The 576,716-nt window shown below is 42.1% G+C and overlaps 10 protein-coding genes across 38 annotated transcripts in view; 3 read left to right on the top strand and 7 right to left on the bottom strand.

Moving 5' to 3' along the window:
- Positions 1-98,227, top strand: part of btv (dynein cytoplasmic heavy chain beethoven) — a 122,622-nt gene extending 24,395 nt beyond the window's left edge. Inside the window, exons 15-61 of the mRNA XM_071695629.1 lie at positions 3,206-3,402; positions 5,602-5,807; positions 7,881-8,078; positions 8,626-8,760; positions 10,628-10,818; positions 14,117-14,240; positions 14,504-14,641; positions 15,541-15,657; positions 18,109-18,201; positions 19,706-19,899; positions 21,026-21,164; positions 21,769-22,071; positions 22,512-22,828; positions 22,954-23,073; positions 26,256-27,386; positions 29,377-29,482; positions 32,203-32,343; positions 33,040-33,191; positions 36,519-36,663; positions 37,845-37,976; positions 40,069-40,233; positions 41,659-41,799; positions 42,231-42,422; positions 42,859-42,972; positions 45,968-46,076; positions 50,561-50,703; positions 53,334-53,531; positions 55,860-56,074; positions 57,026-57,127; positions 57,584-57,715; positions 61,647-61,856; positions 65,009-65,222; positions 67,699-67,856; positions 70,631-70,724; positions 73,520-73,656; positions 73,922-74,007; positions 75,051-75,214; positions 76,285-76,443; positions 79,149-79,388; positions 81,148-81,303; positions 82,720-82,839; positions 83,105-83,309; positions 92,291-92,451; positions 93,671-93,907; positions 94,613-94,850; positions 96,830-97,025; positions 98,104-98,227. Of these exons, the coding sequence (XP_071551730.1) occupies positions 3,206-3,402; positions 5,602-5,807; positions 7,881-8,078; positions 8,626-8,760; positions 10,628-10,818; positions 14,117-14,240; positions 14,504-14,641; positions 15,541-15,657; positions 18,109-18,201; positions 19,706-19,899; positions 21,026-21,164; positions 21,769-22,071; positions 22,512-22,828; positions 22,954-23,073; positions 26,256-27,386; positions 29,377-29,482; positions 32,203-32,343; positions 33,040-33,191; positions 36,519-36,663; positions 37,845-37,976; positions 40,069-40,233; positions 41,659-41,799; positions 42,231-42,422; positions 42,859-42,972; positions 45,968-46,076; positions 50,561-50,703; positions 53,334-53,531; positions 55,860-56,074; positions 57,026-57,127; positions 57,584-57,715; positions 61,647-61,856; positions 65,009-65,222; positions 67,699-67,856; positions 70,631-70,724; positions 73,520-73,656; positions 73,922-74,007; positions 75,051-75,214; positions 76,285-76,443; positions 79,149-79,388; positions 81,148-81,303; positions 82,720-82,839; positions 83,105-83,309; positions 92,291-92,451; positions 93,671-93,907; positions 94,613-94,850; positions 96,830-96,954 (8,494 nt within the window). The 3' untranslated portion in view covers positions 96,955-97,025; positions 98,104-98,227. The remainder of the gene's footprint in view (positions 1-3,205; positions 3,403-5,601; positions 5,808-7,880; positions 8,079-8,625; positions 8,761-10,627; positions 10,819-14,116; positions 14,241-14,503; positions 14,642-15,540; positions 15,658-18,108; positions 18,202-19,705; positions 19,900-21,025; positions 21,165-21,768; positions 22,072-22,511; positions 22,829-22,953; positions 23,074-26,255; positions 27,387-29,376; positions 29,483-32,202; positions 32,344-33,039; positions 33,192-36,518; positions 36,664-37,844; positions 37,977-40,068; positions 40,234-41,658; positions 41,800-42,230; positions 42,423-42,858; positions 42,973-45,967; positions 46,077-50,560; positions 50,704-53,333; positions 53,532-55,859; positions 56,075-57,025; positions 57,128-57,583; positions 57,716-61,646; positions 61,857-65,008; positions 65,223-67,698; positions 67,857-70,630; positions 70,725-73,519; positions 73,657-73,921; positions 74,008-75,050; positions 75,215-76,284; positions 76,444-79,148; positions 79,389-81,147; positions 81,304-82,719; positions 82,840-83,104; positions 83,310-92,290; positions 92,452-93,670; positions 93,908-94,612; positions 94,851-96,829; positions 97,026-98,103) is intronic.
- LOC139766711 (cytoplasmic dynein 2 heavy chain 1-like) lies at positions 97,141-105,997 on the top strand. The gene is made up of 8 exons (XM_071695630.1): positions 97,141-97,161; positions 98,104-98,227; positions 99,767-99,864; positions 100,002-100,211; positions 101,405-101,646; positions 101,772-101,973; positions 104,151-104,225; positions 105,854-105,997. Exons 1-8 carry the CDS (start codon positions 97,141-97,143, stop codon positions 105,995-105,997), a joined length of 1,116 nt encoding a protein of 371 aa, XP_071551731.1.
- A 10,031-nt stretch (positions 105,998-116,028) lies between these two features.
- Positions 116,029-169,113, bottom strand: MICU3 (Mitochondrial calcium uptake 3). 9 transcript variants are annotated; one of them, XM_071695235.1, is made up of 13 exons: positions 168,872-169,111; positions 158,547-158,688; positions 153,762-153,872; positions 153,528-153,575; positions 153,296-153,378; positions 151,059-151,178; positions 140,317-140,395; positions 139,096-139,216; positions 138,608-138,736; positions 128,310-128,467; positions 124,043-124,200; positions 121,483-121,581; positions 116,029-118,672 (listed from the first exon to the last, which is right to left on the bottom strand). In XM_071695235.1, exons 1-12 carry the CDS (start codon positions 169,088-169,090, stop codon positions 121,510-121,512), a joined length of 1,440 nt encoding a protein of 479 aa, XP_071551336.1. In that variant the 5' UTR covers positions 169,091-169,111; the 3' UTR covers positions 116,029-118,672; positions 121,483-121,509. The 9 variants fall into 9 exon arrangements, with proteins under 9 accessions (XP_071551336.1, XP_071551332.1, XP_071551335.1 ...); XM_071695232.1 differs by having other exon boundaries at positions 118,533-118,672; positions 151,011-151,178; XM_071695233.1 differs by having other exon boundaries at positions 118,534-118,666; positions 151,011-151,178.
- A 13,060-nt stretch (positions 169,114-182,173) lies between these two features.
- On the top strand, positions 182,174-333,370 carry LOC139766514 (uncharacterized). The gene is made up of 3 exons (XM_071695240.1): positions 182,174-182,894; positions 312,231-312,334; positions 329,901-333,370. The coding sequence occupies exons 1-3, from the start codon at positions 182,408-182,410 to the stop codon at positions 330,945-330,947; spliced, it is 1,638 nt and encodes a 545-aa protein (XP_071551341.1). The 5' UTR covers positions 182,174-182,407; the 3' UTR covers positions 330,948-333,370.
- Positions 333,371-336,728: 3,358 nt separating this feature from the next.
- LOC139766515 (protein phosphatase methylesterase 1) lies at positions 336,729-372,887 on the bottom strand. 2 transcript variants are annotated; one of them, XM_071695242.1, is made up of 10 exons: positions 372,679-372,873; positions 371,204-371,414; positions 369,073-369,182; positions 360,759-360,877; positions 356,776-356,902; positions 355,905-355,970; positions 352,686-352,875; positions 350,200-350,365; positions 349,636-349,768; positions 336,729-340,453 (listed from the first exon to the last, which is right to left on the bottom strand). In XM_071695242.1, the coding sequence occupies exons 1-10, from the start codon at positions 372,744-372,746 to the stop codon at positions 340,279-340,281; spliced, it is 1,365 nt and encodes a 454-aa protein (XP_071551343.1). In that variant the 5' UTR covers positions 372,747-372,873; the 3' UTR covers positions 336,729-340,278. The 2 variants fall into 2 exon arrangements, with proteins under 2 accessions (XP_071551343.1, XP_071551344.1); XM_071695243.1 differs by lacking the exon at positions 336,729-340,453 and adding an exon at positions 340,665-347,975 and having other exon boundaries at positions 372,679-372,887.
- Positions 372,888-374,709: 1,822 nt separating this feature from the next.
- On the bottom strand, positions 374,710-388,281 carry LOC139766516 (uncharacterized). The gene is made up of 8 exons (XM_071695244.1): positions 388,054-388,281; positions 386,085-386,285; positions 384,475-384,695; positions 384,044-384,158; positions 381,867-382,091; positions 380,633-380,789; positions 377,137-379,198; positions 374,710-375,703 (listed from the first exon to the last, which is right to left on the bottom strand). The coding sequence occupies exons 1-8, from the start codon at positions 388,153-388,155 to the stop codon at positions 374,785-374,787; spliced, it is 4,002 nt and encodes a 1,333-aa protein (XP_071551345.1). The 5' UTR covers positions 388,156-388,281; the 3' UTR covers positions 374,710-374,784.
- A 7,817-nt stretch (positions 388,282-396,098) lies between these two features.
- LOC139766517 (uncharacterized) lies at positions 396,099-415,025 on the bottom strand. Of its 2 annotated transcripts, none has more exons than XM_071695245.1 (11): positions 414,895-415,025; positions 413,212-413,375; positions 410,797-410,945; positions 408,224-408,383; positions 405,288-405,418; positions 404,439-404,662; positions 402,907-403,004; positions 401,451-401,599; positions 400,146-400,574; positions 399,810-399,963; positions 396,099-398,566 (listed from the first exon to the last, which is right to left on the bottom strand). In XM_071695245.1, the coding sequence occupies exons 1-11, from the start codon at positions 414,945-414,947 to the stop codon at positions 398,214-398,216; spliced, it is 2,064 nt and encodes a 687-aa protein (XP_071551346.1). In that variant the 5' UTR covers positions 414,948-415,025; the 3' UTR covers positions 396,099-398,213. The 2 variants fall into 2 exon arrangements, with proteins under 2 accessions (XP_071551346.1, XP_071551347.1); XM_071695246.1 differs by lacking the exon at positions 414,895-415,025 and adding an exon at positions 414,596-414,717.
- A 1,722-nt stretch (positions 415,026-416,747) lies between these two features.
- On the bottom strand, positions 416,748-427,341 carry Daao2 (D-amino acid oxidase 2). 3 transcript variants are annotated; one of them, XM_071695249.1, is made up of 9 exons: positions 427,262-427,341; positions 425,688-425,895; positions 425,441-425,504; positions 424,356-424,550; positions 422,716-422,938; positions 422,470-422,540; positions 421,617-421,734; positions 419,807-419,908; positions 416,748-417,892 (listed from the first exon to the last, which is right to left on the bottom strand). In XM_071695249.1, exons 2-9 carry the CDS (start codon positions 425,809-425,811, stop codon positions 417,770-417,772), a joined length of 1,020 nt encoding a protein of 339 aa, XP_071551350.1. In that variant the 5' UTR covers positions 425,812-425,895; positions 427,262-427,341; the 3' UTR covers positions 416,748-417,769. The 3 variants fall into 3 exon arrangements, with proteins under 3 accessions (XP_071551350.1, XP_071551348.1, XP_071551349.1); XM_071695247.1 differs by lacking the exon at positions 427,262-427,341 and adding an exon at positions 426,994-427,245; XM_071695248.1 differs by lacking the exon at positions 427,262-427,341 and adding an exon at positions 426,994-427,245 and having other exon boundaries at positions 425,688-425,914.
- Positions 427,342-442,143: 14,802 nt separating this feature from the next.
- Positions 442,144-482,224, bottom strand: app (Palmitoyltransferase app). Of its 5 annotated transcripts, none has more exons than XM_071695288.1 (11): positions 477,446-478,251; positions 473,131-473,285; positions 472,698-472,858; positions 469,420-469,578; positions 466,838-466,975; positions 466,050-466,207; positions 463,428-463,545; positions 463,141-463,250; positions 461,612-461,762; positions 458,318-458,447; positions 447,010-447,147 (listed from the first exon to the last, which is right to left on the bottom strand). In XM_071695288.1, exons 1-10 carry the CDS (start codon positions 477,611-477,613, stop codon positions 458,359-458,361), a joined length of 1,407 nt encoding a protein of 468 aa, XP_071551389.1. In that variant the 5' UTR covers positions 477,614-478,251; the 3' UTR covers positions 447,010-447,147; positions 458,318-458,358. The 5 variants fall into 5 exon arrangements, with proteins under 5 accessions (XP_071551388.1, XP_071551385.1, XP_071551389.1 ...); XM_071695289.1 differs by lacking the exon at positions 447,010-447,147 and adding an exon at positions 447,855-447,870; XM_071695287.1 differs by lacking the exons at positions 458,318-458,447; positions 477,446-478,251 and adding an exon at positions 482,017-482,224 and having other exon boundaries at positions 442,144-447,147.
- Positions 482,225-482,420: 196 nt separating this feature from the next.
- LOC139766519 (uncharacterized) overlaps positions 482,421-576,716 on the bottom strand; it is a 112,081-nt gene continuing 17,785 nt past the window's right edge. For 4 of the 13 annotated variants that reach the window (XM_071695251.1, XM_071695252.1, XM_071695253.1 and 1 more), the window contains 22 exons: positions 567,585-569,041; positions 524,920-525,101; positions 521,998-522,155; positions 519,927-520,096; positions 518,164-518,407; positions 517,140-517,302; positions 515,377-515,581; positions 512,552-512,780; positions 511,353-511,495; positions 510,730-510,833; positions 510,234-510,404; positions 509,758-509,846; positions 509,031-509,253; positions 508,612-508,712; positions 507,811-507,982; positions 506,906-507,076; positions 505,570-505,749; positions 502,965-503,438; positions 490,496-490,745; positions 489,336-489,507; positions 488,186-488,442; positions 482,421-487,783 (listed from right to left, as the gene is read on the bottom strand). In XM_071695251.1, the coding sequence (XP_071551352.1) occupies positions 487,629-487,783; positions 488,186-488,442; positions 489,336-489,507; positions 490,496-490,745; positions 502,965-503,438; positions 505,570-505,749; positions 506,906-507,076; positions 507,811-507,982; positions 508,612-508,712; positions 509,031-509,253; positions 509,758-509,846; positions 510,234-510,404; positions 510,730-510,833; positions 511,353-511,495; positions 512,552-512,780; positions 515,377-515,581; positions 517,140-517,302; positions 518,164-518,407; positions 519,927-520,096; positions 521,998-522,155; positions 524,920-525,101; positions 567,585-567,789 (4,218 nt within the window). In that variant the 5' untranslated portion in view covers positions 567,790-569,041 and the 3' untranslated portion in view covers positions 482,421-487,628. Of the gene's footprint in view, positions 487,784-488,185; positions 488,443-489,335; positions 489,508-490,495; positions 490,746-491,790; positions 491,812-502,964; positions 503,439-505,569; positions 505,750-506,905; positions 507,077-507,810; positions 507,983-508,611; positions 508,713-509,030; positions 509,254-509,757; positions 509,847-510,233; positions 510,405-510,729; positions 510,834-511,352; positions 511,496-512,551; positions 512,781-515,376; positions 515,582-517,139; positions 517,303-518,163; positions 518,408-519,926; positions 520,120-521,997; positions 522,156-524,919; positions 525,102-525,851; positions 525,922-525,973; positions 526,068-567,584; positions 569,042-576,716 lie in introns of those variants that run through there. The other 9 variants (XM_071695259.1, XM_071695262.1, XM_071695256.1 and 6 more) reach the window with 8 other exon arrangements.

Raw genomic sequence — 576,716 nt, forward strand, 5'->3', positions numbered from 1 at the left:
TTGTGCCTGGAATTCAAGGTATCTATGTGAAAAGCACTGCTACAAGCTAATATTCATATTAGAGTTATTGTTGAAAAAAAAGCTTTACAAATGGAGGAAGACCTGTGATCCTTCATATGTTGATACTGATTAGGCCAAGAGTTATTGTTAGAATATTTTCTACAGATGGAGAAAGACCTGTGATCATTCATGTGTTGATACTGATAAGGCCAAATGCAGAATACTCTGTAATCACAGTGATCAACATAAGATGTCTGATCTTGATTTCAGCACATCTATGTCACAAGCTTGTTAAGTACCTTGACTGACAAAAGTTAATGAGGTACATCAAGGAATAAGCTGCTGACCAGAGGGCTCATTTGCAAGCACAGCTAGAACAACTTCTGTCCATGGATTTCACTTGATGTGCAAATACAAGAGCTGTTACTGTTCAGAGAGTTCTCTTAATGTTCAAGTGCAGGACAAGTTTACAGTGACCATTAGTTGGATGGAAACCATTTGTCACATTAAAAGATGAGTCTCATATAGAATGAGGGTCACCTTTATTCCCACATCAATTCATGTCACTATGAAACAAGATCTGTTTCCCAACACAATAGTTGCTTTTATTTCATATTATTCTTTTTTTTTTATTTCAATAGGTACATTGATAAGTTCAACTCTATCATTCTGCTATATCATGAACTTGCACATCGATATCTTGTTATTGTTAAGTCACCCTAGGAGCCTTTTATGGGCCCTCTGCAAATTTGAGGCTGTACTCCATGGAGGTGCTAGGATATAATGGATTCCTTTGGAACTAGAAGTTCCTTGACTGGACTGTGATCCTCTCTCTCCCATTGAAGATGATACAGGTACAGCCTTTCCAAAGTTTATTTCCCCATTATGGTGTAAATATTTGTGGACAGAATCCATTAACACTCACTGATATTTTATTATGAGGTATTCTAACCTGTTGAGAAGGGCAGATTTACTGGGAGATGAGGGAGTTATTCAGAGTTACTATGGTGGATTTGAGAGACAGTTGTTTATGGACCAAGATAGGTAAAAGGTAAGAGCAGTAGAGGTGAATAACTTTTATAGAATGGTTGAAGTTAGGAGTATATGTAGTACTGGATAAATTGATCAAAGGTTTGTGAAGTTTATGTGATGTGAAGTCATAGGGTTGTGCATGGATTGTAATGGTCATATAGAAGTTATGGAAGATGATATGTTAGAATAATCTTTATGAATATGATATAGGTAGTAGTTGGTCGGCAGCCAATGACCAGGGAAGTATATTACCAGGACTACCTGCCTGGGTATTTGAAGGGTTAGTGATGGCTGCGTAGTGAGCTAGCATTTCAGTGGTTGTCAAGTTGCACTCCTCTGACCCAGGTAGATGTCTTTTCTTTCTGTCTCACCCAGTTGTGGACTACTGGCATTCTGTCCACAAGCATACCATCTCTTCTAGTCACTTGACAACACTGAACTCACACAGTTTATTCTTCATAACTCTAGATTTTTGTGCAGGAAGCACTATGTGCTAGCCCTGCCTTTTTGGCAGAAGATAAAAGTAGTTGGCAGGAACATTTAGGCAGGAACATTAGGTAGAAACATTTGATAGAAGTAGTAGGTAGGAGCATTAGGTAGAAGTAGTCAGTAGAACATTAGGTAGGAGCCTTTGTAAACACTATACTCAAGTTGCCCTTTGCCAGTGGCTTGTTCAGGGTGAAGCATTAAAGGCTAAGAAGCAGCTCTGAAAGTCTCTAGTTATGGAGATTATTGCCTTGGCCAATGGGGGAGTTCCAGTTGGAACAGGCAACAGAGAGACAGATAGATAATAGAATATGATATGATATTCATTTACCATGGACACATCCTTAGCACCTCACCAGTCTTTCTCAGATTAGTTTTAAATGCCTGAGATTTAAGCAGGACAAATTTTCATCAATTTATTAATCTCAGCTCATTCAAATCAAAGTTCATTATTCAACAAAACTCTTTTGTATTTATCACATTATCACATTTTCCTTAGTCATACTTTCATGCAGCAAACAAAGGGATTCCAGTGCATAAGTCTAACCAGTGGGACTGTTACATTCCACACAAACAGCAAAAGCTATAGAGCACCATAAAATACACTGAAAAAGAAATCACCATCAGTAAGCATATAATCAACCTTTTAACTATATTGCACTGAATTGATTTTTGAAAAATGGTATTAAGTGAGAAGTTCGCACATTCCTAAACTGGAAATGGGAATACAAGTAACCAGGCCTTGACAAGGTGCCCCAGCTATGATCCATGAATTGATGAAGATTGATCCCTTAACTACAAACAAACTATTTGCAAATTATTGTTCTGCTTGGGCAAGGTCAATCCAGTATTTGATAAGTTCCAGAATTTATCAGGCAGTTAGGAGGTTTCACCCTGCCAATGTAGAGTAAATGAAAGATTGTGTACAGTTTCCTACAAAGTCCATCACCAATCTTTCTGTTTTAATATCTGAACTTTGGCAACTCTGTGTATCATTTATTTGAATCATGATACTAAATACTTTTATTTTTGGGAAGACGAATCAAGATAGGTCAAATAAAAGGTATGGCAGTTATTAAGATTAAGTGATCATCAATTTGATCTTACGTGATTTTGCTTTGATTTGTGAAACACCATTTAATGTAGGCCAACTAGACATGGACAGCTGCCATTAACCCCATAATTCTTGTCAGGACTTCATAGGTTATGACTACCACGATTGAACCATTGTTAATGAGGGGCTGATTAAAGCATTATGCAACCGGAGGCTTATATAAGCACAGGATGGATGTCTTTAAATGAAAATGACAATTTGATTAATTAGATGCAAAATTAACATATAGACACTTGTTTTAAGATAATAAGTGGGAATAATGATGTTATGGCAGGAGAATAGTAAAGGTTGAGTGTCTTGTGTGTTGTCACTCCAGCTACTTCACAGGAGGAGATTTCCAATGACACTTTGAATGTGCCGGTAGTATGGGAATTAGAACATCATTTTAGGTGTGACTACTTTCCAAATGAGGATTTTTTTATTTATTTATTTGTACCAGTATTACTAAAGCATTCTCAGATTGTGAAAATAGCTTTTGCTTTCTTTCTTAGCTGTGTTCTCTCCTGATAAATAATTATGGTTATCTATTTTAAGCTTAATAGAAAAAATAGGTGATATTACATTCTTTTGCAGAAAGGATTGTGAACACTTCAATATGGGAGAACCATTCTTCCCAGAAGTTGATGACATTGAAGCAGATATACAAAATCATGAACGAATTTGGGGTTTATTTGATGACTTCAACACTAGTGTGCAAGAATTTTCCAATGAAGAGTGGATTGTTTTTCGAAGTAAAACTTACAAATTCGAGGAGTTTCTGAATGAATGGAGTAAGTAAATTTTTCCAAAACTCTAATTTTAGAAAGAGCTATTACTTTAGCATGAATTGATGATAAATGTTTTGGTCTGTTATATGAAAATCTGGTGAGAGAGATTTCATTCACTTCCATGCACTTGGATGTAGATCCTTAGGGGGATGGAGAGTATACCCTATACAAACATCCCCTGCTTCAGTTTTTGTAATTCAGAAGAAAACTGAAAATTTCGTGTGATGATATTACATAATAAAGACTAGAAAATTTATCTGTCATTTGGAAAATGTATAATGCTACTGATTATTCTTTAAATATCATCTCTAAAGCAGTAGAATGACAACTTGTTACAAACCAAATAGCCCATGGTCCTATTTTTAGGACCATGGGAATTTACTTGTTTTTCTCTTGCATTCAGTATTTTAGTCCTACTAAAAGGTACTGAGAATGTCAGTACATGCCTGTTTTATCACTTGAATCTCAAATTTCTGGGTGCCTCAGGTGCTGAGAGAATATATACATTAATTCTTGAAGTCATCCTTTCCTATAGTTACAAAATAGCTATGCCAGTGCACATTATGTTATATCTTTGAAAATGATGAGAGAAAACTTACATCAAGTTAGTAACATAATATGTATGGTGGATTTGAAGAAATAGTCAGTTACTGTAATTTTGTAATTACATTCCCTTTCTTCAACTTTGAAAAGGGAGATTATGAAATATCTCCAGCCATGGCTATCTATTGTATCCTGTTTGCTTCATAGAGGACAAAAGAGCAAAACTTTCATACTCATTCTGTTTTTCTTTCCACCTCACTGATGATCTTCATTTATCCTTTTCCCCTTTGAGCTTACTGCTTATTGAAAATTCTGTATCACCCTTTACTTATTCCATACCTGACTGTGTGAATGTACACATATTTACATGGTGTACAATTTTTGTCTGTATAATTATACAGGTTGTACTTCTGTAATCAGGTGCTCTGTGGTCCGGCAACTCCCATGGTCTGGCACATTTTGAATCCTCCACCATAGTTTGTGGATCTGCCACTAGGGTGGCACTGTTAGCAGTGCGAAGGCGCCAAAATCTGTTCACACTGCAGTCAAGCTAATTGATAGTCCTGTTAATTTCTTATATTCATTTTGTTGCTGAAAATGAAAACCTGAAAAGTTTAAAGTTTTGGAAAACTTTGAAAGATGCCAGGAGTACAGAATTAGACAGTGCACTTATAAAGTGGTTTAAGCTCCTATGTAATGAAGGTTTAGGCATTTCTGGGGAGATGCTTATCAAGCAGGCCAAAGTTTTTAATAGAGAAATAAAGCTAAACTATGAATATTCGCAAGGGTGGTTACACAAGTTTAAGTGGAGACATGGAATTTCAGCACATAGTGTGTATGAAAAAAAATGTAGTGCTGACACATAAGCTTGTAGTGTAAGGTCATATTAAAAGAACTGTTAGACTACAATTCTCTATTAAACAACCAACAGCAATATGTTTAGGGTGAGAAAGAGTGTACAAGCCAGCTGCCTGGCTGGGAATGACACGGTGTGGGCTAGCTGCCTTGACAATAACAATAAAACAACAATAGTAACGAGAGTCGACCAAAACCAACTACCAACCCATGGTTATTCGTTACATAAACTACTCGTCACAAAACTGCGACAAAGTTTGTGGATGAATTTGCTCAGTTAGTGGCAGTGGAAAACTTAGCCCCAGAACAAATGTATAATGTTAACGAATCTGCCCTGTATTGGTGTTTTGTGCCACAAAAAAGCCTTGACCAAGATACCGAGGAGTCTCCATCTGGGGATACTTCTGATGTAAACTGATTTAGCAGTAAAAATCTTGTTTGAAAGATTTAATGGTTGTATTCTTTTCTATTCTAATCTTTGGTCTACCTTTGATAACACAGCAATATGTATGTGAAATGAGCTGGCAAGACTACGGGTCGGGATATGTTTACATAGTAGGTTCTCTTTGGGGTCAGTGTTTGTTTTCTGCCATTTTCTGTGGTCTGGTAATGGCCAGGTCCCAAGGTTGCTGGATTAAAGAGGTTCATCTTGTACAAGTAACTTTTTACATATTATGTATCAAATTATATGCCATCTGCCTATCTATCTGTCCATAGATACATTATGTAAGTGATACATTTTTCATTATTTAGAACATCTGTTATAGACCCTGTATATCTATTCATTTGGTAACTGTGTTTCAGATGAAAAATTACAGTCTGCTGGGGAGACAACACCTGTGACTGTACGTCTTATTCATGAACTTGAGAAATACAGAACAATAGTGCCAGTGCTGAAATATGTGCGTGGAGAAGTATTTTCAGAAAAGCACTGGATTGAAATGTACAGTCTGTTAGGAATTCCTAGCAATATCACCATTGACAAACTCACATTTGGGCATTTTTTGAAGGTAAATAGGAGCCCTATGAACTGTAAATTTTTTTACTGATATTGCAAGATAACTAGTTGCCTAATTATTTTTTATTTCAAGAGAATGATATAGGAACTGGAAACTATTTGTAATGTTCCAAAGGAGTATTAACATGTTAGTATCAAAAGACATTACATTACCCTCAGACTCAGACATCAAATCTGTGCATGCGAAGGCAACTGGCTATTCTTGCTGTCCTCACTGTGTCCCTTGATATATTGTCCGTGCTGTTTATTTTGATTTTGGTATAAAATTATTGACTGTTTGTCACATTTGTACTTAATGATTTTTGAGCAAGAAATTAGTATTATTCCCTATTCCCAAAATGGAAAGCTGGGAAGCATCTGACAAGATTTTTTTCAGGATGCAGGTTTAGGATGTAGGCTCATGACTGCACACAATTCTTGTTTTTATGCCTTAAGTTTACCTGAACGGTTCATAGCCATTAATCTAGTATTCTCTTTAGGGTTTCAGTATTCACTCCTTGAAACTTTCTTGTTTTGTCAGGCTAAAAACTGAAGATTCTCTCCATCTTTCTTGCTAAGCTCTCACGTACTTTTGTTTAGTGCTTTTATATGAAAGACTTTCTGGCAGTCTAGATACAAATGGTTCTTCCTTTTTGTCCATGACTGAACTCACTCTTGTAGAACTCTAAGAGGATAGTTACATATGACCTTTCCCTGGTTTTTTTCCCTAAAACCAGGGAAATCAGGAAAACAGGCAAAAAAACCACATTCATTCACACTTAGTCTCTAGCTGTCATGTGCAGTGCACCAAAACCACAGCTCCCTATCCACATCCAGGCCCCACAGACCTTTCCATGGTTTACCCTAGATGTTTTATATACCCTGTTTCAGTACGTTGACCCTGGTATACCACATCATTCCAGTTCACTTTATTCCTTGCACACCTTTCACCCTTCTGTATGTTCAGGCTCCAATTCCGAGGTAGCACCAGGAAAAGACGAAAAAAGGCCACATTCACTCATACTCAATCTCTTTTGATGCCTATCTCAAGCTGTATCGTGACCCAAGTGTATGAATCCAGGGAGAGAGAATGCTTATGTACCTGCTTACAAGTCTCTGTGACGAGATGTATCCATGAGGCAAGGTTATGTCATAACACTCATCATGTATTGAGTTTTTTTTTACAATGTTATCATTTCAATTGCATTTCTTCCTTCCAACTTAGCCCATATTATTCCCATCTTCAGCTCAACCAAAATAACCAGAAACTCACTATTCCTCTACATAATGCCTTCATATGTCTTTCATATATGTCATTTGAATTGTTGACCATATGAAACAAAATTTCCTCAATTTATCGCAGCTAAAGTCTTAGGCTGAGGCCAAGGAAGTAACCCATCCTGGTTCAAATACATTTTTTTTTACCACACTGAAACTGCTCTTTTTTCCTTTTCTTGTTTCAAAAATTAAAGTTGCACTCCTCTGACTCAGTTAGCTGTCTTTAATTTCTCCCTCACCCACAGGGGGATGACTGACATTCTGTCCACAAACATAGAATCTTTCCTTGATAGACATAACAATTGACAACACTGAACTCACGCTGCTTATTCTTCGTAACTCTGGATTTTCTTGCAGTGAGCACTATGCATTACCCCTGCCTTTTGGCAAAATGGTAGGAGCAGTAGATAAAATAGTTGGTAGGAACATTTAGGCAGGAGCATTAGGTGAAAAAATTAGGTAGAATTAGTTGATAAGAGCATTACATAGAAGTAGTCAGTATGAACATTAGATACGAGCCTCTGCAAACACTGTGCTAGAGTTTCCCTATGCTGTTTGCAGGTTTAGGGTGAGGCACTAAAGACTAAGAAACAGCACTGGAAGTCTCTAGGTATGGAGACTCTATTACCATGGCCACCCCCTTGAGGGAGTTCTAGTTGGAACAGTCGTTACAGATATAGATTGGTAGAAATTGACTGGTTTTTAACCATATGTATTGAAAACACAAAGAAGAGTAACAGTTGTGTATTTCATGCTTTAGGATCACCCAGAAAACTTAACATTTTAAAAATCTATTCTATTTGATAAGGTGCGTGATGATTTGATACATCAACATGAGGCTTTAAAGGAGATGAATGCCAAAGCAGCTGGTGAAACTGTAATTCGTCAAGCACTAGGAGAGCTTGATGTTTGGGAGGTGGATGCTCGTTTTACTCTTGTTCCTCACGTTGACTCAACTGGTCATCAGCTTATGCTGATTAAAGAATGGAAGGATATCATTAACAAGGTTAGTAGAGTGCTTTGATAAGCACTTTATCTTTTATGTCTGACCAGTAAGCTGAAAGCACACCATATCCCGTATATTGTTCTGATATTCTATTGATCTGCACAGTTTGATAGAAAGCCCATCTAGTAAATCTATGATGAACACAATATGCCCTTTGAGACTGGCTTTTTGTTGTTGACATACTAAAGACAGCATAAAAATGAATTCTCTCTTAACTCACATATATTTCTTCCTTTAGTAGTACCACATTTTTCAGCAGAATATTCATTATTTTTGTTTGGGGCATACCTTTTTATATGTTATAGTTGAGTGTGGATAAATAACACTTTCATATGGTAATTTTAAACATACTTTCTTTAACAATTTTCATCATTTAGCTTTCTTATCCTCTACTACAAAACAAGCTGCTTATTTAATCATTGGTACATTTTTTTTTCTATCACTGTTCTGGCACATTTTGGGAGAGTGAACCATCTGCCTATATTTTAGAATCATTGTTTCACTCAGTTATTCTTACCATAGAAAAATAAGATTTTATTCTTGACAGGTTGGAGACCACCAGAGTTTGTTGCAGTCCTTGAAAGACTCTTCTTATTTTACGGCTTTTGCGGATCGCGCTCGAGTTTGGGAACAGCGTCTAGCTGACTTGGATGAGTATCTTACCAACTTAAATCAGATCCAGGTAATGTACTTCACAGGTCAATGCTGAGTGATCTCATGCATATATAGGTGTTTTGTAACCCTAGGGCCCCTTTTATGGGACTCCTGCTGCTCCAAGGCTGTGCTTTGTGCAGGAGCAGGGAAATGATGGTCTTTGAAGTGAGAAGTTCCTTGAGGAAATTGTACTCTCATCCACCCATTGACTCTGATAGAGGCTCACCAAAAGTATCTTCTCAAGGTGCAACACCTTGCAGGCACAATCTGGAAACACCAATGGAAAGTGCTATAGATGTATTGTGTAGGAGGAAAGCTGCTAGAAGCAATGAAGAGTTTTTTCAAGAAAGTAAGGAGTGTGTATGCAGGTAGGAAGAGAGTAGGGTGAGTGGTTCCAGGGGAAGGTGGGTTTAATCTGTTAATGAATGAGGTGTTGAGGGATGGATGCATAAAATGTAGGCCGTAGAAAAAATGTATGGAAGAGGGTGGACGTGTTGGAAATGAAATGCACAAGGTCAGCATGCGGTGAGAGGAGGGTTGGTCATGTAAGATATGACAGTGTAAGAGAAAGTCTTAGTACTATAGTAACATGAGTATGTTCAAGATAGCTGTAGGTTCATAGAGTTAGGGTTAAACAGCATAGAAGTACTGTTATGCATTGCCAAGATTCTAATTCAGTATTTGTTCATCTTGAGATTTTGGTCTTGAAATTGATTGGAGTAGTGCTAAAGTTATCACATATACTAATTCACTTATGAATAGAAATATTGTAGACTCTTTTCTTATCAGACATAGTAAGGATATTAATATGAATCAAAATGATGGTTTGTATAATCTAGATGACTTTATATGGGAAAAAATTGTAATGTTGTTTCCCAGATGATAGGTTAACCTGAAATTGCAAGTTTAGAGAGGTGAGGTTGTTGAGGATGATCTGTGCTATATCCCCCTTCACCTATCTCTGAATTCATTTGCCTACTCTACCCAGTGGTGGCTGGTATATTATATTCTGGCTCTCTCTTTCTCAACTCTGTCTTGACAGTGTGATTATGCAAAACTCTCAACACTTTGTAATATATATATATATATATATATATATATATATATATATATATATATATATATATATATATATATATATTCTTTCATACTATTCGCCATCTCCCGCATTAGCGAGGTTGCGTTAAGAACAGAGGACTGGACCTTTGAGGGAATATCCTCACCTGGCCCCCTGGGGATAGAGGAGAAAGAATACTTCCCACATATTCCCTGCATGTCGTAGAAGGCAAAGGGAAGGGAGCGGGGGGCTGGAAATCCTCCCCTCATGTTTTTAGTTTTCCTAAAGAAGGAACAGAGGAGGGGGCTAAGTGAGGATATTCCCTCAGAGGCTCAGTCTTCTGTTCTTAACGCTACTTCACTGACATGGGAAATGGCGAATAGTATGAAAAAAAATATATTTATATGTATATGTATAATCCAATGGCTGTTTGTGTATTTATATGTATGTATATGTGTACATGTTGATGTGTATATGTATAAGTATGAGCATGTATGTATATATGTGTGTATATGAGTGGATAGGTCTTTTTTTGTCTGTTTCCTGGTGCTACCTTACTGACACAGGAAACAGTGGTCAAGTATGATAATGAATGATATATACATATAGATACAGACATATATGCATATATACATACATACATGCATATATTAATTCATATATATTTCTCTTTCATACTTGATTTCCATTTCCTGTGTTGGCAAGGAAGTGCCTGAAACAAAGAAAGGCTGCATTTGCTCACATCAGTTCAATAGCTATAGAGTAATACACCTAAACTGCTCCCTATTTATATGTTTATTTATGAGCATTTTGATGTTCCATTTATTCCTTTCTACAGCGTAAGTGGGTGTATCTGGAGCCAATTTTTGGCCGAGGTGCATTGCCTAATGAGCAGGGCCGTTTCCGAAGAGTGGATGATGACTTCAAATCCATCATGGCAGATGTTGCTAGAGATAACAAAGTAGTGTCCCTGTGTCGCATCAATGGTATAAGGAATACTCTGACTACTCTACTTGACCAGTTAGCTAGGTAAGCTGTGAAAAATAGAATGTTTACAATACTGAATATTTGTCTCTCTATGCTGCTGGTTATAATTTTAACAAACTTTTAGCATCCATAGTACATTCAGCTGGTGATGTTTAAGTCCATGAAAGTGTATCATGCCTTTCCTAATGAAACTGAAACTCTGTCTTAGGAGGTCTTTTATTATTGTTTTTTTGGTAAATTTACAAAATTGCAACAGCAACATACATGAATGTGATTCTTCTTTGTGTAAAGGCTCAAAAAATTGGTAAAGAAAATAGTTTATGATATTGTTGGCTACTTCAAAATAACCAACCTGTCAGAATGGGGGTTTATTTGTCCTTTAAAAAGCTTCATGGTTGTTATCTTTATAGTGTAACCCTTTTTTGTATCACCAACACAGCTTGATACACACATAAGGGTCATTTTGTTTGTTGCTGTCATTGTCCATCATCTGTCATTCATTAGGAGAGACACTTCTTCAGCTTAACATAGGTCATAGTTTGAAAAGTCTAGATAAGAAAGTCATAAAACTTAAAGAGTTGCTTTCTAGCTTCTTCAGAAGTTGATGGCATAAAATTCATAACTCTATTTGGACTTTGGATGAGTTATACTCTTTTTTTTTTTTCTGTCTCCTGCATTTGCAAGGTAGCGCAAGGAAACAGACGAAAGAAATGGCCCAACCCACCCCCATATACATGTATATACATACGTCCACACACGCAAATATACATACCTACACAGCTTTCCATGGTTTACCCCAGACGCTTCACATGCCCTGATTCAATCCACTGACAGCACGTCAACCCCGGTATACCACATCGATCCAGTTCACTCTATTCCTTGCCCTCCTTTCATTCTCCTGCATGTTCAGGCCCTGATCACACAAAATCTTTTTCACTCCATCTTTCCACCTCCAATTTGGTCTCCCACTTCTCCTCGTTCCCTCCACCTCCGACACATATATCCTCTTGGTCAATCTTTCCTCACTCATTCTCTCCATGTGCCCAAACCATTTCAAAACACCCTCTTCTGCTCTCTCAACAACGCTCTTTTTATTTCCACACATCTCTCTTACCCTTACATTACTTACTCGATCAAACCACCTCACACCACACATTGTCCTCAAACATCTCATTTCCAGCACATCCATCCTCCTGCGCACAACTCTATCCATATTCCACGCCTCGCAACCATACAACATTGTTGGAACCACTATTCCTTCAAACATACCCATTTTTGCTTTCCGAGATAATGTTCTCGACTTCCACACATTCTTCAAGGCTCCCAGAATTTTCACCCCATCCCCCACCCTATGATCCACTTCCGCTTCCATGGTTCCATCCGCTGCCAGATCCACTCCCAGATATCTAGAACACTTTACTTCCTCCAGTTTTGCTCCATTCAAACTTACCTCCCAATTGACTTGACCCTCAACCCTATTGTACCTCATAGCCTTGCTCTTATTCACATTTACTCTTAACTTTCTTCTTTCACACACTTTACCAAACTCAGTCACCAGCTTCTGCAGTTTCTCACATGAATCAGCCACCAGCGCTGTATCATCAGCGAACAACAACTGACTCACTTCCCAAGCTCTCTCATCCCCAACAGACTTCATACTTGCCCCTCTTTCCAAAACTCTTGCATTCACCTCCCTAACAACCCCATCCATAAACAAATTAAACAACCATGGAGACATCACACACCCCTGCCGCAAACCTACATTCACTGAGAATCAATCACTTTCCTCTCTTCCTACACGTACACATGCCTTACATCCTCGATAAAAACTTTTCACTGCTTCTAACAACTTGCCTCCCACACCATATATTAGACTCATATAAAGTAAAAAGGTTTTAACTTTCAATTCAATGTGATTCTTATCTTAAAGAAATCATATCCTTGGCAGTGGCAGTGGAATTTAATACAGACTTTACAATATTTTTCAAACAGGATTCCCTCTGCCATTTCCCCTGTTCACGAGGTAGCACCAGGAGCAGACAAAAAAAGGCCACATCTGTTCACATTCATTCTTGATCTGTTATGTGTAATGCACTGAAACCTATCCACATCCAAGCTTCATAGACCTTTCTGTGGTGTACCCCAGACCTTTTGCATGCCTTGGTTCAGACCATTGACAGTATATCGACCCCAGTATACCACATTGTTCCAATTCACTCTATCCCATGCTCGCCTTTCATCCTCCTGCATGTTCAGACCCTAATTGCTCAAAATATTTTTCATTCCATCCTTCTACCTTCAATTTGGTCTTCCCGTTCTCCTTGTTCCCTCCAATCTTGACACAGTTATCCTCTGTCAACCTTTCCTCGCTCATTTTCTACATATGACCAATCATTTTAGCACACCCTCTTCTGGTCTCTCAACCACACTCATTTTATTACCACACATCTCTCTCATCCTTTCATAACTTACTCAATCAAACCACCTCACACCACATATTATCCTCACATGTTTCATTTCCAACACATTCACCTTCTCTGCACAACACTTATCTACAGCCTGTGCCTCGTATCCATATAATATTGTTGGGACTATTATTCCATGAAACATATTCATTTTTTCCCTCTGGGATAACCATCTGTCTTTCCACAGTCTTCAGTACTTCCAGAACCTTTGCCCCCTCCCCCACCCTCTGATTCACTTCCACCCATGTGGTTCCATTTGCTGCCATGTTCACTCCCAGTTATCTAAACACTTCACTTTATCCAATTTTTCTCCATTTAAACTTGCACCCCAACTAACTTGTTCCTTAACCCTGCAGAGCAAGATAACCTTGCTTTTGTTCACATTTACCCCTCAATTTCTCCTTTCACTCATTCTTACCAGACTTAGTTGCCAACTTCTGCCTCCAGTGCTGTATCATCAGCAGACAACAACTGACTGACTTCCCAAGTCCTCTCATCCCCCACAGACTGCATATTTGCCCCTCTTTCCAAGACCCTTGCATTTACATCCCTTACCAGCCCATCTATAAACAAATTAAACAACCATGGTGAAATCACAAACACCCTGCTGCAGTCCATTTACAGAACCATTCACTGTCCCCTCTTCCTGTATGTACACACTCTTTACATCCTTGATAAAAGCTTTTCACTGCTTCTAGCAGCTTACCTCTCACACCACGTATTTTCAAGACCTTCCACACAGCATCTGATTTACTAGATGGGATGGAAGCATTTAGTGTATGGAAAAAGTATGAATGGAGAATTCAGCCAGTCAATGTAGCTTATAAAGAGAAAAATCAAGGTGTGTATACTGCAATTTATTCTGTTTATGGTAGGTGCCAGAAGAGCCTTAATGAATTCTTAGAGGAAAAAAGGTCTGCTTTTCCCCGCTTCTACTTTATTGGTGATGATGATCTGCTGGAAATATTAGGTCAAGCTACGAATCCAGAAGTTATTCAGGTACTCATTTTGTTGCATGTAACTTGTTATGTATGCAAAATGAAATAAGCCATTGAAATACATTGATTTTACCTAAACAGAATGAGGACATACCAAAAGAATTATTTCTTCATATGAAGAGCATTTTAGAGTTTGAGCCTTTATTGCTGAATATTCCTCTGTAGTTTTTATTAAGTTTTGCATCAGTCATACTAAATATTATGAGGATATTTTTGCTTTGACTCAATTGTATGTGACTGATTTTATATTTCTTTTTTATCAAGTCTCACCTCAAGAAGCTTTTTGCTGGTATCCATAATGTGAGGTTCGATGAAGATAATTCTCACATTGTGGCAATGAAGAGTTTGGAAGGTGAAGATGTTCCTCTTAAAAGGCCTGTAGAGATCACTACACAAGTTGAGGTAAATATCAGAGAAACAAGTAGAGAATCTTTTTTTTTTTTTTGTACAGTATGACAATAGATGGTTGAAACATGCCCATGACCTGTCTAAGAGAAACAGCATAAACAGCCATTATAGAGAAACTGAAGATATCAAACATAAACAATGATTTACGTAGCACAAAGCAGTTATAAATCATTCTGATTGGAATTCTTTTTCCAAAAACTAGTTCACCCTACATCATTACATGATATTTCACTGTCCTGTAGATAGCTTAGCAATCATTACCTCAATCAGGTCTTTCTGTTTGTGGAGTTCATGTTAGTTGTAGAGATACATATGTTTGTAGCATAGGAAGTTCTGGATTGTTGAATATGTTTATTTGCCTTCAGTGCAGGTAGATGACTTGATTATTCGTGAAAAGTGAGTGCTTCATTAGTACTAACTTCAGTAAGATTCATACAGCCATACCATTTGATTTGGGAAGGGTAAATTTGATCCAGTTTTTATTTTTTCTGTTTCTAGTTTAAAATTCTACTGAAGATTATACTGGGTTTCAAAGGGCAAATGTTTCTTAGTTTCTTCAGAATAGAGAATGGAAAGAAGTGTCTTGTTTGTGAAAACTGATTTTTGAAACATCTCGACCAAAGCATGTCCCTTTACATTCTTTCAGAATTTTCACCTGATTCTGAACCCATTAAGTTTTATGAATGCTGCTGTATCCTCTTTAGCATGATGAGGTTTCTAAGGTTGTAGTTCAAAGTGCATATTCTCAGTAGTAAGATTATAACATTTTGGTACACAGTCTAGAACTTGTCTGAAGATGACTCATTATTTACACATTTTTTTTAAAAGTATATCAACTGTTATCATACCATCACAGTAGTTTTTCATTATTTCCTTTTGTCATCTGTGATTAGGACTGGTTAAGTCGACTGAGTGAGGAGATGAAGATGACATTACGACAGCTGCTTAATGAATGTCTAGAAGAAGGCCGCAGTGATACAGGGATGGATCCTCTAAAGTCCCCATCTCAGGTAATTCATGCTTTTCCTGTTTGCATCACGTTTACTGAACTGCTTGCTTGCCATAAGCAAATGTAGTCCTTCATAGTCAGGTCAGCAGGTCAGGGCTTTTATTTTAGGATTACATTTGTATATTCATAAAATCAAGCTATATCACTTAGACCATTATGACAATTCTTTTCTTTGACCATGTAGTGCAGTCCCTTTTGGCAATTTGCCACACTTTCATAATGCAAACTGTTTGAAAAGGATTATGTTAGGAAAAAAGTGAAATAAGAAAATTTGAATGAAAGAGATGAATGACTGAATACTTACTGTGCTTATATTTTTGACGTTCTTGCCATTTTTTCCTCCTCCTTGGTTTCTTTTCATTTTTCTCCAATTTTAACAGGTATACCCTCTTAGTCAGCCTCTTCTCACTCATCCATTCCATATATCCAAAACATTTCAGCCCACTCCTGAGCTCTCTCATATATGTTTCTCTAACTGCTGCTTCTCTCTCTTACCCTATCATTTCATATTCAATCAACCCCCCCTAACATCATATATTGTCCTCATATATTATATTTCCAACACATCCACCCTTTCCCAAACTATTTCGTCTTGGGTACATGCCTTGTATCCGTACAATACCTTTGGAACCACTACATCATCAAAATAATCATCTTTACCTTCAAACACAGTGACCTGTCCTTCCACACAGTTTTCAATGCATTAAGGACCTCTAGGCACTCATTCACCCTATGGCTCACTTTAGAAAGCTTACCATGTCCACCGGTTGGGACCAGGCTATGAATTGTCATGATGTGTGTGCAAGACATTTGAGTATCAATCTCTCACTGTCTTTTTTCATGGTAGTTACATCATAGGCATGAAGGGTCTTGTAATATGTTTAAACAGTGTTTATAGTGTTGTAGTGATATATTTATGTAAACTGTATTTTTTCATACTTGATTGCTGTTTCCTGCATTAGCAAGGCAGTGCCAGGAACATACAAAGAAAGGCTGCATCCGCTGGCATTCATTCTGTAGCAGTCATGTGTAATGCACAAAACCTGCAATCACTTTCAACAACCAGGCCCCACAGACCTTTCTGTGGTTTACCCCAGACACTTCATATTCCCTGGTTCAATCCAGTGATAGTTTGTTGACCCCAGTATACCACATCGTTCCAATCCACTCTATCCTTTGCATGCCTTTCATCCTCCTGCATGTTTAGGTCCCAGTCACTCAAAAGCTTTTTCACTCCATATCCAAATTGGTCTCTTTGCTCCTCCCATTTTTGACATATATCCTTTTTGTCTGCTTCTCCTCACATTTTCTACATATGTCCAAATCATTTAACCAGCACCTCCTGCTCTTTCAATCACACTCTCAGAGAGTGAAAATGGGTGTATATGAAGGAATAGTAGTTCCAACAATATTATATGATTGTGAGGCATAGGCTATAGATAGGGAGGATGTGTTGGAAATGAAATGTTTGAAGACAGTATGTGGTGTTAGGTGGTTTGATCAAGTAAGTAATAAAAGGATATGAGAGATGTGGTAATAAAAAGAGTGTTTGAGAGAACAGAAGAGGGTGTGTTAAAAAGGTTTGGACATATGGAGAGAATGAGTGAGGAAAGGTTGATAAAGAGGATGTATGTGTCAGATGTGGAGGGAATAAGAAACAGTAGACCAAATTAGAGGTGGAAGGATGGAGTGAAAAAGATTTTGAGCTATTGGGGCCTGAACATGCAGGAGGATGAAAGGCGGGCACGGGATAGATTGAATTGGAACAATGTGGTATACTGGAGTTGATATGCTGTCAGTGGTCTGAACCAAGGCATGCAAAAAGTCTGGGGTAAAACATGGAAAGGTGTAAGGGGCTTGGATGTGGATAGGGAGCTGTGGTTTCAGTGCATTACACAGTTCAAGAATGGATGCGAACAGATGTGATCTTTTTTGTCGATTCCTGGCGCTACCTCACTAACATGCATGGTAATGTGGTCAGTGTGGGTCATACCTGGGGAGTTGCATGGAGGTAGAAAGTGGGGTCATATAGGGTGTAGTTGAAAATAATTTTAGGTCCCTAGCTTGTCCTGTTCTTTGATGATTAAAAAATTTAGAATGAATGTTGTGAAAGATTTCTTAGCCATTTCTCACCTTTATGCTGTAACATTTAGGCTTTCATGAGCTGATATATGGTCAGATATATGGTCTTTGAATTAGCATTTACTGACCTCATAGGTTTTATGTAGGTCAAAGAAAGTGCATTCTTACGATACAACTCATTTTGGTTGGTAAAATGGTGATTTAACCCCATACCAATGAATTGTCTGCCACAGCCTCATAAGGCTCCTTTGTGTTTTAGAGAAGTGTTTTATCTTGTCAGAACCACTATTTTTAACGGGTGCTTTAGCTCCTTATCTAAATCATTCCCTCAGTGCTTCATGTCAACCATATATTGATTATAATTTACCAGATCCTGTGTGTGGCTGATGCCGTCCTCTTTACGGAGCGATGTGAAGAATCCATTCGAGAAGGACGTTTGACCCATTTCCAAAAAGAATTAGAGGTATGTTTGTATAGCCATATGGATAACTGCAGACTATGTTTGCTTGAGCTTAGAAATGTTCATTCCTCTTTATTTGATGCTCTTTATATGTAAATTGTATTGCTGTATTAGGAAATGTAGTGACGTTACCTTTCTGCACTTTTCCTGCTTATTGTTTCTGGTCTTACTTGCTTATGTATTTATCTGTCTATATCTCCAATGCTTCATTCTTCCTAGAATCTTCTGGGATGGAAATGACAGAAATGTCTCAAGGCATCACTATTCATACACACTTCTCTAATATGCTTCATCCCTCAAGCACCTCCTTTGGTCCTCTCTTTAGTATATTATCTTGCTTTACTATTCCTGGATGCCAGAAATGTTCATATTCAATTGGTTTCTGCTTCATTTGTATAGATTTTACCTACAGTTCATCTTCATGTATCTCCTTCACATGATCATACGGATGATGTTTCTCTTAACTGACTCTATGAAACCACACCCCATGCCTTTCCCTTTCTCATGACTTAATTTAGCCCATCTGCTAAAACCACATCCACCCATCAGAAAGCTCATTTCAGCAGCATGAATTGTGAATAATGTGTTTTATTTCTCGTTCATATTTCACACCTATATGTGGTAGAGCAGTTCTATCCCTTAGTCCAGTTTTTATAGTCTTGGTCATGGTTTTCCCTTTCATGATTACCCTAGGGATCCAATCATCTTTGTGCCAAGGACAACTTTCTCATTAATTTCTGTCTCCACAGTTATTTTTGCTTTCCAAGATAATGTTCTCTCCTTCCTCACATTTTTCAACGCTCCCAGAACTTTCGCCCTCCCCCACCCTGTGACTCACTTCCTCTTCCATGGTTCCATCCGCTGCCAAATCCACTCCCAGATATCTAAAACACCTCACTTCCTCCAGTTTTTCTCCATTCAAACTTACCTTCCAATTGACTTGTCCCTCAACTCTACTGTACCCTACTGTACCCTACTGTACTGCTCTTATTCACATTTACTCTCAGCTTTCTTCTTTCACACACTTTACTAAACTCAGTCACCAGCTTCTGCCGTTTCTCAACCGAATCAGCCACCAGTGCTATTATCAGCTGTTATTATCATGGTCATTGTTGTAATCATGAAATGGCCAATTCATGTGTAATTCATCAACAGATGAATTGAAAAAAATAAGTTGGGAAGCTGTTTGCATTTATTATCTATAATTTACCACCTTATGAAATTTGTTTGTTTTGACTCTATATTCTCTTATGACTGTTCTAGGTATCCTCGTGATTTATTAGAATAATGTGTATTGCTTGTGCTTAGTATGAATACATGGAATGGACATAGTAGTCTCACAAGGGATGATTAACCTCTTGATTTTTGTTTTTGATATCTTTCTGTTTTAAAGCTGTGTTCAACCGATGAGGTCTGCCAGTTTACCTTGGCGCTTCATTTTGATTAATGGCAACTTACTAAATGACTTGAAACGTTTATGATTTTCTTCAAGAATTTTTCATTTCAGGCTAAGCTTGAGTCATATACGAGTGTAGACCTTAGTTCAGATGGAACTGCAGAAGGCAAGGCAGATAGTCATGTGTTGGAACTGAAGTTGAAAGCTCTTATCCTAGACACCATCCACAATATTGATGTTGTGCATATCCTGATACGAAGCAATACTACCTCTGTGTCAGAGTGGGCATGGCAAAAACAGCTGAGGTGAGAGATTTGTTATTATGATAGTGTTTAAGACTCTTCTAACAGATTTCTTCTCCCTTGATTGCAGTTGTTTATAGCAGATGCTTTTTCCTGCTTTTTGCTCCCTGTGTACACACACACACACACACACACACACACACACACACACACACACACACTTACACAAATTTGACAGTCTCCTACAAGAGATTCATAATAATCTAGATACAAATACAAAGGAACAGAGGGCACATTTGGCAGAGGTCTTCTTTTGCAGTGTGCTGCTGGTCAGCCGGTACAGTTTATTGATTTGACCCTTGCCAAACTTCTCTGTCTTCACCATTTCTTTTCACATCATAATATCTTTTCCCAGTCTTCAGGTCATCTAGCACAGATTTTCTCTTTCATCTTCTTGGTCTTTTGCCCTCATATCTTCTCTCTGTCATATCTTTCATCTTACTCCTTCCTGGCATTTTATGTCTTATCCAGTTCTTATGTTATTGCACCATTACTTTGAAACAGAATCCTGATTGGTTGATTGATGGATCAGTAAAGATCACAGTTTTAAGAGAAATAGTCCCTTCTTTACCTTCATATATTATTTGGAAACCTTTATTTATAATTCAATGTACTTAAAGCAGTGATTGGATTCTACATTATCTGAGAATATTCTGTACTTGAATGCCTTAATGGCAGTGGCTTATTTAAATGTTAGATTTTGAATCTCAGGAATATATAGTATAGTACTGCACACAATTTGGAGTTTTCCTGTTAGTTTCAGTTTTCATTTTGTGAATAGCTATAAGTTTTAGTAACAAACTAATGTTGATTATGAGTGTTTCAAAATATTTTGTAAGACATGTATTAGGATTTGCTGTCACTGGACTGACAGGGCATGTGAAGTGTCTGGGGTAAACAACAGAAAGGTCTATGGGGACTGGTTGTGGATAAGGAGCTGTGGTTTTGGTGTATTACACATGACTTGTAGAGAATACATTTGAGCGAATGTGAACTTTCTTCATCTGTTCGTGGTGCTACATACTAACATAGGAAACAGCTATCAAGTATGAAATAAGATGTATTAGGATATGATTGTCTATGCAGTTAATAACAAATTCCACTCTTGAAATTAGTGATTTATATACAGGTTCTATGTTGGTGAAGGGGGTTCAGCTTATATGAAGATGGTGGATGCCCAATTTGATTATACATATGAATACCAAGGTAATGCTCCGAAGTTGGTACATACCCCTTTAACTGACAAATGCTACTTAACACTTACACAGGTATGTATTGTTTTACTAGAATCTTTACAATACAATATGTGCTGATGGATGTATGAATGAAATTTAAGGTATAGGCTTCTGCTGATATGAAGTTTTAATTCAAAATTTATTGAAAATTAGTTGGGAATATTTTTATACTTTTGATTTTGGAGACTTAAACATATAACCAAACTTTGTTATGAGTAGAATGGATCTATTGAAATCAGAAGTTAGTTTACCCAGATGAGTTTTTCATTTCTGTCCACAAGTGGCCATTGAATGTTTGTCACTTACAAGCTCACTAGACGTGAAGCCACTAGTTCATTCATACATTGTCTTCTGAATGCATATTGACAGTCATCCTCCCTCACAATAACATACCTTGCTATAGGTAACTCAAAATCAGCATTACAGTGTGAAGTTGAACACAGTCAGTTAGGTTGAGCACTCAGTGGTTAGTCTTTAAGAAGGATGTGATTTAACTTCATGTTTTATGGGTGCTTTGCAAATGTTGCTTAGACAAGTAATGGGCATGTTTCTCCAGAGTTTAGGCATTTTTCTGCATGCAGAAAGAGGCCTCTTTCTTTCAAATGTAATTTCTAATGGACTGTTTATCAATTTTCAGGGTATGCACATGGGATTAGGGGGAAATCCTTATGGTCCTGCTGGAACTGGTAAAACAGAGTCTGTGAAAGCACTTGGTGGGCTGTTTGGGCGCCAGGTCCTGGTGTTTAACTGTGATGAAGGAATAGATGTCAAATCTATGGGACGTATATTTGTTGGTCTTGTGAAGTGTGGTGCATGGGGCTGCTTTGATGAATTCAACCGTCTAGAAGAAGCTGTTTTATCAGCTGTGTCGATGCAAATTCAAACTATCCAGGCTTCACTGAAGTCTCAGGCATCATCCACATCATTACTGGGCAAAGAGGTAAGGTGTATAAGGTAGAAAAACACAGCTGACAATATAAGGGATCTCATGAATTTAGTAGTTTGATTGTACCAGTGGTGCTTTAGAGTATTAGAAAATGAATTATATGTTATGACTAAAATAATTTTCAACTATGCAGGTGAACTGAATATTGAAATCCCTTGTTGTAAATGCTTCTTACTTCTTGTAATATTGGTGAATTATAGTGGCTGTCTCTTTTGTATTCCCACCATCCTTTAGTTTGGTTTGCCAGATCTTTCTGTGAAAGTCTATGTCCAGTGTTGGGGTTGGCCTCTTGAAAACATTCTTGTTGCAAAACTGAGATGGCATTGGTTCAGTACTGCACGCATGTACATTGGTTAAAGAAAAAAAGAGAGTAAGATAAAGAAAAGATGTTTTAGAATGGTAGATTTTAATAGTATTTTCCCATCGATTTTCAGGTTCCTGTTGATCCTAACTCTGGGATCTTCATTACGCTGAATCCAGCAGGCAAAGGCTATGGTGGTCGCCAGAAATTACCAGATAATCTAAAACAGCTTTTTAGACCTGTAGCTATGTCTCGCCCAGACAATGAGCTTATTGCTGAGGTCATATTGTTCAGTGAGGGCTTCAAGAATGCTAAAAGCCTTGGACGAAAGCTTGTTGCAATCTTCACTTTGTCAAAGGAACTCCTTACTCCACAACAGCACTATGATTGGGGTTTAAGAGCTCTTAAGACTGTATTGAAAGGATCAGGGAACTTACTGCAGTCATACAGGTCAGTGAATAATTCTCTATCAGTTTGCATTGTTTTTTGTTTTGGTGCCTCTTTAGAAATAAGTGAAAATATTTTCTTATAATTTTTTTTAGAGCATAAATCTAGAAGATTCATGATTATTGCAGGCGAACATTATCTGACGAAGAAAAATCGTATGAAGTAGATATTAATGTGGAATCGGAATTAGTTGTGCAAGCTTTGCGTCTGAACACTCTCTCCAAACTCACCTTCTCTGACAGCTCAAGGTATTTATGCTTTTTGTTCCTTAGTTTATAATGTTCAGGATGCTGGATTATAGATCATTCCATGATTTTACAAACACAGTTTGATTACAGTAGAATAGCAGTAAGGATGTTTTTATATCTATATTCTATATATTAAAAGCAATGTCTCCCATTATCCTGCTGGGTGGTGCATGAAAGATTTTTTGCATTTTAGAAAATCCAAACACATCTCCATGAATGTACCCTTCTTAACTTCATACTTCCTTACTATGATTATTTTTACGTACTTTTTGGTATTCTTGTCTCCATCATTTCTCCTTGCTCATACACACTTTCATAGTCATTCTTTCTACATTCATTTTTTTTGTGTCCATAATATCTAACATCTCAGGACTCCATTCTTTGTTTTCAAAACATTTCTCTTTGTGTTCTAAACCTCTTTGTGAAGTCTTTTTCTAGTATTCTGTCCTCTTATCATCTTCCACATCCCAGTCTTAGCCAACAAGCTCAGTCACACTTGCAAACACATGTCCTTAACCCTGATAACCTTCCATAGGCTTCTTGGAATTTGTCTACCTTTCATTACCTTTTCTGATATCTCAGCATCGCTTTTTCCGTAATTCATAACAAGAACTCCCTAGATATTTGAAATTCTCTTTGTTAGTGTTCAGTTGCAACTTCCTCTTACACAGGTTTCCAAATTCTCCTTGTTCCTCATTCCTTTCTCACATTAACAGTGTCTTGAACCCACTCCCATCCTGTTTTCAATAATATCCCTTTAATTATATTGCCTGATAACACCTACCTTACTGTCTTCAGTAAATATACTTGATAAGCTAAAGACTCAGAACTTTCAATCCACCTATTTATTCATACAACTGTCTTGATTTAATGCCCACTTTCTTATCAAAAACCAATTTCTTTTTTTAGTAGTGTATCCAACAGCTCATTGATTTTCAGTACCTTTTACAGTAAAGTTCAGCCTTACCATATCTGTCAGTTTTTTATTCCAATTGGTAAGTACTATTTGTAAAATATTCTCCAATATGATTTAATCAGAAGATATCTGATCCTCACAGTTGAGCTCTCAATAGAACTATCTTATATTTATTTCATCCAAAACTTTGATATACTTTTGATATTCTCAGTCACATCTCACCTATATACACTTCCTCCTTTGTCAGATAAACAATCCTTAACTTCTTTTTCTTTATAAAAAAGATACAATAACTATTCATCCAGCTGTTTGGTACTTTACCTTCATTGGATGCCCTATATCATTGCTTGAAAACATTTATACACCACCTTACCCTTATTTCATAGCATATCTTCATTTAGCTAGTCTACTCCAGGTGTTTTACTCATTGTAAAACATTATTCTGTATTGCTTTTAATACCTCACCTTCTCACTTTGCATCAAGCGTTTTGCTTTACCACCTAGTCTACCTTTTTGTAGACTTAGTATAGATACTGTATGATAGCTTTGCTGATATGTATATGTGAACTATTTGTAATATTTGATCTATCTTCATCATACATTCTATGGATTTAATAAGAGGGGGTCTGTCGTCTCTTCTTAAGTCTATCTACAATGCTGCTTTCAGCAACTGTAATTAGTAAATTTTTTCAAATTTTAACAGTCCATTTGAAGAAAAAGTACTTTGTTTCATTTGAGGTATACGGTTTGCCTAAAAGTGTGTATCCATTACTTCCAGTGAAATTAGATGAATCAAGTTAGATTGAGATTATCAAAGCCTTTGATGATTTTGAATACTTCCATTATGGTAAATTGGTTTAAGTTGTTTAGTTGGTTTTCATAGGATATGTTTCTCAGTCCTGGAATCATCATGGTAGTTCAATATTTCACATTCTTCATTCCGGCTATGCCTTTTTTTAAAGCAGGGTGACCAAAACTGAACACAGTATTCAAGATGGGGATGAACCAGTGAATTGTAAAGATTAAGCATTATTTTCATAGGCTTAAATGTGAAAGTCATAACTATGAATCCAAGAATCTTGTTTACTCTTTTCATTGCTTCTGTGCACTGTTTACTTGATTTAAGGTCACCAAAGATTATTATGCCCAAGTCTTTTTCCTCATTTACCTTTTGCTGTTTAACAGAATTCATACTGAATCCTGCTTTTTTGTTTTTATTACCAATATGTAAAACATCATACTTATAGATACTGAAATATATTTGCCACCTCCAAACCCAGTCCATCAGTTTGTCTATATCAGTTTGAAGCTGTGGATGTTTAAGTTCATTTGTAGAGTTATTTCTCAGCTTAGATTCATTTGTGATTTTTGATATCTTGAAATGCACTATATTTTCAATGTCACTTATATGAATGAGAAAGAGAACCAGTCCCAAGAATGATCCTTGTGGCGCACCACTTCTTACGTCTAACCATTCTGAGGCTTGACCAGTGAACCATTTCTTTCCATTGAAGTACAACCCTAAAAATAACATATGGCTTAGATTTTGCTAGTCTTTTATGGTGCAGAACTTTATCATATTGTTTTTGAAGATCTAGATAGATGACATCATCTGGTTGACTTTCATCATGCATGTTGAGTATATCATAAAAGAAATCAAGAACATTTATTAGATAGTGATTTCATTGAAAACCTTGCTGAGAATTGTTTATTAGATGGTGGTTTTCTAAATGGTTTATGATTTTGTCTTGAATGATGGTGTCTATAAGTTTTTCAGATACATGCATTAAGCTAATTGGATGATAATTTCTGGGCAGTGACTTGTAACGTTTTTTGAATATAAGTGTTACATTGGCACTCTTCCAGTTACCTGTAACTTTTCCTGTAGTAAATAAGTTATTGAAAAGAGAAGTCAAGAGCTTAACTATCTCATTTTTTGCCTTTTCATTGTCCTCAGATAAAACATATCAGGGCCTGCCTTTTTCATTATTTTAAATCTGTTTATTATTGATAGTATATCTTCATTCTGGATTTAGGACAAAAGCTGTGTCTTTTATCATAAATGTAGTTGCGACAAATTGATTTAAGATTTTTGCCATTGCTTCATTTGCCATCCATTTGTTCAGCATATCATCTTTCATTTAATCCTCTACTCATGCTTTCATCATGTCCTTAACATTTGTTCCCTCTGTTTATTCTTGTTTTGTATGATAATTGAAATATTGTTACCTAATGCTCAGTACAGTAATGTTTTTATTTCCCTTAGGTTTGATGACCTGGTGCAAGATGTGTTTCCAGATGTTAAATTCCGGGGTGTTGGATATGAAGACTTAGCAGAAATTTTAAAAGAAACATTTAAAGAGATGAGTCTCATACCCAATGAGCGACAGATTAAAAAAGCTTTAGAGCTTTATGAGCAACTTCAACAACGTATGGGAGTGGTAATAGTTGGTCCATCAGGATCGGGTAAGACAACACTTTGGCAGACTTTGCGTCATGCCCTCCTTAAGTTAGATGAAAAAGTGAAGAAATATGTGATGAATCCTAAAGCTATGCCTCGACAACAGCTTCTTGGGCACATAGACCATGACACTAGAGAGTGGTCAGATGGTGTTTTGACTGCCTCTGCCAGGCAAGTTGTGCGGGAGCCTGGAGATGTAACATCATGGATCATTTGCGATGGTGACATAGACCCTGAGTGGATCGAGTCACTAAATTCTGTTTTAGATGATAACCGTCTCTTAACCATGCCATCAGGAGAGAGAATACAATTTGGTCCAAACGTCAACTTTCTCTTTGAAACACATGATTTGTCCTCAGCCTCTCCTGCCACAATCTCTCGCATGGGTATGATCTTCTTAAGTGATGAAGACACTAACATCCATGCAGTTGTTAGTGCATGGCTTAATTCACAGGATGAACAGTCACAGCGCTACCTTGAACCAAACATTGAGCAATATTTCTTTAAAGCACTTGAGTGGGTGTTGAAAGCTGGTGAAGCTCAGGTTGAGACGACCTTAGTTGGATGGGTTTTGAATGGCCTGTCACATCTTCATGAAGTCACTAGTAAAGCTCACTTTGCTTTGGCTCTTGTTCGAGGTCTTGGAGGTAATTTACCAGAGACCACTCGAGCAGACTTTGCCCGTGAGATTTACTCTTGGGTGGGTGAACATATACCAGATCAGCACAAGCCTCTTAACATTTATTATGATGCAGCCCGTGACCGTTTGGAGTCGTACACTTCTGACTCCACTGACAATGTTGTGGTCAGTACAGCTGAGGTTCCCCTGATTTTAACAGCTGATGCAAAATGTTCTCTGGATTATTTCATGCCATGGCTGCAGTTTGAGACAAAACAACCATTCATCTTAGTTGGCCCAGAAGGCTGTGGTAAAAGGTATGTATAGAAGTGAAATGATTTAATCTTTCCATAAGAACCTCAAAAGCCCTCTGGAAGAGAACTGCTTTTGTTGTAATGTTTGTTGAACTTTTTTTTCTTCTAAAACTGTAATTGCTCTTATAAGAAGCCTCTTTTCCTTGTGGAGTTAAACCATATCATGGAACAACTGACAGTTAGATATTTTAGCATCACACTACATGCTCCCTTTGAATTAAGGAATATCCCATGAACTTGGAACTGGGTACACTTTTGATTGTCTCGGTGTCAAACTGTATAGATCAGTAATAGAAACTTGCTCATCTACTTGCATACCTAGGGATGTAAGAACAACATACCTCATATGCATTGTCTTCAGCAGTATATGAGGATTCCTGTATATATATCAGACTAGTGTAATGGATGGTTTCCCAGTTTAATATTTAGAGGGTTTAGCATTCCAATCAGGATGAGATTTTGACAGGCTTGTGTAGAAAACTTAGGTTCAATTAAGAGGGAAAAATGTTTACAAGCAGGGAGATAATTAACCATTTAGTTCAGTGCTTCATTACATAATATATGGACTTTAACACAAGTAAGAGTGCTCCCCATCCACTGATTTCGTAATCTGTCTGAAAAGTGTCTACTGCTTAGAGTATAACAGGTTTAACAGTCTTTTGTTGGATCACTGCTCCTGAAAACTACAAAGTTTGCAAGTGACCATGATACACTACAGTGCCAACGCAGCTCCTCAGCATTTCCTACAGATACTATGTAGTATCAGCATATAGTAAAAAGTCAAGCAAGCATCTCATTCTTTGAATGATTTTTATATATATCTTATTTTTCTAAAGTGTACATCAAAAATGTAAAGAAGAAACATGAATATTTTGCATAGATTCAGAGAAAAAATAGCAGATTCTTAAAATTTCGTTAAGACCTAACTTTGATTATACATTATACAATTGGGAGGTGAGTTTGAATGGAGAAAAACTGGAGGAAGTGAAGTGTTTTAGATATCTGGGAGTGGATCTGGCAGCGGATGGAACCATGGAAGCGGAAGTGGATCATAGGGTGGGGGAGGGGGCGAAAATTCTGGGGGCCTTGAAGAATGTGTGGAAGTCGAGAACATTATCTCGGAAAGCAAAAATGGGTATGTTTGAAGGAATAGTGGTTCCAACAATGTTGTATGGTTGCGAGGCGTGGGCTATGGATAGAGTGGTGCGCAGGAGGATGGATGTGCTGGAAATGAGATGTTTGAGGACAATGTGTGGTGTGAGGTGGTTTGATCGAGTTAGTAACGTAAGGGTAAGAGAGATGTGTGGAAATAAAAAGAGCGTGGTTGAGAGAGCAGAAGAGGGTGTTTTGAAGTGGTTTGGGCACATGGAGAGGATGAGTGAGGAAAGATTGACCAAGAGGATATATGTGTCGGAGGTGGAGGGAACAAGGAGAAGAGGGAGACCAAATTGGAGGTGGAAAGATGGAGTGAAAAAGATTTTGTGTGATCGGGGCCTGAACATGCAGGAGGGTGAAAGGAGGGCAAGGAATAGAGTGAATTGGAGCGATGTGGTATACCGGGGTTGACGTGCTGTCAGTGGATTGAATCAAGGCATGTGAAGCGTCTGGGGTAAGCTATGGAAAGCTGTGTAGGTATGTATATTTGCGTGTGTGGACGTATGTATATACATGTGTATGGGGGGGGTTGGGCCATTTCTTTCGTCTGTTTCCTTGCGCTACCTCGCAAGCGCGGGAGACAGCGACAAAGTATAAAAGAAAAAAAAAAAAATTTAGATAAAAAGATTTATGTAACTACTGTGACTTTTAAGATGTTTTCCTTGTTCAGATTTTTGTAGATAGGGAAAAATCAGATCTAATGTGAAACCATTTTCATGTAGAACGTTTTTACTTATTATGGTTTGATTGTCATGACTAATAAATGAGGGCTAAGGTAATGAACTTCAGAAATTAGTATTATGGTTTCTAATAGTGATTACTTGATGGTTGTTAACAGTCTGTTGTTGCATCACTGCTTCTCAAAGCTACGAAGTACGCAAGTGACCATGATTCACTGCAGTGCCTACACAGCTCCTCAGCATGTCCTACAGAAGCTTTCCCAAGTAAGGACCTTAAGACTGTTTCTTCATCCTTGTAGGTTTCTTGACAGTGTACATGATTTGATGCAGTCACTATAACCCAGTTTACTATATTTACTATATTTTTTAAGATAAAACACATTATAACTAGATTAGATCTAGAATACTAGCTTGGGTTGTTTTTTCTTGGCCTTATTTGTGTAACTGTGTCCAAAATTTCTCTTTTGAATGCAAACACATTAGTCTGAAAATGCTTCTCCAAGCTTTAGATATCATTAGTAGTTGCCTGACATTATTGTTTTACTATGATTGTGGCTTTATACACATCCTAACTATGAATTGTGAATGTTCATAAATTCTTTGTTTCATTTGGTTACAAATATAGCCCCTGTGATGTGGGATGCCCTGATCATTGCTCATGACTGATGCTGTTTTCTGTTGTTATGACTCCATTCAGGTCATTACTTATGAATGATGCAATGTTTTTTCATCATGACTCCATTACCAATTCTAAGGGGTGGATTAGGTGCATAGAGCCTCTTAACATTGCTAATGTTCTTTCTCACCCCATACCCTGTGTGTTTAAAGTGAAACATACTCTTGTACTTATTAAAATCTTGCTTTTTCACTTGTAAAGATTAAGTTGATTCATCATGTAAGACCAGCATCTCTATTTACACCACATTCATAGACAAAATGCTTTCAGTTCATCCAGTCTCCAGTAATTCCTCTAGCATATTCATTTGAAATATCTGTAGCTGTAATAATTTCTCTTACTGCTTCTTGCCATCTCTTGTGTGATTTACCTCTTCTCCTTGTAAAGCATACTGTACTACTGTACTAATGTATATCTTCTTAGCTAATCCATCATCTGTTTTCTGTGACAAAACTATCTTAAAAGACTCATCCATGTATCTTTGTATTGGTTTCTTCACACCACACATCCTTCTCATGAATTCATTTTTCAATTGGTTTTTTTTTATTATTATTATTGTTTTGCTTTGTCGCTGTCTCCTGCGTTAGCAAGGTAGCGCAAGGAAACAGACGGAAGAATGGCCCAACCCACCCACATACACATGCATAGGCATACACATCCACACATGCAAATATACATACCTATACATCTCAACGTATACATATATATACACACACAGACATATACAGATATACACATGTACATAATTCATACTGTCTGCCTTTATTCATTCCCATCGCCACCTCGCCACACATGAAGTAACAACCCCCTCCCCCCCCTCATGTGTGCGAGGTAGTGCTAGGAAAAGACAACAAAGGCCTCATTCATTCACACTCAGTCTCTAGCTGTCATGTAGTAATGCACCGAAACCACAGCTCCCTTTCCACATCCAGGCCCCACAAGCAGGATCTGCTTGCAAATGGGCTTTAACAAGAATGATTCCTATCTTGTAAGACACATGCTATTCATGATATTCTGCAGAGGTGGTTGGCTGATCAGTGCAGCTGTAGATCAGGTAAAGACAACTATCGTGTAGTAAAGCTCAAACAGTGCTTTAGGATGATGGTAGTGGCAACCTACTGGTTGGTTGCAGTTGAGTGCATTGCCTCTGCATGGACACCTGGAATGAGTATTAGTCGAGATGTCTACTTCCCAAAAGCCTTGAGTGTTGTATAGGATCCATGATTATTTTACTTGTGAGCAGCTGTTTCAAATCTACATAGGTTTTATTCCCCCTAGTGTGGAATACTGCTTACACATCTGCTATGGCTCACCCTCCATCTTTCTATTGATAAGAGTGGAATCAAAAGCCTTACATCTCATTAATTCTTCTGGTATCAACTCTCTTCAACTTTCCCTTTCCACAGGCCATGATGTTGCCTTTGTTCCCATATACTGTATGCATGTGTTTCCACCCCCAGAGTTTGGACTTGTGGCATGCATTTTGCTGCTGCTTCCCACAGCTTCTGTGGAGACCAGCTACTTGAGGGTTGGCTGTTATGATACTTACTTCTTTCCTCAAACAGCTAAGGTTTGGAAGTCTCTTTTTTCTTTTGTGTTTCCCTCATCATATAACCTTTCTTCCTTTAAGAGTCAGGTCTACAAACACTTGAGGAGTCCTGATTGATTTTTGCTTTCTTTCTCTTTAACTTTTTTCTTTCACATGAGATGTCCTTGATTGAGGCATGTTATTGGCATGTGCCATGTCAGTCACTATCAATAAGATTCTCAGGTAAGATGGTTAATTTGCTTACTTTTAGGGTTATTATTATGATGTATTAAGGTTTTGCATGTTATTCTGCCAAGGGACAGTGCTACTCTTATTTTTGTAAAGTCATTGTTAATGAATGGAATTCAAGAGCAAATATACAGCCAAAACACAAAAACATAACATTAAGTGGAGTGAGTCGGTTAGTGTTGTTAGAGTTTACATGTATTTTTCAAAGGTTGATGGTTCAGTTGTTCACAAAGAGGTCATGCATAATTGATCCCTCCACAGTTTACTTGATATTAGTAAAAAAGAAAGAAAGAAAAGTCTGACATATTGGAACAACAACAAATTTGTGAATTGTTATATTATTCACATAGCTCATCAGATCATTGATACTGTTGATTTTTCCTGAGGATGTTGAGCTTTCTGTTTATCAGTTCCATTGTAAATGATGCTATATGAATAGAATATTAAGCTGTCTCTTCTTCACCTGCACTTTTTTTTTTTATAGAAAGATAAAGATAGCCTTATCTTGTGACAGTCATATTTTCCTGACAGATGTGCATGGTGATCTCAACCAATACTGGGCGTGTGTATCGACCTAAGGACTGTGAGAGACTGATTGTTTACTTGAAGGATCTAAATCTTCCCAAACCTGATAAATGGGGCACTTGTCAACTCATTACCTTCTTACAGCAAGTATGTTCATTCATTCTTTATTAAAAAAAGTTATTTTTTACATGACTTTCCCTGTACATTCTTTTTTCTCTGTGTGATAAGTAATACATCTGATTTAGATTTCATGTTTTCCTTTCATAGTAATGAGAGTTAATATGAAATTTCTCTCTAGGGCTGCGGAAACAATGTATAACTTTTGCCCTCCTAGATTATCCTTGCCTCTGCTTTCATACCATCCTCTTGTAGATTGGCTGCATGTACTTATTAACAGCCATTCTCTTTCTGTCATCCCCAGTGTCTCAACTCTTCCTTAGGTTCATAATTAGTTGTGTTAATGAAGTAGTTTGCTCTTTGTCTCAAATGCCCTTTATGTTTCTGGCAGATACTGGTTTATTGTATGTAGTGTACTGTAATACACAAACACTATTTTTCAGTCATGTTGGATATTGTCAAGTGCCATAGATATTAAAAGAGATCAGCATGACTCTTCATAATATGTTTTCCTTATTTTTGATACAGTAGTTCATTGGAAGAGGAAGAATTATATGTTTGCAGCCATAATGTTAGGGAAGATTGGAAAATATGGTCATTGATAAAGATAGATAATGTAGATATTTGCTTAAGAAATAGTATAGAAGAGGAGAAAATTGACATGCTTAATATTTCTGTCTTAAAGTTGTAACTTCCTGATTAGATATCATATGTATGATTACACAGGTTGTGACATACCAAGGTTTTTATGACAATAACTTGGAATGGGTTGGACTTGAAGGTGTGCAAGTCGTGGCTTCCATGACTGGAGGTTCAGCACTTGGAAGACATCAGCTCTCCACACGTTTTACATCCATTGTCAGAATTGCCTCTATTGGGTGAGTTAGGTTTTTATTCATCATGTAAGTTTGAGAAGCATACAATTGTTAAATTATTTTTTATTCATGTTTGTACTTTCCAAGATTTTGCCCATTTCATTCTAAGTTTAACATGTCATCCTTTAACATAATCTGGCACTTGCTTTGCTTGTATATTTTTTCATTTCAGTCTTTATCAGGTTTCCTGTTTGAGTAAATATATAAGGATTTATGCATTTAATGTCTGACTTGGTCAGTTGCTTTCATTAAAGTAATCTTTTTCTCAAGAATTTCATGTTATAAGTGGATAGTATTCCTTTAAGGTTTTATCCTAAATTAAAGAAACTACTTAACACTTTGTGTATCTCATATTAGCTAAAGTCACGTGCCAAGTATTCACCCATGAATAATACCCGATTTCTTACATCAAAACTGCTGACACACTAACTCACCTTCTCCCAAAACACTTGCCTTTCACAGTCTTTTTTCTCATGGCCAGGTGCATAAGCACCAATAGTCACCAATCCCTTGCATCAACTTTCAGCTTTACCCACATCTGTCTTGAATTTACCTCCTTACAATCTATTGCACTCCTACAACTCATGCTTCAGGAGTAATGCTACTCCTTTCTTAGCTCTTGTCCTCTCACCCACCTCTGACTTTACCCATCAGACATTTCCAAGCCATTCTTCCCCCATACCCTTGAGCTTTGTTTCATTCAGAGCCAGAACACTGAGGTTTCTTTCCTCAGGCATACTACCTATCTCCCCTCTTTTATCATCTAGATTACATCCACGCACATTTATACTCCCAAGCCTAAGCCTTTGAGGAGGATGAGCACTCCCTGCCTGGCTCCTTCTGTTTCCTCTTTTAGAAAATGAAAATACAAGAAGGGAAGGGCTTCCAGACTCCTGCTCCTGCCTCCTCTAGTCACTTTATATGACATGCAGGGAATACAGAGATAGAATTCTATTATTATTATCATTATTATTATTATTATTATTATTATTTTTTTTTTTCTTTTGCTTTGTTGCTGTCTCCCGCGCAAGGAAACAGACGAAAGAAATGGCCCAACCCATCCCCATACACATGTATATACACACGTCCACACACGCAAATATACATACCTACACAGCTTTCCATGGTTTACCCCAGACGCTTCACATGCCCTGATTCAATCCACTGACAGCACGTCAACCCCGGTATACCACATCGATCCAATTCACTCTATTCCTTGCCCTCCTTTCACCCTCCTGCATGTTCAGGCCCCGATGACACAAAATCTTTTTCACTCCATCTTTCACCTCCAATTTGGTCTCCCACTTCTCCTCATTCCCTCCACCTCCGACACATACATCCTTTTGGTCAATCTTTCCTCACTCATTCTCTCCATGTGCCCAAACCATTTCAAAACACCCTCTTCTGCTCTCTCAACCACGCTCTTTTTATTTCCACACATCTCTCTTACCCTTACATTACTTACTCGATCAAACCACCTCACACCACACATTGTCCTCAAACATCTCATTTCCAGCACATCCATCCTCCTGCGCACAGCTCTATCCATAGCCCACGCCTCGCAACCATACAACATTGTTGGAACCACTATTCCTTCAAACATACCCATTTTTGCTTTCCGAGATATATTATGTTATCTATTATCTATTTATGGATCTGGAGAAGGCATATGATAGAGTTGATAGAGATGCTCTGTGGAAGGTATTAAGAATATATGGTGTGGGAGGCAAGTTGTTAGAAGCAGTGAAAAGTTTTTATCGAGGATGTAAGGCATGTGTACGTGTAGGAAGAGAGGAAAGTGATTGGTTCTCAGTGAATGTAGGTTTGCGGCAGGGGTGTGTGATGTCTCCATGGTTGTTTAATTTGTTTATGGATGGGGTTGTTAGGGAGGTGAATGCAAGAGTTTTGGAAAGAGGGGCAAGTATGAAGTCTGTTGGGGATGAGAGAGCTTGGGAAGTGAGTCAGTTGTTGTTCGCTGATGATACAGCGCTGGTGGCTGATTCATGTGAGAAACTGCAGAAGCTGGTGACTGAGTTTGGTAAAGTGTGTGAAAGAAGAAAGTTAAGAGTAAATGTGAATAAGAGCAAGGTTATTAGGTACAGTAGGGTTGAGGGTCAAGTCAATTGGGAGGTGAGTTTGAATGGAGAAAAACTGGAGGAAGTGAAGTGTTTTAGATATCTGGGAGTGGATCTGGCAGCGGATGGAAACATGGAAGTGGAAGTGGATCATAGGGTGGGGGAGGGGGTGAAAATTCTGGAAGCCTTGAAGAATGTGTGGAAGTCGAGAACATTATCTCGGAAAGCAAAAATGGGTATGTTTGAAGGAATAGTGGTTCCAACAATGTTGTATGGTTGCGAGGCGTGGACTATGGAGAGTTGTGCGCAGGAGGATGGATGTGCTGGAAATGAGATGTTTGAGGACAATGTGTGGTGTGAGGTGGTTTGATCGAGTAAGTAATGTAAGGGTAAGAGAGATGTGTGGAAATAAAAAGAGCGTGGTTGAGAGAGCAGAAGAGGGTGTTTTGAAATGGTTTGGGCACATGGAGAGAATGAGTGAGGAAAGATTGACCAAGAGGATATATGTGTCGGAGGTGGAGGGAACGAGGAGAAGAGGGAGACCAAATTGGAGGTGGAAAGATGGAGTGAAAAAGATTTTGTGTGATCGGGGCCTGAACATGCAGGAGGGTGAAAGGAGGGCAAGGAATAGAGTGAATTGGAGCGATGTGGTATACCGGGGTTGACGTGCTGTCAGTGGATTGGATTGAATCAAGGCATGTGAAGCGTCTGGGGTAAACCATGGAAAGCTGTGTAGATATGTATATTTGCGTGTGTGGACGTATGTATATACAAGTGTATGGGGGTGGGTTGGGCCATTTCTTTCGTCTGTTTCCTTGCGCTACCTCGCAAATGCGGGAGACAGCGACAAAGCAAAAAAAAAAAAAAAATTATTATTATTATTATTATTATTATTATTATTATTATTATTATCATTATTATTAGTAGTAGTAGTATTAGTATTGCTGTATCTTTATTCTCAGCTCTTGCCATGAGAGATGTGTATAGTAACAGCTTGACACTTTGATATAACCCATTTACAGTGTATGGCAGGTGTAAGGCTTTTGAAGAATGTACTGTACAAAGGGAGAGGCAGAGTGTGGATTGATTCACTGACAGAATTATTTAATCATTAACATTTATAATGATCATGTGAAGTTGAAATGTTTTTCATTTTCATCCATTTATATGTAGTGTGACACTTAAACTTTATGATGTTCATTAACCAACGAGAGAAAGTTCTAGTTAAAATATTTACCTGATTTGCATTTTGTAGGTACCCTGAGCGTGAGCAGTTGGTGAGCATATATGGTGCTTATTTGCAGCCAGTGCTGCAGGTGGTATGTCCTGATCACCCAGCCTGGGGAACACATACTAAGGCACAACAGCTGGCCACATCCATGGTCAACGTCTACCACCATGTAATTTTTTTAGTTGTTACAAATCATAATTGCAGCGAGTTTTAATAGGCTTAAGTGTTTTCATGTGAAAGTGAAAATGGAACTTAGTATTTGCAAAGAAAGATGATGGTACTACCAATTTAGATATATAGGAAGAAAGAATAGGTGTGAAACATTAGAATTGCATGTAGAGTCCAAGGACTTCTTAATCCTTAAACAGCAGCCAACAATGAATTACGTGCTCGTGGAGTACAGCAGCCAACAATGAATTACGTGCTCATAGAGTACAGCAGCCAACAATGACTGAGGTCCTAACTTTTCCTGCATCTTTTGAATAACCAAATGATGTACTGTATCTTTACCATCCCACAGGTGTCTCTTTCACTGATAGGAGGGTATGGGAAAATATTCTGCTATATTCAATATGTACCATTCATCATTATTAGTATACACCCATCCACCTGAAGGTTATGGGTACACAATGACCCCATCAAAAATACATAGATTGTTCGATTACCTACATTGATTGGAAGAACACTCATGATGTTTATCAGTTGGTGAAGGAAGTGAAGAAGAATTACATGAGAAATGTGAAAAAATAAGTGATATGCAGTGTGACTTCAGTAGGATCATGTTAGAAAGAGGCAGGCCAATGAGGGAGGTGCCTCCACTGAACTTATGTTTGAGGAAGAATACTAAAAAAAGACTTTATATGAGAATCATTGACTGGAGCAGTTTAGGAGACAGTCTGTTATGAAGTAGAGGAAGAGAATGAGAGAGATTGTGCACGATTATCTATGTCTTAAAAAAAATGGGGGTTGTGAGGAGTTTAGTAATCTTTATGCTTAGATAGATTCATTCTTGATCACATTACTGTTTACGGCAGGAAATGGTGTACAGGAATTGGTTACATTTATGTAGATATTACTGTTTAAGATTTTAATGTATTCAGCATCTGACCTTACTCATAGCCAACTTGAATGCTTTAATGTTTTTTTTATTGTAACATTTAGAGGATTTTCAAGGTCACTATGTTCATGAAATTGTTGATAACAACTTTTAACACTAGTTCTTAAGCCTTTGAGATTTGATGGATACTCATAGATATGTAATTCAAAGATGAATTTCTTTTCAGTGTGATTTGTAAGTGCAGCATGCATTATATGCCAATACTTTTTAACACCATTGTTCTCTGTTGTCAGGTGCGTGATGCTTTCAGTGTAGATGACTACAGTCACTACCTTTTTACCCCACGAGATCTTACGCGCTGGGTCCTAGGCCTCTTACGTTATCAGTTGGCATCAGAAGATGCTACTCTTCAACCACTTTTGGAGGTTGGAATTCATTTTGCAATTATGATTATTTAATTTCTTTATGGATGGGGTGGTTTGGGAGTTGTTGTTTGCTGATACAGCAGTGGTGTCAGATTCATGCAAGAAATTGCAGAAGTTGGTGGCTGAGTTTGAAAGAGTGTGTGAAAGGAGGAAGTAAATATGAATAAAAGCAAGGTTATTAGGTTTAGCAGGGTTAAGGAACAGGTTAGTTAGGGTATGAGTTTGAATGGAAAAAAATGGAGGAAACGAAGTGTTTTAGATTCCAGGTAGTGAACATGGTAATGCATGGAATCATGGGAATGGAAGTGAATCATTGGGGACAAAGGTTCTAGGAAAGCTGGAGAGTGGGTTGAAAGAGAGAATGTTTTCTATAAGGGTAAGAATGGGTATGTTTGAAAGTTTAGCAGTTCCAACAATATTATATGGATGCTAGGCATGGGCTATTGATGAGGATATGTAGAGGAGGGTTGGAAATTAAATGTTTCAAGATATTATGTGGTGTGAGGTGGTTTGATTGAGTAAGTAGTAAAAGGGTAAGATATGAGAGGTGTAGTAACAACAAGAGTGTGGTTAAAGGAGCTGAAGAGATTTAACTGAAATGGTTTGGATACATGGAGCAAATGGGTGAGAAGGAGTTGGGAAAGTGGATAAATGTGTCTGAAGTAGAGGGACTAGAATAAGATGGAGACTAAATTGGAGATGGAAGGATGGAGTGAATAATATTTAAAGTGTGTAGGGTCTGAACACAAAGGGGGGGGGGTGAAAGGCATGCATGAAATAAGTTGAATGAAAGGATGTCATTTACAGAGGGCAATGTGCTGTCAGTGGACTGAATTAGGGCATATGAAGCAGTTGGGGGAACCATGAAAAGGTCTGTGGATCCTGGTTGTGGTTAGGGGGAATAGACAGCTAGAGAATAGTTGTGAGCTAATAAGGCCTTTCTTTGTTCCTGATGCTACCTCATTAATATGGTAAACAGCAAACAGGTATTAAAGAAGAAAGAGTAATAATGAATGATAATAATGATAATGATAATAATAGTTATTATGATGATAATAAAGATAGTGATGATAATGATTATGATGATAATAATGATAATAATAATAATATTAATAATAATAATAATAATAATAATAATAATAATAATAATAATAATAATGATAATGATAATAATGATGATAATAATAATAATAATGATAATAATAATGATATGGGGAGGGAGTGGGGGGCTGGAAATCCTCCCCTCTTTTTTTTTTTTTTAATTTTCCAAAGAAGGAACAGAGAAGGGGGCCAGGCGAGGATATTCCCTCAGAGGCCCAGTCCTCTGTTCTTAATGCTACCTTGCTAATGCGGGAAATGGCGAATAGTTTGAAAAGAAAAAAGAAAATAATGATAATAATAATAATGATAATAATAATGATAATAATGATAATAATAATAATAATGATAATAATAATAGGGGGATGGTATTCCATGTGTGGCGAGGTGGCGATGGGAATGAATAAAGGCAGACAGTGTGAATTGTGTGCATGGGTATATATGTATGTGTCTGTGTGTGTATATATATGTGTACATTGAGATGTATAGGTATGTATATTTGCATGTGTGGACGTGTATGTATATACATGTGTATGGGGGTGGGTTGGGCCATTTCTTTTGTCTGTTTCCTTGCGCTACCTCGCAAACGCGGGAGACAGCGACAAAGCAAAAAAAAAAAAATAATAGTAATGATAATATTGATAATAATAGTGTTTATCATAATTGTTAATAGTAATGATAATGATACTCTGCCCTTATGTCAGAAACAACTTTCCCATCTTCCTGAGGTACATCATATACAGAGAACCTTTGATTATTGATTGAAGGCAGGCTACCAGAATCCAGTTCTGAATGAACATATGATTTTAGCTCATTGCTTGAAATAGGGTCATTTGCCATGTTGAAACATTTTAGTTATCTTCAAAAACATACTTGAGTAAAGAAGATATTATATAGTTTTGAAACCTAATACTTGAGTGAATTAGATACTGTATAATCATTAAATCCTTGTCCCCAGGGTTTATTACGATCCTGATTTTATGTATTGCTCCAGGTTTGGTTGTATGAAGCGTGCAGATTGTTCCGTGACAAATTAGCTGAGGATGAAGATATCCAGAAGTTTGATGTTATAATTCTCTCAAGCATTCAGTCAGATTGGAGAATTGATCTTCGTGATCATCTTGTTAACTCTTACTTTGTCACGCCTGCCGTTGGTGTTGTATGTATTATGTGCTTGGTCTAAATTTTTACTTTATCTTTTTCTTATTTGTTTGTATGTCCATTAATTCATCTTTTCATTTTTCTTTTTTTTTAATCTATTTCTTACCCTTATTAATCTGTTAATCCATCTGTCCATCTATCTATTGTACCATTATCTAATCTTTGTATCTATATATGTGCCTACAATCCCGTTCATTTGCCTCCTTGTAATCTTTTTATGTCTCTCTCTCTCTTTGTCTACCTATCTATCTATCCTTATTACTCCATTCCCAATTCCATGGGATGGATGAGGGACATACAGTCTCAAAATCATTTATTCACATCCTCAGCTTATGCCCAATGTATTTAAGTGAAACATGGATTTCATCACTCTTAAGTTGCTTCTTATTGTTTCACTTTGCACACTGAGTTGGTCTGTCACGTGCGACCATTGTCATTATTCTCTCCACCTCCATACACAAAATACTTCCATTGCAACCAATCCCTAATTCTTCTTCTAGTGTCTTCATGTAAAATATCCCTAATCCCAATCATTACTCTCACTGCATCTATCCATATCTTCCATGTTCTACCTCTCTTCTTTGTACCCTCCGCTGTATGAGTATATAATTTTCATGACCATCTCATCGTCTGCCATATATTTTGCATGCCCATACCATCCTAAAATACTTACTGCCACATACTTCTCTAATTCATTCTTAAAACCTCATATCCTTCTTACATTTTCATTGGTCATCCTTTCTAACCTCTTCATCTTTACTTTTCATGTTTTTGACATATCCTTGTCTTTATGTAAATGGGTTTCATGCACATACATCAGCATCAGTATCAGTTCAACCTCAAGGGTGCATCTTTTGCAAACTGTTCTTGAATTTTTTTTTCATTTACCAAAGTGTTCTAGATTTCTCCCTTCCATGACTTTTCTTTCAATTGAAGCTTTCTTGTAACCCTCATTACTAAAAACTTTACTCCCAAATAATTAAACTCATCCACAACAGGAACTATATGTTGTCTAGCTTTAGTTGTTGAAATATTGAAATATTGTATCCTGTCTAATGTTCCTACCTACTACTTTAATCTCTTGGTTTTTATTTGTATGTATGTACACACACACACACACACACACACACACACACACACACACACACACACATGCACACACACACACACACACACACACACACACACACACACACACACACACAAGCTAGCCAGTGTAATTGAATCCATTCCATCCTTTCTTGGCATAGACAGTGCTAGAGATCTTGAATAAGTTTTCCTTTGCAAAATTTGTTTTTGTAATTTAAACTATACTGGCAAAAACAGGTAAATAATAGAGTCAACCTCAGGGGGCAGAATTTGCTGTTTTCTAGAAGATATATTAAGATCAACCATATATTTTGATATCAATCTTTGAATTCAGGTGGCACCTGGAGCACCACTTCCTCTCCATGGCTATAAGCTTGGCCACATGAGCATGGAGGACTGGGCTGAGGTGGTGGAACGGGCAGTGATACAGTTCAGCAGAGAGAAACAAGAGCTAGATTTGTTAATCTTCAATGAAGTAAGATTTAATGAGTTGAATAGATTTATATTATAACTTCACACACATCAGGATTCTATCATTAACATTACCTAAGAAAATTATATGAGGTTCATGTAAGGTGAAATATTTTTGCATTTTAATGAGAGTGAATAAACCTGACTAAGAACTTAATGTATTCCATATTATAATCTTTAGAAGTTTGTGAAGTTTGTTATTGTGATCATCATCATTGTTTTCCCATATTCAGTAGATTTACCACTTTTATATACTAATTTCAGTACTTTATTATCCCAAATCTATTGATAGACAAAACAACTCTTGATATGTGTCATTTTGATTGTATGTCTAGATCTTATTGTAAAAAGTAGTTATGAATTGATTCAACTATGTTCAGTTCTACCTATTATGGTTATCTGAAGTAATCATAGTTATAGAGCTATTTTTTCTAGGTGTTAGAAGCCTTGGCACGTGTTGATCGTGTCTTAACATGTCCTGGGGGCTCGTTACTCATGGCTGGCAGATCAGGTGTTGGTCGCCGATCTGCAGTGTCAGTCATTGCCAACTTACATGGAATTAGAATAGTATCACCAGCAGTGAGTCTAGGATATGACATTAAGAATTTCAAAAATGATTTAAAACAGGTATGTAGATGATGAATTCTGTTATTCTAACACCTCACATTTGACATGTTGTTTCTTTTCATTCTCTACTACTGCATTTCTACATTGAGCATACTTCCTTAGATAAAAACTCATTCTTTGTACCGACTTGTGTAGTTTAAGGATATTGCAACTGCTTCACTTACATCGCATCCAGACCATCAGAAGAATTCCTCTGCAGACAACTTGCATGGTGGTGGGTTTTCAGTTCTTAAAAGTGTAAAGATGGTCAGTGACAAATTGTTTGAGGAAGATCCTACCTGTTTTACTTGCTATGGTTTCAAGGAAAAATTATTTTATATACATAGTTAACTAGAATGATGCTTGAAATTAGATTGTCCTGTGCAAACTTCCTTGGTTCTCTGTGAATGTTTACCTGTATTCTTGTTATTTTAGATTAACAAAATTTGTAAATCAGGTAATGCAGAGTGCTGGTGTCGAAGGGGAACAAATTCTTCTGCTGTTAGAGGATCATCACCTTGTTACCTCAGCCTTCTTGGAAATGATCAACTGTCTCCTTATGGCTGGGGAGGTAAGATAATCATTTACTTTTTACATGTCTTCTCTTGTGAATACTGATGCTTGATTTGATGAAAAGGAAGTATTTTTTTCTTTCAGAATTACTGGGAAATAAGTATATCAATAAACCATGTGATGGAGCTGTGATTGAATGTATTAATAAATCAGTAAATTCTGTACCAGTGAAGAAATAAATGGATTCTGGGAAAGGGAGATTGTGTGGAGTATATATCAGCACTTCAGCAGGTAGTTGAGAAAGAAAAAGAAAAAAGAATGCAGCATTTATTGATATAGTAAAGGACCAAAATTAATAAAAAAAAAAAAGACTGTAGGAAGTTATTAATCACCAGAATATGCTTAAAAGACTTCTCAGTAATGTCAAGAGATTTTAGAATGGAATCAGCGATTTTAGGAGATTCATTAGTGGCATTAAAAAATGTCGGAATAAATCAGGTTTATGTAACTCTATGAAGATTGCTTGATGTTCCTGTGGATATGGCAACTTATGTAATTCCTCCTCTGATTCAGCAAACAGTATCATTATTATACAGCTGTTTTAGTTTCCCTACAGTCACTTATTTAAGTGGTATCCCTAACAATTTGACTTCATACAGCCCTGCTTCAGTTCTATGTGTGATTCAGCTGTCTCATTTACATCATAATTTACTCTTGAAACAGCCTTACTACCATTCTGAAAGCTCTAAACAAGATCAGTAGTTTTCCATGCATGCTATAGGGAGTCAAAACTTCTGAAATTCTTTTCACTTATCATTTATTTATTCTCATTTATTATACTTAATCGCTGTCTCCCTCATCAGTGAGGTAGCACCAGGAAACAGACGAAGAATGGCCCATCCACTCATATAAACACACACACACACGTATATATATATATATATATATATTCATGTGAGAAACTGCAGAAGCTGGTGACTGAGTTTGGTAAAGTGTGTGGAAGAAGAAAGTTAAGAGTAAATGTGAATAAGAGCAAGGTTATTAGGTACAGTAGGGGTGAGGGTCAAGTCAATTGGGAGGTGAGTTTGAATGGAGAAAAACTGGAGGAAGTGAAGTGTTTTAGATATCTGGGAGTGGATCTGTCAGCGGATGGAACCATGGAAGCGGAAGTGGATCATAGGGTGGGGGAGGGGGCGAAAATTTTGGGAGCCTTGAAAAATGTGTGGAAGTCGAGAACATTATCTCGGAAAGCAAAAATGGGTATGTTTGAAGGAATAGTGGTACCAACAATGTTGTATGGTTGCGAGGCGTGGGCTATGGATAGAGATGTGCGCAGGAGGATGGATGTGCTGGAAATGAGATGTTTGAGGAAAATGTGTGGTGTGAGGTGGTTTGATCGAGTAAGTAACGTAAGGGTAAGAGAGATGTGTGGAAATAAAAAGAGCGTGGTTGAGAGAGCAGAAGAGGGTGTTTTGAAATGGTTTGGGCACATGGAGAGAATGAGTGAGGAAAGATTGACCAATATATATATATATATATATATATATATATACACATCAACACCCATACAAGCACATATACATGCATATATATATCAACATACACATACATATACATAAACTCACAGGAAATAGCATCGCCACTCCCCCGCTTTAGTGAGAGTGAGGTAGCACCAGGAAAACAAACAAAAAAAGACCACATTCCTTCACACTTAGTCTTTAGCTGTCATATGCAATGCACCGAAACCACAGCTCCCTGTCCACATCCAGGCCCCACAGACCTTTTCATGGTTTACCCTAGAAGCTTCACATGTCCTGGTTCAGTCCATTGACAGCTGAAAGCTGCATAAGATTTTTTTCCTATATCTCTAAAGGTTTCTGTACCTAGTTAAGAGCAAAATGGGCTGAAAATCCAATTCTTTTCCAAAATCAACCTTGCTCCTCATGTACAAGGGGATGCCAAATAGATTTCTACCAGTGTATATCAACTGAAGTAAGGGAAAATGATTACAAAAATTTCATCAAGAATTGAGACAAATTGTTGGGCATGTAGGTAATTTGCCCAACCTTTTTCGAAGCTATATATTCAGTGTGGGTTAAGTAGCACATAGTTTTCTTTGTGAACAAACCCCAGTTTCTTGCAAGGGTTTATAGGATTTCACGATTAGGTGGAATGTTTGAATCAAAATATAGCACACCAGAGTGTTTGTTTGTGTGTAATCAAAAGCAGTATCCATTCTGATATATTTGGATCAGGCTTGGTATTGCACTCCTAAGTCTTTGAGATGCAGTAAGACCAGAGTTTCACCTTTTTTTATAAAGATTGTTCATATTTGATTGCAGTGTCAATGTCACATTGAAAGTGAAAAGAGATCCTTTCTTCCTGACAATTTGTCATTCTATAGTGGGTCCATTATAGTTAGGTGAAATGAGCAACTATTTAACTTCATACATCCTATTAGATATGTACCATGTGGCAAAGCATGAAGAAGGTATTTTTCAGTTTTTCCTTTGGGTCTCACTTTAGGCTGTGTGTACTTTAAGCATATTGCATATTCTTAAGTAAAGCAGATTTAGTGGGTATAGTGGTATGTTGGCATCAGTAAGACGAGAACAGTATGTAATTGTGAGGGAAGTAAATGTGATACCTATCCTAGAAAAGTTAAATACTAGATCATAAGACATAATGAAAAAGTTTCTAAAGGTGCACTTTGGATAGATTACTGCTAATTGATTTGTTGTATGGAATATTTTATGTAAACTCCCTGGTAGGCATTATAATGGAATTCACTTTTTTTTATTGTCAAAAAATATTTACCCATTTCATATGAAATCTGTTTATGGCTGTTAGGATTACCATGTGTCCTAGTGCAATTGTATGTGTGCATCAAATTTTTCCCTATGATCTTGTTGAACTTTATTGCTACAAGATTTTTGCATGATACTCCACTAATTAATTTTCTCTCATAGCTTTTATTGTACTGAAGTTTGGTGAAAGCAAACCCTCTGATTTTCCTGAATGACTTATTTGTTTTTGACTGATTTTCTTACCAGGTTCCTGGGCTTTATACTCCTGAAGAATTAGACCCTCTTCTTATGCCACTGCGAGACCAAGCAGCTCATGAAGGCTTCAGAGGCTCACAGTATGCATACTTTGCCTCAAGTAAGTTGATAATCCTGGTTCTATGGGTAAATGACACCTGTAACTTCACTAGAAATATCTGTTGATACCCTTTTGAAGTAGTGGAAATCCTTTAGACATGATTTTCATGGGCCTGTAGAACTTTTTTGTTTTCTGCTCTCGTGTCAAAGTAACATATGAATGTTTTTGATGATTAACATCAGCCACAAGGAGATTGGACAGAAAATTCACATAGCCATGTCTGTTTTTTATTTATATATCAGTGATGTTACACTTTAACAGGTAGAGGTTGGTTTGTTCTTATGCTGTAATTACCTCTTACCTATTTGCACTGTTCCAGGAGAAATTAACCAAATCTGAAGTTATTTTGTTACATTCATTCACCACTCATACTATAAAAATATTTCTTTGCACCCGTTTGAATGTTTCTTATTTTCTTGTTGTGCCTTCTGGTTGCTTAATTCCTTTATTTATTGAAGAACTGTTCTTCTGTCCACATCATTGATCTCTTTTGAAATCATAAAAGTTGTGATCAGGCCACCCCTCATTCTTCTCTCTTCAATGTGAGTAAATTCAAAGCCTCCAGCCTTTCCCTGTAACTAAGCTATCTTGATTCTGGTACCTTCTTTGTTAACATCCTCTGGACCTTCTCTGTTAGCTCTTTGTGCTTCTTTACATGTGTGCTCCAAAACGCTATATTTTTTTTTTTTTTTTTTGGCTTTGTCGCTGTCTCCCGCATTTGCAAGGTAGCGCAAGGAAACAGATGAAAGAAATGGCCCAACCCACCCCCATACACATGTATATACATACGTCCACACACGCAAATATACATACCTACACAGCTTTCCATGGTTTACCCCAGACGCTTCACATGCCCTGATTCAATCCACTGACAGCACGTCAACCCCGGTATACCACATCGCTCCAATTCACTCTATTCCTTGCCCTCCTTTCACCCTCCTGCATGTTCAGGCCCCGATCACACAAAATCTTTTTCACTCCATCTTTCCACCTCCAATTTGGTCTCCCTCTTCTCCTCGTTCCCTCCACCTCCGACACATATATCCTCTTGGTCAATCTTTCCTCACTCATTCTCTCCATGTGCCCAAACCATTTCAAAACACCCTCTTCTGCTCTCTCAACCACGCTCTTTTTATTTCCACACATCTCTCTTACCCTTACGTTACTTACTCGATCAAACCACCTCACACCACACATTGTCCTCAAACATCTCATTTCCAGCACATCCATCCTCCTGCGCACCACTCTATCCATAGCCCACGCCTCGCAACCATACAACATTGTTGGAACCACTATTCCTTCAAACACTCATTTTTGCTTTCCGAGATAATGTTCTCGACTTCCACGCATTCTTCAAGGCTCCCAGAATTTTCGCCCCCTCCCCCATCCTATGATCCACTTCCGCTTCCATGGTTCCATCCGCTGCCAGATCCACTCCCAGATATCTAAAACACTTTACTTCCTCCAGTTTTTCTCCATTCAAACTCACCTCCCAATTGACTTGACCCTCAACCCTACTGTACCTAATAACCTTGCTCTTATTCACATTTACTCTTAACTTTCTTCTTTCACACACTTTACCAAACTCAGTCACCAGCTTCTGCAGTTTCTCACATGAATCAGCCACCAGCGCTGTATCATCAGCGAACAACAACTGACTCACTTCCCAAGCTCTCTCATCCCCAACAGACTTCATACTTGCCCCTCTTTCCAAAACTCTTGCATTCACCTCCCTAACAACCCCATCCATAAACAAATTAAACAACCATGGAGACATCACACACCCCTGCCGCAAACCTACATTCACTGAGAACCAATCACTTTCCTCTCTTCCTACACGTACACATGCCTTACATCCTCGATAAAAACTTTTCACTGCTTCTAACAACTTGCCTCCCACACCATAAATTCTTAATACCTTCCACAGAGCATCTCTATCAACTCTATCATATGCCTTCTCCAGATCCATAAATGCTACATACAAATCCATTTGCTTTTCTAAGTATTTCTCACATACATTCTTCAAAGCAAACACCTGATCCACACATCCTCTACCACTTCTGAAACCACACAACCAAAACGCTATATATTTGACTTTGTAAAATTTTTTCTGGCAGCATCATGCAAAAAAAGGACCACAGTATGCCATTGTAGAAACTCTGTTCTAAATCATTCCGTTAAGGAAATAGTGGCAGCTGGGCTTAGATTCTCTCTGTTGAACCTGTTTTTATGGGTCATGATCCTCAAATGAATTTGGTTGCAACAGTAGACAATCACTGTTTATGATTTATTTATCTATTCCAGACGTGTTTACAAGCATGATAAAATGAACTCATTTTTGTTGGAGTTGATGGAGGTATCTCTGCCCATTTTCATTCATGATATCACCTTTCAGTGGTTTCAAACAAACTGTACCATTGCTTAGATCAGGTTGTATTGATAATTCCTTCCTGGATGAATGAACTATGTACCCAAACTGATTAGAGAAATCCAAAAAAGTTTAGGGATCTCCTTTCTGAAGCAACCCCATTTGGTTTGAAGATACATTATTACATTATTCATTGTACATTAGTGAAACTTATACAGCTGAGATCTGGGACATCTCAATTCTGGTTATCTGAGAAGCTGTTATACCAAGAAATTTGATTCTCAGAGGCATGATTTGTAGGTGGATTGCATCTAGAGAGGTCGCATTGACCTTACTTTACACAAGTTGATATTCTAAACATTATTATACATAAGACTGATTCCTCTACAAAAGATATTGTGTAATTTCATAATCTATTTTTGTGTTTACCGCAGTTAATTTTTTTTCACTTAAAGCTCATATTTTTTTTTATGTACCATGAAACTGCTATATTTATGATGAAATAGTTGAAGGGAAAGTTCTGCAAGTTTAAAGAACCTTATATCTCTTTAAGACTTTATCAAGAGTAGAAAGAGTCTCCTTGATGGTCATTTGTAGGTGATTAGTGACTGTAGGTGTTTGTTTAACTTATGGTTGCCTTTAGACTACTTTGGTAGTGTCTCCCTAAACTATGAAATCAACTGAATACTGCTGAAATACATGAGGATTGTAATTGGATAAAATGCACTCATTTTGGTTGGATGGAACAAGGATATTTGTATGCGAGGCATCAGTAGCAAGTAGAGTTTGAGCTATTAGAAAAGAATCAAGTGCTGCTTTGTGAAACAAGTCTGTACCAGACCTTGTAGCACTCACTGCTATCCTTTTCATGTACTCCCACCAGTAGTTTGTGATTTGTACCTTGGTAGACTGTGACCTGTATGTCTTGTTTCTAGGTTGTTTTATTTTTTGCATATGATGTTTTTCATTTCATAAGAGAGAGATCAAATTCCACTGTTTGGAAAGCTTCCATTTTTCAGAAAGGTTGAGATGTTTCATGCTGCATCATTGGGATGGAGATTTCATTGGAACATATTCATGAAAATATGTCAAGATGAGCCATGAACCATTAATATAAACATAGGTTTTATTAGTTGACTGTGTCTCTTATAGTATTATAGGTGTATTTTACTGGCCTTTCTGCAATTATCTTGGATACTGTTGATTTTTGATGGATTTTGATTGTATTTTGTAGTTCAGGAATACAGGTTTGGTGTGACTGCATAGGTGAAGGTCAAGTGAGAGGTTTGCTCAAAATAGCATTGAGCTTATAAAAAGAATATTTCTGCGATAGAATCTTTACTTGCCCTAAACCCCTTGCATGTCCTGGCCAGAGGTGGGCTATCCTTAAGATGGCTGACCTTTGCAAGTTAAAGATTAACATTGTAGATAACTGACATGGAGGAATGTGGTGGCATGAAGTCATGTTTCTGAAGTAGTTTATTCACAGCACCCCTTAGGCCAAATCTTATTTACATTTTGTTGATTGTGTTTAGCACAACTGTGATATTTTTTATCAAAAGTCACCCATATGGCTTTATTGGCTTTTTCACAGAAACTACATTGGTTTAAGGAATATAAAGACTCCTGCTCAAAAGTATGTTTTTCACAAGCTCAATGCTAACTTCTTAGATACTCAGAAAATTGATGATATGAGTGTAGATACACTATTTGAAGTACAAGAAGCAGTAAGCTTAAAGGAAAAAGATTTCACACTGATATTGCAAAATGTTATCATTATTATTATATTTAACCCCAGGACCCCTTTTATAGGGCTTTTGTAGCTTCAAAACTGAGCTACAGTCAGTGGAGAAGTTTCTAAAAAAAGCTTGTACTCTCGTTCTTCATCTGATGGTGATACAGCCTCGCCAAAGATGGGATCTTGCTCATGATATAGTGAAAAGCAGATGGAGTCTGGTACCATCTATTTGGTTGTTATTAACTCAGATCAGCACAAAAGTGCTCATTTTTCCTTGCTGGTAACCTCAGTTAAACCCAGTGCCTCCTCTTTTATTTGTTTTCTGTTTGTCCTCTACATAAGCTAAGTACTTATGTATGTAAAATTCTAACTTTTCAGGAGTGATGAGAAACCTGCATATTGCCCTTATCATGGACTCAAGTAGCCAGGAGTTTTCAGTGCAGTGTGAGAGTAATCCAGCTTTGTACAAACAGTGCACTGTGCTCTGGATGGAAAGCTGGGCACAAGAGACTATGATTCAGGTATGTGATATAGTAGAGTCAGGATGTAGTATGGGCTAGGTACCAAAAGTTTTCATAGAATATCATATTGAGCTATATCATGACATCCATTTTAGCATAAACAAAGGGTAGGGGTATGTTATAAAAACAAAGAAATATAATCAAAATTATAAGTAGATCATAGAAATTTTGTACCAAATGATACTCAAAATATTATGAAAGCAATATACAGTACATAAGGAAATTATAGGCAGGAGTCTGCCTATTTGTACATCCATATTTCTTTGAGACTAAGCTCGGTAAGATTTTTTTTTTTCTTATATCCTCTCTGAACAAGTAAGTAATTGCAAGTAATTGCAAGTAATTGTAAGTAATGCATTAAATAAGAACATTCTGAAGAGAGCTGTGTAACAAAATTATAAAGAATATAGTTTACTGTAATATTCACTGAGTAATAAGTTACTCTGACCACTGTGTGATGTGGTCTTTGTTAGCCTTAAAATCTGGAGCCCTCTCCTCAGTCTTCAACAGGTGTGTTTCCTTTGGGGTCTTTTTTTTAGTAAAGGCTGATCTCATCACAGTTCCATACCTAACCTGGCATGTAACCTCTCTCTTCTATGATTATATGATGGTCCATTTTCACATACTCTGTAGCCTTTACATCAACTGTTGCAGGCTCACGTAACAGTTACTTTTCTCAGATTAATATGTGATAGAATTATGAAGCCAGCCCTGGCTAGTGGTAAGTTTACTTTTGCCTGATAACTTACCTTCTTTCTTCAACAACTCCTCTTGAATCTTGATGGCTTCGTTTTTTCTTATTTGCCCTCACGGGAAACTGTTTGACCCACATTTCTTACACAGATTTAGGGCATCTTCCATCATTGCATAAGTTGGCATACTGAGATACATTGGTATCTCGCAAGTACATAGCTGAGAAAAATCTTTTCTGATAGGTTTGTTTTTCTTCTTTAGACTGCAGATGCAGCATATGGTGCCTTAATGGTGAGTGACTGCTGAAGTGCTAGACCCCACATTCAAATTCATTCAGTATCTTGAACTTTCCCTCAAAAGCTATAGTCTTCCTTACCCTCTTGGCAGGCTTATTTGTAGGAGTACATACTTGCTGAACACTTGGGCACAGAAATATCCAATAGCAAATGATGCATCCTCTCTTTTTGAATGCTAACAGAATACTGACACAGTGGACAGAGTAGCATATGCAGCATCAGCACCTTGTTGCGTATAGGCAGCTGGGCTCACATCGTATCAGTGGTTTGTTATGATAGAAAATATGGTTGTAATTTAGGTGCTTGCATTATATTGATATTGTTATATCTTGACACTAATGTCCCTTTAATTGTGGTTTCAATGGATCAACTTTACATAACATATTTTTTACATGTAAGCTAACAGTTTGTTGCCTTGTGTATGCAGAAAACCTTGCAGGCCCTGAAAATGCAAATAAAAGCTAAATTTGAAAAGGTCACATCTTCCATTATGTTTATGACAGGACCCTGAACTGCCACCATCATGAGATGATAGTTGTCAGCCATATGGCATGTATGCCATATTCCCTAGTTCCCCAGTTGTGTTCATCACTGAGTGGCAGCCTAGGTTCTCTGAAGAATGCTATTCTTATGATTGTGTTTGGAGGAAGCACCCAGATCTGGTAGTTTATGTGGACTTGTAATATATGTCTGACTTTGAGTTAAAAGGACAGAGCGTCTGGGCTGCCCAGTTTTGCTATCTGATGTACAACACAGATTAATTATACTGGTTTTATATTCTTCTTTTCTGGTGCTTAAAAGACTTAGACTCCTTTGAGATTGTTGTTTGACTTCAAAGAAGTACTTTTTTCCATTTAGAGTGGACTGTTAATTCTAATAATACCTGGATATATCATAGAGACTATGTGAACCACACTTTTGAACGCTTTCAGAGAAAAGTAGGTAAATGCTGCTCATGTCATTTTAGAGAAGGCCCCATTGATTAAATACACCAAGACTCCATCATGTGTTTGGTTTTTACATGATCTGCATAAGCAGCAAAATAGAGAACAAAGTTCAAGCTCACATTAGGTTTGTTCCATATGGAGAGAGGTCACTGCCAAGATCACCATGAAGTAGCAGGTGAACTTGAAGGGGAAAGATATAGACTGTTTACTCAGTGACTGGAGATTCACTAGAAAATTTGTATTATGTATTAACACCACCTACCTCAACCTTAAATTTTAAAGATGTGAGGAAAAACTATTCACCTTTAATGAATGACTCGTATGATTATTCCAGAGGTATGACTAGTATGGTTATTCCAGAGGTATGACTAGTAATTTCTTGAAGACCTGATTTAACTGCTGTGAAGGAAGCTCACCTGAAAAAAGAAAAGAAAGATACAAATAGATAGATTAGATACTCAAAGATAGCTAAAGATGTGCAAATTATCAGATTACAGGATATTCTCTAATGGAGTAGGTGATATGTTACTGAGAGTTGATTTACAGAACTGTAATTAATCCATTGATTTTGGAGAAAATACTTTTAGAATATCTGAGACAAGATGTTTTAGGTTACATGAAAATTTGAAATTGATGTATTCTTGATGATTGTGTATAAACTTGGATATAGCTTTTTCACTTGTTTTCCCCCTAGATCCCAGATATGCTCTTGGCTGAGAGTGAGAAGGATCCAAGCAGTGGCCCAGAATTTCTGAACTCCTTCTTAATGGTGCATGAGAGTCTACCGAATCATCTTGCCACACCTAGACGCTACATGGCCCTTCTGCATGCTTATCGTTCCATATACAACACAAAGAAAGAAGGGGTTATACAAAGGCAATATCATCTAAAGGTAATGCCCTGGAATGTGATATGAGCTGGTTAAATATGTCTCCGCCTTGGGTATTTAGCTTCATGGACTGACAGTGGTGATTACTGGAGGGTGCCACACTCAGTGTGGCTGAGAAATTTGGATTTCATTTTCTTTGAAGAGAGTTTGGTTTTGGGTTGTAGATGAACATATAGAGGTGCACTGTCAGATATTTTTGACCATGGAAAGATAGAGACTACTGAATATAAGGATCAATGTGACTGAAGAAAGTCTTAACTGCATTTTGATATGTTCCACTCCTTTAGGGATTACCAGTGAATTTAAAACTCTTTTTTTACAAGCTTTTAACCTAACTATAAGCTTGATACAGAACCCAACGTTGTCATTGAATTTTCTTGTTTTATAAAGAACAACAAAGTAACTGCTTATGGATTTTTTTTAGATAGTCCTTCTGTTTGCATAAAACAGAGAAGCTTACCTCAAGCATCATTCTACCTCTTTTTTCCATAACAACAGGGATGTGGACAACTAGCACATAGTGAGAGTCATTGCATGTATCTAACTTTTATGAATCCTCAGTAGTCAAATTGTTGACTACTGAGTTCTCACAGGATGGAATTTGTCATTCTAAATAATAGGCTCAACTGGCTAGGCTCAGGAATATGAATTGCACTTCTGTCACTGTAAGATCTCTCTCCTAACTTACTGGTGCAAGGCTTTCAATTCAGACAGGAATGCAGAAAGCATCAGGTTCATTCCTCTAAGATCCTTTTTCTTTCTAAGTAAAGTTCTCCTTTATGTGTTCTTGAATAAGCCTCCAGACAACAGTTTGAAAGGATGATGGGAAAATTCATCTTTGCCTGCTCTGGGATCCCCTTTACAAAGTCATATCAACAGTAAACTGCCTTGTCTATAAATGGATCTTGCTCAAATTTATGAATGAACCTTCTGTGCCAAGTACCAGAGGTAAACGGAAAGCTTTTCCTATTGTGATTATCTTAGTTGATATTAATCAAAACTGAAATCTATCCACTGAACCCTGAACCTCTAGATGGATGTCTCAGACTTAAGACAGGTATGTCACTCATCAAAAGATTGTATTAATATGGATCTTTGGGACATGGGGACTTTTTGTTTGTATCAGCTGATAAAACTGACAGTGCCAAAATCATTTCATAGGTACATGCAAATCCCTTTGTGAGAGGGCATGTGTCTCAACAAAGAAAGTTCTACTGAGTCAAGTGCATTTTAAACCAGAAAATATTTTATTTTTTCTTCTCTTGAACACACAGAGAAGATACTCTTGTTAACACAGGCTCTTGCACTTATGGTGACAACCAGTCACCTGTAGTTGGGCAGAACCTCTGCCAAGGTTCATGTCCCTCCCTTAAGAATCAGTCATGTCTCACTCAGTCACTTCGGCTGGGGGTATAGATGAGTAGCTGCCTCACAGGACCATACCTCTGCTACAATCACTACATTTTGCCTATCTGTCTGTCTGTCTGTATCTCTGATGCCCATTCCTGCCAGGAACTTCCATGAGGGAATGGCCACGGTAAAAGAGTCTCCATAATTGGTGAACTCCAGCGCCATTTCTTAGCCCTTATTGCATCACCTTAAAAGGAAGAGGCACCCTTAACTGGCAAAAGGCAGCTCTAGCACTGTGTTTATAGAGGCTTCCACTCCTACTGACTACTACAACCTAATGTGTCTATGTGATATTCCTGCCTAACGTTCCAGTGTACTTCTGTGTAATGCCCTTGCCTAATGTTTCAACCAACTACTTCTGCCTCATGTGTATACCTAATGTCCCTGCCCACTGTTCCTACCTACCTCTTCTATCTGTTGCTCTTACCATTTTGTCAAAAGGCAGGGCTTACACAAAGCGCTCACTGCATAAAAATCTAGAGTCATGAAGAATGAGTGTTTGAGTTGTGTTGTCAGGTGTTATGTGTGACAAGGAGAGATTGTATGTTTGTGGACAGAATGTCAGCAGTCCTAAGTGTGGGTAAGGAAGAAAGAAAAGACAGTAACCTGGGTAAGAGGAGGACAAATTGACAATCACTGGAGTGCTGGCATCAGTAACCCTCCCAATACCCAGGCTGGTATTACCAGTACTAAATTTTCCTGTTTACAAAAAATGGGTATCCCAAGAAGGTATAGTAGGAATACTGTAGCACATATATATGAAATATAGAAAACCATATGTTTTGCCTTCAGAGGCAAGACTTGTTGGACTGGTTGATTTATCTATAGGATTCACTGCTTTGAAAGAAATCTTGAAAGTAATTGTTAGTAAGTTTAGTAGGCATTTCTTGATTGATCAGATGAGGATATGTGTTTCCATAGGCTGGTGTGTCCAAGTTAAATGAAGCACGGGAGATAGTGAGTAAGCTAAAAGCTGAAGCTGCAGAAAAGGAAGCTGTATTGGCAGAAAAGCAAGAAGAAGCAAATCGTGCTCTCCAGTTGATTACAGACACCATGAAGAATGCCAATGATCAAAAAGTGCAGATGGAAACACTGAAAGATCAAACTCTCATGGAAAACAAAAAGTTAGGCGAAAGGTAAGTACTCAATACCCAATAGAAGCATAGTTTTTAGTTCAGGTACAGTAAGGGCTCATTGAATCTCTAGATTGATAACATGTGCCCTTGTGTATGATCAGGCCTCCAACACTCAGAATATTTTTCATTCCATCCTTCCTTCTCCTCCTTGTTCCTGGCAGTTCTGACATATATCCCCTCTCAGTTATCCTCTCCTCACTCATTCTCTCTGTATTGGACATCCATATCATTTCATCACACCCACTTTAGCTCTCTCATACATACTCCACTTACTACCACACCTTTCTCCCATGCTACCATGTGTTATTTGGTCAACCATCTTTTATCTATCTATCTATCCATATCTCTGATGCCATTCCCTCTAGGAACTCCCATCAAGAAGGTGGCTGCAGTAAAAGAGTCTCCACTTTTCCCTGTCCATACATGCCTCTTCACACCACATGCTGTCTTTAAACATTTCATTTCCAACACATCCATCCTCATTTGTGTTTTTTATCAAGGGCCCATGCCTTTCATCCACACAACACCATCAAACATATCCATCTTTGTCTTCATAGACAGTATCCTTTCTTTCCATACCTTATTCATCAATGAGCCCAGGACCTTTGCCCCCTCACCCAGGTTATGGCTCACTTTAGCTTCCATAGATCCTTTTGCTGCCATATCCGCTCTCAGGTGTCCAAAACGTCCCACTTCTTCCAGGTTCTCTCAATTCAGACTCGCAGCCCAACAAACCTGTCTCTTTCCACCACTAAACCCAATATACATGCTTTTATTCAGATTTACTCTCAACTTTCCTCTTTCACACGCTCTTCCAAACTCAGATGCCAATTTCTCGCTTAAATCTGCAACTGCTGCTGAGTCATCAGCAAATAACTGACTCATTCCTAGGTCTCCCCACCCCTGACAGATTGAAACATGATTCTCAAATAAGTTTTCTCAATCCATCAGGAAAAAGGAGATTGATGAAGAGCTAGCAGAGATTGAACCTTTGGTGAGGGAAGCTAAAGTAGCTGTAGGCAATATAAAGCCAGAAGCCTTGAGTGAGATAAGGTAAGTCTATTCACTATTGTTCTGACACTGAACCTTTTTGACAAATTTTACTATGTTGTAAGAAACTAATTGGAACTCATTTATGAAACTATGTAATTGAAGCATTTGTATTTAGGCCTGTTGATAAGTAGGATCCTGAGGTAACTTGTCCATTCCTTCTTGGATTTAGATACTGGAAAAGAACTTTATAGGTGGTTATATCTGGTTCTACATCAAAGGTTGTTAGCAATTGTAAAGTCATATGGTATTGATGGGGTTATGCTTTGGTGTAGAGGAAACTGAGTATGGCATGATTTATTCCTGAAAAGTATTGGATATTGTGTGGATTTTTCTCTTCATTGTATTAACCTTCATTGATTGTATGCATTTTTTCACTTTTTGTGTTGTTATGTTATGGCATGGTATTAAGATCTAACATTTTGCTAAGTTGTAATAATTGATATTTGTTATTTTTAGGTCCCTTCGTGCACCACCTGAAGTAATACGTGACATCCTGGAAGGTGTCTTACGCCTTATGGGGGTTCAAGACACTTCATGGAACTCAATGAAGACTTTCCTTGCTAAAAGAGGCATTAAGGAAGATATCAGGTGTGCAAACATGAAATAAAGCAGTTTCTTCACACAAATATTAGTATTTCACATTTAAGTTTTCAAGGCTATAAGTTTAGCATATGTATAGTTGTTAGATACTTGTGTAACCCCAGGACCATTTTCACTGGGCTCCTGCCACTTAAAGACTATGCTGCGCATTATCTGTCTATCTTTATCTCTGACACCTGTTCCAACTGGAACTTCCTCAAGTGGGTGGCCATGGCAGAAGTCTCCAAAACTGTTGAACTCCAGTGCTGCTTCTTAGCCTTTAGTGCCTCATCCTTAACAGGCCACTAGCAGAGGGCAAGTCTTGTGCAGTGTTTGCAGGGGCTCCTACCTGATATTCCTACTGTATTACTATCTAATACCCTGAACTACTGCTTCTACCTAATGCCTCTAACTACTACTTCTACCTAATGCTCCTGCCTAAATGTTCATACCTCTTACTTCTATCTATTGCTCCTACCATTTTGCCAAATGACATGGCTAGCACATAGTGCTCTCCACAAGAAAATGATCTGTGTGAGTTAAGTGTTGTCCAATGTTACATATGACAAGGAGAGATTGTGTGTGTGGACAGAATGCCAGCAGTCCACATGTGGGTGAGGCAGAAAGACAAGACAGCAACCTGGGTCAGAGCGCAGCTTGACAACCACTGAATTGCTGGCTTACTATACAGCTGTCACTAACCCTCCTGATACACAGGCAGGTAGTACTTATGATATTCTTGGCTGCCTTTCCACTACAATTGTTACCTACCTGCTGCACATTAAAGCAGGGTGATATTGACTTTGGGGTGGGAATATCCTTGATAATGCTGTATTACTGTTGATCCATTGACAGTGATACAGTCTCATTGAAGGTGACTTCCTACTCATAGAGTGATCTTATGCAGGCAGAGTCCAGGAACACCTGCATATTATTACTACTATGAAACCCCAAGACTCCTATTATTGATATTATTTAGATCTGTAACTCCAGAATAGATGATGCTTAGTTAGACCAGGTCAGTTCTGAGTCTTTTGGCAAAAGCTATCAGTAAGCATCATCTGAGTACCAGTATGTGTTTTTGGGCAACAGAAAACTAGCATAAGATTATTGAGCAGATGTCATTGTTGATTCTCTCTTGGGAAACTCATTGATAAAATTTGATGAAATCTTTATGTGCATTTCTGAGATGTGCATTTTATTTCCATATTTGCTGGCATATGAGATGTAACTGCATAAACAAACTCTGATTTAGAATGGAAATATTTGGGAATAAGAATATATCACTACATATACTTGTCAACTATATGTTGTCAGAAAACTGCACAGGAACTAACAAAAGCATTCACCAGTAGAAGCAGATATGTAAGCATAGTTGGATGTGGTGATAAAGTGTGGTGATGGAGTTCCATTCAGAGTTAGGAGAAGGTAATATATAACATGGTCCTAGAATTCACTTGAATTCCTTGAAATCAACCAAAACATTAGAGGAGGGGCCTGTAGACTTAATAGCTTTGGTGAATTTTCCACAAATTTGACAGCAGTAGGGCTACTATGGGGTTAGCATGTCATTTGATGGAGATCCTTTGTAATATCATACTATTCCTAATTTTATCATGTTTGTGGTGAAACTTGTAAAGCATTAAATGCAGGAAGTGGCACTGGAGTTCACTAGTTATGGAGAGTGTATTGCTATTGCTACTCCCTTTCAGGAAGTGCACAATAACAAACCATGAAAGAAGCCAGCATGAGAAGTAATAGTGGAGTGAGTAATTGAGGAAGGAAAGGAGTGAGGGATGAGTGCTAGTGGTGTGCTGGTTACCCATGATTTCCCACCTCCTCACACCCTTCTCTCTCTCTTCCCAACACCTCATCCTTCCAATCTCCTACTACACTCATGGGATTGGCTGTGCATTTTGTGCAGTGAATTATTACTTTTGTCAACTATAAATGTTTTGGATAAAATGTTGGTGACAAATCCTTACATAAGTTCATTCATGATGCCATAGAGATGTTTTCATTTTTTTTTTCATTCCTAATCGCCGTTTCCCATGTTTAGCAAGTTAGTGCTGGAAACAGATGAGGAAAGGCCACATCTGCTGACATCCATTCTCTTCCATAGCTTGCCACAGATGCTTCATATTTCCTGGTTCAGTTCCAATTTACTATGTCCAGAATAGTGTGGTTGAATATCTTATTTCTCTTCTGATGTGTTTGTATGGAAAAATATGATAGTAGTTTGTACATTACCTTACCATACACGCTGAAAAATGTTAGAATTATATAATTGAGATATCATGAAGTCATTGAAGTTTAAATGATACAGGTGAAATATAGATCCAGAACAAAAGGCTTAACTCGTTTAGCAACCATTACCATGGGTTCTATGTTTTGGCAGTGGCCATTGATTACCAAGGGGTCTGTGTTTTTGTCTGTGTAGTAAAAGTTAGATAGGAAGATGTACTTTATTGGTATACATAAATGCCTTTTGTCACAAGCAACTGTAATTAGTACAGGTAGATACTCCTAGAGTGTCAGTTACCCACATAACATAAAGGGGAAGGTATGGCTTTGGCATCATGCTTATACATGCCACATTAATTAATGGCTAATTCGAGACATTAATTATCATGCTAATGATTCAGCATGTGTTGAACGCTATCACCGAGAAAAGTTCTTCACATATTAGTTATCCATTGCTAGTAGTGGAGAAGAGGTGGATGAGTCATCAAAAGTCAGTGAATATCTGAGAGGCCAAGCATGCACCAAACACCAAATCAAAAGTCTCTGCAATAACAACTGTTGTTAATTCATCAGATTTTTCTTTTTTTTAACTCCTTTTGATGTTTCCCAATAACTGAGGACTGAATTATTCTTGAAAATCTTGAAAGGACATTGTCTTGAGGGTGTCTCAAGGGGAAACATCAGTTGTCTATATCTTTTTTCTTTCTTGATGTGTTTGCACTGAAATAGAATATTGATTTTCCAAAAGAAGGAACAGAAAAGGGGGCCAGGTGAGGATATTCCCTCTAAGGCTCAGTCCTCAGTTCTTAACACTACCTTGCTAACATGGGAAATGGCAAATATGCATGAAAAGAAAAAAAATTAATGTAAATTGTCAGTGTCAATGGACTCTGCCTGCAAGATGTTACATCATGAGTGAAAAGTCATCTTTAGTGTGGTTGTATCATTGAGAGTACACACTTGTCAAAGGATTTCTCACTCCAAATAATTCTGCATTTTCTGTTACTGGAAGAAATGCAGCATTAGGTTGCAGGAGCTTTTAGAAAAGGTCCTGGATGTCAACAGGACTTGGGGTAATCATGGATAAAAATCAGTGATTATGTTGAAGATGCTGTAAAGTTGCTATTGTGAAAAATCATGAGTGCTTCCCAGACAGCCAGGTGTCTCCTTCATAATACCTACTGCTACTCCTACTGCTACTACCACTACCACTCCAAAACCCAAATAGGGAACCACTGGATAGTGGTGACTTGGTGGATGTTATTGGATGATATCCATTTCAGGTGTAACTGAAAACAGAGGCTCCTCCTGCTGATAAGGTTGCAGACATTGACTGAGAATATACTTTGGCATATAAGATGCAGTGATTGTTGGAGACATTTTTCAGGAAAAGTGCATCTATATGCTGGCACATATGGTAATTTGGCTGTTAGAGCAACTGACAAATTTTTATTACTTTTTGAACTCTGAGAAAAGGATAAGATGTGTTTTAGCATAAAAGAGAGTAAAATAGAATGCAGTCTGAGAATAAAGAAACAGATAAATGTATGTAACAAAATAGTATTAACATTTTTTTCAGCACATGTATGACAGTTATTTTTCCATACAGTAAAGAAAAATGAAGTTTTCATAGATTCATCAGTTCGCCCATGCAGATATTAATGAAATCTTACTAGAAGCCATTTATTACTTTCAGAAACTTCGATCCCAGAGATGTATCCATTGATGGTCGCAAATCTGTTGAGAGATTACTTCAGGATCGTTCAGATTCATTTACTCCATCTGTAGCAAAACGAGCATCAGCTGCAGCAGCTCCTCTGGCAGCATGGGTGAAGGCTAATGTGCGATTTTCATATGTGTTAGAGAAAGTAAAACCTCTAGAACAAGAACAGGTTAAGCTGCAAAGGTAAGATAACAGCTGCAGCAGCTTCTCTGGTAGCATGGGTAAGGCTAATGTGCAATTTTCATGTGTTAGAGAAAGTAGAACCTCTAGCACAAGAACAGGTTAAGCTGCAAAGGTAAGATAGCAGCTTTTTTATTATTATCACATTTCGGAGAAATACTGATTGTAGTTACATGTTGAATATTCTGATCTGTGAAATTATCTGCATGTAATACCTCAGTGAGTAGCATAAGTTGTATTTGTGTTGATTATTAATGAAAAATTAGTTGCTGTAATTATAGATAGATATCCCTGGGGATAGGGGAGAAAGAATACTTCCCACGTATTCCCTGCGTGTCGTAGAAGGTGACTAAAAGGGAAGGGAGCGGGGGGCTGGAAATCCTCCCCTCTTGTTTTTTTTTTTTAATTTTCCAAAAGAAGGAACAGAGAAGGAGGCCAGGTGAGGATATTCCCCCAAAGGCCCAGTCCTCTGTTCTTAACGCTACCTCGCTATTGCGGGAAATGGTGAATAGTATGAAAGAAAAAAAGAATTATATATATTTATTAATTTACATTCATTATACTTGATCGCCATTTCCCATGTCAGCAAGGTAGCACCTGGAAACAGAAGATAGACCCATCCACTTACACACATATATACATATGTGCACATACACCTACACATACATACATATACATATTAACATATACACATATACATACATACACATACACAGACATATACATATATATACATGTACATATTCATACCTGCTTCCCTTCATCCATTCCCAGTGCCACCCTATCCACAGGAAACAGCATTGCCATCCCCTGTGTCAGTGAAGTAGTGCCAGGAAAACAGACAGAAAGGTCACATTTGTTCACACTCAGTCTCTTGCTGTCATGTGCAATGCATTGAAACCACAGCTCCCTTTCCACATCCAGGCCCCACAGACCTTTCCATGATTTACCCCAGATGTTTTTCATGCCATGGTTTAGTCTATTGACAACACATTGACCCTGATATACCACATCATTTCAATTCACTCTATTCCTTGCATGCCTGTCACCCTCTTGCATGCTCAGGCCCCGATCACTTAAAATGTTTTTCACTCCATCCTTCCACCTCCAGTTTGGTCTCCCTCTTCTCCTTGTCCCCTCTACCTCTGACACATATATCCTCTTTGTCAACCTTTCCTCACTCACTCTCTCCATACGTCCAAACCATTTCAACACACCCTTTTCTGCTCTCTCAACCACACTCTTTTTATTACCACACATCTCTCTTACCCTTTCATTACTTACTCAATCAAACCTCCTCACACAACATATTGCCCTCAGAGATTTCATTTTCGACACATCCACCCTCCTCAATACAACACTATGTATAGCCCATGTGTCGCAACCATATAATATTGCTGGAACTACTTTTCCTTCAAACATACCCGTATTTGCTCTCCAAGATAATGTTCTCCTTTACCACACATTCTTCATCACTCCTAGAACCTTCACCCCCTACCCTACCCTATGACTTCACTTCCTCCAACTTTCTACATTCAAACTCTCATCCTAGTTAACTTATCCCTTAACCCTGTTAAATCTAATAACCTTGCTCTTGTTCACATTTGCTCTCAACTTTCTCCTTTCACACACTTTTCCAAACTCAGTCACCAATTTGTGCAGTTTCTCACTCGTATCAATCATCAGTTATGTATCATGGACAAACAACAACTGACTCACTTCCCAGGCTGTCTCATCTCCAACAGACTGCATACTCACCCCTCTCCAAAACGCTTGCATTTACCTCCCTAAATACCCCATCCATAGACAAGTTCAACATCTTTGGGGACGTCACACACCCCTGCTGCAGACTGACCTTCACTGTGAACTAGTCATTCTTCTCTCTTCCTACTCGTGCACTTGCTTTACACCCTTGACAAAACTTCTCTGCTTCTAGCAGCTTACCTCCCATACCATATACTCTTGAGACCTTCCAAAAAGTGTCTCTATCAACCCTATCATATGCCTTTTCCAGATCCATAGATGCTATATACAGATCCAGCCATTATTCTAAGAGTTTCTCACACATTCTGCAAATGATAACAATAAGGATATTTTTTTCTTACATATTCACCATTTCCTGCATCAGCGAGGTAGCGTTAAGAACAGAGGACTGAGCCTTAGAGGAAATATTCTTACCTGGCCCCTTCTCTGTTCCTTCTTTTGGAAAATTAGATAAATGGGAGGGAATGATTTCCAGCCCCCACTCCCTCCTCTTTTAGTTGCCTTGTATGACACGCAGGGAATATGTGGGAAGTATTCTTTCTCCCCTATCCGCAGGGATATTTGTTATGATAATAGTAATGATAATGATAACCCCAGAACCAGTTTTAAGAAAGTTTCCTAGTGTTACCCAGGACCTATCAAAAAACTCTTGCAGCCCAAGGCTATGCTACTTCCTGTAGTATGGAATTTAGACTCCTTTAGAGTGATAAGCGATGTGCAGAGCTGAGACGGAAAGTGTAAAGTGTAATGTAGGGTTAAGCATTTTACTTTTGTGTGTTGGTTTGATGATTAGTTATGGAGTGGTTGGGTGCAAGAAACCTAGTGCTGTTGCATAGAATTAAGTTGCCAAGGATGTTAAGGTAGGATTGTATTGGGTGGATCTTTGTTTCATTCTGTAGGTTTTGAGTGTTTGTGGTTGTTACAGAGCTTTGATTGTTGAGAATGCTCTGGTTTGTGTGGTTTGCATCTATGTTATGTTTGCTTTTAAGAGGATGAGAGATCAGGCAGGTGAAGCTTAGTTTAAATTGGAGTAGGTGAATTTTTAAAAATTATATTGAAGGATTCTTTTCCGTGTCCAAAACTGGTGCCTCTTAGTGTTCTAAGGACATTTAGCTTGTGTGTTGTTTTTGTGTCAGTTGGTGTGGGGTGTGTGTTTGTCATATGTAATTTTAAGAAAGTTTGGTGTTTTGCTCAGTGGGAGTGATTGTCTGTTCAAGGTTACTGGAGGATGAGCTGAATTTTATCTCTGCCTATAGTTAAAAGGGTGACTGAGTACTTTTGTGGGGATGCAGACTTGCAGTTGAGTACAATTTGAGTAAATGATTACCTTCTTATTGAGATTGTGCCACTATTAGTGGTATATGATTAATGACCTGATTTTCTTCTTGTAGAAACTTGGAGAGAGCTGAGGCTGAGATAGGAGAATTGTCTGCTGGTTTAGATGACGTTGACAAGCAGGTAGCTGTATTGCGAGAGAAGTTAAATCGCTCTACCAAAGAAGCTGCAGAAGTAGAATTCCACTTGAATAAGGCTAAGGAGACAATAATGGCTGCAGAAAGCCTTGTAACAAAATTGGAAGGAGAGTATCAGCGTTGGAGTCATCAGGTAAGATTTTCCTCCCTCTTTGATATGAACATTTTCCTTTAGCACTTGCTGTGCATATGGTTCAGATGTATGATGGTAAAATTTTGCAAGGCCATTAGTAAATTTATGAAGAGGTAAGCTGTTACTTGCTACCAGCTGCTAGGAAAGTGGTTGCCAACCATGTTTATCTTGTAGACCAATGTTAGCTTGACAGTTGACTTGTGTTAGGCTTTATTTAGTATTGTACTTTTAGCAGATGTCTTTTGCATGTAGGCTTAGTTTTAGCCAGCTTTAAGCACTACATGATAAAAATTTCCTAGAGGGGTATCAAATCTGATGCTTTTAATTTTCATACTTTTATACTGAAGATAAAGTCTAATATTGATGGTGTATCAGCCCATCTGACTTGTGTGTTAGTGATATGTTGATACAGTAAGTTTCTTTTACCCATTCTAAGAATTTATGTCTTCTTGACTCTATGCATGTTAATCCAAGTAGTTTAATTTGTTGAAATTGTCATTTATAAGAACGTCACCTTCTTGGAGAAGGGCATATCCTTCTGTCTCTAGCACTATCTTGATTGTGCCTTTCTTATTTTCATTAGATAAAAATTATTACTCATACTTTATAAACCTTTGGAGAATTTTAAATTTTCAACATTATTATGCATGTTTTTCTGTTATTGTTTTTCCCATTGTGTGCCTTTTGAATGGACCATCCACTCAGTTTTCCCTGCCATCAATTTATCAAACTATCTGTACCTATGATGGAAATTTCCTTCAGAAACTCCCTCAAGGGGGTGGCCATGACGAAAGAGCTTCCATAACTGGTGAACTCTAGTGTTCCTTCTTTGTAGCCTTTCAGTGCTTCAACCTTAACAGGCCACTGGCTGAGGGAAACTCTTGTGTAGTGTTTCTAGAGGCTCCTAACTAATGTTCCTGCCAACTGCTTCTGCCTAATGTTCCAGCCTAGTACATTTACCAAGTACTTCTATCAATTATTTCTATCTGTTGCCACTGCCATTTTGCCAAAAGGCAGGGTTAGCACATATTGCCTAGTGTAGAAAAAGCTAGATTACAAAGAATGAATTGTGTGAGTTGTGTTGTCAAGTGTTATGTGAGAAAAGGAGAGATTTGAAATTTGTGGACTGAATGCCAGCAGTCCATGTGTGGGTGAGGTAGAAAGAAAAGAGAGTTATCTCAGTCAGATGAATCCAACTTGACAACCATTGAAGTCCTGGGTCACTATGCAGCCATCACTAACCCTCCTGGTACCCAAGTGTGTAGTACCAGTAATATACCTCCCTGTTCAGTGGCTGCCTGCTAAGTGAGCAGTGGCAGATCTGAGTTCGAGAGTAGAATTATGCAAAGGAGAAGAATTGGAGGTACATTTAAAACTCTTACGAATAGGAAAAAATTGGAATGTACTCTGCAAAACTTGTATAGTGGATTACTTGACCCAAATCTCATGTATAGATGTGAGACATTAGGTGTTCACTGTCAGCAAAAATTAAATACTGTTGAGATGGATAACTTACTTCATATAGATGGGATTACAAGAACAGATAAAGAAGGATTTATGAATGATATACGGTGTGAAGGAAACCTCAGAGAGAAATTTGAATTAAGGTCTTTTTAGATGGTATGGTCATGTAGTTGATAGGCAGGTCCACTTAGTTTAGCTTAGTTTAGCAAAGGGCACAGGTGAAAGATCTGTAATCCAAGTTCCTCAGGACTAATTAGTATTCAGATATTTAATTTTCATGAAGCATAGATACTGATTTTTTTTTAGTGAGGTTTCCCAATTTGAAAATGTTGTCTGTATGTAATGTATGTAAATATGTTATAAAGCATTTAGAAGGATTTTTTATTGTACATAATCAAAATTCTTCCTTGTCTCTGCTTCTGACAAAAATAATGTAAACTAAAGTGCTAGGGGTTTGATGCTTGTTGAATAGTATTGCAAGGGTTGAACAAGGTCCAAAACCACCAAAATGGTAAATAAAATCATGGACCACTACTTTGGAAGTTCTTATGTCATTCCTGTAGGAATTGTAGATGCACAGGCATTTGGATATCAGATGTTTTGGACTCAGGATATTTGGATTAGAGATCTTTGATGAGTACTAGGACATGAGGTAGACTGCAGGAGATATGAGTAGATGCAGTGAGCAAGCTGATCAGGGCCAGAGTTGTTTGAGATGCAGATGCCAAGGGAATGATTTTTTGCCTGTTTCTGAAAGAGTAGTAATTTTGTGTGAGGAGCTGAGAATATGAATTAAGACTTTAGAGACAGCTTATTAATCAACTTAGTCTGAAAAGTGAAAGAGTAAGTAGCATTTATTCCATCAAACATGAAGATTTGTCTGAGTAAACTAAGATTAATGACATTGCATATCACCTGCCCCATATAAATGGGAATGGAGTTAAATATAACACATAGATAGGTTTTGTTGTAGAGACCTAAAGCCAGTTTTGAAAGTTTACTTTTTCATCAGGTATCTGAGCTAGAGTCAGGGCTGCAAGGTTTGCCAAGAGAAGCCCTCTTGGCTGCATCCTTCATCACGTACTTGAGTGAGGCCCCAGAGGATGTGCGTAAGGCTACACTTGCCCACTGGAGCCATTTGCTGCAAGTTTCTGGCTTTGATCTAAGAAAGTTAGTATCTCTTGGTAATACATGTGGTATTTAAGATGAGAGATGCTCAGTTCGATATAACACTGAATTCTTTGTGGCCTGGCAATGTGCTTAGGATATTCCTGTTTCAAGCCTCTATTTGTCATAGTGTAGGTATGAAATGAAGTTGAATTTTTTTTCTAAGTTTCACAGTAATGGCCTTCACACCTACCTTTTTTTAAGGTAGGTGAGACAGCACAAACAACTGAATGCCCTAATCAAGGCCATCTCATTTATGCTATATGTATGTATATGTGTATATGAGTGGTTGGGCCATTTTTCATCTGTTTCCTTGCGCTACCTTGCTGACGCGGGAAGCAGCAATTGAGTATAACAAATATATATATGTATATGTGTGTGTGGACGTGTATGTATATACATGTGTATGTGGGTGGGTTGGACCATTCTTTCGTCTGTTTCCTTGTGCTACCTCGCTAATGAGGTAGCAAGGTACAAACTTATACCTCTGTAATTTGAGCACTCACTTTTATCCCCTTTACCTTTGTACAGTGGCACTATGCAGGCATTCTGCCAATCCTCAGGCACCTCACCATGAGTCATACATACATTAATTAACCTTACCAACCAGTCAACAATACAGTCACCCCCTTTTTTTAGTACATTCCACTGCAATACAGTCCAAACCCGCTGCCTTGCCGGCTTTCATCTTCCACAAAACTTTTACTTCCTCTTCTCTGTTTACCAAATCATTCTCCCTAACCCTCTGACTTCACACACCACCTCGATCAAAACACCCTATGTCTGCCACTCTATCATCAAACACATTAAACAAACTTTCAAAATGCTCACTCCTTCTCTTTCTCACGTCACCACTACTTGTTATCACCTCCCCATTATCCCCATTCACTGATGTTCCCATTTGTTCCCTTGTCTTATGCACTTTATTTACCTCCTTCCAAAACATCTTTTTATTCTCCCTAAAATTTAATGATACTCTCTCACTCCAACTCTCATTTGCCCTCTTTTTCACCTCTTGCACCTTTCTCTTGACCTCCTACCTCTTTCTTTTATACATCTCCCAGTCATTTGCATTATTTCCTTGTAAAAATTGTTGTCCAAATGCCTCTCTCTTCTCTTTCACTAATACTCTTACTTCTTCATCCCACCACTCACTACCCTTTCTGATCTGCCCACCTCCCACGCTTCTCATGCCACAAGCATCTTTTACGCAAGCCATCACTGCTTCCCTAAATACATCCCATTCCTCCCCCACTCCCCTTACGTCCTTTGTTCTCACCTTTTTCCATTTAGTACTCAGTCTCTCCTGGTACTTCCTCACACAAGTCTCCTTCCCAAGCTCACTTACTTTCACCACTCTCTAGGTTTACTGCAGACTAATTGCCACAACCAAGATTTGAGCCTATGTGATCGACCTGTGGGTGGCCCATGAATGCATGATGTTCAGCAATGCTAACTGGTGCACTGCAAAGGTGTACTAAGTATATTGTTGTTTAGATGCATTTTTGTGAAGGGATAAGGAGATATAAGCAAGGTCAGATGGAAATTGATGACTGGTGGAGTCTTTTGAGGAAGCTGGTGATGTGTGAGAATCATATTGTACTTTAAAACTTTGCTGTTTAAGGACATTTCTGAAGAAGTGTTTATGGAATTTGAATATTGATTTTCGGTCAAGAAGAGTAGTGGTGTGTGTTTGTCTGTGTTAGGTGACTACAGGACAGTTAAGGAGTAAGTTTTCAGTGTCATCAGTATGAAAGTTATATCTTAAGCATGATGAGTCTTGTAACATATTGAAACTGTGATTGTCATAGCTAACTTTGTGTGATTGCCTCTTCATATTTTATAAAGAGGGAGTTGTACACTCGTGAGGCTCCTTCTTTTAAAGTCTCTTCTATCACACAGCTCCTTGGATTTATGTATGTTGTCTGCTTTTCCCATGCCCTAGTCATTTTGCTCCATTCATTCTACATTCTTCTACTCTAAAAGTACTTCTTTACATCTTTTTTAACAAGTTTTATGCTTAATTTATTGTTATGTCCTCTTATTGCTCTATCCCAGTATCTCTCGAAGAACTGTTTAAAATTCATGACATTGATCTATTTCAAAAACTCTGCCTTTGTCTAGTGATATCTTAAACAGTAGTTCAAGAGGTTTATATAGCATATCTGCACACATCTTCACCATACTGTGAAATTTCATCAAGGCCATGAGCCTTGTATGGGTCAAGACCTTTTGGTATTCTGTTAATATCTTTTCTGGATATCTTGTCAATTTTTGAAACCTCCTTCCTTTTCCATTCTTTGGTGTTAGGGTTATAGTTTCACACATATCCTTATATCATCTTGAACACATGCTGGTGAGCTGTGCCTACACCATGGATTAGAGGGTGACTCTTGCAAGGTTGTCATCAGTGTGCAGAAGTGAGAATTAATACACCAAGATATTCCCCATCAGAGGTCAGCACTGGATAGAAACTCTGTCCCCAGAGGAGCATATTTCTTCCCACTTTTAGCTGTAGGTCTACCTCGAGCTGCCCCTGGCCACAATGCCGAACCATAAGTCAAACTCAAATGTCTTACACATACGCATACAGTAAAACCAGTCTTACATCCAGATCCACCATCTAAGTGTTTGAATATTATTGACTTTTTGTCTTCCATACCTTAGTTATGGGTAACTGCTACTTTGCAGCCACTATTCTTTTGTTAGCAATCCATCATCATATTGGTTATTCATCTGCTCATTAGAGCATTAGTCAGTTTGTTTTTAATCTACAGATTCCTGAGCACTGAGCGGGAACAGCTTCAGTGGAAAGCAGAAGGCCTTCCATCTGATCAGTTATCTGTTGAAAATGCTCTTGTCATACTTCAGGTAAAGTCTAAAGCTACTGTAATTCACTTTTTATTAACAGGTTGCTTTGATTATAACTTTGAATGTATCATATGTTTTTAAATTGAATAAGACTGTATGCCCCTCGCCTAGTAAGATTTTCAGACGTTCATAATTCTATATATAATACTAGTGGTGGATAATAATGTACATTAATTGCTTGATGTTTTGATTTCACTGAAGAAACTTGGGAGAACTTTGTTGCCCATTCCTTATTACAGCTATACTGGATCTTGCGTATCTCTCATCAAGGTACTATCATTATCATTTTACTGTCATTGATTTGAATCTGATTCATTTTGTTTGGTTAAAGATTCTTCAAGAAGGAAAAAGAATTTTGAAGGTGTTCACTTTGTCATGTCAAGTTAGGAATCAGGCATGAAATTGGGATAGTATTTTCCAAAAGGATGACTTTTTGGAATGAACAGCAAACTATACTGCTGCTACAATTCTGTTTTATACTGCACATTCACTGAAACTCATACTGAATGTGTGGTTGATTTGTTTTTATGATTTACAGTTTACAAAATAACTGAAAGAAATGTGAATTTGGGAATTTCCTTTGACATGAGAAGAAATTTGGATTTCTGACAGACATCTGTGGTTTATAAAGTTGTTTTATTATATCACTAATTTCTGAATAACTCTCACTGAATGATCATTTAATATTAGAAATTGTTTACAGTATGTCATCGTTAAGAATACAGGAGTATGTAAGAATGATGTGGCAAGTAATATAGGATTGTAAGTGTAAAGTTTTTAAGGATCCTTGATTTTATTCTTCAAAAGGGGATTATGATTATATTCATTAGAAGTTTTATAATGAAGTGATACGCTGCGTGAATTTATGGATATTCTCATGATAACCACTTGGGTAATGGGAGCATACATGGATGCTTTTGGAGGTACTCCATTTCAGTTTACAACTTTTGCTATAGAAATTTTTAAGTATATCCTTCAGGGTTATTTGTTACACCTTCTCTGTTAGATATTTATTGCTTCTTTTATTGACAGTGTCATACTATATAAACAAGACAGACCTATACCTATAGGCACACACTCTTTGTAAAAGTTTATTAGCAGAACTGGAGTCCCAACCCTGCAGGCTGGCAAAAGGGATACCCAAATTCTTGGGTAAGACTTTCTTCTTTGCCAAGAAATTAAGTTCTCACATGGAAGAAGTATTTACATCTCTTGCTACATTATAGTCCCATAGGAGTAATTATGCATAAATTAGATCCTTAGAGTTGAGTTTTACCCTTAGTATAAGTGACTGCCATCTACGATAAAAGCTGTTGGTCATTCTCTTAGCTATCATTTAATCACAGGCTTTTTCCCAAACACATTCTTTAGTTATTTTATGAAGCAATTTTGCTCCCTTTCAGTAAGAGGTATATTATCCACAGGCTTTAAAAGTTTATAAGCCTATGGTGATTAACTCTGAGTTTGATGCTAAAGTTGTTGTCAGCTAAATAAAGTTGCTTGCAGTGTCTCAATTCACTTCAAACAGGTAATTTTTACCAATGGGCTCTTCATCATTAAAATAATTTTTTAGTTATTCTTTCTTTATTTTTGCCTTTGAATAAGATGTATACTGCAGACAGATTTTGAAAGTTTAATATGATTTATTGGAAGGAAGAGGCATATGATAAACAAAATTCATCAGTAAACCCCAAGTACTATAATGAATGTATAAAGTTACAGGAAAAATGCAAGAGAAAGCTAAGAAGACCTTAGTTTACCTTACCTTCCTACTCCAGGAATCCCCTCTGTCTTTATGAGGCTCCTCATGTTCTTCAAGTACCTCTAATATTAAACAAGAATTAGTGTCCAGCACTTCAGGATTCTTGTAGGAACTTATTCCCTTTAGACTGATCATTCATAGCCATTGATTTTGCTTAGTAGTGGGTTCAGGTCTTTTGGTGTTTTTAGGAAAAAAGTTTTTCCTGTTGCTCTATTCCAGGGGCCTTGTGTTTTGCCTTGAAATTTGTGTTCCTGAATATGATATTGTTCTTGAGATTAACAAAGACCTAGGTGGTTTTCAAGCAGTTGGTCATGGTGTTTTTCCTCTAGACTGACCTAGTATATGTTAAGGAGAGGTTTATTTTGTAGTAATGACTAAGTAATGTTTCATCACCCATAATCTTGTCTTTACAGTGAAGAGGTATATAGTTCTATAGTTAATAATCCCAGTGCATGAAATTAGTTTAGAATCTGTGAAAACTAATTTTTGGTGAGTTATTGACTCCAAGACATTGACCTGCTGGTTTGACAGCTTGATCATTATGAGAAATGCCATGTGTTTGACATATTTTGGATGTTGATTATTGATTGACAGAGCTACCAATCCTGTCCCATTTTGATTGTGAATGCATTACATCATTTTTAAGGTTTATTGGTGTGTTGATATCTAGTATGGCTAAAGCAGGCCAGAGCATGAAGCAAGCAATTTCTTAAATGAAATATTTTCTTAATAGAGAAGTCATTTTTTCCATTTTCAAAAAATCTTTAATAATTAATTCTTTTAGTTGTTGCAACACATAGCAAATATAATGTAGTGTTATTAGATTGTCCATCTATATTGTATTAAAATGTGAATTGAAAATATAAAGATTTTCCCACTCAAAAAAGGTCCAGAATACTTTGGTCCATCATTAAAAGAGTTATGCATCTAATTGTTAATTTATTCTGATGATGATTTCTAAATGAATCAATTTTGGCTCAGATATTTTTTGTTCTTTCAGAAAATATTAGAAATAAATCTTTTTTTATCACAGAATGGAATGAGACCTTTCCTAATTGACCCATCCTCACGTGCTACTGCTTGGCTTCGTGAACATCTCCGAGGACATACAGTGGAAATCACAACCCAGCAAGATCCAAAGTTTGCTACTACACTTGAATTAGCTGTAAGGTGAAGTTCTATTGGATTGTGAGAAGAGGCCTGTAGATAAGAATTAGTTATTAATAATAGACTTTATTCAACATTTTCAGGATCATGAAGTTCGGTTTAAGCTGTAGATATATCATATTTTTGTTATGTGTCTTACAAAATGCTGAATTCTCTCATCATCAGATTCATCATTCTTTCTCTCTCTTTCATATTTGCATTTGTTTTAATTTGTAGAACAAGGTTTAGAATGTAACATTTACTGACATATGCTTGTAATGGTTGGCAGATTTGGAAAGACCCTTATTATCCAGGAGGTTGATAAGGTTGAGCCACTGCTTTTTCCACTGCTTAGAGGAGATCTCATTAGTCAAGGTATAGTGTGCTTTTTACTTCTTTGATTCTTGTGTAGTCATTGCTGTGCCTTATTGACCATTAGTTGTACTCTTGTGATTTCATAGTTATGTTTTATCTGCTTTATGTTTATTACATGTGTGTAAGGATTCATCAAGACTAAGCATGACAAGGGCACTTGTTAATGACAGCCCATTCTTGGATGTGCCATTACCGGCACAGGTCAGATATGTGTGATCGTGGTGCCATTCCTGGCCAGGGTGGTCAGTGTGTAAATGCTTCTAGGTGGATGCATGTCTTGTGTAAAATTGGGATGAATTGTTTTATAAAAAAAAAAAAAAATTGAGTGATCAATTCTCTGTGTGAATTTATCAAGTCTCTCTGATTATGTTTATAATGTTTGTGCTTTTTGGCAGGTCAGGCTAGTTCTTCCCTATGTTACTTAATCCCATACTTTATGTTCATTAACTTAGGAGGGTAAAGTTATGTAATCTTTGTACTTTCTATACTTTAAGTTTGCTTTTCATATTCACAGATGCTTTTGGCAGACCTGGACCTCTCTTAAAGTTAGCAAAGCCAAGTACTTTTTGTTCTGCTCAGCCACAATTTTTTTCATTTGTAATGGTATCATGTTTTTAACTTAATCATTCTTATACCTTGAATAGACTGTTATCGTGACTTACCATACAGATTGGACTCAGTAACTCAGTGGAGTTAAATAATTTGTTAGAAACTCCTAGTGTTATCTCAGCTGGTAACTTCCTTGGGTGCTTGACATGAGATAGTCTTTCATGTATAAATGACTATTTTGTAACTTATCTATATCTTCTCTTTCAATGTCTAATTAGATGATATAAGGTGGATGTATCACATGAAATGTACCTATAAATATTCCAGTTCTGTTAGTCATAGTATCAGCAGAATTGCATTATGGACATATGCTGGAGTGATTGGAATAATTGAAAAGAATTGGTAGATTTTGGAGATTATACATGGATCATTCTGTTGCATAGGGTGAGATAGTACATTTGATAGATAAATGGTAAAGTACCAAATATTTTCAGGCCCTCGATATGTTGTTCAACTGGGGGATAAAACTCTTGACTACAATGAAAACTTCCGCTTGTTCTTAGCCACTCGTAGCCCTACTCCTGAACTGCCACCCAATGCAATGTCAGTTCTAACTTCAGTCAATTTCACCACCACACGAGCTGGATTAACAGGACAGGTAAGCAAGGTGAAGAGTCATGAATGAGGTGTCCATAAAATCACTATCCACACAGTCAGACAGATCATCACCAAATAATTCATGATCATCTGCCTAGTACTCTAAACCTTGCTAAAAGTCACTCAAGTTTTCTTCATAGAAAACTCATGCCAATGTGTTTTCATTAACATAGCTGGAGGATGACTGACTGTGAGAAGAAAATATCACACACTGCCTCCATAACCACATAGTACATGGCCTTAAAATTAAAGCATGGAAATTGATTGTTACCCAGCATACATAAATATCTATCTGGAGGTTAAAGTTGCTTCTCTATTCAAAGGTCATTAATCTTTACTTCTTATTTTTTAGCACTTGCTTTGGCCTTGTAAATAGATTGCTAATTATGATTATGCTTTTGGGAATGACTCCTGAAATTGTTTTCTAGAGATTGTTAGGAGTTGCCTTAAAACTTATGTCATAACTTCTCTCATGTTAAACTTACTGTCTTTTGTGTGACAGTCAGATGGCTGGCTGGAGTATGTTTAAAGAATTAGAAATAATCTTGAACTCCAGAGGCTTCCTCTTACACAAATACGCTGTTCTTCCCATTTATCCCTGTCCATAAGCATGTCACTTTTTATGATTGATATGGTCATAGCATTGATGAAGGTAGAATGTTAGCTCTGTTTGGATATGGAATGTATGCTAATTGGTGATTGAATTGTAGTTAGCCAGATGGTATCTGTCTCATTTCCTTTTCTGTGTGAATATTTTGTCAATCATCTAAGGTATTTCTGATCTACTGTTACAAGCTTTTGCAATGTCTGATGTTATGTCATTGATAAATCATGTTTTTTAACATATCTTTGCTTTGAATGATTGTTTTGTGATATACACAGTAATCACTGAATGCAGAGGAGAGAGAGAGAGAGAGAGAAGAGAGAGAGAGAGAGGACCAAGATTTTTTTTATGATGTTTCTTTCATTGTTTTCTTAATCTTCTCCATCTAAAAGTAATTGAAAAAGATAACTTTAGTTGTAGACATACAGATAAGTTTAAAAGGATACAAATAAATTTCCCTTCCCCAGCTTTTGGCAGCAACACTGCAGGTAGAGAAGCCTGAATTGGAGGTACGGAGGACAGACCTTCTACGACAGGAGGAGGACCTAAAAATACAGTTGGTGACTTTAGAAGAACAACTTTTGACAACTCTTGCAGAATCACAAGGCAATATCTTGGAGAATAAGGTGTGATTACATGATACCTACACAGCTTTCCATGGTTTACCCCAGACGCTTCACATGCCTTGCTTCAATCCACTGACAGCACGTCAACCCCTGTATACCACATGACTCCACTTCACTCTATTTCTTGCCCTCCTTTCACCCTCCTGCATGTTCAGGCCCCGATCACACAAAATCTTTTTCACTCCATCTTTCCACCTCCAATTTGGTCTCCCTCTTCTCCTCGTTCCCTCCACCTCCGACACATATATCCTCTTGGTCAATCTCTCCTCACTCATTCTCTCCATGTGCCCAAACCATTTCAAAACACCCTCTTCTGCTCTCTCAACCACGCTCTTTTTATTTCCACACATCTCTCTTACCCTTACGTTACTTACTCGATCAAACCACCTCACACCACACATTGTCCTCAAACATCTCATTTCCAGCACATCCATCCTCCTGCGCACATCTCTATCCATAGCCCACGCCTCGCAACCATACAACATTGTTGGAACCACTATTCCCTCAAACATACCCATTTTTGCTTTCCGAGATAGTGTTCTCGACTTCCACACATTTTTCAAGGCTCCCAAAATTTTCGCCCCCTCCCCCACCCTATGATCCACTTCCGCTTCCATGATATATTATAATAACTATTTCTGAACTATAGTAGATTTGCATCGACCTCATCACCAATAATCGTATGTCATGCTGTTTACTTTAGTTGATAATACAATAATAGAACCCACTGTTACTAATGTTGTATGACTATGAATGATCGAAAATACATTATTTTCATGATATGATTAATAGGAAATGTTTTGTATTAGTATCTTCTCATGAAGCTATATAATGGCAGTCCTTGCTTAACATCATTCTTATTAATGTTGCTCTACATTTATGTCATTAGAAAAATTAGGAAGTATTGTATTTTCAATATAAAGAGATAAGAAAATGATTTTTAAAATTTACACCAAAATGTGCCAACAGGCAACAGGATTTGACAAGTCATCTGAACAGTATTCAGGGTAGCATTTCTTCCTCCTAACACATGCTCCTTGCTGCATCTTATGCATCAAGGAGTTATAGCCATATTTAAGGCTTTTTATGTAAATTGCACCCTCCCTCACCTCATCAGAGAGATAGACAATGTAAGTGTAATTAAGCCAACAGCAAGAAGATTCTATTTCGGTTATAACATCTTGAAAGCCATTGACAGTATTAGCAAGTCACTGCAGTAAGTTAAGCAATTGAATATGAATTGTGTGGGGGAAAATTTGGCTGGAATGTGTCCTTATCTTTCAAAGAGTGCTAAGAATTCAGTACAACGTTTTGGGAAGATCAAACAAGTTGGATTTGACAATGCAGAATAGGTGGATGTGGTGGAGTTGCGTGAGTCCCAATTAAAGGACTTGCCTAATGAAGATCTTAAGCAGCTAGAACAAGAGTGAGATGGGGAAAAGGCTGTAGCTGTTGAGATGCCACTCACTTGAACATTCACAGCAAACAGATTATGAGAGGCCTTCAGTTTTAAAGAGAAAGTAATGGCCATCTTCAGTGAGGATGATCCTAACAGAGAATGCACCGCCATAGTTAACTGGATTATAATGAATGGCATCACCTCCTACGAGTAGTTGTATTAGGAGAAGAAAAAGAAAATTGTCCACCAGTCCTTGTATGGATATTTTAGATATCCAGAGAAGAGCCAAGGGGAAGAAGCAGACAGTCCTACCCCTTTATCTATGTAACTCCACCACTTACCACCCCACCCGCCCAGTACAAATTTAGCATAGTACCTGTGGTAGTAGGTGTCATTTGATTAATATTAATTTCTTTGTATATTCAGAGGAGTATGTTTATTGAAGTATAACAAAATGGTTTTTGGTTCTTATTTGATACATACTGGAAGGTATTTTGATTATAAGCTAGGCATGGCAATAAAACCCCATGTACACTATTAAATCTATGGTATGGTAAGTTTTGCTTAACATTACTTCACTTGACCTGTTGCATATGTGTAATGATGTTTTACTATTTTTCCTTTACGGCTGTAACATATATGATCAGAATTCTTGAGTCACCCTCCTTTGCCTTGAGGCAAGATACATGCTTATAGTGACATCCCACGCAATGTTTCAAGATCTTAAGCATACTTGCTTTCATTCACTGATAAGTCTCTCTGACACTATCAGGGAGGCCTGAAAAATATTCTTGTCCTTTTGTTATATAGTAATTTGTGAAGCTAATGAAAAACATCAGTAATTATATTTGTTTGTGAAAAAAAAGTTTCCAGAAATACCACACATCTCACTGTTTACACCTGATGGTACACTTGGGATACCTCATGTGCCTAGCATCAGAGCAGCACATTCAAGGATGTATAGCACATGTACCCAATTTTTCACCTTGTTGAGTTGCACATCATTATATTTAGAAAATTATGTTCTCTCTAACCTTAATGACAAGATTATGGGAATGTCTCAGAATATTTGAAATCCTCGAGGACACTGAGCGCACAATGTACTTTTGGACTGATGGAACAAAAGAGTGATTATTTCACTTTTTAGAAATGCATCTCTGGAGTTAAGCAAGGACTAGCATTATTTTACTGTCAGTCATGAATGGTCTTTCTAGGACTGAATGTATCATCTTTGTTTTCCTTTTCATAAAAGCATTTTTGATCTACTATACATAATGTACCATTACTTCATTAATAATTTTTTCAGGAACTGCTGGCATCATTAGAGCAAGCCAAATCCAGTGCAGCCACAATTGAATCATCACTAAAGGAGTCAGTTCATCTCCAAGAATCTCTTGAAAATGAACGCAAAGCTTACTTGCCCCTTGCACAAGCTGCTGCCAATCTGTACTTTGTAATATCAGATCTCTCCAAGCTTAACAACATGTATCGCTTCAGTCTGAATGCTTTCCATAATCTTTTCCACAAGGCTTTACAGTCACCTCAGGTAACAGCTGTTTATTTCACTTTTGATATGGCAGTCCCTTGTTTGCTTCATGTGATTATTCTTCAGTCATTAGGAATACTTTTGGTGGTTAAAGGGAATACATGAAAAAATTTCACTTTCAGGCTACTCTTGTTATCATAATAATGATAATAATGATAATGATAATAATGATAATAATAATGATGATAATGATAATAATGATAATTATGATTATGATAATAATACTTATCTATTTTTTTGTTTTACTTCATCACTGTTTCCTGTATTAGTGAAGTAGTGCCAGGAAACAGACGAAGAAAGAGGAAGGAGCCAATTGAGAATTTTTCCTTTAGATCTCAGTTATTTGTTCTTGACACTGCCTTACTTATGCAGGAAAAAACAAACATGTATGGAAGAAGAGATTATTATTATTATTTATTTATATGTATTTATTATACTTTGTCGTCTCCCGCGTTATTATTATCATTATTATTATTATTATTATTATTATTATTATTATTATTATTATTATTATCACTAGAAAGGAGGGAGGATTTGAAAATCTTCCCCTCCTATATTATTAATCTCCAAATGAAGGAACACAGGAAGAGATAGATAAGAAAAATAAGAATTTTATCCTGGAAGGCTTATTTTTATGTTCATGACATTTCCTTGCTGAGGCAGTAAACAGTGAATAGGTAAAAAAGAAAGAGTATTATTATTTTTGTCATTACAATGATTTTTCTTCTTTTTTATATTCTTTATTATTAAGCTTTATGCATTTAACATGGATAAAGCAGTAGCTGTTCATTTATGCCTCATTTACATAAGATGAATAATCCTGAAATGAGGATGAATGTCTTGTTCCAACAGTGTTATTCCTATTTACGTGTGATGTGAGGTAACCCATTTCTATCAGGGGAATAAAATTCCTTTTTCTTTAACAAGTAAGAGCATAATGTGATATGTTCAAAAATAAAATGATAAATATGAATAACATCAAAGTAAGTGTGAGAACTTATGAATTGGTTCTTTCGTCCTAGTATACCTCATTGATTATGAATACAACTTGGTAATTTTGCACTTTTCCTGTGAAACCATTTAACTCTTCAGTAACGGCTTTGATTGCACTATGGCTCTCATTACTTACTTTTTAAGCAAGAAAAAATTGTCAAACATCTCATTTCAGGACATCATTCTGGCACATCTAACCATAGACGTCACTGCAAGCTCATGATTGAACCACTATTTTACCACTTCAATTAATGCCGCTCACATTTTTCAAAGGTCCAATCGCTCTATGTTTCGCTTCATTGGTTCGCATGCTGACCCGAATCCACTCCAGAATGTAAATACACTATCTTTTTTATCCATTCAAAGATCAATTAATTCTTGGACCTACTGACTGACCCAATAACCTGCTCTTATTCACATTTCATAACTTTTTTTGCCCCTTTCACTTTATATAGTCACAGCTTCTGCAGTTTGCTAATGAATCAGTCACCAGGTGGTAATAATAAATTCAGTTACTGATATGGATGCATTAATATTAATATTGTTGTTAATGATGTTTATATTGATGTTAAGGTTAATGGTGCCCATATTTTAATAAGTGTTTTTGAATTGGTTGTTCGTCAGTAATACCTCATTGTTTTATGGAATCAACTGGAAATTTTGCAGTTCTCCTGCTGTACATTTACTGCTTCAGTAAGGCTGATGCATAGGGCATCTCATATTATCTTTTTAAGGCAAGAAAAAAATGAAATACATTTACTTATAGGATGGAAGTGGCACAGATCAACGCATAAGATCACTGCAAAGGGCTCTGATTGACCTGGTTTACACTTACATTAGCCGCTCACTGTTCAAAGCAGATCGTCTTATGTTTGCCTTACATTTGGTGCATGGCATGTACTCAGAACTTTTCCAAAAGAATGTAAGTATCACTGAATCTTTTTTATATCATTTTCAAAGATAATTAATTCAATAGGATGTGCAGACAAAACTGCATAGTGCACAATTTCATGAAATTTTTTTTGCATGGGTCTTTTCATTTATATAAGATACACAGTTTATGGCTGTAGCTATTGATATAAAGTCACATGTGGATAGATAATAAGACACATATACATATGAATATTATCCCTAGGGATAGGGGAGAAAGAATACTTCCCACATATTCCCTGCCATCATACAATGTAGTAAAGTTTTGTATACTCTGCATAAATAATTTCATCTGTTATTTCAAACCATTCATTTATTCTGTTTCATTGCGCTACCTTGCTGACATGGCAGGCGGCAGTTAGGTATGATAATGATATAACTATAAAAGTACTTCTTTACATCTTTTCTAACAACTTTGTAGAGTTTTATATATTGTAACTTCCAGCAGGGTAATGCAGTTTGATTATGGTTTCAGAAAATAGGTCCATTCAGACATCTTTTAACCTATCATATTTTGTCTCCAGTTCTGTCCATTGTTTCTGTTATTCATTTGTGTCTACAGTCATTTTCAGTCATTCTAATTATTGATTTTTCATTCCTCCATTTTTGTTTCTGTCATTGTCTCTTCTCATTATTCCTGGTAGGTTTAGAAATTTCCACTAATCCCCCACTATTTCTTGCAGCAAAGGATATGTTTGTGTGGGGTAATAGTGGATGGTAATTTGTGTCATATTGCATCAAGATAGTATTATTTTCTTTTTGTTTAGTAAATCTTTTCAAGGAAAATAATTTTTTGCACAGAAGAGGGGTCCTGCAGAAAAGCTGAATACTAAAGATTGGTTTCATTAGTATAGAAACATAATTCTGAAGCAACATTAAATCTATTAAAAGTTGAAAATTCATGATATTTGTCGTTTTGGTAGCACATGTAGGGGAAGGAAGTTTAAGTAGAAGTAATTATCTGTTCAAAGGAAATATAGAATGGAGTAAGAAGTGGCTTATCAAGGAAACAAGGGAGTTCACTCTTGATACATATACATATTTCAGAAATGAATACAAATGAAATATGTATGACTGAAATGAGCGGTGACGCAAGTTAAAGGTGGATGTAAGTTTTGTGTATGGATGGAATACGTTTGATTCATGGTGAAATGTAGATATAAGAGATGAAGGTAGTTACAGTGTTTGGTGAAGATTTAATTTTTACCATTCTCATTTTGAACACAAAACAGTTCAAGGGATTTTCGTAGATTTTTCAGAATGAAAATGAATAAGCAGTTTTCCTTCCAAGGCATTGAGAGAAGACAGATTGCTTTGTTGAATAAGAGCTTTCTGGGTTGGGTTCACTAAACGGATAAGAATTTGAAGACAATGTGAGTAGATTTGTGTAGTACATTTCACATTTCAGGAATGGGAGGCCCTCACCGGTCAACTTGTAACAGATGTACGAGTAGATGTAACAGAAATCAAGGAAGCCCTTCCAAAGTGGATTGATGAGGAACGTTCTTTTGCTGTTGCTTTGTTGAAAGTTAGTTGAAATTTTGTTTTTCTGTTAACCTTCATGAATACTATACGAAATGAAAAAGAATCATATGTGCTGTACATACTGAAAAATAGTTTTAAAGTATTGTATTTAGGATATTTTTCATAAATTCTTTTATCACATTTGATCTTGAATGATGAATTTCCAAAGGTGATGATTGATTTACATTGTAGTATACAAGTTTCTAAATGCCTCCAGATATGATTGCAGTGTATGATATTGACGTATATACATCTTCTTTAATTGACAGCAAACATTCCCAGCCTTGTTTGAGATGCTGCATTTAAATGATCTGTCAATGTGGTCTGGCTTTGCTAGATCTAGCCATTGTGAAATTGATATCCCAGTTCAGCTCAACCAAAAGCTTTCTGGATTCCAACAGCTGCTTATTATTCAGGCTATAAGACCTGACCGTCTCCAGTCTGCAATGGTCAACTTTGCATCTAGGGCGCTAGGTCAGTAATACTGAAATGATATCTTTAAGATTCCTGGTTTTGTTGAATGCTATGATGCCACTACTGAATGAGACCAAGTTTAAACTCTAATTAAGATGATATTTGTTATATGTTTAGAGGACACCACAACATTGATGCAATATCTTATCCAGGATTCAGTGAGGTGGAGTGAAAACCTGGCCATTTTCATATATACTCTTATTTATTTACTATCTATCTATCTATATCTTTGACACCCTTTATATATATATTGTTAGTATGAATTATTTACTTCTTAGTAAATTCTGTCTTCATTATTTTCAGGCACCACTAGTCATATGTTCTGTGTTTCTTCTACAGAGTACTATTTATCCTGACCCATATTATTTATAATTCTCTGTGTGACATAAGCTGCAAATACACATAATCATTACAGTAATATCAAATTATTTGTAAAGAGAACCAGTACACTGAAGCAGCACTACAATGATGTACTAATTGTTTGTGTCCACAAGCAAACTTTCAGGATGCCCTAACAGGACAAATTCACCATCCAGAAACCGCTTTCTCTTTCATCTCACCCTCATCCCTCCCTAAAAAGCTGTAGGTCATATGTGATTCCTACATTGGCTGGTGTTTGTCCAGGAAGAAAAGGCCCATGTTCTTGTTTGCAAGTGAGATTTTGAGACATACTGGCTGGGTCAAGTTCATCATCCAGACACTTTTATTTTTCATTCCTTCTAACTTCAACCCTTCTTGGAAAGCTGGGTCTGGTCAACCTATGAAGACCAATAAGGCAATCGAAAACCTGATGAAGCAGGGGGTGTTGAAAAACCTATCTGTATTTGGCAATCAGTTGCCTAACTGGTCTTCCAAGGTTGACCAAACCCAGCTTTTCAGGTAGAGATGAGGATGGAGGGAAGAAAAAAAGTCCAGATGGTGAACTCAGCCATATCAGTACATCTTGAAATTTCCCTTGTAGACACTTTTTTCTTGCAAGAATATGGGATTACATACAACATGCACATGACATTTAGTCCCCTCACCTATAACATCTATACAAAAGTGATACACAAACTAAATGTCCTCAGAATAATAACTGGCACCAGATTTGGATGTGATAAGGAATTCCTTACCATCCTGTACAAGCAGTTTATCCATTCCACTACAAACTATACCTCATCTACCTGGTCTTCCACCCTCTCAGAAACAAATATAACAAAGCTACATATCGCAAATTAGAGCACTCAAAACAATAACTGGCTTCTTAGCAACTGCAAGTACTCAATTCTTATATGGTGAAAAAAGATCATCGCAATACAGTGCCACCTTAACATGCTTAGCAGCTAACCACCAACCCCCTAGTGGAAATGTAAAAAGCTTTCCCCTGTCTCACACTTCAGAAATTGTTCACAGTGCTCTATTTTAGGTGTTTTGCAGCTTTATTATATTTGCTTTTGAGAGGGTGGAAGTCCAGGCAGATGAGGCATATTATTATTTCATGATCCCAGGACCCCTTCTCTAGTTCCAAGGCTATGTTACCATCAGTAGCAGGGAAAGAATGGAATCCTTTAGAGTGAGAAGTTCATCAGCAAAATTATGTACTCCAGTGATACAGCCTCGCTGAATTTGACTTTTCACTTGCAAGCAAAAGTCAGGACACCTTCAACAGGGCTGTATCATCCTCAGTGGACAGAGAGGAGGACAGTCTCTACAAGAATTTTCTTACTCCAAAGGAGTCCGTCACTTCCTTGCTTCTCTATGGAGCCCAGATTCAAAGCTGAGCCTCATAATAGGGGTCCTGGGGTGTATGATATTAATGATGATATACCTTACTTTCTCTTACCTTCCTATCCCTGGATCTCCTTGTGTGGAGCTCCAGCAGCACACAGAAAGCTATCTATTTCCTCTGTGTGGGACAACTGGTCGAGAAGTGTAGTAATGTTGTATGATTACTTATTTTTTACTTTATGGGGATGGAGTTTTACACTCATAGTGGGCCCCCTGCTCCATCTCTTGAACATTCTTTATTATCATACTTCTTAAAATATACGTATTCTTTATCTGCATTAGAAATGTCTTCTTTGGGGTAAGAGCAGGAAATTGCTCCCTTTTTTAAGTTCACTTGCATAGCTTAAGTTGCGATAAGAAATTATTGGTATTAATGTGAATTACATACAGAAATATTTGCATGATTCCTCAAAGCAGGTTACCTCTTCACATTGTATCAATCCATTTCTTTTGAAATGCTAGTCTTTCTGAGCACCCCCTTTTGTCCTTCAACATCTTGTCAGATTTAAGTATTTACTCAATTACTTAACCATAAAGTACACTCTCTTCTGATTGTTTTTTCTTATTCTTAGATCTTGTGTTTAAGGTATTATTAAATATTTCTTTATAAGATATTTTTTGGAAGTTTCTATTATGCTATATTTGATGTTTTGTACACGACTTTTTTTTTCTACAAAATTTAGTATTGTTAGCCTGAAAAATCAGTTGGCACTCTTTTCATAGAAAACCACTGCCATTAGATAAGCATAGCACTGTCAGAAGACCTGTTACCTTTAATATCTAATTGATCTCTGATCATGTGTAAATAGCAGTCCTACTTCCTGGTTTATTGAAATTCCTATCTGAATAGTCTCTCTCTCTCTCTTATACCTAACTTAACAAGCAACTTAGCAAATGCATAAACAATATTGTATGGGGAACTCTTATTCTTTTCACAGTTTTTATACTTTTAGTTTTTACTGTAAAGGGCTAACAATTGCTCTCTAGAAAACATTCTTGGTAAATGTTTTGTATTACTCTGGAATTTTCTGGAAACTAGGATGTGCAGAAAAGGATTCTATATAAACGATGTAGAAGAATTATGTGATGCCGTCATAAATATGAGGAGAATAGCTTTTTCGATGTAGGAGAGAGGTAAGATGCTTAAGCAATTGTTTCTTATCCTTGGAAAAGTGAAATGATTATCCATTTTTGTATGCATTTCGTTTTTCATCAGAATTCTTTATATATAATAGTTTTTATCTTTGTTTGCGTGATCCAGGAGAAAAATTCGGTAAATTATTGCACAAGTATAAAAGATATTTTTGTAGGTGCTGTAGTTATTGTTAACATTTGCAATGATCTATGCAGCAGAATTGAACTTTTGTACATCTGGTTTTGATTTAAGCTGAGATGCTATTATTCTGTAAATCACATTTTTGATATTATTCATCCCTTTTGTAGCATTACTTTAATGCAGGGGTTATTTGCCTAGGATTCCTTGCCAGATGACCACATGTTATTTACTCATGGTAATTGGTTGCATAATGATGGGGTGTTTGACCAAGACCTAGCCAAATAGCCATCATGTACGGTAATAAGATTTATTTGTGATTCATCCCTATTTTTATATGCTTTGTGTATGCATCTGATCACTGTTTAAATAATTTGATTTTACTGTATTTATGGGCAGTTTTACCATGTAAATATGTTTGATTCTACCACTGTTTATTAGCAATATAACTTTAATGATTTATAACTTAATAAATCTCATTTCTGATTTTATTCATGACATATGACACACACATTACGTAGTTCATAATACTGAGGTACGTGAATTTCCATAACAGAATATCTCAAGGGATTGACAGAGGCAGTTTGAAGGGTGAAAAGAATTCTTGGACTTATAGGCAGGGCTGCCAAATATAAGTCCAAGGAAATTATATTCACTCTTTACAAATCATAGGTAGTAGCTGGTAGGCAGCTGTCGACTAAGAAGGTATATTACTGGTACAATCTGCCTGGGTATTAGGAAGGTTAGTGATGGCTGTATAGTGAGCCAGCACTCCTGTGGTTGTTAAGTTGCACTCCTCTGACCCATGTAGCTGTCTTTTCTTATACTTCAGCCTCACATGGACTACTGGCATTCTGTCCACGAATGTACAATCTCTCCTTGTTACACATAACAATTGACAACATTTAACTCACACGACTCATTCTACATAACTCTATATTTTCTTGTGGGGAGCACTGTGCACTAGCCCTACCTTTTGGCAAAATGGTAGGAGCAATAGATAGTAAGCAGGAAGATTAGACTGGAGCTGTAAGTTAAAGTAGTTGGAAGGAACATTTGATAGGAATTTAGGTAGAAATAGTAGGTTGGAACACTAGGTAGGAATATTAGGAAGAAGTAGTCAGTAGCAACATTAGGTAGGAGCCCCTGAAAACACTGTACTATAGTTGCCCTGTGCTTGTGGCTTGTTGAGGGTGAGGCACTAAAGGTAAAGAAGTGGCACTGGAGTTCACCAGTTATGGGGACTCTTTAACTATGAACATCTTGAGGGAGTTCCTGAAAAAAATGGACATCAGAGAAATAGATTGATACTTTACAAGTCACTGATTCATCACCAGTTTGCATATTTTGTTTACTTTTGGTCATCCTACTTGAAAAAAGACCTAGATAGAGTGGAGAGAGTACAAAGGCAAGCTTCCGAGATGATTCCTGAATTGAGAAACAAATCCTATGAGAGCACAGTAAGCAACTTAAACCTGTTTAACTTTGGAAAGAGGGTAAGAGGTGATTTGATAGAGCTATTCAAAATTATCAAGGAAGTTGATCATTTGATATAACAAGGTTCTTGAGGATAGATTCATTGGATTTCGCTTGCAGTAATGGTTACACCTTCATGGGCAAATGTTTCACCTCAAATGAGGCATGAGGTGAAATACTTATTCTTCAAGAGATTGTTGATATATGGAACGATTTACAAGTCCTAGTGGTTGAAAGCAGTACCATAGATGCATTTAGGAACATACTTGATAAATAGTTCGCTTCAGATCTATTCCTGTCATTACTTGCTCCTCCTTAGTTACATTATAAATTTACAGTACCTCACTTTGAAATGTCTATGATATTTTACTATACCACCCTGATCTACGAATCTCAGATCTCTTCCTCTGTCACAAACAGCCTTTTTATTCCTTTGTATCAATACACAAGCCAATATTGCATAAAGTTGTATCATTGCTTACAGTTTAGTGCCTTTGGCTCTTTGGTGTACTTTCCCTGATAGAGAATTCAGTGCAGAATAAAAATGCTTCAGATCTCAGGGTCATATTGATGTTGATATAGTAGAGGTGTCGCCATTGTAACTGCTTATCCTAAACTCCTGCCAGATAATCATCAGTTAGTTAACCAGGGATTGTTAATGAACCTTAGCCAATAGTAAAGTCATATTTTTCCCCTTATTTGGTACACTGGGAAAAATCTTTGGGAATTTACCTTTGATTCTTTAGTTACCTTAATTTTGTAATTTCTTTAGATAGCTTCCTCATTTCATACAAAGAAAACCAGACTGAGTCTGTTCATCATTCTGAGGTCTACTTGATATTTGACCTGTCTTGGTTCACTCATTTCCTGTCCATTCTATTCATGTGATCACTTCTTCCGAAGAGCCTCCTACTTCAGCTGTGCTTCTAGTGCAGTTTACTCTTTCCCAATCTGATTTTAAGCACAATATCACATATTTAGCACAGTAACAACAATGCACTTCAATAGTTCTGCAGTAGAGTATCAGTGATGAATTAGAAGGAACATAGGACCTTTTGAATTTTTGACCTAGGAACCATCCCCAGTCAAATGCTTGATGGTTATATGCCCAGGGTTTAGGAGGTACCAGCACAATGATGGTATATACACTACATTGACTTCAGCATGACCCTGTGACCAGAAGTATTTTTATTCACAGCTGAATTTTCTCTCAGGGAAGCTATACTAAAGATTGAAGGACACTAAATTGTAAACAATGATAGACTCATAGTGCAATATTGGCTAGTGTAAGACAGCCCATTTAGATATTCTTTACAAACATTCATGTGTCTCAGTATTATGACCTATTAAATGTGTTTCAGATACCATTAAAAATAACAGTCAACATGTTTACTGAGGTATCAGCTATTACAGTTGTTTTGCTGATAGAATTGAACATACTCACATGGTAAAATCATTCGCAAATACAATAATCCTGGTTAGAGAGCCCATGGTTATTCAGCCAGTAATCCCAAGCAAATAACCACTTTGATTATTTAAATTAAAAAAAGGATTTTATGCTTTTAATTCATTTTGGAAAAGTATTACACGCTTTTACACCCACCAGTATCGGAATCTGTATATCATGAATGTTTTTGCATGAACTGTAAAATTGTAGACATATAAATGTATCTTTATCATTAACTCGGTTCCCAGTGTTATGGGATGGATCATGCACATACTTTTATAAATTTCTATATCGTACATTATGATGTGATGAAAAATCAAAAATGTCTACAAAGTTTCTCCTCAGTTCCTGTATGTACCCGTGTAACTGTTAAGATTTTGAGACAAACGTTTTAGTCACGAATAACATTTCCAAGAGGTTGAAATGCATGGCCGGTAGGAGTCCAAAAAACTTAAGCAGATTCTTCGGTGAAACAATATAGAACAGAATAACAAAGAATTTCAGTCATTGTCAGACTTTTTTCACAAAAGCAACCACTATTTATTGTCCTTTCATTACAGTAGCTAAGGTCTAAGCTAGCTTACAGAGATCTCACTGCTCTCCTCCACAAAAGAGACAAAACTTCAATTGCTCTCAAATACAATAAGAAAGCCATTTGACCATGACATTATTGGAACATTGTTATTTGAATTATTAACAGAGAACCAGACTTTTTGAAAACAATAGGCCCATAACCGGAAAGGAGGCACAGTGTTCCTTTGGATGCAGCACGGTTTCTTAGAGAAACAGTGCTCCTTAGGGAAAACAGTGATACAAACCACTCTGCAGACTGCGAGTGTGTGATTGATGATTGAATTATCATGTATGAGTAATGTAGTGAGTGAAATGGTTATGGTAGTGTTGACAAAACATAGCCTACATTTATCTTTGAAAGCTTACTGATGATTATCACTTAATGTTTTTAAACATCTTTTATTTGAGATATTAAGGAAAACTGTACTTCAGGAAAACAATAGGCCCACAGCTAAGGAGGAAGCATAGTGTTTGTTTGGAGGAATTAGTATTCTTTGGTGGGTAGTGAAGATAATGTGCATTACTCCACAGACAGCGAGTGTGCATGTTGACTCATTTGTGAGTTAACATGTACTGTAATGTATGAGTAATGTAGTGAGTGAGGTGGTTATGGTAGTGTCAGCAAAACATAGTCCACGTTTATCTTCAAAAGCTTATGGAAACATTGCTTATTTGAATCATTGATAAGAACTGCACTTCAGCAAAACAACAGGCCCTTGACAAAGAAGAAAGCAGTGTTCCTCTAGGGTAAGCAGTGTTCCTTGGTAGGAAGCAAAGGTAGTGTATACCGATCTGCCAATGTACAACTGTAGTTTTGCCTTGGTACAATACCTGTATTATCTTTTTGTTCATGCATAAGTCACATTGTGATAAAGATTGGCATCCCAGAAATGCCTATAATGAAAATTTAGAGGTTTTGTTTGGTGACCTGGTGCCAGTGGGATAACCAGCAGACAATTTAGCAATTTCTTTACCAAACATCCTTACCCATGTGGCTGATAATATTGTTGCACTTTCACCATGATACAGGTAAGATATGGTCACTATTTCATTCATATCAGTAATACATGTCTGTTTCATCATCAATAATGGCATAAAGCAGTGAGTTCCGAATGACATTTACCACCCCCAGGAAAAATCCTGGATCCATGCCCATAACATACTATATATAAACATTTCAACTGATATAATTTTCCTACAGTTGTAAGTGGTTTATTCTTGTTTTGGCAGTGTTATCATTTGATTAGGAAGGCTCTCTTTCTCAATTACTTCAGGCCTCTGAAAAACTGATGTTGACTGTTATATGAGTTGTATGGTAAATGAAAGATATTTTGGCTAAGCATCTTAGCTTGACAGTTACTTGAGACCACCGGCTACTCAAGCATATGGGGTATGTGTTAGCATTCTTTTTGGCAAAGACATTTAGCAAGTCTCGAACATTAGTTTGACATGAATGATCTGCATTGTAGTCATAGTAGGAAATTTCCCCAGCATGAATGTGTCTAGGTAGCCCATGCAACATTACCCTTGTTTTTGTGTCCCTAAAGTGTGTAATATTATACTTGATTCATTAAATACCTTTATTATTATTGTCAAACAACTCATCAAGTTAGCATCTGCAGCTGAGTACATCATCTGTAACATAATGTGAAAATGTGTATGGTACTTCCACAAAAAAATCTTTTAAGAGTAAATATGTATAAACTGTTAAGGTTGACATCTGTTTGCTGGTGAGAACTTCATCAATTTGAGACACATTATAAGTGAGGGTACAAGAAATGATGAAGCAGGTCAGGCACTTCTTTGAAAATTTTAGTAAGACTAATTTCAGAGAAAATTTTCAGTTATTGTTATTCAGGGAGTGATGTGACAAGCTTCAGATGCCTTAGTCTTTTACCTCATTTACTGTGACTGATATCAGGTGGTCTGCCCAATGCAGATTGACTCACAGTAGCTAGAATTTGTTAAGTTTCATAAAGCATTGTAGTATGAGCACATTGATGTTTGTGTCATACTAAGGTTATAGATTAACAATCCATTTTGCTTATGCCTAAGACACTGCAACTTTTGTTGAAAGAAAATGATGAAGTTAATCATTTCAGAAAGTTTTAAATGTTAGATGAGTGTCATTTGCCTACCATGTGTGCTGTGTAGAAGTTGTAACACTTATTACTTGTCTGCAGCACTGTAGAAATTATGGTTTGTTTATGATTTATATGTCATTTTCATTTTGTGTGCATTGGTGATACAGAATAATATGGAGTTATACAGTTTTTAAAGTAATGCATTTCTTTCTCAGGTGTATCTATATTTTAAAAAAATCATAAGCTATTTTATGAGGATACCATTTGAAGTTCATTGTTAACTACTCAGTAAATAAACTATTCATTCCATAATGAAAATATGAACATAAAAAATAAATGTAATGCTGGTTTCCTTTAGGAATAAAAGAACTGTCTCCTCCTGCTCTCAACCTTCGCCGTCTTCTACCTGAGACAACGGCCATAGAACCTATTTTGATTATTATCTCCCCTGGTGCTGATCCATCACAGGAGCTTCTTGAACTTGTCAAAAATACCATAGGAAATACCAACTACCATGAGGTATGATGAAAAAATCAGCCAGTTCTTTCAATTAAACAGAGATTTCCTCATTTTATGCTTGGTAATATGATTACCATCCTTAAACGTAAAGGAGTACAGTAATAACTGACAGTGAGTTATTACTCTAGCTTTATAACTTAATGGGGAATAGCACTTACCAAATGCTAATTTTCAGTTATTTTTTTTCTCCATTTCAGCTGAAGTTTATGTACATTGGATCATATGTACTGCAGATTGTTATTTTATATCAGTGAAGTTTTATAAGTGAATGTAAGCATATTGATGATCACTCTGGAGAGAAGAGGTGACTAAGGCTATGTAAAAGAAAAAATCATGAAAAAATCTGTATCTTTCATATTGCTCTCATTAATCAAAGTTTCTCAAGACCCTAGGTTTCTTTGTCTGTAGGTTCCAAAAATAAGCTTAATGAACTTTTGTCTTTACAGTAGGCACAGGAGAGGTCAAGATTCATATCCTGCCATTCATATATATTCTAAAAACTTTGGTTTTAAGTTGACTTTTCAGACACAAATTACTAAACCGTAAAACATAGTCTCACCAACTGGAGTATTCATTAAAGAATTCAGGACTTCTTTTACTGCATTTTCAACAGTTGTTAGGATGCTTTCCTGTAAAGCATCATTTGTTACCTATACCTTTCAATTTGTAATACACCATTGGAGCTTACTAGATTCTCCATCTCCTTAATTCTCTCTTGTTTGTCAGTGCAAGTTAATTTCCTCCTTCCTTCATGTGACCATTCTCTGTAAGTCAGTGCCAGAAGCCTCCTCCTTCCTTCATGTGACTATGCTCTCACTTTTGTTCACAGTGCAAATCCTATTAATTAAAGAAATGGGGTTTTGAAGTAAGGAAAACCTTTCTTCCTGCAGGGAAGTCTTATGAACAATTCCCTTTGCCTTTCCCTGTCCTCCTTACGCTCTCCATTTCACTTGTTCCCCTCCAAAGTAGAGGGGTGTTGGGAGGTGGGAAGTAAGCTACAGACAGAGGGAACTTTTGAAAATATAGTGAGATATCAGAGCAAGCATCTGTCTTATGGACAGAATGGGTGCATTATTCCCCAGTGTGGCTAGTGGGGTCAGTAGGATATGATTAACTGATCCTAGCTGTGTAAATTTTCACTCTTGCTCAAGAACAATTTTCATATAAGAAGAAAATGCATTTCATAGTCCAAAACCCCATTTCTGTACATTCTTGACAGGTGGCTATGGGACAAGGGCAGAGTGAGATAGCTTTGAATCTACTTCGTGAATGTGCAGCTGCTGGTCACTGGCTGTGTCTCAAGAACCTCCATCTGGTGACTGCATGGTTGCCCATTCTAGAGAAAGAGCTGAATTCTCTTCAACCACACCAAGATTTCCGCTTGTGGCTTACTGCAGAACCACATGCAAAGTTTACTCCCATAATACTTCAAACAAGTCTAAAAGTCACCTATGAGGTTAGGGGTACTTCATTATGTTGTGAGCATAACTTTAGAATTTTTTAAGTGAATAATACATTAGATTTTTAGTTCTCTTCTTAAGAGCACATAGTGATATTCAGTATATTTTGGGGAGAGGATATTTTAGAAAGAGAACACATTTTAGTTAATGTTGTACAAGGGCTTTCTATTTATTGTTTTATAATTCTGTTTGCATGCAGTATGTTTACTCTGACTGTCTGGAGGCTGATCTGTGTAGATAATACTATTACATAACATTACACTTTAATAATTTGAAATAAACATGATGACATGAAGAAATGGCCCAACAATGAAATTCACAGCTTTTGTTGATTCAAGATTATTTTTTGGTGGACAGCTCTATATTATTATAACTGCCATATTTCAGTATGGGACAGCAATGAAATCGTATAGAAACATGAATCTTGGCTTCTGAGGTATCAGCACTACAAGGCTGACCATAACAATAATTCTGAATACTGTTGGAGGGTTGATATTTACAGAATTTGTACATCCCATTGATATTCATATGTGAAATGCATAATTAGCCATTTCATGAAAGGGAGAGCAAGAGAGAGAGATGTGTAATTATATGAAAGCCGTATGAAATATTTTCTTCATAGTCTTAGGAAAGGCAATATTAAGGTCATTTTGGTGATAAAAGGGTTTCTAAATGTAATATTTATATGATTTGTCTTCTAGGCACCAGCAGGAATCAAGAAGAATCTGCAGCGGACTTATGACTCATGGTCCCCTGAACTTATTGCTCGTGGAAACAATGTCAACCGTTCTCAAGCACTCTTTGTTTTAGCTTGGTTCCATGCTATTGTTCAGGAACGCAGGACCTACATTCCACAAGGATGGTCCAAGTTCTATGAGTTCTCGTTGGCTGACTTAAAAGCTGGGGCAGACATTTTGGATAGATTGTATAAACAAGAAGGTTGGTACTGAATCATAATCAGTGTAAACTCTGGTATAGCTGCATTTACTTTCCCTTGATGTGGATTTGGGAGGTAATCATATCCCTAAATTGACAGATGCATTATTTTCCTTTTTAAAGCTTTGGCTGTAGAATTGATTCCCAGGTGCATTCCCAATTTTCAGTGAAATTTGAAAATGGTAAGTGTTCCTTTTTTACTAATTCTTTATCAAGGTAAAACCATAAAGTTTCCATATCTGGTATTTTTTCCTAAAACAGCTTCTGATGGCAGAATAGCATAAAACTTCACATGTGTAACAGATTTAATGCTCCTACAGTCAAAATGATGAATCAGTTGTAAAGGATGTGGAAGAATTCTAGGAGTGTTGGTTTTAAAGGAGGCTAAGTAGCCCCTTGTTGCCAGCTCATGAACACTCATCCAAAACATAGTGTATATTATGATTATATATCTTTACTCATGCATTCTAAAATCTAATGCATACACCCTTAACAATGAACAAATTTTAAAGGCTGCAAAAAAATGAAAACACTGAATTTAGAAGGAAGCTAAGCAACTTTATGTTGCCATTTCTTGAGCACACATCAAAAGCATTGTATATCATTTATTTATTTTGCTTTGTCGCTGTCTCCCGCATTTGCGAGGTAGCGCAAGGAAACAGACAAAAGAAATGGCCCAACCCACCCCCATACACATGTATATACATACACGTCCCCACACGCAAATATACATACCCATACATCTCACTGTACACATATATATACACACACAGACATATACATATATACACATGCACACAATTCACACTGTCTGCCTTTATTCATTCCCATTGCCACCTCGCCACACATGGAATAACATCCCCCTCCCCCTTCATGTGTGTGAGGTAGCGCTAGGAAAAGACAATAAAGGCCCCATTCGTTCACACTCAGTCTCTAGCTGTCATGCAATAATGCCTGAAACCACAGCTCCCTTTCCACATCCAGGCCCCACAGAACTTTCCATGGTTTACCCCAGACGCTTCACATGCCCTGATTCAATCCATTGACAGCACGTCGACCCCGGTATACCACATCGATCTAATTCACTCTATTCCTTGCCCGCCTTTCACCTTCCTGCATGTTCAGGCCCCAATCACTCAAAATCTTTTTCACTCCATCTTTCCACCTCCAATTTGGTCTCCCACTTCTCCTCGTTCCCTCCACCTCGGACACATATATCCTCTTGGTCAATCTTTCCTCACTCATTCTCTCCATGTGCCCAAACCATTTCAAAACACCCTCTTCTGCTCTCTCAACCACACTCTTCTTATTTCCTTACATCTCTCTTACCCTTACATTACTTACTCGATCGATATATATATATATATATATATATATATATATATATATATATATATATATATATATATATATGTATATATATATAATAATGATAATGATAATAATATTTCCATTACAGATTGTTGTATAGTTTTCAGATTTTTAAGTAAATGATACAATAACAAAAGCAGACTGCAGTTTTACTGATAGCTAGGTAGTTCTTATCATGCTGATTACATTTTATTTTATCAAGAAGAAAAAGATTAGATGTAAGGTTGCCCCATTTCAGTCATACATCACTATTGCATTATATTTCAGAGTTTCTTAATGTGGTTTATGGTAGTTAATGATAGAAACCTGTAACTGATCCAGTAAATAAAGAAAGGGGTGTTACTGGATTCTGCCTGCTTGAGGATACACTACAAACTAAGTCACCTTTAGGGAGGCTGTATCACTGGGAGTACAGTCGCATCAAAGAACTTCTCATCCCAAAGGGGTCTACATTTTCCTACTGCTGGAAGAAGTGCAACTTTGAGCTGCTAAAGCCAGGAGAAAGATCTTGAGTAAAACCAGAACTCTTTCATAGAAACAAAGTAAGGAACATATTTGCCATATGTAGTGTGTAACTGTTTGCTTGAATGTTACGTATTCTGATTTTTCAGGTGAAGTAAAATGGAACTTTATCATGGCTTGTTTGAAAATGCAATCTATGGTGGACGTGTGGATAATGTGTGGGATATTCGAGTTCTTACTGCATACCTGCATATCTTCTTTACAAATGAAGTAATTGGTGGACGTAAACCAGCTTTGAACCAGTTAGCACAGAATCTAACTCTACCAACTACTGTTAATTATCAGGTAGGGATTTACTAGCATACTGGCAGGAACTTTACCGTTAGCATTGAATCAGAATGCTATTTAATTGGTTTACTTGACAGAAAATTGCTAAGACAGATTTATGTAATTAAACAGCATGGACCCCATGAGGGTGGAGGTGATAATGCTGACAAAATTATCCTCTTTTTCTTCTCATACAACTCAGATCCACCAATTCAGGTACTCTTTGCAATAACTCTCTAACTTACTTGGAGATCAGAAATGCTTTGATTGTAATCATCTGCAAATATTTTGGAGAAAAAATAAACAAGCAATAACTTCCCAACTTAAGGGCAAAACATTCTATAAAAGCTTTCTCTTCATGTAACTTTAGGCTGCGTTGCCCAGTATCTCTGAGTCAGTTGATTCCCAAAATAGACAAGCTATTTCAATCTGCAATAAGTTCTTTTGGCTTAGCATTCTACAAACTAAATTTCTCTGAATGTTGCCACCCATGATTGATAATTTACAAATTGGCCAAGAAGATAGACTTAACATATCCACAAGTAATGAGAGAACATTCTTTGCTAGATCTTTATGATATGCAAACAAGATGTCAAGAAGAACCTTCAAGACATCAAAGAACTTAGCTAATGCCATATAGAAAATAAGTTTGTACTCTGTGATTGTCAACCTACCTTGCTTTGTTTCAGACCTATTAAATATGTATATGACAAATGTAACAGAGGTGTTTGTAGATGCTTTACCTACAGTCATTTCTTACTACAAATGGGATTTGACAGCTGATTAGTTAGTCTCATCTCGGGACCATTGAATGTCCAATGTATGCATTTGAGAACGCAACATTTAGTTTTTGATTCCTCATTTTACAGGGATTATGCTGCCTATCACCTAGACTGGTTATGGGCTCATGGCTCTGCAGATCTATTTACATTGTTCTTTTTCAGAAAGAAATTTCTTTTATTTCGAAACTGATTTTCTACATTTTATACTTTTAAGTATAATAATGATTAAGTTATGAAACTATATAGAATATATACATCATGTAACAGATAAGATAGGAATTGATTCATTAAAGTAAGCTGCAAATTTTTCACAGGATTACATTGGCCTTATAAGAAACTTGCCTGATGAAGATGATCCAGCATACTTTGGTCTGCCAGCAAATATTGAAAGGTCTTGGCAGCGCATTGTCAGCTCACAGGTTATTTCTCAATTGAAGGGTAGGTCGATCATTGTCTCATTTTTCTGTATCAGAATATGGTTGGGTTTACAGAGATATTGTTGAAACAGATGGTTACTGTATTTCTGCATATGATCTGTGCGTTTTGTTTTTCCAGGTTATGTTTTGCCTTTGCCTGCATCTTCTCACATTTAAATATATTCTTGAATATTTTTCTTAAATCCATTTTTGCTTTGAATTCCTGTTTCCTGAGCAATCCATCCTTCACTTGATCAATCACTTGATCAACCTTTGTTAAAACTTATCATTTTCCTTTTGACTTGATACAGAATAAGAATACAAAGTGTCCAACTATAAAGGAAAATATAGGAAAAGTGTTTATCATAATTACAGAGGAAAGCGGTTGCTTAGTATAGTTAGCAATGTGTATTGTGGGATGGTGCTTGATCATGTTAAAAGGATTAGTGAATCCCATGTTAGGAAAAGTACCAAGTGAACTCAGGAAGAGAAGAGTGTGTGTATAACAGAGTCTTGTACTTAGACAAGTAAAGGTGAGTTATAGAAAAAAAAAAGGTGTCTGCAGCATTTATAGATATAGAAAAGGGATAAGATAATGTAAAGAGGAAACATTTCTGGAAAATCCCTGCTGTATATAGAGTGCATGGAACACTTCAGAATGCTGTTTGACAGTTGCTGTATGCAGATAATCCTGTGATGCCAGCTAAGTGAGAAGAGCTGAATAATTGGGCTACATAATTGGTTTTTGGAGGAGGAAGATCTTGAAAATGAAACTGAACATTACTACTTTGTGAAAGGGAAAGATCACAGCATAATATCAATTTGTTTGATTAAGAATTGAGAGTTGTGGAGGTGTTTAAATAATTGGGAATATATTTCATTGAAGAGGTTATGGAAAAGCTGAAGTTGAGGGTAGAATCACTCAAAGAAGGAAAATTTGGAGGTGCACTAAAAGCTTGTCAAAGAATGTCCCACTCCTGAGGTGTCCATCCTTTCCATGCAACTAAATATTTGATCATTGTGTACCTTGAAGCTGCAGGAACCTTTGGAGAAGGGTCCATATAGTTATATGATAATGATAATAATAGAAGATGTTTCATAGTATGAAGGGAAGAAGTGAACCCCAAAAGACAGATGAATTCTCTGATTGATTAGTTAACATCAGGGGGTATTAGAGATAGTGATGCCAGAGGATTGATTTTAGTGAAACTGTTGTGTGTACAAGGATAAGTGTGAAAGGTGTAAGTCTCTCCAGAGAGATTAGTTTAGAATGAAAGTTAATTTTTTTCTTTAGTTGGTGTGGAAAACTTCATTGTTACTCAATACATAGAATGGTATATGTGATTGATCCATGAGGCTATGTGCACTTGATCCACTTTTTTAGGGCATTGATGCTCTTACAAGGTTTGTAATTACCTCTGTAGTCCCATGTAAGCTGTGTACAGTATTCTCATATTCATATGATTTGTTCTTTCAGTGCTGACTTGTTTAACATATATTTTTCATTTTGCCCAATGCTGGAAAGATATAAATAATACTAGATTATAAATTCCTTTACCAGTTTTGATGAGGTCACCGGAGCTTGCAAGCCGCTTTGATCGTGAAAAGTGGCATGCCCAGCTATCACCAGTTTTGAATTTGTGGAAGAAATTAAATCAGGTAACTAGTGGTGGTGTACAAGATTTACTTCTTTTTATGTTGCTTTAATATCAACTAAGCATTAAACAGAAAAGAGCAAAGAGCAGTAATTTTCTCCATGTTGTGTAATGACTAATTGATTTTTTCAAATCAAACAGGGTGCTAATCTTATTCAGGCCAAAGTTGCTATACCAAGCTCATCAGCAGAATCCCCAATCAAGGCCTTCATTCAACTGGAGTATTATTCAGTGATCAGTATTGTACAGACAGTCCATCGTTCTTTAGCCCAGCTTTCAAAAGTTATTCGTGGAACACTACTTCTGAGCGCAGGAGTCCAGAAACTTGCTGAATCTCTCTTAAGGCAAGAAGTAAGTACATGGACTTCTTTAAATCTTACTTGCATAGCCATAGTCAACTGTCTGTAGTTGTTAGATTTTTTTCTGGCAAGTAAGCTTACTCAGCAGTGCTAAGTGTAAAGCAATCCAACTTGTAAGCTGCCCACAATTGGACAGTTTCCTCACACAGTGCAGGTTCTATTAACTTATGCTATTGTATTAATTCAGTTCCTTCTTCAGAAAGCTGGTTGCTTGCATGCATTTTCCATTAACTTATCCATGCACTACTTGATCATTCAATGTGTGATTAATGTTTGCCCAATGGCAACTCGAATGTGGGTTGTTTTGATGTATTTTTTCTCAGCACTGCTAAACTTTGGAACTTCTTTTGGCTTTCCTAACATTTATGATGTACCCCTTTTAAAAGGAAAACTTTCTTCTCAAAAACATTGAGAGTATAGTACCTGATCTCTATTTTGGTACAAAGAACTTACATAAAAAAAAAATGCCAGTAACTCTTTCAATGCTGTTACCTTCAATTGAGGCATTTATTTTCCCAAGTTGAATTCTCAACACATTGTAAGGTCTTTTGGCTGACTGTAGATGGTACCCCAAACAAAGGAGTCCTGGAGCTGCCATAGGGCCTCAGTAACCCCAATAGTGATGACAGTGGGCATTTTTGTGTCTTTTTTAGGGACACTGTCTCTTAACACCCACTGCTGCCTATAGTGCCCTTTTTGCAGACACACCTACCGTAATTGAGGTTAGCCAGTCTGGTAAAAATTTTCCCCAAACTACAAGTGCTTTACTCATAACTAACAAGAAAAACAAAACAATGGTGCCAATAGTTTTTCTGTCATGTTTCATGTCACATAAGCAAAATAAAGTCACAAAATGTAAACTTGCATACATGGAATTGGCCTGTCTGGTAAATATTGTTATAAACTAGGACTGGTCAAGACTTCATTCTAAGGAAGAAATGTATTCCGAGTTTTGTGTACTTTCTGATAATACTGTAATAATAATGATAATAATAATGATAATAATAATGATAATGATAATAATGATAGAAAGTTATTTGTACATGATTGGGAGGCTCCCCCCAAAAAGAATCAAGCATTCAAAGAACAGAGGAATACTAAAGTTATAGAAGATAAATAAACAGAAGACAACAGATAGAGAGACAGACAAATACTCTAGACATCATTCCATTATATACTTTGTAGGCTGCAGGCACATTTGAAATTGTCTTTGGTGGTATTTCACAGACCCCAAGTGGTTGGCAAAAACTATGGGATGGACCAGAGGATCCTTTGCAGTACTTGAGGAGTCTTATAAGGCGGGCACTAGGAATTGGAAAGTGGGTGGGTAAAAGTGACCAGGGCAATCTTCTTAGAGAAGCACTGGACCTTTCAGACCTGCTTCACCCAGCTACATTCCTAAATGCTCTTCGTCAGCAAACTGCACGGTGAGTAAAGGTTTCAGTGACTTTTCGTTTTCCTGACAAAAAAAAACTTTGATTTATTCATATTGAATATCAGCAGCACTAAAAAGTTAAACTTCCACCTGACCGCAGAACTTCAAAAATTGCAGGGAATATGGAACCTCCATGGATAATTTGGTGTTTGTAACCTCATGGTCACGTGGAGGGATTCCAGATGCCAAGGTTTCCATGAAGTGGAGTGGACTGCAGCTAGAGGGTGCAACTTTTGATGGATCCCGACTGATGCATAACTCTCATGATTCGCCCAGTATTACTGTTGCTCCTATGTGTACAGTAGCATGGATGCCAAAGGTAGGAAGTAGTTCATTTGTTCTTTAATCAAACTGCATTAGCTTTCATTTTAGAAGTTATGTCTTATGTTTAGAATTAAATGGCAGGATAGGTTCCGAAATACAGAGGGATGAGTCTGATTGGGTGTATTGGCAATATGAAACTGACTTTAAATATATCGCAATACAATGATGGTATCATCATGATTTAGTGATTTTGCACAAATGCATTGATACAGAAAGGGACACTCAAACTGATTGATTTGAAATTTCAATAGCTTCTCACATTTTTTCTGATATCTCTTCTAGCTTACAGGGATACAGCAGGCCAAAAAACAGTGCTATATTATGGGCTCTAAAAGCACCAAACCTGATTGATTGCCAATAGTTAGCTCTCCTCATGCAATGCAAGCAAAGTTTTCATTGTTACCTAAACCTACTGCTAGGTGACATGTCTACTTGAGGTCACCCAACTTACTAAAATCATAACATGCTGGTCTAGAAGAAGTAAGCTACTGCAAGGGGTTAGACAGTGCATACCTTTATGTTACAGAGGTTCATAATAGTATTATGATACAAAAACCTTTTCTGAGCTTTATGGGTGACCTAAGAGACATCAGCAAATAATAAATCACCTTATTTATAAAGTGGAGGAATTTTACTTGTCTGCTCAGACTTGGACAAAAGCCCTTTGATGAGGGGTCCTTGGCTTATATTCCCAGGGCCTCTTTCACCAAGGGGTCCGAAGGTTGTACAATAATAACAATAATGGTGTGTGCTGCCTCATATTTTCCTCTTCTGTGTTCTCCTTTAAATAGTATGAAAGGCAAGAAAATTGCAATCTAAACTAATGTAACATAAATCCCAGTTTTGAAGGTATCCCATAAACTCACGGAATCCAAATGAAACAACAATATTTCTGTGATGCACCAAAACCACAGCTCCCTCTCCACATCCAGGCCCCACAAAACTTTCCATGGTTTATCCCAGACACTTCACATGCCCCGGTTCAATCCACTGACAGCACGTTGACCCCGGTATACCACATCGTTCCAGTTCATTCTATTCCTTGCACGCCTTTTATCCTCCTGCATGTTCAGGCCCCTATTGCTCAAAATGTTTTTTTTTCACTCCATCCTGCCACCTTCAATTTGGTCTTCCACTCCTCCTCGTTCCCTCCACCTCTGACACGTATATCCTCTTTGTCAATCTTTCCTGACTCATTCTCTCCATGTGACCATACCATTTCAATATACCCTCTTATGCTCTCTCAACCACTCTTTTTATTACCACACATCTCTCTTACCCTTTCATTACTTAATCAAACCACCTCACACCACATATTGTCCTCAAACACCTCATTTCCAATGCATCCACCCTCCTTTGCACAACCCTATCTATAGCCTATGCCTCGCAACCACATAACATTGTTGAAACCACTATTCCTTCAAACATACCCATTTTTGCTTTCCAAGATAATGTTCTCGCCTTCCACACATTCTTCAATTTTACTCAGTCTGGCCATTGATAAACCTTCTACCCTTGAAGAAGCTTTGTTATCCATTTTAAAGGATTCATTTTTACTTTTTTAAGAAATTTTCTGAGGTATCTGAATGTTCCTTGGCTTTCATTTCTAGATCACGAAGGAGAGCTTTTGAAGTAGATTCTCATGGATGAGTCCAGTGCTTTTTAAAAGCCTAATAACTTGCATACCTTCAACCCATTTCTCACCTTTGAGGTTAAAACTTATCCTCATTAGAGAAGCCTATTTAAATGTTATAAATGAACTTTTCCCTCTGGACCCATGTTATCATTTCAGTAGTAAACCTTTGCAAGTACTCAGCCATTTGCTGTTTGATTATTTTTCAGTATTTTACAAAGTGTGCTTGCCAGTGATATCACTTTTCAAGATGGTAGTTTTATGCTCATGGGGCCCCACTCTTGGACATTTACCATTATACAGCCTTTTAAATTTCTGCATGTTGTCTACATTGTCCCTGTTTTCCTTGTTTATTCCATTTGATGCTCATACAAATGAATTTTCTCATGTGTGGAGGGAATAGTGAATGAGTTTGCATATTCAGTAATAGGTTTGTTAAAAGGTACAAGTGAATGCATGTGTAGATTAAAATGTAGGAATTATCATCATTTTGTTTAGATTTTACACTTCAAAAGAATTATTTGAAGATATATTTACAGAATCTTCCAAATCGGGTGTACCATGAGGAACTGCTGTCTGTGCCTGTGTACTCATCCTCTGACCGGGAACAATTGGTAGGCAGCGTAGATCTACCTTGCCCTGCACCCCATTATGAATGGCGTCAAGCTGGTTTGGCACTCTTCTTGATAACATAAATTTCAGAAATTGAGTCATGAATAAATACAACTGAGCCATCACATATTCTTGGTCATCATAGTTCTAAAGACCATATATAATGCACTGTATTAGATACCCTGTTGTAAAATATTAGTCATAATGTACTACAGTAGATGTAACATAATACATGTTCCAGCAAACACATGGTCCCCAAGACACTTAAAAAGGTGCAAATATTCATTATCATACAGTAAATCCTTGCTTTAATGGACCCCGATATAAAACGGATTTTGGATTTAGTGGACTGGGCAGATAATAATACATTAATTCATATTAATCAAAAATGTCCAGAAGAATGAAAAAATCTCAAATGCTGCTCCATGCACCTTTCATATGACACTTGTTTTGGGTACTGTGGAATAGTCTTGCTTTATGGTGGTCTCAGTCTGCCTCAAGCTTTCGTGTGGTCAGGTTGTATACAGGAAATTGTGACTTTATTTAATAATTTTGTAATCTTTACAATTCAAAATGGCATCAAGTGATAGAGGAGTTAAAACCATGCGTGTGAACTGTATATTGTATTGAAAAATGACCCATAGGTTACATTCAATTTCATGGACTTTCGGCATTAATGGACACCCCTCACCCCATTAGTCCATTAAATCGAGGGTTTCCTGTACCATGAGAGAGATGAGAAAGAACACTGCCCACATATCTCATTTGTGTTACAGAAGGTGATACGGTGGGGGTGGGAGTGGGTTGCAGGAAATAACTTTATGAAGGTGGTAACAAAAGAAAACATGCAATAATTTTCTTTCCTTGGAGGCTCAGTCACGTGTTCCTAATGCCTCACTACGAAAGGAAAGGGAGTTATGAAATAGATAAATGAAGGAACAGTTGTTTCTTCTGCCTTAGCATGGTAGCCTCAGGAACAAAAGAACAATGGCCTTGTTAGCATGCATTTACTCACTAAAAGTCATGTATAATGCACTGAAATCAGCACTTATATACGTAATTACTTGCAGACCTAAGGCATCTCTTTTATCTTTACAAAACTTCTGCAGCTCTCAGGAAGCCAGCTATATTCACTAATTGGGACTATAGATCATGTGATGCGAGTTCATTTATGTGAAGAAAGTGCAGGCTATTGAGTAGTAAGTGCTGAGTGTCTTTGTGAAGGTAGTTGCATTGTGGGCCTGAGGGCAGGGTGGTGCCGGGAATGGATTGAAGGCAAGCACGTATGAATGTGTACATGTGTATATATTTATATGCCTGTACATGTATATGTTGATATGTATATTTGTGTACATGTATGGGCATTTATGTATATATGTGTGTACAAGTGGATAGGTCGTTCTTCGTCCGTTTCCTGGCGCCAACTTGCTGATGCAAGAAAAGGCAATCAAGTATAAATAAATATATGTTTTGTATATTGGTAGCAGCTCCTCATGTAAACCTAATCTGTTAGTATAACTTACTTTTTTCATCAGATTCTTCATGAATCTTTCAAGTTGTCTGATATCTCCTTTTCACATGGTTGGGAAGACTGTGTAAGATACCTCTAATAATTATCTCAACATTTCAGTCTGAACCCATGAAATCATCAAAATCATCTTCAGGAATGTGCAGAGAAGTCAGTGGACTTTTCACTCCAAAGGAGTTTACATTTCCCTGCTATTGTAAGTTGGGGTTGCAGGAGCCTTTAGAAAGAGCCTGTGTAGCACCATGAATCTTCTATCCATATCAAGCTACTGCAGGACTTGGGAAGCTGGCACATGCCCCTGTCAGGACCATGTCATGAAGTTTTGTGTGCACCTGAGAGCAGAGTGTGCAGGACATTCATGAGTATGAAGGGTCTTAGGATATATTGAAACAGCTGTAGGAGCCTTTAATGAAGGTCCTGGGTAACACTCCATCTTAAGCAAGGCTACTATTGACCCTACAATTTTGCCAAAAGGCAAGGCTAACACACAGCACTCAGTGCTGGAAAACCTAGAGTTAGGAAGAACAAGGTGTGAGTTATGTGTTGTTGAGTTTTATGTGCGACAAGGAGAGACTGTATGTTTGTGGAGATAATGCCAGCATTCCACATGCTGGTGAGGCAGAAAGAATATTCACCTACCTGGATCAGAGGAGTGCAACTTGACAACCAATCAAGTCTGGCTCACTATGCAGCCATCACTAACCTGCCAAATACCTAGACAGGTCATACTGGTAATATATACCTCCCTGGTTGGTGGCTACCATCTAATACTGACTTATAACATTATCCCATGCTAGAATTAAGAGACTGGCCATAACAACTGTCTCTGTAACTAAGTATGACATACATAGACCATACACACTTTCCTCTTGTAGGTTCATTCATGATAGTGCCAACAATTCATACACTTTATTCACTCTGCAAAAAATTAAAAATGACTCGTAAATTACAATAAATTCTTTAGTAACTGTATCATAACAAATGACTATAAATTCTTTAGTAACAATCATGTGCTAACAATTTTAACAGAAAAAAAAAAGAATGTAAAGTTCTATTTCAAACAATACAGTACGATAAGTTTAAATAAGTTCAATTCTGTTTCATAAGACTTTTAACTCATTTACCAGAATCTGCCACCCTTTTGTAGATAAGCATCACTTAAAAATTCAATGACCTATTCAAGTAATTCTTGGTAATTTGAAAAAAATTAATGAAAACCCAAGAATCATCTAAGATTTCTATGGCGTCCCAAGATCAAAAAAGATATTCACCTTGGGGTGACAGCTATCTACTAACCACTTACTATATAACTCATTAGATACTACCATCAATGCATTTTGTGACAAAGCTCAGTATAGACTATCAAATTCAACCTTTTACAAACAGCTCTCATAAGAGGAGATACAAAAGTTTCCTCAGACAACTTACAGCCTGAAGTCGCGATCACCTCAATATTCAGGTAAACTACTATTTATTACACTACAGCCATACTTGTTCTAATTTGGCAGGAATCATCCTAGTTAATACAAGATCAGTCTAATTACATTTCTACGCCTGTTGACAGATTTACTGAAAAAAATCAGCATCTCTATTTTCCTTATTTGATATCAAAACAATGAGAGCTACATTCAACATGTATGCTTCAGCCATTATCCAGTATTTTCTGCTCCAGTAAAAAACATTCTTTTTCACTCCTTCAATTCTTATAATAACTTTCTCAGCATTTTATTTGAATCAATCACAATCTAATATCTTCCAAATGAATAAAAATCAAAATACAAAAACTTGAAGAGGTCAACATGACAATTCAAGATATATTCATATTTAAATGAAATCAATACAACAATAATTATCACGAAAATTTGTTAAATTAGGCGAGAAACTGTCCATCATTATTACACAAAAATGTATCAAGTTTGGCATAACATCTATAAAGACCATTTCATACAGTATGATTATTCACTCCAATAACAATAACAAATTAAGTACAAAAATATTGCATCACAATTACAATATATGTACAAAAGGCAATTTACTGATATCAACAGTGAAATTCAAGAGTACTAACTATTAGAAATAGCTAATGAAACAGAATTATATCAACATTCCAGCTACAAATACCCTGTTCATGTTTGGCTACATAACCTTTGTATTATATGTGCATGTATCTTAACGCAAAAGCTATCATTCAGAGAGCAATTTACCATCGAGAGATGTATAAGCCTCCAATGTTTGACAGTACAGTCATGACAGAACAAGAGTAATAAATGAACAACCTGAAGATTACCATTGCTAATACCCTAAAAATTGTATTCCACCTGCAACACCAAACCTGACTGCTCAAGCAGCAAAGTAATATTTCTGGACAAACAGCTACATTCTCCCTTACAATCATTTCGGTGTTGACAGATTTATTACTATTACTAAGGTATAATCTTATCACTTCCGATTAATTAGAAATGTTCTTGAAATTGCTTATCAAAACCTAAAACATTCATATTCTGTGTTTAATGTGCATGGTATCTGCCATTACATTTGTAGACTTTACTTGTAAATATTAAAGACTTCAAGACGATGTAAAGCACATATAGTTTTGAAAATTAAACACAAGTGAGACAAATTTTGTGAATGTTTAAACCTATTACAAACTTTGACATATCTTTGAATGAGGCTGCTGCAGCTGGAAAGCTGATCTGAGAATAAGGAGGGGGGGAACTTCTGTGTATTACAAAGATAAGACAAAACACTTTTTTTAAACCTTAGGAGGTATAGCAAGTTACTTTGAGCTATTTTTCTGTGTAATATCCATGCCAAAGTACTGTAGATACTACATAAATGTAAATGACATTCCACCTTCATATATAGGTAATGCATTGTAGTAATATTCAATAGCAATATGAAGTTCCTATCAATTACTTCCAATGCCTACATTAAAGTTTAGTATTAATAAAAAAGTAATCTACTTATGGTGTTGATAATCAAAAACTCACAAATAATACTATAAATATAAACTAATCTTTGGTTACCCATATATATATAAGGCTCTAGAATTTACAAATCACAGACCTTTCTTCTGATTACATTTATTACAACACAACCTTATCTCAGCAACAGGTAATCTGTCTTTTACCTAAAAAGGCAATACTCAGCTAAAAATGATGTAGCCCAGGAGGAAAGGCCTGAGAAGCATGTGATAAACTTCGGATCCAGCTGTTGCATAAGCAACTTTATGTATCTTTAAATATCTGAAATCTTATAAGAGGAAAAATACTTGCTATTCTGATACACCAGGAAGGTAAAGATACTATTAAGCATTAAAGTAAGGGTTTTGCTTAAGGTAAAGCAATGTGTGGACAGTGCGGACTGAACTCCTGGTCTTGATGTATCATGGTATAGTTATGGGACAAGGTACTAGGACACAGGGTATTACATTCAAGGAAGGATGAAGAGGCAATCATTAGGGAGCCTCTTGAAAAATTCTCTCTCCAAGCTTTGAGCTCTTAGTCCTTCTTACAAACATTTAAGAGTAATAAGAGATATCAGAGGTACCATTACACAGCTGTTATAAAAGAGACAAAAACACATAAGTATAATGCTAGTACAAAAAAAAATAGTGTTTTGAGAAAACCTTTACCAATTATGATTCAAATATAATAAATACTACAGATAGAATATGAGACATTTCTAGTTTTGACAAATACAGAAATATTAATCCTTTGTGACTTGTTGGTAAACTCATTGGAAAACTATCCTAATGTAAGCCAAATGATCAATACTCAGTAACTGCCATGTTCCTTCAAGTGACCTGCAACAAAGACTGGCACCTATCATGAGTTAAAGGTACCAAAGCAAACCAAAAATTATTCAAATCTCCCAAGGTGGCACCATCCTAAGCAAGGATGCCTCACTTCCTTGCTTTTTAAATGTGACATATAAGAAATAGAGCCAATCTGATAATATATAATGGGTAAGTAGGAAAGAAATTTATGTTTCCTGAGTTCATAACAATCTTTTTAAGCGACTGTGAGCCATGGAGACAAATACCTTACCAGGCAATAAGCCAATATAACTCATATCAAAATTCCATTTTACTCGAGTTAGTCTAAAATTTCCATTTTTCCCGAGGATAAATATTTCTCCAAAGTTACTACAGCTACAACAGGAAGCATACACTCTGTACAAGTAAGTCTGTGGAGTTTGGGAGACTGTTCCAAAGAAAAGGTGAGAGTAAAATGGAAAAAAAAAAGATTAGGTAACGAGGAGTAGTAGAGGAGTGAAACAGGATGGCCTGTGTGCGAGTTTGAATGGGTAAATCTCGAATGGAATGCAGTACTTTAGGCATTTGGGAGTGAACATAGTAGCAGACAGAACCAATGGAGCTGAAGGAGTTATAGGTGTGAGAAAAAGGAGCTTAATTCCTGATTGCACTAAGTAGTCCTGGCAGTGATGCACTGATATGCATCTGCAGCATTGAATGTAAAAGAAAGTATGAAGGTTGAAGTGTTCAAAAATGTAATGCCTCAAGACAACATGTGAAGTTAGGTGGGATGATCAAATACAAAATGATTGTTAGATTGTGGTAATGAGCAGTTTGACTGTGAGAGACAACCAGTGTGTGTTGAAAAATTTTAGATATATGGAAGGGATGAGAACAGAATGACTAAGAGGATCTACATGTCATTAGTGAAGGGAGTTAAGTGGATGGGAGACCAGAGAGAAGGAAAGACAGAATGAAATAGGACTTAAGATATCATGGCCTGAATATTCAGGAAGGTGACGTGACAGGTGTGCATAGGACAGAATAGATTGGAGTGAAAACTGGTATAAGGGAGGCAATGTATTGTTGTTGGGCTGAACCAAGACATATGAAGTGGTCAAGATAAACGATGGAATTGTTTGTGAGACTTGGCTCTGGATGGAGAACTCTCATTTTAGAGCAATATATATGACAGCTAGAGAGTGGATATATATAAAGGGGCCACTGTTATGTAGTCATGGCACTATCTTGGTAAGGCAGGAAACAATGAACAGGTATGAGAAAATATACTGTAAAGTTTCAAAGCAGATGGCCATATACGTACTGCCAATGGTCAATCTATTTATCCAACATCACCTGAGCAATGTCTCCGAGAATGTAACACATGGCTTATATCAGAATGATGAGTCTTACAAATTGAATCTATCACAAAGTAACTAAAGGGGACTGTTGACAAGGTGGGAACATGACATCATAATCATTATCATCTGCCTCTGTTGTCTCCACAAAACCTGGATAAAGGGCAATGCCACTGAAACATGAGAATGCCCCTAATAGGTAATTTTCTTTGTTCTCTGTTTCATTCTTACATGTTCTAAAACATTTCCATGAAAGGTACGACAATCTGGGAACAAACATATATGATCTATATATCAAAACAAATAATGGTCACATGTAAATCAATCTAAACAATTTTACCAACACACAGACAAGAATTGAACCCAGGCTACTGAGAACAGCAGGTGGACAGTGGCAGCTGGATCATCCTTTGGCCCACAGTGAGTGGGCAGGGCTCTGGAGTTATAAACAGCAATTCCAGATTGGCAGGCTTTGTCCCATTGGTAGTCCAGTGGTAAAGTGTCTGTTTGCTGTTCTTGGCTTTAGACATTTGATCTATGTTCAGGTCAAAATCTGTAATCACCTTTCTGTATTCTACTGTTGCATGGACCAACACCTCCTGCCACTAACTCTAAAATGACAGGTGACTTGCAAAACGTTCAGAATATATAAAAGAATAATTTTCTTTCATTATAAAATGAAAGAAATACAATTAAAAGTAAAGGATATGTATAAAAAAAAAAAAAAAAAAAAAAAGAGCTAACATACTTTATAGTCATGGTATAATGCTAGAGTTAAAGAGCAGGTCCTCAGTAGAATAGTAGACAAATGGAGGAGGTTTAGGAGGGTGTGCATCATTCTGATCATTTTCCAATTAACAAATGAGACATATGAGTAAAAGCAAAGGACATGTACAAAAATGTAAGCTAATATATTTCATAAGTCCACAGTATATCACTCAAATTAACAGACATGTCCCCCTTGGCAATGGTGAAGGAAGTTCTAGAAGGTGGGTATCATTCAAATTTTGTTTTCTACTATAAAATGATGGAAATACATGTAAATACAAGTAAAAGTACAGGATATGTACAAAATGTTAGCTTATTTATGTCTTTTGTAAAATACTGAAATTGATGCAGTCTTTTTGTAAAATATTGAAGTTAATTCACAGACCCTTCTCATTAATGGTGAAGAAATGGTGGAGGATGGTTAGTATCACTGTCCTGAGGCATTACCATGTCAAACTCATGCTGCCCATTTAAGGCAAAAACCAAGGCCACACCTACTAGCAATACAAATGTTATGATATTAGTGTGTACTTCAAACAATGCCTGCAAAGATTAGTGCTACTATTGTGCCCTGGTCAGTTAGCTACAAAAGACTCCTATTAGTGAAGAGTTAATGACTTAAATACTAAAACTCCTTGTGATGAACAAGTGGCTATGGCTGTGAATAACTTATATCCAAGACGGTGTATGAAAAGACACAGCTTTAGTGTGGCACTGTACTGGAGAAGCTGGGGTAGCAACGGCAAAGTTTGTTTTGGCAACCTGGGTCCTAACTTACAAGTTTCCATCACCTAACTGTATATGAGAACACAGAAGTTATTAAGCACTGATAGTTTGGCTTCTGTCTAAACAATTACTCAAATTGTCTTTACCTAAAAATCTCAAAGAAAATGTTTCTACAGCTAGTTTGCATACGGTAAAAAAAAGAAAAAAAAATATGCAGTCAATTATGAAACTGGAACTGTGTAAACATCATATAAAGTGAAAAGATTATATATATATATATATATATATATATATATAGGGAGAAGGAAAAAAAATACTGCCCCACATATTCCATGTGAGTTGTAAAAGGTGACTAAAAGGGGTGGGAGCAGGGGGTTGGAAATCCTCCCCTCCTGTTTTAGTTTTCCAAAAGAAGGAACACAGAAGGGGGCCATGTGAAGATTTTTCCCTCTATGGCTCAATCATCTGTTCTTGACAATACTTCACTACAGTGGGAAATGACAAATATGAAAAAAAATTATACTTGATCTCTGCTTCCCACGTTAGCGAGGTAGCCTCAGGAAACAAAAGACACACACACACACAATCATATATATATATATATATATATATATATATATATATATATATTTCCCTGGGGATAGGGGAGAAAGAATACTTCCCATGTTTTCCCTGCGTGTCGTAGAAGGCAACTAAAAGGGAAGGGAGCGGGGGGCTGGAAATCCTCCCCTCTCGTTTTTTTTTCTTTAATTTTCCAAAAGAAGGAACAGAGAAGAGGTCCAGGTGAGGATATTCCCTCAAAGGCCCAGTCCTCTGTTCTTAACGCTACCTTGCTATCACGGGAAATGGCGAATAGTATGAAAAAAATATAAATTATATATATATATATATATATATATATATATATATATATATATATATATATATATATATATATAGGATACAGCGACTATGTATAATATATATATACACACACACACACACGCACAAATGTATCCCACATATGACTAGAAAAGTCCTTTAATTATCTATACTTTTTACAATGACCTTGCCATATCCAAATAAATAACTTGCTCATGCAGCACAAGCAATGATAATAGTTTTGGCTGCTAAGCGGAGAAGTACATCCTCTTACACTAATGATGAATCAACATATGAGCAGCTTCAAAGCATTTCAATACTTGTTAAAGACACACACACACAAAAAATAGTTTTCTACGATCAACTGTATTTATAAATAATAATATGAAGGTCCATTAGAACAGAAGTATGAACTAGAAAAAAGTGCAACAATATTGTCTCATAACCAAAACATTGTGAGAGGAAGCAGAATACTGTGATTGCATTAAGATGTCTTTAAGACTTTTGATTTTTCAAGGAATCAACCAACATGTCAGTAATATCCTGTGCATTACATACACACCGCAACACCATTTGCTGATTGCATATTCCAGATAAGCTATACAGAGTCTATATATGAGTTATTAACAATACAACATAAACCAACTATGTGCTGACTGTGTATCCAAGATGTTATACCTGGTAGAAAAAAAATTTAATTACCTTGAAGATGGTATGCAGTCATTCCAATCTAACTGAAAAATGATAATCTTGCATCATAAACCCTGTCTGGCATAAAAACATCCAAATGTTATCTGCTATTAAATCATTCAGAAAGATCAGCATATTTACAAAAGCAAGGAAATGTGGTGATCAAATCAATGGACCACCAGTTAACATTATGACTGCCATGAGCAAATGTACTCTAAGCAATCCCATTGTATCACTATCTATCTCCAAATCATGTTTTCTTCAAGGCTTGAGGCAGGGTAATGTATACAGAGCCTTCCCTTATTATTTCAGTTACCAATAACCTGAAGACTGTGTCATGAATCGAACAAGTACACCAGTCACGTATGCAGAAAAATTCTCATAAAGGTGACAATAAAACTGGTGAAAGTTATCACTAACTTGCACCATCATGTAAGAATGTATGAAAAGAATGAGAGTTGCCTCAGTAAGGATCCTACCATGGGAAAATGTGAAGACAGACTGAGAGGAAGGCTTTAATAAGGGGAAACAACAGCAAAGAAATGAAAAATGGTTAACTTTGAAGGATTGTTCCTTGTTTCAGAACATGTCCTACATCAACTATAGGGATCCAACAGGTGAACACAAAAAGAAGATATAAGAGAAAAAAATCCAGGCTTTGTAGTCAAGGACACTGAACTGGAAAACAAGAAATATCATTAAATGCAGGGACTAAGACATTGCAAAACAGGATTTTATGGAGTAGAAAGATAAAACCCTAGCAGTACATTTCCCATTAAGAACTGAAATGACATTCACTACAGCTAAAATATTATCAAGTAAACAAGAGCCAAGAAGCAATATCTCAATTTATTTTAAATGTTTGATTATCTTATGTGGATCTATGTGCATTGGCGTAGAAACGAGTATCAAAATGTGCTGTCTTTCAATTACTGCATGTTAACCTGTTGTATATCTATATTTACAGTTGTGCCAGTTGTTTGTGGATCTCTTTTTGCATATACCTGAGAAATTTGTAGAAAATGCATATTTCTATTTTGTATGTATATAAAAACTTGTAGTCATAATTCTTGCATATAAATTACTGTCTGACTGTAAGACTGAATAGTTTTCAAAATTATGTGAAATACATATTCTTACCTAGCCTCAAAATTTAACTGAAACTTAGATATGGTGAGAATTCAACAAAATAAATCTAACATATAACAGAGAAAAAAAAGCTAAAACCGATGAGCTGTAAACATTGGTAATTACTTTCTAAAACTACATGTATGTTTTAGGCTTCATAGTATATTTCCAAGTGTTCATTCTGACAAGTTTCAGGCTTCAATGTATATTTCCCATTGTTCATATCCATATCTTGTTATCAAAGCATGCACCAATTCAGTAATAGCATTTGTCTGTTGAAGAATATATCTCCATACATTCTTAAACGAACATGTAATATTTTCCATGCTGCCCATGAAAATTGAGGCTTTCAATCAACTCTCACCAACTAGTTGAATAAAAAGTTTTCCTGAAGCTGTATGCACTACCTTAAGGAGAGGTGTTTCTTTTCTCATTGAAGTGTCTTTCATGGTAATCACTATACTGCAGGACACTTTATGGAACTGGACTAATTTTCATTAATTCAACCTTTCTCCATCCTTTACTATATTCTGTGTATGTTCCCATATCAAGCTCCTTGTTTACATCTGATGAAGCAACCTAACTCTTTTAACAGAAGCTTATTAACTGTTTCACGGCAGCAAACATGATATCTTGAGTAATTCTGCGTGCATTTTTTTTTTTTGCATATTTGTTCATAGTTCCCATAATGATGTACAGCCAGGAAAAACTAAAAATGGTCTCATTTACTTACATCCACTCTCTAGCTGTTATGTATAATGCACTAAACCAGACTCAGCATCAACATCCAGGCTGCAGACCTTTCTGTGGTTTCTCCTGATTACTTCAGGTGCCCTAGTTCAGCCCACTGACATCACGCTGCCCACTATGTAACGCACTTCAATTTGCTCTACCCCATACCTGCCTCACACCCTCCTGCATGTTCAGGCTCAAAACACACAAACACAGCACCGTTCGATCCATCATTCAACCTCCTCCTTGGTTTCTCCTTTTTCCTTGTTTTCTCCAGTTATAACAGGTATGCCCTCTTAGTCATCCTCTCCATATGCCCAAGCCATTTCAACACACCCTCTTTAGCTATCTCAACATACTCCTCTTACTATCACATCTCAACCTTACCCTATAATTTCTTATTCGATCAACCCTCCTCACACCACAAAGTGTCCTTAAAATATTTCATATCTAATACATCCACTTTCTTCCATACTCATTTACCTTGAGTTTATACCTTATATCCCTACAACCCCATCTGAAACATTATATCATCAAACATACCTGTGTTTGCCCTCACAGACAGTGATTTCTCTTTCCATCCACTCCTCAATGTATTCAGGACCTTAGTACCCCAGTCACCCATCCTATGGTTCACTTTAGATTCCATGGTTCCATTTCCTGCCATGTCTACCCAGCAGTAAATAAACTGCCCCACTTCCTTCATGCTCTCTCTTTTGAAACTCACAATCCAGCTAACCTTCTCTTAGCATAAAGATAATCTTAAACATTCTAAAAATATATCTCAGGTTTGCTATTGCAATTAAATAGAAACATAATATTCTGTATAAAACGATATACAACTGAATCTGGCGAGGCATTGTTTACTTGTGCTGCATGCCCTCTTACTTAAGCTACACTGCTGCCAGGTGTTTGAGCAACTTCATAAGGCTTTTCAGACATATGTAGTATGATGTGTGGTACTTTTGCGTCAAAAACAAATATATTTACTAAGGGTTTTCATCGGCAATATCTATTATCTTGTAAGTGACCCAGCTTCAAAAATTATCACAAAACACTAGTGCACAGATCTTGTACTGCTTCCTACACAAATATTGACCTTTATATGCAAAAAAACCTGTAGTGTCTTGAAAAAATGCATGAGATGTCATGATAAGTATTGATAGCCATATATTTTGCCTCAACAAAGAGTCAGATAACTCATGGATTTATAACATATATGCCTCAGCCAAAGTGAACAGAAAGAAAAGTTACCACAACATATATACCCCAACTGCAGTGAATGGGTTAATCTTAATGTAGTTACCTACTTATTTACTTTATTTTGATATGCTGACCAACACGGAAAATTGTTGCTCAATGTTTTCACTGATGCTTTTGGAATTTTAGCACCTGAAGATGTGCTGAGTTTTGGCAACTGAAATATAAGAGAAAGAGTTAATATGTAACCCACAGTTCTGTATTGGGAGTCTCAAACAAAGTTTTATTTCTGTACCAAGAAGAAAAACAGCTGCAGGCACTTGAAATGACAACAAGTTCTCTCATCCAGTCTCTGACAACCATCATTTGGAAATCACATTGCCTTAATGGGGTGGCTGGGACAGACCTAGGTATATTTTTTTTAAATTTTGTACATGAATATCATAGTAAGCTGCACTCACAGTCAGTGAGAAGTCACCCTTTATGATATAAAATCATCCAGTCAAGGGTTACTCCACATACCTTATACCCAAGTCCACATATCAAATACCCGAGTCAACACCTTACCAGTAGTGTCAACTTCAAAATCAAGATATCTAAATTAATTGAATGCATAAATGCAAACAGCCACTCACTGGCAAAATGGAAGGGCAACCTTGTGGCTTAGGAGCATCTAATCTGAAGCTAAGTAAAGAAATCAGTAACTTATTGCAACTCATTTTCTGTGAATGACACACCTGCAGAGATGTTGAGTAGCTCATCTCTAACCTGAATACCTCATAAAAGTCCTAGAAGATGATATGAAATAAAGCTAAAATAACAATTACTAAAATAATGACGAACATTATTAATGATATACATTTTGCCAGGATCATGCAGATCAAACAAAAATATGGAGGAAAGAATGGAAGAGAAGCAAGTAAGTGGTGGGTAAGGAGGTAAAACATGACTTTTTGTTGTTGTTGCACTGAACATCATCAAAATTCTATGAACAAGTACAGAGCAGTGAAGTGCATCTACTTTGTAATTCATGGCAAAAATGCTCACACCTATTGCATCAATTATGGGCCCAAATGCAAGGCTTGTTCACTTCAAAAATTGAGAGAGGAGCATAGTGTGAGTGACATTTGGTACAAAGACCATACAGAGAGTTAACATGAGCTGTTCTGGTGAGGCAAAACTTGGGGTTTATGACAGGTATTTGTTAGACTGCAGTGCAACCTTAACTCCTGATTAGCTGATTTCCCTTACAACAGCTTGCCACAGGTTATATTTAGCTTAGCTTGTATGTACATTGGCTGAAGATGCAATGTCCCCTTAGGACCACTCTATTTAGACAGCTCAGTTTCCAAATGCATTGTTTCAACCCCAAAAAGAGGTCGATATGCCATACTAAGTGCTGCTGAAGCAGCATGTTAAGTACAGACACATTTGACAAAATGCAAAAAAGATGGAGTTACTGAGTACAAACAACTTGGTTACTTCTAAAGCCAGCATATAGTTAGAGCTTTTTGCATACATATTGAGATTCTATAATAAAATCATACAAAAATGTTTCAAAGCTGATGCCTATAATACTTCTTCAGAGTTGCTAATAGGCGCACACCCTTATGTAAGGCTTGGTTGCTGAGGCTGTTCTTTATTAATGGCTTCTTTCACACATGCCTTGAAACCATCCCAGCCTATTCTTGGCTGCTGTTGCTGAAAGAAAGAATGTTGCTTCAAACACACGAAACTAAATTTTTTTTTGACATAACACTATAAAAATATCAACAATATGACTCATAAACTGGCTATGTATACTTTTCAACCACATAAATAAGTGCTTTATCACTTTAAGTGAACAGCAGAAAATGATATCTGGCAAGGTACCAAGTTTGGATGGTATTGCAGTAGAGTTTATCAAAAAAGGGGGTGACTGTGTTGTTGACTGTTTGGTAAGGATATTCAATGTATGTATGGATCATGGTGAAGTGCCGGAGGATTGGCAAAATGCATGCATAGTGACATTGTACAAAGGCAAAGGGGATAAAGTGAGTATTCAAACTACAGAGGCACAAGTTTATTGAGTATTCCTGGGAAATTATATGGGAGGGTATTGATTGAGACAGTGAAAGCACATACAGAGCATCACACTATGGAAGAGCAGAGTGGTTGCAGAAGTGGTAGAGGATGTGTGGATCAGGTGTTTGCTGCGAAGAATGTGTGTAAGAAAACTTAGAAAAACAGAAGGATTTGTATGTGGCATTTATGGATCTGGAGAAGGCATATGATAGAACTGATAGATGCTTTGTGGAAGGTCTTAAGAGTACATGGTGTGGGAGGTAAGTTGCTAGAAACAGTGAAAATTTTTTACCAAGGATGTAAGGCATGTGTACAAGCAGGAAGAGAGTGACTGGTTCCCAGTGAAGGTCGGATAGTGGGAGAGGTGTGTAATGTCCCCATGGTTGTTTAATTTATTTATGGATGGGGTGGTTACAGAGGTAAATGTATGAGTTTTGGAGAGAGGGGCGAGTATGCAGTCTGTTGGGGATGACTGGGCCTGGGAAGTGAGTCAGTTGTTGTTCACCAATGATACAGCTCTGGTGGCTGATTCGAGTGTGAAACTACAGAAGTTAGTGAGGTAACGTTACAAAAACAGGACTGAGCTTTAGAGGGAATATCTTCACTTGGCCCCCTTCACTGTTCCTTCTTTTGGAAAACTAAAAACAAGAGGGGAGGATTTCCAGCCCCTTCTCCCTCCCCTTTTAGTTGCTTTCTATGACATGTAGGGAATAAGTGGGAAGTATTCTTTCTCCCCAATCCCCATATATCTGTGAAGTACACTGATGATACAGTAAGCTACAACCAGCATCTTTTACCCTGTCCAACCATCAGGTACTGGTATCTTCCCAAGCAAGACAGAGCAGCTTACTCTGAGTTTTTGACAGCATACCCTACCAGGCATGAAAAATAGTCCTTATAATACTGAGGTTTTCAAGCAAATCCATTACCATTAATTACTTATTTACATGCCTTAATTTCCCCCAACATATATTCAACACCAGATCCAAATTCAGTATGAAAAATAGTCCTTATACTGAAATTTTCAAGCAAACCTATTACCCTTATGATAAATACCAAAAACTGCAAGTAATATTAGTCTAGGGAATTTTTTTAGCCCAAAAGCTTTTGTGTTTCAAAACTGCAGTATGACATAATGAAATGCTTCTATACTTGAAATAATGATTGCAAATATCTCATAATGCTTCCCCAAGCCAACAGATACAAAATAAATACAAACTGAATAATAACAGAATTTTCTATAGGAGAAACGATTAATTACTTTTTAGTCCTCAATGTCCTGCACCATATTTTCTAACCCCAGATTCAAATTCAGCATGAAAAACAGTCCTTATGCTGAGGTTTTCAAACAAGTCTATTTCCTTCACAAAAATAGCCCAAAAACCTTTTCATTCAAAACTCAAATATGGCAAAAGGAAATGCTTCTATACTTTAAGTAATCATGGAAAATATCTTATAATGCTTCCCCAAGCTGACAGACACCCGATAATAATGAACAGAATAATCACAGACTCTACTGAATAATGATTAATTACTTATTTAGAGGCCTTATTCACCTCCAACATAAATTTCAATTCCAGGTTTAAATTCAGCATGAAAAAAATTTCTTATACTAAGGTCTTTCACAAAAATACCAAAAATTGCAGATAATACTTCGGGGAATTTTGTTTCAAAAGCCCAAGCACCTTTTAGTTTTAAAACTGATATGTGACAATGAAATGCTTCTATACTTGAAATAATCTCAGAAAATATCTCATTGTATTTTCCTAAGCTGGTAGATACCCAATAAATACAAACCGAATAATCACAGAATCTTCTAAAAGAGTAACCATTAATTATGTATTTACATGCTTTAATGTCCCCCATCATATATTTCAAACCCAGATTTGAATTCACATGAAAATAGTCCTTATACTGAGGTTTCCAAGCAAATCTATTATCCTGACAAAAACACCAAAAATTGCAGAGAATTAGTTCATGGAATTTTTTTGCATCAAAACCTTTTTTCAAAAGACTGAAATATGACATAATGAGATGCTTTAATACTTGAACGAATCTTGGAAAATATCTCGAAATGCTTCCCTAAGCCGACAAATACCCAATAAATATGAATCAAGTAATTACAGAATCTTCTAAAAGAGCATCCATTAATTTCCTATTTACAGGCCTTAATATCCCCAACATACATTTAAACACCAGATTCAAATCCAGCATGCAAAATAGTCCTTAAACTGAGCTTCTTCAAGTAAATCTATTACCTTCACAAAAATACCAAAAATTGCAGGTAACAGTTCAGGAAATTCTTTAGCCTAAAAAGCTTTTAGTTTTTATGTATGATAATTGTGATAGTATGGAAATAATAGCCAAAATAGTATTTTTCATGATACACTGCATCCTGTCCTGTAATCTAATATTATTTAGACATTGGTCATACTCTGATATAGAACCTTAGATTTTGAGAAAGACTTTCCTCTTCATACCACAGCCTTCATTTCACTCTTGACACACTGCTTGAAAGCTTCCCAGCCCTCGCTGCGGGATGTATGCTGAGGGATAACAATAAAGGCCACAAAGTTAGAGTAGATTATCCAAGGGTCACAATCCTCATTTTGCAGCAGGAAAATGCAACCACAACACACAAATACATTATATAGGCATATTCTATAAAGTTATTTAATTTGTTAGTCAGTTAGCAGGGAAAGCTGGGCTCCTTCGAGGCAAGAAGATCCAAAACTCTTTACTCCTCTCTGTTTGCCAATGATGAGACAACCTTTATGAAGGTGATTTCATGCTCATGGTGTTACCAATCGTAAGTTCAGTAATACCCTTATCTTTGAATATGTTACACAGGGCTCTAATTTAAATGCATTATGCATGACGGAGGGTGGTTGTGAGCAAATGAGGCAATTCTTCATCAGTACCTGGTACTGCCTCACTTTTACAAGAAACTGCAAACAATTATAAAGATGTGTGTATTCGTGTGTGTAGCACCAGGGTAAAAGACAAAAAAGGCCACACTCGTTCACACTCAGCCTCTACCTGTCATGTGTAATGCACTGAAACCACAGCTCCCTATCCACATCCAGGCCCACAGACCTTTCCATGGTTTACCCAAGACATTTCATATGCCCTGGCTCAGTCCCCTGACAGCACGTCGATGCTGGTATACCACACTGTTCCAATTCACCCTATTCCTTGCACATCTCATGCCCCAATCATTCAAAATCGTTTTCATTCCATCTTTCTACCTCTACTTTGGTCTCCCACTTCTTGTTCCCTCCACCTCTGACACATATATCCTCTTTGTCAACCTTTCCTCACTCATTCTCTCCATATCTCTAAACCACTTCAACACACCCTCTTCTGCTCTCTTGACCACACTCTTTTTATTTCCACACATCTCTCTTACCCTTTCATTACGTACTTGATCAAATCACCTCACACCACATATTGTCCTCAAACGTTTCATTTCCAACACATCCACCCTCCTCCATACAACCCAATTCATAACCCATGCCTTGCAACCATATAACATTGTTGGAACTACTATTCCTTTAAAGATGCCCATTTTTGCTCTCGGAGATAATGTTCTCTTCTTCCATACACTCTTCATCACTCCCAAAACCTTCGCCCCCTTCCACACCCTGTGACTTGCTTCCAATTCCATGATTTCATTTGCAACCAAGTCCACTCCCAGATATCTAACACACTTCACTTCCAATTTTTCTTCATTTAAACTTACATACCAATTACTTGTCCCTCAACCCTACTGAACCTAATAACCTCGCTCTTATTGACATTTACTCTCCATTTTCTCCTTTCACACACTTTTCTAAACTCAGTCACCACCTTCTGCAGTTTCTCACTCAAATCAGCCACCAGGGCTGTATCATCGACAAACAACAACTGACACTTCTCAGGCCCTCTCATCTCCAACAGACTGCAAACTCACCACTCTCCAAAACTCTTGCATTTACCTCACTTGAGTGGCTGCAGCCTTTCTTTATCTGTTCCTGGCGCTACCTCACTAACACAGGAAACAGCGATCAGTTATGAAAAATACCTAGTCTCTTACATCAAAAGTGCTGACACACTCACACAGGTGCTCCCAAAACACCTGCCTCTTTTGATCTTTCTTCTCATGGCAAGTTGCATAAGCACTACTAATCATCCATTTCTTAATCCATCTCTCACCATCCACTTTCAGTTTAACCCATATGGTGCTAACAGACTTTAAATATAACTAGTAACACTGCAAGTGAGCCATAACATTGTACAAGACTACATCATGGCAAATGGAATAATGTAAAAGCTGTTTAGGACCTTTTCTGCCCCAGAGAAGCCAACTTTACCAGCTCCTACGTGAAGCACTGCTCACAGATGCACAAGCTCCATAAAATGGGTCCCATGATTATATCAAAATAGCAATAATGACATGCCTACAATCAAATCCATTACTTACTTAATAAAAAAGTAATAACAAACCTGGAAACTAACAGTACAATGCCACAAGTTATGGTATCCAACCAATTCTTATCTTACCATTTACTAAGATGATGTTAAGTATAAAGAAAGCAAAAGGACCGAGATGAAAGCAACTCATATGAATGAAATTGTTACTAGAGTGAAATGATGGCAGGAACAGTTATATTATGGGAAGAACTTATTAGAGTTAAATTAACGGTGAATGAAAAATTAAGGATATTGGGCTACACAGTAAATGAAGTGAGTTGGAGAAGGTATTCAAATACCTCACTTTCAAAATGAAGTGAGTGGGAGAAGGTATTTAAATACTTTACTTTCAAAGTAATTTGATCCTTATTTGTTAAGTGCTATATCTAGGTCTCCTAAATACCAAAATAGCTTTCAAAAGATAATGTAAATGACAAACAGAGGTTGACACATGACTAATGATGTAGGAAACACTGAACAAGTTATTATTCAAACACATGAAAACACACCGTTCCAAATGTAACACATAACCAATGCACACAATATTTCTTATACCTTAAAACCACGATGGAGACGGTCTCGCATTATTGCAATAAATTCTTTGTAACTCAGCTGTCCATCTCCATCATCATCAAAAATTTTGAAAACTGTGTCAACAATGTGTGGGCTTAATTCTTCTCCTGTGCAGATTTTAACAGCACGGTGAAACTCCTCTGTAATGACAGAAATTTTTTTATAAAATATGAATTAGCATCAAACAGATCACTTGAGAAGGCATTCTATTCAATCTGTCTTTCTGATTTGAGTTTTTTAGCCTTCATAATCTTATACCACTGCAGAGCCTTTCCTCATGAAAAGTAAATAATACTTATACATTCTTGCCCATAACAATTTTCATCCTTTACATACACACAAATCTACCCTACAACATAATATTACCAAGATCATTCACACTGTTCTATCCATATCATTTAAGGATAATGGATGTGTTCTATCCTTCTCTTTCAAGGAAAAATCCTCACTTTGCTCCTCCTGTCTGAACTTTATGAATGTACTAATACAAGAGAGGAGGACTTCCAGGCCCTTGATCCCATCCCTTAGTCACGTTCTAGAACACACAGGAAATACATGGGTAGTATTCTTTCTTATCTGTTCTTAAGGTTAAGTTGATATGTTCATCCTATTCACTTTGCACTTCTCACAATTACTTAATTTCAAAACCCTATCTCCCTAAAAACTTATCTAATAGTACCAGCTATCAAGTAACAGCAAGTGAAAATGTAAGTATGGTTTTAAATCCTCTTAGTCTACAGAGCACATTAAAATATGCTTGCAAATGATGCTAAGATATGGAGACACAGGCCAGGATACTGGTCTGCAGAGAACTTCAAAGAAGTTTAACAAACTACAACACTGGTCTGACAAACAGCCAATGAATATCAGTTGAGAGATATGTAAAGGTAGGAAGACAGGAATGGGATGAAACATACTTAATTACATGTACACATTAGAAAGTAAGGAATAGGTTCAGTCACGTTATGGTACAGATCTATGTTTAATTAATACTGCAAATGATATACTGCCAGAGGGACACATCAAATGATATGGGAAATCAACCATTTATATGACAATGTCAAGGGAGCATTCATGAATAGGGATATGTCTAAAATTATTCATTCTCTCTCTCTCTCAAACCATTCGCCACTTCCCGCACCAGCGAGGTAGCGCCAAGAACAGAGGACCGAGCCCCTGAGGGACTACCCCCACCCGGCCCAATTCTCCGTTCCTTCCTTTGGAAAAAAAAAAATTATTCATACAATACAATTTTCTCACAAAATTAGCATAACCATACCTGCATCATCTCCTAATAAAAATAAACAAATAAAAAAGTAATGTCACAGCAAGCTCAGATATGTTTTAAGTGGGAAAAAAATTGAGAAATGAGTTGTAAAAGCAGATTAAGGTGTCAACATAACCTACATTGGGACAAGGAATTTAAGGAAAGAGAGGTCACTGTCTTTAAGGGCAAAGATGGTTATAGTTGATGGTACAGCTGTCTCATCAGTGCTGTTTGGACATGAAGCATGGGACTTAGACAAAAGTGTACAGGACAGTGTGAATGTGTTGGAAATGAAATGTTTGAAGACAATAAGGACAGATGACGGAATAGGAAGTTGTCCTCAGACATTTTCTTTTCAAAGCATACACCTTTTTCTGTACATTTGCACTTGAGGCCTATGGCTCATACACATACAGGACCATCAGGACTACTATACCATCACACAGATCCACCTTTGCCTGTACGAATCAAGCTCTCTTTCCACACACTCCTCAGTGCACCCCACATCTTTACCCCTCATCACTTGTCTCTACAATTCCATCTGCTCCCGTGTCCATCCCACATACTTAAAAGACCCCAACTCCTCCATGTTTTCTCCATTCAAGCTCATATTCAAGCCATACTAACTCTTTCCCTTGCTACACCTAATTACCTTATTTCTATTCATGTAAGCTTTGACACTCCTCCTTTCACTCACTTTCCCAAACTCAGTAACCTGCTCCGGCAGTTTTTCACACAAGTCTGCAAAAAGAGCTAAATTTTATGCAAACAGTAGACGACTCATCTCCCAGACCCCCACTTCCCAAAAAAAATAAATGTAGACCAGCCCCCTCTCTGTAAAACTTATGCATTTAACTCCCACATCACCTCATCCATAAACAGATTAAACAGCCACAGTGACATCATAAACCCTTACTGGAGACTCAACTTCACTTGAAAACACTCACTCACTTCTCTTCCTACAAGCACAAATGCCTTTCTCTCTTGATAAAAGCTCCTAACTGCTTCTGGCAGCTTTACTCTCACACCATATAACTATAACACCTATAGAAGTAGTATGACTCTTACTCTAACATAGCTCCATGTCACAAGCCTGTCACAATCTATCAGCCTATAATCTAAGACATTCTAAATGCCTTCAAAATACTCACTTCATCTTCTCACCTCTTCTTTGCCTCTCACCACTTCTCCATCTACTATCCTATGTGATGCTCCAGTTTGTTCTCTTGTTCACTTCATACTATTCATCTCCATCCAAAAAATTTTCTTGTCCTCCCTGAAGCCTGCCTATATTCTCTAAACCCATTGTTCAATTGCCCTCAGCTTAAAAAAAAAAAAAAAAAAAAAAAAAAAAAAAAAAAAAAAAGGTCACTTCATAACACCTGGATCAGACCTCATTTGGAATACACTGTACAATTCTGAGGCCTCTTCCCATCTGGAACTCCCTCATGGGGGTAACCATGGCAATAGACTTTCCATAACTAAAGATGAGAAACTAAAACAAACCAAAAGAGGAGCAACAAAATAAATCTTACTCACAAATAAGCCTTATGAAGAAAGAATAAGTGACCTAAATTCATTTTCCCTCCATACATCCCTCCAAAAAAAATGCACATCCCCAAGGTGATTTTATATGTTTTCAAAATACTAAATCATTCTGAAAAAATGATGTGAAAATTCCTTCACATTAGTCAGAGATTCAACAACCAAAAATAACTATATAATATCAAAAGGAAGGTGTAATGGCAATGTGGGCAGACATTTTATAACCTGCAGAATTGTGCGACATAAGACAATACCAGATGACATAAATGCAGACTATCAATACCTTCAATTCAGAGCTAGACAACTCCTTCAGTGATGTCTGCTCTTGGTAAATAGACCTGTTTCAAAAAGGAAAATACTGTTAACCGTTTCACTGTGCAATTAATTTTCAGGCTCATTCCCAGATGGTCAATTAACTATCAAAAAACAAAAGTATCTTACTTTTTCGGTATCAAAAAAAGCTTTATTTTCTATATCTGGCATTAACATTCAATAAAATCAATAGCAGTGAAAAACAATGATTTAAAAGTGTCAATTACTGACCAAAAAATCAAATTATCTATATAACATTTTGTATTTGATTTCCAACACAGAAAGTTGCACTTTTTATATCCTGCATCAACCCTTAAACACTAGCCAACAATGGGTGATGTGCTCTTAAAAAACAGTGGCCAACAACAACTGATGTGTTAACCTTTTTACACCTCTGTTTAAATATCCATCTGAATTATCATAATATCAAATGCTTACAGAGATCTCTTCCATTGTTAGAAAGCAGCAGGAAAAAATCTTTTATTCTCAGTATCCCTACAAATGCCATTAATGGTGCACGGTTTTCCAACAATAGATTGTGTATATGGTGACCTTGAGAGAAAAAAAAATTGTTGGATGACCTAAGCTATTATTATAAGGAATATTGATGACATATATCATCATACTACATGGAATTCATTTTGAGATTTTTCCTGCTGGTTGATGAGCATCATACATGAAGTGGTTTAAGGAAGGTATCTTCTGCTTTACCATCCTGTTTCGACTGTACTACAAATAAGATTATGAATATGGATAGTCATGTCACGGACTATCAGGTCTCCTCTTATCTGTCCTTCTCAGGTACTCATATACCAGCAACATCTGACATACAAATTTACCTTATCAACTCAGCCATCTACCTTAAGAATCTGATCATTAAACCTATTTTTGCCTGGTACTATTCACCATTCAGCATGAAGTCTTTAAAGCCTACATTCACATAACCTAAAGCCCTCAGCAATCAATCCACCCAAAAAAAACTTTATATATTTACCTTAAACCAGAGCAACAATTATCTGAACTGACACTCATTCTTTAGCCACTTTTCCAACATATGCTTGTACAGAATCTCTTGGGGAAAAAAATCACAAATGTGCATCTAATGCCACAATTCTATCAACTTACCCTGAGAAATTGGTTGGTCAGCCAGTGTATACATTCGCATTGCAATAGCAAAGTCATCGAGAGTGTTAAGGAATTGGCAGAATGACTTGAACTCACTGAATGTGATGCCTCGCTCTTCAGGGATACGATCAAGCAATCTCTCAAGATACATTTCATACCTATAATAAACAAAATATTTGAGAAGCAAAATATGATAGACTAATCTGTCAATATATGATAATTTGAAATATAACACAGAGGCAGCAAATTTATTCCAATATATTAAAGTTGAGCTTCAAACTTAAAGACTGTTAAAACAAAAAATGAAACACTAAATACTATCTCCAGCAAATGGAACTTGAGGATTTTAAGTGAATACAATAATGGAAATGTGAATGTGATATGTATATCAAACAAAAGTATTCAAATCATAAAATGCAAACTATGATCACAATACAGAATAGAAATATCATACTACAACAAACTATTAAATCTAATAATCAATACTGTTTAAACATTACAGTTTGGGAATATTAAATTTTACTTTAAACATCAAGAAAATAATACAGTAGATTCTACAGTGCATTGCTTAATATGAAATACATATTGATGAACAGTACAAGATTAATATATAACAAAGATTCATGATACAATACTAACAAACTTAAAGCCTTTATGTAAGATAGATCCACAACAGTATACTAACAAACTAAAGCCTTTACTTATGGAATTCATGTATACTTATAAGTTAAGGATTTTTAGCTGTAGCCCTGGGATGTGTCCTTCAACAATTCATAAAAACAAACTTTATCTTAAAATTTTTGTCAATACTTATCACATGTCCAAGGAAGGACAAAGAACAATTTTAACTAAAAGCTTTTACACATCCCCAGTCAAAGGACAGTGTAAATAATGGACAAAATTTCTCTATGGAAAGTACAGAGTTTACAAAAAAAAGCTTGTCCACCTCCCAAACAATTTCAATGGCACACTTACATTTTATTACTTTGTCATCTGTCCTTTGATCTTGATTACCATCTGTAAATGCCTGGGCATGGAACTGGCAAGGTTCCTGAAGTATCCTAGGTCCATGTTTTGGGTACACAGGGACTTGATCTGAATGTGGCAAGGTAATGAGGTGTTGCAAGAAGCAGCCATCCGCTAGTGTGTTCTAAGCACCCAGTGCACCTAGAAACCTCACATGTACTTCTCACTTCAAGGGGAGAATTAATTCTTTCTTCTCCTTAAAAAGATAAAAGCCAACCATCTAGAAGCCAATGTAGAAGAAATATAGTGCCCAGAAGCGAAATACCCAAAATGAAGTGGCAGCCTAGAAGAGTAAAGAAAGGGCATCATACCCTTAAGAGATCCTGAGGCACGCTGATGTGGGTTATTGTACCCACTATATACATTAGCCATGTGTTGCCTTTGAAAATATATGGGGGTGGTGGAACAATGTTTTTTGCATCACTTTATGTGGTTCATTCCCTCCTATGTGGTAAGGTAGAATTTCCCTTTTTATAACTGAAACGTAGTCACCATCTGATCCTTGAAGGATATGGTTATTCATAATATAAAATAAAGAATCAGCAAAACTTGTTCTGAAAAAGACAAGACTTTTCTCTGAATTGTGAAAATATGTGAGCTAATGATTGCCTCACAGTCCTGGCAGACCTTGTTGGACATCAATATGCCAATGGACTTCAGAAATTTTTTTTGAAAATTCCCAAAACAAATATGCAGCATACCTAACAGCTTTTGGCAATCACAAATTAACGCTCAATGACCCTCAAACATTTTCTCATATTGCAAGTAAGGTACATAGTCAACTTAAAGCATGAGTCAAGTGGATGGATGGTATACAGTACTACACTTCCTTTATACTCTCACAGTCATAAAAAACACCTTTGTTAATAAGACACTTTTAGTATATCTGACATGCAAGTTTGAGTGACTGCTTACCTCTTTAATTTAATGACAAGCAAAATTTAAGTGGTGGTGGAAACTAATCGCATACTGCCAAAATCAAAGTCTGTCCTAGATAAGTATTATTTTACTTAGGAAAATAAATACCTTCTGGCTCTGTGCAAACATACAATCAATTTTGATATGCGTATAAATTACACTTCATTCTCAACTACTAAACCTAGATTGAGTAAGGACAAGTGAAACTGAAAAAATTTCCGAGATTTCATTCCTCAAAATATTAGTATCAGATATTCAACAGGCATTGGAGCACCTGCATTCTTGTTACATTCCATTCTTGCCAAATTTACTAAATAAAAACAATTGCTTTTATCTTAAGGTTCCAACACTAGGAAATCATTACACTTCCAGATTTAACATAAAGTTACAGACAAAACTGTAAATCTGCAAACAATGCACTGCTCTTACAATTAAGATACAACTGCGTTATCAAATGCACCTTCTGTCAAGAGAGGTAGAATCAAGCTCAATCACATTGCTTACAGCTTTCTCAAAAATCTGATATCACTCTATGTTCAAGAAAAACTGTCACAAGATCTTGTGATTCAACATCAGTCACTATGACTGAAACATGCTGTTTGACCAGCATTCTGCAGTTGTTCTTATCAAGAGTCAAATGCAATCAGTTCACCAACATGCTGATACTCAAGCTAATCATCATCAGCAAAAAATCTAGATGCAAGAGTTAAAATTGGTGGTGATGCCGACACTGAAACCTACAAAAACATTACAAAAGAGGCCTCTTAATCTGTCTCATCTGCTTTTTTTCACATAGTCAAGGCTGGGGGGAAACAGTCATATTGTTTTGTCCCTAGACACAAGAGAGACCAGCTGATATGACTGATAGAGTAGTGAGAAGTGAAAGTGTGAAAGGCCTTGGAAGTCAATCTTTGATTGCCTCAGTCCTGGAGTTTGTCACTGCCTGAGTGACAGATACATTACAAAAAACTACAGTTTGCTAGTGTGTTGCAACCAGCAAAGATTCCAGGACAAGGATGTATGCAATTCCTAAGCTTACAAGAACAATACAGATATAAATTTTACCTTCAACAGCAAGAACATAACACTTTTTCACCTAAACCTCCACTTTTCCATCAATATTTCATCTGATTTCTCTGTGTTTGCAAACTGTATACACCAGAAAGGAAGTGTAGTTTTAAATGGGAATACATGTGGAGGAGTAGTATTTAAGCATAGGTTGGGGGAGTGGTTGTTTAATGTTTGTCAGATCAATGATGTGTGTACATTCTTAGTCAATGTCATTTTTGTTAGGGGAAGGGGGAATCTGTGAGTACAGTACAGGATACTTAAGTATAAAGCAGGGATAAGTTTTTTGTTTCCTCTTGGGGTATGTTTATTGGTTATGGTGTGGTTCAGGTGGGAGGGGTCAAGCGTTGTTGCAAAGAACTGCATGCCAAGCATATTGAAGTGAGGTTGTAAAGAAGGTTCTTGTTTTAAGCACGTGGTGAGTGTTTGTAAATGCTGCCTAGCAGCAAAAGAATGTTTTGTGGGCTTTGTTTTGTGTGGTTTGCAGTTTTGTTGTTTGCTTTTGACAAGGTGGACAACCAAGCAAGTGAGGTGTAATTTATGGTAAAGTAGAAGAAATGTTCATAGAGAATGCTAAGAGATTCATTTCCTTGTCCAACACTGGTGCAAAAAGCAAACGGAGGGTGTTTAGTTTGTTTATAACCTCTGTACTGATGTTTGTGATGTGAAGATTATGTGGGATTAAATTAGCCTCAAACTGGACAACTGTAAGATGATATGATCGCGGATGGCCAAATTTCACAGCAGGAATTCTGATTGGTTGAGCCCACCTGAAGGGGTTTGCTAGTAAAGGTAAATACTCATGTTTCAAGCTCAGTTTTCCATATCTAATGGCTATCCAAGTGGCAATCTGAAGGAGCCTAATGGGCTATGTAATATACAGTTCATATCTACTTGGTCTTTTTTTTGCCAAAACTTGTATAAACTTCTCTAATCTTTTTTCCTCTTTTTTTCTCGTGATTCTCCATATTTTCTTAGGACATTACTTCTATTTTTCCAATGTTGCATATTTTCTGCATCATTCTTCATCCTTCTCAATAATTTTCATTTCTTCATGCATGCAAACTATGACTGCTAAACTTATTTGATCATCAAATCAAATGATTCTTTAGCAAACGCAACTAGCTTTTGTTCACAAACCCTCAACATATGATAATATGGAGATGGCCAATGACCAGAATATCTGTGGAAGACTACTTGTGCTACCCTACTTGGTACAAATGAAAAATGTAACATGATACAGAGAAAGAGAAAGAGAAACAGGCATTGTGAAACAGATATATAAACAGATAAATGAGCAGGTAGTAAAGAAAATGACAGATAAAGGGATCATATAAACATTAACTTAATATACAAAAGTATCTCACTTGTGGTACATTATATACTTAACAATAGAGCTTTCAGGATAAATCTGAAGGAATCACCAAGGTTGGTGTTGCTGTATGTTTAAATGTGACAAAAAAAATTTCTACATTAAGTGATACTAAATCAATGCAAAGCATAATATGCCAACTAATGATTACAGCAACTTATTTAACTCTGGAAACTAAAGAGGAAAAGACCCAGCAAAAGTGGTAGTATAAAATAAGTCAAAACTTGCAACTGCTGAGACTTTCTGTACTTTGCATATTGCAAAAGTACTGATGAAAAACATACTTGCATTGTTATCAAATAAATATCCCATTAACTCAATTTCAAACAAAAGTTGCAGCTGGGTGTTGTGTGTTGTGGCTGAGGTGCAAACTCACTAAACCATTTTGTGAATATTTTGAATGCTGTGACATATCATATATCCATTAATGAATGTACAATGTACAATTATGTACAATGCAAGTCACAACCATAGTTCTGGAGATGCTTGGTCTATGGTAACACCATACTAGGTAATAACACATAATAACTAACATCCAAAATGGATGTCAAACTTGGATTCTCAAAATATATAAGTCCTATTACAAGATACAAATCAACTCATATCTAAAGCAGACCTAAGAATTCAGACCTATTGCTTGACTGAAAACATCCCATTTGTACTAAAAATATATGGGTGATTATTATGCATTAAAAAGTGTTGTACATCACATAACATTAATAAGGCTCATTGTAAGTAGTAAACAAAGCACTTGCATGACCTGTTAACTTAAAATTTCAGAAAACAAGTTTTAAGCAGGGCATGTCTAAGTGTTCCACATGCTTCCAGAAATATAGTTACATGATATACATTATTCAACATGTACACAAAGTCTACTGCAAATTTTTGGTTATGAAGGATATATACTTATTATCCATAGTGCAACTGTGAGGTGTAATAGGAGAAACATTTAAGCATCTACAATCACCTGGACATCCGCTTTGTAGGCCTGGATTACAATAAAAATGTCTCATAATCATAAAAGTACTGTTAAAATTCAGTGATCATTTAAAGGATGTATCTATAATCTATTATAAAAAACAACTCATATAAATTCATCCAATATCATAATGCTGTCTTTAAGATGGCTTATCAATAAGTTGTCATGAAAAAAAAAAAATTCTGCATCCCACACACAAAAGCTGAACTAATAAATTCTGTGACATAGAAAAATGGAGCACAAAATCATGTAAAATAAATCAAAAGACTACTTTCTTAAGTGGAAGAGCATCTAGTAAGAAGTGAAGTGTCACCTGGATGAGAACTTGAGGCCACAATATTACTAATTTTGTATCTGCATAGGTTCCAGTGGGACTGAGGTAGACACAGATATAGCAATAAATGAAGTATCATGTACAATGTGATAAATGGAAATTTCAGGACGTGTGATTGTTTATAAATTCTTTACTGAGGAAACGACTAAGGGAAATAACATATGAAACGGATGAGTAGGTCTCTGCAGCTTTTTATGACTGAATAAATGTCAAGTGAAAGAGTGAATGAAAATGGGTTACGGAATAAACTTAAGCTAATAATAGTGCAAAAAGTAATAAGAGTATATTTCTTTTCTTCTGATAAGGCTGAGAATGTATCTATGACAAAGTATGAAGGTCAAGTTTTCTTGCCATGGTTTCCAACTTTTCTCTGATGATAATATGAGTAAGAAATAAATAACAATGCATAGTTGTGCAAAACATCAATTATTCTATGTGCAGCATATGCCTTTTATACATTTTCTAATTCTTTGTATTCCTTGACTACTGTAGTTCTAAACTCTAAGCTTTTAATTAAAAGCCTGCCAGTGGAGTTGCAACAGTAACCATAAATTGGCAAGGCTTATGATACACTTATCCATATAAAAAACAACTCCAGTCTTAATATGCTCCCCACACCAACCACACTGTTTGCTCCATCACTCAAGTCTTACGATTTATTTACAGCTTGTGATGTAAAGCTTCATAAGACATGCAACAGACTGACAGATCATATACCAAGTATTGGACAGAGTAACACAAACATGCAGAGTGAATACAATGTGAGGCACCTAAATATTTACTGCATAAAAGTCTCCTCTGTCTTCTCCATTTGGGACCAGCCAAAGTTCAACATGATTCCAGTTAGTTTCTGCACTGTTCTGTAGTCATCTTAGTACATTTTACATTCTTAGTATTGTGCACATGTAATACAAGTCACCATGGACCTTTAAAGGTGCTGTCTGTTTGCCAGTGGGCAGAATGTAAAAACGTGCACAGTACAATCACCTCTCTACTGTCACCTCAGGTGAGTCTGCAACTGTTTCCACAGGATATATATTGTATCATATCATACGTTGTTTTTCAGAGTTTTAAAGTTACAGTATTCCATATCTTCTGAAAGTATTCTTGCAAAAATGAGAACATTCATCTTAGCTCTCTCAAACCACACTCAGGGAAAGGGTTGGAGTACCCATGGCTACATAGAATGGATGAAAACCAGCAGTTGCCAACCCACCATCAGGTGGATTTGTGCCCACCTCAAGTAGTTACACAACAACGGCTCTCAGTTTCAATCTGTTAAACACTACGTGTGACTCAAAATACATTTGGAATGAGTGGGATACCAATGAAGGGTTTACATGGCACAAGCATGCTTAAGTAAAGAAATGTCTTAAAAAAATTCATTTTCTGTACTTGACTGATGCTGACATGTCAATATAGAAGTAAAGTCAGCCAGAGAAAGGAGAGATGAGTCACAAACTTATACTACAGCACTTAAAGTATGGCATCTCTACAGCTGCTTTAACTGATGTTACAAAGACAATTTCTCTTTTGATCAAACTTTCTATTCTCATATCACGATGACCTGTTTCAGTCTATCTCCATAGGAAATATTCACATACCTAGCTAATGAAAGATCAATGATTGGATGGCAGTGTGGAGAAAGATAGTCTAGTGTTTCTAATATATATATATATATATATATATATATATATATATATATATTTCTTTTTCTTTCAAACTATTCACCATTTCCCGCGTTAGTGAGGTTCTGGTCATCCAGATCTTGCTTGTCCCCATTTCTGGATAATGAAAAAATCTTAAAACCATATAAGCACCAGATGACTGAGGTGTATCCAGTTGTTTTTCAGCGGTAGTGTCTTGTGAGTCTTCAGTAAAACTGACAGGAACGAGGTCCCTAGTCTGTAATGTCGGCATCATAGAAGTCATGTGAGTATAGCTGTTGAGTAAGAGAGTTTAAACTCTCAGGTGGAAAGCAGAAGGACAATTTTCCTATGCTGTACTACTTTGCACAGAAATTAGCTTAAGAGTTTGTAATGAGCAAAACACAAGAAAATAATGTCTATATAAAGTATAATAATAACAACAAAACTTAAATCAGTGCTGAAACAAACACTGAATCTAAAGTATAGTTCATAGTATTGGTTTCCCAATACGCGAGTAGTATGTTTGATGAGAATCACTGTGATGGAAATGAGTACAGATATCCCCCACTTTATGGTGCATTCATATACATTATTTTGCATCAGCATTTTCCATGAAAAAATTAATACATTAATACAAACACAAAAGAAAATTATAGCTTCAAAAAAGCATGTTGCAATAACAGATGATCAATCTGGCAGGTGACTATCTGCCAATGAATGGCAGCATCCACCCAGGCAGGCACTCCTATGCACATAGTTACACTATGATGATACAACCCAAATTGTCAAATTGTATTACTAAGTAAAACCTCCTTAGATCTTTTGCAACTAAGTGTGGAAAGTGCCATGCCAGTACTGTGCTTCTAATGAAAAAAAAAAAAAAAAAAGCAAAAGCATTAGCTATGAAGTAAAGTTAGATACTTTGATGCTGGACTGAAGATCTGAACATCCCAGTAAATAAAATAGTTACTCACCAGAAAATTAAAAGTAGTTAACTACCTCTGGACAGAGGCCTCAAATGTCCAGCCTCAGATGAAGAGACAAGGCATCCAGCCATTTGTCTGTAACTCCCTACCCCTGACTGCCTTGACATACAGATCACGATCTACTTTGGGGTAAACGCTATATTTTCAATACCTAAATACTTAGAACAATAATGTATCTCTGTATCTTTGCTTGAAAATTATGAAAATACCACCCACAAATGTAACCACCTAATCCTCCCATTGTATCCTGTGGTAAAACTAGTTACACTGCAAGGTTTTTCAGTTATGATGCATTTTTCAAGAATGCATATTCAACTTAAACTGGGGGACATCTATAGAGTAGGACATCGTTTTACCAGACTTTTGAAAAATGAAAAAACTAGCAAAGGGGTATATTTGTCCATCATGTGCAGTTGGTATGCTGCATCATTTTCAGTGCATCCCAGTTCAACGTGACCTTTGTTTATATGTCTATGTAACTGCCCAACAGTACAATGTTCAATCAGACTCTTGATGTCTTAGGTACTTTTGCATACACTGTACTATAATAACACAAACGTGTAATTCAACAACTCTCTTAGATGCTAGAGACTGGAGTAAGGAATATAGCAACAGAAAAAGTACTAAAAGGCCTATTAAAAGCTGAAAGTTATGAGTCTGTTAGCACAGGTGGAAGACCTTTATGAAAGATGTTTCCTTCTGAAAAGAGTTAGAGAATCAAGTGATAAAGATAAGGAAAGGGGAATAGCTTTCCTATCAAGTATAAAGTAGAGAGACATAATGATCATGGATCGTCAAACTCTTACTGACTGAAATTATCAATTCTGTTTTGCACTCAGCTACTGCAGACAGTGAAGTGTTAAGGTGAGGATATGGACCCATCTCAACAAGTTATGATGACAATGGTCAAGGTAATGCTCATTTCTGACCAATCAATCAGATCCCTGAGGCAAAGACCATTCATTGCCCAACAGGGAAATCCTGCTGAGATACCAGCAACAATATAAACTTATAAAAATTATTTGTATGAAACAGATGACAATCATGGAATCATCTGATAGGGCTTTCAGCGATTGTGCTCAAAAGCCTACCATAATATGTAACCCATCACTAATCCACTTTCTAGATGTATAGGGAGAACTGGAGTATCTAATCAGGTCATCAGCAAGGCTATCGAAGTACCTCCTCAGAACATCGTCATAACATACTGTCTCCTGTAGCAAAAGCATCTGGTAAACCTGCATTATCTTCCTATCCTTTATTCCTATGACTCTTGCTTCCCCAGATGATGTTTCATCTACAACACTTTTACATTATTCAAATTAAAAGTGGTTATGTACCGAACTGTTTGGCAAGTAAACTCTTACTTTTAAATTCATTTTCAACAACTACATATCTGTATCATACATACTGCACAATACATATATCAGTAAGATTGATAATAACATGTACATTTGAATTCTTTTTTTCTATTCAAATGTTTCACTGTATATTGTGCATTTCATTGTGGAAAAAGAGTAAAATGCTTGTCTACTAATCACTACTGGGAGCTGAAGTATGCCCCAAAACAATGCCATCACACATCTGCAGCTGCATTCATTATAAGTAAAATTTCATAATAAAGAACACTCGGAAAAACGATGTCCCACTGTATGTGTTTATGATCATAAAGTTTCATGATCTGTTTGAGTCTTTATCAAGAAGAGAAAAAACAGCACAGTATCTGAAGATGGATGAAAAGACACAAACAAAAACTGATGTGTAATAATTTGAGACAATCACATTTGCTAAATTAGGTGTATATATCACACAAGCTGATTAAATGAAAATGACCTATCACATGCCATTTATATGCTACCAATACTCACACCAATATAAAGAGTTAATGTGCCATCTGAATGACCTAAATATGAAGTTATTCAAATCAATTTCTAACCAGAAATAATATAATACAATTTCAACTTACTGGTCAGACTGAAGATAAGTGTACCGAAGAAGAATTTTAGCAAAGTCCAATTCCGTAATTGCTGGCAAGCCTTTTGAAAATTCATTGAACTCAATCTCTAAGACCTCTGTCTGAAGATTTTCCATAAACCTGAAGAAGAGAAATATGACTGATTCAATGCAGTACAGCTGTCCTTTCATTTTCATTTTTTAATGAAGTAATTTACAAGGATACCAAACTAAATACATTGAACATAAGTGATAATTCTTTCCCTTATCAGGATCTAGTTTCAACATCTAATTCAATGATTCAGTCTACTTCAAGCCCACACCCTATCATTTTTAGAGAACCTGAAATATGTAACTTGTAATTATTCCCATACTTAATGTAAGTCTAGTACTTCCTCCTAATCCAATAATCTTCTTTTTTGAAAAAAAAAATAAAAACTACAGTTATCCTAGTCTATGACTTCACTTGAGAACGGTAACTATCTTAAATAAGGTACTTACATCCTAAACTCTTCAAATTTGAGGTCCTGTTTCCCCTTACGTCCAAAGAAATGAAGAAGTAGTGTAGTGTCTACCACATGGCTTTTTTGTAGCTCATCTTCCAATACTTCAACATCTTCACCTGCAAAGTTCTATCAATGTAAAAACCATATAAAGTAATGCACAGCACCCACATTTTGATCTAAGGGCCAAAAAGGATAGCAAAGTGGTCTTTGCTGTAGTAGATATATCAAAGATCACTATAATACTTGAAGCTCTTAAGCATAAAACAAGGCCCTTAGAACAATCATCTCCTGCTTAACAACCATTAACACCCAACAATTACAGAGTGAAATGAAAATACTTTCAATACAATCTCACTTCAGTTTACTTGGCACTTACATATTTGCAAAATCCTTAGAGTCATTTCCTCCTAACCATGCAATAAGCAGCTGCTAGTACTCTGGCTGAAACATACAACTGACCCAGCCTCATACTTCAGAAGCCTATACTCACAGATCCCCCTCTCCCTAATGAATACAACAATGATAAAACATACATACAGTGAAATGAGTGAACAAGCACTTACCAACAGCCCTCTTAACTCATGCTTAAACTCCACTCCACTCCCCCAGACATACACCCATCTGATACTAAATTCCCCAGGCATGCACATTATGCTTCCTTGAGTGTGTTTTGGACACCACCAACCCCTCTAACATTACAACGACTGATTCAACATTTCACAAGATCTTTTATGCCCAAGATGCAACTTAAACACTAAAGACACTGAACATTCTTTCTTCAACTGTCGTGTGCTCACCTCAAAAAGACATACACATATCACCATACTTATTGACCTGTGATCTCACCCAGTGGAATGGCCACCTTCCTGAACATTGCATAAGCCTCACAGAAAGGGATCCTAGGGCAGAAAGTAAGGTAAGTTCAGGTACAAGATAGTTTAATTAGGATTAAAAGGAAAAACATCTAAAAGGAATACTGATTTATGATTGACTAAAACTTGGGAACAGACATCAAATCAAGAAAGTGTGTTCTTACACCAGTGACTTGTGTAGATTATGAAAATGTATCAAAAATTAAACCACCAAGTTAAACAGTGTGGAATCAAATATGACTCAATCGCACTGTATGTAAAGTTCTCAGTACTTTCTTTCCCATTTATTACCAACTCCATAGATCATCCACCATCAAGAGTTTGAGAGCACTTCTGTGACTTACCAGTATCACTGGACTTTACTGCACCCTCAAGTGCTCGGTTCAGACGATCTCTTCGAGCGGTACTGAAGATCTTCTCTAACTGCAAATAAGAGTAAGCATCAGCTTTTTTTCCCCAGATGGTTTCTGAACCTGGATAAGCTCTTACATTATCACATTCACCGCCAGCATTTCATAATAGACCACAAACAAAAATTATTCCAATAAACACTCCACAAAAAAAATGCTATCATTCAAGAAATATGTTTTTTAGAATTCCTAATTTTTGAACTGTAACAGAAGAACTGAGGACATACACTAACACTCCTCTCCAGTCAAAGGATCTAGACAATGAAAAAGAAAATCAAACTAACCCAACCATGTATCCATCATTCCCCATGCAGCTTTTTAATGCTTCATGACCCATGAAGAAATCAAAACTAACATTGCCAAAGTCTCACACAGTTCATGACATGTACGCCAACAATTAACAAGATGAGAAATGATCAAATGTGAACGATGTTCAACAACAATGTGCACCGAGGTAGTTTGAGTGCATGTGCATGTATTCAAGCTCCTACTACAGAGCAGAAATCAGTTTCCCTACAAAAAAAGATTGACTGTACATGACCAAAGCTTGAGAGAGCTGTATCTAAATGGTAGATACTATTGCTCTTACAACTAGTCCAATCACATCTCCATTGTCACAGCAAAATACCTTTTAATTTGTATTCCAAGGCATAAAACATGTTTGTGTTCACTGCTACCCAACTATTTACTGCATCCACAGCAAGTATAGGCATTGAAACAAATGCCAGATTAGATGATCTAGGGCATGACAGAAAACTGTAGCAACCTAACCCCTCTCACCTAGTCGCACCTATTTCAATCCACCATCACCTCAAGCTCTAATTACCATGCTTTTAATTAAAGTCTATCTAACATCATCTAGATTATCTGTCACATGGCAACTGTTGCTGATTTAATTCATTAAGGGGCAACATATATAACTCTAGCACCCCTCCCTCTCCTTCCTAGATACCCCTAGTCCACCTCAATCCACTCAAGCAACATATAAAGCCCTCATCACCATGTTTCAGTACAGTATCTCTTTCAGTCCATGTTCATCAAAGACCTTAAATTACATGAAGAAGATGCCATACTGTATATGGGTGGTATGCTGTTTCTGGTATAACATAATCCATCCCTATGGACTACATGGTTCGACTTATGACAGATTTGACTTGCAGCAGAGCACCCAAGAACACATCCCAATCATAGTGTAATGTCCTGATGTGCTGTATTTATGGATGGATAGTAGCACCATCCACGGGTTATTATTGAGAATTCGCCTATTATTCATAAAGGTATGAGAGGGTCTCTCAATTCCCTTTCTACCTGACATCTTCTGAGAGAGGGAATGTCATTTAATGACTTCAGAACCTTTTCCTTCTCATCTTATACACATATCTAAATTATGAAGAACTTTATTTAATTCTAATTACCATGCTACTCTGAGTTCAACATATTCCTCGTATATCCTCAATAAAAGAAGTAGATCTTTACCCTTGAAGCCCCTAGTCCTTTCAAAATAGTTTATCTCACCTACTTGATCCAAATATCATTTTATAACAGGCCCATATCTACACATAACAGCAAAAAGGACTCCAACCTTCTCTGTAATTTTAACCACTATATCCAACTGAAAGTTGTAAAAACAAAACCTGATACAAACCACTATCAACAGATCAAATATAAAATGTAATCTGATATTCTGTACCTTTCTTAAAATTGCAAATATCTATATGAAATGAAAATGGATGACAAACACAAAACTTGAAGTATCTCAACATATAAGACCTGACACACTTCACAATAAGACTGAGCACAATAAATGTTCATCATATACACCATTAATATTTACTAAATACCAAAATTCTCAAAGAATTACATTTTTCTGAAAATTCTATCAAATAAAATGATCACTCCTAGTTCCCTATATTTCAACATTAATTAATTATCAATGTTTGCTCTAAATCACTTCACAATTCTGATATTCAGCCAAATCACACATTACTTTCAGTACATGAAGATACAGAACAAAATATATGTACATCTACTCTAAATACTCAGTTACTGTGGTTAGTACTTCTCTACCTCTACAAGGATTATACACTAACATCTCAAATCCGACATTCCAAAATCTGGCAACTCAAAATCCATTACTTGCAAGGGTACTGGTGTTCAATAAAACCCAAGCACTTCAACTTCTGTTAATCGCCTAACACTACCCTAGTATGCATTGTAAAAAACCTAGTAAAAGAAATAAACCTAACTATATGAAGCAAGACACTGCAAAAACAGCTTTAGAATTCATAAAAGCCTTTACAATCCCAGGTAAAGAAACTCCAACCCCTTGACCAAGACCCTTGCCTAATGCTCCTGAGCCTGAACTAAATTTTGATGGTTCTTCCAGCACATCTGTACCAACTCTCATTTTGGATGAAAGTGCAAGGCATTTCCTGCCTCTCCTGAGGAATCAACCTCATCACAGCTAGATGGCACTCATGTTTTAGTCAGCTTCGACCTTAACTGGGCCAGATGCCTACCCTAGCTCTTCAATAGAATAATCTCCTTTTAATACCTTAGTTAAGTTTAGGTGTATATTTTGGGACTGGAAACAATCAAGAAGTTTTGGTAAGGACAGTAAATAATCATCTGTTATGTTTAAAACTTCTTACTGTTTCTTGCAGCTTTCATCCCACACCATATATTCTTAAGACCTTCCACAAGGCATCTCTATCTGTTCCTGACATCACTTTGTCAATGCAAGAAATGGCAATCAAGTATTAAATGACATGTTTGAGGACAATATGTGGTGTGAGGTGGTTTGAGAGAGCAGAAGAGGGTGTTTTGAAATGATTTGGTCACATGGAAAGAATAAATGAGGAAAGATTGACCAAGAGGATATATGTGTCAGAGGTGGAGGGAACGAGGAGAAGTGGGAGACCAAATTGGAGGTGGAAAGATAGAGTGAAAAAGATTTTGAGTGATCGGGGCCTGAACATGCAGGAGGGTGAAAGGCGTGCAAGGAATAGAGTGAATTAGAATGATGTGGTATACCGGGGTCGATGTGCTGTCAATGGATTGAACCAGGGCATGTGAAGCATCTGGGGTAAACCATGGAAAGTTCTGTGGGGCCTGGATGTGGAAAGGGAGCTGTGGTTTCGGTGCACTATACATGACAGCTAGAGACTGAGTGTGAATGAATGTCGCCTTTGTTGTCTTTTCCTAGCGCTACCTCGCGCACATGCAGGGGGAGGGGGTTGTTACTCCATGTGTGGCGGGGTGGCAATGGGAACGAATAAAGGCATACAGTATGAATTATGTACATGTGTATATATGTATATGTCTGTGTGTGTATATATATGCATACATTGAGATGTATAAGTATGTATATTTGCGTGTGTGGACATGTATGTATATACATGTGTATGTGGGTGGGTTGGGCCATTCTTTCGTCTGTTTCCTTGTGCTACCTCGCTAACGCGGAAGACAGCGACAAAGCAAAATAAAAAAAAAAATAAATATATATCCCTGGGGATAGGGAAGAAAGAATACTTCCCACATATTCCCTGCATGTCGTAGAAGGCGACTAAAAGGGGAGGGAGCAGCGGGCTGGAAATCCTCCCCTCTCTATTTAATTTTCCAAAAGAAGGAACAGAAAAGGGGGCCAAGTGAGGATTTCCCTCAAAGGCTCAGTCCTCTGTTCTTAACGCTACTTCGCTAACATGGGAGATGGCGAATTGTATGAAAATATATATAAAACACTACAAGTACAATTTCTCTGTCCTGCATTCAGATCTTGGCACAAAATATGCCCAAAATCTTAAAAATTCCAAAATACAGACACTGCTAAGCCTAAAGTTTGTTGGATTTGAGATGTTAGAGTATCTAAAAATCATAACCTATTCTATTCACTGGTTAATGTATATCTGCCATGCAATACTTCCTAATATTTCAAGAACAACAGTGAAAAAACTCGCATCCTAAACTTTATCATGTATCAATTATAGTATACGTAACCAAACAAAGTTACACAATTCAGAACATGACACAAGAACATACAATATATTTCAAACATCAACAGTAGATGAATATGATGAATCAAAATAATACACCTTAAAGTCTACTTGACTACATTCCTCTGACAGTCTCTGCTTTAACTAAAATAAATAAATAAAAATGAAATAAAAATACCTCTAAAATTTTTTTAAATAAGACTTGCTTAACTGTGTAGTTCCTATTCAATTTCATTCCTTAAGATTAAGAAAAAGCACTTTAGAGCAGCAAAAATACAGAAATGAAAAAGGAAATGCTGGAAGGAGGGTCTCATTAAGCTCCAGCAGCAGCAAAAATCATAGAGTTCATCTACAAGCTATTTCACAAATTGCCCTCTCCACAAAGAAGCATATTCTTTTTTTTAAAGCTAGGTAAATTATGGTACTTTAGAAGTTACATATCTTTTATGGCTATACCCAAGACAAGCATCACCTATCTACCATAACGGTCTTTCCTATGAGAGCAGAAATAAACATTAACTTTCACTATTCTATTTTGTTTGTTCACTGTTTTACTTCTACTGCAATACCAGATGAACTATACAATATTATATCTACTACTGCTATCTAAAAGTAATATTACTGTTATGTTAATATTCACAAAAGAAAATAATGTAGTTAATACCATATAAATTATACATTTACAATTGAAAAACATAACTTAAAAAACATTCCAAAATAGAACACAATGTAACACTACTCCAAACAAAAATTTCCACACAAATTCCCTATATGTTATTCCCAAAACATTAGGCTGGACACACAGTAGGTGACATGGCTGCAGCCACAATATCTAAATGAACATGACACAATGTAGAAACAATACCGATACTACAGAAAAAAGTGAAAGTTTTGTCAAACAATCAGCAGTTAGTGAGCCTTTTCTTTGGGAAAGGGAAGAGTGAATCATGTTTCAAGAATAACGTAGTGTAACCTAGTCTTGACAGCAGTGTAAAATATTAGATAATCTCCCACTTTCAGGGGGTAACTTCCTTAAGACTCTTCAGATGGAAGAGTGACTGAATGACCATGGTTTTTTTTTTGTCTCATACACCTTGTCTGACCAGAGCCTTGTAACAACATTTCATACTTTTGTTGTGTAGAGCACTGCTCTTTTATGATATAATCAAGTTGTGTAAAAATCAGTTTCACTATTCTGATTCTAAGGTCTGGCAAAAACGCCATAGTATACATGTTTAGGATATCCTAAAATTACATACCAGTTATTAGAAGACAGCACATTCAATACACTGTCACCTTATGCCATTTACTTTAAAAAAGCACTCCAAATATAGAAATAAAACTTCGAAAAATTGAATATGGTGTGGGCATAGGAGAGAGTGAGACGCTGAGCTGGCTATCTGTGTATGACTTTAATCTGGGCCCTATAGACTTATGTTTCATAATGCTAACCACTGCACTAAGGCATTTTTGTGTGAATATGTCTATGTACCACAGAATTAAGTGAAACTATGTGCACAATTGCTTTCATGTACATTTCTGAAGAAGAGTGCCTTGTGACCATGTATCTTTGCATCTACTGTATAAGAAGGCTACATGACTATGTTTGCATTTCTGCTAATGTGCTTGTGTTTGTTTTAATGAGTCAACAAAATAAGGAGAAAGAGACCTCAACTAAAACCCTACTTGAGCTCTTCATATTAAGTAATATACTGTCATCCTTTGTTGTACTGTTTCTAGTGGAATGTTCCCCCTCCCACTTCAATGTCTTGTATATATTGCATCCAGCTTGAAAGTATCATGAACATGTGTTGTTAAATGTTACAATGCTGTGGCAACTACAACTCTGGCTCAATGCAGGCATAGTTTACCTCATTCTACCTCATACACAATCAAATGTTCTAAATGAACGAATATTCACTTTACAATTTCTTTGAAACGGATATGAAAAATATTAGTTTTATATGTACAAAAAATGTTACATTTTCAAAATAAAAAAAGCACTTTACATCCATAAGTTTCTTCTAATTTTTTTGTTTTATGTGTAAGGAAGGGGAGACTTTAGTCTACACTTTAGTCTTGACTCTTCCAAAGCAGCCTCCTCTGGGATTTCTATACAAGCAAAAAGATAGATAACGTTTCAATATAGAAACTAACCATCAACTCAAAACTCTCCCATACACTTGTTGCTGATAACAAGAGAGATTAAATCGTACCAAAAATATTGACCAATCTGATCTTTTCTTCTTTTTACATTGATCAAGTAACATGCCAAGTGCAGTGAGTTAATTTGAGCGGGAAATGTATTTTCAGTGACTGAAAAATAGTCTAGATAATAATGTGTTTTGGGAGCAGCTAAATGAGTGTGTTAGCGGTTTTGATGCACGAGACCGGGTTATAGTGATGGGTGATTTGAATGCAAAGGTGAGTAATGTGGCAGTTGAGGGAATAATTGGTATGCATGGGGTGTTCAGTGTTGTAAATGGAAATGGTGAAGAGCTTGTAGATTTATGTGCTGAAAAAGGACTGATGATTGGGAATACCTGGTTTAAAAAGCGAGATATACATAAGTATACTTATGTAAGTAGGAGAGATGGCCAGAGAGCGTTATTGGATTACGTGTTAATTGACAGGCGTGCGAAAGAGAGACTTTTGGATGTTAATGTGCTGAGAGGTGCAACTGGAGGGATGTCTGATCATTATCTTGTGGAGGCTAAGGTGAAGATTAGTATGGGTTTTCAGAAAAGAGGAGTGAATGTTGGGGTGAAGAAGGTGGTGAGAGTAAGTGAGCTTGGGAAGGAGACCTGTGTGGGGAAGTACCAGGAGAGACTGTGTACAGAATGGAAAAAGGTGAGAACAATGGAAGTAAGGGGAGTGGGGGAGGAATGGGATGTATTTAGGGAATCAGTGATGGATTGCGCAAAAGATGCTTGTGGCATGAGAAGAGTGGGAGGTGGGCTGTTTAGAAAGGGTAGTGAGTGGTGGGATGAAGAAGTAAGAGTATTAGTGAAAGAGAAGAGAGAGGCATTTGGACGATTTTTGCAGGGAAAAAATGCAATTGAGTGGGAGAAGTATAAAAGAAAGAGACAGCAGGTCAAGAGAAAGGTGCAAGAGGTGAAAAAAAGGGCAAATGAGAGTTGGGGTGAGAGACTATCAGTAAATTTTAGGGAGAATAAAAAGATGTTCTGGAAGGAGGTAAATAGGGTGCGTAAGACAAGGGAGCAAATGGGAACTTCAGTGAAGGGCGTAAATGGGGAGGTGATAACAAGTAGTGGTGATGTGAGAAGGAGATGGAATGAGTATTTTGAAGGTTTGTTGAATGTGTCTGATGACAGAGTGGCAGATATAGGGTGTTTTGGACGAGGTGGTGTGCAAAGTGAGAGGGTTAGGGAAAATGATTTGGTAAACAGAGAAGAGGTAGTAAAAGCTTTGCGGAAGATGAAAGCCGGCAAGGCAGCAGGTTTGGATGGTATTGCAGTGGAATTTATTAAAAAAGGGGGTGACTGTATTGTTGACTGGTTGGTAAGGTTATTTAATGTATGTATGACTCATGGTGAGGTGCCTGAGGATTGGCGGAATGCGTGCATAGTGCCATTGTACAAAGGCAAAGGGGATAAGAGTGAGTGCTCAAATTATAGAGGTATAAGTTTGTTGAGTATTCCTGGTAAATTATATGGGAGGGTATTGATTGAGAGGGTGAAGGCATGTACAGAGCATCAGATTGGGGAAGAGCAGTGCGGTTTCAGAAGTGGTAGAGGATGTGTGGATCAGGTGTTTGCCTTGAAGAATGTATGTGAGAAATACTTAGAAAAGCAAATGGATTTGTATGTAGCATTTATGGATCTGGAGAAGGCATATGATAGAGTTGATAGAGATGCTCTGTGGAAGGTATTAAGAATATATGGTGTGGGAGGCAAGTTGTTAGAAGCAGTGAAAAGTTTTTATCGAGGATGTAAGGCATGTGTACGTGTAGGAAGAGAGGAAAGTGATTGGTTCTCAGTGAATGTAGGTTTGCGGCAGGGGTGTGTGATGTCTCCATGGTTGTTTAATTTGTTTATGGATGGGGTTGTTAGGGAGGTAAATGCAAGAGTCCTGGAAAGAGGGGCAAGTATGAAGTCTGTTGGGGATGAGAGAGCTTGGGAAGTGAGTCAGTTGTTGTTCGCTGATGATACAGCGCTGGTGGCTGATTCATGTGAGAAACTGCAGAAGCTGGTGACTGAGTTTGGTAAAGTGTGTGGAAGAAGAAAGTTAAGAGTAAATGTGAATAAGAGCAAGGTTATTAGGTACAGTAGGGTTGAGGGTCAAGTCAATTGGGAGGTGAGTTTGAATGGAGAAAAACTGGAGGAAGTGAAGTGTTTTAGATATCTGGGAGTGGATCTGTCAGCGGATGGAACCATGGAAGCGGAAGTGGATCATAGGGTGGGGGAGGGGGCGAAAATTTTGGGAGCCTTGAAAAATGTGTGGAAGTCGAGAACATTATCTCGGAAAGCAAAAATGGGTATGTTTGAAGGAATAGTGGTTCCAACAATGTTGTATGGTTGCGAGGCGTGGGCTATGGATAGAGTTGTGCGCAGGAGGATGGATGTGCTGGAAATGAGATGTTTGAGGACAATGTGTGGTGTGAGGTGGTTTGATCGAGTAAGTAACGTAAGGGTAAGAGAGATGTGTGGAAATAAAAAGAGCGTGGTTGAGAGAGCAGAAGAGGGTGTTTTGAAATGGTTTGGGCACATGGAGAGAATGAGTGAGGAAAGATTGACCAAGAGGATATATGTGTCGGAGGTGGAGGGAACGAGGAGAAGAGGGAGACCAAATTGGAGGTGGAAAGATGGAGTGAAAAAGATTTTGTGTGATCGGGGCCTGAACATGCAGGAGGGTGAAAGGAGGGCAAGGAATAGAGTGAATTGGAGCGATGTGGTATACAGGGGTTGACGTGCTGTCAGTGGATTGAATCAAGGCATGTGAAGCGTCTGGGGTAAACCATGGAAAGCTGTGTAGGTATGTATATTTGCGTGTGTGGACGTGTGTATGTACATGTGTATGGGGGGGGGTTGGGCCATTTCTTTCGTCTGTTTCCTTGCGCTACCTCGCAAACGCGGGAGACAGCGACAAAGTATAAAAAAAAAAAAAAAAAAAAAAAAAAATAATTGTTGACAGACAGCATTACAATGGAATATCGAAATTCCTTCGCTGACTACAGTATGATGCATATGGCAACTCTTGAATCTAACAAGCAAACTGTCTTATTACTCCCTGAGACTTTCACCTCATGTGAGTGACCTGCAACACTGGCTCAGTGGGTAAATTTTGACCCAACAAGTGTACAGCCATTGCAACATGAACATCAAACATATCAGGATCAACAGCAAAGCTACAACACATTTACTCTTCCTTACCTAGACATCAAAGCACCCCAAGATATCTTACTGAAGTGGAAACAGGAGCTCCCTAAAGATAGTTTGGGTGGTGAGGCAGAAGGTCACTCGACTGCATCTGCTGGTGATTCATGTTGACCTGGCAGACCTGATGATGGCTAAATACCAGTGTATGGTAATTTGTAGTGGTGCAGGCCACTACATTTGGCTTCCCAACGAGCCTAGACAGAATGCCTTGGAATGCAAGCAGCCTTAGCTCACCATCTGGATATTACATCATTCTAAACAACAAGAGCAAAAGCTACTGTCAACCAATTCTGAAGACCCATATATTACTATTTTGTCCAAGCATGGCTGATGTCTGCATTGATTTTGCAAAGCATGAGGTTTAGATTCCCTTACTTAAGCAAATATGTTTTAAGAGAAGTTTTTCCATGTTCAAGTAAAATTGTTTTGTCTCACTAAGTGAGGCAACTGTAGTTTTGCTCCCTGGACAATCATCTATGGCTAATTTTTTTTCTAACAAAATAATTTCTGGAAATTTGTTTTTCTGTGTACTGCAAAGTGTCTCCATATTCTTCCTGCTAGCTCAACTAATCCACTGGTACTGAGCATAAGCTTACCCAACCTTGTACTCAAAACAGAAAATAATCAGGAAAAAGGAATTTTAAAATTCTGTGGTACAATAGGGATAGGAAAGTTCAGGAATACCCTTACCCATCCCAATGTTCCAATTGGAGAACCATGCCCTTCATCCATCCTCCTGTTGAGTATGGAGGTCCATGCCTCTCACCACTGCCATATTTTCATTTGGAAATCCCTCAAAAACCATATGAACAACGATTCTTGACAGCAATTAGCAAATTAGACCTATAACTGGTTCAGTGGTAACTGTCTAAAATAGTTTTAAGTTAATAGGTATTCATTAAAAAACTCATCTTTTTGCTTTCATCTGTCACCAGAAGAGTCTGCCATGGGAGAACCAAGATATAAGACTTCTTAGCTGAATGTACAACTGATATTCTTAATGCCCTTATGCTGACAAAGTGGTAGAATGAGGTTTTCTTGTTTTTGTAAAAGCAAAAGAAAGTGGCTGCTGTACAATTATACTGTAGTAGGAACAAATCTCAGGTGATAGCTTTATCTTGAGCTATCACCTAGCACACTGCACATTGAAGATGTCCAAGGACAGAGTAGTTAGAGGCGAAGAATGGAGCGAGGCACCGGTGCTAGGCGGCACGCATAACATCTGCAGCTACATTACCCCCACACGAATGTTGTTGGCTGATCGGCCGACGAGCATCTCACTTACGACCTGCCTTGTGGCATCAAGGCTCTTGATCTTCTTGGTGTCTGTGCTACCATCCTGGGTTGTATCAGATAACCAAGAGGCATAGGCCCGGAATACACCAGCAGTGAGCATCTCCATTAACTGTTACATAAGATGCTGTCATCAATCCTGTGCTTAAGCTGACACTAGGGTCTACCTGGATAAAACTCACTCTTTAAAATATTTGGATAGATCAGATCACAATATATTCCTGAGGAAGTTCAAGTCAACCAAACATGCAATGCTTCAAGTATGTACACTTATAGATATTATAACCTCTTATCTTTATGATGAAATTTATATACAGAAAGTTAACCTATCTCAAAATTTTAAACGACCACAACCATGAAATGGAAAAATCTAAAGCACTATTAGCTTCTCTACTGCTCTGGATATTATTCATAAGCAATGTAATATATCAAAAATATAGCCCATTTAAAAATAAAGATACTCTAAAAAAAATTAGTCAAGAATTTAATGACTCAAAAAATAAAGCACTTACTTAGGACAAACATCATCAAATAACAGATATAGCTCCCTTTATCTTGCACAACTCTCCTGACATGTATAGCAATAGAATATATGCAAATATTTTGGCTATTAGCCATCTCCATACTTTGCAGTACTGAAGACAAACCACCTGCTAAAAAATTCTGCATGAATGAGCTATTGTTTAAGCAGGTTAGAAACAAGTTTCACAGGTCTACTATATGTGCTTATTATTCAAAATAGGGCAGATATTTGAATAAAAAATCATTATCTGAAATGAAAGGCATAGTGATTAATCACTAGAATGAAAACATACCCAAGACTCACCTTGATAAGGTTGTACATGCTTGTTTAGTTTTGTAAATGCCTTTATACTTTAATTTTAGTTATTGTCTTATATTTCCAATTACTCTCATATCCAAAATACTATTGTTTCCTATAATCAAGCAAGAGTCTAACAAGAATGAACATCAATTAGCAAAATTTTTGCAATTTCATGAGATCTGACCAAATATTCAAACTATTTTCCTTCCATTCAATGGCATTCTCCAACCACTGTGGGTTGGAAAAAAAACTTTACTCAGGAGTTAATGAAATATTTAATTACTAATCCATAAATGCAATTGGAACTCTGCTTTGTGAAAAAATACTTCTTTAACAGAAGTATTGTCAGCTTTCTTTTGGGATATTCGAAGTTTCTAGCCCGAAATTTTACAGAAAAGCTTTGCTTCCAAATCCAATTTGTTTATGAAGGGGTTTTTGTTAAGAGAGATTTTAGTTTAATCAAACTGGTATAGATTTTCCTGGCACAAGAACAAATACAGCAATTCAAAATATTCAATTCTATCCATTTGTCATCATACAAGCCACAAAAATATGGTTTTTCTAAAGGAGGTATCACAATAGCATTTTCATTTGACAAATTACTTTTCATAAGGGATTAAAAGTTTGTCTTCATTCATATTCTTTTGTTACTTATAAAAATGAATGCTTCATCAGCTGTCCCCCTAGCTTCCATAGCCAAGACTGGAAAAAATTACAAATTAGCAAACACAAATTCAAAACAGATTATTTCCACCTACTGTAATGTCTGATTTACTGTTATAACATTCACAAAAACATTAGTCATGAACATATATCTTTAAACCTTAAAATCTTACCATATGACTTAATTATGAACAAATTCCACAGTAAACTTGGAAGGGACTACAATCAATCAATCCTTACAGGGACTTCCCACTCCAGACAACAGGGTTATGCTATACATGTGGTCAAAAGGAAACATGGAGGTGATGGAGATGTGGTGACTTTCATAGTGTGGGGTTCAGAAGTGAAGAAATTGGTTACAATAATGATGATTATGAAGGTAGTTGTGATACAAACGTAATAACAATGGCAATGGCTGTAGAGATGATGGTTATTAATTATAGTGAGGAGATGATTCAGGAGGTAAGAAAAGAAAGGTAATCTTAAAAACTCTTTAAGGTAGACTGAGTCCCTAAGACTTTAATAAATGAGAGCTTCACACACGAGTAGCATCCGCAACTAAAGCTAGATTCCTTCATTATGAAGAGACAGGAGAAAAAACTGCAATACATTATACTGTATGACCTCATACTAAATAGAAAAACTTTCTGAGCAGACAGGATGGCACGGTAGTTCCTTATATCCATCCTGGAGAGACAGTAACATGATCACATTCTGTGATCACATTCTGGCAAAAAACTTACCACTAAGAACTCCTCCTTGTCAACACGCTCATTACCATCCGTGTCAAACATGTTGAAAGCGATGCGAAATCCTGTCTGGGGCTCTGTGAAGATCAGATTTCACATTAACTAGGATATATTACCATCAAAAATTAAAAGTATATATCTTGGACCACTTCTCTTGACAGACATTATATTAGCAATGATATGGTGTACAAATCCAGCAATACAACACAAACCTACCATTACTTACTTGTAAGAATGGACAGCAAAAACAAATACTCCGTATATGATATAATACCTGTAAAAGAACAGAATTCTTAGTCTGGATATATCTAAACAATAACTGATAAAAGTAAAGTACCGTGCTTGAACACCAAAAACATTACTAAAACTTGTACTTTGTTACAATAATACCTAAACTAACAGCTTGATTTTGCAATGAAAACAAGCAAACATCCTGTGTTAACATGACATAATCACTAACCCTTGTCAAATATTGTCCTGAACATGTCTGGTGAGCCCTTTGACAAAATCGGAGTCTCCTGAGCAAAGCGATCAAGATCATTCTCCTGCAGAATCCTCCTCTTCAAACGTGCTGTGGGCAACATATACTGTAAAAGTATATATATATGTGTGGAAGTCGAGAACATTATCTCGGAAAGCAAAAATGGGTATGTTTGAAGGAATAGTGGTTCCAACAATGTTGTATGGTTGCGAGGCGTGGGCTATGGATAGAGCTGTGCGCAGGAGGATGGATGTGCTGGAAATGAGATGTTTGAGGACAATGTGTGGTGTGAGGTGGTTTGATCGGGTAAGTAACGTAAGGGTAAGAGAGATGTGTGGAAATAAAAAGAGCATGGTTGAGAGAGCAGAAGAGGGTGTTTTGAAATGGTTTGGGCACATGGAGAGAATGAGTGAGGAAAGATTGACCAAGAGGATATATGTGTCGGAGGTGGAGGGAACGAGGAGAAGTGGGAGACCAAATTGGAGGTGGAAAGATGGAGTGAAAAAGATTTTGTGTGATCGGGGCCTGAACATGCAGGAGGGTGAAAGGAGGGCAAGGAATAGAGTGAATTGGATTGATGTGGTATACCGGGGTTGACGTGCTGTCAGTGGATTGAATCAGGGCATGTGAAGCGTCTGGGGTAAACCATGGAAAGCTGTGTAGGTATGTATATTTGCGTGTGTGGACGTATGTATATACATGTGTATGGGGGTGGGTTGGGCCATTTCTTTCGTCTGTTTCCTTGCGCTACCTCGCAAACGCGGGAGACAGCGACAAAAAAAAAAAAAAAAAGGGCAAATGAGAGTTGGGGTGAGAGAGTATCATTAAATTTTAGGGAGGATAAAAAGATGTTCTGGAAGGAGGTAAATAAAGTGCGTAAGACAAGGGAGCAAATGGGAACTTCAGTGAAGGGCGCAAATGGGGAGGTGATAACAAGTAGTGGTGATGTGAGAAGGAGATGTAGTGAGTATTTTGAAGGTTTGTTGAATGTGTTTGATGATAGAGTGTCAGATATAGGGTGTTTTGGTCGAGGTGGTGTGCAAAGTGAGAGGGTTAGGGAAAATGATTTGGTAAACAGAGAAGAGGTAGTAAAAGCTTTGCGGAAGATGAAAGCCGGCAAGGCAGCAGGTTTGGATGGTATTGCAGTGGAATTTATTAAAAAAGGGGGGTGACTGTATTGTTGACTGGTTGGTAAGGTTATTTAATGTATGTATGACTCATGGTGAGGTGCCTGAGGATTGGCGGAATGCATGCATAGTGCCATTGTACAAAGGCAAAGGGGATAAGAGTGAGTGCTCAAATTACAGAGGTATAAGTTTGTTGAGTATTCCTGGTAAATTATATGGGAGGGTATTGATTGAGAGGGTGAAGGCATGTACAGAGCATCAGATTGGGGAAGAGCAGTGTGGTTTCAGAAGTGGTAGAGGATGTGTGGATCAGGTGTTTGCTTTGAAGAATGTATGTGAGAAATACCTAGAAAAGCAAATGGATTTGTATGTAGCATTTATGGATCTGGAGAAGGCATATGATAGAGTTGATAGAGATGCTCTGTGGAAGGTATTAAGAATATATGGTGTGGGAGGCAAGTTGTTAGAAGCAGTGAAAAGTTTTTATCGAGGATGTAAGGCATGTGTACATGTAGGAAGAGAGGAAAGTGATTGGTTCTCAGTGAATGTAGGTTTGCGGCAAGGGTGTGTGATGTCTCCATGGTTGTTTAATTTGTTTATGGATGGGGTTGTTAGGGAGGTGAATGCAAGAGTTTTGGAAAGAGGGGCAAGTATGAAGTCTGTTGGGGATGAGAGAGCTTGGGAAGTGAGTCAGTTGTTGTTCGCTGATGATACAGCGCTGGTGGCTGATTCATGTGAGAAACTGCAGAAGCTGGTGACTGAGTTTGGTAAAGTGTGTGAAAGAAGAAAGTTAAGAGTAAATGTGAATAAGAGCAAGGTTATTAGGTACAGTAGGGTTGAGGGTCAAGTCAATTGGGAGGTGAGTTTGAATGGAGAAAAACTGGAGGAAGTGAAGTGTTTTAGATATCTGGGAGTGGATCTGGCAGCGGATGGAACCATGGAAGCGGAAGTGGATCATAGGGTGGGGGAGGGGGTGAAAATTCTGGGAGCCTTGAAGAATGTGTGGAAGTCGAGAACATTATCTCTGAAAGCAAAAATGGGTATGTTTGAAGGAATAGTGGTTCCAACAATGTTGTATGGTTGCGAGGCGTGGGCTATGGATAGAGTTGTGCGCAGGAGGATGGATGTGCTGGAAATGAGATGTTTGAGGACAATGTGTGGTGTGAGGTGGTTTGATCGAGTAAGTAACGTAAGGGTAAGAGAGATGTGTGGAAATAAAAAGAGCGTGGTTGAGAGAGCAGAAGAGGGTGTTTTGAAATGGTTTGGGCACATGGAGAGAATGAGTGAGGAAAGATTGACCAAGAGGATATATGTGTCGGAGGTGGAGGGAACGAGGAGAAGAGGGAGACCAAATTGGAGGTGGAAAGATGGAGTGAAAAAGATTTTGTGTGATCGGGGCCTGAACATGCAGGAGGGTGAAAGGAGGGCAAGGAATAGAGTGAATTGGAGCGATGTGGTATACCGGGGTTGATGTGCTGTCAGTGGATTGAATCAAGGCATGTGAAGCATCTGGGGTAAACCATGGAAAGCTGTGTAGGTATGTATATTTGCGTGTGTGGACGTATGTATATACATGTGTATGGGGGTGGGTTGGGCCATTTCTTTCGTCTGTTTCCTTGCGCTACCTCGCAAAAAAAAAAAAAAAAATATATATATATATATATATATATATATATATATATATATATATATATATATATATATATATTTTTTTTTTTTATACTTTGTCGCTGTCTCCCGCGTTTGCGAGGTAGCGCAAGGAAACAGACGAAAGAAATGGCCCAACCCCCCCCATACACATGTACATACACACGTCCACACACGCAAATATACATACCTACACAGCTTTCCTTGGTTTACCCCGGACGCTTCACATGCCTTGATTCAATCCACCGACAGCACGTCAACCCCTGTATACCACATCGCTCCAATTCCCTCTATTCCTTGCCCTCCTTTCACCCTCCTGCATATTCAGGCCCCGATCACACAAAATCCCTTTTCACTCCATCTCTCCACCTCCAATTTGGTCTCCCTCTTCTCCTCGTTCCCTCCACCTCCGACACATATATCCTCTTGGTCAATCTTTCCTCACTCATTCTCTCCATGTGCCCAAACCATTTCAAAACACCCTCTTCTGCTCTCTCAACCACGCTCTTTTTATTTCCACACATCTCTCTTACCCTTACGTTACTTACTCGATCAAACCACCTCACACCACACATTGTCCTCAAACATCTCATTTCCAGCACATCCATCCTCCTGCGCACAACTCTATCCATAGCCCATGCCTCGCAACCATACAACATTGTTGGAACTACTATTCCTTCAAACATACCCATTTTTGCTTTCCGGGATAATGTTCTCGACTTCCACACATTTTTCAAGGCTCCCAAAATTTTCGCCCCCTCCCCCACCCTATGATCCACTTCTGCTTCCATGGTTCCATCCGCTGACAGATCCACTCCCAGATATCTAAAACACTTCACTTCCTCCAGTTTTTCTCCATTCAAACTCACCTCCCAATTGACTTGACCCTCAACCCTACTGTACCTAATAACCTTGCTCTTATTCACATTTACTCTTAACTTTCTTCTTCCACACACTTTACCAAACTCCGTCACCAGCTTCTGCAGTTTCTCACATGAATCCGCCACCAGCGCTGTATCATCAGCGAACAACAACTGACTCACTTCCCAAGCTCTCTCATCCCCAACAGACTTCATACTTGCCCCTCTTTCCAAGACTCTTGCATTTACCTCCCTAACAACCCCATCCATAAACAAATTAAACAACCATGGAGACATCACACACCCCTGCCGCAAACCTACATTCACTGAGAACCAATCACTTTCCTCTCTTCCTACACGTACACATGCCTTACATCCTCGATAAAAACTTTTCACTGCTTCTAACAACTTGCCTCCCACACCATATATTCTTAATACCTTCCACAGAGCATCTCTATCAACTCTATCATATGCCTTCTCCAGATCCATAAATGCTACATACAAATCCATTTGCTTTTCTAAGTATTTCTCACATACATTCTTCAAAGCAAACACCTGATCCACACATCCTCTACCACTTCTGAAACCACACTGTATATATATATATATACACAGAGTATTAATTATTCTTGGCAAGACATTTACCAAAAAGGATACCAAATCGTTAATTTCTACCTATCAATCATATTTTCTATCTGTAACCAGTATGTGAATGCTACACATGAGCCCTGCCATCAGAGTAAAATTTTGTTGTATGTAGTTGGTAGGTACGCAATGACAGCAGTTGGACGGTGTCGATATTTCCTGTCATAACAGTTACTCTACACAGCTGCTTCCATATATAACTTTCTCATACTGTTTTCATGGGTCTTGTCTCTTTCTACATATGTTCTCATTCCCTACATTCACACAGCCTTCTTCAGTTATTATCTAGGTGTATATTTATTCTTCCTGCTACCTTCTGTCATTCATCAACCAATTCTATATCAACAGGCCTTAAACCTTTTCAGTTACATGCTCTCCTCTCAACTCATTCTGCAGAATTGGATGAGGTGACAAATCAATTAATGTGCATTTGAAAGTGAATGAGAGATAAATGGCACAAATACCACGACCTGCACATAACTCACGTCTGGGTTCAGAGTCTGTGACAGACTCAATAAAGTCCTGTGGAGTCATGTAGAGCTGGCCCTCATATTCTGCAGAAGCAAACTTAATGAACCGACGTTCACGATGGTTGAGCTTCAGACCTCGCAGAGACTGCTCGTCGGTCTGTTAAAAGACAAAATCATCACATCAAAAAGATGTACAGGTGCCAACAATTGCAGTACCTTCACTGCAGTACTTCAGATTATAGCATCCACAGTTACTATGAGTAAAAGACAATTATTTCACAATAAGTAGGCCATGTTTACCTTTCCCTCTTCAGACTCTGAACTTCAAGCCAGCCTAACTTTGCATTGCTAGAAATTAATGTATGAGAACCATATAATTTACTATCTGTCCTTAACCACTCACACAAGCTTCTCTCACCTACATAAGTGAAATTTCTGCCCTTGTGTTCGGTGTTGGCTACTCCCATCTGCCTGGCAACCAGAGATACACAATGCTCTGTTTTCAATAGGAATCTCTAGAGTGATTAGGGATTAGTTTGTATTACAAGGCTGTTTTGTATACTTCAGCCGTACCTTCAATGTTATCATAATACTCCACCTCAAGATCCAGTTAGAAAAATGCTTTTCCCCTAAATTGTATGTCATTAAAATATGTTTTAACAATGATGGAGGAACGTATTTCCACACACACTAAGTAGGACCACAAGTGAGAAGCAGCCACTAGGAAAGATAACCATCAGGCATGCATGATGGAGGCAGCATGATACCATACAAGGCTGCAAACACCACCTGCAGCACCACGTCCTGCTGAGGCACCTCCTGGCTCTTCACATTACACCATCTGCCATGACAGTTCCTCCTGATGCACCACCTGGCTCCTTACACCACACCACCTGCTGCACTAGGTCCTGCTGGGGCACCACCTGGCTCCTCGCACTACACCAACTGCCATAACAACTGTGGAGGCACCACCTGGTTCCTTCCATCACATTAAGTGGCACATCAAGGTTCTGCTGGGGCACCACCTGGCTCCTTACATTTACACCACTTGTCATAACAGGTCCTCATGAGGCACTACCTGGCTCCTTACACCGCATCAAATGACATACTAGTTACTGCCGGGGCATCACTAGGTACCGCTGGGGGATCAACTGGCTCCTCCTACTACACCACCTTGCTTACTTCACGTCCAGACGTCTCCAAATGGTAAACCAGGCCAAAGAAGTGATAAAAAAAGTACTAATATATGTGTGACATAGCCTTTAAATTAAAATGCATGGGGAGACGGACAAGGTTTTTTAAAGACACTGTATGTTTCTCATCTACTCCACACACCCAGAAGACCTAAAGATGTGCTGCTGTCTGTTTCCCTTTGAATTCTCGAGGACGAGATGTTGTAAGTTTCCGTGCACAACAGTAGCCAACCGCTGAGGCTGATCTCTTTCCTGAATTGATAATCACTGTAGATATCCCAACAGTCTGTAAAGAAGTTTGTATCCCGGCAGCTTGCATGCAAGTTAGTATCCCGAAAGTCTGTAAAATAAATTAGGACTCCGACAGTCAGTAAACACATCAGTGTCCCGAAAATTTGGAAATACGTTTTCAGGCAGTTAAACAAGTTAGTATCCCAACAGTTTGTAAGCAAATTAGCACTCCGGCAGTTTGTCAAAAGGCTACTATCCCGACAGTTTCTCAGTATGTAGATATTCCAGCAGTTAGTGAGCAAGTTAGTATTCCGACAGTCGACAGATCTGCCATTTTCATACAAACTAAAGTTTTAAAACAGGAATACTGATGAAAGTTTTGGGTACACTGTAAAAACGATTAAAGGTCATATAGTCGGATGACACTACTGCAAACCCTTTCTTTACAGCATTAGCAAAGTCGATGGTGATAGTTTCCATCTTCAATCTTTAGCATGAGAGAGAGAGAGAGAGAGAGAGAGAGAGAGAGAGAGAGAGAGAGAGAGAGAGAGAGAGAGAGAGAGAGAGAGAGAGAGAGAGAGAGAGAGAGGCGAATTTTGATGACTCATGGGAAGATGGGTTATCACTATGGGCGTTTAAGTTCTCTCTCACAATCCTTCTCACACAATCTCTCGACGTCAGTCCTGATACTGTTAACCGTTAAGTCCTTACAAGTGAGAGAGGCGTGTAATCTAATCCCGTTAAGATGACAGTCAATGTCTCACACTGCCCGTATCATCATCTGGTGTCCGTTTGGTTTGGATTCCAAAACTATTGCATCTTTCCCACCCTAAAAAGTCTGCCTACGTCTCTTTACAAATGCCCCCTTTTCAAATAATTTTCTCATAAATCTTAAAGATCGTCAAAAGGCATATATTCAAGTCTGACTCGCGTCCTTCATAAAAGTAATTTCCAAACTGTACATCAAGATTACCGGAGACCATAAATCTGCGTCCTCTGGCATAAAACTAATCATCGCACAGAATGAACACCCAACATGCGTTTCCCGGTCTATTTTTAAAATAAACCTCAAGTAATCAAGATTGTATTAACCACAATTACCTGGCAATCCAATGTTCACAGTATCATAATGTATTCTGACAGTAGAACAACACAAACCACCCCCAACAAACCTTCTGGTCAGGTCAACTCGCTCGGTCTCATGCACACAGCCTCTAGAATATTAGTACAACACACCTCATTTATTACCGTGTGTGCGGGTAAGGACAACTCAGCAGGGGTCAGGTGGTGTGGTGAGGGGAGGAGGTAATGGAGTTGAGGCTGGGGTAGAGACACACCATAAAGCACACCAGCGGTGTCAACAACCACATCGGGCCGAGCTCTTTCTTCACCACCGCCACAACAACCAGGCCACCACCCACCGACCCCCTGTGTGTGGCTGTATGTCAACCGCCCGTCCTGAGACACCCAGTCTTGATGACGTCTCTAGCAACACGCCTCCACCAAGCCATACCCACATTACCCTATGCCACGCCACACAACACGACCACAGAAATATATCTCAAGCTAAATGATACGGTCTCTCTGCCTTTCGCCTACCGTTACTACATGCCTTCGTCTGATGCCCAGGCGCCAGATTTACCTCAGTGCTAGGCTTATCCTGGGCAGAACCTGGCACTGGGATAAGCCTAGCCCCAGGGTAAACGTTGCCAGGCTTACTCCGGTGCCAAGATTATCCAGGTGCCAGGCTTACCCTTACGCTAAGCTTACCCTGGTGCCTGGCTTACATTGTCGCACTGGGTCTCAAGGGGGAATGTCCTAATGCCAGGGGTCGAGGATGATAAAACTGAGGCGTCAGATACAGGATTGCCTAGGGTGGTGTCAGAGGCCGAGGTTGATATAAGGAAGGTGCTACAGGCCGGGGATGGCACAGGGGTGATGCCAGAGGCAGAAGTTGACACAAGTGGGAGATGCCACCTGACCTCCCAGTGCCACCACACCATCTGACCCTTGCATCAACTGTTGGGTCACCCTGAGCCACCTGACCTCCCAGTACCTGCCCCTTCACCCAACCCTTGCACCAAGTGTTTGCTCATCCTGGGCCACCTGACCTTATGGGCGTGGATCTCAAGAGTCTCACTGACCGACCAATGGTGGCAGCATGATTGATTCCGTCAGGTACCAGAGTGTGAACACTGTGTGGGCGGCAGTATTACCCCTTATGGGTGGTGGGAGCAGGGTGGTGCGTGCTGGGTGGGCGGTGTGGGTGGGTGGGCGGGTGGAAGGCACCAAGGTCGGCCAAGGATGCGGATGGGGTTGCGGCCGACGTATATGGCTAAGGTTCCCCTGTAGGCCATCCGTGGGGGGAGGAGCACCTGGCCACCCACACTGCCAACCCAGGTACTCACCACCAAACGCCCAGCACCTAGCACCTGCCCCAGCACTTAGCACCTGTCCCAGTACCCAGCACCTGTCCCAGTACCCAGCACCTGCCCCAGTACCTAGTATCTGCCTTTGCACCTACCACCTGCCTCAGTACCCAGCACCTACCCCAGCATCTAACACCTGCTCCAGCATACAACACTTGCTACAGTTCCTAGCACCTGCCCCTGTGCCCAGAACCATCCCAGTACCTACCATCTGCCTCAGTAACCAACACCTACCCCAGGACTTAGCACAAGCCCCAGGACCGGCCAAGCACCTGGCACATGTCTTAGTATCCAACACCTGCCCCAAGTACCCAACACCTGCTCCAGTGCCCAGCACCTAACCCTGTAACCAATACATGCCTCAGTACCCATTACTTGCACCCAGTATCTAGCAGCTGCCTCTGCCCAACACCTGTCCCAGTACCCAGCATGTTCCCTAGTACCCAGCACCCACCCCAGTACCTAGCACTTGTCCCAGTACCCAGCACCCGTCCCAGGACCTAGAACCTGCACCAATACCCAGCACCTACCCCAGTATCCAGCTACAACCGCGGTACTCCACCAACAGCTCGTCAGCATGTCCCCAAAACCTAACCAACAGTTACTTAACAGCTGTCCAGCACCAAGCCATCATCTGGTCAACAACGCTCATCCCAGCACCCAGCCACCAACTGGTCAATAGTCCCCGTCCCCAGCATCCAGCTACCAGCTGGTCAACAGTTCTACAGCACCTAGCCACCAACTGGTCAACAACCCCCACCCCAGCACCCAGCCACCAACTGGTCAACAACCCCCACCCCAAGCACCCAGCCACTAGCTGGTCATTAACTCCCCAACAAGACTGAGGTCAGTGGCACCCGGCCACCCACACTATGTGCATGTGTGAGGGAGTGAGTGCAGAGTTCAGTTACCTTGATGAAGATCTGCCAAACAAAGGTTTGCAAAACCAGAATGATGAAGAGTAGAAAACTTGATTTCAAAAGACTGGGATGTGCAGAAAGGGAAGTGAACTATGTGGGGGACTGATATTTTTGGAGTGGGATATGTAAGAGAGCCAGGAGAGGATGTAAAAGGAAGGACTGGAGTCCTGAGATGGTCTGGCCATACTGACACTTCATATGTGGTATGTTCATAAAGTGACTGAAAGTTGTAGAAGAGTAAAAGTGAAGTAAGATGGGCAAAGTGGGGTAGTAATGTACATGAGTATATGCATGTGTTGACCAAGTACTTAGATTTGTTCAAAGGTAAAGTTGCTTTGAAATGAATTGCTCAATTCACAAATTTTTTTTTTTTTTTTTTTTTTTTATACTTTGTCGCTGTCTCCCGCGTTTGCGAGGTAGCGCAAGGAAACAGACGAAAGAAATGGCCCAACCCCCCCCATACACATGTACATACACACGTCCACACACGCAAATATACATACCTACACAGCTTTCCATGGTTTACCCCAGACGCTTCACATGCCTTGATTCACAAATACCTCTTGCAAAATTGAAGTAATCTATTGTTTTCAACTAAGTAATTTCACAGAAAGTACATTCTTCCACTGCTTTACTCACATCAAAATTTAGTGTGAGAGCCAATGGAGGGGGATGAAGTTAATTAAGCCCTTCTAATCTGACATGTTGCACTTTTAAGGTAATTTCTCGAGGCAATTGCTTACAAGATCACACATACTACAAATGACCCAGAGCAATACTTTCTGTCAGTACTCAACAATTTCCAGAGATATTAGAAATATTTTTACCAATTATGTGTTAAAAGTTGATATCAGTTTTCACCAAGAGTGAAAAGATCCCAAACAAATTAATAATAATAATAATAATGATAATAATAATAATAATAATAATAATAATAATAATAATAACAGAAATAATAATAATATATATTAAATGTGTATGTGGGTGGGTTGGGCCAATCTTTCATCTGTTTCCTTGCGCTACCTCGCTAACGCGGGAGACAGCGACAAAGTACGATAAATAAATAATAATAACAATGCATACATACCAGTGTTACCAAGGACCTTTCTAAAGGCTCCTGCAGCCCAAGGTTGCACTACTTCAAGTATCAGGAAAATCCAGACTAAGTACTTACAGTAATTTTTCTATATCAGTAAATCTCACTACGTTAAGCTAATTCTTAAGGTCTAATTCCTCAAACAAATGTGATAATTTGAATACCACATGTTTATAATTTCAATTAAATAAAAAACAAAGAAATATACTTCATACTAACATTCTGTACACCTGCATCATAAAAATCAAAGATGACTATTCACTCTGAATGTCATGGTACAAAAGAAATGCTCATGAGAAAGACTATCTCAATTATGCAGCTTGATTACTGCAATTCAAATAATTTACAAGAAAAGTTAATTAAAAAAAGCTGCATACCTACATGCACTTGATCCATTCCACATCAATAGGAATGGAGTTTTGATAACAGACGGCTTAACCTAATAAATTCACATTGATCTGAGAGACAGGTTGACCAGAGAAACAGAGTAGCACTTCAGTCCCTTATCAATTACAAAAATCATCAGTATTATGGCATACACATTTTTATTTTCAATATCAAAACAAACACAATAGTTTTTCATTGACAATCTTTTCCATGATGAAAGTAAGTCATTCAACGAGTACAATGCTTTTATCTAACAAATTTTTTTCAGTTATGAGATAATCTGCATAGATAAGGGATTCGAGTATGTCACAAACTTGTGTGCACAAAACTTTGTATCACGCAATGTTCAACTGATCACCACTAAGTGTAAAATGCATAAATCATAAAATTTCCTCTGTAAAACTTTCTGTACTTTGTACATATACTTTACCCATGTGCTTATCCAAAGGGTTGAAGTATCCAGCCCCATCTTGATATCAAGCTCTTTTGTGATTAACTAATTACTATAACAACCCCCACTATGTAATTCCTCAACTGTGTATTTTCAGCCAAATGGCTGCCTTAATTCAATAAACCATTATGTATTAATTTACAATTCATTTACATAAAAACCACTTCAGCCATTGTTTGTTACCTTTCTGATCAATATCTAAAAGAATCATAAAATATCTAACTCTATACACCCCTAAAATCTATTTGCTTGTGTAGTGCATGTGATAATCTGACAGTATGAGTCTAGTCTAATCCCATGTTGCTATTAGCTTTGGATAAAGAGTGATATTGTGCTGTGATGCTGCTGTTGTGTTTAGAAAATACAATAACAGTTAAAATGCATGATTTGAAGTATCATAATTTACTGAATGATATTGAACAGGGGAACAGTGCTGCAGTTTCTGTATATTAGAGAAACTGTGGAGTCAATTAACTTAAAGGTACGTAAAGTAGATGTAAAAATCAAGTAAACCCATGAAAACCTCAGCTAATCTCACCCACTAGCCAATATGTAAACAAATCTAGAAGTGCATCAACATTAAATTGTTAAGCTCCTGGAGATCTCATGGCTACTCAGTCTGTCGCATGTTTTCCGACATTTGGCAGTTTTGCACAATGCTCAGTCAAGGTGTGTGACTGGCACATTCTTATTAGAATACTGTACATAAAGATAAACCTTGATTGCTATGGAGCTTAGATAAGCTCATCATAAATCTAGATATGTGACATAAATTAACAATGTCATGATGGGTAGTTTGAGTTACAACCTAAATACTACCCATCATGACACTGCTAACATGTATCACTTATAGTGTATTCCCTTACTTTTTATGTTCTATGCATTGTGGGGTTTTTTCGAGTTTGTTTCTTATATACATATTATTTGCAATTTGAATTCTATATCTAAGTTTTGAAGCAGTTTTTCTTTTTTGTACATTCTTGATGATGCCTTTGTGAAGGCAAAAGCATGATTGAAATAAAAGGGATAGTTCTGGGCAACTGGTGTTTGAGCACCTATCTAATGGTAGAATATTGAGAAAATTAGGGAACAAAAATGAAGATCAATAACTCTAAATATGTTGTCATATTCAATTCTATGTGCATCAGAGAAAACCTGCTCCAGGCTTACACTAATATATATGTATATATATATATATATATATATATATATATATATATATATATATATATATATATATATATATATATATATTGGAAAAGATCACAATTTTGCGCGTGATCAAGATATTCCTATGAGTCCACGAGGAAAATGAAACGCGAAAAGTGCCCAAGTGCACTTTCGTGTATAATCACATCATCAGGGTAGACACAAGAGAGAAATATAACAGTCAGTTGATATACATCGAAGAGACGAAACTAGGACGCCAAATATATATGTATATATATATATATATATATATATATATATATATATATATATATATATATATATATATATATTTTTTGCTTTGTCGCTGTCTCCCGCGTTTGCGAGGTAGCGCAAGGAAACAGATGAAAGAAATGGCCCAACCCACCCCCATACACATGTATATACATACGTCCACACACGCAAATATACATACCTACATAACTTTCCATGGTTTACCCCAGACGCTTCACATGCCTTGATTCAATCCACTGACAGCACGTCAACCCCGGTATACCACATCGCTCCAATTCACTCTATTCCTTGCCCTCCTTTCACCCTCCTGCATGTTCAGGCTCCGATCACACAAAATCTTTTTCACTCCATCTTTCCACCTCCAATTTGGTCTCCCTCTTCTCCTTGTTCCCTCCACCTCCGACACATATATCCTCTTGGTCAATCTTTCCTCACTCATTCTCTCCATGTGCCCAAACCATTTCAAAACACCCTCTTCTGCTCTCTCAACCACGCTCTTTTTATTTCCACACATCTCTCTTACCCTTACGTTACTTACTCGATCAAACCACCTCACACCACACATTGTCCTCAAACATCTCATTTCCAGCACATCCATCCTCCTGCGCACAACTCTATCCATAGCCCACGCCTCGCAACCATACAACATTGTTGGAACCACTATTCCTTCAAACATACCCATTTTTGCTTTCCGAGATAATGTTCTTGACTTCCACACATTCTTCAAGGCTCCCAGAATTTTCGCCCCCTCCCCCACCCTATGATTCACTTCTGCTTCCATGGTTCCATCCGCTGCCAGATCCACTCCCAGATATCTAAAACACTTTACTTCCTCCAGTTTTTCTCCATTCAAACTTACCTCCCAATTGACTTGACCCTCAACCCAACTGTACCTAATAACCTTGCTCTTATTCACATTTACTCTTAACTTTCTTCTTTCACACACTTTACCAAACTCAGTCACCAGCTTCTGCAGTTTCTCACATGAATCAGCCACCAGCGCTGTATCATCAGCGAACAACAACTGACTCACTTCCCAAGCTCTCTCATCCACAACAGACTTCATACTTGCCCCTCTTTCCAAAACTCTTGCATTCACCTCCTTAACAACCCCATCCATAAACAAATTAAACAACCATGGAGACATCACACACCCCTGCCGCAAACCTACATTCACTGAGAACCAATCACTTTCCTCTCTTCCTACACGTACACATGCCTTACATCCTCGATAAAAACTTTTCACTGCTTCTAACAACTTGCCTCCCACACCATATATATATATATATATATATATATATATATATATTAATTTTTTCAAACATTCACCATTTCCTATGTTAGCAAGGTAGTGTTAAGAACAGAGGACTGAGCCTTTGAGGGAAAATCCTCACTTGGCCCCCCTTCTCTGTACCTTCTTTTGAAAAGTAAAAACTGGAGGGGAGGATTTCCAGCCCCCCACTCCCTCCCCTTTTAGTCGCCTTCTACAAGATGCAGGGACTACGTGGGAAGTATTTTCTTCCCTATCCCCAGGGATAATATATATATATATATATATATATATATATATATATATATATATATATATATATATATATATATATATTATATATATATATATATATATGAAACCTTATCCAATATTGCTCAATTAAACATAATGCTCCAAATTGTGCTCCACACTTGTTTATGTTTTCTAGAAACAGTCCTAGCAATGCAACGGAAATCACTTAACATCCAAAGCTAATCTAAATCAATGCAGATCTGAACCCATCTAACTTTGTTCTCTATTATCTTGTAACCTTACCCATGTTATAATTGAAAAAACTAATTCCCAAGAGAAATAAACCACAGAGCTATAAGGTTAAATTAGGTTGGTTTCTATAATCTAAATTTCTCAATTTTTTCTTGTTTTTTTCCTCCCACATCTTCACATATGTTATCTAAGTGTCTTCCTAAATGAGAACTTTACCTATTTCTGTTACCTTCTTGTATACTGACCCTAAAGTAGCATACCTGCGATGCAGAATAACTAGAAATTGTTGTTTTCATCATGAAATACAAAATTTCCACTGTCATTTTACGAAATTTGGTTAACATCATGGAACACATTCTGGCCTAAGTTTTTCCTGTAAGTGAAGGTACTAGAAGTACATGCAACTTTAATTATCCGCTTTCATAGGTACTTACCATACGTCGGCCAGGTCGGGCAGCCTCCACAACTGCGTTTCTTTCCATCCATTTCCACCCGAAATATATCGTTGTTGCGGCAGCTGTGCCATAAAGGTATATATTTGGATTCTTAAGAGCATTACCATGAGATACAGTTGTTCTGAAAGTCCTTGAACACTGAGAAAATCGGTTTCCATATCGGATATTTGGGGTGATTCGTCTGGCTGCGGCCGCCATGTTTTTTGTTATGAATCGATCAGCTGATAATGGTGGTGAACTCTTTCGCCGCGGTAAGTTTAAACTTTGAAAATAAATCAAATCAAAAAATGATATAATGTGAAAATAATCGATCGGATACAATAATGCTCCCAAAGTAAGTGAGTTAATTAATATGCATGTAACTTTTACGTAATACAGTGACGATTTCGCAGTCACTACAAACAAGGTCAGACGAACCATCCCAAACATCCGTTTTGGAAACCAATTTTCTCAGTGTTCAAGGACTTTCAGAACAGGCGTAGCTGATGGTAGCATTGTTAAGAATATGATATTTACCTTTATGGCCAAACTGCTGCAACATCGATTTCAACTGGGTAAAAATGGATGGAAAGAAAAGCAGTCGTGGAGGTAACCCGACCTAATCGACCTATGGTAAGTACATATGACAGTGTGTTACAAGTTTCGTGTTTTCCCATTACCATAACTCACAGGAAATGAACAGGCCAGAATGTGCTTCATCATGTCCACCATATTTCATATTATGACAGTCTGAAATATGTATTTCAAGGTGACGAGAACAACCTCCTGCTTTGATGCAACTAAGGAAAACACTCGAAATAACTTATGAATATGGACGTAATGTCAAGCAATGGACTTTTAGTTAGTACAACATTAATTTGATGGGGAAGATGATGTTTCTTAAAACGTTAGGTTGTCTGAGAGTCGGCAGGGATATGAATATGTGGGGGAAATGTAAGGAAAGTACGTGAAATTTAATTTATAGCTGCTACCATGAATATGCCATATGTGCATTCTTTATGTGAAATACAAGGAGGGAAAATGCAAATGTAGCCACCTTCATTGTCTGCATTCGAATTTCATATACTTTATATATTTTACACAAGTGAGGCGATGACTGCGTTATGTTCCTTGACATAGATTGTAGAATATATTCATGTTGGCATTCATTCATATTGGTTGTTTTTCTTTACAAGATGTTTCAGTACATGTTTCTTAATGACTCATTCAACGACTGTTATAAGTGACGTCAACGTTTCCAAACTGTATTTCATTCTAGTAGCTTAGGTCATCATCTTCAAGGAGTTACGAGGTATTTTGGCCATTTTACAGTTCTTTCCAGTGTGGTTATTGGCTAACTTTGGCTCATTAGAACACCAGTCTTGTTAGTTTTATCTTGTCTTTCTAAGGAAATGACTGGTATTTTTAATGGTCTTACTCATAAAGTGTTCCACGATGGGCAGTTGATGTAACTGGACGTTTCAATTACTTTATTCTTTTTTCTCACCAAACTGGTGGGATTATCTTGTTTTTATGTTTTCTTTATTATCTGTAATGTGTCCTGACTTATAATGATTAGCTGGCATCTTGCTTATTTCCTTGGTGTCATTGAGACATTTTTCTCTCACGTCATAAGGACAAATTTTACTTTCTTTTAAATTCTTTTCTGTGAAGTTGTTGACTGCCCCTTCACTTAGTACTACTCAAATGTTATTCCATTATGTGCCATCGTTTTCAGTCTTATTAAAGCTCTTCTCTCCCTTCCTTGCTCATTAATTTATCTTCTGTTTTCTACGTATATCAATATTCTTCTATTTACGTGCTGCTTCTTATCGTTTGGTGTCATTCCTTGTCCACATATTTACTTCTGCTTGGTTCCCAAGCTTCAGCCAGTTTTTGTAGCTTAGCTGGGCAGTGCAGCGTTGCTGTTAGCCTCGCTGTCCTTACAAGCTCCATTGTAATGTATGTTTCTGATAAGTTCATTTTTCTTGCTCCACTCATTAAAAAGAATCAGAGAGAGAGAGAGAGAGAGAGAGAGAGAGAGAGAGAGAGAGAGAGAGAGAGAGAGAGAGCTATTCTTACACATGTGAACGTGTTGGCATTTATTAGAAGTAGATTTATTCGATCTTTTTCATATTCTTCGTTTATCTTCTGATGGCTTTCCATGGGTGATATATATATATATATATATATATATATATATATATATATATATATATATATATATATATATATATATATATATATATATATATATATATTTATGTATATATCAGGCTTTGGTTTCGTTACATTATACATGAACAGGTGAAGAATGGATGTATGTAAATGAGGCCATTTTTCGTTTGTTCCTGACTTCATCTCGATAAGGCAGGAGACGCAATTAGGTATATATATATATATATATATATATATATATATATATATATATATATATATATATATATATATATATATATATATATATATATATTACATGTGAGGTCAGGACTGAAGTTCCCTGATTGTCCCTAAATTCAGTCCATCGTATAATGTTTACAAGCCCAAAAGTATTATACAAGGACGTAGAAGGAACAGAGTGATGGTAGTAGCCAAACTGAAGAGAGAGGAGGTAAAGAATGAAGTGGCCAAGTGTACCAAAGTCTTACACCAGGACGCCATGCAATTGGTCTCTGCCATGGGATTCAAATGGTCTGTACATAAAGAATATGTTGGTCAATTTGCATGAAAATGTTGATGTGCAGTATATAGGTTGTATAGTGAAAAGGAGAAGCTTCTACAAGAATGAGAATGTTCTATAAGCTGTTAGATGGAAACACTAACCTTTATGGAATGGGTGATACAGAAGACGCAACAGCCACCATAGGTCTGTGGAGAGATAAAGGGGTCTCTTTGAAGACATACTTCGTCAGGCCAAGACACAGTCATGGGGAAAATAATCAGTGGATACAGAACATTTTTGTGAAGGGTTAGAGTTGTAACTGTATTATAAAGCTATGTCATATGGACTAGGTTACTCCGACTCAACACATCAAGAGATTCCTACTAACAGGCCCAACAGAACCTGATCTTAGGTGGATGGAACGGTATGAGAACCAGCAGGATATGAGAGGAGGAAGAAAAAGAATTCTTTGGAAATGAGCCAATTATGGAAAGCAATGTCGCATTGTGTTGAACCAGTTGCTCGTGTTCAAACTGCAGGAGACAATGAAAACAACTCATAGTTGGTTGTAATGCCCTACTTGATGACAATTATGAATATGGTGAAGTATGAAGAGACATTGACGAAATGGATGGCAAAACACTCAGTACCAGAATCAAAGGGAAAACTGAAGTTCAGGGTGCTGAAATGAAGAGTTCCACCTTATCAAAAACAGTGATAAACGGACTAACCTCAGAACTGTTACACGCAACAAGTGGTGTGCCACAGGGATCAGTCATGGGACAACCTTAGTTTCTGTTAGTATGTCGGTGACACCAAAATCCGCGGTAGATGTTAAGGTGAGAAATAAGTTACAGCCGAAATTGAACTTCTACAGCTGCAAGCAGACAGACAAAGTGAGGGACTGGGCTCATGGGTAGCAAAATGAATTTTGATATTGATCAATGTAAAGTTTGACACAACGGCATTATAAACAAGATGAAAAGCTGATTTATATATCCTGTAGAGGTCATAACAGATGAAGAAAAGGGCCTTGGCATAATCTTCGACGACCAAATGCTGAGTTTTGCGGGGAAACGGTAACAGAGGAGGACAAAATTCTAGGTACATAGGAAAGGCAGTCGAATTCAAGGGTATAAATTTAGGTAATTCATACTTTATAATTCACTGGTGCTTCCCCACCATCGATATTTTGTACAGTTTTAGTCAACCTACTCGAGAAAATAGAGGGTGTATAGCGCCGAGCTACCAAGATGATTTTCGGAAAGAGAAACATTATATGAAAGTAGTCTTAATGACCTAAACCTATTCAGCTTAGAAAAGAGAAGATCAAGAGGCGATCTGATATAGACATTACACAAGACTCTGACAATCTTGTTATCTAAATAGCTAACAGTAATGGATACAATACACGAAGGCAATTGATTTCTTTCAAATCAAGCAAGAATACTTTTTCTTCATCAGGATTGTGAACACATGGAACGATTTACCACTTGGAGTAGTTTTAGAGCAACGTTATAGGTACGTTTAGATAAAGCCATGGCAAGTACTTGGCTTCAGGTCCACAATTAACTTGTTTGATGCCTCGTTTGATGTAAAGTTTCGAGGTATTTCTCATCTGTTTCTGATCTATTCCACTGTCATAAACAGCCTCGAAAGGACCCAGTGGTCCGCTGTTGTTTGCATTCCCTTTGTAATTATAGACAGACGGATAGTTAGGAATAGAGACAAATTCTGTAAATCCGATGTGCTGCTGCCGACTTCCACACCATGAATGCTCTTCCCCTGGCCACGCACGGTGCCCACCTCTCGCTGACCGAACGACTACCCCCTGACGTTGGCCTCCCCTACAGGAGTCTAGGGCGGAGGGGGCCCAGGTTTCACTTGGTGTGGATCGTGGGTGTGGACGGGTGCTCCGCCGCCCGAGGGTGCTAAGGACGTTCTTAAGAGCAGTAGACCTGCTGCACCCCATTCACACATATACGTACTCTCTTTACTTGTGGCCCCAGAGGAATCCAACCTCTCACAGAGAAGCCTTGTGGTTGCCACTCCACTATCATGGAGAACTCGATCCTCCTACGGTCGATCAAAAATCCTCCAGTCCTGTACTGGGAGAGTTCCTGGTGGCCACCTCCTTCTAGGACAGCCTGGTACATTTTTTTTTTCGCTCTCTCTCTCTCTCTCTCTCTCCAAATGCCCCAGTTATCTCTGCTCGTTCATTTCTTCCTTTCGATTTCTGCCTAGCTTTGTTTTGACCGGTGATTCATACTGGCTTCATTTCTGCTGCTCTCGGGTACATGCATGATTAATGGACAAGTTACACTTCCAAATGTTAATGTTGGCATGAATACACGTGTTAAGTACAGGTCTTTTAAATGTCTTGTATTGGGGATAATAATGTACCATTTGACAACACTGGTTATTTCAAACCATTTTTCGTTTTCAGAGGTGTATTCACTTTACTTATGTAGGAAACATAAGCACTTGTTATTGCTTGAAGTAACCGGCTATTTCTTCCGTAACCTAACAAGAACTTCCACAGTTCGCGTCTTGTATTGGGGATAATATTGTACCATTTTACAAACACTTGGTTATTTCAAATCATTTTTCGTTTTCAGAGGTGTATTCACCTTACTTATGTAGGAAACATAAGCACTTGGTATTGCTTGAAGTAACCGGCTATTTCTTCCATAACCTAACAAGCACTTCCACAGTTCGCGTCTTGGATCGCAGTCAAAAGGTTTTCGGGTCAACAACTGGTAAACACATCTTAGGGTTAAACTCCCAATGCCTTGAGCTAAACCTAAGGGTTGCGGTCTCGATCGACCCTGGGATCTGTTTCCAGCTTGACCCCGAGGTCTAACCTTAGCTTAACGTTGGACCTGACCCCAGGTTGAATTGGTGTCTGACTTCAGCATGACGCTTGATGTCTGTGGCTCCAGCTGTCTGACTTTGTTGATCCCCGAGTCTAGGCCATAGCTTGACCTTGGGGTCTTAGGGTATAGTTTGACTCCCGAGTCTGGCCCGTTGCTTGGCCTTGGGTCTGGGTCGAGCTTACGCTGGGGAGTCTGCACCATAGCTCAACCCTGGGGTACGGGTACAGCTTACGCTGGGGGGATCTGGACCATAGCTCAACCCTGGGGTACGGGCACAGCTTACGCTGGGGGGTCTGGACCATAGCTCAACCCTGGGGTACGGGTCGAGCTTACGCTGGGGGATCTGGACCATAGCTCAACCCTGGGGTACGGGCACAGCTTACGCTGGGGGGTCTGGACCATAGCTCAACCCTGGGGTACGGGTACAGCTTACACTGGGGGTCTGGACCATAGCTCAATCCTGGGGTACGGGTACAGCTTACGCTGGGGGATCTGGACCATAGCTCAATCCTGGGGTACGGGTACAGCTTACGCTGGGGGGATCTGGACCATAGCTCAACCCTGGGGTACGGGCACAGCTTACGCTGGGGGGTCTGGACCATAGCTCAACCCTGGGGTACGGGTCGAGCTTACGCTGGGGGATCTGGACCATAGCTCAACCCTGGGGTACGGGCACAGCTTACGCTGGGGGGTCTGGACCATAGCTCAACCCTGGGGTACGGGTACAGCTTACACTGGGGGTCTGGACCATAGCTCAACCCTGGGGTACGGGTACAGCTTACGCTGGGGGATCTGGACCATAGCTCAACCCTGGGGTCTGGGATGCACCTTGACCCCTCTGGGGTGCAGGTCGAGCTTGAAGTCTGGTCTCAGCGTGCCCCATGGGTCCGGTTCGAGGGTGACCTCGGAGTCCGAGGGGGGGGGGGGTCAAACTTGACCCTGGGGGTCTAGCCCCACCCTACAGCTACTGATGATGTTGTCTGCGTGTAAGATATAAACTGGCGGTGAGGATAAAGCTGTCAGCGGTGGGGTGGGGAGCCGGGCTGGCCAGGGAGGCTCCCTGGCCAATCAGTTAGCCAAACCCGGCATGGCGGAAAACACACCTTGCCGTGGCCCACGGAGGGCGGGGCCGCCAGTCACAGCACCATAATGGAGTAGTCACCCGCGGCTCTTGGCGGTGGGATATTATTATAAAGAGAACCATTAGGTAGGAAGTAATGCTGGCAGATATACCCTAAAAGGGGCTGGCTGCACCTTGGTGCCTGGCGGACCCCAGACGGTAGCGGACCTCCCGTAGGCGGAGCCAATGCTGGTCTGACATGGGTTAATCCCGGGCGTGTGGTGGGGGTCTGCCTGGCTTGACTGATGATGGGCCCTCCTGATGGCCGGCCAGTCCCCCCGCGCCAGACTTCCTCACACATCAGGCAGCCAGCGCCTTCTCCCTCCCTCCATACCTCTTCTCTAAAAGCATAAATGATTCTTTCTTTTCCAGGTATATTTACTTTTCCCTCCGTTCTCGTCCAGCTGTACTGTGGCTCCTCCGAGCCCCTCCCGACGCCTGCCTGGATCAGATATGGATGGCCTACCACCACACCAGCAGCCTTGCTCTGCCTGTGGGTTTTTTTTTTCTCTTTTTTTTTGGCCTTTTTGCTTCTGTAACACTTCATTAAGATCCATCACCCGACCTGCCTCTCCACGTATCACCAGTAGTTTATTTCTGCATTTATCTCTTCACACTTATCTATTTACCTTTTTTTTTTTTTTTGCTCGGGCCATATGACTTATGAGGCACGAATCATATTGTAATTGGTCGCCCGGCCTCGTTGAGCAGTCAGGTGCTCAGAACCGCTCGGCTGACTAGATCGTTGAACGGTGTGATGAACGAGCGTCCGGTTTCGTAAAGCAGTGCCTGCGTTCAACGATTGACTGGCTCAAGCGTTTGGCTGCCAGGATCGTTTGCACAAAGATGGGTTAATTGACCATCGCCTAGTTCGTTGAGCAATGACGTCCTCAACGACTGGCCGATTCGTTAAGCAGTGATGTACTCAACCACTTTACCAACCCGGACCAGCGAACGATGATGTGCTGGAGAACGGCCCTGCTCGTTGAACACTGATGCCCTCAACCACTTACCAGCTGGGATCACTGATCAATGAGGCGCTCAACGACGTTCCTGCTCGTTGAGCAATAATGCCTCGCTCAACACCCCCCTCCTGGCTAACAAGATGAACTTGACGGTATCTCCTGAAACCTCTCCTCCTCTCGCAAGATGTCGATTTCGCTGTTTGGATTCGTGTGGTTGGAAATTGGTCCCTCACCCTCCCTCCCTCACAGGCAGAGGTGATGCCCAGGCTCTGGCCTGATTATATACACCTGCCTCTTGATCTTTAATCTGCAGCCATGGCGGCCGACTGGGAGGTAAATCATAACCTTCACACTTCTTGATGAAGATACCGACCGACTCGCTGGTCCGTGTGTGTGTGTGTGTGTGTGTGTGTGTGTGTGTGTGTGTGTAAAAACCAGGTATATACACAGGGAGAGGGATGGGGGTTGTACACAGATTGAGAGGGAGGGGGCACACACACACACACACACACACACACACACACACACACACACACGGGTCCACTTCACATATCTCCCACCACCGTCTCTTGGACGTCCGTATTTTCTGCCTTGATTCGGTTGAAGCCTCTGGTCATATATACCTACAGCTTGGTGGAGGTCGTCCTAGTGTGCTCTCCTCCTCCTCCTCCTCCTCCAGTAGGCACTGGCTTGTGTCGACCACCACCAGCCCTCGGCTGCTCGCCTCCTTCCCCGGCCAGGTCGTCCTAGTGTGCCCTCCTCCTCCTCCTCCAGTAGGCACTGGCTTGTGTCGACCACCACCAGCCCTCGGCTGTGCTCTCCTCCTTCCCAGGCCACTGGTCCACTCACTCACTCAAGTCTCCACACCATCATGTCTCCTCAAGAATTCAAAAGGGGTTTTATTTTTTTTTCTGTGTCCCCCCCTCTTTTTTTTTTCTCTCTTAGTGTAGCCAAGTATACGTCTCTATCCTCTCTCTCTCTCTCTCTCTCTCTCTCTCTCTCTCTCTCTCTCTCTCTCTCTCTCTCTCTCTCTCTCTCTCTCTCTCTCTCTCTCTTTCGTGTGTGTTGTGCTAGCTTATCTTTACTGTGCTGGGGACCGGGGTTCCACACCGTGGGGCGCCCCCTCCATCCCTGGATATTCTCTGAAACTTGTGTGTGTGTGTGTGTGTGTGTGTGTGTGTGTGTGTGTGTGTGTGTGTGTGTGTGTGTGTGTGTGTGTGTGTGTGTGTGTGTGTGTCCTTTCCGTATTCACAGCGGCATCTTTTTATTTCATTCGTACGTTACTCTGATGCAACAGAAATATTTCTTGACATCTTTTCCAACGAGTTGCTTCATTAATTTCAGGTTAAGGCCTCTGCTTTATCTTTCGTCTCTGCACCTTCATGTTTTAATGTCTTCAGTGTAGGTTTCAGAGAATCTTCCATGAATATAATCCATGTTATGGCTATGAGACTCCATTTTCCAATGTGTGTGATTTCTATTTGCGTGTTTAAGGGGAGAGTTTAACACTGGCGTGTGTGTGTGTGTGTGTGTGTGTGTGTGTGTGTGTGTGTGTGTGTGTGTGTGTGTGTGTGTGTGTGTGTGTGTAATAATTGAACTTGCTACTACATCTGTTGTTAAATTGTTAATTTTCCCATCCCTTTCTAAGCTTAAGTCTTCTCTAAATCAAGCTAAGCCAGAATAACCGAAGCTAACTGTCCTTCCACGAACCAACCTAAGCTAGTATAATGGTTTAAGCTAAGGTAACCAAACTTAAGCTGATGTAACCAAAGCGAAGCTAATACATAACCAACTGTAACCTCATATAACAACTTGAAATCAAAGCTGAACTAATATCATCCAGCCGAACTAAAATAACATGGTTAAGGTTGTTAGGTCGGGAGTTGCCACACGTGAAAACATACATCAGTGTAAGTAGTTCGTCAAGACACAAATACCGGCGATAATACATAACCAACTTGTTTACTTCAATGGAACGTTTCACCTCAATGGAACGTTTGCCTTCAGCGTATCAGCTGTAGGGGAGGAAGGGGGAGGATGAACCGAATGGTGGCGTCTATGTCACGTAGACTTCATCTCGCAGAATGTCAAGAATTCATACCTTCGTTTCTAGTATCTTGACTATTTATCATAATATCTACCCCCAGGGACCTGTCCCGGAGCTACCCAGGGACCTGTCCCAGTGCTACCCAGGACGTGTCCTGGTGCTACCCAGGGCCTGTCCCAGTGCTACCCAGGACCTGTCTCAGTGCTATCCAGGACCTGTCCTGGTGCTACCCAGGGCCTGTCCCAGTGCTACCCAGGACCTGTCCCAGTGCTACCCAGGACCTGTCCCGGTGCTACCCAGGGCCTGTCCTGGTGCTACCCAGGGCCTGTCCCAGTGCTACCCAGGGCCTGTCCCAGTGCTACCCAGGACCTGTCCCAGTGTTACCCAGGACGTGTCCCAGTGCTACCCAGGACGTGTCCCAGTGCTACCCAGGACGTGTCCCAGTGCTACCCAGGACCTGTCCCAGTGCTACCCAGGACCTGTCCCAGTGCTACCCAGGGCCTGTCCCAGTGCTACCCAGGGCCTGTCCCAGTGCTACCCAGGACGTGTCCCAGTGCTACCCAGGGCCTGTCCCAGTGCTACCGAGGTCCTCTTTCTAGAGGCTCCTGTAGCCCCAAACTGCACAACTTTCAGTAACAGGAAAATGTGGACTCCTTTGGCGGGACTGTAGTTCCAAGGTTACAGCCTCACCAAAGGTGACTTTTCATCATCGGTGTCAACTCGACTGGGCGGAGACCAGTAACACCTCTGGATATCCTCCCTCAGTTACCTGATCGCCGTTTCCCTCGTTAGCTTGGGACTACCAGTAACAGACGATGAGAGGCCACAACCACTCACATCCATTCTCTAGCTGTCATGTGTAATGCAACGAAACCACAGGATCCAGGCCCCACACAACTTTCCATGGTTTACCCCCGGACGCTCCACATGCCCTTGGTTCAGTCCATTGACAGCACGTCGACCCCATTATACCACACTGTTCCAACGCACTTCATCCACTCCCGGGTTTTCTCCATTCAGACTCACACCCCAACTAACCTGTCTCTCAACTCTGCTAAACATAACAACCTTGCTTTTATTCACAAATAATCTCAACTTCATCCTTTTCCACACTCTTCCAAGCTCGGTCACCAACTTCTACAGTTTCTCACTCGGATCTGCCACCTGTGCTGTACTATCAGCAAAGAACTGACGCACTTCCCAAGCCCTCTCGTCCTCCACGGTCTACGCGTCCACCCCTTTCCCTAAGATTGTCGCATTTACCTCCCTCACCATCCTATCCATAAGCAAATTGAACAACCCTGGTGACATCACACACCCCTGCCGCAGACCAGCCTTTACTTGGAAGCATTCTTTCTCCTTCTTCTTACTCGTACACATGCCATATACCCTTGATAATAACTTCCCACTGCTTCTAGCAGCTTATCTCCCACACCGTATATTCTTAAGATCTTCCACAAGGCATCTCTGTAAACCCTATCGTATGCTTTCTCCAAGTCCATAAATTCCATATACAAATCCATCTGTTTCTGTAAGTATTACTCACATACATTCCTTATGGCAAACATCTGATCCAAACATTCTCTACACCTTCAGAAACCACACTACTCCTCCCCAGTCAATCGCCCCGTACAAGCTTTCACCCCTTAGTCAATACACTCTCACACAACTTACCAGATATATTCAACATACTTTTACCTCATTAATTTGAACACTCTCCTTTACCCCTCTTGCTTTTGTACAATGGCACTATACATGCATTTCGCCAATCCTCAGGCACCTCACCATGATCCATACATGTATTGAAAATCCCTACCAACCAATTAACAACACAGTCACCCCCTTTCTTGATAGATTAAACTGCAATACCACCCACTCCAGCCGCCTTGCCACATTTCAACTTATGTAAGGCTTTCACTACCTCCTCTCTCTTCACCAACCCACTCTCCATGACTTTCTCACTTCGCATGCCACCCCGACCCAAACATCCTACATCTAACACTCAATCATCGAACACATTCAGCAGTCCTTCAAAATACGCACTCCATCTCTCTCCTCCTCACTTCATCACTACCATTATCACTACTCCTTTTGCCCATTTCACCGGTCTCCATTAGTTTTTTATTATTTCGTTATTTACCTTTCCAAAAAATCTTATTGTCCCTAGTTCATGGTACTCGTTCACCCCAACCCTCATTTGCCCTCTTTTTCAACCCCTGCAGCTTCCTCTTGACCTCCTGCCGCTTTTTCTTATGCATCCCTTATACATTATTACTCCTTCCCTGTAAGTACCGCCCAAACACCTCTCATTTCCTCTAGCGACTATTCTTCTTCATCCCACCTCTCTCTCTCTCTCTCTCTCTCTCTCTCTCTCTCTCTCTCTCTCTCTCTCTCTCTATATATATATATATATATATATATATATATATATATATATATATATATATATATACATATACACACACACACACACACACACACACTTAGCAGGGTTAATTGGCATCGTGCGGGGAAAAAATGGCTTTCATAAAAGGTTTCTTAAAATGGCCTTTTATTGGCTAGCAAGGCAGACTTGTAAAACTGAAATAAGTGGTCACTTCTGAGTGGCCTAAAAACATCTCACAAGGCCAACGTGCGCAAGCCTAAAACCTGGTCCAGAGTCTGAAGTACCTACAACTATGATTTGGCGCTGCCCAGGTGCTAGAAACCGCCCGTGAAAAAAGGTGCGCGCAAACAACTGAAATTAATCAACACACACACACACACACACACACTATATATATATATATATATATATATATATATATATATATATATATATATATATATATATATATATATATATATATACTATAAGCGTCATTCCTCTACGATTCTGGCTCGTACAAATGCCATCTCAGCGAGAGGAGGAAGATCAGAGGACACAAGTGTATATACCCTCAGGCCACTACTCATGTCCCTGGACTTCGCACCGTCTATCTTCCCTACTGACCGGCTCCCCTTGTCCCAGCGACAGCAGATGAAAGTGAGGAGCAGCAGCAGGAGGTGAGGGTGTAGAAAGCAGCAGCAGCAGCAGGGGACAGTGAACACCACAGCAGCAAGTGACTGACAGTGAAGAGGTCAGCAGCAGCAGGAAGTGACAGTGAGGGGAGCTGCAGCAGGTGACAGTGTACAGCAGCAGCAGGTGACAGTGTACAGCAGCAGCAGGTGACAGTGAGCAGCAGCAGCAGCAGCAGGAGAACATTCATTCACAATCTGAGTGCGAGAGGGAGGGAGGGAGGCAGGTGGCAGGGGCCGGGGTGCACCGCTTGACATGCACACCACGTGCTCCTCAGCGCCTCCCACCCCGTCACTATGGCCACCCATACCGCCCACCTGAACCAATCCAGTTTCCTTCTTGTTTCTCTGGTCCTGAGAATCGAGCCTATTTCCCATACAGGTGTGAGAATACGGCCAGATGGTGAAGGGGATGGTGTGGTGTGGTGGTTAGGGGCGGTGCGAGGAGTGGGCGGGCCAGCGGCAGGATACGCCCCCCTGACTGAGGCTGCCGGGATTGGCTGGTGTGGCCGATGTGGCGCTGAGGGCCGGGTCTGGGCCAGGGGGCCGGCCAGTTGCTGGTGTCCATCTGCCGCGTCAACACGGGTCCAGATCACCAGGATGTTGTCAGTGGAGTGCGGTGAGTCGGTCAGTGTACAGTGAGAAGAGCCCGGGCGCAGTGAGTCGGTCAGTGTGCAGTGACCAGTGCCCGGGCGCAGTGAGTGGGTCAGTGTGCAGTGACCAGTGCTCGGGTGTCGAGTCATGAGGCGGCTCCTGTGTGGCCCCCCGAGCCTTGGGTCGGAGTAGGCGGGCCGCCCAGGACGCTGGACATGTGCCCTGGGTGGTGGCTGGGTCGCGGCTGCCTCCTGGGAGTGCTCTTGCTGCTGCCGCTGCTGGTGGCGGGCGGCGCGTCGGCCCCCGCCCCCAGCACCACGCCCGGGGCCCCAGGGGCGTCGCCGTACCGCTTACATCCGCCGCCGCGGCATCGGCAGCACTCCGCCGGCGGGGCCCCCAGGGTCCGCCACCGGCCGCGTCGCCCCCGTCCGCTCTCCGACCTGGGGTCTGGGAGCAGCGCGCCCCCGCCCACCCCAGCCCTAACGCCCCTGGTGCCCCGCCCCACGGGCCCCCCAGGCATCACCGCCTCAGACCCCAGCCTCATGGTCCGCAACACACGCAGCACACCCTCCAACAACACCAGGAACTTTCGTCACCACCACAAGTACCGGCAGCAGCTGTACAGCGAGAACTCTGGCCGCGTGATGAAGCTGGTGACGGACGGCAGCGTCCTCTTCACCGACAACGTCAGCGACCCACACAGTAAGTGACTCCCTCCACCTCACCACCGCCATCATCATCATCATCGTCGTCATTAATCACCTCCCCTCACACCTGCTCGCCAATTACATCTCAATTGTTCACTTACGGAACGCCACCGTTAGTGCCAGCCAGCCACCCTAAAGAGGCTGGCGCACACTTCCCTCAGCGCTCACCATCCATCTCTCATAGGTACATGTAAACGTTTGTGGATTCGTTCAGACATTCATAGGTGTGTCTAAGACTTTCACAGGTGCGTTCTGGACTGTCATAGGTACGCCTAGACTTTCACAGGCGTGTCCAGATTTTCATAGGTGCGTCCAGACTTTCAAAGGTTGCGTCTAGACTTTCACAATTGAGTCCAGACTTTCCTAGATGCGTCTAGACTTTTATAGATGCGTCTAAACTTTCACGGGTACGACCGCAATTTCATACGTGCGTGTAGACTTCCATAGGTGCGTCAAGACTTTCACAGTTGCGTCCAGACTTTCATTGGTGCGTCTAGACTATCAAAAGTGCGTCTAGACTTTTATAGGTAAGTTTAGACTTTATTAGGTGGGTTGAGTCCTTCCCAGGTGCGTCTAGAACTTTCATAGGGGCTTCCAAACTTCGACAGGTGCGTCCAGACTTTCATCGGTACGTCTCGACTTTCACGGGTTGGTTTAAGCTTTCATGGGTGCATCCAGACTTTCAAAAGTGCCTCTAAATCTTCATGGGTGCGTCTAGACCTTGAAAGGTGCGTACAGACTTTCATAGGTACGTCCAGACTTAGGTTATCGAGGTAGAAGTGCCACTGGAGGCTGGGTCCACACCCATAACAAGGTCAACCTGGTTTACATTCAGTATCAGTCAGTTGCTGGTAAGATAGGCCTCCTTCCTCCCTTTTATCTCCCAGCCTCTTAATTAGTGTATCAAAAGAATTCACATTTTGATTAATAATTAATCAAAATTAATGAGGTACCGGGCAGTGACGGCTACCACTGGTCATTAACAGTTCGGGGAATCCAGTGGTGATGTGTCTGAGGCCTTTGGGTGCCAGGGTGCTCCCCAGGGGCGGTTAGAAGGTACAGATGGGGGGGAAGGAAGGGGGGGGAGAGCAGCGGATTGGCGCTCGTACCGTCAGGCCAAGTGTCCCGGGGGCCGTGTGGCACTCACTTACAGGAGGTACGCCGTCCCACCAGGGCCAAGACAATCACCCCTCGTTATACCTATTTGTTGCCGGCCCTTGAGTGGGTCTGGTGTGTTCTCATGTATGAGAAATGGGGATCCGTGAGGCAGCGGCCATGACCCATAATGTTAGCAATACGGAAGGCCGCTCGAACGGCCCCCACCACCTGTGGGTTGACTCGCTCTTTTAGGGGTTGAAGGGCACTCGTTTATATCAGAGCTAAGAATGTTTTATCATCTGTGATGGTTGGGCCAGGAGAGTCCCTGGCAGGTGCGCCAAGAGAGCTCCTTGCAGGTGTACCAGGAGAGCCCCTGGTAGGTGCACCAAGAGAGCCCCTTGCAAGTGTACCAGGAGAGCCCCTGGTAGGTGCACCAAGAGAGCCCCTTGCAGGTGTACCAGGAGAGCCCCTGGTAGGTGCACCAAGAGAGCTCCTTGCAGGTGTACCAGTAGATTCCCTGGCAGGTGCACTAGGGGAGGAGCCTCTAGCTGCTAACAGGTGCACCAAGAGAGCCCCTGGCAAGTCCATCAGGAGAGCTTCTGGCAGGTGCACCAGAAGAGCCCTTGGCAGGTAGGTGCATTCCGAACGACATAAAGGTACCAAAAGCTAAGAGTGCCACGTAGGTGGACAGAGGCATGAATCTTGGTCATGTTATCGGTGGATGGGAGGGAGGGTGGAAGGTGCCGAGCTGAGAGGCCACTTCTCTTCTTGACACTATGGTTCTCTTCGTAGCAGATTCCCCTTTTCCCACGATGAGAATCAAAATAGAAGGAACCGGTGGTGTTGAATGGCACATGAAGTTAAAGGGTTGTATATGCCACCTGTTGCGGTGTTTGATCCAGGGTTCGAGGCCGCCGTCCAGTCTTAAGTACCGTCTGGAATCTGTTCTGGTCGGCATCTCTCCCCCACCCGCTGCCATGGTCCCAGTGACGCGTTCCCGCCATTTACATCAGTAACGGGTGATGGTCCCTGTCTGCTGCGTCAACACTGCATTATACGACTTGAATTCATGATTATAATCAGCAGCAGATCTACATGGTCTGTCTATTTTCCCCAGAAAGTAAAACAGTGAAGAATGCGCAAGTTTGAGAGGGAGTTCTGAAACCACTTTCAGCCGCGCGTGTGGGTACTCAACAGTCCGTCGTTTTCTTTAGCTAGCCAGACGTTGTGGCCGAAAACGAGTCCTTGAGGCGAAGAATGTCCACTAGGCGACCTCCCGGGTCATTACCGAGGAAATTGCACCTCCTCAAGTGGGAAGTTCCCATAGAGCGGCATGTTAGTGAGCGTTCACAGACATGCCAAAGAGGGCTGCTGGGGCAACGGGTCGAACCACCGTGTTCATGGCTGTCCACGCTGCAGGAGGAGGCGGCCGGTGAAACCTCTCACACAAGACAACGGTGAAGCAAGGTAAACAAGAAGATATCACCTGAGGATTGGAACCTGGGGCCTCGCGAACCACCACCACCACAAGCGTAGTCTTTGTCTGAAGGACTTCGACAAAGGGTCTTAATAGCCAGCCATTCGGACCACGAACGAAGGGCGCCACTGTCCATGTAGACCATGAACCAAAGGAATGTTTGCCATTTGGACCATGAAACAAGAGCTCCTTAAGCCATGAGGACCACGACACAAGGGTCCGGCTAGCCATGTGGACACTATACCAAAGATCCCACTGGTCATGTGGACATTGAACCGAGGATCCTGTCAGCCATGAGGACCGTGGACCAAGGGTCGACATGAACCAGTAAGTCTTAAGCAATGGCATCTCATGGATCATGAATTAGTGCCAGGGTGACTCACTGAATTAACGAAGCCAACAACTGGAAGGGGATCAAAGATTCCTTATTAAGAGGTGGGCCTGAGCAAGGCGGCCAGGGAGTCTTGAAAACAAGATCGTCTTTCACCGAGATATTGGATAATAAAGTGGCTGCAAATCTATTGCTGGGAACCAGGGGGATCCACACGCAGTCACAGAAGTACATAAAAGCACCGTCATTCCAAAATACCTTGGACCAAAAGCAAGGGCGATCAGCACAGGTACCGTTACCCACTATGACCCAGACCAGAGACACAAGGAACCTACATACCAACTTGGGAATTAATGAAGGTATCTCGAGGGGGATCAACCATGCTAGAGGCATCCTACATCATCCTAACTAGGGGCTTGGCTATACTGAGTCGACCACCATGGCCGCCGCGCAGGAGGTGACACGAGCATATCGGTCTTGCATGAGGGAGGAAGAAGGAGGGAGGAGGAGGGGAGAGGTGTGCCCTTCCAAGGAGAAGGTCAAAGCCCTTCCTGCTCAACACCCACCGTCAGGTCTCCTGCCCATTTCCCACTGCCAGGTGTCCGGCAAGCGATGCACTGTCTGTAGCTGTTGCCAGTAAAGGCCCGGGAGTCTGCCAGACGTAAGCTGGAAAGATCTGGTGTTGACTTCGGGCAACTTGGCCGGATTGGTCGTGTACCGTGCGAAGGAACCATTGCCGAAGTGGAACGCTGGAAACAATGGTGTTTCTGTAGATTAATGTTCACAGGAACCCTCGAAAACCAAATTGGTGTTATAATGCATTGAGAGAATTATTAGGTTCTCTTATGTATGTGATTACTATGAGTGTGTCAAAAGAAGTTTTACACTCGTGGGAACCCCTCTTAACCTTGAATATATATATATATATATATATATATATATATATATATATATATATGTGTGTGTGTACTATATTTTCCTTCTGTGTGCGTATACATAGACAAACACCAGCTTAAGCTAAGTATGTGAGTATGTTGTTGCATTTAATGGTTAACACCACGTCAAGGTCATTAAGCCAGATAGCGTTACATACAAGTTAAACATTCTATTGTTGTTGGTGGGCTGGCGAGGTGTTTGTCAAACACGGTAACCACGTCTCTGAAAGGCAAGGCATCGGATGCTCTGGATCCCAGGTTAACAGGGTTCAGATGGCGGGGAGATGAACCTGTGAATCTCTTTCCTGGACTGATGACTGGCGGCGACGGGTTTTCAGGAATTGAAGTATTTGGCTGGGGCTCGTTAGAGGGTTCCACGGAGTGCTTCTTGGAGGAGGATATCGTTAGGGAAGAGGAAAGACGAACAGGAGGATGACAGACCCCAGGGCAACCCAGCTAATTCAGCTACAGTCTTATAATTCAGAAGAAAATATTGTTAGCAAAAAAAAAAATCACTGTACCTTGCCCTAGTCGAGACCCTTCGTTAGGCCTGAGCCTGGGCCGGGTCTTTCGCTAGGCCCTTAGCTTGGTGTGGGCCCTCGTCTAGGTCTTCGCCTGGTTATGGATTCTTCGCTAAAATGTAGCAACTTATCCCCTGCTACGGACCCTTAGTACGGGCCCCTGTCTCCAGATGGACACCCACCCGAGCTCGTTTTGACCACTGTCGTTTGTTGGATTTTCTGGCCAAGTAAACCCGTGGGGTGTCCTTAAGGCTACCCCCCCCCCCCTCCAATGTAAGTTTACCAAAAAGTAAACAATACCCAAGATGGGGACGGATCAATGTATAGCAGAGGACGAGAATAATTTCCCTAAACTTAAATTCGAAATCGTTGTCCATGTAGTTTGCCGGCTCTTTTTCACTGCTTCTGTCATCTGCTGACTTGGCTTTAGGTCACCAGAGATCATCGCACAAGTTTTTTTTTCCACATTTACGCCATGTACCTCAAACAGACTTCCTACCGAAGCTTGCCTTTTCGTTTCTACTACCGATAACGTAAACTTTGCCGTGGTCGATGTTAAGATTAATTAGCCACCTGTGAGCCCAGCCCACCAATTTGTTTGTCTATGTTTGTTAGAAGCTGCAGACGTTCAATTTCTGCTGTAGATTTATTTCCCAACTTAGTATCGTCGGCAAATTTCGATATTCGTACAATCCATCCTATTTCCAATATTTTTTTTTTTTTTTTTTTTTTTTTTTTTATACTTTGTCGCTGTCTCCCGCGTTTGCGAGGTAGCGCGAGGAAACAGACGAAAGAAATGGCCCAACCCCCATACACACGTACATACACACGTCCACACACGCAAATATACATACCTACACAGCTTTCCATGGTTTACCCCAGACGCTTCACATGCCTTGATTCAATCCACTGACAGCACGTCAACCCCTGTATACCACATCGCTCCAATTCACTCTATTCCTTGCCCTCCTTTCACCCTCCTGCATGTTCAGGCCCCGATCACACAAAATCTTTTTCACTCCATCTTTCCACCTCCAATTTGGTCTCCCTCTTCTCCTCGTTCCCTCCACCTCCGACACATATATCCTCTTGGTCAATCTTTCCTCACTCATTCTCTCCATGTGCCCAAACCATTTCAAAACACCCTCTTCTGCTCTCTCAACCACGCTCTTTTTATTTCCACACATCTCTCTTACCCTTACGTTACTTACTCGATCAAACCACCTCACACCACACATTGTCCTCAAACATCTCATTTCCAGCACATCCATCCTCCTGCGCACAACTCTATCCATAGCCCACGCCTCGCAACCATACAACATTGTTGGAACCACTATTCCTTCAAACATACCCATTTTTGCTTTCCGAGATAATGTTCTCGACTTCCACACATTTTTCAAGGCTCCCAAAATTTTCGCCCCCTCCCCCACCCTATGATCCACTTCCGCTTCCATGGTTCCATCCGCTGACAGATATATATATATATATATATATATATATATATATATATATATTATCCCTGGGGATGGGGAGAAAGAATACTTCCCACGTATTCCCTGCTTGTCGTAGAAGGCAACTAAAAGGGGAGGGAGCGGGGGGCTAGAAATCCTCCCCTCTTGTTTTTTTTTTTCCAAAAGAAGGAACAGAGAAGGGGGCCAGGTGAGGATATTCCTTCAGAGGCCCAGTCCTCTGTTCTTAACGCTACCTTGCTAACGCGGGAAATGGCAGTTTGAAAGAAAAAAAAATATATATATATATATGTGTGTGTGTGTTTATATATATATATATATATATATATATATATATATATATATATATATATATATATTCGTAATTTCTTATGCGCGCGGGGTAGCGTGAGAGGAGATGACTAAGCCACTGAACTGACCTATTTGCTAATTTGTTATGATCTTGTTCAATTATTCTACTGTCTTTAAACCTTGGATTTGAAGCCCACTTCTAATTTATTTGTGTATTAAAAAAAAAAAAAAATAGGACCAAGGATCGATCCCTGTGGTACCCTACTTGTCACGTTCAGCCAGTCTGAGGTTTCACCAGTCAAAACTTCACGTCGCTTTTCTACAAGGAAGGTAATCGCTTATCCATTCACATTACTACGCCATCCATTTCAATTTATCGACATACTTGTCTCTTGCGTGGTACTCTGTCGGATACCACGACGAACCTCCTAGGGGAAAAAGAAACTGAAAAACCGAGGGAGGAATACAATGATTTGGTCAAGGGAGGAGGGAATATGAGTCGGAAGTAGTGGAGGGGTGAGGGAGGGATAGGGACGGTCCCATGGGAGGAGTTCACAGCTTGTAATCCCTCGCCCCCACCCACCCGCGCCGTCTGTCATCAGGAAACCCGAGAATATTCCTACGATTTCCATAAAACCCTCTGGGGGTTGCCATGACACACCACTGTTCACAAATTCAAGTCATTTCTAGAAACACGGTCAGTCTTGGTGAGTTCCGACAACGAAGCTATCAAACGTTGAGAACACTTTTATTGATTTAAAAACCAGCAGAATTTTAGGCATGGATGGTCTGTCTCCATGAGGGGACCGGCTGTTGGAGGCTCAACTGACTAGCTTCGGAGGGGAGGGGGGATGTTGTGTGTATGCGACGGGGGAGGAGGGTTTGGAGGCCGCACAGATTATTATGTGCCGTTCGTCCTGAACCAACCCCCACCATCCCCCCACCTGAGCCTCAGGGAGGCATCAGCCTCACCACCATTGAGTATATTACTTCCGTAGGGTCAGGAATGTCGATGGAAAGCCTCAAAGTAACTGGAAACTCTTAGGCGCATAACATACGTGTATGTTCTTGGGTGTGCGCTCCGCGAGGGTGCATGCGTCGCCCCCGCGTAAGCGGACGCGCCCCGCCGCACGTCCACGCCGCTAATGAAGCGCTGATGAGACGTGAAATCTGGTGTTGGCAATTAGTCTCATAATGGCTGGAGCACGACCAGGCGGCACCACCTTCCCCCTCTACTCACCCGTCGGTGAACGATGGAAGTGGAGGGGTCTACCCACCGGTGTGGGTGAGGGATGGACGACTCCCTCACCCAACACAGGGGAGGAGGGTTGGTCTACTCGTGTGGGCGAGGGACTTGTGTGCAGTTAGCAGGAGTCCCCTCCCTCCCCAGCAGCCTCCAGACTTATGTCCTTACAACGGGCGTCCCTCCCTCCCCTGTGGTCTCTCATTATGTCACTCCGACAAGGAGTTCCCACCCCTCACCATCCACTTCCAGTCTCATGTCCCTTCACCGGCAGCAGCCCCCTTCTTCCTTTAGCCGCCTCCAGTCACGTCCCACCAGCAGGAGTCGCATCCTTTCCCAGCCGCCTTCAGTCACGTTCCACCTGCAGGAGTCCCCATCAGCTTCTAATCTCATGTCCCACCAGCAGGAGTTCCCCTCCCTCTCTCCCATACCCACGGTGCGATCTCCCTCGTCTGTGTCAAGTGCCAGTACAGCCATACCTGGGGAGTGAGTCTGGTTGTATCCAGGTGCCTTGTTTCAAAAAAGTAACATGCATGAAGCGCCTGCCACTCAGTGAACCCAACAAATTATCTTCGCAGACACGTATGATCGTGCAAGAAAAAAAAAACTATAAACACAGTGTAAAATAAACCGTTCTTGTTTCTTGTAAAAGGAAAACAAACAGGTGTCAGAAGTGGTGTTGCCAACTTGTTAATGAGGCGCAGGTGGGAGGGGCGCGTCAACCCCCCCACAGCTCCACACTATTATCATAAACCCTGTAATGCCTATTGTCTCCAACCCCCGACTCCTCACCGCAAGTGGCTGGTGTGCTTTCTCCCGTCTGCGCTCACCCTTAGGTCAAGTCTTAAGTGGTCTGAGACGATTCAAGGGTCGGGAAATGGATATGGCGAATATGATTCATCATGTCACCTCTACTGATATTTTAAGCTTGGCAGATTTTCTTTTCAGCTGCCTGGAAATGCCTCAGTAGGTTGGTGAACTCTTTACTGCTGGTGGAAATGCCTCAGTAGGTTGATAATATATTCAAAGCTTGGTGGAAATGCCTCAGTATTTACTGCTGATCTGGGCCATATGGAAAGGATCTAAAAGACTCAGTGATCCAAGATGAGGGTATGTGCTGGACGACGGAATAGTATCCAACACTCCAAATTCTGTTCCAGATAAAGACAGTTCAGCAGCAGGCACCCCATTCTCCTTCTGCTACAACAACCAGCACGAGAAAAAAAATAAGTGCATCATATAGCATAAAAAATACTGACATGTACAGTTTCTAGGACGGTGTGGAAAAAGGAATAACTTCTGGTTTTCATGGCTGGATACTTGGAGGAGGAGGATGGAATCTGAGAAAAAAAGGTCCATTTTCAAAAAAGAAATAATGTGTTTATCTGTCTTGTATAAGCCCATTTATTGATAACTGTTTACTAATGAAGTATTTGTCTAGCTTAGAAACCTTGTCGGATAATGTCACCACCACCTGGTCTGGGACCACTTCGCGCTCAGGAATCCATGGTTAACTCCTCAGCTCAGGGTCGTCTGTGGAGGACTTCCCCGACTTTCTAAGCTCACAGGGGAGCTGAGGACGCTGTGGCTAATCTTCCTCAGGTCTGAAACCCCGACTGAGACCACCACCACCACCACCTGATCTGAGCCCACAGGGGTCGCGGTGGAGAACCTCCCTACTTGGTTGTAGCCCACAGGCGGTGCAGAATCTTGTGCAGCATTTTCCTCGGCTTACGGACCTCCGTCGGATATCTATCACATGGGAAGGACACATACCAAGCGGTCCATGACGATGTTACTGCTAGAGGACGGAGATGCTATGCCAAGTTCCTAATCCCATCTTGGAGTAAAAGCAGAGTGCGAAATCAGAAGGCGCCTCCTCATCTACCTCTCCCTCCAGCAAAACAGCCGGCGGGGAAATAGAAGTAAAGGTGCAACGTGTGGTGAAAAAGCTTAAATACTCACCAAGTTTCGTTGGAAAGTGTGGCGGGGGAAGAACCTTATCAATCTCTGAAGTTATACGTTCTGAGAAGAAGCCGAGATCCGAAAAAAAAATAAATCTATTGTTAGAAAGAGATAGATATATGTATCCTTCTTGAAAACAAAAAGAAAAATATTGATCACTGGCATCATTTATCTCGCTCAGGAGGCCTAACGAAGGACATCACCACCCGGGGTGGACACAGGAGCTAAAGGATCCTGTAACTGATCCTCTTAGTTCAAGACACCCAGCGGAGGACGTCAGCACCCGGTGTGGGACCATACAGCAGCTCAGGACACTGCTCACGGAAACCTCCAGAAGACCCCTGCCACCCAGTCTTGGTCCGTATGGGAATTCAGGGATCCTGTGGCTCACTCTCCCCATCCTAGGGATCGTGGTGGAGGACGTCCCCATCCGCTCAGGGGCCACAGGCAGTTGAGGACCTTGTGGACTGTCTTCCTTACTTCAGAGACCCGCGAATGTCCGACCCCACCAGTTCGAGGCCACTTGGGGAGGCCAGATGACAGAAGACCCGATGTTTCATGAAGATCGTCATCCACTGGGAGACAAAATTAGCATCCAAACTTTCTAATCCTGTTTCAGATACAGACATGATATTGATGGAGAAGACATCGTCCCGCCCACCTCTCCCTACGGCACAAGAGCCGGTAGGAAAAAGCCATGAAAGTACATGATATAAAGAGAATATTCTGACCTGGACGTAATATAGGAAATTATGAGAAGGAATAACGTAATACATTTCCGTAACTGGGTGCTGTGGGTGGAATACTGAAATCTGAACAGAAAATAAGAGACAAATGCTAATGTTTATCGTCCATTATCAAGCATTTTAATGATGAATGTTGTCACTAAAGTATCTGTCTAGCTTAGGAACCTTGATACAAGGAGGGCACCACCCAATCTGGGCCGACTCGGGAGCCTATGACCTCGTAGTCGACTCTCCTTACCTCACGAACACCGATGGAGGGCGCCCCAGTCCTATCTGGGCCCTCTTGGGAGTTAAGTATCGTGTAAGTGATCCTCTTCAGATCAGGAACCCGGCGGAGGAGGCCCGGTCTGGGCGGCGATAAGCAGTTCAAGATCATAATTTTTCTTGATTCAGGGACTCGGCGGATGTGCGTCCCGACTCCGTCTGGGCCAAATTGGAAGGGCCAATGACAAGAGCTAATGTCTCATGCCAAGGCCATCTGTTGGAGGAGAAGAATAGTGACCTGAGTTCCTAATCTCATTTGAGATAAAGACAGCGACAGTACATCAGAGGCACCTCCGCACACTCTTAACACAACAGCCGGCATGAAAAAGCCAAGAAGGTAAAGGCTATGATGTAAAAAGAGAATATACTATCATCGACATTTTCTATGAAAGTACAGGAGGGAGTAACACTGTCGGTTGCTTGTGGTGGATACTGTACGACGGAGGATAATATCTTAAAACACAAAGAAGAAAGTTGGAAGTATTAATTTCGTGGGAGGAGGTTTCTTAACCCATAAGTAGCTGTGATCACCTGAGTGTGTGTCTAACTAAAGACCCTTGCTGATCTCCCTTCAGCCCAGAGACCACAGCGGAGGACGCCCCGCTGGTTCTTTGGTTGACCCTCCCACACCTTAGGGGCACCAGGGAGAGAGAAGTAGCTGTCCTGTCTGGGCCCCTCAGGGGGAAACCTCAGGCTCCCTTGGCTAATCCTCTCCAGCTTAGGACCCCATCCCCCCCGGCGGAGGCTGTCACCACCTGGTCTGAGCCCACGTCGAGGGTGTGTGTGTCAGCACGCTCTGGTTGACCCTCCTCAGCTCAGAGACACCGGTAGAGGACATTCCCGTCCTGTCTGGGCCCACATGGGAGCTCAGGACCCAGTTACCGATCCTTATCAGGTTAGGAACCCCGGCGGAGAGGACGTTAACACCCGGTCTGGGCCCAGATGGGAGTTCAGGACCCTGCGGTTGATCATCATCAGTTCAGGAACCCCGACAGAGGAGGACGTCCCCACTCGGTGTGGGACCACAGGGGAGGTGGGAGATCCTGTGGTTGATCCCTCCTCAGCCTAAGCCCCAGCGGAGGATGTGTCCCCCCCACCCGATCTGGACCCACGGTGGAGTTCAAGATCCGATGCCAGACTGATTTGATTTTAGTATCGTGTGTGGCAGCCAGCTCGCCTCACCTCAAGTTGTGGGGCGGCTGTGGCTCCACAAGATAACCAATGCTGATAACCCACACGCTAGTCGATGCAAGTAACCCACATAACTACTAATCACTTCAGATAATGACTCAAACAATTAAACTACAAAATGGGTTGTGGGATAAAGTGAAATGACCAGTGTTACGCCCTGCGCTTAATGACTTGTGTTGCGCCCTTCACTTAATGACTGGTGTTGCGCCCTGCACTTAATGACTGGTGTTACGCCCTTCACTTAATGACTGGTGTTGCGCCCTGCACTTAATGACTGGTGTTGCGCCCTGCACTTAATGACTGGTGTTACGCCCTTCACTTAATGACTAGTGTTGCGCCCTGCACTTAATGACTGGTGTTGCGCCCTGCACTTAATGACTGGTGTTGCGCCCTGCACTTAATGACTGGTGTTGCGCCCTGCACTTAATGACTAGTGTTGCGCCCTGCACTTAATGACTGGTGTTGTGCCCTGCACTTAATGACTGGTGTTGGGGTTCATCACTTAATAACCATGTTATGCCCAGCACTTAATGATCAGTGATGCGTCCAGCATAATAACCATGGTTTCCTACAGGTGTGTCGTTTCGTACATAGTCTTGTAAGTGGATGTGTTTACATATGGTTGTCACGGTCGGACATGTACTGAGATGTGCTTTTATTACTTCTTATAACTACTTACGTACACACCAGATCCCATACTATTAGCGGGTTTAATGTATCCTGTACATGTACATATTTTCCTGGCCATCTCGTAATTCATAAACCTAATGTTCATTTCGACAATAACTACAACATTGTTTAATGCCAATGTTATGTATGTCATCATCTGGTGACATATACGACGCATTATGTCGGTATGGAATCCTCTCACACAAGGATGTCTCCCTCCTGAGTGCTACTCATTCCTGTCAAAAGCCGAGCGTCCCTGACGGACACGTAGTCAGGTATGAGTGAATGGATGTCTTCTAGGAACAGGAGCGGCCCCAAGAATGAGCCCTGTGGGACGCCGGTGTTCACACTGACCCTCCTTATAAACGTAACTTTCCCGTAAGGCAAGTAAACCCTCTGATGCTCTCTTGTTCACAATGCCTCCCCTTCGAGTCTTCTTCTGTGTTGGTTTGGATATTATACCTCTCCCCGTAAGACAGAGACTCGGTGTTTGATGATACGACTCATAGCTTAACCAATGTTCGGTCTGTCTTAATGACAGGTATACGTCATTCCTTCCCATGCTACCAGTCCTACTTCCAGTGAGTTCTTAAGCATGTTAAGTGTGTGTGTGTGTGTGTGTGTGTGTGTGTGTGTGTGTGTGTGTGAGTACATAGGTAGAGATACGCCGTATTAGAAGGGTCTTACCTCTTCATGTGTATACTTTGGTCTCAAGATCGTAATGGTCTCCATGACGTCTACGAGACGTGTAAATGATGTCTCCTCAACCGCAATTACTTCCTTTGGAACCGTGTTGTCACCTCCTTGTGTACACGTCCTCTGTTTCCACCATTCGTTTGGACATTTTCCTTGGTAGGTTTTTGACGGTTTCTTCGTGGTTGGTTTTTGACAGTTTCCCCGTGGCAGGTTTTTGACACTTTTCTCCTGGTAAGTTTTGACGTTTTCCTTTCATAAGTTTTTGACAGTTCTTGAGAGTTTTTTTTTTAAAGTTTCCTGAGGTAAGTTTCCGATGGTTAGGTTAGGTTAGGTTAGGTTAGGTTAGGTTAGGTTAGGTTAGGTTAGGTTAGGTTAGGTTAGGTTTTTGAGTTTTCTTTGGTACGTTTTTTGTCAGTTTCCTCCTGCAAGGTTTATGAAAAAAGTATTAAGATACACACCCTAATAGTAAAAACTTATAGCATGTTGAACACACGATAATAAAACTAAATTTACTGTGAAACAATATGACACCATGAATGATGCGTTTTGAGAAATGGCCATTAATGTAGCCTCACAATGGTAGCCCTTCTCCCATGATCTCGTAATCAACAGGTTGCTAGCAACATTTCCTGTCATTTACCGTTAATAAATGTTAAATTCATTTCATACTCCATCGTTGGGAATAACTATAAAGTGGGGCGACCATAATTACCAGGAAATTGGTCTCGCGTTCACGATGACCAATTCGATCAAGACAACACGAGTCGTACTGATCCTTTTGAAATTCATCAGAGCCATGTGGGAAGATCCCTTTTTCTTTTTACCTTGTGTACAGTGATGACCTTTGCACTGCAATATGAGAATACAACCCCGTTGACATATGGTGTCGAGTGAACCAGCTATGACCATGGTCGAATGATCAGCTGGCTATATAGTACCGGGGTTGCCAGCTGGTTATGGTATCGGTGTCCAATCCATTTGTTTTGCAGTAGTGAGCAGCTGGCCCTACTACCGCGATGGCCAATCGGTTCTGCTGAATGACCAGCTGACAATACTAACAGTACTAACGGTCGCCATCTGGCTAATGAACCAGGAATGCCAATTGGCTCAGGCGCCAAAAGACCAAATGGCTACGGTGGGGATGTTGCCATCTGGCTATGGTGTGAGATAAACAAGTGCTCACAGTGGCGAGGATGCCAGCTAGCTATGGTGTGAGATGACCAGGTGGTCACAGCGGCGGGGAACGCCAGCTGGATGCAGTGTAAGATGGCCATAGGGGCGGAAATGCCCGTTGGTTGTGGTGTGAGACGACCAGGTGGCTATAGCGACGGGGGTTGACCATCCCTGGCCACCCACCCGGGTGCGAGGGGAACCAGGCAGCCTCACTAGCGACCAAGAGAGGTCTGTGGTGAAAGGCAAGGCAAGGCAGCAGCTTGGGAGTGCTGGTGAGCAACGAGGTGGTGGTGGTGGTCTGGGCACTCTATACACAGGACCGGCAGACCCCCAGCCAGACACCAGCTGTCTCTTAAGAGTGCGACAGCCCCGAGGTGCCTCAGTCGACGACAATCGTGTCGTGAGAAACGACCAGCGAAGAAACTCAAAAAAAAGAAGAAGAAGAAGACGAAGGAAATACACGAGCCCCCCCATTGATGATCCAAATGTAATTATTTGCCTTGGTGAGGAGGTGGTGATGAGCCAGAGGACAAGGTGATGAGCGGGGGAGGCGATGTGGTGAGTGTGTGGTGAGATGTGAGAGGTGGGGAGGCGGGTGTGGTGAGCGGGGCGGCCAGGTGTGCAGGGAGCTCAAGGTTTACCACACACACCACCACCGCCTGCCGCCGCCATCGCTGCCCAAGCCGCCTCTTGGGGGCCATTTTCACACTCGTCTTTCATCCAAAACCAACTTGGCTGACGTGCCCCGGTGCCGAGTGTGGTGGCAGGTCAACACGGCCTCGTCACACGCCGGCATTTTCATCGAGAAAAGTGAAGTACATCATAATTTATGTAAGGAGGCCCTTTCATTGAGTGAGGCCGGGCCGGGGAGGCTGCCCGCGGCCAGCCAGCCTACCAGGTGCGATATTACACGCCTCGTTTCCGCTTTTCCCGCTCACTAACTGCCTCGAACACTCTCTCGACGACCACTGGGTGGTAAAAATTCCACGTGTGGCAAGGTAGGAGGCCCTGGGAGGTCACGGGAGCGGGCTGAGGCCACTATCCAGACACGAAATGACCTCCAGCTTACCGTCATGAAGGAGGTAGATGCGCAGTACCACACGCCAACATGGCTGCTCAACACCGTGACAATGGGTCCATTTCCGTCGTCAGCGGCGACACGGCGTGTGTGTTGTGGACACGTCCCCACGCCAGGAGGATCATGTGCACGCCTGCCTCCACACTTCAGACTATGGCTGGTTGCATGACATTGGGATTTTAGGCAGGTGAGCGGCGCAGAGGGGCCGCGGTGGGGCTGTGTGTGTGTGTGTGTGTGTGTGTGTGTGTGTGTGTGTGTGTGTGTGTGTGTGTGTGGGGAGAGGTGGGGCAAGGGGGCCAAAGTTCCTCAAGAAGGAGTCTTCGCTGAAGGACCTGCGGAGGAGTGGGGCCCGCCCCGGCCACCACCGCCAGGGATGGTAGGGTAGCCTGTCAGGCCTTGCAGCTCCCTCCAGGCGGAGAACTTCCCACATGAGGAGGAGGAGGAGGAGGACCCAAGCTGGCTGGCTGGTTGGCTCTCGGGGGGCGACGACGCGGGCCTCAACCACGACTTTCCCGAGGATGGCGTTTATGAAAGTGGGAGGGTTAGCCCCGCTGCTTGTAGAATCGGGAGGTTAGCCCGCTGCTTGTAGAGTCGGGAGGTTAGCCCGCTACTTGTACGGTCGGAAGGTTAGCCCCGCTGCTTGTAGAGTCGGGAGGTTAGCCCGCTGCTTGTAGAGTCGGGAGGTTAGCCCGCTGCTTGTACGGTCGGAAGGTTAGCCCGCTGCTTGTACGGTCGGAAGGTTAGCCCGCTGCTTGTTGATTCGGGAGGTTAGCCCGCTGCTTGTAGAGTCGGGATGTTAGCCCGCTGCTTGTAGAGTCGGGAGGTTAGCCCGCTGCTTGTGGAGTCGGAAGGTTAGCCCCGCTGCTTGTAGAGTCGGGAGGTTAGCCCGCTGCTTGTACGGTCGGAAGGTTAGCCCGCTGCTTGTAGAGTCGGGATGTTAGCCCGCTGCTTGTAGATTCGGGAGGTTAGCCCGCTGCTTGTAGAGTCGGAAGGTTAGCCCGCTGCTTGTACGGTCGGGAGGTTAGCCCGCTGCTTGTAGAGTCGGAAGGTTAGCCCGCTGCTTGTACGGTCGGGAGGTTAGCCCGCTGCTTGTACGGTCGGAAGGTTAGCCCGCTGCTTGTACGGTCGGGAGGTTAGCCCGCTGCTTGTACGGTCGGAAGGTTAGCCCGCTGCTTGTAGAGTCGGGAGGTTAGCCCGCTGCTTGTAGGTCGGGAGGTTAGCCCGCTGCTTGTAGAGTCGGGAGGTTAGCCCGCTGCTTGTAGAGTCGGAAGGTTAGCCCGCTGCTTGTATGGTCGGGAGATTAGCCCGCTGCTTGTAGAGTCGGGAGGTTAGCCCGCTGCTTGTAGAGTCGGGAGGTTAGCCCGCTGCTTGTACGGTCGGAAGGTTAGCCCGCTGCTTGTAGAGTCGGGAGGTTAGCCCGCTGCTTGTAGAGTCGGGAGGTTAGCCCGCTGCTTGTACGGTCGGAGGGTTAGCCCGCTGCTTGTAGAGTCGGGAGGTTAGCCCGCTGCTTGTAGAGTCGGGAGGTTCGCCTGCTGGTTATAGAGTCGGGAGGTTAGCCCGCTGCTTGTAGAGTCGGGAGGTTAGCCCCCTGCTTGTACGGTAGGAAGGTTAGCCCGCTGCTTGTAGAGTCGGGAGGTTAGCCTGCTGCTTGTAGAGTAGGGAGGTAAGCCCGCTTCTTGTAGAGTCGGGATGTTTGCCTTCTGCTTGTAGGGTCGGATGGGTTAGCCCGCTGCTTGTACGAACGGAGGGTTAGCCTGTACCTTGTTCGGTCGGAAGGTTAGCCCGCTGCTTGTAGAGCCGGAAGGTTAGCCCGCTGCTTGTCCGGTCGGGAGGTTGGCCCAATGGTTGTTCGGTCGGGAGGTTGGCCCAATGGTTGTTCGGTCGGGAGGTTGGCCCAATGCTTGTACGGTAGGAAGGTTGGCCCAATGCTTGTTCGGTCGGGAGGTTGGCCCAATGCTTGTACGGTAGGAAGGTTCGCCCGCGCTTGTAGGGTCGAAGGTTCCTCTGCCAATCTGTCTCTCTTAAGGGAACCAACATTTTAATTTTCTTCTTTTTTTTCTCTGGACGTCGAAGGATAATTCTGAGGGTGGGCGAGCGGCTATGACTCCCTTGGTTGGAATGTCCCACGGCGGGAGTCTTGAAGCAGGTGGCGGGTGAGGAGCAGGAGGGAGGCAGGGAGGGGTTGGGTTTGTCCGTTAGGTGTATCTTCTTGAGGGTGGCGGCAAGGGGCGCTGCCCCCCCCCCCTCCCCAAAGGCAGGACTGCCCCCAGGGATGCATCTAGCAGGGGCGGAGTCTGAGGTTGGGGGGGGGTGTGTGTGTTTTCCATTCATCGCCTCGTGGAATGCCTGGTGCTGGGGGCAATTACTCTGGTATGGCGGCAAGAAGTGGCGGGAGGGGGGCGGCCGCTGCCTCCTCCTCCTCCTCCTCCTCCTCATGCATTCTACTCCTGTTTTCTCCCCACATGTGACCCGGTTCCTTCCGTTTATGGTAACTTGCGGGGCCAGCCACAAGGGCACATGTGTGCGCTGTGGCGGGCGGTGCGGGGCGGCTGCCGCGGGGCTCCCCGGGCCCTCGTCTGGCTCGCTCCTGAGACCTAGGCATCCGCCGCCGCCGCCTCCGCCGCCGCTGCTGCTGCTACTGCTGCAGGTGCGTCCTCTTCTGCCGCGGCGCATCGTGTTCCTCACGACCAGGTGGAGTGGTGGGTACGGACAGTGTCTCCCGGTGATGATGGCCGGACGGGCGGTAGGCCTGGCCTCCCCGCCCGTCAAGTGGCTGCAGATAGATGGGGTGTGGGGGCTACTGTAGTGCAGGTGAGCGGGCTTTGAGGTCTGCAGGTGGTTGGGTTGTGGGTGAGGTGTGGGACTACAGAGGGTGCAAGTGGGTGGGGTGTGGGGCCACAGTGGGTGCAGGTGTAGATGAGTGGGATGTGGGGCTGAAGTGGATGTAGGAGGATGGGTTGTGGAGCCACAGTGGGTGCAGGTGGAGGTGGGCGGGATTTAGGGCTGCAGTGGTTGGAGGTGGGCGGGATGTTGGGCCAAAGTGGTTGCCACAGTAGGTGAAGATGGGCGGGGATTGGGGTTGCAATGGGTGCAGGTGGGCGGGGTTTGGGGCTACAATGGGCGCAGGTGGGCGGTTTATGGGGTCTACAGTGGGTGTAGGTGGGTTGGTTGTGGGGATAACGTGTCAGGTGGGCGGGGTGTGAAGGCCACAATGGGTGTGGATGGGCGGAGTATGGGGCCACAGTTGGTGCAGGTGGGCGGGGTGTTGGGGCCACAGTGGGTGTAGGTGGGCGGGGCTTGTGGAGGACGGCCTGGGCCACAGCAGGATGCATGAGACCAGACGGTAAACAAACACTTGTTGAGCAAGGCGACGTGCCTGCCCCAGGCTACGCTGGCCCCACGTCATACACCCCGAGGGCTTCCCTACACTACGCCGCCCCACGTCATACACCTCAGGGGCCACCCCATGCCATAAAACCCCAGAGGCTGCCCCGGGCTACACTGCCCCGTATCATACACCCCGGGGGCTGCCCCAGGCTACACTGCCCCGTATCATACACCCCGGGGGCTGCCCCAGGCTACACTGCCCAGTATCATACACCCCGGGGGCTGCCCAAGGCCACACTGCCCCGTATCATACACCCCGGGGGCTGCCCCAGGCTACAGTGCCCAGTATCATACACCCCGGGGGCTGCCCCAGGCTACACTGCCCAGTATCATACACCCCGGGGGCTGCCCAAGGCCACACTGCCCCTTGTCATACATCCCAAATTGGGGCTTCCTGAGGCCATGTTGTCCAGTGCCATACACCCCAGGCCACGGTACACAAAGCCCACGGTTATGGGACCTGTCCCCATACCCAACACCACAAAGGGTACACACCACTGCTGAGTAGGGTACTACGTGACACACATGGGACGCGTCTGTAGTGGTAACCAAGGTGGACCGGAGCGTAGCCCGTCACACACAGAACCGTAGACAGATGGGAGACAGGGTAGACTCTAACCCGTCCTCCCTATCAAACCTCCCTCCGTTACCTCACTGTTGACACATCCAGCAGGACACAGCACACCGCGGATGATAAAGAAAGCCATCTCCGCTACACCCAGAAAGCTTTACATACCTACACTTGAGGTGAATGGCTGTGTAGAGCACAGGAGTCGGGGAATGAGAGTGGAGTGGGTATACAGGTCGGGGAAGGACAGAGTAGAGCATACACTATACAATTCGGATAATATATATATATATATATATATATATATATATATATATATAATATATATATATATATATATATATATATATATATATATATATATATATATATATAGGATAGGGAATGACAGTTCTTGTGTTGCATCCTCCTCAAGAAGGATAAACACTGGGAAAGGGTTGGAAATATTGAAGTGTGGATGTGGCTTGTCGTCCGTAGACACCCCGGTGATGTCAGGTGTCTACTGTAACCTGTCGTCCGTAAACGACCCAGTGTTGTCAAGTGTTCACTGTAACCCGTCATGCGTAGATACCCCAGTGTTGTCATGTGTCCAGTGTGACCCGTCATGCGTAGACACCCCAGTGTTGCCATGTGTCCGGATGTAGGTGGTGGAATACCAGACGTGTAGGCAACATGCAACTACCACGATCAAGACTGTGGACTGTCGTGGTGGCAAATGTCAAGGTCCCGTCTACCATCCAGGACAGAACCTGGACCGTCATAACCCTGTCCACGTCACAACTTAAGAAATATATTGCCTCCCACTTTCAACGTTCGTGTTGACAACCCACGTCTATGATCATGTGGAACACTAATGCTTGAAGAACGAATAGCCTTAGCTGCCTGCCTTCACGAAATTGGACGTAGAAACTCGGAGGAAAATTAGGATTTCGAGGGGAAACTGACCGACGTGACAGTGGCTGTCCCTGCTGGGGTAGGAGCAGTAGAGGAGGAGGTCCCTGCTGGGGTAGGAGCAGTGGAGGAGGAGGAGGAGGAGGAGGAGGAGGAGGAGGAGGAGGAGGAGGACCCTGTTGGTGAAACCTGGAGTGCTTCCTCCCGAGGCTGGTGTGTCCAGCGTCACCAGGAGCAGCTGACGACGCTGGTCTTGCTCACCTGAACTCCGGCCTAAACTGGCGGGACACACCAAGACAACTCCCACACCCCAGCCATCTGTGCACTCCATGACCCCACGCCCCTGCCATCTGTGGATGCTACGGCTTCAACCACCTGTGGATATCATAGCCTTAACCCTCTAGGGATACCACAGCCTGAACCATCTGTGGATATCAGACCCTGAACCATCGGTGGATGCGACAGCTTCAACCATCGGTGGATATCAGAGCCTCAACCATCTGTGGATATCGCAGCCTCGACCATCTGGGAATACCACAGCTTCAACCACCCGTGGATGCCCCGACCTCAACCATCTGTAGATGCCCCGACCTCAACCATCGGTGGACGCCCTGACTCAGCCAGCTGTCGACCTGACTTGCCGTGGCCTGAGCCATGTGTGGATCGGGCAAGCGGGCGTAACGGTGTCGTCTGTGTGTGGCGTGTGTGCTCCAGCTTTGTTTATATGGAGGTAGCGAGGGGCGGCGGGCCAGGCGGACACCAGCACACGACGGGATCCTGAGATTGAGTGGGTCGGGTCATGCGAACCTGGTGTGACCCACTCTATCCTGGACCGCTCCGCCTCACACCTGCACCTGCTGTCCTCACACCTGCTGCACCCGCTATCCTCATGCCTGCACACGCTCTCCTCATGCCTGCACCCGCTATCCTCATGCCTGCACCCACTATCCTCATGCCTGCACCCTCTATCCTCATGCCTGCACCCTCTATCCTCATGCCTGCACCCACTATCCTCATGCCTGCACCTACTATCCTCATGCCTGCACCCGCTATCCTCATGCCTGCTGCATCCACTATCTGACATCTGCACCCACTATCCTCATCTGCATCCAATATCCTCATGCCTGCACCCGCTATCCTCATGCCTGCACCCACTATCCTCATACCTGCTACACCCACTATCCTCATACCTGCTGCACCCACTATCCTCACATCTGCACCCACTATCCTCATACCTGCTGCACCCACTATCCTCACATCTGCACCCACTATCCTCATACCTGCTGCACCCACTATCCTCACATCTGCACCCACTATCCTCATACCTGCTGCACCCACTATCCTCACATCTGCACCACTCACTATCCTCATACCGGCTGCACCCACTATCCTCAAACCTGCTGCACCCACTATCCTCACATCTGCACCCACTATCCTCACATCTGCACCCACTATCCTCATACCTGCACCTGCTATCCTCATGCCTGCACCCACTATCCTCATGCCTACACCCACTATCCTCATACCTGCACCCGCTATCCTCACATCTGCTGCACTCACTATCCTCATACCTGCTGCACCCACTATCCTCATACCTGCTGCACCCACTATCCTCACATCTGCACCCACTATCCTCATACCTGCTGCACCCACTATCCTCACATCTGCACCCACTATCCTCATACCTGCTGCACCCACTATCCTCACATCTGCACCCACTATCCTCATACCTGCACCCGCTATCCTCATGCCTGCACCCACTATCCTCACCCCCTAAACTCACCATCCTCACACCTGCATCAACCTCAAACTTGGACGGAGGAACTCACACCTCGAACGACTACCCTCTCACACATGGGAATACCTGGACCGACTAGCGTTCACAACTGGACCGACTGACCTGTAATGCCTGGATCAACGAACACACACCTGGACCGACAAACTCCTCCTTACACCTGGACCGACGACCACATACCCGGACCAACGAACCTCACATCTGGACCAACTAACCCTTCACATTTGCACTGACTAAACGTTTCAAACCTGGACTGACTCGCCTCACACTTGGACAAATAAACTTCTAACACCTGGACTGACGTCTCGCCTCACACCTGGACCAGCCAACCAACCCTTCACACCTGGATCGACTAACCTTACACCTGGAACAACTAACCTCACACATGGACCGAGTATCCTCACACATGGACCAAGTAACATCACTACATGGACCAAGTAACCTCACATCTGGAACAACTGCCCTCACCTCTAGACCAAACTAACCTCACACCTGGAACAGCTAACCTCACACATGGACCGACAAACCTCACACATGGACCGACTAACCTCACACATGGACCGACTAACCTCACACATGGACCAACTAACCTCACACATGGACCAACTAACCTCACACATGGACCGACTAACCTCACACATGGACCAACTAACCTCACACATGGACCAACTAACCTCACACATGGACCAACTAACCTCACACATGGACCAACTAACCTCGCACATTAACCTCACACATGGACCAACTAACCTCACACATGGACCAACTAACCTCACACATGGACCGACTTCCTCCTCCCCAGGTGGAGACGGTAGGGTTGGGGTGGATGTCTTCCACGTAGCGGTACGGTCAGTGGATGAGGCGGTGGTTGTGAGTGTAATGTGTGGGTCGGGTGTGGAACCTGAGGAGGCCAGATGTGAGATTGGGTGAGTGGTGCTTCATCAGGAGCCACTTGATTGGCTGCCACCTGACTGGGGGAGACCTGGTCAGCGTGTAGGGAAACCTGAGTAGTAGACTTATCGGGGTAGGAACTGACTGGCCCGGATCTGAGTGGTTGTAACTGAACTGTGTGTGTGTGTGTGTGTGTGTGTGTGTGTGTGTGTGTGTGTGTGTGGTGAGCCGACTGGACGGGACCTGACTGGGTGGCACCTGACAATCTAGGGTTTGACTGGCTTGGGACCTGACTGGTTAGGACATGACTGGTGTAGGGGGCTTTTGGCCGAGTCGGACATGACTGTTTGGAACTGACTGGACGGGACTGACTTGAGTGTAACGTGACTGGATGAAGCTGGAGTGTATGGCACGTGGTTGTGACAGTGTGTATCTAAATTCTAACTCGACGATTTAGAAATGAAAGAGGAAGTTTGATGAGCCATATGGCCATAATTACTTAAAAGCTCCTTGACCATCTCGGGGTCAAGTCTAAACTAAGATCCAGGGAGGTTAGTGGACGGTGTGTCATGGAAAACATAGCCTCAGAAAAACTTTATCATCACATGTGGACGACATTCTACGTATCTGTGTTGTAACCATACAATGGACGATCGTCTTTTCAATGTAAAAAAAAAAAATAAGAAAATTTCTTTGAGATTCCGGTGGGGTTGTTTGAACACCAGGTCTATATTGGCTGGTCCAGTGGTCGCTGGAGCACCTGAGGCTGCTGGTTACTTCCAGGACATAAAGAGTGATGGAGGACCTCTGGAAGTGTATGCCGCCGACCACTGTGGTTGTGGCCATGACCCAGTGTGGGACACAGCGCCCTTGACGCTCTACTCCCTCAGTAGCAGCAGCAGCAGTAATTGCTCAGCCTTTGCCAGCAGCTGCAGTAGCAGGAGCTCGACCTCAGCCAGCAGTAGCAGTAGCAATTCAACCTCCGCCAGCAGTAGCAGGAGCTCGGCTTCCGCTGGCAGTAGCAGGAACAGGAGCTCGGCCTCTGCCAGCACTAGCAGTAACAGTAGCAGTTCAACCTCTGCCAGCAGTATCAGCAGCAGGAGCACGGCCTCCGCCAGCAGTAGCAGTTCAACCTCCGCCAGCAGCAGCAGGAGCTCGGCCTCCGCTGGCAGTAGCAGCAGCAGGAGCTCAGCCTCCGCCGGCATTAGCAGCAGCAGGAGCTCGACCTCTGCCAGCAGAAGCAGCAACAGGAGCTCGGCCTCCGCCGGCAGTAGCAGCAGCAGGAGCTCGACCTCCGCCAGCAGTAGCAGCAGCAGGAGCTCGGCCTCCGCCGGCAGTAGCAGCAGCAGGAGCTCGACCTCTGCCAGCAGTAGCAGCAGCAGCAGGAGCTCGGCCTCCGCCAGCAGAAGCAGCAGCAGAAGCTCGGCCTCCGCCAGCAGAAGGAGCAGCAAGAGCTCGGCCTCCGCCAGCAGTAGCAGCAGCAGGAGCTCGGCCTCCGCCGGCAGTTGCCCGTCTGTGAATATGTCTTAATAGCCTCAGCGGCGACTGGAACACCAGACAGATAACATCTATTGGAGTGGAAGGTGATGCATGGCCTTATTACGGGGCGGGTCCGCGCGGTGACCTGCCCGCTGCCACTACCCCTACCATCACTACCACTGAGGCGCTACTACCACTGCTACCGCCTCGACCACTACCGCCACCACCACTGCCGTTTCCACCACTATCACTACCACCACATGCCTGTCTGGTGGTCCCCGCCCATGATGGCGAGGGCTCATACCAGGAGTTTACAATATAGACTTGTGTAAGCTGATGCAGTGAGCCAACTTTGTAATATTGTGTCTAGATTATTAGGTCACTGAGGTCTTAACAAAAACCCTCTTGTGTGACCTCTGTAATCCTTCTGCGCCGCCGCTCACAGAGGATGAGGGTGGGCGGCACGGTAAACCAGCCGTTGAGGGCGGCAGAAGCTAAGAAAATAAATCCAACTTGGGAAACTGTTAGTAAGAACAGGGCAGGACGCCACAGTCAAGGGGCCGGTGTTTACCCACTGGGTCAAGTGGGCGGCGGAGGAGGGGCGGATGGGATGGTCCGGCCCCCAGGAACCAAGTGCTCCAGTGATGACACCATCGACTGAGGTCAGGCTACACTTATCATCACAAGTTACGAGGACCACTTCCCTGGTGTGCCCCCTGAGGCCACCGAGGCTGAGGCCATAGGGGCTGGTGTGCCCCATGAGGTCATGGAGGCTGGTGTTCCCCCCTGAGGCCATAGGGGCTGGTGTGCCCTACGAGGTCATGGAGGCTGGTGTACCCCCTGAGGCCACGGAGGCTGGTGTGCCCCCTGAGGCCACGGAGGCTGGTGTGCCCCCTGAGGCCACGGAGGCTGGCGTTCTACCGAGCCAACCCTGGTGCCTGGTGTAGTGCTGAGCCAACCCTGGTGCCTGGTGTAGTGCTGAGCCAACCCTGGTGCCTGGTGTAGTGCTGAGCCAACCCTGGTGCCTGGTGTAGTGCTGAGCCAACCCTGGTGCCTGGTGTAGTGCTGAGCCAACCCTGGTGCCTGGTGTAGTGCTGAGCCAACCCTGGTGCCTGGTGTAGTGCTGAGCCAACCCTGGTGCCTGGTGTAGTGCTGAGCCAACCCTGGTGCCTGGTGTAGTGCTGAGCCAACCCTGGTGCCTGGTGTAGTGCTGAGCCAACCCTGGTGCCTGGTGTAGTGCTGAGCCAACCCTGGTGCCTGGTGTAGTGCTGAGCCAACCCTGGTGCCTGGTGTAGTGCTGAGCCAACCCTGGTGCCTGGTGTAGTGCTGAGCCAACCCTGGTGCCTGGTGTAGTGCTGAGCCAACCCTGGTGCCTGGTGTAGTGCTGAGCCAACCCTGGTAACTGGTGTAGTGCTGAGCCAACCCTGGTGCCTGGTGTAGTGCTGAGCCAACCCTGGTGCCTGGTATAGTGCTGAGCCAACCCTGGTGCCTGGTGCAGTGCTGAGCCAACCCTGGTACTTGGTGTGACTTAGAACCTGGATCAGCTCGCAGGAAGAAGTAGGTCCCTTTGACGGACAGAAGATTGTACATGTGGAAGGAAGCAGAGGACGCCTGACAGAACAGCCCCTTGGTACCGGGTGGAGGTCACCATCAGAGTGGCGCAGGGGAGTATTCTGGGACCCTTAGTTTTCTTGATGTGTGTGTGGATGATCTGCCAGAAGGTGGGGGGGGGGGGGGGGGGGACTCTGACTTGAATATGTTTACTGAAGACACAAAGGGCCATGCGCGAGGTGAAAAGCAAGGACTGTATGAACGAACGTAGAATGGGGGCCATGACTGAGTCTGAAGTTGGTCTGATATTTGGTTGAGGACATTCAACCTATGTCAATGGATAGTAATGATGACGGAACGCACTGAAACGCCTCAATATGAACATCATCTAGCAGGAAATAAGCTGCTGGAATCTGCTTTTGAAGGGGTTTTGGGAGATGACATCGTTGTTAACCCGCGGCCATAGCCCCACATTAAGAGAATAATTGAGGAGACAAACTATCTGCTGGCAAATACCAGGACAACTTTCAAGGTTGTAGATAAGGAAATATCTAGCGAACCGTTCATATCCTACATAAAACCAACACCTAGAATATGCTTCTCAAGCATGGGCACCGCACTCAAAGCAGCACAAACTGCCAAATAGGGAAGACCCAGAGATGGCCAACGAGGGTGATGCGAAGTTAAGAGCGCTGAGTTACAGGGAGAGGAGAGAGGCCTTGTATTTGTCCACCATGAACGAGGGAATTGTTGTGAGGACTGACCCCGATCACAACCTCTGAGTTTCTTAAAGAGGCTGATGACGCTGACAGCGACCGTTTCTTCAAAAGATGTGGGGTTTGGGCTAAGTTAGAGCAACCACAGGATATACCATGAAATTAAGCAAAAAAATTCGTAAAAAAAAAAGGATGTAAAGATGTACTTTTACGGTATGAGAGTGGTACCTGAATGGAATATACTGAAAGAGGATTTGCTGGTGCCTGAATGGAATATACTGAAAGAGGATTTGCTTGTGCCTGAATGGAATATACTGGAAGAGGATTTGGTACATGTGGACAGCCTACAGACATTTAAAGGGTCGAAGGATAGTAAAGAACGCTCGAGACATGGGGCGCCAGGAGTGTAGAGCTGCCTCCCCATACAGCACAAATAGGTACCATACGGTAAAAGTTAGCAATTACTAATTGGAAATTACAAGACAGGTATGAGGCAGCGGGGACCCCAAATACAGACATACGCCAGGTCTGGGGAGGAGCGGGGGCCCCACCCACAGACACTAGGGATGGGGCAGCGGAGGTCCCACATACAGATACCATGGATGGGGCAGTGGCGGCCCCACACACACACACACACACACACACACCAGGGCTGGGACGGCGGGGGCCTCACACACAGACACCGGGGCTGGGGCAAAGGGGGCCCCACACACGACACCGGGGGCCCCACACACAGACACCAGGGCTGGGGCAGCGGGGGCCCCACACACAACACCGGGGCTGGGGCAGCGGGGGCCCCCACACACAGACACCGGGGCTGGGGCAGCGGGGGCCCCACACACAGACACCGGGGCTGGGGCAGCGGGGGCTCCACACACAGACACCGGGGCTGGAGCAGCGGGGTCCCCCACACACAGACACCGGGGCTGGGGCAGCAGGGGCCCCATACACAGACACCGGGGCTGGGGCAGCGGGGGCCCCTCACACAGACACCGGGGCTGGGGCAGCGGGGGCTCCACACACAGACACCGGGGCTAGGGCAGCGGGGGCCCCTCACACAGACACTGGGGCTGGGGCAGCGGGGGCCTCACACACAGACACCGGGGCTGGGGCAGCGGGGGCCCCACACACAGACACCAGGGCTGGCCAGACCACCTGGGAGCGACAAGAGGCAAGATAAGTCCGGCTGGCCACACCGGTTCGAGCACCTCGCCTCCCAGGATAACCTTGACAATTTTGGTACAGCGGCGACGTGTGGAGCATGACCTTATATATACCTGGGTCTGGTGGCCTGTGTGTGGGGCTGGGGAGGGCCTGTGTGTGTGTGCGACTGGAGAGGGGCTGTGTCTTAGGCTGTGTGTTGGGCTTAGGAGGGCCTGTGTGTGCGACTGGAGAGGGGCTGTGTCTTAGGCTGTGTGTGGGGCTTAGGAGGGCCTGTGTGTGCGACAAGGGAGGGGCTGTGTCTTAGGCTGTGTGTTGGGCTTAGGAGGGCCTGTGTGTGCGACTGGGGAGGGGCTGTGTCTTAGGCTGTGTGTAGGGCTTAGAAGGGCCTGTGTGCGCGACTGGGGAGGGGCTGTGTCTTAGGCTGTGTGTGGGGCTTAGGAGGGCCTGTGTGTGTGTGCGACTGGAGAGGGGCTGTGTCTTAGGCTGTGTGTTGGGCTTAGGAGGGCCTGTGTGTGCGACTGGAGAGGGGCTGTGTCTTAGGCTGTGTGTTGGGCTTAGGAGGGCCTGTGTGTGCGACTGGAGAGGGGCTGTGTCTTAGGCTGTGTGTAGGGCTTAGGAGGGCCTGTGTGTGCGACTGGGGAGGGGCTGTGTCTTAGGCTGTGTGTGGGGCTTAGGAGGGCCTGTGTGTGCGACAAGGGAGGGGCTGTGTCTTAGGCTGTGTGTGGGGCTTAGGAGAGCCTGTGTGTGCGACAAGGGAGGGGCTGTGTCTTAGGCTGTGTGTGGGGCTTAGGAGAGCCTGTGTGCGCGACTGGGGAGGGGCTGTGTCTTAGGCTGTGTGTGGGGCTTAGGAGGGCCTGTGTGTGCGACTGGAGAGGGGCTGTGTCTTAGGCTGTGTGTGGGGCTTAGGAGGGCCTGTGTGTGCGACTGGAGAGGGGCTGTGTCTTAGGCTGTGTGTGGGGCTTAGGAGGGCCTGTGTGTGTGCGACTGGAGAGGGGCTGTGTCTTAGGCTGTGTGTGGGGCTTAGGAGGGCCTGTGTGTGTGCGACTGGGGAGGGGCTGCGTCTTAGGCTGTGTGTGCGACTGGGGAGGGGCTGTGTCTTAGGCTGTGTGTGCGACTGGGGAGGGGCTGTTTGCGACTGGGAAGGGGATGTGTTAGGTTGGGGTAGGGGCGCTGTGTGTAGGGCTGGGGATGGTCCGTATGTGGATTGCTACATATGTGAGGGCATGTGAGTAAGAGTCATGTATGTACGAATACCTCAGCATGTGTGAGACCTCGTCTATTTAGTGCCATTAACAATCTGTGCTGTGCTGGGAGGGACTTTTAGTAACACCCGTGGGGCCCCATCTCGTGAACATTCTCCACAATCGTACAATTCTGTAGATGTCGTCCACATTCACCACATTCTCGCTCGTTTTACTCCATTCGTCCACCTCCTATACTGTAAACGTAATTGTTTATATCTTTGTTTTGTTGTTGACAAGTTTCACGCTTAACTTCATGTAATGTCTTCTGGTCGTTGTATCCTTCTATTTTTCGAAGGATTGTTCTCTGTGTGCGTCATCTCTGGTTCAAAAACTTAAAAGGTTATGATCAAGTCACCCCTCACTCTTTTCTCTTCCATGGTGAACAAACTGAAGACTTCTCGCCTTTCCCTGTACCTCTCAGCTGTCTTAATTCTGGCAATAGGGGATAGGGGAGAAAGAATACTTCCCACGTATTCCCTGCGTGTCGTAGAAGGCGACTAAAAGGGAAGGGAGCGGGGGGCTGGAAATCCTCCCCTCTCTCTTTTTTTTTTTTTTTTTTCCAAAGGAAGGAACGGAGATGGGGGGCCAGGTGAGGATATTCCCTCAGAGGTCCGGTTCTCTGTTCTTAACGCTGCCTCGCTGACGCGGGAAATGGCGAATAGTATGAAAGATATATATATATATATATATATATATATATATATATATATATATATATATATATATATATATTCTATTCAACTGCAATACCATCTACTCCAGCCGCCTTGCCAGAATTTCATCTTCACCACACCATTTGCCATGACTCTCATTCCACATACCATCCCAACCCAAACACCCTACAGATTTGCCACCCTGTCATCAAATACATTCAACAATCCTTCACAATACTCACTCCATATCCTCGTCACCTCATCATTGCCTGTTACGACTTCTCTATATGCCTCCTTCACCAATGTTCCCAATTGTCCTCGTTTTTCTCACACCATTAATCTCCTTCCAAAGCATCGTATTTTCCCTGAAGTTTACTGCTACTCGCTAACCCCAGTTCTTATTAACTCTCATTTTTTTTCTAGTTCTTGCACCTTCCTATGGACTTCCTGCCGCTTTCTCGTGTATATCTCCCAATGATTCGCACTCCTTCCCTGTACGTGCTGCCTCTCGTTTCTCTTTCACTAACAACTTTACTTCCTCATCCCACCACTTACTTCCTGTCCACCTCACACATTCCGCATGCCACATACATCTCTCGCACATGCCAGAACTTCTTCCCCAAATACCTCCCATTCCTCAAACACACCCCTGGTTTCGTTTACTCTCATCTTTTGCCATTCTGTACTCTGTCTACCCTAGTATTCCATCACGCACATCTCGTTTCCAAGCTCATTTCTTTCACCGCTTTCTTCTCATTCATACCATTTCCCCACATCAGTTTAAATCTCACTTCCTTAAACTCGCACACTCCCACAACTCCTGCTTCAGCAGTGGCGCTACCGCTTCCTTAGCTCTCGCCCTCACTTCTACCCCAGTCTTTACCCCTAAGATATTCCCAAACCAGTCTTCCCCCTTACCCCTTAGCTTTGTTTTCATCAGAGCCAAATCATCCAGGTCCCTTTCCTTAAACATGCTACCTATATATCTTTTCTCTCATCTTGGCAACATCCGCACACATTCAGACTTTCCAGCCTGGTCCTTCGAGGAGGATGAGCACTCCTCCCTTAGCTCCGTCCTCTGTTCCATCTTTTAGGGACTGAAATACAAGAAAGGGAGGGTTTTTCAGCCCTCCTCCCCGCCGTTCTCAGTCGCCCTCTGAAATCCTGTTTTCTCTTACGTATAAGATTTCCTTTAGCCAGGAACTCATGTCTTTGCTTTACGAGTATCTTTTCTAACAGTTTTCATCCCAATCTAGTCAACGACACAGATCTGTCCCTCAGGACAAACCCCATTTGCTCTCTACCTCTCTACTGGCACAGAACACCTGCCCTACCAGGCATCAGACATGGTGAAGACACCTTCATTACCAGGCACCAGACAGAGTGAGAAACAGTCTCTCCAACGAAGACTCTGATCATGCCCTGTGCCACGTTGAAATCTCCTAGCAGTTCCTGTCGTTGCATTGTCCCTCCCGCAATGATCATAAGTACTCCTTCCTCCAGTGATCATGAGAAATCCATCCTCCAATGATCATGAGTACTCCTTCCTCCAGTGATCATGAGTACTCCTTCCCACAGTGATCATGACTACTTTCGCCGTGATCATGAGCACTTAACGATGCGAGAATATATGAATGTTGAAAGACGAAATGAATTACCACTATTGTCGTCTCAGTGGCTGGAATCGTGCGGGGAGAGGTAGGCCTGGGCCCAGGAGGGGAGGGTAGATTGATGAATATGTTACTGGATATGTTGGGGAAGGAACGTTCCCATGTGAACACACCATCCAGACTCGCCCAGCGTCTGACGAGCTCCACCACCTCCTCAGCCTCGGTCTCCCTGGTACAGTCAGTCTTCCTGGACTCAAGTACCGGTATAGTCTCCTCCTAGGACCCTGGTGCTGTACCCCGGGCCTTCGGGCAGGCTTGTATCTCCCATTCTCCCAGCTGTCCTCTGTCACACGTATGTACGTATGTGCTTCTCTCCTGTGTGATCCCTCGTGACGTATCTGGATGAGGTAGACGCATCTATCACACAGCGTCGGTGGACGTATAGGACCACCTTTTCATTTCTTTCCTTCTACGTCAGGTCCACCTACACGTTTCACTATCTTAATGGCTCACTTTTCTCCACTCTAGCATCCACGTGAAGAGGCCCCCAGTGTACCCTCCTGCCCTCTTTGATGCGGAGGTCAGACAAGTCGGGTTTCATCCAGATAAAGCCAAAATTATGTCGTAAAAATATCTTAAACACATCCTTATCCGTATGTGTAAAGGCTATCTTAAGATGGGCCAAACAGATACTTGGACTCCCTTGTGGCCCGACCGACGTGCCTTTCTAAGCCCTGGACCAGGTGTACTCTCTGTATACTTCACGTTACCTGCTGGGGCTGTACTCTATCCTCGCGGCTCGTTTGGCATCCATGGCTTCCCCGCACAGGGCCTTATTGAGGAAGTTGATGCCTTTCGGTTCAACACCCGTCCTCGGCTCCCTCACCCTTCCACAACCTGTTCAACACCCGCTCTCACTCCCACACCCATCCATAAGCTGTTCAACACCCCTCCTCATCTCCCACACCCGTCCACAACCTGTTGAACATCCATCCTCAGCTTCTACATCCATACACAAGCTGTTCAACACCCGTCTTCGGCTTCCACAACAGCCTAGAGGCTGTCTAACAGCACACCTCAGCTCTCGCACCCGTTCACATCCTATTTAACACTCCCATTAGCTCCCACACCCATCCAGGGGCTGTTCAAAAGTCGTCCTTAGTTCCCACACCCATCCACAGACTGTTCAATAGCCGTCATCAGTTCCCACACCCGTCCCACAGGCTGTTCAACAGCCATCCGCAGGTCCCACACCCGTCCACAGGCTGTTCAAGAGCCGTCGGCAGGTCCCAGGCCCACCCGGCGGTCCCACCACAATCTCCGCTCATCTCAGGTCTTGAGGGAGAGCGGACGTGTTCGGGTCATGCCGAGCGGAGTCTCAATCAAAACCTGCTTCTGGTATCGCGGTCCTCATCTCCCGACACGCCTCCGCCTCCTCTCCTGCAGGCTCCTCCCCGTGTCCCAGTGTCCTCCCACAGCCGTGTTACGCGCCTCCTACATCCCATAACCAGCAGGAGACACGCGCGGCGGGAGCCATAATGCTCCGGCAGCAGATGCCAGCGACATTCCTCTGGCGTGTAGGTTGGGGTTTCTCACGCCGGATTACACCGCTGATGGCTGACGGGTTGTGACAGCGGCCACCGTCACGCCCCCATGACACCGGGGTGTCTGTCCCCTCAGTCCTTCAGCCGTCTCCCAGGGCAGGGGCAACATGACCTCAAGTGTTTCCTTATTCCCGAGGATTTTTCTCCAGGACGGCGGGCGAGTGTGTGTGTGTGTGTCGGTCGACGGGAAATATGTGGAGTGTGTGGCTGGGCGGGGCGGCCCCGGACGCTTCGAGTGGCTCTTGATGGACAATACCTGCTGAGAGGGAGGACCCCTCCATGGGCCAGACTGTTGACGCTCTCCTGGTTCTGACCTCTCTCTCTCTCTCTCTCTCTCTCTCTCTCTCTCTCTCTCTCTCTCTCTCTCTCTCTCTCTCTGTATAGAATAGACTTTACATAGAAAGATATATACATATATATGTACATAAGTGAAACTTGTATAAGAGAGAATATTACCACACACAGTGTTATTGTTAATGGTCTCTGTGGTCGCCTCTCTATTTCAGACCATCAGTAGTAGTCCCTTCCTATTTCAGACCATCAGAAGGGTCTTTCTGTGTTAGACCATCATTAGCGGTCCCACTCCGTTTCAGACCATCGGAAGTAGTCCCTCCCAGTGTCAGACCATCAGAAGTGGTCTTTCCCTGTTTCAGACTACCAGAAGTGGTCCCTCCCTGTGTCAGACCACCAGAAGTGGTCCCTCCCTGTGTCAGACCACCAGAAGTGGTCCCTCCCTGTGTCAGACCACCAGAAGTGGTCCCTCCCTGAGTTAGACCATTGATAGTGGTCCCTAACTTGCGTCAGACCATCAAACGTTGTCCCTACCTGTGTCAGACCATCAAAAGTGGTCCCTCACTTGCGTCAGGCCATCAAAAAAGGTCCCTCTTTGTGTCAGACCATCAGTAGTAGTCCCCCATTGTGTCAGACCATCAGAGGGGGTTCGGTTCCTGTCTCAGACCATCAGTAGTGGTCCCCCCACTGTGTCAGACCATCAGAGGGGGTTCGGTTCCTGTGTCAGACTATCAGTAAAGGTCCCCCACTGCGTCAGACCATCGGCGGTGGTCCCTCACTGTGTCAGACCATCAGCAGTGGTCCATCACTGTCAGACCATCGAAAGTGGTCCCTCACTGTGTCAGACCATCAGCAGTGGTCCCTCACTGTGTCAGGCCATTAGCAGTGGTCCCTTACTGTGTCAGACCATGATCAGCAGCAGTGTCAGCCACAACACCTGGTGTTTATTACACCGTGCAAGTCAGCCTCAGCACGGCGACCATGCTGTTCAGGAGACGACAACGTGTGGCCGAGTGTGTGTGTCATCACCCGCGGTTCCTAAGGTCTGGTCTGGTAACTGGGACCTCACCAGATTCTTTTGGGGTGATGCAGGACAGAGATACTGCCTGTACACCCTACAGCAGGAGCCAAGATATATCTGTCCCACCAGAGGAACGCGCGGGGCCCTGTCTCTCTCTGACGACCAGGACAAAAATGTAGTGGCTGTGGTGTGGCGTGACGGGCAGGAGAGAGAGAGCACCACCAGCTGTGGCAGGGAGGTCGTACCCGTAGTGACAAAGCTGTAGGGGGAACTATAGAGCCGGCAGGTGTTCATGGCCAGGGTAGCTAGCGATCCAGCCGGTCAACATAGCCTGGATAGCATTAAGTATGTGAAGCCCATCATCGGGTTATCACTGCGAGCATGCGTCCTCACCAGCTACACGCATTACCCACCAATCAGAAGTGTTCATCACATGTCAGACGTGTTCTGATAGGTCAACAAGGGCTCCAGACGAGGTGTGAGGCAGGTTTCGTTCGGCTCGTCTCATAATTAGCGAGCGACCCAGTAGCTAGGAATCCATAATCAGGTGGTCAAGCCGTCAACGCGTCTCACGCAGCAGAGACGCCTCCGTCATCCAGGTGCCCCCTTGCCCAGGTGCACGTCCTTTCCTGCCCCTATATCTTCGTCAATAACTGCTACAACCCCGTAAACTGCTCGCAGCAGCAGCTGCAGTCTTCATCACCAGCAATAAAGTGGCTGGTGGGAACTTGTTTTCGGTCAGCGTGGCGATGTCGGCAACCGGGCTTGGAATCTGGTCCCCCGGGGTGGCGGTGGTGGCGGGTGCTTCCAGCTGTCCGTCCAGCAGGTTCCCCTCCGCTGTCCCCACCTCCTCCCCCTCACACACGCACATATTTCCGACTCTTGGGAACACTGAAGACTGAAGAAGGTCCTCCGCGTTGCCACCATAACCCCCGCTACTCTTGATTTGTGGCCGGCTAAGGAGCGTCGGCTGTCCGTAAGGGTGACCCCAAAGAGACTCTTCCTCTTCACTCAGAGGTAAGCAAGTTCCTCAGAGGCCCAGAGGAGCTGGTTCTGGGTGAGTGAGTGAGTGTTGAAGAGCAGTACAGTGATGCCCCATGCGTCAGCGAGAGAGGCGGGGGAACGGGTTCAACCTTTTAAGACGTACTGGAATTCATCGGGTCATTAGCGAGCATAAAACAGAACGTCGCCGAGGTCCTCCTCCTCCTCCTCCCTCCTCCTCTGCTCCCCAACACTTGTCACCACACGACGTTGTCGGACGTGTGATCTCACCACAACCTGACTCCTATGTACTTTTTATTGGTATTTACCTCAGAGGTCTACTTGTGTATTACTTACCGATACTTGTGGTATGCCGAAGGGCAGCTCGAGTGGGATGACCAGCGTCGGTCCAGCTGTTTTTGTTATGTCGCGCACCGGGACCCCAGCCCGTCGCCCCCCATCCATCTCCCTGGTCCTGCTGCTAGTGGGGGACCACGATCATCACCCTGCCAGTGGGGGACCACGATCATCACCCTGCTAGTGAGGACCTCGATCATCACCCTGCCAGTGGGGGACCACGATCATCACCCTGCCAGTGAGGACCTCGATCATCACCCTGCCAGTGGGGGACCACGATCATCACCCTGCCAGTGGGGACCTCAATCATCACCCTGCCAGTGAGGACCACGATCATCACCCTGCCAGTGAGGACCTCGATCATCACCCTGCGAGTGAGGACCTCGATCATCACCCTGCCAGTGAGGACCTCGATCATCACCCTGCCAGTGGGGACGTCGATCATCACCCTGCCAGTGGGGGACCACGATCATCACCCTGCCAGTGGGGGACCACGATCATCACCATGCCAGTTGGGGACCACAATCAACACCCAGCAAATGGGGACCACAATCACCACCCTGCAAGTAGGGACCACAATCATCACCCTACCATGATCAACACAGGAATACCCTGCCATAAGACAGTGTCACGGCAAAGACAAGCAATACATCAATATCACAGCTTGAGACAAATACTTTGGTTACGATTTCATTATCAACAATGACAGGTGTGATATGCAAGTTCTTCAACACTGTTCCTTTACACAGGAACTGCTGGAGTCCTTCATATCTAGAGAATCCGTCGTTTGTAACCAAATTAGAATATGTTTTTTCAACTGAGGAGCCTTCTGATTTACTAGCCTGTCTCCATCTGCAGTGGTGGGTTGGGATGAGCCCTCTACTTTACTATCCTATTCCCGTCTATGGTGGTGGGTGGGAAGGAGCCTTTTGCTTTATTATCCTCTCTCCATCTATGGTGGTGGGTGGGGAGGAGCCTTCTACTTTATTATCCTCTCTCCATCTATAGTGGTGGGTGGGGAGGAGCCTTCTACTTAACTATCCTCTTTCCATCTAAAGTAGAGGGTGGGGAGGAGCCTTTTGCTTTATCATCATGTCTCCATCTACAGTGGTAGGTGGGAAGAAGTCTTCTACTTTATTATCCTGTCTACTTATAACCATTAGGAGTGTCGGATACTACTGCAGTCGGACAGCAGATAACCTGGTCACAGAGCATCAGATCTTGTGTTACCTGCCTGACCTTGCTATGTATTGTCATCACGCTTCCCTCGACCTTCACCCTCCGGCACAACGAAAGTAACAACTCAGCCTAAGGCAAGCCTCCCCTTAAGCCTGCTTAGTCAAGGTCAAGCTTCTGTTAACAGAGATGTATTTACTGTGATTTCATCACAGCTGGATTCGAGGGGCACATAGGAAGAAGCTGGGTTCGAGGGGCACATAGGAAGAAGCTGGGTTCGAGGGGCACATAGGAAGAAGCTGGGTTCGAGGGGCACATAGGAAGAAGCTGGGTTCGAGGAGCACATAGGAAGAAGCTAGGTTCGAGGGGCACATCTGATATAGCCGGTGTGTCTCCAGGTCGGGGAGAAGGTCTAACTCGTCCTCCAACCATTCGTCTGTCTCTCGTCTCTCCTTTTCTACAAACGTCTTCCTTTATACTGTTACTCTGTGTGTATCTGTTGTCTGTATGTGTACATGTGTATGTCTACAAGTTTGTGGAAGCCTTTCTGTGTGTGTCTCCCTATATGTATGAGTGTTTTCGTGCACTACTGTGGAAAGGGCACAAAATAGATCGTCAGCACTGGCTGTAACACTCCATGGCGAAGGTAATTCACAGGAATCAGCTCTTATTATTTCATGGAGTTGTTCTGAAATTACCTTTCTGGCTCTGGAATGTATGTCTGGGTTGAGGAGACACAGCTGGGGACCCCTGTGTTCCACCGTACCTTGCTCTGAGGCCGACCAGCCCCAGTGATTGATCAACCAAGCTGATCCTGTTAGCGGTCTGCACACATCCCCGACATGCATGTTGATGAAGTACACCCAGGGGGAAAAAACCGGCCAGGTTTCCTGTGGAATAGGACCCAGTCGTTTTTTCCACTGTTTCCTCTCGTTGCTGGGGAAAGGTGTTGGGGCTTCGAACCCTGGATGTGTGGCTAGGGGTCTCCCTCGCATGGCACTAACACCAACCCTTCCTTGCATGACGTCAGCCCCTTCGGCAGGACGGTACGACCCTGGTGTACTGACGCCACGACCTCCGTCCGTCGAGGTCGTTGGTCATGCCAACATACCCAAGGGTCGTACCGTTGTTCTCAAGAGTCTTCACGTTAAGGTTGTATGGTGTTGTACCGTCGTGCTCGTATGTTGTACCGTCGTGCTCGTATGTTGTACCGTCGTGCTCGTATGTTGTTGTACCGTCGTGCTCGTATGTTGTTGTACCGTCGTGCTCGTATGTTGTACCGTCGTGCTCGTATGTTGTTGTACCGTCGTGCTCGTATGCTGTACCGTCGTGCTCGTATGTTGTACCGTCGTGCTCGTATGTTGTACCGCCGTGCTCGTATGTTGTTGTACCGTCGTGCTCGTATGTTGTACCGTCGTGCTCGTATGTTGTACCGTCGTGCTCGTATGTTGTACCGTCGTGCTCGTATGTTGTACCGTCGAGCTCGTATGTTGTACCGCCGTGCTCGTATGTTGTACCGTCGTGCTCGTATGTTGTTGTACCGTCGTGCTCGTATGTTGTACCGTCGTGCTCGTATGTTGTACCGTCGTGCTCGTATGTTGTACCGTCGTGCTCGTATGTTGTACCGTCGTGCTCGTATGCTGTACCGTCGTGCTCGTATGTTTAACCGTCGTGCTCGTATGTTGTACCGTCGTGCTCGTATGTTGTACCGTCGTGCTCGTATGTTGTACCGTCGTGCTCGTATGTTGTACCGTCGTGCTCGTATGCTGTACCGTCGTGCTCGTATGCTTAACCGTCGTGCTCGTATGTTGTACCGTTGTGCTCGTATGTTGTACCGTCGTGCTCGTATGGTGTACCGTCTCCGACCGGCTTTCATCATCACCCTCCCAGATGACGAAAGATGCGACACAGGTGTGTGTGTGTGTCAGGGTGTGTGTCAGCTGCTGCAGTGTGGTGGAAACATGCTCTTGTTCAGGGTAGGGCTGTCGAACCTGCACAGTTCACCCTGGACATCTCACCAATCCCATGAGAATCTTCGTTTACAAACGTCTCTTATTCACTTTCTCAAAATGGGACTTACTGATTATCTAGAATGACCTGCCGCGTCAACACCACGTAAAGAGTCAAGCCACCATGCGCATGCGTCTTGTTGTTCTTATTTTGGATTTCTGTGTCTACGTTGTAATTCCTTGGCTATCTGACGTCACAGCGCTTCAGCGTCCTTGCTAATGTACTTTAGGGATGCGGGATACACCCGCGGATCTTCGACATTTACCATAGGAGACGACTTGCGCCTCCCACAGGGGCACCACAGCCGCTCAGGTTCGGGTAATTGTAAAAGGATGGCCCACTGGGTGAGGTGCCACTGGCTGATGTCACATGACATACGTAATGTGACATGGGACATTCAGGCGCCACTGGGTGATGTCACATGACATACGTAATGTGACATGGAACATTCAGGCGCCACTGGGTGATGTCACATGACATACGTAATGTGACATGGGACATTCAGGCGCCACTGGGTCATGTCACACGACACGCGCCTTGGGTCATGCTTGCTCCCCGGGCCACCTGGTGCCGTGGGGGGAATGTTTGTAAACTCACACACATCACACAGGCGTGACTCAAAAGTTGCCTGGGGGATGCTGGAGGAGTGTCCGTCCGTGTCACAAGGATGGGGCGCGACTGGTTCTTCCCTCCTCCTGAAGGCACTACTTGAAGAACATTTAGGATAGCCATCATCTGCCAGCCAGAACTGTATTCCTCTATACAAAAAAAAAAAACACTGAACCTTCCAGTGTTCACGGAGGGTAAAATTGACCTTAATAACTATGTAGGCGGGGAGGCATTACAACCAACCACCACCCAAACTACCGAGTGTCTTAACGACCATGTTTATTCCTCTACGGTGGGGTTACATAACGCTAGAAACACACCAGGTTAATAAGAATTCAGAGGTGCTGTTACAGGCATAGTTATATGATCTCTCTCCGGGAGACATACTGAGACGTTGTGGTAGCGAGAATGTGACGTTCTCCTGCTGAGGGATCATGTCCAGGGCGATGACACAGGACTCGACCCCCTCCGTCCCCCTGGACGACAGACAGTGGAGGGAGGGGGTCGCTCTTATCTCTGAGCTCTGATGGGGAGAAACATTCTGACGCACGAGCCATCAAGATGTTGTTTATTCATCAACTTGTAAAGTGTTAATCTTGCAGTGTTGTGAAGCTGGACATCATTATGTACGTCAGGCGAACACAACTGCCTCAGCAGAGGCGTGGCCCACCCGCTGGCAAGAGACTAAAGCATCAACTCGACGCAAACTGGTCAACTTAACGTTCCGTCAAGTTGTGTGTAGACGTGAGCACTGCTGGAGTTAGGTTAGTTTACCGTAGACTCTGGCCCGTGGAGACTAGGGCTACTGGGTGGGGACTGAGTCATTTTCTGTATTAACATCTGAAGTTGAAGGTTTCCCCTCACTAATAGGCCAGTCGCTCTTCTGTCTAAATGACCCGCCATTCTTCTCTGTGTCTTGCGACGCTGGGTTGGCACTTCATTTTCACCACGAGTTGTACAACTATCATGCAGGAGTGTGTATGTGTGTGTGTGTGTGTGTGTGTGTGTGTGTGTGTGAGTCAGTATGAGGCGGTCAGCAAGGCTCACGAGAGTGCTGACGCTGTGAGAGATGCTGACTACCAGGAGAGGTCAGTGCCTGTGTGTGTGTGTGTAAAACTGGCCTGGGATGACCAGGAGACTCAGCAGGACTACCACCCCGATATAATCCTCCCCCACCACACACACACACACACACACACACACACACACACACACACACTATCCACCACCACCACGTCCACCACTAACCCCCTTCTTCCGTCTGGCCGACCACTTCCACACGCGCCCCTGCACAGACCTGAAGACTCACAACCCCACCGCACTCCTGCAGAGGGACGAGCCGTCGCAGCCCAATGACCCAATCCTCCTCCTGACGGAGGGGAGAAAATAACATCGACTGGCACCTTGGTGTGCACTGCAAGACGCCAGGTACAGTGTCTCCTGTATTGTGTAAGGCAGTGCTTACCTAGCCCCAGCGGTGTTGCTGGAGGACAGCCAAGGTGCTCACAGTCAACCAAGAGCCATGTGTTTGCGTCACAGGGGAGGGTATTCGAAAATGCAATACATGTGTACTACACCCAAGGCAACACGCACACACACACACACACACACACACACACGCAATTTCTCCCTGTGTCTCTTTCTACGAATCATTTGTTTTCCCTTCTGTTCATAACACCGCAATTCAAACCTCGTCATACAGGAACGTGTTGGGCATCACCATATCCTCCACTCTATCCCGGCAACCCCGCGTCATCAACATCACAAGGTCTGCCGTATTTACTTTTTCTTGCAAGCAGCTGTTTCTTACCCACAGGGGCCATGTATGTATTTATTAGGGGATTAAGAGTACTTCCCACGTATTCCCTGCGTGTCGTAGAAGGCGACTAAAAGGGGAGGGAGCGGGGGGCTGGAAATCCTCCCCTCTCGTTTTTTTTTTTAATTTTCCAAAAGAAGGAACAGAGAATTGGGCCAGGTGAGGGTATTCCCTCAAAGGCCCAGTCCTCTGTTCTTAACGCTACCTCGCTAATGCGGGAAATGGCGAATAGTTTGAAAGAAAAAGAAAGAATGTATTTATGTATGTATGTATTTATGTACGTACATATGTATGGAAGACTACTGAGATGGCTCATCCTCCACCTCTGTATTCACTTGGGATCAAAATCCTTCCATCCAGTTGACAGTGCTTGTCCCGCCTGACGGAACTGGGCCTTTTGTCTACAGGCCCTAATGACGTCACTACTCCCCTTGACGTCAACAACCCTGATGACGTCTCAACGGCTATGCTGACAGCTGGTAGTGATGACGTCGCTGGCGCTTTCTGACAGTATTGTTCTCATCAGCCCTGCTCTGCGTCTGTTGCTCAGTAAACACCACACGAGCATCTGTGCCAAAAGACGTTCCATCTGGACCTGTGCCACGCGACATTCTATTTGGACCTGTGTCACACGACGTTCCATGTGGACCTGTGTCACACGGCGTTCCATGTGGACCTGTGTCACACGACGTTCCATGTGGACCTGTGTCCCACGACGTTCCATGTGGACCTGTGTCCCACGATGTTCCATGTGGACCTGTGTCACACGACGTTCCATCTGGACCTGTGTCACACGACGTTCCATGTGGACCTGTGTCCCACGGCGTTCCATCTGGACCTGTGTCCCACGACGTTCCATCTGGACCTGTGTCACACGGCGTTCCATCTGGACCTGTGTCACACGACGTTCCATCTGGACCTGTGTCACACGGCGTTCCATCTGGACCTGTGTCCCACGACGTTCCATCTGGACCTGTGTCACACGACGCTCTATATGGATTTTATCCTACTTGCTACTGTGCCGGAGGGAGTGGTGGGTTGGGAGATGCCCACTGCCTCTCGTTATCCTGTCTCTTCCTCTGATACGATCATGATCTCAGGACGCTATTACTGTCCTCCAGCGGGTAATCTCTTCACGGACCATCAAACCTTGTGTTGTCTGGTCTTCCCATACACAGAAACGCTCAGAGGATGGATATCCTCAAGGATAGGTACCTTACAATAACGTCTTGAGAAGCAGGAACCCTCCTGCCTGGACGTCCTCAGGTCCAGGAATCCTTAAGGGACATCCTCAGGACCAGGAACCCTTCAGGGACGTCCTCAGGACCAGGGACCCTTCAGGGACGTCCTCAGGACCAGGAACCCTTCAGGGACGTCCTCAGGACCAGGAACCCTTCAGGAACGTCCTCAGGACCAGGAACCCTTCAGGGACGTCCTCAGGACCAGGAACCCTTCAGGAACGTCCTCAGGATTAGGAACCTTTCAAGGAAGTCCTCAGAGGCGGGATTCTTCAAGAGCGTCCTCAGGGGCAGGAACTCTCATGATGCCGCCCTCAGTGCTAGAGACCCTCCAAGGACGTCCTAGGGATTAGGAACCCTCCAAGGACGTTCTCAGGATTAGGAACCTTCTAAGGACGTCCTCAAAGTCAGGAATTCTTCAGAGACGTCCTTAGGGACAGGGAGTCTATCAGGATGCCCTTAGTGCTAGACACCTCCAAGAGTGTCATAAGGGCTAGTAGCCCTCTAAGGACGTCCTCAGGGCATAAAACCCAGGAAGAGCGCCTTCATGGCTAAAATCAAATCCTCAAAATATCCTCAGAGCCAGAAACCCTCCAAGAATGTCCTCGGGGCCACGAACCCTCCAAGAACATCCTCCTCAGGGTACGCCATGAAATTCGGTCAAGGGTCCGTCAAGGGGTGGGGTGAGGCAGGAGGCTGGTGTGTGGTGGTGGAGGGGTGAGGTAAGCTGTGTGTACTCTGGTCTGTGTAGACTAAACTCGAGGTGCAGAGTGAGGCGGTGGTGGGGTCGTCTGGCCTGACTCTTGGACAAGGCCGACCCCAGGGAAGGCCAGTACTACACACTAATATGTCTGGAATATTACCTTGTTTATTTTTTCCGGGAGGATACAACGGTAGTTTTTGTTTTTCACTACACGACTAGCTGCCTTGACCTTTAGCCCCATCCGTGGTGGATGGGGTCAGGCAGAGTGTGGGGTGTATGTGTGTGTGTGTCTAGGGTTGGAGGGGTGGAGGGTGACATGTTTAAATGAGGCGGGGGACCACCACAGCACAGCCCCCTGCTCAGGGCTGTCATCTTCCCCATGCATGGTTTTTATTCAAAGGTACCTGGGGAGGAGGGGAGGAGGCGGGCGTCCTGCAGGCTCAGCAGCAGCCTTGCTCATGGGCCGCCGACGGTGCAATCTGTGGTAGTGGGTGTCAGGTGGAGCCCCGCGACCCAAGACTCGACCCTGGCAACACCATCTTCCTACCACCTACCATCCCAGGTTGATTCTTCAACCTCTCTCTCTCTATCACACTTTACTCCTAGGATGAGGTTTTCATTTACCATAACTGTCAAGCGTCAGTTGACAAGTGCCACGCTGCAGATAAAGTAGAAGTTTCCTTCCCACCCACCACTGTAGATGGAGACAGGATAGTAAAATAGAAGGTTCCTCCCCACCCACCACTGTAGATGGAGACAGGATAGTAAAGTAGAAGGTTCCTCCCCACCTACCACTGTAGATGGAGACAGGATAGTAAAATAGAAGGTTCCTCCCCACCCACCACTGTAGATGGAGACAGGATAGTAAAATAGAAGGTTCCTCCCCACCCACCACTGTAGATGGAGACAGGATAGTAAAATAGAAGGTTCCTCCCCACCCACCACCTCAGCCGATGAAGGAGCAGCCTGTAGTGCAGAGAGAATATCCTGTAGGAGGGGATGATCGGGGAAAACATATTTTGATTCAATTAACAGCAGCTGGATCCTCTGGGGAAGGACTTAATCCACTCCTCTGCCAAGATGATGAAATATGTCCACATTCTATTGTCATTCCTGAATAGGTTTAGCCACTGATGATTATTGATATCATTAAAGTATATGTTTACCCTGTATCTCACATGTATTAACAGTGTCCACCTTGACAATATATGATGGCAGTTTATCCCAATGGTCTATCACTCTACTGCCCAGGACAACTTTTGCCCATAGTTGTGTTACACTTCCTTACCTCTCACTTTATATACTCTCACCTCTGATTATTGTATCTCCGTCTCATATAGAAATTCTTCCGAGTTGTGCAATCAATATTACTGAACACTGAAAACGTGTCCTGAATCTTCGGAGAGTGTCTCCTGCAGTTTATCACAGAAAATGATTTTAGATCTGAGTCCTGCGTCATACGGCTTATTTCTCGAGGCAGAAATACTTGTGTAGTCCTTCACTTTTCATTAAGGTTTCACACCAGAACACAGTATCGTATTCTGAATGCGGTCTGATGAAGGTGCTGTATAGGGTAACCATCGCGTCTTTCGTGTTTAGTTTCGTATTTCTGGCCATGATGACTATACCAACATTACCTAAGTGACACTCCACGAAGCCTTGCCTCTCAGACAGCGACCTAACGTTGGAGCGAAATCAGCCTCGCTGCCCAGCGTTTAAACACATGGCCAACTGCATCTCATCAAGCAACTGACATTAACCTCTCGTGACTCTTCAAGTTACAGGCCAAGGACTCCAGCGGGTTGACAGCACTGACCGTCATAACGAAGGGTGTCCACCCACGTCTCACTCCCTCCGAAACGATCCCATATAATGTTCCAGAGGGCCAGAAGGATGACATTGTGGGCGTGCCCAAGTAATTCACACTATCGGCGTGGCTGATTCTTGCCTAACCTTGCACCACTTGCAGCTACTCAACCTGGGCTACATCACCACTTTTGCTCACCCAGTCATTTTATATTCGTGTTTACCACCTTCATCAGCACGATGCATTACCCACATCTCTGACCACTGTAAATATTTGCCTAAATCTCTATGAACCACTGGACAGTGTCCCTTCGTCTTGGCTTTATGCCTTAATTTCACCCCGTAGTCGACTTAAGACTAGTACATTGGATCACGTAAGTCCTACGGTACAATCCTTGAGGGTGACGGTGCGACCTCAGGTCAACGTACAAACCATCTTACTCAAGGGTCGGACGGTGTGCTCATGGTGATGAGCGACCTTACATACGGAATGTAAGGATTTGAGGAGACACCGGGTAAGTTTATCATCATGAGACACACTCACAAGGCACTCATGGTGCAAGTGTTTACAATCTCGCCTCTCGCTAAATAATCGTTTCAGTATCATGGCTGCATCAGGCGAGGCAGGGAGGGGTCTCGGGGCGAGGCAGGGGAGGGGTCTCGGGGCGAGGCAGGGGAGGGGTCTCGGTGCGAGGCAGGGGAGGGGTCTCGAGGCGAGGCAGGGACGGGTCTCGGGGCGAGGCAGGGGAGGTGTCTCGGGACGAGGCACGGAAGGACTCCACTTGTTGACATAATCCCAGTCTGATGGACACTTCTGGACCACTTACCAAAGTGTATACGACTTAGAAACGTGTATAAGTACAGAGCAGATGTGTCCTGGGCCTTGGGATGGTCATAGTGTTATTGGCGTCGTCCATCTTTTCTTCTTTGTTGTTTCTGGTGGATAATCTGCCCGTCTCTTGTGTATATTCTCTGACAACATACGTAAGACAACTAGCTCTTAAGAACGACGAAATTAAGTCGTCTTACTGAAACGGGCTAAGGTTGTCGTGGCCAAGGGGTAAAGTTGACATACTTATGGACTAAGTCGTCAACCTCAAGGGGTTAAGTCGTTGTACTGAGTTAAATTTGCAGAGTGCGGAGTTTCCAGGATGACTGTGCCGTTGTGCGAACCGTCACAGGAGATGGAAAAGCTGTGACGTGGTCTTAGGAAGACAAGTTGGAGGATTACTGGGTTCATGGTGGCATGATGCTTACGTAGGATGTTAGCGACCCGCTGAGACATACTGTCGAAATCTGAATTTATAGAGGCAGTTGAGAAGAGGCGAGATGTAGGTTGAGTAAGAAAGGACGGGAGGGGGACTTGACAGAGGTGGAGGAGTGCGGTGTTAAGCCGTCAGCACACGAGTGCAACTCTGGTTATCTACTGATAAAGGAAATCGTCGATAAAAAGGAGGAGGAGAGGAGGCCTGTAGGAGACAGGACAGAACCCTGGGGGACTCCCGCTGTTGGTGAGGGAAGAGGGAGAGGTGGGTCCATCACCACATTTACAGAGATAAACCAGCCAGAAGAGAGAGCCAGGCAGGAAACCCAAAGATGGGAAGCTTGGAGATCCTGACCCCAAGCCACACCCCGTCAAAAGCTTCTGATATATTTTCTGATGTTAAAACGCCTCCCCCTACTTTGGGTCAGGCTGTACCAATGTAAGGTACAGCAAGTTTCCACGAAGAAGTTTTTTCTCTTTTTTTCCAAACAGAGTGCGGAACAGACGAGTAAGCCCCAGGGCGCGTTCTGTGACACAGTTCTTAGATAGCAAGATGATGGACATCATCTGATCCATATACCTTACCTGTGGCCAAAGAGAACAGTGCTTTTTGGACTGTACAAAAAGTGGCCAGAGTCACACTTTACCTCACTGACAACATGCTGGCAATGATTATGGCTGGAGAAGAAAGCTAGAGATGATATACTGTCCTGATGTTTCCTGTGGTGGCAGTTTATGATGAGCTGTTTAGTTCCTTACGGCAGTTTTACGGCCCCGTAGGGCGTGAGTGTTGCCAAAGTAGCCCCGTGGGGCCTGAGTGTTGCCAGTGTAGAAGCCCCGTGGTGCCTGAGTGTTGCCAGTGTAGTAGCCCCGTGGTGCCTGAGTGTTGCCAGTGTAGTAGCCCCGTGGTGCCTGAGTGTTGCCAGTGTAGTAGCCCCGTGGTGCCTGAGTGTTGCCAGTGTAGTAGCCCCGTGGTGCCTGAGTGTTGCCAGTGTAGTAGCCCCGTGGTGCCTGAGTGTTGCCAGTGTAGTAGCCCCGTGGTGCCTGAGTGTTGCCAGTGTAGTAGCCCCGTGGTGCCTGAGTGTTGCCAGTGTAGTAGCCCCGTGGTGCCTGAGTGTTGCCAGTGTAGCCCCAAGGCGCCTGAGTGTTACCTCTGTAGCCCGGCGGGGCCGAGTGTTGCCAGTGTAGCCCCGTGGGGCCTGAGTAGCCCCGTGGGGTCTGAATGTCGCCATCTCCAGTATGGTTGTGAGGAGTGATAGTGCTGGCTGGGCAGGGGGAGTGGCGCGTGGCTGCTGACCAGGCGTGTCGTGATGGCTCGTGCCTGCGCCAGGCAGGCGTGGGACGACCTGTTCCATCACAACAGGCTGGCGTGGGTGGTGCCTGTAGCAGGGTGTTGTAGGGTGGTGTGGGTTGTGGGGTGGTGTGGGTTATGGGGTGGTGTGGGTTGTGGGGAGGTGTGGGTTGTGGGGTGGTGTGGGTTGTGGGGTGGTGTGGGTTGTTGGATGTGGGTTGTGGGGTGGTGTGGGATGTGGGGTGGTGTGGGTTGTGGGGAGGTGTGGGTTGTGGGGTGGTGTGGGTTGTTGGATGTGGGTTGTGGGGTGGTGTGGGTTGTGGGGAGGTGTGGGTTGTGGGGTGGTGTGGGTTATGGGGTGGTGTGGGTTGTGGGGTGGTGTGGGTTGTGGGGAGGTGTGGGTTGTGGGGTGGTGTGGGTTGTGGGGTGGTGTGGGTTGGTGTGGGTTGTGGGGTGGTGTGGGTTGTGGGGAGGTGTGGGTTGTGGGGTGGTGTGGGTTGTGGGGAGGTGTGGGTTGTGGGGTGGTGTGGGTTGTGGGGAGGTGTGGGTTGTGGGGAGGTGTGGGTTGTGGGGTGGTGTGGGTTGTGGGGTGGTGTGGGTTGTGGGGTGGTGTGGGTTGTGGGGTGGTGTGGGTTGTAGGGTGATGTTGTTTGTGGGGAGGTGTGGGTTGTGGGGCGGTGTGGGTTGTGGGGAGGTGTGGGTTGTGGGGAGGTGTGGGTTGTGGGGTGGTGTGGGTTGTGGGGTGGTGTGGGTTGTGGGGTGGTGTGGTTGTGGGGAGGTGTGGGTTGTGGGGTGGTGTGGGTTGTGGGGAGGTGTGGGTTGTGGGGTGGTGTGGGTTGTGGGGTGGTGTGGGTTGTGGGGTGGTGTGGGTTGTGGGGTGGTGTGGGTTGTGGGGTGGTGTAGGTTGTGGGGTGGTGTGGGTTGTGGGGTGGTGTGGGTTGTGGGGTGGTGTGGGTGTCAGCATGGGTGGAGGTGGGCGGCAGGCAGGGTTGTGTTTACATCTTGAGGGTGTTTACGGTGGGTGATGACCGCCTTGTTTACCGGTCTGCCAGTCCCCGCTAACACCACCCTAAACAACCTGCCCGCCAACTGCCTTCCTCTCCCTCCCCAACACCACCACCAACACCATCTCCAACACCATCTCCAACACCACCACCACCACCAGCAGCAGCGGTGGCGGGAGGACCGACAGCACCAACGCCACCATAAGCACACCAAGAAACTTTTGAGATAAGGTGGTCACAGTCGGGTCTTCATCACACAGGTGACAGAACTGAGAGAGAGAGAGAGAGAGAGAGAGAGAGAGAGAGAGAGAGAGAGAGAGAGAGAGAGAGAGAGAGAGAGAGAGAGAGAGTCATATGATGCAAGAGAACTGAACACACACACACACACACACACCGCCAACCAGGTCCCATCATCAACTTATCTAAATAAGCTGATGTTGCTCCTCGCTGGTGCCTGTGTATACAACGTCCAGTAACCCCAGCCCATGTGAGTACCACACGGTACGAACCTCTTGAGCATGACGGTACAGCCCCTGAGCACGACACTACGACCCTAGAGCACAACGGCGAGACCCCCTAAGTTCGTACGAATGTACGACTCCTCGTTACCATAGTTTGGCGTGTGAGGGGTACTTTTACGGGTCGAAAGTCACATCATCGTACCCCAGGGTCGTACCGTCGTACACAGGGAGTCAGAGGAATCTACATTCAAAAGTATTTATTGATCGGTAAAAAAGAAAATAAAAAGCAAGAAAACGTTCCCGATAACCAATTACAGTTAGCTAACAGCTGAACATAGCAACACTGTGCACCTTCTTTGGATTGGTACTGCTTCTCTGGTCGTGCTGTGCTGAACGCATAGCGGAGGTTATCCTGGCTGGGGTGGAGTCCAACATCTTCTAAATCCTTTTCTCTTCAGTTGTGGTTTAATCGCTACCTGCTCTGATGCCTGTCGCATCAAGGGCGGTGCGCACCGGGCCATGAAACTCTTCCCTTCCCATGACCACTCTTTACACATGTCTGCTCGAAATCATTGCAAAGCTGTTCTTCGAAGAGCCAAGAGCATTCTCATAAAAAAGTGTGCTGGCTTGACTTCTATTGACGAATCTCTGTTGTCCTTACCCCAAAAACTCCAAAAACTTCTGCAATTCAACCAATCTTTCCGACCGGATCAGTGTTTTGGTATCTTTCCAACTGACAAAGTGACCCTTTCTGGCACCTTATTTCCCCCTGACTCAGCGATGAATGAATCAGATTCTAATCCCCTCGGTGAACTATGCCATCACCTATATTCTCCTCGCGTCGGGTCTTCCCAGGTACTCTTACCAGCTCCAGGTGGACAAGACACGTGGCTCAGATGGCGTACCTCCTCGAGTTCTGAGTGCTGTGTGCCTCCGAGCGTGCACCAATCCTCGCTCGCCCATATGGCTTCTGTCTGAACCCCCAAACTTTCCCTCCCGCTTGGAAGCACACCTCGGTGCAGCCTGACCCTGAGGGAGGAGACCGTCTCGAAACCACTCCACCTATCGCCCCACTGCTCTCACTTCTGGCATCTCCATAGTCTTTGAAACTCTCCCAAACTCTCACTTAAACAGTGAGACTTCCATTCCATTGTGTCAGATCACCAGCACGGATTTCGCAGTGCAGGTCTAATGGTGATGTCTCCTGTGTGACTTACCTCTGTACACAGTAACAGTCTGCCACCAGTTGAACACAAACAGTGAGCCATCAGTTGCAAACTAACAGTCAGCCAACAGCTGAACACAGTAAACCAACAGTTCAACACAGTAACAGTAAGCCAACAGTTGAACACAAACAGTCAGCCAACAGTTGAACACAAACAGTAAGCCAACAGTTGAACATAAACAGTCAGCCAACAGTTGAACACAGTCAGCCAACAGTAGAACACAGTAACAGTCAGCCAACAGTTGAACATAAACAGTAAGCCAACAACTGAACACAGTCAGCCAACAGTTGAACACAAAGTCAGCCAACAGTAGAACACAAACAGTCAGCCAACAGTGGAACACAAAGTCAGCCAACAGTAGAACACAGTCAGCCAACAGTAGAACATAGTCAGCCAGCAGTTGCGGGCAAAAAGGTGAAACAGTTTGCCATGTGTGACCTTTACTTGAAAATAAATATTTACCCGTGTTGGTGGCATGGCTGTCCGTAATAGAACTTGCCTGGCGGCCTGGTCTCCACGGTGGGACGGACGTGATGATATACATTACCGTGTTTTCCTACTGAAATAACTTAACTCTATGGAGGTTAATGGATCAGTGTACCCTCAGAAGACCGTTTTCAGCTGAAAGAAAACGGGGTATCTGATACTGTTTACAAAATAAAAATTCTAAGATGCAATTGTACCAAGTCCAACCCTCTAAACACCAAAACTCGAGGGCACGTAGCTATGAGTGGACGAGGAAAATAAAAAAAAAATCTAGATATGTACGAGGGAATGTGGCCTTGAAGGAAGTGCTCGCACCTGACGATCTAAAATTCAAGGAAAATTGTTGCATCTGAAAAAGGAAGCTTTCCTTTAGCCCACCTTATCCTTACGTGCACAGAGGAACGCCCAGTCTGACATTTAACACTCAAGGCAGAAGCAGCTTATTAAGTATCATATTTTTTTTTTCCCAGTACGACCATCAGTGTTCTGGGCGACACTTTTTTTTTTTCCCCAGTCTCTTTGGCCACGACGGTACGAACCTTCGGCACGACGCTGCGACCCTTGGAGACGACGATACGACCCTTGGGGACGACAATACGATCCTTGAGGACGACAATACGACACTTGGGGACGACGGCCTGGCCTTTTCACCCGATCCCCTCACGTCAGAGACAGGCCATCGTGCTCAAGGGTCGTAGCGTCGTGCTCAAGGGTCGTATCGTCGTGCTCGAGGGTCGTACCGTTGTGCTCGAGGGTCGTACCGTCGTGCTCAAGGGTCGTACCGTTGTGCTCGAGGGTCGTACCGTCGTGCTCGAGGGTCGTGCCGTCGTGCTCGAGGGGTCGTACCGTCGTGCTCGAGTCGTACCGTCGTACTCGAGGGTCGTACCGTCGTGTTCGAGGGTCGTACCGTTGTGCTCGAGGGTCGTACCGTCGTGATAGTTCTGCTAGTGGAGTTTGGACAGCGCTTGGGTCAGCTGTGTGGCGCATCTGGTCAGGAGGAAGCCACGACACAGCTAAACCCTTGCAAGGTCGCAAGCAGGCAGACACACACACACACACAGAAATGTGTTGTATATTGCCGTGCAGATGGTGGTAAACTGATGTAACAGTGACGTGCCAAGGTATATGCTTGCTTGTATGTCACATCTACGGGCTCGATACACTTTTAAAAATGTATCCCCTCCCTCCCTCTGATGATATAACCCCCCCCCCCCTCTCTCTCTGAAGCTGTACCCCCTCATTCTGAATATGTGTCTCCTCTTTCTCGTCTAATCCCAGCCTCTGATATGTAAAGAAAAATATGTTGATGTACAGTACTTCATAATATACTGTCACTCCTGAACAGACTTTACCGGTAATTATCGATATCATTGAAGTATTTACCTAGGTATTAAGTGCATTAGTAGTCCTCATCTTGACACTATCTAGTGGTAATTTATCCCAGTGTTCTACAACTCTAACGCTGGAAAACAAAAAGTTTCCCACATTTCTATTACATCCACTTCCCTTTTAAGTTCATACCGTTATTTCTCGTTAGAGTTCCGACCTAACGCGTACCGTATCACATTATCGAAAACGAGAGTAAATGTGAAAAGGCAAGGTTATTAGTTTAAGTAATGCAGAGAGACACGTCAGTTAGGGTGAACTTGAATGGAGTAAACCAGAAGTACGACGTGTTATATACCTGGAAGTGGACCTGGCAGCGAACGGAACCATGGAAACGAAGGCGAGTCATAGGGTGGGTGAGGGGGCGAAGGTGAGATGTGGAATGGTCATCATCTAGAATGGCAAAAAAAAAAAATGGATTCTGAAGATGTAGCAGTCTCAACGATGTTGTGTGGATGCGGGGCATGGGCTTTAGATGAGAGCAAGCTGAGGTGGGTGTATGTGCTGGAAATTAAATGTATGAGAATACAATACTATGTGGTTTGAGGAGGGTCGATGAAGTAATTATGGGGAAAGAGAGAAGTGTGATAGAGATAAAAGTAGGGTTGACCGAGCTGAAGGTGTGATTGAAATGATGCGAGACACAGGGAGAGCATGAGTAAGGAGAGGTTGATAAAGAGATTGTGTCAAAAGGGGAGGGGAGAAATGAGAAGGGGAGGCCAAATTGGAGATGGAGGGAAGGAGTTAAAAAGATTTTGAGTCATCGGAGAGGCTGATATATATTGGCAGGGGCCGGCCCTCTCCCTCACCAAACTCAAGAGGGTGGGCAGCAGGGAGCTTCCCCACCCACCAAAAAGGGGTGACCAGCACCAGTGGGGGGGATGGTGGGTGGTGTGGGTGGCCGGGAGTCTCCCACCCACCAGACAAGGGTGATGAGCATTAGTGGGCGGCCGGGATCCCCACCGCCGCCCATCAGACAGAAGTGGTCAGCACTACTGGGTAGAGATGGTGTGGTGGTATGGGCGGTCGGCAGCCCCACCCCCCCGCCCACCAGACAGAAGTGGTCAGCACTACTGGGTAGAGATGGTGGTGGGTGGTATGGGCGGTCGGCAGCCCCACCCCCCGCCCACCAGACAGAAGTGGTCAGCACTACTGGGTAGAGATGGTGTGGTGGTATGGGCGGTCGGCAGCCCAGCCTCACCCCCCTCCCACCAGACAGAGGTGGTCAGCAGCAGAGGGCGGGGATGAAGACCGTCCAGACAATGTCAACAACTTGGTCTCATCTCTGCTAATCAGACTATTGCCATTAAATGACTGTTGTCAGCCGCTACTGCTGACACTAATGCTGCTGCAGCAGCCACTGCTGCTGTAGATGTTATTGTTGTTTACGACACTACACATTTTACATCTCTTGTCGCTTTTTCCAAGTATTTAAGGCTTCTCGATTTTTTTTTTTTTTTTTTTTTTTGCATACAGCTTACACGATTCCCCAAGGAAATTGGAAATATAACAGGAAAAACATTGGACTGTTTCAGTGATCAGCAAACTTTCTACTCAGCGTAAGAAGCGACAATTCGAGTAATGATACAAGCGAACTGCAACCCGATGCTGGAAAAGACTGAATAATATTCGAAAAACTTAGAAGCCCAAACGACTTGCAGTAAACAGTGGTGATACACGGTACGGACTAAATAATGGGGAAATGTCTATTGCTGCTGTTGGCTGCTGCTACTGTAGCAGGCGTTCCTGCTGTTGTTAATGTTTACAACTGTTGGTGCTGTGGTTACAGCAGCAATTTTGTCTGCTGCTGCTGTTTACATCAGCTGCAGAAGATACTATAGTTATTGTTGCTGACATTACTGTTGGCGTTGTGGCCGACAATTTTGATGATGAAATCGCCAATTGTGTTGTTGTTGACATTAATGTATTTGTTGTTGTTGACAACTGCTTCAGAAATTACTGGTGTTGTGACACTACTAGGCTTGCGCTTAATCCTGAATTTTCCAAAATGGCATTGGTGGTGATCTAGGTAAAACTGTTCGTCTACCTTTACAGTGACTGCAAATGTGCACACGTAATGTATAACGTACAGAATCACAAGGAAGTAACACAGCACACGTAATGTGTAACGTACAGAATCACAGGGAAGTCACAGATCATAATGCGAGACGTCTCTGAGATACAAACTGGCAGGCTATTACACGGGGACGAGCATGACTGCACCACCAGCACTTATTTTAGGCTGAGCTGGAGTTACAGTAGGCGGGGGAGGAGGAAGATGAGCTGTCAGTTATGCTACAGAGAAACCAAAAGTAAGCGATTGCATACTTACCCGTGGTGTTGGGGTCACTGGCGGGCGGGATGTTGCTGCTGGATGTTTTTGCAATATTGCGAAAGGAGTTGCCAATTTTGCATACTGTACGTCATTTTTGCATCCTTATACCTACCGTCATCAAACCTAACCTAACCGTCTTACATAACGTTATCTAATGTAGCTACCGAACTTAAAAGTAACTTAAAAATAACTACTTACTGTAACATCTTTTGACAATATTTCAAAAAGGTACGCTCGTGTTGCCAGAGGCCAGGTGATGGCCATCTGTCTTCCCGCGACGCCCGAGCCGCTCTTCAATACCTCACACAGGACACTCACAGTCACGTGAGACTCCATGATAATACAGCCTTAATTCAAAGAAAAATAAGAAAAAAAAAAAGGAAAGGACAGCACAAAGCCGGAGTTATTAATGACTTGGATTATCATCAGAGTCACTTGTTGCCGTCTCGAGGAAACTGGGAAAAGGTGTCGTACGGTACGATTATATTGTTATCACTTTGGCAGACACGCCAGGAGCCAGCCACTAGTAACAACTAGGCTGATCATTGCGGCCGACGTAGAATTAGAGGTGTGTATTTATCCCGTGTTATATTGTGTGTACTTTTTACACTGTACTTTTCTCGGCCGCAGAAGTAGAGGTGTGTATTTATCCCGTGTACTGTATGTCCTTTTTACACTGTACTTTTCTTCACCTCTACGTATTCTTTGACTCCACTTTTATCCATTCGTTGAATAAGCAAAACTCCAGTCTAAAGGCAACACAAACAGGGAATTTGATAACGCAGTAGAATGGTTTTGAGTTAGGGAACCGATACCTTTCTGTTCCATATGTGACAGGCATTCACCAAGTGGGCAGGGCTTTTAACTAAAGGAAAATTGTGGGACTAAATTACCTTATACCAACTGTTCTGTAAGTAAAGATTCTAGTGGTACCTAGCAACTAGATGTGGAGGAACAACTACGGTGTAAAATTTTCGAATATATAGCTAGGAAGTCAAACATCCGACGGAGAGCCGAACACAATTGGTCATCCTCCGGGCGTTTGCTTTGCTCGCATTCTGTAGCTTCACTCGGCTTGTGAGTAAGCATAATAATACCCAAATGGTCTTCACTTATCGAAGGAGCTGGTGGAATCTGCGACAGTTTGATGTATATTACATTAACACGACGAAGATGAATTATGCTAAGTCAAATATTTCGATTACCGTTACGGAAGAGGCATTGTATTAAATCCCATCCAAAAGGACCGTTACATATATAACCTAACAATTATCCATAGTATGTCACATGTACAAATATGGTAAAATAAATGATTGTAATTTTTCGAACAATCGAAATTTTTAGAAATATACAAGTTTATGTCGAAAATTATATTTTCACTGTTTGTATAGTTAATGAATCTGTATTTCTATGGTAGTTTGTACGTTAAGTCTACGTAATCACATGGCGAGATGGTAAAAAACCACCATACATACACGGTCATAATCGTTACAACTTACAAAAAAAGTTGTCACCGTAATTTACATTAATTCCTACGTATATTATTTTTCTTTAACCCCATTTTCCTATAAAATTCATCGCTTATTTAGTAATCAAAGAAAAAAAAATCACTTTCTGTATGTAAATCTACATTAATTGTTAAGAATCCATTCTTATACGTTTTATCGTTATGCATGGTACTACAGTGGTGTCCCTAAACTAGAACATTTTCAACGGTAAAGTTCCAGTTTAGGGGTTCCACAAATAATTTATGGTGCTTGATAAAGCTCATATCAGTGGAGCCCTCACACTTCATATAAATGATTTACAGTGAGGCAGGGAATATAATTCTGTTTAAGATGACACGGTTAGATTCTTTCATTGTGGTCAGGGTTTCGAGCAACAAGGAAACTGCAGTATAAAAGTACTGAAATTACACGTAAATAACCTTACCTGATTAAACGTGAAACCTAAACTACCAAACTAACTTAATCTGATGTAATCAATCTAACATACAGCAACGTATGCACCTTACCTGATCTAAATTGGCTTAGATTTTTAAGTCTAGCATATCGATAACCATGTGGTCTTACCTTATCAAAAGGATGGTACAGCTGAGCTGCTAGCAGAAGGCACTGGTGGTTGGTTTTTCTTCTAATTTCTTTTGCATACAAACTTTTCAGGACTTGAGAAGAACTTTTTCAACACATGGTCCACTTCCTGAGTACCAAAAAAAAAATCTTAAGATTTTGAAAGCACAACATAACTGCTTGAACTTGTGATCTGTACGCGTAGTCAGTATCTTGAGATGACAAGCTGTGATGCTAATGAATCGTAGAAAGACACTGAGCACGAGTGGACGATGGAGCAGTTAGATAACGGTCAAAAAGAATTACAGTCGATATATCATGGTCTTGACGCGCTTCGTAAAGATCCGCAATTGTCCTGTGATTCCCGCGTCATCCTCCACACGAAACTCCATGGTCCAAAGGACAGTTGTCACGTTATATTAATTATTGTTTCGTAATATGTATGGCTAATTAATTATTGATTAGTTAATTTACTACTTTTATTACTGTCAAAATAGACATGATGATAAATTGCATCTCAAAATATAGAAAACTTATTTTCTAATCTTTCAAGAACCATTGCACCGTTCCTTATGACGTCACATGTAAACATGGTGACATGATGAAACGGAAGAATGTGTTCTTCAAGAAAACCAGTGAAATTGTTAGAAATGCACTCTATAGTTATCAAGAGGAAATTGAAGTGTACATAATGTTTCATTTTATGAGTTATACGTCATGTCGGCTTTTACTGGAGGACGTCAACAAATAGCTAGGAGGTAAGTACCGTCAAACTTACACGAACTCGTTATGACCCAAAATTCTAGATGGGTTTGTAGCTTTCAGTAGTTTCTCTCTACATATATATTTCTTTTGTTGTTTTACCTAACATTTTCCCATGAAACCATAGCCGTATCCTCTATTTTTTATCTGGTATGATATGATAAGGAATGCTAATGACACCCCTGACTAATTCACCTTCAGAAATCATAAGGGATCCATTTTCATGCGTTTTATCGCAATTCGGGTTACTTTTGTAGTGTCCCTAAACTAAAGCTTTACCCATATGAGTACTGATGACATAGCTAGTTCACTAGTGATTGTGCCTTTCCCAGGCATTCACAGTTTCACCACACTTCATCCCATGTATCCACTAGTCTTATATATGAGGACTTCTTTTGTTGTTGTTTCTCTTAGTTTCTTTTTCCGGTGTTTGATTACTCAGCACTTGTAGTTCTCAAGGAACTTCCTCTGTTGACATCACCAAAAATGAAAAGTTATTATCAGGTCTCCCGTTACTCTTTTCCACATTAGGCAAGTGCATGGCCTCTAACCTCACTAAACTAGCCCCATTTAGCCTGTACCGCTCGTCTCCTAACTAGTCAACCCCAGATAGACTACTGTCCTTCATTAAACTAACCATGCCTAGGTAGACTGTACCGTCCCGTTACTAAGCTGGTCAGGCGTAGTTAAACGGCAGTGCATCTTGCTAAACTAGGCACTCCAGACCCCAAGACTTCTCATAGCAACCGATAATGGTCGTCAGGGCCTCTGGGACTGGTCCGATGTACAGATAAACCGGATCGGATCGGTACATGAGCCCGATACGCCGCCTTAGTGATGATCGCTTCTGACACCGTCATAGTTGAGCGAAAACCTTCGCTGATATCTATCTATCTATCTATCTATCTATCTATCTATCTATATATATATATATATATATATATATATATATATATATATATATATATATATATATATATAAGCAAAACTAGTTGGTGTGGAAAGGTAGTGTATATATATAGAGAAAGTAGAGTTACGATGAGCCATGAGTACCATTGTCAGTGATGTCACAGGGCTCGTTAGGCTCCGCTGATGACGGAATTTCCGGCCACCACTTTTTACAGAAGACATAACCCTGATATGGTGGCTTACGTCATTGATTGGTGGACGTGTTGGGATATTCCTAATGTCCCTCCAATACTCTCTTCAGTAACTTTCAGTTTGTATTGATCTCAAACGTCTCTACCCTGTGTATATGTACTGCCATGTAGCCATTTTCCTGTAGATTTTGATGATTACCAAGTGGTTATTATTGATGTATAAAACATGAAATGTTATTTTCTAAGTGTATTCTTCTTTTTTTTCAGGTAAGTCTATCGCTTGACCCGGGGCGAGGAGGAATTTTGGGTAAGTTGATCGTAGTTAACGAAGGAACAACTGGGGGCCTTGGATATTGAGGGCCTAGGGTAATGTGGCCATTGGCAAGTGAGGTCCTTTGATAACTGAGGCCCTTGGTTACTGAGACACCAGGTTATTGATGCCTCTGGTTATTGATGACCCAGGGAACTGAGGCCCATGACCTATAGGACCCAAAATACTAGGAGTCCTAGATAATATATATATATATATATATATATATATATATATATATATATATATATATGTGTGTGTGTGTGTGTGTGTGTGTGTGTGTGTGTGTGAGTGTGTGTGTGTGTGTTTATCGATATTTATATAATTAAGATGAAAATATGTTTCTCTTGTATGTATATAGGTGTGCGTCTGGCACAGTTTTACCGTCCATCATGAACGGCTTAACCATAATGATGGTGTAGTTCAACTGATGGCTTATTACTTGCACCACTGATTATAATGCAAGGCTCCTCTTGGTATTATTAATTCTCCTAATTTACCCGGGGTGGGCGGGGCCCGGTAGCACTAATGTGTCTCCCGATAACATAATCTACCGCTACACTTCCCTGCACCTTGTTAAGAAACGGTTACACGCTACGAATTAACACTATCTGGTTCTGGTGGTCATTACCGAGCAGGCCAGTTAGTGGCGCCATCTGTTTCCCGCAGGGCCAGAGCCTGTGTCTCCCCTCCCCCCCTCCCCAACCTTAACCATCCGCAAGGTCACACATGTGCCCTGCCTTAGCCATCCGCAAGGTCAGACCTTGGTCCCGCTTGAACCATACGGAGGGCCAGACCTGGGTCCCACTTGAACCATGCGGAAGGCCAGGCCTGGGTCCCGTTTGAACCATGCAGAGGGCCAGCCCTGGGACCCGCTTGAACCATGCGGAGGGCCAGCCCTGGGTTCCGTTTGAACCATGTGGAGGGCCAGGCCTGGGTCCCGCTTGAACCAAACGGTGGGCCAGCCCTGGGTCCCGTTTGAACCATGCGGAGGGCCAGGCCTGGGGCCCGCTTGAACCATGCGGAGGGCCAGCCCTGTGTTCCGCTTGAACCATGCGGAGGGCCAGGCCTGGGTCCCATTTGAACCATGCGGAGGGCCAGACCTGGGTCCCGTTTGAACCATGCGGAGGGCCAGCCCTGGGTCCCGTTTGAACCATGCGGAGGGCCAGGCCTGGGTCCCGCTTGAACCAAACGGTGGGCCAGCCCTGGGTCCCGTTTGAACCATGCGGAGGGCCAGGCCTGGGGCCCGCTTGAACCATGCGGAGGGCCAGCCCTGGGTCCCGCTTGAACCATGCGGAGGGCCAGCCCTGGGTCCCGCTTGAACCATGCGGAGGGCCAGGCCTGGGGCCCGCTTGAACCATCCGGAGGGTCAGCCCTGGGGCCCGTCTCAACCACCACCGTGGAAATTGGCGTCGCTAAGTCTGTTATGAACGGGTGAGCTGGTGGCTGGCTCAGCCACGCGACCACGGGCTCCTCTCTCTCTCTCTCTCTCTCTCTCTCTCTCTCTCTCTCTCTCTCTCTCTCTCTCTCTCTCTCTCTCTCTCTCAGCACTACGCGGGAACTGGCAAGTACTTTGCCCATGACAACACGTTGAACAGGTCGAGGATTTAAAGCGTTTGACCTAAAGCATCACAAGGGGAGAAAATGGTAATGGTTCGTGTGTGTGTGTGTGTGTGTCCTCTTCAGGTTTCATATTTCATTTACTGGGAAGTTGTTAAGTATTTCCCCCGTAGGGTTCCATATATATATATATATATATATATATATATATATATATATATATATATATATATATATATATATATATATATGTATATATATATATATATACGTGTTCAGGATGAAAGGTAAAGGGTTAAGGGGTAGTTACAGGTGATTACGTCGGTGGCTTGACCACTGTGTATTGTGACTGGCGGCAGAGAACGACGGTCGTGTTAAATCGAGCAGGATATGCGGTGAGCGCTACGCGGCACCCTTGCTTCATGGCCGAGTCTGGTCGCGGGTGGGTAGGTGGATGGGCAGGTATGTGTTCTGTAGATGAGAATCATACTAGTTTATGGACTTGTGATTGGTCTTGTGAGGGTAGTGACCTATTTCTTCAAGAGGCCAGGTGCTTGACGTAATTATACCTCGCTAACAATCGTTGACCCTTAATTATGGGGGATGTAGGGAGGAGAGCTGATGGTCATGACCTCGTCTGGGGGGGTCACCCTGCATCCTCGTGTGGTTCCCCTGGTTCTGGGGGTCCTCAAGGATGAGGTGGACCTCGAAGGGCTGTTTGGTGGTTTCTCATTAGGCCTATCCTGCCAGGGTCGTTAAGGCCGTCAACCTCAAGTTATTGACCACCGAATAGCCTTGTATCACCTTCGTCAGGTGTTAAAGGTCACTTCCAAGACCAGCTGTGCTCTCACGGCAGGTCGGTCCGGGGCTAAGGTGGTCCTGGGACGCGACACTTGCCACCCCTTGGCCGACCAGGACACAGTGGCAGTCTCCGACCAACCAGGGCACTTGGTCATCCCCAACCGACCAGGACACATTTTCAGCCACCTACCGACCAGGACACATTTTCAGCCACCTACCGACCAGGACACAGTGTTACCCACCTACCGACCAGGACACAGTGTTACCCACCTACCGACCAGGACACAGTGTAACCCACCTACCGACCAGGACACAGTGTTACCCACCTACCGACCAGGACACAGTGTTGCCCACCTACCGACCAGGACACAGTGTTACCCACCTACCGACCAGGACACAGTGTTACCCACCTACCGACTAGGACACAGTGTTACCCACCTACCGACCAGGACACAGTGTTACCCACCTACCGACCAGGACACAGCGTTGCCCACCTACCGACCAGGACACAGTGTTACCCACCTACCGACCAGGACACAGCGTTGCCCACCCACCTACCGACCAGGACACAGCGTTACCCACCTACCGACCAGGACACAGTGTTACCCACCTACCGACCAGGACACAGTGTTACCCACCTACCGACCAGGACACAGCGTTGCCCACCCACCTACCGACCAGGACACAGCGTTACCCACCTACCGACCAGGACACAGTGTTACCCACCTACCGACCAGGACACAGCGTTGCCCACCCACCTACCGACCAGGACACAGTGTTACCCACCTACCGACCAGGACACAGCGTTACCCACCTACCGACCAGGACACAGCGTTACCCACCTTCCTACCGACCAGGACACGGTGTCAGCCCCGAAACCGACCAAGACAGAGTGTCAGGCGGGCAGAGCGTCAGCCAGGGTCAGCCCCACCTAATGTATTCGGTCGGGTCCAGGAACCAGTTGTTCATTAGTACAGTTGCTACCACCAGACGGTTCCTGGTTGGACGCGTCGCGCATCGCTGGCCCCCCCTCACCCGCTACCGTACGTCCATAACACGACACATACTGTATCGTCAGTATCCCTCACGGGGCCCGCGGGGGATACATGTCACAGATATTGGAGAGAGATATAATGTGTCAGAAAAAATATGGCTATTATTTTCTTTTTTTTTCCATGCGTTTTGTGGTGGGAGTTCAAGGAGGGAGGCGTTCGTCCTGCCCCTCTCTCTCTCTCTCTCTCTCTCTCTCTCTCTCTCTCTCTCTCTCTCTCTCTCTCTCTCTCTCTCTCGACACCAGGCTTAAACACACGTCATTTAGATGGATGGGTTGATGGGTGGTGGCGATCATCCCCCGGGTGTACGGGGGGGCCTGCCACAGGTGGTGTGTGTGGCGGGGAGGGAGGGAGGCAGGCCGTCATTAGCGCAGGCTGGGGCACCTCCCTCCACCTCTCCCTCCAGCTCTTAATTGGCGGGAGTACAAGCCAGGGACGGAGGAGGAGGCCAGCTTGGTCATCTGGGGGGACCCCTCCCTAACCCCCCCTCAGTCCTCACTGCCCCTCCCCCCCGTACCCCACCTGCTGCATCACCCACACTCACTCTACAGTCACTCTGCCCCTCTCACGCCACCTGCCTCACACTTAATTCTTCAGCTCACAGGACCTAACTCTCCCCAGTTATAGTCTTACAGTTAGAGTCTCGCTGTATCAGCGTCGCAATTTTTCTGAAATTCCTTCTTGTAACCCTCGCTTGGCGACACGCCGCAGGTGCTGGCCAGCCATGTACGCCAAGCCAGCGACAGTCTGTCTGTTCTTCAACAGTCGCTCCTGCCAGGTCTGTACACCCGGTCCACAGTCTGTACACCCGGTCCACAGTCTGTACACTCGGTCCACAGTCTGTACACCCGGTCCACAGTCTGTACACCCGGTCCACAGTCTGTACACCCGGTCCACAGTCTGTACACCCGGTCCACAGTCTGTACACCCGGTCCACAGTCTGTACACCCGGTCCACAGTCTGTACACCCGGTCCACAGTTAACTGCATGACTGGTGGAGTTTGCCGGACCGTCGCTTTACTCCACATGTTCCCAAACAATACATTCCAGAGACAAGGACCTTCCTGCCCGTAGTGTCACCTGGGAGGGCCCTGGGTCTCTCTCTCTCTCTCTCTCTCTCTCTCTCTCTCTCTCTCTCTCTCTCTCTCTCTCTCTCTCTCTCTCTCTCTCTCGAGCACCTAAGGGGTGGTCTGGCGAATCCTCAAGTGTTACCTGAGGTCAGTGTCGAGGGCTTGACTCTAACCCCCCGACCCCCGCCAGCTGGGTGGGGTTTGGTGTGTCGAGGGCTTGACTCTAACCCCCCGACCCCCGATAGCTGGGTGGGGTTTGGTGTGTCGAGGGCTTGACTCTAACCCCCGACCCCCGCCAGCTGGGTGGGGTTTAGGTGTGGGACCAACAGTGTGGCCCGAAGACCCATTTGGTCTGGGGAGATATACATCGCCATCCCTTTACTGGGACGGTACGGACCCCTCGAGCATGACGATACGACCCTTGAACACAACGGTACGACCCATGACGACACGACCCTTGAGCATAACGGTACGACATTTGAGCATGACGACACGACCCTTGAACATGACGACACGACCCTTAAACATGACGGTACGACCCTTGAACATAACGACACGACCCTTATACATGACGATACGACCCTTGAACATGACGGTACGACCCTTGAACACAACGGCACGACCCTTGAGCATGACGGTACGACCCTTGAGCATGACGACACGACCCTTGGACACAACGGTACGACCCATGACGACACGACCCTTGGACACAACGGTACGACCCATGACGACACGACCCTTAAACATGACGGTGCGACCCTTGAACATAACGGTACGACCCTTGAACACAACGGTACGATCTTTTCACTCTTTCCCACACTGCAGCGGCCCAGCTGGTGCAGCTGTGCACCATCTCTTTGGGGTTATAATCTCAAACTACCTCGACTGTCTCCCGTCTCGCCACTATCTCTCCCTCCGTCAGTTTCCGACCCTCTGCTAACCCCACCTTCTTTTTAACTACTTCCCTGTCTCTTTCTGACCTGTAGACCACCAGGTCGGGTCATATTTCTAACCTTTCGTCTCTCTGACCTGTGTGAACCAGACCAGGTCGTCGTCTTGCCCCCATGTTTCTGTGACCTGGGAACCGGACCAGGTCATCTTGTCCCACGGTCTCTTGTGACCTGCGGACCATACCATCTTAGATGGGTCCCTTTCAGTAATGGGATCTAGTACGGTCCGTTATGGTGCCCCAGTGATAATGAGACGGCGGGGGTGGGGGGGGTATTGCGATAGTAATGAGACGGGGTAGTGTGATGGTGTTAGCGAGAGGGACAGTGTTAAGCGAAATGTACGGTGTTAAGTGAAGTGGCCGGTGTTAAGCGAAACGGACGGTGTTAAGTGAAATGGACGGTGTTAAGCGAGACGGACGGTGTTAAGCGAAAGGGACAGTTTTAAGCGAGGGACGGTGTTAAGCGAGACAGACGGTGTTAAGCGAAAGGGACAGTTTTAAGCGAAGGACGGTGTTAAGCGGGAGGATAGTAGAATATTAGGAAGATAGAAGGGTGGTGTTGGTCGGCCAGCTGGTCTACCTTGGCTCGAGCCAAGTCTGAATGTAGTTCATGTGTATTTCAGGTGCTCAGGGTCATGGTGTGGCCAGGTCCTCAGGGTCATGATGTGGCCAGGTCCTCAGGGTCATGGTGTGGCCAGGTCTTCAGGATCATGATGCGGCCAAGTTCTCAGGGCCATGGTGTGGCCAGGTCCTCAAGGTCATGGTGTGGCCAGGTCTTCAGGATCATGATGCGGCCAAGTTCTCAGGGCCAAGGTGTGGCCAGGTCCTCAGGGTCATGGTGTGGCCAGGTCCTCAAGGTCATGGTGTGGCCATGTCCTCAGGATCCATGGTATAGCCAGGTCCTCTCGTGGGGCCGCATCTCTTGAACGTTCTCAACTGTCGTGCATGTAATCACACTTCGGTGTGCTGTCGACATTAACAGTTTCATCCTGTAAAAGTACATCATGTTGTGGTGTCTGGTTGTTCTTCTGTCTCTGCTTCTTTCAAAGAACGGGTCACTGTTGTGACGTCATCAGACTGGTTTTCAAAGACTTGGAGGTTGTGATCAAGGCTCCCCTTAATTTTATGTCTTCCATGATGGACGAACTTATCATGGGCTCTAGCGTATCACGGTAACTTAGCTACGGCATCCACTAGACCTCCTCTGTTAGTTCTTGTGATGTGCGTGAATACGATTGTAACATTTGCCATCAGACAGTTTGTTTGTCTCGTTTTGATTCTCTTAAGATTGCCACGCTCACGTTCCTCCCACACACACAGCTTTCTTCAACTTACTTCCTGCTAAATCATATTGGTAACCCGGTTCTCCTCTACTGTGCCTCATTCTCATTGTTTTGCATTTACGTAGATTGAATTCCATCAACTATTTATCAGAAGTTTGGATTTTGTCAAGGTCCCCTTGTAAGGTGATGCAATCCTTTCTACATCCACAATGACTTGGGCATCATCCGCAAACAAGGTCCCCTTGTAAGGTGATGCAATCCTTTCTACATCCACAATGACTTGGGCATCATCCGCAAACAAGGTCCCCTTGTAAGGTAATGCAATCCTTTCTACATCCACAATAACTTGGGCATCATCTGCAAACACACTAGGATATAAGACCATTCCTTCTGGCTAGCCATTCACACGCGGATCAAGAAGAGCAGTGGTCCCAGAACAGAGCCCCCTGCGACACCCCACCGGTAACTTCAACCCGTCAGTCACGAGAAGTGTCATGTGTGTTTACCCTTATCGTAAGATGACCTTCCGTCCACTGAAGGAGTCTTCCTCATCACGTTCCTGTCTGAAGATCCACCATCTTTGCCTTCATCCCGTGTGGTATGGTGTCAAATGCTTTCTGGCAGTCCAGTGGTGGCCGTGTGGTATGGTGTCAAATGCTTTCTGGCAGTCCAGTGGTGGCCGTGTGGTATGGTGTCAAATGCTTTCTGGCAGTCCAGTGGCCGTGTGGTATGGTGTCAAATGCTTTCTGGCAGTCCAGTGGCCGTGTGGTATGGTGTCAAATGCTTTCTGGCAGTCCAGTGGCCGTGTGGTATGGTGTCAAATGCTTTCTGGCAGTCCAGTGGTGGCCGTCTGGTATGGTGTCAAATGCTTTCTGGCAGTCCAGTGGCCGTCTGGTATGGTGTCAAATGCTTTCTGGCAGTCCAGTGGCCGTGTGGTATGGTGTCAAATGCTTTCTGGCAGTCTAGTGGTGGCCGTGTGGTATGGTGTCAAATGCTTTCTGGCAGTCCAGTGGTGGCCGTGTCCTGATGTCCACGTTGATGTTGTGTGGCTGCCACCAGGGTAGTGCGTCAGTAGCCCCGGGGGCTGCCACAAGAGTAGTGCGTCAGTAGCCCCTGGGCTGCCACCAGGGTAGTGCGTCAGTAGCCCCAGGGCTGCCACCAGGGTAGTGCGTCGGTAGCCCCGGGGCTGCCACCAGGGTAGTGCGTCGGTAGCCCCGGGGTTGCCACCAGGGCAGTACGTCAGTAGCCCCAGGGCTGCCAGCAGGGCAGTACGTCAGTAGCCCCAGGGCTGCCAGCAGGGCAGTACGTCAGTAGCCCCGGGGCTGCCAGCAGGGCAGTACGTCAGTAGCCCCAGGGCTGCCACCAGGGTAGTTCGTCAGTAGCCCCAGGGCAGTACGTCAGTAGCCCCAGGGCAGTACGTCAGTAGCCCCAGGGCTGCCAGCAGGGCAGTACGTCAGTAGCCCCGGGGCTGCCACCAGGGTAGGTAGCAGGGGCAGTAGCCGGGAATCACTTCCACTCTCACTTTCGGAATTCCGACCTTAGCGACGCCTGGGGGGGGGACCTCCCCAGCCCTGCCCCTCCCCTTCCAAGGCCACCCCCACCCACCCACCCATCTCCCACCCACCCATCTCCCACCTTAATTATCAGGGTTTTTGCTGCGTGAGGATCACCCACGCCCCCCTTCCCCATCCCCCAGCCTCCCGTGCTACTGGTGCCTACCCTCCCCATCACCCTTCACTGTTACCATCCCTCCCCATCACCCTTCACTGTTACCGTCCCTCCCCCAGCACCCTTCACTGGTGCCTACCCTCCCCAGCACCCTTCACTGCTACCGTCCCTCCCCCAGCACCCTTCACTGTTACCATCCCTCCCCATCACCCTTCACTGTTACCATCCCTCCCCATCACCCTTCACTGTAACAACTACATCCCACCAGCCTTCACTGCTACTCCCCACCCTCCATCCCGCTCCCTGGACATTTCTAGGATAATAATAATGATAATAATGATAATAATAATAATAATAATAATAATGATGATAGTAATAATATTGATATTATTATTATATTATTATTATTATTATAATTATTATTTATCATTATTATTTATTATTATTATTTATCATTATTATTATTATTATTATTATTATTATTATTATTATTATTATTACATTAGTTCATGGTTTAAAGAATTACTTTTAGAGGAAGTGTAAGCATACACAGAGATAATACATACAACACTGAACAGGGAGATAGAAAATGGGAGGGGTATTTTTTTTTCCCCACCACTTTAAAGCTGGAGGTTAATGTATAGTCTGGTGAGTCATGGTGATGGGTGTTCTTGTAGCTGAGGCTGGCACCGATGCTGCTGTGGTGTGGAACTGCAACTCGGGGAAGAGGGATCTCAGTAGGAGGAGATGACGGTGGCGAGAACGGTGCCCTCACCCCTTCGCGAAGTGATGCGTGAGATGCAGGTGATGGTTGGAGAGAGAGAGAGAGAGAGAGAGAGAGAGAGAGAGAGAGAGAGAGAGAGAGAGAGAGAGAGAGTCGGGGAAGACCAGCGTGTGTTGAGCGCCTTCATGACAAGTTGTGGGAGGGAGGAAGGGAGGGGCGACCCAGGATGACCTTGCATGACCTTTCCACCACCATCACCACACAGCAGCAGTCGCTACTGCTGCTGTGTGGTGCTGTGTGGAGGTGGTGAGGAGGAGACACAGGAGAACCTAGGGTAAGAGTGAGAGCAGAGTAGACGTGCTCGTGTTCAAGCATTTAGGGGATAGGGGATTGGGTGGTGTTGGGAGGCCCAGGGTAAGGCGAAATGTCGGTGTGGCTCACCCCCGTGGTTGACCCCTAGTGTGAAAAGCGTTGTAGCAGCAGCAACAGCAGCTGCAGCAGCAGTAACAGCAACAGCAACAGCAACAGCAGCAGCAGCCCTAGCCCTTGCCTTGAGTCTGCATGTTGACGACCTTACTAATTACCCACACCCCCGTCCCAGGTGAGGCATAACGCCCCGCCACACACTACCTGCCCGAGGATAATGACTCCATTAGTCGCCTCCTGGGGCCACCCTTGGGGCACACACCAGGTCCCCACCACCCCCAACTATGTCGTCTGCAACACCTTCCTGCACCATTATACCTGGCGAACACACCTATCCCTCATGCTGCACGTTGAACACCTGTGTACTGCACTATACGTGGATAACACCTGTCTCAAAAGTATGCGTTGAACACACAAGTGTTGAACACACCTGTAGTCGCAGTGTTAGTGGAACAGTTGTCTGTTTGATTGTACCGTGAGAATATGTGTCGCACATGCACCTGTAGAACACCTGTGCGCTTCAATATACTCGGAGAATGTGTGTGTGTGTGTGTGTGTCTGTGTGTGTCTGTGTGTGTCTGTGTGTGTGTGTTTGTGTTTGTGTGTGTGTGTGCTTGTTTGTGAGTTAGTATGCAGGACTCCCTCGCTCACTCCCCATCCCTGGGGACTTTTCGACCCCACTCCCCATCTCTCGGTATGGGTAGATGGGGTTACAGGGACGACCCCCAGTAGGTCGTGTGGGGGGGGGGGGGGGGTTAGATGGAGTCATTACGACCCCCTGCTTAAGGTCTAATACGACAGTATGATACCCTGTGGCCTACAGACCATGAGGAAAATGTGGGGGTCGGGTGTATCGGGTTCAGGGAGGTGTGGGGGTGTGGAGTGTGTGGGGGAAGAGTCTTCCTTACAGGCCCTGTAACCTGTAAGATCCAGGACCCCGCCCACCGGGCACCTAACCCTGCGCGACGGGCCACCTGACCTCCGACCCTACGCCCCCGCGCCGCAAGGACCACTCTCCCCTGCTCGCCGCTCCACCTTTACACCTCATTTTTAAATTCCGTAATGATGAACTGATTAACTTGTTCCCAAATGGCGAGTATGTTGATGGTTCCCTTGATACCCCAGGGGGCCCCGCGGCGGCCCGCCAGGGTGAAAGTCCCAGGGTGACGGCCAGGGCTTAAAGTCAGGGTGATGGCGAGGACCCATACCTAGGGTGATGGCCAGGCTCGCTCCCTAGGGTGAGAGAGAGTCAAGACCTTTAGAGAGAGGGAGGGAGGGAGGTGAGGGTGATGTATAACATGCTACCACGGGGGTTATACAGTGTGGTACTTAAGGGTGAAAGGTCAGGGTCCTAACCCCCAGGGTGAGCTAGGATGACCGCTGAGGGAGCCACAGGGTTACCTCCATACCAGGGGGGCCACGCCCTCTGGTGATGTGCAGCGGTGGGAGTCATGCTTAGCCGGACCTAGGGTGACGCACGGTGTGGTGGCTGGATGACCATCACGTGTGAGTGGCTGGATGACCACCACGTGTGATTGGTTGGATGAGCACCACGTGTAGGAGGCTGGATGACCGTCACGTTTGATTGGTTGGATGACCGTCAACGTGTGAGTGGCTGGATGACCCTCACGTGTGAGTGGCTGGATGACCCTCACGTGTGAGTGGTTGGATGACCCTCACGTGTAGGAGGCTGGATGACGACCACGTGTAGGAGGCTGGATGACGACCACGTGTAGGAGGCTGGATGACGACCACGTGTAGGAGGCTGGATGACGACCACGTGTGATTGGTTGGATGACCACCACGTGTAGGAGGCTGGATGACGACCATCCTGCCTGGTGTTGTAGTGGTGTATTGATGGGTACACAGTGTGCTGCCTGGACCTTCCCCATCCACGTACACCACGGACCATTGTCTCTGGACCATCACGGACGGACGCCAGAAGCTGCTGTGGCCTCTCACGGACCACCTGTGGGTGTGTGTGGGTCGTATTATGACTTGTTATGAATAGTTCTGTAATCTAGAAGATGGTGCACCTCTAACGGAACTGGTTGTTTGGGATTGTACCCTGGGGGGGCTAGTGGTATGGTGGTTCCCCCTGGGGTCGTGGATTTGGGGGGGGGGGGGTGAAAGGATGCCTTCGTGCCCCAGGGGAGTCGGTAAACAGAGCGGGCCTGGGTGAGGGTAGGATGTATGCCCAGCTTACAGTTAGCCACCCCCTATTCCCCCTTCCTAAATACTCCCTCTTTATTGATCCATCTCTTCTTCTATCTTCGTGTACACATTTTTTTTTTCTTTTTTTTTTATACTATTCGCCATTTCCCGCGTTAGCGAGGTAGCGTTAAGAACACAGGACTGAGCCCTTGAGGGAACATCCTCACTTGGCCCCCTTCTCCGTTCCTTCTTTCGGAAAATCAAAAACGAGAGGGGAGGATTTCCAGCCTCCCCGCTCCCTCCCCTTTTAGTCGCCTTCTACGACACGCAGGGAATGCGTGGGAAGTATTCTTTCTCCCCTATCCCCAGGGATAATTTTTTTTTCTATTTAGATTTATATCCTCAGATTTTAGTCCTGTGTTTCTGGACGACGTTATCTCGAAAGTGGAAGGTGGCTTTGAAGATAAGCATATGGTACTGAAACGTGTTGTGAGGAAGGGAAACCTGGTGGTAGTTGTGTGTGTGTGTTGTGAGAGCATGTGAGTTGTGTGACCTCTCTCTCTCTCTCTCTCTCTCTCTCTCTCTCTCTCTCTCTCTCTCTCTCTCTCTCTCTCTCTCTCTGTGTGTGTGTGTGTGTGTTATGAGGAGCACCTGAGACCCGTTGTTGTGTTCATGTGGGTTATGATGACACGAGCGTGGGCCGCCTTCTGGTGTCACCGAGCGCTGTGAGGTCGAGAGGAACACCTCGGACTGCTGGCTGGCTGAGTGATGTCCACCTTACCCTCCCGCGGCAAGTAGCGGCTCTTATCCTAGATGCGGCTCCCGCAGCGGGTGAGACCTGACGTCATGGAGTGGTGAGATGTCATGTGTGTGTGTGTGTGTGTGTGTGTGTGTGTGCGCTACATCACCGTTAGCGAACGAAAAGAACAGTCTCGGATTGGAGGAACTTCTTATACCAAAAAAAGGAACTCACAGTTTCCCCTGCTGCTGATGGGAGCGCAGCCTTGAACCTGTGGGAGCCCCTAGAAGGGTTCGTACCTGCATGTGGTTACATGGTGAGTGAGGAGTCGCCTGAGGCTTGGCTGTATCCACCTCACTGGCGGAGGGGAGGACACTCCGCTCTCCAGGAATTTCTCTTGTCAAAGGAGTCCTCCATTCCCTTGCTTCTCATTGTAGAGCATCCTATAATGATGATGATGTGTATATATATATGTTGGAAAGGATCACAATTTTGCGCGTGATCAAGATATTCCTATGAGTCCACGGTAGGAATATATATATATATATATGGTGAAAAACTGGAGGAAGTGAAGTGTTTTAGATATCTGGGAGTGGATCTGTCAGCGGATGGAACCATGGAAGCGGAAGTGGATCATAGGGTGGGGGAGGGGGCGAAAATTTTGGGAGCCTTGAAAAATGTGTGGAAGTCGAGAACATTATCCCGGAAAGCAAAAATGGGTATGTTTGAAGGAATAGTAGTTCCAACAATGTTGTATGATTGCGAGGCGTGGGCTATGGATAGAGTTGTGCGCAGGAGGATGGATGTGCTGGAAATGAGATGTTTGAGGACAATGTGTGGTGTGAGATGGTTTGATCGAGTAAGTAACGTAAGGGTAAGAGAGATGTGTGGAAATAAAAAGAGCGTGGTTGAGAGAGCAGAAGAGGGTGTTTTAAAATGGTTTGGGCACATGGAGAGAATGAGTGAGGAAAGATTGACCAAGAGGATATATGTGTCGGAGGTGGAGGGAACGAGGAGAAGAGGGAGACCAAATTGGAGGTGGAAAGATGGAGTGAAAAAGATTTTGTGTGATCGGGGCCTGAACATGCAGGAGGGTGAAAGGAGGGCAAGGAATAGAGTGAATTGGAGCGATGTGGTATACAGGGGTTGACGTGCTGTCAGTGGATTGAATCAAGGCATGTGAAGCGTCCGGGGTAAACCATGGAAAGCTGTGTAGGTATGTATATTTGTGTGTGTGGACGTGTGTATGTACATGTGTATGGGGGGGGTTGGGCCATTTCTTTCGTCTGTTTCCTTCCGCTACCTCGCAAACGCGGGAGACAGCGACAAAGTATAAAAAAAAAAAAAAAAAAAAAAAAAAAAAAAAAAAATATATATATATATATATATATATATATATATATATATATATATATATATATATATATATATATATATATATACGATGCATATGTACTTCGTCAGATGTATTGGTGGTGTAGTACATGAGTGGAAGGGCTGATCGTGTACATAACTGGCAGGACTGGTGGTTTACATGACTGGCAGGGCTGGTGGTGTACATCAGCAGTAAGTACCCAACCTGCTCATTATTTTCACGGTAGCTCCCAGACCAATCATTATCCTCACAGGGCTATTGTCAGGCTCAGATTGTACTTATTACATGTACGTGTACTAACCAGGTGTACACTGGCTGGATGTTCTGGACCAAATCTCTTCCCTGGGGAGGGGGAATGTTGTGGGTGGTACTGGAATGGGGATGGGGGAGAGGGAGGCTGAGTGTGGTAGATGGTCGTATTGGTCGGTGGTATGTGGCAGGTGGTTGTGGTGGTAGGTGGTGTGTGGCAGGTGGTTGTGGTGGTGTGTGGCAGGTAGTTGTGGTGGTAGGTGGTGTGTGGCAGGTGGTTGTGGTGGTAGGTGGTGTGTGTGAAGGATGATTGTGGTGGTAGGTGGTGTGTAGCAGGTGGTTGTGGTGGTAGGTGGTGTGTGTGGCAGGTGGCTGTGGTGGTAGTTGGTGTGTGTGGCAGGTGGTGAGAGTTGCTTGGGGGCCCAGGGGTCCACTACCACATCGTCATCATGAACCTTCATCAATCAACCCCACTCTCTCTGGCCCATCACCCTCACCCGCCCCATCCCCTCCCATCTCTCAATGGCCTCCACTTGCTGGACACACTGAGTGCCCCAGGGGACGACCCCAGCCCAGCCCCGCACCCCGGTCCCTCTTCCAGCGCCCCGCTGGACCCCAGGCCAGTGTCCAGTCTTGGGGGGAGGGTGAGTGAGGGGCGGGTGGCGCTCGTGACGGATTAAGTCATCCGGTATAACACTAGACGAGGGGCTCTGTGGTGAGGCGGACGGGCACACACACACACACAGAGCTGGAGGGAAGGTCTGTCTTGTAAGACAGAGTCGTCGTCCCCCCATGTCCAGGGGAGACGACGGACGGGAAGGTGGCTGGATATGGGGGTCGGGCTTGGGGGAGAACCTCCACCCTGCTGAGTGAGGGAGTCTGGTACGAAACTCATGGCGATGTTTGACGGTGTCAAAGTATGTGTCCCCGGGATGACCCAGCATGTGTCCCCGGGATGACCCAGCATGTGTCCCCAGGATGACCCAGCATGTGTCCCCGGGATGACCCAGCATGTGTCCCCGGGATGACCCAGCATGTGTCCCCAGGATGACCCAGTATGTGTCCCCGGGATGACCCAGCATGTGTCCCCGGGATGACCCAGCATGTGTCCCCGGGATGACCCAGTATGTGTCCCCGGGATGACCCAGCATGTGTCCCCAGGATGACCCAGTATGTGTCCCCGGGATGACCCAGCATGTGTCCCCGGGATGACCCGTACATTTCAACGCGAGGAGTGTATGGTGCGGCAGACGAGGGTAACAGAACTGAGATATATGAAGCGAGATCCGACACGGTGTCAGACATTACCAGTGAGTGTCAGACAGTGCCTTACAGTGCCAGGTGGTGTAAGACAGTGTCCAGACAGTGGCAGATATTCCCATTCACTGTCCAACCTCTCCTTAACATGACAGTGACGGCAGTGACCTGCTTTTGCAAGGCTGGGTGTATGATGTAGGCAGTTCTGAGGGCCAGGCCTTCCAGTAATTGTACCGTCTGGAACAAGGTCGTGGAGTCCATTGGAAGGTTAGGTTGTTGCGCCAGACTGCTTAGCCTCCACCACCACCACCCGCCACTGCCACTACCTCAGCCACGACCTACCACAACCACAGCCACGACCTACCACAACCACAGCCACTACCTCAGCCACGACCTACCACAACCACAGCCACTACCACAGCCACGACCTACCACAACCACAGCCACTATCCCAGCCACGACCTGCCACAACCACAGCCACTATCACGGCCACGACCAACCACAACCACAGCCACTACCTCAGCCACGACCTACCACAACCACAGCCACTACCACGGCCACGACCTACCACAACCACAGCCACTACCACAGCCACGACCTACCACAACCACAGCCACTACCACGGCCACGACCTACCACAACCACAGCCACTATCACAGCCACGACCTACCACAACCACAGCCACTACCACAGCCATTACCACGGCCACCACCCTCCACGACCTCCACCACAACCATAGCTACAACCACAGCCTCCATCACCACCCGCCGCAGCCACTACCACAGCCACTGCCACCTCCACCGCAGTGAGGACCTGGCCATGCCTGATCCATAAAGATCATCCAGGTAACAAGGACACAGTAGGCTTGCACGTCCTCCCTGGGAAGTGCGTGATGACCTCCACGGGGAGGCGAGGCTCTCTCTCCCTCAAGTTGAATGCCATCCCTCACCTTGTCGGTACGGTATAGTGTTTAGAGGAGAGGAGGAAGAGGTGGGACAGAGGAAGGAATAGTTTGAAATGGAAGAGAAGACTGCCTCACAGCCATGATTGTACATGGCCTCTGGCTCACAGCCATGGTTTTACTCGACCCGTACCTCAGCTGGGCTCGGTCCAGCCAGGCTAGTGGCACACAGGGACCGTGACACCAGTAGAGGGCCAGGGTCAGGTCAGTAGGGGGCCAGGATCAGGTCAGTAGGGGGCCAGGGTCAGGGCAGTAGGGGGCCAGGGTCAGGACAGTAGGGGGCCAGGGTCAGGACAGTAGGGGGCCAGGGTCAGGGCAGTAAGGGGCCAGGGTCAGGGCAGTAAGGGGGCCAGGGTCAGGGCAGTATGGGGCCAGGGTCAGGGCAGTATGGGGCCAGGGTCAGGGCAGTAAGGGGCCAGGGTCAGGGCAGTATGGGGCCAGGGTCAGGGCAGTATAGGGCCAGGGTCAGGGCAGTAGAGGGCCAGGGTCAGGGCAGTATGGGGCCAGGGTCAGGGCAGTAGAGGGCCAGGGTCAGGGCAGTAAGGGGCCAGGGTCAGGGCAGTAGGGGGCTAGGGCCAGGGCAGTAAGGGGCCAGGGTCAGGACAGTAGAGGGCCTGGGTCAGGGCAGTAGGGGGGCCAGGGTCAGGACAGTAGAGGGCCTGGGTCAGGGCAGTAGGGGGCCAGGGTCAGGGCAGTAGGGGGCCAGGGTCAGGACAGTAGGGGGCCAGGGTCAGGGCAGTAGGGGGCCAGGGTCAGGGCAGTAAGGGGGCCAGGGTCAGGGCAGTAGGGGGCCAGGGTCAGGACAGTAAGGGGCCAGGGTCAGGGCAGTAGAGGGCCTGGGTCAGGGCAGTATGGGGCCAGGGTCAGGGCAGTAGGGGGGCCTGGGCCAGGGCAGTATGGAAGGTCAGGGCAGTAGGGGGCCAGGGTCAGGGCAGTAAGGGGGCCAGGGTCAGGCTCAGGGCAGGAGGGCCGGGCTGTCACTCACTGTAATCCGGGCAGTAAGTGACCTCTCGTCGTCCCCCTCCCACCCTAACATTATTAACCACTTCCTCCCTTCACGGTTCCCATCATGTGGCAGGAGAGTCGACTCTCGCCTCACGTGAGGGCCAGCTCAGGGTGGGAGAGGAGGAGGAGGAAACCTCCAGGTCGCCCCCTTGGAGTGGGACTGCCGAGGGTGTGTGCCAACCCATGGAGGTGGGGCGGGGACTGGATGAAGGCATCACACGCAGGGAAAAACTGTAAATAAACCGTCAGCTGAGGGTCGGCCGGCGGCCCGCAAAGGAAGTCCTCATTTACCCGCCAGTGTAGGGGAGCGGCCGCCTCACCGGATTTTTATCCAGATATTGACAGGTCGTAGACGGGAGGAAGGGGGGGGGGGTGGGGGGGGGGGATGGTCGGATAAGAAGGTGTTCCCGGCTGCCTGGGGACACGACCTTTCCCACCCCTCACCGCTCGCGCTGAAACCCAGGAAATTCGTCAGCTGGACCCAAAGCAGCGCAGTCAGGCTCTTCTGGTTGCTCTCAAGTATTTCAGTAGGTGTGTGTGTGTGTGAGAGAGAGAGAGAGAGAGAGAGAGAGATAGAGAGAGATAGAGAGATCAGTGCCTGAACATGCAAGAGGGTGCGAGACGTGCGCTGGATGTATCGAATTGGAGAGATGTGGTATCCTGGGGGCGACGTGCCGCTGTCACGACTGACGGAGCGGTCAGGGGAAACCGGAGAAAGGCCTGAGAACTAGACCGTTGTAAACCAACACACGTAACTAGGTCTGTGTAAACCATCACATGTAGAACTAGGCCTTGTAAACTAACACATGGAGATAAGCCCGTGGGATCCAGTACACGGAAAAAACTGTAAACCAATAGATGGAACTAGGCCTGTGTAAACCAACAGATGGAACTAGGCCTGTGTAAACCAACAGATGGAACTAGGCCTGTGTAAACCAACAGAATTGGAACTAGGCCTGTGTGAACCAACAGATGGAACTAGGCCTGTGTAAACCAGCACCCGTAACTCAGACGTGGTAAACTAACCCAAGCATTATTCTTTGGTCAAGGTAAACTCGAGCGATATCAATAGTATACTTGTTTTTGTGTTTCTTAACAGCTTTTTCATATTCATCAAATTTTTTACTTATTGTTTTGCCATTTATCATACTCATCGTGTGGCCACTTATCATGGTCATCGTGTGGCCACTTATCATGCTCATCGTGTGGCCACTTATCATGGTCATCGTGTGGCCATTTATTATGGTCATCGTGTGGCCACTTATCATGGTCATCGTGTGGCCATTTATTATGGTCATCGTGTGGCCACTTATCATGGTCATCGTGTGGCCTCTTATTATTGTCATGTGGCCACTTATCATGGTCATCGTGTGGCCACTTATCATGGTCATCGTGTGGCCTTTTATTATTGTCATCATGTGACCATTTATTATGGTCATAGTGTGGCCATTTATCATAATCATCGTGTGGCCGTTTATTATGGTCATCGCGTGGCCATTTATGAAAATCGTGAGGCCATTTAATATGGAAGTCGTGTGGCCATTTGTCATGGTCACTGGGAAGTGAGAGTGACACAGCCACTAGAGGCCTGGAATAGCGAAAGTGACGGAAAATTAAAAGACTGAGCGAAAGTGAAGGGCATTTAAGTGAAAGTGATGCTGAACGAAGGTGAGCGACATTTGACGCAAAACCAAAATGAACGATTGTGAGGGGAAAGTGATACTGATTGAACATTCGCGTCAGCGAGTGGAAGAGATACCAAATGAAAGTGAGCGACACTGAAAGTAACAATATGGAAGTAAGCAGCACAGGAAACGAAAGTGAGAGACAGTGAAAGTGATGAAAAACAAAAGTGTGTGATAGTGAACGTGACACTAAACAAGTGCTGACAACACTGAGCGAAAGTGATGGTATACGAAAGTGAGCCACGTGAAGTGACTAGAAACAAAAAGAGATGGCATTGAGTGAAAGTGATACTGAACGAAGGTGAATGACACGATAAATGACAGAGACGAAGTTGAAACTGAGAGAAAGTGATGCTCAGCGAAGGTAAACCACAGTGAAAGTGAATCATAAACGAACTAAATGTGAATATGATATTGAAAGAATGTGACTGACAAGAAATGTGATTAATGAAAGTGAGTGACACTAAAGGAAAGCTACAGTGAACGAGTCAACGACACTATGACACGAAGTGAAAGTGAGCGATACTGTGAAAGTGAGCAACACCAAGAGAAAAAGGTCAGTAAAAGAAAGTAAGCGCCACTGAACGAAAGTGAGCTAGTTTAGAGGAAAATGAGATACGAGATGAAAGTGACCGTAAATGTGACTGACAATAAATGAAAGTGACTGACAGTAAAGGAATATGAAGAAACGTAAAGTGAACTACAATAAATGAAGGACTGCGTGAAAGTGAGGGACACTATATGAAAGTGAACGACACAACGAAAATGAGTGAATCTAAACGAAAGTGAGACTAAGCAATAATGAGCAACGATGATTGAAAGTGAACGACTTCCGATGAAAGTGAGTAAGACTACAAAATTAAAACCACGAATTGAAAGTGAGGGACCTAACAAACTCAACCTAAGTGAAAGTGAACAAATGAATATTGGTTAGTAAACAAAAAAGTGAAAATGATTAAAACAAAGTGAAAGTGAGTGACATGAAAGTGAACATGAAACGAAAATGAGAGATACTGTCCAAAAGTCAGCGACAGGATATGAAAAATAGCGGAGCCTAGCGGAAGTGGGGGGGAAACGAAACGAAAGTGAGCCGAAAGTGAACCATAGCAAGTAAAAGTGAGTGATACAACACGAAAATGACACCGGGCGAAATGAAAACACATTAACTAAGTGTACGACAATAAGGAAAATTAAGCGATGTTTTTAAAAAAAAATTGAAAGAACGAAAATGAGAGATACTGGACGAAAGTGAGCTGCGTTGTACGAAAGCTAACGACACAAACATGAAGTGAACGATACTGAATGAGAGTGACTGCAGGCTCGAGGGAAAATGAAATTTTTAAGTGAAAATTAGCAGCACCGCATGAAGGTGAGTGACGGTGACTGCAAGTGAGTGATAATGATGATGATAAGCAAACAGACAATGCAAACAAAATATGTGACCACAAACACAGGGAACCAGTGGTGCAAACAGGTAACTAATTACACACACACACACACACACACACACACACACACACACACACATATATATATATATATATATATATATATATATATATATATATATATATATATATATATATATATATATATTTTTTTTTTTTTTTTCATACTATCCGCCATTTCCCGCGACAGCGAGGTAGCGTTAAGAACAGAGGACTGGGCCTTTGAGGAAATATCCTCGCCTGGCCCTCTTCTCTGTTCCTTCTTTTGGAAAATTAAAAAAAAAAACGAGAGGGGAGGATTTCCAGCCCCCCGCTCCCTCCCCTTTTAGTCGCCTTCTACGACACGCAGGAAATACGTGGGAAGTATTCTTAATCCCCTATCCCCAGGGATAATATATATATATATATATATATATATATATATATATATATATATATATATATATATATATATATATATATATGTGTGTGTGTGTGTGTGTGTGTGTGTGTGTGTGTGTGTGTGTGTGTGTGTGTACGAAAGGCAATGACCACAATATGAACACACAAGAACATAGACTGAATGGTGATCGCGCGCGATAATTAACATTTGAACTTCAGTGATCGAAATGAAGAGAACATGGGAAGTGGACACTGAACTACTGAACTCATTAAAAGTGAACTGCGAACATAAAGGGAGAACAGTTGTGGATAATGAACACGCGTGAACAAAAAAATGAAATGGGTACGGAAGACTTTGAACAGATATGAGTTTGGAAGGTGAATTTATCATGAATATTGAACACAGTTGAACGACAAGTGAATGAAATATACAAGTGATAATGAGAATAGAAATTAATAATGGTTGGTGTATATGAAGAAAACGAGGCCATTGAATAGACGTGAACAAAAAATGGATATCAATCCCAAATGAACGGATAGCATAATGAACAAAATTTTGGTTCGATAGAAATGAACGAACACGAGTGGAAGAAAACGAGAAAGAGAACAAAAAGGTGGATATTGAACAAACGGTAAAATCATGCTGAACAACAGCAAAAGACAACCATATAGTAGCCATTCAAAATGACTGAACAAAAAAAAGGCACAATGAACAGTGAATTCATGTGAACAACGAAGAAAAGTGAACACAAACAAATCAGTGATATTACGGGAAGTTCAACATGTCTTAAAAAAAGGGAAAGATTGAACACTTGAACAAAATCAAACAAACAGGTAATTGTGTTAAGTGAACAAAATGTGAAAAATAAAAGATAATTATGTTATTGAAACAGTGGAATTGATCGTAGATTTTTAAGAAAACGGAAATTAAACCCATAACCCTTTAAGAAAACCAGACGAATGAAGGAATGCAGAGATGAAGTGGATGATAGACACAAGAGATGGAAAAACGGATAGTGAACAAGTGAATGAAAAGTGGATGATGAACAAAAGTGGAAGAGCAAGCAAGTGGAGTGAACAAATGTGAACAAAATGTGGAGAATCACAGATGAAACATGAGACAACATGAAGAGAAACTAAGGTGAACACAAAAAACATTGTGGAATATGAACACAAAGTGAACAAGTGAACTTAACAAATAACGTACTTGAACAAAAGTGAATAACAAATATGTGAACAGGAACCATGATGCGTGAAAGTGAATGATAAGGGAAGACGAACAAATGAACACAAAGGGATGTTGAACAGATGAACAAGTGAACAGTAGGAGGGTGCTAAACAAAGGAACAGAGAGGGAGTGGCGAACAAATAGACAGTCAGGGCTGCTGGACAGGTGAACAAATGGGAGTGATGAACAAGTGAAGTGCAATGGTTGATGAACAAATGAACAGGAAGAAGTAGCTGGACAAATGAACAGTAAGTGGGTGCTGAAAAAGTGAACAGTATTATATGATCAATTGAACAGTAAGGGATGGTGAACGAGCGAACAGCAAGGTTGTGCTGGACAAGACAACAGAAAGGAGGCGATGAACAGGTGGGCAGTAAGGGGCTGCTGAAGAAGTGAACAAAAAGGTAGTGTTGAACAAGTGAACTGTTAGGGATAATGGACAAGTAACCAGTAAGGGGTGATGAACAAGGGGAACAGTAGTAGAGTACTGAGCAGGGAACAGAAAGGATGATGAACAAGTGAACAGTAATGTGTGATGAAGTGAACAAGGGATCTTAAAGAGCAATGGGTTCTCAGCAAGTGGACAAAAAGAGAGTAATGAACAAGTGAACAGGAGGGAGTGGTATAAAGTGAACATGAAGGTATGAACAAGTAAACAATAAGGGATGCTGAACAAGTGAACAGGAGGGGAGTAGTGAACGACTGAATTGTATGTGGTGATGAACAAGTGAACAGTCAAGAGGTCTTAAGGGGTGAACAGGAGCGGATTGATGAACAAGTGAACAGTAATGTGTGATGAAGTGAACAAGGGATCTTAAAGAGCAATGGGTTCTCAGCAAGTGGACAAAAAGAGAGTAATGAACAAGTGAACAGTAATGTGTGATGAAGTGAACAAGGGATCTTAAAGAGCAATGGGTTCTCAGCAAGTGGACAAAAAGAGAGTAATGAACAAGTGAACAGTAATGTGTGATGAAGTGAACAAGGGATCTTAAAGAGCAATGGGTTCTCAGCAAGTGGACAAAAAGAGAGTAATGAACAAGTGAACAGTAATGTGTGATGAAGTGAACAAGGGATCTTAAAGAGCAATGGGTTCTCAGCAAGTGGACAAAAAGAGAGTAATGAACAAGTGAACAGTAATGTGTGATGAAGTGAACAAGGGATCTTAAAGAGCAATGGGTTCTCAGCAAGTGGACAAAAAGAGAGTAATGAACAAGTGAACAGGAGGGGAGTAGTGAACGACTGAATTGTATGTGGTGATGAACAAGTGAACAGTAATGTGTGATGAAGTGAACAAGGGATCTTAAAGAGCAATGGGTTCTCAGCAAGTGGACAAAAAGAGAGTAATGAACAAGTGAACAGGAGGGGAGTAGTGAACGACTGAATTGTATGTGGTGATGAACAAGTGAACAGTAATGTGTGATGAAGTGAACAAGGGATCTTAAAGAGCAATGGGTTCTCAGCAAGTGGACAAAAAGAGAGTAATGAACAAGTGAACAGTAATGTGTGATGAAGTGAACAAGGGATCTTAAAGAGCAATGGGTTCTCAGCAAGTGGACAAAAAGAGAGTAATGAACAAGTGAACAGGAGGGGAGTAGTGAACGACTGAATTGTATGTGGTGATGAACAAGTGAACAGTAATGTGTGATGAAGTGAACAAGGGATCTTAAAGAGCAATGGGTTCTCAGCAAGTGGACAAAAAGAGAGTAATGAACAAGTGAACAGTAATGTGTGATGAAGTGAACAAGGGATCTTAAAGAGCAATGGGTTCTCAGCAAGTGGACAAAAAGAGAGTAATGAACAAGTGAACAGTAATGTGTGATGAAGTGAACAAGGGATCTTAAAGAGCAATGGGTTCTCAGCAAGTGGACAAAAAGAGAGTAATGAACAAGTGAACAGTAATGTGTGATGAAGTGAACAAGGGATCTTAAAGAGCAATGGGTTCTCAGCAAGTGGACAAAAAGAGAGTAATGAACAAGTGAACAGTAATGTGTGATGAAGTGAACAAGGGATCTTAAAGAGCAATGGGTTCTCAGCAAGTGGACAAAAAGAGAGTAATGAACAAGTGAACAGTAATGTGTGATGAAGTGAACAAGGGATCTTAAAGAGCAATGGGTTCTCAGCAAGTGGACAAAAAGAGAGTAATGAACAAGTGAACAGTAATGTGTGATGAAGTGAACAAGGGATCTTAAAGAGCAATGGGTTCTCAGCAAGTGGACAAAAAGAGAGTAATGAACAAGTGAACAGTAATGTGTGATGAAGTGAACAAGGGATCTTAAAGAGCAATGGGTTCTCAGCAAGTGGACAAAAAGAGAGTAATGAACAAGTGAACAGTAATGTGTGATGAAGTGAACAAGGGATCTTAAAGAGCAATGGGTTCTCAGCAAGTGGACAAAAAGAGAGTAATGAACAAGTGAACAGTAATGTGTGATGAAGTGAACAAGGGATCTTAAAGAGCAATGGGTTCTCAGCAAGTGGACAAAAAGAGAGTAATGAACAAGTGAACAGTAATGTGTGATGAAGTGAACAAGGGATCTTAAAGAGCAATGGGTTCTCAGCAAGTGGACAAAAAGAGAGTAATGAACAAGTGAACAGTAATGTGTGATGAAGTGAACAAGGGATCTTAAAGAGCAATGGGTTCTCAGCAAGTGGACAAAAAGAGAGTAATGAACAAGTGAACAGTAATGTGTGATGAAGTGAACAAGGGATCTTAAAGAGCAATGGGTTCTCAGCAAGTGGACAAAAAGAGAGTAATGAACAAGTGAACAGTAATGTGTGATGAAGTGAACAAGGGATCTTAAAGAGCAATGGGTTCTCAGCAAGTGGACAAAAAGAGAGTAATGAACAAGTGAACAGTAATGTGTGATGAAGTGAACAAGGGATCTTAAAGAGCAATGGGTTCTCAGCAAGTGGACAAAAAGAGAGTAATGAACAAGTGAACAGTAATGTGTGATGAAGTGAACAAGGGATCTTAAAGAGCAATGGGTTCTCAGCAAGTGGACAAAAAGAGAGTAATGAACAAGTGAACAGTAATGTGTGATGAAGTGAACAAGGGATCTTAAAGAGCAATGGGTTCTCAGCAAGTGGACAAAAAGAGAGTAATGAACAAGTGAACAGTAATGTGTGATGAAGTGAACAAGGGATCTTAAAGAGCAATGGGTTCTCAGCAAGTGGACAAAAAGAGAGTAATGAACAAGTGAACAGTAATGTGTGATGAAGTGAACAAGGGATCTTAAAGAGCAATGGGTTCTCAGCAAGTGGACAAAAAGAGAGTAATGAACAAGTGAACAGTAATGTGTGATGAAGTGAACAAGGGATCTTAAAGAGCAATGGGTTCTCAGCAAGTGGACAAAAAGAGAGTAATGAACAAGTGAACAGTAATGTGTGATGAAGTGAACAAGGGATCTTAAAGAGCAATGGGTTCTCAGCAAGTGGACAAAAAGAGAGTAATGAACAAGTGAACAGTAATGTGTGATGAAGTGAACAAGGGATCTTAAAGAGCAATGGGTTCTCAGCAAGTGGACAAAAAGAGAGTAATGAACAAGTGAACAGTAATGTGTGATGAAGTGAACAAGGGATCTTAAAGAGCAATGGGTTCTCAGCAAGTGGACAAAAAGAGAGTAATGAACAAGTGAACAGTAATGTGTGATGAAGTGAACAAGGGATCTTAAAGAGCAATGGGTTCTCAGCAAGTGGACAAAAAGAGAGTAATGAACAAGTGAACAGTAATGTGTGATGAAGTGAACAAGGGATCTTAAAGAGCAATGGGTTCTCAGCAAGTGGACAAAAAGAGAGTAATGAACAAGTGAACAGTAATGTGTGATGAAGTGAACAAGGGATCTTAAAGAGCAATGGGTTCTCAGCAAGTGGACAAAAAGAGAGTAATGAACAAGTGAACAGTAATGTGTGATGAAGTGAACAAGGGATCTTAAAGAGCAATGGGTTCTCAGCAAGTGGACAAAAAGAGAGTAATGAACAAGTGAACAGTAATGTGTGATGAAGTGAACAAGGGATCTTAAAGAGCAATGGGTTCTCAGCAAGTGGACAAAAAGAGAGTAATGAACAAGTGAACAGTAATGTGTGATGAAGTGAACAAGGGATCTTAAAGAGCAATGGGTTCTCAGCAAGTGGACAAAAAGAGAGTAATGAACAAGTGAACAGTAATGTGTGATGAAGTGAACAAGGGATCTTAAAGAGCAATGGGTTCTCAGCAAGTGGACAAAAAGAGAGTAATGAACAAGTGAACAGTAATGTGTGATGAAGTGAACAAGGGATCTTAAAGAGCAATGGGTTCTCAGCAAGTGGACAAAAAGAGAGTAATGAACAAGTGAACAGTAATGTGTGATGAAGTGAACAAGGGATCTTAAAGAGCAATGGGTTCTCAGCAAGTGGACAAAAAGAGAGTAATGAACAAGTGAACAGTAATGTGTGATGAAGTGAACAAGGGATCTTAAAGAGCAATGGGTTCTCAGCAAGTGGACAAAAAGAGAGTAATGAACAAGTGAACAGTAATGTGTGATGAAGTGAACAAGGGATCTTAAAGAGCAATGGGTTCTCAGCAAGTGGACAAAAAGAGAGTAATGAACAAGTGAACAGTAATGTGTGATGAAGTGAACAAGGGATCTTAAAGAGCAATGGGTTCTCAGCAAGTGGACAAAAAGAGAGTAATGAACAAGTGAACAGTAATGTGTGATGAAGTGAACAAGGGATCTTAAAGAGCAATGGGTTCTCAGCAAGTGGACAAAAAGAGAGTAATGAACAAGTGAACAGTAATGTGTGATGAAGTGAACAAGGGATCTTAAAGAGCAATGGGTTCTCAGCAAGTGGACAAAAAGAGAGTAATGAACAAGTGAACAGTAATGTGTGATGAAGTGAACAAGGGATCTTAAAGAGCAATGGGTTCTCAGCAAGTGGACAAAAAGAGAGTAATGAACAAGTGAACAGTAATGTGTGATGAAGTGAACAAGGGATCTTAAAGAGCAATGGGGCGTCAGGTACAGGACGGTACATATGGGGCGTCACGTACAGGACGGTACATATGGGGCGTCACGTACAGGACGGTACATATGGGGCGTCACGTACAGGACGGTACATATGGGGTGTCACGTACAGGACGGTACATATGGGGCGTCACGTACAGGACGGTACATATGGGGCGTCACGTACAGGACGGTACATATGGGGTGTCACGTACAGGACGGTACATATGGGGCGTCACGTACAGGACGGTATATATGGGGCGTCACGTACAGGACGGTACATATGGGGTGTCACGTACAGGACGGTACATATGGGGCGTCACGTACAGGACGGTACATATGGGACGTCACGTACAGGACATCACGTACGGGACGGTATGTACAGAGCGCCACGTCCATGGATGTTAGTAATGTGAGCCAGACGCTCAACAACAAGTGTCCACCGGCGTCTGGTGAAGCTAACCTTCCCTGCCAGCCGTCTGGTGTTGAGGTGGCTCAGGTGGCCAGGCCAGCTGCACACCACCCGACTTCGCAATGACCCTGGACACTCTGGCCACGCTCTGCACACCGGGACCAGGATCACGGAACTTTAAAAGAGGTGGACCTGACCAGCAGCGCCAGCACTTGAACATCCTCTCGTGTCTGCTGGTACCTGACGCAGCCCTACGCCACACAGGAGGAAGTATGCCACCACTGCAGGAGTGGTAACGTCGCTCATTATGATCATGTTCGAGCCGCCCCTGACGTGAGGTGACTGACGTCATGGAGTTCACAGAATCCAGGGATACCATCGGGGCTTGAGGGCCTGAGGAGAGCTGCTGCTGCAGGTGGCCCGCAGGGTAGCAAGTAGTGGTTATGTAGGGGCAGAGGCGGCCGGTGGTAATCGTAGGGGTCTCCAGTTGTGGTCATAGGAAGGAGAGAGGGTGTGTGTTCCTTATTATTTCACCCCACGGTTCTACCTACAACCTCCTCCTCCTCTTCCCCTTCCACCCCACCACGTCATCCTGACCACCACTACAGTACCACTCTGCAGGGCCACTTGCCTCCCCGCCCTGCACCACCAGCTGTTGGCCGGCCCCCCTAGCGTGGGATCACATTATGAGCAGCACCGCCCACAACCTCAGAAACTGTCTAAATATACACCAGACACGTCCCTCTCACAGAGGAAAGCCAATAACAGAAACAAATTGGAACGAGAACCTCGAGCCGTATATAGACGAAGGAAACGAGTTGCAGTCTTCCTCAGACGTCCTCAACTTTCTCCCGGAGCAGAGGAGGCTGGCTGGAGGGACACGGACTCCCTGCTGAAATAGAAGCCATCGATCACCACTCGGTTATCTCTGTCAGCAAAAGCGTCCGGAACCATAAGCTGGTAAAGGAACTCATCGGTGTCCCAAACACTTCTCTTTGTGTAGAAAGAGAAAGTCTAAGAGCCACATCCATCCAGTGTTGGTCCTGGAGGGACGCGGGAAGAGCCATACACAGATGATGGTAAAGAGATGTGAACATATTGTCAAATGAATCATGAGTGAAGACAGAGAGGGGGGACATATTGGGGGACTGAGGAGGCAAGGGAACTGTTCAGACACATTGGCACCGGGATCTCCCGTTGAGGAACGCACCAGAGAACAAACAGTTCCTGTCCATTTGACTGGTCCAGAGTCAGTGGCAGTACGACCCAGCAGGTCTGCTGCTGCAAGACCGCCCGCCCCACTCCCTCCCGGGGATCTATCCCCAGGAGACAATGGCGGAGTCGCCAGTAAAGACGCTCCTCACTCCCCGGGGAGACACCTTTAACACCAGTATTATCTAGCGCAAGAAAAACTCGATGTAACCCCTTCACAGGAAGGGTCGAGCGAGACGGTTTCAAAATACTTCGTCCCGCTACGCCATCGGTGGTATGAAAGACGCTGGAAAGAGAGACGAATAAGTGAAGAAAGGAAGATAAAGAGTGAAACAAAAGCAGAAGACGGGATATGACGGCTCTGGCTCTGGATGAGGTGCTCACAGGCGGCCCGCAGTGGACTCCCCCCAGCCATCCTAGCCAGAGAGAAAAAAAATAAAAAATGCTAATGTTGTTTACACAGACTTCGCGAGGGCCTTTGGCAGATGTGACCATGAAGTGATAGTCCATAAAATGTGCACAAAGGGAATTACTGACAAGTTGGGACGTTAATGTACAGTCTTGTAACCTACAGATCTCGGGCAGTAATAAGTTGAGGCACGGGATCCAGCCGCTGCCATTGTTAGCAGGTGTGTGCCCCAGGGGACCGTGCTTGCTCCCTTTCTGTTCCTCATATTTATACCTGCCGCTGATCACCACAACACACACACGTAACATCTGGTGGTGTTGACGTCTGAACGAGCGCGGTCATCTCCATCCACTGAGAACGCAGAAGACCTGGGCGAAGACATGAACCAAGTGTTCTGGTGAAGCGACGCAACTAACACGAATTGGGACGAGGATACGTGTCAGCCTTGTTGACGAAGGAGAGATCATGTGGGTTATGGAGAACGAGGTAGACGGAGACAGAGAGACACGACTGGTTATGACAGTAGAGACATAAGACAGAGAGAGACAGGAGCCATGGTCTGGAAGATCTGTCTCTGGAGTCAACACTCCTGGAGAAATTTCCAGAAGGGAAGGAAAACTGACGAAAGTAATATATCAAGCACTTTATTATTAACCTCCATGGTGTAGTGGTTAACATTCCTGTCATGACGCATTCACGAGTCGCCCGGGGTGGTGGAGCCCGCGTAGGTTGGAATCCTGGCCGCGGCAGTCTGTCCTCAGTCAACCCCACTGTTCATCTTCACTTAGGGGTTGATCGATATATTGGGTACCTGGCTTTGGCTAGGGGGTATGAGTCGAGAGCGTTTTTACCTATCAACTCCCGAGGCTGATTTCAAAACTTGACCCACTTGCCCTACGTCGCAATGTCGGTTCACTTTCCCTCTTCTATAGGCATTGCTTTGTTTTTTTTGCTCCCGAGAGCTGGCTGCTTGTGTTCCCCCACCACTCGCTGGACCACGCTACAATCGGGAGGCTGCTGCCTCACATGATTACTTGTGTGGCCGTTGGCAACTCAAGGGTGAGCAGTTTTAATAACAGTTTCTTTCTCTACATCTCGAAGCATTGGAACTCTCTCCCGTCTCATGTCTTTCCCAATAACTATGACGACACTTGCTGAAACGCATGCTTTTCACTTCCTCCAAAATTCGTCAATATTTTCCCTTGTCTCCTCTTTTTCTCTTTCATAACACTCTCTATATTTCATTAAGACCCTTTCTCGATGTGGACTTTTGTCCTTGTCTGGAGCCTCCAACTTAAGATGTATACATAGATGAATAAGGATAGGGCGTTCAGCTGCCCATACCATCCGTTCTACCCCGACTGCAGTCCACCTTGAGGTTAGATGGGCATTCGGAAATATGGTTGACCTGGGAAGCACCCAGACGTCCCGTACTATCCTTGTCCGTTCAGTGGAGCAGCGTAAACACCCGTGGCAACGCTGCTGCAGCTACAGACAGCCTGGGAGAGCAAGCCATCACGGAAACATGGTCCCAGACAGACCTGCACTCCAAGTCAGAACAGCCTTCCTGTTGGTAAGCCGATGAATTGGCTGGCTTACTGGCTGTCTCCCTGGCTGGTTAGCTGGCTGACTGTCCAGCTGGCTGGCTCATTGGCTTGCTGGCTGGCATGCAGGCAAGCAGGTACAGGGGAAATAGAAGACAGGTTCAAGAAGGTACAGGGTACGTACATTCCGTAGTACAGGTAGTACAGGGAAGGTGTGGGGGAGTTACTGAGCAGGTGAAGGGCAGGTACGGGGCTGCTGTCAAGTGCAAGGCAAGTATGGGGCGGGCACAGGGAGAGCTATGGACGGTGTAGGTCAGGCAGGTACAGAGCAGGCACAGGGCAGGTACAGGGTAGGCATAGGGCAAGGTACTTGGGAGATACAGAGGAGGTGCAGAGTAGGTACAGGGGGAGGTACAGAGGAAGAGTGAGGCTGATGAAGTTGTCTGGGGTTTACGAGGTGGCCGGGCGGCCGCGTGCCGTATTACAGCTGGTCATTACACGGGCCCACTCATGCATTATGTATGGTGGGTGGGTGAGCTGCCCTCCCACCTCCCTCCACCTCCTGCCCTGCCTCCCTCCCTACCTCCCTCTCTCCTCCACATGGTATATACATACGCTTTCTGTAAATTACCACATAAGATATAGTGAGGTAAAAGTTCAACACACACATACACACGGCGAAAGAGATTGAGAATGCGCATGGTTGTCAGACTGGCTCACAGACCTGACATAAGATGAGGTTGTGAACGGGGCAGCATCATCAGACTGGCTCATAGACCTGACACAATGTGTGGTAGTGCACGGGGCAGCCTCACCAGAGTGGCTCAGAGGCTCAGAGTCTGACACAATGTGTGGTAGTGCACGGGGCAGCATCACCAGAGTGGCTCAGAGGCTCAGAGTCTGACACAATGTGTGGTAGTGCACGGGGCAGCATCACCAGAGTGGCTCAGAGGCTCAGAGTCTGACACAATGTGTGGTAGTGTACGGCCCCAGGACTCAGAGAGAGAGAGAGAGAGAGAGAGAGAGAGAGAGAGAGAGAGAGAGAGAGAGAGAGAGAGAGAGAGTGTAATGAGGTTGGACTACTGAGTAATGGACTTTATTGTTGGCAGATACCAACCAGTGCATCATGGTGTTGAGTAATTGAACCACGAATATCGAATGTTTTCGTTACACCATTAGGAGATGCACTAGAAGATAAAGACCTTGGAGTGATATAGTGCTTAGTTACATGTGACGGAGCAAATGAATGAAGGAGTTTATAGCTTAGAAATATAAACTTTAAAACGAAAGACTCAGTACTCGCCCTGTACGACATCTTTCTTCGTACCACATTCAGAATATGCGGTTCTGTTCTGGTCACCCGACGTCATCACAGAAGAATAAGCCAATCAAGACAGATACATGAAAGAAACCAAACAAATTCCGACACTGGGAAATAAATCTCATGAAGTGGAAGGTCCAGGTGAAGGTGGGTGTGCGGCAGTCATGTTTGATTTGTTTAAGGATGGAGTGGTGAGGGAGGTAAATGCAAGGGTCTTGGAGAGATAGGCGATTTGGAGTAAGTGAAGGGGTTTAGGTACCTAGAAGACATGGCAGCGAATGGAACCATGGAAGCGGAAGTGAATCATAGGGTGGATGAGGGGGCGAAGGTTCTGGGAGCAGTGAGGATTGTATGGAAAGAGGTCGTTATTTGGGAGGGCGAAAATTGGTATGTTTAAAGGTAGAGTAGTCCCAGTGATGTTGTAAAAGGATACGAGGCATGGCTGTTGACAAGAATGTGCGGAGGAGGGTGAATTTTTCTGTGCTCTACCTTGCAGGAAACGGCGAACAAGTATGAAATATATATATATATATATATATATATATATATATATATATATATATATATATATATATATATATATATATATATATATATCACACACACACACACACACACACACACAAAGCCATCTCAGCAACGATTTGTAAGTGTTATTGCTTCATTGAGTTATAACTTAGTGCTTCGTAATATTAGTCATTGAGAATGACTTTTAAAATGGAGCACAAATATTTGAAGTATGCCAGTACGATGTCCTCCTGCAGGTCGTGGGAATAAGAAGACTAATCTTGGGGTCTCGGGAATTATATATTCCGTTGTCTATATCGGAGTGTTGTGTAGAATGCCCTGGAGTGAGTGTAGGGTTCCCTGGTGAGTGTCGTGGTCCCTCGGAGTGACGGTAAGACCCGCGAGGAATTCCCCCGTTTTGTAAGAGTGAACCTCCCCATCGTTGGAGCAGCCTTATTCGGGGGAGTCTCTGTATATCGTGTATGTGATGTGTCATAGACTTCCATCTCCCGTGACGAGAGGCGAGCACCCTTTTGGATCCCTGGGTCCCACTCGGGCCCACCTGTGTCACCCTCCTCTGTTCATGTACTGTACTCACCGCACGAGGCTCTGTACTGGCCTCCTCCACCTACCCACTGGATAGGTGCCCTTCATCCATACTCCCACTAAAACGCTTGGACCGTGTATATCTTGACACTATATCTAAACTGAAAGAAACTGCGAGGGGTGACCTTGGCGTACCGTAGGGATGAAGAGTGACCTTGGCGTACCGTAGGGATGAAGAGTGACCTTGGCGTACCGTAGGGATGAAGAGTGACCTTGGCGAACCGTAGGGATGAAGAGTGACCTTGGCGTACCGTAGGGATGAAGAGTGACCTTGGCGTACCGTAGGGATGAAGAGTGACCTTGGCGTACCGTAGGGATGAAGAGTGACCTTGGTGTACCATAGGGATGAACTTATTATCTTTGAGGTGTGACCTTGATGTTCCTGGCGACTGAACTTGGAGGCTGTGAAAAGTGAAGTTGAAAATTACACAGTAGTACAGTAGTGAACATGGGAGTCTGCCAACAGTTAGTGAACATGGAGACTGCCAGTAGTTAATGTCAGTAGAATCTGCCACCAGTTACTTAACATGGCCTCAGCCAGCAGTTAGTGAACATGGACACTAACCAACAGTTAGTCAGTCTTATGTACATATAGAGAAAGATAAATAGCTTCCTGTAAATTGTTGTAAGTGTGTAAATTAGGCTCGTGCTTACATATTGCAACGATTGTGAGAGAAAATTGGTTGTTGCGTGCAGGTGTTGTTGGCTTGGGCAGCCAGGTGTTAGTGGCTGGGGCAGCCAAGTGTTGGTGGCTGGGGCAGCCATGTGTTGGTGGCTGGGGCAGCCATGTGTTGGTGGCTGGGGCAGCCATGTGTTGGTGGCTGGGGCAGCCATGTGTTGGTGGCTGGGGCAGCCATGTGTTGGTGGCTAGGGCAGCCATGTGTTGGTGGCTGGGGCAGCCATGTGTTGGTGGCTGGGACAGCCATGTGTTGGTGGCTGGGGCAGCCATGTGTTGGTGGCTGGGGCAGCCATGTGGGGAGGAAATAATGTGGGAACCTACGGTGTGTTCCAGCCTCTGGCGGAGAGCATCTCGTTACGGCAGGCACCCTGCAGTTCCCACTCTCTCTCTCCCCCTCGCTCGGGAGGGGTGATACCTTCCCCCCAAGACCGGCCAATTATAACCGACGACGTGAACACCTCGGGTAGTGATTGGTGGAGGGACGAGTGTCTGGTTGTTATTAGCGGGCGGCGCGGCAGTACCCTCACACTCAACACCTCATGTCATAACTTACGTAGCGGCCCAGGGCAAGGCGGGTATTGGAACCTCCCCCCAATAACAGCTGCGGGCGGGCGGGCAGGCCGGCCGGCTGGTACTGGCTCGTCCAGTTGACTTGTTGACCAGTGCCCACCAGCTGTACCAGTGCCCCGGCCCGGCCAGGACCGGCATCTGTCCAGAATTGAACGTGATGATCACAGTGCACGGGCGTAGTGGTGCTGGGGTGGTTCGTGGTATGATGCAGGTGTGGAGTGGTGTGGTACATTTGTGTAGTGGTGCTGGGGTGGCAATGTCATGCAGATGTGTACAGGTGTACACCCCATTACCGGCAAGCACCGTGCACCCATCTCCCCATCACCGTCAACCACTACCCCATGATCGGCACACATCACCCCCATCCCGGCAATCGTCTCTCCATCTCACCCATTACGGCACCCACCACCCCATGATTGGTACTTATCACCCCATCACTGGCATCCAACCACTGTCGCCCTCAACCATCACCCCATCACCGGCACTAACCACCCCATCACCGGCACCCAACACCCCATGACGGGCACCCGTCAGCGGCACCCAGCGCCCGGCGCGTCCGCGGGTGGAGGAGCGCTGGCCAGCCCCCGTACCATGGTCTTGGTGGGAGCGAGCGTGGCTGGTGCAGCAGCAGCAGCAGGTGGTGTGGGCCGGCACCGTGGGTGGGCGGGGAGGCAGCAGGTGGCCATTCAGCAGGTGGGATCGCCCCGTCTGCGCCTCCTCAGTATTCCGCGTGCGGTCGGCGCGGCGGCCAACCAGCGCGCGCGGGCCACCCGAGGCGTGGAGCCACCGCTGCGCCCCACCAACAGGCTACCCAGGGCTTTTACCCACCTTACTTTCTCCCTACCCAGGGAGGACTTGTGGCGGGCCCGGGCGGGGAGACTCAGGCTCCTCTCTACCCCGGTCCGCCTCCCGGCCCGGCCACGCCCACGGCCGCGCCCCTGGCAGAATATGAGACAAGAGTATGATAGAGGCAACAGATCACCTCCAGCCGCCCAATCACAACACTCACCGGACGACGCACTCACTTCCCGGCTAAAATATTGGCGCGTCACCCCTGCCTCCTCCCCCAGTCTCCCGCTGACAACCCCACCTACAACCCCTACCCTGTCCCGTCATAACACCCTGGCCTTCCCTGCCCTGCCCTGCCCCCACCATCACCACCCACCCTGCCCTGGTCTGCCCTGCCCCCACCATCACCACCTCGCCATGGGCTGCCCTGCCCGCCCCCCACCACCCTGCCCTGAAGCCCATCACTCTACCCAGGTCTGCCCTGCCCTGGGCTGCCCTGAAGCCCATCACTCTACCCAGGTCTGCCCTGCCCTGGGCTGCCCTGTTGAACCCCACCACCCTGCCCTGGTCTTCCCCAGCCAAGGGTACCCTGACCCACTACTTTGTGAGAGGGAATACCCTGTCAGTTTTGTAACGGTATATCCTGATCCACTGTTGTTGTAACTCTGTTTTAACAGGAGGTACCCTGCCCCACTTGTAACAGGGGGGTTTACTCTTGCCTCACTTTTGTAACAGGAGATCCCGTTGATCCACTGTTGTCACTAGAAGTACCCTGACCCACTGTTTCAACAGAGGGTAGCCTTATCAGCAGCCACTGCTAACGACTCTTAACCCCCTAGTGGAAGATTGTCCCTCCACGTGGAAGGGTCCTACCGTCGTACCTGTGGGGTCGCACCGTGCTACTGAAGGATCGCGTACCATCGTCCTCCAGGGATCGTACCGTTGTGTCTTAGATGCGTGTCGTTGCGCTTCAAAATCGTACCGTCCTGCTCGGGGGTCGTACCATCATGTGTAGGAATCGTACCGTCTTGGTCAGACATGAAGTATCATCCCACTGCCTCCTTGATCAGTACCCCATGTCTGGAACACAGACAGACAGCTGTCAACACATCCAGTCTCAGACCCCAACAGACCTCTACAGGCCCGCCCCTGACCCCACAACAGACCCACGTCTATACCCACAGACCCACCACAACAGACCCCACGTCTATACCCATAGGCCCACCACAACAGACCCCACGTCTATACCCATAGACCCACCACAACAGACCCCCACGTCTATACCCACAGACCCACCACAAGAGACCCCACGTCTATACCCATAGACCCACCACAACAGACCCCATGTCTATACCCACAGACCCACAACAACAGACCCCACTGTCTATACCTACACACCCACCACAACAGACCCCCATGTCTATACCCACAGACCCACAACAACAGACCCCCACGTCTATACCCACAGACCCACCACAACAGACCCCACGTCTATACCCACACCGCCCCGCGTATATTGTCTCCCTGCCCAATAAAGTTATCAGCGGTACAAGACGATGATAGTGGTAATCGGAGCGTGAGACAGTGAAATTAAAGGGTGTGTTCATTGACGCTGGGGGGGTTGCAAGGGTGCAATCAGGTTTCCTCCCTGGCCAGTTTGTTATGCCAGCCTCCCCCCCCAATGCATGATGGAGTGCGTGCAGGTGCCTAAGTTCGTGATGGTATTTTGTCCGTCCAGGAACGAGTGCGCGTGCTTGGTGTGCTTGAGTGTACGTACACAAGCACTCGCATTTGACTTGACACGACCGCTACCTCCGTGGTTTTTTGAGTTGGTTGGACTGCATCAGGTGTGACGGTACAGTTTAGAGCGCGACGGGACGACCCAAGAGCGCGACAGTACGACCACGGAGCACAACGGTGCGACACAACGGTACGACCACAGAGCACAACGGTACGACCACAGAGCACAACGGTGCGACCATATAGCACAACGGTGCGACCACAGAGCACAACGGTACGACCACAGAGCACAACGGTGCGACCACAGAGCACAACGGTACGACCACAGGGCACGGTGGTACGACCACAGAGCACGACGGTACGACCACAGAGCACAACGGAACGACCATAGAGCACAACGGTACGACCACAGAGCACAACGGTGCGACCATAGAGCACAACGGTACGACCATAGAGCACAACGGTGCGACCACAGAGCACAACGGTACGACCACAGCACAACAGTACGACCACAGAGCACAACGGTACGACCACAGCACAACGGTGCGACCACAGAGCACAACGGTACGACCACAGGGCACGGCGGTACGACGACCCTTGAATATGAGTGTCAGGTCTTGGCCAAGGTTGTTTCTTGTGTGATTCTCATCACTACAGAAGCGGTGTTCCCCTCGCGTGTGTCTCTTCTCTCTTGCTTCATCTAACACTGTACCCTCCAAGTTACCTCACTCGCCTCGGCTTCAGAGAAGCTGCTCATTATTGATATTGTCATATCTGAGGCACTTCAAAAAGTTGTGCACCTGCTTTCCCGTCTCTCCATTTACCCATCTAAACAAGAGCGGGTGTGCAGCTGTTGGCTCCCTCCGTTATGTTTCTCATGTTGGAGATACAGCCATCCACGCCCTCCTCTAGACTTCCTTCAGAAGCTCTACATGTCTTCTGAAGGTGGCTGGTCAATACAGTGGTCCATCCCGTAAACTGGGTCAAATAAATGCCCTGGATATTTTCCCCCCAGAGTATCTTCTTATTCATGAACGTAAAGGGCCATTTTGATATTGACCCTTGTATCATTGACGTCCTTCATAACTCTCCTAATAGGGTGCTCTGGTGAGAAGGCTGGGGCACTGTGTTACTCCCAGGTCTCTGTCACACCGATGATTCCTGTCATTTGCTCCTTGCAAGGTGGTAGTCGTAACGTGATCTGATTTCCCTGTGTCCTATCCTCCATCATTATGATTTTCATCCTAATTTAATTTCATTACCCACGTCTGTCACCTCAGCTAAAGTCTGTCTACATCTCGCTGTAGGTTTCTCGAAATTCTCCATTTTTCTTTTTTTTTTTTCTTTTTTTTTTCATCTTTCAAATCTCTGAAAAGTTGAGGATCATCCGCATGTAGTTGTATGTGTCAATCTAAAAAAAGTGCTTCTGCTGGTCTATTGCTAACACAGAGCAGAAACAGGAGCGGCCCCAGGCTCAAGCCTTGCTGGACATCACTGGTTGTTCCACCTGAAGGTGGTGGTCCACCTCTTCGATGAATAGGGGTGTTCCACCAGCTGGACTATATATATTGGGTAGTCCAGAAACTAGACCATGAGGTTGGTCAACCAGCTGGACCATGAGGTTGGTCAGTCAGCTGGATCATGAGGTTGGTCAGCCAGCTGGACCATGAGTTTGGCCTGCCAGCTGGACCATGAAGTTGGCCTACCAGCTGGACCATGAGGTTGGCCTGCCAGCTGGACCATACGGGTGGTCCACCAGGTGGAAACCATGAGGTTGGTCAACCAGGTGGACCATGAGGTTGGCCTGCCAGCTGGACCATACGGGTGGTCCACCAGGTGGAACATGTCAAGGGCTAGCCACGACGACCCTGGACGCTACAGACCCTGGCCCACATCTCTACTCCCTCCATGTTGCAATTCCTGCAGGTGTGTGATTGCGTATTTGTAGTGTTGGAGGAGGGAGTTCTGCACTCGTGGGGGGGACTCATCTCTCGAGCATTCTGTACTGCCTTGCACACGTGTAAGTTCTGTATGTTGTCCATATTCACAACTCCGTCACTTATTGTATTCAGTTCATCCTTTAGAAACTCTGCCTTACATTTTTCCTAACACGATTATAAGTTATTTTCTCGTTTGAATCTTTGTCCAGATTAAAAAATTCTTTTAGAATTTAAAAATATCTTGATCAAGTCATTCTTTACTCTTCTCTCTTCCATGTTAGGCAAACTTGTGGCTTCTCAAGTGTAAATCATTGCTCTTAATGGTGGTCCTGTGTCCTCACCTGGACCTTATCTACTGTATCTTGTGCTTCTTCAGTGCGATGACCAAACACTTCCGAGAAGCGTATTCTAGGCCAACAAACACTTTGAACAGTTTGCTGAGCATTTCTGTATCCATGCCATATCCTCATGTTTGCCAGCTGATGACTTTGTCTCCTCCACCAGTGTTGTCAGGTGGAGACACACCTAGCGACGTGTTGGCCACAGTCTACTCTCAAGTGCCTGGGAAACACAAATTCCAGCAGCTTATATCCTGCTAGATAATATTCACACACACACACACACACACACACACACACACACACACACACACAGAAGTAACCATTCATCAACCGACCCGGCAAGGAGGGAGGGTGAACACCTGGGTAAGGTTGTGGGCTGACTGCCACGCCCAGGATTCGAACCCATGCGGGTCCGACCCCGGTCTGGCCCGTGATGACTCACGGTCAGTAAGGCTGACCACTGCACGTGTGTGTGTGTGTGTGTGTGTGTGTGTGTGTGTGTGTGTGTGTGATGACAGGCCAGGGTAGGTGGGACAGGCCAGGTGGGTGGGTAGGGTAGGCCAGATGGTGGTGCTGGAGCAGGGCAGGGTAGGCCAGATGGTGGTGTTGAAGCAGGGGCAGGTGGTGGGGCAGGGTAGGCCAGACCAGGTGGAGGTGGTGGGGCAGGGCCGGGGGAGGGGGGTAGTAGGGCCTGCACCAGCTGGGGAGGGAGGCAGGGAGTTGAGTTAAACATTACGGGCCGGGATAATTGAGCCATCACCAGCCCACCTCAGCCTAGCCCAGCCCCGGCCTCACCCACACACACACACACTGTGCTTCCTCCTTGGGATGAACACGATGTTCTGCATCACGTGAACATTAACATCACACACTGTTCTGCATCACGTTAACATGAACATCACACACTGTTATGCATCACGTGAACATGAACATCACACACTGTTCTGCATCACGTGAACATCACTCACTGTTCTGCATCACGTGAACATTAACATCACACACTGTTCTGCATCACGTGAACATTAACATCACACACTGTTCTGCATCACGTGAACATTAACATCACACACTGTTCTGCATCACGTGAACATTAACATCACACACTGTTCTGCATCACGTGAACATTAACATCACACACTGTTATGCATCACGTGAACATGAACATCACACACTGTTCTGCATCACGTGAACATTAACATCACACACTGTTCTGCATCACGTGAACATGAACATCACACACTGTTCTGCATCACGTTAACATTAACATCACACACTGTTCTGCATCACGTGAACATTAACATCACACACTGTTCTGCATCACGTGAACATTAACATCACACACTGTTCTGCATCACGTGAACATGAACAACACACACTGTTCTGCATCACGTGAACATGAACATCACACACTGTTATGCATCACGTTAACATTAACATCACACACTGTTCTGCATCACGTTAACATTAACATCACACACTGTTCTGCCTCACGTTAACATTAACATCACACACTGTTCTGCATCACGTTAACATCACACACTGTTCTGCATCACGTTAACATTAACATCACACACTGTTCTGCATCACGTGAACATGAACATCACACACTGTTCTGCATCACGTTAACATCACACACTGTTCTGCATCACGTTAACATTAACATCAGAGGTTAGTATGCCCACCTGACCCACGGTGTCTGCAGGGGTTCCTCATTGCCCCATCACATGCCTCCACCTCGATGTCCCCTCTCACAGATTAGGCTAACTCGGGGCGCCCATCACTCACACACTCTGCCACACCGGACGTAACATTACACCATGTGGGGATGTGCATGCAGGTGCACGGGTGACCTCTGACCTTACGTTCACCTGACCTTGGGTCAGCGCCATCCTTGGTGGCGGCCGCGCCGCCACCAAAATAGAAGCGGTATCTCCCAGGCAATCATCTCTGGGTGGTCAGTCCCGCCATCACCACCTCACCACTCCCTCACTCCCTCCCTCCAGCCTACGACTGCTCTTGTGTCGTGATCATTGTGCGGTATGGTGGACCACTGTCACTGCTGCTGCTGCTGTGGTTCTTATGGCTACTGTAGCTGTTGCGGTAGCTGTTATTACTGCTACTGTAGCTGTTACTTTAGCTGTTATTACCGCTACTGTAGCTGTTATTGCTGCTGTTACTGCTACTGTAGCTGTTACTGTAGCTGTTACTGCTACTACTGTAGCTGTTACTTTAGCTGTTATTACCGCTACTGTAGCTGTTATTGCTACTGTTACTGCTACTGCTGTTACTGTAGCTGTTACTGTAGCTGTTATTACCGCTTTTGTAGGTGTTATTGCTACTGTTACTGCTACTGCTGCTACTGTAGCTGTTACTGTAGCTGTTATTACCGCTACTGTAGCTGTTATTACCGCTACTGTAGCTGTTATTACCGCTACTGTAGCTGTTATTACCGCTACTGTAGCTGTTATTACCGCTACTGTAGCTGTTATTACCGCTACTGTAGCTGTTATTACCGCTACTGTAGCTGTTATTACCGCTACTGTAGCTGTTATTACCGCTACTGTAGCTGTTATTACCGCTACTGTAGCTGTTATTACCGCTACTGTAGCTGTTATTACCGCTACTGTAGCTGTTATTACCGCTACTGTAGCTGTTATTACCGCTACTGTAGCTGTTATTACCGCTACTGTAGCTGTTATTACCGCTACTGTAGCTGTTATTACCGCTACTGTAGCTGTTATTACCGCTACTGTAGCTGTTATTACCGCTACTGTAGCTGTTATTACCGCTACTGTAGCTGTTATTACCGCTACTGTAGCTGTTATTACCGCTACTGTAGCTGTTATTACCGCTACTGTAGCTGTTATTACCGCTACTGTAGCTGTTATTACCGCTACTGTAGCTGTTATTACCGCTACTGTAGCTGTTATTACCGCTACTGTAGCTGTTATTACCGCTACTGTAGCTGTTATTACCGCTACTGTAGCTGTTATTACCGCTACTGTAGCTGTTATTACCGCTACTGTAGCTGTTATTACCGCTACTGTAGCTGTTATTACCGCTACTGTAGCTGTTATTACCGCTACTGTAGCTGTTATTACCGCTACTGTAGCTGTTATTACCGCTACTGTAGCTGTTATTACCGCTACTGTAGCTGTTATTACCGCTACTGTAGCTGTTATTACCGCTACTGTAGCTGTTATTACCGCTACTGTAGCTGTTATTACCGCTACTGTAGCTGTTATTACCGCTACTGTAGCTGTTATTACCGCTACTGTAGCTGTTATTACCGCTACTGTAGCTGTTATTACCGCTACTGTAGCTGTTATTACCGCTACTGTAGCTGTTATTACCGCTACTGTAGCTGTTATTACCGCTACTGTAGCTGTTATTACCGCTACTGTAGCTGTTATTACCGCTACTGTAGCTGTTATTACCGCTACTGTAGCTGTTATTACCGCTACTGTAGCTGTTATTACCGCTACTGTAGCTGTTATTACCGCTACTGTAGCTGTTATTACCGCTACTGTAGCTGTTACTGTAGCTGTTATTACCGCTACTGTAGCTGTTATTACCGCTACTGTAGCTGTTATTACCGCTACTGTAGCTGTTATTACCGCTACTGTAGCTGTTATTACCGCTACTGTAGCTGTTATTACCGCTACTGTAGCTGTTATTACCGCTACTGTAGCTGTTATTACCGCTACTGTAGCTGTTACTGTAGCTGTTATTACCGCTACTGTAGCTGTTATTACCGCTACTGTAGCTGTTATTACCGCTACTGTAGCTGTTATTACCGCTACTGTAGCTGTTATTACCGCTACTGTAGCTGTTATTACCGCTACTGTAGCTGTTATTACCGCTACTGTAGCTGTTATTACCGCTACTGTAGCTGTTATTACCGCTACTGTAGCTGTTACTGTAGCTGTTATTACCGCTACTGTAGCTGTTACTGTAGCTGTTATTACCGCTACTGTAGCTGTTATTACCGCTACTGTAGCTGTTATTACCGCTACTGTAGCTGTTATTACCGCTACTGTAGCTGTTATTACCGCTACTGTAGCTGTTATTACCGCTACTGTAGCTGTTATTACCGCTACTGTAGCTGTTATTACCGCTACTGTAGCTGTTATTACCGCTACTGTAGCTGTTATTACCGCTACTGTAGCTGTTATTACCGCTACTGTAGCTGTTATTACCGCTACTGTAGCTGTTATTACCGCTACTGTAGCTGTTATTACCGCTACTGTAGCTGTTATTACCGCTACTGTAGCTGTTATTACCGCTACTGTAGCTGTTATTACCGCTACTGTAGCTGTTATTACCGCTACTGTAGCTGTTATTACCGCTACTGTAGCTGTTATTACCGCTACTGTAGCTGTTACTGTAGCTGTTATTACCGCTACTGTAGCTGTTATTACCGCTACTGTAGCTGTTATTACCGCTACTGTAGCTGTTATTACCGCTACTGTAGCTGTTATTACCGCTACTGTAGCTGTTATTACCGCTACTGTAGCTGTTATTACCGCTACTGTAGCTGTTATTACCGCTACTGTAGCTGTTATTACCGCTACTGTAGCTGTTATTACCGCTACTGTAGCTGTTATTACCGCTACTGTAGCTGTTATTACCGCTACTGTAGCTGTTATTACCGCTACTGTAGCTGTTATTACCGCTACTGTAGCTGTTATTACCGCTACTGTAGCTGTTATTACCGCTACTGTAGCTGTTATTACCGCTACTGTAGCTGTTATTACCGCTACTGTAGCTGTTATTACCGCTACTGTAGCTGTTATTACCGCTACTGTAGCTGTTATTACCGCTACTGTAGCTGTTATTACCGCTACTGTAGCTGTTACTGTAGCTGTTATTACCGCTACTGTAGCTGTTATTACCGCTACTGTAGCTGTTATTACCGCTACTGTAGCTGTTATTACCGCTACTGTAGCTGTTATTACCGCTACTGTAGCTGTTATTACCGCTACTGTAGCTGTTATTACCGCTACTGTAGCTGTTATTACCGCTACTGTAGCTGTTATTACCGCTACTGTAGCTGTTATTACCGCTACTGTAGCTGTTATTACCGCTACTGTAGCTGTTACTGTAGCTGTTATTACCGCTACTGTAGCTGTTACTGTAGCTGTTATTACCGCTACTGTAGCTGTTATTACCGCTACTGTAGCTGTTATTACCGCTACTGTAGCTGTTATTACCGCTACTGTAGCTGTTACTGTAGCTGTTATTACCGCTACTGTAGCTGTTATTACCGCTACTGTAGCTGTTATTACCGCTACTGTAGCTGTTATTACCGCTACTGTAGCTGTTATTACCGCTACTGTAGCTGTTATTACCGCTACTGTAGCTGTTATTACCGCTACTGTAGCTGTTATTACCGCTACTGTAGCTGTTATTACCGCTACTGTAGCTGTTATTACCGCTACTGTAGCTGTTATTACCGCTACTGTAGCTGTTATTACCGCTACTGTAGCTGTTATTACCGCTACTGTAGCTGTTATTACCGCTACTGTAGCTGTTATTACCGCTACTGTAGCTGTTATTACCGCTACTGTAGCTGTTATTACCGCTACTGTAGCTGTTATTACCGCTACTGTAGCTGTTATTACCGCTACTGTAGCTGTTATTACCGCTACTGTAGCTGTTATTACCGCTACTGTAGCTGTTATTACCGCTACTGTAGCTGTTATTACCGCTACTGTAGCTGTTATTACCGCTACTGTAGCTGTTATTACCGCTACTGTAGCTGTTATTACCGCTACTGTAGCTGTTATTACCGCTACTGTAGCTGTTATTACCGCTACTGTAGCTGTTATTACCGCTACTGTAGCTGTTATTACCGCTACTGTAGCTGTTACTGTAGCTGTTATTACCGCTACTGTAGCTGTTATTACCGCTACTGTAGCTGTTATTACCGCTACTGTAGCTGTTATTACCGCTACTGTAGCTGTTATTACCGCTACTGTAGCTGTTATTACCGCTACTGTAGCTGTTATTACCGCTACTGTAGCTGTTATTACCGCTACTGTAGCTGTTATTACCGCTACTGTAGCTGTTATTACCGCTACTGTAGCTGTTATTACCGCTACTGTAGCTGTTATTACCGCTACTGTAGCTGTTACTGTAGCTGTTATTACCGCTACTGTAGCTGTTATTACCGCTACTGTAGCTGTTATTACCGCTACTGTAGCTGTTATTACCGCTACTGTAGCTGTTATTACCGCTACTGTAGCTGTTATTACCGCTACTGTAGCTGTTATTACCGCTACTGTAGCTGTTATTACCGCTACTGTAGCTGTTATTACCGCTACTGTAGCTGTTATTACCGCTACTGTAGCTGTTATTACCGCTACTGTAGCTGTTATTACCGCTACTGTAGCTGTTATTACCGCTACTGTAGCTGTTATTACCGCTACTGTAGCTGTTATTACCGCTACTGTAGCTGTTATTACCGCTACTGTAGCTGTTATTACCGCTACTGTAGCTGTTATTACCGCTACTGTAGCTGTTATTACCGCTACTGTAGCTGTTATTACCGCTACTGTAGCTGTTATTACCGCTACTGTAGCTGTTATTACCGCTACTGTAGCTGTTATTACCGCTACTGTAGCTGTTATTACCGCTACTGTAGCTGTTATTACCGCTACTGTAGCTGTTATTACCGCTACTGTAGCTGTTATTACCGCTACTGTAGCTGTTATTACCGCTACTGTAGCTGTTATTACCGCTACTGTAGCTGTTATTACCGCTACTGTAGCTGTTATTACCGCTACTGTAGCTGTTATTACCGCTACTGTAGCTGTTATTACCGCTACTGTAGCTGTTACTGTAGCTGTTATTACCGCTACTGTAGCTGTTATTACCGCTACTGTAGCTGTTACTGTAGCTGTTATTACCGCTACTGTAGCTGTTATTACCGCTACTGTAGCTGTTATTACCGCTACTGTAGCTGTTATTACCGCTACTGTAGCTGTTATTACCGCTACTGTAGCTGTTATTACCGCTACTGTAGCTGTTATTACCGCTACTGTAGCTGTTATTACCGCTACTGTAGCTGTTATTACCGCTACTGTAGCTGTTATTACCGCTACTGTAGCTGTTATTACCGCTACTGTAGCTGTTATTACCGCTACTGTAGCTGTTATTACCGCTACTGTAGCTGTTATTACCGCTACTGTAGCTGTTATTACCGCTACTGTAGCTGTTATTACCGCTACTGTAGCTGTTATTACCGCTACTGTAGCTGTTATTACCGCTACTGTAGCTGTTATTACCGCTACTGTAGCTGTTATTACCGCTACTGTAGCTGTTATTACCGCTACTGTAGCTGTTATTACCGCTACTGTAGCTGTTATTACCGCTACTGTAGCTGTTATTACCGCTACTGTAGCTGTTATTACCGCTACTGTAGCTGTTATTACCGCTACTGTAGCTGTTATTACCGCTACTGTAGCTGTTATTACCGCTACTGTAGCTGTTATTACCGCTACTGTAGCTGTTACTGTAGCTGTTACTGTAGCTGTTATTACCGCTACTGTAGCTGTTACTGTAGCTGTTATTACCGCTACTGTAGCTGTTATTACCGCTACTGTAGCTGTTATTACCGCTACTGTAGCTGTTATTACCGCTACTGTAGCTGTTATTACCGCTACTGTAGCTGTTATTACCGCTACTGTAGCTGTTATTACCGCTACTGTAGCTGTTATTACCGCTACTGTAGCTGTTATTACCGCTACTGTAGCTGTTATTACCGCTACTGTAGCTGTTATTACCGCTACTGTAGCTGTTATTACCGCTACTGTAGCTGTTATTACCGCTACTGTAGCTGTTACTGTAGCTGTTATTACCGCTACTGTAGCTGTTATTACCGCTACTGTAGCTGTTATTACCGCTACTGTAGCTGTTATTACCGCTACTGTAGCTGTTATTACCGCTACTGTAGCTGTTATTACCGCTACTGTAGCTGTTATTACCGCTACTGTAGCTGTTATTACCGCTACTGTAGCTGTTATTACCGCTACTGTAGCTGTTATTACCGCTACTGTAGCTGTTATTACCGCTACTGTAGCTGTTACTGTAGCTGTTATTACCGCTACTGTAGCTGTTATTACCGCTACTGTAGCTGTTATTACCGCTACTGTAGCTGTTATTACCGCTACTGTAGCTGTTATTACCGCTACTGTAGCTGTTATTACCGCTACTGTAGCTGTTATTACCGCTACTGTAGCTGTTATTACCGCTACTGTAGCTGTTATTACCGCTACTGTAGCTGTTATTACCGCTACTGTAGCTGTTATTACCGCTACTGTAGCTGTTATTACCGCTACTGTAGCTGTTATTACCGCTACTGTAGCTGTTATTACCGCTACTGTAGCTGTTATTACCGCTACTGTAGCTGTTATTACCGCTACTGTAGCTGTTATTACCGCTACTGTAGCTGTTATTACCGCTACTGTAGCTGTTATTACCGCTACTGTAGCTGTTATTACCGCTACTGTAGCTGTTATTACCGCTACTGTAGCTGTTATTACCGCTACTGTAGCTGTTATTACCGCTACTGTAGCTGTTACTGTAGCTGTTATTACCGCTACTGTAGCTGTTATTACCGCTACTGTAGCTGTTATTACCGCTACTGTAGCTGTTATTACCGCTACTGTAGCTGTTATTACCGCTACTGTAGCTGTTACTGTAGCTGTTATTACCGCTACTGTAGCTGTTATTACCGCTACTGTAGCTGTTATTACCGCTACTGTAGCTGTTATTACCGCTACTGTAGCTGTTATTACCGCTACTGTAGCTGTTATTACCGCTACTGTAGCTGTTATTACCGCTACTGTAGCTGTTATTACCGCTACTGTAGCTGTTATTACCGCTACTGTAGCTGTTATTACCGCTACTGTAGCTGTTATTACCGCTACTGTAGCTGTTATTACCGCTACTGTAGCTGGCATGCGCTTTATAGAGCAGGTGTTGTGACATCGGGAAATGATGTGTCGGAGCGACCAGGGGGGTTGAAGGGGGGCACTTAACACGGCGATGACACCGGTGTAAAGTGAGGAGTGATGAATGACGCCACCAGGAGTGTGGTGGAGTGCCTCAATACAACTGTCAGCCACACTGTCTTTAGAGCCTTTCTCAACCACATCGTCTTGCGACGCACACACACACCTCCATCACAGTCACGTGCCCCAGCCACAGCCATGTGGCTCATCCCCATCACTTCTTGACGGGTATCACCCACCATACCCATCACCAGTAGTATCTCCATCACCACCACTACCACCACCACTATCACCACCACCACTACACCTACCACCACCACTATCACCACCACCACCACCATCACCATCACCACCACTAGAATAACCACTACCAACCCCCAGTGGACGTACCTCTACCACACCACCACTACCATCCTCCAGAGCCAGGGGGGCCCACATTCATCAGTGGGTGAGGAGGGCAGGTACGCCATAAAAACCCTCCACAACTGGAGGATCATAAAGTACTCGGGTGTAGGGAGGGACGAGGTGGACACTGCTGGTATTTACACTGTGTATTCCGGTGTATTGTGTGGGATTAATGGTCGTGGGGAGGGAGGGAGTGGGAGTGTGTACCCAGACGACTACCACTATTACCGCCACACTCCGCCACCGACGCCAGCCTTCCCACATTGCTTCGTCTTTATGGTACCCTACATCACTGCCCTCCCCACTGCCCAGCCTCGGCCTGAGCGAACGTGGCCATCCAGCTGAGCGCACGCTCCTCCTCTGCAGGAATAATTTAATGGTCCCAGTTTTCAGCAGACGTCACACGGGCGGGCGGGCGGGCGGTCGCGAGGAGGAGGAAACGTTGCGGGTTCTGCTGGCCAGGGATGTTCAGCACGGCTCAGGGATGGTATGGTCTGGCGTGAGATATGGTCTGTCCTGGGATGATAAGGTTTGGCTTGGGATATTCGGGTCTAACTAGGGGTCTTGAGGTTTGGTCTGGGACGATAAGGTCTGGCTTGGGATATGGAGGTCACTCCAGGGATGATAAGGTCTGGCTTGGGATATGGAGGTCACTCCAGGGTGATAAGGTCTGGCTTGGGATATTGAGGTCTATCCAGGAGTGTTGAGGCCTGACCTGGGATGTTAAGGTCTGGGCAAGGAAGTAGAGGACCGGATAGGTAAAATCAGGTCTAGCCAGGGATTTTAAGGGCAGATCAGGGTGTGCAGGAGGACCAGTAAGTGTGGAGGACGGGGGCGTCGATACACTGGGGGTAAATCCGGGAGGTGTGTGTGTGTGTGTGTACCTGGTGTGGCAGCCTGGTGTAGCTGGTGTGCCCCCCTGGTAGGTAGGCTGAGGACCTGTGTCCACTCTGCCTGGACCACCCCCACCACAAGCATCCCGTCAACCCCGCCACCCCACCCATACTGGCCATACAGCTACTCCTTCACCCTCTAACTCTCCAGAGGTTTCTCAAGGCCCTCCCCGAGCGGGGTGGTGACTGGGGTTGTTTGCAGGGGTTGGGGGGCCACGCAACTCTGGCCATGAACGGAGGAGCAGGTGTTGCCCACACCCGCACCTCCCACACATTTGTATCGCCCTGACCAACGCACCTGCCAGGGAAGGGGGATTTGGGAGTAGTAGAGGAAGCTGGAGGCGTCGACGGAGTGGGTGGAGAAGGGGCAGTCCCCCTCGAGGACAGAAGGGCACAGGTGGGGCCCTGGTGCCTGCCACATGGCATCCCAGACCCAGGTGGCTCGACCAGGCAGGTGCCACCCTCACAGACGAACCATACCCCCACCACCCAACCCGACCCAACCCCACCCCACCCCACCGCTCGCCGACGCAACACTCACTCATTCCATTCACCAAATTTAGTTGTCCTGCGCAGCGCACGAGCGGCAAGGTGTCTGGATGAGTGCGAGTGTCTGCTTGACCTCTGGCCCACTAGTGTAAGTACGTCCGGGTGAGTGTGTGGCGTGAGTGTGTCGTCAGAGAGAGCAGCAGGTGTGGTGGAAGGCGCCCACACTAACCTTGCCAGGAGCCCCACTCTCTGGAGGTCGCCCGCCCCAAGCCGCGCCAGTCTCTCTCTCTCTCTCTCTCTCTCTCTCTCTCTCTCTCTCTCTCTCTCTCTCTCTCTCTCTCTCTCTCTCTCTCTCTCTCCCCCTCCCTCAATTTCTGCTACCGTGTTGGGTGAGGGGCGGCCACACCCATTAGGCTGGAGAGCCACGCGCTCCTGTACCCCCTCATGAATTTATGGAAGAAAAAGACAAAAGGTATATTGATTTGAAGCCTTTGGGCCGTTAGTAAGACACTAGAAGAGCTTATATAAAAAAAAGGAAAGACAGAAGAGAATTCCTTAACCTTACTTAAAGAGGAGATAAGGAGTTGTTGTAACAGCCAGTCCTCGTGTGGCTGATCTCGACACCTAAACTATGGGGATGCCCATGCGACCGCGGTCCAGGTCTTCGAAGCTGGAACGCACGCACACACCTAAGGACAGTGACCACAACCGTACCTGCGGAGCAGAGAGAGAGAGAGAGAGAGAGAGAGAGAGAGAGAGAGAGAGAGAGAGAGAGGAGGAAAGCAGCATAACTCACGGCAGACGGAGAGGAACGGTTGAAAAGAGTTGATGGTTTGGTTGGCTGTGAGGGGAGTGGTTGAAGGCATCATCCCTCGGCCCATGATGTGCAGGCGGACACAGGTGGATAGTCTGACATGGAGATATGGAAGAGCTGTCAGGGACCACTGTGTCACCCTCAACTTGAGAGGAGCAGCTTCTACCATGCGCACCGTGTGTTGTGAAGTAAGACATGGTTCTAGCCATCAGGGATGGAACGTCGTGTTTTGAAAGTCAGAGAAGCGAGAGAGTGAGAGTTGGAAAGATGGCAGTGGTAGAAATGTCGCATTGGCGCTAATAACGTGAACCAGAGATTACTGCTGCCCCATTGGGAGATACTGCACAGTGAGGACAGGATACACACGTTCAGATACGAGAAGAGGAACGAATGAATGAGGAGAGAGAAAGTCGAGAACAATGAAGAGTGTTCTCGTACACTGGGATGACCTTGCTCAAGGATGCTATACGAGAGAAGGCCAGAGGTCCAGTTGGAAGGGTTGGGGGAGCGAGGGTGAGGTCGAGGAAGATAAGGTGCTAGAAAAGAGCAGCTTTATGGGTTGGAGAGTGAGCACAGACTGTCCTCCAGCGGGCAAACTTGTCAGCGACCATCTCTAGTAGAGCTGAGGCAGTGAAAGCCAGGTATGAGACCTGATGGTCGATTTTATCTGCCAGAGGACAGTAGTAATACTTCCCATTCCTAATCTATATAGATGGAGACGGGATAGTGAAATAGAAGGTTCCTCCCCACCCACCGCTGTAGATGGAGACATGATGGTAAAGTAGAAGGTTCCTCCCCACCCACCACTATGGATGGAGACAGGATAGTAGAATAGAAGGTTCCTCCCCACCTACCACTGTAGATGGAGACTAGATAGTAAAGCAGAAGGCTCCTCCCCACCCACCACATCACCTGATGAAGGAGCAGCTTGTAGAGAGAATATCCTGTAGGAGGGGATGATCGGGGAAAACCTATTTTGATTCAATTAAGAACCACTGGATCCCCTGGGGAAGAAGGACTTAAACCACTCCTCTGCCAAGATGATGAAAAATATGTCCACATTCTATTGTCATTCTTGAATAAGTTTAACCACTGATGATTATTGATATCATTAAAGGCTATGTTTAACCGTATCTCACATGTATTAAACACTGTCCACCCAGGACAGTACAGGGGTCCACACCCTGGGTTGTTACGGGTACACATGCGATGGTAGTACATGTGTACGGTCAGTTATTCTCAAGGTTATATGACCGTAATGTTCAAGAAACTTCTCTCTCTCTCATTTTTTTTTGTGCATGACTGTATGACACGTGCTTCCTTCTTAGCTCTTACCGAGAGTGAGAGGGGTCACCCCATGGGGCGGGGCGGGGCGGGGCGGGGCGGGCTCCCTCTTCCCCCGCGCCCCGCCGCCCTGGCCCCGCACACCGCCACCGGGACGAACCACAACGGCACCGGACGAAGCCCTCTGAGCCGGGCCGACCGACCGACCGCGTCCCCTGGGGCCGCCGGCCATTCATATTATCTCAGATAATTTATTGTAATAAAGATGTTAGCGGCGGTGGCGGTGGCGGGGCAGGCAGATTGAGCCATTAGGGCGGCGCGCATACTGTGTTGTGCATGACCTGCGGCCTTGCGCCAAGCACGGCCAGCGATCGTGGCTCACACCCACTGTTATCATGCATCAGGGCCACAGTTATCGTGGACCACAGCCACGGTTATCGTGGACCACAGCCACGGTTATCGTGGACCACAGCCACGGTTATCATGCATCAGGGCCACGGTTATCGTGGTCCACAGCCACAGTTATCGTGGACCACAGCCACGGTTATCATGCATCAGGGCCACGGTTATCGTGGTCCACAGCCACAGTTATCGTGGACCACAGCCACTGTTATCATGCATCAGGGCCACGGTTATCGTGGTCCACAGCCACAGTTATCGTGGACCACAGCCACTGTTATCATGCATCAGGGCCACGGTTATCGTGGTCCACAGCCACGGTTATCGTGGACCACAGCCACTGTTATCATGCATCAGGGCCACGGTTATCGTGGTCCACAGCCACAGTTATCGTGGACCACAGCCACGGTTATCATGCATCAGGGCCACGGTTATCGTGGTCCACAGCCACAGTTATCGTGGACCACAGCCACGGTTATCATGCATCAGGGCCACGGTTATCGTGGACCACAGCCACAGTTATCGTGGACCACAGTCACGGTTATCATGCATCAGGGCCACGGTTATCGTGGACCACAGCCACGGTTATCGTGGACCACAGCCACGGTTATCGTGGACCACAGCCACTGTTATCATGCATCAGGGCCACAGTTATCGTGGACCACAGCCACGGGTATTGTGGTCCACAGCCACAGTTATCGTGGACCACAGCCACGGTTATCGTGGACCACAGCCACAGTTATCGTGGACCACAGCCACAGCCATCGTGGACCACAGCCACAGTTATCATGGACCACAGCCACAGTTATCGTGGACCACAGCCATAGTTATCGTGGACCAGTCAGATTTATCTTGGACCACAGTCATAGATATCATAGACCATAGTTAGAATGATAATGGACCACAGTTTGAGATATGATGGACCACATTCAGAGATATCACGGGCCACAGTCAACTGTCTCACAGCCACACCAGCCGTCTCGACCAGCTTGATGTACCATGCTGCACCGGTGGATGTACCATGCTAAGCTTATCGTGCCATGCTGCATCGGTGGATGTACCATGCTAAGCTTATCGTGCCATGCTGCATCGGTGGATGTACCATGCTAAGCTTATCGTGCCATGCTGCATCGGTGGATGTACCATGCTAAGCTTATCGTACCAAGCTACACCAGTGGATGTACCAAGCTAAGCTTATTGTACCAAGCTACACCGGTGGATGTACCATGCTAAGCTTATTGTACCATGCTAAGCTTATTGTACCAAGCTACACCGGTGGATGTACCATGCTAAGCTTATTGTACCAAGTTGTACCGGTGGATGTACCATGCTAAGCTTATTGTACCAAGCTACACCAGTGGATGTACCATGCTAAGCTTATTGTACCAAGCTGCACCGGTGGATGTACCATGCTAAGCTTATCGTACCAAGCTACACCAGTGGATGTACCATGCTAAGCTTATCGTACCATACTGCATCAGTGGATGTACCATGCTAAGCTTATCGTACCATACTGCATCAGTGGATGTACCATGCTAAGCTTATTGTACCAAGTTGTACCGGTGGATGTACCATGCTAAGCTTATTGTACCAAGCTACACCAGTGGATGTACCATGCTAAGCTTATTGTACCAAGCTGCACCGGTGGATGTACCATGCTAAGCTTATCGTACCAAGCTACACCAGTGGATGTACCATGCTAAGCTTATCGTACCATACTGCATCAGTGGATGTACCATGCTAAGCTTATCGTACCAAGCTACACCAGTGGATGTACCATGCTAAGCTTATCGTACCATACTGCATCAGTGGATGTACCATGCTAAGCTTATCGTACCATACTGCATCAGTGGATGTACCATGCTAAGCTTATCGTACCATACTGCATCAGTGGATGTACCATGCTAAGCTTATCGTACCATACTGCATCAGTGGATGTACTATGCTAAGCTTATTGTACCAAGCTACTCCAGTGGATGTACCATGCTAAGCTTATCCTGCCAACATGAGTCACATGGTGGAAAGCCTGACCAGTGGAGGGAAGCGGAGTGTTCTGACCCCGAGGTTATCATCATCCTATTGACGGTCGAACCCACAGCCTCTAGTGTGGTAGGACTCCACCTGTGGCACCATTACATCCTGCTCGACCCCAGCCTGCCCCCGGGGGACAATGGAGAACCCAAGTATCCTTCAGTATGGGCGGGGGACACATCCCTTGCGTGGCTCATAAGGACACATGCACAGTATCCTTCAGTATGGGCGGGGGACACATCCCTGGCGTGGCTCATAAGGGCACATGCACAGTATCCTTCACTATGGGCGGGGGACACATCCCTGGCGTGTCTCATAAGGACACATGCACAGTATCCTTCAGTATGGGCGGGGGACACATCCCTGGCGTGTCTCATAAGGACACATGCACAGTATCCTTCAGTATGGGCGGGGGACACATCCCTGGCGTGTCTCATAAGGACACATGCACAGTATCCTTCACTATGGGCGGGGGACACATCCCTGGCGTGTCGCATAAGGACACATGCACAGTATCCTTCAGTATTATATTATTGGTCATTGTGTTAGTTAAAGAGTGAGGCCAGGCAAGTGCTGATGCGAGATGATGGGGATGGTCGGTCATGCAGGAGGAGGAGGAGGCTAGGAAGGTGCTGATGCAAGTGTTGGGGATGCGAGATGATGGGGATGGTCATGCTGGAGGAGGAGGAGGAGGAGGCTAGGGAGGTGGTGATGCAAGTGTTGGGGATGCGAGATGATGGAGATGGTCGGTCATGCAGGAGGAGGAGGAGGAGGAGGCTAGGGAGGTGCTGATGCAAGTGCTGGGGATGCGAGATGATGGAGATGGTCGGTCATGCAGGAGGAGGAGGAGGCTAGGGAGGTGGTGATGCCAGTGTTGGGGATGCGAGATGATAGAGATGGTCGGTCATGCAGGAGGAGGAGGAGGAGGCTAGGGAGGTGCTGATGCAAGTGCTGATGCGAGATGATGGGGATGGTCGGTCATGCAGGAGGAGGAGGAGGCTAGGGAGGTGCTGATGCAAGTGTTGGGGATGCGAGATGATGGAGATGGTCGGTCATGCAGGAGGAGGAGGAGGAGGAGGAGGCTAGGGAGGTGCTGATGCAAGTGCTGATGCGAGATGATGGGGATGGTCGGTCATGCAGGAGGAGGAGGAGGCTAGGGAGGTGGTGATGCAAGTGTTGGGGATGCGAGATGATGGAGATGGTCGGTCATGCAGGAGGAGGAGGAGGAGGAGGCTAGGGAGGTGCTGATGCAAGTGCTGATGCGAGATGATGGGGATGGTCGGTCATGCAGGAGGAGGAGGAGGCTAGGGAGGTGGTGATGCAAGTGTTGGGGATGCGAGATGATGGGGATGGTCGGTCATGCAGGAGGAGGAGGAGGAGGCTAGGGAGGTGCTGATGCAAGTGCTGATGCGAGATGATGGGGATGGTCGGTCATGCAGGAGGAGGAGGAGGCTAGGGAGGTGCTGATGCCAGTGTTGGGGATGCGAGATGATAGAGATGGTCGGTCATGCAGGAGGAGGAGGAGGAGGCTAGGGAGGTGCTGATGCAAGTGCTGATGCGAGATGATGGGGATGGTCGGTCATGCAGGAGGAGGAGGAGGCTAGGGAGGTGCTGATGCAAGTGCTGATGCGAGATGATGGGGATGGTCGGTCATGCAGGAGGAGGAGGAGGCTAGGGAGGTGGTGATGCAAGTGTTGGGGATGCGAGATGATGGAGATGGTCGGTCATGCAGGAGGAGGAGGAGGAGGAGGCTAGGGAGGTGCTGATGCAAGTGCTGATGCGAGATGATGGGGATGGTCGGTCATGCAGGAGGAGGAGGAGGCTAGGGAGGTGGTGATGCAAGTGTTGGGGATGCGAGATGATGGGGATGGTCGGTCATGCAGGAGGAGGAGGAGGAGGCTAGGGAGGTGCTGATGCAAGTGCTGATGCGAGATGATGGGGATGGTCGGTCATGCAGGAGGAGGAGGAGGCTAGGGAGGTGCTGATGCCAGTGTTGGGGATGCGAGATGATAGAGATGGTCGGTCATGCAGGAGGAGGAGGAGGAGGCTAGGGAGGTGCTGATGCAAGTGCTGATGCGAGATGATGGGGATGGTCGGTCATGCAGGAGGAGGAGGAGGCTAGGGAGGTGCTGATGCAAGTGTTGGGGATGCGAGATGATGGAGATGGTCGGTCATGCAGGAGGAGGAGGAGGCTAGGGAGGTGCTGATGCAAGTGTTGGGGATGCGAGATGATGGGGATGGTCGGTCATGCAGGAGGAGGAGGAGGAGCAGCAGTGTTTACAATGTGGGTCAGGTGTTGGTGTGCACAGGTGTCGGTGGTGCTGACCCCTCCCGGCCTCCTCCTCCTCCTCCTCCTCCTCCTCCTCCTCCTCCTCCTCATCATCAACCTCCTCCTCCTCCCACCTCCTTCAACACTGAATGAAAATTACCCGGGTCGTCGTGTGTTCCGTTTGTCTGTTGGGGGCGGCGCTCACGCCCGCGTGGCGGCGGGACGGGATCGCCTGGCCTGGGGGCGCTGGAGGAGGGCGGCCGGGCACATCCCAGGTGTTGAATTTTTGTGTCACTGATGAGGGCGTGGTATGGTCCGTGGGGAGGTGGGCCAGCCAGCTGGGTGGGTGGTGCTGTGTTGAGCGGCAGCTGGAGGGGGGGGGGGGGGGGGGGCCTGGCCGGTGACGTCCCGCCCAGCTGGTGTGGTGCAGCGAGTCCCATGGGGGGGCGGGGGGGGGGGCGGGGGGGGGTCCGTGAAAGGGGGGGGACTACCACACACGCCTGGAGTCCCCCCCTCCCCCCCCTACGTGGGTCACTACCACCACCACCACAGGTACCCACCCAGCCACCCACCTGGCCCTCTGTCCCCGACGAACTCCCTCGCCCACCCCACCTCTGTCCGCCACCACCTCCTGACGACCGTCCGCGCCTCCGTCTGGCATCCCAGAGGCGGCCATGACTGTGCCAGGGGCGGGGGCGGGGCCTCGGGGCTGGGGCGGAACCTGACCACTTTGGGGGGGGAGGAGACTACGACTAGGGCCGATCCTGGCGCGCGGCCCAGACATTCCTGCGTGTGAGCCTGGTGATGGGGGGGTGACCTGCTGGGGTATGGCTGGGGGGGCCTACATGGTGACCTGATCCTGTTGATGAGGGTGGCAGCCGAGGGGTTGACCTGCTGACCTGACCTGCTGATGGTGCCAGCAGGGGTTGACCTGGTGACCTGACCTAATGATGGTGCCGGTAGGGACTGACCTAGTGACCTGACCTAATGATGGTGCCGGTAGGGATTAACGTGGTGACCTGACCTGCTGATGGTGCCTGCAGGGGTCGACCTGGTGACCTGACCTGCTGATAGTGCTTACAGGGGTCGACCTGGTGACCTAACCTGCTGATAGTGCCTGCAGGGGTCGACCTGGTGACCTGACCTGCTGATAGTGCCTGCAGGGACTGACCTGGTGACCTGACCTGCTGATAGTGCCTGCAGGGGTCGACCTGGTGACCTGACCTGCTGATGGTGCCTGCAAGGGTTGACTTGGTGACCTGACCTGCTGATGGTGCCTGGTAGGGGTTAACTTGGTGACCTGACCTGGTACCGGCTGAATCCGAGTGGGTGACCTGCTGCTCCTTCTACTAGCCCTTGTGACCTGTCATGTATTAAGTGACTACTGACCCAACACATGACCAGACCTCCCTCTCGAGAACCACAGGTAGTCTGACCCTCACAATCTCCCATGTATCAAAAGAATCTCAAAAGACACCTTCAGGGATGGCTACCAGAAGAGGCTGAGTGTGGTCGTGAAACCCATGGTTTCAGTGAACCAGCGATGATCATATGAGCCATCCTCACACGTTAGCAGGCCTGACCACCAACCACCACGGCTTCCACGGGGCCATTTAAGAGCACTTGTCTGCCGTGGACTGACAAGTGCCTGGGAGAAACACCAGCTTCAGGATGTACCAGACCCACCCAACCTGATGAACATGACATGGGGGCTTGCGGGTCGCAGACATGGACGACCTGGCTGAACGAAGACGAGCAACACAACATCTTGGCCTCGGAGCCAGCTGTGGGGGGTTTAGACCTGCCAAACCATCATACGTACAGGACGGTAGTAAGATCCAGACATGTAATGTACGTGTGATTACCTGTTAGTCCTGTATAGAGAGGGAGTTGTACACACGTGGGGCTCCATCTCTTATGCAGTGCGGGGAGGGAGTTGTACACACACGTGGGGCTCCATCTCTTATGCAGTACGGGGAGGGAGTTGTACACACGTGGGTCTCCATCTCTTGTACAGTACGGGTAGGGAGTTGTACACACGTGGGTCTCCATCTCTTGTACAGTACGGGGAGGGAGTTGTACACACGTGGCTCCATCCCTTGTACAGTACGGGTAGGGAGTTGTACACACGTGGGTCTCCATCTCTTGTACAGTACGGGGAGGGAGTTGTACACACGTGGGGCTCCATCTCTTGTACAGTACGGGGAGGGAGTTGTACACACGTGGGTCTCCATCTCTTGTACGGTACAGGGAGGGAGTTCTACACTCATGTGGCCCCCCACCTCTTGAACCATCTCTTCCATCATGCCACTTTTTTTTACATTTGTGTATTGTCAGCTTTCGGGATTTAATCATCCGGACTCATGTTATGTCCTCTTGTTGTTTTATCCCTCATCTTTCAAAGAACCTTTCACTGTAGTAATCAAATTGGTTTAAAAACTTAGAGGTTGTGATCGGGTCGCCCCTCACTCTTCTCTCCTCCACACGCCACTTGCGACTACAGTCTATTTCGAGAGGTCCTTTCTGACATGGGTCCTTTGTTCCCCTCCAGTAAGATGATCTTCTGTCCATTGAGGGAGCGTTTCTGTCTGTAGATTGGCGGTTTTTTTTTTTTTACCAACCTCCTGTGTGGTACAGTGTCAAATACTTTCTGGCAATCCAGATGCAGAAGACCCAACCAGCTTTCTCTTGTCTAAAAGGAGTTCCCTCTCTCGTAGAAATATATAGGGTTCGTTACACATGATCATTCCCAGACACCTCAGTGATCTATGCCCAACTTGGGTCATTTATTCTGTGCAAGTCTGTCAGTCATCCCTTTCCTGTCAGTGTATCTTCACCCACACTTTACATGCCACGCTCTCCAGGGGAACCGGTCTCTTCAGCTTATCCTCCATGTCTCCTCTCTTAAAGATAAGCATGACGTCTCCCCTTTACCCCATTCCCTTTGCACTTTACTCTTCTCCAGCGACGTCTGGAACAACATCGCAGGAGGTATATGTATTCCAGGGTACCTGTACTCATCTTCCGCACGTATGGAGAAGTTTCAGCAGGACCCAGTCCATCACAGGTGGAGCTTTGATATCTCCCTCAGCTGGTTAGGTATGAGGCCATCACTCTGGGTTTTCACCGCCCCACACCTACCTATTTCACATCTCCGACCCCTGTCATCACACACCCAACCCATGTCATCACACACCCAACACCTGTCATCACACACCCAACCCCTGTCACGCACCCTTCCCCTGTCACACACCTAACCCCTGTCATCACACAACCCCTGTCACACACCCAACCCCTGTCACACACCCAACCCCTGTCATCACACACCCAACCCCTGTCATCACACACCCAACCCCTGTCATCACACACCCTACCCCTGTCATCACACACCCTACCCCTGTCATCACACACCCAACCCCTGTCACACACCCTTCCCCTGTCATCACACACCCAACCCCAGTCTCACACCCTTCCCCTGTCACACACCCAACCCCTGTCACACATCCTACCCCTGTCACACACCCTACCCCTGTCACACACCCTACCCCTGTCACACACCCTACCCCTGTCACACACCCAACCCCTGTCACACACCCTACCCCTGTCACACACCCTGCCCCTATCACACACCCAACCCCTGTCACATTACACGTCAGTCACACGAGAGCAGGGCCTGGGCACGGACGGGGTCAAGACAAGGACAGGACATGAAACTGGGATGGATCTGGGACGTGGCCGATGCTCGCCCGATGATGGAGCCTGGGACGGGGCTAGGGGCCGAGGACGGGGCTAGTGCTCGGGCCGAGGACGGGGCTAGGGGTCGAGGACGGGGCCAGAAACGAGAACAAGGGATGGAACGAGGACGGGTCTCACGAAGAGAACAGGACCTAGGACGAGGACGGAGCCTGGGCTGAGGACAGGGGCCCGGGACAAGGAAGGGATCCGGTACGAGGACGGTGCGTGTGTGACGAGGACAGACATCGAGTCTGTTGGGGGGAAAACTGGGGAGTAAAGAGACCAGTGATGGGGAGAAAGAGACCGTATACCAGGCTACTGAGACCGGCCAGTCAAGAGGTCCGAGACCAACGGACCAAGAGACCAGGACGAGATCAAGGGGCATTACGCCAGGGCGAGACCAGCGGACCAAGAGACTAGCCGGGGCTGAGTCTCTCTCTCTCTCTCTCTCTCTCTCTCTCTCTCTCTCTCTCTCTCTCTCTCTCTCTCTCTCTCTCTCTCTCTCTCTCTCTCTCTCTCTCTCTCTCCAGCCCACCTCTCGGGGAAGCTGATTAGCCGACCCGCCAATTTTGTGCTGCGATTCGAAGCGATTGGCTGAGGCGACGGAGTTATGGCGGACCATAACCGATTGGCTGGCTGCATCCTGGGGGAGGTATTGGCTACATCCTGGGGGAGGTATTGGCTACATCCTGGGGGAGGTATTGGCTACATCCTGGGGGAGGTATTGGCTACATCCTGGGGGAGGTATTGGCTACATCCTGGGGGAGGTATTGGCTGCATCCTGGGGGAGGTATTGGCTGCATCCTGGGGGAGGTATTGGCTACATCCTGGGGGAGGTATTGGCTGCATCCTGGGGGAGGTATTGGCTACATCCTGGGGGAGGTATTGGCTACATCCTGGGGGAGGTATTGGCTACATCCTGGGGGAGGTATTGGCTACATCCTGGGGGAGGTATTGGCTACATCCTGGGGGAGGTATTGGCTACATCCTGGGGGAGGTATTGGCTGCATCCTGGGGGAGGTATTGGCTGCATCCTGGGGGAGGTATTGGCTACATCCTGGGGGAGGTATTGGCTACATCCTGGGGGAGGTATTGGCTACATCCTGGGGGAGGTATTGGCTACATCCTGGGGGAGGTATTGGCTACATCCTGGGGGAGGTATTGGCTGCATCCTGGGGGAGGTATTGGCTGCATCCTGGGGGAGGTATTGGCTACATCCTGGGGGAGGTATTGGCTGCATCCTGGGGGAGGTATTGGCTACATCCTGGGGGAGGTATTGGCTACATCCTGGGGGAGGTATTGGCTGCATCCTGGGGGAGGTATTGGCTGCATCCTGGTGGAGGTATTGGCTGCATCCTGGGGGAGGTATTGGCTGCATCCTGGGGGAGGTATTGGCTGCATCCTGGGGGAGGTATTGGCTGCATCCTGGGGGAGGTATTGGCTGCATCCTGGTGGAGGTATTGGCTGCATCCTGGGGGAGGTATTGGCTACATCCTGGGGGAGGTATTGGCTGCATCCTGGGGGAGGTATTGGCTGCATCCTGGGGGAGGTATTGGCTACATCCTGGGGGAGGTATTGGCTGCATCCTGGGGGAGGTATTGGCTGCATCCTGGGGGAGGTATTGGCTGCATCCTGGGGGAGGTATTGGCTACATCCTGGGGGAGGTATTGGCTGCATCCTGGGGGAGGTATTGGCTACATCCTGGGGGAGGTATTGGCTGCATCCTGGGGGAGGTATTGGCTGCATCCTGGGGGAGGTATTGGCTACATCCTGGGGGAGGTATTGGCTACATCCTGGGGGAGGTATTGGCTACATCCTGGGGGAGGTATTGGCTGCATCCTGGGGGAGGTATTGGCTGCATCCTGGGGGAGGTATTGGCTACATCCTGGGGGAGGTATTGGCTACATCCTGGGGGAGGTATTGGCTACATCCTGGGGGAGGTATTGGCTACATCCTGGGGGAGGTATTGGCTACATCCTGGGGGAGGTATTGGCTGCATCCTGGGGGAGGTATTGGCTGCATCCTGGGGGAGGTATTGGCTACATCCTGGGGGAGGTATTGGCTACATCCTGGGGGAGGTATTGGCTGCATCCTGGGGGAGGTATTGGCTGCATCCTGGGGGAGGTATTGGCTACATCCTGGGGGAGGTATTGGCTACATCCTGGGGGAGGTATTGGCTACATCCTGGGGGAGGTATTGGCTACATCCTGGGGGAGGTATTGGCTGCATCCTGGTGGAGGAGCTGGCCTCTCTTGTAGCTCTCTCTTGCTGAGGCCAGCTGGGGTAGGAAAGTACCGGGGGGGGGGGGGGTTATGCCTCAGTCAGGTACTTGCTAGGATGGATAGTACACCACCTGGGATGGGTAGTGCACCACCTGGGATAGGTAGTGCACCACCTGGGATGGGTAGTGCACCACCTGGGATGGGTAGTGCACCACCTGGGGAGGTTGTGTTAGGGAGGGGAAACCCGTACATGCATTGCTGGTGCAACGTGTTCACTGGTGTGTTCTGTGTCGTGGGTGAGGTTGGGTCATGCATGATGGGGTGGGTTGGTGGGTGAGTGGGTGGGCCATGAGTGGGTGGGTAAGAGTGGGGCTGCCAGCTGGTCGGTGTAATCACCAGTTGCGTGGTCAGTGGGCAGCTGGTGCCTTTCTGAGCCACAGCCACATGATGACACACACCTCTGTCCATCCAAGCACCAACCCTGGGGCCGCCACCTGTGACAGGCGGGGCGGGGCACCGGGGCGGGGCAGTGGGCGGGCGGGCAGGCCGGAGGAGTTGTGGGGCAACACGGGTCAGAGGTCGTAAATAGCCCCCACCCACCCACGCCAGCTATCACATACCTCTTATGGAACACCCGCTCGACCTTGTTGTGGGCATGATCACGTCCACTGATAACATCTTATCTCTGGTGCCCCGCGCACACACACACACACACACACACACACACACACACACACACACACACACCAGGGGCGTCCCAGAAGGCCCGCTGTTATTCCTGGTGTATGGAAATGTATATGTGCGTGTATATGTGTGTGTGTGTGTGTGTGTGTGTGTGTGTGTGTGTGGATGATGCTCGGGTCGTAAGAGAAGCGAGGAGTGACCAGGACTGCCACGCCCCTTCACAGACTCTAAGAACGGGTGCTTCCCAGCTGTAGCTCGGGCACCTGGCAATGAGGGAGGAGTGGAGGAGGTGGAGGAGGCCAAGTTGAGCCATCATTTTGCAGGAGACGTACAGACAAACCTTCTCCTCGTAGGATGAACAGGGAGGGTCGTCTGCACCCAGCCTCCACCATCCTGGTGATGCATAACGGGTCAGACGCCATGACTCTAGCCACAATGATGATGATGAAGGGAAGCATACATGGGCGGAGGACTTTGCTAGCGACACTCAACACCCAGAACCCTAGGGTTGAACCCTGTGGTGGACAAAAGTCTGAAGGTCTTCGAAAGAGAGCCACAAGAAGTGTAGCAGACACACATTGTATACCACGGTATTAAGCAGGAAAGTTTATAGCAGCCGTTGTGATGAAGTTATTTTATATTGAACGTTGCAAAAGAAAGGCGTGTCACCCTTGCCATCAACCATAGTGAAGTGGGTCTCTTGATTCCCGTAGACTTGACCTGCAGAAACAACCCCATGAGCAGGACGGTACAGCTCGAGCAGGACGGTACAGCTCGAGCACGACGGTACAGCTCGAGCACGACGGTACAGCTCGAGCACGACGGTACAGCTGGAGCACAACGGTACAGCTCGAGCAGGACGGTACAGCTCGAGCACGACGGTACAGCTCGAGCACAACGGTACAGCTCGAGCAGGACGGTACAGCTCGAGCACGACGGTACAGCTCGAGCAGGACGGTACAGCTCGAGCACGACGGTACAGCTCGACGGTTTGACTTTGAACACGACGGTGCAACCCTTGGAGACGATGGTACAGCCCTTGAGCACGACCGGTGCAACCCTTCTGCACGTCGGTACCACCTTTATGTGTCATGGGTTGACCTTTGACCTGGCCATTATACCCGAAGGGTCGTGCCATCATGCCCAAGGGTCGTACCGTCGTGTTCGCGGCGCTGGATGAAGAGCGAACGACCCCAGATACTGAGGGGGCGATGTGTGAGTCGTGTGCACCTTGGTGGGCGATGTCGCCCGGGGACGACCGCCAGCAGATGAACGACCCTGCAAATAACCAGGTCGTGTGTGTGTGTAGCTCTCTCTCTCTCTCTCTCTCTCTCTCTCTCTCTCTCTCTCTCTCTCTCTCTCTCTCTCTCTCTCTCTCTCTCTCTCACCATGGATAGACGGACGTACGTTGTCTATCCCCATCATCCGTCTCCGTGTGGTGGATGCCTCGCTGACCTCATCAACCGAGGTTGAGGTGGGGAGCGCGAACTGACCTGACCTGACCTGACCTGTCACCGAGTCAGGACGACCCATTGGTCCATCGTGGTGGCACTAATGAGGGCGTGGGCTGACAGGGCGCTGCCCTACACTGAAGGTTGTAGAGGTAGATGGGCCATGTGGGGCACGTGTTTGCCTTCATGTCACACACTGAGTCTCATGTACCCAGGTGGACCTTACCAGGCTCAGCTGGTGAGACACGAGGGTAAGGCCTCGTACCACTGTCTTGTGGATGGCGGGACAGGTGGGCCAAGGGGCCACACGGGAATGCCATCTGTCGGTGTGGGTAGACGCCAGGTGGCCCTAAATATTAGTGTTGTAGGTTCCCTGTCCTTAAGATGTGCTAGAGATGTAAGTATCACCAGTATTATAAGTCTTATAAGTAAGTACCACCAGGATGATAAGGCTCATAAGTTAGTACCACCAGGATGATAAGGCTCATAAGTAAGTACCACCAGGATGATAAGGCTCAGAAGTAAGTACCACCAGTATTATAAGTCTTATAAGTAAGTACCACCAGTATGATAAGGCTCATAAGTAAGTACCACCAGGATGGTAAGGCTCATAAGTAAGTACCACCAGGATGATAAGGCTCATAAGTAAGTACCACCAGGATGATAAGGCTCAGAAGTAAGTACCACCAGTATTATAAGTCTTATAAGTAAGTACCACCAGTATGATAAGGCTCATAAGTAAGTACCACCAGGATGATAAGGCTCATAAGTAAGTACCACCAGGATGATAAGGCTCATAAGTTAGTACCACCAGGATGATAAGGCTCATAAGTAAGTACCACCAGGATGATAAGGCTCAGAAGTAAGTACCACCAGTATTATAAGTCTTATAAGTAAGTACCACCAGTATGATAAGGCTCATAAGTAAGTACCACCAGGATGATAAGGCTCATAAGTAAGTACCACCAGGATGATAAGGCTCATAAGTAAGTACCACCAGGATGATAAGGCTCATAAGTAAGTACCACCAGGATGATAAGGCTCATAAGTAAGTACCACCAGGATGATAAGGCTCAGAAGTAAGTACCACCAGTATGATAAGGCTCATAAGTAAGTACCACCAGGATGATAAGGCTCAGAAGTAAGTACCACCAGTATGATAAGGCTCAGAAGTAAGTACCACCAGTATGATAAGGCTCATAAGTAAGTACCACCAGGATGATAAGGCTCATAAGTAAGTACCACCAGGATGATAAGGCTCAGAAGTAAGTACCACCAGTATGATAAGGCTCATAAGTAAGTACCACCAGGATGATAAGGCTCATAAGTAAGTACCACCAGGATGATAAGGCTCAGAAGTAAGTACCACCAGTATGATAAGGCTCATAAGTAAGTACCACCAGGATGATAAGGCTTATAAGTAAGTACCACCAATATAAGGCCCATAAGTAAGTACCACCAGTATAATAAGTCCCTCCCTGGGTCATTCTGTACCGCCTGTGTGACCTGATGACTCCAGAGGTACTGATAAAGTAAAGGAAAGTGTCCCTCCTCGCTCATCTGTGAATCCATTATGGCTTGGTCCTGCCTCAATCCATTATGGTTTGGTCCTGCCTCAATCCATTATGGTTTGGTCCTTCCTCAATCCATTATGGTTTGGTCCTGCCTCAATCCATTATGGTTTGGTCCTGCCTCAATCCATTATGGTTTGGTCCTGCCTCATCATCATCATCATCATCACGGTGTATATATTAACGTGAGCGTCGGTACGGTACAGTACGGTAGATGTGTCGTGTAATATGATGCAGGGTGAGCTCTCCTCCCTGGCGAGTGTGAGGTGTGACCAGTGGGGGGCCACACTGATTCCCATCATGTCTGACGACTCCCTCCGTCGTCTAATTATTAAAACAACATGACCTTGTGGTGGTGGCTGTCATGCAGGCCACACTTGCCTCAGTGGGTGTCATGCAGGCCACACTTGCCTCAGGGGTGTCGTGCAGGCCACACCTGCCCCAGGGGTGTCATGGAGGCCACACTTGCCTCAGGGGTGTCATGCAGGCCACACTTGCCTCAGGGGTGTCATGCAGGCCACACTTGCCTCAGGGGTGTCATGCAGGCCACACCTGCCCCAGGGGGGTCATGCAGGCCACACTTGCCTCAGGGGTGTCATGCAGGCCATACCTGCTCCAGGGGTGTCATGCAGGCCACACCTGCCCCAGGGGTGTCATGCAGGCCACACTTGCCTCAGGGGGGTCATGCAAGCCACACTTGCCTCAGGGGTGTCATGCAGGCCATACCTGCCTCAGGGGTGTCATGCAGGCCACACTTGCCTCATGGGTGTCGTGCAGGCCACACTTGCCTCAGGGGTGTCATGCAGGCCACACTTGCCTCAGGGGTGTCGTGCAGGCCACACTTGCCTCAGGGGTGTCATGCAGGCCACACTTGCCTCAGGGGGGTCATGCAGGCCACACTTGCCTCAGGGGTGTCGTGCAGGCCACACTTGCCTCAGGGGGGTCATGCAGGCCACACCTGCCTCAGGGGTGTCATGCAGGCCACACTTGCCTCAGGGGTGTCATGCAGGCCACACTTGCCCCAGGGGTGTCATGGAGGCCACACCTGCCTCAGGGGTGTCATGCAGGCCACACTTGCCTCAGGGGTGTCATGCAGGCCACACTTGCCTCAGGGGTGTCATGCAGGCCACACCTGCCTCAGGGGTGTCATGCAGGCCACACTTGCCTCAGGGGTGTCATGCAGGCCACACTTGCCTCGGGGGTGTCATGCAGGCCATACCTGCCTCAGGGGTGTCATGCAGGCCACACTTGCCTCAGGGGGGTCATGCAGGCCACACTTGCCTCAGGGGGGTCATGGAGGCCACACTTGCCTCAGGGGGGTCATGCAGGCCACACCTGCCCCAGGGGTGTCATGCAGGCCACACCTGCCCCAGGGGATGGTGTCTGGTCAGTGTTGACGAGTGTTGCTCATGGTACCCACACGGGGTTGGGCCGCCACCGCCAGGTGGATATCAGATACCACCACCTCAGGCTCTGCACCACCTGCCCTGCCAGTCATCCTGACAGTGTCCACTGGTAATTATGGACGTAATTCACACGAAACAACCACCCGGCGAGGTCCATGAAAGATGTGACGCTCACTGTTCCTCCTACATGCACTTGCCAGCCTCCCGTCGGGGGGGATACGAGACACAGGAGTGATGGGGGTAATGGAGAGATGGGTCCTCCCACTAGGTATATGGCCTCGAGTGCCACTCGACCACACTCGATGTCCCGGTCGGAGAGGACGTCGTCTCGGGACGGGACGAGACGAGGAATTTTCCCCCAGACTGTCTCGTGAGAGCAGGTGTTGTGAGCAGAGGTTGTGAGGCAGGTGTCGTCTCGGGACGGGACGAGACGAGAATTTTCCCCCAGACTGTCTCGTGAGAGCAGGTGTTGTGAGCAGAGGTTGTGAGGCAGGTGTCGTCTCGGGACGGGACGAGACGAGAATTTTCCCCCAGACTGTCTCGTGAGAGCAGGTGTTGTGAGGCAGGTGTGTGTGTGTGTGTTATGGGAGGTCCTATTCCTCACAGTATATCTGGCTCTTAGCTGTATGTTCACGTCGCATTGTGGTCCATATTAAAGTGTCATGTTGTTCTGTTTATCTGTTGAACTTGTCTTAAATGTAGCGAATCTTAGGATCAACATTGCGAATGTATTACGTGTCTACTAAATTCCTTTTTTTACCATTTTATTACCATACCAGTCCTCACATTTAGTTGGTATTTTGACCGTCAGGTGTCGTCATGAGCAGCTGCCCTCCATAGTGATCTTGGTCATAATGTGTTGGCTGAGCCAGGAGGTCATACGTTCCTGGGTCGCCTTTGTGAAGTGGTCGCACCTGGGAGGGTTGGGTTGAAGTGTTGCCAGGTGGGGATGATGATGGTGGTCACACTGTGTTGGTGTTCACCAGTGTGGGAGGTGACGCACACCCACCACTAGTGTACCAGGATCCTCCACCTGGCCACCCATGTACCACCCTCTTCACCAGGTCCCTCCAACTGGCCACCCACGTACCACCCTCTTCACCAGGTCCCTCCAACTGGCTACTCATGTACCAGTCTCTTCACCAGGACCCTCCACCTGGCCACCCATGTACCACCCTCTTCACCAGGACCCTCCACCTGGCCACCCATGTACCACCCTCTTCACCAGGACCCTCCACCTGGCCACCCACGTACCACCCTCTTCACCAGGATCCTCCACCTGGCCACCCACGTACCACCCTTTTCACCAGGATCCTCCACCTGGCCACCCATGTACCACCCTCTTCACCAGGTCCCTCCACCTGGCCACCCACGTACCACCCTCTTCACCAGGTCCCTCCACCTGGCCACCCATGTATACCACCCTCTCCACCTCCTAACTTTTTGTCTCTACAGTAAGAAGAGAAAGTAGTTTAGGTGCGGGAGAATGACGTGTTGGTGTGGCGGGGGCATATCATGTGTGTGTCTGGGAACAAGTCTGGCCGGGCTGGGGGTATAATCCACCAGACTGATAACCAAACCCACCAGAGTTTTAGATCAAATCTGCCGCCTTATATGGTGGCATCATGAGGCAACCCACCGCCCTCTCACTCACATCCTCACGGACTCACAACTTCATCATGGGCGTCTCGCTCGGTGTGTGTGTGTGTGTGTGTGTGTGTGTGTGTGGCTTTGCCTGCTGGCAGCGCTCAAGACACCACCCACCACACACACACATCTTGGTTCTTGGTACAGGCCAGGGCTCTGGCATGACAGGTATCAAGGAGGGAGAGAGAGAGAGAGAGAGAGAGAGAGAGAGAGAGAGAGAGAGAGAGAGAGAGAGAGAGAGAGAGAGAGAGAGAGAGAGAGTGTACCTACTTAGCAGTAACAGCGACGAGGGTTTCCCCCCCTGTAGCCGGGTTAGCATCTGACGTGTAATAAGCATCGCCTTTGTGGCCAGGTGTTGCCCTACCCCTGAGTGAGACAGCTGTTATGTTGACCAGTGTTAGAGGCTGACCCGGTGTTTCCTTCATGTGGTGTCCAACTGTCCTGTGAGAGTGTCGAAGGTGATCCCAAACTGGGTAGAACAGTGAAGAGTATTTATAATATCCATACGGGAGGACAAATTATTTAAGTTCCGTGTCTTTCCAATGTATTTGCAGATACACTAGATTTAATCGGTGTATTTTTCCCATATGTCAGGCATTATATTTTTGTACACTTGCTTCTGTCCATGTTGAGGCCACATGTAGATTATGTTTCTCGTCTTTCACGACTGGACACTTGTAGTTCTTTTAGTCTTTCATGATGATTCAGACGTGCCATGGTTCGCATCCCATTCATGCTAATGCTACTTGATAATGTGTTCCTCTAGTGTCTATTGGTCATTCATTTCATCTTATTTGCATGGTGACCATATAGCACAGCAATGTGTTGCTTCTTACATTATGAGTTGAACATTTTTTCATCATCCGTTTTTCTGTCTCTTCATAAAAGTTCTTGATATCATACCTCTCATTATGTGTCTCGATAGTGTTGTCTTATCAGTATGGTCTGCGAATTCAAGTTTTTCACTCATGGTGAGTCTTTGATCTTTGATGCATCCTTCACTTTCTCTTTTCCCTGTTGGTCCTTTGCAGGCAGTCATCATTATATTGTTAATCCTTCCATTACTTAGTTCAAGTTTACCTTCATTACATGACATTAGCTTCTCTTTCGCCCACTTATGAATTACTTCCAAGTCTTTCTGTATTGTCTTTATTTGTCATCCGATCCTGCAAGACGCATCTCCGTTAGAAATGGGTCATATGTTGTCCTCTTTCAATCTCTTGTTTATCAGGCACTCCTTTCATGTTTTATTTCTTTCCTACAACTTTTAAATGTTTATATAACATGTGATGTCGAGAGAGAGAGAGAGAGAGAGAGAGAGAGAGAGAGAGAGAGAGAGAGAGAGAGAGAGAGAGAGAGAACTGTTGCATGCCTACAGGATCTTAAGGAACTTCTGAGTTGGGTCCTATGAGTATGTGGAGAGACTAGAATGATTTAAAGTCAGGTGTTGCTGAGTGTATGGTGAAAGTCGGTGTTTCTGAGTGTATAGTGAGTCAGGTGTTGAGGAAGAGGAAGAAGTGACTAACTAACAAGTGTCTCTCTTGCCCACAGCCCTGCTGTATGTGCGACCCATCCGCCAGGGAGTCATAGAGATGAGGAGCGAAGCTACCGGACTCTACCTCTGTATGAACAAGAGAGGCAAGCTCTACACCAGTGTAAGTCCACATACCTGCCACCACCATAACCCACCTCTCTCTCTCTCTCTCTCTCTCTCTCTCTCTCTCTCTCTCTCTCTCTCTCTCTCTCTCTCTCTCTCTCGTTTGTACCACACCACCTCACTTGTGGAAGACCACATATGTGTGTCCTCAAAATACTATTTTCATTCCGTCTTCACGCTTGATATTTTCTGCTCATGATCAAACTTTGTCTCCTTTATCCCTATTTCATGGTAACAGTATTGTTGTCTGTTATACTTTAAAGAATTAGACGTAGAATAAGCAAATCATAACTCTAATCATAACTCTTTTAAGACTCATGTAGACAATCTTAGCCCCTCGAACTCCATTTGTTTACATCTGTAAATCTGACGCATGCGCATGTGACAGCCACTAGTGTTGCCATCGCCGGGTCTTTTTTTTTTTCTTAATGCAAATCCATATGTATATATAAACTGTTTTCCATGCAGCATGCATATACTTAATCCTCCTTTGTTTTATAAATCAGTGTCCTCATGTTTATTGATGTTGATATATGTAACAATTGTTACTGATGAGTTTGTTGATGAAGGGAACAATTTCTTCTTGTTTATTGATGGTATTGTGGATAAGGGTAACAATTTCTTCTTTATTAATGTTGTTGATATAAGTAACAATTTCATGTTCATTTATGAATTTTTTGATAAATGTAACAACGTTAGCATGATTATGTGTTTACCATCGTTTGTATGTCTGCTGTCTCATACATGATTCCTTGTTTAATACCATTACTGTACTGTTTATCTGTTTTACCCTCGGTTTCTTGTATACTTTCCTGTGTACTGCTCACCTCCCCTAGCCACACCCTGTGTACCTGCCTACATCCCCCAAGCCACATCTTGTGTACCTCCTCCGTCTCCCACACCAGGCCTCCAGCCACAGCAAGTGTAGCCTATGAGGTGTTGGGGGGTGTAGCTGCCGACGCTCCCAGTGGGATGTCCACCCCTGGCTCGTACGGTGATCACCCCTCGTTATTTCCTCCCCTCGAGAGGGACTTGCACCCACTCTCTCTCTCTCTCTCTCTCTCTCTCTCTCTCTCTCTCTCTCTCTCTCTCTCTCTAACACAACTCCCCAGGTCTTCCACCTCCCAGGCTGGTGGTGGGAATCGCTAGCCATATACATCGCCGGGTCATGGATAGATTTACCCCCTCGTTGGTTTGATTGAGACATCAAGTAACCCCCTCTCTTCCTCCTCCTCTGCCCTGCCCCCAACCCCGCCTTGCCAACCCCTGTGGTGATGGTAATACCCACAAGCTGGGAGGGCGCGCGGCCCAGCACACCTGGGTCGACTGGTGCTGTGCGAGCCGTGCCACCTGCCACTCGACGACGCCCACACCCCCGCCACAGTTACTGGCTGGCTCGGCAGGCAACCGTCCTGCTCCTTACGGCTGCTGGTTCGTCCTGTAATTTATACGTTATTAACGAGGGTTACCATGGCTAATTATGGCTGCTCCTCGTCTTGCTAGCCCGCCACGCCCTCGGTAATTCCCCACCTGCCTCACCTCGCCCCGTTTTCTATGCCGATGAAGATGGGGCATTAGAGAATCATTTTACTTTATTTACTAATTTATTTGATGTTACACAGCCTCGGGACCTTCCGTGGCTGTGAGATATATGTGTGTGTGTGTGTGTGTGGTGGTGGTAGGATGGCTAGAGGAGGCGTGCAGGACCCTGGCTCGAGCCAGGGAAGTGGGTACTCCTCCTCCAGACGGGTTCTTCTGTTCGTCTCCTCCTCCTCCGGACACTATCTCAACCATCTGCCCTCGCTCCTGTCCGCCGGCTCTTTCTCTGTTTGTGCGGGTGTGTGGGTGTTTTTATTTGCGGTTCTTTTTTTTTTTTCGTGTTGGATTATCTCTCTAATGACCTCTTTGTACCGCGGGGGCAGTTTTACGCTCGTTGGCTTCCATCTATCGAACGTTCTCTTATTATCACCCAAACCTCTTGTAAACTTTTAAGTATGATGTCTTCATGTACCACATCCTCTTTCAGCGTATTCCATTCGTCCACCACACTGATACCATCATGTCCCCCACACAAGGTTCAGTCACGACCATCATATCCCCCACACAAGGTTCAGTCACGACCATCATATCCCCCACACAAGGTTCAGTCACGAATCATATCCCCACACAAGGTTCAGTTACGACCATCATGTCCCCCACACAAGGTTTAATCACGACTTCATATCCCCCACACAAGGTTCAGTCACGACCATCATATCCCCCACACAAGGTTCAGTCTCGAATCATATCCCCACACAAGGTTCAGTCACGACCATCATGTCCCCCTACACAAGGTTCAGTCACGACCATCATGTCCCCACACAAGGGTCAGTCACAACCATCATGTCCCCCTCACAAGGTCCAGTCACAAGCCATTACTGTCATCTCTTGAGGGAAAGACGGACACATAGTTAGACAGCCAGACATCTTCCTAATAACCTTTACATCATAAGGGGAAGTGTTTAGTACATAGATTACGTCACGGGATTGCTGTTTGTGATAGGTATCTGTGGTGGGGTTGGGTTAGGCACTGGCCGCAGCGACGTGACATGTGTAAACTGTTTTGGTTCGATTAGAAGAGAATTTAATGAGACACACGTAATGGTATGACTGGTTGTTGTACCTTTGGCATACAGTCGTCAGCAGTTCGGAGAGAAACAAATGCCCCAACCCCGCCACCGTCACCTCCTATACCACTCGGTATCCCTCTTCCCGGAGTTGCAGTACGGCATCTCTACCGCAAGGAGTCCATTCTAGCCGGTACAGACCGTTATGGGTACAGTTCCCCATCGCATCCATTATCACCATCACCTGTTCAGAGTGTTCAGTGATGGGCAGCCATCATTATGGGCCCCGCTCATTGCACGACGGCGACACGATTTCCACTAACTTCAACAGTCATGGAAATTCGATTCTTCCGACGAAGCAGCGACGTCTTCTTGGTGAACCTGGGTGACGTGTTACCACCTCATCCCTCCGAATCCAGATGGAATCCACCCGGCACATGTTGAGTTGCGGTACAGATATACACATCCCTGTGTTTGAAGAGACTTTGGCCGTGATTGCAAGACTCGCTGCCACCTTGCGCCAGTCAAGACCTGATGCTTGACAGACGTTGTTGACACGGTGATGAGTAAGACCCTGTCAAGCCGGGCCCGTCAAGAACTGGTGTGTGACAGTATAATATTCAGGTCGTCTGTCATCATCTTCCTGGTAGTGGAGGCTACACTCCATATTATAGATCGGCCAGAAATTTGTAACTCTGTGGTCAGCCATCTGGAGGTCCAGAGCAGGTCTGACACAGACCAGGTGTGGCATAGCAAGTGTGATCGAGGCGAGGTGTGACACAGAGCAAGGTGTGCTGAGTGTGGACGTGAGGAATGTCTTGAGAGAGGACATGGGAACGTCTGAGTGAAGACGTGGGAAAAAGGCGCATTTTGAGGCAGGATAGTAAAGTAGAAGGCTCCTCCCCATCCACCACTGTACATACTGACAGGATAGTACAGGATTAGTAGCCTTGTACATGTACACATCGTATCACCAACAGTATTCCCTAACCTACTCTGTACACAACGCCCCATCACTAGTGATCAAGACTTATTATGAACATCTCTTATGTAGACAACACCATTCATATAGTGTATGACAACACACTTCCCTGACGTGCCCACCTTGATACACCTCCACCCATTGCCTTCGAAATACACAAAACATAAACACATTCACTAATTCGTGGCTAAAGAGACTAAACCTTTGCAACATAGTCATGAAAAGAGACTAAACCTTTGCAACATAGTCATGAAAAGAGACTAAACCTTTGCAACATAGTCATGAAAAGGTATACAAGATAGCGTACCTTAAGATACCACGACGAGCCTTAATTAGACAGAGAACCCCACAAGGTAGAGAGGCCCAGAGTAGCCTGGAGAGATTCTGCCACCTTCCTGGGAGGCAAATGTTATACGTGGTAAAGGGATCTGATCTTATGCCCATCCGGACCCACTCCGCCTGGGACCCATACACGCTGAATCAGTCTCTACGAGTCGGCACGAATGACGAAGACCTCGACCCTCGGAAATCCAGCAGACCAACATCAACAACTCGAGCCAATTGGTAACAGCGTTCAGAAAAAAGCAGGAGAGAATATATGACAGCAACTACAAGACCGTCAGGTGAGTCCCAAAGTATTGACATATCCAAGACGTGCGCACAGTTGTATGAAGATGGAACACACACACACACTCGCTTCCCACAGAACCTCAGATCTCTGAGAGAGGCTCCTGTCATCCGTCGACACATACAGTGAACAATTCTTGGCTGATCGTCCCTTCCTGGACCGACACATAACATCACCACACATCCCCGTCTGCTGGGGGGGTTTTCAGTACTGCAACATCGTATCCAGCCAACCCTCTGTACACACTAGTACATTCTATGTCGTACATAGTACACTATAGCTACCTTTCCATCCTCCTCCAACCACCCCAACCCAACCCCCTTCCCCCGGCACATCATCCGGCAGGAACTTGTATAAGAAGGAACGTCAGGGAGTGCAAAACATTTTCGTATAATGATGTGGACAACTTATGGGAAAGGATGGATGGAAGACATATTGTTTTTTTATATAATATCCACCTGTGGCTCCACTGAGGGAGGATGTAAACTACCCGCTAATCTCAAGGGAAAAAACAAGAAGAGATCCCTGCATATAATCGAAATCATTTACATTAAGGTCATTAAAGTCCTTCTTCAGCTGTCATCTAAAATATATCGAGTTGTTAGCCAAGTACGAGTCTAGAGGAGGCTGGCAAACAGTGAGGTCCTCGTGAACTGGTGGAATACTTCGCCAGCCATAGTCAGCCATGGAGCGGGGGGTAGCCAGCAGCAGCAGCCAGAGGCTTAAGGAGAGGAGAAGCCATCCCGTGTCTGGTTGGCTCCAGGAAAGGTAAACATACGTGGTTGTGTGGCAGGGGATGTGGTGGGCGGGTGGCCGTGTGGGGTGGTGGTACTCCAGCTTTGTCTGGGGTTGTGTTCTCAACTTGTTGCTTCAATATTTATAGCCGCCAGCAGTCAGACGTGTTTGGCTGGCTGCCTCCGTCTCCCTGGGCCTGGCCCCCACTGTGCAGGGACCCCTCCTCTTGCTGAATACATTATGTCATGACCTGTGCAGCCATTGGCAATGCGTGTGTGTGTGTGTCTCTCTCTCTCTCTCTCTCTCTCTCTCTCTCTCTCTCTCTCTCTTATTATGTCTTTGTTGTTATATCTTTGTCCACATGGAGAGGGAGCTGGACATGGGTTGGTCCTTATGTGATGAACTTGGAGTATTTGTCATTTATCATTTTCCATTGGCAGTGACTCTGATATCTTGACTTGGTTCATTCCATGGGGCCCACTGTTGCGTTGCTTTAGAAATGCTTCCTCACGTCCCACTGTACACTTTTCCTCACGTCCCACTGTACACTTTTCCTCACCTCCCACTGTACACTGCTCAGTCATAACTTAATAAAGTAATGACCTTCTGGTCTACACTTATATCCTCTTGTTCTGGACGCAGTTTTAACATCAAGAAAGTGATCTGTGTTAACGAGGTCATGGGCATTTAGAGGGACAGAGAGGTAGTTATCGTCTGCCAGTGTTCTCCTTCCGTGCAGAGTGTGTAGATCAGCGGCTTCCCTCCTCCCGTGTACCAGTTCAGTCCACTCGGGTCTGATACCGTTGTGTCTGCCTTCCTTTGAACCCTCTCCAGAAGTTCTGCCTGGCCCTCTCGGGTGAGGCTACCAAACCCTTCCGATCATAACATGTTCATAACATACCCATGTCTGTGCTTGAAGGCAGTTGCGACGATCAAAATATAGCTAGCCTTCTTCCTCACATGATGGTCCTCATGAGGACAAGACTAGCGGGATGTTCTAAGACCGGATTCCTCCCACGGTGTGAATTCATCTTCTGCATTTTGACAGACACTTGCAGTCTGGTGTGGTCAGTTTCCATCCCATCTTCAGGACTGTCCATTTTTCCAGGGTTAAATTTCATGATCCATTTGTCCCAAACACTGTTCACAGCATCTTAAGCTCTCTCTCTCTACAATATTTCGAAGGCCCTTCTTACGTCATACGTCTTTCCTAATTATTGCATCTGATATCCTGAGTCATGGCTTAGTATGGAGGGGTATGTGGCCTGGATACATGACCTGACTTTGTGGCCTGGATGTCTGGCCTAGATATGTAGTCTGCATGTATTGGTCAGTATATGTTGCCTAATCATTTATGTATAGTATGAACAGAACAGGAGCAAGGCGCAGCTGCTGTGGTACGCCACTGGTGGTGGTTGATGGCTGGTGGTAGTTGATGACTGGTGGTGGTTGATGACTGATGGTGGTTGATGGCTGGTGGTGGTTGATGGCTGGTGGTGGCTGATGGCTGGTGGTGGTTGATGACTGGTGGTGGTTGATGGCTGATGGTGGTTGATGACTGGTGGTGGTTGATGGCTGGTGGTGGTTGATGGCTGATGGTGGTTGATGACTGGTGGTGGTTGATGACTGGTGGTGGTTGATGGCTGGTGGTGGTTGATGGCTGGTGGTGGTTGATGGCTGGTGGTGGTTGATGACTGGTGGTGGTTGATGACTGGTGGTGGTTGATGACTGGTGGTGGTTGATGGCTGGTGGTGGTTGATGGCTGGTGGTGGTTGATGACTGGTGGTGGTTGATGACTGGTGGTGGTTGATGGCTGGTGGTGGTTGATGACTGGTGGTGGTTGATGGCTGGTGGTGGTTGATGACTGGTGGTGGTTGATGGCTGGTGGTGGTTGATGACTGGTGGTGGTTGATGGCTGGTGGTGGTTGATGACTGGTGGTGGTTGATGGCTGGTGGTGGTTGATGACTGGTGGTGGTTGATGACTGGTGGTGGTTGATGGCTGGTGGTGGTTGATGACTGGTGGTGGTTGATGGCTGGTGGTGGTTGATGGCTGGTAGATTGATGACTGGTGCTGGTGGTGGTTGATGACTGGTGGTGGTTGATGGCTGGTGGTGGTTGATGACTGGTGGTGGTTGATGGCTGGTGGTGGTTGATGGCTGGTAGATTGATTATTGGTGGTGGTTGATAACTCTTGGTGGTTGATGGCTGGTAGATTGATTATTGGTGGTGGTTGATGGCTGATGGTGGATGATGACTTAGTGGTTGATGACCAGTAAGCGTCATCAGTCAAGCTGTTCACTACAGTTTATGTACATTTGATTTGTAGCTAAAATGTGCATGTGTTCAGTACAGTAGGTGGTGACCTTGACGACAGGGATGATTCCAGCACCACTGTGGATGATAATAACCTCGGATGATTCCAGCACCACTGTGGATTATAATAACCTCGGAATTATGGCATAATACATGAATTATCTTACATCAGTCTTGACCTGGTCATTGGGACGGTATGCCCTCCCGAACTGCTGCCGGAAGTACAAAAAAACGTTTGATATTTAGGCATAAACGTCTCCAGGTCATTCAGAAAACGTTTGATGGTGAGGCATAAACGTCTTCAGGTAATACCGAAAACGTTTCATGTTCAGGCGTAAACGTCTTCGGTCATTCAGAAAACGTTTGATGGTGAGGCATAAACGTCTTCGGGAATACCGAAAACGTTTGATATTCAGGCGTAAACGTCTTCGGGTCATTCAGAAAACGTTTGATGGTGAGGCATAAACGTCTTCAGGAAATACCGAAAACGTTTGATATTCAGTCGTAAACTTCTTCACTCCTTCAGTGGGGTGAGGCACCGGTTTCTTTATAGTACCAAGAGCAGCTCTCTACTGCTCAGTAACTCCCCTGGCCATCATAGAAGGATTAATATTAATCTTTTAATCGAGTAGTCCACACACTAGGGCAGTATGGCGTGAATTACTCTCGTTACACAAGATGGTCAAATATTTACCATTAGAATTCTGGATTACTTTCACAGGCCTCCGTCTCCCTCTCGCAGGATGTAAACATACTTTTCTGGCGAGAGAAAACAGCGCATTCAGCTAAGCTGACGACGGTAGTTTAGCGCATTACGCTAAATTTCGAGGCTTGCTTTGCGGAAACCGGCTGAATCGGACTTCTTTAACGTATGAATTCCACCCTTCGTGAATGGGTAGGTCCAGGGAGATGGCAACACTGGTTACTTTAAACTAGGTGGGATGTACTTGAGGAGATGGCAACACTGGCTACTCTGGGTGGGATATACTCAGAGGGCGAGTTAGGGGGGGCGGGAAGCCTCACGCCAGTATGACTGTGGCAATATTCCTGGTGTAAACATTTGATGCCGCGGTATCATCAATTATCATACATAGTATATATCATGAATCATCATACATTACATATCATGAATTATCATACAGTACATATGATGAATTATCATACAGTGCATATCATGAATTATCATACAGTACATAACATGAATTGTATAATACATATGAATTATCGTACAATACACATCATGAATTATCATACAGTGTATATCAGGAATTATCATATAGTACGTATGAATTATCATACAGTACATATGATGAATTATCATACAATACCTATCATGAATTATCATACAGTGCATATGAATTATCACACAGTAAACTATCATGAATTATCATACAGTACATATGAATTATCATACAGTACCTATCATGAATTGTCATACAGTACATATGAATTATCATACAGTACCTATCGTGAATTATCATACGGTACCTATCGTGAATCATCATACAGTACATATGATGAATTATCATACAGGTCAGTAGCCTGCCCGGATTACCATAACGTTAGCAACGTAAAAGGCCCTGCCATGCATGCGTTCTCCCCTCGCCATGATGTGTTTTGGAATACTGGTGAGCGTAGACTGTGAGTGGTAGCTCCTCCACCTCCCCCAGGTGCACGTGGGAACAGCCTGGGGGGAGGGAAGTGACCAGAGAGAGAGAGAGAGAGAGAGAGAGAGAGAGAGAGAGAGAGAGAGAGAGAGAGAGAGAGAGAGAGTTACCAGCTGTCGGTGTGATAGAAAGATGATAACTCCGTTAGGCAGAGCAGACCACAGACCGAGAGCGCCTCCTCGACATGTGTACTCCTCCTCCAGCTGGGTGGTAGATATACATACACCAGCTGGATGGCTCATATCAGCTAGGTGGCTCACACCAGCTGGATGGCACACACCAACTGGGTGGCACACATCAGCTGGGTGGTATACACCATCTGCGTGGTATACACCACCTGGGTGGCACACACCAGCTGGATGGCACGTACCAGCTGGGCGACACACACACACCTGCAGACACCAGCTGGGTGGCAGGTATGAGTCGCATATTACAGGTGGGGCAGGTGGCAGAGACAGGGGTTACAGGGCACATGTGGGGTGGGAGGTACGTGCAGGCAAGACGCAGGCCAGTTGGCAGATACTGGCTGGGTGGCACAGATCAGTTGGGTGGCACAGGTGGGCTGGGTGGCTCGGGGGCGGCATCATTGGGAGGCTACTCACGAGTCGAGCTGGGTGGCCCGTCAGGCCCAGCCAAGATGGTTCTCTGCTCGCCCTCCATCACCTGGTACGCTCAATAATACGCCATATATACTCCCCGGTGCCTGGCACGTGCCGGGAACACAGCTGATCCACACCACAACACAGCCCCAGCTGACCTGGGGCCAACACAGCACTACCGAGAAACACAACATTCCTCTGGATCGCCTTCGCTGTGCTCCCTGCACGGCGCAACCTGTTCGCTTCTCGATCGAATGTTTGGCTCCCCCTCGGCCGACAGGGGTGGGATTAATTTTAGATTGTAGCGTCGATGGTAAATTTTCCCGTGAGGGTCAATACGTCGCGGTGGGTGCAGCGTGGGTGAGGGTGTGTGGGGATAGTGCTACGGGTGGCCATTTTGCAGCATGGGTCGGATCTCGCCATGACGGCTGGGTGGCCCGGGTCTGCTGCTGCTGCTGCAGCTGGCAGCTCCGGTCCTCGCCTCCTGCTGCCGCTGCCACTGCCGGGACTGCTCTCCCTCTTTGCAGCCTCTCAGCAGTAGCAGGCTACGGCTCCTGCTGCAGAACGGTTACATGAAGTCTGGTGGTTAGGTTAGGTTCCATCGCCCCCGGGGTCATGACCTCTTGACTAGGTGTACAGGCAAGGCCGCAGACGGCGCGCGGCCATGTCAGGAACCAGGCACCAGCAGGTCGTCCACAACCCACCAGGTACCTTCCTACACCAGACCCGACACCTGCCGCCTCCCCCCCGGTGCCCCGGCACCTACCTCCTCCTCTGCCCCGACACTTACCCTCTCCTCTGCCCCGACACCTACCGTCTCCCTCACCCCGACATCTACCATGTCCCCTGCCCCGACACCTAGCGTCTACCCTGCTATAATACCTACAGTCTCTCCCGCCCCAACACCGACCATCTCCCCTGCCCCAACACCTACCGTCTCTCCTGCACGCAGGAGTGACTTGGAAAGAGTGAGGAACATTTCCATAGAGTTAGATTCGATAGCCCGCCCTGTGAAACCAAGGATTTTGTTCGCCCCCCTTGAATGCTTCTTTGCACTGCTCTAACTAGGCTTTAGACCACCAGAGATAATTACAGCAAAGCACTTTTCTTCATTTACGCTTTGTAGTTCAAGCAGTTTGCCTTTTCCATTCTTACTGTGATGCAAACCTTTGCTATAATTGCAGTCAAAATTCATGAGTTACTTGTAAGCATGGTACATCAGTATCATTTTGAAGCAACAGACGTTCAGTTTGCTGTAGGTAGATTTCCCAACTTAATATTATAGGCGAATTTCGAAACCTTACAGTGCAGCCCATTATCAATATCATCAGTATATATATATATATATATATATATATATATATATATATATATATATATATATATATATGAGAGAGAGAGAGAGAGAGAGAGAGAGAGAGAGAGAGAGAGAGAGAGAGAGAGAGAGAGAGAGAGCCGGTCCCAAGACTGATCCCTGTGGCACACCACTTGTTACGTCTAACCATGGCGAGGCTCGATCATTAATCACTAGTGTTTGTTTACGGTCAGTCAGCCAGTTTCCAAACCAGGAAGGTGCAGCCCCTTCTCTACCAGGTGACTCAACTTTTGTTTGTGGTCTTTTGATGGAGAACTTTATCGAATGGTTTTTGGAAATATAAACAGATGACATCGATTGCTCTACTTCCATCATACATGTTGATCATATAAAAGAAATCAATTAATATTAACAAGATCAGTCGAGGGCTTAATTTCTTCATACTTCTCTTTCATTTTCCTTGGGTATGAGGTATCTGGGCCTGCCGTTTTAGTTCGTCTCATTCCAGTTAGTGCTGATATTATGTCCTCATCTTTCATATCATTGCTGGAAAGACTTCCTCTCAATAATGGAACTGAATTCGGGGCCTAAATTGTGTCTTCAGTTGTAAATAAAGACCGTCTGCTACGCGCTGGCAACATGTTCCCTTCTCTCACATTTACCGATCAAGGGCAATGCTAATATCATTATAATTTGCTAGTAAAAAAGTCTGGTATTTTTTGTAACGCATTTCGTGTTGACCAGATCACAGGCAATGTTGAGTTACCACAAGAGTAATTTGCCCAGTGATCACTTGCACCAAAATCTTCTCCAGCATCAACATTATTGATGAAATCCTCAGATGTGGCGAGAACTATATCTATTATGTTCTCTTCACAAGTAGGTTAATCGACCAGTTAATTAAAGCACTACCTTCGCAGATTTAGGTACAGCCCACGACCACTTCTACTGGAAAGGAATTCTCTTCACTTAGATGATTGTATGTTGAAAACTATTATTAAGTCTTTTCTTCTACCTCTGATGTCTATACTGGGGCCTTGTAAGATTTTTTTTCACTAATCCTATTATTATTTTGTCACGGTATGTTGAAAACTATTATTAAGTCTTTTCTTCTACCTCTGATGTCTATACTGGGGCCTTGTAAGATTTTTTTTCACTAATCCTATTATTATTTTGTCACGGTTTAATCTTAATTTCTACATAGATGAAGTTATCAACAGCTATACCATTTTCAGCACAAAATTGAGACAAATTTTAACTAAGAGCAGGACACCATCAACTTGTTATTTCTATCTGTTGAACAGAGTGCCAAGGAAATGCGAATTCAGCATGGAAATCTTTTATCAATATTCAATTAAGTTTCAGAAATACCAAATGTATCATACTTCTCTTCCACTGCAATTGTCTCAAACTCTGAAAATCTGTTACGTAAATCAGGTGCATTATCATAAAATATTCTGATACACGACTGAGACTTAGCGTCATTGGTATGTGTGTATGTGGCGGAGGCCTTCTACCTGGACTTGGTCTGTTACCTTGATTTGGCCTGTCCTCCCCAGTTCGCTACCTGCCTTGTTCTTTGCTTCTACCTGAGAAGTGAGGCGAAGCTTTCATTATCTGTCTTTACCCCTACCTGACTCTTTCCAACCTGCACTAGTTGACCCATCCTGCTGCGTTCCCTACCTCTACCTGTGATGCGACTCCGGCTACCTGGAAAGTGACCGGTACCTGCCTTACTCCTCCATGTTTCCTACCTACACCTGATCTGTGATGTTAAGTTGACATCCAGAAACGATCCCTCACAACTTTAATCCTCCTCTCGGTTTTCCCTGTCTATGTCCAACGTAAAAAAAAAAAAGTGCATCGTACTCCTTACTTGTTCCCATACTGTTATCGTCTAGCTGTTTAAAGACTGACTAGATAATTGGGTCCCATCTAGGCTAGCATACGTAGCATTCTGCCCTTAAAAGGCATCCTGGTTTTCAGTTAATGTCGCTTTTCTCCGAAAAGTACTTAGACGGGACTTTACGAGGCAGCATACCACATGATAATGGGATTCCACCCCTAGTTTCTATTCCTATCTTCAATTACGATATACCGGCCTATCACCTCTCCAAATCTTTCCAGTCTCATTGCCTTCTGCGCTGAGGTAGACACTGCTCTTGTTCTTATTGCCAGACGTAATGTCATCTGCTGCTTATGGCCTGACCCACCCTGGCACTAAGAAAACAAATCTTATCTTCTCTTGCAAAATGCCCTGCATGGATGGACTTACCGTTGTCCTGTGGTCTAAGCTGTTCCTTCAGATAAAGGCATAGCCTCTCCAAGCCAGAGAAACCCTCAAACTCAAACTTCATGATCCCTGCTTCGCTGTCCAGGGCTCCCACAGACGTCCATAAAACATGGTTAGCGGTTTCTTCTGTCCTTCATTCGTCTGCTCAACACCCTGGGTTCTTTTAGGGCCTATTGACTTGAAATTTGGCAGACCTTTGCTCTTTTAAAGGATTTAAAGGATTTCGTGGTGGTTAAATATCAAACTCAAAAAGTGTGAAGTATTTTGAGCTGCTGTTCCTTTCAGTCTGAATCTTATGAGACAAAACACTGCACACTGATACTTCTCCAACAAACTACAGTCGAAGTGCAGAAGGAATTTTTGATGAGTTGTTTTACATTTCTGTGCATTTTTCCTCACCTGTAGCTGACCTTCATAAGTGTTGGTGAAAAGATACGATGTTATGGAGAGACCTCTCTAGTTCTTAATGTAGATGGCTTCCAGTCAACACCAGCAGCACGGGTATGATGGCCCAGGTGCAATCTGTTGGGGAACGAGTCCCCCAGTACGGGCATGATGGCCCACGTACACTCAATTAGAGGAACGGGCTACCACAGCACGGGATAGTGTGCCGGGTACGGCGGAGGCACATACTCCAGGTAATCCAACTGTCGCTATTCTGGCATGGCTGAGATACAGTGTTAGTAGATGAGCTGGGCCCACAGTACGGGTATAGTGGGCCAGGTCCAGTCAGTGGTGGTGGTGGTATGTGAGTGTTCCTGGGACAGACGGTGTGGGGCTGGCTATTAGCATCAAGTCTTGGATCGTTCCCGCACCTCAAGGCTGACACCAACGGACCGCCATCACTACCCACACTGCCACACGTCAGGTTCCAGTGACATATTCCAATTTATCCCTTAGTTACTGGTGGTAGCAGTAGTACACGAGACATTATAACTAGATAGTTATGAGCAGTGTTCTACTTGTGGCCGTCTAGATGGGCGTTCAGCGTTGTTGTGTTATACAAGTTTTAGGTTTAACATCCATCCCCCTACCATCACCAACCTCACCCCCTCTGGTATGGTCAAAGCTTTTACTCTCCGTGAATCTGTATCCCATTTTATGTCCATGAAGTAGTTTGGAGGCGATTCTACGTTTTGTGAACTATATGTCATACTGTGGGACCAAGAACTTTAAGGTGACCATTCTCTACCAGGAAAAGAATTAGGTCTTTTACAGTTTGTCTTTCGAAAATGATGGCTTACTGAATTATGGACACAGCAGGTGCCACCTGTTGTGTATGAGGTCAGGCCTGACCTATACAACAGCTCCCACTTGTTTTGGTGTGTGAGCCATGGGGTCGGGCCTGACCTGCAGAACAGCTGCCACTTGTTGTGGTCTGTGGGGGTCAGGTTTGACCTGTACAGCAGCTGCCACCTGTTGTTGTCTGTGGGATTAGATCTAACCTTAATAACAGTTGCCACCTGTTGTGGTTGGAGGGGTTGGGCTTGACCTGTTCATCGGCTGCCACCTGTTGTAGGTTGTGGGATCTGGCCTGACCTGTACAAAAGCTGACACCTACTGTGGTCTGTGGGGTTAGGTGTAACCTTCATAACAGCTGCTACGTGTTGTAATCTGTGGGGTCGGAATTGACTTATTCAGCAGTTGCTACCTGCAGTGGCATATCTAGGGTGTGGCAGGTAGGGCAGGTGCCCTGGGCACCACTTGAAGGGGGGCGCCACTCAACAGGTTTGTTTTTGACATATGCTACCCAATTGACATTTTTAACAGTTTGGTTTTGTAAGATAAAAAAAAGAAACGCCTACTTTTCAACTATAGTAATATTTTGGCTACTATCAGTTGCAATACCGCTTCTGTGTTACAATTTTGATCAAATAAGTCTTTAAGTCTTTTATCAGTTTATATAAATTTAAGTTTGGCCTAACTTTTCAATAGATTATGCTTACACTATATATATTTATATATACATTCACTGTATGTACATTTTTAATCAAGTCAGGAGTGCAATTTCAGTGCTTGCCATAGGTGCTAATTCCCCTAGACATGCCCCTGAATAGTTAGGGGTATTTTTTAACTCAAAATACATTTTGTTTCAAAACTGAAAGTTGAGATATTCAAACACTTCTATAATTGAAAAAGTCATGGAAAATATATCATAATGCTTCAAGTTACTGATACATACTCATTAAATACGATGCAGAAATATTTTAAAATTGACTTCATTTAACGGCATAATTAAGTGTTATTAAAAGGATTAACGTTATTTTAACACCAGATTTGTATTCAGCATGAAAAATACTTCTTATAATGAGTTTAAAGGAAACCTTTATTTTTTCTGAGATAAAAATTTTTTTTCAAAATTTAAAGATATTCAAACACTTCTATACTTGAAATAATCAAAGAAAATATATCATAATGCTCTCAGTTACCGATACATATCTAGTACATAAGATGCAAAAGATCTCAAGATATTTTGAAATTAATTTTATTTAGCACCTTAATTGAGTGTCATTAAGACAACTAAACAATATTTTAACACCATATTTGTATTTAACTTGAAAAATACTTTTTATAATGAGTTTTTAAAGAAAATTATTTTTCTGAGAAAAATACTAAAAATTGAAGGTATTAGTTCAGGGTATTTTTAGCCCCCCAAAAATAATATTGTTACAAAATTGAAATATAAAATATTCAAACACTTCTATGCATAAAATAGTCAAGGAAAATACATCATAATGCTCTCTGTTACCGATACATAGTAAATAGATGCAAGGGAACAAATTATATCTTTAGATTGTCTTCATTTAACAGCTTAATCAAATGTCATGAAGACGACAACGTCATTTTAACACCACATCACATTTTTTTTCATCATAGGATAATAAAAGAACTGGAAGTGCTCCAGATCCTGAATTAATTGTAAATACCCAAGTACATATTTTTCAGCCCTGGCACTTCTCTCTAACATTTTCATTTCTTTCAAGATAAACCTTAAACTCACCATGTTCTCTGATATTTCATCCTGTCTGTTTATTGATATATACATAATGTATTGATTAGTTTCATATCAGGGTAATTTTTTATTTATTAGAATGACATGCATGCTTAAATTTGAATTAATTTTATATTTTTGGTTCTTTGCTTATACTTTCCCTTATCTTAACCTAACAAACAAAAAATCCAGATTTAAAACACACATGGCAGGTTATTCTACCATGTGAAACAGATCATCTAGTATGACAGCATTTAATGTGTCAGTGATTTAGTGAACCTCTGAAATACTGTATTTCCCTAGAATGATTAAATCAATATTAGGCCACATTTTTATCAGTGGGTGGAGAGGACTTGTTGTTTGATCGATGGGTGTGTGGTGTGCAATTACTCATTTGCCTGCTTATGGCTGTCCATCAAACTCCATGATGACAGTGCTTCTTGAAAAATAAGGTGAAGTTAAAGCCAGCAACATGATTCCCCTTCATGGAGATTGACTTTGGGGCTACTGTGGCATGTTGAAGTCTTCTTGTACGCCTTTTAGTTTTCCTGTTTATATTTTCTTGGCATTGTTGAACACCTTTGGTACAGGTGGACTGCCAGATGGGTTTTCCATTAGCCAGGCTTTCCAAGGCTGAAGAGATCACATTAATTCACTGTTTTTAATAATTCTTTAATTTTTTCCATTGACTGCCAGCAGACAATTCTCCTCCATGAAGATGGCCATACCAGATTTGGTTAAGGCAGTGTTCAGGTCTTTGGATGACATGCATGAGAGACAGCAGAGGTGCCACCATGCGAGGATTGCCTTAATGCTTATGGTTTGGGTTTACTGTGACATTTTATTGTAGGTCACCCATTCCTCCCAAGGATTCTTTGCAAGCACTGGATATGGATTTTCATGTGGCACCAATACAGAATCCAGGTCTCAGAACCATAAAGCATTGGAGGAAAGCAAACTACATGATACACACAATAAAAAAAAAAGAATGCTGTTGGGTTCGATGAATTTTGAAATGATCAGTACAATTTGTGCTGTCTCAGCAGGGTTAGGAAGCATGAATGAGACAAATTTATTAATCATGGCAGCACCACTTTTTAGTTATTTACATCAAAATATGAACTTAACATTTATAATGGCAAATGACAAAAAATGTCAACAATTGCATATTACAGTATGAAAACAGGGCAATGGTTTTCACCATATTTCTGAAACTGTAACAGATTGAGAATATCGTACAGTTTTAGCTTAAAAATACATGGGTTTTAAGCTCAGTATTTTAATTTCTCCACATATAAATGTTTTCATTTTATTGTTCTTTTGATGTAGCTGTTAGTTAAGAACCTTTGGTTTGTTTGTTGATGTCATGTGTTTTTTTTGTTTTTTTTTTGGGTGTTCCCTAGCAGAAAATTAACTGTTGTCTTGTTTTTCAGTGTAACCGGAGCTCAGAGTGCAAGTTTGTCTCCCAACTGGAGGACACTTACTATGATACACTGCAGAGTCACTGCTTCAGTGGTCGATACTTAGCTATTGCCACTAGTGGCCGCATCAAGCGTGCTCGCCGAGTGCAGGGTCACCTGCGCAAAGAACACTTCTTTCTCTTCCGTCGGACACAACTCCAGGAGGCCCAGCATATCATCAAACGATACCATGAGCAGCTAGTTGGGCAACCACCACAACGCTGTGCTGGGTACAATGAATACAATTTGACCTCGACAGGTAGTACCAATGGGGGAGGCCGGAGGGGCACTGGGGCAGTAACGTTAGCACCTCCTGAGGTGACAGTGGTGGTGCCTGTTATCACCTCATCTACTTCCACAACCACTCCTACCACACCTACTAGTCGACGTTGTCGAATTGTTAAAGGTCGAAAACGGTGCCAGAGGTGCAGGATTGTTAAAGGGAGAAAGAAATGCAGAAAGAGGCAAAAGCGATGTAAGAATAAAAAATGTCGTAAAAAAAGACGAAGGAAGGACAGACGTAAACAAGGGAAGAAACGAGGTAACCAGGGAGTGAATACCACAGCCTCTCTTGACGTAGAGAAGCAAGGCAAAAATAAAGTGGTGGCAACTGCAACTCCAAGCACAGAGGTGAGAGGCAGAAGTAAGGTGGTGGTAGCGCGGTCAGGGTCAAGAGTGAGGAAAGGGAAGCAGAGACATCGTCACAGGACAGGCAGCCAACAAACACAGCGTACTGAATACAGATCAGTGACAGTGACTTCCCAAGCCAGACGTATGAAACAGCACATGGCTGTGCCATCCTTACAACCCACAGCCATAAGAAAGCCCTCTCGCCGTACCTTTAGGGCACCAAGAGGCTCCCTACGACCCAGACTGAGAACAGGGAGACCTCACCCACCCCAGCCCTTTCTCTCATCGCCCTCGTCTGCCCACCCACACCGTGTCCGCCATACCTACAGTGCAAGGCGAGGGCGGCGGCCACGGGGTTACCATAACCCTTCCACCTCAACTGATGCTTAGTGTATATACTTCAGCTATACCATTTGTCATGTATATAATAGTAAATAATATCTGTAAATACATAGAATTCCAACGTATGAACAAGGTCTGAAAGAAGGGGACTTAATTTATTTGATATTATTTATTGTTCAGTGTTTAAATTGTTTTCCCTGGAATCAAAGGTCGACCACAATGTATGCGCTTGTCAATCTTAGTCAGTGTGTGAGACTGGAGGGCGTGTGATATGCTCGTCAAGTGCAGGTTGTTTCGACAGCCGAGAGAATGGTGCTACCTGTCTCTTCCCTGTGCCATACACTCGCCATAATGCAACTTTCCCTTGAAAATTGGAAAAATTAACATACCATACACCATGCGTATTTCAACATATCAGTGTCTTAGGTCAGTTGCTCTGTGACATGTGATCTACCATGGTTTAGAAAGAAATTTGTGCCATATTAGAAAATGTTAGGACTGGAATCTTGAGTGGCCGGACTCAAAGAATCGTGATCACCAGGATTTTCCCAATGTTGGATTCAAATGGTGTCGCAAGACAATTAGATTTTTTATATCATGTAATAATTAGATGATACAAATGTGTTTCCATTTGTAATGGAAGTTATTTAGTCAACAAATTGAGAAGTATTGGTCATCAGTCGGTGCTGCAGATTGTTGTTTACTATGTCTAGAAGTTGTAGAGTTGTTTCCTCACATGAGCCAGTCAGGCAACACTGATGTCCAGCATTTACTAGTAGACTTAATAACAGTACTGATGAGAATTGCTACATCAGAATGCATGAAGGCTGAATTTAGTGAAACTGAAGCCAGTCATTTGCCTGCTAAGAGGATTCCTGTCTTATTGCACCAATCACATTATGACCTCAGCACGAGTTATCACATGCCTCAGCTGCTACCCAGCACATGCTTGAGGAGGGACAAACTGTAGCTCCGACTAGACCAAGCCTCCTTCTGTCTTCTGTTGCTCACAGCACAACACTGCAGAGTAGCCATGGTGCCACTCTTGTCCAGAGTTGTGTGGTCTGGAGGCTATATTGCTCACTTGGCATTTGTACCACGCCTGATGAGGCCATTCACACCAGGCACACGGCTGCTGTCTCTGGATCTGCCTCGCTCCGGGGAACATTTGTTTTGTAAAAGTGAGGGCAGAGTTACATCACCTAAGATGGTAGTGATCCAGTTGTGGTGGAGGGAAGTCCATATGAACTTTAAAAAGTAAGGTGTAACCCTTTAACATTAGTGTAATGGGTCAGCATCTCATGATCACTAAACCATCCTCATCACCCACAACTCATTCTGCCCACACGCTCACACAGCCGCCCAGGTGCTGGTGTCATCACTCACAGGCACCACAAACCAACACTGATTTGCTGGTGCCTGTATCCAACCGGGCTGATCCTCCTCCAGTCTAGTCACATGTCTCCTGAGGGTCAGCCTGGGCCACCTAGAACGTCAGCTGCATCCTTGCTTACCTGCCTTTATCACAGTCCTCCTCGTCTTGTACTTGGCCAAGCATTTGTGTACAACCAGAATATTCAGAATAACACCTTGGTTAACAAATCAAAACTTATTTCAACTTTTGTTAATTTTTTCCTCCTTTAACTACTCTAACAAACAGATTTAACATTATCATCCCATTTCTATCAGAACTTTTCCTAGCTCAAATAAAGTAAACCAGGTTCATAGCTTATATGTTTAGGTTACATATTTCTTTCTCTTAAAAAAGACCTAATGATGTATTCCCAGCCCTCTGGCTTTTATACCTTTGCCTCCATTCACTAATATAATAACAACTCAATAATCCAACACATCCATCAAATTATAGTTCCACAAGAGTCGGCATGTCCTGACCATGTGCAGTTGTCGTAAGTGTTAATTGTTCTTTCAAAAATCCAAATCTCATCTATTCAGTTCATTGCTGTCGTGAACCCAAATTAGTTTTTTATAGAGCCACTCTTTGATTACTTATATTAAAGTAAGATTACAATATTCATTGTAACTTATACAGGATTCTGAAACTCTTATTCATGTCTGCTTAACATATTGAAAGCAAAATACAAGTATGAAGCCGTGACAGCCTGTATGAAGTAATGACAGCCAATCCCATTTCTTCCTTGAATTTTGCTCTGACATGCTTATGAGGATGATAGCAACCCTCCATCTGTTAGATTATAACCAGTCAGTAACCTGACAGAAATAATACCATGTTTTCATTTTAAGCTGACAGATGCTGTGAACATGTGTGGCTCTCTACTGTTGACAGTAGCAGCAGTAATAGCTAGGCAGTGGAGTAAGTTATGGTTTTTGTCTTTTCGTGTCATCATACCATAACTGTCACCTTAACATAAGGTTAGGCAAATCCACCAGTGTAATACATGATAAGGTCATAACACTCAAAATTGTAATAAAGGAAATATGTTCTTCTTTGATATACCACTTTCTGAAATACCATGGAGTAGATTTAGCAAATAATATGAAATCAGATGTTTTTCTTTCATCACCAGGATTTCCAACTCCAATGAGATACAGCAAATTAGCAGGGTAAGTTTTCTTTGTTAATGTGTCAAGATTCTCAGTCACACTGCTCAAATAGGTGGTAGGTTTCACATTTCAAAAAAAGTATGCTACAGTCCATAAACAGAGGAAAAGGTGAGAAGTATTTATGGTGTATTTTCTGCTCAAGTGTCTGGTATAGTCAGATTTGGGATTTATTCATGGCCAACCTTTGACGTAATGTCATTTGTATTTTTGTAATGAAGAAAAATTACATAAAAGTATATATATATATATTATGTATATATATATGCTTGCTGTTTCCTGCGTCAGTAAGGCAGCACCAGGAAACAGGCGAAGAAAGACCCATCCACTCATATACTCATATATATACATACATGCCCATACATATACATATGTTAATATATACACATATACATACACATATCTTCATGCTTGTTTGCCCTCGTCCAATTCTTGGCGCCACCCCACACCACAAAAAACAGCATCGCCACCCCCTTGCATCAGAGGTAGTACCAGAAAAACAGACAAAAAAGGCCACATTCATTCACACCCAGTCTCTAGCTGTCATGTGTAGTGCTGAAACCACAACTCCCTATCCACATCCAGCCCCACAGACCTTTCCATGGTTAACCCCAGACATTTCACATGCCCTGGTCCAGTCCATTGTCAGCATGTTGACCCTGGTGTACCACATTGTTCCCATTCATTTGATTCCTTGCACACCTCTCACCCTCCTGCATATTCAGGCCCTGATCACTCAAAATCTTTTTCACTCCATCCTTCCACCTCCAGTTTGGTCTCCCACTTCTTGTTCCCTCCAACTCTGACACATATATCCTCTTTGTCAACCTTTCCTCTCTTATTCTCTCCACATGTCCAAACCATTTCAATACACCCTCTTCTGCTCTCTCAACTACACATTTTTTATTTAACACATCTCTCTTACCCTATCATTACTTAATGAAGCCACTTCATACCACATAGTGTCCTCAAACATTTCTTTTCCAAGACATCTTCCCTACTCCGAGCAACCCTATTTATAGCCCATGGCTCACAGTCATATAATATATTGTTGGAACTACTATTCCTTCAAGCATACCCCCTTTTCGCACTCAGAGATGGTCTCTCTTTCCTCACATTCTTAATCGCTCCCAGAACCTTCACCCCCTCCCCCACCCTATGACTCACTTCCACCCTGCTAAGGCTGTATCATCATCTGATGAAGGAGAATACAGGGAATACAGTTACATTGAAGAATTCACTCCAAAGGAGCCCTCATTTCTCTTTATCTGGAAGTAATACAGCCTTGGAGCTCCTGTAGTTCCTAGAAAATTGGTCCTATTGTGAAGGTAGGTCCCTTTGGAGAGAGGTCCTGGGGCTTGTTCACTGTTTCCTGCTTTAGTGAGGTAGCAAGAGGAACATAAGAAATGTTTTAATTTGTTCACATCCATCCTCAAGCTGTCATATGTAATGCACTGAAATGACAGGCCCATATCCACAACTAGGCCCAAAAGACCTTTCCATGGTCCTTCAGCTGCTTTATGTTCCCTGGTTCAGTCCATTTACAGCATGTTTCCCCCTGTTTACCACATTGCTTCAATTCACTCCATCCTTAGGACTCCTTTCACCTCCTGCATGTTCAGGTCCTGAGAACTCGAGTCATTTTTTCACTCCATCCTTCCATCTCCAGTTTGGTCCCCCCTTCTTCTTCCCTCCATTTCTGACATGTCCTCTTTTTCAACATCTTTCATTCATTCTTTTCTCTGTCCATAGCAGCACACCCTTTTTTCCACCTCTCTTTGCCTTCATTACTTACTACATCACACTACATATTGTTTTCAGTCATTTCATTTCTGACATCCACCTTTCTCATCGCAATTTCATACGTTGCCAGTGTGCTGTATCCATACAACACTGGGGCTACTATACCTTCAAAACATTCCCCTTTACTTCTTACCAGATAATGACCTCTTTTTTCATACATTCCTCAGTGCTCCTAGAATCTTATGTAATCTTACTTCCTGTATCAGAGTTCTTTCTATCCTTATGAGGCTCCTGCACTACTCAGGAAGCTGGCCATGTCCACCAGTTAAGACCACACATCATAAAGTGCGGTGATGCGTATGCATCTATGCACAGAAAATGCAAGGCAATCGTGGAGTAAGTGATTAGAGTCTTCTTTATGGTAGTTTCACCTTGTGCAGGAGGGGTCTCCACATGTGTTGAAACTGTGTTTGTATTATTGTAGTGATGGATAATGTTCAGAGTGTAAGTGGGAGTGTGAGCCTCACATTTGTCTGGGGAGAAGGGGAAGACCAAACTGAAGATGGAAGGATGGAGTGAAAAAGATTTTGAGTTATCTGACCCTGAAGATGCAGGAGGGTGAAAGGCGTGGCATCAGATGGAGTGAATTGGAGTGTCATGGCGTACAGGGAATGAAGTGTCATCAGTAGACTGAACCAGGGCATATTAAGCAGCTGGGGAAAACCTTAGAAAGGTCTGAAGCCTGGTGGGTTGGGGGCTGTGGATTCAGTGGATTACACATGACAGTGGGAGAATGAATGTGAGCGAATGAGGTCTTTCCTTCAACTGTACCTGGCGCTCCTAATATGTTTACAGCAAACAAGGGTAAATATATATATATTTATTTTACTTTGTCGGTGTCTCCTGCGTTAGAGATCGTAGCACAAGGAAACAGATGAAAGAATGGCCCAACCCACCTGTATGTACATACACGTCCACACATGCACATATACATACCTATACATTTCAACGTATACATATATATACATACACAGACAAATACATGTATTCACATGTACACAATTCATACTTGCTGCCTCCACCCACTCCCGTATATATATATATATATATATATATATTATATATATATATATATATATATATATATATATATATATATATATATATATATATAAAATGTTAATATTAATGAGTTCTTAAGAGATCAAATCTGCTGATAAGATGGGATTTATACCCACCTTCCTTCTCAAATTTCAGAGCCATTATCTTTTGAGTTGTGGTAATAAGGAAGCAACAGTGGTTGAGGTTCTTGGTTTCAGCTATAAAAGTCAGGTTTTCTCTTTAGAATACCATTTAATGGTAACATTTGTATAACCATATGAAAGTAATGAGTCCACATGCACACACCTACATTCATGCACACACAAACAAACATGTACATTATAGCTTCTCACATGGAGAGTATGGTAGAAATAGGTAATTATACATGCATTTTACTTTATGTACATATAAAGTTTTCCATTTATATTTCATTTATTAACTGAAATATGAAAGTTGAGGCATTAACAGCAGATCAGTTGACGTTCGGAAATTTAATTTTAATCATTTATGTGCATGTAGATATGTCATTGATAATGGTAAATAAAAGGTATTTTTATGATAGCAATTATTGTCCTTTATCCTGGTTACCTTGTAGACCCATGATTCCTTTGGTTACCCAGTTAAGTATATTGATTTTATTCCTGGCTACCTGCTGATGCTTATAGTTTCAATGTTCTTGAATATCTGTTAAGTCTTGATCATTTGAGGGATAACCTATTCATTCCTGCTCAAGTGGTGGCTAATTACTTATATTTCCTGGTAATCTAGTTTGTTGAAAACCCATGTGGAGATTAAGTGCTCCATGATTTCTTGTTAGTGATTCAGTAATCTGTTTCCACAGGCAACATGCAAACAAATATGGAAGCTGGCTCAGTTCCTTTGTTTACCTCTCCCATGTACAAACTTGATCTGCATCACAAAGTAAGACATATTTCTGTTGTGTCTGTAATTTATTACTATATATTTGTCTAATATAGGTTGAACATAAAATTAAGATTTGGAAAACTCAGCTGAAACTAATTAATTTTAAATCTTACTCGTGTAAGCAAATGGAAAGTGAAACACTTTAAAATCGTTTTTATGGAATGTCACAGGCACAGAAAAGAAATTTTACTATGGATATCTGTGAGAAAAATATAGAAAAGACATGTACAGCTTATACATTTCGTTAGCAGACACCCAACTACAGGAAATCACAAAATACATGGCATAGATATATGACAACCGTCAAACCCCAGGTGACTTTGCAATGCATCAATTACAATATAGCATAAGAAAAACGAAAACAGGGCTTCAAGCTGTCTATATCCCATTAAAAATGGATCATATTGATGTAAAAGTAAAGTAAATGTACATGCAGGGACCCTAGTGAGGAGTGGAGGTAGAGCAGGATGGTGAGCTTCTGAAGCAAACTTGATGATGAACTTATTACTGCTTATGAAAGGTATACATGTAAAAGTAAAAGATATGTATAAACAATGTGAGCTAACATAACTATAAGCTGTTTGCTTACTTGGCTATGAGATAGTGATGAAGATCATTATTTGCTTTGTTGCTGTCTCCCACGTTAGCGAGGTAGCGCAAGGAAACGGACGAAAGAATGGCCCAACCCACCCACATACACATGTATATACATACACGTCCACACACGCAAATATACACACCTATACATCTCAATGTTTACATATATATACCCACACAGACATAAACATATATGCCCATGTACATAATTCATACTGTCTGCCTTTATTCATTCCCATCGCCACCCTGCCACACATGGAATAACAACACCCTCCCCCTCATGTGTGCGGGGTAGCGCTACGAAAAGACAACAAAGGCCCCATTCGTTCACACTCAGTCTCTAGCTATCATGTAATAATGCATTGAAACCACAGCTCCCTTTCCACATCCAGGCCCCACAGAACTTTCCATGGTTTACCCCAGACACTTCACATGCCCTGGTTCAATCCACTGACAGCACATCAACCCCGGTATACCACATCGTTCCAATTCACTCTATTCCTTGCACCCTCCTGCATGTTTAGGCCCTGATCACTCAAAATCTTTTTCACTCCAAGTTTCCACCTCCAATTTGGTCTCCCACATCTCCTCGTTCCCTCCACCTCTGACATATATTCCCCCAGTGGAGATGGTGAGGGAGGAGCCTTGTGACCCACAATCACCAAATGAAATATCACTTCACAATTATATTCTCACATTTTACATCATTTTACACATTTACATTTATTTACACTTCAAGAGTTGCTTCCTTAAAATGGTAGTCTCTAGCACCTACAGAGAATAAGGGACATTTCCTAGCCATACAAATGACAGTATTGGCAGATTAATTAAAGTAAACCTATGAAAATTAGAACTCGTATGAAGACTCTTGGGGCCTGCTATGCATGTCTTCATGCAAACACAAGACAAATTTGACAAGAACTTTACAATTAATCTCAGATATTTTCAAGATTAGTTATTTTACCAAAAAATAAGATTTAATAGGCCAAGGAAACATTTGTTTTCATGAATTTGCAACCTTTCGTAAAACCAATAACTTGGTAAACCTGAATTATCCTAATAAAAGTTGTACAGCACTTGTGACAACAAGACATAAAAGGATATGCAATTGCACATATTTTTAACATTCCAAACTTGTTTTCTTCCAAAAAATGAATCATTCAGTAACAAGATTTTTCTACATTGTTTGAAGAATCTGCATGAGTGATACTGAACCTGAAAAAATCTTACTGAACATGTATGGAGTAAGAAAGGTAACAACCCTACAAAATTAACATTTTTACCAGTAAGCTACCAAATGCATGGAAGAGATTTTCTCATTACATATTACCATATAGGATTATTGATATAAACATTCATTAAATGAGCATAAACCTCATTTAATGCATTCATAAATTAACTAGCAATTTGTTATATTTGATCTGTGGACTTGCATGGAGTAACTGATAGCAATATTGACTGATTTCACACCAGGTTTTAAGTCCTGGGCATAGCAGTCAGCTTGCAGTTCATCCAACTGTTCATCCTTCCCTTGGAGATTATTGATAAACTGGGACCCTGACTTAGGCTAGGGTTTATTATGGCCCCAGGACCCCTTAAACAAGGCTGTACTACACTCAGTAGCATGGACAGGATGGACTACTCTAATGCTAAAAGTTCTTTGATGAGACTATTTCATCACCTAATGATGATAAATCCTTGCCTATATGATGTTACACTTGCAGTGTAACATAATATAGGCAAAGTCTAGTAATGTAATTATTAAGAGACATCTGGCTTCTTTAGCCAAACAGAGGTTATAAGACATAGACGTCTAGTGTTCTCGCACTATGTCCCAACCTCAAGTTGACTTTAATCTATCACAAAATTGGTGCAGCAACAGACTGAAAGTCCATGTTATCCCCAATAAGCTTAGGTTGGGACATAGTACAAAAACACTAAGCAACCAGTGAATGTCTTTTAACCTCTATCTCGACAAGGTAGCCGAATGCCTCACTAGGTGACTGGTGGATCCATCTTTTAACCCCCACTTGGCCAAGGCAGCTGAACACCCCTCCCTGGGTTTGAATCCGACTTGTGGCTTAGCAACTAGTAACTGCACTATAGTAAATGATCTCTTAAGGAATCCTAAATCACTTCCACTTCATGCAAGCAAAACAGTTCACCCTAAGAGTTTATCATCCTTTCAAGGATGGTTTCAAATCCTGGCAGAGCCATTACAATCAATATTACTCCCTACACTGTTTTGCTTAATGTGAAGGGGTTGTAAAAGGATTAATACTATAACTAACAAATTTTATATCAATTTACATATCCGATATAAAAAGATAAAAGCAAAATCTAGGACACTAACAAAAAACACTTAAACCTCAACCCCCAAATACATACAAACTACGTCTGCCAAGAGTTCATAGGTTCACAGCACTTGGACTAGTCAGTAGTTCAAACTGATAATGTCTACACCAGCTCCTCTGCACTCACTGTCTCTTATGGATGATATAACCTCATGGTATAATTGAGTTACGGTGCCATACAGACTTCCAACAAAATGTAGCCCACCTTGTGTTCCATACAATACTTTCAGCCAATCCTTGGTAAATAAGATCCATCTGAAAACGATGGGCATACTGATACAATTCAGCTAAGAAGAAAACAAGCTTTAGTCATACATAAGTAATTTCAAAATCATGTACAAAATAAGATGTGAATATGATTGCTTAATAAATTATAATAAATCCACAGAATGTTCGTTACGATTAAACATCATAAGCTAAAAAAAATATGCTGTAATAAACCATATTAGGCTCTAAAAGATATTCATCTATATAATTTTTATTTACATAATCTTGTCTGCATATATTTTAAACAATCAAGGAGGCATTTCCCATGAGCCCAGGAAGATAATATGGCTAACTCTGTAATCATAATTCACCATATATCGACCATTCATGATACTGAAATTGACATCCACATATAATCATCATGCTTCCAATATGATTAGGGAGTCCAACCACCAGAGAAAATCTTATGAAAGTGAGAAGCTACCAGCAAACCAAAGGACAAAACACCTTAACATATGGTTTATGCAATGACACATTACATATATGAGGTGTTCAAAGAGCTGGTCAGGCATAAATATGAGGCTCACAGTGGGTAGACATGTTATCTTCTTGTTTTATGAGAGTAACTGGTTACTACCATAGAAAGATTTTAAATCAAACTATTTCAAGAAACAAAAATTATAGTCTGTAAAACCTGTGGTAAATATTAACCAACAGGATTCTGCTCAGTGAAAACAGTAAAGTTAGATTCTTGAACTCTCATTGCATACTGAAACCCACAGTGCCACATTGGCTGGCCCCTTCACAAAATACTCTTGGATAGAATAAAAAAATCTCTACATGAAGACCAAACTATTTTGTAAATGCCCTTTCCAGGCACAACCTTCCTAAATATTCTGGTTGCTAATCATATCACATAAATCAAATGCTTTATTGCTTATATAAATTACCTCTTCATTTAAAAAATAAATAGCTTCCATCACATAAGTAAATAAAGTGTGTCACAAATATAGTATAAAAGAGGAGCACATTCCCTACATACTAAATTACAATCACGTGGGCATTATATGGGGAATGAATTCTTAAGTCTAAACCTATATTTCACAGCTGCTCAAATTGCAACTGAAGTACATTCAGTGGATAATATTTTTGATAAGTTATATTTCTTACTGGAACTTATCCAAAATCCCTTTTCAGTGCATAATAATGTCACCTACAGTGAAAATTCATAAGTGCTTTTATTTCAGCACAAACACTGAATTCAGCTCTATACCAACAAATGAATGGCACATCATCATATATATGGTGGAGCACTTACAAGAGATAAACACATGACAGTACATGAACCATTATCAACCACAAAATAATTCAGTATCTGATAGTTTTTACCAGGAACCTCAAGATTAAGTGGTATAAAATCGGAATATGTTTTCTATGCTATTAGCTGATCTGGCTTACATGTAACTTAAGAAAATGAATGGAAACAAAGCACAGGGAAATCTGATGAAACTGGTTCAGGTAGATGATCCATATTCCAGTGACTCAAAAACCAAAATGCTCCAAAAACTAGCTACTGTATTTGAACACTTTGAAAGCTTGAAAAAAAAGTTTTATACTTGCATTTTCTCTGGTTTTAATACATATTTAGCATACACTTATATGAAATAATTGTGTCCCAAAGATTTTATATGAAATATGTGTATATTGTGTGTAGTTGCCTTAATGCATATCACTGGCATTCCTTCTATCAAGCCTTTTTTTGGTTTTCACAAGCTTGTAGCTTATGATCATATGATAAAATTTTACCTTACAGTTTTTATTAACATTGTGTATACTGTATGAACCACAGCACGTAACTGGCATTACTGTGTATCACTGGCTTATCTGTACGCTCCATGCAGAGCAACTCAAAAATGATCAAATTCCAAAATCTGACATGGTTTATGTCCCAAGCATTACGAATATGGCATCATCTACCTGCGTCACAGCATGTGTAAATTAATGAGAAACATGAAAGTGTATTTTGGGATCTATGTGATTCAATAACCTCTGGTACACAGTCAGTCATCATCTATGAGCCTCAAAACTAGCTGCTAGATACATAAAAAAAAGGAAATCCTTTATACTTATCAACAGTAGGTGATGATAATTTCTTAACTTCAGATGGAGAAATCATCATGCATTACTACATCTAATATGCCATTTTCCTATTCAAAGTTGAGACAAAAACATAATTTCTCGAGATCCATGGAACCTCATACCTCTACATTTAATTATAATTTCACCTCACATGCATTCCTGCCATCACACCTTGCCTATGGTTTCCTTTCATTCCTTCACCCACTCACTTCAATCAAATTTAAAACCTGTCATTCATTAAATGCATTTTTTCTCCATATATCAACTCAATTCTAACTTCTGCTCTGCACCACATTCAATGCCCTCAACAATTGTAGATCACTCACCTCCCTTATTGCCAAATTTTCATTCTCCAAATCCAGAATTATCTTTTCCGAAACATAAGACATATTCATATCTCTAGACCAATAACTCATTGTATACATCGGTGTGGGCAGTCCTACTTCCAGCAACCTTCACCTCACCAATAAATTCATATTTATTTGTTTGCTGTTTCCCTCAGTTGTAATGACTAAGCTCACCTTGGGAAAAGTGAATTGACCTTCATGCTGCAAAATTCAAACCAAAACTATTAAGTTTGCCATAATAAAAAAAAATCACTAGAACAAACCTAAACAGTTCAAATCACCCAAAAGACAGTCCAAGTTGTCCAACTGATGGCCAATTGCTGTTCTTGAAATCGTCACTTAAGTGTTTACCCAGATATTCCACCTGGAACATGAAATCCCCTGTTTCTATTTGCAAAGTTTTAAGCTCCTCATTAACAAACATGAATTTCATATACCAGCACATTTTTACGTGATCAAAGAGGAAATATTTCATTTAGTTTATTTTAACTAAAATGAGAGGTAAACATTTAAAGATTACCATCCACTGTTTTGTGCATGTAATACGACATGAAAGTAATGAAGCTACTGATATCCTTGAATAACATGAGTGGAGCTGTAATCTAAGGATTTGATGGATTAATCAAGGCTGGAGAAGAGAGTTGTTCTTAGGACACTGATAAAGTCACTAACCAAGACACATTTTGGCACCTTTAGTCAGAGTGACACAAACTAATGCAATTCTAGTCACTCCTTCTTATGGCTGTGTATTGGTACCTGTAATTATCTATGCATATGCACTAATAATGGGAAATCTAAGTAGTTAAGGGTTATACATGACCAAACTTGAAGGTAAAAGGCTTTTCATTGGGCAGTGTTGCAAGTTTCAATTGTGTGTGAACATGTGTTCTATCAAAAATTTAGGCTGCACTTACAGGTTATCAGTGGGAATCCTAAATTCACCCCACGCAATCATACCCTTATTCTAGAATAGTCTAGTTACTAGATTTTGTGGCAATTATGAAATTCTAACTAAACATTCTCACTGTCTTATTTTCATCTACATGGGGGTGAATCACTGTATAGAGAAATGTTATAGTTGGTTCTATTCAAACCAACTCTATCTGTCTAAATGCATGTACTGCTAGAATTATCTTTCTTGCAATTATGGGGACCTACCCCTATATTTAACCCTGTATGTCAACTTGAAGGACATGCATAAAAAAGGTAGATATACAGTATTCTCTAAGGTCTGTCCCTTAAGATGTGGCTTTTACCCTTAACATGTCTTCATACAATTTTCATTCACATCAAACAAGATTGCAAAAAACCAGGTTTAAGGCAATTATCATCTTCTAAACTTATGAAAATAATCATCCAGAGCTGAGCAGGCGAGTGTCAATTTAATAGTTTCTTTTGAATTAAGCTTCTCTGTGGGTGCAAATGACATTGAAGTGTTCACACTTAATAGCCTCAAGGAAATAACTCAGGGGAATATTTGTGAGTAGTTGATGTCACTTATGTGTTATAATGTTTATAAGGCCATTTGAGCTTTGAAAGAGAGGCATGTGATGGATGGTGACATGGGGAGACAAAAGTTACAGACAATTAAAGGTGGGTTGAATGAGTGAATGAAAGAAATCATTTTCAGACCTGCATTACAAACTGGACTGAGTCAAACAGACAGAGAGTAAAGCCCACTCGATGACATCAATGCATACAAAATTATAAGCCACAATTTTAAAAAGTACTATGGAAAATATATCTAATGAAGAGCAAAGATGACCTTACTTAGTGTGAATCATTCATCTCAAAGATTCTTGATAAACATTAGCACAAACAACAACTGATTCCTAAAGGTATACATATGCAGCTCAATAAGTAAAATGTCAGATAAACATAGCACCTTAATGATTCAAACAAAAGCATTTTAAATGCTAAGCCTAAAATCTGTTCCTATATAATGGGCATAACGAAACAATCTGCTGATGACCACAGAATCTGAATGTTTTGTTTCCTTGGCCATCAACTTCCTTATAGCTTTTATAATCATGGAACCCTTCACTCAGGATATGCCTAGTAAGTGTTGTTCCAGTGGTAGTACCAAAGTTACTATCTTTTTAGAGCTCATGACCAGGTCTTATTTTTGGTAAGTTATCTTACCCATCTAATTCTCAGTTGTGCCAGTTACTTGGAAAGTGAATATGAGAACTAGGAAAGTAAATATGATAACCAGAAACTTAAAATAAAGAATACAAATGCTTTGAAATAAATTTTCTCAATTCATGAATACCCAATGAAGATGTACTCATATAACCTGAAGTTACAATGGCTTTTCATGAATATTCCTTTTCCTTCAAAATTCATTAGAATTATACAAAAGAAAGAAATCCTCCACAAAAATGGATTGCAATAAAGAAGTTCAATGGCTTGCATGTAAGACAAATCTTGACTGAAATTTCTTTGCTTCAAAGTCTGTAACGTTGGATAAATGTTGTACCCTCTGGTCCTAAATCCTACAATATGTATGGATGAAATCCATGTCAACACCCCTGTAAAGCAACTTTTCAAGGGCAAATGTATGAAAAAAAGATATCAGTGCCACAGTTCCCTACCTGGGAACCAGCAGGGAGGAAGATATCAACAGTTCACAAAGGTACATGAAAGAAATGCAAGACATTACAGATCGAGGAAAGAGGATATCACCTTGATACCTACATCTAACATAAAAGTTACTATCCAAAGATTACCAAACTACCCCACATTCAATAATATGAAATTCAAGCTCACAAAGATGAACACTCCAGCTTCTCTCTTCTAACTAGCAGTAGGCTGGCTATTTAATAGTTCATTTGTAGTATGTGTTTCAGCTAGAACATCCCAAAGACTGGAGCAAGTAATCCAGTAAACAACTGTCATCTAAAACTACACATGTTGATGCTAGTTTTTAACAAAGATATTTCCAATGTACAGAGGTCCCTTGCTTACCCCAGTATCATCAACTGCAGTTTTGAATGCACACACCAAAGGTAATATATAACATTTCTACAACTGCAACAGAGTTCTGAGTATCCATGGTATTTTTCCTACCCACTTGGCAAGTATCATGGTGGCCATGGGCTACTTCTAGCCAAGTCTTGCAGGATCCAGCACTTAGATGGCAAGAAGATGCACACAGTTATACGTGTGTGAGATACCCACATCACCCAAGCATCACTGCCTGTGCCTTGACTGTGTCATTCTGTCTCACTATGAATCTCACCGAGTGAGGAACTCCATAAGTGATCTCAATTTACTTCAAACTTTTGATAACTTTAATTCATTTGCTGCTTTTTATCCTTAAATATAAAGCTAGTAATACAATTTATGCTACCTCAAAGAGGGTAAGGAAAGTAAAGTCCTTTTGAGCAAAAAGTGGACCTATTTAACTACATTGCACATGGTAAAACCGCAGCATCTGTTGGGAAGAATTTTGGTGTTACTGAGTCAACACTATGAACCATTATGATAGATAAGGCAGCCTCTGTGCAGCTTTGCTGGCTGGCTGCTTTGTAGGAGTACAGAGGCCAAGTGCATAACATCATGGGTAATGTACTACCATCATTCTATAAAAAGTTATTTCTTTACAACTTTTCTGTGCAGTTTTGTACATTGCTTCTTTTGTAGAATAAACATATTTCTGAGGTATAAAATGCTGATTTTTAATATTAGAGTGTTCATTACAGGGCTTAAGGTAAATAATCTCTCAAGGGTATCTACCCCTAACCCCTATTTCCCACAAGCCTAGACCCTCAACAACTGCAGTTTTGCCAACCATGGCATCTAAAAGGAACGTAACCCCCACAGTTGCCATGGGAGCTCTGTATTTCAGTTATATTTTCATGAAGTGAATTTTTGAGCACTTAATACATCACAAGGAAATTATGTTGGTCTTTATTCATAACATTTGACATATATTTGGAATCTGATTACCCATCATCATTCTAAAATCTCAAAAACTTGCAATCTTTACGGGCATGGAAAAACAATTAACATTCTCTTTAAGATAATGTTGTCAACTGAACTCGTGAGCCTTCACTTTTAGTTGCACAAGAAGGTGATGGTATCAGCCTCTCAGATACCCCCCAAAGTTCATTGGTTTATCAAAAAGGACATACAAATATAACAAATATTCATATCAGCCAAAAATATTCAACTAGTGATTTCCAATCCGGCAGCTAAATATATAGCCAGACTACAAAGATGGTAGGAGGTGGGAGCCACAGTATTAGGCGAGCAAAAAGTGTGTATAACGAAACCTGAAAGATAAAGCACTTAACCCTAATGTCTAATCTCAATATAAACCTACAGCATTGGAGCAATAAGGATTCCAACCAAAATCAATAACCTCTCACACTGCCTCTAGATAAAGTCAAATTAATCATTACAGAAATCATAGCTAAAGCACTATTTATGGATGGTTTACATTTCCCCTAAAGTTATAAGCCTTATGGTAGAACTATACTTTTTAAAACATTAAACATGAATTAAATATAACATCAGACAGTAAATACTTACTTTCCTGAGACCTTCAACTCAAAATGGTTTAAACAGATATCAACCTGTGATCAATGTCTACCTACCCTGAGGAATTTCATTTGAATAACAAATGGCTTTTATTTAATTTCCATGCATAGATGAAATGCAATATTAGTGGGGAAATTTTCTATTACCGGTTGACCTCTTCAGTAGGTGAGATGCATAAATACAGTGCACAAATTTTCATTGGACTAGTTTTCAATGAATATCATTTTCACTTACAGTCTGCAACAGATACAAAGTAACACCACCACAAAAAAAGTGAGAGGGGGAAGGAGCAATAGCAACTCTGCCACATGTACAATCAAATAGGGGAAATAATCACCAAAAACTACTTTAAAACTGTTAGGGTGCATATCATCCAACATTTATGAAAATTACTGTGTTACTGGTTTCCATAACCTAGGTAATAAAGAAAGTATAACATAAAGAATATTATAGTTTGCTCTGATGAACAACTCATTTGAACAAATGGGAAATATCTTCCCCATCTCCTTGGAGCTTCACATCAGCAAGCAGGAAAACTCCTGTTGGATAGAATATTTGGTTAGAATGACCATTCCAAAATACTGTACCTTATAATGTCCTGACTAAACAGCTACATACAACATAGATTGCTTGCAATGTTTCCACTGAAATCTAGTCATCAAATTACTCATTAGAATCCAGTTATGCTTTCAGCTTCAATACCTTGTATTACCTGTCTTATGCTTCTATAAGACAGCGTAACTACATGGTTGAAAAAAAAAAAAGGCACTCAGACTAAATTTATCCCTCTATTTATATCAAAGTGCCTATCCATCGTCATCCTGAATGCATTTCCCTGAGTGAAGAATCTTCCTTTTATACTTTGGTCATTAACCATTTCTACACACTTAAGTGTCCAAATGCCTTAAATGGTACATGTTGAAATATATATGATATCAATAATTGCATTAAAAAAAGTCTTTCATAAATTTCTATTTACTACATTTCCAAAACTGATAAAATACAAAAGCTTCCACAACTGATCCAAATTTTGCAAGTGCCTCACAGAACATAACATCCCCTCAGAGGTATCTTTATAGCATACCTACTATTCATAAGAAAAACTGATTGAATTCCAAATTCATTAACTGTCAAACCATTCAAGATGTTGCTTACAAGAAATAAAGTATAACTAAGACAGACTAGACTGAGAAAGGGTTAGACAATGTCAAGCTGCACTTCTCTGACCCAGATAGCTGTCTTTCTCTCTGCTTCACCCACATGAAGACCACCAGCATTCTGTCCACAAAAATACAATCTTTCGTTGTCACATGCAACACCTGACAACACTTAACTTGCACAGCTCATTCTAAATTTTCCTCAGGTGAGCAATATGTGCTAGCCCTGCCTTTTGGCAAAATGGTAGAAGCAGTAGGTAGGAACATTCAGGTAGAAAGATTAGGTTGGAGTATTGAGCAGAAGTAGTCAGAAAGAGCATTAGGAGGTAGGAACCTATGCAAACACTGCGCCAGAGTTGCCCTCAGCCGGCTGCATGTTAAGGGTGAAGCACGAAAGGCAACTCTAGACAGTGTTTGCAGAAGCTCCTACCTCATGATCCTACTGACTACTACTACCTAATGCCCACTCCTAATGTTCCTACCAACTACTTCTACCTAACATTTCCAACTAATACTCCTACCTAAATATACCTACCTACTACTACGACTATATATTCCTTCTAATATTTTGACAAAAGTGCATGGTGCTCACCGCAGGTAAATCTAGAGTTCTAAAGAATGAGCTGTATGAGTTAGTGTTGTTAAGTGTTATATATGTCATGTGTCTAATGACTTCAAAGATCATAAGTCATAAGAGTCCAATAATCTAAAGATCATATGTCATACAAGAGTTCAGTTATTTCAAGATCAAATGCCATAAAACAGTCATCTTACTCAACAATCAAATGTCATAAAAGAATCCAGTGAGTGACCTGGGGATAGGGGAAAAATAAATATAAATAATACTACCCATGTCTCTCCTGTGCATCGCAGAAAGCAACTCAGAGGAGCAGTAGCTCCAGTATTACTTACCAAAAGAAGAAACAGAGAAAAGAGCCAAAGATCTTTATCCTCTAAGGCTCAGACATCTGTTCTGGACGTTACCTTGCTCATGTGTGAAAGGGCAAACATGTATGAAAGAAAAGGAAAGATTCCTCCTTACCGATGAAATTCTGACTTGGGTCTCGTAAGTCTCTGTCGAAGGAGGAAGGTTGCCAACACCTCAGCCACTCGGTCTGGGGTGTCTTCTTGTACAGCATGACCACACTGAGGCAACACTTGCATCTGGAACTTTCCTGCAAATTGCAATATCCAAAAGTGTAAATGAATGTGGCCTTTGCTGTTTTTCCTAGCACTACCTCACGCACGCACAGGGGGAGGTGGGGGGGTGCCATTTCATGTGTGGCAGGGTGGCGACAGGAATGGATGAAGGCAGCAAGTATGAATGTGTATATGTGTATATATGTATATGGGTGTATGTATGTGTGAATACGTTGAAATACATAGGTATCTATATGTGCGTGTGTTGGCGTTCATGTATATACATGTGTATGTGGGTGGGTTGGGCCATTCTTTTGTCTGTTTCCTTGCGCTATCTCGCTAATGCGGGAGACAGCGACTAAGTATAATAATAATAATGATAAAAAATTATGATACTGATCACTGCATCAAAGAACTACACCAAACACTGTTCTGAAATCTTCTCCCAAAGCCAGAGACAACATACCTTGCATCTGTCCAACAGTGAGGTCTGTGTCAAGTCTGTCAATTCCAGCCAGCAACAGCATCTTAGCAGGAGAAGTTGCAAGGAATTTTGTTGATAATCCCTGGAACCACCCAGGCCAAAATTTCTCTGTTTCTTCTAAATTTATTCGCCATGTATATTTTTTTATCTGAAAGTTATAATGACTGAGGTGAATTAAAGTACTAAACCATGTAAACAATTACTCATACATCAAATCTGGTAAAGGAAAACAAAAAACATTGATAATCTGACAAGAAAAAAATGTACTATGGCTCTTCCAATTCAAAAATAGAAAAATCTTTAACATTGTATTCCCAATACAATATTCATGCATAATGGAACTCAGGCATAAAATATTTTTCATCACTCCATTCTCAATTTGATGGTGGGTCGCTATACACAGCCTCTAGATCATCATCCCACCTCTTTCTTCTTTTGACATCATCAAGCCATTTCCAGTTTGTTACAGTGAAACAAACCTCCACATTCATAGAAGCACTTTCTTTTTCACTTTACACAGTAAGGTGATAAATCAGTAGAGACCAAACATAGCACTTTTGTATACAATATGCTTTCATTGCATTTTATTCCCATTCATACCTCTAACATCTTCATCTGAATATCCCTAGCCCTAATCAAACTTCTTACTTCATATATCCATCTCTTACTCACTCTACCTTTGAATGTACTGCAATATACCTTCTTGAACAGCCTATATCATCAGTCATGCATTCTACATGACCATACCAACCAAAAAGACTTACATCCAAATACCTTTCTAATGATTTCTTCACAACACATATCCTTCCCACATCTTCATTCTATGTATCCTCCTCATTTCAACTATCCCACACACATTATGCACCTACACTGCTCTTATTTTCTGCTTATCCTAACCTATATATACTTGAGTTTCATATCCATAACTCAGCATTAAAATGAGTATCACTTCACGCAAGCCTCTTGCCCTCTCTAAGCTTAATTCTTTTTCCATTCACCAGAACTTATATTGTACCCCAATTCTACTCTCTTGCATGACTGCTTTCAACTTCAGCTTCCCAACTACTACTTCAATCCCAGATATCTACACTCATTTACAATTTCTAGTTCTTTACCATGCAGACTGATCTTACAATCTGACCTTCTTTCCTTTAAGAAACCTAGTATCTTTCTTTCACTCACATTACTTCCAGCAACCTCCAACACATCATCAAACTAGCCCACTATTCTACACAATTTCTCTGCATCATCAAATTGCTCACTCTTCTATACAATTTCTCCAATCATGTAAAAACACAGCATCATCTGTATACATCCTCTATTTTTCTTCCAAGTTCTCCCAAGAAAGCATCCTCAACCTTTTCTTTATCATTTCTTGGTACATATGCAATCACTAAATTAATACTTTAAACTTTATATTATCAATCTTGCACTGATAATTAAAACCAAAGATCTTTTCAGTTAACTTACCCATTATTAAGAGGCCACAACTTTTCTTGTGTAACCATCTATACCATCTTACAGGCCTGATTTCACATCATTACTCCATCCCTCTCAAACCTGAAGTTTAACTACAATAAGGTGAATATTCTTTCCATCTCTTTAGTAGAGCTCTTGTATATTTCTATTTGTTACCTTTTTAGTATATTCTAGGGTATTCTTGCAGATTTAATATATTTGTTTCTTCCTTGCTGAGAGGCTTTTGCATCCATAATATTGGCCTTCATCTCTTCTATTTGCAGCCATCCATAAATAATCATGTATCTTTCTGTTCTTTCTTGGTTGTAAAGTTCAAGTTCTTTCAGCCTTTCAAGATACTTGATTCTTTTATCACCTTAATTTTGTTTGTAGAAGGCTTCTGTTATTTCTTTAACTTGTGTGTTCCTATTCATTTGGATGGTGACCATACAGAACTGCAGTATTCATTGTTGCACATGAACACACTAAATATTCTCATCAGTAGTTTTGTATCTTGCAAGGAAATTCTCATTACTATACCACTCAATATGTGGTTCAATAGTGCTATCTTCTCAGTATGTTCTTTGAACTGCAATATCTCATGTATGACAATTCCAAGATATTTAATGTTTGTTTCACATTATCACTTTTCCTGTTGGGCCTTTCTACATAGCCATCAGTATATAGTTGTCCCATGACTTATTTACTCAAAATAATCCTCTACATTCCATAAGGTTCATTTCTGCCTATTTGTAGTTTGTATCTATATCTGTTTGAATCTCTTTTTAACTATCAGTTGGTTATATATTATGTCTCAACTGCTATCAAAAGTAAGAATTTTTACCTATATTTAGTCTTTCTAATATATTTCTGCACACATACTAGTAATATCCATCACTTCACAAACACTATCAACAATACACAAAGGACTACCTCTCCCTATATGCAAATACCTGAACCTTCAATTCATATTTCAAAATACAAGCATCAGCAATATTTGTTAACTTTACCGGCAACTGGTTTTCATTAACTGATGTTGATGTAGGCTCTGTAACTTGACCATTATCAGATTCACCACCTTCCTCTGGGATAACATCTGCCCGAACTGTTACTGATGGCTCCTGATTCTGGTTCTGACTATGACTGTTGTTGTCAATTGATGACTCAACGTCAGCAGTCCCACAGCAACCAGTCTCTGTGCTATGAATCATCACATATAAAAAAAAAAACATTAAAAAATAACAAGATAATCAGCATGCTCAGAATGCATGTCCAATCTTTATTCTGTAAATTAGAATAAAAATATGCCTTGTCTATATATGCCTTCCAGATTATAATCTACAAACAGCCTTTCCGCCGAGTTATATGACACTGCATAATCTGAAAGAATCTGTGACTTGACTCAACAAAGCAAATCTTAGCGATATGCAAACACGAAAAGATGTTTTAAAAAGGTACACAAACTGTAACATGAGCAAAAATTACCAGCATGGAATAATATCAATGCCACCTCCACCTACATGCAAACAATAGCTCTCATATGATTCCTGGTCAGATATGATTCAGGTGTACTGAAGGTGGGTTGAAAGACAGGCTCAATTTCCCATCCTACAAACTTTCACATTATACAAACAAGTCCTCTCTACCAAAAGATCTCTGCTTTGTTCAGGATATGATAGGAAAAAAATCATACCTTATCTTAAAAGCAAAATCTGAACTAATGGGTAAATAGAAGAAACTACCCAGACTCTGGCATAAAATAAGCCTCTCAAGTAGAAAAAAATGGAGAAACAAAAGGTTACTATTTCCTAGTTTGTATATGCTGTCATGAATAACTGCACCATAAGGCCTCTCCCAGGGTTCCACAGAAAATGTGGTACATATAGCTTACAACATGTAATTCAAGTTCAAAGCATCCTGCCAATACAGTGCTCTTGTTTGATACAAGCATAATCTTGTTACTATTACACTAACAGCTCTTACTACTTCAATTTGTAGAACCCTGATCATCATTACACCTGAAAAGGAAAATGGAATGGGAAGGAAAAAAAAGTTTTGTCACAACAGCATGTATTATTTATCAATCTGTAATATGTCACTTCTGTTAGATTGACTTGCCAGAAGGAATGGAATCCTACCTAAACATGTTTGAAGATGAAGCCAGGGTTATGAGGGAAGTAAAAAATGAAGTGGACTGCATGAACTTATAAGACCTAAATAAACTCCAAAATTAATCTGATACATGGTTAATGAAATTCAACCCACATAAGTGTAAACTAATGAGAATGGGACATAGAGAGAACTCCTAAATATAAATATCATCTAGAGGGAAATGAACTGCAAGAATCAATCATGAAATGGGCGTGAAACTTGGCATTATCCCTATCCTATCTCTAAGAGTCCTACTTTAGGAGAATAATAAAGGTGACATTGTCTGCTGGCAAATATTAGATCTGCATTCATATAAATGGAGGAGTTTTTCAGCTAGTTGCTCACATCCTAAACTGGGCCAAAACTGGAATATGCTTCTCAAGTTTGATTATCTTACACAGTGAAGCAAGAATGGCTACTGGATAAGGAGTAAAGGAGGAAAATAATGATGGTGCCAGAATGAAGAAAGCTGAGTTACAGGGAAAGGTTAGAAGCTATTAATCTGCCTACCATGGAAGAGAAGAATGAAGAATGACCAGATTGATGATGTAGACAATGAACAGATCTTCAAAAGATGTAAGGAGAGAATAATCAGAGTACATAAAATGCAATTAAGGAAAAAACTTGTGAAGAACGATATAAAGAAGTAATTCTATAGTGTAAGAGTGATGGATAATTGGAATAAACTGAATGAATAAATAGTAACTGCCAATAGCATATAGAAGTTTAAAAAGTTGCAAGATGGGAGAGAATGTTCAAGAGATGGGGCCCCATGGGTGGAAATCTTCTTCTCTGTACAGTGCCTAAACAGGAAATAAAACACTTCGGAGAAATGAGCAAATTATCATAAAAGAAAAGTTGGGAATTCTAAACATATAAAGATAGATGTAAACAGACTAGAGAACAGAGTGGCGGTGAAAGACGATATCAACCAATATAATAGTGACAAGTTAACTGTGCAAGACAGGCAGGCAGTCAGAGACCCTGGGCCTTCATCCTTACCAATGAACCTGGCAAAGCTAAGGTGAAGATGGTACCACGAGGAAGATGACCATCAAAATTACCAAATTTGAAGCTATCTGTGTAGTAGTGCACAAGTGGCACATCCAGCACAAAGGGGCGTATGAAGTACCAGTCAAAGGCACAAAATTTAATTCAGCTGCCACGCATTCACTGAGATGCTGAGGGTGTGGAATATGATAATCTATAGGTCAAATCAAACTAAAGAACTGTACTGAGCAGTACAAATTAACTATAAAAGCCAAAAACTTGCATGTGGAACATGTTGCAAAATCTTACTCCCTAAACCAAGAATTTTTTCCAAACCTATTAACTTTAAATACTACTCTTTATTTTCTAAACCATCCTGACACTTATAAACATAGGTTTCACATCCATACATCAAAGTTAGGACAAGCATTCCTTTATGCAAGGAATGCATGTTACTACTAGAAAAATCTTATGACATTAACTGAGACAATGATTAATCCTTTAGTACTACTTGCACAAGCAATTCCAGTAACCAACTCTGCACCACTAGATGCAATTCCCAATACACAAAGAATATTATTGCTTTCTGGGTCAATACCAAAAGAAATTTTGTTAAAAACCTTGTGATGAAAGCATGAAAATTAATAAGCTTTAGCAAAAATAGGAAACAACACTGCAGTCTCCTTCAATTGCATAATCTATAATCTATAACAGCTAGAAAAATACTAAATGTATAGAAAGACCTCATTTTTCTCCACTCTCCCTCTACAACAAAAAATTTCCACAGTAAAATTGACAAGAGAAAATGAATACCAAATTATCATGGAAGTTGCTGAAAATGTATGATGATGGGGTAAAGCAAAACAGGATCCTTCTCTAAAAGAATATGGTAGGTTAACTGAGTGGTTCAAAATCACAAAAGGTTCAAATCTAACGTAAACAAAAAAATTCCAGTTACATCAAAATCTACAGTCTGCTCACTCAGGCACACACATCTTGTACAACAGAAAAATACCATTCAGATACATAAGCTATAATCAATAATGTTCTCTTTACCGGGTCTGCACAAACACCATCAAAATACTCACTTCTTCACTTGTCCAGGCATGGAGACTCTTGCTGCCTCAGCATTTCTGGTTTGTCCTGACCGTACACTGAAAATGCACATATCAACATATCAGTGCAGTGAATCTTCACAGATCCATACATTCTGAATGCCAAATCCCCCAGAACTTGATCAATCTAAAATTTAGTAATGTCTGAGTTTTGTCTAATTCATAGGAGGGAAAAAAGATATAATTCTGGGTTGCTGACATTGCATCTGTGTGATGTGATTACAGTGCTTGATTTTCCTCCCAAATTCCTAAATACACCTCAAACCCTAACCAAAAGTCATGGTTTGGGAGGATATACAAATATCTGAGTTTGGTAAGTTATTGACTTTCCTCGAAAAAAGATAAGTATATTAATAAATAAATAAATAAATAAATGAATAAAATAAAATGAAGTAAATGATATATGGGGATAGGGGAGAAAGAATACTACCCACGTATTCCCTGCATGTCATAGTCCTCCCTTCCTGCATTACTTTTCCAAAAGAAGTAACTGAGCAAGGAGCAAAAAATGAGGGATTTTCCCTATAAGACTCTGTCATATGTTCTTGGAAAAAGCTGAAAGACTGCTCAGCCTGTAGACTAGAATAATAAAAGCTGTACTCATGGCAATGGGAACTGAGCCTTGGTCCTTGTTGTAGGAAACTGGGAGGTCCTGTATTTTTTCAAAGGTGCTGTCATCCAAGAGAACCTGCTAGATAGCAAGGCACAGTTTTTCTGACACTAAAAGAAAAAATAAAAAAGAGGCAAAATTAAGAGTTGTAGAAAAAGACGAATACATAAAGTTAGTTTCAAGTTGAACATAAGTTTCCTGCCTTTTACCATCAGAAACCACTGAAAAACATACCTCCACTCAATAGCATTTTGAAGCGAGTTAAATTTCTGTGGACGTCCCCGAAGAAAGCTCTGCATAGAACTGAGGGCATCCATTGCTGTACCTTCCACGACATCTATTACAACTAAACCAGCCAAACCTGTAAAAATATCATGATGATACATAAAGTAATACAGACACTGTTCAACAAACTATCATATCCATCACATTTTTCCATTATTCTATCAATCCTTTAAACTGATATTCTTTTATTACCTCTTATATAGTCTATCAAGGTTAACTCTTCTGGTAGTAGTATCATAATTTTCCTTCAGTTCTCCTGGTGTCATTTTTTTATACTTGTTCTCCGATTTCTGCATTAGTGAGGTAGCACTAGGAAGACATCCACACTAGCTATCATAAGTAATGCATAAAAATCACAGCCTTCTATCCACAACCAGGATCCTGAGACCTTTTCAAGGTTCCCCAGCTGCTTCTTGTGCCCTGGTTCAATCCATTTCAGTCCACTGACAGCAGATTGCCCCCTTGTACCATGTTGCTCAAATGCACCACTTGCCCATAAAAGCTTCACGGTACAATCAACAAACTTATATCTCTGAAGTTCGAACAGTCACCTTTGTACCCTCTCCCACCTTTATACAATGGCACTACATGCATACTACCAATCCTCAGGCATCTCACCATGATCCATACATACAATGAAAATTCTGATTAACCAATCAAGAACACAGTCACCCCCTTTCTTTAGAAATTGAATTAAAATACCATCCACCTCACCTTATTCTATTATACAAGTCTTTCACCATGTCCTCTCTCTTCACCAAACTACTTTCTATGATTCCCTCCCTTCCTATACCTCCCTGATCTTAACACAATACATCTACCAACCTATCATCAAAAGAAATTCAGCATTCCATCAAAATACTCACTCATCATTACCTGTTACTATTCTATCTATATCTCTGATGTCTGTCTCCTCTGAGAACTCCCTCAACATGGTGGCCACAGAAAAAGAGTCTCCATGAATAGCGACCTTCAGTGACATAATAACATACTACATAAAAATGAGCTTACTTGAAATTTGTTCCAGGAAAACAAAAACTTAAACATCAGATAAAATATTAACCTTATCCAGAATATCAAGTGGATACAAGCTTAATGCAATATCTGAAGACCAGTAAAGGAAATTCTGCATCAACTTTATCATCACTCACAGAACTTTTTAAAGATGTATGCAAACAATGGAAGGCTATATCTACCTACCTTAAATAGCTTGACTGAATAAACCACGAGAAATTTAGTAAAACACCAGGATTGGATACACTGCCCATAGCTCTAGTGCTCAAATGTGCAGTCCTCTTCAAACAAAATGTCCAAAAGCCTTAAAACTAACGAGGTAGGAAACAAATCCCTGAACCTGAAATTTTTCATCACTCAAGATACAGCTTTTAGAAATATCATCTGAGTGAAGATTACTGTGTCCTTTAACAAAAAAAAGATGAAAATGTTACTGTACTATCTTATGCCACTTAAGACATTCTAAAAATTCTGAAGGAGGATAAGTGAAGCAAGCTTCTGATTGCTTAAATGAAGCAAGGGGTCTCTATACAATACTAACATAACTTTTTAGATTAAATCTTTTTTTTTTACATATAAATGAAATTGACTCCCAAATGTGTGCTAAAAGGCTTTTAATGGTACCTAAATCCTGCTTAATGTTACACTTCTGGTGACATACTAAACAGGACTTGAAAGTGAATAAAAAAAATATCCACCTGGAAAGTTCAAAAGCTTGTAAGGTTGTAGTGAACTTTGTTTTGATAACTTGTGTCCTTTGGACGCCACACAATAAGCAACATACATAATATTCACCTTTTAATACTTAAGTTCAAAATTACTTGGAGCCTAAAGTATATCACACCTGAAACAGTGCTAGGCACTCTGACAAACACTCAGAGGAGGGAAAGGAGTCAGGTACTGTCAGAACATTCACATGGGAAAGTTAAAAAGACTGTATAATCTATTCATGATCACACATAAAGACATCTAATTGTCTATTACTTTACATTTTGTTCACATATCATTTCTTCATATTTCTTACTTCAGTATTTTTTATGACAAAGTATGACAGAAGCCAAAAAGGAAGAAACAGACCCACATACAGAAAATTTTGAAGCCAGATTTTTTTCAACAATGTACTCTGGTTAGGTGCATGTTCTTTCTTCTCTGAACTTTGTTATGATTAATGTTAATGACAGTGCACATGTGAGGGATGGGGTTAAAAAAAAAAAAAAGCAGAGTATGTATATCCTCTAAAAAAATTGTCAGCACCCTTGGTTTTGTGTGTGTGTGTGTGTGTGTGTGTGTGTGTGTGAAAGTAACAGGATGTTTTCTACAGCCACGTGTTGTATTTCACATTTCATAAATGGGAATACATAGTTTTTGTAAGAAAGCCTCTAAACTGCATAGCATTACCCTCTGAAATATAATAATCAATCCTACACTCTGTATCACTGTGTGCATGGCAACAAATAAATCTTGGTGCCATTTAGGGATTTCTTAAATCAAGAGACACAATTACATAAATCCACATCATTACAAAATGTAGATTAAGTAAAGTATGCAAATGTCCAGTAATATTAGACCATATGCACAAAAAATTTAAAAATTCGTGTACTGTAATAGCTATAATACTAAGCACAGCTCTGGCATGATTATGAAGCAGGGATTGGGTCACGAAACAAGGTATGATATTTCTTTAGTATGCCAAACATGATACAATTAGTATGTCCTCGATGAGTGATTGGTAGGGAAATTCATATGAGACAAACAATGTTAGTGTTAGCAAAGACTTTTATCAAATAAAGTTCGTCATGTGAATACAATGTATCAAATATGTTGGAAACAGAAATGGTCTAACCTGCACTGAGCTGGGCTTTGGAGCACAGAGTAGGAATCATAATGTTATTTCAAATCAGTTATGTCAGACAAGATGAAAACCATGTCAAATAGGTTTAACTGTGTCCCAGGGGCAGAGGGTTCCTACAGTAACTGGATACTATTTTGGTGTTACTGTGAACACTACTATAGTGGCTAATTTGTATCGTGAAGCATAATTTGGTTCATGAAGTACAATCTGCATGTAGAGCGAAAGTAAAATGGTATACCAGTCACAAGCTACAGGGTAACTGGCAAGTCAGCAGACCTGGGATACTAACCATGTACCATACCTCAGGAGATTTTTCAAAATTTCTTGTGTGATGTGTCATATTGTATCACACCGTAAGGGTGCTGAATAAATTTTTGTTAGGTGTAAATCCAATGACAAGTCTTCTAAATAAAACAGGATGAAAGTGTTCCCAATATCTGGCACGGAAAATTTTCACTGACTTCAGATCATACACAAACACCTGAAGAGGGTAGGTCACACAACACTTGACAAACTAAGGTCTTATAAGTGCACTTGCAAAAAGTGTCCAATCTAAGGCTTGATGTAAAAGCCCGACCTAATCTTGGGCTCATAAGATTTAAGAATAGCAGCACTTCCATGGTCTGTCATGTATAATGATTTGATCTGAATCAGATATGACCCACAACTTATTCTCAAGTCAGTCCATTTGCTGCACTATACAGCCATTAGTGCATTAGCTCAAGAGGAAGCAGGGGGTATATGAGTGGATGATAGTTATGTTCATGTTTTTGAACTAAGACTAGCCAGCTAATGTAAAACTGGTTGTCTAAAGAAGGACTAATACACTGGAGTAGTCTGGCTATTTCTGAATGCAGCTGCTCTAATGATAAGAAAAGAAAAGCATGCATCATTTAAAAAAGTTAAGTGCAGAAAATATTTTGAAGTTCCAATGTCTTACAAAACTTTAAACATCTATCTACTCTTCCCACCACAAATTCAAACTTATGCAATAAAGATGTATGTGATAAAATTTTTAAGACAACATAACTATAGAACGGTCATGTATAAAGTACTCAAAACTAACCGGCAACATGATCATGGTATGCAGTGTGGACAGCGATGGCTCCACCCATGCTGTGGCCAATGAGCACACAAGGTGGCTGGTCATACTCATACACTGCCTCCACTACTCGACCAACGTCGCTGCCAACGAGAAAACATTATAAAAATAATATCAATAAAATAAGCCAATTAACAAAATGTCATACTGCTGAAAGCTCAGAATTTAAATGAAAATAAGCGAAGCAGTGGAGGAACATAAAATATGGACGCTGGTGAGAAGTGAAAAAAAGTGAAAACAATAGTGAGAGGACAAGTAGGATGTATATGGAAGATAGGAATATCATAAACCTTGAGCATTCTAATATGAAAAGAGCATCTAGTATGAAAATGTCTTGGATGAGAGGGAATTCAGTGTTCTGAATGCGAGAAATTTGGAAAAGTGTGGACCCTACTCCCTAGGCAACCTTCCACGAGGGAACAGTTACCAGAGGAACATTAAAAATTTATTCAAATGACCAATCAGTCTACAAAAGATGCATGTATTCAAATAATTAGTGGCTGCAACCCAAGACTCTAAATTCATTAGCACTACAGTTCTTCTCACTTTTGTGGACAACTCATCATTAAAACTCATCATTCAAATACAAGCCAAGGGTCAACTTGAGGAAGGCTATGGTGGCATGGCAGGTGGGAGATACATACTAGTTTCTAAAATAAAGCACCATCATGGTGCAAAATGAAGTTCCTTCTTTATCAAAACTACTTTCTTGTCCTGTGCTAGATAATGAAAATGTGAGAATGCATGAAACCCATACATTTTTGAGCAAGCCTGCATTAAGTAGTAGTAAAGCTACACTAAATAAGAACTATAAAAAAGCCTGTCCTTGTTGTAAACCTTATAGATATTGGGCAAGGATGGAAACATTACCATTGGTATCAATGAAAGTCCGTTATAAGTGTCTCTGTATCAGTGAAAGGATCAAGGATAAAATCCCCTTCCCCAAATTTTTTTCTCTTAAAAAGGTAGCTAAGGGCAAAAGTTGGAAAGAGAAAGTGATTTTGGACAGAAAAAGTGAAGTTCAGAATTTAAACTACATCTCTGACTGTGGACAATCAAATTCAGTCTGCCCATCCACACTATCAGAGTAGGGATTCTGGTCACCTGGGTTCACACTCCTAGATGAAAGTGTAATCAGTCGAGTAATTAGCATACTAATTCTATTATAATTAATCATAGGAGTAATAAAGGCATTAATAATGCGAAATGCTGTCATTTGACTAGAAATCCTTAATCAGCCTGTAAAATAACATCTATACACAGATTTTCATTAAAATCTCAAGAAGTTGAAAATCTGAGCAAAATATTTGGATTTTTCATGATTTTTTTCAAAAAATGGATTTTCTTGAGAATCTCAGCATAGATGTTTTTCGGTATGATGAATACGAATCTGTGGTTAGAACCCAAAAATTCGTCTAATTAGTCGAGTAATTAGCATACTAATTCTATCATAATTAATTTTAGGAGTAATTAAAGGCATTGATAATGCGAAATGCTGTCATTTGACTAGAAATCCTTAATCAGCATGTAAAATAACATCTATAAGCAGATTTTCAATAAAATCTGAAGAAGTTGAAAATATGAGCAAAATATTTGGTAAGGCTATATATAGCCTTTAATTTTTCTTGATTTAATTCAATAAATGGATTTTCTTGAGAATCTCAGCATAGATGTTTTTTGGCATGCTGAATACGAATCTGTGTTTAAAACCCAAAAATTCGTCTAACGAATCGAGTAATTAGCATACTAATTTTATCATAATTAATCTTAGGAGTAATTAAAGGCATTAATAATGCGAAATGCTATCATTTGACTAGAAATCCTTAATCAGCATGTAAAATAACAACTATAAGCAGATTTTCATTAAAATCTGAAGAAGTTGAAAATCTGAGCAAAATATTTGGTAAGGCTATATATACCCTTTAATTTTTCTTGATTTAATTCAAAAAATGGATTTTCTTGAGAATTTCAGCATAGATGTTTTTTGGTATGTTGAATACGAATCTGTGGTTAAAACCCAAAAATTTGTGTAATTAGTCGAGCAATTAGCATACTAATTTTATTATAATCTTAGGAGTCATTAAAGGCATTAATAATGCGAAATGCTGTCATTTAAATACAAATCCTTAATCAGCCTGTAATATAACATCTATGAGCAGATTTTCATTAAAATCTGAAGAAATTGAAAATATGAGCAAAATATCTGCTTAGGCTAGAGCCTTGGATTTTTTTTGATTTTTTTCAAAACATGGATTTTCTTGAGAATTTCAGCATAGATGTTTTTCGGTATGCTGAATACGAATCTGTGGTTAAAACCCAAAAATTCGTCTAAGTAGTCGAGTAATTAGCATACTAATTTTATTATAATTAATCTTAGGAGTTATTAAAGGCATTAATAATGCGAAATACTGCCATTTGACAAGAAATCCTTAATCAGCCAGTAAAATAACATCTATAGGCAGATTTTCAATAAAAGCTTAAGAAGTTGAAAATCTGAGCAAAATATTTGGTAAAGCCTTGGATTTTTCTTGATTTTTTTCAAAAAATCGATTTTCTTGAGAATTTCAACATAGATGTTTTTTGGTATGCTGAATACGAATCTGTGATTAAAACCCAAGAATTCGTCTAACTAGTCGAGTAATTAGCATAGTAATTTTATTATAATCAAGCATACGAGTAATTAAAGGCATTAATAATGCCAAATGCTGTCATTTGACTAGAAATCCTTAATCAGCATGTAAAATAACATCTACAAGCAGATTTTCATTAAAATCTGAAGAAGTTGAAAATATGAGCAAAATATTTGGTAAGGCTATAGCCTTGGATTTTTCTTGATTTTTTTCAAAAAATGGATTTTCTTGAGAATTTCAGCATAGATGTTTTTCGGTATGCTGAATACGAATCTGTGGTTAAAACCCAAAAATTCGTCTAAATAGTCGAGTAATTAGCAAACTAATTTTATTATAATTAATCTTAGGAGTAATTAAAGGCATTAATAATGCGAAATGCTGCCATTTGACCAGAAATCCTTAATCAGCATGTAAAATAACATCTATACGCAGATTTTCATTAAAATCTGAAGAAGTTGAAAATATGAGCAAAATATTTGGTAAGGCTATAGCCTTGGATTTTTCTTGATTTTTTTCAAAAAATGGATTTTCTTGAGAATTTCAGCATAGATGTTTTTTGGTATGCTGAATACGAATCTGTGATTAAAACCCAAGAATTCGTCTAACTAGTCGAGTAATTAGCATAGTAATTTTATTATAATCAAGCATACGAGTAATTAAAGCCATTAATAATGCCAAATGCTGTCATTTGACTAGAAATCCTTAATCAGCATGTAAAATAACATCTACAAGCAGATTTTCATTAAAATCTGAAGAAGTTGAAAATATGAGCAAAATATTTGGTAAGGCTATAGCCTTGGATTTTCTTATTTTTTCAAAAAATGGATTTTCTTGAGAATTTCAGCATAGATGTTTTTTGGTATGCTGAATACGAATCTGTGGTTAAAACCCAAAAATTCGTCTAAATAGTCGAGTAATTAGCAAACTAATTTTATTATAATTAATCTTAGGAGTAATTAAAGGCATTAATAATGCGAAATGCTGCCATTTGACCAGAAATCCTTAATCAGCATGTAAAATAACATCTATACGCAGATTTTCATTAAAATCTGAAGAAGTTGAAAATATGAGCAAAATATTTGGTAAGGCTATAGCCTTGGATTTTTCTTGATTTTTTTCAAAAAATGGATTTTCTTGAGAATTTCAGCATAGATGTTTTTCGGTATGTTGAATACGAATCTGTGGTTAAAACCCAAAAATTTGTGTAATTAGTCGAGCAATTAGCATACTAATTTTATTATAATCTTAGGAGTCATTAAAGGCATTAATAATGCGAAATGCTGTCATTTAAATACAAATCCTTAATCAGCCTGTAAAATAACATCTATGAGCAGATTTTCATTAAAATCTGAAGAAATTGAAAATATGAGCAAAATATCTGCTTAGGCTAGAGCCTTGGATTTTTCTTGATTTTTTCAAAAAATGGATTTTCTTGAGAATTTCAGCATAGATGTTTTTCGGTATGCTGAATACGAATCTGTGGTTAAAACCCAAAAATTCGTCTAAGTAGTCGAGTAATTAGCATACTAATTTTATTATAATTAATCTTAGGAGTTATTAAAGGCATTAATAATGCGAAATACTGCCATTTGACAAGAAATCCTTAATCAGCCAGTAAAATAACATCTATAAGCAGATTTTCATTAAAAGCTTAAGAAGTTGAAAATCTGAGCAAAATATTGGTATTTTTCTTGATTTTTTCAAAAAATGGATTTTCTTGAGAATTTCAACATAGATGTTTTTTGGTATGCTGAATACGAATCTGTGATTAAAACCCAAAAATTCGTCTAACTAGTCGAGTAATTAGCATAGTAATTTTATTATAATCAAGCATACGAGTAATTAAAGGCATTAATAATGCCAAATGCTGTCATTTGACTAGAAATCCTTAATCAGCTTGTAAAATAACATCTATAAGCAGATTTTCATTAAAATCTGAAGAAGTTGAAAATCTGAGCAAAATTTGGATTTTTCTTGATTTTTTTCAAAAAATGGATTTTCTTGAGAATTTCAGCATAGATGTTTTTGGTATGTTGAATACGAATCTGTGGTTAAAACCCAAAAATTTGTGTAATTAGTCGAGCAATTAGCATACTAATTTTATTATAATCTTAGGAGTCATTAAAGGCATTAATAATGCGAAATGCTGTCATTTGAATACAAATCCTTAATCAGCCTGTAAAATAACATCTATAAGCAGATTTTCATTAAAATCTGAAGAAATTGAAAATATGAGCAAAATATCTGCTTAGGCTATAGCCTTGGATTTTTCTTGATTTTTTTCAAAAAATGGATTTTCTTGAGAATTTCAGCATAGATGTTTTTCGGTATGCTGAATACGAATCTGTGGTTAAAACCCAAAAATTCGTCTAAGTAGTCGAGTAATTAGCATACTAATTTTATTATAATTAATCTTAGGAGTAATTAAAGGCATTAATAATGCGAAATACTGCCATTTGACAAGAAATCCTTAATCAGCCAGTAAAATAACATCTATAAGCAGATTTTCATTAAAAGCTTAAGAAGTTGAAAATCTGAGCAAAATATTTGGTAAGGCTATAGCCTTGGATTTTTCTTGATTTTTTCAAAAAATCGATTTTCTTGAGAATTTCAACATAGATGTTTTTTGGTATGCTGAATACGAATCTGTGATTAAAACCCAAGAATTCGTCTAACTAGTCGAGTAATTAGCATAGTAATTTTATTATAATCAAGCATACGAGTAATTAAAGCCATTAATAATGCCAAATGCTGTCATTTGACTAGAAATCCTTAATCAGCATGTAAAATAACATCTACAAGCAGATTTTCATTAAAATCTGAAGAAGTTGAAAATATGAGCAAAATATTTGGTAAGGCTATAGCCTTGATTTTTCTTATTTTTCAAAAAATGGATTTTCTTGAGAATTTCAGCACAGATGTTTTTCGGTATGCTGAATACGAATCTGTGGTTAAAACCCAAAAATTCGTCTAAATAGTCGAGTAATTAGCAAACTAATTTTATTATAATTAATCTTAGGAGTAATTAAAGGCATTAATAATGCGAAATGCTGCCATTTGACCAGAAATCCTTAATCAGCATGTAAAATAACATCTATACGCAGAAAATAAAATCTATAAGCAGATTTTCATTAAAATCTGAAGAAGTTGAAAATATGAGCAAAATATTTTTTTGATTTTTTTCAAAAAATGGATTTTCTTGAGAATTTCAGCATAGATGTTTTTCGGTATGCTGAATACGAATCTGTGGTTAAAACCCAAAAATTCGTCTAAATAGTCGAGTAATTAGCAAACTAATTTTATTATCATTAATCTTAGGAGTAATTAAAGGCATTAATAATGCGAAATGCTGCCATTTGACCAGAAATCCTTAATCAGCATGTAAAATAACATCTATAAGCAGATTTTCATTAAAATCTGAAGAAGTTGAAAATATGAGCAAAATATTTGGATTTTCTTGATTTTTTTCAAAAAATGGATTTTCTTGAGAATTTCAGCATAGATGTTTTTCGGTATGCTGAATGCGAATATGTGTTTAAAACCCAAAAATTTGTGTAATTAGTCGAGTAATTAGCATACTAATTTTATTATAATTAATCTTACGAGTAATCACAGGCATTAATAATGCGAAATGCTGTCATTTGAATACAAATCCTTAATCAGCATGTAAAATAACATCTATACGCAGATTTTCATTAAAATCTGAAGAAGTTGAAAATATGAGCAAAATATTTGGTAAGGCTATAGCCGTGGATTTTTCTTGATTTTTTTCAAAAAATGGATTTTCTTGACAATTTCAGCATAGATGTTTTTCGGTATGTTGAATACGAATCTGTGGTTAAAACCCAAAAATTTGTGTAATTAGTCGAGCAATTAGCATACTAATTTTATTATAATCTTAGGAGTCATTAAAGGCATTAATAATGCGAAATGCTGTCATTTAAATACAAATCCTTAGTCAGCCTGTAAAATGACATCTATAAGCAGATTTTCATTAAAATCTGAAGAAATTGAAAATATAAGCAAAATATTTGGTAAGGCTATAGCCTTGGATTTTTCTTGATTTTTTTCAAAAAATGGATTTTCTTGAGAATTTCAGCATAGATGTTTTTTCGGTATGCTGAATACGAATCTGTGATTAAAACCCAAAAATTCGTCTAACTAGTCGAGTAATTAGCATAGTAATTTTCTTATAATCAAGCATAGGAGTAATTAAAGGCATTAATAATGCGAAATGCTGCCATTTGACAAGAAATCCTTAATCAGCCAGTAAAATAACATCTATAAGCAGATTTTCATTAAAATCTGAAGAAGTTGAAAATATAAGCAAAATATTTGGTAAGGCTATAGCCTTGGATTTTTCTTGATTTTTTTCAAAAAATGGATTTTCTTGAGAATTTCAACATAGATGTTTTTTGGTATGCTGAATACGAATCTGTGATTAAAACCCAAAAATTCGTCTAACTAGTCGAGTAATTAGCATAGTAATTTTATTATAATCAAGCATAGGAGTAATTAAAGGCATTAATAATGCGAAATGCTGTCATTTGACTAGAAATCCTTAATCAGCATGTAAAATAACATCTATAAGCAGATTTTCATTAAAATCTGAAGAAGTTGAAAATATGAGCAAAATATTTGGTAAGGATATAGCCTTGGATTTTTCTTGATTTTTTCAAAAAATGGATTTTCTTGAGAATTTCAACATAGATGTTTTTTGGTATGCTGAATACGAATCTGTGATTAAAACCCAAAAATTCGTCTAACTAGTCGAGTAATTAGCATAGTAATTTTATTATAATCAAGCATAGGAGTAATTAAAGGCATTAATAATGCGAAATGCTGTCATTTGACTAGAAATCCTTAATCAGCATGTAAAATAACATCTATAAGCAGATTTTCATTAAAATCTAAAGAAGTTGAAAATATGAGCAAAATATTTGGTAAGGCTTACCAAATATTTTGCTCATATTATCAACTTCTTCAGATTTTAATGAAAATCTGCGTATAGATGTTGTTTTACATGCTGATTAAGGATTTCTAGTCAAATGGCAGCATTTCGCATTATCAATGCCTTTAATTACTCCTAAAATTAATTATAATAAAATTAGTATGCTAATTACTCGACTAATTAGACGAATTTTTGGGTTTTAACCACAGATTCGTATTCAGCATACCGAAAAACATCTATGCTGAAATTCTCAAGAAAATCCATTTTTTGAATTAAATCAAGAAAAAATATTTCGCTCAGATTTTCAACTTCTTTAGATTTTAATGAAAATCTGCGTATAGATGTTATTTTACATGCTGATTAAGGATTTCTAGTCAAATGACAGCATTTCGCATTATTAATGCCTTTAATTACTCCTAAGATTAATTATAATAAAATTAGTATGCTAATTACTCGACTCGTTAGACGAATTTTTGGGTTTTAACCACAGATTCGTATTCAACATACCGAAAAACATCTATGCTGAAATTCTCAAGAAAATTCATTTTTTGAAAAAATCAAGAAAAATCCAAATATTTTGCTCAGATTTTCAACTTCTTCAGATTTTAATGATATATATCACAGTACAAACAAAAGAGCACCTGAAATTGATACTAATCTCACTGGACTTCAACGTTTACCAAAATTGGTACCTTACCGAGCAAGGGCTTCAGCAGAAAGATCTGAATCATCTGTGGTGTGAGTATCCCCATGGCCTCGCTGGTCCATGGCCATAACTTGACATTCAACCATCTCCGTAACATTCTCCTAAGGAAAATAAAATCTTTATATCAATACTGTTTCCTGTGACTGGATTCTGTTCCTGAACATTCTTTATCATTACAGTAATGACTGTCAAATTCCCTGAATCTACACAAAACACTTCTTAACAATGACAACATTCAAGTTAAACATTTTATCAATCTAGTAACTTAAATTTCCACATACTACAGTACTCTTATACTTTTTATACAAAACTTTTACCGAATAAAGAGGAAAAAGAAAAAAGAAATATGAATGTTTGAGGGAAACAGATTTGTAGAGATAATAAAATCACGAGCAGCAATGAAAAAAAGATGCTGTTGCCAGGAACAGATGCAGAAATGACCTCATTTACTTACATCTACTCTCAAGCTGTCATATATATATATATATATATTTATATATATATATATATATATATATATATATATATATATATATATATATATATATATATATATATATATCATCCCTGGGGATAGGGGATTAAGAATACTTCCCACGTATTCCCTGCGTGTCGTAGAAGGCGACTAAAAGGGGAGGGAGCGGGGGGCTGGAAATCCTCCCCTCTCGTTTTTTTTTTTTAATTTTCCAAAAGAAGGAACAGAGGGGGGCCAGGTGAGGATATTCCAAAAAAGGCCCAGTCCTCTGTTCTTAACGCTACCTTGCTAACGCGGGAAATGGCGAATAGTTTAAAAATATATATATATATATATATATATATATATATATATATATATATATATATAATGCTCCAAGACCAGAGCCGAGGCCTTTCTGTGGTTTCCTTCAACCACCGTTCAACTGCCTTGATCTAGCCCAATGACAGCACACTGTCCCCTGTAAATCATAGTGCTCCAATTCACTCTATACCTAGCATATTTCATACCCTTCTGCATGCTTCAACCTCATGCCTTCAAAGCATCTTTCACTCCATCCTTCCACATCCTTCTTGGTTATCCCATTTTCCTTGCTCCCTCAACTTGTGGCAGTTACTTTTCAGTCATCCTCCCCTCACTCATCCTTTCCAAAAGTCTAAATGCACACCCTCTTCAGCTCTCTCATAAATAATACTCTACCATTTCTTATTTGATCTACTGTCTTTATACCTCACACCATCCTAAAACATTTCATTTGCAAAACATTAATTTTATCCTTTACACTTTTGTCTAAGACCCATGCCTTGCATCCATACAACACTTATGGATGCTGACGAGAGCCCTCTTTCTAAACATTCCTTTATGAGTAAAGGCCTTTTCTCCTCACCCACCCTATAGCTCATCTTAGCTCCCATGGTTCTATTAGCTACCAAATCTATTCCTAAGTATTTGAAATACTTCACATCCTCCAAATTTTCACCATTCAAACTCAAACTCCAAAAAACTTTGTTTTTATTAACATTTACTCTCTAATATCTCCTTTTACACACTCTCCCAAACTCGGACAACAGTTTCTGCAATTTCTCACTTGAATCTGCCACAAGCCCCATACCATCAGCAAACAATAACTGACCTACCTCCCAAGGCCCCCACCCCCAGCAGACTACAAACCTGCTCTTCTCTCCAACCCTTGCATTCACCTCCTTCACCATCCCATCCATAAATAGAATAAACAGCCATGGTGACATCACTCACCCCTACCACAGATCAACCTTTGCCGTGAACCATTCTACCTGCTCTCACACATACCTTATTCTCTTGATAAAAAACTCCTCACTGCATCTAATAACATTCTTCCCACATCATATATTTGTAGTACTTTCCACTGAGAATCACTGTCAACTCTCATAAGATTTCTCTGGATCCATAAATGCAAAATACAAATCCCTCCCTTTCTCTAAGTATTTCTCACTCATTTTTCAAAACAAATACCTGATCCACACATCCTCTACCACTCCTAAAATAACACTTCTTTCCCTAACTTGATGCTCTGTACATGCCACCACCCTCTTAATCATGTATAAAAGTGTGTTTGTGTGTGTGTGTGTGTGTGTGTGTTGAAAAAATATTCAAAACATTTAAACTTACAGCAAAAAGGGACCAGGTAAGAGCAGAGTATCCTCCACCATGCAAGAGAAGCAATAGAGGACCAACTGTGCCACGTCTGTACACACGAAAAACATCACCACCTTGTAAGGCAATGTCCTCACTCCTGTCCCAGTATTTCTTCCATGATGCAGGTGTGTAGTCTCTTCTACCACCCATCAGGCCTCCACGTCCTCGATTACCTCGATTTGACCTACAAGCAAAGACGTTTGATTTGTAACAAGGTCTCTTTACAAAGTGACTGCGCCATACATGAAGTTCAAACCTTAATAATAACTGTCATTTTACTGAAATCACTATCACAAACCAATATTCAAACAAATAAGAAAACTGAAAAGTTTTTGCAAAACTGTTCTGTGCATTTTAAAGGCAAGAGAGTGCAAATGAAAATCATATCCATTTGGAAACACAGGTGACATAACATGACGAATGACCTGAGCGATGAAAAGGAACACCTGTCAACAACTGGTACAAAAATGAGGAAAAACACCATGTGAAAGGTAAAGAAATAAGTGATTAGGCATGATTTTAGTCAGACTGAGGAGGAGGATGGTGAGCATGAATACTGGAAGCCATCATATGTGTCCCTACTACCCACATGCTCAGCCTGCGTATGGTTATGAGGAACAGATTTTTGTACCAACTGTTAAAGCTGAAATAGATCAATGACACTGTCATGTGTTCCAAACATGTTTATGTGTGATCACTTGCCATTTCATGAGTTTGCTGCAGAGTAATGTATAAGATATCAAGCAACAATATCCACAATCTCTTTTCTTTGCAATAATAATGAAAATACAGGTAAATTTCAGCTGATGAGGGAAACTAGGAAAGTATTTCATAGGTTGTTCTGTCAATTTCTACAAAACTCCTCAATGACTGAGGTGAAGGCCTTTAACTTCACCATCACACATCACTATCATTCTTAACAATTTTACCCAAAGAAGACCAGTACCTAACAAGGAGTCTTCTGATGTCATTCAATGTTATCATATATCATCTCCGTCTCTCTAGCTCCACAATGTTACCTGTAACAGCATCATCGATTAAAGAAATACTTGTCAAATTTAAGTACATAACATGCTGACAGAATAGGATGTGGGCTGGACGAGTGCTACTCCAATAGTGCCGACAACTGGCGCAGAGGAGTACCAGAAGGCAGCAATGGGTGACATGACACTAACTTCACTCCACAGATATTAGTGTGAGTCATCATAACTTCCTTACGTGGTGCATCATGATATAATATTCCATTCCCTGCGCCTGTGGCTTCCTGAGAGATATAATTAGCCCGCCCCGTGTCCCACTAGCCATGGAAAGCTTTTACCTCCCATGGCTTCCTGACACCACATCCCACATCTCTTCCCTTGCATTAATGTTCATGGTATGTACGCCAAATGAGAGAGTGATAGGAAAGAATAAATAACAATGTTGGTTACAATGAAGTATGAGCCTACCCTGGTATGCCCGGGGGCCCCATGGGCGGCAGGGCATTCTTCAGCAGTGTCCGCCGTATGTCAGCCATCCTCCTGCAAACTGACCGCCTGCAACAACCTCAACTCCTACGGTCGTGACCACACTTTCTAACCAGAAACAAAATTAAGGATACTTAACCAGGTTTTCCGTCAGTCAGGGAGAAATTATGTGATGGATAACAGACTCAATTCTTTTCCAATAGATTATTTTCTGTCTCTACGGAAAGGTATGATGAAGTAAGATTATCGAATTATTATTTATATATACCCACAGTTACATCTTATATTTCAATATTAGGAATGTATGTGTTTCAATATTCTTATCATTTTCTGTGCTCGTATCTTCGTGTAAACAAAGTTTTTAAAGGCCGCCGAGCTGACCAGCTGGCGGGATATTTAAACAACTTCAAACTTCAAGAATTCAGAGAGCACTTGATTTTAGTTATCATACTCACTATCTATTATACAAATGTAATAAGAAATAAAAACAGGTACTGGAATTATGCAAATGGAAAGGGAAGGGAGATAGATATATTTCAACCAAGTGAGTAAAACGGTAAAAAGGAAAGTTTTGCTTGAGACAAGTCTGTGGTCTGAGAGAATACTGGAAAGATATTAGTTATACCAGATTAGGCACAATGCATGAACATGAGGCCCCTGAGGAGCTCAGGAAGCCAGCCACATTTACTGCTTGGGACCATTGATCATAAAGCAAATATTGTGGTAATGTGAACATTGACAATAATAATAATAATAATAATAATAATAATAATAATAATGATAATAAATAAAAGGGGTTGTGTGTATATCTGGCCTTTTGTTTGTGTGTGTCCGTGGGTATAGTGATGATGGCCTTCGCAGTGAAACTTACGGCTAACTGGGCTGCAGTGATGTCATTTGCAGCAAAGCTAAGGGTGTAGTAGAGCATGATGTTCCATTCGTGGTTTATCATTTTTCTCTGAACCTACCTCGATGAAGGTAAGGGTATGTGAAGATAAGAGTGTAGTCCAGAAAATTATAGGGAAGATTGTTAGGCTAAGGATACTTTAAGGGTGTGATAAGGAGTATAATGAAGATAAGGGTGTATCAAAGTACAGTACAGTGAAAATAAAATAATCCATTGAAAATAAGGATAATATGGTGAGATCTTTGCAGTGAAGACGAGGTGTAATGAATATGAGTAGAGTGAACACAAATGATCCGAGGTTAGTAAAGATGAGAGTGCAGTGAATAAGATTTGAGTGAACACAAAATGATCCAAGCTAGGTTGAAGGCCACCCTACAGTCAGTCTTAAACTTAGCTTAGTAAATATAGACATTTTGTAGTTATTATGTAGTGCAGATAAGAGGGTAGTGAAAATTAGGGTGCAGTCAAGATAATGGTATAATGGAGGTAGCTACAAGTGCAGGAAAATTCATGATTTTTTTTCTTTATACAAATTTGCCATTTCCCACAACAGTGAGGTAGCATCAAGAACAGATGACTGAGCCTCAGAGGGAAAAATCCTCACGGAGCCTGCATCTCTGTTCCTTCTTTTCGAAAAGTAAAAACTGGAGGAGAGGATTTCCAGCCCCTGCTCCTATTCGTTCTACAAAATGCAGAGAATATGTGGGAGGTATTATTTCTCCCCTATCCTCGGGGATAAGAATGTTTCTTACTATATCTAAATTTCTGACAGCAAAACTGATATCATTCCTAAGCATATTAGAGATTTCTGAGAAATTTTCAGACTAGGGGAGCATAAAAAGATTCTTGATGGAATAAAATTGCTAGGTTTGTCTTCTAGAAATGTTTATTGGTCAATAACTGCACATCAGGGAAAAAAAAAATGGGTGCATAATGATGAAAAATCCATGACCAGGTATGAAGAGAATCAAAAGTGTAAATACAAAAATCAAAGCATGATAATCATCAGTGCATTGGTCAAAGATTTTATACAAGCACTATGCAATAAAGGCATGTTTTCATGAAAAAAAAACAGTAGATACAAAAAATAAAGCAATATATGAATCTTTAAAAAGTACATATTGATTACTTGAAACATATATTACAAATATACTACCATATACAATGAACTATTCAACTTATCAGTTTCCATGAGTAGCTGAGCTATCTGAAGAGGACCTCTGTTCAGTTTTCTCCATTTTTCGTATCATGCTCTGGGCCCAATCCAAACCAAACCTATGCAATATTTCTGCCATGTCAGGTATTGAAGTTATTGAATCACTAGAAGAACTTCTCTGCAGCTGTTTGTCATGATTTTCAACTGAGTCACTTGAAACAGAAGATTCTTTAGTTGGTATATCTGTTGCATTACTGTGAGCTATTTCATGATGGTCAGAGGAAGTTAATGTACTCTCAAGATCTAAAGGAATATACCTGGATGTACCTCCTAAGTCCTCTTGTAGACAATATTCAGTACCCAAAATCTGTATAGATGGGTCTCCTTGTACTTTTTCCTGATCATATAGATCTGGGGAAGAATGTACACTTTTAGCATTCATGGCACTACCAACTTCCTCAGGTTTAGGCAATGATGCAGCTGAGGAAGATGAATGAACGTAATGTTCATTATCACATGACTGTATTCCTGAATGCTGTGTTATTTCTCCAAGTAATGAGGAAAACTCACTGGTATCTGAACCTAAGTAATTACTGATACCTGACTTCTGTGCATCTTTACAATGAGATAATTCTGAGTAACTGAGGTTCGATTTAAAATCCAAGGGTGTATGAAGGTGTGTGAACTTTTTTCCAAGAGCTTCCGAACTTCTCTCCTTGCCCATGTCATCTTCATTCCATGTTTTGGTCACTGTCGGTGTATGAAGTGTTCCCGGGTCATATCTGTTGGATAAAGATACTTGGCTTCCAGTATCATCCATTGAGGATTCGCATTCTCGGGATGGAGTTTGATAGCTGGCTGAACCACTTATGTTCAGATGACTTTCAGACAGATCTGAGCTACACTCATATATTGTACTAAGCCCAGCTCTTGGAAGTGTTCCCCTGAAATAAAGACAAATTTTGTATAATCTAAAGATCAAATATTTCATATTCTGCCCCTGCTTTAGAAGCAGTAACCTGAAAACCCTTACCAATGGTGAAGAAAAGAAGACTAAAATTCAGTAATGTAACAGGGTATGAACTGTATAAATCTGATATGAAATAAACTGACTAATTTCTAATTATCACCATTTATATACTAAATCTCCCAAATAAAATACAATTTACTAAGCTAGTTAAATATCACCATCATGGAAACTAGTTCTGATAACACAATTCCAAGAGAATTTGATTATTATCATATGCAACCCTAAGACCATTTTTATGGAGCCTTATGAGAGAAAAGTATTTTGAGTGCTTGGAGCCCAAACATGCAGGTGGTTGAAGGCTGAAGGGCAAGTACAAGATAGAGTGAATTGGAGTGATGTGGTATGCTGGGGTTAACATGCTGTCAATGGACTGCACCAGGGTATATTAAGCAGTCAGGGGGAAACCATTCAAAAGGTATGCAGAGCCTGGTTGTGGATAAGGGGTTGTGTGGTTGATGCATTATACATGACAGCTAGAGAAACTATGTAAGCTAATGAGACATTTCTTAATCTGTTCAAAGCACAACCTCAATAACACAAGTATAAAAAAAAAGAAGCTAAATGAAGTGTTGGAGCAGCCTAAATCATGTGGATAACAGTCTCTATTTTCAGTATATTATACATGATAGCTAGAATTATCATCCCTGTGGATAGGGGAGAAAGAATACTCCCCACGTATTCCCTGCGTGTCGTAGGTGACTAAAAGGGGAGGGTGTGGGGGGCTGGAAATCCTCCCCTCTTGTTTTTAAAATTTTCCAAAAGAAGGAACAGAGAAGGGGCCAAGTGAGGATTTCCCTCAAAGGCTCAGTCCTCTGTTCTTAACGCTACCTCGCTAATGTGGGAAATGGCGAATAGTATGAAAAATAAGCTAGAGTTATGTGTGCAAGTGAGACTGTTTCCTTTGTTACCAACACTACCTTGTTAAAGTTGGAAAGACAACTGAGAATAAGAAAAAAATATACATATATCAAATGTGACATATGAAATCTAATGACAAAAATTAATATCTAAATGCTTCTGAGAGCTAAATTCATTGACGAAAGTTAATATCTCAACACTTTTGAGAGCTAAATTCATAAGTTCAGGCAATTCTCTGCTTTTCACGAAATTATTAGAAAATTTATTACCTGAAACACATTTTGATGAAAAGTCCCCTTACAGAGTTTTGTGAAGCAAAATTCTTTCTGTACATAACATAATATCTCTATCAACAACATTAAGATCCATCCCTGAACATGTCAAATGAAAGATTTTTGGATAATAAAGCATTCCTACTCATAACCATTTGTGTCATATGAAGCTAAGTGGTTAAGGTTATCAAGGGATATACATTACTGATAAGCTTACCCAAATGAAACCTTTCTTGTTGACTTTATGCTGCTTGAGTCAGCTGGAATGGTAGTGGTTACTTCTGACCTATATCTAGGAAAAGAACTTGAAACTTCTGGCATCTTATCAGATGATTCATCTTGGAAGACATTATCCTTTTCCACCATCAAATCTTGTCTCAATTTCTGAAGTTTTCTTAGATTCTCAAGTATTTCCAATTGTGTCTGAAGATTTGATGTCTCATGTACTTGCTTTGTAGAAGATGAGGGTCTTGATTTATCTGATTGGGAGCAGGATGATACCATAGTATCTGGAGAGGAACCTCCAGTGTCATAGGAATTTGCAGTGGTGCTTGACAGAAGATACTGTGTAGCTTCATGGTTTGTTCTTGATTCCTCATTATAATGTTTACTTGGAACTGTATACTGTGTACTGTATCCTTCTGACGGATCACTGATATGACTAACTGACAACTTATCCAAACAAGAATTCTTGTTTTTTAATGAAGAATGGCAGCCTAACTTCACTGGAATCTCATCAATATCTGTATAACTAGAAGTGGAATTTGAATGAGATAATTCTTTGGGAGATGGGACATATGAATCAAAAGATGAGACTGTCACTGTATCATCTTCTTCCTTCTGGACTGATTCCATTAGCGTACTTAGGGAACTAACAGTAAAGCCTGATCCTTCAACAGATGATGCAGAGAGATTAAGCAGTTCATCTCCTTTCATTTTTAACAGCTTCTTCATGTAATACTGTAGTATTTCTTTCTTCTGCATTTCAAATTTCTCTTTCTTTCTTAATGGCCTTTTTCCACTACCTTCTCCTTTTAATTTCTCTGTATAAACATTAGGAGATGTAGCTTTCTCATGACTAGTATGTTGATATCTTTCATCAGATATCGAATCTAAGAGGTGCTGAACAGTTTTTCTCCGCTGCTGAATCTTTTTCAAATTGTCATAAACTTCTGAAGAAACTTTAGCTGTCGGAAGAGTTGATGGGGGACTTAGGTAATCTGTGCTACTGGTATCGGATGTTACATATTCTGCCGGCAAGTTAGTGAGTGACAAGGGATCAACTGTGGGCAATACATGTCTCAAATTTTCATTACTTTGTGTTAATGTTTTCCTTGAACTTCCACCACCAATGATATATACCTTTCCTTCAGTACCTTCTGCATTTGACTCCTGAAATGAACTTTTAGCAGAGGATGGTTGAGATGTGCTAGTTTGGTGTTTATTCATACTTTTGTCATTATAATAACCTGATAAGAGATGAACTGGTACAGTCTCAGCCATGTGTGGGTCTCCAAACTCTTCACTTAAAGATTTAGAGGGCAGACACTTTCTCCAGTTCAAGATTTTCTTTAAACTGTCACCAGTTTCCCCTGTTAAAACTTTACCAGTGGGAAAAGATGTTGGAGGACTTACATAAGTTGAGGTGCTTATTCCAGAGTTTGAATGTTGTACCGAATGTTTATTTGTTGGCAAATTATGTATTATCGGTGATGTGGGTCTAGTATACTCATCTGTTGATGACTGTGTTCCCATGGGGATTCCATTTATTCTTATGTCAGTGTCCTCTGAAATTGATTCTTGATATGAACTCATGGCAGAGGTAGGTTGAGATCCATTTCTCCATGAGACAACTGTGCTCTTACCATCTTGGTGGCCTTGAAAAAGATGAAATGGTACAGTCTCTGCCATGTGTATGTCTTCATCTTCACCAACAGGCCAAGATGCTCTGTGACTGTCTTGGTCAACATGGTTTTCATCATCAAGTGTTCCTTCCATAATGTCTTCCACACCATGTGATGTTATTTTTGTTGGAAGCTGATGAATCTCTGATGATACATCAGCTTTCTTTATGTGTGCTATAGCACTTTCATCTACAACTGTGTTGCCTTTATCATCACCTTCTTCAATTGTCTCTTCCTCTTCAGATAGAGATTTATATATACCTTGAAGAAGCTGTTGCCTTCGCTTTCTTATCTGTTCTAAGAAAGATTTCAAATCTTGAATTTCTGTGTTAAAGGTCTGCTGGTCACTTTCAATTTCTGTAGTCTCATCAGCTTCTGGAAAAATAAAAAGCATTATGGAATGAAGAGAAAATATGATGAAATAAAAACATAATTTTCTCTTTTCTTTCATGTATTTGGGAATGGATGACAGTGAGCAAGTATGAATATGTACATGTATATATATGTATATGTGTATTTAAATGTATTTATGCATATGTATATTTACATGCATGTGCATGTATGTTATGTAAGTGGATGTCTTTCTTTGTCTGTTTCCTGGTGCTACCTCACTAACGCAAGAAACGACAATCAAGTAAGAAAATATATATACATTTATATACAAACTAAATCAGCAAACTGAACAAACATAAAACAAAACTAGCTAATGGAAAATACCTTGAGGTGGATGGGCCTAATGATAATCATTTAGTTATAATATTTCATCTATTACATGATGAACAAAAATCTTAATTTTTCATCTATTACATGATGAACAAAAATCTGTTCTGCCATTTCTTTATTTTACATACGATTAGCTATCTAAACTTTTAAAAGTCCTTTACCCCTAGAATTTTATTGGCCCCATGTTGACCCCTGGACATTTATTGACCTCCTGCACTGTTCCATCAACCCCAGGGGATCTATAACAACCACTTTGAGAGCCATTAATCTAACACATTAAACAATCATTCAAAATAATCACGCCATCTAATCTTCACCTCTTCTTAGCCTTTTACTAATTTCCATCTGCTTCCTTCACTAATGCTCTTATTTCTTATCTTGCTCTTACACTATCCACTTCATTCCAAAATATTTTCTTATTCTCCCAGAAGTTTTCCATGTCATGCTATGTGACATGTTATTTCCTATGCCTCTCACAGACCTTACACCAAGTACACAAACTTTCATATCATTTCTCAACAAATGTATATCAAGCATATTCATTTCAAGCTGTTTTCCCTGTACCTAAACTGGAAATATCAATGGTCATCCTGGAGCTGAAAGTATGCATTTGCAGCACTTGTAACCACTTGCACCTATTTCACATAGCCTTTCAGCAGTCATTTTTCATGCGCATCCCCATATCTAGCCATCACTCATTACACTATATTTCCCACAAAAACAGATCATATTACCCAAAAGAATGAGCTTCCTTAGATCCTTATCCAAAGCTGTTTTTCAAAGTATTGTTAACTTTTCCCCCTCATTATCACTCCATGGTTCATACGCCATTGTTAATAACTTTTAATCAAACCTTTGTATCTTGTAATCTATTCTTTGAATATGTGAAATCAACCATATTTTTTAAAAACATTTCATCCAGAATTGTGCATTTTTCTCCAGACAGCCGTGTGTAAGAAAGCATCACCACTCAATCCTTATTCCATTCCAGTCTAATATTACAAGGTCTCTTAGCTTTGTCTTATACATACACACCTAAAACTCCTACATTACCTTTCCAAAAACAAAAAATTAGCTCAATATTACTTATAAAATCTGAAGAATCAGATGAAAGCTGGGTATGTTCACGAAAATCATCATCAGCTGGTAAAGCACTTTCTTGAAGAACTTTTTCCACAGCTTTCTCCATTTGTCTTTGCAGAGAGGCCTGACTTTTAAGCCTGGATTCTTCAGTCTCATTAACCTGCAAAAAGCATGTGGATTTACCATTTGATTTGTTTATCAAATCCTTTGGTATATCACCTATAACAAGAAATCATGACACTGCTTTTGTTACCACTGCTGGTGTACACATTTGAGCAGAAGAATTAAGAATAGAAAGAAGGGTTTAAGGATGCTACTGACCCTACAGGTAATGCAGAACTATGAGCAAAATGTAAATGATCTGTAAGCCCATGAAAGTTTGGAAGAACAATTAGAGAAGGAAGTTGGCCATGAGAGCAAGTGCTTGAAAGTGTATGTGAAGAAATTGGACTTAAATATGAAAAGCCATTACCAACAAAACATGCTTTTATCCAAATACCTGTACAGTCCTTCATGGATGGATGGGGAATAATGTTTTAACTATGACTACTGCTATGCAAAAAAAGAAAGGAAATGGATTATCTACCAACGCAATCTCTAACTGCATCTTACATGCATTTACCCACAGCAAAGGATGGTGACAAACAAAATTTCCAAATATGAGGGGCATTGCAGATCTCTTCATACTCTTTCAAAATGACATTTTGTCTCACACAAACTTTACATCACTGAATTACCCTTCCTTTAATATTCTCCATTTCCATCGGCTTTTGTTAACAGCATATTCTACTAACAGACCCTTCAGCCATACTCTATCTGCATATCTACCCCACATACATAGAAATCCAACAAAAAGTAAAATTCTTACTAATGATTTTCTGCCAAAGGACTGGATGACTAGAGTTGTAGCATCACATGATTATCGAACTTCAATATTGGGGAAGCTAGATAATCATGTAACAAGACTTCAACAGAGTTTGGTCTGCCCACCTAACCAACTCTTAAAGCTTTATTGCAAATGATGAGTTTATTGCACACACCAGTTACAAATGATTACGGATGATCACTGAGAAAGTATATAAAAATAATTAAAAAGTGAAAATCAAGAAATTCAAAGGCTTCTCAAAATAACTCAATAATCTTAAATCTTTCTCTTTAGATTAACAGTCATGTGGGTGAAACTCTGAAACCAAAAAAAGAAAAAACTGAAGCCATAATTCACTTATCTAATACTTACAGAAAGGTCAGTTCCCTTCAAATATGTAGAAAGCTGATGATTGTGCTGTGCTTGGTCTAGCTGGTTCATAAGCTGATGGTACATACGACAGAGACGTTCTTTAGCTAATGCCTCTCTACCCCGCTGCTGCCTTTTTCTCTCTTCCTCCTCTGCCTCCTTGCGATTCACCTCTTTCCTTGCTGCTTGAGCCTTTTCCTCCAATATAGCTGCTTCTTTTGCAGTGGGCTGTAAAAGCATGGTACTGATCAGAAAAAAAAAGAAAATATCTTTTTTTATTAACATTCACAGTTTCCCCACTTCAGCGAGGTAGCACCAGGAACATACAAAACAGCCATAATTACTCACATCAAATCTCAAGTTGTCATGTCTAATGCACTGAAACCATAGCCCACCATGCACAGATAATCCCCACATACCAATATGTCTTCTGACCACTTCATATACCCTGATTCATCCCAGTGACTGAAAGTTGCCCCAAAATATACCACAATGCTTCAATTTGCTCCATTCCAAGCAAGCCTTTCACCATCCTAAATGTTCAAGCCTCAATATCTAAGTGCCTTTTCCACTTCATCGTTCCATCTTCTCAGTCTTCCCCTCCTTTCACTTCTCTCAGTCTTTCTTTTCAAAAATATTACTTTTATTATCATTATCATTACTAAGAAAGTGAGGTATATGTGCATGTAGGATGAGAGAGGGGTGAATAGTTCCTGGTGAAGAGGGTCTGTGGCTGGGATGTGATGTCACCATGACTGTTTAACCTGCTTATGGATGGGTGGTGAGGGAGGTAACTGTGAGGATCTTGGAGAGAGGTAGGTCTGCAGTCTCTTTGAGAGAGAAGGCTTTGGAGATGAGTCAGTTGCTCTTTGCTGATGACATGGCTCTCACAGCAGATTCAAGTGAGAGAGTTCAGAAGCTGGTTTTAAAGTCTAGGAAAGTGAGTGAAATGAAAAAAATGGGACTTAATTTGAATAAAAGCATGGTTATTAAGTTTTGCAGTAAAGAGAGACAGGTTGGTTAGAGTGAGTTTCAATGGAAAATTGTGGGGAGAGAGGGAGATCAATGTTTGTGAGGGCAAAGATGGGGATGTTTAATGGCATGATAAGGTTGAGGAGAGGAGTCATAGTAAGAAGAGAAAGCTGAAGAGAATATGCTGAAAAGATGTGGAAATATGAAGGGGAAGAAGCTGACTAAGAGCAAAAAGGCAAAGGGGGATACCAAGAAGGTGGTGGAAGGATCAAGTAATATAAGCTTCAAGTGTTTGATGCCTAAATGTGCAGGATGGTGTAAGGTGTGCATAGAATACAGAGAAATGGATCTATGTCGTATACAAAGGGCAACTTACTGTTAATAAAGTGAACCAGGGTATATAAAGTGGTCAGGGTAAAGCACCGAGGTTTGTAAGGTCCTTGCAGATAGGGACTTCTGGTTGCAGTGCATCATACAAGTCATCTAGAGAGTTGATGTATGTAAATGAGGCTACTCTTTGTTCCTGGGGCTACCTCACAATGATGGAAAACACCAAATTAAATTTGAAAAGAGAATAATAAAGAAAATAAAGTACAATAGAGAAAAAGATGAAATTAATTTTACAAATATTTGAAAACTATATCATGGCAGTACCATTCAGTAAAAATTCATAGACATATGATGGCAATCTAGTATGAAAAAAAAAATTATGTGAATGGGTAAGATATGATAAGGTAGGATTAAATTTTTCAATGGTGTGTTGTTAACAGGAATCAGAATGTTGAAGGATGATTAGATCCTTACAATTACTTATCATTTATACATTGGCATGTTTATTAGAGGGATGGATATTGTTTTTGTGGAGGCTTTCCAGGCAACTAAGAGAAAACTGATGAACAGGTGATGGTTTTTAAATGAAAAATGGCTCACTAAGAAAAATTCTTACCTTACAATTCACAGCAGAAGAGTTAACCTTAATGTGATATATGAACAAACAAACCAAACTGGTAAAAACTGACAAGAAGAAAAAATACAGGAACAAAATAATCACATGATATTCAGCAACTCCTAAATAAAAGAATATGAGGAAAATAAAAATACACTGTTAAAAAAATCAACCTTAATTCCTTTAGTATTGGGCTCCTCTAGGGCTGCAAAATTTTGTAAATCATATGAAAGATACTAAAGCACAAATCAGATGTACATACCTTTGTAGACTTTACTTCCTTCTCAATTATTATATTCTTTGGCACATAATTAGTTGTTGTAAAAGTGCCAGCTTCATAAAACTGCACTGTTGGTACTTTCTTTTCAACAACACTCCTGAAACAAGAACTACACTTTCTGTACACAGGAAAGATACCAAAGCAATATGGAACAACATGTACAAGGACAAACAACCCAATCACCATGGAAAAAAGTGTACTACTTGGTCACGATGAAAAAATTCCTCATTTTGGTTTCTTTATCCACATCATACTGATTTAGCTTAAAAGTTCCTGACTGACATAAACATTCAATTTATTATTTTCAGAACTAGCATTCTATGAAAGTCCATGATAAACAAGTCAAATATAAGAAACCATGCCATACATTTCTTTATCATTTAATGTTCTGATGAAAGTTCTGAGGCACATACCTCTTCTTTTTGAATGCCTCAGGTGTTGGTAAATTAGCAACACGATTTGCTCTAAGCTTTTCCCAATGAAGGGCATCTTGACGCTGTTTAAGTAGCTTATTCTTTTCATGGTATTGCTGAAGCTGTTGTTCCCTGTGTACCTTTCTTGCCTGAGCTCCACGCCTCTCAGCCTCCTTTTTGTTATGCTTGGCACGTTGCCGTAAAACTTCACATGCATCTGGCTGAAAAGGTATTACTTTTCCATCATAATATAACCTCACAAAAATGGGAAACATCAAATCAATATGAAAAAAGAATAATATGTAGACATAGAGAAAATGATAAAAATAGCTTTGCATATATTGGAAAACTATATCATTTGTGTCTGAGAATAAAAATGGGCTTGTACAACTTAAAAGACTTTTTAATGAGCCAAGGAATATAGTGCTCTAAACTCACTTTCAAAGCCTGACAAAATAACTTAGTAAAATTTCCATATAGCTAAGTATAACAAGACACCCAGCACTCTTGACTACACATCAATAATTAGCTGCGGATGTATCACGTACTTAAAGCTCTACCATGCTACCGATCAGCCAACAGATGGAGTTATTCCATCCTACACCTTATTCAACATGTAACAGACTGCATCTGTTCATGCTCAGTGAGTATAGGGAAAGTTGGGACACCAAGATTATCCTTAGCCATTGTTATCTCGATAAAGTGAAGAGTGTCTTAAGATTTCAAAAGGTCACATTCTAAATTTGACAATATTCTATGAATGAAAGTGCTCTGAATGACCATAGTTGACCAGTGGATGGTGACAAACCATTCATTCTCTCCTTAGACTACAGATGTTATGATAATCACACATGATATGGGTTTAATAAAAAAAAAAAAAAGCATTTAATCATTATCATCCCTGGGGACAATAGAGAAGTAAAAAGACTACTGATGCATCTCTTGCATGTCATAGAAGTCAGCTAAACCAATGCTGAAGTGCCCAGGGGAGGGGAGGGGGTGGATTTTCCCCTCCAATACCTTTATTTTCCAAAAGAGGGAACAAAGGTAAGGGCCAATTGAGGATTTTTCCTCTAAGTCTCAGTCATCCACTCCTGATGCTACCCTACCAAGGCAAAAAACAGAAGTAAGATATGAAAGAAAGAATTTTATTATATATATGTCATAAATATCTGGGGAAGGGTCCTTCTTAGAGTACCTCAGGACATTCCTATCAAAAAACATGTCAACACAGTTTCTGACCACAATATCAACCTCTGAAACTATTATCTTGTATCATCAAGTGATGGACTGTCTTGGACTGTTGCTTAAAATGTCACTAGTTTCCCTTGCTGATGCACTATAATCATATGTTTATCATTAGGAAACAGTGATTCATGATTAACACACAATGATAAACAGATACCATGTTTATGAACATGAGATCATAAATTAACATTTTGGGCTAATGTTGCATCATAATGAGGGCTCTCCTATTTTCAAGTATAATTATGTGATATGAACTTATAAAAGTACATGGAAGAGAGTTTGCATTCAGCATCCTGTTTCAGGAGTGTCCAATGGAGTAAGAGGATATGAAAAGGCATACTGCAAAAACTTCAGGAACCTACCTGTCTCTGAGCCTGTTCATGAGCTTCTCCAAGAGCCTGAAGACAGTCATTATACTCCTGTCTTAACTGATGAACTTGGTTCTCTTTTTCTGCTTTATATTTGAGATGCAACTCTTGTCTCAAATCCTGGAGCATGCGCAATTTTTCATTTCGTATTGCTTCACGAATACGCTTAGCTTCCTCTTTTGACTGTTCCCGTACCTGCAACAAACCTTCATTAAACATTTTGTATAAAGCCTCCTACTCTGAAACTCCTTAATTTTCTTTGTTAGACTACAAAGATTAGAGCTGATATACAAAGTAAATCAAATCACATGACATAGACCATGTACATGTAACATAAGCTACAGAAAGTAGGGACTGCTTTATTATTCACCATTCACTTTTTAACACTACATTATGAAAATGCATCATTTGATTACAAGAAGAAGGATGTGCTCTCCCAACTCATGAAATGGTGGGTGTCAAAAATCTAACATTTAGTTGTCAAACTAATAAAATAAAGTAGAATTTTGGGAAATCATCAACTCTCCTGATGCCCATCATATACATAAAGTTGTCTACCACTAAATACTTCTGAGATTGCTAGAATCTTTCAAGATACTGATGCAATTCATCTGATAACGAAGCAGCTTTCATTAATATTATTCCTGTATTTCTTATCCACATTATATCCATATCAGAAATTTTGACTCTGTTCTGGACATCACATAGTTTAATCATGGAGCATGAAATATCCATAGAATCTTAGATATATACAATAATGTTTTTGTGACTATTTTAACCTATGTAAGCTACAAGAAACCCCATGAAGCATGTGCTGTGTTCATATGCCACATAGTATGAACTATGAGGCTAAATCATCAATAGCTTACAGAAACTTTACATTAAAGACCCCCTTTCTATTGAAAAGGTTCTTGCTGTTGTCCACATTTCTCCATCATTTTATGTTTAATTGACTTACTTTCCATGAGCAACACTATTCTACTCAAGGGGAGTACTCTGGTGCTATAAGCTGGAGAAAAAGACTTTCACTACACAAGGAAATGTTAAATATTTTGGGAAAAGATCTCTACAATTTCTACATATTTCCTGTGTGTCATGAAAGACAACTAAAGGGGACACAGGAGAAAAAATACTTCTTATGTATTCCCTCTGTGGTGTAGAAGGTGACTGAAGGGGTAGGAGAAGGGGGCTGGAAACACTCTCCTCCTCTTATTTTCAATTTCTAAAAGTAGAAACTGAAGAAGGAGCTAAGAAAGAGTGCTCATTTTTCTTGAAGGCTCAAGCTGGGGTGTCTGAATGTGTGTGGATGTAACAAAGATAAGAAAGGAATACAGGTATTCAGTTTGAGGAGATGAATCTGGATGTTCTGGCTATGAGATAAACAAAGCTTAAAGGGAATGGCGAAGAATGAAACGGAAGTGTCTTAGGGGTAAAGTCTGGGGTTGGTGTAAAGGCGAGAGCTTAGGAAAGGGTAGTACTGCTACTGAAGGAAATGTGGTGGGCATGTGTGAAAGCATTTACAGATATGAGACCCAGACTCATAAAATGATGTGGAATGTTTTGGACGTGGAGGTATGTGAAATGAAAGTCATGAAAATTGGTTTGATGAAAAGAGATGTGGTGAAAGCGTTGTGTAAGATGAAGTGAGCAAAGCAACCGGAGAGGATGAGATTGCAGTTGAATTTCTTAAGAAAGGGAGGGAATGTGGTGTTTGTTGATTGATTGGTTAGGATTTTCAATGTGTGTATGGATCACAGCGAGGTCTGAGGACCGGCAGAATACCTGTACAATGTTACTAAAGGGGAACCATTATCCATTCCTGGCGACCATGCACACAATAATTACTCTTCGTCATATGATTTCATACCTTTGGTAAGATATATGTAACGCCACAGCAGTATTACGCCCATGTCGGTGATTCATAAGTCCTGTTGCTTTGCCAGTCCCCACTATGTCCACCTACCTGTTGAATCCTGAACACCTTCCACTTGTCCCTCTCCTCCCGTAAGGCTGCCTCAAGTTCATTTGGGCTTAAACGCAATCTTGAGGTCAAGTTTTTCTCCATATCATCTTCTAGAGCACTTGACACGGAAATCCCTTCGCCTCTTTTTCTTTAACAAGTTTTACATATGTTGTAGACATCGGCCACATTCCAAGTCCGTGTGGTGTTGTTTTGAACTGTTGTATGACGTCATGATGTCAGCTGGTGCTGTCATGGCGGTGCAGACCTTCGTACCTCAGACACCAACAGTTGACGTACCAGGACCGATCTAACCCTCGATCAATAATATATATCATCTTATCAAAGTAGATAATAACATCATGGGTCATGTTCATAGTAAGAGTGTATGTGGTCTTAGAATTATTCTTATCTGAAAAAAAGGCATTAAAGATTTTTTTTAGTAGTGAAAGTAACGAGACGCCTTAATGATCCTGGGGATCCAAACCACCACATAACATACTTCTTTTTGATATAGGAAAGGTGTGTGAGGCTTGACTGAGGATACAACGTTCTGATGTCGGAGTATCATGCATTTGAACTAGAGAGTACGTGTATGCAAATGAGGTCATTCTTCGTCGGGTCCTGGCGCTACTCTGCTGACGCGGAAAACGGCGAAGCATGAAATAATATTTAACTTGTATACAACGATTCGTGGCTTAATGACTACTAGACAGTCGATAATCATTAAATACAACTAGATACCCAAGTTCAACATTTTTGTTTGTACAACAGACATAATAGGGCCTGCAACTCAGCTGACTTAAAGCATTAAATAACAGGTTAAGCTTATTACTTAAGCTGACCTGTCTTAATGAGTAACATCTAAAACCCATTCCCTAACCTGACCTATCCTAAGGAGTAACAACATAAAGTAATTCCTTAAGCTGACTTGTTCTAATGAGTAAAAAATTTAAGCTTTCCCTTGGGCTGACATACCCTAATGGGTAGCAAATAGCTATTCCCTCAGATGACCTATTCTAATGAGTAACAACCTAAAGCCACTACCTAAGTTGACCCATCATATAACATTAAAAAAACACACTGGCGATCTAGGCTTCAGTCTTATCAGCTGCTAGTGTCGTTACAGAGAACAGGGTATGACGTCATTACCTCCCTCACAGATCCCCCACACATCCAACCAGTATGATATTGACAAACTACCCACACAGGTCATCTGACCTGTACTAAACAACCGACCTACCATCTCACTCTTAAATTCCAGTCCACCAGAAATACACTCATCAGAAACCACACTCCCTAGACAAACACCGAGTCACACTCTTTCGTGTATTCTCTTGGCCATTACCTGACAACATTACATCAGCACATCGTCAACAATTTATTCTGCCTGAGCACATCGTCAGCATGACAGCCAGCCCCCACCACCATCAGGGCATGATGACTGGCCTTCAGCACATCGTCAGCACGACACCCCGACCATCAACACGTCAGCATATAACCTCCTCCTGTCTATCATCAGTCAAGGAGTCTATCATGATCATCATCACCCGTCATCGTCAGCACGTCAGTATGTGTGGCTCAATACGTCATGGAGACCCGTGCTGCTTCATGGTCAGACGTGGGGTTCCATGACCTGAATCCTGAGTAGGGATGACAGGGGTGACGAGTGGCTGAGCATATTTGTCGCCAGACTTACCTCCTCTGCCCGCCGCCGCCACCGCTGCTTCCTGGTCACTAAAAAGGTCGTAGTTGGCTTGTGGATGGTGGTTATGGTGGATGGTGGTTGGGTGGTTGTGCTGATTGTGGGATGGTGGTTGTGGTAGGTGATGGTGTGGTTAAGCGTGGAGGTGGTGCTGTGTTGAGTGGTGGTAATCGAAGTCAAATATTAAGCTGATGATAATAATCAGGTGGTGATAATTGTAGTATGGTGTTGGGTATGTGATAATCGTAGATGGTGTGAGGGTGGTGGTGATCATAATATGGTGATAAAGTGGTGGTAATTATAATATTGTGCGAAGATGGTGGTAATCGTAGTATGGTGTTAGGGTGGTGGTAAGCATTATACGGTAGTGGTGGTAACGATAGCATGGTGGTGGTAATTGCGATATGGTGTTAGGGTGGTGGTAATTGTGGTATGGTGTTAGGGTGGTGGTAATTGTGGTATGGTGTTAGGGTAGTGGTAATTGTATGATGTTGTTCATGTGTTGATAAACGTTGTATAGTTTGAGTAGATATGACCACATTATGGTGTCAGGTTGGCTGTAATCGTAATACCAGTTTAGGGTGGTGATAATGGTGTCATAATGGTAAGGTGGTAGAAATCATCATATATTGTTAGTGTGATATGTTGTCTTCGTAAGATAAAGATAGAAAAGCCATTTCAAAGATAGTCTTGATGGGTAAGATCAATTACTCTTTTTATTTCATTTGAAATGAAACAAATCAGATCAAATTTAACGTGATCATGTGAATATTCTCATCAGCCATTTCGTTGCTCAGTGATCATAGATGTCTATCACATGGAAATGTGTGTACTTATGGATGCATTTGGGCGAAATGCTCTTTTTTATTTCTTAAGGCGATATAGTTTTTTTTTCTTTAGCATGTGCGACTGTTCCAACATTTAACATGTTAAAAATAGGACTGGGCTGTGGCTGTTGTGCTGTTAAAAACAATATTGTCACACATTAAGGTTAATCATAATTTACCCAATGTAGTTAAGCCTCTAAGAATATAATTCATTTTCTTCAAAAGTAACATAAGAGAAAATGTCAAGAAATGCTGTTATATAAGTGGTAGACTTAAACAGAATATAGTTACTGGGGTGACAGGAATATCCAAAATTTTTCTGTCATAATTGTATCAAAGGTTCTGTTAGATATACTTCATGGTGAAATAAATTATATAAACATCTGCTGATCCCCTACATTTGACTATGTAAATTACCTGGAGAAAATGACACAACCCCAATGGATCACAGTGTGGCCATATTTATCTGTCTTGGAGAAAGGTAGATAAGCCTTGACAGTACGTGATCCACCAAGTGGTGCGAGGGACCATAAGGAAAAATGAGACACAGTGGACTATTTTCATTATGTGTATAGCCTCATATATATATATGGGTAACATTTGTCTCATATTAGGTTGTAAAATCTGTATATATGTCCCATTAACATATTCTGCGTGTACAGCAACGTGTGATGGAGGACAGTGTGGGTAGTGGCAGTGGCGTATACCACCACTGGGGCCCCCAGCTGCCGTCAGGTTGGTACCACCACTGTGGACCCTATCACCTCTAGGAACACTGTAAAATCACTGGAGGACCACCGGAGAAGCTTGAGGTACCTGAGGAGCCACTGGAAGACCACAGGGGACACCACCTACAAGGACATTGGAGACGCACTTACAGTCCATGCAGCCACTGAAGAACCACTGGGGACGTACTAGCCGTCCGTTGGGCCACTGGAGACATACAGCATGTGTGGGGCTACTGCGGATGCACTAGCCGTCCGTGTGCTCACTGGAGAAACACTGGGGACGCACTAGACAACCGTTGGGCCACTGGAGGGCCACAAAGGACGCACCAACTGTCCTTGCAACTGGAGGACAACTGGGGACGCACTAGCCGTCCGTGGGACCACAGGGGACGCACTAGCCGTCCGTGTTGCCACTGGAAGACCAATGAGGATACACTAGCCGTCTGTTGAGCCACTTAAGAAGTACTAACAGTCCGTAGGGCCACTGGATGACAACGCAGGACGCAGTTGTCATTCAAGACAACACTGGGAACGGAATGACAATTCGTGGCCACTGGAAAACCACTGTGGATGTACTGGCCGTCAATTGAGCCACTGGGATGGCACTAACAATTAGTAAGGCTACTGGGGACATACTCGCCGTCCGTTGGGACACTAGAACCATTGGAGTCACACACTAGCTCTCCTTGGGGGTCACTGGGGAAATACGTCTCTGTGGAGCCACTAGGAAAACACCTGCCGTTCTTGGTGGCCCCCTGGAGAACCACTGGAGACGCACTGTTTGTTTGTGGAACCACAGGAAGAACTCTGGGATGTACTGGCAAATTGTGCCACTGAAGGATCACTGGGGATGTCCTGGTCGTCCATGAGGCCACTGAAGATGCAATAGCCGCCCGTGAGACCATTGGGGATGCACTAGCCATTCGTGAGACCATTGGGGATGCAGTAGCTGTCCGTGAGTCCAATGGGGATACACTAATCATTCGCGAGGCCACGGGGTACGCAGTAACCGTCCGTGAGACCACTGGAGATACACTAGCCATCCGTGGGGTCACTGGGGAGGCACTCGTCGTCTGCAAGGCTACTGGGGATGTCTTAGTCGTCCGTGAGGCCACTGGGAATGTACTAGCCGTCCGTGAGTCCACTAGGGGACGCAGTGGCCATACATGAGGCCACTGGGGATGTACTAGCCGTCCTTGAGGCCACTGGAGATGCACTAGCCGTTCCGTGGGCCATATCATCAGTCCGTGATTTTGCCAGGAACACGCTAACCATCCGTGGGACCAATTGAGGACACACTAGGTGTCCAAGGGTCACTAAAGGCCCAGAGGTCACATTAGCCGTCCACAGGACCACAGTCGTCCGTGGAGGAGGAGGGAGGGGACTTTGGGGTCACACTAGCCGTCCGGAGAGCCATTTGGGTCACATTTACCCACCCGTGGGGGGCCACTGGTCGTCCGTGGGGCCACTAAAGGATCACTGGGGACACATCAGCCGCCCGTAAGGCCACTGGCAGACCACTGGAAATACTCGCCCGTGGGCCGCTGGGGTTACACGAGCCGACCTGCGGCCAGTGGAGAGCCACAACCGTCTGTGGACCACTGGGGATAAACCTGCCGTCCTTGGGGGACTCTGAAGGAGGCATTTGCCACCCGTGGCAACACCGGAGGATCACATTACACGCCAGTGGGTATAATGGAGGACCACTGGGAGGCACTTGTCACCGTGGAGTCACTGGAGGACCATCGGGGACACAATAGCCGCCCGTGTGGCCACTAGGGAGGTACCTAATGTCCGTGGGGACCTATGGAGAACACTGGGGATGCCTTGGTCGTCCGTGGGGCAACCGGAGATACACTATCGTCCGTGAGGCCACTGTCAGACCAATGGGAAAGCACTAGCCCCTTGTATGGCCACTGGGGTTGTACTAGCCTTCTGTGGGGACACTGGGGTTGTACTAGCCGTCTGTGGGGACACTGGGGTTACATCAGCCGTCTGTGGGGACACTGGGGTTACATCAGCCGTCTGTGGGGACACTGGGGTTACATCAGCCGTCTGTGGGGACACTGGGGTTACATCAGCCGTCTGTGAGGACACTGGGGTTACACTAGCCGTCTGTGGGGCCACTGGAGGACCACTGGTTGGCCACGTCGATGGTGAGGCCACTCAGGCCCCTCATGGTCTGGCGGCGACGTGGGGGCCGCAGGATGCGCTGGACGGGTTGCGCCCTCTCCCCCAGCGGCAGCCGCAGGTTGAGGCAGGACAGGGCACGCCGCAGCCTCACCCAGCCACGACCTTTCTCGTCTACAACGTCGTCGTCCTGGGGTAAGTAGTGGGAGGGGGACTTGCTGTGGTCAGTGGAAGGCAAGGAGACACTGCAACTACTCCCCTCAGAGAGGTCGTCGCTGCTGGAGCTGGACGACCCCTGACCCTCGGTCGCACACGACCATACTCCCTCATTGCTGTGGTGGTGGTCGTCGTCGTTGTCGTCCTGGCGGCTGGCGTGGGCGGTCATAAGGAGGGTCTCGTGGTCCGAGAAGGTGTGGGAGCGGCGGTGGAGGGTGGATGGGCACACTGGGGAAGGGCAGGTGGCCTGACCACCATAGCTGGGGTCTGGGAGGTCCTTACCTCCACCCTCCCTATGGCAAAACATGTCTCCCTCCTCCAAGGCGGAGGCAGCGTGGGGAGGCGTGAGACAGTGAGTCATGACGTGGGTGGTAGTGTGGCCCGCCAGGTCGGCCTCCTCCCCAGCTACTGGCGGCGCTCTCCCACCCGCCCCTCTCCCCACCACACCCTAGCTCTCTCTCTTCTCCAGCCAACTCAACGCCTCTCCACTCCACTTTACCCCATCTCTGTCCTTCTCGCTTTTTCCCTATTCATCCCCTGACCTTCCCATCTCACGCCATTCCTGTCCTCCCCATCGAAACCCAGTCCCCCTCATCTGACTTCCTTAGCCCAAGGATAACCATGGCAATGATGGTGACGATGGTAGGGATGATGATGGTGGCAGGAATAATGATGGAGGCAGGGATGATGGCGGCAGAATGATGGGAGCAGGGATGATGGAGGCAGGGATGATGGAGGCAGGGATGATGGTGACAGGGATGATGGTGGCAGAGATGGTGATATGGCTGGGATGGTTTCAAATATGGTGATGTGGCTGGGATGGTGACGGTGATTGATGTGGATGGTGAGGTCAACTAAGGCAGACATGATGATGTGGCTAGGATGGTGATGGCAGCAGGGATGGTGATGTAGGCAAGGATGATGATGTTGGGAGGGAAGGTAATGGAAGCAGGGATGGGCTAGAGGGAAGGATAATGATTGTGGCAGGGATCACCTTCTTCAACCATCACTTTCTGTACGACACAGTACTGATTGTTGCTCTGTCTCTTCTATGGGTATCATTGACCGTTGTTGTTGCGAGCAGTCTGCATGCATCCCTACCCACAAGGACTGAACTCAAGGTATGCCATATCTGAGTGTTGCTTCCCTAACCCTAAGTTTGTGTGTGAAGACCAGCCTCTCAAGGGCTGACTGTTACGATACCTCTTTATTTCCTGAAAGAGCTAAGCTGTGGAATCCTCTCCATCTTATCTTTCCCTTTTCCTATAACCCTTCTAGCTATAAGAATCAGGTCTACAAACATCTGTAGAGCCCTGATCAATCTCTAATTCCTTTTCTGTCACATTATTCATTCACCTAAGATGGCCTTTCGGGCAAGACTGCCTGTGCCATGTTGATCACTGCAAAAAAAAGCAAAAATATTTATGATTGAAACATTGTCCATACTTCAGTGCTTTAATCAAACAGAATTCCATTTTGATCTGAAATTGTGAACATGCTCATTCTGAGATCTCGTCTGAGTACCAATGATAAGATTTCTGCCTGGGACAAGGCTAGCTCATAGCACTCACCATGTATCTTGTTTGATCCAGTGATGATGTTTTCTGCTGACACACACTTCCTCAGGCATGTAACATGCTCTTTCAAAATATATTGGTGTTAACAGCTTCTCTAAAACATACACTACAAATGCACCATGACCTTGCCTTACGTGTAAATCAACGTGAGGTTCAGAGATTCTGATTTCCAAGTACAGTATTTTCTCCTTCTCACTGATGTAGAATATATATTCCTAGCAATAGTATTCTGGGATAAGGGAGAAAGAATACTTCCCACGTGTTCCCTGTGTCATAGAAGGCGACTAAAGGGAGGGAATGGGGGGGCTGCAAATCCTCCCCTCTCGTTTTTGATTTTCCAAAAGAAGAAACAGAGAAGGGGGCCAAGTGAGGATTTCCCTCAAAGGCTCAGTCCTCTGTTCTTAATGCTACCTCGCTAACATGGGAGATGGCGAATAGTATGGAAAAAAAAAAAAGTATTGTTATACTTAGTCAAGCCCAATCCCTTCTTTTTGCCTGTTACCATGCATTTTAGCAGTTTCACTCAACCAACTCCTTATTGGTTTTGCAAAAAATTAAGCTTTAAACATCCTTCCCCCCCCCCCCACACACACACATACACACGCACACATTCCTCCTTATACAGAACTGTGATAAGTATATTGTAAGTAAAACATGTCAAAAGCACTAAATAAATTTTTTTTTCAGAATTTTTTCAAGATTTCTGATTCATACTGGCACAACAATACATCACGTAAAAGGGGTTATGATTCTCTAATACAAAATCAAATCATGAATCTGAATCTAGAAAATGTTTCCGTTACAAATAATGTCAAGTCATCTATTGCTGTAACAACAGCCAATATTAGGTCACGAAAACTGGGTAACTTGCTAAATAATTTTATGTAAAAAGGAGGTATCATACAACTGTACTTTCAGGGTGTCCCCACATTTCTGGTTCAGATGGTCATTATATACACCTGCTTATGTCTCTGAACAAAGTAGAATACTTCCGACTATTGTGTTTGAAGTTATTCTCCCAATCAAAAAGATGACATCCAAACATGGCCCTTATCAGCATCATGTGCTATCTAGATACCAAGGTTATATCAAGACATGGCATTTCCCAAATCAAAAAGAATTTCACAAATTCATATCACTTTAATTTTGCTATCTATTCAGATGGGTTTCAGACTTTAGAAGAGCTGATACGCATGTTTCATAGAACAAAGGTGTCGCCTTTACTAGGATGCACAAAGAAGTAATAGGATATGTGTGTGTGTGTGTGTGTGTGTGTGTGTGTGTGTGTGTGTGTGTGTGCATGTGATATTACATTGAAAACAAATTTCAATTAAAACTAATCTTTGTAATAATATTTCCCATGGATGGATACTTGCACAGAGTGGAAAAATCAATTTGCATAAAATTTATGGACAACACCACAGTCAAGATTTATCAAACTCTACAGCAAGTTGTCAAATCTCAAATGCACTGAGTCAGTCCTATTCTTATGGATAAATATGTATGAATTAATGCTTCTTTAAGCACCAGCTGTAATGTGCTCCTGAAACAAAATTAATATTCTATTACATAATGAGGAGCAGTTATAATTCCCATAAAGAACAAAGCACATCCTGTTACCAAAAATGAGACTACATCTTGCTTTGTCCTAAGATTTCAACACTACAGACTTGGCACATTCACATGGCAAGGTCTCTGCTTGGAGGCACCATAGAGCAAGCCATTTTCATTATGGGATCCTTTGCATTGATCTATGGTCAGATTCCTGCTATATGCAACATAATCAAACCTCTTATATGTTCAACAATTACCAAAGTCCAGTTTCCTTCTTTTATCTTTCATCACACAAACCTTTCCAATGTACATGGGAAAGATCAAATGCAGCCACTGATTAAACCAGGGAGGTATGTTTCTGGCATTACCTGACTGGGTATCAGGAGGGTCAGTGACAGTTGCATAGTGAGCCAGCACTCCAGTGGATGTTAAACTGCACTCTGACCCAGGTAGCTGTCCTTTTTTCTACCTCACCTACATGTAAATTGCTGGCATTCAGTCCACAAACATAAAATCTTTCCTTATCAAGCATAACACTTGACAACACTTAACTTTCACAATTCATCTTTCATAGCTCTACATATTCCTGCAGTGAGAGCTAAGCACCAGCCCTGCCCTCTGGTAAAAAGGTAAGAGCAATAAACAGAAAAAGTATGTAGGAATATAAGGCAGGAGCATTAAGAAGTAGTACGTTGGAACGTTAGGTAGAAGTCATAGATAGGAACATTAGATAGAAGTCTCTGGAAACACTGTGCTCGAGCTGCCCTCTGGCAGTGGCCTGTTAAGGGTTAGGCACTACAGGCTCAGAAGCAGCACTTGAGTTCATCAGTTAAGGAAATTCTTTAGCTGTGGTCATTCCCTTGAAGGAGTTCCCAGAAGGAATGGGCATCAAAAATACAGATAGACAGAAGATCAAATACACAAAATTACCAATAGTTGCTCAAGATTCACCTACAGGTGGTTACTTTATATGAAGACCAGGTCCCACCTACGATATCCACCCATTTTAAATAATTTTCATCAACATTCTAAGATAAGGTTGCTATAATCTTGAGGTTATGATCCTACTGCTGTTACCATTCAAAACAGTATCCCCCACTTAATGTTCAATATACTAATGTATGAATATATTCAACTTATCAAAAAAACATAGTCACCAAACAACATGCAGTATAGTTTTCTGTAGCACAAGCTTACACCATCTGAAATAGCAGGTGGTGGCAGTCATCATTTAGTGGCCAACTGTAGCCCACAGTTATGACCTTTGTGCTTTTAAAGAGTACGTCATTTCTAAGGAAAACTATATATCATGTGTTACATCAGTCACAGCTACTGTATTTCTCCCATATATTTCAGTACATTTCTGGGATATTTTCCAGTATATCAAGTTCACTAATTTTGTGAAGATTTAAATGTGATTATGTTTCTAGTCATTTATGATTTTTCTTCTTTTTATTCTTTTCTCTGGCAATTGATTCTCTGGTTCTGCTGTCTTTTTATTACATATCTGATCTCCAGGTTTGGCTATAACTACTTTAGCTACATTTTTTCGGCCTATCTCGGTGGTAAGTGCCTTGAGTGTAGCTTGGTTCTCTTGATGATGACGCTCCCACATGGCCATCATCTTCTCAAACTGTTTCCCAGTTTGCTTCTGTACATCTGACTGTATCTGCGCAAGCTTACTGATCTTCTCCCCAATGACTGCAATGTTTGGATCTTGTCTTGCTTCTACCAATCTGGTTAGGCGCAGATTTTCTCTTGACAAATCTCTCAACAGAACTGTGTTGAAAAAAATAAAATATATAAATATATACTTTAAACATGGTGAAAGCCTTGCAGTAAGATGAAATATGGCAAAGCAGCTTGAGTAAATGGTAATGTAGATCAATTTCTAAAGAGAGGAGTTGACTGTGTTGTTGAATGGTTAGTCAGGATTTTAATGTGTGTGTGGATCATGGTGAGGTGCCTGAATATTGGAAGAATGCCTTTATACTATCACTGAGTAAATGCACAGGGAATAAAGATGAATGTTCAAATAACAGAGAGAAAACTTGGAATGTACCTAGTTACTTGTATAGGAAAAGTGGTGACTAAGAGTGTGGTAGCATGCACAAAGCAGCAGACTGAGGAGGAGCAATGTCGTTTCAAGAGTGGTAAAGGATGTGTAGATCAGGAATTTGTTTCAAAGAATGTGAGAGAGAAATACTTAAAAGAAACTGGAAGATCTGCATGTATCATTTATGGATCTGCAGAAAGCATATCATAGGGTTGACAGAAATGCTTTGTGGGTGTTATGAAAATTAGGTGTGGGAAAAAAGTTATCGGAAGCAATGTAGAGTTTTTATCAAGAAGGTAAGGTGTGTGTGAACATCACTCATACACATCCTGAAAACATGTCCATGGTGTAAAAGTGTAACATGAATTTCCACAAATACACTTTTTACATTATCATTTAACACACTAAATTTGTTTAATCAGACTAATGTCTCCACCAACACCACCATACATGAAATGCTTCCATTGCATTCTATGCCCATCCACTTCCCTTGCATCTTCATATGAAATACCCCTGGCCCTAGTCTATTCTCTCTCAGCATATATCCATCTGTATAATAACAAGTGAGTATATCATACTTCAATACCTGGAAAAAAGGAAGAAAAAAGGAAATGACTGATATAAAAATTTTACAGAAAGTGTATGAATTATTTACATTAATGATGCAGTCCCTGAGTGTACACAAGAGTTACATCCCTAAGTACAGGATTTAGCATTTGGGCTGATATATCTATGACTGAATATTCACTGTTTACAGAAAAGGAATCTGAACAATTCAGCAAAAAGATGAGGAAGAGGGTACCATTGTGTCATGTGCATAATTCATTTCTGCAGATTCAAATGAACTTCTGCAGTGGAACAAAAGACACTATTACCCTTAATGTGCATGTAGTGAAATGGCACTGATGATACCATCCATCTAGTCTATAGCTCCTATAAAAGCTTAATAACCAAAATCATATTTACCTAATGCATTATCAAGCTTGTTTTCTAATTTATTTATGTGGTTTGACTGCTCCTTGACAGTATCAAGTGCTACGTTTATATCATTACCACTTTCCACATGAATGTTGTCTGAGTTCTGTTCTCCAATAAACTTTCTTTGAGGCATATGGGATGGCTGAAAAAACAGAAGATAATTAGATATCTATACACTCATATATTACAGGTATACAGTTTTACTTCACCTAACTTAAATACAACACTGCTATGAACTAAATAAAAAATACAGTATCGAAAACATCTATCATCTATAAATATACGCAACAAAATATCTCCTGGTAGGGCCCATCTACTACTCACATTCACCACTCTTATTGGATTTTCAGGTGAGGATTTTGATTTGGCAGATGCTTTCATCGTGGTGGGAAGCACACCGCTATGCTCACAGGATTCATTTAATTCACCTGCTTCAAAATCTGCTGTACCGTCTTCAATGTCCTCATGGCCAACTTCATTGAAATCATTGGAGTCATCACCATTACCTTCATCTTCTCTTCCACTATCGTTGCTTGTTGATACAAACTTTCGAATTGCATCAAAGGATGGACGACCTTTCCTTGCTTCACAAGCATTGATATATGGCATAATCAGGTTGTAATAATCAGGCAGAGGTCTGGAGTGGGTGTAGTTGTGAGCTTTGGCCCATTTCTCCAGTTGCTCATAAGATCTACACTGGTTAACAAGGTTGCGCCACTTCTGGTGACATCGTTTCATTGTCACACCCTCTTGCTGTAACAGATTGATGAAAATAAGTTTGAAGTCCTGGTCACTATATGAAGAATAATAAAGACATAAGAAACATATCATATATAATCTTATGACCCCTTTTATGAGGCTCCTACAACTTCAAGGCTGCATTACAATAAGTGGCACGAAAATGATGGACTTTCCTGAAGTGAGAAGTTCCTCAAGAATGTACTCCTTTTCATCCATCAATGATGATAAAGCCTTGCCAAAGATGACTTTCCACTTGTGGCATAACATCCAGGCAGTCTAGCGGCAATCAGTAAAAAAATTACATATTGATTAAGTTAAACTAAGATATTTCAACTCTTTAGCCTTAAGAGAGTGTAATCCATCAATTACTGCAAGGATGTAATACCACAAAGTAAAGAGAAACTTGTAAAGTATAAAACAGCAACTTAACATGCCCATTTTGTTTGTCCATAATGCTTTTCCTATGCTCTAAGAGGGAAAGTACAGTCTGATCCAAGAAATCATCACATACCTATGCTACAATCAACATAAAACTAAAATTCTAGTAGAGAAAATTGATGTATGAGACTATGTCATACATAAACAGAAATGAAAGAACAGTTTATTGTTTCATCATGCCCAAAATAAAAGTCTTAACACTCATATTTACAGAAACATAAAGTATTGGAAGATGACATATGAAAATAAAACATAGAAGAATAATCTACACAGCTTCAAGGAGTGGCCATAATCTAAGTGTGAAAAGATATCAAAATCCTTCCAAAATAAACCTCTCCTTAACATGAGAGAAAAAAAAAAACAGGATGTGAACAGATCAAACCTCTACCTAGTACCATACATATCCCAGAAAATGAATTGTAATGACATAAAACAAAGCAGACAACTTACAAGGCTTGAGAGATGGAAAGTTATCTTTTTCCAAGTATTTCTTCTATTTTGACGAGGGTTAGTATCTATCACAAGCTGAACTAATCGATCCACTGTGGCTGGAAGGAACTGGAAATTGCTATCCTCTTCATTTTCATCATCTGGAAGACCTAGTGTAGAAAAACTGGCTTAGATTACAAGAGGCATATTATTGCGCAATGATAATAAAATGACATGCAACTTCATACCATGTGTTGATGTGTAAAAAGATCTCTGAAACAGAATTCTAAAATACAAAGGAATGTGAACACTTCAGAACACTTCAATGAGCACTCTCTTAGCACAATAATTATGATTCATGTTCATTAAATTTACACCAGTTCCAAAGCCCGTAAATCCAGCACCCAGACCTGACCTGTCTGAATCACAGACGGTGAGAAGAATAGCAAAATGTACTCCTCAGTATGCAGAGAAATGTTTTCCACAAAATATAAATTTCTTGGATTAGACATTTAATCACTACATATGGAGTGGCAAGCACTTACTCAACATGCAATACTGTACTCCTAAAAAAACATTTCAAATGGACTTCATTTACTTAACCTATTCATCAATTCAAATAGCATCAACTGTGGATTAACAAACTTCCATGCTTTGTAGAATTCAAGCGAATTTCTGACCTCCTTATATCAAATACCAGTACATTACAAAAGATCTAAAATTTAGGGGAAAAGCAACTGCAGATTTTAAGAACTTCAGAAATAAGGGCCACAGACTAAGGTCTGATTACACAGTAACCCCTAACAGAGTGTTCTACATACTTGAGACAGCTTCTAGGTGTTATATGTTTGTTATAATCATTACCATCATACACAAAGGCTTCATCAATTTTACCAAGGTGGCATCAGAAAGATGAACAACAGCCTCATTTGCACACATCCACTATGCAATTGTCATGTATAATGTACTAAAACAATAGCCCCTCATCCACAGCCAAGCCCAAAAGACTATTCTAAGGTTAACCCTCTTGTCATGGGTAGGTAGATACTTCCCTTCTTCCCTCCATTTCCATCATGTAGACCCTCCAAGTCACTCTTTCTTTGCCCATCATCTCCCTATATCTGAACCCTTTCAATCATACTCTACTTACTACCACTGTCAGTCTTTAACAGATCACCCTGTCTTACACATTTCTAAAATGTCCACCCTCTTCCTTTCTTCTCCATTCAAGTCCCAAGACTCATATCTATACAATACTGACAGGAATACAAAACCTTCAAACATATCCATATTTCCCCTAACATGAATATCACATATAAGAATATTCATTTTGTAAGATATCTAATAAACACTTACAGAAATCATTGTACTGTACATTCTTTACCCAAAATCCTTTCTTGCTTCCAATTCCAAAAAGTATTATATATAAGTCCATCTACTATAGCTGCAGATATATTATAAAACAAAAGCTACTTACTTCCAGTCCATTTATTTCTTCCTAAACACTGTAGTTCATGCGAAACAAGATCTTTCTTATTACCAAGTAAAAGATGACACAGGGAACATCTTTCAACTCTGAAATGGAAAAAATGCAAAAAATTTTGGATATATGAAACAGATCCATCTGCTGATATTACCAGTATTTGAAATGCCTACCAGTCACAACAATGAAGCTGAATCTTAACTTCTATCAATCAGTCTATCTACATCCTACATTGTATAATCTTTCCTCCCTATACATAAGGTTCAATCCCGAACAACCTTCCTCTTGGTTGTCATTGTAGCTCTCTATAAAATATATCACTATCACACATTAATTTTGTCCATCTAATTCCTATCCTGCACTTTAAAATGTCTTCTAAAATGTAAAGTCTGTCCTAAATCCATCCTATGCCACACCAACAGGATTTATTTCACATTTTATTTTACTTTGTCGCTGTCTCCCGCGTTAGCGAGGTAGCACAAGGAAACAGACGAAAGAATGGCATCTAGATAATCATGAGGTCACACATACAGCCAGCTCTTGGAAGCGAAAGGGGAAACTGAAACAACACTGAGGTTCAAGGTAAGCAGGTCAAATTGCAAGGTCAGACTGGGAGAGCTGAGAAACTACACTCCTTTAGATTCAATCTAGTCTAGTAGGTAAGTACTCCTAAGACATGAAAGCAGTACCTCATACAAGAAGGAATCAATCCTTTGTATAATTAAATCAACTATTTAGAAGAGAAGAATTTGTGGCACCTGAATAAGCAGACTATTTGAGTAATGTGAGGTATTCAAGATAAGTTAGATGCCAGAGTGGTACTCAGTATAGTAAGTTCATTCTGTTAAGTGGTAGATTTACATATCCATCAAAAGACACAAGTCTATGTTTATAAAGGAAATTGTGTCAAGAAGTCAAAGAAAAGTACTAACTTTTGAGTACAGGCTCTCCCCTACTTACGAACTATGCGACTTATGATCATCTGTACATTTGACTGGGAAAAAAGATATACATTAATAAAAATGATGGAATATGAACAAGAGAATCTTAAATAAAAGGTAAAGAATAATTACAGAATCATATAATAAAGCTGGTTACTAAAAAATGGTCAGTCAGAATAAAACTCGGATGCATGCTGGGGAGGGGGAGTTCTTACAATGAAAATTCTCAAAGGCTGGGCTAGTGCGTAGCATTCGCTGAAGAAAAATTGAGAATTATGAACATGTTGTGAGCTTTACTTGCTCTCAAATGTTAAGTGTAAGATGAAGAGACTGATTATTTGTGGACTGCAAGCCAACAGCCTGTATGCGAGTGAATGTGACTTGAGTACTCAGGAATGGCCAATCTGGTAGATCATATCTTTTTCCTAGGAATGGTTAAAGCTTAAGCAAAATACTGTTTTTATGTTTCTTGTGCACCATTTCATAAATCAAAAAGAATAAAAATGTCATCTACCATCTTTTGTACAATGGAAGAAAACTGCTACACTCTATATAAAAATGTAACTCAGCAAATATATATATTACCCTTGTAATATAAACTCCTTCTTCTGCTTGATCAGGTCTAAGAAGAATTCGTCAATGCCAAATTCGTGAGCAACTTCAGCTGGACCTGCACGGTCCTGCTCTATACGGTTTAATATTGAAAGAACGATGTCCTTCCTGATCATTGTATTCCCTATGTCAATCACCTCTATGCATCTTCGCTCTTGTGGACTAGCACCCACAACATACTCTCCGTCGGCCTCCACCTAAAAGGAGAAATTCTTTTATATTTCCTGCTATTGACTGGTTAAAGTACAAGACTTTTTGAAATATGTACCTTACATAAACCAGTACCCCCAAAAAATCTTCCAATCAGAATTTTCTGTACACTTTTTGATAATTCCATCACAACACTCATCTCACTCTCTACCCCTACCTTATTCTTGTTTCATCTTTCACCTGTTTCTGCTTATTTTACTGAAATACACATTTTTTGTCTAAATTCCTATTTCTGTTCTTTCCAAATGCCCACAGCATGCTGTCAAACCATATAACAGTCATTCCTTTCCTGCAACCATATCTCTCTAACTTTTTCATTCCAAGCTCCTTCTACTTTCCTAGCCCCTTAGAAATGTTTCTAAAGCTTTAATTCTGACCACCTGCACTTTGCTAGATAATCTTCCATAGACATGTTCCCTAGCAATAGGTTACATCTCCAATGGCAACCCTTCCCTGTGCTGCAAACTGACATTATATCTTTCAGTAATTCTTGTGACAATGAACAATCACAAGTTTTCAGAGGAACAGTGTTCATACCTCAGGGTATCCCATCACCTCTACAAAACATGATTTGATTTCCAATCAATTTATGGATAATCAAAATCTCATTACCTTGCATTCCTGGATCATATTGGTATTACAGTTGTCATGAGCATCTTCCGCTATAGCCTCATCCACTGTTCCATCCTTTATTGTCCTGCTATTCAATTTCTTCAGCACTCTCATTTTCACATTATCAATTTCTGAAATGAAAAAGATTATATACACCTGATCCATTCTATGGACCTAAGAAAGGAATTATTGACATCATACATAAACATAATTTTCTAATCATACAAACTCAGGCTTCATTTTATGGGGATCTTGCAGTTTCAAAGCAAAGCTTTTAGCATTATTATCATTACTTTGTCGCTGTCTCCTGCATTAGCGAGGTAGCGCAAAGAAACAGACGAAAGAATGGCACCAGCCCACCCACATACACATGTATATACATACACGTCCACACACAGCACATATACATACCTATACATTTCAATGTATACACATATATACATACACAGACATATACATATATACACATGTACATAATTCATACTTTCTGCCTTTATTCATTCCTGTCGCCAACCCATCACACATGAAATGACAACCCTCTCCCCCCACATGCACGTGAGGTAGCACTAGGAAAAGAAAACAAAGGCCACATTTGTTCACACTCAGTCTCTAGCTGTCATGTATGATGCACCAAAAACACAGCTCCCTTTCCACATCCAGGCCCCACAAAACTTTATATGGTTTATCCCAGACACTTCACATGCCCTGGTTCAATCCATTGACAGCATATGGACCCCGGTATACCACATCATTCCAATTCACTTTATTCCTTGCACGCCTTTCACCCTCCTGCATGTTCAGGTCCCGATCGCTCAAAATCTTTTTCACCCCATCTTTCCACCTACAATTTGGTCTCCCACTTCTCCTCATTCCCTCTACCTCTGACACACATATCTTCTTTGTCAATCTTTCCACACTCACTCTCTCCATGTGATCAAACCATTTCAAAACACCCTCTTTTGCTCTCTCAACCAACTCTTTTTATTACCACACATCTCTCTTACCCTTTCATTATCTATTCGATCAAACAACCTCACACCACACATTTTCCTCTAATCTGCCCACCTGCAGATGAAGGGTGTTTTGGTCAGGGTGGTGTGCAAAGTGAGAGAGTCAGGGAGAGTGGTTCAGTGAAGAGAGAAGAGGTATTGAAAGCCTTATGGAAGATGAAATCCAGCAAGCAGCTGGTTTGGATGGTGTTGCAGTTGAATTCATTAAGAAAGGGGGCAATTGTGATGCTGACAGGTTGGTAAGGATATTCAATGTATTATGGATCTTAATGAAGTGCCTGAGGATAAGCAGAATGCATGTATAGTGCCACTATACAAAGGCAAAGGGGACGAAGGTGAATGTTCAAACTACAGAGGCATAAGTTTGTTGAGCATTCCTGGAAAATTGTATGGAAGGGTATTGATTGAGAGGGTGAAGGCATGTACAAAGCATCACATTGGGGAGGAGCAGTGTGGTTTCAGGTGTGGTGGAGGATGTGTGGATCAGGTGTTTGCTTTGAAGAATGAGAGAAATACTTACAAAAACAGATGGATTTGCACATAGCATTTATGGAACTGGAGAAGGCATATGAGTATTGATGGAGAAGCTTTGTGGAAGGGCTTAAGAGTATATGGTGTGGGAGGTCAGCTGCCAGCAGTGAGTTTTTATCGACCTGGTGTAAGGAATTTGTACGAGTAGAAAGTGAGGAGAGTGATTGGTTCCTGGTGAAGGTTGGTCTGTGGCAGGGGTGTGTGATGTCCCCCTGGTTGTTTAATTTGTGCATGGATGGGGTGACTCATACATCACATCCAAGATGGATTGAACCAACCACAGCCCCCTCTCCTGTGCAGTTTTAGAGGCAATACTTGATACCATCCTTCACAACAAGGAAAAAAGTGATTAGCAAATTTCAGAGCCAGCTGCCATGGCATCGTCACTCACAATGGCTTCACCTCTAACACACTTGAACTCTATAATGGAGTTCCCCAGGAGCACTTCTTTCTCCAATCCTTTTCAATATCTTCCTATAAGACATCTAATTACCTCAAGCAAACCACAACATGAAGATCTTATTATAAGCAAATAGCCTCACAATCACAACACCCTCACACCACAATAACAACAACAAATGAGCAGCACTATATTACATAACTGGAACAATGGGTCACTCAGAATGTCTGTATCTCCAAAGAGGTTCTCAATCACTCTTTTAACTCCAGACAGACATGAACCCACCTCAAATCCTTCATAGTCACCTTAAAAAGATATCAACTCCCACTGAACAAAGACCATTCCAGGCATCACATATAACACACATGACATTCACTCCCCACATCAACATCAACAAAAAAGCAACACGAACTAAATAGTCTCAGAACACTAACTGGTACAAGATGTGGATGTGAAAAAGGATCTCTAAACATCCTTTACAAAAAATTCATCTGCTGCCTTTTAAACTACACCTTACCAACCTGGTGTTCTACCCTCTCAAAGCAAATATACCAAAGACACAAAACTACACAAAATAGCGCTCTCAGAACGATGCACAAGACATACACCCATCAGAAGCTACACTCCTCTGACAAACACGTTTCATTTTCCTGTATACATTTTGGAAACCACCCATCCCTACACAATTACAAACACCATTTCTACATATTCCAACATCCCTCATGCCCATTACACCATAAACACAACAACACTGAGGATTTACTACTCAAATGATCCCCACTGTCTGCGGAGGTGTAAGATGGTGCTCTACTGAAGTTACAACACCTGGTATGGATAGACAGTATGCAAGAATGCTTGGGACATATTTCAAAACACAAAATATGTCTGGTGACCCAGAATTGGATCTCTTCTGAAACTTTAAAGTTCTGGGTGATTACTATATCTAAAGTTTAGTAGCTGTTACATTAGAGTTAATGAGTTTCACATGATCTCACCTTTTTCAATTTCTTTAATAGATCCATAAAATTCTGGAGGGTCAAGATTGAGATAACCTAGCATTTCATTCTTCTTGTGAAGCACATCATAATTCCTGGCACGCCGTTGTAAACTTAACCACTTCTTTACAACAGCTTTTCGGTTAACCCATTCCCCAATCTGAAAGATACTTTAATACATTAACAGGGCTATCAATTCAATGGAAAATTACAGGGACTAGTTAAACCAAGATGCAATAGCATGAAATCTACCACAGTTACTGTAAGCAAATGATGTTGTTCTGCTAGCCAAACCAGATAAGCAGTTGGGTAGAAACCTAAGTTGCTCTCATCTCAGTATGAGGAGGATACTGAAATGAAATGCATGAAAGACAAAGATTCTTGGTGCTGAAAAATATGGGTGGTGACATTTCAAAATGAAATCTGGATGAAGAAAAATCAAAACATGAGAAAGGGTATAGAAATCTGGGTGTAAAGATAAGTAAGGATGGTATGTAAAAGTAGAATCTAAGAGCAGAGCCATTCAAGGATTTAGCACTGGAAGTGCACTGAGAGCCCAGATGAATAGTGTAGAGTATGCAAAAACATGTTCACTGGATGGCTTACCCCTTATCTACTTTCTGGACATAAGCCTTAGTCTTCATGGATCTAGCTTTGTAAAAAATAAGAGCACCTTAAACTGATTACTTGTGTGGTAAAGTTATATAGAATGGTGGTAATGAGACATGAGTTGCTATTCAGGATTTAATTCTCAACATTTCAACAATTTTCTTCCTAAGGAAAATATGATGCAGAAGTGACTTACAGGGGGTTATATACAATGTTACTAGTTCGAGTTCCTCGTCACTGTGGTGTGGCATTCCATGATTGGTCAGTTCCTCTTGCCTGCTTGCTTACACTTGATTATGCTCTAACCACAAGTCTAGCTGTCGATGTTGCCCAAGAGCAGCTGTTGTCCTTTAATAAAATATAGGGTAATTCACCACTTTTTTCCTATGTCTGTCCAAGCCTTAGTGGATAAGTTATGCCTCTTCCCATTGATGAAGATGCAGAACAAGCAGGACATCTCCCCAGAGGGAAGGAGGCACAAATTATCCAAAGGAGAGAGGCAGTGGTAGCAGCCTACATTTTACTAGAGGACATCATCAATACAGTAGCAGGGAGCGACAGACATGTGACAGTGGTGGCTAGACTGGTGGGCAGAGCTTTGTCAAATGTGAGTGGGCAGGCAAGAGGAACTGACCAATCAGAGAGCACTGCCCCTCTGCATCCAGGCAGTGATCCAGTTGCACAGTATAAAACCCCATGTGAGACAGTGTCAAATTTTCCTGAGGAACAAAATGCCGAAATGTTGAGAATTAAATTCTGATAAGTAGGTCATGTCTCACTACTGCTTTACTACCTATCTGTCAGAATGAGCAAAATTCATTTGTGTAATAATGCTAGTCTCAGTACTCCTTTACTACCTATCTGTCAGAATGAACAACATTCATTTGTGTAATAATGCTAAAGTAATAAAAAAAGAGGAAAATATAATAAAAATCTAAGAAAGATGAATGGATAAAATCCATTTAAGATGTCATGATCATGCAAGATGGTAGGTTAATGATTAACTGGTGCAGATCTAGAGAAGTAACACTACAGATACAGGTTTGTGCGTTTATGCAATTAATAACTAATCTTTTTGATTTGTATGGAGCATTTATGGATCTGAAAAAAGCATATGATATGGCTGATAAAGATGCGCTGTGGGTTTTTGGAATATATGGTGTGGGAGAAAAGCTATTAACAACAGAAGAGATTTTATTGAGAGTTAAATGTAAAAGTATGAGTAAGCAGAGAGGAGGGTTAATGGTTCCAGGTGAAGGTGAGTCTGTAGTACGTGTGTGTGATGTCACCATAGCTGTTCAAAGTTTATGGATGGTGTGGTTGGGAAGGCAAATGCAAGGGTTTTGGGGAGAGGGACTGGTATGTAGTGTATCAGGTGGGAATGCTTGGGAGATGAGTCAGTTACTGTTTGCTGATGACACAGAGCTGCTGTCAGAAACAGCAGATTTTGGTGTCTGAGTTTGGGAGAGAGATAGTGAAAGAAGAAAGCTGAGAGTAAATATTAATAAAAGCATGGTCATTTCTGCATAATTTTTAACCTCTGTACCAAATTATGAATAATGTTAATGTGCCTTTCAGTAGATCCTATCTTTTGCTCATGTGCAACCTTCTGTACAAGGAAAAGAGATAGACTGAAAAAGAGATACAGATATTGTGAATAAATTGTTTAGGAACAGTCAGGGACTGTGGTACCATTGATGATGATACCAGATGGTTTTTAAATATGTATAATGGAGGCAAATTAAGCAAAAGAGTGATGACGAGAAGTGACATCACTCTTACTTGACAAAGCATGTGTGCACATTGAGAAATTATGAAGTACTTATATAAATGTGGATAAGACTATTTACCACAATGCATGCAAGTTGAAGATATGTGTAAGCAAAATGAGAGGCTGTAGGCACTAGGTAATAATAAATCATTATAATATTATCACTTAGACAAAAATCTAGGGATCAACATACAGATTCCTGAAGCTGCCTAGTTACTTCTTCCATCACAATTGTATATGGTCTTTTGCCAATTTTAGCTTTTGCCTGTCCAATGATTTCAACATTGTCCCTCATACACTGCAGGAATATTGCTTCATACTCCCGACTCCAGGTTCTTGGCGCTGTAAGAAAAATGTTCACATGCTTTAAAACATGTCAGACCAATATCTTCTAATGAGCTTACTGAAGTCTCTATATACATTAAATGAATCATCAACCACATCATAGGTCAAGTGGAACATGTACAATCTTTTGCATATATTCATGTAACAGCAAATATCCACTATCACATAATTTTTGCCTTTTGTTCCAGCTTTTCAAACTTACAACTCATTACAAATGCTCTCTTCATCATCCTAACCATAGACAACATATTCATACTTCACTCATGAACAAAGCTGTTGAGTTATAAAGCATCTGCTAAACCACTATAAGCAGTAAGGTTTATGGTCTTTTTTCTTAAACATCCTCCTCTGTCATCCTATCCTCCAGTGCCATTTGTATTACACATTCCCTAACTCCTAGATCTATCCAACTCTCCAGTATCATAAACCCAATCAAAATTATCAGTCTCTCCCATCTTCACTTTGTTATTTACTTCCATATTCAATACTTATATCTAAATATATATACATATACATGTCACTGTTAAATGTTACGTATCAATTACATGATCAACTTCTGTGGCAAAAGATCAAATTTTCAAATGATATTTTCTTTGTCAACCCTTGCAATTATTAAATATTTCAAACACAATGCCTCTCCTATATAAGCCTCTACTTATCAAAATCAGTAAGGTTCATCTTACATCACTCAACCCAAGTAGTTTAAGATAATTAATATACAACCATATCCTCCACTCTACCAAAGAATTCCCACACATTCACTACCATAAAGTCTACTTCCCAAATGTTAGGAGTGTTTTATAGACCCATAATCATTTTTCTTGTTAGCAACTATTTCATAGCTACTAGGGTTTTATTTACCAAAGTATATAATCATTTTTCTTGTTAGCAACTATTTCATAGCTACTAGGGTTTTATTTACCAAAGTATATACTGGATCCACATCTTGGGTGGGCCATCCTTCACTTTTCTATTATCTACAATGGAATCAAAGGCCTTCCATCTACCTTTTTCTGTATGCTCTAATGTTGCTGCTCTCTCATGTTTTTGGACACTGCCCTTGTGTTCTTGTAATCTGTTTGCATGAGGGTCCATCATCCACCTGTGGTATGCTTTTGGCTGATGCTTCTAAAGTTTCAACTTTCAAATGCCCTTCAAATTAATATCCTTGGTGTATCATCAGTACACAGGTTGAGCCACATTATATACGGATGAGGGGTTTATACTAATACAGTACCCCAATGATGACATAAAAATATTAGATGATCTTAACCTAAGCAAGTTTTAATCAGTACACTCTCAACATTTTTAGTATTCCATGCAGTGAAGGCAAACAAGCCTTACTGAGGTTCTCCGAGAGGAACAAGCTCATGAGAAACTACCACACTCTGAAAAGTTTCACTAAAATATCATCAATGCACAAACCAGGGTATGGGGTCTTTGACTATGGGGTCTAACTTCATTTACCCTACAGACAGCACAGCCTTACAAGATGGTCTTGACTCAAAGGTCAAGAACACATCTGCAAAGATAAACTGTTATGGGAACTTACATCAAATGAAGCCCTGGCTAAGTTTATAAAAGGACAAACCCCAAGAAGTACCAAAAGAACTCCCTCTGGAAATATGTCTTCTAACTTGTTATCTCCATGTCACAATACATTGGTTGAGATACGGGATCTTTGTGCCTGGGGTCTTGTTCTAAGCTATCCTACTGTGATATGACTTTATAAGCTGCTATTGACAAGATCTGTTTACCAGATGCACCAGTAATGGCAAAAACATGAAATTCATGGAGGGAGCTGTCAGGTGATTTATCCTTTAAAGAAGTAAACCTTTCTATCGATTGAACTAGTGCTCATGTGAGCAAAGGAAAGAACGAGTGGAGGAGATGCACACAATACGGGACCACATCAGCTAAGCTGTGACATTACAGTGTTTGGGAGAGTAAATGAAAGGTTGCTGAGATCCTATGAGTAATTAGCTTATTGTGTACAGTAATATAAAGTAATATGTACAAAAAATGCACTGCAGCCATGCCACATGCAGAGCATTTTAAACAGGCCTAACAGCATGTTTTCAAAATGATTTGGTAATCAAAGGCAAAACAGCTACTCAGTGGCATAAATGAAAAAAGAAAAATGATTTCTCTCTAACATCTCTTAAACCTCCTTTCTATGACCTTAAGACACAAAAAACCCTAAGTGCTAATGACAGCCATTACTTCAAAACTACAACCTATGGTACAATGCAGTTCCACTTACGTCTTGGTATCTTGACTCTAGAGGAATCATTTCTTCTCTTTCCTGGACTTTCAAGCTTCTTCAGGGTGGTTGGAGGTTCAACACACAACATGGTATGGTCTGCTGCAGACAATACATCTTTAAATACTGCATTGCAACTGTAACAAGCAAGTTGGTGTCCGGCCCTGTAAAATCAAAGACGAAAGTAAACAAGAAGGTCTACTTATCTCTTACTAAGTGCTCACTAATTTCATCTTCAACAAGCAAACCATACAGTTGCATTATACCACACTCCTGCACCCCATCTTGCACTTGTTCTTGCTTCATCCTATTTCCAGTTCCACTCCCTTATATTTTCTTTGATGATCTCTTTAAAAAAAAATCTTTCTCCACTTGCATTCATAATCTGTTGGTAAAACTGAAGAGCAAATTGAACAACCACGAACAAATGACCATCTGGAAAAAGCACATGCATGAGAGAAAAATAATCATTGTACTTTATGAAAGAAGAATGCATAGGATGCATTCAATATAGCACTCACTCAGTTATTACTACGCAGCTAAGTCTTCCAGCATGTACCATCAAAATAAAAAAAAAAAAAATAGTTCAGCAGATTACTGAAAAGAAAATGAATTATGGTTTACCTTTATATTTCATTTAACCAATGTTTGATCCTAATATTTGATCAGTCTACGTTTTATCATACTGTTTGATCAACCAATGGTTTATCTACCTGTTTGATCAATGTTTAATCAACCAATGGTTTATTTCACTATTTGAACGACCAATGGTTTATCTTAGTCTGATTAACCAAAGCTTTATCATTATATTTGATTAACTAACGCTTTATCTCCGTTTGATCAATGTGATTTATGTTACTGCTTGATCAACCATCTTTATCCCATTATATGATCAACCAATGTTTAATCTTACCATTTGATCCATGTTTAATCTAATTTTGATTAACCAATGTTTTATCCAATTTGATCAACCAAAGTTTCATGTTAATGTTTACTTGATCAACCAACATAATAATGTTTAAAGTTCCCTTATGTAATTTATGGTCTTGATGCGTTATTGCCAGTGTTATCTAACTCCATATAATTACTACAACATACATTACAGTTCCATGATTCTCGTAATTCATATTTTATTTTTAGACATCTAGTCTTTGCATCATTTACGTCTCTAGGTAATATTTACTCTAAACTACAACTCTCTAAACTTTCTACATTATGATTCAAGTTGTTTCTGACGGTATAGAATAAGATATATTGGTTGGCAGCTCCATATTCATATCCAGACCCAACCCACCACCACTAAAAACTTGAGCCTCCATTGCTCCAGTCTTCTTCCTCCACTTCCACGGTAATTTCCGTGACCTCCTCCACCTTTCATATTTACCCAGCAGTGGCTTCATCACTTTGTCTGAAATTCCCCTGGTCATGTTTCTGGCGAGGCTATGAAGGCAAGGAGTGATGTACGACGAGTGGAACTGGTCCATGTTGTGGACAGGAAGCGCCAGCCACTGGCTCACAACTTTGTCTACTCACACGGGGCCATACGCCCGCCAAATCTTACGAGAAAATATCACCTTTTATCCCCATTTCAAGTCACATTATCACCGCCATGATACCAAGTCCTTCAAGGTGAAATGCACTATCGTATTATATAGACATTTGGGTGCTTTAGAGGGAACTTACGGGATTTTGTAGCTTATTTCTAGCGGATCCATTGCCAGCGGATCCACAGCCATGACGCCGTTAATGCGTTAAACATGTTCGGGAGAACAGAGGCGTTCGCAGCCCTGCCGTTTCTGGAACCGGATTTTTTGACGTCATTGATGCATTCTTACGTTCTTTATGGTAATTTCTGTACTCCATTATACATAAATAATGATAATATATGAGAAAAACACACATGCTATGCAGATTAAAGAATTATAGAAGGTAATTCTGTACAATAATGAAAGTATGTTACTTTGGAGGGTTAAAGCAATTGCAATTCTTAAATTTATCAATGAAGGTTAAGGATTGATTACCGTTTATATCTTTGGGAACTAACCGTTTCCACTTTTGAATCGGTAAATTCCTAAATATACTTACCCGATACAACACTTGCGAGAAACTACAGGAATCAGAAAGGGATGAAGGATGTGCATGCCACAACGCCAACAGTAAATTGAACTTGTTTACATTCTAAACCTCCTCCAGAAGTAAATTCATCTACTTCGTCAAAATTATCGATAACTATGCTGTGTCCTTCACTCCCAAATCAAAATGATTGGTAAATCATAACTTTTTGCACCACAGTTACTGAGGGTAAGGCATATCTTTTAAGACAAAAATGAAGAAAATGAGTGAATAGAAATTTACAATAATACTTCATCAAATTATCTTAATTATCATACATCGTCTCAGTAATATAATCATGATTATCATTTTGTTAATAAATGATAATAATAATAATAATAATAATAATAATAATAATAATAATAATAATAATAATAATAATGATAATAATGATAATAATAATAATAACAATAAGTGATATTATTATTATTATTATTATCATTAGTATTATTATTATTATCATTGTAACAATAGCAATGATAAAATTTTTCTTTTCACTAACATGTTCGCTATTTCCCGCTTCAGCGAGGTAGCGCCAGGAACAGGCGAAGATTGGACTCGTTCATTCGCATCTACTCTACCTGACATGTTCATTGTATAGAAATCAGAGCCTCCTACCCACAACCAGATCCTACATACCTTTTTTTTTCATTTATTATCTATTTACCGTGAGAGCTTGATATACTTGTAGACGACACGTCACCCCCTGTATACCACATCACTCCACTCCACCTTCTCCCATGCATGCCTCATGACCTTTTGCATGTTCAGGTCCCAGGCGATCATTTCTATTTTCTACTCCATGTATTGCTACTTTACTTGTGGTGGGAGTCCTATACACGACGTGTATAGGACTCCAGCCAGACTCAAGCAGCCCTCGGGGCGCCTACTCCGTCAGTAGAAGTTCCCCTACGTAACTCTTGGCTATTCAACTCCCTGGCAGGTTTCCTCGTGATTGCCTCATTTTCAACGTCTACTTGGGTCAGGACTCGCGTGGGACATCGTCCTTGGCCCGTCAGGAGAAGCAGCTGTGAGGATTGCGACCCAACGGCCCCCGACAAGGGAACTCCTGTCAACCTAAGTACAGACCGGCGATCGCCACCCACTCCAGGAACCACGACGACCCACCTTCCTTCTCCCGGAGCTTCACCACGGAGGAGTCGCGGCGGCAGCCTTGCATCTCTTTCCTTTGTGCTGTAACTTCACCTCATGTACCATGCCAGCATTCTCAGTCATACTCTTCTTATTACCACACTTCGCCATTACCCTATCATTCCTTGATCTACCCTTCATCCATCTTATATTGTTCTAAACCATTTCAATTGCCATGACAGTGACAATCTTCCGTACTTCCTTGTTAAACTGGTAGTATACAATGTCAACTACCAGTGACAGCTCCAGTCTAAAGGGAAATCAAACAAGGGTAAACATTATGACTATATTCTGAATCATAAACAGACAATAAGGCCACAGATTACACAGACAAAAACCTTATACTGAAATCAACCCATACAATGTGTAAGTTTAGGACAGCTCCTCGCAGGTGCCAAGACAAAACAACCTTCAGTGTATTCTTGAGTGTAGCCTACACACGCACCTTAAGCAGAGTACGTGTTTGTGTATAAACATCAAGTAACACTGGACGGAGGGAGGAGGTGATGAGGTTCTGCACCCGCTGGGCCACAACAATTGAACATTTTCTCTGCTGTTGTGATGTAACTTTTCACCCATCTTCCCGCTGGCCACAACCATAGTCTCATAATTGACTTTAGTCCATACACGGTATTTCTTATGCTACAGAGGGACTTCTTTATATATATATATATATATATATATATATATATATATATATATATATATATATATATATATATATATATATATCTGTTGGGTGAGAGTCTGGCTGAATTTTATGCGATGGCCTCTCTCGTTGGTTTATCCCTACAGTCCGAAGACAGTCCCTGCTTCTTCAGTTCTGTGGACTCCCTCACCTCGTTTCTTAACAATCTAAAATAGTTCACCCGTTTACAAATTGACGTCATCCATCCAACTGCTCTCCCTCAACGGACTGGTCATGATATCCCTCCCATGTCTGAATCCATTTTCTGCAGATGACACCTAAAACCTGCTGGGTGGACCATGGCACTTGTAAATGACGTCTACAACCTGCTGGGAGGACCATGGCACTTGTAAATGACATCTACAACCTGCTGGGTGGACCATGATACTTGTAAATGACGTTTACAACCTGCTGGGTGGACCATGGCACTTGTAACTGACATCTACAACCTACTGGGTGGATCATGGCACTTGTAAATGACGTCTACAACCTGCTGGGTGGACCATGGCACTTGTAAATGACATCTACAACCTGCTGGGAGGACCATAGCACTTGTAAATGGCATCTACAACCTGCTGGGAGGACCATGATACTTGCAAATGACGTCTACAACCTGCTGGGTGGACCATGATACTTGTAAATGAGATCTGAGGCAATGGCAGCTGCCTCCTGACCACAGCCCCAAAAGAGTGTTACGCCACAGCCTCCATGACCGTAGTTATGGACCACCTGCCGTACAGAAACCACAGTTAGTACACTCTGTGTGTGTGTGTGTGTGTGTGTGTGTGTGTGTGTGTGTGTGTGTGTGTGTGTGTGTGTATGAATATATAAGACTGCTGAGTCTGTTGACCATAAGAGTTTGTTCTTTAAGATTAAATTGTTACACAAGTAGATATATTTCAATATAATGTACAGCAAGTGCACCAATGCATTAATCCCTGTAAAGATAATTTATGTACTTGTAAGTATGATATTAGTGCTATACTTTTTTTTTGTCAGACTTTATCTTCACTACTGGAAACACGAAAGACATAAAATATTTACTTTAAGTACGATATACACAATCTGTGTAATAAACTCTGCAAATGGCGTGGATGATATATTATGAAAGTAAAGTTTTTCCCACTACAAAAAGTAATACAGTATGTCTAAAGGATGTGAACAATAAATGTTCAAGTATATATATATATATACATATATATATATATATATATATATATATATATATATATATATATATATATATATATATTTTTTTTTTTTTTTCTTTGTCGCCGTCTCCCGGGTTTGCGAGGTAGCGCAAGGAAACAGACGAAAGAAATGGCCCAACCCACCCCCATACACATGTATATACATACGTCCACACACGCAAATATACATACCTACACAGCTTTCCATGGTTTACCCCAGACGCCTCACATGCCTTGATTCAATCCACTGACAGCGCGTCAACCCCGGTATACCACATCGCTCCAATTCACTCTATTCCTTGCCCTCCTTTCACCCTCCTGCATGTTCAGGCCCCGATCACACAAAATCTTTTTCACTCCATCTTTCCACCTCCAATTTGGTCTCCCTCTTCTCCTCGTTCCCTCCACCTCCGACACATATATTCTCTTGGTCAATCTTTCCTCACTCATTCTCTCCATGTGCCCGAACCATTTCATATATATATATATATATATATATATATATATATATATATATATATATATATATATATATATATATATATATGTATATATATATATATATATATATATATATATATATATATATATATATATATACATATATATATATATATATATATATATATATATATATATATATATATATATATATATATATATATATATATTATCCCTGGGGATAGGGGAGAAAGAATACTTCCCACGTATTCCCTGCGTGTCGTAGAAGGCGACTAAAAGGGAAGGGAGCGGGGGGCTGGAAATCCTCCCCTCTCATTTTTTTTTTTTTTTTTCCCAAAAGAAGGAACAGAGAAGGGGGCCAGGTGAGGATATTTCCTCAAAGGCCCAGTCCTCTGTTCTTAACGCTACCTCGCTAATGTGGGAAATGGCGAATAGTACGAAAAAAAAAAAAAAAAAAAAAAAAATATATATATATATATATATATATATATATATATATATATATATATATATATATATATATATCGAACTGGTATCATGTTTAATCCAAAAATCATTACTTTCATTTTTGTTCCTATATAATACAATCCTTTCCTTATCAAATGTAATGATTTTATTTCTCAACAACAAAGTCCTTTACATTCTAAAATACTGTAGCTAAAGTTCTTAAAGACATTATGATATTGAAGAATTATTTCAGTTTTATATTTTCTCTGATAAATGCCTTCTTTTCCCATCCTTTCTGTCATAACATTCAATGATAAATGACATAAGAAGACCCAAGATATTACCATTACTGCCTGACACATAAAGCAATCTCTTTTCGATCATCCTCTCCATAGTCTAGTACAAAACATTTCAGTACAATCTGGCCAGAACTCTCAAGTACACTTCGCTTATTCTCACACATACTGTACAATGCAATAATAATAATAATAATAATAATAATAATAATAATAATAATAATAATAAATCGGATCGTGACACTTACCGGTACCGTTCGTGAATCCAGTAGGATCTCGTCTGCCTCTAGCCGAACGCCTTCCTTCCTACAGGGTCTGAGACCTACCCACTCCTGCACCACCTCCGCCCTCTTTACAAAAGATGGACAATAAAAACATTTGATCAGTGAAATTATAAAAACTTAACACTTGGGAATATACAGACATGATTTTGGGTGATGATACTACCGGACTTCCGACATTTAGCAGGAGTGACTATGAGAGCACTGGTACTAATTATTTTAAATTATCTTACGGTAATAAATACAACGGTACGATTAAATGGGAAAGGCATCAGCCACTAGTCAATTGTGAACTCTTATTAATGTTAAAATCTTCTAAAGTCACAAGGTCTTATGAAAACTTTACTTAATTTCCCTTCCTGTCATTTTCAGTGTCAGTGGGGAACCACAAGGAAACATACGGAGAATGACCCACACACACACACACACATATATATATATATATATATATATATATATATATATATATATATATATATATATATATATATATATATATAAACGCCCACACACGCACATATATACATATCAACATATATACACATGTGCATATACTTGCTTGCCTTCATCCATTCCCGTCGCTATCCCGACCCACAGGAAACAGCATCGCTACCCCTTGATTCAGCGAGGTAGCACCTGGATAGGGAGCTGTGGTATTTTCAATGTTATATTCCATATATTCCAACGTTAATGGCGTTAGTTAAGTTATTGGATATGGTGGAGAATGTTCGCTGGGATGATTCACGTTCGTTGCGACCAAGCAAACATATGCAACGCACGAATCAGGTTGTAAACACTTTCAGCAAAGAAAAGCAATCGTAAATACAAACGATAACAATTACATACTTTCAAATACTCACGAAAATAAAGTAATCAGTTGCAGCTACAGATTTTCTTATGTGGTTTTTCATATATTCTATTGCCTTCTAAAAAGTTTCAGTTTTACGTTACCTGGCATCAAATTTTCCCTAAACTTCGTAGCCCTCCCCAATATGTTCTCATTGTCTTCATATCTCATTAGTATCGTTATAAATTACTTCTGTGTGGAAAGGGCCGGTGTCTTCGTATCTCATTAGTATCGTTAAAAATCACTTTTGTGAGGGAAGACCCCCTATCTATACGCATCTCGTCTAATTCCATACATTATTTCTGTGTTCTCTCTACACTAAATACTAATTCACCTGCATTGGCTTGAATTTTCACTGATTATTCATAATTCCATCCATGGTACAATAAGGAAGATCAGGTACATTATACCATATAATGCATGAGTTTTCAGAAATTTTCTTTGGTATAAACGCATGACAAACCAACTCTCTTGAGCCAGTCTGACCATCTCCTACCACCTTCAAGTGTCAGGCAGACACTGACCTTAAGGGAAGGTCAGAGAACCACTGACCCTAAGGGGAATCAAAGAGACAGTGACCGTGTGGGAGGTGCGAGACAGTGACCATGAGGGAGGGTCAATGGCAGACAGACACTGGTTCATAGACAGACGCTGGTCCTGAGGGAAGGTCAAAGACAGACACTGGTCTGGAGTGGAGGGTCAGAGACAGACACTGGTCTGGAGTGGAGGGTCAGAGAAACAATAACCCTGAGGACAAGTCCGAGATAGCGGCCTTGCGCAGGAGGGCGTCACTGACCTTGTAGGAGGATCTGGGAGAAACACTGACCTTGAAGGTTACAGAGACACACTGACCTAAAGGGAGGATCAGAGAGAGAGAGAGAGAGAGAGAGAGAGAGAGAGAGAGAGAGAGAGAGAGAGAGACTGACTGACCTTTAGGGAAGGCATGAGGGTAGTACAATTGTCCCAGATGGTCTGAGAGTCGTTCGGGTCCACGTCAAGCCTCCAGTCATGGTTTTGATGAGTGCCCCCGAGCACCACGGTGTCTGTGCTGGACAACGGTGGTCAACCAGGACAAGGGTTATGCTACAGCTAATAACAGACTATCAAGATTGGAGATCTTACGTGATAAAATTAGTACGGTGTTAATGATAAGGACAAGAGTGAATGATTATAAAACTGGTGATTCAGATGTTTGATTATAATCATGGCATATACTAAGCTTAGAGTGAATCGCAGATAAAGTATCACGAGAAAAGATATTTAAGATGATGTTCTTACCAAGATGTTTCTGAATCATTTAAATAATCATAACAACATGCAAGAAGTCACAAAAAAAAATTGTCTTCATGTTAGACAAGAGGTGGATGCACTGAATGAATACCTCTTAAAACCTTTTGCCCCTAACAACTGACTGGTTTGAAACCAATTCTTGGAGACTGATCTTTGACTGTCTCTTCTTTTTTTTTCTAAGAGTCTTCCCTTAACTTTAAACATTATAAAACTATTATGACATTCAGGATCTAATGGGTTTCCTTTCATAGTTTATTTTCTGACTGTAATCATCAGGCGATTCAAATAAACGATTATATGTCACAGACCCCAGCAAAAGGCATCATTGGCATATAGTACATACAGTGATGCAGGGAGAAACCGTTGTCAATTACCCTGACAATCCAACTCAGCTGATTGGCCCATCGGATGGTTACTGACCGAAACCAATTTCCCTTACTTCAAGAACTGTTCAGGTGATGTAGGTCAAGGCTGGTGCTTGGCTCCTGCTTACTTTGCAATGATGTAGGTCGACAATTCCGTGGCAATGTCACACAAGAATTCTCCAATCCATGGCGCCCGCACCTGCTCGGGAGACAGACTATCATATGAGGTGACGCTCTGAAATATGTAGACCAATATATGCTACATATTACAATAGAAATTCCTGGTATAATATGAGAGGGGCAACTCTCAAAATCATCAACAGTTTACACATTCTGAGCAGAACTATTTGACCTCTGAGAAGATGGAAACTCACCCTGATGACCTGGCCTCTGCAGGGGTAGACGGTGGGGTCAGGCACCAGGTCCCTGGAGCCCAAACCTGCACAGTTGATGACCAGGTCGGCCTCGGCTGCCGCCTCCTGCAGGGAGGACACACGGCGCACCTCCAAACGGCCTCCCAACGACTTGACTTCCTCCAGCAGCACCGGCAGGAACTTGGAGACCTCCCCCGTCATGGAAGCTAACTTGAAGCCAGACCTGCCTGGCACAAGATTCATGTCACAGCTAAATCATTCTTTCAACAGTTTGTATAAGTAACTTCAATTAAGCTTTAATGAATAAGGCTCAGCCTCAGTTAACTCTGAAACTTATCTATACGGACACATGAAACTGAAATGTTTATGTTTCCTAGGAACTTTGCAGCCGAAAGTAACCTAAAAGAAGTTGATTTTGAAAAGCAGTTTATATTAAAAAAACAAAAAAAAACAGTAACCTAGTCAACAATACTAACCTAGCACATAAGCCTAACCCAACCAACAATGCTAACTTAAAACATTTGACTAACCCTGTAAATTTAAACTTAGAAAAGTAACGCAAACCATTATGTGATGCTAAATGAAAGCCACGGACACAGCAAACAACGCTAACCTAAAATACGTCGCTAACTCAGCTTGAATACTAACAAAATAAGACACTAACCCAGCAGACCTTGTCAGCAGTCCTTGTTAACCTATTATGACTAACCCGGCAGACTCTGTTATCTCATTATACGACTCTAACCAAACAAACAATGCTAACCAAACGCATGACACTAACCCGGCAGACAATGCTAACCTAACACGTCCTAACCCAGTAGACAATGCTAACCATACACTGAACTAACCCAGCAAACAATGCCCCTCTAACACAGCACTAACCTAACTGACAATGCTAGCCCTACACAACACTAACCCAGCAGACAAAAAAGTTAACCTATATACCCACCAGATAATGCTAACCTAAGACTAACCAGGCAGACAACACTAACCTACCCGGAAATGTTAACCTAACACAATATCAACAAAGCTAACAATGCTAACTCTACACAACACTAACCCAGCAAACAATGACTAACCCAGCATATTCACAAGGAAGAGATAACTTTCGCTGCTGGACATCACACCCAGACATTTTAACAATAATAAATCCCGGCTAGGCGCCCAATCCAGCCATACTCACCCGTACTGGGCGGGCCGTCCAGCCATACTCACCTGTACTTAACACCGTCAAGGGCGGCTCGTCCAGTCATACTCACCTGTACTCAACACCGTCAAGGACGGCTCGTTCAGTCATACTCACCTGTACTCAACACCGTCAAGGACGACTCGTCCAGTCATACTCACCTGTACTCAGCACCGTCAAGGGCGGCTCGTCTGGTCATAATCACCTGTACTCAACACCGTCAAGGACGGCTCGTTCAGTCATACTCACCTGTACTCAACACCGTCAAGGACGGCTCGTTCAGTCATACTCACCTGTACTCAACACCGTCAAGGGCGGCTCGTCCGGTCATACTCACCGGTACTCAGCACCGTCAAGGGCGGCTCGTCCGGTCATACTCACAGGTACGCAGCACCGTAATGTGCGGCCCATCTATCCTCACTCAGCAGTACTGAGTGACCCACACCTCACTCACCGGTACTTGGGGTTAATCTGCATGCACTGCTCCTGGGTAAGATCTTTGCAATAGAAGGCCAGGTGGTGCCAGGGTTCTATGCGACAATCCTCCTCGCCAACAATCGCTCCTTGTAGGAGGTTGACGCCCATCTTCCGGGCGAGCCCACTGCGCCACCACTCGCTGAAGAGCTTCCAGGTCCCCAGTGACCACTGCCTGTACGCTCAGACAAGTGTACACACACCATCACTCGTTATGATCTACAAAATTCCTATACCTCTTGTCTTCCTATACCATAAGTTGACACCATCGTCTCTAACTCTACTTATAAAATAATAACATTGGCTCTAACTTGCTAAATATGAGTCTCGTCTCTATGACTTATCAAATATGAAAGTATTATTTCTATGACTTGTCAAATAAGACCGTACTGTCTCTATAACTTAAATGTTTCGTTTCTACGACTTATGAAATAAGACAATATTGTCTTTATAACTTAATGAATGAGAGTCTTGTTTCTAATTATGACTTATCAAGTATGACTGGTCACGTCATGAAGGTGAAGCACACAAACTCATATGTAACGTGTGGATCCAGGGAAAATTTATGCAAGACCATTTCACGACGTGTTTCGTGAGCATGATAACATTTGTGTAACTGGCCAATTCAGGTAGGTTGAATCAACCTGCTCCAGTACCGACGGAATCACGTCTATTGGCTGACTTGGAAGGGAACGAACACTTCCTGGACCCCAAATCTCTCTCAATGATAAAACTTTTATAACTCCACCGCCAAACTGGATTTTTTTTTAAACGGATATAAAAATCAAGTACTACCTACGAAAATAAAGAGTATATGGTTAGGCTAGTAATGAACACAAGCCAGGTCCAGGTCCCTCCATACTTTTAAATCATTGTGGTACACTGTATGCTCAGATGAGTGACCCCCTATGGTGGATGAACACACAGACAGACATTCGTCTCTTCCCGGAAGAGTATCAGGTCAGCCATATATACACACACAGACAATCAGCCTCACAAACAGATGAGTGGATACTGTGTTATTCCTGTGGAAGGATACCGACGGGAAACAAATGTGTTTCTCACCCAACCTTGTCGTAAGGTGTCTCTCCAGTCAGGTATGGCTCCCACAAACCAGCAGCCCCGTCACCTGTAGCCAGAGATCAGACTTAAACTCAAGACTAAGCTTTCGCAAAACACAACAGAACTTTAAATACCCGAAGTCTTATTCTGTAGTTAGCACGAGACATTTCTATATCCGTCGTATTACACAAAAAGAGACCAAAGTGAACCCACGATGCAAATCTGTGAGACCTTTGACCCAGGAGCTGACCTGTGGTTGCGGGCGAGAAGTCCTGAGCCAGGATGGTCAGGTGGCACTGTGGTTGCCGTTTCAAAAGGGCCAGGGCAGTGCCAACACCACTAACACCACCTCCCACCACCACCACTCGCACCATGTCTTTCACCTTCTCCAGCTGATGAACCAACAACAGATGTCAGGTTTCCAGTCCCCCACCAACAACTCACTCCTCAGGGATCACCTGTATAGATATTTTAATTCTTATCATTACTTTGTAAGATCATCGCCATAGCAACAATTATCATTGTTATCATAAGCAGTCTCATGGGCATAGTTCAATATAATTATCATTGGTATCATATGCTGTCTCATGGTCATAGTTCAATATAATCATCATTGTTATCATATAAGCACTCTCATGGTCATAGTTCAATATAATTATCATTCACTGATATACCATAGATAACATCTCTCCTCTGCTAAGCAATGGATATCTCCATGCACTATTATCTGTCATTTGTACTTCCCCAGGTCTTGCTATGGCTGCCGATCTTAATGAAGTGGTAAATTGAGGCACTCAGAGCGTTACAATGGATCAGTGTGATGTCTGCTCCTCTGTCTTCCCTCATGTTTGTGGTAGGTATCATGGTCTGTGCATGAATCGACTGACTTACTTTTGGCTCTAACTTCAGTTTAGCTTTGAAAATGACCCAAATTACATTCGGTGCACTTAGGTATTTCTGGTTTCTTTGTTTTCGCGGCAATGCCAAGGCGCTTGACATTCTTTTGGAAGCAGAGGTCTGAAAATTTTACATTGACACAGCAAGTTATCAATTAGATATCCCCTCGTCCTCCATCTCAACAGCGAACCTCTCCAGACAAGATAACGTGTGGCAAGTTGTGAATAATTCATTAACTCTGTGATGACATGCAATATCTAGGAGGAGCAAAGATCGAGTTGATCATATCTAATAACAATATCAAAGACAGCTTTCTTTTTATTTCAAGACCAAATGCGAGATGCACTAATCATTTTTAGGGATGTGATAAGAAGTGTTTATGTAAAATGTGGTATGTACGACTTCAGGCTGGCAGCGGGTACAACTTAGGACATTTCTGTAAGAATATGTCTGATGCCACTGCAAGATATGGGTGACAGGAAGATGATTGCTGATGACATATTCCTATAGAGTATAGACCTTGAAAAATCACCGTACATGTCAACTTTCAAAACCAAACCAAATTATTTCAGTAGTTTTCTGTTTCATAATGAGTTCAAAACAGTAATTATCATTCTGTTAACCTCATCAACTCTGCCTGTTTCACCTGTTGTACTTACTAGTTTGTTAGAAGTCGCTTCCACCCCGAACTATGTGCCTCTCGGTTTTATTTCAGCTATTATCTCCATCCGTAAGATAAAACCCTTGTGCAGACGTCGAAGTATCCTTAGCTCCTGCTGTTGTCTCAGGAGGGGAACGGTGACCTGAGGTGTTTCTAGCTAATTTCTAATGACTTTCGGTGATGCACACCAAACTTCACTTCAGCCGTGACACAATTAGACTGGCGAGAGTGTCAGACCCGGGCACTACCATACCGTGCCAACGTACCTCTTACGTGCAGCCTGATACCGCTTGGTTCCCTGTGAAGCCGTGTCAGAAATACTAATGTCGTGGGACACTCCCTCTACAACCACTACGTTGCCATCTTCCACCATACAAAAGGCGAGGAGAACTTACTTTGAAATGACTGTTGCTTTTATCCTACGTATGGTAGAGTATGCTTGGATCTTTATTTTCTCTCGGCGAATGATCCCTCTTTCAAAGTAGAGATAGTCGAGTACGTTGTCATGTCTAGAAGTTTATCATAAAATACTAAACTGAAATACAAGAGTGACATAATGATGTCTCAGCAATAAGATCAACCTTAGCTGGCGGCCGCAGTGACAGCGTGTTTAATTGGCAGATCCCATACTTAAAAGATCCCTGAAATTGACCCTCCGAGTGTTCAAATTGTGAGCCTACCCACCACAACGACTCAAAAAAAAAAAAAAAAAAATTTCTACGGGTCAGAAGGGAGATCGCCTGACCAGCGACAGTCACCACACTCAGCTAGTGCAGACACAAGAATTGTTCCATACCGACTACTCTGATATGTCATAACCAATTCATAAACAACTAATTTACTACAATTTACAACAGAAGAGGAAGAGAATGGGAAATTGCTCTCTCAGGACACGAAATATGTAAGTATGACCAGGTTGTTAAGTTTTCATTTTGCTGGAAAACCAACAACAGGAATTACTTTATTTATTACCTATTGGCTTACAATAAGAAAAACTTGAGTAATAATACTGTTCTTATTAAGGGAACTCAAAATATGCAGTATTGAACACTTGGAGGAGGAGAGTAGATATATCATTGAAACGTTCAACAAGCACCACACTGAAGGACTGACAATCAAACTCAAGAAGGCCAGTAGTACGATAGCAAACACCCCAAACCATTAGCGATGCAGGATGCTTAACAGTCTTAACCGTTTACTGAAGGAGGCTTGGGTCTAAGTGTCGCAGCTGATGTCATGGTAAAAGTAGCTTCATCCATCCACAAAACACACCGATATTAAATCCCAAACAATTTTCTTTTTACAAAACCAAACCTTGTTCCCCTTCTGCTGCACTGTTACGAGTGGCTTTTGTGGGCATGGTAGCTCTTGAATCCTAGGTTGTCATGGAGGATGTGCTACACACACCTCAGTGAGACATGGCCTAGGGGATGTGGTTTTAACATTCATTTCTTTTGCTGTGAGTGCAAGCTGGCCTAAACCTGGTATGAAATCATCTTAAGGGAACATGGAGATAGCAGTCTTTTCCAACCAGATTTGGGGAGAGGAGCTGGTAATGTGCCCTCCCTTTGTTCCTTATATGTTTCACCAGTCTCTGTACATTACACATGTTTGTTTGGACTGCAATAGCTTTTTACTAATGATTTTCTTTGAATAAGGATGTCACTGCTGCTGAGTATTCCTTGGAAGTAACTCTCAAAGGCATCTCTGCTGGCCACAGTAGCAAGATCAGCTACTGCCAATAGCATAAAGGTGGCTAATTGCTGCACAAAAGAAAATTAACTCCTCCCCTCATCACTGCCAGAAGTACATTGATGGTCTTCTACTCATATGCTGAGTAACCAAGTGTCTCCACATTCATGCCATATATGCAACTGAACATCTCGCATCCCAGGAAGGAACATGAAATGGTTTGGTGGAAAGTACAGTTGTCAGCTCCTTTGCACCTCTACTTTTCATGCAGACTGTACTGAATGCCACAGAATGGATGTGAGTGAATGTGTCCTTTGGTCTTCTGTTCCTGGAGCTACCTCACTGACACAGGAAACAGCAATCAAATATGAAGAAATATACATGAATTTGAAATGACCAATAGTAAGTGTACATTATTGTACTTGAAAATCCTTTACTTATCATTATAACATCTCTTAACATATGATTCCTAATCACTGTATTAAAATTTCAAGCATATATATCAAGATTTTGAATTTAGATTTACTAAACAGTTTGGTTCATGTACCTTTGACAACTCCCTTAAAGGTATGTATATTATCTATTCCAACACTAATAAAATCAAAGTTTATTAAGGCGCTAACTTGCTAGTCTATATCTCTGATGCCTCTTCCTCTGGGAAGTCCCTTAAGGTAGTGGCCATGGCAAAGGAATCTCCATGACTGGTGAACTCATGTTTAGTACCTCACCCTTAACAGGCCACTGACAGAGGGCAACTCTTGCACAGTGTTTTCAGAGGTTCCTACCTAAAGGTCATACCAACTACTTCTGCCTAATGGGCCTACCTAATGTTCCTGTATAATGTCCCAACCTACAACTTCTACTGAATGCTCCTACCTGATGTTCTTAACTATTACCTCTACCTAATACTCCTGCCTCATGCTCCAACCTACTACTTCTATCTGCTGCTCCTACCATAGAACTCGCTGCAGGAAAATCTAAAGTTATAAAGACTGAACTGTGTGAGTTAAGTGTTACAAAGTGTTATGTGTGAAAAGGAGAGAGTGTATGTTTGTGGACAGAATGTCTGCAGTCCACGTTTGGGTGAAGCAGAAAGAAAAGACAGGTGCCTGAGTCTACTCCCTAAAGAAATTGCATTTGCTTTAACGGGATTAAACCCAACATCCCCATTACTAGGCACACAATATGTAACTAGCTACTGAATCAGAAAACAGAGCGGAGAGCTGTCATGATGTAAGACCTTCCCCCTTTTTACTATGTATTTTTGTATTGGCTACTTCAGAGCTTGTTAGAGCTTTCAAATCTCACTAATTAAATGCATTACAGAAGGTGACAGGAAAGTATGAGTGTTGGTAGTGAAACTATGGTTTGATGTTGGATTAATAAATAACCTTTGGCAAGGGGCAGGGGTTCTTTTTGAAAAATATGAAATTAAAGTGCTGAAAAAGGAAATTATGAAACATCTCTATACATCTCTTTCGTCAGTTTCCTTGCGCTACCTCGCAAACGCGGGAGACAGCGACTCTATACAAAAACTAGTTACATTGAATGAATTGCTGCATTAGTGCAAAATGCACTTAAGAGCTTGATTTTTTCAGATAAATATGGTTGAGGAATGTAGATATTATTTCCCTCCTGATTACTTGTGCACCATCTCCATTTTAGGGGGAGAGAGAGAGAGAGAGAGAGAGAGAGAGAGAGAGAGAGAGAGAGAGAGAGAGAGAGAGAGAGAGAGAGAGAGAGAGAGAGAGAGAGACTTAATGTGCATACCTCTAAGTGTAGTATCTGAAACCAAGTTATCTAGTTATTCATAAAGATGGGTAAATTGGATTGACAGTAACAATAGAGCTAATTAAATTCATTTAATTCACAACAAACCAATGAGCAGAATTCTCCAGTAAATATGCTTAATAAATAAAAATACTGCTTGGTTTTTGATATATGAGGATGTGATGATCAGGCATCAACATGTGAGGAAAGTTCTGCAAGTTACACCCAACTCTGCATGTGATAAAAGGTCACTTGTTTACCACTAATTGGCATCTGATGGTGATGATCCCATTCTAGAATTAAAATAATCAACTGAAAAGTAAAGAAAAAAATATATACCACCAGACGCTGCAGTTGAATTTATTTAAGAAATTCCTTTCATCATACACATAATAGGGATAATAATAAAATACACTAGTTATTTTTCCCTAAAGCCTGAAAATATGGAGACTGAAGAAAGAAGTTTATAAACTTACAAAATTATCAAAACATTAACTATTCCTTTTCTTGAACCAGAAGAAATACACTGGAAGTTTAAATATACAAATTCAACAATACCATCTAAAAGTTTTTGTTAATACCAAGCTGGTCTTTATACGATGTTGCTCTTTATAAAATGATAACATGAAGTGACAAGTCACAAATCTATAACAAGAATATAAGGTTCAACATATTCAATTCACGTTTCCTGTTTTAAAGGACTTAAATATACCATACATCAATATCAACAATATAAACATCTTTATCTTAATATCTAATACAAGTTTCTTTGTGAAACAATTGTTTCCTCAATGTATACCAGTCTTAAGTTGTTAAAATCCTCAAATGAAACAGTTAAATCTATGAATCAGATACAGAGTACATTAAACGTTAGGGGCTCTGCTCATGGCTTCAAATGCAATATTATAATGAGAAAATTACTGACTTATTCAGCATATACAAATATTACCCACAAGGAAATTCTACAATATAGCATACAAGCCTTAGTATGATATACAAAAAAATACTACAAAAATATAAGCTTTTAGTAATTTCCATGGAAACTAGTTATAAAGCAGTTACATGAAAACTGTCTCTTAAACTAGTTAAAAAGCAGTTACAACATTAAACTCTCTTCAAACTGTTATAGAGCTGTTACAGCTAGTTACAGAGCAGCTAAACATTAAACTGTCTCAACTTGTTACAAAGCCGTTTCTTAGTTACACAACAGTTACAACATTAAACTGTCTCCAAAACTGGTTATACTGCATTTACAAAAAACTGTCTCTTAAACTAGTTAAAGAGCAGTTAAACATAAAACTAGTGCTTAGACTAGTTACCAAACAGTTACAGTATTAAGCTGCCTTAACCCAATTATGAAGAATTTCCATTTAATGTCTTTAAACTAGTGGTAGAGCAGTTAAAACATCAAACTCTCTCTTTAAACTAGTTATGAAGCAGTCATATTAGTTTCCAAATAGCTCTAAGGCAGTTGTAACATCAGACTGTGTCAATAACTAGTAATAAAACAATGACATTAAACTCTCTTAAGAAACTGGTTATAAGGCAGTTACATTAAACTGTCTCTTTACCTAGTTATAAAGCAGCTCTACAAATATGTCTTAACACAAATACAGCAGCCATTCACAGTGACACTGCCTCAATGTTTGTTCTGCCTTTAATGATTTAATGACTATTCCCCACACTACTATGACATAAAAAAGTTCCATCACTTTAGAGACAATGACATTTGTTGAAGGTAACATGCTGCAGTATAGTATATGCAAGATTCACTGATAAGAATTGACAGCATTGCATTATTTCTTTTTTATTTGACATGGGGCAGTTGACAAAAAAAATGTCTACCATTGCATTTTTCATTTCAGGAGAGTATTTGGGAGTTCTGTTTTCCAGTACATCACACAAATAAAAATTCATAGCAATTGAGTATTAGCAACTATGAGGGGCAGTACAACAAAACTAAAGATCCTCCTCTCTTATATTATCACTTTTTAAAAATTGGAACAAAAACAGAAAGCAATGATTCCTCAAAGGCAAAAAAGAAATGCATATGTATCAAAGATATTTAAACAAAATGATCTATTGGTACATGTCAGAAATTAAGGGAGTAAGAGGGAGAGGGTGACCAAAAAAGATGGATGAAGTAAAGGAGATTTTGAGGTGCTGGGACCCAAAAAATTTAGGAGGGTGAAGGGGATACACGAGACAGAATTAGGTGCATCAATATGGTATGGGTGGGAGGGTGAGGGGATGGGCCACATGCTGCCAATAGGCTGAACCAGGGAATATAATATAGTCAAGGTAAACTATGGATAAGTCTGCAGGGCTTGGCTGGTAGGCTTTGGTTTTAGTTCATTGTACAAGGTCACTAGAAAGTCGATATGCACAAGAGGTCATTATTTGTTCCTGTACCATACTAAGGTGGGAAAAGCAGTCAGCCATAAAAATAAGAAAAAATATTCTACCTACAAGTGGTTACACTGTGAACATCATTTCCCTGCTTCAACATGGAGTGCTGCCTTAAAGCTGCAGAAGCTCCATAAAATGGGTCTTGGAATTGTATAATAACCAATAATGGGAATGGATGAAGGTAGCTAGTATGAATATGTACATGTGTATATATGTATATGTATGTATAAGTTGAAATATATATGTATGTTTATGTGCATGTATGGGTGTTTATGCATATACATGTGTATGGGGGTGGGTTGGGCCATTCCTCGTCTGTTTCCTTGCGCTACCTCACTGACACGGGAGAAAACGATCAAGTACAATAGAATATAACATATAATATATATATATATATATATATATATATATGCATGTATACTTGTCAGGAAATAAGATGTCTAATGTAGCCCCTAAGGTGGTAGGGGAATGTCCAGTTCTTAATCATACAACCCCAAGACCCCTTTTTTGAGGCTGCAATCCAATGCAGAATAGGGAAATTGTGACTCCTCTGAGGCAAGAAGTTCCTTAACAAGACCTTACTCTCTTTTAGTCCACTAAAGATAGAGCCTTGCTGAAGATGACATTTCACTCTTGGTGTAGCCACATGGGAGCAGAATCTGGTAACCCCTACAGCTCTACTCCTCTTGCTATACGATAGGGCAGCTTCTGCAAAGCCTTCACAAACACCAATTAATCTACAAGTTACTAAATACGCCTTAATATGATGCTCCATACATATGTGCTCCTCAGTAAATATTACCACTACCCTCAGGTATATCAAATATTTCTGTGTAATTTTCAAATGCCTGACATGACCCATATTTCTAACCTATCCTCAAGAGTATGTACCTATATCTTACAATTTTTACATCTCACTTTACTGCTGTTTGGCAGTCTTATGTGTTTGAAGCCTTACAAGCAAGACTACAATGTGATAATCTAATCTGGGAGTCTAATGAAGTACAAAATTATAAATTTCAAAATGAATTATTGTTCTCCAAAAATTAATTAGAAAACTGGATCACAGTGCATATCATTCTAAATGTTTGTTAGAATTCCACCTCTGTACTCCCTGCATGTTGAAGAAGGTGACTAAAGAGGGCAGGAGCAGAGGGCCAGAAACCCTCCTTTCTTATATTTCAACTTCTAAAAGAGAAAACAGAAAGCCTGGCAGAGAGTGCTCATCCTCCTCAATAGCTCAGACTGGTGTGTCTATACTTGTGTAGATGGAAGCATGAAGAAAGGAGAGAGAGGTAGTATAAGGGAAGAAACCTAGATGTTCTGGCTCTGAGTGAAACAAAGCTCAAGGGTAAGGGAGATGAGTGGTTACGAAATTTCTTAATTAGTAAAGTCAAGGGTTGGTGAGAGGGCAATAGCTAAGGAAAGAATAGCACTACTTCTGAAGTAGGAGTTGTGGAAGTGTATGATAGAATGTAAGGAAGTAAATTCTAGATCTGACATGGGTCACATTGAAATTGGATGGCGAGAGATGGGTGACTACTGGTGTCTATGCACCTAGCAATGAGAAGAGAGATCATGAGAGGCAAGTGTTTTGGGAGCAGCTGAGTGAGTGTGTCAGCAGTTTTGATATAACAAAATGGGTATGAGTGATGGGTGATTTAAATGCAAAGGTGGGTAATGTGGCTGTTGAGGGTGTAATTGGGGTGCATGGGGTATTCAGTGTTAAGAACGAAATGGAGAGGAGTTTGTGGAGTTTTATGCTGAAAAAAGACTGGTGATTGGGAACCCCTGGTTTAAAAAGAAAGATATACACAAATATATGTAAGTGAGCAGGAGAAATGGTCAATAGGAATTAGATTATTTGTTAATTGATAGGTATGTAAAAGAAAAACTTTTGGATGTAAATGTGCTGATGGGCAACTGGTGGGATGTCTGATCACTAACTCATGGAGGTGAAAGTGAAGATTTATAGAGGTTTTCGAAAGAGAGGAAACATGGAAAAGAGACTTGTTTGAGGAAATACAAGGAGAGATTCAGTGGAAAATGGCAAAAGGTGAGAATAAATGAAGCGAAGGGAGTGGATGAGGAATGGGAGGTATTTAGGGAAGCAGAGATGGCATTTGCAAGAGATGCATGTGGAATGCAAAAGGTGGAAGTTAGGCAGATTAGAAAGGGTACTGGGTGATGAGATGAAGTAAAGTTGCTGGGGAACTAGAAAAGAGAGCTGTTTGGGCTGTACTGACAGGAATACAAATGACTGGGAGATGTATAAGAGAAAGCGGCATGTCAAGAGGAAGGTACAGAGGTTGAAAAAGATGGCAAATGAGAGCTGGGGTGAGTGGGTATCAGCAAAGTTTAGGGAGAATAAAAAGCAGCTTTGGAAGAAGGTAAATAGTGTGCAAAAGACAATAGAACATATGGGAACAATGGAGAAGGGAGCAAAAGGGAAAGTGGCAACAGGCTGTGATGAAGTGAGGAAGAGATGGAGTGAGTACTTTGAAGGACTGTTGAATGTGTTTGATGATAGATTGGCAGATGTAGGATGTTTTGTTCAGGGTGGTATGCAAAGTGAAAGTCATGGGGAATGATTTGGTGAGGAGAGAAGAGGTGGGGAAAGTCATGCATAAGATGAAATGTGGCAAGGCAGTTGGAGTGGATAGTATTGCAGTTGAATTTATAATGAAAGATGTCTTTGTTGATGGTTGGGAAAGATATGCAATGTATCCATGAATCAGGGTGAGATGCCTGAGGATGGGCAGAATGCATGTATAGTGCCACTGTAAACAGGCACTGTTATTGTTGTTTGCTGATGAAACAGTACTGGTGACAGATTTGAATGAGAAACTACAGAAGTTAGTGACTTAAGTTTGGAAGTGTGGGTGAAAGGACAAAGTTGATGGTGAATATGAATAAAAGCAAGGTTATTGGGTTTAGCAAGGGACAAGTTAGATGGGGTGTAAGTTTGATTGGAAAAAACTGAGGGGAATGAAGTGTTTTAGATATCAGGGAGTGGATATGGCAGTGAATGGAAACACTTCCATGGTTCCATTCGCTGCCAAATCCACTCCCAGATATCTAAAACACTTCACTTCCTCTAACAGGAAACAGACAAAGAATGGCCCATCCACTCATATGCACACACACACATATGTGTGTATATATATATATATATATATATATATATATATATATATATATATATATATATTTTTTTTTTTTTTTTTTTCAAACTATTCGCCATTTCCTGCATTAGCAAGGTAGCGTTAAGAACAAAGGACTGGGCCTCTGAGGGAATATCCTCACCTGGCCCCCTTCTCTGTTCCCTTTTTTGGAAAATAAAAAAAAAACAAGAGGGGAGGATTTCCAGCCCCCCCACTCCCTCCCCTATAGTCGCCTTCTACGACACGCAGGGAATACATGGGAAGTATTCTTTCTCCCCTATCCCCAGGGATAGGGGATATATATATATATATATATATATATATATATATATATATATATATATATATATATTATCCCTGGGGATAGGGGAGAAAGAATACTTCCCACGTATTCCCTGCGTGTCGTAGAAGGCGACTAAAAGGGGAGGGAGCGGGTGGCTGGAAATCCTCCCCTCTCGTTCTTTTCTTTAATTTTCCAAAAGAAGGAACAGAGAAGGGGGCCAGGTGAGGATATTCCCTCTAAGGCCCAGTCCTCTGTTCTTAACGCTACCTCGCTAATGCGGGAAATGGCGAATAATATGAAAGAAAAAAAGATATATATAAATATATATATATTATCCCTGGGGATAGGGGATTAAGAATACTTCCCACGTATTCCCTGCGTGTCGTAGAAGACGACTAAAAGGGGAGGGAGCGGGGGGCTGGAAATCCTCCCCTCTCGTTTTTTTTTTTTTTTTTCCAAAAGAAGGAACAGAGGGGGCGAGGTGAGGATATTCCAAAAAAGGCCCAGTCCTATGTTCTTAACGTTACCTCGCTAACGCGGGAAATGGCGAATAGTTTAAAAGAAAGAAATATATTATATATATATATATATATCCCTGGGGATAGGGGAGAAAGAATACTTCCCACGTATTCCCTGCGTGTCGTAGAAGGCGACTAAAAGGGGAGGGAGCGGGGGGCTGGAAATCCTCTCCTCTTTTCTTTTTTTTTAATTTTCCAAAAAAAGGAACAGAGAAGGGGGCCAGGTGAAGATGTTCCCTCAGAGGCCCAGTCCTCTGTTCTTAACGCTACCTTGTTGAAGCGGGAAATGGCGAATAGTTTGGAAAAAAAAAAAAAAAAATATATATATATATATATATATATATATATATATATATATATATATATATATATATATATATATATATATTGCTGATAATCACCAGGAAAATGAAACACAATATGTAATTTTCCTTGCGGTTATCACCAAATACTAGATCACATGCACCACTATGAATTATATTGCGATATACATTAATGTTTTCAGAAGTTTAGCCTGCATTTTGAGGCAATGTGACCCTCTATTGTTCTAAAAATAACAGTTTAACATAAAAGGAAACAAAGTTAATCAAAAGTTAATCATATCTATAAATCCTTATAGGTTTTGCACACGTGTAGTGTATGAGCACATATTGGCACAAAAAACTATGAAAATTAAGGTCTTCATAAAACTACAGTAGTATAATTTCATAATGGCAAGATAGGAGCTTTTTCTGTAAAGTAATGTTTTCAGACAACTCACCAATGATTGTGCTTTGCAACATGAAGAATTTGCTAACTAGGATAAAACCTCTAAGTACCTTAAAATATGCAGTCAACAGTGTTCAGGTGCTTACTTGGCAATAAGAGATTTTGTTAAATTTTAGTGAATTCTGTCTGAGTAAAACACATTTGGGCCAAGAGCCCTTAAGACTTTTAATGAGGCTAGCTCTACAAATAACCATTCCAAATTTCAAGTCAATCCAGCTGACATTTTTCAAGGCAATGAAAACTAATGGATGACATGATCAAAGACAAAGAGCTGTGGTAACAACTCAGCCAGCTAAGATATACTCATAATCATGTATATAACTTGGTACAAAGTTGATGCATTTCCAGTCTTACAAGCCATTAAAGAAACTTAAAAGAGAAGTCTATTTATATCTTAAATCATTACAACATCTAACTTTTAAAGGTGTTGATGTACCAGAGCATTCTACTGTACCATTCTATTTCAATCATATAAATGCAATGAGAAATGCAGGAATTGCTGGCAGTGTGTGTTTGAGTGCTACCAAGCAACTCTATAGACCAGGCAAGCTCTGTTTTATGATGGCAGAAGTTAAACGTGAAAATGGCTTTCATATTTGTGACAAAATTTTCTTCTTTCTCAGAAAAAATGTTTAAATTCAACATGTTCTAATATTTTAAGGGGTAGATAAAGGGTTTTAATGGGGACCAGACTTTCCTAAATTTTTACACTCGACTGGGTTCTATAGTTCACGCTACCTTGGTATACCAACTATACAATTATACAGAAATGATAGGAACATTGACATGATAAATACACAACATTGCATAGGGAAAAATCTTACCTCAGTCTTGCTAAGTGTAAGGGACTGAGCATTTGTAATGTTTTATTACCTAGCTTTACACATTAAATGGTTGTGAGGGGTTATTCTCATCATTAAGTGAAAATTCAGCCCATTTCCAAAAAAAGATTCAAATTCTTTACATATTTAACTTTTTGCAAATGTTTTAACTTGTAATTAACCTAAAACAACTTTACAAGCACAATGAAGGGGTAATGCAGTGAAGACATAGTGGTGATAGCACTCATCTGTGTTCATAAAAAGTGTTCCAATAACACCTACTGGTACTGATAAGGTGTGGAGGAAAAAAGAAAAAGATTAATCCATTCACTTACATTTACACATTTACTTAAACTTTCTCACATCACTTTTATTCACTTAATTCTAGTCTTTGTCTCCCCATATTTCCCACCTCGTATGTACTATATGAAGAACTAAGGGCTTTTACTGACCTTTTACTACAGAAACTTTGCATTGGAGGATGTTCATCTTATAATCTTTTTTTCAATGCATTCACTGGGCAGTTCCTTGAAATCTGGCAAAGTCTGGTGATATGGCAGCAACCGTTGGGTCATTTTGCTACATCCACTCTAACCTACAGGCTACCCGTATGTAATCTGGAACCCTGACAAGACCCTCACGGTGAGTTTGTTATAAGTTTTACACAGGACCATAACTGGCTCCCCCTAAAATCAGGACAAGATGCTATGCTTTCATTCACCAATGTACTCTTACAAGAAAAGCAACCTGACAAAGTTTTAGAACAGGTAACAAAACGAAAATGGAGCAATAAGGTGCACTGAGGCTTGTTACAAGTGATGCAACCTACACTACTGTATGCTGGGGAAGTGTCTTTCACAGTAGCATATATATATGAAAGTTAAGATGATTTTTCAAAAATAAATAAAGTCATCACATAGTTTGAAAATATCAAAATAAAAAAAGGATTGTAAAGAAAATTGATGATGAAGCAGAAGACAGAAAATTACAAGGATGAAGATTAGTGAAGAGAATTCATGAAAAGTATGAAGAAAGCACATATACATGAAAAGAATAACTTAAAAAAGTGATGTGCATGAGGTGAGTGCAAGCTGAAGGTACAGTGGAAAAACAGAGTGGTGGGATAAATTAAATGATTGTACCAATGAAAAACTCCACAAGAAAGAAGCCCGAATGATGAAAGGAGGAAGAGTAACAAAAACTGTGGTGTAGAAAGAAAAGTTTCCATGACATCACAGAAACAAAAGTAAAAGAAGTGTTCATGTCTCATTTCTTCTCAAGTTTTTGGTACTTATTAGGTTAATGTTTATTGGGATCGACTCCCAGTCAACTCCAAGAGAAATGGAAGCATCCATTATTCCAAATGAAGCTTAACCTATGAACTACCTGTGTGATTTGGGGGCCACATTATTTACTTAGAAGACAATACTTTTGGCTTCCTATGGAAGTGAATTTTGAGCTTCCTATCACCAAACAGATATATCATGCACTTGGACACCAAAGTGTCAAATGTTTTTCAATTATGATGATCTAAGCAAAATAATATCTGCTACTTCATAAGTACATTCACTATAATATTCAGGAAAATTATTCATGCTAAGTACTACAATCAAGGCCTATCCAACACTAAGTAATGTTCTCCTCTTACAGAGATGCTCCTTCTGGATGTCTTCCCATTTCATTTCCTGTCTAGCATAACTTTTAAAAACTTTCATTTGTTAAAATATTACATCATTTTTCTAAAATACTTTCCTCACTGGAGCCCAAATCACCTGAATATAGTGTGTTATAATAACAACTCTCTTAATGATGTTCTACTGTCTTTTAAGTTTCATCAACTATCATTTCATTCTCTCTTACTTTCATATTCCATGGAAAAAAAAAAAATTGCAGCAGTTTACAATACACTAAACAGTTAATCCTTTCAAAAGAGAGGTACTTTTTCATAGTCTCCATTTCACATCCAAGTGTTCTCCTTTGATCAGTTCATTTCTCAAGCAATGTACCAGCTCCTTAGAACACTATTTGATGTTTTAGTTTGTTCTACCATCCTATCCAAATATTCTACAGTTCTAACCCTATTATATATCTTCTGTCTTTTTAAAATATTACACTGTGAGTGAGAGATTACCCTCTATGAGGCTGTACCATCAACAGTGGACAGAAAGGAGCACAGTCTCAATGAAGATGTTCTTGCTCCGAATAGTGCATCAATTCCCTGCTCCTGCATGGAATGCAACTTTAAAGCTGCAGGAGCTCCAAAAACGGGGTCTTAGGGTTGGATAATGATAATGAAAACTTAAAATGTTTACCATAACCACAAAAACCTGCACTAACCATATTCATAAATCACTTTCACATTGAAAAATATTTGAATAACCAAAGGTTTGGTACAGATGAATCCTCATTCTCAGAAGAGAAAACCAAGTCATGATGTATGAATGTAAAAGTATCTGATATATGCCTTATCTGGAAGCAGCATCACTACGGAAATAAACAAGGTTTGTATTAATTTCCTAGTTTCAGTCACTCATGGAAGCACTACAATGGAGTCATGCTCTCCTGCTGCTAGTTTTTCTCAGCCTCAATCACAGGCTACCCTACTTCCTACTGTAAGTACACAAAATACTTCTTACATTGCTCTTTAAAAATTAGTCTATTATTGTTCCTATTATCTTCATCTTCCCTGTGGCTTTTCCTTTCGTATTTCAACTTTTCTATTTGAGTAAACTAACTGAGACACTGCTCATTCTTTTCATGCTGTCTCAAGTTAAGCATATAAGAGGTGAGGGCTTTGCTGATATTATAGCCAAAACGTTTTACACTAGTCTTCATTAAGTGTTACAAGCACCCTTACTAGTCAGTTAACACTTGGACCATGGGAACAGTCCGCAGTTGAAATAATTACGATTCAATTTTGCATCAGTCATCCTACTTTGCACACTGGAAAGGTGACAGGGCAGACAGCATTTCACTGGTCTACTGCAAACTGCAGTATAAATCAAGGACTCATTGCTATCTATTTCTGTTATTTCTAACTGATATACTCCTGCACCTACTCCACTTAAGTATCAAATTACTGTATTGTATTTCCACAAATACTTAAATCAACATCAGGAGATCTATCAAATGTTTAGAATCCAGTTCGGTTTTCCCACACTAAAGACAAGTCAGAAATGTATGATATCAAGATTAGGCAAAGATAAATACAGAAGATAATAATAATCTCTGCCTACACAGAAGGAATCAGCAGAACTATATTTGTCAACTAAAGAAGCATCCTACTGCTGAGTACAGCAATGAAATAACACAATCTGATTGTAAAAGATGCATGTTGAAAGTTCTACAAACAAATCAGGTCGCATAAATACTCCATCAAAGTAACCAATTACCCCTTAAAATGGATATACAAAGGAGCAGTAACACAAGTCAATCAATTACTAATAATCTGAACTTGCAGAAAACAATAATTATAACCTATCACCTTGTCTGTATCATACACAGGGGTATGCACACAATAATGAAAGAAAATAATACCATTCATTCCCTGATGTATATATCACCACCAAGCCATCTGCAGGGGTACTGCTTCATTTACATTTGAAAAGGAGGTGCAGAACTATTGCTGCATGTCCTTCTTAAATGATACATCATTAGGGCAATTAAATTTCCACTTTTTGATTTCCATACAAATAATGGGTGAAATTGAATAAAACAATTACACTTATATAAGTACATTTACAATCAATAAAATTACTTTTACACTGAGTTAGGGCAAAACTTGAGACTGAAAAACTTTTATCACATTTTACGTTTACTGCTCAAGAGCTACATAACACCATAATAAAGCTTGAATCTTACTTAAATTACCACAATCATAAAAGAATGAGTGTTCAGTCAGAGCAAGTATGTTTGACAGAGGTGATCTTAATTCTAACACAAAGGACTGGCTCAGGAAAGGTGATTTACCCCTGTATCATTTGCCCCCCCATACCTGGACTGAGGCCAGGAAATGGTGCTAACAGTGGTCCAGTGTAAACCTTAATAAGAAAGGTTAACCTTCATAATAATCTTACTGATTCCAGAAATCATACATGGATAACCTACACAACTGATCTCATTTTCATTTTCTTCAAACACTCACATATAATAAACTACAATACTATAAAAGATGTGTAAAACAGTAATCTTTATACATTTTCATCAAAATCTAATGGTTATCTACCAGCATGCAGTTGAGTCCTGGGTAAGATGTGATGGTTTTTGGATGAAGGCAACTCACCTGAAAAGCTAGGGTCTTCGTATTCTGTATGTACAAACCTACAATACCATCATCATCTTACAATACTTCAGGCTCTTACTCTACAAATACAGTCAACTCCCTTGTTACACTCGTAAACACAACCTCATAAGGTGCATTTAATGAGAAGTCATTGAGATGAATTGGCTCTCCATATATCTGTGGCATTATTTTCTACATCTTCCTCCTTGACATTTAACACCAGAGATACTAAACCAGTTCATCATATCCACATATTCTTCTCAATTGCACAGGTGGAAACAATCAAGTTTGGCAAGTTAACAATGGACTGAAGGTCACTCCTGAACCTGACCCATATTTGCACTAAATATTACTCAAGGTACACCAGTTTAAAGTACTCCATCACTACACTTAATGCTTTCTACATTATTGCCAGGAGTCTATAACACAGGAAAAACTGTGATACAAACTTGTAATTAGCAGATGTATGCAAGTAACATTACTCCATAAATATAGTACAGCCAACAAAAACCCAATTTGGTGTTAAGCTGGTTACACACTGCTTTGTCAACAAACTTTTTTGACGAAACATTCTTTGGTACACTGTATTACACAAAGCTTGATGACAGGAAAATGGTCTTTATACATGAGTCCATAATACCACAAGGCCAGTACACAGACTGACTTGCATTCACCTGCAGCTATAGCACTAAACACCACCCATCCATAAGTACTGTTTACTTTTTCAGTTACTTTACAAAGTTTTTTTCTATCCCAGAGTCAAACTTTTTCTTGTTTGTGATAACATGTAAATTTTTCTGAAACTAATAATACACTGGATGAAGGTGGAAGAAAAAACAAGACATAAAGGGAAAATGTAAATTTTTTCTATACTTTAGTGTATAAAAGATTATAATCTGACCTAAGAGTTTCAAAATGTAACTGCTTCTAAAGTGATTACCAAGACATGATGCAACACTTTATAATTTCTCTCTTTTGCTCCAGAATCCCCTTCTATGGGTTACCTGCAGAACTCGGGAAGCTGACCACATCCACTGGATGGGACTGCTGGACAAAAAATGTGGTGGTGCGTTGTCTTTGTGGGGTGAATGCAGGACACCTGGGAAGTAAGTGTTCAGTGTCTTCAGTAAGGAAGTTAAATCTTCCACAGTGCAAACAATGAACACTTACTCAACTATGTTGCATTCACCTGTCTGAGACATACACATATCACTGCACTTCTCGAAATGTGATCCCATCCAACAGACATGGCCAGCTTTCTGAGTGCTGTGGGAGACCCATAGAGGGGGATACTTGGGCAGGAAAGTAAGAAATAATACTAATCTCTCAGTAATTAGGTAATGTGGAGATAAACTTCTCTATCCAACAGATTTCCTGACTTCAGGTATTCTTTAGCAAATCACAAGAATTCTAATGTGTTAGCATTTTCTCTACTCCAACAATCACAAGAATTCTAGTTTAATGTGGTAACAACATTATCTCTACTCCAACCATCATAAAAAATTCTTATATTTTTTTCATTTTGCAAATTCAGTCTTAAACAGGGAAGCCCAAACAAATGCCCTTTCACAGCTTTAGTTTTCCTGTATGTTGGCATCCTCTCCAATAGTGTAGAGTAAAATCTTTGCACAGTCAGTCTTAAAAAGGGGATCCTAAGTAAAATCCTAATGAAAGATATGATTTTTCTCTCCATGAATGCATGCTCTAAGACTGGCAACTCTGTATAAGCATGCATATACCAAGGCTGGCAACTATAAATTACAGAATTTATTTCATTCCAGCATTCAAATGTATGGCCTGACACTGTTGCTTTCATCTGTAGTCAATGTACTTTCAAATATTTTCTTTAAAATTCAAAAGTATGTTTCTATTAATTTTCTTATTCCCTTTCACACATAAAAGGCTCTAGTAATGGACAGAAGTCCTTGTCCACCCTAGGCCTTTGACAAAACATGACAATGAAATAAAGGAGATAAAAGAAAAGGAAATTTAGAAACTAAATATTTTGAGGAGGTGGAAAACATGCAGTTTCAAAAAGGGCAAATATTTTGTTATAATCAGGTATGAACAATACTGTTTGGTTGCCAACAGTTTCAATAAATCATAAATAAACAAATGTTTCTACAGTCAACTGACACAAAAGCATTCTTTTTTTACAAATTTGCTGGTTCCACAGAGAAAGGTAAAGTCAGGATCAGATGAAAAGTGGCATCATTTGTTCACATCCACTCTCTTAACTATAATGTATAATGCACCAAAACCAGAGTTCTCATCTATAGCCAAATCCCACACACTGTAGTTTCTGATAAGTTCATGAGTCCCATGGATAGCACTTCGCCCACTGTAAACCACAACGCTCTAATTAGCTTTTTACGACTCATGCCTCTCACCCTCCTGCATGTTCAGGCCATTATAACTCAATGTCTCTTTCCATTCACCCTTCCATCTTCATCTTCCTCTTTCCCTTGCACCCTCTGATTCATTTAAATATATCTTCTTACTCAAGTGTCTCTTCATTCAACATCTCATATGTTCACTAAGTAATCCACATATCATCCTAGAAAATAATTTTATAATGTAAGATAATTCTTTTAATAAAAACCAGATGTTGAGTAACGGCCATATTGATGGTTTCATATATAAACTTCCTGCAGATGACATTGATCTTTCCCTGATGCTACCTCACTATAGGAGGATCACGCAAACAGGTATAAAAATCATACTATCAGTTTTGAATATCAGTGTACTTTGGTTTGACCAATATGCACTACATAATGGCCTATTTACATAAAATTTAAACTAATTGCAAAAAGGTTCGGCATGAAGCACCTCATGGAACTGTGGTCTCTGAATTCTTTCAAGTGCCAAGAAACTGGGAGATGCTAAAGCCAAGCTTGAGATTTTTCACAAGCTGCTATACTGGAACCACAACCTTAGATGCTCTCAACAGAGACTATCTTTCAAAATATCAATCACCATTTGTTTAATTTTCTCATTACCTAACTAAATGTAGAACACTGCACCAGCAAATAGAGAATAATTCTTATTCTTACATCATAAAAATGGACTTGTGAGTCACTTATGCAGAAAAAGTTTGACCTGGTGACAGTGTACAAAAACAAATATGAATGATGATAACAACATAATTATATATCTCTCCCATGGACTTATGAAGCACAAAAATTAAGTGCTCTCATTCATTCAAGTAAAGTTCACTATATACAACATGGGAATATGGATAACAACTACTAGTGTATAAAACTCTGAGCCTGTTTCCAACAAGTTATGCTTTATCAATATGAAAAAAGCTAACATACTTTACCACTGACTCCTATATATATATTGCCAAGGCTTGCTAAACTCTACAGCACTTGGCGCTTCACATACAAAACTTTGGTCAACTAAACTCATAATGATTAGAGTTTTCCATAAATTACAGAAAAGACATGAGTAAAAAAGAAAGAACATGACTAAGAATTTATAAATGAAAGCATTCACAAGCTATACGTACAATCTACATCATGCCATTTCACGGAAAACACAAAATTACTAGAATATGTGTGCATACAAACACAACATATAAGCATAAATATTTGTATATAGACATATACAACCATACAGACAGATGCAGATACAGAAAAATAAATCAGATAAAGACACGGGTGCCTATCAATGGACAGTTTCATACAAACTTATAGGCATGCATATTCAAATACATTACACAAATCTAAACAAATCAGTATTTGATTGTGCAACACAAAAATAAAGTCTCAACAGATCAAAGTCTTGTGTGTGCTTCACTGACGTTCAATCTCCTTCAAACTGGATGATTCTTGGTTAACTCAATTCTGCAACTATCTGAACCACATTTTGCATCACTCACTGTTATGCATTTGATTTCATAAGAACTGTGATAATATGGAAAAAGAAATTTTTCTCCCCACATCTTTTGGACACTGTCTGGGCTATAGGTCCAGTAACTATCTCTACTAATATCACTGAGATTATAACAATAAAAATATACACTGTACAGGGGAATCTTGTCGGCACAAAAATTCTTGCGTGACAGACTTGGCCCTATGCATCACATCTGGATAGATAATTTGTGATTACTGTGTCAGCATGGGGCTATACAGCATTGTTATGAATCAGTCCCAACTGTGATGATTCAGAATGTGAGGGTTGTGAAACAGAACCATCTATGGAGTCCAAGTCAAGATCATAAGAACTGTCTAGTAAATATAACTGGCTGGTGGACACCCCTGTTGTTCCACCCACACTAACGGTGGTGGCACCTGTCAAATTATTTGCTACCACATTGTTGTCTCCAGGGCTGGCCTGGGACTGATGAACAGCAGCTGGAGGTACAACTGACCCAACAGTTGTATGAAGAGGACTGACAGGGGATGTGGGACCTGCTGGACTATTGCTCACTCCTTCCTTTCCTGCAATGCACATTATGCTATTATGTGAGGCTATAAAAAAATTCAAAGTAAAAACTTTAATCATCAGTGTTGCAACGTATGATGTACAAAATAACAGGCGTACTATAATAATAATAATAATAATAATAATAATAATAATAATAATAATAATAATGAAGAATCTATAAACAAAAATATATATTCTACATTTTCCCAGGGTTAAGGGCATGTATGGTTTCTCATGATGCAGGAATACTGAGTTAAGCATTAGTGGCACAAGATTAATACCACTCTATGGGAGCAGAAAAAAAGGAAAAAACAAGAGAAGATAAGAGCCTAATGGTCAACCTAGCAATTAAAGGTGCAGAGAACATCTCCTTTAGGAGTGCCACAGTGCAGTGCAGACATCATGGTGCTCTATACTACAGCGTGATGCCTACTGGCCATGCTGCATCCAAAATTGTGCAAGATCCTTGACCCACCTTTAAAATCCGTGACATGCTAAAGGTATTAATCAGTAAGATAATATCAAGTATAGTGCATTTTTGACTCAGTCCACAAGGGAACTGCGAGATGACTGATTGTGCAAAATTATGGGGATGTGCTGATCATCAAGGTCTTCTATATTTTTTCTCAATTTTCTCCCTGTCATTTTTTGGACTTTGCCACAGGGGTAGCCTCTGTGCACATGACTAAAGTTGTTGTTGATGTTGCTGCTGATGATGTTGTTGTTGACATTTAGGCCTAGTGGAGGGCAGTCGGCAGAACAGCCAGTGGAGAGGAGAGAGGCAGCGTGAGGGGAGAAAAGAGAGAGAGGGACACACGTTAGAGTTTCACACCTACAACACTCTAACATACTGCTCCTGGGCAAGATCACCTTCCAGCTCTATTACATAAACCTCACAGTTTAGCTAAAAACTAAGTGGAGATTTATGTAACAACAAATTAGATCACCAACTAAGATTCATTAAACATTCAATTTACTGTCTACGCTACTCTATTCATCTATGTCTTGTTGGGCTTGTGCCTTTATAAGTAAATGGAAAACAATATTGAACATAACATACAATGAGTAACTATTACAACAAAATACACAAATACACAATCAAGCTTAATAATTAAAAATTTGTCACATAAAGATAGGCAAACATTTCTCCCATGGAATATTTCATGATTTCTTTAGCAGGGTACTGTGCACTGACTTGTAAGATATCATGGTACATTACTTTAAAAAAATATATACACATACACACACACAAATATACAAACAAACATATAAATTCAATCACACACACACATATATACACACACAAACAAACAAACAAACACAAACTATCTGCTGGTAAATATTAGAATCCCAGTTAAGCATATGGATGGCAAACTATTCGCAACATAGAAAGCCAAAAATAGAATTATGCCAAATCAAGTATGGTCACTATACCTAATGCAAAAAAATTTATCCACAAATGTTCTGAGAAGGGCAACTAAAATGCTACCTGAATTAAGACGGCTGAGCTTTAATGAGAGGCGGAAGGATACAAATATCCCTACCATCGGGGAGAGAAGGGAGACAGGTGACTTGATTATAGCCCTCATGTATCTAAATCACTTTGAAAATGATATCAGGACAATTTTTAATGAACTGCAATGACCATGAGGACATGAAAAGTAGCTATAAAGAAGCTTGTTCCAAAAATGACTGAGCAAGAAAACTGAAGGTTGTCAGCTTACATCTTAAAAAAGCTACTTGATGGTAAAGAGAGGTCAAGAGATTGGTCCCAATTACTGCAGAAAAAATTTGTAACAGAACAAATACACACAAACACACACACACACACACACACACACACACACTGCACTCCAAGGGAGGCTGACTAAGAAGGTGGCTCACCATGCAGGAATAAAGGAAATTTAAAGTGCAAAGACTTGGTAAGCAAACTGACATATCAGTGAGAGCCATGTCCCAGGATATAGGCACCCCTGGGTAAGCTTGTTGAGAGTTACAAGCTGGGGTGAGACCAAAAACAAGATAGCAAATACAAATTGGAGAGAGGTTCTTAAAGACAGCAATGTCAAAGCATATGCATATATTTCTACCAGAAAATGGAACAAATAATCACAATCACTAATACCACAGAAAAAGAAAAAGTTGTAACATATAGAAACAGAGTTAGGACCATTCAAAGTGGGATATAACTGCAGAAATTACCCAAAAAACCTGCCAAATGTTAATCAACCAAATACATCTTTATTCAGCAGGAAAATTTGAAAAGACTCGAATGATAAGATATTCAACCACTACGCAGATCAAGTGCTTACAGATATAAAATCTAACATTATGGGACATAACTGAAGCAAATGACCAACTTAAAGAGAGCTCAGCACAAGAACCTCATAGAATTCCAGCCATTCATCAATATAAAACTAAAACATAAAAAGCGAGACCCCCTTTTGATACTGAGACAGCATAGACCAATCAATTATGGCAAACATACACAAAATGGCACATATAACTCCAGTGCACAAAGGAGGATCCAAATAACTACCAAAACATTATATCTCAGTCTTCCTAAGCACACATAATTAAGATATAAGAAAATGAAACAAAGAAACACCTTATGCAATATTCTGTTGGCATTAATCTCCTAGATAAAGACTAGCATGGATTTATACCAGACAAAAGTATACAAATGCAATAGCTAGTTCTCTATAACGACATACAAAATTCTAATGCTGGGGAAGAGATGACAACTTTCCGGACTTTGCAAAAGCTTTTAACAATGTATATAATGAAGTGTTATCAGAGAAAGTGGCACGACAAAATGCGGGAGGTAAAATAGGAAAAAGGATTGCAAAATCTAAACTAACTGAAAACTTAAGACAGTCTGATACAGAAGACCTACTTTCAGGTGTACCACAGGGGATGGTATTAGCTTCAAAGCTATTCATAATTATGATTTCAGCCAGAGATGAGGATGTAAAGGAGATTATAGTAAGTGATCTGCAACTGATATGAGAATAAGTAAGAAGAGTAGGTAAAACAGAGTGTACAGAAGACAACCAAGCAAAATTACAAATTGGCTTGGATGGATACTGTCTAAAAATGGGTTAAAACGAATCTGATGGTATTTAATGTGGAGGAATTCTACCATGTCAAAGTAGTGCTTTCTAGCCAATTTCGGAGAGGGATGATTATGCCACTTGTATACAATGTGATCAATATGACTGCTGGAGCAAAGGCCCTTTTAGACAGAAACTTATGCACATACTATGTCACTTGATTACTACCCCTCCTCTCAAAATATCAAAGTTTGTAGGCAATCATAGTGACAGGGCAGGAGATAAAATTTTCAAAGTAAATCGTGTTTACGTTAATATGAAATGGAAATTCAAGATTTTATTTCACCAATTTTCAAAATTTGGCGATTTATGAACCTAGCAAACTACTCAAAAAAAGTGTAAGTAAAATGGCTGCAGTCGTAAGCATATGGATACTGTTATACAGTTTAATGGGAAAAACATTAATGCAATCATTAGAAAAAAGCCTCTCTTTGTTCCTGGCACAATCTCAACTAGTTTGAATAAATTATTAACAACCTCAACTAGTATGAATAAAATATTGCTGAAAATATATTACAGTGAAATAAAAAGATTGAAAATACTGATCAGCAATAAATAATTAGCAAGTACAAAACACACATCAGTGCAAGAACAAATGAGTGTAATAACTATTATACACAATGCAAATATTCTTTCTTTGTCTTTCTCTCCTTCTAAAATATACTTACACAAAAACATACTTGGCAACTTCATAGTGTTATATGGCTTCTGTTCTCCTTACTTTCTTGCCTGGCTTAGCTAACATTAACAAAATTACACCAACTTCAAGCAGCTTTGACACTCACACATGGGTGAAGAAGTAAGTGTGAAATATTTCTCCGAGTTTTCTGAAGTTTTAGCACATCTTCAATTCTATTTGAAAAAATATTCTTCTCTAATTTTGAAAATTTCCAAAATCTCAGTTCAATACAACAGTGACAAAGTCAATGGAGCAGTCTAAAGGGGTTATAAGCTTATCCCTACTTCATACTTCTGTAATAACACTCACAGATTCCCCCTTGCCCAACTAACAAAAATGACAGAATTCATAAACTGTACAGAACTGAAGATCATTAAACAACTACTCCCTCAACTCAATCTTAAACTCCACTCCCCCAAATATACACCCATCTGAAAATACACTCCCCAGGCAGGTATAAGTTGCACTTTCTCAAATATATCCTGGAACAATGAAAACACTCAAGACTTGCTCCTCGTTTGTTCTTCACTCACTTGTCTATTTGTCTATAATTGCTCCAAAACCAAATTCTCTTCAAGAGTCCCTGTGTTACCCATGACCTCTCTGAAGGCCCCTGCACCCCAAGACTGTGCAATTTCCAGTAGCAGGGAAATATACACTCCTCTGAAGTGAGTTCTTTGTGATGGGACTGTACTCCTAAAGACATAACCACTCCAAAGGTGACTTTTTATGGTGTGATTTCAACAAGGCTGGGTTCAGTAACACTCTCACAAAGATGAACACATACATTAACACACTTCTTGAACTCTGGTCCTGTCTAGTGGATGTAGCAAGCTTCCTGAGGAATACAGAAGCCCAACAGAAGGGGATTAAGGGGCAGGCAGGAAGATAAGGTAATTTATTATCCTTAGGGCAAATTAGGATACCATGGAACTGGTCTGTGGGGCTTAGCTTTGCATGTTGGGCTCTGGTTTCAATGCATTATACACGGCAGCTACAAAGTGAATGTGAGCAAATAAGTCTGTTGTTTTCATCTGTTCCTTGTGCTAACCTCACAAAGTGGGAAACAGCAAAAAGTATGATAACAATCCTCTTCCAAGTACCTTCTAATCTATATCCATGATGCCCTCTTGGCACACACATATTTTCTTTCAACATCTGCATGCCAACTCATATCTGTATCTGTCATCTAGTCTCGTTTTCATCTATTTTCTAAGCATGTCAAGCCTTTATCTTATTGCCTCTTTCACATCCTGTGCTGACCATGCTTTCCCCTTTCTCTTTATTCTGTATGATCACCATAGTCAAAACACTTCCACTTGTACCAAGGCCATTCAAGATTTTCATGTTGTCTGACTACATATTCAGTACTGACAACTGATTTTGCATACACATATCAATTAGTTGTCCTTCCCCCAATATTTTTCTCTCACAATTAAAGCATTCATGATTTTTACAGGTCCCTATCTATTCTAACCCACTTATTACAGGGTATTTACTAAGATCATTCACTCACTCAAATACCGTAAGAACAACTGGTATTTTACACATACAATAATGCACAAGAAGCAGTTTTCCACACATCATTTCACAATCAATAAAACAGATATTTAGAATATGAAAATAATGCAGAAAGGGAATATGGCATTTGGTTCCAACACTGAAAAAAATTATACACATAATTTCTAGACATGCTGTACACATATGGTATAGCACATTACTAAAATCAAAAGAATTCCGAACTACACATGATGATATTAGTACATTTTTAGAAGAAATGCAAGCACAGGCAAGTAAAGAGGAATAAGAAGACTGTAAAGCTTACAGAACAATATGAACTGCCTTCTCAAAACTAGAGGAAGAACTTTGAAAAGTAGAGTCAGAAAAAGACCTCTTCTCTCCAATGGCTATCATTTACAAGGTAATATAAAAAAGAAAGTCATAATGTACAAAACTTTAGACATGTTTTGCAAAGGAATTTCAATTGCATTTTACTGATCATAAAACTTTTTCCTATATATAAATCACAGAACAGTCTGACAAACTTACTGTAATCTTGCTGATTAAAAACAAAATGTGCATGGTGGGAGTACAAAGCAAGACAGTCTGTATTTCTTCGAAGGTATACATGGTGGAGTGAATAGGAGAGGGGAAATGGAGAATGGCTCACTGGGAAATAGGTTCATACCCAGGGAGTCTGGCTGACTGGGACAAGGTTCCATACTGAGGGAGTCCTGCTGACTGAAATAGGATTCCATACTGAGTGAGTCCTGTTGACATGGACAGGGCTCCAAACTGAGGGAGTCCTGCGGATTGGTGCAGGGTTCCATACTGGGGAATTCTCCCTGACTAGGTCAGGATTCCATACTGAGGAACTCTGGGTGACTGGGTCAGGGTTCCATACTGAAGGATTCCAGCTGACTGGGATAGGATTCCATACCAAGGGAGTCTGGCTGACTGGGACAGGTTTCCATACCAAGGGAGTCTGGCTGACTGGGATAAGGTTCCACACCAAAGTCAATTTGCTCATTAAAAAAATATCATGTTAGGAAATTTGGCATCGCAGCAACAAATCTAAGAACATCATCTAACATACAAGCTAGTGTTACTAATGTTGAAAATAATTCCATATTTCTAAATAATTTTCTACTTTGGTCAAGAGGTCAAGACAACACATTAGACTGCTCTGTTTTCATATATACAACTCATCATTTCTACATTCCACTTTCAAAATAAATTTTAGAATAAAAAAAAAAAACTGTACTAGATGCATCACTTATGAAAACAATGCTAGCATCATAAAACTAATAAGTGTTGGAATACGAGATGGCTAGCCTTGTGCTAAAAAAATTTATTCAGATTTCTCTAAGCAAGAGTAACCCTTCACTGTCACCATATAAGCTGTATTTCCAATCTGCTGTGTCATGCTATCTTTTTTTTAAAGAAAAATATGTCACACCTGAGCCCTGTGATCTTTATGCGACATGTCATCTATCAACAACAATTACTCCTCCTAACCCCTGCTAGCATATATATACAATAACAATCTATTTCTGACAGTTTTTGGTCTTATAGCTTCTTTTTATGTGCATATGTTCATGAACCACTGTGCATAAGAAACAGTAAGTAATGTAACTTCAGTACCACAAAGCAATCATTTTGAAGTAACTACTACCAATATCTATCAATTTGTGATGTTCTCTTAGGTCATACTTTTTGAGATATATATACATATATTTATTTATTTATCTATATTTATTTTGCTTTGTCGCTGTCTCCCGCGTTAGCGAGGTAGCGCAGGGAAACAGACGAAAGAATGGCCCAACCCACCCACAAACACATTCTTTACACTGCATTTGTTGATGGTGATACTGCAATTTTGTGAGATTTTTAGCTTATTTTGTGTAAATTTAACCCTAGCTTCTAAGACATATGAAAGTGTCAGTCGTGGTGTCAAATGTAAACATCAGTCCATATTGCTCCAAAATAAGGTAGAACTGTTGAAAAAAATGGACTGTGGCATTTCGGTGCATAAGCTGCGTGACATCTATGATATTAGTTCATCAACTGTTTATGATATAAAGAAATATAAAGAAGCAAAGGGAGAAAATATTGAAATTCTATGCAGACAACGATTCCAAGAAACAAATGATGATTAGAAATTCTACGAAAGATGAAAGAGTACTGAGCACGATCGAGTCATGATGCAATGGTTTCGACAGCATCGGAGTGATGGAGTGGACTTGTCAGGTAGCATGATAATGGACCAGGTTAAGTTGTTCCATAAAGAACTTAAATTACAACATGAGTGTGACTTTAGTGAAGGATGGATTCAAAGATTCAAGAAGTGTCATGGAATTTCCATGAAAAAAGTGTGCGGAGAAAAGTGGTCTGCAAACTACAAAGGAGCTGCTGAGTATGTGGATGAACTTGCGAAACTAGTAGCTGACGAGCACTTCAGTCTGAGAAGTGTATATTGTATTTCATTTATTTATTCAAATTACATCTAATATTTGTTTAACTTAAATTTCTAGCCGGCTATGGTATTCTTTAGACACATGGGAGATGTATAATTAGTGGGTTAGAGGTGTGTTGATGAATTATTATTACGTGAACATGGTTGGTCCGGCAAAATGGTTAATTGAGCAAGGCTTTGGAACCAAGAGTGCCAGAAAATCGTTGGTGTACCTATATTTGAGGACAGGGGAAAAAGAATACTTCCCACATATTATCTGCATGTCATAAAAGGTGTATAAAGGGGATGGGAGCAGGGGGCTGGAAATCCTCCCCTCCAGTTTTTACTTTTCCGAAAGAAGGAACAGAGAAGGGGGCCAAGTGAGGATTTTCCCTCTAAAACTCAGTCCTTGCTATTCTTATCACTACCTTGTTAATGTGGGAAATGTTGAATATGTATGAAAAAAATTTATAAAAAAAATTGTATGTAAATATGTGCATGTAAGCTGATTTACCTTTCTTCATCTGTTTCCCGGTGCTACCTCGCCGACATGGGAAATGGTGATCAAGTATGAAGTATAAAGAAGATATAAGTAATAAATATGAACATGATATAAACACATTCATAACCTAAATAGTGCAAAGAGTGAAGGAGTGAAGTCATACTGGCTGGTCTGAGGCAAGCCACCATAGTTGGCTGTACCTCATGGTAAAGTTAGGCACCACCTCAATATATTCGTAGTTCTATATAGTCACATGTTCTGTTTTCCATAATTTCATTTTCTGCACTAACTTTTTTCACACATGATGCTACCATTCTATTTGTTCCTTCTTGTATCGACAACTAAAACCAATTTTTGAAACTTTAGCAAAATAGCAGATGAAGTTGCAATGAGTACAGGAACCTAAACACTTCTTCATTATCATACACACTAATAAATTACCTTCTCTTGATGAACAAAGCTGGCAGGCATGTGAGTTATCATCTTCACCCTTAAAATCATACCAAAGGTGTTTTAATCATAAGTGGAGCTATTTCTATTCAATATATCATTTAATTCATTGTTCAAGTTGCACCTCCTTACTGAACTGTTTATTGTAATAGCTAATGCATTTTGAGACAACCCTTCCTGACTGTCATGTATAAATGCTGAAAACAGTGAAAGGGTAAAGTTTATGAACATTACCAGAAAGACATATGATGCATATAGTACATTCATAAAACTGGACAGAAATCAATTGAATCTGGAGTTAGCCAGAAAGATTCCATAAAAATATGAAAAACAAAAATACAAGTATGACAAGGAGGCCATAACAACTAAAGTAAACTGAACATGATTAAGTGAAATTTACATACTGTCAGACAGCAATCACGTTTCAAAATACAGTAAAAAAGAGAAAATTAGCACATAGAAATGGATGTCAAAATGTCATGAACAGAAAATATCATGATAATAAACAATAATGAATAATCTTAAAAAATAATGAAACAAAATCTACAAGAGCATTATAAACAAATCAACTAGCCAGCCTTAATTTCAAGTAAGAGGATGGTGTGTGTGTGTGTGTGTGTGTGTGTGTTTTTTGGGGGGGGAATAATAATAAAACATGCATCAGAAATTTATCATGTTCAAGTTGTACCTATCTTTATTAGGTGGATTAATAGGATATGGAACAAAAAATCTACTAAGCTCAAACTGTCTATCTATCTATCCATGTGTTTATTTTGATTGAAGGTTTTGTGGCAATATAAAATTTGTGGCACTGAGTAGGTGCCTCAAAATTCAATGCCTATGGAATCTAAGGTTTGCATATAAGACATTCAAATCCTGCTCAAGACTAAGGTAAGTTTCCACACATTTCCAAATAAGTATATCCTTTATTTCAACTTCTAATTATCTTAATACTTCATTTATTTCTTTACCTTCTGATGTCATACACATTACACAATATGTGAGCTAATATACTTGTAAGGTCATATTACTTTTAATTTGGCGGTAATTCTACAAAGAAAAATTCTGTTGAAAAACCTCATACGAGTAAAAATGATCTTCCCTAATTAGTCCAGCTTCATGCAGTTATATTTAGAACCATATTTGAGTGAGTACTGTACAAGAGAATAATACAGTTGCTACCTCCAGTAACATATTTCAGACTTACTCTGCTAAACCAATTAATTTGCAGTTTTCATAGACCATTCCAAACTATTCCTATAAGAAATAAGATATCAACACATGCCACTGAAAAAATTGTATATATCAATGTTATAATCCCACTTGTCTAAGTCTCAGAAATTATGATTACAGCTGCCAACTTAACCTATCCACTTAAAAATCTCTGAAAAATGTGCATTTTCTGGGGTATTAAGTGCTATCAGCCAGAAAAGGTTGACATATATTCTTCAATTCCTAACAAAGAATATGGTGGGTCCAACACTACATCAAATTCTACTTTTCTGAAAGGAAAAGATATTAACTTTCAAAAAAATAATCTCTTGTACCCTCACTACAGTTATATATTTTTCTAATGACTCAAATGGATTTAGAAATATATTCATGAACCATACATATGCATATACTCCTATTAGTCTAAAAAAAGAGGAACTATGAAGATACACTCTCATCAATGATTCTCAAGGGTAATAGAATGGGTCTGTTTGGGAAAGGCATTAGGAGAGAAGACAGTGCAGAGACGTGCAGTGACTTGGAGTTTGGAGAGGTTCTGCAAGAACATTCTGCTTTACAACAGGAAATGGCATGATGGATAGACAGGATAATTACACATATCTGTTTACAACTATGGATCTTTACTACTGTCTTGTGACATTACTGGTGTTTAAAGTGTGATGACATGAGAACACTGAAAGAATGAATACTAAGTTATCTGATTAAAAATACTGATTGTTTTTGCAAGTCAACACATCAAATGCAACTGGCAAGTTAAACAAATGCTGTGATTAACTGAACAGATAAAAACTTATCAAACATTATACAAAGTTTACCAAACTCTTTACCTTTAAAGATCAACTTAATAACAATGAGCAGCCTCGACATAACTGAACATGCAGACTTGTTTTAAAATATAGCTCTGTAGGTTGCACACAAGGTACTTCACATGGTTACACAGCCTGCAGAGTCATTCTACATCACAAGTTAATAACAGGTACTTAACTCGATAATGGGGCTGCACTAAACAGCATGTCATGTGGCCTGAGGCCTACAGACCAAAAAATATTTTTAAAGTACAAAGCACTATAATGATCTTTTACCATTTATGATATTTATATCTAGTTTATCAAAATGAGAGAAAATAAACAAAGCCTTTTGGCCATGCAATAAATACTTCTCAAGGTGAATATGTGGAATAAGCTATGGTGTACCATAAGTGTAGAACTAAAATAGTAGGTGTTGCAGACAAAATATTTCACTGTTGGTTTACCCCCTAGATCTTGGTGCAGGTGTTGCCTATCACTCCAACACTCAGATGAGGTAGTAGTAGGTGCCCGCCTCTGAGTACCACGAGGCACGATGTTCATATGCTGGTGCTACCCGAAAGTTCACTCCGTAACCTTATGGATACAAGCGCCCGGAAATGTTAGCGCTACAGCATGAATCATGTTAACCTATGAGTATGTAAACTTTTGCCTTGCATGAATGTTGTTCCTGAGTGTAATTGCACTACCTTAGGTTGTGTTTCTGCACAATATGGAAGCCTCTATTACCTGACATCTTGAGTAACTACATGATATTACAGTAAACCGTTTACCGAAGTGGACATGAACTTCTGTTTTGTCTGGCTGCTTCTGATAACTGTATTTATAGACTTACATACAGATGAGAATGCTGGTAAATCAGGTTAAGTCCACAACTGTGGAAACTGATCTAGTAGAATATATGCATCTATGTCAACAGTTTTAGGACAAAGTATGCTCTGCCACTGCCTTTACAGTATAAATATCAATATCTATACACACCAGTTTGAAAATGTAAGGGAAAGGTGACAGTAAACAAGCAATACTTTAAGTGGAAAGAGTTATATATGTATGGTAGGATTAACAATAAACTGCTTCATATCACTGTAGAGATAAGTATGAGAAATGTAGTTATATTATAGCCACTAGCGAGAGTAAATGAATTATAAGTAAAGTGCTCCAAGAAACATTTCAAAATGTTCTCTTCAGGGTATAAATCTAGTAATGTCACCCAACGATCAAATAAAAAGTCAACACATACCTTATACTGCCCTGCAAATAAGTTCACAATAATTATTGAAAATATGAAATATCCTTCAGCTTGTCTTATTTTACAGACAAACAAAGACCAACAAAACAGCATGATGACAGACAACAGTGCACGCTGTCTACTGTATTGAAAAGGTAAGTAAGGATTTTGCGCAATACCAGCAGAAGACACAATAATACAGATGTGATATTAGAAAGGAAAGATAATAATAATAATAATACTAATAATAATAATAATAATAATAATAATAATAATAATAATAATGATGAACAAGTTTTGAAGCTTGAATTGTGGAGATGCTACTGGCCTACCAGTTTTGGCAACTGGTTGCACAGATCCCACGTAACAAAATGTCAATCTACTTATGAGAGTGGTCACTTCCTCCTCAATGGCCCAGCTGCCAGGCACTCAATTATTATGAACCAAATTAACCTAAACCTGTCAACCAAACACGATAAGAAATGATATGCAATAATCCAACTATAATAAGTAATCAATCCTATCCCACAGACATGAGCAAAAGTCAGCAGCAGGCAAACACATCCTCTGATCCTCAGTTCAACCCTTCTTTTCAAGGTTAAACAAAATAGCAACTTGAGAGAATGGGTGAGCAATTGCAAGTCTTTGTGGCTCACACAATATCTAAGTACATATACAGAGAGAAACCTCTCATCATTCAGAACTGTTTTTCTGTACTTGGAAATGAACTGATGATACATATTCACAAACACATGGTGAACTGGATTTCCTAATGAGGCAACCATTTCTTTACATCCTCTAAATTACATATGAAGCCTATTAGAAACAATATAAACTTCTGTCCAGAAACTGATTTATCGATCAAAAACACATACACCTATACTTAAAAAAAGTCTGCATGTTCTTTGACTTTAGACTACTTTGTAAGAGAATGATAATCCCTATCATGTTGTCTGAGGTTAACCCTTTGGTGATATATAACTGAAGTCATAATGTAGTACACAATTTTTTTTCTCTACAAAAAATGATTAAGTCCACAGCTGTAAAAAGAAGAAAGAAAAAAAAAACAGCCTGTACATCCTATGTAGTTCAGAAACCATCCCCAAACCAGGAAATGGTGCCAGGGTCCTGTAGGGTGCCGCCATCAAGCAGTAGCTGACTTAAACTTCACGCGCAAACAATGACTCACACAGCAGACTGCTGTCACCCACGCAATATTTCATTAATCACTCTTTTCTCTTTTTACTTTGTTCTGTTATTTTTTTATGCTGAAGGCTCCAATCAGACAAAAGTCCACATCAGACTGGGTCTTAATTGAAATATAAAGAGAACCATGAAAAACAAGGGAAAGTATCTACGAATTTTGTAGAAAGTTAAAAACCTGTTTTTTGAAATGTGCAAGGGTCATAGTTACTGGGAAAGACAAGAAAAGATAGAGTGCCAAAGCTTCGACATAAAGGGATAGAAGCAAGTATCAAAATGGCCCACTCTTGAGCTGCCCATGGCCAAACAGTACTCATGTAATGAAGAAGCTTGCTGAGTATTGCATGGTCCAGCTAGTGGTGTGGGCACGCAGGCAACCTCTGAAGCCCATTCCCTCTAGGAACTCCTTAAAGGGGACAGCCAAGGTAAAAGAGTCTCCATAACTGGTGAATCTTAGTGCTGCCTCTTAGCCTTTATTACCTCTCCCTTAACATGCCACTGGCGAAGGGCAACTCTAGTGCAGTTTCCTGAGGCTTCTAACCACTGTACACACCAACTTCTCTAACCTAACGTGTCTACCTAAAGTTCCTGCCTCACGTTCCAACCTACTACTTCTACCTAATACTACTGCCTCATGTTCCTACCAGCCACTTATACCTAAAGCTCTTGCCAAATGTTCCTACCTACTACTTCTATCTATTGTTCCGACTATTTTGCCAAAAGGAAGGCTTGTGCAAAGAGCTCACCACAAGAAAGCCTAGAGTTACAAAGAATAAGTAATGTGAGTTGTGTTGTCAAGTGTAATAAGTGACAAGGAGAGATTGTATGTCAGTGGACAGAATACCAGCAGTACATGTGTGGGTTAGGCCGAAAGAAAAGACAGCTACCTAGGTCAGAGAAGTGCAAATTGATAATAACTGAAGTGCTAGTTCACTATGCAGCCATCACTAACCCTCCCAATACCCATATGGGTTGTACTGGTAACATACATTCCAAGACAGTGGCTGCCTACCAATTACTACCTTCATTCAATATACACAAGTTATTGATTCATGTAAATTTTAAACTTTCAAATTCAGGCATATAGAGAATGATGAATACATGAACACCTACAATGGAACACCATACTTTGTCATTATATTTGGAACACCATACTTTGTCATTATATTTCCAAATCCTTTACAACTATGATAACAGCATGCACACATTAGTTTCCTCCAAAAACTTTATTGGGAAACAGGCACTAGCAGGTCATTTCTTAGATTTCCTTTGATAACAATGGAAAAGAAAGGCTAATCAAAGTACTTACCATTTATTGACTGACTTGATGAAGACTTCTTTTTTAAAGAGCCAACCACAGCACCCTCTGTGGTCCCAGTAGTGGTGCTGCTACTGCCAACTACACTGGCCTGGGTGCCCACAGGAGCTTCTGAGCCAGCCCGCTGAGGCAAAATCCCATTCTGAAAATATAAACACTATCTCTCTCACTAAACTCTGAATACCACACCTCATTGAAGGAACAGTCTCTTCTTATGGCAACCTGGCTCCAGATCTTTATAAACATATGAATACAAAATGGAGAACAAACCTATTTTTGAGAGTAAGATATAAAGGAGAGTTACCTCAAGGCCAAAATTAATAGAATTATGACTAAGTAAAGAAGATGGAAGTTTCGCTTTTCATGCAGCACAGAGATTCACACTACCTGTGGCTTGTCACCCAGTTACTAGTAAATCCTTTTCTTAACTCTGAGACTACTGGATGCAAAAGGTGCCCAACATAAGTCTATGATTTAGCCTGAGGCAACAGTCTTTTAGTTTACAAATCTCCAATGGAGAAAGATTCACTTTTCATTCTAATTCAATTAATACTTTCTGTGTGGGTCATGGTATTCATGGGTTTACTGAATCTATGCTGCAGCTGGCTTTTGTATCTTTAAATACATTACTCTTGAAAGCATGAAACTGGGGTTTCTAAGATCATACACTGCCAAAGGCCACGATAAATGCACCCACATAAAGAAAAACGATCTCAGTCATAATTTGCTACCTGCAGAGATCAAATCTTGTGATGTCACTCAAATTTTACATTACACTTCCAGCTCATGTATATGGCTGTTTTACAGCTGCAGTAGATCGATATGAATACAATGTGTGGAGGTCGGTAACTGATAAGGAAGTGGCTTGGGTGAGAGAGGGCAGGTGCTGTTCCAACATATATATAAGTGTATATTAGGGTTGAGGGACAAGTCAATTGGGAGGTAAGTTTGACTGGAGAATAACTGGACAAAGTGAAGTGTTTTAGATATCTGGGAGTGGACTTGGCATCGAATGGAACCATGGAAGCGGAAGTGAGTCAAAGGGTGGGGGCAAAGGTTCTGGGAGCATTGAAAAATGTGTGGAAGGCGAGAACATTACCTTGGAAAGCAAAAACGGGTACGTTTGAAGGAATAGTGGTTCTAACAATGTTATATGGTTGCAAGGTGTGGGCTGTAGATAGGGTTGTGTGGAGGACAGTGAATGTGCTGGAAATGAGATGTTTGAGGGCAATATGTGGCATGAGGTGGTTTGATCGAGAAAGTAATAATAGGGTAAGAGAGATGTGTGGTAATAAAAAGAGTGTGGTTGAGAGAGCAGAAGAGGGTGTTTTGAAATGGTTTGGTCACATGCAGAGGATGAGCGAGGAAAGATTGACCAAGAGGATATATAATAAATAAATATATATATATAAAAGTCTTTACTTAGATATAAAAAAGGTAGGTAAAGGAAGGAATGGAGGTTGAGATACAAATATAGATGAGGCACAAACAAGTTACACCCATAGCTCTCTATCACCTACCGTAGGCTGGGCAGTGTAAACTGTGCCATAACTCCTGGAAGGTACCTGACTCTCAGGTACTTTACCTTGTGTACTCGTTAGGTATTCTAATGTCACAACACCTCGACGATCTGAAAGAAAGTGAAACTTAAATGCAGAAAACCACTGGACATATCACTATCACACAAAGATCAATGGAGAGAAGTAACACAATTACACAAATTACAAAATGTTTATTCTCAATCAGGAAAGAGTATGACAGATTTCAATATAACACTAACACACTGCTGATTTAGGATATTTCTTACCTATAAGGCTAGGTTGGACAGGGCCGCACAACACTGCTAAGCAGTTTAAGCAGAAGTTACCATAACCATAGGGGTTAAAGTTTGCCTGTCCTCGACGTGAAGTAAATGAACCTTTAATCTGTTAAAACAATAAACAAACCTGTAGTTCCTAATTGCATATCTTTTACTGGAGTAGAATCTCTGAGACTGTATAGTTTTGATGACCTACATAAACAATATCACTGGAGAATCTAAGCATTATCAAATGCATAATTACTCTCCAAAAAATTTCCTCTAGCATAAAAACATCCACTTCCAATGCCGCACAGTGGATAATATACATTCCCCCTCTGAAATCATTCTTACACATCTTCAACTATTGCCTAATATGTAAAAGTGAGTCAGAATTCCACACTTATAAAAAATGTTTCAAACTTTTTCACTTAAAACATTTAGTTGATTTGTCAGGTAAGACTATTGCCTCTTATTACACCATTTTATTTAGTAAATGCCTCCACTGTATCTAATCCCCAATCACTCCTGTGATATCATCATCTGAAGTACCCCTGGCCCTTAACACTTTTCTCTTTGCAAGTGTCCATGTCTTTTGAGATGTACTTCTCTTCATACGTCCCATCTCACAGCTGTTTACATTCTTGGCCAAACTATCACCTGCCATACACTTTAAATGACCATAACATCCTAAAAGACTCATTCAAACACTCTCCTAATTTCTTCACAAAACACACCCTTATATCTTGAATATTTACTATATGAATCTCCCTAACTTGTGTGTGTAGGATGATGTAAACCTCATTTCTACTGCTTTTATTTTTCACCAATCCTGACCTACATAAACATGGGCTTTACATCCACATATTAACACATATTCACTTTCAGAGTCCTCCTCCTTTATGCATCATCAGAGTAGCCCAACATTCTATTCAACCTCCCTCTCTAATTAGGCTAATAACAGAGCATTATCTGCTTACAGCAACTATGGCAACTCCTACTTTGTTTTCCAATCATTAATGCAACTATCACTCCACCTCTTCTCATATCATGTAATGCCCCATCCACATAAACATACATCATATAATCATCTGTAAAAACACTACATAACATCAGAAAACTCTACATACTCCTCCATTTTTTCAACCCACTCACTCTCACAAACACACACACACACACACACACACACACACACACAACTAAAAGCTCTTAACTGCATTCAAACATCTCCCATGCAAACTACACAGAATTATAATTTCCCAATTTTTTTTTTAACTTACCTTATGATATACTATTCCTAAATTAATGAATGCACCACACATGTTCTGTAACTTTCTCCACTACTTCTCTAAGTGCATAAATCTAGATGTGTAGACACATCCTCTTCCCTTCCTAAGAAGGCTTACGAATCCTTTTCATATGATCTTACGCTATCATACACCATATCAAATAAGCTCAGGAGGTATATTCCTCTGTAATTCTCACGAACATCTTTACTCCTTTTTCCATTATGTCCAGTAATCATGATTTAGAAGAGGGTAGAGTGAGGTATGACCTGATCACAGCCTTTAAGTTTTTAAACCAAAAAATGTAGGAAGAGAGCAAGCAGAGGACACAGCACAAAATTAAGCTGGAAATTTGTTAAAGATATAAAGAAGTAGTTTTAAAGTATAAACTGGTAGATGATTGGAATAAAATGACTGAAGACATGATTGCTGCAGACAGCACATAGATTTAAAAAGTTGTATGATAGTAGAGGAAGTTCAAGAGACTGGCTGACAAGTTTAAAACTCTCTCCCCATACCCCTATTAAGTACAAATATGTAATTATATAACTTTTTCCATTCTTCCATGCACATTTTGCTGACCTACTCCATAGCAGTTTCTCTTCCGATCTCATCTATCTCAGTCACCTCTCAATTCATATACCTATTTTTTCCATTCTCTTAAGAATTTTACTTCTCTGACCTCCTCCTGTCATGTCTTCCTACCCCTAATACCTATTTCTCTCCCTCCTCACCTCTATAGCTACTGTTCCAACAGAAAAGTGTCCTTCACCCTCACCTCCAATCAATCATAATACTCTAACTCTTACAAAACTCCATCCCTTGTCATTAGCATTCTTTCAGAGTTGTTTAATGCACCCGTGTTCCTTTCACATACCTCTCTTCTATTTATTTCTAATACTTTCCAAACTACTATGTTTACAACCATATTCTCAATTATTTTTTGCATTAAGACCTTATTTGCTTCCCTTTTATTCACAAACCTCTCAACCCTCTCCTAGACCACACATCATGTAAACATTGCCAACCATTTTCCTTCTTACAAGAAACAGATCAATCATGCTCCTGTCTGTCCTATCTTTCCTATAACTACTCTACGTGTATTCATAAATATGTTTAAAGTATAAATCTAAAATACTTATGCTTACTGATGAACACAATCCATATATTCATTAAATAGTTATTTACACTACGGACCCCCCAAAAATATTTATCACTCCCTCCACTCTGTCTCCATTCTCCTAACCCAGAGTCTGATAAATTCTAAAAGCAATCCTATTCCATATGCTCAACAAAATGCTAATTGTTTCATTATCTCTTCTGCAGTGTACTTATTAGTACTTACATCCTCATTTGTAGTTTGATTTGATGTTGTGAGGTAGGTGTGGAATCCTGCCAGTCCCAGGATGGACCACACAGAAAAGAAGCAAATGACACCCTCAATGACAGAAGCAGGATTATTCTGCACAGCAACCATGAATGTTCCACCCTTCTTATTCATGACTGCAAGAGAATAAAACACATACTGTATACAATATAACTGTCAGAGCTAACTCAAAGACTATTCTGAAAATTTTCAAATAATACAAAAGTTTGTGCTTTAAAGTAAATCAAAGGTACAAAAAGAAGCCAGAACTACTCTTAGAAGAGTAAATGAGCATCAGTTTTGTGAAACCCCATAAAAGTCTGACTTTTCTTATCACAAAGAACTTCATGCAGGAATTATAAACTTAATATTAAAGATCATAATAAAAAAAGGCTAAAAAGGCAGCTAACATACGTTTTAAACAGGATATCATAAGTTAAGAAATGGAATATTACTCTTTAAAATATGGGAAGTTCTAATAATATTATGTATCATGGAAAGGTCTGTGGGGCCTGGATGTGGACTGGGAGCTGTGGTTTTGGTGCATTACACACGACAGCTAGAGTGTTTCCCGCAGTAAGGTAGCGCCAAAAACAGACAAAGAATAAATGCAAATTAGATTTCTTACTATAAATCACAACCCATACCTGGGGTAAATAAGGATAGATATACAAACATCGCAGCCTCACATGACATATCATGAAAATCAGGTTAAGGGGAATCTAAATATTTCTCATACATCTAACAAAATACAGCAATTTACTTACATATGATGAGATGTGCAATAACACATGAGAAGATGAATACACAGAGAAAGGCGAGAGATATAATGAAGAGGTAAAAATATCGGTAATTCCTTCTTCCAACACAATTTCCAACCCATGGACAATGATGGTCAAATCGCTCTGCAAGGACAGAATTACATTCTTAAATCTACTCCTTCAATAATCTAATTTGAATGTTTCACTTATCACACTACTCTTTAAAACTCAAAAAGAACAGAATAATTCAAGACATGATATCAATAATACTTACAGCCTTGGTTACACATCAGACAATTAAACATAATTTTTTAGTTATTTGTATATATTGTTTCTGCCTTCTTCAGGTGATAGTTTCCATTACTCAAAATAGCCTTTTCCATAAACTCTACCATAATCAGCTCAAATGTAGCAATCAGATAAAGAAGACTGCTTATGACACAAAATCCAATCAAACTATGTTGAAAGCCACCTTAACCTTTTCACATCTCAAGATGTATAAGTTTGCCTGAACATCTCAAGGTATACAGTACATGTTTTGAAACCTCCATCCACAATTTCATGGTTTACATGTTTTGAAACCTCCATCCCCAATTAACCTCCATCCACAATTTCATGGTTAAGTTCTTAGCAAAGTGAGGAAAAAGGGTGTATATAATTGCCAAATTCTGACCAAGGATATACCTGTTCTGTCAGCCAATAGATGTGAAAAAGGAAAGTAAAATGCAGTTTGTGTAGATGATGCCCTACAACCATAAATTTCATAGTGCTGATATATATAAAACATCTGTATATATGTTACTGATTAAGTATGTTTATAGAGGAAATAATCATCCTATCAACATGTAAGAATATCATGTTTTTCAAAAAAGTGTGGAGGCACTTCAACAATTATCTAAAACACTGGTGATGCAGTAGCTTGTCTGTGAATATTATAATGTTAGATTTACTTCAAAACTATTTATCTCATTTAGTGAAGGAAGTAATGTGTAGAGAGGATAAAACATTGAGTTATGCAGCAATTAAAAATTTTTAGATGTTAAAGGGCTAATAATCCAAATATATTTACAATGAAGTGAGTAATGGCATTACTTAATCAGTTTTAAAAACTTCCTACTATCTCTCATCAAAACTTCCGTACACTTTTTAAGGCTTTCTGCATTCAAGGAAGAACAGTAGAAAAAAAGCTCTTCATATCAAATCTGGCTATCATCTACATATGTTCAACTGTTATAAAGTCCCAGTACAGTAAACGTTCTATCTAACAGTTCCACAACTGGCAGACTTCGGAAGCAATGGACCAAGTTTGCCAATGCCATTTTGTGTCTGTACAATCAAAATAGGCTCACATTGTCTCAATTCTTCGTGAATCTTGCAGACTAGCTTTTGGTCAATGCATGTATTGTTGACATGTGGCGTACCCACGTGCCCCCACCTGACCCTTGACCTACACAGTTTGTTTAAAGAAATTCATAAAGAAGCACTGCTATTCTCTTGTGTGTAATTTCGTGACCTGTTATAGAGAGAGTTTCCCCCTCCTTAAATATGCTGTGTTTCTAACAGCCATCTTGGGTCTTATGGGTGGAGACAAAAAATTGTCTAAATCTGACTTTAAATCAGAAAACACAACTTATCTGGTGTGTCTTCAGCCCATGTGTATAACAAGGTGCTAAGAGGGGGGAAGTGTTTCAGATATAAGAGCATGCAGTATAAACTAAATTCAATTTCATTCTCTAACATCTGTGCCACCTAAGTCCCACTGAAAGTTTCAATGATCTACATGCCTTTCTACTCTTACCACACTAATATACGAGTCTCTGATACCTTTCACGATCACAAACAGCCTCAATAGTAAATAATGATCTGTTCCTGTTTGATTTCCTTATAATCTTTCACCCTATATACATCTTAAATTCCCCCCAAGGATACCTTTTCCAGGGGCAACTGCAACTCCAAGGCTGTGCTACACTCAGCAGCAGGAACAGGGTGGACTACTTTGAAGCATGTTCTTTGACAAGATTCTACGACAGTCTATCAACTGATGACAGTAGTCTGACCAAAGGTGACTTTTAACTTACAGAGTAACCTCAAGCAGGCAGAATCCAGCAATCACTATGTATATATATACATATTTTCAAGGGAAAAAATATTTATAAAAGAACCTTAACAATAACCAAATTAATAAATAAAAGAAAAGGCTGATGATGCAAAAATAAGCTGACAGCAACAGTACACCACATGTCAAACTGTGACATGACCCAAAGGAACTGCAAGCTCTGTATCTCCACTAGGAGTGGGTCAATGGAATCAAACTCACAATAGTTGATGATTGGCCAAGGGCAACCCTTACTCACAAGCAAGTGGCTACAAAGATTCTGAAGTCATTCATAATGGGAGAGTGAAGGTAATGCCTCTTTGCCAGACATGGATTTTAAATGAACCTGACCCATATATATATCCAGGGAATACATCTCATGCCTCTGGGACAGACCATAAGGAGAGATAATACATAAAAATATCAAATTAAGGGAAGCAGGAGTATACATGATACTTCCTCTTGGGAAAAAAATAAAGACTCATAAACTTACCAACACAATTATCGCAGATTGAACAATGAGACGCTCTGGGTGGTCGAAATATTTTGCAAGTAAAACAGTATTTAAGTTTCACTGTTACACCATTCACGGTGATTTCTTTAGTGCGAGGTGGAGGGCGGAGTCTGGGACCATTACCAGAGGTGGGCACCTCTGTTAGGAAGAAACATATTAAAAAGAAGTGATGATAACTAGCTATGTTGCACTTGTACACAAATAATTCTATCATGGGCAAATATGATAAACAAAAAAGCTATGCAAATTATCTACACTAAGCAAGAACTGACAAAAGCTTGTTTAAGCACTTTAAGCTAAGCTAGAACTGATAAAAGCTTGTTTTAGTATTCAACACTGGTATTCATCCAATGTTTGAGCTACAACAAAGGAAAAATAATGAAAAAGCTAGATCTTACAACATACAAATACCGTTAAGAATGATTGTCTTCTCTTCCTCTATAGTTGGTATAATCATGCCCAACAATTTCTCATCCATAAGAAGGTAAGTTGGGCACAAAAGTTGAAAGGGCAATTGGCTATGACTGGAAAGATTAACTTTTGCAACAAGATAATAAATATAAAAACATTTTTCTTTCCCTGTCCACAAGAGCAGCTGGATCCCAAAATGGCAGACTTAAACAACACCAAATCAGCATCCACATCCCCAAACCAACCAACATATAGAGGCAAACCAAAGTTAACAAAACAACTTTTGTTATCCCCCACCCCAATCTGCCCTAGAGCCAGCCACCCATTAGACTGCATATTTAATTATCATGGTGGGAAAGTGATTAAGAAAACCACTGAACCTTAAGTAAAGAGTTAGAATCAATTTTGATAATCTAAACCAATTGTCTGTACTAACAAGTGTTTGATGAATGCAGGCTAATTTCATGGAGAGACAGGTTCATATATAAGGTGTCTACATGTCTGAGGTGGATGAAAGCTAGAGTGGAACTGAAAGCCTTCCACCTTAGTAATAATTCTCCTACTATCATCTCTCTTCCATCCCAGTGATGTTTGGGCCCTCTCCATGTTTTAAAGATATTTTCTGACCACTGCTCTCATGAGCTGTCTGCATGTGACCCAGCCATAAGACAAGGTTCTGCTTTCCAGTGTCTCTGTATGGAGACCAACTTCACGGGAAATGACCACTTCAATACACTATCTCATTTCCTTGAAGAGTGAAGGTGTGATATTCTCATCCTTCTTTAGTCTTTCCTTCTTCCTATAATTTCAAACTTTAAGAATCAGTTCTACAAATACATGAGGAGCTATCATTCATTTCCTCTACACTTTTTTCTCAAGGGAATTTTATTTATACCATTTACCTACAATGGCCATGACTAAGACGGGTTTGCCCATGCCAAGTCAGCATCAATGCAACTCATTATCTGAATGGAATAACCATTTACAAGCCAGGAAAACAAACTATGTACTTAACTTTAATCTTTAGTAAAGGTGTGGTTCAATGAAACAACTCAGTGGATGTCAAAATAAGAACATATCAGTCTTTGAACAAATAGCCTCAGTAACATAAAAAAAATTCTTATCTAATACTCTAATTCAGTAACTAAAAAGAAAGTTCGTAACTAATACACACACTGAATTAACCCAGTATTTACAATCAATACTAATCAGTGTCTGTCTGTGCTGTATACAAAGAATGAATCTATCTATCTATATCTCTGATGCCTGTACCCTTTGGGAACTCTCTAAAGGGGGTAGCCATGGCAAAAGAGTCTCCAAAAATGTTGAACTCCAGTGCCACATCTTAGCCTTTAGTGCCTCACTCTCAAACAGCCACCAGCAGTGGGCAACTCTAGTGCAGTGTTTTCAGAGGCTCCAACCTAATGTTCCGGGCAACTAATTCAACCTTACGTGCCTTCCTAATATTCCTGCATTTATGTTACAACCTACTAATTCTAACTAATGCTCCTACCTACTACTTCTACCTAATGCTTCTATGTAAATTTTCTGTCTAATATTCCTAGCTACTACTTCTATCTACTGCTTCTTCCACTTTGTCAAAAGGTAGTGCCAGCGCAAAGTGCTCACCAAAGGAAAATCTACAGTTGTGAAGAATAAGTTGTCTGAGTTAAGTGTTGTCAAGTGTTATTTGTGACAAGGAGAGATTATGTTTCTGAAAAAAATACCAACAGTCCACATGTGGGTGAGGCAGAAAGAAAAGACAGCTACCTGGGTCAAAGGAATGCAACTTGACAACAACTGAAGTACTGGCTCGCTTAGCACCCATCACTAACCCTCCAAATACCCAGGCAGGTAGAATCACAACCAAATAACTATTTATTGTTGGAACTACCACACCTTCAAAAATACCAATTTTTGCCTTTCCAGAAGTAAAGATAAATATTTACATATTTCCTTAAATCCCCTCTCAAATCCCCTATGATATCTTTATTTGTAGGATCTTCCTTGTACACCTTGAATTCTAAGCTTGTTTACCAAGGGATTACCCCATTGGGTTGAGGCTCTAAAGCAAAAGCCATCCACAGGAGGAACATACAGAACAAACCAGAGCAAACTCTGCTCTGGACAATTTATGTTTGGTTTCTGTCTAGACTCCAAAAGAATCATGAAGATGTGGTGTGAACTGAGAAGGTAATCAAGGAGGCCACAGTGCTTTCATACAGTTGTTGTTAGCCTGTAGGCACATAGTTACAAACAACTGTACGATCCAAGAGGAAACAAGCAATAACCAACATATGACACTTACTACTATGTTTAAATAGCTAGGCTCTGAAGTAAACATCAAGCAAACACATTCCAGAATGCATGTAAAGATGATCTCGGTCATGCATTCAATGTGAGAACTGATGTCAGGGTGGGTGGATCAATGATATCAATCCAGAGGAGGTAGGTTACTGGCTGACAGTTCCTGATTCATTCAAGCAAAAGTATTTTAACTGATGGGGAATCGACTAAAAAGCATGAACAAAAGAGAGCTTATACACCAATTTGTAGGGGGTTCAAAGCGATTCAAAACCTAATAATCCCAGAGATTATCTCAATTGCTCATGGGACACCATAGAAGAGAAATTATGGTTGCACTTTTAAGATTTAAGAAAGATATAAGAAAAAATCATACAAAGGAGAGAAAACCTCGAGGAGGTGTTACATATGATACATATGTAAATAAGCTTTGTTAACATGATCATGACTATTTTTCTGCAACTTAATATAATTACAGTATATGCAAAAGCACAGAAAAGCAGAGTACCAAATCAATGCATCTCAATCTTGCAGGAACTTACCAATCTGTTTTTCAGTATAGATGGCTTCATCAGCAGTGGCTCTTGGGATTATTCCTGGGTCAGTGAACGAGGTGTGGAAGAGTGAAGACATGACGAATATGAACAAGAGACCACCAAACGCTGGGATAGCTGGTGTCAAGTTAACCGCCAAGAAGGGACAGCTGTTGGTGATTTTTACACCATGAAAGGTTAACAGCATGGATTATATCAATAACATGAAAAGTAAAACTATGCTCAATGACAACAGAAGTATTTTCTCATCAATCATTGTATCAGTCTCAGTAAATTTTTCATTTATTTCACTTAATATATAAAGCAATGATAGGAAATTTCCACTTACAACATATTTTCCAAACATATAGGTGCTCCAGAAAAATCTTTAATTCAGATATTGCATTTCTACAGGAAAATGTAACAAGCTCATCATACTTACTCAAAAACAAAGAACAGGACATTTGTGACAACAATAAGCCCGACAGTGAAGTAAAAGATGCCAGTCTGCTGCGCCATTATTATGCGACCATCACAACAAAACTTGTTGCGACCTGGAAAAATCTGCCATTTGCGCTTCACACTTGCCATCTTCACCTGTTTAAATAAATATCTTTTTACAGTTTTCACTAAGACATCAATTTACCAATCTTGTTTACAATGGAGGGGAAAAACAAAACGCATTCTTATAACCAAACCCTCCAACAACAAAAATCTCCTTATATTAGACATTTGCAGTAAGTCAAACTATGAACAGTAAAGGTACCACTGCACATGAGTGTATCTAGCTGCAATGCATTAAGGATGGTCTACAATCAACTTATGTGAACATCTTACAACTAACAGGGAATCTCACTCAGCATCAGTCTTCTTGCTCCAAAAAGAAAAATTTTTTTCCTGCTCCAACGCAGATTACAGTCTCAAGCTGACTCCAACCATTTTGCCAAACCATGGATTATACTAAACCATTTTACATATTTACACACATTGTTTCACAATTAGGAGTTGAGGGCACATTCATCATCTCTCAACTACTAATGAAAGCTGGTGACATAATTCAACTTCAACTATAAATCATTAGTGTGCATTTGCTCGTCATCTCTCAACTACTAATGAAAGCTGGTGACATAATTTAACCTCAACCCTAAACCATAAGTGTGCATTTGCCCAAAGTCCCAAACAACCATCAACAAAAAGCACTTCTCCGTCAGATACTCCAACTGCAGTCAATGGTACCACCTGTGCTGCACTTCACTGTTACTCATAAAAGACTATTCAGCACACTGGACATGCAACAACAACTCAGGGGGTAACTACCAAAACCCCATCATCCACAGAAAGAAACACCCAACAAAACTAAAACAAAAGGTGCCCAAGCTCACTATTCACGAACAAAACCTACTACTCCATACAACTCCAGAGACATACTAATCCTGCAACCCAAAGATAAAGGCAACAGAAATACACATGTAGAAATACCCTACTCCAAATACACAACACGGATATACAACTCATCCAAGAAACCAGGCACTCATCCAAATTCATCCTCCAACTTTTCTATAAATGCACAAAATCAACAGAAGACATGAGAAAAAGGAAAAAGAGCATTCAAAACATGTCCACAAAACAACATAATTCTCCAACACCAATGACAACCAAATAGCTCACAGACTATGACACACTAAAACTACAATCAATAAGAACAAAACCTCACAGTGCTAACAACAGAATCAAAATGCCTCAGTCACCCATAGATCATCATAAGGGGTGCGCCTACATTCACTTGACATGATGATGCTCATGTGTACCAACAATCATATGATACACAGGGCAACTTATGGATATACACTGACGAGGAAAGGTCATACAGGTATGTGTTTCTTGAAGGCAGAGGTAGAATTAGAATATAATCAAATCACTTGAAAAAAAAATATTGTTAACAGAATTGATAAAAATATCAAAAGTTTGGTTTAGGCTACTGCTTTACGTTCACCTTCAGGGAATCCATAACAATCATATAAATTGTAATGGTGAACTCAAATGGAAATTATTCCAATATACGCAGTTACAGACATTCACAGAGGAATCATAAGTATGAAGTCTCATTACATTTCACATGCTCACTCACTCTTACTCCACCATAGAATGCTAAATTATGAAAATTTTATCAGTTCCAGGAAAGGAAACAATTACTGTCATATCAGTGCTTATAATTTTGGGGATTAAATAATTTTCTCATTTCTTGATGTAAAGAAAGTTCTGCCTGTGTAAATAATATGAAATGAATACATGAGTGTGTAATGCATTGTGCACGTGGTCACAAACCATGCCTATAAGAAACTCTATGGCGCAAGTTGTGCTTATATGTGTATATACTCAGCAGCGTAAAATCATGCCTAAAAAGCTATCAAATTTTACCTGCCAACCCATCCATTCAACCAAAATATCATAAAGGAAAGTATAATGCAGTACTTTAATTCTGGGGGATTCTCTTTACAAATGTTTAGTATACACATATTTGTAGAGAAAACTTTTTGACCTTTTTTTCAACATATGGAAGGGAGAATAATTTCTCTGAATTGCTCAATTTAGTGGTTAGCTAAATTTAGACTGCCATGATTTTCCAAGTTGTGCTCATTCTTTTTATGTTCTATTTTTGCACTAATACTGTAACTCTTCTTGATTAACATTTATACAAGCACAGTTACTCCACATGACAAATTTACACATCAAGTTTTGTGGCTCTATTCCAAAGCTCATCTCTAAGGCTGGGTGTGGATGAGGTTGTTGTGCACAGGAGTTTCTTGCCATAGTCATGCATCCTCCAGTCATGCCATGACAGCACATTCTCATGAATTATCTAGGAAGGAAACTGAGTGGCTGTCAGTTTGATTCTGAGGTCTAGGGAGATGATAATGATCGGTCTTTGGATCACAGTTAGAGTGACTTTATGGACAAAGACCTTTCCAGCACTGAAATGTACCAGAATGAGGCAGAAGACTTTCTTGCACAGGTGGAAGCATTACTTCTAGCACCTCCCTAACCTGGTCAACAATACATCTGACTAGTGTGTCTAGTAATTTTACATTTTCATAATTTTGCTGTAATGGAATTATCAATGAATCACTCAGGATAACATGAAAAGATGCATTATATGACAAAACAAATAAAAACCAGTAAGTATGGAATTAAGGGGTCAATTAATCCTACCTTTTCCCTGATATGCATACCCCTTATCACTATCACCTTATCATGTTCAATAGGTCAAAATAAAATTTAATGACCCAATAAATCTCTGCAACATGCTGTATCCTCTAATACCACACTAGAATTCCAGAGAAAAAATGACTCAATATCCAAAGATAGTTTTGATGCGGTTAAACTGATAAATGACCTACATTTACCAACAAGTGAGCATCAGGCCAACTGCCCACAAACAGACCACGTGGCTGCTCATGACCCTAACCAACCACCCAAAAAGCAGCTACCTACATGATCCTCAGCAGTAAACGATAATAATATTAGTATATATCTACAGTAAATCTCAACCAGTACAAGAAGCTTGGTAAGGCTTACATAGGTTCCAGTGATTCTTCAAAAGTGAACACCTAATTTCACTTATCCAACCTAACAATATCCTTGATCTTCTTGATATTCAAAACCGTCACATTAATCAATATTACAGAATTAAGTACTGAACTATAATGCAAAATACTATATTGAACTGTTAAGTAAATCTTGACTGCTATGGAGGCTAGTGCAGATTTTCATGGGTTCTGTTATCTTTTTTACCTACTTTTCTATCAATAAGCTCCAGTTTCCTTGATATATCATCATCACTTTACCTAATATTGTTCTGCATTAAAGACAAAACTGATCAGCCCTCTGCAGGTATTTCTGAATAGTAATCACAACCCTGACATCCTTCACTCTATCTTTTCCCATTGAAACAGTTGCAGTATTATTTTAATACATTCTCTCTTATCAATATAATTTTCTTTTCCATAAGCAAACTGTATATTATAATACAACACTGGGAATTCATGCAGATATTAAATAAAAACTTGTTAGTAAAGTCAGATATCTGCTCTTTAGAAATGCACTTTGCGTAAGTTCCATATCATCGGCAAACTAAAAAAGAAAATGTAGGTCAGTGCACCAGTAGCCATTCAGCTCGTGTGTCAACATAACTATTGCCACTCAGGTCAAGAGTAGGTCAGTATATGAAGAGTAAAACAAAATGTAGGTACGTCAGCATACCCAAAGCCACTCCCAATATCATTTGATTCCTAAAATGGTAAAAAGGACGTATAAAATATTCTAAAATTTTCAATGTTTACACTGACAGTACATATTACTAAGTGTAGTTACATGGCACAAGGTTGCAAAATGGACAGAGCGTGCAACTGGGATACTCTTATAAGCCCCAACTACAACTCACTTTATCTATCACGATTTAAATGTGTGAAAAAATTCCAATCGTACTCTACAAAAATCCTCTCTACAAAAATACTAACTACTAAATGCGATAAATTATCTGAAGTCAAACTTTCTCCTGTACCTCAGTACCCTTCTCTCCACAGTAATTAGACAGACCTAACTTTTGCTTTTCCCTTCTACTACAATCCTAGAAAAACCACCCAGAAAGTTTCAAATCTGACCTCACCTTTCAAAGAGGTATTACACAAATCCATCACTCATACCTCACTGTTCCTAATCAAAGGTGGAGTGACACCTGGTGAGAGAGAGATGCTCACCTTCGTCTTGGGGTGGAGGTCCTTCGGGCTGGTGGCATCTAGGGTGTCTGATGAGGAGCTGGCGCTGGATTGGACACACTTGTTGTCCAGAAGGTGGTCGCTGGACTGGGTGGGTGATTGGGAGGGGGACTCGAGGGCCACGCGCTGGTATGAGCCCTCGTCCAGCATGAAGGCCGCGGGGTTGGGAGGGGGCAAGGTGGGACTGCGTCACCTGGGCAGGTGGTCGGCAGCGCCTCCGCCAGCAGTAGCAGCAGCAGCAACACTCGCGCCAGGACCCGACCTACACCACCCGACGCTCATCTTACCCCCGCCGCCCGCCACACACACCACACCACCAGGCACTGACACACCGATACACACGCCCACGGCACCAGAGATAGACACAGGAGGGAGTGAGGGCTCAGGCCAGGCGTGACATTCTCTTGTCAACCTGAGCTTTTCCTTCTGCAGGGTGTGTTCCCAGTCGTTGATTAAGTCAGGGTTACGCTCCAGACGCCCTCCCACCCACAACAACACACACCTCCATCACACACTCATATATACGAAATTTTTCTGTCTTTCCCCTCCGTTGGGCGTCCTATAATCTCCGAAAGGTCATTTCGACTGGATTGTATTACGCAAGGCATGACAAATGGCCTTGGGAGTAAGGCCAACGTCTGGTAGTGCCACCTGTTGGCCGCTCAGTTCAGCCATTTCGTAATCCGGAAATAGCGACCAAAGACCAGATAAACACCAAGAAAAAAATCTAAAATACTTATGATGTCTCGCTAATATTTCGACCGAACTCACAGCATTATACATTTCCTTCCTAAGTGCCCACCCATCAACGGCTGGATACGCAATATAAGATAAATGAGACTATATTATTTTACCCGAGTTCCCCCGCGCGCGAGAGGAGGCGAGTTACAGAGAACGACAGGTCACGCCAACATGTCCAGACTGCCAAAGAAACTTGACCCAGGTTAATGATGTGGGAACTACTGGGTCGCATGGGTGTCTAATTGCCCACCGTAATCAACGTCGATCTCTTTGTCCCTATCTCTCACAATCTCCATTTCCATCTATCTTTATTCAGAGCAATTCCCTCAATTTTTGTTTCAGTACCCCTACATGATTATGTCAGTCATTATGTATGTTATGTATGTCCACCACCACCACCACCACCGCTGCCCCTGTATTACCAGTTCAGCCAGGCATGTAAAACATTCCTAATTTTTATGTCAATCAAACAATTTCTAAAACGATGGTTCTAATGCCGGAAGTTTAACCCATAAACAAACAATTGTCTTATCACGTTTTCTGAAGAAAATCTGCTGAGTCGGCAGCGCCTCCGCCACATATATATACATATATATATATATATATATATATATATATATGTATATATATATATATACATATATATATATATGGTCGAGGTGGTGTGCAAAGTGAGAGGGTTAGGGAAAATGATTTGGTAAACAGAGAAGAGGTAGTAAAAGCTTTGCGGAAGATGAAAGCCGGCAAGGCAGCAGGTTTGGATGGTATTGCAGTGGAATTTATTAAAAAAGGGGGTGACTGTATTGTTGACTGGTTGGTAAGGTTATTTAATGTATGTATGACTCATGGTGAGGTGCCTGAGGATTGGCGGAATGCGTGCATAGTGCCATTGTACAAAGGCAAAGGGGATACGAGTGAGTGCTCAAATTACAGAGGTATAAGTTTGTTGAGTATTCCTGGTAAATTATATGGGAGGGTATTGATTGAGAGGGTGAAGGCATGTACAGAGCATCAGATTGGGGAAGAGCAGTGCGGTTTCAGAAGTGGTAGAGGATGTGTGGATCAGGTGTTTGCTTTGAAGAATGTATGTGAGAAATACTTAGAAAAGCAAATGGATTTGTATGTAGCATTTATGGATCTGGAGAAGGCATATGATAGAGTTGATAGAGATGCTCTGTGGAAGGTATTAAGAATATATGGTGTGGGAGGCAAGTTGTTAGAAGCAGTGAAAAGTTTTTATCGAGGATGTAAGGCATGTGTACGTGTAGGAAGAGAGGAAAGTGATTGGTTCTCAGTGAATGTAGGTTTGCGGCAGGGGTGTGTGATGTCTCCATGGTTGTTTAATTTGTTTATGGATGGGGTTGTTAGGGAGGTAAATGCAAGAGTCCTGGAAAGAGGGGCAAGTATGAAGTCTGTTGGGGATGAGAGAGCTTGGGAAGTGAGTCAGTTGTTGTTCGCTGATGATACAGCGCTGGTGGCTGATTCATGTGAGAAACTGCAGAAGCTGGTGACTGAGTTTGGTAAAGTGTGTGGAAGAAGAAAGTTAAGAGTAAATGTGAATAAGAGCAAGGTTATTAGGTACAGTAGGGTTGAGGGTCAAGTCAATTGGGAGGTGAGTTTGAATGGAGAAAAACTGGAGGAAGTGAAGTGTTTTAGATATCTGGGAGTGGATCTGTCAGCGGATGGAACCATGGAAGCGGAAGTGGATCATAGGGTGGGGGAGGGGGCGAAAATTTTGGGAGCCTTGAAAAATGTGTGGAAGTCGAGAACATTATCTCGGAAAGCAAAAATGGGTATGTTTGAAGGAATAGTGGTTCCAACAATGTTGTATGGTTGCGAGGCGTGGGCTATGGATAGAGTTGTGCGCAGGAGGATGGATGTGCTGGAAATGAGATGTTTGAGGACAATGTGTGGTGTGAGGTGGTTTGATCGAGTAAGTAACGTAAGGGTAAGAGAGATGTGTGGAAATAAAAAGAGCGTGGTTGAGAGAGCAGAAGAGGGTGTTTTGAAATGGTTTGGGCACATGGAGAGAATGAGTGAGGAAAGATTGACCAAGAGGATATATGTGTCGGAGGTGGAGGGAACGAGGAGAAGAGGGAGACCAAATTGGAGGTGGAAAGATGGAGTGAAAAAGATTTTGTGTGATCGGGGCCTGAACATGCAGGAGGGTGAAAGGAGGGCAAGGAATAGAGTGAATTGGAGCGATGTGGTATACAGGGGTTGACGTGCTGTCAGTGGATTGAATCAAGGCATGTGAAGCGTCTGGGGTAAACCATGGAAAGCTGTGTAGGTATGTATATTTGCGTGTGTGGACGTGAGTATGTACATGTGTATGGGGGGGGGGGGTTGGGCCATTTCTCTCGTCTGTTTCCTTGCGCTACCTCGCAAACGCGGGAGACAGCGACAAAGTATAAAAAAAAAAAAAAAAAAAAAAAAATATATATATATATATATATATATATATATATATATATATATATATATATATATATATATATATATATATATATATATATATATATATATTCATTCGCAGTTTCCTGCGTTGGCAATGTAGCTCCAAGAACAGGTGAAGGAGTGGCATCAGTCGCTCACATCTATTTTCTAGCTATAATGCACCAGAACCAAGTGCCCCTACACCCAACCAATAGACTCTACAGTCCTTTCCATGATTTCCCAAGGCCGCTTCATATGCCGTAGCTCAGTCCACTCACGTCGCTCCGAGTATACCACATCGCTCCAATTCACTTCATCCCCTTCTACCTGTTCTGTCCACTTTTGACACATGTATCCTCTTTGTCAAACTCTCTTCACTTATTCTCTCCATATGTCCAAATTATTTCTGCTCACCCTTTTCAACTCTCAACCATACTCCTTATCATCACATCTCTCTCTTAACTTTATATTACTGACTTGATTAATCTTCCTCACATCACATATTCACGTACTGTTGTCAAATATTTTATTTCCAGCACATTCACCCTCCTCCATGCCTAGTATCCCTCACACACACACACACACACACACCACTAGGACTACCTCACCTTCAAGCATGCCCAGTCTCGCTCTTCTAGATACTGATCTCTCTTTCACACTTTATTAAAAGCTCCCAGAAGCTGCACACTACCCAGGACTGACGTCCATCATCGCCGTATATCGACGGTGTTGGGAGTTTTGACCATATGTTTCATAAAAGAGATTAACACATGAGCGCAGCATGGCTCTCAAAATCACCTGGACGGCGATATAATTAACGAAGAGAAATTGTAGGCCACTCCTTGGCCGATATTGTTTTAGTATGGATATTAATAATGAGACCGAAATAAGGAAAAAAGAATATATATATATATATATATATATATATATATATATATATATATATATATATATATATATATATATATATATATATATATATATAATTTATGTACTCTAGGTTAAACTACTCCATGTCTAACGTCTACAGTTTTGCTTTCCTAGGTTTTGTTTGGTTTCACATGCTTATGAAAATTATTGTATCATATTTTCTCTGAACTTCAAAAGTATCTTTACTCAGTAAGGTTCACATGACCATGGCAAGATGAGGGAGGATAGGGGTACACTTACTGAATGTGGAAGTCATTTTCCCCTTTCATGTTCCTCACTTCCAAAAATCAGATCAGTTGCCATACAACGTTATAAAAGAAACTTACCATCTGTCGCCATACACAGGTCACTTCAAGATCTTTCTTTATATATTTACCTCTGATGAATTACCCTGGTGGAGGTAGAGTGAAGGGAGGCGTCAGGGTTCACTTCCCTATTATACTCACCAGGATGGCTTCGCTGGCCTCCTCAGTCATACCCGCATCGAAAATGGCTTCTGTGAAGGTTTGGGAGTGGGACACCTTCCAACTGTTGCAACTAGTAACGCAAACTACGTTGCAGTAATGGTGTAGTGCAGCTGGATGTTAACAGTCACCAGTGTCACACACACACCCACCGAAGCAGTACAGGTGACTGACTGACGGCAGCACAGTGCATGATCTCCAAGATGGCAGGAACACACTTCTTCCCGTCTCTTTTATCTAGATTCCTATAGTGGAGAGCACCGTAGAATACCTCATGGACCTCCACAGTCACTATGAAGATAACTTTAACCAAAGACACGATGTATATTTACTAGACGAGCGAGCCGTGGCCTCTCAGACTCCTTTACTGATTAGAAACTATTTTTTTTTTTTTCCATTTGCGTTGGAGCCCGCCGTAGTCTAGGCAATAATGTACACTGCAGGTCTGTCCTTTTCTGTTCCAACACACTGTAATTTTCCTTCCTGCGCATCGTGGGCGCCTATTTACCTCAGTTCACAGTGTTGAGAACCATGATCTCATAAGTCAAGCAGAGGGACCGGAGATTTTCACCCCGTTAAGCATAAAGGGTCATATAGTGTGACACTGGACTAAGAGTTTGACAAGAGTTTATGGAGATATTGTATCCTCGAGTAGGCTCTGCCCAACACCCTGTAGTTCTCTTGTGCAGATCGACAGTCGTCCTGTCCTAACACTGCCTGAACACAAACGTAACTCACAGCGGTACACAACTGATAACAAATGATAGGAGACGCTAATCATAGAGGCACCCCCATCATTTGAGTTTTCTCATTTTCTCTTAACTCTTGCAGTGTTCGTAGTGGGATTATAATAGGTGAAAATTCCATATTAACATATCACGGGACATTATTGACAACCGATTATGCATGTGTTGTTTTGCATCATATACGCCTGTACGCCAAACACCATCTGATATTTGACCAGTTCTTGGGGCGCGACTTGACCATCTATAGTTGAGGGAATTTAACCTTCTGTAGGTGAGAGTTCTTGTTCTATAGACGAGAGGTCCTTTCCTGTAGTCGCGAGGACTTGTCTCTATGAGGGTGAGAGGACCTGACTGTAGATGAGAGGACCTAACACTGTGTAGGCAATTGTACTTTTCTTATAGCCGAGAGGACCTGCACTTATGTAGTTGAGAGGTCTTGACCCTCTGTAGGCCAGAAGACTTGTCCCTCTACAGGCAAGAGGTCCTGTCACTCTGTAAGCTGTAGGACCTTGACCCTCTGTAGGACAAAGACCCTGACTCCTTTGTAGGCAAGAGGACCTGTCCTATGTAGGTGAGAGATCCCGACTTTCTGGGCCAGAGGACATGTCCCTTTGTCAGCAAGAGGTCCTGAAACCCTGTAGGCCAGAGGATCTGTCCTATATGCAAGAGGTCCTTTTCCTCAGTAGGGAAGAGATCCTGTCCCTCTGTAAGCCAGAGGTCCTAACCCTTTGGAAGACAGACGTCTGACTCTGTAGGTGACAGGAACTGTCCCTCTGTAGGCAAGAGGACCTGTCCCTATTTAGTTGAGACGACCTGTGCCCTCTGTAGGCAAGAGGAGCTGTCCTATATGGGAAAGGACCTGATCTTCTATAGGTGAGAGGACTTCCCTGCTGCAGGTTAGGCCTGACCTTTTGTAGGTAAGAGAACCTGACCTTCTGTAGGTGAGAGAACCTGACCTGTATGGGCAGTTGAACCACCCTATACCATACTTTGTTCAAACTCACAGGAATAAGCTCCCCCTGAACTAAGTGACCAAGACAGCCAAACTGCTTGCTGAGACTAAAAGCATTAATGAATGCAAACATAGCTGAAAGTGAACAAGAAAAAGTGCCAGGAGTCATATCTTTAGCTACCACTCCTGGATCTGAAGGTAACCTTCGGTATCACTCTCCTAAGAAGGAAGGCAACCTTCAGTATCACTGTCATAAAAAAAGGTCCAGTTCTTTCCATGTGATACAGTAACCACCCTTAGCTTCACCAATGAGGGATCTTGATAATTACTTTTTCTATTCCTTCAGTTTGAGTTTTGATGAATGAGGAAATCTCTTCCCCATTTACACTGAAGTGCGCTTTTTTTTTTTTTTATTAATGGACTGCAAAAAAGTCACAAATAATTGTCACCATTACACAATCTAGGAAATCTCCCTTACCCAAAAGAGGTAGCCAAGCCCTGGATAGATGATTGTGTAATGAAGATGGCCTTTGACCTGACTTATAAGGCCTTTAGAGTGTATTTAGATTTATTAAGGAAGTAGTGATGAGTTTGACAGTGTTTTCCCCCCTAATTACCATGATTGTGAGTGGTAGTTTTGAGGAAGATGTACTGCATTCGCTTACAAATGCAATATGGATGTTATCACCTCCGTTGCATAAAAAAAGATGGATAAAAATGTCATTTATGATCGTGATTATGGACCACATATTGATATCTGAAGATATTGTAACCTTAATTGAGTGTTTTGTTTACTTAATGAAGGCATGTAATATTATATGTTTGTAATACTGTATAGGTAAACATATTCTCTTCAAAGCATTAATGAACATATAATGAAATTATTCACTGGAAACTTATGCTCCCAGTTGGCAATAATCTTGAATTTCCTGGATGAAGGATTATAGTTTATGATTTGTACTGATATGCAGCATTCTACCTGTATTTATTAATGCCATGTGCCTTGTGAGACTGTGTTACATATCGCATCGTGTGAGGTCATGCCCAAAAGGTAATATTCAAAGACTTGTTTATTTGGGATGTTGAATATCCATTTATTGTCTTTAAACACCAGAGCCACGTGAGCCTGTGGCGTTCAGTAGAATGTTTATGTCAAAGTTTCTGTACAGAAAACTAGGTCAACAGAGTAACACCAGATTTTTATGGACAGCACATGAGAACAATTGTTGCAGGATATATTTTATTGATGAGCACATCAGAACAGCTGTCCCATGATATATCCTATAAACAACAGTACATCAGAACAGCTGTTCCAGGATATATCTCATATCAGCATTTTAGAACAACTGTCCACAATACTTCAGACAACAGAGTATATGCAAGACATCAGAACAACTTTTCCATAATATATCGTGGACAACACACTGGAACAATACCATCCACATGGCCAGCTGAGGTACATAAATATCACTTGAAAACAGCTACACATCTATTTTGAGCTATAGTTTAAGCTTAAAAATCCAAAGATACTGGTAATCAAAATCTTATGGAGTCTCAATACCTCACTGATGTAGGCCATTGTTTGCTGGAATGGGAATGTATAAGATTTTTGTGGTTTGTGAGTGTTTCAGCTGTTTACACTTAAGCATTTGTTGATTAAGGCTGCCAACTTATGCTAAAATCCTACACTTACTGTTATCAACATAGAGGGAAGCTCTTGTTTTGAGTGACACTGGTTTTATCCCTTTGTCAGGCTTAGCAGATTTGCCTCACCTGTTTATCTTGTTAGACAATACTTCCAGGAGTGGCAAGTACGTGTACTACCAGCTGATGATAAAGACATATATTTGTTTTGAGCTTATACAATGGCATGATTTGTGTTGTCATGACAGTACGATGTGATATGAGCTTACAACAAAATGGCTTTTTGTGAGCTGTGATGTCATCCGTTAAGATTGTGACATACCAAAGAAAATTGTTCTATGAACTTTAGACACACTGAGCAAAGGATGATCTTGTGCCAAAGTTAATTGTTATGAGCATTAACATGACAAGTTGAGTTGGTGATTGTAAAATGTGTTGTGAGCAGATGATAGGAAAGTGTGTTGTAAGCTGATGACTAAGTAAAGAATTTTTGTCATACTTTTGCAACAAAAGTTTCTCGAGCTTACTACAGTACAAAGACGTGTTTTTAGCTGGTAACAAAGCAAAGTTTGTTAAGATTTGGTGAACTAGCAAAGTTTGTTGTGAGTTGATGATACAGAAAAAAGTTATCTAATGAGGTTACAACTTTATAATGTTGTATGTACTTGTGACACAGTTAGATGTTCTCTGGGATTCTAGCACAGCAAGACATGACCTTGCCATACATACATGTCACAAGCTCACAACATTTGATGGAGCAGTTTTGACACTGTACCATCACCATCTTGTCTCCAGCAGTGCAGACATTATTCTTAATTACAACTTTGGTAAACTGATGTACGACTAGCTCTCGTGAGGCATCATGAATAATAATGAAAATATCTTTTGTTGCCATAAATTTGTTTTCCCCTTCTATATGATTATAATCTCATTTCACTTCTTTCTACATTTCTGTTGCACTGACTAGGAACACCTTTGCTTATGCATTATGACTGAATATTTCACATTTAGACCTCTAGGCTCACATAAAACTGTTTCTGTACAAACCAGCGCACAGTATCATCAAATGAGGTTTAGCTTTCCTCTTTTAAAACTCACAAGAAACTGTCCTTTGTTCTCTTGAAGAACTCATGTAACACAACAGTACTTAGTGAGGCACAATTGTTTGTATCACTTAGTGAAATATGAATCTTTAAGACTATAAAAATAGTTCCAGTTTACAGCACTGACTGAAAAATTACACTTCTGCAGAGCTGAAAGAGAGTTCCTGATCACTCGCTTCACTTAGTTCATTTGCATATTGAGGTAATGAAGACAGATTATTCTTTTTATTTTCATAATTATCATACTTGCAGGATTTAGTTATCAAGAGTGAGTTACCCTCATCTATGCAGCAACTTGCAATCTTAGTACATAGGAGGAGTAATTTACAAAATATCCGTGCATACTTTATAAGGCTAGTATATCATGCATGGACTTCAATATCTAATCTCTGCAGCTGTTTGTGAGTCAAGAGAAACTTTATGGAATCCTCTTAACCTCTGATGTAGCTCACATGACTGAACTAGGTAAAAGGAAAAGGAATGCACTCCCTCTCTACTACTTGCATTGCTTGCAGCCCTTGAGTACAAAGTCAATGCCAATAGCCTTCACATCTTATTTACATTCTTCAGATCATGCCAGCTGCCATCCACACCACATTAACAGATCCACAGATCATGCTGACAGCCTTGACATTATCGTAAAAGCTCCACAGATCCTGTTGATGTCCATCAGAGTGCATAACAGCTCAGAGACCATGTTGATGTCCTTAAGAGTGCATAGCAGTTCCTTAGATGATCTTGTTTACAGCCTCTGTAAATTTGGTGACAAGTCCCCTATACTTTGGTGCAAGTTCCTCAAGTTTGATAGGAAGTCTTTTGGATCACATCAGAAGGTTATCTGACTGCCCAGCCTGGGCCCTTAAGGTGTGATGACAGACTGCCCTGCCAATCCCCTCTGATTACAATAACCCCATGAGTTGAGTTGACAGGCTCTTAGTCTGTATTACTAGATCCTTAGGCTCCACATCTAAGCCCTAAGACTGCATCATCAGGTACAGTAAATACTCTGACAGGTATTTTGACTGCAATAACAGGTACTTGACTGCACTTATTGGTACTTTTAACTGCACAGTCAGGCTCTTTGACACTGACAGAGCCATCAACTGCACTGAATGGGCCTCAGACTACTTTGGCAGTGATGAGAGACTATCAGATCTTGCCGAGCCTGTGGAGAGACCAGGATCTGAAGAGTGAGCGTCGTCTGGAGGACTGAGGAGGTTGGCCACCATGGCTGGCTCGAAGGTGGAGGTTTGCACCACCTTGGAGGCTCACCCATGTCTCCACACTTCCCTCTGCACCAGGCTCTGGAAGTAAGGAGGAAAGAGTGAGTCCTAAAGCCTGCACAGGTCATACCAGGTCATCCTTGCTCTTCAAGGCTCATCCTAGATTGTCAGTGGTTTTCAAAATCATCAAAGGCAAGTAAAAGCTTCTTGTTACTTTTCATTGACAAGCATAGCTATGATATCCTGTAAACATTTCCATAAACTATCACGGTTAGGGTCATCAAAGGTCTTCAAACATCAAATAATACTGTCATTGCAGCTCATACTGTAGGTTACAAAGGACCATTATAGGTCATGCAAGGCCATTCAAATGACTAAGATCATTATTAAAAGGTACTACAAAAGTCATCATTAGACATGTGACATTTGAAATCAATCAATTTAACCGTAAGAACTTTTTTGCAACAAAATTGCAATGCTCACCAGTGAAGAGGTCACCAAGTGCAAGGTTGGCAGAGTTGAGGAGATCCCTGGAAGCAGTGCGGACTTCAAGGACAAGCAGGGCCCGACGGGAAACCTCACCCTCCACTTGCCACTCACACTCAAAAGTTGGTGACGGAGATGCAGGCACCAGTCGAGAGCGACCAACCGTTTTGGTGGTCCGTCCACTGCTACTGCCACTGCTGCCAAAACTACTGCTGAAGCTGCTGCTAAGGCTGCTGCTGCTACTCTTGTCATCACTGAGGGAGGTAGGTAGACAAAAGGTTATGCTGTGGCAAAGAGGAGGTTTGGTCTAATTGTTCCCCAGTTGAATATCATTTATTTTTTTCCTTTTTCTATATGACCAACAAACAGCTTTGCCAACTATCTTAGATGAAGAAGCACTGAGACATAGCTGCATCAGCTATATGAGGCACAGCTATACCATCTAAGTCACGACCTATATGAGACACAGCTACGGAACCTGAAAAATTTGCACCACTCATATCGGTTACATACAAACAAGTCAACTGAAAAACAGGAGCAGGACACACCTGAGACAGTTGCTACACACCTAAAGAAGCACAATATGATTGAAAGGGGTCCAGAGAATAGCAACCATGATGGTACCTGAATTAAGAGAGCTGAACTATACTGAAAGGTCGAGGGATACACATTTGTCTTCTTTGGAGGGGAGGAGAGAAAGGGATGATCTCATAACACCTAATAAAAAGTTCCTAAATCAACTGGTTGATGTTAACAGCAAACAGTTCTTCATGAGGTCCAGTGCCAGAGTTACCAAAGGCCATGATCAGAAGCTGAGAAAGAGGCTTGACAAGAAGAATGTGAAGAAATACTGGATTAGTGTAAGGGTTGTGGATGGATTGAATGATCTACGCTAGGAGATGGCAAATGATGACAGCTTACAAGGATTTAAGTTTTCTTGGTGGTATGAAAAGTACTAGAGACAGGAAACCTTAAATGTAAAGCTCTCTTCCATAAATGTATGAATAGGTAATTATATGTAACACCTATTGAAAACACAGCTGTACTGTCCATGATGCAGCTTCACCAACCATCTGATGTGGACCCTGAGTAACAGGTGCACCACTCTCACTTGCTGCAGACCCTGAGGAACAGTTGTATCACTCACCTGATACGGACTCTGAGGAACAGCTGCAGGCCAGAACGGGGTATATGGAGACCCTGCACACCTCCTGCCACTCCACGCACATTCACAAACACATCTGAACGCTGCTGTCCATGCACATTGCTGTTGTTACCCCCACTGCTGCTGCTGCTTGCTACTTTCGTAGACGACGAAACTGGATGAGTAAAAAGGTCAAGTATCAGGCATACCATAATATTCTCTGCTGTCCATAAACATTGTAGCAAGCTAACCCTTGGGCTGTCAGTTCCTCAACTCTTTAATACAGGGATCAAGTTTTTTGCTAACAATACCTGAAGTGAGAATATCATTTACTACCTTCATATTTGAGAGAGTGTTGAACTTTCATTTTTTGCAAGAATTATGACTAATCACCATTCTCTCATGAACATTCACCAGCTTGTCTCTGTGGGAAGTGACAAGGCAAGATTATGGCTGTAAATTAAATCAACCTGAAGTGATAACTGAAGAGACTAACAGGTATAACCGGCAGGTCATTAAGTCCATGTTATAATTAAGAACAGTTAGTAACTACCTAGGTTAAATAATTGTAAGGAAATGTCTTACCCATAATATGGATTATAAAACACCAAAATGCAGTTATTATTAGATGTTGCTGAATGCCAACTCTGAGATTGTTATAAACCTCCATAATAACTTTCGTGCTAAAACAAGAGGCCCAGGCAATTATGAAGCTCTGACAAGCACACACGAGCAAACCCGCCTCCATAATGCTGGAGACGGTATTTAGACAGAAGGTTAATTCCCTTGTTACTGGGGTTGTGGGAACTTTCAGGAAGGTCTGTCATGCAAGGTAAACTAAATCTGAATCTAAAAAAAAGATTATCTCAACTTCAAGGGCTTGCTTTCTCTGTGTTATCACTACTTGAAGTTCACAACTAAAAAGTTTCTTCATGTAACAGCTTGAAGCAAACTTACATTGAAAGACTGTTTTGTTTTATTTTGCATGCATTCTGTTTGATTAGGTATGCTCTGGAAGTAAAGAACACTTGATATTTGCAACATTCATAAGCAAGACCTGGACAACAAGTAATGCAAACAATGAGAGGGCAGACCCTTGTAGCCAAGATTACTTTGATATTACCAACAAGATCTGTGTAATGGTGCCTGTTGTGGAATCTTACGTCTAGCAGCATCAGAAGCCATGAGCAGAAGGTTCGGCTGTGACTTAGCATGGGTGAGAGGTGGGTCCAGAAGCTCACTAGCGTCTCCCTCACCCCCGCCTACTCCCACCCGCACTGGTACGCCCACACTCAGGGCTAACTGCAGGCGAGGGTCAAGGCTCTCCTTTGTCTGCACACCAGGGGACAGGTCATCTCGCATGTTGGCCTCAGATCGGAAGCGTCGTAGAGGATGCACAAAGCCACGACGCATCTGAGGGTGTGGGAGGGTGTCCAGGGAGGGAGAGAGGGAGGTAGGGAAGTTAAGGTTAGGGACAAGTCCAGGAGGGAAAGTGGGAATAGTGGGTAACATGTCCAGGGAGAGGGGAAGGCCAAGGGTGTATAGACACATGGGAAGGAAGGAGGGAGGAAGCATGGGTTGGGGTGAAGTGATGTTTCAGGTTAGTCAGGCAGGACATTCAAGCTGGGCCATGTGATGGTTGCCAAGGGTCACACACAACTAGGTAAACAACTATGTTAATTGCAGGAGAAAAGGGCTAAAGAGGAGTTAATGAAAAAGGAAAATGTATTAAATAAAAATGAGTTAGAGAAGGAGATGGAATAGCAGCAGATGGAGTGCCTTTTGGGTGGCAAGAAAGCAAGCTGTAATATAGGAAGTAATGAGGAATGAGAAGAGAGAAACTGAAGTGAACTGGAAGAATAAGAGAAAAAAACAATGAAAGGTTAAAGGGATAATCAAGGTGAAAAGAGAATAATGTAAGAAAAGGGACAAAAAGGCAGAATTAACAAGAAGAAAGGAATAAATGAGGTAAAGAGGACACGAAATTATGAAGAAATTATAATTAAGGAGCAAAGATATGGTAAAGAGAACATACAAAATAAAGAAAACATATCTAAAGGAGAGGATATATCAAGCTGTGGGAAAAATTAAGGTAACAAGTTTCATTTAGGCACAACATTAACAGATAGAAAAAAGATTAATAAAGAGACAATTAAAAAAAACAAAATTATGATGAAAGAGTCTATACAAGGAAAGTAACAGCCAGGGTAGAAACAAACAAATTACATGGAAAATTAAAGCACAGTGCAAAGGACAGGTAATGTGATTGGAACAATAGAGATATAAAGGGAGTGATCAAGGTAAAGAAGTATCAGAGTAAAAGCCAAGGTAAAGGAATAAAATTATGAGAGAAAAGAAGAGAATAGAAATGAGAAAAAATGAAGGTAAAGTCCAAACAGTTACAGTAAGGAGAAAACAATCAAAGAGAAGCAGGAAACAAATTTGGGAAGGGTCAAAGTTACAGAAGGATAAATTAAGGCTGAAAGTAATCAAGGCAAACAGTGAATGATCAGGGTTAAATTAGAACGATCAAGGCAAAGAAAAACAAGTATATAGACCAATGAAAATAAAAACAAGCCATGAAGTAGGAAAACCACCAAGGTAAAGAGGAGAGAACACAGCAAAGGAACAGGAAATGGAAACAAGAGAAAAGTGAAATAAATAGAAAGTTGGAGTGAAGTAATACGAATCCACAACGTAGCCTATAATTCATATTCATAGTAAAATATAAGAAAGAAAATGCATTCAGATACATTATCATTATTTTGATTCTCACTATTATCATTATTGTCAAAAATATAACCCCGGACCCCTTCTCCAGGTGCTCCTGCAGCTTCAAGGCTGCACTGTAATTAGCACCTGGAGAAAGGATGGACTCCTTTTATGTGAGAAGGTCTTCAACTAGATAGAACTCTAATGATACAACCTTGCTGAAGGTGACTTTTTGCTCATGGCATAATTACAAACTGGCAGAATCCAATTATATATATATTTTTTCCTTCTTTCTTTTTCATACGTATTCACCATTTCTGCATTAGCAAGGTTGTGTCAAGAACAGATGACTGAGCCTTAGAGGAAAAAACCTTCACTTGGCCCCTTCTCTGTTTCCTCTTTTGAGAAAATAAATCAGGAGGATTTTTCAGCTCCCCACTCCCAACCCTTTCAGCCATTCTATGTCACACAGGGAATATGTGGGCAATATTCTTTCTCCCCAACCCATAGGGATAATATATATTTTTATATATACATGTATATATTAATTTCATTTTCAAACATATTTGCCATTTCCTGCATTAGCGAGGTAGCATTAAGAACAGAGGACTGACCCTTAGAGGAAATATCCTCACTTAAACCCTTTCTCTGTTCCTTCTTTTGGAAAATTAAAACAGGAGGGGAGGATTTCCAGCCCCCCCGCTCCCTCCCCTTTTAGTCACCTTTTACGACATGTAGGGAATACATGGGAAGTATTCTTCGCGTATCCCCAAGGATAATATATATATATATATATATTTTTTTTTTGCTTTGTCGCTGTCTCCCGCGTTTGCGAGGTAGCGCAAGGAAACAGACGAAAGAAATGGCCCAACCCACCCCCATACACATGTATATACATACGTCCACACACGCAAATATACATACCTATACAGCTTTCCATGGTTTACCCCAGACGCTTCACATGCCCTGATTCAATCCACTGACAGCACGTCAACCCCGGTATACCACATCGATCCAATTCACTCTATTCCTTGCCCTCCTTTCACCCTCCTGCATGTTCAGGCCTTGATCACACAAAATCTTTTTCACTCCATCTTTCCACCTCCAATTTGGTCTCCCACTTCTCCTCGTTCCCTCCACCTCCGACACATATATCCTCTTGGTCAATCTTTCCTCACTCATTCTCTCCATGTGCCCAAACCATTTCAAAACACCCTCTTCTGCTCTCTCAACCACGCTCTTTTTATTCCCACACATCTCTCTTACCCTTACGTTACTTACTCGATCAAACCACCTCACACCACACATTGTCCTCAAACATCTCATTTCCAGCACATCCATCCTCCTGCGCACAACTCAATCCATAGCCCACGCCTCGCAACCATACAACATTGTTGGAACCACTATTCCTTCAAACATACCCATTTTTGCTTTCCGAGATAATGTTCTCGACTTCCACACATTCTTCAAGGCTCCCAGGATTTTCGCCCCCTCCCCCACCCTATGATCCACTTCCGCTTCCATGGTTCCATCCGCTGCCAGATCCACTCCCAGATATCTAAAACACTTTACTTCCTCCAGTTTTTCTCCATTCAAACTTACCTCCCAATTGACTTGACCCTCAACCCTACTGTGCCTAATAACCTTGCTCTTATTCACATTTACTCTTAACTTTCTTCTTTCACACACTTTACCAAACTCAGTCACCAGCTTCTGCAGTTTCTCACATGAATCAGCCACCAGCGCTGTATCATCAGCGAACAACAACTGACTCACTTCCCAAGCTCTCTCATCCCCAACAGACTTCATACTTGCCCCTCTTTCCAAAACTCTTGCATTTACCTCCCTAACAACCCCATCCATAAACAAATTAAACAACCATGGAGACATTGCACACCCCTGCCGCAAACCTACATTCACTGAGAACCAATCACTTTCCTCTCTTCCTACATGTACACATGCCATACATCCTCGATAAATAAATATATATATATATATATATATATATATATATATATATATATATATATATATATATAGATATATATATATCTTACTCCACGAATCCCTTCTATCTTTAGAAGGCTTCTGTTGTTTAGAGTTTGGACTTGTTTTCTGTTGATGGTGTATGGTTTTGCGTAGGCTGATTTCTTTGTTTTATGAGGTATGTAACTTGTGGGGAGAAGTTTGATATGTCTTTCCATATTCCTGTGCTTTTAGTTGGCTTGCTTGGTGATATTGATGAAGTGTAAGATTGCATGATTTAGTAATGGAAAATCACCTATACTAAAGTTATGGAGCTTTGATTCCATCAAGTCTGCTTTCCTGAAATTTGCTGTGTTGGTTGTTTGAGCCTGGTGGAATGTTGGTCCTTGTGTGCTGTATTAGTGAGGTGATGTTTGGTGAGGTCAGCTGCAGAGGTGGTGGATTGAGAGTCTGGTTGACTGCTTGTGTAGGCTGAGGATATTGGAAGGATTTAGTTGGGTTTATGAATAGTTCATCTCTGGGATCTTGAGTGTGAGCCAAGTGAGATGGTGGACACTGAAGTCTCAACAGAAATATGTGTTGGTTATGTTGGTAATGTTTATTTTGAAGTTGGGGAATATATCTGGAGAGGCATGGAATGAGGGGGAAATATGTAAGTGTTGATTATGTTTAGTTAAGTCTTTAATGCATGTATTTATTCCATGAGTGGAAAGTCACCTTTGGCAAGGTTGTATCATCAGAGAAAAAAATTGTCAAAGACTTCTTTCTCCAAAGAAGTCCATCCTTTCTCTACTTCTGATTGTAGTGCAGCTTGAAGCTGCAGGAACCCCTGGAGAAGGGGTCCTGAGATAATATGAAAATAATAATAAAATGAATATAAATGCAAATCATGTATGGTGTTTTATGTACCTGTTCCTTGTGAATGCACCATTATAGAATATGACTTAATTTTCTTCTTTCTTGAATATTCAAATGCTTTTAAGAAGTTTCAGCCTATTCATAAGATTCCTGAAGATCCATGTACTTGTCGTATGCATTTTATATAAAGAAAAACTCTGTTTCTGCTAACTGCTGAACCCTCATACTTTCTCTAGCATGGCCTACTAACACAATTACTGGTTTACTATACAAAATCATATTTAATCTAGTGCTTTCAACAATACTGTCCCATCCACAAACTGAATCCATACATTAGAAATGTAGTGAAGATATTCTAAAATAAAATTCAGTGCTGTTAAGAAGTAAATACATCATATGTTAGATGGTTAGGCAACAGCATGAAGTTTGCAATGGGCTACTACTGTTGTATGCTGACCATAAGATACTGTTACTTACTACTCAGCCATGCTTCACCACTGTATATCTCTCTAATAGCAACTACTAGGTTCCCCAGTTTCCTGTTATGAGCTCATGACACACAGTTAATTTACTTTCTTAGAAATGCCTTTTTTTATTAATGAAAAACTAAAAAGTTGTGCTCCATACTTGTGTACTTAATTGGAATATACTCTATACTGTTCATCAGGTATTAATAGTACTATGGCATCCTGTAGTGTTCTAAGCTCATAGCAGATAATGATAATATGAAGTTTAAAATTGCATCAAGGTATGTTGTGGTATATGGTGCAAGGCACAATCAAGGGTGTAGAGTAAAGCAACAATAAAGTAGTACTTATCATCTTTCTGTGTTACAGATCGTGCTCATTACTTTTCTAAGCTACAACTGGCACTCGTGTTGTGACCTATACTACTTTGCAAGCAATCCAGATTGTTACAAGTGCATCTGTTGACTATTTTGATATTGGAGCATTGCGAAGCTGTTGACTGGGGACTATATAATATACTTAAGAGGACTATACGATAATCTAGATACTAGAGGGAAACCGTGTGATTCTAAAGATGCTTGTACAGGATTGTTTGATGATATAGATCGTGGAGGGAACTACATAATCTTTACGATATTGTAAGGAAATTATTTAATGGAAGAAACCTTAATGATCATACAAATGTTAAGCTTAACCATAATGATATGATAGAGGGTGAATATATATTGATGCTTTTGAAAAGGATTATATTGCCAGACAGATATCTCATGGGGACTTTATGATCACACAATTGTAAGACAAGGACAATGCATTTATGCAGATGTTACAGTGCACCATATAGTCATGTATGTAAATGGAACAGAACTGCTTTGTCCTGATGCTGGAAAGGGACTAATTGATCATGCGGATGGTGAAGGAGGATTATTTAATCACAATCTCGGAGAGTACTGTATGATTGGAGGTACTGATAGAGGACTATATTAACGAGATGTTGCATAGGGATTATATATTCGTAAACTTGGAGGAGATTTCATAATGTTGGAGGGAACTGAATGACATATATTAGAAAAGACTATAATAGCATGTTGGAGGAGATGATGTGATTTTTAGGGTGTTGGAGAGGGACTATATGATCATAGAAATTTTATGAAGAAATCATACTCTCATTACATTGGAGGAAAACTACATGATCATGTAGGTTTTGGAAATTACCATATAATCATGTGAAGGTTAGAGAGAGACAGAATGTAACGTCATATAGGTAAGCCACTAAGCCCAGTTCAGAGATCTGAGGTGGACTACTTGTCTTATAGATAATCAAGGGATAGAGGTAGGCTCCAACATATTATCTAAAGGTTATGGACAATACTTAGTATGGTAAATATTGGAAATATGGGGTAATACATCTACCAAAGGGAATTAAACACCTCACACCTTTGTCAGCCAGCAGGACTAGGGGTTAAGGACTCTATTTCTGCAAAATTAATTCCAGCAAAAAATACAGGGCTGTACACACTTGATCTTTCTCAGGGACAGAGTATAACTATTTACTTCATATATCCCTTGTAAAACATATGGCTGTGTGCACTTGATCCAATCCACACTTGATCCATTCTGTGTAAAGTGTATGGCTCCTTGCACTTGATCCATCTCCTGTACAATGCATGGCTATACACATTTGATCCATCTCATGTAAATGGGGTGGAGCATAACTTAAACATTAATGTGTCAACTTTTCTATATGTCTTGCTCCACTACTTCTCATAGTAATCATTTTGATTAGTTTCCACAAGACTCCTATATGTACTGCTTTTAGTGCACAATCACAATTTGTTTCCATGAAAGGCAGAATCATAGCATTCATTTTGTCAGACTTCTTTATTTGATATAGCAAATATTTATATTGACAAACACAGACATTCCATTTGAGGAGACAGTACCTCTGTGTGTAAATGCAATGATAGTTTGCCAAAAAGGCAGGGGGTAGCAGGCAGTGCTCACCACATGCCTTGCATGACGAATAATATAATTGTCAACCCAAGGTTTATCTGGAATTGATCTCGACCATTTATCTAATTTTCGTTTCATGTATGTTTTTCATTTTTCCTGGTATTACACTGACCAATCTTTCTAACTTTTTTCCTGGTTTCATATATTTTTGTCTGATATGTTCTTGGTATATTCCTGCGTAATATATTATTCCAGATTTGATAATTCCATATCTCCCTTGCTGAGCTGCTTTAAGACCTAAAGCATTATTTTTGTCCTCAGTTTGCTACCATTAGTAGATTATCATATATCTTTCTCTTTTCTGCCTAGAATGTAAAGTTTGGGGCCTTTCTACCTCTGATGATTGTGCATATGTTCCAGACTCAATTTTTCATGTGAAGTGTTTCTGATTTCTATCTATCATGTTAATTTCCTTTTTGTCTGTATTGGTATGGGAGCATATTAAGTGGATGGGGCAGGCCCTGGTGGCAGAAGGGATCCTTCCTATTTATGTAAGATTATAATGACTATGGTTTTTCATGTTGTAATTTTGTTCTACATACTCCTAAACACATGATGCACTTTATGTTTTCATCAAGCGTAATTTCACACATCCCATACATAACATTTATAAAATTGTTACATGCACAGGTGCTTAAGGCCTTTTAGTGGACTGAACCAGGGGATATGAATCGGCTGGGCGAAAACTATGTCTGTGGAAAGGTCTCTGGGGCCTAGTTGTGGCTGTGGGTTACATAACACATGACAGTCAGAGTGCAGATGTGAATAAATGAGGTAATTTCTTTTTTCCTAGCGATACTTGAAACAGTAAACTATGTAGTGTTTTTCATGTCTGATATGCATTATTTACATATTTACGTATGATTTCCATACACATTATTTAAGTGAAAAAATAACCGTAATATCTTAACGAGTATAAACAATAATAAAAGAGAGACTGTTACTTTATTGTAATATTGTAAAATATATTAGTTCCCATGTAAATCTACCTTCCTATCTTGATGGCAAAGCTACACTTAATGATTTATGGGTGACTGTGATGTGTCATTTTTTCCAGCTTTTTAGTTAGGTTTGTTGTGAAATCTGGGGAAAAGATGTGGAACATACATCAGCTAAGGGAATTAAGATTCAATGCCACAAATATGACTCAGTGCAGTGGACTATGTTAGTCCACAAATGAGGTTTGGCAGAATGTACCAAGGCCAATTTCAAATGTGTCTAGGTGCAGTGAAGGGTTAAGTAGTAGATATGTTACCAGAAAGGAAACTTTAAATGAAACTAAGTAAACCACTATAAGTGAAACTTCTTTCGGTGAAGCTATTTCGTGAACCACATTTTTCCATAAACATTTATTAATATGTTCTATTGTAAAGTTTTTCAAAACCCATATAGTTTAAAACTGCAGTTTTAGTTGTGTATATAACTGTTTTACATTATTAAGACTTGTATAATGTTTCTAATGCAGTAGTTCAATAATAATGCTGCAAAAAAAGAAAAAAAAAATAAGCAATATGTGTACTGATGATTAGCATTCACCCAGACTTGCCTAACAACTCTAAATCTCTCCTTACACATTCCTCTCATTTACTTTTATTCACCCTCTAGAGTAGCATGTTATTCTTTTTTAAATTCCAATTAATATCTCTTGTAAAATCCTGACTTGCTTTCCTTTTGATTGATATACGTGATCGTTTCAGCTCTTCTACTCCGGACTTTATCCTCCACTTTGTTGTTCACTCATCACTAGTTTATTGCTAAAGAAATAATGATAAACTACTAAACTACATTGCACAACTTCTTTAGCCCTTTCATTGCTCCTGTCCTCAAGGGAGGCAAACCTAATATGTACAAAATTACACTGCAACTTTTCAACCCTTTCAATACAATTATTCCCAATCAAACAACTTACTTTCCCCCTACAAGTCGAATTCCATGTGCATTATAGGCTCTGCCAGCTGGCCAAAGATGATAATGAAAACCATGAGTCACTGAAGATGCTTGGAGGTATCAGTAACTTTAAAGATGCCAAATTGGGTGGCTGTGCACCTTTTCTAGGAACTTGTTCTGTCTATGGTGTTCAACCCACTCTTAGCAACCACTGCTACACTCTACTCGGTGAGGGTTGTATCACTGGGAGCACTGTCTTGTCACAGAACCTCTCATTCCAAAGAAGTCTGCATTTTCTGCTACTGGAAGTAATGCAACTTTGTGTTGCAGGTCCTAAGTAACACCAAGACTCTAATGTCTATATCTCTGATACCCATTCTCTCCAGGAGCCCCCATCATGGGAGTGGCCATGCCAAGAGTCTCCATTTGTCCCTGTCCTTACATGCCTCCCTCGCATAAACATACACATACATACATATATACACATGTACATATTCATACTTGCTTGCGTTCATCCATTCCCAACGCCTCCCCGTCCCTCAGAAAACAGCATCACCACCCTCTGCATCAGCAAGGAAGCACTAGGAAAGGCCATATCTGCTCACATCCATGCATGAGCTTTAATGTATAATGCACCAACACCACAGCACCCTGTCCACATCCAAGCCCCACATACCTTTCCATGGTTTACCCCAGACATTTCACATGTCCTGGTTCAGTCCCTTGACAGCAAGTTGATCCAAGTATACCACATCATTCTAATTCACTCTGTTCTGTGCACACCTTTCAACCTCCTGCATGTTCAGGCCCCAATCGCTCAAAATCATTTTCACTCTATCCTTCCATCTCCAATTTGTTCTGGTTATCCTTATTCCCTCCACTTCTGATACACATATCCTCTTTCTCAACCTTTCCTCACTCATTCTCTTCTCTCCATATGTCCAAACCATTTCAACACACTCTCTTCTGCTCTCTCAACCAAACTTTTTATTTCTACAAATCTCTCATATCCTATTCTTACTTTTCAAACCACCTCACACTGGATGTTGTCCCTAAACATTTCATTTCCAACACATCCACCTTCCTCCGCACAACCCTATCTATAGCCCATGCCTCGCAACCATATAATATTGTTGGAACTACTGTTCCTTCAAGCATACTCATTTTTGCTATGAGATAATGTTCTCTCCACACATTCTTCATCACTCCCGCAACCTTCTTCCTCTCCCCATCCTATGACTCACTTCCGCTTCCATGGCTCCGTTCGCTGCCAAGTCCGCTCCCAGATATCTAAGACTTCTTTTTCTTCAGTTTTTCTCCCCTCAAACTTATCTCCCACTTAACTTGTCCCTCAGCCCTGCTGAACCTAATAACCATGCTTTTATTCACAATTACTTGAGAATAACACTAAAGTCAGTAAATACAAAGGGATTACTTGGGCATACTGGAGCTTATTATTGAGCTATGCAAGAGAGGATCAGCAGAACATAAATGAGAAGCTTCTAGATCATAAAAAGAGTGGATCAAACAAGCATTAGAATGAGTCACAGAGTTGAAACTACTAAAGATCAGTAAGGTTTTTACAAGGGTTTAAGTAGGGTAAATTATTTAAGCAAGGATAGCTTTGGCAAGAAAGAAATGTGGCTTATAACCAGAAAGGATCTCCGATACATGAAAGTCATGAGGGAACACCTGGGAGAATCTTCAAATTGCACAAAAGGATCACTACAGCACATTTCAAAGAATCCTGATAATGCATTATAGAGGATTATGAGGGTGTATGAGAGAAGATCACTAAGAAGTACAAGAAAGGGTCACTAACACACAACGAATGATCACTAGTGGATACAGGAATGAATCAGTTTAAAATACAAGAGTGAGTTAGTTTAGTATGGAAAAGATGGCTAATAGGGCTAATGATAGGATCAGTTTCATTGGAGAATTATTAAAGTGCATTGTAGAATATCATTTTGTTGTACCCATGAGGATCCCATGGTATACAAGATCCTCTGATTCAGGGAGATCACTAATGTCCACTACCAAAGATTGTTATAACATATAACTGAAGAAAACTTTGCTTCACCAGAGAGGATAAAAAAAGAACACCAAAACCTACAGATTATCATTATGGTATCCTGGGGGTCACTAGGATTTCTAAGAGAGGATCACAAGGTGTACAAGAAGGGGTTATTAGGATAAAACTAGAAAGGAACACAGGGATATATTTAAGGTGTTCATAAGGGTGTAAAAAATAAGATATACAAGATACAATTACCATAATACAAAAGAGAGTATCTCTAAGATGTGATAGGTATATAAGAGTCATCAGACTGCCATGGCAAGTGAATTCACAGGGAGATGGTTATGCTGTGATGGATAGTGAATTGGGTAGTGTAGGCTTTCATACCACGAGACCTCTACCTTCAGAAGCACCATTTATTTTTAACTTTTTTATATACCAACTATATGCTACCTCAGTAATATCACTACATTAAGAAACATTAATTGAGGTGTCTGCCAATCATATCCCTGAAACTTTTGCATTCATCAGTTTTTACAACTACCACTTTACCTCTGTCCTTTGTCATGCAACTCTTGCCTCATTCATTTCTGTTCCTCTATGATTCTGCCTAAAGCTACATCTTTTACGTTACTGTATATAAAATGTTTTAGATAATTTAATCTACACTCACTTATACCAATTAAATGAGTTCTTTAATCAACTTAAAAACCTACATTCTTTCCATTATCAATCAGTTTATTTATAGTTTTATCGTTTATCCAACTCAAACAGCTCCTTTTACATCATAGTATCTAGTATCAACTTTGCACACTGAATGGCTACCATTACACATTCCCAATAGATCTACTCTCAACTCAGCCCAATGTGTCCAACCTTTACTGTATCCCAATACTCTTGGGAAAAATCCAGTTAAACTATAAAATCCTTATTAAGCAAAACAAAAGTAATCTAATGCATTTGTTTCTATACTTTAATCGGAAGACATATTTCAGTGTAATGGTACCTTTTCCCCCTCTCTGACACCTTTACTCAACACATTCACCAATAATGCTCGAATTAACTTACAGTTCAAACATATATAATAGCACTTTTCTCATTATTTTCTACCATACATTAACATAATTATGTACATTCATACAAAATCTTACTTCCTCATTTTTTCTATATTCTCTACCATATGTATCTGACTATTCTTGTTACCATCACTCTGTTTTACATCCTCCTATCTTTCTTCCAATGCTTACCATTATAATTTCAGTGTTTTCATACCTAATCATATATACAGATCATAGCACAGCCATCCCAAATAACTTTTTTCTATAAATTTAGCCTGGAAGAATTTATTTACCACAGCACCTCTTCAACTTAACATCTTGTTAATGATTTGGTCCACTTTCAAAGCCTTATCTACATTATCAACTAGTAATTCAGCATTAGTGCATGCAAGTTTTTGAAGTTCATTTCTAATTTATTGCAACTAATAGTCACAAAATCAATGCAGAACAAATAAAACAAAGGTGAGAGAAAGAAGAAACATAAACATCAAGATGCATTTATTATCAAACTATACTTGCATAACAGTAACATTTACATAACAACTAAGTTTCCATGCACAGAAGTGGCAAGCTCTAGTATTCAGGATGTTGGTCACCGCCCAGACCAGCAGCCTTTCAGTAAAGAAGTGCCTACCTTGTCCCGCACTGCCCGCAGGCCTCCATCAGAGGACTTCTTGTTCTTATGATGATGTTCAGGGCTGCTGCCTCCATAGTCATCTTCACTGTGCTCTGTCAGACTGATCTTTGGAAGAGGCTTGGTTATGGAGGCTGGGCTCTGGTGGCCTCTTGTTGGGCTGGCTGTAGTGGATGAAGCCTCGCTTGAGGTTTCAGTCCTAGGCCGGGCTCTTGCCATTGACAGGGCATTAGCAATGATTCTGGCACCAGTTTTTCTTGACCTGGATGAAGTGTGGACAGGACTAGCGCAAGATGGAGTGGCAGAACCACTAAAGGTGCCATTCCGCTCTTCAGCTAGAGGGTCCCTCTTGCTATCAATAATAGCTGATTCACTTGCCCTTCTTCCATTGGTGAGTGTCAGGGGATCATGGACACCATTACTGGCATATGAAACACTTCGTGATTGTGCTCTTGGACCTCGAACTTCCTCATCCTGTGAATACAGCATGTTTATTAGCATTTTTTCAGTGTTCATAGTGATCTCATCTACCATCTTCAGTTCTTTTCTCTAATGCCTCTTCTATCTAGAATAACTAATTTATATGGATAAACTATGCCAGTAATATATATTCCTCTGATTCCCATCTGAAACATATGTTAAGACATTCTTCTCCAGTAAAAAGATTTACATTTACCTGCGTGACATTGCTTCTTGGAAAGTGTGAGCCTACTACACTGCATTTTGATAAAGGACTATACTCATGACACAACTAGGTACACTTGCTGAAAAATCTTAGATGTCATTCTTTACCTTTGAAGAAAACAAAGAAATGTTAAATGGTGACTCATCATTGTAAAAGAGTAGTACTGGGAAAATAAAAGGATAGTCTCTTAAAGTTTTACATATATTTTGTGAATGACTGAATAAAAAAGTCTGAATAACAAAGTCTGAAAAGGAAGCATGGAAACTTGGAAAGACTATGAGGTGAAAAGGAAGGATATCAAAAGTGCTCTGCAAGGATCTCAGAATGAGTGTATTATAGGGCGGTAGGTCCTGGAAAAGGAGTTTTTAATCATATAACCCTTGGATCTCTTATAGAAAGTTCCTGCTGCTTTAAGGCTGTGCTACAGTCAGCAGCAGGAAAATGAGGGACTTATACTGAGTAACAAGGTCCTTATCAAGATTATATGCTTTTGCTCTTTCTCTTTTTTAAATGATGCAGCTGCAACCTCTCTAAAGGTGACTTTTCACTTATAGCATAAGCTCTTTTCTCTTGAGGAATAACCTCATGTGAGTGGAGTCATGTAATGCCTGGGAAAGAAGTGTGAGGTTTAAATAATGATGTACTGTAAAGAGTTTGTTGGTAGGGATAATTCACAAAGACACAAGTACAAGATAATAAGTAAATGACAGAAGAGGTATTCTGACAGATAATGGAGAATCCTATGGAAATTAATGTGCTAACAAAAGGAAGAAACTTTGTACCAACATAAAAGTTTGTAAAAAGTTAAGGGACTACCAAGCCAGTGTGAATGTAAGAGTTTAAAAATTCCAAAAATATTGCAAAAGCACTAGCAAATTTCAAGAGGACAGCATAAATTAAGCATTACAATATTACATAATATCATTTATCAGTCGTTTTCAGAATACAAAATGATAAAAGCAGTGTAAAGAAAAAAGTATCAGCTGGAACTAAGAGAAAACAGTGACAAGATTCACTGGGTAAGGATATGATGAAAGTGATGGCTAGAAATACTGCAATACCATGACAATTACTGTCTATTTATCATCACTGCTTCATTCCCTGTTTTACTGGGTGGACAAGATACATACAGCTTCTGAAAAATTACACAGATGCATCCTCAACCTCTGCTTACTGTGTTAAGTGAAACATAGACTTCCACACAGAATGCTTGTTACTGATTTTTCAACTGAGACCAACTTCTCCATTCTCCAGTCATTACTCTAGCATCTTCCTCTAAAATATCTCTGGCCTTATTCATTTCTGTTATTACATCTATCCATCTCTTCTGATGTCTATCTCTCCTTGTACCTTCTGATATACTACTACATATCTTCTTGACCAACTTTCCAACTGCATACATTCTAAATCATTTACTATTCTAAAGGACCTTCTTCATTGCATTTTTCTAATGATTTCCTTGAACAGTGTACCCTCATATCTTCATTTTTCATTCTATCTATACTTCTAATTCCAACTATATGACTACTTTTTTTTTCACTTTGTACACTAAGATAATTGTACAACCGAAGCAAGGTCTCCATTTACCCCTACCTTCATACATAATATGGTTCTAATGCATCTGATATCCAGTCATTCCTCTAGCATCTTTATCTGTACTGTTCTTACAACAAAAATAAAATAAATGTTTCATTTTAGAGCTTCCATGAACACCACATACAATACCTAAAATATCTATGCACATACATCTCAAGTCCTTACTAAGATATGGCATAATCTACCATAAACAATACTCTATTATGAGTGAGGATCTAAATAATTGATCTTCCATACATACAACAATTCTCAATTTATTACTAAGCCATCATCAGATCACTTTGTAAGCTTAACTTCACTAGAGGGTCTTTAAGATTTCTTCACCTCTAACGAGGGTGATGGTTTTGGTACGACAATTTCTGAGTCTTCCTGAAGTGGGTTTGGTGCCACACCGTCCTCATTCTTGTCCTCTGGACATTCACTATCCACCTTTGCTGGGTCTTCTGTAGCTGTTGGTCCACTATCTGTCATGATCATTGTGGCTTGTGACGATTTCAGCTGGTGCTGTGTGCAAGACATTGTCACAAACTAAACATTTGATGTACAACACAAAGATACAGATAAACAGTATGGTGATACTATACAGCAGGAGGAAAATGGCAGATATCATATATGAAGCCATCAATCAGTGGAAAATACAAGAAACATCATAGGTAGTACCATACAGAAACCAAATAACATTAACAACATTCATAAGAGCAAGCTGGACAAATAGTGCCACTAATACTGTGAAGAAGCAAGTAAAGATGCAAAGAGCTGGTAGATCATACCAAGTGAGAAATGCTTCTTGAAGAAAAGGATAAGAAGAAAGAGAAATCATATACATGACTGAATAAAATGTGGTGTTATGTTGAAAGGTCCAAAGGAAATATAGAAAAAAAATTTATTTTCTTACATGTGCCAAAATTTACTTAAAGCTGTACACAAGTTTGTGAGTAAAGAGATAAGAGGTATGAGACTAAGAGGCATATAAAGAAAATGAAAATTCAATGACACCGCTATATAGTGCTGAAATGCAGTATGAAAAATAAATCCAAGGACCCAATAATTATCTTAAAAATATAGTCGACAATATGATAATGACAGGATTTTGTTTTGCTTGAACATCAGAAATGGATCTAGAACATACGCACTGGAGACAGGAAAGAGTTTGGGTATATGAAATATACATGTATGATGTAAGCACTTAGTAGTCTGAATGGTCAACAAACTTCTAAAGAAGTATCGGTATCTTACTTGTCAAGAATGCTAAAAGATGGAGTGGATTATTTGTATTATTCATGAAGATAAGGGAACATTTTACCACATTCCAATCAACTATAAAGAAGCTGTAAGGAATAAAATGCAAGAAATACATCATAAAATGCAAAAGCTCATGAGCTAAGTCAACAAAAACAAACAATATATTCACGACAGAAAAGTGACAATTGCCAGGAAAAAGTTGTCTGATATTTTCATCAATGCCTATAAAATAATGAATAAAATCAAGGAAAGTTCAAGTACAAATTTCATCAAGTAATAAGTTGATAACACGGTACCACACTCATGTCTGAGAAATGAATATTCTGTTAATGTATGTCTGAATAAAGGACTGAGTTATATATCATGGAAAAAAGTATTTTCAAAACCAAAAACACAAGAACTTAACAGTTTTTCTTACCTCATAATCATCAGAGATAACCTTGACTCTGATCTCCAGCTGCCCTGACTTTGTGCCTTCAAGGGCACACCATACAGGGGCATCACCTTGAGACATCTGCCGCACATCAGCCTCTCTTAAAGATACCGAGCCCAAGAAGTCTCTTCCAAAGGCATCATGGTCCCACAGGGTCTGTTATGGGTTGTGGTGGTTACTGGCACCATGGAACTACACAGAAGGGTCTAATGCAAGCTGTGATGATCTACAATGGTCCATCTTGACTTACTCAGTCTAATATAGTCATCATTAGTCTTAAGATGATCTATGACCACTGAGAATAGTTCATGGGGCTCTGTGAGAATCTAAGATGGTTTATGACACTACTAATGGCCTCCTATGGTTGAAAATGATCTACTGTGGTCTCAAATCCTTGGCAACTATTTATACTGTCTATATGGGACCATAAAGATGTACAATGGTCTGCTGTAATGTGTGAGATTTTCTAATGGGTTATGGTCAGTTGCTAAGATTAATGATGATGACACAATAATTCACAAGGGACAAAAGTATATATACTATAAGAGCATGGTACAGGTGGTCCACACACAAAGACCATTGTTCTCTTAAATCAATGTTTAATCTGTGATGAAAGCATTCTTCTTTGTGAGCAATAATTTCTTAAAGAATTGAGAGAAAAATACTTAAATACAGAAGTCTTTGGTGTTTGTGCAAAAGAACTTTTGCTGATAGTAACATGATAGATTTTCAGCTTACTGGCAGAGGAAATACAAATATCTAAAAAATATTCACAGCTGCAAAAGGATGCGGTAGCACATTCTAGTACTTATGGAGGCAATACAGAAATACTAAAATACATATAAGGGTGGTCAATGACTGTGGAAGGTCATACAGCATGAAGTACTCACAATAGCCAAGGCATCAGGGTGCTTGGGCAAGTGGGTCATGAGGGTTTCCTCCCATTCTGGGTCAAGAGTCTTCTTCTTAACCCGTGTCCTATATTTGACCTCTCCATTGACCTTCACTACACAGTACGGATCACTATAACCATTTAAATCCTTAGCCACTAGGTCCCGTGCCCTGTCAAAGCAATGACCATGTGTTAAGAGATTCTGTTGTACAAGAAGAGACAGTAAGAAGTTTAAATATACTGCATTAGTTATACAACTTCAAAGAAAGCTTACAGTGGTGTTATTATTTGATGATACAGTCCATAATATGATGATACTCTCTACATTAAGATGAGCACTGTGTCCTAGTGATGGTGAGCTCTAAGATCTATGATGGTGATCTTTCCATGGCAATACTGAAAATTATATTAAGAAATGGAGGAAGAATCTGTGGGATTCTTTTGACATGGCCTTCCTCTTGAAGGGAATTCCTAGAGGGAATGGATGTTAGAGACAGAGATAGATAATATGGTACTGGAGGGCTGTACATAGTGAAAGACAGCCTTAACCTGTTGTTTGATGGTGAGCTTTGCTGACAGCCTTATGATCTGCCAATGACCTGGTGTCAAATTTCAGGACTGTGATTGTACTTTCTAAGTCCTGGTGACAGTGAGGTTTACGACTCAGATAACGAGTAACAGGTAGTACTGATAGTAAGCTATCCGAACTGATGATGTTAAGCATTATGATGGTGACTTCCAAGACCTAGTAATGGTCCAAATTCTTACATGATGTTGATGAACAGTGAGGAAAAAATACCTGATAATGGTGAGTTCTATGAGGCCCAGGCCAGAGGCAAGAATGTCTCCAATGTCCTGGGTACCAGTTTCTCCATCTCGAGTTGTTCCTAAGAAACGACTCTGGAATACAATGAAGATATTGTAAATGAAGAGTAACACACACAACCACCACAATGAAAAATTTACTTCAGTATAGGTTCATCATTCCACATACTGGCTTATCATTACCAGATGACTGGATATTGTTATTATCTTCTTCCTACTCTCCTTTTTGTATTAAGTAAAACTTTTTCATGTTTTCACTTTAAAACTCTATTCTGCATCACCTGACTATGCTTTAACTACTATCTGAATACTTGACTATACTTAAAATACTATCTGAATACCACCACCAAATACCTACTTTAGATGCATTGCTTTGTGCTCTTTGTTACTCACTGCCTGGCTGTACCACGGTGTGTTGCTACGCTTCTTAATGGCCAAGTCATCATCATCACCCAAGGGCATGGAGGGGCATGAGGTAAGGGGTGGGGAAGGCTGAGATGCTGGCATTGAACCCACTGATGATGAAAGCCCCTTTTCTGAGCCTAATTCAGTTGAGCTTATATTGCACCCAGCCACTGATGGAACAGACCTGAACACCACCGTCACTGTTACTGTCCTGTGAAGGAAAATGGACTTAATGTAGTGTGTGGCAAAAGGAAGTAATAGGGATTCCAGGGCTGGTGAGCTGTGGGAAATGTAAGAGGTACATTAGTAGGTTGCAGACAGCAACCACCCAGGGAAGTACTTCCATAATGACTTATAAGTGTGAGTATAGTACCCAAAACCATCTTACATCCTCAGTGTCATTAGGTTGCAGACAGTAGTTGCCCAGGAAAGTACACCATCCTGACTCAGAAGTAAAGTGGTGCTATGAGCCATCATACACCCTCTGTGTCAGTGGGTTGTAGACATCAGTAGCCAATGGAAGCACTACTTTCTACCTGTCCTTTTTTTTTTACCTCATCTTCACTTCATCTCTCACATACTCTTCATTTTCAAAGAACAGTGTTGTGGAGGCAGTGGTGGCAAGGAAGACTGCAATGGGGAAGTCATGGACAGTGATAAGGATGAGGAGACAGTATCAAAAATGTTAGCAATGGGAAAAGGGGCGAATACTCACCCTGGTGATGAGGTTGAGGATGTGGCACCCCCTGGGGTAGGGAGACTCCGGGTGAGAGGCAGCCGACGACGAACAATAGGCAGCTCCACCTAAAGAAATAATGGGTCGGGCAAAGCTAAATAAGAACATACTCAAGTGAACAAAAATTCATAAAATGGTGTGGAGTGTTTCCTGCGGTTATAAATCACATATGGAAGAGAATTTGTGCAAAAGTCAGACACAATTATGCAGTATCACTGTCTATAATTTTTCTTTTCATCACAATAAACCTAAAGTCTTTAAATAAATTAGATGAGACAAAGTCAAATAAGGCAATTTACAATATTTCAGCTAGGTTAAAGACCAAGTTATAGAAAAAGCACAGAGTCACATACAAAGTTAACCATATAGCACTTAAAGCTATTTGTACCTCATGGTCCCTTGTGCCACATGCATAATTTGGTCTGTGGGACCTGACCTGCCATGCCAAAACTCACTGTGGCAAGGGAGAGGGAGGCGAGGCCAAGAAGCTCCGTGTCTTGGGCCCCTCGTGGCAAGGAGCATACAGCCACAGCTAGCGTTACAGTAGCCACATCTCTCACCAACACCTCCACTCCACATTCCCACTGTGGTGACCCACACTCGCACACATAATGCGTTGTCTTCACCTGATGGAGTACAATGTTAAGTGGTAACACATTCAGATTTCTGGTGCGAGGTGTGTGATGTTACTGGGTATGTACGATATTAATGAGGGATATAAAGTGTTACTAACATGTATGACGTTACTGGGTATATATGGTGTTATCAGGGATATAAAGTGCTTCTAACAATGCTTCATAATATGTATTCTATTAGGAAATGTGTAATAGCACTAACTATTGTGAGAAAACTTATCCTTACAAGACTGCTTACAAGTGATATTTTCAAAAGTGAAAAATAAACTCTGCACTACTGAGGCCGTATCTGTCCTCTAGATTCCTGGTTCCTGACCTTTCTGCGGTTGCTGAAGATGAGGCAGTATGGGCTGGGCTGGTAGTCAGACGCAGTGGTGATGTTGTCTGCACCATGAACCAAAATGTACAGCACACCAGCACCTATGTGGAAGGTGATATGTATAAAAGTAACAGTTTATTCCACATCTTGTACATTCTTACAAAGTCTAAGTTTAGTTTACAAGTAAAATAAATAGAGCCCTAAAAATGCAATGTATTCTGGACTATGTGAAGACTAATGGTCTGAAGGTGTATGGTTCTGAGTTTAAGTTTGTGCCATCAGATTTGCTTCAAAACTATGACTCTTATTACTAGTCTCTTTTTTTTTTTTTTTTTTTTTTTTTTTTTTTATACTTTGTCGCTGTCTCCCGCGTTTTCTTATTCACCTAAAACCTATTCACTGTTTACTCTCCAAGTCTGTTCTACATACCACTCACTATATCTTTTTATCAATAACTACTGGACTTGATTACTCACTCTTTCTGTACCTTGTTATTCAGACTCTTTCAGTAAACATGAATCCAATTTTTGCATATGTACACATGTTACTCCACTTTTACTGTTCTATCTACTGTATATCATACTTTAGCTTTACTTAACTAAGCTCCTTGGCATAACTACCTTCTTGACTTTCCACGAGGGATGTAGGGAGGGGTGAGTCCAGGTTGACAGGGGTCAGGGGAGTGTACTGCAGCCTGACATGGAGGGAAGGAACACTCCCCCCAATCACCTTCCCTCCTTTCTTTTGTAGTACTGTCTCTGCCCTGCAGTAAAATACAAAAGGTTTTCTGTCATTATAACAGTGATAATAATAATTATGATAATGCTAATACCAGCACCAGTGATGACAATAATAAAAGTATACTGCTTTAGTGGTATTAATGAGTGGACTGCATATCTGAAACAATGCATCACTCTTACAAAGTTAAATGTTTCTCTACCAATACAATATAATGGATTACATTAATATAATTTCCATATATATCTTAACCTGCTATCATGTAATATGTCTTAACTTACGTATTTACACATACACAACAGCTTACATCAATGGCCAATGATACATGTGAATACTATCATGAAGGAGTATGATAAGGAACTGAGGAAAGTTTTTAATCTAAATTTCAATAAATACAATTATCTGTAAATAGGTAGCATTCTGATGAATATACAGCAACAGCTGCTGTATGTAATATACAAAGGGCTTAAGTTGAGGAGGGGATAGCATCCTCCTTCTTAACTCAAAATCAAATCATCATCCCCCTCACTGTCTAAATATAGGGATGGCATCCTCTTATTAATTCAAGAATGAAATGAGTAGCCCTCTTTTAACTAAATAGAATATACTTTAACATCAACCTAAGAATCATCAAGTGATTTGCATGCATTTCCCTTAAACATCACCAGAATGTAACATTATGCACTTAAATAGTTACTCTTTTTTGCAAATTTTATGAGAAGGGGATACATCTGGATCCCCTACCTAATCCACACTCACTACCTTTGCCCTTACTAAAATTTTACAATTCGAGCAGTGAATAAACAGCAACAGCTGTTGCAGATAACTGTGGTCAAGCCATTATCTGTATACAAGTCACACACATAGCATTAAGTCTATACATTTTAGCTTGACATAGCCACCATGTGTCAGTAATTCCACTACATGAGAGTCTAGGTTGACTATGCTGTTAGTATTTACAAGAGTTCAGACTAATTACTGGGTTGGTCATACAAGTGTGTAAAGTTTGTGCAACACTTATCTAGGTTAGGATGACAGTTACTGAGCAGAGAGCAAGAGCCACACACGTGTTAGTACTCACACTCTACAGGTGTCAAGCCCATACTGACTGAGTGGCAGGTCATATTGTGTGAGGGTGGTGGTGATGAGCCTCTTAGTCTTGACCTTCAGCACCAGGTTGTGGTGGTTTGGGGAGGAGCTAACCAGGAAGCTGCATGCCTCTTGCCAGCGGGGCATAGTGATAGCTGGCGTCACATGCTGCTGACCATCCACCATCACCACCACCCACTTGTCCTCATCTAGACCTACGCCTGCGACAGTTAAAGAATAGCAGCTATGAGGTTAATGAATAAAAATGTGAGGAATTACATGTTTAGAAATCTTTGTCACCTACTCCTGCAATGGTAAGGGGGTAGGAGCATGTACTTAAGTAGAGGTGCATGCAATTAACTAACTAAACCTCCAGTTTTTACTGTCAAACATTAATGAATGAATGAATGAAATTTTGAAGTGCAATGGTAAAGCTATGTGCAAATATCTAATGCATACCATCCATATGCTTTAGTCCAAAATGAAACTGGTTGCCAAGAGTAAAACAGTCAATAGATGCTACTACATGCTATTAATTGTTTAACCCAACCACTTCTCAGTCTGACAAAAGCAGTTTGTTCATAATAGGATTGAAGCTCATGCAGTTAGTTTATTAGGGTTAAGTAAATCACAAGCTAAAAACCTAAAATTTTTCAGTTTAAGCAGAGTTATATGCAAATACATACCATCCATTTGCTATCTTCCTGCTAATGTGTAAGTTGGGCACTCAAACATTTCAACAGTCAGTTTTATCAACTTATCCTCTTCCAGCCAATGGTTGGTTCAATAAGATATAAGTGCTGAATGGATACATGGGATGGGCCTTAAAAGACAAAGTATAGAAGAGGGGCGGATGTGAAGGAAATTACATTCTTCGAGGCAATACATGCTATGAGAAAGTTAGTCTAGTAAGAAATGAAAGGGTAGGAGGGAAGTACGGTAGTACGAAGAGTATGGCTGGAAAAAAGGAATATTAGACTGCTAGTATTGAATATGGCAGCAACTGGCACTATGGAAGCTGAAGCAGATCATAGGATAAGCAAAGTGGGGGGAGAGAGAGAGAGAGAGAGAGAGAGAGAGAGAGAGAGAGAGAGAGAGAGAGAGAGAGAGAGAGAGAGGTCCTGAGTGCATTGAAGATTGAGAGAGAGAGAGAGAGAGAGAGAGAGAGAGAGAGAGAGAGAGAGAGAGAGAGAGAGAGAGAGAGAGAGAGAGAGAGAGGTCCTGAGTGCATTGAAGATTGTGTGAAAATATATGTCACTCTGTGTGAGGGAAAAGATGGTAATGGTTGATAGTAAAGTAATCCCAACAATAAATTGTATGAGAAGGTTAGTCGAGTAAGAAATGAAAAGGTAAGAGGGAGGTATGGTAGCAAGAAGAGAATGGTTGGGAGAGGTGAAAAGTGTACTGAAATGGTTTGGACATATGGAAAGGATGAGTGAGGAGAGACTGACTGATGTGGAGGGAACAAGGAGGAGGAGGATACCAAGGACAAGTCTGGAAGTATAGAGTGAAAGATGCTTTGGGTGACTGGGGAGATGAACATGCAAGAGGATGTGAGGAATGTACCAAACAAACTGGAGTGATTAGTATACTGGGAACAGCATGCTGGGCTGAACCAAGATATATGAACTGATTAGGTGATACCATGGAAAGTATCAGTGGGATTTGGCTGTGGATAAGGGCTCTTGTTTTGTGCACTGTGCATGAGAGTTAGAGATTGGATATAAGCAAAAAAGGCCATTCTTTGTCTGTTCCTAGTTCTTCATCACATGAAGTCCTGAGTGTTGTATGGATATGAGGCATAGGCTCTATATAAAAAAAAGTATGGAAGAGGGTGAATGTGTTTGAAATGAAATGTCATAACAATATGTGGTGTGAGGAGTGTGAGGAGAGCTGCTTAAATAGTACATGATAAGGTGAGGAAGAGGTGTAGTAATAAGAGAGGGGTGCTGAAATGGGACATATGGAGAAAACAAGTGAGGGGAGGAAGACAAAAGGGTTATATACATCAAAAGTGGAGGGAACAAGGAAAAGGGAGGAACTGAAGAGGAAGTGGGATGATGGGGTGAAAGATGCTTTGAGATACTGGGGCCTGAACATGCCTGAAGGTGTGTGGCATCTCTCCAGATTGTCCCATCAAGGGAGTGGCCTTGGGAAAAAGTGTCTCTATCCTTTCTATCAATTATGTCAAAGAAAGAAATCTGTTACAATCTGGAGGGTTCCTTCACATTTTTTGTATCAAGTTTGAAAAACTGAACTCTAATTTTTCTTGCGAATATGGAATTAGGTAAGGATGAATTCTCAATTTTTCCAACTAAAATCAGTCAACTTAACCACAGCAGCTAACCCAGCCAATTTCTTTTATCAAATTTCTGACAAAAGATATATAGATTATGGCAAGTTTTTCTTCCACAGGTTGAGGCAACTACCCCACCACGTTTTGCTATTGACTATCAACTGAAAATAAATCATTGACATGTATATCTTCACCTTAAGTTCCTTGCAGGCACTTTTATAAACAAAGAAGGCAACCCTGGACTGCAGATACAACTCTACCATCTAACAAAAAAGGCAGCTGAGCAGAAACACACGCTGTGCTATTTTTTATTCTACCTTAGCCTTATCATACTGAGCTATATCTTTTAGAAAAAGCCAAGTAAAAGGGACACTTTTAAAGATATTTCAGTGGAACTACAAAGACAAGAACTACAGTACCACCAAGAAAATATACTATCAGCCTATGTCTGGTCTACACTAATAATGTAACATTCTAAGAACACAAGAATCCCACTTACCCCAACTAACAGTGCTACCCACCTGAGGTGCCCTTGAGAGTCCAGAGGATGACGGTGAGGACACCCTGGGCAAGTGTATCCCCAGGGCGGGTCTCAGGTACAATGACCTCAGTGGAATGAATGTTGATCTCGAGCTGACCTGGATCAACCCAGGCGGTGGCCAGGGCATCTGTCACTAGAGAGTGGAGCCATGTCTTGAGCACTGGCACCTCCATCATCTGCACTGCCTGAAGTAGAGCAGAGATGGCCATAGTGAAACACAGGGAGGGCCAGAGTGATGGGTGGTGAGAAAGGTCCAGGTTGAGACAAGGTGAGGGCCAGAGTGACAAGAGAAAGGTAGAGAGAGCCAAACTGAGACACAAGGAGAGGGCCTGAGAGGCAGGGAAAGGAGAAAGGGCCAGGGTGAGATAGGAAGAAGAGATGGCTACAGCCGGATGTAGGGCTGTTGGGGAGGACTCAATTCACCCCTGCCACTTATTTCTTTATGAAACTGGACAAAAGTGATAGCACATTCCTTACATTTAGTAGAAGTGATTTAGAACAGTGCTACATGATTTGTATTATTTTTTGTTCTATTCTTTGATGAATGATAAGGGAAGGTATAATTGCTTCATCCAAAGGTGTTACTTAATTCACTGGCTTAAAACAGTGAGTAGCCTTTACATATTTTTGCAGGAAATTCATGTATTCTTGAGATAAAAAGTAATCAGAAACTTCATGATTTACAAAAGAATCAATCAGGAAGGCTTATAAAACAAGGTTATAAGGGGGAAGGCAAGAGTCAATATAGCTGGGAGGATCAAATATCAAGGGTCAACATGGATAATCAAGGGTTCATATAGCTGGGAGGATCAACAGATGTCAAGGGTCAACCGGGATTTGCCAGGTTTGATATAGCTGAGAGGATCAAGAAATGTCAAGGGTCATTAGGGGTCAACACAGCTGGGAGGGTTAAGAGATGTCAGGGGAGGTTAAATGAAGTTAGAGATAGAGAAGATCAAAGAAGTCCAGAGAATGTGAACATATCAAATGAAGTCCAGAGAATGTTAACATATCAACTGAGGTCAGACGTCATAGACCCTCAATGGAGATAGATTATAAACAAATGCCGAAAAATTCAACAAGAACTGAAAAAGGTCAGAGCAGGTTAACATGCATCTCCAAAGATTTGAGAAGTCTAATAAAGGTGAGATATGTGCTGGTGAAGTCAACACGACAATATAGGTCACCGATAGCCACTTTAACCCAAACGTCAAGATGGTTCTGGATAGCTGTACATGAAGTCAGAAGTCAAGAGGCAAAAGTGAGCTAACACAGGTCTGGGAAGTTTATGACAGCTGCCAAATGGCCAGTGTAAATGACAGTAGATCAGCAACTGCCTGAGAATGTCAACACAGAGAAGCTTAACAAAGAATCAGGGAAATTCAAGCTAAGTCATCCAATACCATCAAAGGTCAAAGGTCAATAAATATTGCAAAAGGCCAAAAGTCAGACATGAGAAAAATGGGGGATGGTTTTTTTTTTTCTTCGGAAAAGTTTACCAAAAAATCTGTGTAAGAAGGTCTGGGAGAGGGCCATGTGGATCTCTCCTGGTGTGTGTAGGATTCACTTGTGAGCAAGAGGAATTGGAAGGGTATGTGGGACTCAACTTGTGTGTGAGAGAGGGCAAGCGAGACTCGTGGCGTGTGAGAGAGGACATGCAGGACTCACCTGAAATGTGAGAGAGGGCGTGTTGGACTCACCCGGCATGTGTGATGAAGCTGGGAGAGGGCATGAAGGACTCACCTTAAGGATTCTGACGCTGAACCAGACCTGGGGCTTCTCAGTGAAGGAAAGAGCGATGCGGGTCAGGTGTGGGAAGGGTGCTTCCATATCCAGGGTGACTGTCACCACCACACGTCCCAACACTGCCAGCTTTTCCACTCCAACCTCCAATTCCACACCCATCCTACAACAGTGTTATTGATTAATACTCAGGTCAACACAGTCACACATCTGGTAAATCCCCTGGTTCAGCAATGCCACAAGACACCTATTAAGAGGAAGACTGCAGCACTTCACCTACACCTGTGCAGGTTAAAAACACACAACACAACAACTATTACAATTTATCAAACATAAAATTAATAGTAAACACCGTATATATTAGATCCCACTGCAGGTATGGGTCCAGATCTCTATGTTACAAAATATTTAAGAAATGTTTTTTATTTAACAAGTGTTTGTGTTTCTCTTTAATTAATAATAAGTTCCACAACTACAGGGAAGGAACTTATCTGTAAATGTTGAACAACATGGGGTTCGAACCCCTCCAAAGCATTAAGCACGACAGTATGACTTCCATACAATGCCCAATTCTTTAATGTGACCCTTAAGGTTCTACCATCTTCCTCAACAAGGGTTGTAACATGAACTACCTGGTAGGTAATGGAACTGTTCCCAGGAGTTGGACTATCTCCATTAAGATTCTACCTGCCCCTTTAATGGTTCCAGACTGGTTCTAGACTCCCACAACTGAAGGTTCTACTCACCCCTTATGGTTCTAGACTGCCAAATGGGAGGGTTCTAGACTCCCACTAATGAGGGTGCTACTCACCCCCTATTAGTGCTAGGCTCTCCCACTTCCTCAGGTAATAGCCCTTGACACTTAGCCATAAAAGTACTCTCAAACTTGCCTTCCTTACCTAGATGACATTTGTGGAACTTGCCAATCCTGTAACTTCAGTCTTATCCCGTCCACTAACTTCTAGCAGCAGCCTTCCAGCCAGCCACATCTACCCTCAGACTCCTGATCTTACCTGGTACTCACCCCTTACCACCTATCCTGGCGGCGAGAATGGCGGAGAATGTGTCTGAGTCAAGGGCCAAGTCACACATGAGGGCCATGGTATGAGTGGGAGCATGGGCGAGGCCAGGTGGTGGGCGGGATGGGCATAGAGGGCGGCGGGGACTACCATCCACGCCTCCCGCTGTAGTGGTTACATCCCAGGTCCTCACGCTCCGCAGCACCGGCGTCCTCTCCCCCAGGCTCAACTGCTTCAAGCAGATTGTCTCTGCATGAATGCAAACACACATATCACTGGTGAGTCAAAACATATTTCAACAGCTACCATGCGAGTTGCAATACATTTTGATTACCATGCAAAACACGTCAAAGGAAATTACAACACTTTTAGACTAGTCTTGATCAGGTAAGGCAGCAACTGTTCGAAATACTTTTTTTTTCATAACTGACCATAGTCTCTAACATGTGCAAGGCAGCACCAGGAACAGATGAAGAAAGTGTCATTTTCATTTTATCCATTCTCTAGCTGTCATGTGAAATGTACCATAACTAGAGCCCCCTATGCACATACAAGCCCTACAGACCTTCCCATGGTTTCCCCAGCCACTTCAAATGCCCTGATTCAGACAAATGACAGCATATTGACCCATGTATACCACACAGTTCCAATTCACTCTATCCCATGCAAGCCATTCACCCTCCTGCATGCTTAGAACCTGATCACTCGAAATCTTTTTCACTCCATCCTTCCATCTCCAATTTGATTTCCCCATTCTCCTTGTTCCCTCCACTTCTGACACATATATCTTCTTTAGTCAACCAATCTTCTCTCATATATTCTCTCAATATGTCCAAACCATTTCAGCACATCCTCTACAGCTCTCAACCACCCTTTATTACCAAATCCCTCTCGTACCCTTTTATCACTTATTCAATCAATCCACCTGACACCACGTATGTCCTCAAAAATTTAATTTCCAACACATTCCCCTTCCCTTGTACATTCTCATCTATAGCCCATGCCTTGCATACATATAACATTGTTGGGAGTACTATACCCATTATCTCCCTCCCAGATGGTGACCTTTCCACACATTCTTCAATGCTCTCAGAACCTTCGCCCCCTCACTCACCCTATCATTATTATCATTTTAATATAGCTGTACATCAGGGGAATGTATGCCCTTTCTATATTTTTCTGGTGGAAACTTGTAGGGTTATGGTTTAAAAGAACCACAGAGCTGGATGACTTGGTGCGCAAGACACCAACAAATCAGAAACCACTTGCATGGATGAACAAGTGGATTTACCTGATGCTAATAACCGATGGCATGGACAAGTTTGCTTTGTTGAGATAAACAACTCGTAAACCAATGGAATCATATAATAAGTCCTCTCTCTTGCTCCTCCAGGATGGAAAAAATTAGTCTTTTTCAGACATCAAACTATAGTCTAGAACCTAGGTTGGAGAATACCAGCTTCTAAAAGCTGGCTCAGCCAAACTAACCTTGGACAGCTGGCTGGGCCTTGTTGAATCTGGTGCACACCCAAGAAAGCCGGCTTGACCTTGTGGAGCCTATTCCTCACCCATGAAGGCTGGCTTAGCCTCTTGGAGGGTGGTACTCACCCTGGTAGGCTGGCTCGGCCTCATGGAGGCTAGTACTTACCCATGAAGGCTGGCTTGGCCTTGTGGAGCCTGGTACTCACCAAGGAAGGGTGGCTTGGTCTCATGGAGGCTGGTACTCACCCAGGAAGGCTGGCTTGGCCTTGTGAAGCCTGATACTCACCCAGAAAGGCTGGCTTGGCCTCATGAAGGCGGGGATCAAGGGCAGCCTTGAGCCTGGCAAATATGGAGGCAGAGGAGAAGACCCACCAGCGGTTCAGGAGTAGGTTGAGCCACTCACACGTCTCATCTGCCTGCAGTGCCCGACGCCGCTGCACCCTCATCCACTCGTACCTACCAGTGACTGAGGTGTATAGCTGGTGGGGTAGAGGTGTATAGTTGGATGGGGAGGGTCTACACACACATTAGGGGTAGCAGTAGCATTCAGTGGGTAAAAAGCTGGCTCTGTTGGGGACTATATTATAGCAAAAGATTCATTAACTAGCAAGCACATGGAAACTACTATGTGAAATTACATATCTGTATTATACAGGGAGGGAGTTCTACACTTGTGGGGGTCATGTCCCTTGAGCATTTTCTGCCATTAAACACCCATTTATTCTTTTGTATGGTGTCCACATTTATCACAGCCTTATTCAGTTTGTTCCATTCCTCCACCCTCTTATAATACAAAACTACACTCTGCATCTTTTTTAACAAGTTTCTTGCTTAATTTTATGTCATGTCCTCTTATTGCTTTACCCCATATCTCGTGAAGAACTGTTCACTGTCCACATTGTCAGTTTGTTTTGAAAACTTAAATGCTGTGAACAGGTTACCCCTCAGTCTTCTCTCTCTTCCAACATGGGTAAAATTAAAGCCTCCAGCCTTTCTCTCTGACTCATTTCTCATAATTCTGCTACCATTTTAACTGCTCTTCTTTGGACCTTCTCTATTAGCACTTAGTGCTTGTTTAAGTTCAGTGACCAAATTTGAGACATATTCTATTTTGGCCTTATGTGGGTATGAAAAACTTGCTGAAATATATATTCTATATATCTGAAAGCTATTCAAATATTTCCCAGCAGACAGTTTGTTTCCTGAACAATTCTCCTACTACTGTGATCTGGTGATAGGTGAGGGACAATGTCAACTCTTTAAGTTCTTCTCAGTTACAGAATCCTGCTATATAATACTCATACTGAAGCTGTCTTTCACTTGGTTCCATCATCATTACATATGCCTGAGTTGAATTTCATTAAACATGCTTAAGACCAACTTTGGAGAACAAGTCCCCTTGTAAGCTAATGCAATCCTCTTTGCTTTTCACTTCCCTTATGGCCTTCAGTTAAGTCATTTACACAGAACAAGGAGAGTAATAATCCCAGAACAGAACCCTGTGGCACTTCACTGGTGACCCTTTCCCATTTGCAGATGGTGTGGCTAACGTGTATTTTGTTCCCTTCCACTAAAATAATCTACTATCCATCGAAGCAGTTTCCCCTTTTCTTCCTGCAACATGATCCAGCTTCTCAATCAGCCATCTATGCAGTGTAGTGTCAGATGCTTTCTGGTAGTCTAAACACAAACAATCCTACCAGAGTTCCCTTTGGTCTAAGACGAGATCAATCTCTCGTAGAAATCCAAGAGGTTTGCTACACGTTACCTCCTTTCTCTAAAACTGTGCTGTTCCCTCTTAAGAAGAAAGTAATCAATTTGTTTTCTAGTCATCTCTTCCAGAACCTTACAGACCACATACGTCTGTGAGACCAGTCTGTAGTTCAGCACCTGTTCCTGGTCTCCTTTCTTATTGACAGGTATCATGTTCACACTTTTCCAATCCCTTGGCACTATGGGTCTCTCTAGTCACATTCTGAACTGTTTCATAAGGTTTATTTAGTGTATCTGCACACAAACACACATGGTGAAATTTCATCAGGACCATGAGCTTTGGTTGGGTCAAGACCTTTTAATATTCTGTTAATGTTTTTCCTTGATATCTCGATGATTTAAAAAAAAAAAAAAAAAAAAAAATCCCAATACTCTGGTGTTGGGGCTACAGCATCTTCCACTGTGAAAGCATTTTTGAACTTGTCATTCAATTTCTTGCATATCCATACATTATACTCTACAAGTCTTCCACCTGAATCCCTTTGCCTGATTAGCTGCTCTTTAAATGTATGTGTGTGTGTGTTGAACCTGCTGCCATTTACATCGCTGGGTGTGTAGAGGGACAGTATGTGGGTATTACTCACCTTGCAGCATCGTCAGCAGCACGCTGTAGGGCGCCCGTCACCAGGGCCCATGTGACCCCTATACTGACCATAAGCCAGGCCCAGGAGGCACCGCAGGCTCCCAGTACCCAGGCCAGCACCACCACGCCCAACAGTAGCACCAATACACCGCCAGCTGACTGCAACCATAATACACTCGTATGGATCATAATTTATCATACAATAACAACAACGACAACAACAACGTGACGTACAATCACACCACTGTGACACAAGCCAATGACATACCTGGCAGATAACCTATTACCAAAGCTGGAAGAACACACCTTAAAAATACAATAACAATAACATGTATCTAAGGCTGTCTCACATAACATTTACAGAGGGGAGAATTTAACTTCAGAATCATGGACTAAACATCAATAAGATATAAACAACCACAGCCCGTTTTCTATGTTGACCACTTGGTAAAGATCATTGTCCTTACACTATAATGTAATAGCAGAGATCTCCTGGCAGAGCACATCCCTCATTATCGAGAAATGCTATTCTGTAAAACTTCAATCGTACATATATTAACTATAATGACCCTGGACCAATATCTATTAGACTCCTGCAGCCCAAAGCTGCGCTACTTCCAGCAGCAGCAAAATGTAGATGTTTACAAAAGTAGTCAGAAGTAAAGGGGACAATGAGAAGGGGAAAACCATATTGGAGATGGAAGGATGAAGTGTTAAATATTTTGAACCTGAACATGCAGGGGGGTGAGAGGCCAGCACGGGACAAAGTTTGGACGGCGGGTCTCACCCTTAAGGTCCACAGTATATATATATATATATATATATATATATATATATATATATATATATATATATATATTGCAGCGTCCTCGGTACTGGGCTTGCACGAGGCAAACCAATTCTGAAATCGATAAGAGCGAAGTTTTACGCAACAAAAGGTAAGATGAAGGAAAAAGACTTCAGATAATCTCTGGCCGCCTGGAGCCATGTGAGCAGTGCACTGGAGCAGATAACCGGGCGAACAAACTTCTTGGATTTATAGATTAGGTTTTCGAATGTAAGTCCAGCAAATCTTCATCGCTTTTTACAAATCACTGGTGCATCCGGGTCTTGAATGGCGTGTTCATTTCTCAATAACGACACAGATTGGATAAAGACACAGAGTCGCGAGAGTACAAAGACGAGCTAACAACATTAATGCCGTATTAAGAAACCAATCTTGAGCGTCGAATAAGCGACCGAAATTCATTTCGCTTAGAAAAGAGACGGGATATGAGACGTGATCTAACACAGGTATTCAAAATCAACAAAGCCTGCGGCAATCTTGAGCTAATGGCCGCGACATACGCTTAGTGCTCCTAGTTCTAAATGTGTCGGTCAAACCTGCACAGCTAAACCTTTTCTCTTTTCTTTTTTTCTTTCTTGTGCTGGAGGCTCCACTCACGGACAAAAGTCCACATCAAAGCCGGGCCTTAATTGAAATATAGAGAGAAGGATTACGAAAGGGAAAAAAGAAGAGACGAGGAAAAGTATTGACGAACTTGGAGGAAGAGAAAAACCCCTTTCTTTTATAACTGTGTCGAAGTCATAGTGATTTGGAAAGACATGAGAGGGTAGAGGGTTCCAATGCTTCCACGGAGATGTAGGGAAAGAAACAGTTATCAAATTCGCAGTCTTCAATGTAATGACCAACATTTTAACTTGTAGAGTTAAAGAGAGCGTAGTTAATTGCCCCACCCACACGATCAGGTTTAACTGTTAAAAAAAAAAACCCGATAAAACCCGTGTGTAAAACTGAGCGTGTGTGGCGGCCTTAGTTAAGACTAGATTCATCTGGTTTCACACTCACAACAACGGATACATAATCATGGGCAAACCTAGAATGAGGCGGTGCCTTTCCTTTCACAAGACCATTATCAACATATAATAATGATTCACCACTTACGGTGGTGGGCAGTAGACCCATATATATATATATATATATATATATATATATATATATATATATATATATATATATATGTTTTTTCATACTATTCGCCATTTCCCACGCTAGCGAGGTAGCGTTAAGAACAGAGGACTGGGCCTTTGAGGGAATATCCTCACCTGGCCCCTTCTCTCTCTCTCTCTCTCTCTCTCTCTCTCTCTCTATATATATATATATATATATATATATATATATATATATATATATATACACACACACATATGCCTTAGCCAGTTAACGCAAGTTATGGACCAACTCCTTGGGGTGGATGAACAGCTGGGTTGACTGTGGATCGACAGCCGCAACCAAGATTCGAACCTGTGCACTCGATCCTGGACGGCCCGTGACTGCGTGCGCCACGCTCAGCAACACCACGGAAGTTCTTAAAAAAGTAATTACCCTCTAGAAAATAATTATATGATTACCTTCTCGAAAATAACCATATAATTCCGTTCTGTTGGACCTAACTCGATGGAATTACTTTTATCATCGATGGAAGTAATCCCGCAGGATTACTTTCCTCCTCGATGGAGGTAATATAGGATTACTTTCGTCCTGACTGTAAGTAATCCTGGGGGATTACTGTGGAGCGTGGGGGGGGGGGGATGCCAGTAATCCCGGGTATGTGGGAAGACCAGGAGGGGATTATCTCTCATCCTATTCCTGACACCCACCCTGAACCTGACACTGCTGACACCCACCCTGAAGCTGACACTGTTGACACCCACCCTGAAGCTGACACTGCTGACATCCAACCTGAAGCTGACACCCACCTCAAGGGTTGACACTGCTGACACCCACCCTGAAACTCTGCTGACACCCACCTCAAGAGCTGACACTGCTGACACCCACCTCAAGAGCTGACACTGCTGACACCCACCTCAAGAGCGGACACTGCTGACACCCACCTCAAGAGCTGACCCTGCTGACACATACCTTAGAGTTCCTGGCCAGGAGGTCATGGAGGTCGTCTTCCAGGGAGATAGAGGCGCGGGCGTCCCTGCCCTTGTGCGCGGCAGTGTGGGCGGCGGCGTACACTGGGTGGGCGGGGTTGGTGGGCGTGTCCTCCGGCAGCTCCGCCTCCCCACCACAACAATCCTCCGTCCACGTCCGTGAACCTGTGAGGATAGAGACAGAGGCCCAGGCATGAGCACACAGTGAACCCCTCAGTCACGGCGCAGTACACAGTGAACCCCTCGGTCACGGCGTAGTACACAGTGAACCCCTTAGTCACGGCACAGTACACAGTGAACCCCTCAGTCACGGCGCAGTGCACAGTGAACCCCTCAGTCACGGCGCAGTGCACAGTGAACCCCTCAATCACGGCGTAGTACACAGTGAACACTTCAGTCACGGCGCAGTACACAGTGAACACTTCAGTCACGGCACAGTACACAGTGAACACTTCAGTCACGGCGCAGTACACAGTGAACACTTCAGTCACGGCGTAGTACACAGTGAACACTTCAGTCACGGCACAGTACACAGTGAACACTTCAGTCACGGCGCAGTACACAGTGAACACTTCAGTCACGGCACAGTACACAGTAAACACTTCAGTCACGGCACAGTACACAGTGAACACTTCAGTCACGGCACAGTACACAGTGAACACTTCGGTCACGGCGCAGTACACAGTGAACACTTCAGTCACGGCACAGTACACAGTGAACCCTTCAGCTTCAGCAGTCTCTGAAGCAATGAGGAGTCGTCATCAAGTCTCACAATCAATGCTTCATCAACCAAGATGAATGACACCAAACACGACTAACACACTATGTCTTCATTAAAAAAAAAACCCTCAGTCAACACGATGCTACATTGTAGCCTTAACTACCCTCCAAACAACAACGCAATAAATACTTAACCATCCAGTAATGATGATTGGCTCCAGCCCAACAGTCGGTACAGGGTGATACACATGGTCGACTACATACATATCTCTCCCCTATATACACACACACAGGTCACATAAACCCCCGACACCCACCGCCAGGTGGACACACAGCACCTGATTTATATATATAAACAGAGAGGAAAGTTAGTCGGTGGCTGGCTGGAACGACCATGTATGTCTGACATCAAACCACACTGAACCAAGCATTGGAAGTCTGTCTAAGTGTTGTTGACAGTCTCGGTGCTGCCATCTATGTACCAGTCCATCAAGGTCATTTCAAAGACGGGAAAAAACTAAAAAAAAAAAAAAATTACGTAATGCGCAAGATGACATAACTCTCTCTCTCTCTCTCTCTCTCTCTCTCTCTCTCTCTCTCTCTCTCTCTCTCTCTCTCTCTCTCTCTCTCTCAGTACAAATATGGGATCCTCGTTTTCAATGAAGTTGCTTACTCGCCGAATTTTCAACAACTTAATGTGGCACCATAACATAAACAATCCAAAGTGGTTCATAACATGTGAAGATATGATGATGGATTGACTTGAGGTTCACAAAGAGGAATTCGGATTTTTATCCGCTCGATCTGAGGAAGCGTCAGTGGGTGAAAGTCGGTGGTAGGGAGAGAAGGGGGAAAACGAGAGGTGGTGGGTGGCTGGACGCAACATATGAGTGACCCGGACAATAGTATTGCACGTTAGAGAAACATTGCTGGGCAGGTGCAGCAGAGTGGCCTACGTTTGTCCGTGACTACATGAGTGTCGCCTTGAGCAGGATACGACCAGGAACGTTGGTTGATCTGTGAGAAAAAAAGTATTAAAGACTCAAGGCGCCAAGTCAAATAGTCATACGTCTGGCAATGGCTACGGCAACTTGGCGGTCAGACTTCGCGAGTTTCCTCGCCAGATCCCTGACATGAATGACGTGCTTCAGTCCTGATGGCAACTTGCTGGAGACATTAACTTATTTGCCAGGGACAGTAAAATCTGAATTGAAGCCTGAAATGGCGGAACACAAGGCTCCGGAAAGCTGTGGCCGGATCTTAACAATAATTTCTTGCTCTCCACCCGCTCCAGAACCAACAGAATATCAGAAAGGAAATATGGCAGTAGCATAGTGGGGTACTGAAGTACTGTAGTGTACTGGGGTAGTGTATTAGTGTAGAGGGGTAGTGTATCAGTGTAGTGTAGTGGGGAAGTGTACTAGGGTAGTGTAGTGGGGGTAGTGTATCAGAGTAGCGTAGTGGGGTAATGTAGTGGGAGTATTGCATTGGAATAGTGTAGTGGGGTGGCGTAGTGTGGGGTAATGTAGTGGGGTATTGCATTGGAGTAATGTAGTGGCGTAGCGTAGTGGGGTAATGTAGTGGGAGTACTGTATTGGAGTAGTGTAGTGGAGTAGCGTAATGGACTCCGTTGCCCAGGACTGCTTGGCAGCTCCAGGTCCGCTTTCATTTCTCCCATGTTTGCCTGGACATGTGATGGGTGGACGGACACACATGAGACAGTGGTGTGTGTGTGTGTGTGTGTGTGACCTGCTGCACACTACGCCCTCCGCTGTGCAACTCTCGCTCACCATTAATGACCGACCAACCTAACCACCAATATTGACCTTCGCCCTAAAAGCCAGACCAGCATACCCTTGGATCGTACCTAAGTCGTGCTAAAGGGTCGTACTTAAGTCGTGTTCAAGGATCGTACCGTCGTGTTCAAGGGTAGTGCCCTCGTGTTCAAGTCTCGTGCCGTCGTGCACAAGGGTCGTACCGTCGTGTTCAAAGGTCGTACCGTCGTGTACAAGGGTAGTGCCCTCGTGTTCAAGTCTCGTGCCGTCGTGCACAAGGGTCGTACCGTCGTGTTCAAAGGTCGTACCGTCGTGTTCAAGGGTCATACCGTCGTGCACAAGGGTCGTGCCGTCGTGCACAAGGGTCGTGCCGTCGTGTTCAAGGGTCGTACCGTCGTGCACAAGGGTCGTACCGTCGTGTTCAAGGGTCGTGCCGTCGTGCACAAGGGTCGTGCCGTGAACCAAGCGCGCACGTCGCCCGTCCTGGAGCAGAAGTTGAACTTCAAAAGGAAAGTTCCTGCCATTTTACCGCGAGTCTTGGCAACACCCACAGACATGGGTCACTCACTAGGCTTCTCACAGGAGAATTACGACCTTTGATGCATCAGCTCATGACGCAATACGACACACACACACACACACAGACACACACACACACCGCTGGTCCACAATATACCAAGATTGTGTCGTACATTTTAACATTTCCCAACACAACCCCTGACTGTAGCGTACCATGGTGGGTAAGGCGTGAGGCAGGGTACAGTGTACCTCATGTACCGTACGTGTGTGAGGCAGGGTACAGTGTACCTCATGTACCGTACGTGTGTGAGGCAGGGTACAGTGTACCTCATGTACCGTACGTGTGTGAGGCAGGGTACAGTGTACCTCATGTACCGTACATGTGTGAGGCAGGGTACAGTGTACCTCATGTACCGTACGTGTGTGAGGCAGGGTACAGTGTACCTCATGTACCGTACATGTGTGAGGCAGGGTACAGTGTACCTCATGTACCGTACATGTGTGAGGCAGGGTACAGTGTACCTCATGTACCGTACGTGTGTGAGGCAGGGCACAGTGTACCTCATGTACCGTACATGTGTGAGGCAGGGTACAGTGTACCTTATGCAACGTATTTCCTACTACAACAGATTCTAGTAAGACGGTACTAGGGACCAGGACCCAATGACCTAGAACCAGGGACCAGGCAGCGTGTGTGTGTGTGTGTGTGTGTGTGGTAAGATGACACAGGTCACCAGAGTGAACCATTCCTCCCTCCCTCCCTCATTCATAACCTGCTTGTGTCATACGTGTAAGACGCTCGTGATCCGGGAGTCCTGGCATCCTCGCGTCCAGGGTTCGAACCCCAAGGGGTCCATGGGAGTCCTGGCAGTGGCGCGTTCAGGGTTCGAACCCCAGGGGTCCACGGGAGTCCTGGCAGTGGCGCGTTCAGGGTTCGAACCCCAAGGGGAGGGCACGTACCCCAGCAGATGTTGTGTCGCATACAACTCATAAGCAGATAATGAGGCCAACCTTCTCCTGCTGCTCCTCCTCTCACCTGCCCAGATTTGACGTTACTACCACCATCATAAATAATAATAATAATAATAATAATAATAATAATAATAATAATAATAATAATAAATATATGTATAAATAATAATAATAATAATAATAATAATAATAATAATAATAATAACAATAATAATGAATAAATAAATATACATAAATAATAATGATAATAATAATAATAATAATAATAATAATAATAATAATAATAATAATAATAATTCCATCATCATTATCCCACGATAGAGAAATAGATTGAGAGAGAGAGAGAGAGAGAGAGAGAGAGAGAGAGAGAGAGAGAGAGAGAGAGAGAGAGAGAGAGAGAGAGAGAGAGAGAAATATCACCAACTGATGAGCAGGACGGCATGACACCGTGACCTCTAGTGACCTGACCCTCGTCGTGGTGGAGGGGTCAGATGCCGCGCGGGGTCATCCCCCTCCACGCCAACGGACCACCCCCTGGCTGCAATAATTAACCTGGCAGGCAGGACCATTACACTCAACGATCTAATTGGTGCTACACATCTTGTTGCAGACCAATTAACCTCGCTCACTGCGCAGTTATCATTTATAGATAATCTATGTCTCGTTCTTATCTTGAGATAATCATCTGTCTCACCTCTCGTCCTGGTGGGGAAGACCAGCCAATAGACCCTGCGACGGACCAGCTCTGCCGACGCTGCTATAAGGTGGCCGGCGTCATGCTTGCTCTGGGGCACATATCAGGGGCCAGCGTCATGCTTGCTCTGGGGCACATATCAGGGGCCAGCGTCATGCTTGCTCTGGGGCACATATCAGGGGCCGGCGTCATGCTTGCTCTAGGGCACATATCAGGGGCCGGAGTCATGCTTGCTCTGGGGCATATATCAGGGGCCGGAGTCATGCTTGCTCTGGGGCACATATCAAGGCCTGGTGTTTGACGGACATACTTTGGCAGCTATACAGGTCCGAACTATGCCAGCGACACTGCTATACGGCAGCTATACAGGCCTACTGGACCCACATGCTGTCTATGGTGCTAAGGGGGCCTTCAATCCGGTCCTGGACTCGGCCAGCTATACTGACAGCTATACGTCAGCTATACAGGTATTCGCCCAGTTATACTGCTGTGTCCTAGCTATACAGGTTCGAGCTATACTGCTATGCGGCAGCTATAAGGGCCAGGACCGTAAAGACATACCTCGAAGATGTCAGCTGGCGACATCCCCTCGCAAAACAATAGCAATTAACAAAAGTTCGTTATGACAGAAAACAACAGAAAATTACACTATAGATCGTCCTATTATATAACATTATATACGAATGGAGTATAACCTGCTTTGTATATCCACGTACACGAACGAGGTATGACGTCATAATGACCCGCTAACAACTCGTAAACAGAGAATGATTTTCTTTCTGTGATCATATCATACATAATGACTGTACCCCTGAGGGGCCAGACCTGACCCCGGGACCCCCACAGCCCTAACCTACCATCTGGCTCCAGCTGGCCAGGTGTGTGTGTCAGGTCCGCCGCCCCCTGATCATCCTGGCCAGGTGTGTGTGTCAGGTCCGCCCCCTGATCATCCTGGCCAGGTGTGTGTCAGGTCCGCCGCCCCCTGATCATCCTGGCCAGGTGTGTGTGTCAGGTCCGCCCCCTGATCATACTGGCCAGGTGTGTGTGTCAGGTCCGCCGCCCCCTGATCATCCTGGCCAGGTGTGTGTGTCAGGTCCGCCCCCTGATCATCCTGGCCAGGTGTGTGTGTCAGGTCCGCCCCCTGATCATCCTGGCCAGGTGTGTGTGTCAGGTCCGCCGCCCCCTGATCATCCTGGCCAGGTGTGTGTGTCAGGTCCGCTGCCCCCTGATCATCCTGGCCAGGTGTGTGTGTCAGGTCCGCCCCCTGATCATCCTGGCCAGGTGTGTGTGTCAGGTCCGCCGCCCCCTGATCATCCTGGCCAGGTGTGTGTGTCAGGTCCGCTGCCCCCTGATCATCCTGGCCAGGTGTGTGTCAGGTCCGCCGCCCCCTGATCATCCAAGCCAGGTGTGTGTGTCAGGGTGCCATGTCTGCTGCACTTCACCCCTGGCGTCGTCTGCCACCACAGACAAATTATCTCGACCTCACAACACCGGGAAATCAATCCAGCCCGACACACGTGAGGCTCCAGCCCCCATACTGGCCCGCTCACACTGATGAGGCAGGCAGTCTCACAGCTGTAGCCTGGGGTCACAGTTGCAGCCTGGGGTCACAGTTGGAGCCTGGGGTCACAGCTGGAGCCTGGGGTCACAGTTGGAGCCTGGGGTCACAGTTGCAGCCTGGGGTCACAGTTGCAGCCTGAGGTCACAGTTGGAGCCTGGGGTCACAGTTGCAGCCTGGGGTCACAGTTGCAGCCTGGAGTCACAGTTGGAGCCTGGGGTCACAGTTGGAGCCTGGGGTCACAGTTGGAACCTGGGGTCACAGTTGGAGCCTGGGTCACACTTGGAGCCTAGCTCACAACTGTAGCCTGGGGTCACAGTTGCAGCCTGGGGTCACAGTTGGAGCCTGGGGTCACAGTTGGAGCCTAGCTCACAACTGTAGCCTGGGGTCACAGTTGTAGCCTGGGGTCACAGTTGGAGCCTGGGGTCACAGTTGGAGCCTGGGTCACAGTTGTAGCCTAGGTCACAGTTGTAGCCTAGGTCACAGTTGTAGCCTGGGGTCACATCTGCAGCCTGAGGTCACAGCTGTAGCCTGGGGTCACATCTGCAGCCTGAGGTCACAGCTGTAGTCTGGGGTCACATTTGCAGCCTGAGGTCACAGCTGTAGCCTGGGGTCACAGTTGGAGCCTCTGCTATGCCTCCCGCTGTATGACGGGTGCCCTGCTATAGTTCAGGCTATGCCTCTTTTTTCTCCCCTACCTTCCTTTTCCACGTTTGGTATATCTGTGGTGTCCAGCCTCTGCTGCTGTCTCTATGGAAACCAACACACAAATATCGTTTTCCCTCGGCATCTCTTTTTGACACCTAGGCTAACACTCTCTCTCTCTCTCTCTCTCTCTCTCCATCTTTCGCAATCGCTGCTGACGCTGCCCCGCCCCGCCCCGTCTGCCAGCTGTAGTGTTCACCCTTGGCAGGTCTCCTGGCTCGCCCGCTTCCTCCTGGCTCCAGGCTTGCCTCAAGCCAGACCACCACCTCCAGCAGCAGCGGCGTGTGTGCCGGGAAACATAATTGTATATCACGACATTACGTATACATGACAAGTGGTTTTTACCTTCATCATCACAGTCTAAATTTAGGGTTATCATATTTCCCCTCATACATAAGCCCCGGACAATTCATATAATGTTTTAAAAAAACCACAATTTTCCCCGGGGTTACACACTGCACACCCTGAGCAGCTATTGTTATGCATGCAAAATAAACACGATGGAGGCATAATCCTCTCTGAGTGGACACCGTGGAGGTGATGTGCTTACTGCGTGGCTGACGGGCACCATCCTCTCTGAGTGAGCAAGTTGGAGGTCTTGCGCTTACCGAGTGGCCCAGGATGGAGGTACTGTGCTTCCTGAGTGGCCGAGAGGTATCATTCTTTCTGAGTGGGCAGGTTGAAGGTCTTGTCCTTAGTGAGTGGCCGAGAGGTGTCATCCTCTCCGAGTGGAAAGGTTGGAGGTCTTGCACTTACTGAGTGGCCCAGGACAGGCCAGGGCCCTACGGTTATCCTCAACACACCCTAGACGACCCGGCTCCCCGCCTCCACGTGCCTCCCCCAGGGGCAGAGACCTGAGGCAGACCCTATACCCGTTGACCCTCTGAGTTGAGTTCAATTCACAGAAACACGTCAACCCCAGTATACCACTTCGTTCACTCTATTCCATGCACGTCTTTCACCCTCCTGCATGTTCAGGTCCCGATCGCTCAAAATCTTCTGTACTCCATTCCTCCATCTCTAATTTGGTTTCCTGATTGTCTTTGTTCCCTCCACCTCTGCACATGTATCCTCTTTGTCAATCTTTCCTCACTCATTCTCTCCATATGTCCAAACCATTTTACACACCCTCTTCTGCTCTCTCAACCACACTCTTTTTATTACCACAAATCTTTCTTACCCTTTAATTACTTACTCATACCAAATACTGTCCTTAAACATCTTATTTTCACCACATCCACCCTCCTCCGCACGGCCATATCCCATGCCTCGCAACCATATAATACTGTTGGAACTATTATCCCTTCAAACATATTCAATTTTGCCCTTTCAGATAACGTTCTCTCTTTCCACATATTCTTCAGCGCTCCCAGAACCTTCGTCCCCTTCCCCACCCAGTGAATCATTTCAGCTTCAGTGGTTCAGTTCACTGCCGTGTCCACTCCAGGTACCAACTTCTGCAGTATCTCACTCGAATCCGCCACCAGAGATGTATCATCAATAAACAATACTGACTAACACTTTCCAGGCCCTCTCATCCCCACAGACTGCATACTTGCTCCTCTCTCCAAAACTCGCCTTTACCTCCCTCACCACCCGATCCATAAACAATTCGAACAACCCTGGTGACATCACACACCCCTGCCTTCATTTGGAACCAATCACTCTCCTCTCTTCCTACTCGTACACACGCCTTACATCCTTGATAAAAACTCTTCACTGCTTCTAGCAGCTTACCTCCACACCCTATACTCTTAAGACCTTCCACAAAACATCTCTATCAACCATACCATATGCCTTCTCCAGATCCATAAAAGCCACCCACAAATCCATTTGCTTTTCTAAATATTTCTCACACATTCTTCAAAGCAAACACCTGATCTACACACCCTCTACCACTCCAGAAACCACACTGCTCCTCCCTAATCTGATGCTCTGTACATGTCTTCACTCTCTCAATCAGTACCCTCCCATACAACTTACTAGGAATACTCAACAAACTTATGCCTCTGTAGTTTGAACACTCACCTTTATCCCGTACGCCTTTGTACAATGGCACTATACATGCATTCCGCCAAACCTCGGGCACTTCACCATGATCCATACATACACTGAATATCTTACCAACCAATCAACAACACAGTCACCCCTTCTGATAAAGATGAACTGCAATACCATGCAATCCAAACACACACACACACATATATATATATATATATATATATATATATATATATATATATATATATATATATATATATATATATATATATTTATATATATATATAAATATATATATATATATATATATATATATATATATATATATATATATATATATATATATATATATATATATATGTGTGTGTGTGTGTGTGTGTGTGATTAAAACGGTGTGGTATATATTGTTTGCATGGCCAGGTAGAGCGTCTTCCGTTGCCATGACAACTGGCTGGGGTAAACGTTATGCTGGGTGAGTGGCCCCGGGGCGGCGGACCCAGCCAGCCCGAGTAACATTACACAAAGACAAAGCAAAATGGAACAGCAGTAGCCGGCCTGTTATTGACTGATCAACCAGCCAGGGTGAATGGGTATCTCCATGAAGGATCGACACAGGGTATTTTGTAATTATGATGGTTTGAGAAGAGAGATAGATACGGACGCAGGTGATGAACCTAGCCTTACAGAGAACCAAGACAAAGAACACAAAACAAAATCTCCGTCAAGAAAAAAATATATATATCTATTTTTCTAATAAACTCCCGGTAGTGAATTGGGTTAATGGGTCGTTCGACATGGCTTATGACCTTGTGAATTTTGTAATAACGCTTCACTGGTTTAATCCTAATAATACGAGGTATTATAAGTATAAAATACACTGTGAGAGGTTTTATACGATAAATAAAGATTATCATACATAGTATTATACCATAATACAGATAATTATAGAAGGTATTATACTGTGAATAAAGAGAATTACAGGTGGTATTATGCTATCGACACAGAAAACTGTGTCAGGACTTCGCTAGCGGTCCCTGATGAGGGAAAAATGCACGACAAGAATGAGAGGAAAAATGAGAGGAAGAGAGTATGTGAGAGGTCAAGTGGGGTCAAGCCACAGGTCAAGGCAGTGTACATGAGGCGAAATGCACAGGGAACAATATCGACTACCGTGGGAAGACATCAACCTCTGGCAACTTCAAAACGAAGAGCCTAGCCGAAATGTCGTTACCACACATGTGGCCAGACTTAAAGCCAGTCGTGGCAATATCAAACTCACTCCACCAAGCCACTGCTTCAATGTGGTGAAATCCCTCTTGCGGCTAACACTGTGACCCCACGGGATATGACCTCATCAAGCACATGACAGTGACCTTGTATGACCCCTCTCTCACCGACGTAGGGTCACACTCCCAAGACACCCGGGCAGTATGAGCACACTGGCTTTCACACCAGGTCCGATTATAATCCTCCAGGGGCCCATTGTAATGGAGGTGGTGGAGGCGGCCACGCCCACGCATTTATTGCTAATGGGCGTGGCCGACTCATCTGTGCGCCCTGATGCCCTTAATCCTAACACCTCTCTCTCTCTCTCTCTCTCTCTCTCTCTCTCTCTCTCTCTCTCTCTCTCTCTCTCTCTCTGACTTCAACCCCTTCAGCTGAACTCCCGTGGGATAACAGCCAACGCCTGATTCCTGAATCAGCCTGAAGCACTGGAGCGACAGCCGTGCCTCTTGCAACACACACCAGCAAACGCCCACCGAGTTCAGAAGCCTCGGCAATGCCTCCTCCCTTCAACAGAAGCTTCACGAGACCCGGTATCCTCCCACGAAATGCCTGCCTCACAAAATTGCTTTAACTCCTGCATCAACACCACATCACGACCTATACTCTCACTTCTCCCTAGCGTCAGAACATGAGGGCATCAGCACCAGCGCCCTGCCTACCTCACCTCCCAAGCTAACCGCACACCATATGCAAGAAATCACCCTGGGGGTCACATCACGTCTCGACTCATCGAGTGAAGCAACGGTCTTGTTACCCACCCGGGTTCACGCACACATCTCGCACAGTCTTCAGTATTACCAGAGAACGTAAACACACAATTAAGCACCTGCTATCACTCAACATACAGCCATCTACAAATTTAAGGAAATATGGCTGTCTTTTTTAAGGGTTTGTATATATATATTAAAAATAAACTGGAAACCTGATTTACTATCCTTATTTTTGTCCTTGGCTACATGGACAAGAGCAACACTTGACATCGTAAGTTTATATGTGGTGTTGGAAGTATCCTTAAATCTGAAGAAGATGATGTTCAAAATATTTCGGCTTGGTGAACATGGTTTGATCATCATAACACGGCAGATGACAAGCCTGAAGCCACCATAACAAACCAGTCCTCACACGTCATCTCTACACCTCATACGCAAGAACCAAACGTTATTACAACAAAATAAATGAAAAGGAAATTTACTCTCTAAAAATACAAGTACGCGAAACAAATACATCAACAGCAGAACACTATAACCACAAAACCCAAGTGACAAAAGAAACACAAGATAAAAAAAAAAAACAGCTGGAGAAAAAATAAATGATAATAAAGTTGGGTCAACTTGTGAGGCGAGACCAGACCAGCAGCGGCAGCAGACTAGGCTCCACCTTGGCGTATTCTCTGGCTACTTTCCTAAGGTTGACGCCAGCCATCTTTCCCTCTTGTGTAGCCTAGCTTACCTTGCCTCACCCAACACAAACTCAACAGAACATTTGCAATATGAAGGAGCAACATGAGATGATAACTTGGTATACAATATATCTGAGTATGGGGACACATCACAAAGCTAAAGATTCATATCTAATTTAACCGATCTACCTACACTAAACATGTGCGAAATATCTACTGATATACATTTAATGTAGGAATTAACTACACTGTTTTTGGTAATTACTCACATACACACTTGCGGGATACGTACACAAACTGATCAACCTGAGACCCAACACATAATCTCTCCTGATTGAAATTGATTCCCAAAAAAACTTTGAAATGAATAAAAATTAAAAAAAATGGCGTCCTACTGTGTGTATCTAGCCTCACCACGGACTAATGACGTCACATACTGGAGCATGACGTCATGCCAGTCTCCTTTGGCCCAGCATTACATTATTTTGCGAGGTAATGTCCCACGCGACGACTACCCAAGGACAAAGGATCAATCCTTTTAATTTTCTAATTAAGGCGAAGCGTTCACAATAAGCTGAGGGTTCATCTGAGGTGCTATCTAATAATCAATGGTACTAACTCAGGATTAGTCATAGCCTATTGATTTTCCCCACAGGTCGACCCCTCTCTTATATATTTCCATTTTCTTCAGTTATTTCAACCCCGTCAGAGAAAATACAGTTTCGTTCCTTCCAAAAGAGTTTTAAATGACTCAGAGAAAAAGGACGTCGACCAATATAAGACTCATGGCAAAACCGGCTCTGTGCACAGTAGAGGGGCTGGTGAGGTGACCACTGTCCTGCCCCGGACACACCCATGACACTTATCACCAGCTTAGCTAAATTTAGCGGAAAGCAGACTTGGACAGCCTTAAAACACGACTACTCTTTTCTCTCTTTTTTTTATTTCTAGCTTTAGGGATTGATATGCAGACGTCAGCATACTGCCGGCTGCAATTTTCATACAAACTAAAACAGGACGTACCTTCGAGCAGGGACAGACCCTCGCGGAATAAAGAGTTTTACATAAACACCGGCCATTACCGCTACTCTGATGACGCCGCCCCCCCACTGTTACCAAGATAGCCGAAAATCTCCCAATCTCGTTCTCGCTTAATTCTCTTTCTTCCTCCGCCTTACTCTTTCTATGTCTCCCTTTCCACAGGGCTCTCTCTCTCTCTCTCTCTCTCTCTCTCTCTCTCTCTCTCTCTCTCTCTCTCTCTCTCTCTCTCTAAGCTTCATGTACCAAATCATCGGCAAAAATCTTTACGATCGATAAAATTCAAGCCGTCAGCCATTCTTGTTGACATGAAAGTTTCTAACCTTCCCGAACGGTGACCCGAGGCCCCCCTAAACTACGTCTGATACCCGTCATTTCCCGCCTAAACTACGACTGATACCCGTCCTTTCCCGTCTAAACTACGACTGATAGCCGTCCTTCGCCGAACCTACATCACAACCTGGCCAGCCCGCCTCTCCACCACGTCAATAAATTACCACGGGCGTCGTACCTCCTCGGTTTACGACGGTCGTATGTTTACCAGGTGACGTAAACAACCCAAACTAGCGCCCCTGGAGTAGGAATATACTACATGATTCCAAGACAGCAACCCTCCAATTAAGACACGTCTTCAAGTATACGGAGACACGATGTAAACATGTCTTGATGGTCACTACGTCACGGGTGATGCAGAACTTCTAATTCACTGGTGTGGAGGTCAGCTGGGCCTCAATGGACGCACATCAGCAGGGTCAGGCCCTCAGCTGGGCCACAATGGACGCACGTCAACAGGGTCAGCCTCAGCTGGGCCTCAATGGACGCACATCAGCAGGGTCAGGCCCTCAGCTGGGCCACAATGGACGCACATCAACAGGGTCAGCCTCAGCTGGGCCACAATGGACGCACATCAACAGGGTCAGCCTCAGCTGGGCCACAATGGACGCACATCAACAGGGTTTCTACAGTTCAATCTCTGTCAGTTATCAACAAAGGCAGGTCACCGCCGCTGTATTTCCAGCCTACTGACGGAAGGTAAGAAGGACGGTTGTCCCTCGCCTCTTCATGTCACAACACTAGTGATGAAAGACACCAGACCAAAAGCGACGCTACAAACGCCCGGGGCTGCAGTAAGGCCGAGTGGCTTTTGATGTTAATGAAGCGAATAGAACTAGTCTCCAGCCAGGCCATGAGCGGGAGTGCTGGAGCAGGGATCTCGCCTCTAAATGAAGGTCCCACGGCGGATGTTATGATAAAAAATAATAAACTAATAATAAAATAATGATAATAATAATGTTACGAGATATGGGGAAGAAAATCTCAAAAAGTATGGAGAGAGAAGAACACACTTTTAGAGAGATGATCCCTAAGATGACGCTGTGAGTCAGGTGCGGGTGAGAAGTTGACTGGAACATTTCCACTCCACACACACACATCATCCAGTCATTTATATATGTCACTACTGGGAACTCACGTGGGGGATGATCATCTCTCGTGGCATCCCTATAGTCTTCAGCCATCGGGTTCTCACAATACAACGGACTCTTTTCCACGGACATTTATACAGCGTCAATTGAGGATCCTTCCCTAAATATAGGATGTATTGTCTCCCTGATAATAACAATGGTCAACACTGATAGTGTTTGACATAACACTTTGTCTAATTTCGTTACCACCAATCCAAAATACACGTCAAAAGTATCTATTCTTTGACGTCGTTTATATATATATATTTTCTTTTCTTTTAAACTATTCGCCATTTCCCGCGTTAGCGAGGTAGCGTAAAGAACAGAGGACTGGGCCTTTTTTGGAATATCCTTACCTGGCCCCCTGTGTTCCTTCTTTTGGAAAATTAAAAAAAAAAGACGAGAGGAGAGGATTTCCAGCCCCCCGTTCCCTTCCCTTTTAGTCGCCTTCTACGACACGCAGGGAATACGTGGGACGTATTCTATCTCCTCCCTGACGACACGTCGCAGAACACGGCCGCCGTGCGAGCATGGCTACCGGGTGAATTTTCAGTGGGATACGAACGCTGCTCCGTTGTGTGTAAAGTGAGCAGATGTATGTATGGACGTGGGAGGAGACAATCTTGCGAAACTCCCACTTCCCGCTCCTTGGTGGAGCGCCAGTCCGGTCCAACACCTCCTCCTCCAGCCAGGCGGCTCATCCTCCTCCTCCACCTCTCTCTTGAAAACTAGAGTGAAGTCAAAATTCTTCCGTCTCATTACTTCTGCTGACGCCGCCACCACCACCTCCTCCTCTCCAACCTTCCCTCTCCCTATACAACGGAGTTCCAGCAGCGGCAGACCACTGGGTCCTTACACAAGGAAGCCACATTGTTTGAAAGACATTTCTTGTATTATTTCCACCTTTGCTTTACGGTGGATCGCACGCTGCTAATTAATACATATGAGAGAGAGAGAGAGAGAGAGAGAGAGAGAGAGAGAGAGAGAGAGAGAGAGAGAGAGAGAGAGAGAGAGAGTGTCAAGAAACCTAGCCCCAGGGTGATTGACAACTTCCCGTCAGCGGGAGGGATGGCGGACGATTCAATCCCCGGACCATGACAAACATCGCCCAGCCACACGCCCACCATTTCCCGCCAAATTCCCCTCCCGCGTCACCTGGAAATCCGTTGACGTCACGCACGTTCTTGAACGCCCTCACAGATAATCATGGATACTCCACTTTACTGATCACATACAGCTAAAAAAAACTTTTTGACATCAGTAATAATAATGATAAATAATAATAATAATAATAATAATAATAATAATAATAATAATAATGTGTGAGTTTGTAATGTATAATTTTGGATGCCTGCCGAAGTTCCTGGTAATGTATCAGGTATCTATAAAGTCTTTAACCTCACTCAACCCACGCCTAACTGACACGTGTATATATATTTCCTTCTTAAATATAGCCTCCCGCAACCCCGTCTTGAATATTCCTGAAGGAAATAGATGGTTAACGGTAAATATTTTTGGTTTAACCCGTCTAGAATAAATAATTTTGGTTTTTACCCCCGCGATGCATATTTTACTGCATCCAATCAAAAGTAAAACAATTTCCTTATGAGTTTAGTGTTTCCTAATAATTTTTCCACAGCGATGCCTACAACATAAATGACAAATTGAAAAAAAAAATATTTTTTTTTCAGAGTGATGCAAAACCATATTTAACGATGCAAATGATCTCAAGTGTTTTAATCTTATTAATTAACTTCTATCGATTTCAAGCGTCATTATTCCCAGCCTTAATGAAGTGTTATTAATCATACATTGCTTTCCTTTCAGCCGTTAGTGTGGGAATACTTCATAAGATGGAAACTTCCGGGTCCATTATTGGAACGCCGCCAGGCTTCTGGCTCACTCACGATACTGATTTATGCTCAAAGAATTTTCTGATTAGCTGATGACAGTTAACGACACCAGGGTCGGTTGTGATTGGCTGACGGTGTGGGAATATAAGATGTGATTGGTAGTGGGATGGAAAAATTGTAGACTTCTGATTGGCTGGTGGAATGAGAACAAGAACTTACTCATTGGTTAAATGTTATTGGTAAAGGCTTTCTATGGGTTTCTGACCAACGGGTCACTGATTGTTAAGCAACTCATGGCGAGGGAAATGTCCTGACTGGTTGATCAAGCGGGGGAAGCGTTCTGATTGGTTGACAAGACCAGGGCAGTGTCCTGATTGGCTGACAAGACCAGGGCAATGTCCTGATTGGCTGATCAAACGAGAGTTGTCCTGATTGGCTGACCAGACAGGGTAGCAACATTCATACTGACGACCAAAAACACAACTAAATTCTTGACATTAAGAAGAAAAACGGCGGTGTTAGGTAAGGGATCCCCCAGGTCACCAGGTCACGGGGGGCGGGGTAGGTAAAGCGTCCCCCAGGTCACTAGGTCAGGGGGGGCGGGGGGGTAGGTAAAGCGTCCCCCAGGTCACTAGGTCAGGGGGGGCGGGGGGTAGGTAAAGCGTCCCCCAGGTCACTAGGTCAGGGGGGGCGGGGGGTAGGTAAAGCGTCCCCCAGGTCACTAGGTCAGAGCGTCAATATTGCCACCCTGTGCCCGGCCGCCATATTGGCCGCCACTTGACACCTGTCCTTTATGAAGCAGCGTCTCTCTTCACCTCTCATCTCCCGTCTCTGTCTCTGGCCTCTCTCTCTCTCTCTCTCTCTCTCTCTCTCTCTCTCTCTCTCTCTCTCTCTCTCTCGCCGCAGATTCAAACGACTTACAAAATCCGGTATAGCCACTTCCGTGTCCGTCCGTCCGTCCGTTACTCCCGGCCACGTCTACGTCCCTCCCCGCCATCAGCTGTGGTCCGTCGGTCTGATGGTCCAGCTGGCCCAGAGGTTGACCCCGGTATCTGAATGGTCCAGCTGGTCCATGTCTTGACCCTGGTTGTTGTTGGATCAAAATGGTCGGTCCAGTGGTCCGTCGGTCTGATGTTCCAGCTGGCCCAGAGGTTGACCCTGGTATCTGAATGGTCCAGCTGGTCCATGTCTTGACCCTGGTCGTTGTTGTACCAAAATGGTCGGTCCGTAACAAACCCACTTCACTTTCAAATGACAAACATTTATATCCCGGGGTACGAGGTACACACGCGAGGTGGTGGAGGACCAATTGTCCCACGGAGAGCGATATGTCCCACCATGATCTATTGTTCTGCTTGAAACACAACACAAAAGGTAGACATCTTCACCAGACATCCTCACAACCTCTTCGCATCCTCCAGATCTACTTTAAGATAACATAAAAGAAAAAGCAACACAAAGACTATCATAGTTGAAGTAAAATGATACTTTTGAGCGGTACCTCTGTTGAAAATAATTAACCACGTTTGAGGATTTATTTTTCAAATGGTTAATGTCTCTATAGCAGAGTATATATATATTTTTTCTTTATTTGCTTTTTTTTTTTAGAAGAATAAAGATGTTTGTCGCGTGATGCCAGAGTTTAAAGGATAGTGCTGTGCTGTCCAGCCAGCAGTGTGTTGCTGGTGTACACCACAATACACGACTCAGGCTGGAGTTTACCTTCCAGAAAAGTTTACATTTTTCATCCTTCCTGAAGGTGAACATCCACCCGTAAAGGGTAGGCGACACGGGGAGGTGTTCCAGGTTCACGACACTGATGCAATGACGAGGTGGACACCACAGTACTGCTCCCGCGCCCCGAGCCAGTAAATTGGCTCGAGAATTTCTCCAAAATAACATTTATCATTATTCACGTTCAAAAACATTTTTTTTTTGGATGCCTCTATAATGCTAGGAATGTGTAAACAAGCAAAGGAATGCACACGAAAATGTGTTGCTCTAGTGAGTCCTGAATACTGGATGGGGTGGGAGGCGAACAGCAATTTGAGGTGACCATGGAATGTGGTTGTTAAATTGGAAAGATACATAGATCAAGAGATACATGGAGCCACATATGACAAAGCTGATCAATGTTATTACGGCGAGGTCGAATGCACCATTAATATTCTCATAACCAGTAAATGACGGGACATGGGCGACATGGCGTGTGGCGGGCCGACCCGCTGTTTTATTTACCTCCCCATTACTGGTCCTGGGATTAGCATGGCAACACCGACATATATTCCTCATCCCAGACGTTAGAGGAGAAATATATGTCACATCTTCGTGACAGATATCGCGGAAATATGTCACACATCTTCGTGACAGATAACGCTAAAGCGATCCTTCAGCTACACCGTCTCTTGTCCCGCCACGAAAATGATTTCCTTATATTTTTTCCCACTTGAACCCCAGCACTCTCCACCCCCCCCCCCCCCCGCCATGTCACTGTACTCTGGACACTGTACACTCCCATCACTGTACTCTGAACACTGTACACTCCCATCACTGTACTCTGGACACTGTACACTCCCATCACTGTACTCTGAACACTGTACACTCCCATCACTGTACTCTGAACACTGTACACTCCCATCACTGTACTCTGAACACTGTACACTCCCATCACTGTACTCTGAACACTGTACACTCCCATCACTGTACCCTGAACACTGTACACTCCCATCACTGTACTCTGAACACTGTACACTCCCATCACTGTACCATGAACACTGTACACTCCCATCACTGTACTCTGAACACCGTACACTCCCATCACTGTACTCTGAACACTGTACACTCCCATCACTGTACTCTGGAGACTTACAAACGTAAAACATGAAACATAAACTCCGTCAGGAAACACAATGTTCAAAAGGTTGTCCTGACACCTGTATACACAATGTTCAATTAATTACAAAAAATCGCATAACGAGAATAGAACTGCCAATGGTCGGGTTAAATCTTCGCCCAGTTCAGTCGTTAAGGGAATGATTTATAGCAGTATCATTGATCATCTTCACCTCTGCAGTTTTTCATACCAATTTTTTTTTTGTTTCTGACACTACACAATGACCCTCGCCTGGAGATGGCGAGTATATGGTATTTCACCAGAAGTGTTCCTTTCCTCGCAATATATATATATATATATATATATATATATATATATATATATATATATATATATATATATATATATTCCTATGAGTCCACGGGGAAAATGAAACACGAAAAGTTCCCAAGTGCACTTTCGTGTAATAATCACATCATCAGGGGATGAGGATGTGATTATTACACGAAAGTGCACTTGGGAACTTTTCGTGTTTCATTTTTCCCCGTGGAATCATAGGAATATCTTGATCACGCGCAAAATTGTGATCCTTTCCAATATATATATATATATATATATATATATATATATATATATATATATATATATATATATATATATATATATATTAATAACCGTTACCCTAGAATATATTCCAGGACTGAACCTCTCTCTCTCTTCAGTCTACATCGGACACAAAGCCTAGGACGAACCGTCTGACCTTAACAAGGGGATTATGGGGTACTATGACTGGCCATGAGGTAATTACATATCCCAGACTAACAGTAGCAGTGTGGTCTTACCAACGGACCATCTACGAGTGCTTGGTGTTGCCTGTGGCCACAGACTACCCTCCACCAACATCTCTCCTCCATCGGATCCAAACGAATTTACCACACCAAGTTTCGTTCCAAACACGACACAAGTAATCAAAGATGCCACTAAGTTGCTCGAGGTCTAACAAAGTTTTTGAAATGGAAATTTCTGATCTATAGTTCCGTTCCTTTCTGACATTCCCTTCCACAAGACCCGGCTCACGTGAACATTACCACAATGGGACACATTATATTACCCTCCCCAACTTTCCTGGCAGTCAATCGATCGTAGACGTATATAAAGCGACGCACATTGTAGATAGACTCGCTCCTCGTTAGGCTGTGTGATCGCTGGCTTGATGGCTCGCTCGGTTCTATATTAGCCAGGCTGTGGTCGCTTGATGACTGTTATATATCCCTGGCGAGTGAACATGTGAGATCAGCGGAATATTAAACAGTGTCGCCACACTGCCTGCTGTCCTCCAGCCATACATAAACAAAGAGCCTCAACTCCTGAGACTCAATATATCCACTAGTTTCATGTAACTTCCAATGGTGGTACATATTACACGCTCTCTCGCTACACTGATCACTCCTCGACGTTACCTCTCTATATAGATGTGTGTGTGTGTGTGTGTGTGTGTGTGTGTGTGTGTGTGTGTGTGTGTGAATACACAGTCCATCATCCACAACCAGGCCCCACAGACCAAGTTCCGTGATTTACCCCAGCTGCCTCATAAGCCCTGAGTCAGTCCATGAACAGCACGTCGCCCCCTGTATACCACATCGCTCTAATTCACTATATCCCGTGCAAAGCCTTTTACCACGGTTCTTTCACATGGCACACCTCCCCAACCCAAACACCCTGCATCTACCTCCCTATCATCAAACACATTCAACATCCCTTCAATGAACTCCCGCCATCTTTCACTTCATCACTCCTTGTTACCACTTCCCCACTAGCCTCCTTCACCGATGTTTTCACGTGTTCTCTTCTTCTCCTCACACTATCAACCTCCTTCCAAATCATGTTTTTGTTCTTCCAAAACATTTTCTTGTCATCCCTGAAGTTTGCTGATACTTGCTCACCCAACTCTCATTTGCCCTCTTTTTCAGCTCCTGCACCTTCCTCTTGATCTTCTGCCGATTTCTTTTGTACATTTCTCAATCACTCGCACTCCTTCCCTATAAGTACCATCCAAACATCTCTTTTTCACTGGCAACTTCGTCATCCCAACATTCACTTCCCTTTCTCACCTACCCACCTCCCACACAGTTCTCTCACACATGTCAGCACTGCTATCTTGTAAACTTCTCTTTCCTCACTCACATTTCCTAGCTTCGTGCACTCTCATTCTTCGTCGTTTTACACTCAATCTCTCCAGGAATTTGTTTACACAAGTCTCTTTTCCAAGCTCATTTACTTTCACCGCCTTCTTCTGACCCATATCCTCTTTTCCTAAAACCTTTATACATTTTTCTCTCTCGCCTCCACCAGGTGATGATCAGATATCCAATCAAATGCCCATCTCAGCACACTCACATCCAAGAGTCTCTCTTTTGCACGCCTATCAATAACTCTAATAATGCCTGCTTATCATTCTTCCTCCTCATCCATTATATATATATATATATATATATATATATATATATATATATATATATATATATATATATATATATACACACTAATTAATACTTATTTCTGGCAATGAAATTTTCTAAACGTGAAGCGGTAAGCAGGTGGAGCAAGTGGTACACTAATTACAGAGATCAAAGACAACAATAATATGCAATTACGGTTGGTGGTGACCCGGGCCAGCCTCGCCCACAGCCACCACAAACTGTGACAACAATGAACTTGATAATAAACTTAGACAAATTAATAAACTTAAACAGAGACAAACTTAGATCATAATCAACAATAAACAATAATAAACTTGGACAATAATAAGCCCCGCTAATGATACTAAACAATTCAAACATTAATAAGTTAAGGGTATAATGAAGTGGCAACCATAACTCAATAACTATAACCTAAGTTATAATAAATGAAGACCAATAAAACTACCAATACAATATAACTACAATACTCATATCTCAAGAAAAAAAAATATACTACATAATTTGCTTTTCACATACAAGATTCTTTGTCCCTCGAAGACAATTTTGCTACTTATACAATACGTTTACAGCACGTCGCCCCCTGTATACCACACCGCTCCAATTCACTCTATCCCGTGCACGCCTCTCATCATAACTCTATCACTTCGGATACCAAGCTGTACTTAATTAGAACTAAGAGATAATAAATATACGTCTACCGATTAAGGATATATTTTCCCTTTTATCTTTTTCTGATTTCTAATTAAGAAATCTATTGCCTAAGCTGAGCACACGAGGTTATGGGGAAGTTCATATCACTTCTTGTGTAGGAAGGACCCCCCAAGCCGGCCACTACCACGCGCCCCACTTGCATATCTTCACCACAACCATTTCGCGTCATAACAAGTGGTCACAATGGGCAGTTACTACTACCCCCTGGGTGACCATTAATTACCGCAGTCATTACCTCCGGCAACGCGGTAGGTAGTTAGGGTAGTTAGGCTAATCATGACGTCAGTTTGTCTTGAGAATATGGCATGTGTACCACAGGTAAACACCGACCGTACCCACACTGCCTTCCCTCACCCACCACCCACATTGCCCCGACCCGCCCACACCCCACACTGCCCCCCGCCCACACCCCACACTGCCCCCCACCCTCCCACACCCTCTGGGACTCACTGCTCCCACGTGTCCCGTCCCTGCGTCCCAGGAAATCAATATCCTGGGCAGCATTCCCCTGGCCACTTGCCGCTCATACCACACCACGCTGCTCCCCTCCTTCACCCGTACTGCAAGCCTGGCTCACCCACCAACCAACAACCATGCGTACGCTAGATGGCCGTTTCCCGCGTCAGCGAGGTACCGCCACGAACAGATGAAAACGGTAAACATTTGCTCACCCACACACACTAGTTGTCATATATAATGCACCGACACTAGAGTCCTGTTGGTAGTTTCCCCTGACCACTGCATATGCCCTGCTTCACCCAAATGGCAGCACGTCGCTCCCTATATACCTCCTTGCTTCAATTCATCCTATCCCACGGCAGCCCCACACTCGTGTGCAGGTCCAGGTAACCTATAACTCAAAAGCATCTTTTTCATCATTCTATCCCTTGTTCCCTCCAATCCAGATGCACAGATTCTCTTCCTCTGTCTCTCCTCACTCATCCTCTCCGTATGTCCAAACCGTCTCAGCACACACCCTCTTCACTTCCCCTTACACATACTCCGTTTACTACCACGTCTCTCATAATGTTATCCCTCACTCGGTCAATTCTCCTCAAACCACAAAATGTCCTGGTGCATTTCCCATCCACAACATCCATCCTCCTCCGTACATTCGTGGTCCCACACCTCGCATCCACACTACCCGTCGGCACCTCCCTTCCCACACACTCAATCCACGCAAGACCTCCGCCCCCTCACCCACACGATGGTTCACTTCAGCTCCCACAGTTCCATTTGTTGCCAAATCCACTCCCACGTAAAGACTAGAAATACATTTAAATCGGGGCTTGATAAAACGTATAGCTTATCAATAATATAATCGAATTCTCGTTATCATATTTTTTTCCCCCCAGAATTTAGCCGCAGAGCAGATGCTATGAAAGTGTTAGGGAACATTTCCAAGTCAATACTTTCCTAAAAAAAAAAAAAAAAATTCCCAAGGCAGTAGCTTACCACAATACTGTATGGTATCTTTTTTTTCACGTCTCTTTCTTTCAGCCCGTTGAGCCGGAGGGAAAGGTGGATGGGGAAGGCCTTTTTCTTGCAGCCAGTTGAGCCGGAGGGAGAGGTGGGTGGGGAAGGTGCCCCCCACTCTGCTTTACTATCCTGTTTCTATGATCATATTTCACTTCTTCCTTACACAGCTAACCTCGTTACTGTCCATCAGGTCTCCTGTCATCTGTCTCACCCACGTATCTTAAAACACTCCACGTCCTCCAACATCTCTCAATCATCATCACGGGTCACGACCCCTGGTGACCCCATACTGGTAGTGAACCTGGACCTACTGTGCGCGCGCAGCCTGGACACTGACCCCCCCCGAGTTTCCAGGTACTGCGCTGTATTCATGGCTTGAGATCATACAGAAAAGATCTCTTCCTCCCCCTCCCGTGTCACTACATCCTTATCAAATCACTTTTCCCCCTCTCGCATTATCTGAAATCATTAAAAAAAATCATAAAAACTCTATAAAATGATTAATGAGAGATTAATGCATGAACTGCCTTCAAACCACAGAAAAATCGATACATGGGTTCCGGGTTATATAATAATAATAATAATTATAATAATAATAATAATAATAAGGAACAGAGGAGAGGTCCAGGTGAGGATATTCCCTCAAAGGCCCAGTCCTCTGTTCTTAACGCTACCTCGCTATCGCGGGAAATAGCGAATAGTATGAAAAAAAAAAAAAAATAATAATAATAATAATTACAATAATGACATTAATAATAATAATAATAATAATAAAAATAATAATAATTACAATAATGACAATAATAATAATAATAATAATAATAATAATAATAATAATAATTACAATAATGACATTAATAATAATAATAACAATAATGACATTAACAATAATAATAATAATAATAATAATAACAATAATAATAATGACATCAATAATAATAATAATAATAATAATAATAATAATGGCAGCCTTTGTTTTGGTAATATAACACGACAGATATGTACAGGCCACACCTGGACATGGAGGCCCATTGTTCCCCAGTGTTGCTTTCTTCTTAACGCTACCTCGCTTAATGAGGAAGGCAATTACGTACATAATTAATCACACACAACACCAGGACACATTGTACGGAAAGCCCCCAAAGCTTCAAGGCTGCGCTACAATCAGTAGGAGGGAAAGGTTGGATACTTCTTCAAAGAGGAATTCTTGAATATTTTTTTGTTTTTGTTTGGTAATATCAGTTGATTAATGACAATCATCTCCTAGTGTACCACCTCTCTCTCTCTCTCTCTCTCTCTCTCTCTCTCTCTCTCTCTGGAAATCGGCTTCGTTTTAAAATCACGCGGGAGTAATATAAAGAAATTATAACTAAAACAGAGAAAGCTCAGGGAAGAGCCATTGTCTCCTGCTACACTTATGACCCACAGTTAACACACAAACAGACGCGTATATGTGTATATATATATATATATATATATATATATATATATATATATATATATATATATATATATATATATATATATATATATGCACGCCTCGTTTCACACAGCAGCAAACAATGCAACAACACATTACCGCAACTCATCACAATAACCCAGAGAAAATAACTGACAGCTTGCTCGGAAAAATGCAAGTAAATGTCCAAAAAATGTACGACGTTGTCGATTATAATCTCGTCTACCGTGGAAAAATATACGTGTTTTCTGCCTTTTGATGTTGGGCTCCCGCCAATCATGAGGCAGAAACTCTAGTGATGAAAGTGCGACGAAGGTCGATGGTAGAACAGCAGCACCACCCAGGACAGGACACTAACCAGGCGGGCAGCTGCACGCGGGATTATGGACGAGCTGGCAACCTTTCCACCCGCCGACGTGTGCAGTGTTGCCCGCCATCAAGAGATGGCGTTAACGTCACAAAACACCGACTGTTTGTCTTATACAGCCAGATAGACGTTTACATTGCTGAATATGGTAACCGGAGATGGAAAATAAGTATGAAGGAAAACTTAAAGGTGGATGTTGTGTTTAATGATGCATGATGAATAATCTAGATTCCTGCAACCCACCATAATAGTCCTGCCACGTCGGGAAAACATAAAAGCAATACTGTAGGTGTTTCATAACATACCAATGAGCAGGCTCCTGTAAACTGAAGAAACTGACCTTCTTCAGCACATTTCAAAAGTCTAACAATTTAATAATGTGAGTTACGGCATTAATATACACTAAATATTTTGCACTAGTATAATTCTGTCTTTTAAAACACTAATGGCGATAAGGGAGTCCCTCGTTAACAGGACTAGCGCCGTTGATATGAACAGACACGTAGTGTCTTTCTACGACCCCAGTTTACAGTCGAGTGTGTACACACACATACCCAGGCGTTAATGATGTGACAAACTGTGTGTGTGTGTGTTGCTGCTGCCGAGGCTCTTGCTAAAGTCAACCTGGACTGAAATAATTGACACGGGCAGGTCACACAGCCCCTGTGGTCTTTTGATGTTCAAAACCTTTTGTGTCAGGCTCGTCAACGCCCCATGTGTGGGTCGTGGTGGGGTTGGAGGGTCCCCTCCCGAAGACCTCTGTCGGTGGGGTGAAGGATGTGTCAGCCAGGTGTGGGGAGACGAAGGTTGGGGAGGTTACCTGAGAGGTTTTCAGTGGGATATCTGGTTCTCGTGGGGGTCAGGTCCAGGTTACCTTAGGTCACTAAGAGTGGGTTCAAGACACCACCAGCAGGTGGCTCTCGAGTTCACCTCACACGTCAGGCAGGATTAAACGCCCCGGGAGACGCCCAGTCTTTGGAGTTTTATGAGAAATCCTTGACATATGAGGAGCTGGGGGAAGGGGGGGGGTTTGAAAGGTGAAGGCTGGAGAGGGGGGGGGGTAGGGGGATTAGGATCAGGTGGTGTGTGTGTGTGTGTGTGTGTGTGTGGGGCCAGCTGGGGCCAGGCATACATCAGGTGGACCCAAGGGCTTCTCCCCTCTGGCCAGCAGGTGGGTCCTGGTGGGTCATGAATATTTTGCGCTTATATGATAATAATCAAACGTTATCACCTGAAGTGCAGTGTGAGGTATGAGGGCGTACATGAGGTGTGAGGTATGAGAGTGTACATGAGGTGTGAGGTATGAGGGCGTACATGAGGTGAGGTATGAGGGTGTACATGAGGTGTGAGGTATGAGTGTACATGAGGTGAGGTATGAGGGCGTACATGAGGTAAAGTATGAGGTACAGGGGTGTACATGAGGTGAAGTATGAGGTATAGGGGTGTACATGAGGTAAAGTATGAGGTATGAGGGTGTACCTAAGATGCAGTATGAGGTATGGGGGCGTACATGAGGTGCAGTATGAGATATGAGGGTGTGCATGAGATGAGGTATGAGAGGCATACATGAGATGAGGTATGAGAGGCATACATGAGATGAGGTATGAGAGGCATACATGAGATGAGGTATGAGAGGCATACATGAGATGAGGTATGAGAGGCGTACATGAGATGAGGTATGAGAGGCATACATGAGATGAGGTATGAGGCATACATGAGATGAGGTATGAGAGGCATACATGAGATGAGGTATGAGAGGCATACATGAGATGAGGTATGAGAGGCGTACATGAGATGAGGTATGAGAGGCGTACATGAGATGAGGTATGAGAGTGTACATGAGATGAGGTATGAGAGGCATACATGAGATGAGGTATGAGAGGCGTACATGAGATGAGGTATGAGGGGCGTACATGAGGTGCAGCATGAGGTATGAGAGGCGTACATGAGATGAGGTATGAGAGGCATACATGAGATGAGGTATGAGAGGCATACATGAGATGAGGTATGAGAGGCATACATGAGATGAGGTATGAGAGGCATACATGAGATGAGGTATGAGAGGCGTACATGAGATGAGGTATGAGAGGCGTACATGAGATGAGGTATGAGAGGCGTACATGAGATGAGGTATGAGAGGCATACATGAGATGAGGTATGAGAGGCATACATGAGATGAGGTATGAGAGGCATACATGAGATGAGGTATGAGAGGCGTACATGAGATGAGGTATGAGGGGCGTACATGAGATGAGGTATGAGAGGCGTACATGAGATGAGGTATGAGAGGCGTACATGAGATGAGGTATGAGAGGCGTACATGAGATGAGGTATGAGAGGCATACATGAGATGAGGTATGAGGGGCGTACATGAGGTGCAGTATGAGGTATGAGAGGCGTACATGAGATGAGGTATGAGGGGCGTACATGAGGTGCAGTATGAGGTATGAGAGGCGTACATGAGATGAGGTATAAGGGGCGTACATGAGGTGCAGTATGAGGTATGAGAGGCGTACATGAGATGAGGTATGAGAGGCATACATGAGATGAGGTATGAGAGGCATACATGAGATGAGGTATGAGAGGCATACATGAGATGAGGTATGAGAGGCATACATGAGATGAGGTATGAGGGGCGTACATGAGGTGCAGTATGAGGTATGAGAGGCGTACATGAGATGAGGTATGAGGGGCGTACATGAGGTGCAGTATGAGGTATGAGAGGCATACATGAGATGAGGTATGAGAGGCATACATGAGATGAGGTATGAGAGGCATACATGAGATGAGGTATGAGAGGCGTACATGAGATGAGGTATGAGGGGCGTACATGAGATGAGGTATGAGAGGCGTACATGAGATGAGGTATGAGAGGCGTACATGAGATGAGGTATGAGAGGCGTACATGAGATGAGGTATGAGAGGCATACATGAGATGAGGTATGAGGGGCGTACATGAGGTGCAGTATGAGGTATGAGAGGCGTACATGAGATGAGGTATGAGGGGCGTACATGAGGTGCAGTATGAGGTATGAGAGGCGTACATGAGATGAGGTATGAGGGGCATACATGAGGGGCAGTATAAGGTATAATTCTGCAGTCATACCAAACACAACAGCAGTGAACCCGTGGGCGACAACCTTGCTATTCTGGCCGGTCAAAACAAGACGGGAACCTGTAGCGAGCCTGACCCACACCTTCAGCAACACACCAGAACGTGTTCTGACCTCGTAACTACAAGACTGACCCGAGCCTCACTAGGCCACAACTTACAATGACCCAACCCCCTTGGCCTCGTCCAGCTGATGACGTGTCGGCCCATCGTTATACTCTCAAACTGGCCTGTTTCACCACAACCGTGCGCGCAAAGTGGCCCACAGTTATGCTCATTAAGTGGGTAATGATAGGGGCCTTCGTGCTTGACTGAGTGGCCCGCACTATCATGAAGCTCACTGAGTGGCCAGTACCAAGGGTATGGCACAAGTATTACATACCCAGCGGCTCGGCCTGGCAGTCACCCTCCAGCAGCGAAGGAGGATGGTCGCTACCTCCTCTTCGCTCTTGAAACCTGATGGATTCGACGGTATATAAAGCAATCACTCTCCATCCATGAGACTAATCAGCAAACACAGAGAGATGATAGACAGTAGAAGAAGTGAGATATTACAGAAAGATATCTAACCAAGAGTTTCAATATTCACCAGACGAACAGCGGGGAAATGATCATACACACTACTATCCTACGCTGCCATTTTCAATCGTGTTTTCCCTCCCCACCCACCTTCTCCCGTGGGTGGGTGGGTGGGGTAGGAGCCGCGTTCCTCTTGCCTCCGCTGATCAGGTTATTCCCAGGGATCTCACGATTTTCCCCAGCTTCCCCCCAGATTGAGTTTACACCGCCGTGCCACTTTGTGGGGGGTGGGTTCCACTCTCGCCGCCTCCGTCAGGTGGTTCCATCCGTGGCACTAGCTCACACAACTCCCCATCCTCTTCCCTCCCTCACCCATTTACGAGATTGGCCGCGTTCAAGCCGCCCCTGGGTCAGGAGGGAGAGAGGGAGGGCCGCCTCCGGCGCGTTCCACCCGCTCCCCTTCATCAGGGTCAGGCCCCGAGTGGCTCCTGCTGCTGTTTCCCCCTCTCTCAACCGATGTACTCATCTCTTTCTCCCATGCTTCGGTGTACATGGTTTACTGTGCCTGACCCCCTGTTCTCTCTCTCTCTCTCTCTCTCTCTCTCTCTCTCTCTCTCTCTCTCTCTCTCTCTATATATATATATATATATATATATATATATATATATATATATATATATATATTCTTGTATTACCCATGATGATGTGATCATTACACGAAAGTGCACTTGGGAACTTATCGTGCTTCATTTCCACGTGGATCTGATATATATATATATATATATATATATATATATATATATATATATATATACACACAGACACACAGTGGAGGCCTTTGACACAGGGAAGCGAGCCAGTAGCCTGGGGCAGTGCGCGCTGTGCTCCCAACCTGCATAAAACAGAAAAAAAAAATAGAAACAGAAATAAAGAATTTTTCTCCAGTATGAATGTAGGTATCTGCACTGCAGGTTGGGGAATTCAAGTAAAATTGCATTTTAGTTTTCTGTGCCAGTAGTGCGTGCTAAATACTATAGTTAATCCTTCGTATATCAGAGGATATCCATTTTCTCTCACAAGGCATGCCTAAAACGAAGAAAACAGACGTACGTCATGTGACGTCACGGTGTGATCATACCCATGGTAATTCCTAGTGATGGGGCGCCTGGAAACGTAATAACTGTCTCCAGGTGATGCAGCCAGTGTGTGTGTGTGTGAGGGTTGACTTACATGTACCAGGCCAAGACCAGGTGTCTGCTGTATGTAAGTTGGTACCTCCCACTACGTGTTCTGACTGGCTGCACACGCCCCCAACCACTTATCTCTCTCTCTCTCTCTCTCTCTCTCTCTCTCTCTCTCTCTCTCTCTCTCTCTCTCTCTCTCTCTCTGTGTGTGTGTGTGTGTGTGTGTGTAAGAAATGGACTGATAATCAACAGGCCCCGCAATATGGTGTTTGTTGGCCTGGAGAGAGCGTATGATAAGGTTGACAGAGATGCTCTACGGAAGGCGTTGCGAATGTATGGTGTGGATGGGGGGTACGCTGGCAGAAGCAAGGAAGCGATCTTACAAATAGAGTAAGGCATATGTGCGAGTAAGTAGAGAGGAGGGTAAGTGGTTCCCAGTAAGGGTGGGGGTCTGCGTCAGGGGTTTGTGTGATCTCACCATGACTTGTTTAATTTCCCCATGGACCGGGTGATGAGGGAGGTGTGTGTGTGCCAGTGGTTGATCAAGAGAGAGGAGGAGCAGGAGGTTTGCCCTTTGCTGGAGTGGAGGGAAGGGGCTGGGAGGCGAGTCAACAGCTGTTTGCTGATGACGTGGCGCTGGTGACAGATTCGAAAGTTTGTGTCCCAGTTTGGAAGTGTGTGTGTGTGAAAGGTTCTAGTTGAGAGTGTGAATGTTTAACAGTGGAAAGAGACGGGTTATGTGGAGTGTGAGTTTCTGCGGAGAGAACCTGGGGAAAGAGAAGTGTTTCAGGTACCTGGAAGTGGACGTGGCACCCACCCTATGGGAACTGAAGTGAGCTATTGGGTAAGTGTTAGAGAGAGAGAGAGAGAGAGAGAGAGAGAGAGAGAGAGAGAGAGAGAGAGAGAGAGAGAGAGAGAGGGGGGGTTCCTGGATTCACTGAGGAATGCAGGAAAACACAAATCATTGTCCGTAAGGGCAAAACTGAGTGTGTTCGAGGGTTTAATTAGAGCTGTCGGTGGTGCAGAGGATGCCCTGACAGGGTTTGGACATACTGAGAGGATGAGTGAGGAGAGCATGATTTAAAGGAATTGGAGGGAACAACGAAAAGGGAGGATATCAAGGAGGAGGTGGAATGATAGAGCAAAAGATACTTCGAAGGTTAAGAACTTGAAGATGCAGGAGGGTGTGAGGCGTGCAAGGGATACAGCTAACTGGAGAGATGTGGTATACTGGGGGTAATGTGCTATCAATGGGCTGAACCAGGACTCATAATAAAGCAGGCTGGGTAAACCACACGGAAAGGTCTAAGTGGCCTGGTTGAGGATAGTGGGTTCTGGTTTCGGTGCATTACACAGTTATGGATGTGAACGAATGGAATCATTTCTTCCTAGAAATCGCCTCCACATGTGCTACTGTCATATTGTTCCACCTGCCGGGAATCAACTCCACATGTGCCACAGTCATATTGCCTCGGCTTTCACTCGCTTATTTACACAATAAACTACAATCCGGATTTGGTATCCGAAACTGGTTTATTACTTTTTCTGTAGCGAACGAGTTCGTTCGTACTAACCTCATATCTGGAACACGTAACTCTCGGGAATTACTCTGGACTTTTTTTTTTTTTTTTTCGTCGTTAATTGATCAGCAAGTCAGTACGGTTCGTCTAAGGGTCATCGGCGGTCATTTCCGTCACGTGACATCCGTCTCTATCACATTCTCCTGAGCGGCCATATTGTTGACATGTTAGGGGCGGGAAGCGAAGGCCATGACGTGCTGGCCCATCAGGATATTCTGCTTCCTCCTCCACTTGACTCGCTAACACTGGTCTGGCTGCCACCACCGCACTCCTTCATCTGCTCGGGCAGCAATTTTCTGTCTCCTTCCACCATGTTTTTTTTTTTCTTTCCTTGCCACTTCAAAATCGTATTAGGCACAGTTCCAGTTTAGCGGCCACCGCGGTCATAACTTGTGGCTATGGAGGAAATGCGAATTAAATAAACTTCTTAGCCTGAGCAGAATCAATCTAGGCCAGGCTATCAGCTGAAGGACGATAGAGAAATCCACAGCAATAGATTATGATAGTGGGGAGGGCTATGATATAATATGATATAGATATAGATATGATATAGATAGAAAGAAATATGAGACATACCCTTCTGTTAAAATCGGCAGAACCTTCGAAAATATATTCAATTTTTTCGATGTTATATAAGAAAAAAAGAATTATGATGAAAAAAAAGAAAAGAATTATGATGTATACATTTGGTCGCTGGGAAGTTTGTTCGGTCAGTGTGTCTAGTGTGCGCTCAGCGTGTTTGCTTCCCCCTGAGCCAGGCAAACAACATGGCAGAGGGGAAAACTGACGACAATCTGTTAGGTGTATTTCCGACCATTATACTGAATATCATGATAAATCTCTTCCCATGAGCTGAAGTGAGGCTTTCATGTCTTCGACTAGTCTATATTATTACTTCAACTCCACATTCTACTTGATCTCACAACCATTCTACCACTTTGGTTACAACCAAAATAATGCGCCGTATCATGCTCCCCCATCATAAACAGCTTCGATTAATTATAAACATTCCCCTGATACGCATTTCATGGAAACACATCAAGTTATTTCTGTGGCGCCCCTTGACTGTAATTCAACCATTTCATATTCGTATTTTTCTTTTATTCATATTTTTTCCCCTGTTTCTCGAAAGGCTGGTCCCTCACAGGCAAGTTCACTTACAGCAGAGGTCTGCATGTCCCTCCCCCTCGTTCCACCACAGACCCACCTGCCTGCCTCCCCTGGGGCAGACAGACCCATCTGCCTGCCTCCACCACCCATGCATGCCATGAATGACATTCTCATGACTGAACTGTTGTCAGAGGGTCAATATTTGCCCGTGAGGACGACCTTCACCCGCGGGACCGCCCGATGCCCTGGATAACACCACCACCACCCGCATCATTCTCATAACCAGGGTACGAACGACCCTTGGAGGCTAGGGTCAAAGATCAAACTAATACGCGTCGTGATCCCAATAAGAGGGCATTCGTGATTAAATTAATGACCATCACCATTTCCTACAGGCATTACCAACGAATGAGAAACGTTAATTGGTGGGATCAATAGAAAAAAAAAAAAAGGAGGGTATTAGAAAGTTCTCAACAGTAATGGATGGCGGTTTGTTGGCAAGAACCTTACCCGTTCTCTCTCTCACATCAACACATCTCAAAAGTTTTTAATTAACATTCTGAAGTTGTGTAAAGCTTCTGGGGAATTCCGTCCCTGTACCCGGAGTCAATAAACAACATGGGATGGTTTCACTCCTGACCAAGTCAGGTTATGTGTGGCTGGCCCACACTAGCTGAGGTCCATGTAACCTACGATGGACAAGGCATCACACGGGTGAGAAGCGATCAAACTATCACACACGGCCCTGTCTGGTGCTGTACCAGGCGTCACACTGGTGAGAAGCAATCAGACTACCACACATGGCCCTGCCTGGTGCTGTACCAGGCGTCACACTGGTGAGAACCAATCAACTATACATATGGCCCTGCCTGGTCCTGTACCAGGCGTCACACTGGTGAGAAGCAATCAGACTACCACACATGGCCCTGCCTGGTGCTGTACCAGGCGTCACACTGGTGAGAACCAATCAACTATACATATGGCCCTGCATGGTGCTGTACCAGGCGTCACACTGGTGAGAACCAATCACACCATCACAAATGGCCCTGCACGGTGCTGTACCAGGCGTCACACTGGTGAGAACCAATAACACTATCACACATGGCCCTGCATGGTGTTGTACCAGGCGTCACACTGGTGAGAACCAATCACACCATCACACATGGCCCTGCCTGGCGCTGTACCAGGCATCACACTGGTGAGATCCAATCACACCATCACATATGGCCCTGCCTGGTCCTGTACCAGGCGTCACACTGGTGACAACCAATCACACCATCACACATGGCCCTGCATGGTGCTGTACCAGGCGTCACACTGGTGAGAACCAATCACACTATCACACATGGCCCTCATCCCATCTGTCATCAAGGGTGATCTATCCGTACTATAGTCAGTCTCCACACGCCTCTAGGTTTATGCGTCAGTATAACAATTGTTCAGGGTTGGGGAGCAGTAACGGAAGCAGCAGCCAGTGTTCCCACCTGGAAAGAGCAGTCGGTACGAGGGTCAGATGCTTGTAGTAATGATATATTCATACTGGCCAGAGAGCCTTCCCTTGTAGCCCTCACATATTTGTCCCAGTTTCCCACCTTTCCTTGTCATGTTTATTTATTTATGCCAGGTAACACGGGCTCTTCTGCACTCGTGTGCATTCTCCTCATACACAAGACCCATTATGATAAGCAACACACACACACACACACACACACACACACACACATTCCGAATGAACAAGGTAGCGTTAAGAACAGACGACTGAGTCTCAGGGGATAACCTCCTCGTTTAGCTTCTTCCATTCCTTCCTCCGGAGAGTAACACAAGCGAGCGAGATTTCCAGAGATTCCTCGAGATTCAGAGAGGGGCCACAGAGAGCCTGACGACGTCCCCCCGCGCCCCAGACTCCACGAACTCCCGTCGTGGTCAAGGAAGGTACAGCGCCCCCACCCTCTCGTGCACGAGCGGTAAACATCCTCCCAGGCACAAGTCTCGCTTCTGTTGGCGTTCCCGGGAGTCGGGAACCGACTCGCGTCGCCCCGCTCCACGAAGGTGGAGGCCAAACAGTCTCAGAGAGACCCCGACAGCGCCAACATCGTACATTACCACAGTCTTTGAAAATCTCAAGAGGCAGACTGGCTATGTGAAGTTGAGGCATGTCCACACCAGCCCACACCACGCTGTAGGGCAACACCAGCCAGAGACCCACCAGGGGGTCTACGGTCATGCTGCAACACCCCCGACGTCATACGTCCAGCAGTGATGAACGAAAATGTTAGGGGACAAGTCCTCGTCCTGTGTGGAGTAACTCTTTTTTATTGGTTTAGCGCAGCCCGGCAGCGTGCCTGGGATCATCTTAAAGACGACCTCCGTCAGCCACCAGGCCCAGGCTCACACCCGTTCTCCCTCTGGGGCCCCCCTCCGTCAGCCAGCTGCAAGCTGACACCTCACTCTCCAAGGGCCCTTAGTCATCCAGGTCCAAGCTGACACCTCTTTCCCCCCTGGGGCCCTCTGTCAGCCCAGACAGGCTGACACCTCCCTCCCAGGAGGCGTTTATCAACCAGTTTCAGGCGAAGGAGTTATTTCGCCAACATACAGAGTACAGTCTTCGTGGGTCTTGTAACCCAACAGCCCCCGGTTGGGCTCTGGGTGTTGGGTTTGGGTCATTGGTCAACCAAGTTGTTGGAAGCCGCACCTGCAGGTCCCACTTAAGCCCACACAGGCCTGGCTGATCTGACACACTCTGCAAATAAAGACTCATCCAGGACATTCTTCACCCATTTTGTTCACGATTTGGTCGACTGTTCAGTCAATTTACCTCTTGGCTCTCAAAGATTGTGGTCATATATGATGTTAGTACAATTGGTCTATAGTTGTGTGAACTGCTTTGTGGAATGGGGCGATGCGAATCACTTTCAGACACTCTTGGGACGATACCAGAATCTACACATTTTTCTCCTGAGGGATATCCAGTATTCGTGCAAGAGATGTTTTGCATTCCATTATCAAGACATTCCAGAAGTCTGTTTCTCAGTCCAGGCACACGGCCATGCTCTCAACGGCAGCTGTACATATTCCTGTAGTGAGGCAGGTGGAGAGATGATTCACCCTGGAGGAATACACTTCAGCATAAAGTGTGTTGACTCATTTATCATCAGTGTGGTGTCTGGCTTCGTCAACAGTGGGTCCTATTGGCTCTACAATCTCGCCCGTCTCCTGGCAGTCATCTGTAACATTACCTTCCGTGTGTAGCGAGTCCGTGGAGCGTGTGGTCACGGGTTTAATAGTTATGGATGCGAGCAAAAGTATATTGTTTTGTATCTCATGTCGTGAACGGCTCTTTCCTCCTCTTTCTTTTCCTCCCCTGTGTTTCATACGACATTTTGAGCTCATGGTCTGCGTCCGTCACTTCGTCGTACAGGTTTTCCTCGCTGTGTGAGCTTCGGCTTCTGAAGATCTGCTGTTCAAGTTCGCCTCAGGTAAGGAGGTCGTCTCGCTCGTCTGTCGCAAGTTTGGAGTTGCCATAGCATTTACACCTCCTCGGTTTAGGTGCTCATTGTCGTACTCAAGCGTCGTGTTTAAAGGGTCGTACCGTCGTGTTCAAGGGTCGTACTGTCGTGTTTAAAGGGTTGTACCGTCGTGTTCAACGATCGTACCGTCGTGCTCAAGGGTCGTACCGTCGTGTTCAAGGGTCGTACCGTCGTGTTCAAGGGTCGTACCGTAGTGTTCAAGGGTCGTAACGTCGTGCTCAAGGGTCGTATGCGCTCCAATATAACAACTCATTTCAGTTATGTCAAAACCTAATTAATCATTCATACGACCTACTCAGGTTAACCGCATGAAAGGGGTCATTGACCAACAGAGTCATTAACACCTATCTAGAAAGTAAAAAGAAAAAAAAAAAAAGGTAAATTGGTTTCCACAGGAAACACTCACACACGTTTCATTTCCACATTTCCGGCCACTTACGTCTCGCACTTGAACACCAATCACTCTGGTTATTAAGCATAACCTCCGGTAAATCAGGTGTTGTGAGGTAGGCCACCTGCAGCTGTGAGGTACCTGTAGGTCTGGTGAGGTACATCCATGCTGTGAGGTAGTGTGATATACCTGCAGGTGCGGTGAGGTAAAAGCACCCAAGTACCTACAGCTGTGAAGTACCTCCAGGTGTAATGAGATGCCTACAGATGCTGTGAGGTACCTGCAAGTATTGTGAGATACATGCAGGTGTTGTGAGGTACATGCAGGTGTTGTGAGGTACTGTGATGCCTACATGTGCTGTGAAAGACCTGCAGGTGTTCTGAGGTACCTGAAGGAGTTGTGAGTCTCACACTGGTGAGAACCCTCCTCACCAGCTGGGCCACAGTCTGACTCACACTGGTGAGAAACCTCCTCACCAGCCTGGGCCACAGTCTGACTCACACTAGTGAGAACCCTCCTCACCAGCTGGGCCACAGTCTGACTCACACTGGTGAGAACCCTCCTCACCAGCCTGGGCCACAGTCTGACTCACATTGGTGAGAACCCTCCTCACCAGCTGGGCCACAGTCTGACTCACACTGGTGAGAACCCTCCTCACCAGCTGGGCCACAGTCTGACTCACACTGGTAAGAAGTGAAAGGGTGAGTAGTAGAGGACCCAACTGAAGGGTTGGACACACATTTCACCAATGAGTCACCTGTTCCGCTCCCAGTAATGGTCAAGGGGGGGTCAAGGGCCTGGCCAACATCTGTGCCGCTGGTCAAGGGCCTCCTGGCCAACATCTGTGTCGCTGGTCAAGGGCCTCCTGGCCAACACCTGGTGCAGGGAGTGGATGGAGGTGTCAGGGGTGATGTACGTCACTGATGAAGATAAGTGACAAGTCCACCTGTACCACCTGACACTCCCTCCCTCGCCCTGCTCCAGCCAGCTGACCTGGACACATTACGTCATCACACGATACACCCCCCCCTGCTACGACGCCAGGACTCGAACCTTCCACCATATTATGAACCAACATCCCCCCCTTTCCCTCTTCCATCTCGTGTTTACATCCCACTCAATTCCAATGCTCACCCGACACATGCCTCAGGGGGAAGAACCAACATAACACCCTTAATAACACTCAGGATAACACTGGGGGAAGAACACTTAGGATAACACGGGGGAAATAACACTCACCAGCATAATGATTGGCAAGTGACGTCATCAAGGTAAACAAAGGGAGGGAGGGAGGTTGAAGAGCGTCAGGCTGGGGTGTGGAGGAGGAAGCCCAGACCCTACGCTGCCGGTCCTCACACTTGACAACCCTGTGCCTGACCAATGACTACGTGTGACCTCAGCTGACCTCTGAAATCCCCCCGGAGGGGAAGGGAACAGCGGTAATGAGCTTGGCGGCCCAGCCAGCCCCCAGGGGATGGCTGACCACACCTGGCTCAATCAGCATTAGACACACACACACACACACGTCTCCTGCCGTGACCGTCGGCCGCTGTTACGAAGAGGCAGGAGGCGCGGGCGGGGTCGGGTCTTCCGTCACATATCGACGGGTCTGCCCTAACGTGACACGAGCCGGGATTTTCCAGGAATTGACCCACACAACACAACCTTCCCTCCTCCTCCTCCCTCCTCCTCCACTCCCCGACATCTAAACCTAAACCCCAACACTACACACGTGAACCATCCCCGCACCTTCTCCCATACGCTGGCGGGGTGGAGGGAAAAGAATATATATATTTATATATGTTAAACCCTCTGTGTGGCCACTATAATCTCGACCTTTCTAAATATTTATGGTACATCAAGTGACGAGGGATCTTCAGCCTCACACCATGATCCAGCACCTGGCACAGTGTTGCTCTGGTTAGGGTACATGTAATTGCTTCGTTGCACTGTGGCTGGTTATTATAGGTCCAGACCCCTGAACACGACGGTGCGATCCATGAGCACGACGGTACGACCCTTGAGCATGACGGTACGACCCTTGAGCATGACGGTGCGATCCTTGAGCACGACGGTACGATCCTTGAGTACCACGGTACGATCCTTGAGCACGACGGTACGATCCTTGAGCACGACGGTACGATCCTTGAGCACGACGGTACGATCCTTGAGTACCACGGTACGATCCTTGAGCACGACGGTACGATCCTTGAGCACGACGGTACGATCCTCATGTGGCCACACACACACACACACACTCCGCCGGCACACATCCTCGACCTCAGACGCAGCCCAACCTCCCACACTCATCACGTCTGGTGGTTACTGTGTGTCCATGATGGACGTCATGATGTGTTCGTGGGGGGCGAGAGAGAGAGAGAGAGAGAGAGAGAGAGAGAGAGAGAGAGAGAGAGAGAGAGAGAGAGAGAGAGAGAAACGTCCTCCACACTCACACAGCTCCTCCTCCACCTGGGCACGTCGCCCTTGCCTGCGTCCTCTTTCCTTCCCACCTTTCACCATCACATATACCTGACCACGACTCTGCCTCGGCTAGTTCCATCCCTGTACACACAGCAGGGCCAGGTATGTGCCGCGGGACGCCATCGCTCGAAAATATAAAATGATCTACAATGCAAAAATACAACCGGGGTTAGTTAATCTGTGCCCACCAAGTGTTTACACACCAGAAACTTTGACCATGGAAAGGTTATAGGAGGAGAGGAAGATGAAAGGTTATAGGAGGAGAGGAAGATGAAAGGTTATAGGAGGAGAGGAAGATGAAAGGTTATATAGGAGGAGGGGAAGATGAAAGGTTATAGGAGGAGAGGAAGATGAAAGGTTATATAGGAGGAGAGGAAGATGAAAGGTTATAGGAGGAGGGGAAGATGAAAGGTTATAGGAGGAGAGGAAGATGAAAGGTTATATAGGAGGAGGGGAAGATGAAAGGTTATAGGAGGAGAGGAAGATGAAAGGTTATATAGGAGGAGGGGAAGATGAAAGGTTATAGGAGGAGGGGAGGATGAAAGGTTATAGGAGGAGGGGAAGATGAAAGGTTATAGGAGGAGGGGAAGATGAAAGGTTATAGGAGGAGAGGAAGATGAAAGGTTATATAGGAGGAGAGGAAGATGAAAGGTTATAGGAGGAGGGGAAGATGAAAGGTTATAGGAGGAGGGGAAGATGAAAGGTTATAGGAGGAGGGGAGGATGAAAGGTTATATAGGAGGAGAGGAAGATGAAAGGTTATAGGAGGAGAGGAAGATGAAAGGTTATAGGAGGAGAGGAAGATGAAAGGTTATATAGGAGGGGAAGATGAAAGGTTATAGGAGGAGAGGAAGATGAAAGGTTATAGGAGGAGGGGAAGATGAAAGGTTATAGGAGGAGGGGAGGATGAAAGGTTATAAGGAAGGAGGGAGAAGATGAAAGGTTATAGGAGGAGGGGAAGGATGAAAGGTTATAGGAGGAGAGGAAGATGAAAGGTTATAGGAGGAGGAGAAGATGAAAGGTTATAGGAGGAGGGGAGGATGAAAGGTTATATAGGAGGAGAGAAGATGAAAGGTTATAGGAGGAGGGGAGATGAAAGGTTATAGGAGGAGAGAAGATGAAAGGTTATAGGAGGAGGGGAAGATGAAAGGTTTATAGGAGAGGGGAGTATGAAAGGTTATAGGAGGAGAGGAAGGATGAAAGGTTATAGGGGAGGGGAAGATGAAAAGGTTATAGAGGAGGGGAGGATGAAAGGTTATATAGGAGGAGGGAGAAGATGAAAGGTTATAGGAGGAGGGGAAGATGAAAGGTTATATAGGAGGGGGGAGATGAAAGGTTATATAGGAGGAGGAGAGATGAAAGGTTATAGGAGGGGGAAGATGAAAGGTTATATAGGAGGAGGGGAGATGAAAGGTTATAGGAGGAGGGGAAGATGAAAGGTTATAGGAGGGGAAGATGAAAGGTTATAGGAGGAGGGGAAGATGAAAGGTTATAGGAGGAGGGGAAGATGAAAGGTTATATAGGAGGAGGGGAGGATGAAAGGTTATATAGGAGGAGGAGAAGATGAAAGGTTATAGGAGGAGGGGAAGATGAAAGGTTATATAGGAGGAGGGGAAGATGAAAGGTTATAGGAGGAGGGGAAGATGAAAGGTTATAGGAGGAGAGGAAGATGAAAGGTTATAGGAGGAGGGGAAGATGAAAGGTTATAGGAGGAGGGGAAGATGAAAGGTTATAGGAGGAGGGGAAGATGAAAGGTTATAGGAGGAGAGGAAGATGAAAGGTTATAGGAGGAGAGGAAGATGAAAGGTTATAGGAGGAGAGGAAGATGAACGGTTGCAGGAGGATAATCCCCGAGCCTGGCAGTGTGGGGGAGGGAGGCACACATCCGCCACACAGGACGGGGTGGCCCTGCTCCCAACAGGCGTACAAGGACGTGAGTGAGGCTGTAAATCTTCCACACAGAGACACACACACAGAGAGAGAGAGAGAGAGAGAGAGAGAGAGAGAGAGAGAGAGAGAGAGAGAGAGAGAGAGAGAGAGAGAGAGAGAGAGAAGGAATGGGGCGATAGCTTCAAGGGTGAGTATAGCCTTGGGTGGGGACATCCTAGCCTTGGATGAGGACATCCCAGCCTTGGGTGGGGATAGCCTTTGGGTGAGTACATCCCAGCCTTGGGTGGGGATAGCCTTTGGGTGAGTACATCCTAGCCTCGGGTGGGGACAGCCTTGGGTGGGGACAGCCTTGGGTGGGGACAGCCTTTTAGTGGGGACATCCTAGCCTTGGGTGGGGACATCCTAGCCTTGGGTGGGGACATCCTAGCCTTGGGTGGGGACATCCTAGCCTTCAGGGATGAGAAAGTTGTGGGGTCTTAACACGGGCGACACGGGCAAGATTGGTAACGTGATGGTGAACACTCCCCCGTGTTAGCCACCAGCCCGGCCCCCACACATACACGTGTGGGGCTGAGACACATCCTGCAGGACCCGCCCGCCAGCTGGCCAATATAGGAGAGGACAGAGGTCCAGCAGGAGAGAGAGAGAGAGAGAGAGAGAGAGAGAGAGAGAGAGAGAGAGAGAGAGAGAGAGAGAGAGAGAGAGGGGACAGAGCACATGAAGCGTCCAGCCAACGTTTCCTGGGAGAGAGGGAGGAGGGCGGTGTGTCAGGACCTCCTGAGGCATGAGGGAGAGGAACACGACGGGCGCGCGAGAGGCAGCAGGGAGCTGACCCACCCTGGCCGGCCAGCACACACACACACACACACACACACACGTACGTAGGTCACTGGATATACGCTATAATGACCCGGATGAGCCATGCCATTCATCCGGGCCTGGATCTGGTGAAGACTCTCTATGGGCTAGGGAAGGCAGGAAGGCTGGGTGGTTGGTTCTTCCCTGAGGTTTCCCTCCCGCCCACATCACACGACCTGCTCACGCTGCCCTCCCTGGACATGGTTAGGTCCGGCAAACCTCCGGGACGTCTCCAACCTCATCCTTAAACCCCCCCCAACCCACACACCACCCCCTCCGTCTCTCCCCTCCCTCCCCCTCACCCCTTGTTGTTATTCAATCAGAATGCATGTCACACAGAACGTAACATAGCGTAACATAAAGCGCAAACCCTGAGTATAACACCAGGTGACTCTTTTAACACAGTTATAATGCTGGCTAAAGTAATGCTGGTGATGGTGCTAGTGTTGGTGGTGATGGTGTTGGGGTGACGGTGCTAGTGTTGGTGGTGATGGTGTTAGTGTTGGAGGTGGTGCTAGTGTTGGGGGTGATGGTGCTAGTGTTGGTGGTGACGGTGCTAGTGTTGGTGGTGATGGTGCTAGTGTTGGTGGTGATGGTGCTAGTGTTGGGGGTGATGGTGCTAGTGTTGGGGGTGATGGTGTTGGGGGTGACGGATGCAGCAACAAGAGCTATGGGTAAACTTACCTTTCCTCGAGAAGGAGGCGTTGGTGGAGCCGCCGGAGGCCGCCTCCTGGTGAGGGCGAGTGGTGGCGCCAGTGGTGGTGGCGGCGGTGGAGGAGGAGGAGGTGGTGGCGGTGGTTGTCGCGGTGGAGGAGGGCGGTGGTGTTGGTGGGTCGTGGTGGGCGGCCCCTCGTCGGTGGAGGTGACGTTCTAAGAAGCTGCGAGGCATGGCTGCCTGCTGGTGTGGACGACCCACCTCCTCCTGCCTCACATACCACACCACACCACACCACCTGACCCCCTACACTGACCCGCTCCCCTACACACGATACACTGACTCCCTCACACTCGGTCCTGGCCGATGTTCCTGTCTTGCCCGCGTCTGTGTCACCACCAGAGCAGGATCTGCTTCCTGCGTCTGTGTCACCGACGGCAGGATCTGCTTCCTGTCTGTGTCACCACCAGTGCAGGAGGATCTGCTTCCTGTGTCACCACCAGTGAAGGAGGATCTGCTTCCTGCGTCACCACCAGTGCAGGAGGATCTGCTTCCTGCGTCACCACCAGTGCAGGAGGATCTGCTTCCTGCGTCACCACCAGTGCAGCAGGATCTGCTTCCTGCGTCTGTGTCACCACCAGTGCAGCAGGATCTGCTTCCTGCGTCTGTGTCACCACCAGTCCAGGAGGATCTGCTTCCTGTGTCTCACGCCCACACCTGCAGCCACTAACCAAGCTCGTGTCTATTAGCAAAACTGTCACGTTCACTATGGCTCAAAGGGGTTCACTGCTGCTGGCTGCCGCCCCTTGATGGCACTGCTGGCTGTGGCGTCAGGCGGCCCTGGGCCACGTGCCCTGGGCCAGACGCCCCGGGCCACGCGCTCGTCGGCACCAGCTCTCCCGGCCCAGCCACACAGTCGCCTCCATGGGTCATGGAGGGGCCTCGCCCTGGCTGGGCCCCAGTACGGAGGTCCAGCGTCCTCTTCTGTTCCTCTCCATGGCTGGGCACACGCAGACGGACGGTGGAGGAGGAGGGAGGAGAGAGTGGCCTCCAGGCGTAGGGGGTGAGCGTTCAGCTGGGGGAACACCTGGGTGTGGGAGAGGCCTGTGTCTCCAGGTGTAGCGGGTGTGGCATCAGCTGACGGAGTGGGAGGGAGAAGAAGAAGGAAGGGCCACACTCACCCGCAGATCAACACCAGCTGTATCATGCCACCACAGCTCGACTACAGCAGCTGTATCATACCACCACAGCTCGACTACAGCAGCTGTATCATACCACCACAGCTGTACTACAGCTGTCCGGCGATGCCTACATCCTTCACGCAAGTGGATCCCCAGGTCACGATCCACCTGAGAACCGACGGCGTAGTGGGCAGGTGTTCCAACACGTAGACTACCTACCCCTCACAAGGTCCTTCCTCGGACGACCAGCCATCGGGCCACCATGTCACAACTGTTTCACTCGGTTTTCCCCCCCACTGCTCACACTGGAATGGTTGAGAGAGCCAGGTATATACTACTGAGTGTGACCGCGATGGTTGAGCCACCCTATATGGTGATGTATAGTGTGTCTTACACCAGGTCGGCGCCCCGCGGGAGCCTCCCCCTCACACCACGGCCGTAGCACCAGCAGCATCATCATCACTACTACATCAGTGCACGAACACGGGGCAAGACAACATCACGTCTGTACATCAACTACGTAACTAAACCCACAGAAACATCACACTAGTTATGATAGATAATGAATGAATAAAAAATAAATAATAATAATGATAATAATAATAATAATAACAACAACAATAATAATAACAATAACAATAACAATAATAATAATAATAATAATAATAATAATAATAATAATAATAATAATAATAATAATAATAATAACAATAATACGGGTTTACATAAGACAGACGCACCTTGCACGCGAGAGATTGACCCTCCCTGATAAATACCATCAGGTGACCTTGACCTTTGACCCCGGGCTGCGAGAAGTTATGCAAATGTAGAAAGCTCTGTGTTCTATCCTATTTGCGGTGGAAGATGCTGTTATTATTTTCCCCCGAGTCATAACACATCATCTGGACAAGCATCACGTCGCATTCTCATCTTAATGACCTTACAACCCTGACCTCTGACCTCCACACGTCCAAGTGGCGTTTACTTGTGGAACCTGGTAGGTCAGGCGAAGCATGGAGGTCATGAGTAGTACTTTATCATACATGACCTTATGACCACGACCTCTGACCCCAACCTGGAATAGGTACTAAGGTATAATTCTCTGTGTACAACATGTATGTGACAAGTCTGGTTCATAATACCAACCCATACACTCGTGTGATCCCCGGCACATAAATATTCAGAAGAGAATTCTCGAAAGCAAGATACTGTGACCTTAACCTTTGACCCCCCCATGACCTCGAAACACTTCCTCGCGTGTGGTTAGGTCCGCAGTGTGTGCGTGTGTGTGTGTGTGTGTGTGTGGGTGTGTGTGCGTGTGTGTGTGTGGGTCCAAGATCCAAAAATTCAGTCGAGAGATATAATCATGTAAACAACACCAGGAGGTCAGGCACGAAACAGCAGGCTCACCAGCGACGCAACCCCCTCCACGATATGTGTGGTGGCCGGACACTGTCACCCCTTACATCATAACCCTTGCACCACCCCAGCAAACGTGGTGGGTGGACACCGTCACCCCCCTCACACAACCCTTCCACCCCTAGACACGTAGTGGCAGGATACTGTCACCTCTTACACAACCCTTGCACAACACACATCACACACCCCTTACACAACACACATCACACACCCCTTGCACAACACACATCACACACCCCTTGCAGGAGCTGTGTGATGTCACCATGGCCGTTTGATCTGTTAATGGACGGGGGTGGTGATGGAAATGAGTGCGAGGGGTTTACGTAGATTAGCAAGTCTACAGTTTAGCTGGAAAGCGGGCAGGAGGGGAGGGGTGCTGGGAAGTGCGTCATTTACTGTTTACTGATGACACGGCGCTAGTCGCAGACTCGGGTGAGAAACTGAATTTGGTTTCTGAGTTTGGGGAGAGAGAGAGAGAGAGTGTGTGTGTGTGTGTGTGTGTGTGTGTGTGTGTGTGTGTGTGTGTGTGTGTGAACAGGGAAAGTTGAGTACAGGTGAATATCAGTAAAGGTATTATTAGGTTTAGCAGTCCCACAAGAGAGGTTAGTATTTTATTGAGATACGAGTTTGGATGGAGAAAACTTGGAAGGAGTGAAGCTTTTTTTTAAGATACCCGGGTAAGGACATGGCAACGAATGGAGCTCTGGAAGCGGAGGAGAGTCATAGGGTGGGTGAGGGGGGGAGGATCCTGGGAGCACTGAGGAATGTGTGGAAAAAGAGGCAAAAATAGGCGTGTTTGTGAGAGTATAGGAGTTCCCTCCGTGATGTGTGGATGTGAGGTATGCGCTATAGATAAGAATGCACGGTAGAGGGTGAATGTGTTAGAAATGAAATGTTTGAGGGCAATACGTGATGTGAGATGGTGCGATCGTGTACGAAGTGACGGTAACAGAGAGGTGTGGTAATTAGAAGAGTAGGATTAAGAGAGCTGAAGGCGGAGGTCCTGAAAAGGTCTGGACATATGGAGAGAATGGGTGACTGCAGGCTAGCATGGTGAAGTGCAGACTGCAGGCTAGCATGGTGAAGTGCAAACTGCAGGCTAGCATGGTGAGGTGCAGACTGCAGGCTAGCATGGTGAAGTGCAGACTGCAGGCTAGCATGGTGAAGTGCAGACTGCAGGCTAGCATGGTGAAGTGCAGACTGCAGGCTAGCATGGTGAAGTGCAGACTGCTCGCTTGCATGGTGGCAGGGACCCCTGACCTCCACCCCAACCCGAGAGCTGGCCACTGCTAATGACAGATCCCTTCCCTGAACAATCGCTTCAAATCGACCAGCTGACCCCTCCTCCTCACTGCCCACGCCTCGCCACACCGTAACAAACACGCACCGGCAACACTAACATCAACGGTGGTAACCCGACGCTACACGAGTTCATCATGAGCGATAAAATGACGCCCATCATGGCAGTGTAACACATCCACATCTACCATTCACTTTCAGGAATCACTGAACCAAAAACATGAGCCTGCACCAAAATCACACAAATTCCACACCAAGTGGAAACACAATCCTTCCGCCTCATCAATTTTCCAGACCGCTTCTCTTTGAGCATCCTTTCCCGTCCGCCATGATGTTGCAGCACTCTCCCTGTTCTATTATTTGGGCCGCTGCTCTCGCACACTGTTTGCATACATCTCTGCCAACGAAGCCTGGATCCGAGGCACACCGTCCTGGCAGCTGCTTCCCATAGTTTCTTTTTTTCTTCTAGTGTGTGTGTGTGTGTAGAGGCCAGCCATACGAGGATTGACCGTTATGATACCTCCTCCTTCCCTCGAACACTTACACTGTGGCATCCTACTTGCGTTAGGAGTCAGGTGTGCAAACATCTGCCGAGCCATAATTAATTTCTTCATTTTTTCCCCCCTCTTAGTTTTTTCCTTTCATCCAAACCCAATATGGCCTTGACTGGGGCATGTTTGGCCCGGGGCATTTCGGTCACTATTCATACCTAAAAGCCGCTGGTGCGAGGTTATGACACAGCATAATAGCTGGTGTTAGGTCATTAATATAAGCAAATTTCGGAGTAATTACGAGGGTGGCAGTCTTAAATGACACTTGCTGTCCGGCGAAAAGCACTTGAACTATTACGAGACCAGTGCTTTGGTTTCTACCCGGATATGGTCTTCCCTCCCATCTCGTAATCAAGTTACATGTCGGGTGGGTGACATATAACCCCACGTGTGAGCCACATGAGCTAAACCCGCAAGCACACTCGTAAGCAAGTCTAGGCCCCCCTCGCCACCACTTGTGATGCGCCACTATAATGACTGGGACATACGAGAGCGGACCAGCTAACCAAGAGGTCGACCCCTTATTAACCTCTGCAAATCCCACAAAGTCATTCTACTCACTCAAACCTTCTTTGTAAAAGTGGTCAAGTTTTTTTTTTTTAGCACAAATTACGACGAGCGGTGAGGCCACTGAGGAACCAAGAGCGCACAGACAAACACTAGACCTCTCAATATCGAAATGTTTACACTTTGTTGCAACAGCGTTCGAGTCTGGCAAAAACAAACATGTCACACACACACACACACACACACACACACACACACACACACACATACATATTCCTATAAGTCCACGGGACAATCACATTTTTACCAAATGGCGTCCTAGCTTAGTCTCTTCGATGTATATCAACTGACTGTTATACTTCTCTCTTGTGTCTCCCCTGATGATGTGATTATTACACGAAAGTGCACTTGGGAACTTTTCGTGTTTCATTTTCCCCGTGGACTCATAGGAATATCTTGATTACGCGCAAAACTGTGATCCTTTCCAACACACACACACACACACACACACACACACACATATATATATATATATATATATATATATATATATATATATATATATATATATATATATATATATATATATATAATTCAGAAGAATTCTTTTACTAAAAGTACTTGTATAACCCGCAGCCCCCCAAAGGATACGGCGAGTAAACCATCTTTGAAATCTTCCATCCAAAGGTCCGCGAGTGTTTGAAGTTTATAAAAAGCAAATAACCGTCCATTCAAGAGACGCGGTGTCCTGGATGGTACTTACGATCAATCAAGTCGCCTTAAGCCAATCCCAAGACTTCACGGACAAGGAGTGTGAATATATGGAACGAGTGATGGCCGGGTTTTTTTTTTGTCAATGTGAAGTCCATAAATTTATAGGACACATTACGAGCTGCTCGAGCGCATCTCCTTCAACCACGTCTAACATAAACTTTCCGCGTAGTCTGGCGGGCTGGGGTAGCCTGCTGGCTCTGACTGACACACAGGGCAAAAAAAAAAAAGGTAAACCAGACATCACAACTTTGTATATCTATTTCTATGCATTATTATTATTATTATTATTATTATTATTATTATTATTATTACCATTATTATTATTATTATTATTATTATTATTATTATTATTATTATTATCAATATTACTATCATTATCATTATTATTATTATTATTATTATCATTATTATCATTATCATTATTTAATTATTATTTTGCCCACAATATGGGCTCTACATGGATGACCTCTTCTGGGACGTTAAGCTGAAATGTCACAATAGATTTTGTCCCAACTGATAGTGACGAACTCCTCTCTCACGTGAGAGTAAAGTGACGTGGTGGTGTGGCTCACCACTGCCATCTTCCCCTGCAGAACATCACGTCTCTCAAGGCACGACGTTAAGACTTCCCTTGAAATACGACAAATGAACTACAATTACCAGGTTAACTCACCCGACGCTGCCGCCATGACTCAACGTAGAAGCCTAGCCTTGCCTCCTCCCCTGTACTGTTGTCGTTTCCTGCCCCACTTCTCTGCTGCTGGCTTACGTAAAGCTACACCAGGGATAACAAACTTTACACAGATATGAGGCTGACCTTCGCTAAGGTCGCCGTAACCATATGTAAAGCAGATTTATCAGTTAAATAGGAGAGAATATGGCGGTAACTTGATGTGCCCGACTCTGTTGTCACCACCAAGGTCGGCCCTGTTAGCTGGACCCCCGGCCCCCTTGCTACCTCACACCCACGACCCTCATTCCTCACCACCCAACAACCTCACACCCACCCAGCCCTCCTACCTCACCAACCAACAACCTCACACCCACCCAGCCCTCCTACCTCACCAACCAGTAACCTCACACACCCCTAGCCCTACTACCTCACCATCTAGTAACCTCACCCCCCCAGCCCTGCTACCTCACCATCCAGTAACCTCACACTACCCCTAGCCCTACTACCTCACCATCCAGTAACCTCACACTACCCCTAGCCCTACTACCTCACCACCCAGTAACCTCACACACCCCCAGCCCTGCTACCTCACCACCCAGTAACCTCACACACCCCTAGCCCTGCTACCTCACCACCCAGTAACCTCACATCCCCCTAGCCCTGCTACCTCACCACCCAGTAACCTCACACACCCCCAGCACTGCTAACTCACCATCCAGCAGCCTCACAACCCCTGCTCCAGACTACCTCATGACGCCTCATTTTATACATCAAAATAAAAAATAAAAAGGATAACTACCAATATAGGGCAGTGGCCCTCCCACTAGTGCTGGAGTTCACCTGGGCACCAAAGTATACACACAACACTGGACCGGGTAACTGCCATGTCTGGCCCAAAACGGCCTCCCTCTAACTGACCACAACCACTACCCTCCTACATACACTCGTCGTCAACTCACATTAACTCATGGAATGATCGATTCCCCCAACCTTACGTCTTACGATGGCACGACGGAGGATTTGCTGTCCCCTGGGGTTATCACAGTTATGTGCCCGCGCACCACCCCAGGGGGAGAAATGGCTGGGGCCATAATGGCCAGTCCAGGTGGCAGAGCGATCCACCATCGCAAGCCTCCCTCTCTCTCTTCAAATTTGTGTCGGTTGGGAAGGGAGGGATATTATCGACGCTGGGAGACTAAAGTTGCACTTCCTTGCCGCCGCAGCACACGCCATGACCTTGTGGCTCCCAAACCCTGCCCACCGCCACTCAAGCAAGCGTCATGGCCCAAAACACTTTACGTCCATCCACATTATAAACTGCGCCAGTTTTTTTTCTTAACCCCCCCCCCCCCCCCCCGTGATCGCCGTCTGTGTGGTAAATGTTGCGGTGTTCACACTACTTTCCCCTCATCAACGTAACTTGTGTACTAAACTGGGCCAAGGTCAGGCAAGAAGTTCACCCTAACCTTAACATCTTATCAAAGCAATTAACGGTTCGAACCGATTCTATTTCTGGAGGCTTTTGTACTACAATAACGCTTAGGGTTACGATAACGTAATTTGGGCCTCTGGTCTTATCTGTATCATAATAACAAGTTTCCCTGTCTGTCTTTTTATCTGTTGACAAGCCATGGATCAACGTTGCCCGAGGCACGATAACTAACAGCTGCCACTAATTCATCCAATACCCTTGGCTGGAGAGAAATTGCTGGCAGCTGGGATGACATGTCTCCAAGAAAATATGTTAAGTGTTGAGCGGGGAAGTTACGCCAGTACTGAGAGAGATATAAAATGGAAAAATAGCGGGGCAAATAGTTGTACCAATGAACACTGCCTTTCCGCCGTTCTTCGACGGAACGCACGCACGCAAGGGTTTGTTGTCGTCCAGGAGTCTCCTCGGTGCCAGGCCGAGTCCAAAGGTCTACTGCAAACGGGTTAGCGGCATCCTAACCTCTGCGAGAGCGAGATGATGAGGGCCAGGAGAGGGCGCGCTACCAACCCTACCATTCTGGCCAACAGCACCTGCATGGTGACCAACCAGACTGTATACATCATCCCAAATGTGACACAGTGTTGCAGCCTCAGATTCAGAGAGGTAAAAAAGTAAATAGTGAGGATATCCAATGTTTGTGTGTGTGTGTGTGTGTGTGTGTGTGTGTGTGTGTGTGGAGGGGGAGGAGGGTGAGGGAGTTGCTTCTGTGGTCAGGGGGCCACCGGCGGGTGGATACACGACTACCAATTTCACATAAAGTTTTTTCAAGTGATGAGGATCAGCTTGCAACACTTGCCTACTGGGGGGGCCGGGCTGAGAAGAGCGAGGCGGACGGTTGCTGACGGCGCGTCACAAGGTGACTCCACCCTACGGGTCGCATGGAGACGCGTGTAGCCTGCAGCGTTCTGCAGGGACTGGGAGGCAAATCAACTATGGCTGAAAATACCATTTGTACAGTATCCGAAATAGGATCAACGTCCATGACCGAGATGGAATGGAATTCAAACAAGTTATGAGGCAAACTATTATTATCCAGGGTCAGGCTCTGTATAAGGAACCGAACCTCAGGCTCTGTATAAGGAACCTAACCTCAGGCTCTGTATAAGGAACCTAACCTCAGGCTCTGTATAAGGAACCGAACCTCTGGCTCTGTATAAGGAACCTAACCTCAGGCTCTGTATAAGGAACCTAACCTCAGGCTCTGTATAAGGAACCTAACCTCAGGCTCTGTATAAGGAACCTAACCTCAGGCTCTGTATAAGGAA

Source organism: Panulirus ornatus, chromosome 58 (assembly GCF_036320965.1).
Source record: "Panulirus ornatus isolate Po-2019 chromosome 58, ASM3632096v1, whole genome shotgun sequence".
Taxonomy (NCBI): Eukaryota; Metazoa; Arthropoda; class Malacostraca; order Decapoda; family Palinuridae; genus Panulirus; species Panulirus ornatus.

Bases quoted from the DNA above. Each gene is read 5' to 3' on its own strand.
- LOC139766517 (XM_071695245.1), bottom strand. From the start codon at position 414,947: ATGGCTGTGGATCCGCTGGCAATGGATCCGCTAGAAATAAGCTACAAA. The intron at 408,384-410,796 runs GTATGTTGATCC...AGTATCTTTCAG, and splicing joins CTAGGCAGCTTCAGGAATCT to ATTGGGGAATGGGTTAACCG. The intron at 403,005-404,438 runs GTAATATATATA...TTTCCATTTCAG, and splicing joins AAGGAGTTTATATTACAAGG to AGTTGAAAGATGTTCCCTGT.
- MICU3 (XM_071695231.1), bottom strand. From the start codon at position 169,090: ATGGCGGCCGCAGCCAGACGAATCACCCCAAATATCCGATATGGAAAC. The intron at 158,689-168,871 runs GTAAGTACCTAT...GTCTTTTAACAG, and splicing joins CCCGACCTGGCCGACGTATG to ACCGACGAGCAGTCTCTGCG. The intron at 153,576-153,761 runs GTTAGTGATTAT...GTTCTTTTACAG, and splicing joins CAGGACAATATTTGACAAGG to GTATTATATCATATACGGAG.
- Daao2 (XM_071695249.1), bottom strand. From the start codon at position 425,811: ATGGTGCGAGTGGTGGTGGTGGGAGGTGGTGTTAGTGGTGTTGGCACT. The intron at 422,541-422,715 runs GTGAGTTTCCAT...TCTCCCGAGCAG, and splicing joins GCAGAGGCCAGGTCATCAGG to GTGCGGGCGCCATGGATTGG. The intron at 417,893-419,806 runs GTAAGTGTCACG...TCTGTACGGCAG, and splicing joins TGGATTCACGAACGGTACCG to GTGGTCCATAACTACGGTCA.
- LOC139766711 (XM_071695630.1), top strand. From the start codon at position 97,141: ATGGACCCCATGAGGGTGGAG. The intron at 98,228-99,766 runs GTAGGTCGATCA...TTCCTTTACCAG, and splicing joins GGTTATTTCTCAATTGAAGG to TTTTGATGAGGTCACCGGAG. The intron at 99,865-100,001 runs GTAACTAGTGGT...CAAATCAAACAG, and splicing joins TGTGGAAGAAATTAAATCAG to GGTGCTAATCTTATTCAGGC.
- app (XM_071695284.1), bottom strand. From the start codon at position 477,613: ATGCTGGACGAGGGCTCATACCAGCGCGTGGCCCTCGAGTCCCCCTCC. The intron at 472,859-473,130 runs GTAAGTATGATG...AATCACCAACAG, and splicing joins GTCCTGTTCTTTGTTTTTGA to CTGTCCCTTCTTGGCGGTTA. The intron at 461,763-463,140 runs GTAGGTGATAGA...TTATATTTTCAG, and splicing joins TTTACACTGCCCAGCCTACG to AATGGGATTTTGCCTCAGCG.
- LOC139766515 (XM_071695242.1), bottom strand. From the start codon at position 372,746: ATGGCTGACATACGGCGGACACTGCTGAAGAATGCCCTGCCGCCCATG. The intron at 355,971-356,775 runs GTATGTTTTTCA...GTGCATTTTCAG, and splicing joins CAAAATGCTATTGAGTGGAG to TGTACGGTCAGGACAAACCA. The intron at 352,876-355,904 runs GTGAGTATTTTG...GATGATTCATAG, and splicing joins ATGCCTGGACAAGTGAAGAA to CACAGAGACTGGTTGCTGTG.
- LOC139766516 (XM_071695244.1), bottom strand. From the start codon at position 388,155: ATGGAGAAAAACTTGACCTCAAGATTGCGTTTAAGCCCAAATGAACTT. The intron at 386,286-388,053 runs GTAGGTGGACAT...GGTTTGTTGCAG, and splicing joins AGGTGTTCAGGATTCAACAG to GTACGGGAACAGTCAAAAGA. The intron at 375,704-377,136 runs GTAAGCTTATCA...TCTTTATTTCAG, and splicing joins ACAAGAAAGGTTTCATTTGG to GGGAACACTTCCAAGAGCTG.
- LOC139766514 (XM_071695240.1), top strand. From the start codon at position 182,408: ATGTGCCCTGGGTGGTGGCTGGGTCGCGGCTGCCTCCTGGGAGTGCTC. The intron at 182,895-312,230 runs GTAAGTGACTCC...TCTTGCCCACAG, and splicing joins CAACGTCAGCGACCCACACA to CCCTGCTGTATGTGCGACCC. The intron at 312,335-329,900 runs GTAAGTCCACAT...CTTGTTTTTCAG, and splicing joins GAGGCAAGCTCTACACCAGT to TGTAACCGGAGCTCAGAGTG.